Source organism: Rousettus aegyptiacus, unplaced genomic scaffold, assembly GCF_014176215.1.
Source record: "Rousettus aegyptiacus isolate mRouAeg1 unplaced genomic scaffold, mRouAeg1.p scaffold_m13_p_12, whole genome shotgun sequence".
Lineage (NCBI taxonomy): Eukaryota > Metazoa > Chordata > Mammalia > Chiroptera > Pteropodidae > Rousettus > Rousettus aegyptiacus.
In genome coordinates, this window is record NW_023416287.1 from 47,024,173 (window position 1) to 47,541,104 (window position 516,932).

General features: G+C 37.2%; 2 protein-coding genes and 1 pseudogene across 12 annotated transcripts; 2 read left to right on the forward strand and 1 right to left on the reverse strand.

Annotated features, from left to right (window-relative positions):
• Positions 1 to 26,395: 26,395 nt before the first annotated feature.
• PIEZO2 (piezo type mechanosensitive ion channel component 2) lies at positions 26,396 to 401,826 on the forward strand. 10 transcript variants are annotated; one of them, XM_036229852.1, is made up of 56 exons: positions 26,396 to 27,311; positions 98,346 to 98,441; positions 157,402 to 157,527; positions 215,889 to 215,931; positions 250,605 to 250,767; positions 262,402 to 262,612; positions 263,855 to 264,068; positions 288,012 to 288,174; positions 290,786 to 290,902; positions 294,255 to 294,293; positions 295,247 to 295,385; positions 298,368 to 298,516; positions 300,332 to 300,562; positions 304,229 to 304,352; positions 305,011 to 305,300; positions 306,477 to 306,625; positions 308,728 to 308,901; positions 310,946 to 310,987; positions 317,995 to 318,027; positions 318,385 to 318,587; positions 320,823 to 320,983; positions 324,033 to 324,209; positions 324,502 to 324,627; positions 325,930 to 326,130; positions 326,720 to 326,924; positions 327,042 to 327,143; positions 328,296 to 328,461; positions 330,450 to 330,693; positions 333,132 to 333,228; positions 334,386 to 334,545; positions 336,015 to 336,104; positions 338,074 to 338,195; positions 339,257 to 339,328; positions 343,588 to 343,694; positions 344,961 to 345,059; positions 348,604 to 348,718; positions 352,377 to 352,436; positions 356,299 to 356,465; positions 358,184 to 358,350; positions 364,614 to 364,781; positions 367,351 to 367,839; positions 368,162 to 368,420; positions 371,313 to 371,495; positions 372,656 to 372,908; positions 373,991 to 374,123; positions 375,330 to 375,477; positions 375,575 to 375,789; positions 380,387 to 380,545; positions 382,333 to 382,480; positions 386,761 to 386,949; positions 387,299 to 387,391; positions 388,698 to 388,870; positions 390,260 to 390,385; positions 391,599 to 391,678; positions 394,198 to 394,381; positions 395,461 to 401,826. In XM_036229852.1, the coding sequence occupies exons 1-56, from the start codon at positions 27,248 to 27,250 to the stop codon at positions 395,711 to 395,713; spliced, it is 8,661 nt and encodes a 2,886-aa protein (XP_036085745.1). In that variant the 5' UTR covers positions 26,396 to 27,247; the 3' UTR covers positions 395,714 to 401,826. The 10 variants fall into 10 exon arrangements, with proteins under 10 accessions (XP_036085745.1, XP_015975334.2, XP_036085738.1 ...); XM_016119848.2 differs by lacking the exon at positions 364,614 to 364,781 and having other exon boundaries at positions 26,397 to 27,311; XM_036229845.1 differs by lacking the exon at positions 344,961 to 345,059 and having other exon boundaries at positions 26,397 to 27,311.
• Positions 401,827 to 409,364: 7,538 nt separating this feature from the next.
• Positions 409,365 to 409,483, forward strand: LOC118610296 (annotated as a pseudogene).
• A 46,978-nt stretch (positions 409,484 to 456,461) lies between these two features.
• Positions 456,462 to 479,663, reverse strand: NAPG (NSF attachment protein gamma). Of its 2 annotated transcripts, none has more exons than XM_016119902.2 (12): positions 479,506 to 479,663; positions 476,012 to 476,079; positions 474,020 to 474,104; positions 473,267 to 473,284; positions 472,587 to 472,617; positions 468,916 to 469,025; positions 468,727 to 468,793; positions 468,351 to 468,421; positions 462,398 to 462,476; positions 460,466 to 460,545; positions 459,786 to 459,915; positions 456,462 to 458,803 (listed from the first exon to the last, which is right to left on the reverse strand). In XM_016119902.2, exons 1-12 carry the CDS (start codon positions 479,559 to 479,561, stop codon positions 458,660 to 458,662), a joined length of 939 nt encoding a protein of 312 aa, XP_015975388.1. In that variant the 5' UTR covers positions 479,562 to 479,663; the 3' UTR covers positions 456,462 to 458,659. The 2 variants fall into 2 exon arrangements, with proteins under 2 accessions (XP_015975388.1, XP_015975387.2); XM_016119901.2 differs by lacking the exon at positions 479,506 to 479,663 and adding an exon at positions 479,176 to 479,372.
• Positions 479,664 to 516,932: the final 37,269 nt, after the last annotated feature.

Below are 516,932 nucleotides of genomic sequence, written 5' to 3' on the forward strand. Positions count from 1 at the left end.
TTCCATAACAAGTGTTTTTTATTTGAAAAGACTGAGTCATTCAGCATATTGGTATCTTATTTATTTATTTTTTGCTTCTTTGACAATGTAGAAAATTTTACACACTCAACACATTATTTAAGCTTTATCCAAATTGTGCTCTGAGTCAATATTTCCTCTACACTAAATCATGAATTATGTTGAAAATAACAAATACCAATTTTATGCTTTTAGTTTTATTATTTTCTTTATGTTGCATCAGTTCATTCTGGCCTATCACAGATTTATTTGGAAATTGTGGGACTTTTCCTGCTGAAATTTATTACTTTTTTTAGCTATTGAGGCTGGTCTTTTTATACTGCAGCAGTTTTGACCAAAATTAATCAAATGCATTATATCTTATTGATTAATTAGTTTTCTGGTCATATGGCACTTCTAGAAGTATGTCCTCGTGAAAACAAAGATACGATTTGCTTATATACTGTCAAAAGAACTTCTAGTTTGGTAAGTTTAAAATAGAAATGTATTCTTTCTACTCTCCATTCAGAATGTTTCTGGGAAATTTCAGCTTAGCTATTGAATAAGTAGGGCTGCTAAAGTGTTTCAGCTTTGGGTAGTTATTAGTGAAAACCACATCAAAAGTATCCTCTCTGTTATTTTTCTTGTTTTTTCTTTTTTCTTTTTTTTCTTTCTTTTTGTCATTTTAGAAACCAAATCTCTGCAATAGAATCTTCAGGAGTTATTAATTCATTCTTAGTTTTTAAATATCTGCCATGTGATTCATTTTGCAGTTGGCATTAAAGACTCTATAGGATTCTATATCTCTTTAAAATCAAGAGCTCTTTTTAGCTGGCTATGTTGTTGCTTAACCTTTAAAGATGGAAAGTATCAGGAAGGTTATTATTAGTATTATTGCTCTTAACCAGAAGGTTAAAATGAATCTAATATTCATCACTTGTTGTCTATGAATAATTGGTTTATCAGCATTATTTTTCTGTAACTAAATATGGCAAGGAACTAAATTGATCATTTGAGTTGAAAATGAGGAGACTAGTCCAAAGTGTTTTCATAAGTCTACTTATTTCTGGTTTTACATTATCGGAGCATTAAGCAGTCTACCATACATTGCATAATGTACTTTTTAATATTCTTACTCTTGCAAAAATCTTATAGACATTCTTATATGATTTTGAAACATATACAATTTTATAAAGAATAATCAGAAGAAATGGAACATGAATATGCTGCTATATTTTAGTACACTTATTCAAGAAAAATTAAGATAATTGATTACATTGGAGTAGATAACTTCTAGGGTCCCCTCTAAACTTTAACATTCAATGATTTCTACAGTGTACAATGAGAAATAATTTCATTGCTTTAATATATTTTTCTATCACCCTTACATAGTCTCACTATATTTGTCCTTTTATATATTGTCAAGACTCAGAGATCTTAGAAACGTAAGTAAAGTACATATATCTGATATTCTAGGTAACCTGACTCAGTTCTTTTCCATGTTGTACATTTGATCTGTAGCATGACATGTGCTATGAACTAAAACTTATAAACCATCTCCATTTCTATCAGAAATAGCTTTATCAGAAATTAATAGAGAGCAAAACTCATGTCCAGGTGTGAGAAGTCACATGCCACAATATTGGCTTGAAAGTTGGTTGAACAGAAAAATGGACTGAATAATTTCCAATAATGCTCAGTGAGGTTAAAGGACACAGGGAAAGGAGTGGTAGTGATGATCATGATGCACAACGGTGAAATCAAGATAGAAAAATTCTGCTCATTAAACAAACTTTCTGAAATGATGTTGGAAATAGGTTTTAGTGTTTTCTAAAAATGTTTATTGAGCTAGAGGCGTTAACTCATTAGTGAGTGGGTCACAACCAAAAACTTTTTAAATAAAATAGGAAAGATTAGCAAATAGATACATAGTCAGGATAAATATTGTTCGGCAAAATTTTGTTTCTAGTTTCTTATGTATGTGTGTAGTCTGGAAGTAAAATGTACTTCTTAGAGTGAGTTGTGGTTTAATGGGCTTGAAGGTGATTACTTTGGAGACTGCTTCCTAACCATTTCAGAATTTACCCATTTTCTTTTAAAAAAGTACACATGCCTGGGCTTCACTGATGTTTGTAAAAGATTGTTTGTTTGTTTGTTCATTTTGAAATAAGTCCCCTAGGTGATATCACCTTTTGAGTATAAATTGAAGAGACTTCACTCTTGTAAGATTGCTTAGGAATGGGGTGATAGTTGGGGAATGAGGGTAAGGAAGTGAAAGTGCATCCTACACCAGAAGTCTGCAGGACTCCATCTCTGCAGAGTCCTGACTGATCTGATCTCTGATCTTCCCTAGCAGGGTCAGAGGAGTATTAACCCATCTGATGCTCCGATTGGTTGTATCCAGGTGTCATCTGAAGTGGACGGCACTTTCGGAAACATTTTTGTCTGAATGTAGTTAGTGTAACAAGTTAGATCAAAGCTCAACCTTTTCTAAGAAGAAGATGACTATATCAATATATAAAAAAAAAAATCGAGATTTGGCAAACAGTAAACTGGAAGTTCTTCCCAGAACTGCAGTGTTTCTCACTGTGATCACTTTCAAAGAAAGCTGTCTCTGAGATAGGGTCAGGGAGGGACTACCTGCAAATCAATGCAGTCTGATACAGAGTAGATATTCCCGGAGTTGAAAAGTGTCTTGATATTTGGGATCTGAAATATTGTTTTTGAATCTCCAGCCCTCCCACTGTCACCCAATGTTATTCAGAGAATTGCTTTTGGAGGGTTCCTGAAATATATACTAGAAATTATTTGTGAAGCACTTCAAGCCTTTGTAGATTCTTTTATTCTTCATGTTAATATGATGACAGGCCCTGAAGGTGATTTTTCTAATGCCAGAAGAAAATATGTAGCAATCAACAAATCCCTCCTGAGTCTCCATTGTCATCGATGACACCTGCTGAATCATTCTTTTTTTTTTTTTTTCATTTGTTTCATTAATACAAATTTATCAGTGCGAGTAAGGGTCTGTGGTGAGGGCCAACAAAGAATGAGACAGATAGGGTCCCTGACATCTTAGAGTTGAAAGTCTAATGGGAAAAAACATTAGATAATAATTATAATTAATTAATTAATTACTTTGTGCAGTGAGAGAAAAACATTTACTTTTCATTTATGAATCAATCTGTCAACTAAATAATTATTTGGCTCCTGTCAGGAGGAGAATGAATTAGAAGAGAATAAGGGGGAAGATGCCTCTTCTTCTTACACTTCTCCAGACACTGTCTAAGCTCTAAGCCCTTAACCCCATGAAGTCCCCACTAAGATGGCCACTTATTCTCTCAGGCTGGAGCCTGCCCTGCCCTTGATGAAAGAAGTCATCCATAGGGAGAGCTCATGGTCTCAGAAACTATGCTATTAACTGAGGAGGTGTGGGATTCATGTTTTTCTCTATTGTCTTAAGTTGGAACCTGAAGCCATCTGCTTCACAAGTATTGTTTTAAATGGCGGTTAGATTTTTGAAGAGCTATAATTTAGTCGTATAATGGATTAAATTATCCTAAATGAATTGGCTCATTTATTAATATAATTGTAACTCACCTCTTCCTATTTTGGATTTAAAGCACGAATAACCTAAATATAACTAAACTATAGGAAAACACACCATTTTGCTCATTTGCATTCTTAGATGTGTGAGACAGATTCTTCTCAGAAGCAAGTTACTACTGATAAAATTTATTACATGTACATGAAATGAATGGGTATATTGTTGTGATAACACTTTAAGAATAATTATAGACCTGTGCCATCTCATTTCTCTTTTATGTTGTGAGTGTATATAAATGGAGTAATAACTCTGTTAAATTACTCCTGTATTTTGATATGGATTCTCAATGAAATTGACAAAGACCATGTTCCTTGAAAATGAATTTGTTTTCCTAAAATCGAGTAAGTCTGGATGAAAAATGAGCCACAAATGATTTTTAAAACACTTGATTTCCTTTATTTTCTGAGTCAAATTTAAAGTAAACTTAAAGAATGAGAGCTTAAGGTTCTACTGCCATTACTGTGCTGGGCTCAACAAAGAAAGCCTGTGCATGTGTTAGAGAGCTCTGAGGGCCTCCCCACCAGCCTGCCATCCAGCATTTGGTAACAAGGACTTATGTACATTGCTGAACCGTGCCCCAAACAAACCTGAAAACTGCTGAGAATTTGACAGGTCCATAAATCATCATGCCCACTCCATTTTGCAGCATGTTGAGTCACTAGCCTAGGTTTAAGCATTGGGTTTTCTTGCCTGTTTTATAGAGCTAAGTAGAAATTCCTTCTTGTATTTAACTGTGACTTTCTTGTTCACAGAAGGTGCCATTTCATGCTTTGTGACTTCTAGTGGTACACTCTCTCGTGGCTATTTGTTCTTTTAAGTTCCAGGTGTTGTGACATGAAGATTTTATTCTATAGGTAACACAGATCTTGCCCCCCTGTAACTGTTAGCTGAAAGAAGTAAAGTCTTCAAATGAAAAAAGAAATGCAGAATGGCCCATTCTTACAAAAGAGAAGCACCATTTTTTTTTTCGTAATTTGCAAAGCTTTACCTATTATCTGTTAGGCCCTGCCAGCATGAGGCCCCACAATTGGTCGTGTAGACCATTTCCAGGCCAACATATTCGACATCCTTCATTCCATGCTCAAGCTGCAGGAACTATCTAGATGCCAGCACTGGTTCAGAGTAGTGTGTGCCTTCTTCTGCCCATACCCAGCAGAGCAGGCAATGCTGGAGATTTTCCCATCCCCAGTTCAATTCCAAAACCACATTTCAGACTGGAGCTGATACCTAATGGTGGTAACATCCATGCTGCCACTGATCCCACAGTGTTTCCTATGGACCGGAGTGGGTTTTCTTGCATGCCCCTCTCTGACCTGAGTATGCCCACTTACTGGGGCAGCAAGTTAGTTCTGAATGAGTACTAAGCCCTAGAGGCCCAGAAAAGGCTGCATTGAACCAAGTTTGTATTTTCTTCCCTCTGCTGAGGGCCATTTTAGCCAAAGCATGTCTCTTTCTCACATTCCAAAATCATAGATAAGCATTCTGCCAAGTCTTTTAAATTTTAAACATAATCACCAAGACATGGTCAGTCACCTCCCTTACTTTGGCTGACAAAGGTCACTGGTCACAGTGCCATAGTCCTTGCTGAATCTTGATCCACATGTTGTGTGCTCTATGCCAGGGAGAAGTCACCGTGGCACTTACTTGTGTTCTCTAATGACTTCTCTTGGTTAATTCAAGCCTGGGAAACTGTGATATAATGACAGAGACAAGACAAGTAGAGGTTCAGGAAGAAAGAATTACTAGATTTTCTGTAGCAATGAATGAGATGGGCTGACACAATGCCTCTTGGTCCCCTTGGGCCTTTGACCAATACCTCAATGAGAAGAGTCATAGGGTAAAAACACAATACATAAGGTAATTTAAAAAATTTATCTGACCACATGTTACTTTATTTACTCATCAAGCTTTTTGAGTCCTCTACTACCAACCTCTTCACTTCTTCACTCAACCCTCTAAAATGCGGTCATCTTTAGTTCTTCTCTGCACTTTAACTCCCTGCCCCTCCTGCAATATTCCTCCATTTTCTGATTTTTCTTCCCAGTTTTAGCTGGAATCTTTTTCATATTCTGCCTCCAAGAGAGTAAATTCACTTTGTATTGCTGCTAGGAAAATTTTTCTGACCCACAAACAAGACACAGTGACACCTCTCTGTGACCCCTGTTTGGCTCCTCTGTCAGCAGAGAAGATTCTGGCTCTCTCATGTGACTCTTAAGTGCTTCTTTGAATGCTGGCCTTTCCTATAGGCGGCTGGTCTCCAGCAACAGAAACACTTTGTTTCCTCAAGCATGTTCTTTTATGTCCTTGTTGATAATGAACTTCTGCCAGATTCCCTACTCTCTGTCCTCCACAACTCAGCTTAAACTTTTTTTATCTTTCTCCTCCTCCCTCCACATTCCTATCAACAATGAACTCCACTGCAGCCTCACAGAATATGAGTGAAGATTAATTATAGAATGCATCATAGCACTTTACTATTGGGTCACCTGTGCCTTCTCTCTGGTAAACGTGAACTCCTTGAGGATAAGGGACATCTGTAGTAACAGAGAGACTAATGTTCAAATCCTGATTCTGTTGTTGGGTATGCATGGCCTTGGCCATAATATCTGACCTCTTCCCTCTGAATGACCTCCGTAATCCAGGGTTAATGGCACCTACCTTGCAGAGCTATTGTGAGGACTAAATGTAATACATTTCTGAACACACTGACTATAACACAGAAAGAGCTCAAAAATGATATTTTCATGTTTATATTCCAACAGAGTGCCTGACCATTCCTCCATTGAACATTCATTTATTCTACCACTATTCACTGAGTGCTTGCTATGTACTAAACACCCTACTGTACTCTGAGAATACAATGTTGAATATGACACAGCCCTTAACAAAAGGAGTTTAGGATTGAGGAGTAGGGGACAGAAAATAAAGAGAGTTCCAATTGTGTTTGAGAAGTTACATAATGCAGCTCATGGGTGCGGGCAGGTGTAATTAATTGCCAGTAATGAGAGGGGAAGTAGAAGACTATCTGGCCCACAGTAGGTGTTCAGTAAATGTTTCCTAAACACAATACGTATTACTGATGCTTTTAATTAAAAGAGCACAGGATGAAGGAGGGAGATTTGTTTGCGGTTTTGTGGTATTGTTAATTTGGTGCCTTTTTAGATCTTTCTTGGGGGCAGTCCAGTTTTTCTATTTTTCAAGCTGTAATGCCTGTTTGATGCTTCCAGGGGGAATTTCCTGACCTGGACATTGAAGAGGTTATTTCAGGACTGATGTTCCAAGGAAAATGCATTATCACCTGATGGTTCTCTAGAGCTTTATTCAGCTTTGCACTGACTTCTGATGGGTTTTGCAGAAGATGTGGGACTAGGGATGGTCTGAGTCATGTGGAATCGCTTCAGTTGGCAATCCTGAGAGACTTGAGGAGAGAGGAGGTGGAGAGGTTCTACCAAAGCATCATGGAATTTACCAAGTGGCATAGCCTGAGAAATACAAACACTCCAAGAGACACTTAATATTAACTATCCGGGATTAAGGGGTACTTGCCAGCATATGTCTAGGACCTAGGTTACAAATCATAAGTTGCTATTACAGGTGTAAGATATTACGAAAAGCAAGTCTGTATGTATTCCAGCAGTTATACTTAAAGTTTTCTAAAGCTCTACACAGTCGGAACTTATGAATTGTTTGGATTCTTATATCTTATATCTCTCTCTTGTTGCTAACATATGTAAAGTGCAGTGTTAGCTTTGCATTTGATATTCTATACAATTTTAAGGGCACACACAGTAACAGTGGTGATTATGGGGTTTCTTTTACTTTGCAGAGAACTTTACTCCTTTTCGTAAACTAGTCAATCAACTTATATAAGACTTTTCTTGTACAATATTATTTGAAGATAGGGTTAGTGTACCATAGATTGATTTTTATATTTTGAATAGACCGAGTGTTGTGACATAGCATACAGGGAACCCTGAGGGAATTTTTGAAATGTATTTTGGTTTCAAAGATTTCTTCACACCTTTCTTCCTAGGCTGGTCACTCCCTGTGACTTCTGAGTAAATCTAGGGATTTCAGGGGCAAAGGGAAGGCCAAAGAAGGAGTAGGCCCGAGATTCTGGTACTAATGATGTAATATATGGCACACATGGCTGCTACTGGGCTCAATGATGTTGCCTGTTAATTTAATACAAAGTGGTAGTGGACAGTGAATGAAGGAGAAAGGGAAGGAGAAAGTAGACGTGGAAATAGAGAAGCTAAAGATACATGAATGGAGCAAGGACTGCTCTCTAAGTGAAAAGTAACATGGTCCACGTGCCCAGGAATACAGTGGCAAGTGAGCTTTTACTTGCTGATTTCTGTCTCCTGAGATTTATTTGTTTTTGAGCTCCCAGAAATATTTCCTTCTGTGATCTTTTATCATGGAACAATCTCAGGCACTTTTGTCTGCCACATCCTTGTTTTTGAAGGTACTCCAAAGAGGTTGAATTTGAACGTGATAATGAGAGCTGTGAAAAGAGAAAGATAAGGGAGGAAGAAAATAGGAAGAGGAAAAAAAAGTGTGATGGGGAATTACGTGAACATTTTATAACAAGGGAACTTTGAAGCTAGGAAGAGCTACTTTTTATATTCACTGAATTTGCAAATTCATGTTAATTTAATACAATAGTTTTATTGTTATGGTATTGTTTTTCTTTTTCTTTGGGAAAAATGGGAGGAAAAATGGTTCACTACTTTTTTTCTTGGCTGCCGAACAGCATAATACAATTACAAGACTGTAAAAATATGATGTTACATACCATAGCTCTGTAATTACCAAACCAAAATATTAGGTGCATGCCAAACTATGCAGTCACAAAATTGCCACACAGTTCTCATAAACTTCAGAAAACCTCTTAAAATAATTTTGTTCTTTTTTAACTTTTTAAAGTTTTGAAAGTCAGAAGAAGCTTTACTTTAGCTCTGAATGAGACATAAGAAAAATTTTAAAGTCATTTAAAAAATACGTGTATATGAAAAAACATAAACTAAAAATGAAGACATTTTGCTTTCACAACTTTCTAAAGTCTACATGTTTATGGGACATATTTTTCTCAGAAAATTTAATCCTATAGTTTGTCATTTGCACCCAACTAATCGAAAGAAAATATCCTAAAGTGAACAAAGCTTTATTGAGTATCTATCTCTATGTGTTTGATGAAAAACATCGTTTTTTATATTGTTCTAGAATTATTTAATGCTTAAAGGAGACACGTTTTCATCAACTTTTCAAAATTTTTATACACACAGAAAAAGTTTAAAGGATAATACAATAAATGTTTATCTATCCTTCACATGGATTGAGTAATTTTTAATTTTTACCATATTTGTCCTCCTTCTCTTCATATCTATATCTAGGTCTAGATAAAAAAAAGTATGTTATAAATATTATATTTATATTATATCTATATGTAGATAAATATAGATGAATCTACACATATAATATAGATAGATATATAGATATATAGATATTATTGTTGCTATTACTCATTTGAAAGTAAATTGCAGACATGATGAAATCTCACTCCTAATTATTATATCTAATAAAAGCTGTAATTTAAAAATAATATCTGATATCCAGTTTATATGCAGATATTCCCCAAAGCCCCCAAATGTCTTTTATAGCTTTTTTTCATGGATCAGCATCCCATCAAGATTTATAGGTTGCATTTGGTTATTATTCTTTTCCTTTTGTCTTGTAAAATGTCCCACCCTTGGTTTGGGATGTTCTAGATTTGTCTGACTGGCTACTCATGGTATCATGTAATTTATCTATGTTATTCCTTAAATTTCATTGAAACTGGAAGTCTAGAGGTTTCATTATATTCAGTTTAAACACTTCAAAGGTGATGTTGGGTCCTTCATATGCACCACATTGAGAGGCACACGATGTCAGGTTATTTCACTTAGTGAAATTAAATTTAATGACTTGCTTGAAGTGATTGATGACTGCCAGATCTTTACCTTCTTCTTTAGCAATTGGCAAATAATCTTCCAGGTGATATTTTTCAAATGTCATACTCTCTAATAACTTCCTTTCCTCCGTTTACCCAGTGGTTTGATGATTTCTGGACAAATATGTGCACATGTATGTGTGTGTTTGTGAATGTGCATGTGTAGAATGGTGATCTTCAAATTCAATCACTTTTTGCATATTTATTATTATTTATAAATTATTACAGATAAAGGAAAATGTTCTCTCTACTCTCACATTTTTAATTTCTTTGAATATTAGTATGGACTCATTTATTCAATTTGTTAAAACTATTATAGTGACTGTTTTACTAATGTTCAGAATTCCCAAAGTGACCAGGGCAGGTTCCTTTAAACTGTCTCCTGAGTATTTTTGACATGTCCTTACATTCTCCAAACCTTTGCTTTCCCACACAAGATAGCACAGCTCACTTTGTAGTTTGCTTCCTCAGACCTGGAGTCAGCTATTTTTTCTTCTAGTGGGGAATGCTTCTTAGAAAGTGTTTTCTTCATATACCTGTTGGCCATTTGTATGTCTTCTTTGGACAAAATGTCTACTGAGGTCCTTTGCTCATTTTAAAATAGGGTGATTTCTTTTCTTGCTATTGAGTTTTTCAAGTTCCTTATATATATATTGAAATTAACCCTTCTCAGATATATGGTTTGCAAATGTTTTCTCTCATTATGTAGGTCTTATCATGCTACTGACAGTTTCTTTTGCAGTGCAGAAACTTTTTAGTTTGATCCAATCCCATGAGCCAGCTCTTAATCTGTGAGCTTATCTAAAACAGAGACTGAGAGCCAATTGAATGTATTATTGTCAGCCCTTTGGAATTTTATTGAGTAGGAACATAATAAAATGGAACTCTTTCAGACATAATTGTTTTAATTTGATCATTTGATTCCATGAAACATTTATTAAGCAACGTCATGAGTAGGGCATAAATTAAAAATTAAAGGAAACACCACCCTGTTTTCAATGATGTTTTGGTCTAGTATAGGTAATCAAATAATCATACTTCAACAAACATTATCCATTGAACACAGAGAAAACAGAGAATTAAAAGCAGGATTAGCAAACATTTTCTATAAAGGGCCAGAGAAATGTTAGGTTTTGCAGCCATAGAGTCTCTGTTAAAACTCCTCAATTTGCTATTTTAGAAAAATAAAAGCAACAATAGATACCATGTCTACAAATGAACGTGCCGGTGTCCCAGTAAAACTTTATTTATAAAAATAGGCAGTGAACTAGACTAAACCCATGGGCTGTGTTTTTCCGATTTGTAGAGACATGGCTTTTTCTTCTTTTGTTAATAAAGGAGAGAAATTTTTGAAGGACCATATAAGAGAATGTGGAATGGGGCATTCTATACAATATGCATGTATATGAAACAGGAAGAAGAGACAGAGGGGGGTTAGAGGGAAACATCAAGGAGGTCAGAAGTTGGAGAGAGGAGATGGAAATAAGTTTTTACCAAAGATCTTTTATTGATTTGTATGATGGTAATACTCTCTGCTCCAAGTTGCCCAAGGCTCACCCAGTTCATTCCTGTTTCCTCAGATCAAGCTAAACTAATTAGCCTCTCGTGTTCCAGGTCTCCCTCCAGAGAGAATCATGGAATGAATTCTGAGACAGACAGACAGACAGAGAGAGAGAGAGAGAGAGAGAGAGAGAGAGAGAGAGAGAAAGAGAGAAAGAAGAGAGAAATAAAGATGAGAGAGAACTATCTCTACATATAATCTTTGCTTGTTCCCTGTTCACAGGACCTTGGGATTCTTTTTTTTTAAATTAATTAATTAGTTAGTTAATTTTTTATGGTGACATTGGTTAATGAAATCCAACAAGTTTCAGCTGTACACTTTAATAGTAAGGCATATATATATATATATATTTACACTGTGTTCACCTCCCATAGTTAGATTCCTTTCTGTCACCACATATTTGACCCTGTTTACCCTGTCTACTTCCACCTCCCCCCTCCCACTTTCTGGTGACCACTAGTCTATTGTAGGACCTTGAGATTCTTCTCAGTGAACACTGGAAATTTGCTCTACAGACAAAGTATTAGCAGGATTACTCCTCTGTTATTTGATCTCAGAAACTTACATTTATCAGAGCAGTTGCAAATAAATGGCCCCTCATTAAAAGAACTTTTTAAAATTTCACCAGCATCTTTAAAGTCCAAAGATACTGCCTCTCAAATCACAAATCTAAACCCTGTTCATACTTAAGTATTGGAAAGCCTTTCATGAAGTAGAAACAGTCTATCTAAGCAAATGGTTTTCATTATTGTAGTGTGGGAAAATGTTCACATTTTCTTTTTTCCTGTGACAGATGTCGGCCTCGTTTGAGCCTAGTCTGAGTCCCTAGATTATAAATGTCTTTGTGTGCAGGAATATTTTTTATTTGTGTCTCCATAAATGTAATTTCTTCTTTTTGGATAATAATAATCTCCCTTAATCTTTTATTTTTCCTTTGTATCTATGCTTATGAGGTCTTATCATAAGGTAAGTGTTTTATGGTGACCAACACTGACTGTCCTCATCCATGGAGTGCTCAGCCATGTAGGAGCTTGTCCCTCACTTGCTTTAATAATTACCAGACTGTGTGGTACTGGGAATGGTGCCACATGCACCTGCTGAGCCAGGGCTCTGTGGATTTCCTGCCTCTCCTTCTCAGATCCTTGCAATGAGACCAGCATGGGTGCACCTAGGAAAATCAAGAGTCCATGTTCTCATCTCTCACCAGGAAGGTAATGGATAATTGAAAAACAAGTAAAAACAATCTTCAGGAAAAATACTCAATTAGTGGGTCTGAAAACATTCATTTTTATGACTCAGTTGCTTCATGCAAATATAGCTATTAGTACTACACAGTTTCAAAGAGTTCTATACATTTTACCTCTTGATTCAGGCTACAAACAAAAGCAGCTTCATATACCAAGCACTTATCTAAGCACATTACCTGAAGCAATCCATCTAAATATCAGCAAAACACAAAAACATAGGTGCTATCAATATCCTCATTTTATTAATGAGGAAATTGAAGCTTAAAGAGATTGAAGCCCCCATATCTAATTAGTGGTAGTCCAGAATTCAAACTCAAGCGGTTTAACTCCAAGGCTTATGCTTTTAATCACTTTACCACACTGTCTCCTCAAATATTTAGTGAGTATGTCTTCTATGCCAGGCACTCTGCTGGGAATTGGATAGGAATGATAAATAAAAACACATGTTTGCAACCCTCATGGGGTTTTCAGTATAGTGTGACAGACAGATGGGAATAAGTGTGTGCATGCATGTGCACAGAAACACACACACACACAATTTTAAATAGTGATATGAGCTACAAAGAAAAAAAAACATGCCACTAGTAGATAGAATAATGAAAGGATGGACAGAAGGAATGGAAGCTATAGACTGGGCAGTTAGGAAAGTAATATGAAGTTGAGATTGGAAAACGAGAAGAAGACCTTCATGAGAAGACAGTGATGATGAGCTTTTTGGGAAGAAATACCAGATATATGAAATATTTTAAAAAATAGAAAAGAATTTGGTGTTTTCATGTGGAGTTAAATCAAAACCATTTGCCTAGCTACATGTTTAAGGCATTCAGCCAATATCAATGCCCACTTCTAATCCTTTTTAATATAGAAAGTATATTAGAAATCATACTTGTTGTCATTGGCTTGGATTCATGACTACTCTGTAAGTGGGAGTTGTCAAACCACATTTGGGCCACCATGTGGGAAAGGATTGGCTGCAACACATTCAACCAGAATGGCCCAACTCGAAGCATCTGTCTGAATCTTGCAGAGGAGCAAAGCAGACCTAATTGGCTACTGTCCACTTGGGCAAGGTAAGACATTGACATGAGGATTATCAGGAAATGCACTAAATAAAGGAGGAGAAAACCCTGGCTTTGCGACCCAACACTTTTTTTGTGTGTGGGGCCTAGAATACATGCCAGGTGGGGTGACTTCTTAAAGGTCCTGCACTGGACTGGACATGGGGAGAGAGGCTTCATGGTTCACCACTGTGAGTCCAGAGCCAGGAACAGTGCCTAAAATAGAGCAAATGCTCAAACAATTATTGTGTAAGTTGATGGATGGAATTTAGAGTAGTGGAGAGAATGGGAGAAATTTTTTATCCACTATACTTTGAGAAGAGAAGGAATGTCATAGCTTTTACTGAACACCTGTTTCACATGATTGATTGACTTATTATTTTATTATTTTGTTTTATTAGTTTATTGGTAGCCTGTATGTGGGTTTATTAGAAGAAATGGAAATATATTTTGGTGAGAAAAGAATGATTCCTTCAAAATGTGTGTTCTAGGAGAGACTACCAGTGGTCTCAGTTGCCTGGTCACTTAGCAGAGCAAAAACCGCCTCAGGAGATGATCTCTGTTCATGGTCTTTATTCCCTACCAGGCACTCTCTGAGTGTTGGTTGCTAGTGGTCACAATTGCCCATTTGCAGAGAGTGGCCCCTGCTTGAATGGGGACCACTTCTCCAGGGAGGGTGTGATTCTACCACATGAACTGGATGGCTCATGGCCAGTAATTAACTAACTGATAAAAACAGCAGCCTCTTTTTTTAAAGTGGAACCATGTCTGAGACATAATTTGCACTTCCAAGTGTTCCTTGGGACCAGGCTGACACTAGTGTCTATCAGAGCCCCCATCCTTCTGTAGCATTTTTCCCTTGCCCACCTTTTTCCCTCTCTCTTCTTCTCCTAAGAGACCCACTCAATCAAGCACTTGCACCAGATCCCCCTCAGGCTCTGCTCCTAGGAAACCTGACCTACAGCAGCCAGGGTTCATCATTCTTGACAAGGCTTTGTTCTTTACCTTGCCTGTCCCCCCAGCTGGAGGTTCAGACTCTGCGTCTGGGGACCTTATGTTTACCTCCTCTTCCTTGTGCCAAAACCAATTGTCAAGGGTAACATTCCCTCTAGGAACTGCCTTGCTAATGGGACCAGATATTGGCAGTATATCGATCAAGTCTTCTTTTCTATTGTACAGTGTTTATTTGGTCACTGGGAAATATTGCTTCCAGCTCTTCATACTTTTCTATTCTTTTTGATTGGCATTTTCTTTCTTTAGATCTGTTAGTATCTTCAATCAAGGTAGTTAGGTCATGTTGGCTTGTGCCTTATTTTGTGAATTTAAAGTGACTTTGCATATTTCTGACCTCATCAGTTTTGTGTTGATCTTATAGTTAGCTCTCGAAGGACAGGCATCCTCCAATCATTGCCACGTGTTAGGGGAAAAAAGCTCACATTTATGTTTACTAAATTTATTAATAGGTTTGAATTTCACTAGTTTCTCATTTCACTTCTGGGAGCAAAACTCCATAAACACTTTTATTTATTAAGAAATCAAGGAAGATTTTTGTTACAATAACTTACCTTCTGAAAGATATGTATTATTTCAATGACAAGAATCTGCAAATCAATCTGATATATGACTTGCATAATAGTACATCTATGCACAGAAAAGTGCATCTACTTGCATGAAAAGAATATTTCAATCTCTGGCTCTTTGTAAAGTGGTAAGCTAGGAACTTCTGTCTGGCTTCATTCCTACCTAACTCCCAGGAATGATTTGCAAATTAATGAGATAATGTCTGAGAAGCACTCTGAGCTTTTAAGAGAAAGGAACCAGATAAATGCAAGGTATCATCATTATAGTCACTATATTCTGCTTAACTTTTACACTTCTGGGAAAATGATTAAGCTGCTTCTTCCTTTCCAGCAGTCGTTTACCCAAGTGGCCCAATCTTTGCTTTCTACGCATATTGTGAGTTTACTGTTCTCCCTGGCCACACTGAAACTTCATTATTTTAACAGAAACAAAAATCCACAGTTGTATTTGTAGTCTGTCTTAGATTATACAGCTTCTAAGTGCACAAGCTGGGATTTGAATGTAGATCTGTTTAAGTTCCCTCCACCTACCCCCTACACTCTTATTTTTCTACTGTAGAGAGTTAGACATAGCTTCCCTAACCTCCCTGGTTTCATAGTGAGGAGAAACTGCAAGAAAGTTAATGAGGTTGAATAACATTGTATAGCAATCCCAGCTATGGCAGATATGTTCATCTTGTGATAAGGGCTTGGAGACATAGTGTTTTCATCTCACAGTGTGGGTTCAGTCATTCTCAACCAATTCTTTGGTCCCCTTGAAGCCTTGTGTTCAATCACCACCATATTTACAGTGACATGTAGGTGTATATTGTGGTGGATCTCAAGGGTTAATCCCAGTCGGGCCTTGGGTGCTGAGGCTAAGGCCCCTACCGAATGCAGTCAGTGCCTGTGTGTGGCACATGTCATACCTGCTGTCCTGAAACCACTGTGGGAGGTGGAAAGGACGCTGGTCCCATCTGCCTGCTGCCCATCTGGCTACGGATCCTACTGTCCCATGCTAGCTCTGAGACCTGGAGCAAGTTATAAATCTCCGTGCTGTTCAGGGGCCACATGAGTTGGGAAGGAGGCAAAAAGTACAGTTCAAAGGCACAACCTCTTAACCTAAGCTATCTTCTCACAATGTACCTGGACACACTAAATAGTGAATATTGGACACCCCTGTTTTCTTCTTTCAGCCTAGAAAGCAGACTCAGGACTAGAGGCGGAGCTGCCACCTTACACACATGAAATTCACAAATCTGTGCTAACAATGACAGGACGAACTGACCAGAGAAGTCTGAGTTGCTGGAGATGTCATGGCATGGCTGCACTAGCCCAGGACCATGCATCTCAGGACTCCTGGAACATGGGAAAAATTAATTCTGGTTGGTTAAGCCATTATTGTAGGGTTTCCATAGGAGTAATTATTATTTAATCAGATCTAAGATGAAGTGGACACAAAAATTCAACACTATCAAGAAATGTTTGAAATATGTCTCATTAATGATGATCCTTACCCTAAATTTGTAGTGTGCCTTGCTTTATTAGGTAAAGATAGTGAATATATACATAAATATATCATATTACTAAATATAGATATTATATATAATATTATACATATAACTATTACCAGGTATAGATAAGACATACAATACCTATATATAATTTATAACTTAAAAGTATATAATTATTCATAGTTGGGACATATGCACAAAACCTTTTTCTGATAGGTGTGTATGATCCAAAAGGATAGAGCTCTTTTTTTGTAAAGCTCTATGGTATACAAAGCTTTCTAGTATATAGTACATTTGATCTTCATAATAACTCTGAGAAATAAGGATTATTAATAACACTGCTCAGTTTTTGTACCATAGTTCTGTAAATTTCTGTGGCATATTCCATGTTTCTTGATAAGGATTTTATGAAGGCAACTGCACACGCATGCAGACTTTCTGATTTTCTGTCTCACAGCCTGTCCACTCAGTTGTGCTACTTTTTCATTCTAAATCAAAACTTCTTCCTTAAATCACTAATGCTGATATGTCTTAGAAATTGTCATAAGCAACAAATTGCTCACTCCACAGGGAGAATAAATGCCCTAAAACCTACTCTCCTCAAATCTAAAGTTCTTTCAAGTTTTCAAGGCTAATAAGATCTGATCTTCCAGTGTGTAAAACAAAAAGAATAAAGACTCTTGGGGAAAAATATGCTTGGTACACATTATTTGTTGGAGAAATCTTCCCAAAGATGACAACTTAGAAAATAAAACATAAAAATATTATGGTAATGATATTAAATATTGGCTTATATTTCATAGTTTGCAGATTACTAAGTATGTTCAAATGTGTTTTCTTGTTTTATTTTTATATCAGCCCTGGTGTTAAGTTGGGCTTGTGTGTGTGAAATCATAAATTAGTGTCACCATATAATTACTGAGAAAATTAAATGATGTATAAATTTAATAAAAGTAAAAAATTGTGATTGCCCAAGAAACACTATGAAATGTTGCTGCAAACCAACACAAAAGGGGAAATATTATAATCCGTTATTGAACAAATCAAACTGTATTAATTTGTTTTATTGTTTAGCAAGCTTCATTTTATATAGTGTAATCATAGCTTAGATAAAATTTTGGGTTTTTTAAACTTAACATATCAAAAATGTCTCATTACTGATTTTTTCATAATCAAAATATTGAATATTATTCTATGAATAAGCTATAAATGAAATCTATTAATCGGTTTCTTTGTTAGTAGATAACCAGTTTGCTTCAGTTTTTCCACTATTATCAAACGATGTTTTGATGAACATTTTATAACAAAAAATTTCTTCCCTATTTTGAATTAGTCCTTTGGATAAGTTTATAGACTTTATGTGGAATATATTTTTCCACATTCCTTTATAAAAGGAGTCTTCATATTTAAATTGGATTCGACAAGAAACAAATGTTCTGTTTGACCATCATTTTGCCAATATTAATTGTCATATTTTAATGTTAATAGTTTATTTCACAGGTGAAAAATTATACTTCATTTTTAATTTTTCTAATCTTAGTTTTTAGTAAGGTTGAGTATCTTCCTGCATGTTAATATTTTCTCCTAGGTAATTTCATGATTAAACTAATATGGCTAGCAACTGCAACTCACTATCATATATGTTGTGAATATACTTCTCAGTCTGTTTTCTTTTAGTTTACTTTTCCATGATGCAAATTTTATTATTGCTTATTTTTGTTATAGAATTGTTAAAGTCTAATAATATTGAGAAACTATATGAGTAAGTTTGTGCAAGTTTAGCTTATTGAAGGTATACGAGGTGAGGGAAAATAGGGAGACTGAGGTGTGCTTCGGGTAACAGTACCAGGAGATAATTTCCTGGGTCCCAGGCCTGCTGTCAGGGAAACCTTGAAACATAGATTTTTAAAAAATCTTGGCAGGTTATTTAGAGAAGAACCAGTAACTACATAGATTCCAAGTAGGTGGACTATAATAGATTATAACCATAGAAGTAGCTGGATTCCTTTTTGGAATGGAGACAGATGTCTAGGTGAACCAACATCAAGACCCATACATGGACACACAGCTGGAGAGGAGATGAGTGAGAGGCCAAGGAAATGACGTCCGCTCATCTGAGACTGGCTACATGGGTGTGCCCCTAACAAGTCCACCCACTACCACCCCTGCCCTCAGATGGGCTCTGTGCTTGGATTAATGCTCTGCTCTTCCTGTCTTATAATATTTAATAATTTTATCTTTGAACTTGTGTTCTGCAAGTGGAGTCCACAAAACAGTGGAGCATGACATGAGCAGGGGAGATACATGCAATATTCATGCCCGCCGTTCTTTGCTGCCCCATTCATGTTTGAGCTTCCTGATGCCCATGAACAGAATCCCAGTGGATCCACTATGCGAGGGTTACCTATGACTGCGGAAAGCGGAGGGGGATGAAAGAGTCCCCAGAGATCCGCTTTCTATTTGAACACGAATCTGCTTTAAAGTAAGAGAGAAGGCGATGCCATTGTAAGAACCACTGATGACCAAGCAACACTATCTATTATATCTTTTCTTACTCATGTTATAGTAACTCTTCACTTAACATCATTGATAGGTTCTGTGACTTTAAGCAAAATGATGTATAATGAAACCACTAGTACCATAGGCTAATTCATATAAACAAGAGTTAGTTTCCTATTGCATCTTATCAATGTTATAACAAAGTGCTATAAGATGAACCAACATTGAATGAAGCCACTTTATTTGAGGACCTGCTGTACTTTCCTGTGTTAGCCAGTCATTTATACTGAAAATGATGACACAGAGGGAGAGAGGAAAAAAAGACAACCCACAGTTCCTTTTCCTTTTAGTCCTATCTTACTCATCAGTAAGCTGAAAGTAGAAAGTGTTGGTAGCATGTGAATGTACCAAAAGTGAAATAAAAATAGCTGTGTGTCCGTGAATGGGTCTTGATGTTGGTTCACCTGCACATCTGTCTCCATTCCAAGAAGGAATCCAACTACTCATATGGTTGAATTGGTTTTGTGCAGGATGTCAACAGTTTTGTTAAGAGCAAGATACGATTGTATGTATGAGCTATGAAATATGATTCCAATGACTCTGCATATGAATTAATTGCTCTTATAGTTTCATTTAAAACTGGCATTGCAGAATAGAAAGATTTATGGTTAAATTCATGCTAATGATTTAAATAATATTATTTTTTTTCCCCACATGGAACACCATTAAATGGCAAATAAAAAATGCTATGGCAATTTGAGAGAAACACCATGAAAAAAGAGAAATGTTTTATATTTTAGTATTCTTAACAGCTGTTTTTTCCTGCCTTTTGAACCAGAAGTCCACATTTTCATCTTGCATTGGGACTTGCAGATTGTGTAGCTGGCCCTGGCCTCATACAAGATGAGAAAAATTTCAAGAAGTTGTAACATCACAAACCTATATTCTGGAAAAGACATTTTATACCATTTGTAGTTTGTTCATCTTTAATTTTGTAACACACTTTGTTTTTAAAATGCCAATTTTTCTCAGCTGTCTGACCAGAATACCAGAAAAGACATATCCTCCTTTAGTAAAGGAAGGAAAGTGAACCCAGGGGCCAATTAGGTGGCAGTGAGAATAAAGTCCCCTCTCACTGAGGGATTCTGACCTGAGGTTTTGCTTCAAACTTGGGGGAAAGGAGATGGGTGTCTTACGTTTATTTTAGTAAGAGGGGCCATTTCCTTACATCCTAAAAGAAATAAGCAAAACACTTGTTTGAAGGCCCTAAAAGATTCTTAGAAAAACCCATGATATTTATCTCATTGTTGGGCAAGCCCGAAAAAGTTTCACAATGGAGAAAACTTATTGGACTTGTTCGGAGTTAGGAAGTTCAGCAACAGTGTCTGCTTTGCTTGTTTGGCGAGTGTGGTGAAGTGTTGATTGGAACCATCAATGCTTTTCATCTACTGAAAAGTAAATGGACAACATAAATACCTTTTGGGCCTAAATAATAGCATCTCATTAGATACAGTATTGCCATAGGCCCAGAGAATACATATAAATATGTGCTCTCTGTATAAAGATTTTTTTAAAAAAGTAGGTTAAACACACATAAATCTCAAGTAAGGGAAAAAATGCATAAAATCCAGAAACTTATTTAGCATCATTTCAGCAAGAGGTTGCCAGAGTTGCAACCCAGTGAGCTACGTCTCTTGACTTCCCATCTGTGATCTCTGATTGAATCTCAAGTCTGCAATGAACAGCAGCAGAGAAAAGATAGGCCAGTGTGGGCTGGTGAACTTCCCAAGTTTCAGTTTGTCAACTGTCCTTATTCCTGTAATATGCCTACCTGTATCAATTGTTCTCCTTGTGTTTAATAAGTATTTCTTACTTACAATGAATTTTTAAAAAGATAGAAAGGATATGAATTGGAAATCACATGATCTGGAAAATTGTGTGAGCTGGGGAGGACCCAGTTGGTAGAATATGGAAACTGATTGTGAACTGCTCTTAATTCCTTTACCCGATCATCCTCTCTGCCTCCAGGAGGCTGGTTGTTCTTCCTGCCTCATAATGATATCCCTTCTCTCCTTAGATAACTCTTCTCTTTATTCAACAGGTAGTTATATAGTGTCTGCTATGGACCATATCCTGTTTTAGGTTCTGGGAATATGGCAATAAATAGACTAAAGTCCATGCCCTCACAGAGCTTACACTCTGCAGAATACAGTCACCCTTTCAGACACAATAAACACCACCTTTTTGACGAATCTGTTCTCCTCGAACTCCCTGGAAATCAAACTCATCATTTATACCCAACCCCCAAGCTGAGGACCAGTACCAGTCCTTGGCCTGTTAGGAACTGGGCTGCACAGCAGGAGGTGAACGGTGGGAGGGCAAACGAAGCTTCATCTGTATTTTCAGCCACTCCCCAGCGCTGGCATCACCACCTCAGCTCCACCTCAGATCATCAGGCATTAGATTCTCATAGGAGCACAGGTCCCTGGTGCCAAAAAGAGTGGGAACTGCTGGCTATGTTATCCCATAATGCCTTCTTTATAGTCCTTTGCACATGTGTATTATTTTACTTGATAATTTATAATTATTTGATTAATGTTTGTCTCTCCTTACTAGAATGCCACTTCACAAAAGCAGTGGTTGTGTTGGTTCTGCACACTGCTGCATTTCTGAGCCTTTCAGCAGATCCTTGGCTACAATAGTTCGTTGATTTTGCTTGCTTTGACTTTACATACTTGTATTTTTTTCAATATACTTTTAGCCAAAAGGTGGCACTGCAGGAGAGTAAGTGAATGAAGCTTTAACCTAGCTGACTCAACAGTCTGAATGGAACCTGCAAGTCCTAGTTATAGGTTAATGTTAATGACTGGAAATAGCCAGTTCCAAAACTTGTACATACTTAACATACACCTGAAATCTCTTAAGACCAATGAAAATCACTTAGGTTTACTAAGCAAATTAACATTTCTATGACCATTGAAGAGTTACAATAAATAAAAGTAGAATCTCAATCATTGTGGTGAAATACGTATTTATTAACTAATACATATCTACTAGAATATATACAAGAAGGCTTTTCATAGTTCAGTGATTACAGGTAAAGAAATAAATTGTAATTTTTTTTTCACTTACTAACTCGCTTCAAATTTTTAATTTTCATTGCTAAATTGTTCTCTGAATTCCAATTGCTTCTTACACTTTAATAAACCTTTCTGGATGAAATAATGTTCAAAACAGCATCCTCTTCAAAGGCTTCAGGAGCAAATACACAGAAAGCAGTTAGGCAATCCCCGAGATAAAAATCTGCTCATGGTGTTTGCTGTGAATAATGAATGGTGGTTTCCATATTTTAGTGTCAGCCATCTGGGTGCCTGTGTGCCCAAGGCAAGTCACCAACTTCAACAGAGCACCTTCCCCACGAATTCATAATCTCTTCCTTTATGTATTAATTTTACAAAAAGAAAATAAAAATTTACATGCCCCTTTATTTTCACATGCGATCTTTGTTACCTAGTTACGAATATTTGTGTTTGTAGGGGGCGGGTGGCAGGGTGGTGGGGGGAGAGAGAGAAGCACATACATAAAATACAATTCATTTGGAAGTATTTTTGCTGTATAGCCTGCTTTTTAACTTGCTTTGTTTTATAGATGAAGTTTTGTCTATGCCCTGAAAGCCTAAAGTCTGGAAAAAATAAGACACAAACACATGCCAGTTAGCTGATTTTTCAAGGGTCTTGAACAACAGATACAAAATTAATAGTCTGCTTTATATTCTGGATCCATATTACAGCTCACAAATTGTAGTTCAGGATATGGTATAAACTTTATATTACCCAGTAGGAAGATTATACGTAAGGGCCAGGTGTCAGAGACAGCGAAGTGGGGAATACAGGAAAGGTTTGGTATATTTTCTCTGTAGATGACTGTGGAAAAGGTTACATTGGGGATAAACTCTTCAGCAGAAATGTCATAAGATGATGTCTCCTATAAATTATTAGAAGTTGTCTAGTTTTTGGAATTTGGAGAATTTGAAAACACTCCTGCTGTAAACATTAAATTAACAGCTTTTTAAAAAATTAAATTGCAACCACAGAATATATTAGCAAAAAGAAGAAAGGCTTTCATCCTGCTTCCAAGTTTTTTCAAGCACCAGAGCCAGAAACTATGTGGCTCCTAACTAAAATAACCTCTAAACAAATATTGTGACTTATAAATGAAAACATAGAAATGTATATATCTAAAAATATTACATTAGTATATGTGTAAGGAGAACACATGTTACCAGTGCTAGAAGACATCCTCGACTTGGCAAGAGGAACCACAGTCTCTATAGGCTTGATGGCGCCGATGGATTTTGGCAGATTTCAATGGGAGAAGAAAATGCCAAGTTGACAACTTTTATATTCCTTTGGGAGACAGTTTTGTAAAGTTAACATTTAGGCAACCTTGAATTCTTCCAAAAGGAGCTAACAAAGTATTTTGGAGGATTGTAATTGACATAGACTGAACAAGATTATTAACTCTGTGTATGCATATTGAGCATGTTAGAGAAAATTAGCATTTATAACAAAGATGGTATTTCAAAATGATTTTTGTCAATCAGTGTAGCATTCAATCAAGTTCAGAAAAGATAAAAGCTAAACAAGTGAGACGAAATGCATGCAAGGCACAGAATGACATTAGTTACAGCAAAAACTCAAACACTTAGGAAAATATGTATCATTTGACTGTGCCACAGTTTTTACACATATTTCTAAGAGTCAGTGCTCCTTTCTGAGTATAAGTGCTGTTGCTGTGCCACAGTGTAAGTTTCAGAAGTATAGAACCAGTCCTTGTTTTCCAGTGATAACAATAATAGAGTGACTATTTGTTGAATGATTATTATGCACCAGGCATTTCTCTAAGCATTCTATATAAATGAATTCTATCTGTATAACACTCCATATTAGATAGGTTTGATTACTTTCCTCAACTTATAGATGAGAAATCTGAGGCACTGGAGTGTCAATAACAATCAAGAGAAGCCATCCATAGTCCATGTAGATGCAGGGAGGCACAGGGTGACTGGTACTTAATACATTACCTGTGCTAACCTTGTGGTTATATACTTTAGGTACTTGTCAAATATCAAAATAATATCTTTAAGAGTATTGTATGTAATTGATTTTCTCCTTGCAGCATTTCCTACCTCATACCAGGTTTCAGGCAAGTTCATGTTCAAATTGAGGATGAATGTCGCTAGGCAATCAGGGCTCCTGAACGATGAGATCAATATCCTAGTGGGATGGAGAGTCCTTGAAAACAAGCCTGTTATACACACTAGGTGCTGCTTCTCCGATTAGGAAAATTTTAGGGTAAAACAGTGCTTGTAAAGATAATGCCATGGACTATTTATATGTAAGCTTGAGTCAACCTCAGTATGAAAACACAATTCCAGAGAGATGGATTCTTTTTTTTTTTTTTTTTGGAAGATGCTAGTTTTGAAAAACAATGGCATGTTACCTGAGCTGTGATACCTGAATGAGGACATATCACAAATACCTTTCTCTGTTTTAGTGTAAAGTTCCTCAGGTGACTGGAATGCAGATATATGTGTAGTATAGACAACTGAAATCTGATTCTTTCAGTATGTTGGTAAGATTAAGAAGTAAGATCGCGGTGTTAAAAAATAAAACTAAACAGCTAAGGTAGCACACAATGTGGCAGAGAAAGCAAGAGGTATATGTGGTAAGATCATCTATCTGCTGAGATTTTTGTGTCTCCCACTTAGGCATCCAAGAATGTTATTCTGCAGAATTCTATAGAGTTGTTAACATGGGAAGCCTACCCAAAACATGAAATAGTTAGAGAAAAATGAGAATTCATGTGGTCATACAATATTATTTCAAATTCAGGAGGGCTTTGGAGTTTCTTAATTAGGCACCAAAAACAAGTTGTATGAGAGAGAGAGAAAAAGAGAGAGAACACACCACTTACGTGCATTGAAATGCTGGACAAGATTCATGAGGAAATGAGTGCAGATTTATGTTGGGCTTCCACAAAACACAAAACCTTTCTTCATAGTAGTCAATAATTTGCTGATAATTTAAGTTCCTATCATCTCCCCTTGCTTAAATGTTGGGCTTATGACTACATTTGGGGTTTAGTTATCTAAGCTTTCTGAGGGCTCCAGAGCACATAGATGGTTTAAGTTTTGAGGAGTTGTCACATGATTTTGGTGCCTCTAGTCTTCAAAAAACAAACAAAATATGATGGTTTAGTTCGTCATTCTCAGAGAATTTGTGAAGGCATGAGTTTGAAACATGAGCTTACTATATCTCAAAAAAGGTAGGTTAACTCAGAGAACCAAGGTTTGTATACTGTTCATCTGCAGACTTTTCCACCATCTCCAAGACAAGACCAGAATGCTACTGCAGAATGGAAGTCAAATTCTTCCTTCTCTGTTCTCTTGAGGGAAATGCTAGTTATGAATGGTCCTCTCTACAGATCTGAAGATCATTCACCTCCTGGTCCTGCGGATCCCAGTCAAGCTCCAGCACACCTCCCCACTCTTGGATAATCATGAAATGAGGCACCCAGACACACTGACCTCTCCCAGCAAGAATCAGTTTCTTTAGATCTCACATAGAGAATAAGGGCTGGGGAGTGGAAGGCGGGAAGGTTCTTAGGAGAAATAGGAACTGTATGCCGGGAGCCATGACAAGCAACGAAGCAACCTGAGGCAAAAGCAAGATTTCCCCAAATGCACAACGTGTATGCACATCTGAACACTGATACCCGTCTTGGAGAAACCTGGGATTTTCCAGAGCCCATTCAGAATTGAAACTTCTCACATGGTTAAAGATAGACAGGTCTACTGATTTGCATTAATTCCGGTTCTGTTCTTCTTAATTCAAGTGGGTAAGTGTGTTCTTAGCACGAGTGGCAGTCCCATAAAGTTGTTCAAGCCCTTAACTACTCGTGCTGCGCCTGTGTACTTTTCTTTGAGCATTAAACGGTTCCCTAGGTTTGGGTAAGCTCGGAGGCACGCCCCGTGGACTGGATGCTAGAATGTGAGCCTTTTGTCTGTAGAATGACAGCCGAGCTGCGGGTCTGCGGGAGCGAGCAGCGGTGGAGCACGCGGTGCAGGGCCGAGCGAACGCGTAAAGTCCACGCGGCTGAAGAGGCCGGGCCTCTCCCTGCGCGCCCACTTCGTGGCTGGAGACTCGCCCTCCGCGCGGGTGCAGTGCGCCCGCTTGGCTAGCGGCGTAGGGGCGGGCTCCCTGCGCGCCGGCCCCCGAGACGCCTTTCCATTGGCTCGGGGGCATGCTCGTCCCCGAGTGAGGCCTCGAAAGTTTCATTGAAGGTGGAGAAGTGTACGCCCGCCCGGGAGCCAGGGCTGCGCCTCCGGGGCGAGGCTGTACCTCGGCGGGCGGGGAGCGCACTGGGATCCGGACGGCGTTGGGTTTTTATTTTTGTACTTTTTTAACTGCGGCCGTGGAGGAGGAGCTGGGGCCTGCCCCATTCGCTGTGCGTTTTCGTCTCGTTCTCCTCACGCTCGCACAGCTTCTTCTGGTGACAGAGGGACTGGCGGCGCCACACGCTGACTGATAACACACGCCGAGCTCTGTGCTGTCGGGGATGGTTCTGCGCGCTTGGCCGCTCCCGCCCGGGTCTTTCCGGTCCGAAGCTGGGGGGCGCAGAGGCTGAGCCGCACCGCAGCTCAGGACCAGCGGGCAGCTCCGGGAGCCCTGGCTGCGTGGGCAGAGGGCGGAGGACCCGCCGCCGAGGCACGTTGGCTTTGGAAGGGGTTCAGTAAAGAAAACTCCCCTGACGCCCTTGAGCAACGCCCCGGAGTCAGGCGAAAGGGTAGCACGCCCTTCTCGCCCTCTTTCCTTGCCCCAGCACCTGGAACCCCCCACAGTGTCCCCGCGTATGGCCCTGGTCCCGACCACCCGCTGAAGAAGCTGCCGCCGCCAAATTGAGGAGTCTACACTTTATGGGCCGGCTGTGGGGGTTCGGGCGCCTGACGAGGGGGCTACCGAGAGCCGGCTGAGGGGCGGTCTGGAACCCAGTGAGCGCGCCCTCAGGGCGGACAGCGCGGCGGACCTCGTGGAGATGCCCAGGCGGCTGGGAGCTGCCGGCCGCAGGAGGCCCTAGACGGGCATGGGCCTGGCGCCCCAGTTCTAGGGACCCTCGAGCCTCGCCCCTCTGCTCGGAGTTGCTGGGCCTTAGCGATGGCCTCGGAAGTGGTGTGCGGGCTCATCTTCAGGCTGCTGCTTCCCATCTGCCTGACAGTAGGTGAGTACGGGCCGCTCTCCGAGGTTACGTGTGAGGGTGAAGGGGGCGCCCAGGGAAGGGGACGGGCTTCCGAGCAATCTCAAGTTAAAGGTTCTAGTGCTCTTGGACTCGGTTCTGAGGTCCGCGCCGTCAGACTCGCGCAGTCCGGAGTGCCACGGCACGGTCCTCTCGCTGCCCGCGCTGGAGTGCACACTTGGGGTCTCTCTCAACTGTCCAGCTGCAGAGTTTGGGAGACCAGATCGGCGTGTGCTGGAGAATGTTTGTGTTGAATTTAATCTCACCTGGAATTTCCTTCGTGGAGTGCTGACTTGTACACAAAGGATGCCGATCCGGCTGGAAGGCGGTTGTAGACTCCCGTCCCAGGTGCGGTGCAGGGTCGTGCCAGAGTCCCCTCCTCCCCTTGTCCCCAGAGCCACAGCACATGGTGCATATAGGAGCGACACTTGCCATCTCTCCCCTTGTATCCCAGAACTGTGACAGAAGAAGAAAAAGACCCCGGCTGTTCTAAAACAAAAAGGAGGGAGAAGAACAGGGAAACAGTGCCCTGAGTTGCTTACTTTTTTTGGTTTTTACTTCCACAAAAGCCCCTACAAAAACAAAACAAAAAAGTGCTGGCCGATGGCGCTATAGACAGCCGAGACCCAGTCCAGCCTCCAGGCGTCCATCCTTCCAGGTATTTAAAGGGTTAGAACGCCTAACTGCGACTCCCTGGAACTGGCGAGGGTTCAGGGAGGGCCAGAGGAGAGCTTCGTTGCCTCTCAGTCAAGGATCTCACTCTACGGGGCTGGCATGTTGTTAAAAGCAACTGAATGTCAGGTCTAGAGACGCTGGCGCTGTGCCTGGAGTGAGAGCTTTTGTATTTCTCCTCTAAGAGACTGTGCCTTTTAGATTGGATCTCACTCCTAAGACTGACAGCACCTTACTTTCCCCTCTCCCGAACAGAGCTAGAGAACAGATCTTTTATCAAGTACCAATTGCATTTACAAAGAGCGTGGCCTTGGCAGGAAAGGCCACCTTTATGCATTTACCAGAGGTCGAGGACTCAACATCACACCTGTGCCGTTTTATTTGTGCAAGTAATCACGCCAAAGGGCGGTTCTAGCGTGTTTCGTAGAGGTCGATTCCAGCTACCGGGAGGATTTTGTAGTCTCTATTAACACAATGAGTGAGCGAAGTGATTCGAGGACGTCAGCGCAGGAAACCTCGGCGGAAACCCCGAGAAGGTTCTCGGAGTGGAAACAGTCTGTGGCGTCACAGGGTGCTCGGGCAGCAGGAGGGGCCAGCGCGCTCATGCTGTTCTTGGCCTCCAGTGTGCCGTTTGAGTTCTGAGAGACGACCATTTTGCAGGGGTCTTTGCCCTTAATAATTGCGCATGTATGAGGAGCGCAGCTTTCAGGAAGCTGATGTGGACCACTCCACCAGCTGGTTTAAGTTTGGAGAAAAGGCTTTAGGAAAGCGATTGGGGAAAACAGCGCAGGGCTACTTCTGGTGCATTGCACACAGGTCATGTCACGGTCTGGGGACCGTCTGTGTATCTAAAGCGCTTGGCACCGTGCCTGGCACATGTACTATATGCCAAATGGAAGCTAGTGCCCGAGTTAACAATGGGCTTTCAGTATGAGGCCGATCTGTGATTGTCAGTGCAGATGGGGGAGGAAGCCTGCGGTGTGGCTCTAGGGTCTGAAGGCACTAGCTTCCTCTTTCGGCAGCCCCTCCATCCCCGCCCCCACCCCACCTCATCTTCCCCATAGTCCTCACCTCACTTTTTTCCTTCCTTCCCTTCTCCGTGGAAGGGCAGCTCGCACTGACTGTCGGAAGAGCTAGTGGTTACCTGCTGCCAGCTCGGCCCACTCTGTGACTTGCACAACTAGCTGAGTGAAATGACAGCAGGGATTACCTGTAGATTGCCAGCGACCTCACTCTGTAGCTTCGCCCCTTGCAGGACCCAGCTTGCTTGCCTCAGGGCTCCGTGGCCACTGGGGTTGGGGGAGTGTCATTACAACTAATGGTTGGTGGTCTACACAGTAAAGCCCTTAAGTAGGACCGTGGAGCTCTGCCCTCCAGAGGGGCCTAGGCGCGTCTTACTCCCTACTCAGGCACCCAGAAGCGCGAGGCTCAAGCAGGCAGCATCAGCGAGCCTGAAGGGAGACTCCCAGAGGCTCCAAGCAGATCAGGGACCATTGTTCTGAGAATGAGGAGCCCCCTTGGTCCAGTTCCTTCTTCCCCCGCCCCCTGGCTTCTTCCTTGTACTCTGTGGGCCTCGCACTGTGTTCATGCCGGTAGGCTGGGGCCCTAGGGTAGGCTTGCTCAAGGGCCCGGGATGTGTATGTGCACTCTGCGATTTGGACCTTCCTGGATCTGCTTCCAGGGGCTCAAAGATGACAGCGCCTGCCTGCCTTCCGTCCTGCGGCCTGGATCCCGGGACAGCAAGATCCCTGGACTCCCTGGCCCCGACGATCCTAGGCCACTTTTCATTTCCAGCTCATTCCTCTGTATTCTCAGGCGTCTTCAGGGCTCAGGGAAGCTAACTTGGTTGTGTGTGTGTGTCTATGAGAAAGAGAGAGCGAGAGAGCGCCTTGTGGCATTTTCTGCTGTCTCCAGCTACTGGGAGGCTGAGGGCCCCTGCTGATTCCAGAGGCTGTTGCTTCCCTCTTACCCTTGTAGAAAGCTAACCTCGGGGAAGGTGAAAGGCATGGACCTTGGACTTCATCCCCCAGACCAGAGGACTGACCCCCTCACTCACCCCCTCACTTGTCTGATGCAAATTAGGAAGGACATTCCACTTCCAAGGGTTAATGATGCCTTCTGAGGTTGTACTAGAAGGAACAAAGGGGCGCTGGGTAGGTGTGGCCTGGCTTGAGCGCTCATTTCTACAGGAAGTGGATAGTTTCAAGGTTATTGGAGGGTTTTCAGGTCTGCATACTCCCAAGGTGCTACTAAATCAAATATTGTTTTCCCTAATATCCTGGCCATGGAGAGTGCAATGGTTTGTTTGCCATTAGAATCGATTTTTGCATTTTAGCCATCTATTTTTATATCGGAGCAAGGCTGTCTGCAAAGCCAAGACTTTGCAGAAGCTTCTGTATTTCTCTTTAAACCCATTTCTCTAACATTGATGTTGAACATTTTCTGCACAGAGATGCTCTAGCATTTTCACCCAATGATGGATGTTAAAAATTAACTGCTATATTTAATCCAATGTTTAAGATTTCTTTTTCCCTGTAAAATAAATTTACAGAGATGTGTTAAGTGACATCAGGTCTCCATTATGCAGGTGTTATGTAGCTCTGAGTGTTAAATGCCTAACAACACCATAATGTAATATAACATGTTATTTTCTATTCAAAATGAACATCCAGTGACAGATTTTCCTACATCAATAGAAACCGAAAATTTTAAAGATCTCCTAAATTATTTATTACTACATGGGTAGTCAATCCGATTTTTTTTCTTCAAATAATACATAAAAAAAAGACAAAATTTCCCCTAATATTATGCACTCTTTAATAATTATAGTGATACCTGATCAGTCTTGGCCACTTTTGAAATATTTTTACATTTTCTTCAGCATGATTCTACTGTTCTACCTATCTTTATATGATTCCAGTCTATTCCCAATTTGGAAATGGATTGGTATATTTTTAATCACATGCTCCTGATCCATGCATTCCATCTTGCCTAGTGTTGCTTGGGGTTCCACTGATGTCTTGCTTAGAAGCGCTGACTTAATCATTTTCAGGGAAGGGTGAGGGGGTGGGGGCCCGGCTTGGACAGAATAGATTGGTTTAAGAGTGTCAGAGCTATTGTGGCATCAATAGCTTATGCTTTTCCTAAATAAAGTGACCAGAGCTTAGACAAGAACATAGCACAACAGGGAACTATGTAGTACACAGAAAGAATAAACCAACTAACCAGTGCTTTCAGGAAAAATCACACCCGGCTAATAATGCAAATCCAGGGAGAATCTCACATTTTCTTTAGAGGTAGATTAAAATCTGAGCAAAAATATGGAGTTACTTTTGAAATATATATGGGTGTGGTTATGTAAACATAATTTTCTTTCTATTGAATAACATGTTTTTCCCTATGTGACATCTGTCATTTTGAAATCACACTTATACACACCCCAAGAATTACAAATGAAGCCTGATCAGAGTTTAGAGCCTCCCTCTGCCTTTGCTGTGGCTCTCTGGGGTAGGAGCTTTCAGCTACTGAAGGATGTATTCACAGCATTTAAAGTCACTTTTCTGTCACACCTTCTTGGCCTTATATAATAGGTAGATCATATTTATCACTTTCAGAAGAGAATGAAAGTAATAGTGAAAAGAATTAGAAATTTTTAGTTTAATTCTAAAATAAAATATTTCATAGAGATAGGCATGATCATTTTGTCAACTGGGCAGTGGAAGCTGGAGCTATGTGTCCACATTGTAGTTTGTCATGGGTTTGTCACTTTACAGGCAACATGGGCTTACTCATAGAGATAAGCAGGAGGCTTTGAATTTTACTTTTGGTGGAGGAAAGTGTTATGAGAGCAATTTAAGAGACCTCCAGTCCCATTCAGGCCCTGCCCTCTACCTAAGTTGTTTTTGGTTGTTTCTTTTTTATCTCTGTAAAATGGAGATATTAATATCTTCTTTTATGGATGGTTATGAAATAGTGTGTACTACACACCATCTATAATGCCTGACACTCTGCAGGAGCTCAAAAAGGCAGGTATTATTATTACATTTATGAAGATGAGTAGAAGAGTAAGGATAAGGATGCTTGATGAATGTGTTAATAGAAATTAACAGGCTAACAGGCAGTAGCATGAGTCATAAGAGGATTGATATGGGTATGTGGGATTTATATGAAAGCAATTTCGTATCTTCTTAGAACCAAGATATGCTATGAAAATTGATGTGTGAGTAGTAGGAGGATTTTTAATTATATGGATTTTTCTTTTTTCTTACCAGTTTTAGTCAATGTTCTATATATCTACAGTTGCATTCTAGTTAAACAATATGTTCTCCTAGAACTATACTGTCAGTGTTTACTTTTGTCTTTCTGACACATACCATAATTTTCAGTCTTCATTTAATATGATTTTATTGCTTATCTATTTTTACATGACACTTTTCTTTTAGATCCTATACTGCTAATGGTTACATAGTAACAAAAATATATGTATTTTCCATAAATGTTCAGGGGAACTTAGAATAGTGTAAGTGCCCCTGGATATTTAAGAGCACTTGATTAAGAACAATGTGGTGATACAGTCTATGTAATGTAAAACATTAAATTTTGTAAGATTTGTAGACTTAAACAGTTGTTTTATGGACATGGAATCAAGTAAGCAAAATAAAGCAAATATCCCACTGGATCGAGGCTGAATACAAAGATATATTAGAAAACATTTTAAAAATATTTGGCTATGAAAGAGCTGAAGCTTATCAAATTCACCAGACCCTCCAGTTGGCCTTTCAGAGCCAGTAGAACATGGCAGGATCAAGAAGAATGAGGAGAATTGAAGCCACATACTGAATGTCTGTGGGGAGAGTACATGAGACATATAGCATTTTAAAAATTTTATAATTTTTATAATTTTTGAACTGTCCAGTAATTTATCCAATAGGCATAGAGTAGTTAGCTAAATGATTTTTAGAACTTAAGAGTGATGACATCCAACTTTGCATTTTTTTCTATTTATTTAGTTAAAAAAATACTATGTATAATATTAAAAAAAATTTTCCAGGCTCCTGTAGCATATACAATTTTCATTTGCCTTGTTTTATCATATAGGATGGTGATGTTTTTTTGATTGATAACCTATTTTTGAATTCTCCTTTTCTGATGTACTGGTAGGCACAATTCTGCATTAAACCATGATACTATAGATGTCATATTTAAACATGTTTGTATATGAATTTCAAATTATAAGTACATTTAATAAAAAATTGGATTTGTTGTACCTGTGTGGTTAGTTCTGGCTTTCTGTTACAAGTTCACTAGTCATCTGGGATTAAAGATTTTGCTTAGACTTTAACCGTTCTCTTAGGGGGTTATTTATTCTGTTACCCCAGCTAAGACGATTCTCCCCTCAGTATTTTTTCTAACTCTGAACTCTCCATCCCCTTCCCCCTTTAGATTTGACTGTGTCAAAGTCACACATCTTATCTTCCCCCTGCAGCCTTCTCTGGTATGCTCAGTGCAAGCTTTCCCTCTGCTCTTTACCTGTGCATTTACAGTGATACTGTTGGTGCCACTGCCCCTTAGATACAGGTTCTGTCCAAATCAAGTACCTCATTTATAGATAATCCTCTAGGTTTGTTTTCTTGGGTTCATCTTCTGTGTTTCCTGCAGTGTTGGCAAACCTCAAGTCTACATCTTGGCCTCTTTACATCCTCCCCATGTGCTAGAGCCAGATATGCCTTCCACTGCTTAAAGCCCTCATTTAAAAGTACTTGGAGAATTTTCTCAGTGTCAGTTACATTCCAGGCTTATTTCAGTCAAATCAGGAACTGTTGCCATTCCCACCTTCAATACCATGCTTGGCTGTCAGCCCAGCAAGTTTGTATTCCTGTCGTGGTGCAAGTAAATTCTTTTCTCCAGTTTATAGTTGGCCCTTGCAGCCACTTATAAGCAAAGACAATTCTGTTCTTTCTCTTTTCAACATGAATTTCTTAATTTCTAATTTCTCTTTTCCATATAAATTTCTCAGGGTAATGTGGCTTAGATAAAATAAACTTTACATCTCTCACACAATAGTCGCGCTGTAGATGAACCAAAGTTGGTATGCTAACTGCTCTCTGAGGTTGCCCAGGGAGGCGATCATTGCTCTGATATCTTTCTGGTGATATCATTCATTGCAGTGGTTCAAGATAGCCTGTTCCCATTTCCACATCATGCTGAAGGATAGAGGGAGCAAACACAAAAGGGGGAGCAAACACATACCCCCTAATGACACAACTTGGAAGTTGCATGAATCACTTCTGCTCATAAGACATTAGCCTGAATTTAATGATATTCACCTGCCTAACTGCAGGGAAGCTGGGGAATATCTTTATTTTGGCTAGTGATGTGCTCAGCTAAAAACAGGGTAAGAAATAAAGTAATAAAGTGTTGCAGTGATAAAAAGAGAATAGATATTAGCACACCAGTATCAATTCATGCCTCCTGTAGATGAAGGTAATTTAATGTGCCTTGCAGACACTGCTGTTTTTTCTATTCTACCCTGCCTGCACCTTTTACTTCTACAAGTATCAGCAGGTTCCTAAATGTGACATACAAAGTTTGACCCATGAGGAGATGTGCTGCACTCCAAAAGAACTGAATGAATTTACCAATTTATATAGACAGAAATCTGGGGAATAAGTGTAGGAATGGGTGTTGAGAGTATGAGATAATGATAAAGAACATGTAGTTAGATCAGGCCAAATTTATTGATTTAGGACCACTAAGCAGAGTTTCCAGATCACTGTTATAACTTGAAGGGTTATAGAAAGGGCTCTAACAGTTTGGTTGGTTTACTGAAGCATGAACCAAAAAGTGACCTATGCTAAATGAAGTTGAAATGCCAGACCTGCCTTGGTACACCATAGGGGAAGGGATCATCCTTGGGAAGATCTAGAGAATGCACCTTTCACCACTACTGTGAGAAATAACTGTATGGGGAGATGGGGTGTCTCAGCATCCTTGAAGTGCTCTGTGCTTGCTCCTCTCCGTAGGTCAGAAATTAAAGTGGGAATTGCTGCCACTAAAGTGGAATCCCTTAAGTGCAATGGTGGTATTTGAATTCCCTGGGGCAGGGGTCACCAAGTGGCCCACTTAATTGCCAAAGGCAAGGTGGGTATGGTTTCCATGATGAAAAGTGAATCAAAGCAGTAATTAGAATAGTATGACTTCAAAAGACCTATGGCATTTAACTTGTTAATTATGCTGGTCCTATAATTGAAATAGATGGGCAGTCTACTAAATTCTGACTTGATCTGTATAAGTAGAAGAGTTCTAGGTCAAGTGAACAGAAATCTGATTTGAATCACCAACACAAAGAGTCATTGCCCCTCAATCAATTCCTGTATTTGAGCAAGTTTACAGATACAGTAATTTTGAAAGGACAGAGTTGTCTTTGCTTAGAACTGATGGCAAGGGCAGATCTATCAACTCAAGAAAAGAATCTACCTGCTACCAGGATAAGAATACAAACTTGCTGGGCTGATAGACAAACACCATATTAAAGGCAGGAATGGCAAGAATGGTTTTCCTGATTTGATTGAGGTAAGGCTGGAATGTAATTGGTACTGAGAAAAAAAAACCCAGCACTCTTAATTGCTGAAGAACAGACTAGGTTCCCACAATTTCCTAGCCATATGTTATTATAAGTTAGTTCAAATAGCTTATTTTTTTCCTATTACCTACTTGGGGCAGAGTGGACATTTTAACTGAATGGGAAGAGAGAATAGTTGAATGATGGATGTAGGTATGGTCTAGATACCAGGGATATTTTTAGGGGGTCATAATATCGTTGAGTATTTAAGAGCTTACCAAGAAGAGTTCCAGATCAAAAGTAACACATCATTTTTAAGGCTAGCTCTGTATACAGGAAACAGGACAGAAAAATTCTTTCTCTTCCTCCTTCCTTTATTTGTATTATTTGGTTTCTGATATCCAAGGAGAAATATACTATTTTGATTAAGAGCCCCAACTGTAAAGCCTAAATGTTTAGATACAGATCTTAGCTTGTCATACTGGCCATATGACCTTGATCAAGTTGTTTCACTTTCTGTTCTTTAGTTATTTCATCTGTAAAATCTGGTAATAATAATAGTACCTAGCTCAGAGGATTGTTGCAAGGCTTAAATGACAGTACTTGTAAAGTGCTTGATACAGTGCCTGACCCATGGTACATACTCAATAAACCTTAGATCTAGTTGTTAGTTCTAGAATCAGAAATAAGGCATTATTTGTTAAAAGCTAGTTTGAGGATCTGCCCATCAGGAACAATGTATTGTCCATGGGACGATAATTTGGAGTTCCAGTCAACTTCCAAACAAGTTTTGGAACATGACCTGTTGTAAATTGAGGACTGTCTGGTACCCTGATCTCCCTCAATCACATATGTTGGAAGGTCTCTGTGCCATTGTTTACTGGTCCCTTTGAAACAATGTGAATCTTCTTTTCTTTAATTCTCCTCCCCAGGCAGAATGAATTGTTTTGTCCATGTTCATCTGGCACTTGGTTCATATTATCACAGGGTTTTGTATTTATATGATTGCTCTCTTCCTTTCCATGTATCTGCAAATTCAGGGACTCTGTGTAATCCTTGATATCCTGGGCACTTAACTGCCTAGCATATAGCAAGTGCAATTCTCCCTCCTTATCCTGAAGTTCCTCATCTAACCTGGGTTGGATTTAACCAATCCGGAATTGAAAATATTTGACAAAAAAAAAAATCACATTGTTGCTGGCATGTACAAAATAGTCCTACAATGGCTGCATCTATATTGAACATGTACAGAATTTTTTTCTTGTCATTATTTACTAAACAATAGAGCATAGTAACTATTTACATCGCTTTTAAATAGTATTAGGTATTATAAGTAATCTAGAGATGATTTAAAATGTATGGGAGGATTGCGTGTAGGTTATATGCAAATACTACACCATTTTATATAAGGGACTTGAGCATCCTCAGATTTTGGTATCTCAGGGATGGGTGTAGACAGGGACCTGGAACCCTCAGATAGTAAGGGACAACTGTATTTAGATAGCTATCTATCTATCTATCTATCTATCTATCTACACACACACACACACACATATATAATAGATACATATTTGAATAATTTTTTTCTGACAGTAAAATTGTGTCCAATCATTATTTTAGCTGTTCAGTAAGTGCTATGGTGAACACTGAAGAAGTATTTGTCAGTTGATTCATTAAGAAATTCATAGACTTTTTTTTCTTGAATATCTTAGCAGTTTGAAGATAGAGTTAGGTCTAGCATCTTACAACTACTGTTTTTTACATTTTCGAATGCAAAATTTGTACCAGTCTAATATACATGTTCTGTGACTTTCATAAATGTGGATTTTATCCATATGCCTATACATTTTACTTGCTTCGCAGTGAATAGGGAAGAAAAAACCCATTTGACAATGGTAAAGCTTGATCGAAGCATCATTCTTGAAGTGCATATTATTATTTTTCTTAAATATGCACTTCCTCTCTCCTGGAACCACACAAATCGATCTGTTTTCTGTTGTGGTCAAATCTGCCAGGTCAGCAGTTTTGGCCATAGGTGCAGAAAAGGAGGAAGAATGTAGAACCTTAACAAGCTGATAATTTTAAACCAGAGCTCCATGAAATTGATTTATGGGTTTGTGCAGAATTGACTAGTCCCTGCTCCTGCCATACCTTCCCTCGTTCTGCGTTCCTCAAACTGTGCCTGCCTGCTAGCAGCAGCCTGCTTGACATTGCAACAGGAATATGTGCTCCTGCTGGAGAATCTAGGCAGTGAGTATTAGGGCCCTAGTCTGAAGGTCTAATGAAAAAGTCTCAGTCCTGTTAATAATGAGCTACGTGACTTTCCCAAGTCACAGAAACTCTATTTCTCAAATTACATCAACTAGAAAATGAGATGTTCAAGGCTAACGATTATTTTCATGATTCTCACAGTAATATTTTTCGCATATATATTTTTTCAATATTAGAAGGTACGACTAAAGCACTACTTTTTAGCCAACACACCAGAATTTTTATATCTAATTTGTTCTAGCCTCTTAATAACCATCATACTTACATTATTTCGCACTTGACCTCAAAGAAATGTTAGAAACTGCTAAGGAAAATAATATTGTATCATGTTAGATATTTGACTGCGGATTTTCCAGAACAGTTGGTATGAAAAGACAATCTAGCTTAGGTTTTGCAATCACAAGATTTCAATGATTCTTCCTTACTTACTCCCAACACAGACTCATACACACATCATCAGTGATGGTAATAACAAGAAGAACAAAATGCATGTTCAAATTTTGTTTAGAATTTGCTGTGTGTAACTTTGCAGAAATAAAAGAATTTTATCAATTGTAGTTTATGATTAGTCATGCTTGTAAAGAAAACCAAACTACATTGAGTTATTAACTGAAGCCAAATGAAATCGTAGGGACATAGCACTGTATAAACAAGATTTGAGGCAAAAAAAGATATTTTGAGTCAAATACTGAGCTTTATCATAATATGTAGCATTTCAACTTCATTGTAGACCTTATGAGATCTTAGCTGGACAATTCTATCATAATGTAAAGGAAATGAGAAGTGTACAAAAACTACAGGCGTGTGTACAATAGACGGATAGGAGAATCACACTTGCAGGTGTTGCTATCACCTGGCTTCAGTGCACCATACGTGCTAGCTATGGGCCTGTGAGCTTCCTGCACTTCAAAGCCTCCCTCTCCTCCTCTCTTCCTTCTCCTCTCCTTCCCTAGTCATTTACCTCACTCTCTTCCTTCTCCTTCTCCTCTTTATCCTCCAATTTTTTAAAACTAAGGGATTGGACCTTGCCCACTCCAGGCAAATCCTGACTCTTCTTGGCCCTAGGGCCTGAAGTCAGAGCAGCTAGTAAGCAATGAAGCAACCTTTGCTGAAGCCAGGGCCCCTACCCCAGTGTCAGACAGTTGCTGGAACACACAGTCTCTGGTGGATCATCCTCAGCTAGGAGACAGGATTAAGGGTCAGATTAAAAGGCTCTGGGAAGAGAAATACTCATAAAATGGAGTTTGCTCCTGGTGAGCCAGTTTCCAGAAACCTCCAGCTCCCTAGAATTTTTCATTAACAACCACAAACCTCTTTAGCAATAATTTTCAAAGCATCATCATTTTTGCTGTTGCACTGCCTTAGAGTCACTTTACATTTTTGACCCGCAGTGGCATTTCCTAACAACCCCTACCTCACTTACTGGGCTTGGTTTGTAATTACTTTGGGCTATTTTCAAATATTAAAACTACCCTCAACATCCAATAATTTCCCACCATCGAGGCTATTTAAAAGGAATGAATGTGGCATTGGCCCCAAAGGAATTTCTTAAATTGGATAGCAAAATATTTTGAACAATTATTTTTAAATTAAGGGTGTTATTTTCCCAAAGTTACTACTTAGAAGGAAACAAATCTTAGATATTATTTTAACCTTATGACACTGATTGGTTATCTATTCAATATATCCATACTTGGATTTGCATATTGAATCCAGTCTCAGAAAACATACTTAAAGTGTAGTGCTGGTCTTCCAAAGAAGGGGCAGTCAAATTGTGTTTAGAATATCGTTGCACAGTATAAATATCATAAATTTGAATATGCAAGTAACACATTTTCTTAAACATATTTGAAGTGTGGTTTTCATAGCCCATTGGTGACTTTGTTTCTTTCAAACACTTTTTTTTTATTCTCCGATTCTGACCAATTTTTCTTGCCCTCTCCCATTATACATTTTCCAGAATTCACTAGAATAATATAGTAATCCAAGAGTATTTCATAATGTGCCAAGCATTTCCTATCTTAAAATAGCACTGCCTTTTGTTTATTCCTATGTCAAAGAAAACTCATGTCTGTTTTCTTTTTTGATGTTGTTGTTGATTCATATCCCTTTATCACTTTTGGCATATTGCTTTCTAGGTTTCTTTTTTTGTATGGAGTTGACAATTTTAAACATCTTATTTTTAAGTTCTATAAATATTACCATTTAGACCTTTTCATCTGTGTACTCCTGGCTCAATTACTGGCACTTTATCTTATCTCAATTGTCAATAAAAACATAAGAAATATCCTTTTTAAAAAACCTTTTCTTTCTCCTTAAAAATTAAGCAACACAGTGGACACAAATAAAAAAGAGATTTGCAGGTAATCCACTGTGTCTGTACTCAGTGCTGACCCCCAGGGATTGGTTTTTCTTGCTCTAGTTCTATTAGATTGCTCTTTATCTTCCACCTCATGCTGTGTCTCAGCTCTAAGGTCTCAGTTTAGAGTTGTCTCAGCTCTAAGGTCTGGTTTCCATGCTAACAATAAGCTATATGATGTTCTTTAAAGGTTTGTCATTTATTCACTCATTCTCGTGTGTCTATTTCTAGCAAAAATCAATCGCAGTTGCTTTGTTAGAACACCCATCATTTAGCACCACAGTTCTTATGTCTTCTTGATATTGTTCCTTGAATAAGTTCAGAGTGAACACTGGTTTTGTTTTCAACATTTTTCTCTAGAGAGTGTCATATGAATCCATCTGATATGTGGCTACATAAATATAAGGAATATTCATCTCTCATCAAGCACAGGTTTAAAGTTTATAGACTTTCCAAATGACAGGGTTTCCACCTACAGCCCATCCCAGGCAAAAATGTACCACGCCTAAACATATTTTAGCACTTTTCCACTCCCCCTTTTTGCCATTCAATAATAATTGCTTCCCCATCTTCTTCTCTTTCCTTTCCCTTCCTCCATTGACTTCTAGGACTTTTCCAATGGGTTGAGAGGTGAGGGCTAATCAGACCCAAAAGGTTGAGTTTTAAACTTTTGCTTAACTCTTCGTTAGTGATAAGATGAAGAAAAATTGAAGTTGTGTAGCTTCTCCGAGTCTCAGTTTCCCAACCTGAAAAATGGAAGAAATAACATAGATCTCAAAGTAATAGTAAGGAGTAAAAGAAATGGTTTAAATCATGCACCTAACACAGTGCTGGCAAATTAAGGCCTAACTAAATGTTCTGCTGCTTCTCTTCCTTTCTCCCTCCAGGTGTCAGGGCCTCTCTCACTCCACCTGTCTCCTGAACACTGTACCCTAAATATCACAGATCACCTGGCAACTGTGGTTCAGAGACTTGTGGACTGCTAAAGTCACAAGGGAATGTGTCATTGGCTCCATGTGCTTCCCTACAAGGGGAACTATTTTTAACTAGGAAGTATGCTGTTTCGAGAAAGAGGGAGCTTCTGGGGATGAAAATACAGTGACTGATGAGGATAAAATAAGACCAATTGTATTTCTATCTGTGATGTTGAAATAAGTTTTCTGAGGAGCTAATGGTGTTTCAAATTCAGTTAAAATTCTTTAAAGTAATCACTTTGTAAAATATACAAAGGGTAGGAACTAAGGTGGATCTGTCTTAGTGGTAGGCATGGATGAAGGTTGTTGGACAGTGAGGTATCTCAGATATGCTATGTTAAGGCAGTGATGATACAACATGTAGTAAATAAATATATTTTTGTATCTTAATAAATATCAGAGCTGTATATCTAATACTTGAGTCATATTTCTTGGTTGATTTTTTTTTTTCTTATTGTAATTTCAGGTGTTGAATTTAATAGCCATAAAACATCTTATATTTTAAGTTTTGGAATTCTAATTATAATTCTCTACGAAATTGTAATTCTTGTGATATTTGAACATAGTCTTAGTTTGAGATATACGTGATAACAATCAAGCAATTTCATAAAATACCAGATAGAGTTGAATTATTTCCTTTGCCTTAGAACTTGATTCAAATTGAATATGTTAGGTGTCAAATTAAAACCAAAGTGTATTTTTTTAAGGATTCCTTTTAGGATGACTTATTTAGTTGGATTGATTTAATAATTATATAACAGAAAATTTAAACATTTTTAAAGAATTGTTTAAGAATGAGTTACTTTATTATAGTTGTTAGATGGTCCAAATATTGAGAATTCTAAAATGGTTTAAAAGACTATCATATATTGTGCAATTAAAGAGAAGAAAAAAATTTGAAGACACAATAACAAATTAAAAAAAAAAACCAAAGAAATAAGAAACTCCTAACTAATTAAGTTACACGATCATGAGTTACATAAAGTTCTGATATGATAGCCCTGAAGTTTAAAGCTGCATTTGCAATTTCACTTGATATCTTATACAACCTTATTGTGAATTCCATGGTGGAACCTGCAGGAACATTACAAAGTAAGATCCTGTTAATTTCCAGGATGGTAAGGGGTCATAAGTTTCATCACAGATCTCCTGTGATGTATTAAAATCAATGGAAAAGACTCACTGAGTGCAGAGTTTGTTCTGAATTTGTTTATTAACGTTTGTATATGTGATAGTTATCTCCAGATGTTAAGCTGATTTCTCTATGTGGGAAAGTAATGAGCAATTAAATGAAGTAGCACTTTGGTTATTTGATCAGTGTGGAAAATGATAGTTTGTTCATAGAGAACTGATGCCTTAATTATAGTAACTGATTGACAACAATCAAGAAATTCGAACACCTTGCAGAAATCAACACATTTTCACATAGTCATGGTCATTAATCTGGGTGGTTCCAGAGTGGGTCAGATCAAGGCAGACCACAGTTCTGTTTAAATATAAAGTGATTCAGTGGTGCTTTTCAAATTTTACTTCACCATTTTTCAAATTTTTCCTCTTCACTGTCGATTTTATACTATGCTATGGAAAGTCATTACATAGAGTTAAATAGTCACCATTTTCATGGAACCCGAGCATCTGGTATGGAACCAGCCTGCCTTGGTCTGATCCCAGCTCTGCAACATGGAATCTATGTGACATAGGGCAAGCTGTTGCACTCTGCAGCTCATTTTTCCCATATGTAAAATGGGGATAATTATAAGACCTATCTCATAGGATTGTTTAGAGGATTAAACTTAGAAGTACTTGGCATATTTTAAACCCAAATGTGTAAAATATCTAGAGTTTATTATTTGCCTTTTCTGTGGAAAACTTGAAATACCTGAAATATGAAAAATTATTTGAAATGATTGATTTATTTAATCCTTTAATAAAATTTAATAAGTGTCTGCTTTGTGCATATGACTATTTTAGTTGCTGTGAGGAATGCAAAAGAAATAAATGGGCTAAAGGAGAAACCACCTGGTCCTCATTCTCAGGCATTTTGCATACATCACTTCTTATTCTTAAAAATCTCCCAAGTAGGTGTTAAATCTTATTTTATAGATGAAACAATGTGTTTTATATAGTAACAGAGCTTCATGTTTAAGTGAAACAAAGATTCCAAAGATTCTAACTCTGTTTTTCTCTGCACCCAACTGTTTCTAACAGGCACAGGTCAGGGGTTAATTACATTGGACATTTGCTACAGCAAAGTGTCTCGATGAGTTTTGTAGACCAACTGGATTCTAGACATTGTCCTGTCGAATGCTAACTTTGTGATCCAGGCACGTCTGGTCATGGGCTCACAGCTAGGAGAATATGGAGTTCGACTGTCTATCCCGACTCCAGTGGTTCGTGACTCAGTTGTCTCAGGAAGAGTGGAAAATGCCACCCCAGCCATTTCAGGGGTGACCTTGTGGTTCAGAGAGAATGTTACCCATTTAAATCACCTACTGTTTTTTCTTCCTCAAGGGGATCTTTGAATTTTATGATGTGATTCCTGTCAGGAAATATTTTCATCTTACATAGACTTTCAGTATCTTAATACAGCATTTTATGACAGTGAGATACTAAGAAAGATTGATTAGATATTTTTGAGAAATAGCTGGGCTAAACAAATGTAGACATTCTTTTTCTTTATGGTAAGACTGTTCAGAGCTTAGCATCTAATACAAATGATGAATTTCTAAGCATTTGTTATAACATGTGGTGTTTCCCAAACCTGAGTGACCACAGAACCTCTACTTGTTTCTCTTGGCACTGGTGTCCTGAGGAGCACACACTGGAAAATTCTGTAGGAACTTTGGACTAACTGGTAGGCCAATGAAAGTTTACTTTGGGATAAGAGGGCCTTTCTGAAGACCCTAAGTCTGGGTTTGTGGTCACTGCTATACATACTAGAGGACAGAATAAATGTGCTTGTCTTTTTCTTATGTATGCTTGATGACTTATGTTGTGTCATCATTTGTTTTAAAATCAAAGTGGTCAAAAAGCGAGAAACCATTTTATAAACTAGATATTCCAACTGTTGTAGAGTACCTGCAAATAACTTGTCTACAAACATTTCCAGGCCTAGTTGCACCATAGTGAAAAAGCAACAGGGGGTTAAAATAAGCCTGACCACATCCTACAGCATCCCTTCATCAGCTCTGGACTGATCACTTCAGTGGCTTCCTGAGGATTTTCCTGCCTTCTATGCCTTTGTACAATCCCTTCTTCACAAGCTGGCCACATTGATTTTTAATAGTTAAGTCAGATGTCATCCCTCTGCTTTAAAACCTCTAGCATTTTCTTGTGAACTTAAAAAACGAGCACTAAATCCCTAACGTGGCCTATCGTGATTCCTGTACCCTCTAATCACATTTGAATTATTTTTTACTCGAATACAACTATTTTTGCCTTAAGGCCTTTGTCCTTGCTGTTTGCTTTGATGAGTAGTCTTTCCTGAGATCTCAGCCTAAATATTATCCCTAGGGATGTCTTCCCACACCACCTTATATCCCCACCCCTCACTTACCCCTCATTCACCCCTCATCCCATATCCCACTGTAATTATCTTGACTGTATTTATTATGGTCTGATTCTGTTTATGTGAGTGAGTTTGTTTATCATTATCTGCCTCCCAACCCTTTCAGCACTCCCCATATGCTCTGACTTCGCCATCTTGAATAGGGCCTTGCCTACAGTAAGCACACAACCATTCAATACATTACATTAATGTTTACATAACAACAATGCAAGTGGTGCCATCATTTCATTCATTCTTCTATTTATTTGTGTTTCGGTTTCTTCATTTGTGAAATGAGGATGATAATAGTACCTACCTCATAGAGTGACTGGGGAATTAAAAAAAATAATGTATTTGAAGTGCTGTTCATGTGATGTCTAGCATATAGTAAGCATTTAATAAAGATAATTATTATGATGTTGATCTTTCATTGATTCATTCAGAAATGATTGGTCAACCAGTACGGTTTGAGTCTATGAATAAAAAAATATATAAGGCATGGTTCCTACTCTTAAGATTTTCCTTAAAACTTTAGGTAGCCCAGATTTGCCATAGTACACAGAATTGCTAATGTCATCCGTGTGATTATGTTATGCACCCCTGAGTATTTTGAATGATGGTAAGAAGTGACCAAGAAACTGAACCAAGAGTAGGCAAAAGAGTTCCTAGTGTGTGAGCAATGGCTCTTTAATAGACCTAGGGGACACAAAGATGAAAAAGTCACAGTCCTTGCCAGCTGGGAGCTCACAGTCTAGTGCAGTAAGCTGAGTCCTAGAATAAGCTAAAGGCCAAGCAGAACAGAGGATGAAGTGGAAGTAATGCCTGGCTAATAACAGACTACCCCTCATCCCCAAGACCCACTTTCAGAAAATGATATAATAAACAAAACTGTGACTGAAACAAACTTTGTGTTGACACTTCTGCAATTACTTTAAAGCAGGGGATAAAGACCTTAAATCAAAGAAACAAATGTGGGGTTTTTTTTGCATGGGTTACTTGGTATAGGCCTTTTGTCGGCAGGAACAGAGAGGAGGAGGTGGGTCTTCCAGCTGCTCTTGATTGTAAGGGCTTGGCTACCCAGCTCTTCTACTTGTACAGAATGAAAGCCAACATATTTGGGGAAATAACTAGAGTTCCACATACTTTGGTTTGAGGTGAGAGTAGCACTCCATGAATAGAAGTCCATGCATTAGTAGATGTGAATTACTCTATATTTCTCTTGGCTTATCTTATCTCGATATGCCTAGCCAAGTTTATGAAAAGCCAATACTGGCAAAAACAACTAAACACTTCAGAAAAATTGGCACTGCTCAAAAAGAGGATCCCAAGTTCCTGTCAGCCAGGGCTAGAAGATTGTCCTGTCTTAGGCTAGCTATTCTTTCTTTGGCATGGAGCTAGAGCTGCTTAATCTGGCTTTTAAGTTTCTTTCTTTCCTTGTGGTTACAACCGGACTTCATAAAAGCAGAAGTCTCTTCCCTGAAGGGCAATCCTGTATTTAGAATGGAATGTTTTCATCTCGGTTTCCTCAGACATGCTGAGGAAACAATGCAACAACTTAATGAAGTGTGCTGGCTTTTTAGCACTAAACATGACTTTTGTCAGCTAAACAGAGACTTAGTTGTATATGTGATAGGAATGACTTATTTCCTTCCTCAAGTATCTTGAAATAATAACAAAAGTTAGATTTTAAAATTGTTGAAATGCCACATTCATCATCATAAGTGCTGTAACCATGCTGATGACTTAATAACAAAATCTTATCTATCAGACACATTACAGTCTACAAAACATGTTCATATACTTTTTGCATTATAAGCTTAAGAAAGACAGACTGTGATTTTTCTTGTTCATTCCCATATTCTTCCCATCCCCAACTCTGGATGCTTGGCAGATAGAGGACTCACTACATAGATGTGTGTATGCATGTGAATGTATGCATATGTATATAGATATAGGTGTTCGTTCTCTCATTTAATACTTGCAAGTGCTCTGTGAAAAGAGCTATTGTTATCTTGAGTTTATAAACAACAACAACAACAACAACAAAATGGATGGAGGAAATAGGTTCTACATAAGAAAATGGAAACTCAGAGAAACTAACTTTTTTGAGTCTTCCAATATCAAGAAGGTGGTAGACCTGGACCTGGGCCTCAGATATTCTTTTTTGAAGTTTTAGTCTGGTATACGTTCAGCTACAAAAATGATTCTCAATAAGTACTGACTCTCGTAAATGCTCCTAACCTGAATCTTTCCATCTGTTTTCTCCATTTCTGCCAGAGTGGCCTTTTTAAGTCTACATACAGTCCAATACTTAAAATGTAGCCTTCGCTTTTAGAACAGGGTGCATCGTTTATTCTGAGGGGCAGGTAAAGGGGCCAGGGTTCCCTGTTGGATTTTTCATTACTCTACCGACAGGAAGGAGGGTGCTCTCTTTTCTCTGAGAATCTCATCCCAGGGCTTGAATCCTCCTGGAGTTAGGCTTCTGCCATCGTGCTGATGCTTGTTCTGGCCACTGTCTAGAGGGGCAGATGGAGTAAGGGTACAGTGCTTCCTCTTAAATTACTGTCTGCATTCAGAACCCTTGGCTTTACCTGCTAAGGTTTTAGGTGTTCAACATTCTGTACATTTCTTCAGGGGCCATTTGTGCACTCATCTGTGTTCTATAGGCATTTTCAACCAGCATTTTTCAATTTTTTTTTCTGTCACTCAGTGTTGTTATATTTCTATGGCCTGACACAATAAATGATTAATTGAGTATCACAGCAAATACTGGGAGGTACTAGGGATTAAATTCTTTAATTCATTGTCTTCATATATGTCGGACCCTTAAATAGTAGCCATTGTGACCCTAGAGGAATAGAAAGTCACCAAATGATCTGATCTCAAGTGGTTCAATCTACTAGACAAATGTTTACTAACTTTACATATTCCGCTGTCGTTAGCCTGAAATGTCCCTTATTAGACTGTCACTCTTCATTTATTTGATAAATAGATATTGAAAATACCTGTCTGCCAGGCACAGTACTACCTATATTTATTATCAATGCTCTGATTAGTTTACCTTTATTAGTAAATGAGACTGTGCAGATCTCTGCATTGATTAGAGACTAACTTCTATTTGTTCTTGAAAATGAAAGAATTCATTCCTAAGTATTCTGTGGTCAGCCTTTTCACTAATACAGAGTGGTCTCTACTAATTAACCTAATTTGGTGCCGTTTTACTTGTTTAGAATATTGATCAGTTTTAATTCTCAGGGAATTAAATGATGAAAACGTGTATTATTTTCCCTAAAACTCCATTATCTAAGGATTTTATAAAAATTAAAGTATCAGCTTATTATAATTCTAACCATTCTTGCTGCCTTTAAATCAATGAAATTTTACCTAAGTATCTGATAGACAAATCTTATTGAATTTATGGATAAGATCTCTGAGGCTTTCCCTCCTCACTAATGTATCTAATGAATTTTACTTCATTTTTATTAATATTAAAAGCTATTTGTCAGTAATTATTTTGAAAAACTTATTTCAGAACTTTGGTTTGTTTCCTATGAAATAGTGCCACTAATTCTCATGACATTAGATCTAAAATAAGGGGACAATCGTATAAATTGGAAGCTGTGTGTAAATGTCCTTAAGCTAAAATTTAGAGGAAGCGAATTATACTTTTAGCTTTTTTAGATAAAATTTGTAAAATAAAATTTTTAGTGATTGTAGTCATTGCCATTTGCTTCTGCTGTAGGAGGTTACCAAACCATTCTTGGCTAATTGTTTAAATCAAAACTTTTAGATGGTAAATCTTGATAATGTCTATCTGGTACTGGGAAAGTTGAAAAGTCTTAACATGAGATTGAAAGAAGTCTTCTCTTTTGATGCATAAGTTTATAATGAACTTTATATATTCAATTCACATTGTAATTAAAACTGGTAATTAAACAGAACAAGGAGAACTATCTACAGATCAATGAGAGGTTGATTACTCCTGTACTTTGGTCATGGGAATATGTACAAATTTTTCCTCTCATTGCTGGATGTAATACTGTAATAGAGATCATTTCACTGCTTAACCACATTTGATATCACAGAAGACTTAGACCTTTCCGATCGTAATATCTTTTGGAATTCAAAGGAAAGGCCTGTCAAGAGATATTTGAGAACGTTGGCGGAGGTGGAAGAGGGGGAAGGGAGCACAGGCAATTATTGAGCAAATGGAATTGCTCAGATATGTGAGAATGAAGTAATTTTCTATCAACTTATTGATTAATGGAAAAAATTGAGTTGACATAATGAATTTTATATCTTAAATATAATTTTATATTTTTTCATAAATGTGATTTATTCAAAATAAAAGATTTAATTCGCATATATTTATCATTTAGAAATTATACAAGTAAATTCTGAACAGAAAAGATACATTCTTTCTCTGACTACAGGTTTCAAAACTATAGATACAATAGAAATAGTAACACAGTCTTATAGAGATAAGTATTTGATTTATATTTACATGAATATTCTTAGAGCTCTGTAGTCTTGATTATAAAGATATGTCATTAGAGTTAGATTTGATTTAGATAACTAAAATGTCCATAAATTGCTGATATTTCTTAGAAGATTTCTTAAAAAATTTTTTTTAAGGTTTTTGGATCACAGGCTGCTTAGCAGTCTTAAATCAATGGTGGGTGGAATCAACTGTTTATTTTCTTATTTGGTAGCCCTCTCCATTCTTTCTTATCCCTTGAGCACCTAATGTTGTAGATGCTCAGTGAAATGTATTACATTGCTTTTTTTTTTTTTTTTCTGCCACTTTTCTGAGAGGGAACCAGGAAGTGAGTGCTCATTTGTGTATGTGTCCTGTTTAAAAGCTGAAGTGCCTAACTTCCCTCAGGATGTGAGGAATGCACCAAAAAAAGTTAAGTTATCAATGTAAAGCAACAAAACAAGTCTTTTTGAGGAGAACCTATTTTGTGGTGAATATTTTTTAGTAAAAAGATGTCACCAAACATGTACTTGGGTCATGGTGGTATGATCTTGTTGGTGCTTTGTCACAGATGTGAAGTTTAAAAGAAGGCTGAGTGATTTATTAACCAAGTGGGGTTTTGTGTAATTCTGGGTGGGTGGTACTATTCCCGGTGGTCATTTTGCAGTCATAGTGCCAATCAGCACTGCAGACATAGCTGTAGTTAAAATGACTGTCGGGAACAGTACCAGTCTGATTTCTCTGATTATCTGATAACAATTCCGAATTAGCATATGGAGCAAAACCGACCTCTGAACTTAAATTTTGATTACCAAAACCACTGCAATTTTATGAAGTGTCAACTAGTAGTAGGCCATAGTTCATTTTCCAATGCATTCACAGTCATACAATTGTTTATTTACTGTAGATACTCTGAGACTAATAGTCTAGTATATTTTAAGCCACAAGAAAGAAAGTTGTTTTGAAGCAGTCACCTCTTACATTTCTTCCCCTGGTGTGACTTGGCACTGGCCATGACCAGAGGCAGTGTTTAGATGTGTTTGTAATAGGGAACTAGATTCAACTGCATACAAATGTTCCAAAGGCTGCACTGTGTTTGAGAACCAAGTTTCGTGATCTCCCTCCTCTACAAACCTGCTACCTCCATATTTCATTGTTAATATAAATCATAGAGACCAAATTAGATTTTAGCAGAGAAAGTCACAAACATAGTTCTTTTAAAATACAATTAGGCAAAGACAATTCTCAGTTGATGATTTTTTAATTGAGCCACAATAACTTGGTTTATTTGTAATCAAATGCTAATGATTGCTCTATAGCTTTCCCCCCATCCACCCAAAGAATTATTCTTTTTATATTTTTATTATTGTTATAAATCAATGAGAATATAGATTCAATTGCTCTAGCTTTCTCCTCACTCCTAATTCATATACCTTTAGAGGTTCTACAAGGCAAACTGCAGTTATGTGTCTATATGACAGGACACAAGTTTCCATAGGGATAGACTGTATATGCTTTAATTTTTCTCAAGGCAGAGACTTAAAAATTCTCCTGTAGATTAGAATTTGTATTTCTTGCCCTGGGTCTTATTTTGCCTGTAATTACTTCTAAGATATTTACACATTCTTCTAACAGAGTTGAGTGGTTAAGTCTCTTTTAGGTATAACTATGAAACAATATACCCAAGTAGAATTTGTATCAGTGATTTCTCCTTAAATAAACTATTTTACAGTAGCATGCGAACATGTGAGGTATTTTTCATACTTCTGATTCCATTTCTTGATGGTGGTTTTTTCTTTTTACATTATTTCTATTATGCAACATTCCAGCATTGTTTGGCATTTGAATGAATTCCAAAGGTTAGGTGCAATCAATCATGCCTTACTATTTTGTCTAATATTCTAATGCTGTTTTGAATAGTTCGTTCTCATCTTAGGCCCATTGGAAATGAATGATGCTAACACATCTTAGAGTTCTCATGCCAGACTTCTCAATCAACCGTGCAAGAAATAAAAAGGAAATAGGTGTGGAAGAAAACAAGCTTTGGACAACACCTATGACCCTGGCCCTCATGGACACAGCATTAGAAAGGCAGATCGCCTGGTAGATAAGATCATACACTGTGAAACAAGAGCACTTGGGTTCACATCTGGCTGTCAATAGTGGGCAATTTACATAGCTCTGCCTCAGGTGTGCCCATCTGTAGTGATAACAGTATGCTGAAAAGTAATTTATAAAAATAGAATGAGCTGAGGATGAACTTAACAGAGGAAAAAATAAATGTCACTTTTGTGGAACATGTCTAGAAGTTTACAGGGATTGAAAGAAACATAAAAATTGCTACACGTGTGCTGACAACATAAACTATTAGCCATCCAACAAGTAAACAGAAAACTTAGTACTCTGAATCTAAGGAAGAGAAGCTAAAAGATTTTGCTCTTAGAAATGTCTTTGAATACAGTCTCTGTATCCATTGGCATTGGAGCTGCTGCATTTGAACACAAATATCCTTGTGGAATTCAGTCTGTTGGAAGCAGAGTGCACTGACTTCATGCCCCTTTGTTGGACCTGGTGATGCTCTTCGTGAAGACTGACACCTAAAGAAGAACCCCATTGATTCCACAGCCTCTTCTCAGCCAACCTTCTTTTAAAGGTTAGTTGGGTCTTTCAAGTAGATGCCACATTCCGATCCCATACAAATATCCAAAGGCAAATTTCTGTCTCAACTAGAAATATTTAAATTCTTAGATGTTAGAAATTTTGACTTACCAATGTAGGTGATGAGTTAAGTGTAGGGAAAACATTCTACACAAACTTGTTTTATTACATTGAATGTATGTAAATCAGTACAGGATCTGTATCTCCTTATTCATGGAGAAAAGTTGCACTTAGTGCCATTATTTGTGCCTTTCTTTCAGGAATGCCGTGACTAGTTTGTAAATGCTTTGGGGAATTGTAAACTTGAAGGTTTCCAAAGACTAAAATGTGTGCTCACCAAACAGTCAGACAAATTCTTTGAGTTGGCTATTTACCAATCAAATTGTGAACTCTGTATACTGGAATAATTTTTTTATGGTATCCTAAGATGGTAATAAAATCATAACTCAGAACTCCAGCCATGTTGAATCTTTAAGTCAGCTTAGCTTATCAGCATCTGTTTCTGCTTGAATTCTAAAGATTTTCAAGTTTGAAGGCCTCCCTGGGATTTAACCAGCCCTTTTAACTTTAGGTATCATATTTTGCTTCACACATAAACTAATCTTAACTCAGTACTATGGGATAGGAAATGAAGTTTGCAAATTTTAATCACTCACACTCAAGGAACAAATCAATCAGTCATTATAGAAGGGCGTTTTTCACACCTTCTAGAAGCTACCTTCTCAAGCTTCTTATGTACTTCTTCTATCAGGTCTCAGAGGCTTAGAGAAACCCCTTATCATGGGAGCTCCGCACCCTCGGAAGTTTCCAAAATCCAATACCAAGTAGGATATGTAGGGGCAGATATTGAAGGCAGTGGCATACCCTAAACACTGGTCAATTTTTACTTTCATAATTCTTTTAAAATATGATAACTTTTAGAAAATAGCAATTTTACAGCTACTGTCTTTTTATAGGATACTTTTTCAAGCTTATTATTACGTTTATTATTCAGCTTCAAACACTGGAACATAACTTTCCCTTTCAACTACTTACGTTTCCTCCTAAAATAGCTCTGAGTTCATCCCGAACCAATGACGCAAGAAAATATCTATTGATATTTAAATGTTTTTTTCAAAATATACATGTATATTTGAATTTTGTCATTTTGAGGATTAAAGTTCTTTTTTTTTAGCCTGCGATGATATTCTTCTCCCTTATACTATCCGCTAGGACACAAATTTATTTACTTAAATATATTACTTAAATGTTTTGAATGCTTATAATTTGGTGCAAGCATTTTGTCTGGTGTTAGGGTTGCTAGATAAAATACAAGATATGAATTTCAGAACAACAATGATTTTTTTTTTTTTTTTAGTATAGTATGTTCCTTGAAGTATTTTGGAAAATTACATACGGTATTCTCCATATTCACATATTTTGTGCATAAATGTGACATTATATGTACGTAAATTTTGCATGTTTCTTTTGTTAGTCTTACATCAAAATATTTCTGTTTTGTTACCTATTCTTCATAGTTATTATTTCAATAGCCGTATACTATTAACATAAGTTAAATAACGTGCTTATTTAACTGTTCCCTATTTTGGACATTTAGAATATTTCAACTCTTTTCATTTAGAGCAGTAATCTAAAACCTATGTTTATTGACCTCAAAGGGATTTAGAAAGTGCAGGATGGATAGGGATAAACATAAACAAGGTGTTTCATTGATTTGTTACATTTTTAAAACTTATTTTGTAGATTCTTTTTAAGCTTAAGAACCATTTATAAAAGTTAATTGTCAGTTACCAGGGGGTGTAATAAGTGAACATACTTTGTAAAAAATCTCTAATATTTAAAATATGAGTTTCGTGTTTCCACGAGTGCTCATTAAACTGTCCATAACTAAACTTTGAGTCCTAAGTAGCCAGGTCTAAATGTTCCCAAAACTTCAAAGCTCTTAAATATTATGTAGCAAACAATTGATTAATCTGTAAAACTTATCTTTGGGGAGAGATGGAATAATAAAGGGAAAAGAAAATATGTTAGTAGTTATGAAATTTTATGTTTGCCTTTATCTATAATTAGATTTAGGTGATATCATAACTCCTGACCTATTTAGTTAGAAGTCAAACTAATTGTTGCTGTTGTTTATTACATAGCCAAATTGATAAAAGTTTGACAAATTTAGAAATCTATGAGCTTAGGAATTCTATATAGAGCTTTGTCTATGAGCTTCTTTGAGTGCTGCCTTGGTGGTTTTGAAGCCCACCAGCCTAACTTACTTTGATGTTAATTTGCAATAATCTATGATTTTGCCTATGTTCAGTAGGAAACAGTATAGCCTAGCTGTCAGTATAGCTGGCTGCCAGCTGCCTTTTTTTTTTTTTATTTTTTTTATCTAAGTGGGGAAGGAAAATATAGCTCAGCTTTGATTGACATTGGAGGGAAAAAAGAAACTCTTAAGTAGAATGGCTATTTGCCTGTTGTACCAATTGGAAATACCATGATGAAACCAAACAGGAGTTTATTTTGTATACATACACACATACATACATATGTAATGTATGTATATATGCATATACATAAAATATACACATGTGCATTTGTAGATATTCAGAATTTTGCTAAAGTATATACTGCAGAATTTTTATATGAATCACTGCTTCATATATTAAAATAAAATCTCTTGGAGTTTCTTGATATACATGGACAGCGGGTCTCAACTTTCAAACCAGCAGCATCAACATCATATCACATTTGTTAGAAATGAAAATTCTGGGTTCCCACTCTGGACCTTCTGACTCAGGAACTTTGAAAGTGGGGCTCAGGTACCTGTATTTTGCCAAATGCTCTAGATGAGTTGAGAACTATTGCACGAAGATAAGCATGGCCGCCTTTTTCTTATCTCAATTAAGAACTTTTAGGATGAGAAAAATTCTTTTAAAAAATCAAGATATAATTGACATGTAACATAGTAGTTTCAAGTTTGTAACATAATGATTTGATATTTATGTATATTGCGAAATGATCACAATAAGCCTAGTTAACATACATCACTGCACATAATTAACACATTTTTTTCCCTTGTCATGAGAACTATTAAGATCTACTTTTTTAGCAACTTTCAACTATACATTATAGTATTATTAGCTACATCACCATGCTGCACATTACATGCTCAGGACTTACATATTTTATAACCTGAAGTTTGTAGCTTGTTATGTCCTTGACCTATTTCACCCACCCTTGACTCCCCTCTCTAGCTACTACCAACCTTCTTGGTATCTATGAGTTGTTTTTTTGTTTAGTTTACATTCCACATAAAAGTGAGATCATACAGTATTTGCAAAAATATACTTAAAGTCATTGTTATATGTTAGCATTGAACAATTTAGTCAGTGTAAGGGCATTCTAAAACTGTTACTCAATTTCAAGACTAGATGAGGAAGGAATTTAGGGGAGGAATTCGCATATCTGAGAGCGTGTAATTTAGGCAGTGCATTTTTCTTTTTCTCATAGACTCTTGGACTGTAATTGGCACAAAGAGGTCATGGAAGATGCTTTAATGTCTATTCAAATATGTATTTTTCAAAATAGTACATAAAATTTTGTTTCCTTTTAAATGGACTTTAGTTTTTAGAGCAGTTTTGGGTTCACAGCAAAACTAAGCAGAAAGTACAGAGAGTTCTTGTATACCCCTCCCCAACACATGCACAGACTCTCCATTATCAATGTCTTGCAGTAAAGGGGTACATTAGTTGCAACTAATGAATCTACATTGACACATCATTATCATCTAAACTCCATAGTTTACATCAGGTCAAATTTTAAGAAATTGTAAATAATATATTAATATTTAAAATAAATCTTTCTTTATTGCTACTATATAACATAGTTTTCGAGATAAATTATATGTATTTTCTCCCAAGGGAAAACATTTCATTAAGTTTTCATAAAATTATTTAGAAAATAAGTCTATCGAGACCATGTAAAAGTTTGATAAACTTATCCTCCGGAAATATTATTTTAAAATATTTTTATACCAGTTACAAAATTTTGGGTCTAAAATATAACTTGGATTTCATTTTGGTAGGCAAAAAATTCTAAGAGTTGAAGTTGTCATGAGTCATAATTTGGATTCATTTGTCCAACTTTATAAGCAGAAGTAGGAGTTGTCTCTTAGTCAGATTCAAGAAAATTTCTCTTAATTTGAAATAGTATTCTGATACATTTTTATGCCCTATATTTGAAAGGATTAAGTTTTTTAAAGTATGTTTTGGCCATATATTAAACATTTTTCTGTGCTTTCATGAAAATTAATTTTAATAGTGAGCTTTAGAATAGTCATTTTATTCCTAATTTAACTTAGTTTTTAACTTAGTTTTTACATATTAATATGTTATTTAATCATTTTATTTTCTTCTCATGGAATTTATGAATAATAATTAAATGCTTTAATGGGAAACTGAACCTTTATTCCAGACACGAAGCCATAACTTGATAGCATTTCATATTGTATGGCTGGGTAACTGCAGATTTACTAAAATGCTTTTTTTCTTTCCAGAGTGGTGTTATAGAAGATTTTCTCAATTCTAGACTTCAACAATACAAAATATTTCTACATTGACATGCTCTTTTTTCCAACAATCTTTCCTTTGCATTAATTATACTAAAATAATTAATAAACATTTAGTCACTTGCAGTGTTTTTGTTTTTGTTTTTGTTTTTTTTTGGTTTCCAGCCATTCTTGTTTATAATGTTGAAAATGTTCTCCTATATAGGCTCCCTCGAATCTTTTCAGGAAAAAATCAAGGTGTATATAAATGAACCATAAAAAAGTAGTAGATAAGATAGAAGAGCTCCATAACTGAAGAATGTTAAGCATAAGAAGGCAGCAAATTGTGCTATCAGTGTGCAGCAGGAGTTAGAAGAAGTCTCTTAGGCTTTCATAATCAGAGAAGCAGCTTCTGCTTCCTTGGGCAAATGAGCAGCTTTAGGAGTAGAAAGGAAAGCAGGCATCGGAGAACTTTTATCCTGGAGTTGAATTCATGGTTTCCTTTCAGAAAGAACCACTAGGATTTTTTTCTACCTGGGGCTCATGCCATTTCCTTTGCATGAAATCAAACCTACAATCCTATCTGATGAATCAAATCACAATTTCTTCCTGAGTCAAAGACAACTGAACACAGGCTGGTGATTTAGAAATGGCAAGTGCCTGGTGCAGAGCTTTGTCTAGTAGAAATACTCCACACAGGATGGTGACCAACCAACCCCAAAGATCCTCTCTTGGGACCTCTGAATAGGAGCTGAATAGAATGGGACAGATGGCATTTGGAGGGGTGTTAAACTGTTTTTCTGGGTGTCTCATGAAGGCTGCTGGGAATTGAGTGACTGTTACTAAGAAGATGGTTTTTTGCATGATCTACATTCTGTGTGTCAACCAATGGTTGTTGGCACCAATTCAATTTAAGTAGAAATCCCAAACTGGGGAACAGTGAAGAAGGAAACTTTATCCAGTGTAAATAGCTTACTCAAGATACAGCTTGGCTGTGGAGCATCAGCTCAATAGTGTTACAACTCAATTAAGCAGTGCGGCTGTGGAACAGCATAGATGAGCGGTGGCCCTTGGGCCCAGACCCCCTCTCCAGCAAAATTGCTCTGCTCCATTCCTGTCTGCCCTTCCCTCATCTGGCGAGAATTGGTGTTTTAGCTCCAGCTGGGGAAATGCAGTTTTCGGTCTTTGGTGGAAAGGAAAACTAATTTTTGAGCCAGAAAGGAGCTGACTTATATAGAGAGATGTTCCCAACCCTGGTCCCTGATTGGTCCATCCTCATGCATATGAAGACTCCAAATCCTCACAGTTTGATTTAGTCCAAAAAGCACTGCCCTGACTGGTTGGAGTGGAGCCCAGCTGACTGGTCAGTGAAGATGCCTGGAGATACAACTGCATGGCTCTGATTGGAGGGGAGAAGTCTCAATCCTATTAGTTGTAATAGGATTCCAGGAACTCCTTTTTAAGAATTAGCTCAGATGGCTGGAACACAGTGCAGGCAGTCAGTTCAGTGCTGTAGGCAGGCAGTTCAGTGCAGGCTTCTCCCTAAAGTGTGGCTTGTGTGAGAGGTCCCTGTTCAGAAATGGCTGCTAGTCTCTCTGTCTTTAAATTTGAGTCCAGTTAGCCACCAGGAACCCTTTTTGGTTTTCTCAGAGTCAAGATCTGGTAGCTTTTGAAAAATCCCATATTACTGAACATAGTTGCATATGCCTCTTCCTTATCAAGAGCTCTAGTGTAATAAAACTAGTATTACAGACAGATAAGCTTGAAACATAGTTTGAGAGGAGGTTTTGGAGGAGCTTGAGTGCCAGGCTAATGAACTTGTAATTTGTGCAGAGAGAAAATGGTGTACCAGTGACAGAGTCTCCCTCAACCCCAACATTTTAAGGTGTTTGTTAGGCTGTGTGATGTAACCAGACTAGCTTATGACTTATAAAAAGAGGTGTATACTTTTTGAAGATTATCAACCTACAGTGATATTTGATTACTTAGTGCCTCCATCCCATTAATACAGTGAACTTCATTGTGCATCAACAAAGTTGTCATAGACTTGGCTTTACTGCAGCTATAGAAACCATGTGAATATTTCATAATAGTCAAGGTATTGGTGTGATAAATATTTTAAAAAAGGACAGTGCTAAAAAGTTATGCCTGAAAAGGTTATGTGGTCAAGAACACACCAACAAAGTCTGGACACAAACTGGGGCATTCTCTGCCTCTGGCTCTGTCCACTGCTGGTCTTTCCTCATTATCACACTCTGGGAGCAGTTTGGTGAGGTAGTGGCTGGGAGGACCTGTATTATTATAGGATAACCTATTTACTAATATTTGAGTAGTTCCTTCTGTGAAATAAAAAAACAAATTCAGATTTAGGTAAGGAGAGATTTTGTTTGAAAAGATTACCGCTATGTGGAGGATGCTCTGGCATCAGACGTCAAGGAGAAAGGGCTTTTTATCACAGGAAGGAGAAAGCATGTAAACTGGGTTGTGGGGAATGGAATGAGCAAGTAAGTGGGTATTTTGTCCTGATTGGTCAACAGGGGCAAGCAGTTCAGCTAATAATTTATGAAACAAAGAATGGGAACATGTAGGCTCTGTGGCTGGCCCTGGCATAGGTAGAAAAAGGGGGCTTTCCTGAGTTTCAGAATTTAAGTCATAGGGGTATAGGTGCTTCTTTGCAGTGAGCCATTTTCTGAAACACAAAAGGGTAGGGAGATTTCTTTCTTTTTTCCTCTTTTTGGATATTAAATTTATTTTTAATAACATTACTTTTGACAACTATTTGCACATGTATTTAAAGGTACTTTTAACTCCATTAACAATTGGGTACTGAAACCAGCATGGCCAGGAAGTGAGCAAAACTATTTGCAAATTCCACTATTATATTACACTGTATTGGGAAAAATAATTAAGTATTAACTTTTTTATTGTACACTCGTACATTGGTTTAGATTGAATAGCTCAAATTTAACAAATATGGAGATACTTCACATATACAAACATTATACTGTATAGCTCATCTTTTTTAAAAGGATCACATTTTAAAGTAAAATCATACTTACTTCCTTAATCCCAAAGTGCTACTTGCCTGGCTCCACAGTGCCTTCCCACAAGGGGGATCTTAACTGTTCTGTTCTCCACGAGCACAAGGCTGTAGTGAATTCAACATTGTCACTTTATTTATACCAAAGGTATATTTCTGGCATTACATGAATCAGCCAGTTCAAATCAACAGTTCTTGAGTGCCTACACTGTGCTGAGCACATGGTTAGAGGCAAGAATGAATAAATAAACCAAATCATACAATATTCAGACCTTTGTCTCCAGGTCTGAATCTAGAGATCAGACTGGCTCTAAGAAAACACCGAGGAGGTACTGATAGATGCAGTAGACCCAGAGACTGTATTTAAGTGTACCCAAGGGTCAAAATATTTGGATCCTGGGCAGCCTTGCTTGTTTCTTCTTTTCTTCAGACCCCTTTCTTCCTATATATGTACTACTCGAAGAAGAAGAAACAGGGTCCATATTTCTGGTTGAATCCTGGGGCATTATGCATTTTCACAGTAGATACTAGAACAGATGTGCCCTTAGCATAATTTTAAGAAAGTTATTTAGGTTTCATTTTCTGTACCTAATTTGGAAAATACTGACTTATGAATAAATGCATAACTCTTTTCACAACCCTAGCAAGACCATGGCTGACTAATAGGAAACATTTATGTTGTTTCAGTAGCCAGAGTAGAGCCAACCTGTGATAACTTTGTCAATTACAGTGGACTCATTAATCAGTGTGTAAGTTGGAGACTTGAATGTCAGTAACATAAATAAATGATAGCGTTGGTGTGCGTATTTTGGTTATGACACAAATTCTGAGGTCGTGATCCTCTTTGAGTTCCTCATGGTGATTGAAATATTGAGTTATTGCTCTCAGGAAAGGCTGCCTTTCCTGAGGTGATTTGGTCAGGAACTTGCTAAACAACCAAACAGTCTTTTCAAAAACTGTTTTAATTAATTTTAAACTCAGATGATCTTCCCGATGCCAAAAAAAAAAAAAAAAAAACAAAACCAAAAAACCTTGTTTATTCAGAGTTTAAAAAGTTACCTTTATCTTTACAATATCCAAATACTATATCTGATCCTATAGATACTAGATATTAGAAGATAAATTATACATCTGTACATAAATATGAATGTGTGGTTATTTTGTGTTCATAGGAATTATCGTAATCCTAGATATCCTAGCTTTAAAAGTTAAATTCATTTTCATCTATTTTAATCTTATCAGTTGTGAAGAGCTTTTTGTTCATATAAATGTTACCAGGAGTCCAAAGCATTCAGCCTAGGCTTCTTCAATCCAGTAAACAGCTTTTGCTTTTCAGTGGGAACCACAGGGAAACTCACAGGTACCAATGAAGTGCCAGGCTAAGATAAAAATTTCTTTGAAATCTTGTATTTTATCTTAAGATGATTCTCTTTTTATTCTACTTTATAACTTATTCATAGCTTTTTGATATAAAAATAATAATTTAAATTACTTTTCTTAAAGAATAATAGTTAAGATTCTTTAGGGATATTGGCCGGGTTTATGCTATGGCTTTGAGTGCACACTGGTACCTGGTTCAAGGAGCTGTGTTATACTTCAAATTAAATAGGGATCTATGTCATCTGAAAACAGGAGAGAGGAAGTGGGCTGGCAGGAGAAGAACTGGATAAGGACAGTCAAGTTCAAGTGCCTGCAGGGTACCAGGCAGGTGAAAGTAGTGTAGAACAGGGGTCCCCAACCCCCAGGCCGTGGACTGGTACCAGTGTGTGGCCTGTTAGGAACCAAGCTGCACAGCAGGAGGTGAGTGGCTGTGGAGCAAAGCTTTATCTGTATTTGCAGCCGCTCCCCAGAGCTGGCATCGCTGCCTCAGCTCCACCTCAGATCATCAGGCATTAGATGCTCATAGGATCACCGGTCCCTGTTGCCAAAAAGGTTGGGGACTGCTGGGGTAGAAAGTGGCCTCAGTGTCACATATTTGGGGGATGCTGGCCACTGGAGGATGCGTACTTCTCCAAAAGGGTAAGCTGCTGGAGAAAATTGCTGCCATGTGGCATGTGAGCCTAGTCCTGCCAGATGGTATAGTTGTTTTTTTTTTTTTTTTAAAAAAGAATAGACAATGTAGGTTATTATAAGAAATCTTATGTCAGATTGGGATTTGATCAGGAGAACAGAAGCCATTTTATCTGTTTAAGTAAAGGAATTTTAGTTTACACCACTCGAGAAAGATGTGAGCAAAAGAAGTTCTTACAGTTCTCCGTATGTGGTACCAAGGTGCATTCAGGCAACCCTGGCTTATCTCTGACCCCTCTGAGAACCTCTAGCTGTCACTCAGTTGGCAGCCCCAATGCTCCATGAGCCTGAAAAAGCCAGTGTCCACTGTGTGCAGCCCTGAAGTGAGAAATTCTCAGGGGCCGGAGGGAGACTGCTGAGACCTTCATGTTTGCCCTGTGACCTGTCTGCCTTGTGTATATGTTTGCAACTGCTCTGGAAGCACCTCAGCTTCTCTTCCCTTCCCTATCCAATTAATGCCTCTCATGGCAGAGTTTAACACACAAGCGCATGCGGTAGAAGATTCTGGGCAGAGTTGCCCTGGCCTTCCCTTGGTGTGGAGAGACAGCATTAGATGGGAGCGGCAGTGATATCGAATGGACCACAGACAATCCAGCCCACTCCTGGATTTTGTGTTTTGGCAAATAATTCAAATTTAAAATGTTGTTGGCCAACACAGTGTATTCCAAAGAAAACACATGTGTGGGCCAGTGGTGCCTGTGGTCAGCTGGACAGGAGGAATGGCAGGCAGCGCAGGACCCAGGACAGGGTAAAAAGGCATCAGGAGGCAAGGCTGGTTTAGAAGAGATAGCAAGGCATCAAGTCATCCTGACTGAATTAAGAATTTGGCCAGGGCTGGCTTCTTGAATCCATTTTGCTCTGCTCTCCCTAACTCCCACTGTCTCTGAGAAATAGTGGCATGACTAACATTTTCCCATCTCTGTGATTTCTATTCATTTGAAGAAAAGCCCAGCTGCTAGAATGTGGTGGAGGGTCAGGTCTTAGCACAGAATGGTAATCTTCCTATTTTCTTGCTAAATAAAAGGAAATTTTTGTAGAAGAGACATAACTGAGATTTAGATCTTAGGAGATTTTATGTTTATTGGAAAAGTGGAATGGAAGGCTGACGTTCTGGAGCTGGAGTCTTGGGCAAATGAAGCCTCGCAGCTCTTCTAACCACGTTGCCTTCCATCCATAGTGTTGACTGATTGGGAAGGAGCCTAGTCTCAGGACTTAGGTTGTAAAAATGGTAACTTTGTCTCAATTCTAGCCATTGACATTTCTTTCCAACTTCTAACTTAAATATAAAAAAAAAATGCTTTGTTCGACTTTAGATGCCTATAAAGTCAAAACCAGCTAGAAATTTAGTGACAGAAATGCAGGGGAGGGAGGGTCTGCAAACTAAGACTTCTGCATCTCATTGTATCATGATTGACAAAAGCACACAGCTTTTTATTTCTTGGTATTAAATTTGTTGTTTCCGGCTACATATTGAAAGAGGGCTCGCCCCTCTCCCCCCTGCCTACACACTTGCCAAATAAATCACCATAGGAGTAGGGACACTAAAATACATGCTGTGTACAGTGATTTTCATTTCACAGAGATGCACTAATGCCATTTGCTTCAGCAATACCCCTGGCAGAGAAGTTTTTGACCCTCCTTAAAGAACCACGTGGACCCCAGGTGCTAATGAAACCTCCAGCTGCTGGGGTGTGAGGTGGCTGGCTTGGCAGAGTGTTGGAAATGTAGTTTGTGAGCTATGCGGCTAGTTTATTCGGTGTCCTTGCTGTTCCCCGGGCATGATGTCACCTTTTCCCAGGTCCCTAAAGGCAGGGTGCCTCTGGCGGTGCAGACAGGGTGGGCCAGCAGGTCATCCTACCTTGGTGGGTCTGTGCTGTGTCCAAGGACAGGGTACCTTAGTCTGTTAAAAATTTCTTGGAAAGAGTTCCCATGCAGGACAAAATTCACATGACTCTGTGACACTTCAGCTGGTGATAGTCATCTTTTTACTGATGTACTTGATGGTTGTATGGTATAGCGGAAAGAGCACTGGTCTTCGACTTGCTCGTTCTGTACTCCTTGTCACTTAGCAGCTGTTATGTGGCCATTAAGCCTTGGTGCCTAAACCTGCATCGAAAATGGGGCAAACAAGACCTTCCTTATGGGTCGTTGTGAAAATAGAATTAGATAACTTATGTGAAAATATGTTTTAAATGAAAATTAAATCTCAATTATTACTGTTGCACTTTTAATACCTTTTCCTGCTCAGCACTTTGATTGTACGGTAATAATTTTCCCTTCTGAAGTTCTGCAGGTCTAGCTGTTTTTTAGAATCAAGATTTTGTGATTTTTATTTGAGGCTACACATCTAAATGTGTGTGGTAAATATGTAGCATTCTGTTCTATATTTTTCTGTAAACACTGATATGCTGGAATTGGAGTTTCAATGAGAACGTTACATAAGTTATTTCAGTGGCATAGAATTGGTCCCAAGTTTTCTATTAAGTTATTTTATAATAATGTAATAAATACTAGTGAATGTGACTTCTGTGGCTTTTGTGTTTTTGTGGAACCCAGTTGTTTGATTTTCTTTCAGATCTACTCATGGATTAAATCAGAGCAACTTAATATAAAGGACATAAGTTTAGTAATGTATATTGTATACTGGAAGCCACTGTCGAACTGCAAATATGTATTCTGGATTTATATCATTTAGCAGAAACTTTGAGAGAGAATTTGTTTTCCTTCGCTTCTGGCTTTAGTGTTAACTTTCATAATTAAATGATAGTTCTAGCCCTTCTCATCCAAACAAGAAGTTACCTTATGATTGATTTATTGAAATATAAGGTGAAATCAAAGGAATTTTTAGTGAATCCCCCACAATTTAGGCAGGGCCAAGGTTTAAACTCACTAATATGAAACTTGGGTCTCTGTGATTTTGAGTATTCTACAATGCCATTGTTCAGAAAAATGTCTATGAAAAGAATCTGGTAACTCCCAATAAACCACATAATATTATACATAACATTTTATAGATTTCTTTTGAAAAAACTAACTCAACTGAGTTTTTGACTGCTTTACTTTGGAGAAGCAGAAAAATATTTTCTTACCTGCTAGGTTCTCATGTATTATTTTACTCAAATATTTAAATATTATCTGTTTATTTTTAGTTTAATTTTTCCCTCAGAATTCCTGAAGGCCAATAATCTAATAACATCTCCTGGCATATTTTATCATCTTTGAGAACAAAGTAAGCTTATGATACTATTTTGTGGTCTAATGATATAACCAATACCTTCACTCTGTGTGTTCTAAACACTTCCCATTGTATTGATGTGGTCCTCTTCTCCTCTCTTAGAAATGTGATTTATCTTTAACATAATTCAGATAGATAGCATTTTTATCCATCCCCACCACCACCCAAGAAAGGCGTACAAAGTTAAAACTATTGAGTTCAGAGGGCAAAGCCACTGGGAGGTCAACCAAAAATGGTTTTTGCCAAACTGAAAGTTTGCCTAGTTCCTAGAACTCTCCCCTGGGGTCCATCTTCTCATGGCTGAGGCCACTTCCTGAGCAGCATTGCATTGGCTTCTTCCAGTCCCTGGGACCTGCAGCCTGTCATGGAACAGTATTTAGGAGTGACTTACCGTGGAAGCCATTTCTAAGGCATTCCTTCTCTCTGATGTTTTAAGGAAAGTTGCATTGGTGTCTTCTCAAAATTTATTGTGAAAGCAGTCCCTGTACTCACCCTTAGTATACTTCACCTATAAAAGGGAGAACGCTTGATTATGGCCCTGTGGTTGAATGGTCATGTGGAGATGGCCTTTTGAGAAAAAATGACTGCCATGCGAGTTTTGGCCTAAAGCAGCATTCTCCAGATATGTTTAGGCACAATGACCAGAAGACATTAAAAAATTTATTCATGAATAACTTTTTCTCCCAGGTGCCAAAAAATGAAACTAGAACTTTAAAAATAAACACAAGGCTTTGGTGCTTTTGAGAAGCCCTCGGCCCAACCTAATCAGTCAGATAACTCCATAGCAGAGGAGACTAGATGTTCGGGAATGTGTGCGGTCCATTAGGTTGCTGGTGCTTCTAGTGGAATCTTGCCTGGATGGAAGATTGATCTAAATGCATTGCTGGTTGTTGTCCAGCATAAATTTGCTTATATTTTATAACATAATTTTTATGCAGTTGCAGAACTTTACAGTCAAACTTCAAGAAGCACTGGCATTCAGTAAATTACTCCCTAGTTCAGGCTGTTTCAGGACTTGCGATGCTGTAATACTGTTTTGCGGCTTCTTTTAGACTTCTGTGGGATTGTCTGGGTCAGACTCAAGCACTGTGGGGATGAGTATATCCATTTTGTCAAACCTCACACCTAAAGCTCCTGAGGCCATAAAAAAAGCCAAAAAGACTGAGATAAAACTGTGCTGGAGACACTTGGGAAGTGGTGGTTCTAAGTGTGGAAGCATGTTATGATGATGAAGATGTTAAGTGCTGGCGTGAGTTTCTGAGTCAAGCTATGAATTATAGATCTGTAGAGCAGTTTACAAATGGGGCATATTCTTATCAACTTAAAATAGCTTAGTTTCTGTCTAGTCCACAGGCTAGAAGAAGAAGTCTGATTTTCAAGTTCTCTTCTATTCAGCTGTCAAATGGGGGATATGAATCTATTTTGGTTTGTAGTGTTTTGACTCAGAACTACAGTTTTGGTTGCAAGTTTCAGAAACAAAACAAAGTCTTAATTAAAAAAGTAGGCAATTTATTGGTACTTCCTCAATCATGGCAAGGCCTGGGGTCCAACTTCACTTCTTTTTCTCCATTCCTTGGTCTTACTTTCTTCTGTATTGTCATTTTTAGTCAAGCTATTTCTTGCCAAATGGTGATTCCACACTAATAGACTTAGAACTAGTGATCCCTATGAGGAGAAAAAAGAATCCCTTTTTTCCTACTAGCTCTAACAAAACTCCCAGAGGCAATGCTTAATGGTCTTGCTGAGATCCCAGTACAAATCATTGTGTTTGGGTGGGAGTGGAAGGGGGTGGGGAAGGACCTCATTGACCAAACAAGGTAGGTCATAGCTAGTACTAGAGGGTATGGTTAACCAGTTTTTAACTATAGAAATTGTATTGAAGGAGCGTGCTCCCCAAAAGGATGAGGTACAGTTGTGCAACAGTGACATACCACCCCAAGAGCTCAGTGGATGCAAAAACAAAGGGTAGTTTCTTGCTGGCTCTACATGTTCACTGCAGTTAAGCTGCAGACCTGCCCTGAAGCCTCTTCTTTGTGGGCCAGGGTGATGGGCCACTCATAAATGGATCTTGCCAGCCTCATGGCAGAGGGTGAGAAAAGGTAGCCTACTCCATAGTAGCTTTTAAAGCTTCTGCTCAAAAGTGGCACTCCTCTTATATGGCTGGTCAAGCAAGTCATGAGGCCAAGCCTGGTGTCAGTGCAATCGGTCATGTGATTCTCCTACAGTGGGCCCCTATGGGGCTGCAGCTCAGATTGGAAAGACAGTCAAAAATGGCATCCAAATGTGCTCAAGTGTCTGAGAGATGCTCCTCCACACGCCCTGGGGTATTGGGCTAAACGGTGCAGATGCACAGCAGACTCTTCAGCCACTGTCAGTTCTGGGGTTCACCTTTGAAGAGCATTTAGACCAAGTGGAGTGTGGAAATCACAAAGAGTGAGAGTACATGGGACCTTGTCAGGAAAGGAGCAATTTAGGACGAGGGATAGCTAGCTGTGGGAAAAATGGTGCACATTGCCTCTAGACATATGAAGGGGTCCCATAACCAAGATGGAGTAGACTTGCCTTCTGAGACCTGGGTCAGGTGATGGGAAAGAGGGCCGCAGACATGTAGGTTCAGTAAAAAAAAAAGAACTTTTACCATTTAAAGCTATTCCAAGAAGCAGCAGTATATTGGAAAATCCTCTTCCTAGAGGAGTCTGGTGGGTAGAAGGGATTCAAGAATAGAGCAGGCATTTAAGCTGGATGTCTTTTAGGGACCTTCATACTGTGAAAAGATTTTTCTCTGATCCATGGTGATTATTAAACTTCATGAGCACTTGTTCAGAACTTGAAAGGCTGAGAACAGAATTTTTATAGTTCATGCCAAGTACTGTGAAGTTTATTTCCTGTGACTAGCAACTTATACTCACCAATGAGCTCTCTTGCCTTTATGCAGTACTGTTCTTTCTGGAACTACTCTGACTGGGTCCTGAGAGCCTCCTGATGCAGAAGGAAAGCTGAGAGAATGGAGGGATTGGTATTTTCCGTGTACTGGCTAACTAGATTCAGAGCAGTTATACGATTCCTTCTAAGTAAAAAACCCAGCATGAATGTTTGGTTTACTCAGATTTTTCTTCTTAATACCAGAAATATTGTCAGTTGCCACTCTCAGAAAATAGCTGTTTGAGGAAAGAGGGTTCTCTAAATAGGTGTTGTGGGAGCCAAGAAGCACTGGCAATGACCTTGGAGATTTATGCATTATAAATTAGGACGCAGAGACTCATGGAGGCGAAGAGGCCTACTGATCCACCAGCTGGTTAATTCCAGAGTCAAACTGAACCTTCAGCCAACTGACACAGCTATTGCTGTTTTAACCCCCATCATCTGTCAGTGACCTAGAGATGTTATATCTGGGTCTAGTGAATGACCACATCAAAGGTGACCTCTTTTCATTACTTTCTTCCGTGGATCCTAATTACATTTATATTTCAGTGAGAAGGTTCTAGAGGTCTATAGTGGTGAGATAATTATATGTATAATTTGAACACAATCTCCCCTTATTGTTTAGAGTAAGAAGAACAAAGCGTTCTATTTTGTCACAAAAAAGTCCACAAGGATCTTCTTGATTCCAAGTCGCAGCTGTCTAACTCAGACTACTTTAGACAAAGAGAAGAAAGTTCTGGAATATTATGTGATTGCAGGAGGATGGGGAATACTGTTGGCATCAGGAAAATTAGAACCAGGACTTCCAGTATTCCCGGTTTACCCTTTTACTTTGCATCTTCTCTATTCTCTTACCTCAGACCAGTGCCCTTCATTTGCTAATCTAGAAACTTGACTGATCCAGAACTAGCTTACTGCATTTTCCATTGGCCGCAGGACAGAGATTGAACCTGTTTTCCCAGTGATAATTTAAAAAACCCCAGTGGAGGACTCATTGGTCTTCTGTGGGTCAGGGGTCTGCCCTTGAACCAGTCATCCTGGGCCAGGGCCAAGGCGTACTAAGATTGGGGCAATCACTAGGAAGAAACATTGAGGTGGGATCTGAGGGGATTTTCCCCCAAACAAAAGGTTCTAATTTCAGAAGAAGAGAAAGGACATGTGGAAGCAAACTATAGATTTCTACTGTATGATGGACTTTATGGAATTGTTCAACTCTGATTTTGGATCAAAAGGCTATAGAGATTCTATAAGCTTCATATTTAATAATTGATGTTTTAATTAATTAAATGTACAACCCATAATATTTATTAACTTTAGAAGGCTTTTTAAGTATGTTTCATGCTGTTAAAAAGACTATCATTTTAACTATCGAAGAGATTTTTATTTGTCAATAGTGATGAAAACATGACTTGCACAACCATTTACTCAGAATCCATCCAACAGGCCAAACCATGCACTTCTACTGTTGTCATTTAGAATTTAAAGTAAAAAAAAAAAAAACCCTTCATTTTATAAAGAACATCGTTCCATGTGAGCTAGGCCTAAACCCAATGGAGACTGAATACTGTAAAATGGAAAGCTTAACTCTTTTATGACTATCCCTTTGTAACAATTGACGCCTTCATTCTTTTACTGAGAATTTTCACTATGATAATGATCAGGATAGGTCATAGGGCAGCCATGATTCCTCCATCACAATTATGCCACGGGGCTAGAAAAAATACTGAGCAGAAATAAAGAAAGCAAAGGGTGGATTTCAAAGAATTTAAAAAGGATGAGGCTTTTGTTGAAAAAAGACAAATGCTCGCCATATTTTTATTCACTTTCAAAACATGTTCATTTATGGTTTTACATTTGACAGCTTATAATTAGGATGATAAGTATGAGGGTTTGTGTGTCCTAGCTAATTAGCACTGAAATCCCAGGGGACTTCTGCCATACAAGTATCTATCTACACAGATGTTTCCTCAGGATTATATCTACATAGCATTTTTTTTATAGTAACCTGAGAAAATTAAGCATCCCAACTTACCTTAAATATTTCAGAAAATTCCTTGTATGGATATAAACATTAAATATCATCATCATCATCATTATTTTATTTATTTGTTTGTTTGCCAAATTGACAGGTAAGAAATGAAAGTTTGTGAAGAAAATATATTTTTTAATTAAAAAAAATTTCAACTCTATAATGTATTTTAAAAATTATTCGTTACTATTTTTGGCAGCTTTTTTTCTCCCTTATTGGCACATAAAAATTATATGCTTTATAACTGATGATCTCTTGTATAAAATGGAATAAGAAAAAGGTGACTTGTTGAAAACACACTTTTACACTTTTTTACAACTTTAACAGAACCACTTCCATTTCTATTACTAGGGCCTCTAGTAAGAGCCCGGGGACTACAAGGAGTGGATAGGGAGGTTCGTGCAGCTGCTCCCAGAGCCTCTGAGTTGTCTCAATCACATCTCTAGTCTCTAGAGGGGTTTAGAGTCAGTAGGAATGTTTTCAAGGATTAGGAAAGGTCTGCAGAGGGCTTGGGTTGGCTCAGTTGGGAGGAAATCAAGTTGGGTTTGAGCAGGATGAAGCTAACCTAGTATGGGGCTCCACTCTGCCTTGAGAAGGCTTATGAAGAGTCTGAACCAAACCCAGACCCATAGGACTCCTCCTAGACCCCTAGGGATGCCGTGATCATAAAATATTCTCCAAAATTGTATCTCCAGCTGGAAGGCCATTCCATCCTGAGTGAACTTTTGAGTTCACAATGACCACCTGAGGTTAAGTTGGTCCTCTCTCACCTTTATATGACTTCAGAGCTCACAAGGTTCTTATTGGAGCATTATAAAAGTGAAAATGTGGTGAACATAACCCTGGAAAGAATCAAAAGGGGCATATGATATATAAGGAAACATCTTTTAACATGATTTAAGTTGAAATTCTCAATGGACAGGTCAGGTTTTTAAAATACTGTTGTCCTCGGCAATCAGGATGGAAACTGGCTAAGTTCCAGTCAGCTAGATCATCTAAATCATCATTTTAGTTTTAATGACATTTGATTCTATTACATGAATATTTTGTGATAATTAATTCCACTGCTTTTTTAAAAGCATTCAAATGAAAGGAAAAATCCAAAGGAGCAAGTGTTTGAAACATCAGTTGTTTTAGCAAGATAATCAAATGATTGTGGATTTAGGGCAATGTGTGTATTCAATTAAAAACCTCATTTTTTAAAAAATAATTATGGAAACTCTCTTCCAAGTCTAAACTTTTAAATCTTCCCTGAAGAGCAGCTTACTGTACTGGTCAGGGAGGAAAAAATTATCAATGTATTGGTGCTACAACTTTCCATTTTATCCACATTTATTGGACGCTTTCTATTGATTCAGTTTAAAATACCATTAATTTTCTTACTATAAAAATAAAAAGTTTTTTATGATGAAAGATTTCATAAACAAAGTATATAGACAAATGATATACCAGAAGAAAACATTTGTAATGTATATAACTAACAAAGATTTGCTCTCTATAATATGTAAGAGGGTATGACAATTTAGCAGGAATAGAAGATAGTTTACAAAAAAAATGGAAAATGATATTTGTCATTTTGATATTTATCAAAAGAAGTACAAATTACCAATAAGGCATAGGAAAGTAAAATCAAACTTAATAATAAAAATATAAATTAAAATGATAACAAGATCCTTCCTATGCCTCACCTTTGAAAAAACAAATGGCAAAATAAATGGACTGGTTTGATATGACTCAGGGTACATTTAACAAGGCACTATTTTTGGAGGAAAGATAATTGATATTATCTATCGGAATCTTAAATATAGCCATTTTATCTTCCAATAGTATATTAATCTACAGACAGAATACTGGCACAAATGATCAGAGATATGTGTATAAGATTGTTGAATGCAGGACTGAAACCCAAAGTTCAGTTACAGGGGAGTGATTACATAAATCATGGTAACTATGGAAACTGAGAAGTCTTTTAAAACAGGAATGCAATATATATGTATGTACCAACATGATAAGGTGATTGTTTACTTAAAAAAGAAAGTTATAGAATGTCATTAATAATATGTTCTTGCTTTTGTGAAAAAGAAGCTGGTTTGGAAGAATATACACTAAAGTTGATAATCAGTACTTGTGAGGAATGGAATTCAAGGTGAGGGTTGAGGAATTTTTTTTTTCATGAACTTTTTAATGTTGGAATGTTTTATAAAGAGCATTTATTACTTTGTAAGAAAAAAATTAGAAAATTGGAAAATAAAGAAACATAGGACAAGAAAAAGATTACTCATAATTTTACCACCTACAAGTAATCATTAAAATTTTAGAATAATATTTTCATGTATATAATTCCACATATGTGTATACATGTTTCTTGTTTTCAAATGTTCCCATGTATCAACATTTTTAGAAAACATGTTTGATGATGGTTTCATGATAACCTATCTTGGGATAACATCATAATAATACTGAGATTACCATTTTGATACATAAATCTATGCCTGCATCTCTGATTATTTCCTTAAAGTAAATTTTTAGAAGTTTACTGTATTAAATTATATGGGCATTTGTTTAATTAATAATTCATTTTTAGAATGTAATTCGTGTATTTTAATTTAAAAATCATAGAACAGAAGATTATTAGGCAAAAAACGAAAAGCTCACATTTTTCCGTTGTTGCCAACATGTAGCATTTTAAATAAGGGCAAAACACAGAAGTCCACATATGTCTTCAGAAAACAGCCAAGTGTGTAGACTATTTCTGACCTAGGGGTATTCTCTACCATGAAACAGTATTTCCAAACAAAATTAATTATTTAATAACAAAATAATCCTTCTAATGGGTAAATGAAAGTGTTCATCCTATAAGCATGGAGATAACCTATTTATGTTAAAATGAACTGAAGTGGATTTGGCATGAAACTGATAAGCAGAGAGGAGAGGTCAGGTGAAGATGACTTACTTGTTGGTGGGTAGGCTGTTTTCCTGTTAAATATCTTCTGCTCTCCTGGAACTGTAAATCAGTTCTGACCAAGCCCTGTGTTTTCTCATCAGAGGGCTCCCAGCTCAGTGCTGGCTCTGTACTAAATTCTGGACTCGATCCCTCTGTGTCTGGGGTTGGCACACCTTTTCTTTAAAGACTGGGCAGTAAATATTTCAGGCCTCACTCACCACACAGGCTCTGTTGCAACCACTCTATTCTGCTGTCACAGCAAAACGCTGCCTCAGACAATGTTGCAAAGAATGAGTGTGGCAATATTGATATAAAAGTTTATTTATGGACATTAAAATTTGATTTTCATATACAATTTTTACATTTCATGAAATATTCTTCTTTTGAGTTTTTTTCCTCCAATGGTTTAAAAATGTAAAAACCATTCTTAGCTTGGGGTCTGGATTTCGAGACACCTGTTCAGGAACTATTTCCAAGAAATGGATGAAATTGCCTCACATACAAAAGAAATATCCTGCGCTGGAGACAGACTTAACCTGTTAGCTATTTTCGTCTAACAGTGTCCTAGCACAAACACCTGGTCGCCTTTACATGTTTAAATCTTTCCTAGACGAAGCCATCAGCATTCCTCTCATGGTATATGGGGGCGGGGGTTGGAGGGTGGGCACAAGCAAGTTTCCAGTTTTGTTGGCAGTGGGCAACAGGAAACACAGGAGAGGGATGCTTCTCTGTCAGTTTATTTCCTCAGTTACGTGGGTGACACACGGTCTCTGCTTCTTTCCTGTTGTCTTATCTTTCCAAGTTTTCAAATGTACTTCCTTCGAAGAACAAGAGGTGGCCAGGGGAAGGGCGAAGGGCAGAAAAAAAAGCATACATTTGAGATATTACATTTTAAAGATAGTTCACTTCTTATTTCCTTTGGAAATCTTTACTTAGAAGAACTGGAAGTAGCCGCATAGATGGCTTAGCAAAGCTTTTTCCTTTTATCAGTGAGGAAATCAAAATACAGAAACGGGGAGGCATGAGTCTCAGGCTGCCCATCCTTGTGGTGGCAGAGCAGGTCTGGACCTCAGAATTCAATTCTGTGTTCCTCTCTGAGCCTCCTCCCCTTTGGACAGGGTTCAGCATTCAAAACCAAGCAAATATCACAGAAGCCAATGAAATGGTATTTGGAAGCAGGACTGAAACCTAGTGCCTGGAGCCTATGCTGTCTGTTCGGTGGACAGGCTTGGTTGGACAAAGGGCACCATGGTCCCTCTCCTGCGGCCGCTTCACCCTGGCCATACACCGTGCCTGGCAGTGCCTCAGACACTGACCCACTTCCCAGAAGATCCATCACTGTCCAGGTACCTTGAGAATCAAAACAAGGAACCCAGGTTAGCTTGCTGGTTTAGAGAATGTGAACTGTTTTAGAACAAGTCCCCTTTTTTCTGGTTCTTCATCCAGAGTTGGGGGCAGTACTACATCAAAGCTCCATTGTCCCCATGGTCTTCCATTCAGTATGAAAACAAGAAAGGCTTTTCACTGTTGAATTTGGAAGGATTGACGTTTCTTCCTCACAGCATCTGAGTTTAATTTATAGTCTTCTCCTTCGACTAACTACAAATAAACTAAAGGCCTTACTGAACAGCTGGGCCTGAGTATTATTCTTGGAAGTCAAGGGGACCAGTAAATGGAAAAGGAGACCAATTCATCTCTATCTCTCCCTAATCTGCTGCAAGGGGTTTCAGGCTATTTAGACCAAATCTTCCAAATTGGTTGACGTCCTGATTGAAGATCCAGGAATTATATGAGGGGGAGTTCATGTCAAGGTTATTAACCACAAAACAGGATATGTCCATTTCTTTCCCACTTCTGTTTGATTCTCACTTGGTATGGATAAAATAATTTTCACTAGTATTATATGAGTTATATTTTCCATATTGTTCAGAAATATCTCTGACCACGTATTGAAGTAATTTTAAAATGGAAGAAGAACAGAGGTTTGGGGTGGAGTAAATAGGGTGCAGAGGTGTATTGACCTGGCTTCTAATTTAGTTCTGACCCGGGGCAGGTCACTTTACTTCACTGAGTATCAATTTCCTCACTTTAAAAATGAAAGCTTCCTGTTCCAGCATACCATGATTCCAAATCATAGAGTTAGGACATTTTTCTTCGTTAAGTAGCTTGTGTCTCCTATCATTGCGAAGGAGAATTTTTTTTTTTTTTTTCTCATTGGACTCAGGAGAAAAGAGAAAGAGGCCAGTGTATGGACTTTATGTCCCAGGGCTGATTACAGTTATACTTTTATTTGTGATCTACAGAGGGAAAAGGCATGGATACTCTTTCATGAGTCTTCACAGTTAGCAGCCATTGTAGCTTACTCCATGAAGCAGACTTTAGAGTCTCTCTCCCATTTAGAAGAACACAGCCAGTGTCTCCTTGGCATGAACAGAAGTCCCTCCATGGTGGGGCGGGCATGGGCAGTGTATGGGGACCAGAGCAGGCCCGCTGCCACTCCCAAGTGTTAGGCCACACAGTTGCGGTGGCATACACTAACTTGGGCCTGGGGCCCCCTTCCAGTGGATGATTTTCAGATCCCTGGGATGAGCTGATGGAGCTCTGAGACAGCGTTCAGTCAAGCCATCCTGTGTTGCTTCACGTGACATTTTATTAAGTGCTTCTAAATTTGTAGACTAATGTTTACAAAGAAGAGACTTTTTATGAGAACTGGAAGATGATCCCAGGCAATGTGTAAAGATATTTTATAATTTATGTAGAATAATGATGTCTTCATCCAGGTCCTGTTTTTCTTTCCTGTTTAGAATCTGTGTAGAAAAACTGAGAATGAATATCTTCACTTTATTAAAAGAAGCAAAGGAACAACTGGAGTTAAGTAGCAAGGATTGGGTACTGGTGAGTGGTGGGTGATGGTGTTTATTTACAGAAGGTGAATAGCAGGGCGACTGAGCATCTGTGGAAGTTAATTGATTTTGGAGAGTAGCTGGAGTGTTGCAGTTACCTCCAGGAACTTGCAACTGTCTGAGTCTCCTGTAATTTAGCACTAGGTCTTTAAGAGAATGAAGTTTTTTTTTACTCATGGAGATGTAAAATAATAGAAAAGTTATCAATTTGGAGTCAAAGGCTTGAGTTTGAATCCGACTAATGCAACTCTCTATGTGACTTTACAAAAGTCACTTCACCACAGATTCCTCAATTGTAAAATTTTAATGATAAATGACTACCCCTATGGTTTGGGAGGGCTAACTATTATATGCATGTGAAAGGTTGATCACAAAGTAACTTTTCAAATTATTAGAGTGGAAAAGTTGTATTCTTTTAGCTATCCAACCCACTAGACTTCCATTGCTGTACATTTAACATTCCATCACTTAATACACAGTTACTAAGTATGTGCAATGTACTAGGCTCTGTGCCATGTGCACAGTGTATGGGGGTGAACAAAATCATACATTATTTACCTTCATGGTACTTAGAGTCAGAGAGAAGCCTTTTATTTAGCCCTTTAATGCTAAGGATTTAAAAATTTTAAGTTATCTTCAAGGTAGTTTAAGATATTGAGTGAATAGATTTGATACCAAAGATAAATCCATTTTTAGGCATCTACCCAGCATCTGTAAAGGGAGGATTTTGTAAAAGAGAATATCTGGTGCCCCAAACCTAAACTGATAATAATCTTCTTTGCATCATAAGAACAAATCTGTTTTCTTCTTGGTGAATTTATACGAAGTCTTTAGATTAAACCATATTGTTATTGTTTTGTTCATTAAATTGTATTCATGAAAATGAAGTGATTTTAAGACTGTTTTGAGAGCCTCGTGTTGGATCAACAGTGTTTGGGAACCAGCCTGAGTGTGCGTGTATGCGCGCATATGCACACACGTGTGTGTGTGTGTGTGTGTGTGTGTGTGTGTGTGTGTGTGTGTGTTGAGGCGAGAGGTGGGCTACTGCCCCCAAATGGAGGCCCTGCTTCATTCAGGCTACACAGCATTTCTGGAAATGGCAAGTCAGCTTATAGTCCAGAGAAAAAGGATACTGTTTTCCTCTAGGTTACTTAACAATCTACTCATTATTTTTATGTATCACTGGTAGTAAAGATACAGAAGTTAGAACGTTTCCAGAAATCATTCTTTGGTTTGAAAATCTTCCGGAAACCAAATAGCCCTGACCTCAATCAATATTATAAGCTCTTGGGCTCGTTAGGTCTTAGGGCAAGGGAGAATGGTGTTGTTTTAAAGAATACCTTAGACATATATTAAAACGTTTTTCTGAGAACAAGTTTTGCCAGGGAAAGGAAAGAGAAAATGTGAGATTTGCTACTTGATCAAAGGATAGGTATGTTGGTATTATGAGTTTGGAAAAGGTGTGGGGAAGAGCTCCATGCACCATAATTTTCTGAGTTCCAACCCTAGTTACGCAGGCTCAATTATTAAAAAGCAAGGATGGAACCTCACCTGTGAATCTCTTTCCTGGTTTTATATAACCCTTTGTATTCAAATTTTTGAATTTTGTACAAGATCCAAAGTTGAATCCAGTTAAGTTTGTTCTTGGTTGTGAAAAAAACGTGTCTAGGTTTTTTTTCATAGTAATTAATAAAAACCTGTAATACTAATCATTTCTTTTCCTGGTTACAAAAATAGTTCATGTTAATTCTAGAAAATATAAAAACAGACTAAAATCTGTAAATACAGAACAACAATCAATTGTAATTGTAATACTGAGTGATGACTACTGTTATTTTCATGTCAGCTTTTATCAAATGAATATTTAGATGTTACTTCCTGTGATATGTTAATAAAATTATATGCACACATATTTTATAATTTGCTGTTAATTATTTTTTAATCTCTTGGTAGATATACATCATCAACATGATTTGAAGTGGATGAATGATATTGTATAATATAGATTTTTATTAATGTTTTTAACCATTTCTCTATTGTTATTTTTAGTTCTTTGCTTTGGTAAATAGTGCTTGAAAAGAAGTGTTTTCTATCTTAGCCCAGAATATGATGAAGTATTTTTGTCTTGGAATAAGTTTTCAATGTAAACATCCTTATTAATGCCAGAGCTCAAAACCTGTCATTTTGTAATTTTTCTCCACTATACATTTAAATTTATTAGACAATATTTCTTATTTAATTTCAGACAGAGACCAGAGAGATGACATTATATGTATGTTACCATAATGATCCCTGAAGCCCTATATTTGTTGCTTTCTTAACAAATTTATCTTCCTTAGCAAATATATGGTCCTGTCTTTTAAAGAAGACTGTACCATGCACAGACTTTTAAAGGAAGTCGGGTATGTGATTGTAAACCTGAGTGGAAAGATAAAATGGTTCTGCATCTATTTTTGCCTCGTATTTTTACTTTAAGCTTATTGGGCAGTTTGCCTGGAAGTAATTGACTTCTCTTGCCCTCTCCTTCTCCCCCCAACACACCCACCACTTTAGGTCCAAAATAGGTTTCCTTAGCTTTTGTTCAGTCCAGTCCGTGGATACCGTGGATACCATAAGACTCCCGAATTTGTCGCATCCCATGTTGTCTCACATTCACTTCCATTTTCAGGCTTAAAAACAAATATAAAAACTTATTTTTCACTTCGTTTTTTTGTTTGTTTTTTGTTTTTGTTTTTGTTTTACACAGCAGCTTGTATTTCTCCCTCCCTCTCTCTCTCTACTTTCTTTCTTTCCATTTAATCTAGTAGACCACATTTGGCAGCCAGCCTATCAAATGTCAAAGGGGACTTCTGCAGTCTGTTCCAGGAAAAGGGCACCATTTCAGATGTTCTATAATGGAGAATCGATAGAAAAATCTTGGCAAGCTGAGCTGAAGGATGGACACAAACCAACAGAATCTCGGCTTCAGCACCATTACTTTTCTGCTTTGTCTTCCCATCCTTCTCTGCTCAGAAGGGTTCTGCCTGGCTAGTCAGTACCTCAAGGAGCATTTTAGAATTTTAAATTAAACCTTTGTGCACTCCTTTCCTCATAATGAGAAAAGGAATTGGAATATATTGACATCTTTTGTCATAATGTTGTGATCCCTTTTGCAGAGATCAAAGCTCATGAGGTCAATAGATTTTCATCACAGGACTTGAAATGGTCTGGGTTTTATCAGAGCCTATGCAGTGAAGGGTTGCAGTGAAGGGCTAAGACAAGAAATGCTCCTTGGAGAGAGCTGGTAGACATTTGTGCTTGAAGCATGACTCACCTCCTCAGGCCCTGTAGACCTAAAAAGGAAAGCCCCCTTTTCCTCCTATGAGGACCTTGGTAAAGCATTCGTTGATCAAATAAAATGTTTGAGGAAATGTGGCCTCCACCTGTCTACGTTCTTGTGCTATCAGCTCAATAAACCATGTGCCAATTAGAAAGTTGTGATAGGGGTTTTAGAGACTTGGCAGGATGCCTAGCACAGAGTTAATGCTCTAAAACACTAGTTGGTGGTTATGATTCTTCAGAAGAGGAATAGCTCCCCTGGCCCCTATCTTTTAACCTGAATTTCAGTTGCACAAGCTTGTCTCTTAAAACAAATTTTAAGAGTTTGGGCAATCAAATTACTCTACATACATCCTTTTCTCATTATTCTCAGAGTTCTGGGATGGGAAGGCACCTTAGGAGGTTATAAAGGCTGTGGGTAATTCAGTACAGAAGCACTAGTCATCACTGCTTTGAATTCCCATCTCTTGGTGAAGTGAATGAATTCTTGAACTTGATTGTCTTTTCTGTTGGAAATATTCAGTTATACATTGTGTCCTGTTTTAGTTTAATTCAACAATAAGTTTTAAGTCTTACTAGATAGGCCCTCTATGTATCTTATTAAGCATTCTATTGTCAAGATGAATTAAGATGAATTAAGCTCTGAGAGCTTATAGGGGGTGGTTATCAACCATTCTGCCCATCTAAATTACCTGGAAAAATATAATTGTTGAGGTGCTAGTCTTGGGGACTTGGACCCAGTGAGTGTAGATGGGGCTGTCCAGAAGATTCTGACTTGAGGCCAATTGTAAGGACCACTGACCAGTGAAGAGGATATACACATATGCACATGTTGTTAACACTAGGCAAACCAACATTTGCTATAATTGATTTATAACCAGTTTACCAGAAGAGCAGTTTCCATGATAACTAAATAAAACTAGATGTTATTTGGATAGTTACCGGGCTAATCCCCTTGGGTAGCCCATTTCTCTGCACTTCCCGGTGTCAGTGGGGATTGGTCACTGTGTTGGATATATTCCATTTGCTTCTCTAGACCACTGGCCACCCTGTGTGCGCTTGGAGACTGTCCTGCAATGACTGAGTTTAGGTGCTTTTCTGCTCTTAGGCTTCTGGATGGGTTTGATGAATGGGAGGTCCTGGCAGGAGATCAGAGGGGAGGAGGAGAGAGGACGGTGCTGGGGGCTGTGCACTGTTGATAGCCCTTGGTTCTCCATTTTGCTTTGTACCTTTTTATAACCCAGATGATGCCACTGAATATAGCCCCTTCATTACACTTCTGTTTAGTTACCTGATTTGAGTGTGCCACTTGTACTCTGCTAGGACCATGGTTGACATGGTCTTCTTCATTTGTAGCTAAGAAATGGTATATATGATAAAGAAAGCGATTGCCAAATTGATTATGATAGGGCTCAAAGAATAATAATAGTAAAACATTAAAAACTATCAATGTAATTTATAGTTTTCAATACCTTAAAAGCTCTCATATGAACATTCCTTATTTCTATGCTATAAAGTATTGATTAATTTAAAAATCTAATGAATAGAAAGCCACAGAGAATTTTCTGGATTTCTCATTTAGGGAAATGGGTTGTAGCACTTCATTTCATCTAGGTTTCCTCAATCAAGCAATTATTAGAAGAATATCAAAATAGGAGTTCTTCATTTTGATTGACTTGGAATTCTGCCCTTGTGTTTATTTCAGGACCTACTGAGTTAAGTTCCTTGGGGGTACAGGAACTAGTAGTAGTAGGACACAGTTACTGACTTTAGGTACTTAAATTTGGATGGGGGGGTGGGGAAGGGGAAGACTTGTAACCAAATAGTTCAAGTGCTGTGAGTACACAGAGGTTCATGCAAGGCCCGTGGGAATATAGCCAAGGAAGTGCCTCACGAGCATCAGGAGTTCAAGGGGTGGTTTCCTGAAGGAGGTACTTGAGTTGGCCATGAAGGAAACTCAGGAATCAGTATGTTTTAATACAAAGGTGAAGAGAGATCTGGAAAAGAAGCAATAGCAGTGGGAGCTACCCACAGGTGGTTGCGCCTGAGATGATGAGCGCGCTCAGCAGGTGGTAAGGTGGAAGGGCAGGAGGAACCAGAGTGTACAGTCTCTGGGCCATGTGTGAGACCCTCTTACTGCCACACATGGCTTCAGACACTGGAGGAGCTCCCCTTGGAGAAAGATGTAAATGTCATGTGGGTAGACGGAAGCACAAATGAAAACCAGATGTGGGGGTTATGCGTGCTCTTGGTGAAAAGTTGTGGAAAGAATGAGAAAGAGAAGGTGAGTAGTGTGATGAGGGGATGTGAAGAGGCACATAAACAAAGTGGGGAATTAATATTTTGGTGTTCATAGAAAACACCAGAGCAGAAAGCTGGTCTCTTCTCACTGTATATCCAGGTTATAAACTTCTTGAGCACCAGCACTGTGTTTTGATGCATTTTAAAGGAAAATATTAGTATCTAGAGTCAGATAAATATATTTAGACTACCATGAAGAAAGACTAAATGTATCCCTTGGGAGAGAGGGGTCCTTGTATTCATAGGATTCTTCCTACCGAGAAGGTAGGTTGGCTCTGTGCTAATGTAATCCAAACTCTAACAGTGCTCAGGGCTGAAAATGACATGGAAGGCAGATTTGGCCAGTTTCCTGATATGTCACAGACAGATCTGGCCATGCATGTATCCAAAACATACAAGACTTACTTCATTCCCTGAAAAAAATCTTGGAGTTGGAGGTACAGTTTTGAATTAGAAATCCTGTTCCTTTTAATGGTGACATTTTCAGCTCCTTTAAGTCTTCCCATTAAAAAAAGCTTGAATTATTTATTTGCCTCATTTTCTTTATTGTGAGAAACTTTGGCTAGAGGAGCAGAGATCCATTATCACCACATAATAGTGTTTTTCATTTCTATTACTTTCTCAGAAGAGTTATGGGCAAATTTGTAAATTTGTTCTTATTGTATAAGTATTTTATAACCAAATTTTTCTCCTATTTATATTTTCCACTTACTTATCAGTCTCGTTAACCCGTTAAGAATTCCTTGCTAACTTTTCATATCACTAGAGTAAATAAGATGATGTTTTTAAATATCAGCCTCACATTAATTTAATTTTATGGCAACTAATAATTTTAATATTTTCCACTGTTGACATATTATTACTCTTCAACAATCTGGGTATATCACAATAAATGTAATTTTCTTGTATGTCATGTCAATCTAATTCAGTACAGCATATGTTTAGCACTTACTCACTTTATACCAGGACATTGTACTAGATACTGGAAACGCAAAGGGAAAAATTTGCAGTTTCTGTTCTTGGTAGTTCACAAAGCTTCATATCACAATGTATACCATTAGGGTTTTCCCTATGGGAAGTATGCCTTCCCTACCCACCCCTCTCCTCTCTTCCTTCCTTCTTAAAGCAGTATTTTTTGTATGCCAGTATGCATTGCAATTCAAGTAAGCTTTAAAAAAAAATTCCTATATTTTTAGTGTTATTGGCTGTTCCATATTTAGCCTCCTAATAATGTATAGGAAATTGCAACCTCAATAGAGAAGGGAGAACGGGATTCAGGAAGGAGGAAAGGTAGGAGATTCATTTTATAATTTATCAAGATGGGAGTACTGGCTTATAGTTTATGGCAATAAACAGTTTAAAAAGCAAAACCTGTGTGTCCTAAGAATCCTCCTCAGCATGTGAGAGGCTAAAGTGAAGAAGCTTACTTGACGAATGGGTTTGATGCTGAATTTTTGCCAAATATATTTGAAGGAAAAGGAAGAGAAGGGACATCTCAGGAAATTAGACAGCACATCAAAAGGAAAGGAAGAATGAAAAATTTTGGAATATTTTGAGAAAGTAGGTGATCGTTTGCAGTTTGCGGTGTGATGAGGCCTGAGACTGGTGACCTATAGGTTATCTAGATTTTAAGGGACCTGGAATGTTGTGGATAAGAGTCAGTGGAAGAAAGTGAAAGGAATTTGAAATTCAAAGATTAATTCAGTTTTGATTCTTGTCCTATTATTTTCCAGCTACCAACATAACTTAAGGCAAAATATTTATCCTTTCAGATTCTCATGTTCATCTTTAAAATAAAAATGACAACGCCTTGTGGGGCTTTGCAAAGATGAACAGAGATATTCATGTGTTAATTAATTCTATCATCCACTTACTCGCTTAGTAACTGCTATGTTGCAGCCTCATTCCAGGAGAATGAGATAAAGGTGACAAACCAGAGTTGGACAATGTAAAGTCTCTAACATAAGGACAACCAATAGATGCATGCTTCAATATGTATATGACTAATAATTGTTATTATTGTTATTCTCCCATAATTAGTTGAAAGCAAAGGAAAGATGTGACCACAATTGTATTTTAGAAAGATGATTCTGGGAACAAGGCTTCATTCCATTGCATCTCAAACCTGATTTCTTGAAAATCAAAATTGAGACGCTAAAATTTGCTGCTGTTGTGATGTCTAGTGGAACTTCCACCATCTCCAGTTATTACAATGGAATCTTTGTCAGAGAAAATAGCCAAGAAAAGTAGGGAAAAATTTCCTAAGGGTAAGAAATTAAATCACTTGGGGACTCAAACCCAAGTCAACTATGCATTTAGGCTGGAAAGATGAGAAAAGAGGAAGCTCTGGTTAGGTCTCCATCATGATGGGCAGTCAGTGTGAAGGAAGAAAGCTTCAAAATTCAAAGTTGGAGTTCTGGCTCTACATCCTAATCCCTGTGTGATTGTGTGCCCTCTGCAAAGGGAGTGATGACGGCTTGTATTTCATAGGACTGTGGAGAGTATCAAATGAGATAAAGGCTTAGTAATCTGAACAGTGTTAGCAAGTTATTTTCCCCAGCACTTGACATATGCTTTATAAAATCTGATTGATTCGAAAAGGATTATAAGGAGAAAAATAAATTCTGTCTGACAGGCCTTTCCTACCTCTCCTTTCTCCTTATCGAATTGATTGACTTTTCAACTAAAACAGACTACAAAGACTGGTTGTTTTGATACCAAACACATATACAATGGCTATCACACAGAGCTTTCCTGTCCCCTGAGCCCCAGTTGCATAGCCTTTGAGAGCCCAGTGTTCTCTAGAGATAATTTCCGCAAATTCCCCAACTCTTCCTGCCTTGGGGCTTCCTACATCTGTGTCCTATTTCCATTCTGCCTCATATCAAATTGGATGCCAAGTATAGCTCCTTCGGACACTTATCCCAAGCCTTCTGTGAGGTCTGTGTATCCCAGGAAGAGGTCACACCATGTCCTACAGGACTTGTACACCTGAGTGACTCCACCTCCATGCTCAGTTTCTCTCTTTATTTCTGAAGCCCAGACAGTAATATCCCCTCTAGAGCATTTGAGACCTTACCTGGATGCCTCAAGAGCGCTCATTCTACCCCAAAAATTTATCACAGAAAACATCCAAACAGATATAGTTCTCTAAGAGAAATTCTGTTTCTAGCTACTAAATTAAATAAAAATATTTTCATCTTGTGATAAAACATAATAAGTCAACTTTTAGAGTAGCTAGTTATGAAATAAAGTTCAAATATAGAGGTCATTTTCCTTATAGTGTTAATCTGAAAAGTGAATATATTCACCCTTGTCTAAGTGGGAAGACCGTCCTTATACCAGCTGCTGGTTAAGAAAGATAAGGAAAGAAAGAGTGATATGGAATGGACCCTCAGATTGTAAATTGTGTAGGTTGGCAGATGAAGCAGGTTGCTGGGCTAACACTAAGTGGGTTCTACAGAATAAAGGAGGTAATTTCTGTGACAGACACCGTCACAACTCTGATTCACAGGAAGCTTCACATCAATTTGGTCCAGTGTATTTTGACATTTTTACAACCTACATCCTAGCGTATGTGTTTAACACAAATACTCGTATCAAATGCAGCTCTATTTCCTTTGAAATGTTGCCCATTATTGAAGTCTGGAAGAAGCCTTGGTGAGAGTAGTTTTGGGGGCCCCAGGATGTATTTCTAAAGAAAACAGTGAAGGAGACTGGAACTTGTGTTCTTTTAATTTCCAGGTTATATTTATAGGTAATCTGCTACAAAAATTACTAGGTTCCAGATGATAGTTGAGAAAACAACTTTAGTTCTTTTTCTGAGAAAAAAATAAGAATTATTTGCCCATCAGGGTTCATTTGTACCAAAGAAGTACTAATCAACTTAAAAATATAAAACTACCTCAAAATGGTGTACATTCAAAAAGAAGATAATTTTTGTGATGGATATTTCACCTTGCTTGATCTTCTAATTATGTTGTTAATATGAAGTTTTAACTGGATTTACTGTGATAGTTCTTACTGATGAATTTGTAAGATGTTACCTGATCGTTGGTCATTGTGTGATTTACCCAAATCAGTTAAGTTTGGTTTTGAGAGTTTCCTCCCTATTTTTAGCTGAAGGAGAAAAGGAAGAGAAATAACACCTGAGGCCCTGAAGGGTGTGTTCACTTTAAAGTGACAAAGAAGTGCCCCCAGGATGGCTCAGGGAGGTCTGTGAGGTCCTTAGAACTCATACCGTGTGTTATTTAAGCACGTGGAATTCATCTAGCCACTAGTAACATAAAAAGTTACACCCTGCTAATTCCTTCTTAGTGAAGGAAATTTGAGGCTTGGGATATCAATGGCTTTGCTTTATGCAGCCCTACTGGGATTAACATTTTGATTTCTTCTAGCTGCTGCCAACATGGTATGAGGCTCAGTGTTTGCTAAAGTTGGTCATTGGAAAGCATATTTTTCTACTTTGTGTAATATATAAGGTTAATAAAGTCTTTCCACCCCCTGAAAGCTGACCAAAGACTCATCGAGCCTCTTGTAGTGAAATAGAATTTGCATTGACTCCATTTGTAAGAAAAATATATTTAAAGTTTAATTTCATACACTTTTTTCTTCCAACAGAAGCTCCCTGGAGCTTAACTTTTTTGTGACAGAAAAGGTTCGTGATTCAAAAGGCTCTCCTGTTCCTTGCCTATTCCTGGATGCTGGAGTGGAAATTATTACCCCAATTTTATTTTTCCAACAGACACTTGCGTGTCATTTCTTTTTATTATTGTTGTTGTAGCCATGTCATTATGTTAACCAGGTTGTGTATTGCAGAATAATCTATTTAGTAAAGCTATTGAACATTTATATCACTAGTCAGACATGATAGCTTTTCTCTGACCCTTCTGTTTTTAAGGGCGATCAAAGTTCATCCCTTTATTCTTTTTGTTCAGTCATTGTGTACTTATGATATGTAAGGTACTATGCTAGTTTTCTAAAGACACAATGATGGCAAAATCCAGCTCCTAAGGGGCTTATGGTCTAATCAAGGATGTAACATGTTTACACCTCGACAGACTGCAAGACCATATGTAGTCAAGTCATAAGAGCGATAAAACCTAGATATTATGGGTATTCAGAAATGGAAGAGATTACTTGTTCTTAGATCTAATTTTATTTTAAGATACAAAATATTATGTATACGCAGTATGAGAAACTTTAACATTATAAGATAAAAGCCACCGTTCTTCCTCCTTTACTATGTCCTCCAGGAAGTGACTACTGTTACCAGTCTGGTGTACTCTTACAGATGTTTTCCGTGTGTGTGAGGGGACTGGCAGAGTGGACTATTTAAGAGTACAGGTTCTGGTGTCAGCCTGACTGGGATTAAATCCCAGTTTTACCTTGACCTTGGAGAAGTTACATATTCTTTCTGAGCCTTAGTTTCCTGAAAATGGGAGATATGATTAATATCTATCTCATAGACCTGTCATATTCTATAGTTTTATAACCCTAGTTTTTACTTATTATATTGTGAATACTTTCAGTGTTCATTCATACATGCAACAATCATTCTTTGTGACTACTGCACAGTTCCATGGTATGGCAGTCCTTGTTGAATTATTCCCTTATTGCTAGACATATATATATATTTTTTATTCAGAAAAGATTGATTTTTATTAGGGTGATAATGGCATTCTCTGAAAGGAGATAAACATTTGAGCTAGGCTGGAACATGCTTAGGAATTTGGAATACGGTGTCATTCAGAGGGCATTACAAGTTGCAATAAATATTCATTGAATGTTTACTATGTGTAGAAATAGAAACAAGATACAATAGTGAACAGGAAAGAGTCCTTGTTCTAAAAGTGCCTAGGGCCTGGTGACATGCATGTTTGGGGAATGGCTAATAGGGGAGGTTGGCTAGAAGGGAGGTACATTTAAGAAAGTGCACTTTTGCTTGAGCTTTTTTAGAGGATAGGCCAAGAGTGGTAGGGTTCTGCAACCTCCCTATTCCTCATTGTAAATTTGCCAAGTGACCTAGCAAAGACATTTGTGGGGGTGAGCTAGCCTCTACAGAATGTTGATATGAACCATCTATCTTAGCCTCATATTGGCTACATTTTGGAGATAGACTAGGATAACAAAACAGTCTCACTTTTGGGGACTTTGGGGAAATTTTTGACACATTAAAGATCATTTAGTAAATACAGTGCATATCAACAAGTCAAGAAAAGTGAAATATCATCTATACCTGGAAATTGAGGAGATCTGAGACTTCTTTATCTACTGACCAAAAATCAAATGCTCTGTCAGGTCATGAAAACACCTGTAGTAAGCTTAAACACATTACTGGAATAGTTACTCTAATTCTCCCAATAGAGCACCCCACAAACAATTTTTATTAATTTTATAAGGCAAAAGGATGTGGTGTATATTGAAAATAAAGGTAGTTAGAGAAGGGAAGGCTGCACAGCCCAGGGATTGGGATGAGGTTGGGTGGGCAAGCCTAAATGCCTCTGTCATTTGTTCACTGCAAGGATTCTTTTGTATTCCACTCCATTGTCATTAACACAGACTTGAGTGTGATTAACATTCAAAGTGATGAATAAAAGACTAAATACAAGGTCAAAGACTCCAAGTAGTTAGAGACAACACAGAGAGATGGCAGAAGAGGCTAATTTCGAGGCACCAGTCCAATTCATTGCTATTTTGGATATTGTTCGAGGGGCAAGGATTTCACACTGTGGTCAGAGGCTATTCCTCATTAGTGTGGCATCATAAGTATAAACCCCAGACGTAGTCAAAGGCTAAATTCATGCCACAGAAGGTGTGTCTCCTTCTTTAGCAACAGAAATGTTTAAAGGCAATAGTGCCGCTCCATATATGTCAAGGAAGAGGGTACTCTCAGGAAGAAGAAGGCAGGATGTCAGAGGAAATATATCAAGACAAAATCAGCCATTTTAAATCAATTTTTAGCTATATTAATTGTTAAACAAGATACAATGTTGGGCAGCATATGTGCTGAAGATGGAAGAAATATGACTTCATTATAGTTAGCTGAATTGATTTCTTTTCATGCTAATGTACACATCAGTGAAGGGAGGATGCTGCCAAGAATAATATAGAATATTCTAAAGGCTACAGTAAAAGCCTATTAAAAAATCTCGTTTTTCCAAGTTCTTGAAAGAAGGAAACTGTGGCAGGCAGTAAATTAATCCTGTTATTAAAAAGCCAGTGCCGCTTGTATAAAGCCTATGCATACACATACATCCACACTTATAGCCCAGCCCTGGTCATCCCCCCTTTACTCATAGCTGTCTCAAACTGCTTAGGGATGAGCATGTGGTAGGCACTTGAATGTCATGAAATAAAATGACATTGCAACTGATTTCTCTTATTTCTGAAAGTGAAACCGATATTTATTCTCCATGTATAACACAGCCCAATAAATCTGTCCCAACTTATTTCAGGTCAAATTGTATAAACTTGTTAATATTTAACTATTTTTGGCATACTAAACCATCAAGTTCTATGGTTTAACCTAATAGTTTAGAGATACCAATATCAACATAGAAGCTTAACTTTCTAAATTTGAAATCTCTATGTGTCTGTGAAAGTAAACTTGTGAAACAGATTGTGGCATTAACAAATCTAAGTAAGCAGAAGTCCAGTAAGGAACTTTGCTTTATTATCAGGGTCCTGAACATTGCTCTTGTTTTTTTTTTTTCAGAGAATTAATGATGAAAAAATCAAACTGCAGTGAATTTGTAGTATAGTAGAATTTATACACACACAGACACATACACACACAAACACACACACACTCATATTAGGAAGATAAGTTAAGCTTTGGGAAAATTACAGAAAATTAATATTAATCAAAAAGAGTAAATGAAAAATAAAAAACTGGAATTAAAAACAGTATAAAATTAAATGTGATAGCCATCTCTCTTACTTTAAAAATAATGTTTTTACTGAGGAAAATAAGTTTTAAATTCTTAAAGATTAATAGAGATTTACACATTAAGGCTAATTGCAATAATTAATAAACTAAAAGATGACCTACATTTTGCTAATAATAGACTACTACAGAAGTATAGTGATCCATAGTTTTGTAAATTGTTAAATTACATAAAAGTGAATTAAGACTAAGTTAAAAAGTACTTTCCTTACATGAGAATAAATGTATAGAAGGATAATCAGTGATTCTAAATGAGTAAACACCATGACACAAACCAAAGCAAGCTAGTGAAGACTTAACTTTCAGTATCCTAGTTTACAAATACTAGCTCTCCTCTTCAGTAGATAAAAAAGCTAGTAAGATGGGTGGGCAAATAAATAGTTTTAATGTTTGATTTTTTCTCAGCATTTACTCACCCACTCTAATTTCATTACAATGGTAAGAGAGCAAGTTTTATTTTGGGTAAGCTTAGGAACTGTGGGTTTAAATGCAGGGTTCTTCATACTCATAATGAAATAGATCTGATTTCTAATATAATTTTTCGGGGAGCTTAAGAAATTATCTGTTAGTATAAAAGCTTTATTTCCTCATTTGCAATCATGAGAGAAAATCTGTGTCATTATTCCCTCAGATCAGAGGACAGTTAATTAACATCAGTATGATCAAGCTGGAGCATAAGGATCTGCATTTTAAATACAACTTTCTGATTTGCATTTCCCTGATAATTAGTGATGTTGAGCATCTTTTTATATGTCTGTTGGCCATCTGTCCTCTTTGTAGAAATGTCTTTTCATGTCCTCTGCTCATTTTTCTATCAGATTGTTTATTTGTTTTTTTTTGTTATTGAGTTGTATTTCTTATATGTTTTGGATATCAATCCCTTTTGGGGTATATCATTTGTGAATATATTCTCCCATTCATTAGGTCGTCTTTTTGTTTTGTTAAAAGTTACCTTTATTGCGCAGAAAGAAGCTTTTTAGTTTGATGAAGTCCCATTTACTTATTTTTGCTTTTGTTTTTATGAGATACCACCTTTTTTACCAGTCAGAATGGCTGTTATTAAAAAGTCAACAAATGACGTGTGTTGGCAAGAACGTAGAGAAAAGGGAGCACACTTATGCACTGTTGGTGAGACTGCAAACTGGTGTAGCCCCTATGGAAAACAGTGTGGAAATTCCTCAAGAAACTAAAATTAGATACAATTTTAGAATTTTATATATAAAATAGATATATTACTGAGTGATTTCTCTTCTGGGTATTTTTCTAAAGAAAACGAGAACAGTAATTCGGAAAGATGTATGGACCTGTATGTTCATGTCAAGATATGGAAGCAACCTAGGAGTTCATTGATAAATGGATGGTTAAAGAAGGTGTTATATATATGCAATGGAATATTACACAGCAATAAAAAAGAATGAAATCTTTCCATTTGTGACAACATGAGTGGATCTAGAGAATATTATGCTAAGTGAAATAAGAGAGAAAAAGACAAATACTGTATACTTTCATTTATGTGTGGAATCTAAATGATAAAACAAATAAAAAACAGATGTATAGAAACAGAGACCAAAGGGATGATTACCAGCAGGTGAGTGGAGGATGGATGAAAAGGGGAAGGGGACTATAGTCCATAATATTGTGATTAATTTGCACCAGAACAGGTGATCATTAGAATTAATGGGGCGATCTCATTGTAAGGTATAAAAATGTTAAGTCACTATACTGTACACCTGAAACAAATATAACCAATATAATACTATCTACAAACTATACTTAAATTAAAAAAAATAATTAAAAAATATAACTTTCTGTGGGTATACTTGTAAAATGGTGAATAACAAATTAAAATATGGTTTTAAAGGAGCACTGTATTTTTCTTTAAAATTTATTTTATGCAAAATACAATTAATCAGGATGAGTTTAGAAAACTCAGTTAAGCTTTTGCATTGCTAGTAATATTCAATTTGATATATATTAAATTAATTAAAAATAGGAAACAGAATTCTATCTTATTATAATAATTAGAAAGGTGACAAATTTTTAAAGCCACTTGGCTAAAAATATCAAACTAAGATTTTAGCGGCAATCTGGTTCTATTTGTATTTTACAGATAGTAACTCAGGTTGTTTGGAAAAAGTAGAAAACTCAGCCCAAAGGTTTTTATTCTCCTGTTTTTTCCTTAGATTGGCTTAAAATTTTTAATCAACTGAGCAGTTGTTACAATTTTCTGTTAAGACAATTTTATTCTAAGTCCTTATAATCTATTACCCTGTAAAAGTCTTATTTTTTTTGAAGCTTTACTCTAAAATTACATTCTTTAACCAACTTCTTTAATGAAATTAATGTGTAATATAATATTTGTATTTCTTGAAGTATGAGAAATACATGACTGATGGATAACTGTTGTAGCAACAAACTTCTCAGAATAAAGTCAGTTTTCATACACTTCTGCATAAAAATGTAATGTTAAAATGTAGGGGACTATACATGTGAAAACATGTTATTTTCTCATTTGAACAGTATTTCTATCACCTTTTGTGTCACAGATATATGGACATTCTTATGATATGCATGAAGAATATAATGTAGGTGCTACATGATCAGAATAAATGGGTAAGCATATGTCTGGTGCTTCTGAACAGCAGGGGAGAGACTTTCTGGTATCTTTCTTGAAGAAATTATTTTTGTAAGTTCCTTGAGGGAGCACTGGGGACAAGACTTCTGGTGGATGTGGAGGGCAGAGATAAAGGAAAAGGGAAAAGAATGCTCTTGTCTTGAATGTTGGCTGGTCTAAAGCATCACTACTTGAGACATTTATAAATTTCACCAAATGTAAAACACAGGCATATATAATGGGGGAAAGAATGCTATACAAATAGACAATGAATCAGGTGACATAATAGCTTTTTTCCTGCCTCTTATTTCTTTAATCATTTTGCTTCCTTAGAAAAAAATCTACAATTGTTTAATTTTCTTCCTTTTTTACTGTATAATACTTTGCAGCTGTTTGTATTGTTGGTGTTTTGTTTTGTTTTTTTAAATAAAATAATCAGAATTTTGAGAGGACATTTTTAAAAAAAGCAATCGATTGTTTCAGACTACAGAAGGAAAAATATTAAAAGTAGAAAACAAAAATTTCTAGAATCACTGAACTGACAGAACTATTTTGTTACTTGATTTTGGAATTGCTTATTCTAAGTAATATGTATCTGCTGCTCTGGCGACTATTAAAATAAACAAAACTCCCTGAGGCAATAAAGATCATTTTGAATGTACTTAGTTGAAATGGAGGTTCTAAACATTTAAGACACTGTCTCCCAAGTCATTAATAATGAGATGTTGTTTGGCCTCGCTAAAGTGTATGAAGGAAGTGGGAGGTCACATCTTGCTAAAAATTTAGCTCTGAGAGCACTTACCTTTAATAACATAATCTAAAATTATTACCTTCAACTATTATGGAAGAGTAAAGTGTGCATAAACCTCTCTATGACATATTGTAGTAATAGGAAAGTTATACATGTATTGTAACACAAGTATTTTTCATAAATGTTATGTGGCCATCCTAACAATTTTATATTTGCAGAGATTATTTTTCCCCTTCTATATTGATAAACTTTAAGTTATCAAAGTCAAATCTACCCTTTTTCTATTTGGAGAGTTTGTCCAAAACTGCATGCCAACTTTCACCTTTAGAAAATGAAATTCATTAATAAGCTAAGCCCAGTTGTTTACAATTCAACTGGCAGCATTGATATTTATAAAGCACTTCAGCGATGACTGCTTATCTCACAGTTTGTAATTGTGTGCTCTCTAGGCCTGATAAGATCTTTTATTTGGGAAATTACTGTTAACTGTTGTCATCCTTTGGGGTAATTTTCGTATGATTTTGGATGGTTAAACCAGGTAGAAATAGTGGAAACTATAGTGCATATGAAGGTAAGGAAAATAATCTTATTCCTTTAAATGCTTTGATCTGCATTTTTAAAATTGTACTGTCAACAGTAAAATTCTTGAGGCAAAGGACAGAGGTCCCTGTGACTTGACTATTCATAAGAGGTGTGGGGTATAGGGGAACGCTGTGCAGCCAGACATGATAGCTCATTATGAGGAGTAATGAGTGTGCAGGAAGTGTCTCCAGAACCTAAATAAAGGCAAGGTCACACTTGATAAAGGAGCTATTTGCCTTTTTAACAAAGTTATGTCTATTGGGGTGACATTGGTAAATAAAATCATATAGGTTTCAAATGTACAATTTGATAATATGTGGTATGTATGTTACATGGTGTGTTCACCACCCAAAGTTAAATTTCCTCCCATCACCATATATTTGACCCCCTTTACCCTTATCTACCTCCCCACCCCTTTCCCTCTGATAACCACTAAGCTGTTGTTTTTGTCCAGGAGTCTGTTCATTTGTCATGTTCGTTTGTTGCTTTCAGCCTTTTAAGCCTTTTCTCACTCGAATGTGCCTTATTGACAAGTTCTAAGGCATCTTTTGTCCTAGGTGGGGTAATTCACAATCCCCACAAGCTTGGGTAATTCTTGGGCAGCAATTTCACACATATAAAAAGTAAAGCCGAGAATTCAGCAATTTGGCCACTTTCATCAAATGAGATAACTTCAGACAAAAATAATTGAAGTTAGATTTTTAGAGGTGGCTTAATTTTATTTTCAATTTGGGTCTTAGTCATCTATTGCTGCATACAAATTAACTAAACATTTTGCAACTTAAAACAGCAAAAACTGTTTCAAAGTTCCTGGCAGTCAGGATAGCTCAGGCTTCCAGGGCAGTCTTCAGAGGACCTATTCCCAACCTAACTCTTGTGGCTATTGGCTGGCAAATGCTGGATGCTGAGTAGAGACCTGTTTCTTGCCATGTGAGTCTCTCTACCAAACTACTCACAGCTAGGCAGCTGGCTTCCCTCATCATGAGCAAGGGGAGAGGCAGAGGGGATACCCAGAACAAAGCAACAAGGTGGTATCTCAATGCTTTTACTATTTTTGCTCACTGGAACTGTTGCCAGTTCCAACCCACATTCAGGAGCAAGGGAGTTCTCACGTGCATTTCAACAAGAAATCAACAATTACTGGGGGCTATTTAGAGGCTACCTGCCGCCATGGGTTGTTCTTGGCCTCTTCCTAAGTTCTGGACTTTGTTGTAATAATGGTAGCTAAAGGTTGTGATGTGAGAAACAAGGAGTAGGCTCTTTTCTCCCTCCTCCAAAGTTAATCGGGAATTTCCTCAGTATACAGATTTCCACCAAGCATCATATAATACATTACAGAAAAAGGTTAAAAAACGGAAACAGCAAGATACATACAGAGCGTGTGTCATCCTGTGGAAGGAAGGTGTTAGCTCACCGAGCCCTTGACAGTTAACTGGGGAGATGGTAGATAGGTAAGCCGTGGGGAGGCCTCAAAATTTCTGGTGATAGCACAGACTCAAGAACTAGATTTTGGGGCTCAAACCTAAGCTGCCTACTTAGCTGTGCTTTTTCCTCATGCCTGCTTTTTCATGTGTAGAAAGAGAATACAGTAAGATCTGTAAAGGGAGGATGATAACAGTATGAGTTAATATGTGTGAAGTGCATAAATTAGGGCTTGATACATAGGAAGCACATAGCACATTGCTGTAAACCATTACCAATATAAATTAATAGCAGATAAGTGCACTGTGAATGCTATTTCAAGTGATGTAATCATAAAAGTGAGTTAGATTTCTCTCTTTACCCAGAAATACACAGAATTAGGTAATTTTGCCACACAATACACATTCACTTTTAAAAAACACCCTAAGGCTAAAAACAAACATTCCAGTTGATCAAATTTTTATTTGGGCAATGTCAATCCTGATGTTTTTATGAGCTAAGAACACTGTACACCTTGATATCCTGATTTCCTGTTTAGATGTCCTCATGTCTTTTTCATTCCATTTCACTCATTCATTCACTCTTCATTCCTTTCATGAGCATGAGCACCGTCTGGGCACTGGCATGGTTACAGACATATGTACAGATACATGTGGCCCTAAATGAGAAGTGCTCTGGGAGAGGCTCCACAGAGAGACATGTACTTCCATTTGGGGGAGGTTGTAGATGTGGACAACTTCCCATAAAAGGAAACATGTGAACTGTGTGGGAATATGCCTGATGGAGGAAGAACAGGAAAATGTTCTAGTTGGAGGAGGGAATGGAGCCTGCAAAGTCTGGAGGCAGGAAGCAGCAAAGCAGATGGAAGACGCTGGCTGTTTATTTGGGCAGCAGCACAGACAGCAGGACGTGCATTGGTAGAAATGAAGCAGCAAGCACAGGCAGGAGTCAGGCCTGCGACCTTGAATCAAGGGTAAGAACCATTACTTAACTGACATCTCAGAGTGAAAACCACCAGCCTCTGATCCCTTTGCAAGGCCCACATGATCTGCCCCCATCCAGGACTCTGCTACGTACTGGGTGTGCAGGCTGTCTTGGGCAGGTCAGACAGGACAGGAGACTTCTGCTCTAGATCCTTGGCTTGAGCCACTGGGTTCCATCTAGCACTCTCTTCCATGAGGTGGCTTGGTCAGTTTGCTCACCTATCTTACCTTTGGCTCAAAGTGCACTTTCTCAGTGAGATCTATCTTCAGTGCCCTTAATGAAGGCCATAGCTGGCCTTCCCCTCTCTGGTAACTTTGGTCGCCCTTTCTTGCTGACTTCTTGTTTACATAGCACATACCTTTCAAAATACCCAGAATTAACATTTTTATTGTGTTTGTTGTTCATTATACATCTGCCCACCAGACTGGGAGCTCCCAGAAGCAGGAAGAGATCTTCGTTGGTCCCAGTGTGTAGTGCATACGTACTCAATAAATATTTATTGACTGAATAATAACTAAATGTCTTTGGATTGTTTTTTAAGAAACTTCAACTCTAGATGAGAAATAAGAAGCAGAGAAAAAAAAAGCTAGGAAGACAATTCAAATATATGTTCTTGTTCTTTTATAGTGTCTCGTGTATGTATTTTCCTATCAGTCCAATCAATAATTTGAAAGTTTTTTCCTGATTTGGATCTTTCACAAAGGAATGTCAATAATGTATAAAAAGCTACAAATATGTGTATAATAAAATTCAGATGAAAAGGCTGTTTTAGTTGATTTCTTCCTCCCCTACCACACCTTCCCTCACTTTCCTTTCTTTTGCTTCGTTCACTGCCAGCTTCTAGAACACGCCACCAGAAGCAGGGGCCCTGGACTTCTGTATACCAAGTTCCTGTCATTCAAATTCTGTCTTGGGATTAGCACTTCTTGATCTGGTCTTCCGGTCTGGGTACCCCATCTCTTAATCCCAATGTGCATCCCACACTGGGCTGTCCCATGGTACAGGACCCTCTGTACTCTGTGACCAGAAGCACCTGGGGCCTTGACCCCCTTCACTCCTCTTCTGGTTTCCCGCTTCCTGGTTATAACAGTGCTTCTCTTGCACTTCCATATGTCAACTCCATCCTTCCTGTTGGGTGAAGCTTTCTTCAGAGGCCTTTAAAGATATCCTTTTGGATGAAAAAAATGACAAATTTGTCTCTATGTTGTGGTGAATATCTTTTGCGAAAACTTCTGTGAAAATAGACTCTATTTTTTTTTAATCTCTCTGAAATGTTCTGCTGCTTTTTCCTTTCGTAGCTGCCAGTTTTCCTTCCCCTGCACCGCCCCCCCCCCCGCCCCGTCCCCCTTACCCCATGCATAGGCAGTCACCATGGCAACTTCCTCCATCTTTTGCGCTTCTCTTATTGCTCTTGCCTTTGGAAAATTCGTCCCTTCTTGTCATTTTAAGGAACCAACCTCTGTTCAGATCTCCTCTCCATTTCTCTCCAGTCACTAAGCAAGTATGCTGTCCACACTGTTATTATTTCCATCACATCTATGTCCCATGGTTTGATTTCATGAATATGTCTAAAGGTAAACTTTCCACCTTCTTCTTTAATGTCTTATTTTTTTCCATGGCCATAATCCTTATCATTACCTGGGTTGTAAGCTTTGAAGTCACTTTTGTATAATTTCTCCTCACACCTCTTTTTTTTATTTTACAAAATGCTTTTTTATTCCATCTGCTGCTTTTTCTCCCCAGTTACCATCATTACCACGTTGCCTCGAGTGCTTATTTATATACCGCAATTACCACAACATGTTTTGCTTCCCACCAATCCTGCTCATGTACAATCTCCAGATTAATCTTTCTGAAATGTTTTCTCACTGATCCAAATTGTCAGTGATGAGTTATCTTCTAACATATCAACTGCATATTGCCCTGCCCTTAATTTTCTCCCTTACTAAATTTCGTTCCAACATCTTTTCATCCTGTCACATCCATTAAACTGATATCCTCATCCCACAAATTCGTAGTCATTCTCATCTTTAATTTTTCTTTATTCATCCAATAAATTTATTTTTTCATGCTATAATGTGTTCATTTTCTTTCTACATGGAATGCTGCACACTTTCTTCTCCCTATGTAGTAATGAAGATGCTTATGACAATTGCTCATGTTTTTGAGGGCTTTTTGTGTATAAGACACTGAGCCAAGTGTTTTAAATATATTACATTTATTCCTCATAATAAGACTATGAGTTAGAGACAATTATTATACCTATTTAACAGATGAGAAAATGAGAACTTGGAGAGGTAAGGAGTTCTATGCTACCTTTATGATGGACAAGTAATGTGGAGGAATGGACACAGGCTCGGAAGCCTGGCAGACCTGAATTCAGTTCTTTCTTAGACCCTAGCTGGGAGAATTTGGGTGAGTGAGTGAGTCTTTCTGAGCGTGAGTATCCTTACATATAAAATGAAGATTAAATGAGATAATTTGTATAAAGCTCTGCCATAGAGCAATTAACAAATATTTTTCTTTTCTCTTTTTTCAGTCTCATTTCTTCCATTGACAACATTACCCGACATCTCCAACCCTCACTAACCCTGGTGCCCTCTATATTTCTGTAGTAGTTTTAATTTGCCCACTTAACATATGACTTACTTATGACTTGCCTTCATTCAAATATATTGGTATTGCCTTCTCGGTTAGATTTTGAGAGCAGGCCATTTAATTCTCCATTTCTCATCATGTTAACATAGCGATGAACACAGAATAAATGCTCAGTTTTTACTTCCTAATCGACGTATCTCCCTAGCTTGATCCAGTGATCTCTGATGCCGTGACCACACTGCCACGTGTGCTCTGTCAGCCTGTCTCATTAACACGTTCTCTTCTCTTCCCACCCACAGCATGTGCATTCCGGTACAATGGGCTCTCCTTCGTCTACCTCATCTACCTCTTGCTCATCCCTCTGTTCTCAGAGCCAACAAGAACGACGATGCAAGGTAAGAGACAGTTACCATTCTGTGCTACAGTCTGAATGCATTTGCTGAGCCACCTGGGTTTGTTTTTATTGTATGGGACAGATGCTGTCTGGGCAGCATGCTGGTCCAGTGGGGATCGGATGTCAAACATGTAAATAGCTGCATCAAGCAGAGTGGGGTGGAATGTGTCACTCACATAGCTTATCTCCCCATACAAGTTCCATATTAGCTCTTTATTAATAGGCCTGCAATATGTCTGGAATGTTTTGGCTAATTAAGACAATTTCAGTGTATTGTCAATGAAATAAGGCAGATGGCGTGACAAGATTGACATATGATTTGCCTGTTGGGTTGCTGGGGAGAATGTGGTGGCAAGTGGAAAAGGGGCAGAGAGGTGTCTTCTTACCTTTCTAAGCCATGTGGCAGGAGGACTAGGTAGGAAACTGGAGCCCAGTCATGACTCGTTCATACATAAGTTGAGATTTATTGCATATGCCTCTATCAAGTACCGAGAGTAATTTGAATTTCAGGGATAATGTCTCAAAATGTTACTGTAAAACTTCAATATCTTTCACATTGCTCTATAGGAACAGAAGGCATGGAAAAGAATAGTGACTAAATTTTCTGAGGCTCTGACTAGGAACCATGGTCTGGTTTGTAAATTTATATATTTGAAGTTCTTCTACAAGTATGAAAATTAAACCACAATGAATCAGTTTAACAAACTGTTTTTCAAAACAATGCCATTATAAGAAATAAGTGCTGAGCCAAATGCCTTAGGTAAGTGTGATGGCTGTAAGTTTACATGAAAGAAAAAGGGCACTGTTTGACTCAGTCTATGATGTGGTGAGGGAAAGGCCATTGGTCAGTGCTGCCAACTCATAGTGATGACCCTTCAAGAAAAGAAATGAGCACTTGTTGTACCCACAGCAGCAAATAACAACTCTATCTTTTTCCATTCTCCCCCTTAATATCACATTTATGGTACATATTGTTATCATTCATCCTAAGAGTTATGACTGTACATGGTATGTTGATTTTCTTGCCTCGAGAAGAATCTAAATAATAGCTCTTCTAAGACGCTTAAGTTCTTAATACATAAAGTTAAGAAGGGCTAGAGAAATGTGAGTTTACACAAATCCGCATTCAAACCAAAAATACATTGTTTATGGGACCCCACCATCCTAACCTCTTTTCTAGAGTTCAACATAAACAAAGACATTTAAACAAAATAGCTCCTGGCCTTAGAACCATACAGGGAACTCGTAGTTCATGGAGTAGAGTTTGTGTTTCATACACATGTAGAATAAAGTGCTTTAAAAATGAGTACCTAGGTATATTTAATTAAATTACCTATTGCTTTTCTATCAAGTATTCCCTTACTGTTTTATCTGGAAATCAGGTAAGTGGGATTTCCCTTTTCATAGTTATGTGACAATGCTGCTTTGCCTTCTTCCCAAACTAACCAGCCCTGCTCTCGGTCAGGCTGTCTCAGTCTCTGTAGGGGTGGGATGTGCAAGTGTGTCAGAAGTGCACGACAATGGTCCCATCTTGTTTGCCCATGGGCATCAGGGACTGACACTGTCAGGATTGTCATAGGTAAAATATTAACTGAGTGCAATAACCAGCTTTTCTCTGTGTGAAGAAACATCCTGAATTAAAACGTTACAAGGTCAGTGCACAAGCAAAAAGGTCAGTGCACAAGCAAAGCACAATGAGTACAAAAATATCTACTGGTGCTTCTCCTAGTAGGAGAGGCGGGAAGAACTGCACTCGAAAAGGAAAGCCACAGTTGTCTTTCCAGTTACTATCTGGAAGTAGCATTTTGATTATTTTCCTCTTTCTTACGTTTTAGTGCCAAGAAGCATGACTAGTATTTAAAATAGCCTAATTTATTTGTTTGTCTGTTTATGGAAGTGCGGAGGGACTCTAAGACAGGAGGTCCCACCTATTTTTTTATTTTTTTATTTTCTGAACACATAGGATGCACAAGCTAGGTATTTCTAAGTCTGTGTTTTGAAATATCCCATTGGTGATGCAGGATCGGGCCATGCATGGCAGCCTCTGAGGAGCAGGTGCACACCATGACAGGCCGGGAGGGGTGACTGCGGTGCAGCTTCTCTGGGAAACACAGGCTCAAACACACTTGGACTTTCAAATTCGTGTTCACGCACATTTCTCACTAATCTGTAAGAAAGCACATTGGCAAACTGAAACACCTGTCAGTAACCTCTGCACCACCTGCTCATAGAAGGCTCTACCTGAAACAGTGAGCAAATTCGAATCACGTCCTGAGCTGCTCAGGCCTCCGTGTGTGTCACCAAGACGATGAAAGAATGCAGACTGCCCCTGAACTGGAAGTATGGGGCACACGTATGAGGGTTACCGTGTGGCAATATACCCTCCATTTGGTCTGTTGGATTTTTTTCTTGCATGGTTATTTTTCCTGAAAATATATCCACAGAGGTGCCCAGTATGTGGAGAATTTCAGTGTCATAACTTAGAGGGTGGATCTTTCGTGCAGTTCTTGGGATGGCTTAAATGTGAAATCCCAGCCTCTCCGCTGTGGTTGTTTAGGGCAAGGATGTCCACTTACTGTGATATCAGTGGCATCAGCAGGACATGGAACATCTGAATGTGCCTGAGGCTTTCCCCATGCCTATGATTAGATAAAAATTTGCTGTAAGACTGGAAACAACTGCTAAGGGAAGAAGATCAGGAGCAGTTAGTTATATGTTGAAATGTTATCAAGTTTAAAAAAAGAAATTTGACAAAAACAATTACTTGGGGATTCAATATACTTACTTATGGGTGTCATCTAAATCGCAGAAATTGAGAGTAGGAGGAACTTTTAGAAATCAGGAACCACTCTAGATATTTTGAAAGAAAGAAATATAATAGAGGGAGTCAGTCACTAGGGGCGATGGAAGAGCTAAGAAGTCAAAAGAAATATTGAGGTGATCAAGATACCAGCAAAGCAGGAAGCCTGGGGAAGACCGAGAGGTATTATGAGCAGAATTCGGAAAAGTCAGGGTCATCCAGGAGTTGCTAGAACCACAGGAGAAAGTTGAGGAATGGATCCGTGCACACAGGCATTGACTGGCATTCAACTATTAGTGATATAACCATATGAGATGGTTCAATGTTAATTTTCAATACATTGTCCATTACTTTCAAACATCAGGAGGCAGGTGGTGGAGGTGATCATCTTTCCCTTCAGTCTTCACTGGACAAAAGATTCCTAGTTACTCAGGATGTGATTTTTGACTGTTCTCATTAGACAATCTTCATCTAGAAGTGCTTTCCTCTGCCACAATTTCTTCTAGAATACTATGTGCCATGGGTACTGAGGTATAAATTGAGAATTTTCTTTCACAACTAAGGAACTCATTTCACAGCCTTCAGAAGGCGTTGTCTATGACAAGTCATGGTGGAATTTCTGCCCAGGTATTGGTAGTGACTACGGGTAGCTCTCTCTCTCTCTCTCTCTCTCTCTCTCTCTCTCTCTCTCTCTCTCTCACACACACACACACACACACACACTCATGGCATGGAGAACAGGCACACCTTCAATCTCTCACCAGTCGGTATGCAATTACTTCCCTCAGCAGGGCCCTCATCTTTGTGTTTTTCATGCAGAGTCATATATTAGTATAGCATGTGAAAACAGGTACTAATGTAGGTCTTTCATAAAAGGGAAGTGGCTTAAAGCATACTTTTGAAAAGCAGGGTTACTGTAACACTGTAGGAAGAGAAAGGAATCTTTTTTGCTGTTCACGTAAGAGCACTTTCTGTTCGGATTGAGACTACATTCTATTAAATTTATTAGCTAATCTATAATTAACTTCAAGTGGCCCTAATATTCCAAACTGATGAAATACTAACTCTTTAGCCATATACATAAGAGAGTTCCTATACCTGATGATGTTTTGAATATGGTACATTGGTCAATATGGTGAAAGAGCTTGTATTATATTTGAATAGAGTATAAGTAATAAAATATATAAGATATGAAAGAAGTCAGCCATAAGTTCTCAATATATATTGGCTAATTATAATATTATCATTATTTTGAAATAAATTATTACTTTGAACATCAGAGTAAACAAGATTTAGAAATCTCATGTGTATATCCATAGATAGTCTTTACCTTAGGACTTTTCCTGGTGCTCTTTAAATATCAGCTAATTACTGTGTAATTTCCAAGGTTTCTTGTTAAATAATATTTAGGTTAATAATGTATTAATAGAGAGCAAATAGCACTGCCTACCAAGTACAGATTATTATTTACATGCATCAATTCATTTAATTCTCACAACCCTTGAGGGAGCTGTTATTGTTATTGAAAACTATTATGAAAAATCCTCATATTACAAATGAAAATTGAGTTCCAGGTGGGTGAAGAACAAGCCCTAGGACATACAAGTGGTGTGTGGGTGGCTGCATTCTTAGTTGCTATTGTGTCCTGATTCACACCCTGGACAGAACAAAGTCCCTCTGGGGACAAGCAAGGGGAGAGGGAAACCTAGTCGCTTAATAAATACTTGTTGGCTGACAGATTACCAGGGCTCGGATACAAAGATCTGGAGAGACAATGTGAGTGAATTTAAAGAAGATATTTTAATATATATTGGTGCAGATTGACGATGTGTATATTCTGCAGAAAATACATCATGTTAAGTGCGACTAGTTCTTTCTTTCAACAAATATTAATTGAAAGACTACCTTTTGCAAAACTATATTTGGATTTGTGGAGGATGAAAAGGAGGCAAAAACATGGTTCTTCACTGCAGTAGCTTCCCAGATGCATTGTTTCTTATGTATCTCATTGAATAGCAGCTCTTTCAGGGAAGCCATATACTTATTTCAGCAATACCGCCATTTCTCTGAACTGATCTCAAGTTACTCCTTTGCAGTTCGCCTTAAGAATTTGCCTTGAATAGGCCCAATGGTGGCAAACCACTGTCCTTTTAAGGTGGGTGTGATTTGTATAGCATTTCGAGTCAAGCTTGATGGGGAAAAAACTGGCAATGCAATTAGTCATGTCAATTTTATTTTTGAAAAAGACAAAACCCAGAGTATTTTGTATAAAATGAAGTGCCTGAAGGTCACCCCTCCTTAGAAATGAGGCGGTTTAAAGTTTGTTCGTATGAAAATCCTGCAGTTGATACACATGATATAACAAGTACAAATGGAACATCTTTCCATGATATGGCTGTATAGATATTCATGACCGAGGATTTTGTTATGAAATGGAATGCAGGGACAAGAAGGCAGCATCCTGAAAAAAGTGTCAATGAACTAGACTTATCCTGGAATCTCAACTATAACAGTCAGTGCCTGTTTAATCTAGACCAGAGATTCAGTTGTAATATCTGGAGAAGTGCTTAAACTGAAGATTTTAGTCAACTTTTATATCTCATATCCTACGTGCCAGGTACTGTTCTAAGCACTCTCTATACTAACTCATTTAATTAGAGGATAAAAGAATTTTTTATTGAAAAAGCAGAACCTCCATTCTGGAAAAAAACAGTTATTGTGGAGTTAAATGGATTATAAGTCCACTTTACAAACTAGGTATACTGCATAGTGAAGTACATTAGTGAGACTTAGTCACGTATTGTCCGGTCTAGATTCCTGTTTTCCTGTTGTCATTTCCCCTCATCAAGCCTCTCCATGTACCCATGGAGCTCTTGCTCCACAAAGCTGTCACAGAGTGCCTTGTTTCATGTGCCCAATCATATAGTCTTAGCTTTCGATTCTGTCAGTGCTCAGAGTCCAGAGTCTTTTCCAGTGGCTTCAACAGAAACTATTGCATCCTTCAATATATTCTTAATAAATACAGTGCGAATATTATCAGTGAAAAGCTCACAGTCAGAGATGGGAGAGATGCGTGTGAAATTTGTTGGTCTCTGAAAATTGCTTCTGCCTGTTTGCTTGGTTCTGTCAGCAAGGTCTTTGTTACTATGTTCTCTCACAGACTCGTGTGAATAAGAGGGTCTTATCCATTCTTTTTCAAGGAGAATCTTTTTCTTATTGGGGGCTGATTGAAAAGGAATTCTCCAAATTACAAGACTACATTTCCTGGGCAACATTAATCATTGATCTACAATAGGAATATCTTAGAAGCATCACCACTCAATCAGTTCACATGTGAAACGTTTATGTTATGTACACACACACGTGCACACACACACAGATGCTAGGAGATACAGAGGTTGTGTAATTACTTTTAAACAAAGTTGTCTTCTTGTCCAAGGACCCATCCTTATTCTGAGAGCCTTAGTTCGAAAAGTTCTTTAAGAGTAGACAAAACCGTAATAAATGAGAACAAAATTTTCAGTGTCATAGAAAAAGGGAAGGACTTTGAGTGCCCGTGCAGATCTTTTGTTCAGTCTTGTATGTTCAGTTCCAATGGCTAGCTCCTCCAGGAATATGTGAAACATAGACAGTAGCCCAGATATTTGCTGAGCCAGTCAGACTGCCAAAGAGATAACAACAGAACTGCACACCGCCAACCCTCTTAGGCTCTGCTCTCAAAATACTTTTCAATATACGGTTTTGTAGAGATTTTCTCCCCATTGTTATGAGAGGAGTGGGTCTGAAATATCTTTTTGCTTTTGTTTCTCCTAATAAATTTTGCATTGTTATTTTGAGCAAAGTAGCAGTTCCCATGATGTTTGCTTGCATTTACATTCAGAAGTTACTAAAAATAGTTTTTTTTTTTTTTTTTTTTTGGTTATTTGGGATTTTTTTTCAACAATTTGGAGAGGAGATAAAATAAGAAAGAGGTAGTAAAGGAGAGGCTTACTTGTACTTTGGTGACAATTGTTAGCAAGTGATATTTTTAGCAGACCAAGTTAACTTTTGTAAACTATTGGCAAAGTTATTCTAAGATGATAAGAAAAAAAAGAGGTATTTTAATCTCTTCAGCTCTAAACAGGGTCCTAGTTTAAGAGGAAATTGTACTAACCATTAGTAATGTGTGTGTGCGTGTGTGTGTGAGAGAGAGAGAGAAAGAGAGAGAGAGAAAGAGAGAGAGAGTATGTGTGTTTGTGTGTGTGTGTGAAAGAGAGAGAGAGAGAGAGAGAGAGAGAGAGAGAGAGAGAGAGAGAGAGAGAGTGTGTGTGTGTGTGTGTGTGTGTGTGTGTAAAATAATCACCAAAAAAAAAAACTTACCCTGAGATTCTGACCCAGGATACACTAAAGGCACACTGAGAAAAGAAAAATGATGTTCAATTTGCCTACATGAAGAGGCAAAGAGGTCTGTAACTTGTAAAGACATGTTTAGACATCAGAGAGGAAATAGTAGCAGATATTTAAAACTGCTTACATCTGGTTTTTGTTAAAACACTGTTAGTCTTTATACCATTTGGCTTATTATTACTGCATTTTATTATGTCATAATACAGCAAAAAAGTAGGAAAATATTTAATTGAGTAAATTATTAGGTGTTTTATATTATTAATATCGTCTCACCACTAAAAAGAATGCTAACAAAAATAATTAGATGCTTATTTCTTACAATTTTGGATAAATTAATTATAGGTCTTCTGGTTATTTTAAATGCCTTTCTTGGGATGGTACAGATATTAGATTCCATTGTTTTAAATTTGGCTTTCTATTCAGTTAGAGGGCATTTCAGGCAATACCTGTAATTCTCAGTCCAATAAACCTTGGGTCTAATTATTATCTGACTAAAGAGAGGATTTCACAAGTCCTAAACTTTTGGGCTTTATTTGTCTAGAATCAACCAAATCTACAATATGACCTCACCTGTGATTTAAATATTGCATTGTCATTACCATGAGGTAGTTCACTTGAATCAATATCAGTTTATTGATCCGCTCTTCAAATTGCTATTCTTTTGTTTATTCATTTGACAAACATTGGTGCCTACCCTGTCAAGCCTTGCACTAGGCAATTGGACATACAAACATTAAATAAGACAGGCTATCTGTCCTCAGGATATAAATCTAGTTCTGCCATTTATTAACTGTTCCATCTTGGGCAAATTCTTTAAATTCTCTGAGTCTTGATTTCCTCATATGTCAAGCTCTTGGCACTGGTCCTAGACAGAACATTAAGAAATCTGCCTGTGGGAGTCACATTCACCGACACCTACTTGTGTGTTATGAGGTGAACAGATGGATAAAGAGCTCTTGAGGAAGAAATCATAGCTCTTCTCTTACTTTTTAAATTTGTTTTCCCTTTTAATTGATTTGTTTATGTATGTATTTTTTAAATTTTATTTTATTAGTTTCCATTATAGAGTACATTGGTTAGACATTTATATAGTTTATAAAATGATCCCCCTAATTGCTCTTTCTCTCCTCTGGCTCTCCACCTAGCCATTACATGAATACTAACTGTATTCCCTATGCCATGCTCCCCATCTCCATGACCATTTATCAACTACTAATTTGTACTTCTGTAACCCTTTACCCCATTCTCCTAGCCCTCCAACCCCCCTCCCCTCTGGCTGTCCTCAGATTTCCTCTAAATTTTGAGTCTGTTTTTGATTAGTTTTTTTTTGTCATTGTTCCTTAGATTCTACATATAAGTGAAACAATATGAGATTTATCTTTCTCTGTCTGACTGATTTCACTCAGCATAATTACCTCTAGGTCCATCCATGTTGTTCCAAATGGTAGGATTTTGAGTCAATTTATTTCAGCATTGAAGCTGGCTTCTTTCAAAGACTGGACAAGACAAATTTTTTGACTGATTCATTTGTTAGAGAGTTTGGGCTTTACTTCATGTATAACTGTTTCTTTTAAACAAACTCACGTGTATTTGCAGATTCATACAAAATAACCCTTTTAAATGAAAACTTAATTTAACTTTCAAACAGTGCTAATTTTTAATTTTAAGAAGAGTAAGAAGGTAACACGTATAGTGCTTGTTATATGCCAGACAACTCTCCCAAGCTTTCTAGATAGTAACTCATGTAATCCTTACAACACTACTATGAGATAGGTACTAGTATTATTTATATTTTATAGATAGGAAACTGAGAAACACACAGAGGTTAATGAATAATTCCCGAAACAAACAATTTTTTAAATTGATTCAGTGAGTGAAAGCTTCTAATATAAATAATTCAGTTATCTACATAAGCATTTCTATCATTTGTGTTTTATTACAGAATTATTATAGAGTGAAAATAAGTGTAGAGATGCATGTTTTTCATTTGCCTTATTGCAAAATAAGTAGACAATCAATGTACTTTAAACCACTTTTTAGTATAAATCTTCAGCATTAAATAGAAATGAATACACTAAGGATATTGATATGAAATATGCCTTCATTTTGTTGTTGTTGTTCAGGGAATAAGCATAATTGAGCACCAGAAGTAGGCACTAGAGCCACAGGTAACTGTGACACTGGTCTTTCTAATCTTACAGCACACCACTTAGTCCCCCCTCCCTCCCTCCTAATTTCCTCTCTCTTTTCTCTTTCTATCTTCACTTGCTCCATTTTTTAAAAATTAATTTTGCCTAAAAATAATGTATGCATTTCAACTTGCCAATATTGTGTACTCTTGAGGAATATTTGGGGAAAGACACTAACAGCCTCTTCAGGCAGCCTGGAGCCAGAGTCATCAAGCTGTGAGAAGTGGCACATGATTATGGTGATCTGGCCTCTGTAGGTGGCCTAGGATGGGCTGACCTAGAGCCCCTGTCTAGAGCCTCATGCCTGGCAGGAGGAAAGCCTACAGTTTGTGAGCATGTGTATGTTGAGGACTGAATGTGTATATTCTGAAGTGGTTTCAAGTCATCAAGGTAGTGTCTTTCTTCTCTTGCAAACTGGCTGGCTGGCCATGACCGGTATGATAGGATCCCTTTGCAGTTGGGTGGAAAGGAATATCACCCTCAAATATCAACCTCTTCACCATATCATGTTCCTTTGGATTTAATGGCATCTGAAAAATGAAAATTACTCTTTTACAATGCAAGGAAGTACTGTAGCAGTCAGTGGGGAGTGCCTTAACTCTCTTGATGGTGGATATGAATAGCTCTGCCCAGGTTCTGCCCCAGCTACACATTCCCAAACACACATTTCTTCAGGACCAAGGCATTGTTTCTCTCTGTTGCCTGTCATGTTGATGGCTGAGGGCTCATAGCAATGACCATCCATCTCTGAGAACTGTCCTAAACTGAAAAAATCTGATCCAAGTTTTGCCGCCTTTTGGTGGCAGGAATGGCCCCTATTTTGATAAATGGTCATTTGGGAGTGGGACAAGGTCTTGCCCCCTTGCCTTGTTCTGGGACAACTCTGATGTTCCATCTCAGCACCAAAGCTTCTTGTGGGGTGTTCTGAGGCTTCTGTTATAGCTTCATTGCGCCCCACCTTCTCCCAATATCTAAGCCTGCTTCCTTTCCTCCCACCACCATTCCTGAATGCAATCCCCAGATGGCCTGAGCTCGTCATCTAATGGTCCCCAACATGATTTTGTCTGCCCTCTGAGAGCAAGGATTGCAATTATTAGAGACACCAGAGAGTACGGTGGGACCCCAACATAGGGCTGGTGTGGGGACATGTGCTGGGAAATGGGGCAGCTAGGGTGCTCCTATGGGGCATGTTCTGTATTGGGGTCCTGGCCAAGAGGGCATGTGAAAGCAGAATTATGGTTCCTGTTTTGCTGACCAAAATACTAATACTCCAATATGGAATTACATGCTTCTAGAGGAAGGAGTCTCTTGGGCGGCCTAGCAATGGTCCTGCAGAAAAAAATAGGAGAGAGAGCACACCAAGGACACATTTCAGAGCAATACACAATTTTCCCAAAGATGAGCCCTATTACTCAAAACAATTCCGTAAATGTCCCCTTCTAACTTCCTCAGTGTTCTTGGGAAATTCCATGAATTTATTACTCTGCAGAATGTTGTGCAGTGGTCTGTCCGAAAGATTTCTGTCTTGGCTTCCCGGGAGTGGCCTTGCCATGCAGAACTAAATGGTTGAAATGATCCCTCACTGCTTTACCAGATATTGAGAGTTAGAGAGCAGCCAAGTTGTTAAGAGCACAAGAGACCGAGCAAGCAGAGGAAGTGGCTAATGGGGTCTTTGACAAGCTGGGTAATGAGCAGTAAAGCTGCAGGATGAGGGGCTGCTGGATCATGTATGCCTTACCACCTTGCACTCCTTCTTTGTTCTACAATTACTTCGAGTGGACTGTGCAATAGGTGGGGATTAATCACCTATTTACTGCCAGGCTCATTCAAGGTTATTAGAAAGGCATGATCATTGACTCTGGTCATGTTGGTGACTTTTTTAATAAAAAAAATGAGTGTTTAGCAAACATTTGTCCATCTAAGTGAGCTGAAAATTGTGACAAGGTGTTGACTAGGCTGCATCTGTCTTTGGATAGCAATAACTGGTTCTATCGTTCAACCATATGTTGCTCATCAAATATTCAGCAGCTAGAGCTTTTACAAAGGCAGCAGGGAATAAGGAGACTCCGCTTCTGAGAGCTGTGCTTGGCTTGGCCTTAGTGTTTAGAAATGGGGTACCAGCTAGTTGGAAGGAGGGAGGGGATTGGGGAATGGTTACCTGGGAAATTTAAAAATATTTGTGGTCCGGAGTTTTGCTGATTTTTAAATGTCATGTGTAAGTGCCTACCAGAATCTGAATGAACAAGTCCCCTGCATTTATTCAGGGGGTAACCTGTGATAGGAAGATAGAATTACACTGAGTGATGGGACTGGATGAAGTGCAGATTGATTGACTGATTGATTCATTCATTCATCTGACAAGTACTTATGAGCCATTTACTCTTTGTAAAAAATATGTTACAAACTGGTAATACAACAGTAAACAAAACTAAACATGGCCCTATAATCCAGAAATGTACTATGTAGTTGGTGATGCTAAAGCATAACTTTAATTTTTTAGAATACATTCTGAAGTCTAAATACGGTTGATCCTCATTATTCCAAAATTCTGTATTTGTGAATTCGCCTACCTGCTAAAATTTATTTGTAGCCCCAAAATAATGTTTGCAGTGCTTTCATGACCATTCACAGACATGACCAAAGGGGAGAAGTTGGAGTTGTCCAGAACACACGTTCCCAGTTGGTGAAGAAGAAGGGATGCTCTGCCTTCATGCTCAACTCTCCAGCTCTAAAGAAGTGTCCTTTTTGCAGTCTGCTTAGTGCCACATTTCCCACATTTTTTTCTTTTCACTGGTGATTGTGCTGTTTAAAATAGTTAACCAACGTAGTGCTGAGGTGCTGCCTAGTGTTTCTAAACACAAGAAGGCTGTGATGTGCCTTATGGAGAATATATGTTTATCAGAGTAGTTTTGTTCAGGCATGAGTCATAATGCTGTTGGCTATGAGTTCAATGTCAGTGAATCAACAATATATATTGAACGAGGTGTCTTTAAAGAGACATACACCTCAAACAAGGTTATGTATTGATTGATTGATGAGAATACTGTAACCAGAGGTTCTCAGGAATCTAACTATATTTCCCCTAGGAGCAAATGGTTCAGTATTCTCTAATTCGGTGTTCACGGCAGTATTATAGAACATAACTATCTCGAATAACAAGAATAAACAGTACACATTTTGCACTAGAATGTGAGTATTAGAGTTATAGTGGCACAGACCTTGAAGGAGGAGAGTGTAATTATCGTATTGTTTGAAAGAGATTTGACATTTAGTATTACATTAGTTTCAGGTGTACAGTATAGAGTTAGACACTCATATGACTTATGAAGTGATTCCCCCCAATAGGTCTAGTGCCCATCTGATACCATACATAGTTATTACAATATTATTGACTACATTCTCTACGCTGTACTTCACATCTCTGTGGCTATTTTATAACTACCGATTTGTACTTAATGCCTTCACTTTTTCATCCAGTCCCCTCACCCCCCTCTCATGGGGCAGTTTGTTCTCTGTATCTAAGAATTTGTTTCTGTTTTGTTTGTTTGCTTATTTTGTTTTTCAGATTCCACATATAAGTAAAATCATATGGCATTTGTCTTTCTCTGTCTGACTTACTCCACTCAGCACAATACCCTCTAGGTCTATCCATGTTGTGGTACATCGTGAAATTTTATTCCTTTTATGGCTGAGTGATTTCTTAAATATTGCAGTTAGAATTTTCTTTAAGGTGAGTTTTGTTATGACAGGTTGAAAAATAGTGTGGCAGAGGAGAGCCTCTCTAAAGTTATTACAACTTCCTCTTTAGTGAAGTGTTCTTTGTATTTGATTTGCAATTAATGGTGTCTTTTCTGAATTTTTTGTTTTTTTTTTTAAGGCTTGGAATTTTAAACTTGAGGCAGAGGTCTAGTTCTGGGAGTGCCACACTATGTTAGATGTGTGGACGGGGATGGTGAAAGAAGCTTACATTTTTACATTTTCAGTGCTAAAATTATTCATTAGTTTAATGAGAATATTTGTTTTTACATTTCACAAAGACTTTCTACTTCTGTTATTTCTTATAATACAACAATATCCTAGCAGGAATAGGTTCAGGTTAATTTATCAGATGTTTGTCAAATTATCTATCTATCTATCTATCTATCTATCTATCTATCTATCTTCTATCTATCTAAATTTTTATACCCCAATTATGAATCTAATGTATTCTAATTATGAAATGTGTGAAAAGAAATATTATCAGGGATATTGAATAATGTCAGTACTAACATATTGAAGAAAGAGTGTTCATTTACAATAGTATTATTTTTAAAAAAATCAGTAAGCGCTCTGTTTTTTTAGGAAGTATATATGGTTAGGAAGAAAACTGATACTCTGTTTCCCATGAATTTCATAAATTTTTCTTATTCTCAGTCCTTGTTTAACCTATAGATTTGTTCTTCTCTCTCAACCTCTCTCTCTCCTACACAGAGACAAAATTTCCAAAAATAACATATATATATATAACATATATATATAAATAACATATATATATGCAAAATTATGATTACTAGATAAAATGCAGTATGGCTAGTTAAATTTGAATTTTAAATAAACAAAAAATACTTTTTTAGTGTAATTTTGTCCCAAATTGCATGGAGCAGATTTATACTGAAAAATTAAATTATTCATTTTTAATTTGAAATTCCAATTTAACTGGGTGTCCTGAATTTTTATTTGCTAAATCTGGCAATCATAAAAATAATTATACATATATGGTGTGTGTGTGTGTGTGTGTGTGTGTGTGTGTGTGCGCGCATGTAGAGGGAGGAGATGGAGAGATTCCCTACTTTTTCAAATCACCATTTGTTTTGCTCAGTTTGGGCTTTATAAGATATGGATTTCTAAACTCTGATTTTCAATGTAATACAAAATGTCGATCTATTCTATCAACTGCTCATTGATCAGATACAGTATGTTAACAACAAAACACATTGGAAATTTGATGAGACCGAGATTATAGCTAGTTGATTAAACTTGTGTCTAGAATATACCTTCTTTATGTCAACGATTTTTTGATAAAATTTGTTTGAGGTTAGAGTCAGCTTATGGATAAAACTAAAAGTTATCAGCAGAAGAATGCTCTGAAGAAGTATTTTCTGTATCTCATTTAACTACAAATTTGATTCAACCTAAAAGGTTGGTTAGGGTCCCTGGGTTATTTTGTTAGTTTGAGATATCTACTGACATTTTACAGTGTACTTAAACTGCTGTGGATTTTATTTCTGGCATTTCTTTTCCTGCCTCCCACAGGTATATGATGACATCTGAGTGAACCCTTTGTCAAACACACCCATCCTGCTGATGGTGACAATTGACTTTCTGACAAATAGCTTCCTCTTATGCTTGCAGAAGGTCCGCATCTGCTGGGTCAGGTCATTCCTGCCCCTGCTTCCAGAATCCATCTCAGGCAGCTTTCCTTCCAGGGCATCGTTTTTCTGTGGAAAACACTGAGTAGTCATTGGCGGTGTTTATTCACTCTCTGGCGGGTCTTGGAATGCTTTCATTGGTGAAGCAGCACAACTTCCTCTTCCCACACTGGCTCTCTGACACTTGGTCACACAAGGGTCAGCAGGGGCTGTGTGTACAAAGTGCACACGGTCAGTCTCCTGGCCAGGAGGCCTGAGTGTGTGGGATGCCAAGTCTGTGTGACTGAGCAGTGAACACAGGAATCCTCCTGATACTGGAGGGGACAACAGCTGGGGCTGACACCCAGGGTTCATCCTCTGGGAAGTTGTTTCTGTAGTGCACATTTCTTAGCAACTCACTTTGGCAGGAGCACATTTTCTATGATTGACCTGAACGAAAACACACAATATAACTTGGGGAAATGGTTACAGGGTGTGCCATATTGCCTTCTCCCAAAACACTATCAAAGGATAGTTTCTTTTCTGGAGAGAACATTTGGCCTTTAATGAGAAGTGTGAAATAGATGTAATGGATAGAAGAGGCTAGCCAACTAGGAGCTCAGATAAATGGCCATGTAGACAAAGACAGCTGAAATATGGTTGTAATGGGTGAAAGGACGCCTTCCTCTGCTCATTTCCAGGTATAATTTTTAATGTAGCTGGATTTCACACTAAATAGCAATAAAGATTTTGAGGGAACAGACATTAACAAGTATATTTGTTCCTTACAGGGTTTTTTACTCAATTTTCCAAATTAGATAGCATTTATATTTTTTGTAAGCTGTATTAAATCAGCAACAATTTATAATGTTTTCTCACATTAAGAAGACCCATACAATTGACATAGTAGAAAAAATGGTGAATAAATTTAACAAAAACACAAGAATACCACAGATGTGGAGAGATACTATGGTAAAATAAACAATGACTAACATCATGATATCCTCCAGTTTCAACTATTTAGTTTAAAAACCCACTGACCTTTAGAAACAATGAGAATGGCTGTCTGGGACACAGGACAGATTCTGTAGTGCAGATTTTGCTTTGAAATTATGTCTTTCTCCATTCACGAACTCAGGACCAAGCTACCCAGCTCCTCCAACCCGCATAGACCTTTCACAACTCCTCAGCTTGGTATTTAATTGTTTTTTCTTTTCACTCTTGGATCCCTGTGATAAGTTTGAAAACTTGTGAGTCATGTCATACCATTTACTTAGCGTCTGGGGAGCAGGTTTTCTCAACTCCTAAGTGTGCATATTTTTGCATGCACATCACTATTTGGGGTTTCCCTGGCCAGTTACTCCAGAGAGTTTGGGGCAGTTATTAGAGCAGTTGAAGGCAAACTGTTCAACGATTCTAGTTTTAGACTTTTTTTTTTTTTCAGTTTTGCAACCTGCCACAGATTTTCAAAATACCAATAGCAGACTCTTCCTACTTGCTCTGAGATCTTTACAAGGCATCCTAACATCCTGGGTTGTTTATCGTGTTCTATCCAGAGTGAGGATTTTGTTTCCACCAGGGGGAGCCACTTTGTCCAAAAGGGTTCATCAACTGTGGTATATTTCAAGGCCTTTCAGATAGTTCCCACTAACCCCATTAATCGACCTCATTCGTACTTTTTCACCCCCTAGGAAAATAAGATAATTTCAAATAACCCTTTATTATGAGTATTATTTAAGAATGCAAGAACTGACTTAATGATGAAACCAAAATATAACCCCCTGTCACTGAGGTTAATCGCGGAGTAGGGACCAAAGGGTAGGAGAAAAGTTTCAGGAAGAGAAGTGCACTACTCTAAGTATAAAGTTAGAAAGTAACACTTATAGGTAGGTACATAAATAGTATTAGATTATGTATTTTCTACATGAATGAACATTTCATAACATTCTAAGCAAAATACTTTTGTGTTGTCATTCAACAATAAAGCAAAACCTCCACTTATGTGATGAATTAATTATACCACAGACCTGTGATATCACTTTATCAATAGTGAGGATGACAGTTATGATCTTGCTATGTTCTCATCAATATACCTGTTACCACTAAAATCTTTATTGGAAATTTTCTAAATTAGGTTGTAGGATACAAAGAAATATAAATAACCAATGTCCCTGTACTCAAGGAGTTTACAGTTCTAAGATTATACTTGGAAATAATGTTAAATGAATAAATTAAAATGTCTATAATAGGAATAATAGCACAAATCACTAAATCAGTAAAGATAATCATTGTATACTATTCTGTATAGTGAAAGGCATCTACTGAAAATTCCAGTTTTAATTTGACACAATTAATATTTAGCTCCTCTTTTGGATAGTGTTTGGCCAAAAACTCTATATGTCTTTTGAGTCTTATCCTGCAAAATGAAAGCAGGTCCATGCATCTGTGAAGAGATGTATGTGCAACTTTCTGGTTTATAGTTTATCTAAAGCCTGTTCCAACTTCTACAGTTCTTGGTAAAAGTGGGGCTCTGTTTGTGTGTCTGTAGTGGGCAGGGGGAATTGGGGAGGTTAATGTAGTTGTGCTTTTGCTTCACAATAAAGTATTAGGAGGAGAAATCATTGGGAGATCTTAACAAGTGTTTTTGCTAATTTTTAATCCTGAGGGTGATGATGAAAAGGGAAAGAAAGGTATGTGTGTGTGTAAGTATGTTTGTGGGCGGGAGTGTGTACATGCCTATTTAAAATAGAGCCAACTTAAGAAGTGGATTATTTAGTAGGTCAAATAAATGAGAAGAAAAGGAAGAATGAAAAAGGAGAATTCAGAACATTTGCCTGAATATTTGAAAGGAGAGAAGTACTGCTCTATAACATAAAGCCAGAAGGTGGAGAATAACAAAAACTTTCCCCAAAACAGACTAGTTTTAGAAGAAATCTGTTAAAATGATGTCTCTACCATATTCTGGAACTTGGCACGGCTTTTTTTTCCCTTTCTGCCTATAGAATGTTCCGTTTAAGAAAAGTAAAATCAGTGCTTGGGTGTTACCTTCTGCAGAGTGTGCTACTGTCACCTAATCACTGGTTGAATATAGTGTTGCATGTGGGCTTTATGCATGCAGACCATGCTAATGAATTTTCTATTTATTACTCTAAGCTATATAAATATATTCACTTTCTTCTCTTCCCTTTGCTTCCTTTCCCTACCCTTCCCTCCTACTTTCTTTTCATTTTCAGCATGAAATCTTACAGAGTGAGTTTTAAGACTAATTTTGTAAATTAGACATGCTATAAACAATGTCCCTTGATCAGTTATTTTAAGGACACATTTAATACCTACATACCTACTTCCAGTCAAGGCTACAGTGGTTTTAAAGTCATAGTTCTTATTCTTTTCTCTGCCTTGAATATTATCTTGAATAAATGGAAAAATAAAAAAAAATTGGAGAAAATAAGGATAGCCCTTTATAATTTTAAAGTTTCATATGTTATCTAATTTGTTCCTCACAACTATACTTATGGGTTACATGAAGCCAATTTTATTTCTTTTCTTTGTGTGTGTGTGTTTTACTAATAAAGAGATTGAGATAAATTATGTAAAAAAGTTACATAATTTATTTAAAGTCACAAAGCAAGTGGTAGAATCAATATAGGATCCCACATTTTTTAATTTTAACTCAGTACTCTTTCCTAACTACCATGCTCCTTCGTAATTACTGTGTGATGCCCATATCTCGTAGGTGCATCCAGTCTTTATATAGGAAGTTTACATAGGACCGCTCTAGCCCAGGTCTCCATGACTGTTAAAAAAAATGAAGGGTGAGGAGAAGAAATTGGATTGGACTTGAAACTTTTGGAATGGATGGAGATTCTTAAATATACACCTTGACTTACACTTGGCATGGGAATGACTACCTTTTAATTTCCTGTCATTGAGTAAGTTTGGGTTGAAAATTAGGGAGAGAAAATACAACTTAGAAATAATATTGCTCAACTAAGTAGTTTGAAGCCTTGTGGCTTTTCCTTGCAAGTAATTTACATTAACCAAATATAATATGATGGATTCTATGTGAGTAGGTGGTATGACTTTTATGGCTACGTTATTTTATAGTGATTCCGGTGACTGGGGTCTGGAGAATAAAAGTTCTACAGACTCCAGTATTGCTGAAGTACTCCTAAGATGTGCTCAGCTTCTTTTACAGTATTCGAGCCAATGAAAAACTTCATTTCAAATAGGATATAAAATGGCTTACAAAAATATAGCATAACATATAGTATAATACATAACATAAGAAAAAAGATAAATTCAGGGATACAATTAATACCCAAGTCCTACAGACATTAGCAGAGGTGAGTTCATAGGAAACTCTAAGCATTTTAGCAGCCAAGTCAAAGAAGGTAGTAGCTATGTAAAGAATTCAGAGTCCCTAAGATGAAAACATTAGGTTTCTCAGGAGTGCATAAACATTCTTAATGTTAAGGCTTGGAGTTGGTTCTGTTTATTCATCCTCAAGAAGGGAACACTGTGAGATGCTGTGAACCTCAGACTTACCATCTTTTCAGTAAATAAAATACAATGGCTATTTACTTGTTTATCTTATGCACAAGATAAAAATTTAGAATCTCCAAGAGAAAAAAGGACTGCATTTGCTTTAGGCTGAGGTTCTCAGTGTTGCAACCACATAAAAATCACCTGGCGCACTTGTACGTGGCTCCGGATTAGATCCAGCTGTGTAGATGAGGGCCTAGCCTTGCTGGTTCTAACAGCTGCCAAATGTTCCGGCGCTCTGCCGGGCCTGTGCCTCTGCTGTCAGGTCATCCTTGAGACGGGGACTTCTTGCTCACAGGCGCAGGTAGGAAATGGCAAAGATTTTGAGTTTCTGCCCTCTGACAGGTATCTAGAGTACAGATATTATTGCTGCTCATTAGAAGAGAATCCTATGGGTGTTTAGTTGGGGTGTCATGTTTTTTAGGAGTTAGCTTATTATTGCTATGTGCCACGCCTGTTTAATACACCCTCCCACAGGTAATTTGTTTTGTGAGCTGTTGAATTCCTCATCATTATCTTACTTTCTGCGCCTCTATGGACATTTTTCTCTTGTAAAAGTGACTTCCTATTCATGTTGTAGCTCTTTGATATTTTTTTCTACTTCCTGATAATTAGCCTTCAGCCTCCCGTCTCGGTGGTAGCTGCTGAGTATGCTCTACATATTTACTTCTAGCAGGAGTCATAGAAACCATCAGCTTCATCCCATCTACACACTCTGTAATCAATGATTGGTTATCTCAAACAAATCGGCTTGTCCTGCACTTGAGAATGGGAGTTGCTTCTGCTTTTGCTCTGTGGGGTAAAAGTGTTGAGTTACCTCCTGACTCATTTCTGGTGTTGGTGAAAAAGGAATCTGCCTGGTGGACAGGAAGTTGCAATTTGGTGAACACAATTTCTAAATAATTATGAGTGCCAGATAATTGATACTAGAAGATTTTTTAAGCCCACAAAAGTCTATGTGTTTGTTTTAGCTCCGCTAATAGTAGTGGTAAGAGGATCAAGGGGTCTCAGTAGAAATGACCCAATAGGATGGCACATTTAATTGAATAGACTTGCTCTTCCCACTCCTTTTTTAATAGGGAAAATAACATTGCTTTTGTTTGAGTCAGAAGAGAGTAAGTAAAACTTTTGACAAATATTTCAGCAGAGGAGCGATAAGGCCTTATCCAGAACTAAAGGACAAATGTCAGCTCAAAATTCCCTTAGAAAGTGGCTGCACAGCTCAGGGTGAGAGGAAGCCGCTGGGGAAGCTCAAAGTTATAGGACTTTTAAAAAGCTTCAAAATTAAAAAAAAAATGTGAGTATTTTTTCTCTTCGGTTTCAACTCAGCATAATGTTAGGTTGTTTAAGTTGTTTTTCAAGTGTTGAGTTATAACCCAACCTAGTAAACTGCAAACAATATTTTTGGTGGGATGTTGGGAAAAACATCACATTGTTATCTTTGCACATTCTGAGCAGTCAGTGATTATGCACCCCATTATGTTGAGCATCCCAAACCTGGTCACTTGTGTGCAAATTTAAATCAAATTTTGACTTCCTCTGAGAGCAATGCTTGTTTTCTTGGTATGACTGGTTCACATGACAGAAGGTGTTTCATTTCTGGCATGCATTATATGTGTCTGACTCTTGTTATATTGTTTATGTTTTGAACCTTTTTCAGTGACATGCAATTATTTTAACATTAGGTGTCAGAGACAGTTTCTAGGAGTCAAACATTTGTCATGGTATGTGCTCTTCCAGCATCTTATAGGCAGTGCTGTCAAAAACCATGGCCAAACAGGCCCTTCTCTAAGTCAACATTCATGCCGAGTTTCACATAATCACACTCTAAACACAAACATGACATACACAATGCTTGTACAAACTCAATGCCATGTTTGTATCAGGTTGGCAGGGAAGAGCAGAGGAGTTGGCTCTAAAATTGCTAGTCGTCTTATGTCTGGACGCAGGAATTAGGTGAACTTAGAATGGAATCCTGCCTCCTCCACTGATTAGCCCAGGGACTTTTGGTAAGTCACTTTGTACCTCTAAACCTTAATTTCCTCATTTATAAAATGAAGGCAAAAATAGTACTCAGTTCAAGGTTGTAGAAAACATTCAATGACGATGTGTTGGGCTCAGAATGATATTCAGAGGATGTTGTTATTATTTTCTGCCTTGTTCGTATCTGTCCAGTTGGAAGAAGAATGGTGGATGTTACGGGTCACTGCACTCTTGGAAGAGAGGGAGGTGAAGTCAACCTTTCTCATTCTTTCACTTTCTTGACTGTGAGTTGAGCACTATCATGGGCTGGAAGTGTCTCAGACATTATTCTTCTCACTCTCTTCTGAATCGCCAGAATAATTAGTCTCAGGCCTATTCTGTACTTAGGGTGAGCTCTTTAAAGAGTCAGGGTCCAAAAGAGTTCTTAATACAGTTGACCCTTGAACAAAACAGGGATTTGAACTGGGTGGGTCCACTTATATGTGGATTTTTTTTCAGTAAATACACAGTTGGCCCTTTGTATCCCCAGATTTTGCATCTGTGGGTTCAACCAAATGTGAATTGAACACAGTATTTTTCTGTCTGCAGCTGGGAATCTGCAGATGCAGAGGGCCAACTTAAGTTATACCTGGATTTTTGACTGTGGGTGGAGGGGTACCATCACCCTAGAGCCCATGTTGTTCATGGGTCAATGGTATATCTTGCTTCAAAGCATTTAAGCTGAGTAATTAGGAATAATATTCTTTCTCTAGATAACTCTGGTCTTATGTGCATGTACACATACATGTGCAACAGTACAGAGATATTCCTGCTTCTGTGTAAAATAATGTTTTAAAATTACTGAAAGACTTGCCAGATTATACTACTTTTTTGAATGGACATAAACTCATCTTTATTTTTCAGAGCTATTTCAGTGGCATTTGTTGTTTTACCCTGGTGCTCTTAATCCCAGGGTAGCTGGAATTCCCACCCCTTGTCCAAATGCCAGCCAGCATGGCTAACGTATTTCTGCTTGCTCTAAGGCAATCCAAGAATAGCTCCCTATACTAAGAGAGCATGAGCTGACATTCAGCAAGTCTTTATTCCCAGGTGAGGTAAGGATATAATGGGCAGACATTATTACCTTCTGTCTGCAGACACGGAAATGAATGGTCAGTAGCAGTGTAAATGTCATTTATTCCTTTGCAGAAATCTCAGTGGCCTAGTTAAGAGACCCCTGAGCTTCATTTGTTTCCAATGTAGTCCTCTGGTTTTTAGACCATGCTGGAGACCTGAAAATCGATGTTACAATAGAAAGCTCTCTGCTGCTGCATTCATTTGAGTTTTGAATTCCTGCCATTCACGAAAGGTTTTACTTCATAGGTTTGTTGTTCAAATCAAATAAGATAGTTAATATCAAGTATGTCTGGCACATGATAGGTCCTCAAAATGTTAGTACTTCTTATCATTATCATCATTAGAATCAGCTGTAAATATCTGTATACGTGTTAGAGAGGGAGGGAGTTTTGTATTATGTCTTGGATGTATGATGGTAAAAATAAAGGGTTAGGCTAATATTCAGCTGACATGCATCTGTACAGCCAAATGGATTAGAGAATGCTAAAATACACCCATCAGGGTAATATAATAAATAGTCACTTCCCTGAGCTTGCCACCCCTCCCCCAATGCCCCATTCCTCCCAAAGACCATGAGATCCCTTCATGATACAGCAACTAGAGGGTTATATGTGGCTCATCTGAAGACCTCCAGAATCTTGCCCCAGTGACACATTGCTAGTTCTGAGTAGTTGGTGTCTGGATTAGGCTGATAATGAAATATCTTGAATATTATTCCTGTAAAAATTATAAAAATAGTAAAATTTTAATATCACCTTTTGAAGATTATTAAAACATCAAAGCAGTATAAGTTCCAGAGTTATAAAATTCAGCTATTTTTAAAGAAATTTCTAGGCCAATTAAAGAGAGTTCTAGTAGTATTCACCAACTGTTTTCTGATGTAAAATTTAATAATTAAGAGTGGAATATAATTTTAAAAGTCATGATATATGAAATGTGTTTTCTTGGAGACAAATTATAAGCGTATTCAAGATCCTGATGGGCTAATTTTAAAAAATTACAAAAATGAGATTTCATTACAGTGAAGTGGTCTAGAGAGATTGCTTCTCAAATCCGGCTAAAAATACAAATGCAGTTTGCAGAGGGACTCCATATAAATGCAAGTTAATAAAAAATGAGATTATTTAGTGAACTATTTTTTTATTTAGATGCTTGCTTTTATGGACATAATTTACCATCCCAATCAATGAGAAATCTTGAGTGTGCCCAGCCCTGGACTGGGTCTTGCCAGGAATCTGCAGTGGACAGCACTCTCCCTGCCAGGATAGCTTGGGTCCCCACATGGACCTTGAGAAAACTGGGCTTTCTGGCTCTTTGCTGGGCAAAGGCCTAGTTGACATTGTGTTTGGTTTCCAGAAACCAGAAGAGTAGAAAAACTTAACAGAGATGTCAGGTGAATAGATGCTAGAGCTTTCTAACTGATTATTGGCTTCTCCCAATAACCATTAGAAGGTTGTTTGGCCTTGGGCAAGTCACTTATTGGGGACTTTGTTTTCTCATCACTAAAACGAGGGCATTGGACTGAAGGGGTACTTAGGAATCCTTCCAGGTAACATATGAAATGTGATCCCAAACTAAAGAAAGCTTTATAGAACACAGTAAAAAACAACACTGTATTTTCTTGATTCCTGGATCCTTTTTTCCTCATTTTGGAATTTTAAAAATTATAAAACATCTAATAACTGAGGAGTAAATTGCCTTGTAGTTCTCATGTCCATTGAACCTATGTACTTCGCCATGGGTAGTCAGTAGCTCTTCAGGAACTTCACAACTAGGTAGAATTTATTTAAATTAACAACACTAAAAAAGAATTGATTTCTTGGCTGAAAGTTGAGTTGTAATCTGATATTTAAGATTCTTCAGAAATATAGTACTAGAAGCATTGAAATCAAAAGATGTGTATGCTGAACATTGTCTTCTTATATTACTTAAAGGGAATAAAAATCACAAAATGTTTTAGAAGAGATAAAATATTTTCAAGCTAGTCAAGTTTCTTTAGATCAATTCATAGAGCTTGCAGCCTCATGAGGGAGACAGATGATAAGCAAGGAAAGTGGCAATGATATAATTACAAATTGGGTTAAGTGCTATGAAGAAAATGAGAAGGTGCTATGACAGGACACAGATAATGGAAGGATCCACCTTCATTAGTTAGTCAGATTAGGTCTATCTAAAGAAGGAAGAAAAGTCAGCTACATAAAGAATGAGGCAGAGGTGGGGAGATGGAAGGGATCCTCAGCCAGAGAGCATTGTAAATGCCTGTTGGCCTGTTGAGGAACTGAGGGAGGGTACAAAGCAGATGGAAGGAATGTGAGATGGTGAGGGTTGAGATCTGAGAGATAATGTAGATAATAGCAAATTGCTTAATTTTTTTTCTAAGTACAGTGGAGAACTAATAATGGGTTTTAAGCAGGAAAATGGTGTGGTCTCATTTGCTGTTTAAAAGATTGTAAGTATATGTGGTGAGGGATGTTAACTAAACTTATTCTAATCATTTTGCCATATATATATATATATATATATATATATATATATATATATGCCAAATCATTATGTTATGCATTGAAAATGAATACAATGCTACATGTCAATTATAACTCAATAAAGAAAAAACAAACACTGTCTGAGGCCAGAGTGGGAAGAGAGATGAGTTAGGGGGTTGCCAAAATGAGGTAGGGGCAGGGGCTAGCATAATGGTAACAGGAATAAAAAACACACATTCAAAATATATTTTGGGGAGGAGGAAACATGGCAGAGTGAGAGATGTCCCCAGATCTCTCCCCTTGAAACAGCAATAAGCTGAACATCTAAAACTCAGCAAAAAAAACACTCAAAGTGCACACTAGCACGTCTGAGAATTACCACAGGTCAGAACCCCAGGTGTCGGGTGGTGGACTTGGAGAAATAAAGAAGCTGCCTCTTGCAGCTTCTGGAACTCCCTAGAGGAGAGAAGGAGGGGTGAAGGTGTGGCGACTTCCCTAACTAGCCTGACTAGAAGTGCCTGAATGTCTAGCAGCTGGTAGCAGGGCCCAGTCATAAGGGTGGAAAGCAGAGAAATGGGACAGGGTCACAGAGAAACAACAGTTGAGTTTTACCAGCCCCGGCTGCAAAACCGAGGGAGAGCCGCAGCCCTTGACTCCCAACCCAGAGGGCCCCTCCTCCCATACCCTCTGAGACTGATCACCGCAGAGCCCAAGGAGAATCTGAGCAAACACTATCAAAACTGTTGCTAACACTGACAGAGACTGAAACTGAGAGTAGTGTGATTAAATATCTACTAGAAAATAAAAAAGACATTTAGACTTTATGTAAACAGGGATCCAAGAGGCTTAGGCACCACCTACTGGAAACCAAAAGAAAAGCACCTTCTTTGTAGCAGGCTAAAGCGAGACCTTTATACAATAAATCTTCTTTCTGGAAAAACAACAGAATACACTTCCATTAATGCCCAGGCAGAGAATTAGTCCATTAAACACCATGAACAACCTAGGTGACAAGTCATCTCAGAAAGAAAGAGAAAAATCTCCAGAAAAAAAAGCTTACAGACATGGAAATATGCAACTTAAATGACAGAGAATTCAGGATGGTGCTTCCGAAAAAAACTCAATGAGATCCAAAACAACTCAAATCGGTAATTTCAGGAATTGAAAAAACAGCTAGATGAGCAGAGCAAGGAGATTGAAACCCTCGAAAGGAACCAAATAGAACTTCTGGAGATGAAGAACACATTGCAAGAGTTGAAAAATGGGCTAGTAAGGTTGGCAAATAGAGTTGACCAAATGGAGGAAAGGATCAGTGATATTGAAGACAGAAATCTAGAAATAAATCAGAAGGAAGAAGAGAAAAACCGAAGAATGAAAAATAACGAAAGAGAAATTCAAAAACTAGCTGATACCACCGGGAGAGGAAACATAAGAATAATGGACATTACTGAAGGTGAGGAAAAGGAGCAGGGACTAGAAAGCATTTTCAGACAAATAATGGATGAGAATTTTCCAAATCTAAGGAATGAACTGGAGCTTGGAATTCAAGAAGTCAGCAATTCAAGATAACAATGACTGAAAATGGGAAGATTCAAAGATCCAAATTCGCAAAGGGGAAAGGAGATAAGGCACACACAGAAGAAAATGGACGACTGTGTGTGTATACACACACACACACACACACACACACCCATATGTACACACAGATATATATATATATATATATATATATATATATATATATCTGTGTGTATTTATGTGTGATTACAATTACGAATATGAAAAGGGTAATATATACATACATATGTATATATATACACATATACACATATAAAAAGGTAATATTATATATGTGTACATATATGTGTACATATATATATACTACCCTTTTCATAATTGTAATTGTAACCACACGTCAAAGATTCAGAACTATATAACATAAAATAAGAAGAATCAGAGAGAAAACCTACAAAAGCCAACCAAAACGACTTTATATTTCAATAATCACCCTAAATGTAAATAGACTGAACTCACCAATAAAAAGGCACAGATTTCAGAATGGATCAAAAAAAAAAAAAAACTCCAACCATATGCTGCCTCCAGGAGACACATCTCAGCTCCAAAGACAAATATAGACTCAAAGTAAAAGGGTAGAAAATGGTATTTTAAGCAAACGGCATTGAGAGAAAAGTGGGAGTAGTGGTACTAATATCGGACGAAATAAACTTCAAGATAAAAAAAGACACAGAAAGATACTGAGGGACACTTCATAATGATAAAGAATCATGCACCAAGAAGACATAACACTTATTAGTATCTATGCTCCCAATCAGGAAGCCCAGAAATATGTAAAGCAATTACTAACAGAACTAAAGGGAGAAACAGACTAAAACACTGTCATAGTAGGGGACCTAAATACCCCACTGTCAGATAGGAACACATCATCCAAACAGAAAATCAATAAGGAAATAACATCCTTAAATGACACATTAGACCAACTGGATGTAATTGACATATATAGAGCCTTCCAAAACAGCTACTTATATGTTCTTCTCTAGTGCACATGGAACACTCTCAAGAATCAACCACATACTAGGACACAGAAATAGACTCAGCAAATATAAGAGGGTTGAAATCACGCCAAACATATTCTCTGATCATAATGCTTTGAAACTAGAGATCAAGTGCAAAAAGAAATCAGGAAGAACCACAAATACATGGAGATTAAACAACATACTACTGAAGAATAACTGGGTCAGGGAAGAAATAAAAAGAGATCAAGAGATACATAGAAATGAATGATGATAGTACAACATATCAAAACTTTTGGGACACAGCAACAGTAGTCACAAAAAGAAGTTCATACCATTATAGGCCTATCTCTAAAAAAGAAAAAAAAAGAATGAGCACAAATAAACAACCTAATGCTTCATCTTAAAAAACTAGAAAGGAAGAAAAAATGAGGCCTAAAGTCAGCAGAAGGAAAGAAATCGTCAAAACTAGAACAGAAAAAAAATTTGAAAACAAAACAAAAAAATAGAAAAAATAATACAACAAGGAGCTAGTTCTTCGAGAAGATTAATAAAATTGACAAACCCCTGGCTAGACTCACTAGAAAAAAGAGAAAGGACACAAATAAACAAAATCAGGGATGAAAGAGGAGAAATTACAGCTGACATGACATAAATACAAAGAGTCCTGCAAGAAAATTATGAATAACCTAGAAGAAATGGACCAGTACTTAGAAAAATATAGTCTTCCTAGACTGAATCAAGAAGATCTAGAAAATCTAAATAGACTGATAAGCAGTATGGAAATTGAAACAATCATCAAAAACCTACCAAAAAGTTGAAGTCCAGGACCAGATGGCTTCACCAGGGAATTCTACCAAACGTTCAAAGAAGATTTAATACCTATTCTCCTCAAACTCTTCTAAAAAATTGAAGAGGAGGCAATACTTCCCAGCTGATTCTATGAGGCCAATTATTACTCTGATACCAAAACCTGGTAAAGATAACACAAAAAAGGAAAACTACAGAACAATATCTCTCAAGAACACAGATGCAAAAATCCTAAATAAGATACTAGTGAACCAAATGCAGCAACATATTAAAAAGATTATATACCATGATCAAGTGGGCTTCATCCCAGGGGCACAGAGATGGTTCAACATATACAAATAAATTAATGTGATACACCACATAAACAAATTGAAAAATAAGAATCATATGATCATATTTATAGATACAGAAAAAGCCTTTGACAAGATACAGCATCCATTTATGATCAAAACACTTCACAAAATCGGTATAGAAGGAAAGTTCCTTAAAATAATGAAAGCCTTATGTGACAAACCCTCAGCCAACATTTTACCAAATGATGAAAAATGAAAAACCTTCCCTCTAAGATTAGGGACAAGGCAAGGCTGTCCACTATCGCCACTGTTATTTAATATAACATTGGAGGTCCTAGTGAGTATAATCAGGCAAGAGAAAGATGTAAAAGCCATCCAAATAGGAAAGGAAGAAGTCAAACTGTCAATATTTGTGGACGACATGAATCTCTATATGGAAAACTCCAAAGATTCCACAAGAACACTACTAGAAACAATGAGTAAATACAGTAAAGTCTCTTGATACCAAATCGACATTCAAAAATCCATAGCATTTCTATAGTCTAATAGTAAAGCATCAGAAAAAGAGGCGGAAAAAATAATTCCTTCTGCAATTGCAACAAGAGGAATAAAATCCCTAGGAATAAATTTAACGAAACATGTGAAGGACCTATATAATGAAAACTACAAGACCCTATTAAAGGAAATTAAAGAAGATACAAAGAAATAGAAAGATATTCTGTGTTCTTAGATTGGAAGAATCAACATAGTTAAAATGACCATATTACCTAAAGCATTATGCAATCCCCATCAAAATCTCATCGGCATTTTTTAAAGAAATAGAACGAAAAATCATCAGATTTGTATGGAAGCACAAAAGTCCCTGAACTTCCAAAGCCATACTGAGAAAAAGAACGAGGCTGGGAGCATCACTGTGCCCAACTTTAAATTGCACTACAAAGTGACAGTAATCAAAAATTGCATGGTATTAGCAACAAAACAGACACATGGACCAGTGGAACAGAATAGAGAGTCCATAAGTGAACCCATATTTACATGGACAAATAATTTTTTTTTAAAAGGCCAAAAACATTGAGTGGAGAAAGGAAAGCCTCTTCAATAAATGGTACTGGGAAAATCGGAAGGCCACCTGCAAAAGAATGAAGCCAGACTTTTGTTTACCACCATACACCAAAATTAACTCAAAATGGATTAAGGACCTGAATATAAGACCAAAATCAATAAAATGCATAGAAGAAAACATAAGAACTGAAGTCAAAAACCTTGGACTTAAAGAGGATTTTATGAATTTGACCTCAAAGTCAAGGGAAATAAAAGCAAAAATAAATGAATGGGACTACATCAAACTAAGAAGCTTCTGCTCCGCAAAAGAAATCATCAACAAGGTAAAGAGACAACCATCTGAATAGAAAAGTAGATTTGCAAGCAATGCCTCCAATAAGGGCCTCATATCCAAAATATACAAAGAACTCATACGACTCAATAACAACAACAAAAAAACAAACGATCCAATCAAAAAAATGGGCAGAGGGCCTGAACAGACACTTCTCCCTAGAAAACATACAAATGGCCAACGAATATATGAAAAGATGCTCAACATTGCTAGCTATTAGGAAATGCAAATCAAAACCACAGTGAGAGACCATTTTATATCTGTTAGAAAGGCTAAAATCAACAGAAGAAGTAATAACAAATGGAGAGGGTATGGAGAAAAAGAAACCCTCATACACTGCTGGTGGGACTGCAAAATGGTATAGCCATTATGGAAAACAGTATGGAAGTTCCTCAAAAAACTAAGAATCGATCTACCGTATGATTCACCAATCCCTCTACTGTGTATTTACCCCAAAGACTTGAAAACCCATATCCAAAAAGATATTTGCACACTTATGTTCATAACAAGATTATTCACAGTGGCCAGGACATGGAAGCAACCAAAGTGTCCTACAATAGATGATTGGCTAAAGAAGCTGTGGTACATATATACAAAGAAATATTACTCAGCCATAAGCAGAGATGAAATACTGCCATTTGCAACAACCTAGATGGACATCAAGATAATCATGCTAAGTGAAATAAGCCAGACTGAAAAAGTTGTAAATCACATGATATCGCTTATATGTGAGATATAAGCCTAAAAGCAACAAATGAACAGGACAAACAAGAGACTCAGGAACTTGGACTAGTGGTTACCAGAGGATAGGGGGTGGGGGAAGAGGGAAGAGGTAGACAGGGTAAAGAGGGTCAAATATAGGGGTACTAGGGGAGGGCGAAGTGAGTAAAGAGGATCAAATATGTGGTAGCTGAAGGAAATTGGACTTTGGGTGGTAATCACACAATAGAATATATAGATGTCAAATTATAATGTACATATGAAAATTATATAATTCTATTAACCAATGTTACCTCAATAAGCTTAAAATATATGTATATATTTTGGAGGAAAATCAATAAAATTTGTAGATGGACTTTATATGGAATGTGGTAAGGAGTGGGGGTGGGGAGAATTAAAAAATGTCCTTGGTTTCAAGTTTTAGCAACTGGCTGGGTGGTGGTACACATACACTGCAATGGAGGAAGGGCAACGTTGATAAGGAAAAACGAGAGTTTCCTTTAGGATGTAATGTGTTTTAGTTGGCAAGGAATCTGCCAAAAGGTGCTGTCATATGAGCCAAATTCAGACATCTTTTCAAATTGAATACAAAGAAGGCTTAGATTAAATTTTAACTGTGATTGTGAAAATTTAATGTAATATCCTAGTAATCTTATGGGACTGTAAGTTAGTAAAATATTACAGTTAACGTTATGTCTCTCAAGTTATTATTCAAGTAATTGATGATACAATTTGCAATTGATAGTGCAAAGTAAAATGTCCTGTGTCAGAACAGCTAACACCTTTTTAACTCTACTTCCTGTAACATTGAACATGGTCTTTGGCAGAGGGACGCTGATGACTATTTGGTGAAGAAGTAAACCAGCAGGTATTCTGATAGAGCACCAAGCATAAGAAAGACCAAAACTGATGATCTTCTCAACTCCAGGTTGATTAATCTATTAGTTCCTTCTCTCTCCAGAATATGGATCCATCTGAGGAAACGGTTATCCCTAAAACTGCAGAGCTTTAGTGTCTGCAGCTCTACTCATCACAGGAAACATAGAGATAAACCTCAAAGGCAGTGCTAATAACAGTGCCATTGCATGTGCATGATGCTCCTTCTCTCCATAAGATGCCCAAGTGCAGCAAAGCCTAACTTCTGTTTTGGCATTTGGTTCTGAAAGCAGAATACCGACTAGAGTTTCTGGAACTTACATCTTGTGGTGTCACTACACATAAATATAAACATGAGCACTGGATCTATAGATATAAGTAACTACTGCTTGTCCTTCTCTGACAGCACTTGCTTAACTATATGGAGGCTTGCCAGTCATCCTGAACTAATTACGAATATCATCTTCGCAGACAGTTTTTGAAGAATTTATCAAAAAAAAAGACCTTACTTTAGTAAAATTCTTTCAGCCTATTAAACAATTATTTTTAAGTCTGTTCTTCTGTTAAGAAACAAACAGAACAAAAAACTCTCAAATGGAAAAACCACTTACCAAGTCATAAACTGAAATTTCAGTATTGAACCGAAACTCTAAATGATATATCAAGATCACTATTAGTCCTGGAATTACAGTGAATGGCTATTTTAAGTTAATGTTAATGATTTTCACATTTATTTGTACAGCCTAATTGTGAAAGAATACCCCAAATGCAACCTAAACCATATCGAACTCCTATTTGTCCATCAAACAATTACCTAAGACAGATGTTTAAATTAAATTTTCTCCAGTAAAAAATTTTTAAAAAAGATGCTAACAATGGTTTCTGAAGAAAACTATGCAAATAAAATATGAAGTTGAAGATTATTCCAGAAGACTTTTAGGCATGGCTCTCATATGAAGCCTAGATTATCTTGAAAATTAAATTTTAAATGATATATTCTGTTTCACTGTTAACTTGATTCCCCCCACTTTTTTTAACCTCTTGTGCCTTATTGCCAGACCTCCCAATGGTGGCCATTTGCTCTGGCCTGGTGGTCCCTGCAGTAACTGACTGGTTGATTGATTGGTACAGTCCTTCTTTTATTTATACATATTATATTCAGCAGAAGCAAGTCAGATCTAGACAGGAGCTCAGATGTCAGCATTCTCTTCTTTCATCTCAAATGCTGTTCACTTTCATTTCTCCAGGTTTTACCCACACTCTGAGGTCTGTTCAAATTCTGTTCCCACCCCCTGTGAATTCTGGCATCTCCTTTAGTATGTCCAAATCTCCATTATAAAGTACAATTGAACTTACATCTCTTCTTACACAGTTGACTGCTCTGTGATATTCTATACCTATTGGTCTTGTGTCACCAAATAGTTGATAAAATACTCTCCGGCAGAGTTGAGTTCAATTACTGCCATGAATACTTATGGTTGGTTATTTTCAGGGCAGTGGTCTTTCATTTTTCTCTGCTGTTCTTGTGTATGATTCAGTTCCACACACATTTAGAAATGCCTCCTTTCCACTCATCCTATCTGGGGAGCTGAAAATACAGAGCTGAATGTGGTTATTCTAAACCACTTACGGGTTAGTTGGGGAGACAGATAATTTATAATATATAACACATAAGTAAAGCAATAGAATTTGGAAGGGGATGTTGGAGACACAGAAGTTGGGCATTTGGGCCTTTGGGGATTCAAGGGAATAACGAGCAGGTTTGGCCAAGAGAGGTGGTGGAAGGGTGTTCTGAGTAGAGGGAACAGTCTTGCAATGCTGAGCAGTAGTTTCATATGTAGAGTTTAGCCCACACAGACTACAGGTAACAGCTCTGAGAGTAAAATGCATATTTTAGCTCATTTTTCTTTTGCTAGTAGATGCAAGACAGGGAATTCTAGAAGATGGAGATGTGGGTGAGAGCAGGTCATAGATTGTGATGAGGAGCTTGGAGCTATGCAGGCATTAGAAAGCCACAGAAGGGTTCCAAGAAAGGAAGTAGAATAGCTAACTTTTTGTTTGTGGGTAAGATCAGACAGGGCTAGAAGTAAGGAGGTGAGTGGAAACATTCTATTTTGATCCTGGAACACTTTGACTATATATGTTTAATTATATGATTTGCTCTAAATGCAACCATAGTTTCAAAATATTAATGAAAATAAGAATAAAGTGTGCAAAAATTAGAAGACAGTTACCCAGAACAACTACAGACTAACCACTTCCTCACTTCTTTGCTAGCCTTGAATATTAGTAATGGCTCCTGGCATAACTCAAAAGAAAGTTCATGAAGAGTGACCCCTGAGCTCCCAGCTGAACAGTGGGTAGGCCCTTGTAAGCTTAGAAGTCAGTGTTTTCTCATGGCCTCACTACCAACCAATTGACAAGAGCTGGGAGGGGGAGGTCATTGCTTCCTACTTGTGACCGTGCTGAACAGTTCTAAAAAGGGGGCTCCAGAAGGGAATGGTGGCTCCCGAGGTTTGATGCTGCTCTTCCTCTGAGCAGAGCCCAACTCATTCTTCCACCCTATGGACTCAAGTGAGAGTTGTGCATGAGTCATTGGGGCCATAGAGGTCTCCCCCAGCCACATCACAGTGGGAGGATAAATTATGTGGGCCATTCCCATTTCCTGAACAGTTGTCACCATAGAATCTCAGCTCTTTGATAGATAGGGCCTCATGCTGTATCTGTGTCCTCAAAGCCAGACATTTAAGAAATGTCAGAGGCAGAAACAGTCTTTTGATTCCAGAATGGCACAAAGCACATATGTGCTGGGACTGAGAGAGAAGTGGAGTTCCCCTAGTTCTACCAAGATAAGGTCACCTGGATAATGGGATAAGATTGCCAGCATTCCCTACTCCTTGGAAGCCCACTGCCTCATTCCAAGCTGCTCTGTACTTGGAAGATTACTTGGAGTTAGAGACCTGAGTTCTAGTCCAGGCTCCACCAGGAACTTGGTACACATCCCTGGGCAATCCACTTAGACCCTAAATATTTCCTGTGAAAGAACAAATAAAGCTATCTGCCTTGTTTACCTCACAGAAAACTTCTGAGAATCAAAAATAATAAGAAACATATTAATCACTTACTATTTCAAAGACACTGTTTCAAGAGTGTTATTTTAATTATAACCCAAAAATGAAGTAGATATTCGATTGTCATCTCCATTTTACTGACGAGGAAACTGGGCAGAGTGTGAATTCTCACCATCATTAAGTAAAGGAGCTGAGATGTGAACATAGGCAGTTTGGCACAGAGCCCACATTCCTAACCACTGCAGTAAGCCCCTCCAGAGAGATGACACACGCAGAAATGCTTTGATGTAAAATAGGGTCCATCTTATGCAGTGGCTGTGTTCTATATTCATTTTGTAAGCAAAAATCACATATTATAAATATTACTTTTTTAAAAAAACTTAAATAAATGTTAAATCTTCCATTTCTTTCCTTCCTTCCTCTCTTTTTTATTTTCTTTTATAGCCACATAAAGGCATTTACATTTATGTAATTGAACAGAACTTACATTATAAAAGTTCAGAATTCTATTCACATGCAAGATTAGAGTATTATGCAGATGTTATGAACTGAATTGTAACCCCTAAAATTCATACATTGAAACCCTAACCCCACTGTAACTGTATTTAGGGACAGAGCATTTAAGGAGGTAATTAAGATTGCATGAGGTCATAATGGTAGGGCTCTAATCCAATAGAACTGGTGCCTTTATATGAAGAGGAAGAGATACCAGGGTTGTGTGGAAAGACCATGTGAGGACACAGTGAGGAGGTAGCTGTGTGCAAGCCAATGAAAGGGGCCTCAAGAGAAAGCAGCCTTGCCAATACCTTGATCCTGAACTTCTGTTGTTTTAGCCACCCAGTCTGTGGTACTTCGTTATGGCAGCTTGTACTGACTAGGATGGTAGAACTATGCCTCACGTGTTACCTTGATCTTTACTGACTTGGCTCCGAGTGTGATTTTTTTACAATTTCCTTGCAGATGTTGCTACTGTCATACCCTCCCCAAAGCCGGGGCCTGCACAGCAAGGGTGCTCTGCCACTGTGTGTGGCTGTGTGTGGGAGGAGGGGTCCCAGAAATGCTGAACTGGAAGCACCGGCAACATCTATTCAACTGTAAACACCTTTCCCCATCCCACTCTTTTATGCACCCAGTCTATTTGTTGAAGGGAGCACTGATAGAGAGAGGGAATAAGGCAATTCAAACCTGGCAGCTTCAGGAGATGGCAAACATAGGGTGAATGTGTGGGGTTTGTCATGAACTGCCCTCCTGCAATTCCACTTCACATTTGGAAGTCCTGCTGGCATGACTGAAGAAGAATAAGGAAAAGGGCAAAGCCAAAGGATGCCATCAAGAAAAGGCAGCATCTGGCAATCCCATTAAGACTGAGAAAAATGGAGCTGTTTCAGGGTCAGGCAGTTCCCTGACTTATGTCTGTAATTCTTGGTGTCTAGAACCATGCCTAGCATATTGTAGGTATTTAGATGTACATGTTGAAATAGAATGAACTAATAAAGGCGTGAATGAAAAGGATGCTCATTTCTTGATTCCATCAGTATGGTTTCAGCATGATCTGTGTGCTGGATCACGAGATCTGTAGGAAAGGGAGACTCCTCGTCCCCCAGTTGAGGCCTTTCATGAAAGTGACCACATCTCATCACTGTGGAAGAGGAAAGCCATCAAAAGGTGGAGCATTAGGATTGGCCCAGAAATTCACATTCCTAACACCACCACGGGCCGAGCATGCACATTGAGTCCTGTGAGGCAGGGAGGGAGAGAGAAGGAGAAACGTTGTCAGAAACACCCAGACTGCATGGACGACAAGCTGTACGATGCTTTTGTTGAAGGGAAAAGAAAATGTTTTCTCCAGAGTAGAGGAGACTAAGAAGTGAGAACTTCATACCTCCATTTGGCTCCATAAAAAAGTTGGAGAGTTAGCCATCTCCTTGACACTTGTGACCAGCACCTTTGAATGGGGTTGTGACATTTGAATTGGTTGAGATGGTGTGGTTTAGGGACAGGTGAAGTTGACTAGAGTTTCTTTCATTAGGAACAGGAAGATAATTATAGACTACTCAGTGGAGTTTGAGTTTATCCACCAGACAAGCTGTTTCTCATGGTGAAGCCACACGTGTCGGTGCTTCTCTGCTAAGCAAGTGCGTCCACTTCCATTAATAAAGTTTTAATCTCTATCTGTTTCCTTACCTTTCCATCTCCTATACTTCTTTGATTTTTTTAGGATTTACATATGTTTGTTTCTTTTGTTTTTCAGTTTGAAAGATAACAAGAGATAACTTGAAGTGTAAGATAGAAAAAGACAGTAGCAGGATATTACAGGATATTAACTATTATAAACCAATACATTTCAAGTTTTTTAAAAGCTGCTTGCAAGGCCTTAGGCTTCAAAAGGATTGTTATTTATGAGACTAGTTAATAGCTTAAAAAGAAAGGGCTTACTTTGTGAAATACCAAATATCATTTTGCCTATCCCTTTTATTTAATGGTTAGAATACTGCTAGAGACCTGTGATTTCAATATTTTCAAAACACTACTTTGCAATTATTGGGCCATTTGGACACCAGTTGCCTGCCACAATCTTGTCCACAACCCCAAGATCTGTGAGAATTTATTTTTTCTAGAAAAGTACAGTAATTCATCAGTGTTAGGCATAGACAGGAAAATAACTGATCTGCAAATGTGCAAGTCAGAAATAACTAATTTTGCATTTTGACTTGAACTAATGATGGGAAATAATTGTACCTCAAATGTCCATTCAGTTTAAGCCAAGCAGAAATGTTAGGGTTGGAAATAGTTTGGTGAAGTCTGTTGAATCATCAGGAATGGAGTCTTAGAGCTGATTGTGATTCTGAGATGTTAATGGAGCCCATCAGACAGAGAAGGACTGAAGTCAAGTATTAAAAGCCATGGAATTGCATAAAATATAATTAAAAGTCACATCTAATCTTTTAAAAAATGATCTCTTCTGTGTCATCTTTTCTTGCCGAGGGAAGAATTTTTTGTTTCTTTTAAACCAGCCTTCAAATCCCAAACTTTGCAAACTAGGAAATGGAAGTTTCTAATTTGTTTCATAGAATGCATTTTTAAAAAAGAGAGTAGGATATTGGGTTAGATTAAAAATAGATAAAATCAGCCCCGAAGGGAGTTCGCGTATCCATTACATACGTACGACTTGTGCACATGTCAGGCACAGTACTAAGTCCTGGAGATACGGTGCGGAGATGCCTCCTGTATTCATGGTCATACTCTCTAGTAAGAGCTAATAAGCAAGGAAGTAATCAAGTAAGTAATCCATTACAGATTGTAATTAATGCTATGAGGAAAATAAATGGGATGGTGAGATAGAAAGTATATCAGTCACATTTTGCTGCATAGCAAATAATCACAATATCTCAGTGACATACAAAAACCAGCATTTCCTGCTCACTCATCTGACTAGGGGCAGAGAATTATGGACCATCTTCCCCCCATGAGGCATGGCAAGGGTACTGATATGAAACACTGCAACAAGGGAGCCACAAATGGGACTATTCAAGGCCATGAGAGAAACTCAAGAAAAACAGTCATGCTGAGAATCAAGGGATGAGTTTATCACACAAGAAGTACAAAGTCTCAGGTAGTAAAAAGGCTTACCTGTTCCACTGATGTGAAAGGAAGCACAGTGGATGGTGGGGGACAATATGAGGTCAAGTTGGAAAGGATGGCTTTGGGGATCTCGTAGGCCTTGGTAAGAAATTTTAATTTCATTCTCAGTGCTATCGGAAGCCTTAAAGAATTTTAGGTAGGAGATTATTGGAAAAGATTTGTGTCTTTAAAAGATCTCCATGGAAAGCACTTGATAAGGGAGCAAAAAGGGTCACAGGGAGAGTTCTTAGAAGGCTATTGCCTTCTCTGAACAGGACAGAAGTGACAGAGTTTGGGCTCATTCTCAGGGGAGATGTCAGTGGAAGTAGGAGAAGGGATGGATTAATGTTTATTTCAGAGATAAATCAGCATTTTTGCTGATGAATTGGATGTGGACTATGATGGAGGCAGAAAAATCAAAGATTTCTCCTGAGTTTTTATAATGGTCAACTGGACAGATTGTGGTGACATTTATTGAAATGAAATAAATAGGTGAGCACATTTTTGAGACAGAGTTGAGATTCACTTTAGACATGTTTAAGATACCTGTTATGGTTTGAATTGTGTCCAGCTAAAAGATATATTGTAGTCCTGATACCCAATACCTCAACATGAGAGCTAATTTGGAAATTGGGTCATTGTGTATGTAATTAGTTAAGATAAGGTCATACTGGACTAGGGTGGACCCAAATTCTATATGACTGGTGTCCTTATAAGAAGAGAGACGTGGAGACACAGATACACAAACACACACACTGGGAGGCAGAGATTGCAGTGCTGTGGCTCTCAGACAAGGAACACTAAGGATTGAAAGCCCCCAGCAGAAAGTAGAGAAGCCAAGGAACAAGGAACAAGTCCACCTTAGAAACTTCAGAGACTGCGTGGCCCTGCTGACAACTTAGTTATGGACTTCTAGTTTCAGAACTGTGAAATACTACATTCCTACATTCCTATTATTTTAAGCCATCCAGTTTGTAGTATTTGTTATGGAAGCCATGAGAAGCCAATATAATTCCTAAGCAGGTGATTGATATAAGTCTGTCTAAATTTAGAGAAAGAAGTTTGAATCTGAGGATGGAAAGTATCCATTAGTATAAAGACTCTAAGGAGAATGGTCCCAGAAGAATGAAGAGCCTTCCTATTTGTACCATGATACTATGTCATTTACACTTAAGAATCATTCCGCAAGGCACTACTAGAAACACTGAGAAAATAAATAGGTATGAATTTTTATAGCATGTTTTCCATCCCTGGAATGATTAAAATAGATATCACATGATTATATTATATTATATATCCAGAGAACATAAATAAAAAGCATTCATACTTTAATAATGATTGTGTTTACTTGTAATGAAATGTGAATGGTGAGGGTTTTTGCATTTGTTTAAGTGTTATAAATACCATTCATTTTCAGACTTGTAAGGGACAGTCAAGGTTATCTCTTGAAAAACTCTCTTCTTAATGCTTTTTTCCTCCATTACCATGAACAAATTATTCAGTTCCTACTTGAACACTTCCAATAAGTTAAGAAACTCATTGACTCCCAGGGCAGCCTATCCATTTGACGTTTAGAAATTTTGGCCTTAAGAGAGTAAAAACACACCTCTTGGTAACTTCAGCAACTCCTACTTGTTATATGCTTTGAAAAATTTCGAAGTTAAGTTTCATGCTTTGTCACCTGGAAAGCTGTTCAGATGTGTAAATGTCATTGGTCACTTTCTGGTGAGAATTTTTTCTGGGCTTGGTGTGCTTGATTCTTTTATCTGAGATTGTTTCTAGCTCCCAACAGCTCTGTGGTCTCCCTTGGCCCACCCTCAGCTTGCCAGCATCTCTCCCAACTCTGTGTTTAAACATCAACAGGTCAGAGTGTCCACATTAAAAGTCAATAATGACAGAGAAGGGAATGATGAAAGCCTTGGAGTATGAAAAGATAAACGTCTCCCAACTACAACCTCAAGAAGAAAAAGTGAAATAAATATATAGTCTGTTTGCATGTGGACAGAAACTGGAAGGGAATATGCCTCCAATTAAAATAATTTTATCCCTTGATATTATGTTTATAATTAAAATTGATCTCTTCAATACCATGTGTCTGTTCTTACACACTTATGCTTTTGCCTTTTCTAGGGGCTTAATTCATAAGCATGGCTTTTGCATCCCTTCACCTTACTTGTTTTCATATATACCTTATTGCCTGTTTTTGAGGAACTAACTACATTTCTCTGGCTTTCTTCTCTGTTTAGCACTTCGGCCTCCCCAAGTTCTCCCAGAGGTTCCCCAACATTCACTTTCTCTTGGTCCTTGAATTGTCAAGGTTTTTTTCTGATTTGTTTTTTTTAATGCCTTTATTCAAATTCATGCATCTGGATCTCATCCTTTATGCTCACTGCTGCTTTCATTTGTCCTTTATTCTGTCTGTGTCTATTGCTTTGCTCTTTCTGTACCTTCACTGTTCCTCTCTATCTTGTTATTGTAATCATATCAACTGCCATTTTTTCTGGCCCCTTTTGGCCCCTCTACCTCTGTTTGTTGCCTGTGGGACTTCAGCTCCCTAAAGAGTTATCAAAGGCTCATTTTCTTCCTCCTGCCCACCATCCTCCTTATATTTTCTATACTGAAGTACTCACATAGATTAATAAAAAGTGTTTATTGGTTTTGGTAGACAGGAATATTGAGGAAAGGGGAAAAATAACTGGAGGCAAGGATAGAAAGCAAGGGCAAGGCAAGAGGGAAGAGGAAGAGTGTCACCAGAACTGCCCCGATGCATAGCTACTTCTCATTGATGAGGAGTCAGTTTTCAGTTACTGACATGGTGATTGAAACAAAGAGGCATCACAAGATAGTTCAAAAGATTTCCATTTTCAAAATAACATTTAAAATGTTGAAAATAATTAAAATACCTGTGATAAGTTCTGATTTAAATTGTCCATCTTAAAGTGTTTGTTGGCTGTGTATGTGTATCTGGGTTTTAATTTTCCATAATAAATTCGAGTCTGCCATAGAGAGCCATAAAAATAAACAAAAATTAAGTGTGTATTCCAGGGCTACAAGAGTTTGTTTTGTTCTGTAGCTTAGTGTACATAGGAATTACGTACTCTTCCCCTCAGGGTCAAAGAACCAAGTGAATACACCGGGCAACTGGAAAATCTTTATTGCCGGAGAATATTCTTTGGTAATTTCTTAATGAAATCAGGGAGGTTTGCTGATGCCCAGCCTCTAAAATATGGCAAGGGGGTCCAGGTTTCTGTCATGTGGATTTACAGCAGCACTGGGATAGGTGATGTTGCTCCAGACTGTTAATTCCAGCGGACATTGTGAGTTTTATTAGGGACTGAATAAATATCATGACCCAATAAGCCAGCATTTAGCTTTTTGTTTCTCTGGGTTTCTTAGCCCACCTATGATGTTCTTACAGTTGCATTAGCTGTCATATCATCTTTACAGAACTTGGAGAATTTAGGAGCTTTGTGTGTTAGAGTGACCTCCGTTTTAGGAGGAATAACACATTTGGGGATTGAAACAGCTGTTTATAGCCTCTTGTACATGTTTCATCTGTGCTAGGTTTTCCATATCACCACTTTGAAAGGATCATTTCATTTCTAACTAGGGCCCACTTCAGACCACCCACATAGACTATAATGTTCCTAATGAATTAACATGTTACATCCCATTGTTCACCATTAGGTGGTCAGCTCTGGAAAATGGTAGGGGCAGCAGCTAGTCTATTTGCCCTATTCATAACTTCATAGATATACAGATTTTTCTGGCATGTGGATGATCTTAAATTAGTGATTAAAGTATGATAGAATGGTTAGGTCAAAATCAAATGTTAATGAATCCTTATTATCTCTTTATTGCTACTTTAACAAATTACCATAAATTAAGTTTCTAAACACACACACACACACACACACACACACACACACACACACACAAATATATTATATTATGACTATGGAGGTCAGAAGTATGAAATGGGATAAAATAAAGGGTTGTAGTCTTTACTGGAGACTTGAGAGAATATCCATTTTCTTGTCATTTCCAGCTTCTAGAGACTTCTGGGGCATTCTTTGGCTTATGGCCCCTTCCATCTTCAGCGCCAGCAATGGCTGGATGAGCTCATGATGCATCTGCCTCTATCTTTTTATTGTAAGGACTCCACTATTGGTCCCACCTGGATAAGCCAAGATCATCTCCCATCTCAGGATTCTTAATCACATCAGCAAAGTTTTTTTTTTTTTTTTTGCCATGTGATGTGAGGAAACATTCTCAGATTGAGGGGATTAGGGAATGGACATCTTTGGGTGCCATTATTTGGCCAAATACCTTTTTTCTTTACAAATGGATAATGAAGAAATAAAATATTTAATCAGAAAAAAAGAACTGCTTTCATTTGCATAGTATCATATAAAGAGGAATATAAAAAATCAAATTACCACTTGAGCTGGTGTCTTAGAGTGTACAATGAAAATCAGAAATTTATGTTTAAATTGCCCACATGGATATTTACATCTATTTAATCATTAAATAGAAATTAAGCTTAATTAAAAATTTTAGAATCTACACTAGTGTAACAGGCTTTTTGCAGTGTCTGTGGAGATAAGATATGAGGTGAACAAGGACTGAACTGCTATAAGTGTCCTCTGCTGGGAATATAGGAGATTCCTATATCATGAGTTTATGGATGTGTTGTAGTCGAGAAAAAATAGGTTCATTAACCATTATGTGTAGATGCTTTAGCGGACATTTAGATGTCAAAATGGAGCACTTAAAGAAGTTAAAGAGGATGCCGAAAATAATTTTCTAAAGTTATAAGAAACAATCATTCAGGTTTATATACCATTAAGAATTTTAACTCGAAGAATAGAGCACAACCTGGTCACTTCTCCCCTAAAACTTCTCCCCCTACTTTACAAAGAGATAAGAACAATAGAATCCACTGCTAAAATGCCTGTTTCTGGTTATGTACATGTTTATATTTAAGGGTTTTTTTTTTTTTGCAACTCTAGATATATCAAGGATTGAGAATTTGTTTTTCCTTGGGAAGGTAAGTCCCAAGGGCAGCTAACTGCTTTTTTTTTTTTTTTTTTTTTTTTTTTTTTTTTTTTTTTGTGGCTGTTTCTCCTAAGGCAATGGAGTGGACTGTCAAGGCTGTGAGTCTTTCTTATGAAGGTCTAGCAATCTAGTGATAGAAAATAAATGTGATAGAAAGGAAATATGAATGCCACTGTGTAGTCTTATATTCCGTTTAAAATAGAATTCCAATTTGGTTACCTGAGTATTAAAGTAAAACTATCTATAAACATTGTCCTAATATATGCAATAATAAGATCTTCATTAGCTATGGGAAGGAAACAGTTAAATGTATCTAAGTTTAAATATATTACAAAAGGAAAGGGGTTGTTAGCATGCATTCATGCTTCAATTTATATAAGAGGAAAAAAAGTCAAACTCCAGTATAGTAGATTCCAATTGTCAGGAGAGATTAGTTTGATATTGATATTTATAACCTTAACCTCATTACTTTGTTCAATTGGTAGTATTGAATTAAGATCCTAAGTATATTTATAGGAAACAAATACCAAATGTAAACAAATCCTTGTCAAGTAGATTAATGAATAAAGAAACACAAAGTTTAATTTGGAAATTAAAATGTCAAAGAGAAAGAAAAATGTGTCTTAAAAATTACTAAGTCCTGCAATTTTGCAGTCTATTAGCTCTTTATATGTTATGATAGGAGGCTCCTTACATGTTATGACTAAAGGACTGGAGGTGACAACTTGTAATTAGGGGGCATGCCTTTCCTGTTTTTGTCTATTGTAAATGCACAATAAATTGATGTCGAATGAACAGATAAATTCAATGTACTTAAAAACTATTCTAACATTTCAGCTATTTGTTGATTCAGTAGGAAGATGTTTATAACATACTTATTCTTTAAAAAAATATTGACTGGGCTTCTTCTTGGGACCAAGTTTTAGTTTGGACTAAGTATTAAATGCGTAGAACATAGACATGAGCCCCATCCTCATGGCAGTTACCATGAAGGCAAAATAATGGCCAATACATTTAGATTCCTATATTATTTACTACAAGATAACCAGATGATTATTCTAATGATCATTTATAATCCCCCTCGTTTTCGTAGAGCCCCCCCGCCCATTCCAAGTTGCTGAGTATTTTTTCAGAGAAAATGGAGCTAGAGATAAATGTGAGTTAGTGAATAAAGATGCTGTGAATCAGTGACTCAGTTCATGTGCACTTTGAGTGAAGATGCATCTGCTTGCTGCATTTCTAGTCCCAGATGTATTATGGAGATATGTGAAGAGTGTGGAGTCAGAGTCTGGCTTCCAGAGGATTGTGTGATTAGGTATCTGTCATTCTTGAATTTTGTAGAGCATGTTATCCTTCTCAGAGCATTCAATGGGTATGAAATCACAAGATCATGCAAGGACCGTGGGGAGCACACAGGCAGTATTTTGAATGGCTGTATTTAACAACTTTGGAAACCAAAGTTAGAGTAACAATTTCTTTGAAGAACTTTATTTCCCTTTAGTTTATGTGTTACCCAAACACAGTTGCTATCTATAGCATTAATTAGCACAATGTTGGCACCTAGTAGGTATTTGGTACATATTTATTGAATTAAAGCTACGGGGCATTTTGAAATGTGTTTTTGATTAGGGGTCTATCAATTACAAAAGTCTTGAAAGTTTAGAAGTTCCTTCATAATACTTTATTTTCATGCAATGACCACATGTCTTCATTTGTTAGGACTGCCTAACAAAGTACTAAAGAGTATGTGGCTTAAACAGCAGAAATTTATTTCTCACCGTTCTGGAGCCTGGAAGTCTGAGATCAAGGTGTGGCCACAGTTGTCTTCATGGGCCCTTCCCCTTGGCTTATAGATGGCCGTCTTCCTGTGTCTTCACATGGCCTTCCTTCTCTGTGTGTCTGTGTCCTAATCTCCTCTTCTTATAAAGGCACCAGTCATAGTGGATTAGGGCCCACCTATGTGATCCCATTTTAACTTTTGGGAAGCATTATAAACCCTACTTCCAAATACAGTCACAATCTGAGGTACTGGGTTTAAGGACCTCAGCAGAATTTGAAGGGGAAACAATGCAGCCCATAACACATTTATTTTTATAGTGCCTCACTTCTATTATTAGTTTGTCTGAATAAAAAAGAAGTTTCAAATATTTAAAAATTAATACCTATACATTGCCTTGGCCAGTTTACTTATTAAGCCAGGCCTAAACTTCCCTCATCCAGAACATTCTGCTGTGAAATTACCTGGGGAATTTTGATGACATGCCCTATTGCAGAGCAATTTAAGGTCCCCAAGTAGCTTTCACACACAGCAGCTTCTGTGAATCTCTGCACGCTTTAGAGACTCCCCAGTTAGCCAAACGTTATTTCATAAGAACCTTTGGTATAAACTGTCCAGTTAAATAACAACTATACCTCAAGAACACCATACCACAATTTCTACTTTGAGGCAATCTTGATTTTATATAACAAGAGAGTAAGTCACATAGATTCTGAAGGACTTGAACAAAATCACATAAGTAGTTACATATCAAATTTAATCACCAACACACTTGAAGGGATAATATAAGGTAATAAAAACAATTATATAAAAATATTTCTATGTTCATTTCCCTATTGAATTAATCAGCTGAGAGATTTATTATTATTGATAGTGTGAGGGCTCTAAAATATTGATAATCTTTAAGCTTGTGAAAAGCAGCACACACTTCTTTAGAAAACCTTGCCATCCCCTCTACCCTCAAATCAACTAGCTGGCTTCTCACCCCTTTTGAAACATGACTGTATGTTGTTTACTTTAGTCACCATAACAACCATCATAATACTAGCATCTAGTGTGCAGCTGGCAAATGTTAGAATGGATGAGAGAATGATTAAGAGGTAGCCAATGGATGGAACTTTGGACCATAAAGGTGATTTTGAATACAGATGTTGAGAGCTAGAGATCGATCAGTTACCAATGGTCAAAAGCTTGGTTATGAAGCCAGTGAACCCAATAAAGAGTGGGGCCCAGGAGATTGCCAAAGACAGATGGTCATAGGTAAGCAGCAGAGGGACTAGGAAAGTCATCATTGGACCATAGAATGTTCAGGTGGCCAGGAAGTGAGGCAGCCAGAAGAGTTAACTAGCCACTAATTGCATGAACTAATTAAGACAAGGGCTTATGGTATTTGCTTTAATGGCTCTTGTTTGGTTAGAGCCTGGTGCTGTGGTGTGGTTGGCCTGTTTCCAGTGCAGAGACAGCACAAAGTCACTGCTGTGGCTGGAATGCCTATTGCAGACTCAGAAGGCAAAGGGACTCTGGGCATTTTCCAGATGATCTGGCAAAAAGATTCCTTTCTAAGGGACATTTCTAAATTCAGAGAGCTTGATGCCCACGAAGTGACTGATGAGGAAACTGTTGGTAAAAGGAGTCCCAGGTTTATGTATTCCTCACGTGTTGACTGTCAAATACACATTGCACCTGCCAAGTGAGGGGGAAGGTATGCCTTCTAAAGGCCTTTTGGAGTCAGAGGGACTCTGCCGGATTTAAGCTGGTGGGGATGAGGGGTTGATTTTTATATTTTATATTTATTTTTATATTTACATTATATTTTTAATGGTACATATTTACCATTTCTGTACTCTTTATTCCTTCTTGTGTTGCCAGTTAGTGTGATTTTCTTTTTCTTAAGAACTTTTCACAGTACTTATAGTTTGTTGATTGCAAGTCCAAGCATGTTTGGCCTTCATTTTTTGACAGCTAACTTCACTAGATATAGACTTTTTGATTGAAAAACTTTTACCTGTCTGCTTCAGCATGATGAATATGTCATTCTAATATCTTCTGGCTTACATAGTTTTTAACGATGTCAGTTATAAATCTTGTCACTGTTCATCTCTATTTAATGTGTTATTTTTCTTTGTCTCCTTTAAATTTCTCTTTATCTTAGACTTTCAAAAGTTTGACTATGATGTATCCCAGAGCAATTTCTCTTTGAGCTTATTATGCTTGGGGTTCATTGAGATTATTAAATCTCTAGAATGGGTGAGAATTGACTGTACAGGACATGAAGGATGTTTTTGGTGATGTAAATGTTCTAGGTCTTGTCATGGTGACATCACAGATACATACATTTGCCAAAACCCATTGGATTTCTCACTAAACATTTATGCATTTCACTTTATTCAGACTAGTCAAGTGATTTAAATATTTTATGTTAAATAAGTATGACCAATGAAAGTAGATATATGCATTTTCCTTAAATGAGTATGATGACTAAATCTTGGGATTTTTCTATTTACTATTTACTATTTTGTTTCCGAGGATACTTTTTAAATCTCTGCACTTATTTTTATTTTCTTTTAAGTGATATAAACTCTAGTTAAAATAAAACATAGATAACGTTATAAAAAAGAAAGGTACTGGACAGAGGGGATGGGGAGTTGGGGGGCTTGGAGAATGAGGTGAAGAGTTAAAGAAGTACAAGTTAGTAGTTGACAGATAGTCACAGGGATGGGGGCACGGTATAGGGAATGCAGTTAGCATTAATGTAATGGCTAGGTGGAAAACCAGAGGAGAGAAGGAGCAATTAGGGAGATCATTTTATAAACTAAAGATCATTTTTAGATTTTAGACTATTTGAGAAAGGTCTCCATACTAATAATATACTCGAGTCAAATAACAGAAAAAACTGTTATCTTAAAGGGTGTGTGTGTGTGAGTGAGTGAGTGAGAGAGAGAGAGAGAGAAAGAGAGAGAGAGAGAGAGAGAAAGAGAGAGAGAGAGAGAGAGACAGAGAAAGGGATTAAGAAAGAAAGGAAAAGAGTGAATCAGCTGAGATGAAGGGAAGGAGGGATTTATGAACTTGGCTGCTCTATTTCATAGCAGATATAGGTGTATAAATGCAAGGCCAATAGGCTAATACCAGGTAAATTTGTCATCTCAATTCTTTTAACTCTGAGGAGACAAATTCTGCCTATTTCCTTCCCTACCATACACTATTGTCCTGCTTCCTTCAATCTTTTACCTGAAGATAAAGATTTCACATCGTGTCCCCTACATGGCTATGTTAATAGGTACAAATTAATATGTGACTTATTTGGTTCACTGTTACATTTCATTCATTTGTTCATTCACTTAACCAGTACTTATTGTGTGCTAACTCTCTGCTAAGCACTTTCTGTGTATCAGGAGTACAGTGATAACTAAGAAAAACAAAAGGACCCTTCCCCTGTGAAACTTACATTTGAGAGAGACAAGTGATAAAAAAGAAATAAAATAAAATAATTACAAATAATGAAGTATACAGAACAGGATAATACTATAAGGAGCACCTGGGAGATTGTGTCTATTTTAGCTGGAATGACCAGGGAAGGTCTAAACATCTGTTCTAAGTGAGACCTGAGCAAAAGGAATGAGATAGGGGCACATACAGTCGAAAAAGAAATTTTATTATTTTCTTGCCAGTTTCAAAGATATACAAAAAAATACCTTTGGAGCAATGATGAAAAATTAATGAAAAGGCTGTTTTTTAAAATGTGCTAAGCTCTTTCTGGAGAGAAAAGTTGAGGATAATAGATGCCTTTCATTGGAGACCCCCTTTGCAGATGAGTCATTCCCATGCTGCTTGTGAGCACAAACAACAGAGAGAGAGGACGGTGCTGGCTGAAGCTGCCCCATCTGGCACTCACAGCCTGAGAAGGAAGCTCAGGGTTAGAGAGAGTAAACATAGCAGGTCACAAGGCAGTTAGTCATAATAACCTGGTACGTGTTCCCTATGGGAGAAAACAAGAAGATTACAGCATACAAAAACCCTCCTGATGAACCAGCCAGGACAAAAAGACTATCCTGGCCAACTAGGCTGAGCATCTCACACCAGTGAAAAGCAGATGTATAAAAAACTTGATGAAGGTGGTGGCCAGCTGAAAGCATTGCTGTCAGGCACTAATCCACACCTGCCCTTGATGACCACCAGTCTCAGGTGTGTGGTGACTTCTCCAGCACTCCTGAGGTTCTACATCTCCATCGGTGTAAAGCTGAAGGTGTAATAACTCCTTTATGCAGCTATTCATACCTGACACTCAATAAATAGAGAACTAGACTTCTTGAAAATAGATGTGAAAGAAAAAAAAAAAGACAAAGGCAAAGTATTATGAGAATGAAGTGTAGCAGGGTAAACATTTTTCAGAGTCAAATTCATTGTTTTCCTAAAGGAATTGAAGGATAATTGTGCAGGAGACATATAAAGCTATCTGCTAGAAGAACGATCCATGGGGAATAAGCCTGCCTTGGAGGGGAATGAACCCAATAACCTAATTATTTTCTCCCATTCATTACCATTTGCAGATCCCTTGGTGCAGAATTAAGCAAATTGGCCTAATAAAATAAGAAATAAGAGGACTTCTTGTTGGCTTGATATAAAACTTTCCTGCCAACATATATTGAGATCGGTACACAAGGACCACCTTTTCTCATTTATGTGATTTTTATTTATTATTATATACTTTCAGTAACCATTTAATGGATCTCTTATGTGTGAAGCGCTGTGCTAGGTAATTGGGAGTGTCTAGAGAGGTGTCATATTTGACTCTTACCTTCAAGAAGCTTTTAGTCTGGTCTATGTTAGTAAATGCACAAATCAGCTATCTGGAGCAATATGATGGAATGGATTGTCCTCTGACAAAACTGCATTGTGTTGAATGCAGTGAGAGTTTGGCGAAACACAAATTTTAGAAGGATGCTTTTTCCTTTCTTGAACAATGAATGATTAATATAACTGAAGTTCTCAGAAATGAGACCCATTAACCTAAACATTTCTTTAAAAAATGTCTCCCTTCTGATTCTGAAAGCTTGATTAGGAGAGCAGATTTTTTTTGCATATTATATTATTATTATTATTATTATTATTATTATTATTATTTTGTATTTTTTCCGTTCCATATTTTCTCTAACTCAACTCTCTAGAACAATGAGGCTGAAAGTAAATGTATGGACATCAAACCATACTTTTCATATTTTAAATCATCTAAAAATGACTAAGGTTTTATTCCAAACAGCTACTCCCCATTCCAGATGAGTTGCTAAGTGGTCTCTTTGAGGATAAACACGGAGGTGGGCAACTCAGTCTGGGAAATTTGTGAAATTTCTGAACCAGAGGTTGAGTGGAGCAGGGTCTCCAGTCAGGACATTTCAGCGCCCTTTCTGGTACACATCTAAGTTAGTTCTTCTCTCTTTTTGTTTCCCTCTGAAGTTTACAGGATTTCTACCTAAGGGGAACCAGAGAGCAATATAACTGACCCATGCTCAGGGGTGTCACTACTGACAACTCCTCCCCATGGGCCATATGCAGGGCCTTGGGGACTCACAGGGGTGTGGAGCAAGACCGTTCTGTAGGACAATGTCTGCAGTCAGCAGGTGTCTGCAGTGGGCAGGCCCACACTCATACTCTAATCTTCTCAGGCTCTGAACATGGAAACCATCAGTTGTTTAGGGTCAAAATTGCAGAAATCATAACATGATTTTTGTTTGTTTGTTTGTTTGTTTGTTTGTTTTTTAAAGAAGCAAAACGAAACAGTGACTAACTCTCTTTCCTTAGTCCTATAGGATATTTACTGAATTGGCAAAAAGCCCCAATTCAGGGGTTTCACTTTTACATGAAAACTTTCCTCAGTGATCTAGTAAATATCATACACATTCTTAAACCTCACTGCATCATTCAGCCTCCAAGTGTTGTTCCACCCTCCAGAAGGAAGGTCTGCAAGGACAAGGACAAGGCTGGTCACTGAAGTGGCTCTGCAGAGGGCTGAGCAATTTTCCCCTGTGTTTGAATCTGTTTTCTTAAGCCAGACCTTGATGCCATGCAAAGGCATTACCCATTCAAGAGGAAGCCTCAGTGCTAACTGCACTTGGAAATGCCTTCCTCTCTTCAAGTGGAACTGGTTAATCCATTGATCCTACTAAAGAAAATTTTTCATATATTCACTGGGTGTTTGTATTGGGATGTTTTCTGCTAAACCTACCCATGGAGAGCCATGAGAGTGTACAAGGAAAGCCATTTAATTTGGAGTCCTTAAATGGAATGATCTAGTTTGACCTCCTTTTTATAGTTTGACTTTTCAGACTTTAGCAGGAACTTTTAACGGGTCTTATACAAGATTCCATATGTATTAATGTATATACCTGAATATTTTTCCCTCTAATAAAACATCACAACCAGACAACTACCTCATAATACTAAGAATTAGGCATATATTTGCTACTCAAGTTTTGATTTTGGGCCTGATTTCCTTTTAGAAATGATGAGATTAGAGAAAGTGAAAGTGTTTGAGGGGCAGGGGGTGGGAATCTTCTCCAGGGACCTGAGCCATGTGAATGCAAAAAGTGAGTACCAGTGTTTAGGACTTGGTGTGAAGGAGTCACCACTCAGCTTTGTTTATTCTCCATGTTGGGGGGTGACCCCCAGCTATCATGGAATCAGTGGAATTCCAGGAAATTTCTTGAATATCAAAGCACAGTTCCCCCCCCGCCCCCAGCCGCCCCATACTATGAACATTTTGCTTTCAAGTGTATTTTCTTCATCTAGGGCAGGGGTCAATAAACTGCAGCCTGCAGGCAAAATCTGCCTCTACCCTCCACTTTTTTTGTATGGCTCATGAGCTAATTTTTAAGTGGCCAGAAAAAAAAGAATTATTTCATGACATATGAAAATTACATGAAATTCAAATTTCTACATCCATAAATAAGGTTTTACTGGAATGTAGCCATTACATGTAGTAGTTGTGAAACGATTGTTTGTTGCATGAATAAATTAACAAATAAAAATAGAAGACCATACATCAACTACTGCTTTCATTGTTCGTGCTGCTTTCCTGGAAATCCTAATGATGTATATCAAATTCTCTGTCTACCGTCTATGTCTCCCAATTGCTGCTCCCAACTTATTTGTTAGTTTGTGCTGAGTTTTGGGTGAACTCCTCAGTACTGTCATCCAATTCACTATCTTTGTCTCTATCCAATCTAGGGTTTGGCCTATGTATTGATCTGGTTTTATATTTTTAATTTCTAAGACAGATAGTTGCTTTGTTCAGTGCCATCTGCTTTATTTCATTTCTATTTTTTAAAAAATAATTTCTTATTCACTTTTCAAGATTTAAGGATTTCATGCAACTTAGTTTGAAGTCATTTTTACTATGTTTCATAATTTTCATTTTACCTATGGTAAATGCATGTCCCAATCATCTGTTCTGGCTTTGTTTCCTTATGTGTTTTTGAATTATAGTTTGTTTGCTCATATAGAAGCAGAAATTTTTCTTTGTCTCAGTCTCTTCCTCTCTCTTGCTCTCCCTTTAGCATTCTCTTTCTCTACACCCTTGTGTTTTTCTCTCTTTCTAATGCTTTTGCAGTTGTTCTTACCTGGACCCATGGGATCCCAGTGGAGAATTAAGTCATGTCCTACTGGTTGAGAGACTTGTCGTTTGATGATGTGGGGGATTTGGGCTTGCTCCATATGTCATATCTATGTTCTCCCTCCTCTCTAAGCACACAGCTCATTGTAAGCCACAGATCAAAAAGTGATCAGGAGCAAATTCTTTTCCAGCATCCTTGTGAAATCTGTGAAGCTTGGATTTGTAACAAAACCCTTGTTTTAATCAGTGTTCCTAATGATGGCCTCTTTATTTACACTGAGCATGTAATTCAGTTTTTACCAGAAAACCAAATTTGATTCCCACTGCCTGCTTCAAGACCAGCCTGCAAATAGTTTGCATTTCTCTTCCATTTCTGACCTTTAGAGATATTTATATTAGGCTGGTGCCTGGTATGTATTTCTAGTGATCTGCTTCATATTTTATCTATTATTTTTATGTGTTTAGAGCAAAAGAGGTACCACAAAACAAGAACTACACCAGCTCCTGGAATTCCTGGGCCCTGGTGTTTTTTGGAGATGAGAGGCTCTGCAGCTTCATGCCCTCAGGCCCGCTTCTTGCCCCACAGATATTTAGCCATGAGGTACCTGCTAAGCTTGAGATCCTAGGCTAGAGGGTGCTCTTGCCTTCAGGAAGCTTATCTGAGTACAATAAATGTCTAGAACAAGATGACCTAGTGGCTCTGTGGGGTGCCATTCGATCTTCCTCAATGACCATGGCACTTATTTCCCCCGTTTCTTGGAGTCTTGACTCATGTCTACTCATAGAAAAAATTATCTTTAAGTCTAGGAAGCTGCCTTGCCCAAGTATCACCCATCTCTGGGGACAGCTTACATCTAATTTCTGGCTAATGATGGGGTTGTGTATAGCTGTCTAGAATTGAGTCAAGGCTTAGCCTCCTTGCCTCAATTCTACACAGCTCTAAAGGGCCATTCTGGCTCCAAAGCTCCCCAAGGACCAACTGAGGGCTCCCCTACAAGTACAGATTCTCTCCTGACGCAGGTGTGCCTCCATCACACCCTTAATCACTCACTGCTGTGGCAGAGAGCTCTCTCAATTACTTCCTGCACACCAATCTCAATCTCATAGTTTGTTCCCTGGTAACCCAACCTAGGACTAATATTATAAAATATATATTCCGAAGTGCCAGATACAGACAGTATGTAATATATGAGTTATAAAAAGGTCCTTTTGGGTCAAAGTGGTAAGGAAAGATGTAGAAGAAGTGGGATCGTGAATGGTAAGTTTTGAAGGAGAGGAGGAGTGGACACTTGTGAGGCTGGCAGCTTCACGTCCTCTTCTCCTGGCCCTTAGCTGTCATTTCCCTATATAGCCAGAGCAAAGTTTTTCTTGCTGTCACTATTTTTGTCTCTGATTATAGTGTTACTTCATTGTGGGGAATCATTTAGAAGAGATTACAACACTTTAAAATTTATTAAATAAGCCAGAGTAATAAATGATAGATCCAAATGGGAAGGGAAAGAAGGGAAACAAACTTTTTCGGCTCCAACAATATGCCAAAAAATTGGACATAGAAAATTAAGTTTTTACAAGGGAAGATTAGGAGGTGGGGGTGCAGTTAGGGAAGTCCAAGTTTCACTTGGAGACACTCAGTGGGAGCTTTAAGTCCAATTTGTAAAGGTGGGAAGAAATTTAGGGGAAATGATCTAGTCATTCATTCTTCCATTGGCTTTCATGTTCCCAGAAGCCTCTCTGTGATTCACTCTTTTAACCAAAAGAGGGTTTTGAGGAGTGCTGGAATGATGACCTCAATGAGTGTGTACCTTTTCTTCATTTGTGTTAGTTTGATAGCACTGAAATGACCATTCTTGTAAATCAAAATGGTTAGTATTAGCAACTTCACATAATCAACCTAAAAGCTTGACTGCTTAGCTTATTTTGAAGTCCTAGCAGACTCTATTCAGTTCTATTTAACCTCATTATAAATTAAAAAGAAAACTCTCATTTTTATATATCAAATTGCTTTTCATTTGTTCTGTCCGGAACATAACATTGTGGGCAACACTTCAAATATACTTGTTCTCCAAGGTATTTTTTTTAATCCTAAATGCCAAATATATTATCTATATGGTACTTCTAGGTTTTTATAATTAAGTTGTAAATAAGTAATAAAGAGATCTTGGGGGTAAGCTGAAGAAAACTTCGCAATATATATAAAACTCTTCAAAATCTCACTGAATTTGAATTTGATTCATTAACTTATCTTTAAGCCAGTATCAATGAAACCTTTTGCTGTTATATTTTTACCAAAAAGGTAATTACCACAAGGCTCAGAGTGCTCCCTCAAGAATTGCTGGGATTTTAGACAGGGTTATTTCTTAAGTGGAAAATTTCCAAATTAGCTTACAAATATTAATACAATCATGAGAACCAGAATCTGCCACATTTATATGTCACATTTAAAATCACTTGAAAGCTAGAAAATTGGAAACATTGGCTAAAGCAGTAACCTCTGATTTACTTTTGAAAGTATAATAAATGAGGAGTTTGATTTATACCTATGTTTAAAACCCAGTTCTTGAATGCAGTCTATGATGCAACAATCGTTTTTTTAAGCTCTATTTGAATAAATATATTATAAAAAAAAAAGTGAAAAATAAAACCCAAGTAAAATTTATTGAAAAAACTACTTCTTTCTTTGTTATTTATTCCTTCTATGAATATCGAATTTCTTCTGCTTTGGCATTCTGATAATCATTGGAAAATAGTATGTAGACAGTTCAGTACCATGTCATTCTGGCCATAAATTGCCTATTTTGTGAATTCGCTATCTGGATTACTTTTGCAAATCATCTTAAATTAGCACTTATATATTTTATCCTTTTTAATATATAACCCATTTTCTTACATTTCTAATTATGAGTGATTGTTTTATTAGGTGATATATCTTCAGATAACTCATATTTCTTGTATAAATAAAAGTGAGTACTCAAAATACATAGGCAACAAAGTATCCTCAATGATGTCTGCATACATATTTCCCAAACTCAAAAAAACCTAGATTATTTCTAGAAATGTCATGAATTAATTGAAACATAGCTGTAATTAGGAGTGTGTGTGTGTGTGTGTGTGTGTGTGAAAACAAGAATTTTCCATTCATTTCTCTTCTGTTGCTCTTCTTCAGGATTAAAGTTCCAAATTTTCCTTTGGTACCATTTCCCTTCAGCCTAGAGAACATACTTCAGCATTTCTTTTAGAGAAGATCTCCTGCTTTCAAATACTTAGTTTTCATTCAACTGAGAATGTCATTTTTGCCTTCATTCCTGAAGGACATGTTCACAGGTTATAGAATTCTGGACTTATTGTTATTTTCTTTCATAACTTGAAAGATGATTTTCCACTGTATTCTGGTCTTCATTGTTTGTGATGAAAATATGTGGGCATACATATTTTTTCTTGCTGTTTTCAGGATTTTTTCTTTACCTTTAGATTCCTTTGGTTATTATGTGTTTGCCAAACTTATTGAATGTGCGAATAATAACTTCACCAAATTTGGTGAATTTTTAGCTATTAAACTTTTTTTTTTTTTTTGCACCAGTCTCTCTCTTTTTTGATAACTCTGGTGACAATTCATAGATCTTTTAATCCTCAAGTCTCTGAGGAATTTTTCCCCCAATCTTTTGTTCTTTGTTATTCATACATAATTTATATTTGTTTCTTCAAATTTACTGACTCATTCATTTATTATCTCTGTTCTACTATTGAGCCTATCAAATGAATTTTAAATTTCAGATGTATTTTTTTCAATTCTAAAATTTCATATTTATTCATTTATTGTAATTTCTCCACTGACAACTTTTACCTTATCATTCATTTCAAGACTGTTTACCTTTACCTTAGGGAAGGTGGTTATAATGGATGTTTTCAAATCATTTTCTAATAATTCCAACATTTAGGTAATTTTAAGATTAACTATATTGTCTTTTATCTTGAAAATTAGTCATATTTTCCTCATCTTTGTATGTCAAGTAATTTGGGATCGTATCTTTTTTCTTGTTGATATGCAGGCATTCTTTATTCTAAACATTAATTTCTTGTATATTTTGAATATCCCAACTAATCACCTGTCTGTGATTTTTATAGTGTCATTTGTTGAATCTTAAGTTGTATTGAAATCAAATTTGTCATTCATTTTGCTGTATAGTTTATGTTTTGGGGTCTTGTTGTAGAAGGTAATTCTTACAGCAAAGGCACAAAGTTATTATCCCATATTTCATTTGCTAAATAGTTTATTCTTTCCTCTTGACTTCTGGAGTCAACTTTGCCATTTATCAAGTTTATATGAGTAGATTGTTCTTTTCTGAGCTCTGTATGGTATTCCATTTGAGATTTTTTCCCTCTGCGTAAGGAATCTTAGTTACTATTTGTTTGTTTTGTTTTAACTTATGGGTTTATAGCAAACCTCATCCACTTTTGGTCTTATGTCTCAGAATTTCAAAAGCGACCTAGCAATTTATAGAGTTCTATTCTACCAAATATATATTTTAAATAAATTTGTTGAATTCCTAAAAAAAATCTTTTCATATGTATTTTAAAATATGTTTATTGAAGGCCTGAAGTTTCTACTGGCATTATATTTAAAATTATGTTGAATTTTTAGACTAGATTTGGAGGGGAAAAAATTATTTTATTGTATTAAGTCATCTCATTCGGAAATGTGGCAAATCTATTTATTCAGGTCTTCTTATTTGTTTTACTATTTTTACAATTTTGTCCGTAGAGGTCTTATGCATTCCTTGTTAAGGTTAATTCTTAGATATTTTTATTTGTTATTTTATTTTTATTAGACTAATAAATTAGGAATTTGGCTTGCACTATTGATTATGTAAGCTGGCTAAAGAAGTTCAAAATCTATAAGGTAGACTGCTATCAGGAAGGAAGGATCATCACTGGGCAAGCTGAAATGCATGGACACAGGTCGAAGCCATTGTCCACAGGTGACAGAATTTCTTTCCAAACCCTCTCCCCTCTTTCCTCAGCTTTTTCAGGCCTTCCAACTGATTTAATCAGGCCTGCCCAGCTTTTCAAGAATAATATCTTTACTTAAAGTTTATTGATTATGGATTTCTACCATATCTGTAAACTTAGAGCAACATTTAGATTAGTGTTTTGTTAAATGACTAGGGATATAGACTAGCCAACTGACACATTGACAAATTGAAGTTGTATCTTGTTTTTTACTAGATTACTATTCATGTAGAGGAGCTATATTGATTTCTGTAAGATAATATTGTGTCTGAATCATTTTCTTGTATTCGTTCTAATTTAGTCTGTGGATTCAGTTGACATTTTATATTGATGATAATATTATCTGCAAATAATTCTATTTGATCATATTGTCTGCAAATAATTCCAGTTATTACAACTTTTCATTTTCTTTTTTTCTTATTTTATGGCATGGGCCAGTACACCCACTGGTATGTTAAGTGGCAATGATATCAAGTACCCTTGATCATTTCATTCTCTGTCATTAAAATGCTATGTCTAAAATTTTACCATACATGGCTGTTTGCTTTAGTTATGGTATAAATTCTTTATCATACTAAGGCTATTTCCTTCTATTTTCAGTTTTCTGAGTGTTATTTTCTTTTAGAGTGAATAAATTTTGAACTTTATAAAGTACTTCTTCTGTATCAATTGGGATAATCACGATTCAGCCTGCTAATGTGTGACTTACACTTTTAGATTTGTTAATATTAAGTCAGTCTTGTTTTTCTGCAACAAATCACAGCTTATTATGATGTATTATTTTTTTCCTATGGTATTTCAGTTGGTTAGCAAATATCTTTTAAAATATTTTTTGTCTATGTTTATATGTAAAATGCATTTTTAATTTCCTTTCTTTTCCTTTTCTAGACTTACTTAATTTTGAAATTAACGTTACTTAACCTTATAAAATATTTTAGGAAACATTTTTTTATTTTATTTTCTGGAACCACTTTTATTAGATAGGGATTATCTGTTCTTACAAAGTTGGCAGAATGCCCTTATAAAATTTTCTGGGCCAGGAGATATTTGTGGTTTCATTTCATGGTAACGTGATAAATAGGAGAGCATTTTTCTTTTACATTGATTTTTTAATCAATGTTAATTGTATAATTTTACAAAGAGAATAAGATGGCTTTTAGCTTTGGATGAACAATTAAAAAAAAATTGTTACACTTCATATACTTTTGAGTCAGTCTGTGTCACAGATTGTATAGAAACGTGTTCTGTGTGGAACTGTGCAAAGGTCAGAATGAAGTTCTCTCACAATCTCTGTGCTTTTATCCCCTAGGACATACGGGACGGTTACTAAAGTCTCTGTGCTTCACCAGTCTTTCCTTCCTGTTGCTGCACATCATTTTTCATATCACATTGGCTAGTCTTGAAGCTCAACAGCGTATTGCACCTGGTTACAACTGTAAGTGTTAATTTTTTTCATATTATGCATGTGCACAATAAAGCTATGTGTCATAATGTTAATAGAAATCTATACAATTATTAATTACATTAAAAATTCATGGCAATTTTTGGTCATTTGACAATTCAGTATATAACACATATAAAGAAACTTTGCTATGGACAGTTGGGTAATGAGAGCAACTTAATTAATGAATATTCAATGTATATTAGATATTAGGCCCCTATCTGTATGTAGAACATTATCATTGAGAATAAAAACAAAAACAAAAAACAAAAAACACCTAAATTTACATACAGCTCCTGGAGCTTATACTCCAGCTAAAGAGACAAGACATGTACCATTTCTAACATGACAAATAAGAATATAAAAGTTGAATATCATTGTATAACCATGACCTAAATCATATCCTAAAGCATAATGTAAGGTTTCATATGTCTTTGTGGGAAATGACACATATAGTTTCTTTTTCAAACAGAAAGTTATTTTTTTCTATTCAAAGAAAAATAATATGTCTTATATACATTATATGTTGAAGTTATAATCATAAAAATTCAATACATATATGTTTTATCTAGGTAGTTTCTTTCATCTTTCCAAAATTAATGTGCCATCAGATAAATTCTGCTTCAGCTTTTGTAGTATGTGTGATTGTCATTTGAAAAAACAGAAGCATTTCAAGTATATGGAATACAATTCACATGTTTTAATTAAATCTTCAGAAACCCTGTAATATAAAATAGTCTATAATAACAGTTCAAAATTGTCTGTTTTTCTCTGAAAAACCCATTTGTGCATTTGAATTTTCCTGATCTTTCAAAAGTGTAAGCACAAGTAATTTGAAGTAAACCTACACTTCCCTGTAAAATAAAAAGGGGGTCAAAATTTTTTATGGATCAAAGAGTATTAACATAAATATAGTGAGAGATTCTTTAGTATAATCATATTCCTAAATTATTCACTCTTCCTTACTGGGTAATTTAGAGAGCTAAACTTTACAGAACTAATGTTAGTATTCATTTTGGTCATTTTATTAAGGTCAGAGTTCCTTGGATAGTAATGGCTATTGAAATAATTTTTGATTTAAGATTTATTGTTTTTTAAATTGAGTTATAATTCATATACCATAAATTATCTCATTTAAGGAATTTAATTCAGCAATTTTTAGGTCATACAATTATCACCACTATCTAATTCCAGAATGCTTCATCATTCCAAAAAGAGACCCTATGCCCATGAGCACGTGCATCATTCCCCATTCCCTCTCTACCTATCCAACGCAATCACTAATTTATTTCCTGCCTCTATTAGATTTACCTATTCTGGATATTCATCTAAATAGAATTATACACTATGTGACCTTTTTTGTCTGGCTTCTTTCACTTAGCATAATGTTTCAAGGTTCATCCATGTTAGTACTTCATTCCTTTTCAAGGCTGAATCATGTTTCATTTTTAAGATGTGGCTTTGAAGTCACTTTATTATTAAAAACTTGACAAACTACAGCTTTTAAATAATGGAACTTATGTTGAATGATGAAGAGTGTTTATTACATTTGGCCAGGTTAAAATTTTTTGGACTTAGTAAAAGTGATTTCAGAATTATTTTGTAGTGCTTCTCAGTCAAAAATCCTTTGGCTATTTCTTAATAAGGTATTCCCAGGACCAACCCCAAGGAAAGGTTTTTGAACCATAAGTGATGTCCGAATGAAAGGCTATTTCATGAATAATGAGTTCTTCATCACTGAGAGTATTTAATCACAGATGTATTATAATTCATCAGATTTTTAAAAATTGACTTTATCAATATATATCTTTCCCATTTGTAAAAATAATTTTTGATGCTGAGTGATATTGTAGAAAGGACTATACTGGAGAGTATCTAGATAGGAAGTGAAATGCATCCCAAACAGTCTAGTTATTTCCATTTTTTATTCAAAATGATGATTTTCCACAATTCTACAAAGGCCAAAAAATATGTAATATGGAATATTGGAATATTAAAACAATATTCCATTTCACATTTGTAAATGTATTTACTCTATGTATAGTCTCCACTGTAAGGTATAAATGGAGACAGACAGACAGAAAGATATACAAACTTCACATAACCACCCCCCCTGCCCCCCCCCATGTAAGTTTGTTCTGCTTTGTATCTTCCTTCCTTGGCAAGGATCCAAATTACCTAGATACTTTGGATGGGTCTTACATTATGATAATGAAGAGGTCTGTATTTCTCAATAGTAAAGAAGAGGCCATCTTAGGCTTGACATTCCTTTTGCTAAGCACTCCTTGCAACCTAATTTTGGGGAGGTAGATCTGCCTCTCTCGAGGGCTTCTAGATACCAAGATTATTCCACATCTCTCTCAGAGATATTTTGATTCATGCATAATTGTTTTCTACTGTTACTCCTCACTGTAGTTTAACTTGAACATGTCCGAATATAATGTATTGCCCTTTTCTTTTTTGACATCCCTGTATAAAAGCTCTTCTTTTCCACAAAGGGCCAATCTAATAAAATCACAGTAGTAAACTTTAATCTACCAAGTTAAATTTTAATTTGAAGTTTATTTTTACAAAAGTTAACATTACAATGTGAAATTCTGGTATTTTTGAGGAAGTAACTGACAGAGAAGGGATGTGCTAATGATTGAGTTAAAAAAGGAATTTGAGTTCTTTACTTCCAGCCATAAGGCACCTTGAAAGTGAGTTTACAGAAGTTATAAACTTCTGAAAAGTGAGTGATGCATGCAACAACATTGGCTCATTGGGTGTTACAGATTTTTTTGGTTTAATTTCATGTGCAGCATTTAGAAGTAATACATTCTTGAAAAGGGATAAAAGAGAAGTGCAAACAAACTTCAGAGCTTTGAAAACTAGTTTGGTCCAAGATTGACACAGACCAGGTTTTCAGCCTAGAGCATTTTTTAATGATCAAGTTATATAAAATCTGAAAATACTGTTAGAGTGGGTAATGGAAACAGTGACTTTTAATTTAGAGTTGACTTCATCTCACTAATGTTATTGTTTCTCAAGCATTTGGAGTCTCGATTACACATTAGAGTTGTAAACAGAAACTCAGCTATTTTGATATCTCATATTGGAAGTTCAGCCTCTTTTGACATCTCTTGATATAAAGTAGCAAATTTTCAAATAAAAAGACAAAAAGTGTTTTGGCCAGCAATGCCGTGAATTTTGAATGCTTTCTCTATGTTTTAAACATTGGTAAATTAAAATGAAGTAACCCAGACAGGTCAGGTTTCTCAATCACATTTAAGTGGTATTCAAATTCAAGATCACCAAGTGCTCATTTATATGTGTTTCATTTTGTTCTCCTCGCTACTCTTCTCCCCATTTAAAACTCACACACCCTCACCCTTATTAAGGCAAAAAAAAAAAAAAAAATCCTAGTATCCCTCAGGAATCTAAGACACATGTTTGGGGGACAACAGTAGCATTTATAAATATCGAGTTATTGAAAGTTCTTGTTCCCCCAGAGCCCTGTGAATATTAACTGGCAGTAGTAAAGATTTTTTCAAACCAGCCTATTTAGTTTTTGACTAGCTGGCAGGTTTGTTAAAGGTGCCATTGTGCAGAACTGAAACTTAGCACACCTCCCCCTCTTTCACTCTCTCTCTCTTTTTTTAATTTCCAAAACGGTGCTCTTATAGGTAAGTGAGGAAATCGATGGGGCTGGGGGAACCTCTGTAAATTTTCCTTAAACATGTGTTGTGCCGCTTACTAAAATATTTTCATTCCATCAAAACTACACTATTTAAATAAATGTAGACCCGGTTTCAATTATGTCATTACAGATTCCATAGAAGTAGTTTGTTTGACTCATTGGTGGATGTGTGGCAATGTGAGTGAAATTTCAAGGCCAGTCTGGATTTTTGTGCTGTGCCAAAGCATTGATTGAAAGAAACTTCTGAGTACAAAACTATAAAGGAAAAATTTGTAGTGATAATAGCTACTATTTGTAGAGCACCTACTAACTGCAGGGCCCTGGGGATCATTATATTCCTTTTGTAATTAATGACTACTTTTTTCTAGTTACAAATTGGCTTCAATATTCTTTAAGTGGGGAACTCCATATACATGATCCCTTTACATTTTTTAAACAAGACTTTAGAGTAGTTAGGGCCGTGCAGATGGACAGCTGTGCACTGCCCACAGGCCTGAGGAAGTGAGTGGGAGCTGCGAGCTGGCCTAGACATTGATCACCAGGCTGGACAGCCTCTTCCGGGCTAGATCCAGCTGGAGACAGGGGAATCATTTTATTCCTACAAAGAGGCTAAGACCTGCCCCTGCAGTGCTGTGCCTTTTTAAAATCTTTCTTTGCCACGGAGTCACCTTTCTTTTGTATAGATGCAGTGCCTAGTCTGCATGTTACATTGAGGAAGGGATGAAAGTGGTGCTAGATGAGGGTAGCATTGAGGACAGTGATGAGGAAACAGGCTTTGAGAGAGCAAATGAGCTGCCCAAAACTCCCACATATCTGAGCTGGGGTCTGAGCATTGACTTTCCACTCTTTTCTCCTCTGTGTGGAACTTATTTAGGATTGTTAACTCCATTATACTTCCTAGGATTTCATATTAGTATAGTTCCATAGGACTTAAGGAGGATTTTCTGGTATTCAGTCCATGATTTTCTCTTGTTTGGATATTTGTCTTTATGATAAATTGAATATTTCTTTTATTTATTTGCAGCATTCATAGTTAGATTAAGTTTTCCCCTGAGGGTCACAACTGTCATATCTGCTGCTTTCTTCCCCTTATGAGGAGGAGCATCTAGAATTCCAACTTTTCTCATTCTAAGAGCACAGGGAACTCAGCCTGGAAGCCTCTTGACCAAGAGGGTGTTATGGGTGTGAATAGTACTTAATCCTGAAGCTCTCTTATCCTCAAAACATATGAAGCTCTCAATGCTAAGTCCCAATATAAGCCACATCAGCCTGTGACAAGACTGAGGGTGATTCAGCACCCCGACTCAGTAATTGTGAGTTAGACGCTTGGAGCGAGTCACCCTGGTAGATGCTCTGCTCTCAATTGGCAGTGGTTTATCTCTTAGCACACATAAACAGAAATTCATCTCATGCTTTGCTCATAATTAATTGCGTTAATTGGAAATGGACCTCGAAATTTGCAGTCATCTGGTGGGTCCATCCTTATAAAAATAATTACATAGACTAAGGGCATTCATTTTTATTTTTCATATTTGACACAGTACTGTGGAAGAAAGAGTTAATATTTATGAAATGAGAGATAAAATATATAAACGGAAACTAGCCCCATGCTTGTTTAAGAGTCGTTTTTTGAAATCACTTTCTACTGCCTGCTTTTTTATGAAAGCTGGCTTTGAGGCTCTGCGAGGTGGCATCTGGGAGACTCTTGATTCTTCTCATTTCTGTTCTTCTCCTCTCCTTTGCTTGCTTCCTGAAAGCAGACACTGCCCCTCAATACAACAATTTAAAAACAAACAAACCAAAACCCCCCACAACATCCTGGACCAATTTGTAATTCTTCTAGCCATCTGTTCAAGGATGAGGACACCAGTCTAATTTTTCTTTAACTACAATAGCCTAAAAGCATCTGGATCATATATATACCTTCGGATAAAAAAAGACAGGGGGATTGAGGAAACATGGCAGAATGAGAGATGTCCTCAGATCTCTCCCCCTGAAACAACAATAAGCTGAACATCTAAAACTCAACAACAAAAAAAAACACTCAAACTGCACACTAGCACATCTGAGAGTGGAATCTGCGCATAAGAGCTACCAGAGGTCAGAACCCTGGGTATCAGGCGGTGTCAGGCGGTGGACTAGGAAAAATAAAGAAGCTGCTCCTTGTAGGAGGAAGGGGAGAGGTGAAGGTGTGGTGACTTCCCTGATCAGCCTGATTGGAAGTGCCCAAATGTCTAGCGGCTGGCAGCAGGGCCCTGTCATCAGGGCGGAAAGCAGAGAAGTGCGACAGGATCACAGAGAAACAGCAGTTGATTTTTACCAGCCCTGGCTGCAAAACTGAGGCAGAGGCGCAGCCCTCGACTCCTAACCCAGAGGGCCCCTCCTCCCATGCCCTCTGAGACTGATCACCACAGAACCCAAGGAGAATCTGAGCAAACGCTATCAAAACTGTTGCTAACACTGACAAGGACTGAAACTGAGAGTAGCAAGTGTGATTAAATATCTACCAGAAAATAAAAAAGACATTTAGGCTTTATATAAACAGGGATCCAAGAGGCTTAGGTGCCACCTACTGGAAACCAAAAGAAAAGCACCTTCTTTGTAGCATGCTAAAGAGAGGCCTTTATATAATAAATCTTCTTTCTGAAAAAACAACAGAATACACTTCCATTAATGCCCAGGCAGAGAATTAGTCCATTAAACACCATGAACAACCAAGGTGACAAGTCATCTCAGAAAGAAAGAGAAAAATCTCCAGAAAAAACGCTTACAGATATGGAAATATGCAACTTAAATGACAGAGAATTCAGGATGGTACTTCTGAAAAAACAATGAGATCCAAAACAACTTAAATCAACAATTTCAGGAATTGAAAAAACAACTAGATGAACAAAGCAAGGAGATCGAAACCCTCAAAAGGAGCCAAATAGAACTTCTGGAGATGAAGAACACACTGCAAGAGTTGAAAAATGGAATAGCAAACTTAGGAAATTGAGTCAACCAAATGGAGGAAAGGATCAGTGGTATCAAAGAGAGAAATCTAGAAATAAATCAGAAGGAATAAGAGAGAAATCCGACTTCTAATTCTTTTAAAGCAGATACGTCCCCATCTTCTTTTGGAATTTCGATTCTACCTATGCATAGAGCCACTTCCTTTATCATAGGTCCCATTCCTAAATGAAGTAAAATGTTTATAGTTCCTGATACAGATCAAGCACTCCAGTGCGTCTTTCACTCTCGCTCTGCCTCACCATAGCTCACATCAGCTTCTTGTTTGTTTGTTGTTGTTGTTTTCTATAACATATTTTTGTCTGTAAGTTTTGCTCTAAATCAGTAGTGATAATAGCTTCAGCACATCATTTCCCAGTATGGGCCAGGTATAGTGTATTTATACTGTCTCAATGCCACATCATAGTTGCGGACAAAATGAGCAGCCACAGAAGAGTTAAGTTATGATTAGATAAAAAGGTGAGAATCGTGACAGTAGCTTGCAACATCACCAAGAAGGGTGCTGGCTCCCTGTGGCTGGTGTGTGCAGGGCAATGGGCAAATCTAGGAGGGAAAGAAGAGGTGGAGAGAATGTGGGAAGATGATCTCACCAGCATGATTCCTCTCTGCTCCATGGCTTTCGTCTTTGCTTCCCACTCCTAAATTCTACAATCTTCCTATTTTCTGCCCATATTTTGCTCTTGTTATTCCTCTGGGAGAATGTTCTTACCTACACCACCCATCTCTTTCTCCTTCACTGGACCCGTCCTTGAGTGCTGACCACCACCGCCAGGAAGTTTGAGTGGATTAGTCCAGTGACTTTTGGCTCCCCAAATACTCTAAACACTGGTCATCAAACTTTTCATGCTGAGTTATAATCATTGATTTTATATATTTCTCATTAGAATATAGTCAGATCAAGGGTAGGGACTATCATGTTTTATTTAGTTTCGTAACCTGAGAACCTACCACAGTGGCCCATGTGTAGTATACTGCCCAATAATTGTTTGAAGAATGAGCAAATAAATTAATAGCAGCAAAAAAAAAAAAAAAAAAAATTAACAAAGGTGAAATTGAATGACTCTTGTTTTGTGACCAATTTTCAGTGGACTCCTCACCATCTAGCTCCATGGCTGAGCCATCAGTGAGAACAACTACAGTGTTCTAATGTCTTCTGTCTGCCCTTCAGGTACCTGCTGAAAATTTTACTCTGATAATTGTTACCATTTCCCTTTTCAGTTCATATGGAAATATGAGAATGACACTTTCACTCAAGGGTTTTTATTTCTCTTTAAAAATTATATATCAAATAAAGAAACTTGGTATTGATTTCCTTTGCTAAAGGAAACTCGGATTCCCATTTGAATTTGGGGAAATTAGGAGTGAAAAGATAAAAGACAAAGCTGGAAGTAGCACAGAAGGAAGAGGAGAAAGGGCATTGTGAGAGGAGGATGTGCTTTGTCTAGTTGTCCTTATTAGTAATTATGGAAGGGAAGAAAATCCTACAAATGAAAAATAGTCATGCTGTTCTTCTCCAGCTTATCTGCTCCCCACCTCATGCACAATAATCCTTGCTGTAAGATAAATGAGAATGCAGGAAATTTAAAATGATTTGGGATCGATTGTGTTTGCTTAAATAACAATTTCCCTAACCTCAGTTTCATGATGCAGCATTTCTAGTGTAAATTATTTACCATAAAAGCACTAAGGCGAGTCTTTGTGGTATGGGAGTAAACTTAACCTCAAAATTGTAGACAGACAACATAAAGCTATAACTGTATGATTTCAAAGAAATGGTAAAATGGAAGGATATTTCAAGGGTATAATGGAGGCAGCAAAATTGGACCATTTATAATTATGACATTCAAGAAAATATTAACAATTGAATGGCACAAGTTTAGTATTCTTCGCATTTAAAAAAATGATATGTAATTTTAGGGCTTAGGTATGTGGATTCATAAATGAAAACTGTTTCTTATAAACAGAAGTTTGGATTTAGAAAATTCCTTTTGATTTCATGTATTCAAAATATATTCAGGATGTAGAAGATTGGCAAAGAATTTACTAATCTAATTTCTCTTATATTCATTTTTAGAGACATTTAAACATTTCTAGAGATTCCCATTATAATATATATAGAATATTAATATTGAAGATATTACGATTAAATGTTATAATACATTTATAGACCTATGTTTTGCATATTGCTTTATTATTTATTTTTTGGAAAATTATTTATTTTGCAAACATGTGTGTCACATTGATAATTAAGCTTTCAAATAATTTTCTTTCATTACCTTGCATTAGTAATTAGTACATAATCTACAGTTTTTAAATGGGTGATCAGCCTCGAAGAGCCCAAAACCACTGTTATGAAGCAATGCAGTGGATTAAGATTTGATGGATGATTTTCAAAAATTTTCACATAGTGGTTTCATTATTTCTACTGCCAAAGTATGATAATAAGTATGAAAGTACCCATGATGTATATACAAACCACATTAATCTAACTAGCATAGAGCATGCACCAATTTCCTCCTTTTTAGTTTTGTAGAATCAGTAGGTTGATATTTGCATTGCAATCTCATGTTTATTTTTATAGGTACTTATCAAAAATATTATTCTGCATTTATTTCTTTAATTGAGAAATTCGAAGGAATAGTATATTTAAATTATATTTAAATTTAAATTATATTTATATTTTAAAATATTCTGCATTTATTTTGAAAGAATGTTATATCTAAATTATAATGATGATTACAATATCTTGCATCATTCATTTTGAAAATGTTTTTCCATAGATAGTACAACTACTAAGAAAAATATTTTTAAATAATTTAGATTATTTAGAATCCCACAATTCTGTCACATATTTGTTCATTTGATAACTATTTATTAAATGCCTGCTGTGTAAATTCACTCTGTAGGTACTTAGCATGCAGCAGCTAACAAACATCACATGCCCTGATCTTGTAGACTTTACAGTCTGCTGTAGAAGGTGGTAGCAGACAAATAGGTGAAAAACAGTAATAGCGTTTGATATAACTCTATTGTTGAGAATGGACAAAGAATGGTGGAAATATACAAAATAGGTACCAATTTCAGTCTGGTATGGAAGACTCCCTGGAGGAAGTGATAGAAAAGCAGAAACCCAAAGGAATAGTATATGTAATCTTTCCAAAGGGAGTGAGAAGACCATTCTCCACTGACAGCAAAGGAAGTGTAAAGACTCAGAAGCAAGAGATATCAGAGCACAGTTGAGAAACTGGTAGAAGAAAGACAGTATGGCTGGAGCTTGGAATGTGAGGTTGGGCATGACCAAAGTGGACACAAAATGTTAAGTAGTAGCCAAAGCACAAAGGGCCGTAGAAACCATGGGTTCTAACTTTGGTCGAATAATAGCATCACCTATAAGGTTGCTTTGTAAAGTACCCGTGCCTGGGCTTCACCCCAAATCAATTGAAACTGAATTTCTGGGATGGGGCCTAGTCACTAGTATTTTTTTAAAAGCTATCCTGATGATTTACTCTGTAGTCACTATTGAAGGCTTATAATGCAAACTATATTAAAAACGATGAGTTTTTCTTATGGGCAGTGAGGATGCTTTGGCAATTCTTAAGCAAGGGAGAGAGAAATGTTAAGATTTATACTTTAGAAAAATGCACACTGGCCATATATGTGAAGAATTGATTAAAAATGGACAAGGCTAGAAGCCGGAAAATGTTTTATATGCTGCAACAGTAATCCATGAGAAGACAGTGGTGGTGATGATGGAGGAGAGAAGTGAAGATGGTGGAGGGCTGCCAAGAAGGAAGAATCAATGATTCGATAAATAAATGACTTAGGAGTAGAGTATTAGGAAATGAGGTAGTGATCCCTAGGTTTCTGGCTTGCTGAGCTGGAGAAGGACAGTATATTTTATTGAAACAAGAGATAATGAATTTCACTGGGAAGGACAAGGATTGAACTCAAGAGGTCAATGACAGACCTGGTTGGATATTTTCATTTTTGCGTATTACATTTCACATGCCATATACATTTTTGGTTTACATTCAGCAATTATTAGCTCATCCATGTATATATCCATTCAGCAAACATTTATTTATAACTTGCAATGCACGAGACTCTGTTTTAGATTTGGAATACTTTAATGAACAAATCAAGGATCCCTACCCTTGTGGACCTTATACATTCTCATACTGTGTCCCTATTACTGGCATCGAGCCTGGGTCACCTAGATAAAAAAAAAAACAGAACTCTTTATTGCTATGTGTTTTTGTTTCCACATTTCTATACAGTCTTTATAGATATTTCATTTCTGGCATAATCTTCTCTCATGTTGATATATAAGAATGTTTCCTATTTAGGAGGATTTGGTGATTTTTGCTGTTTAATGTTGTTGTGAGCATTTATACATGGAAATCTGTTATTTATTTAGGATAAATTTCTAGGAGTTGATTTACTAGGTAAAAAAAATTTGAACATTATTTTCCCTTTTTCTGTACTGTACCATCATCAGTGTGCTTATACCTAGTGGAACACCACCTGTAAAAAGAAATAGGGGATGAATGGATAGATGCATAGATGTATGTATGTATGGATGGATAGATGGATGGATGGATGGATGGGTAGGTGGGAAGAAAGAGAGAGAGAAAAATAAACAGAGAGAAAGAGAGGTTTTAAAAATGTATCATCGGAGTCAAAACCTTGGGGCCTCATGAGGCGTCAGAAAAATCTTCATTCATAGCATCATTCTTATATACAAATGGCCAATAAATACATAACAATAGTCAACATCATTAGAGTCATACAAATCAAAACCTCAATGAGATACCACCTCGCATCCACTAGAATAGCTATAATTAAAAAGATAGACAATAACAAGTGTTGGAGAGGGTATGGAGAAATTGGAATCCTCACACACTGCTGGTGGGAATGTAAAATGGTACAGCCTTTGGGAACACAGTTTTGTGGTTCTTCAAAATATTAAACATAGAACTACCATATAATCCAGCAATTCTACTCCTAGGTATATATGCTCAAAAGAATTAAAATCAAGTGTTCAAGCATACTTACAGATGTTCATAGGAGAATTATTCACAATAGCCTAAAGGTGGAAACAACCCAAATATCCATTAAAGGATGAATGGATAAATAAAATGTGATACACACATATATTTTATATATATATATAAGATTATATATATATTAGATTATATATATATTAGATTATATATGTATTAGATTATATATATATATATATAATTCAGCCCTAAAAGAGAATGAAGTTGATTTAAGCCAGAACTTGTGTTAACCATGAAAACATGCTATGTAAAGAACTAGAAACAAAGGTTCAAATATTGTGTTATTTTATTTATATGAAGATTCCAGAATAAGCAATTGGGGGTGTGGGGTATGTGTGTGTGTGACTATTTAATGAATATGGGATATTCTTCTTGGGTGATAAAATGTTTTGGAACTAGACAGAGATAGTGGTTGTATAACATTGTGAATATGCTAAATGCCACTGAATTGTTCATTTTCAGATAGTTAATTATATGGTACATGAATTTCATCCCAACAAAAGAAAAAAAGAATAAAAAGTATACTATATTCGCTGAAATCTCATCGGCATTTAAATAAAGCACTTTTAAATTTTAATAGATTTTAAGCACCCCAATGCTTTTTCTAAAAATAATTGTTGGCAAAAGCAAACAATTATTTTTCATTATGTTTAGTATTTATTTTTTGGAAAACTTGCTCATATAATTGGTCATCATATACTTTGTAAATATATTTCACAAGATTGATTTTTAAAATTGATTTTTGTCATTTTTATTATATTGAATTTTTTCATTGTTATTATTATAGTCCATCATTTCTCTTTTTTCTTATGGCTTCAATGCTGTAAATTTATAAAGTGGATATGTATTGTATTCAATTTTTTGTTGTTGTCTTAATTCATCTGGAGTTTATTTTTCATAGAGGCATTAAAAAGTGGATTTTCCTCCCAAAATGACTACTAAGTTTTCCCATCACCATTGATTAAATAATCCTTCCTTGACACGAATATGTGAGCTTACTCGTACACAAAGCACTCTTCTCTGAGCTATGGCAGAAAGTCGGTTTCTTAGATACCTTATAGAGTTTATTTCTTGAATCTATTTCTCCTTTTTTCTCCTCTTGCTTTCCATTCCCCCTTCGTTTCTTTTTATCGTGAAACTTGAGGTTTCGTTTGGAGAAGATTCTAGATAAGTCTGAAAAAACAGACTACAAATAGAAAATAGAGCTCTCAGAGGACTTCAAAATGCAGATGATAATAGCCTGAATTGGCATCTATTGATATGCTCAGTCACCTTCACTTCAGAGTAAGACATAACTATGTGCATGTCTCAGTACAAAACCATAAAATGGAGAAATAGCTTCTGGTAAAGATAATATTATACCATGTATTTTTGGACTCAGCTCACCTTTAATTTCTAGATGTTTTTACCTGTCATTCTTTCATGAATTATGTTAGAAGAAATCAGTACTGCTATTTGGGGGAAACAGAAGATAAATGTAGAAAAGAAATTAAATTTTTTTCCTACTGCTATATAGTTTAACATGGAAAACCACTTTGACTTTTTCTAGACATCATGCATCTGGTCAAGATCGTGACTTTAAATTTGATATGTATTTAGAGAAATTCTTCAATTAGACTCTAGGCAGAGATACAAGAATGTTGCTTTTAGCTGTAGAGAAATGCTACTATCTTAAGATATCTCACAGTAAACTGATTCTTTCTATGGATATTTATTTTTAATTTTAATTGGAGAAATGCTTCTGACATTTATAGCCCCAGAGCCAATTCTAATATTTTAGAGTTCTTAAAAGATACAGGTGTATGCATTTCATGATAGGACGAAGCTTTACTGATTGTTACAACAAGTAGCTATCACTGTATAGCTTAGTGAGCAAAGTAATCTCTTACATTACTAACATGTATTCATAGAATATGATCGCTAGAAAGGGCACTTCCATTTAAAGAGCTTCAGTGACTGACATATAGTGAGGATGGAATTACAAGTCCAAAATCGAGATACTATATCTCCGGGTAACTACTGAAAGTGTGTCTATGGAAAAAAGAAAGGTAGCAGAAGGAGGGGAAATGTAGCACAGCTAGATGAAGCAGGAATCTGGTTCTAGAACAACATAAAAAAATGGTCATCTGAACTGATGGCGAGATTGCAGAGAAGCCATCAGAACTGCGTAAATTTGACAAAAATTAACCATGAATCCTAAACAGAGGAGCAAGGAATGAATCCTGTGTGCAGCTCCTAGACTCCCAGTCTTGACATTTCTCTACTCACTAGAGCACTGTGAGAAAATTGAGAATGCATGGAAAGAAGATACTCTGGGGATCAGGAGTGGAAAGTCCCAAGAAAAAGTTGAGTGAGCAGAGAGGAGATGCCTGATAGATATGCAGAAAGACAATTATTGCATCTTTTACTTATTATAAATAGCTTGGGATAGCATTCTTTCACAATTCTTTTGAGACTCTTTCATTTAACAGAGCATCTGGAAAGAATTCTAATTCAGTTGCAATTTTGGGGACCAGAATAACCCCATGATATAAGAAGTTTATGATCTTACTAATTGTATTATTATAGTCTTTTGTCTTAGGTTCTTGGACACACACACACACACACACACACACACACAAGTGTGGATGTTGTGAGAATCAAGGTGATTTCCAGATGGCTTTTTGCATAGTCTAAAGGGTTCAGCAGTTCACCTTTTATATACATCCTCTAGGGAAAGCCAACCCTCCCAATGCCAATGTTTGGTTATGAGATGTTTTTATTAATGGATCTCTGGGGCGAGTCCTTGTGTCTATTACTTTGTTATTTGTTTAAGTTTTATTTCCTCTCAGACATAGCAGCCCTCTAGCCATATTGACATTTACATTTAAGATTGGATACCTGTGGCCTTATTTCATTCATGAAAAAAATTCTCTCTACTGAACTCAAAATTCTAGCATGGAGTTAGATCCATAGCAGCATAACTAGAAAGTACAAAACTACCTATATTCATTGTTAACTCAAAGTCTACCTGGAAGCAGAATTCTAAATGGGAATTTCCTAGGAATTATATTATGTAGATACTCACTCACTTTGAGATGTCTATATTGACAGAATAATGGGCTCTTCTACAAAATGGAATCTTATAGGTTATCCAGTCCAGCCTTTTCAGTTCAGGGACAAGCAGAGACACAGTAGTTATGTGACTTCCCCAAAGTTGCTGTGAGAGTTGATTGCAAAGATTGTACTAGGACACCTAGTCCAATGCTCACCTAGTAATGTTTTTTGAAAAAATTGAGAATATAATTTTAAAATTCGGGTTAGGGGACTTTTTCTAGTTTTAGTCATCAACTTAGGAAAACCAGACAAACACACATCCATAAAAACCAACAAGTAAAAATAGATACAATAACATTAGAAATTTATTTCTTTGTGGCCACAGCTGTATAATTTCTACTACTGTATTTCTTCTTGAAGACACCTATGATATTAGATATACTGTGTCTATAAATGAATTTTTTATGTCTGGAAATGCTACTTTTCATGTTCATAATTACTTTTTAGAGTTTGAATGAAGATAAACAATAATAACTTTTAGACTAGAGAATTCCTACATCTGTTGTAGAGTCTAGCCGAAAGATTTCTTGAAAGAAATCTTAGAAACTGGGCATATAAGAAGTTTTGCTTCTTGCTATTATACAGCTAAATTTTTAGAGTTATATTTTAAATATTTTAAATGAGATCTAGAGCATTTGGTTGAACAAAACCAATGTTAATATTTAAAGTACATACCATATTGGTTTTACATTTTTAAGACTTTTTAATTTCAATAAAAAGATGAAAAGCAGAAACTATATTCTATAAGATCAAGCTCAGAGCCTTATGATCTCAAATATTCCAAAACTAATAAAAACTTGATTTACTTCAATTTGATATTTTTTGGACTTTTACAAATATGTAAAATATAAACACATTTGTGACATAAATTATCTCTTTATTTCTTTATTATTTCTAAGTACCTAGGATATAATAAGACTTACTGATTTAAAATTGTTTGTGATAAGATCAAAGAATGTCATTTATTTGACTTCGTTAGAAGTATGTCTAATGAATATTTTACTTAAAAGAAATGTAGATGTCTGTTATGCTAGATTTATAATTTAAATGAGGCTCTTGTCTAAGTCTAAAACTCCTCCTCTCTGCTATTGGATAAGTCACTCTTCCTCACCTGACTTTGTGATTTCATTCAATAAAAGGGTGATAGTGGGAGCATATGAACTGATTGGATGTCTTGCAGAAGAAGTGGCTGTGCATAGGTGGTAGTGAGAAGTTGACAAAGTGAGATGCAGAAACTTCATAATAAATTTAAATAATTTATTCTTTATATCTATGTGAATGGTTCACATCTCATGTCAACCGTACCTGCAATGGGTATGTACATGTGATCTTCTGACATACTGATAATGAACTTGGGCATGTGACATTTCCCTCAATCCAAACAACTAAGTAATCCAGAACTTAAATTATTATTTAAGAATCTGGTTTTAGATAATTTTAGAGACAGGCTGTGAAGTTTTTGATTAAATCTCTATAAAATTACTTACCCTTTTTATTAATTCAGGTGCAGGTGCACATACTATTTTACTATGAAGATTTCAAAAATGAAACAAAGTACATGTCCCATTTAAAACAGCTATTTGATTCAATACCTCATACTGTAAAACTTGAATCAATAAGCTAGTAAAATGCAACAATAGGTATCTCACTAATAAGATTGAATGATTAATATATCCTTTATTGACAAAAATATTCGTTGTGCTCTCTCTTTGATTTTTATAGGTAGACATAATTATCAATAGTAACTGACATTTATTTTACTTTTAGAATTATCATTTATTCTTGGATTTGAGTTATAGCAGTAAACATTCTCCATAATTATATAATTTCAAAATTTATTATGTTTTAGTAACTATACCAGTTAACTTTTACTCAATAATACACAGTTGTCATAGAGTTGGTATTTTTATTTATGTTTTAAAGTCAGAGTGGTCAATTTATTGCCTATAATATATATACTTTTTTATAGCCTTAACACCTACTTTAAGTAATAGGCCACCTGAAGTACATGAATGTACTTTTGGAAAAAGTAGACTTTTTGTTTCTATTAGAGTGAAACCAAGGTGCATTATTATAAAGACATTGGAATCGGTTGAGAATCATTGAACTGAATTTTGATAAGACTCCTCAGATGAAAACTCATCTCCAGGTAGCTGAGTTACTAAAGGTCTCATACTTGAATTCCATGAAATAATGACTGATACTTAATTTAAACCAACAGAGAGAGGATACACTCCTCCCCCATCCTCAAGAATATCAGAGTCATAGAAAGCACATCTCAAGTCTATTCATTCATCCAACAAATATTTGTTAGTCATAAATATTTATTAATCCACTATGTATTAGGCACTGGTTTAGATGCTGGGGATATAGTAGCTTAAAAAAACAAAACAAAAGCAAAAACTTGAATCTTTGCTCTTGAGGAGCTGATATTCTGAAATGTGGAGGACATGTAAATTACTAAGCTTTATAAAATTCAAATGGTAATAACTGCTAAAAAAATTAATCTAGGAAGGTAGAAATGAAATATTGAAGTAAGCCATTCTTGAAATTTTAGATGGGCAGGCCATGGAATAACAAAAAGTGGAAACATGAAAAAATATAGCAGTGATCCTCTGTATAGCAGTATCCATATATAGTGCTTCTATTTTAGGGTTAGTTTGCTTCCAAAGTGCATATTCTATATAGTTTATGGAGCTGAAGTGTTAAGTATATCGAAGGAAAACACTGAAATACAAGCACTGTTATTCTCGTGATTATATTTACATCCTTCTCACCTGAGGTTCCCCAGATAACAGGAGACCACGAGGGGAAAAGTCAGATAGAATTAAGTAACTTTCACTGGGCATCTCAGGCACAGGCCTGAAGGCATGCCAGCAGGGATTTCAGTGCTCCCCTCACACTCCTGCCTCCTGGCTCCTACCAGACCCCAAACTGACTCTTCTTCCTCCTCCAGTCATTTTATCCCCGGGAATTAAGACTGATCTTGGTCTGAGTGTAATATGGACTTAATTTCTAGAAATCCTTTTCTGTTTAAACCTGCACATTTCAAATCCATCATGACGTATAATGTAAGGAAATGTGTTCTAGAGCTTTTAAAGTAGAGCAAGCGCTTACATCCCTTTCAGCTTTCCTTCGCCTCCTCTACTTCTCTTTCAGATTTCTTCTCTCTCTTTTTCTCTTTCTTCCTGTTCCTTCTTCCTTGTCCCTTCTCTCTTCTCTTTATTTTTTTCCTCTTCTATTGAATAGCCACAATGTTTGAAATAAATATCTAAATTACTAGGAGAATTTTAATGAATCTAGCAAATATACTTTATCTCATGGTGTTTGAACTTTTCAGGAGATAAAGGGCAATGTTAGTGATAAGGAATCATAAAGAGAGAACAATGAAAGAAAAAGACAATCGCACCTAAGGGGCTCTGTTCACATTTATGTCAGACACTTATGTGTTACTTCCAATCTTCTTAGCTTACCTGTCACTTGTGTCAGCCATAGCCATCACCATGGCAACCAGTTCTGAGGGAGCTGCAACCTACTCCCTATGGACACAGTCACTCACACTGGGTCACCACTTTTCTGCCTGAAGGTTCTTCTGTTGATGTAGAGGCATGAGATGATGGGCTGTCACTGGGAGATGAGGTATGTTACACACAAAGAATGGGGAAATTGATACCTCATGGGATATGAACTTTTTCAGTGGAAGTTGGGAGCTGGAGGATAGATTTGTCTCCCTTTTCCCCAAGATGGACTGTCCTGAGAAGCATTTACTTATATGACCTCTTGGAAGGCAGTCCTGTGAGATGGAGCGATTAGTGGCACTAGGAGGTGACCTGTGTCTAGTGCATCCTTCAGACATTTCCCCGTTTCCTTGCTTTCCTTCCTCTTCACTCTTGTTCCTCAAGATTCCATCCCAGAATGAAGTCAATCAAGATCTACTTTCTGGGGAATCTAGGCTGAGACTACCATGCTATAGCTTGCTCTTCCTGTTCCTGAGCTGTTGGAGATGGCCTCTTTCCTGTATGTCCCCATGTTCAGGCACTTACAGCCAAATATTTTTCTCAACAACCAAGCTTATATATTTATTTATGAATATAAAATATCTCCAGAAATTCTAAAGACAGCTTTAATGTTTGGTTACTTTAGTAAACTAAACAAAAGTGTGTTTCTGACAGCCTACCTGCAGAGAGGATAAGACAAAGGGTGAAGCATAACCTTTGGACGGTTTCATATTTCCTTATTTGGTCTGCCAAGTAATCTACAGAGGAGGGGCCCTATTAGATTTTTCATTGCTCTCCTGACTCACCAGCCTGTTTTAGTATATGTCAGCTTTAGAGAAAATCTAGAATCATGAATACTTTATAGATTTTGAAGATGTAGAAAACAACAAAAAATTATTTTCATTTCTTGAAAATGAATATATAGCAGGATGAAAACAGACATTTCTTCTTTATTATTATTGTTATTATTATTAATTATTGTTGTCGATATTATTGGCTTAATGATTAAGTCTTTAGAAGGAATTCTCTCTGTAGATAACTAGTCTTATATTATTCCTCCCATTCCCCACCTCAGACACTAGGTACTTATGTAACAAAGTATTGATCAGGAAATGTGAGCAATTGGCTCAGTCTCAGTGTCCCGAGCATCTAACATATGGCTTCTGAACTGCCAGATGGGCTTCCTTCCAAGATGTAAGAAGCAGTCCTACTTGATTGCACGTTGTTCCCGTTCTCTCACGGGACTTCCAGTTGGCTCCAGGATCTGCATGATGTCATGCCTTACTGGTCGCTGTTATCCAAGCTCTGAATACACTCTAGGTGTGTGTGGATGGGTCAGTAGCCCTGCCAAATCTCTATTTTTTCTATTGCTGATTGGAAGTCAAAACAACACCTATCTTCGAGTAGCAGTTGAAGAACCTGATGAAAACTCATTGAAGTTGCCACATCATTGTTTTCCTACTGTTCATTTTTGTTTTCTGATAAAGCAACATCACTACAGTGAATTAAAAAAAAGAGAGATACATCTGTGTAGAAAATTCTAGAAAATCAAGGATGCAGGATACAAGGTCAACATACAAAAATCAATTGTATTTCTAGGTACTGCAATCAACAATTATAAATATAACTTTCAAAAGACAGTAGTATTTACAATAGCACCAAAAATCAGGAAAATTTTTTATGTGGATCTAACAAAATATGTGCAAAATGCATATGGTGCTGAAATAAATCAAGCAAAATTTAAACAAATGAAGAGACATGTTTTTTCATAGATTGGAAAACTGACTGTTATTATTTCTCTTCCAAATGATCTATAAATTAAACACAATTCTAGCTAGAATCCCAGCAGGGCATTTTTATAAAAATCAAACAGCCGATTCTAATATTTAATACTAAATATTTATACTCTATGATTTCAAGACTTACTTATATTGTATGAAGTCAAAAATTTCATGTGCCGACTTGACATCTTTGGGCCTCATAGTGCCCCAACAGGCTCCTCTGCTCTCACCAGATATGTGTCCACCGGTGGGAAGGGCTCCCCCTCCCACATGGCTAGTTCTGCTAGGTGGACCAACTGCTCTGCACCCTTCTTCACCCTAACAGGTTTTGTTTGTTCATTCCTTGCTAGCCCACAAAATTATTCAAAAAGCCAATCATATCCTCCTGTGGGCTACCCTATCCTCTTATATTTCGAAGACTACCTTCCCCAGCTCTGCTCATTTATTCTCTTCCAAGTGCAACCCTATATGGGCCTGCATGGCATATGGCATCCTCCTCCCCAGGGTTGTGAGTATATACATGTGACTAAGAAAATGTCTGATCTGTATGTTGTGTGTATAGCCACTTTATAGTATTTAGGGTAGCAGATCCCTCTCTCACCAACGGGGTGAATAGGATGTGATCAGAAAACTATGTGACTACTATAATCAAGCCAGTTTGCTATTGATGGAAAGCCAAACATATACATTAATAGGACTGAATAGAGTCCAGAAATAGATCCATATGTACATGATCAATTGATTTTCAACAGAGGTGCAAAAGCAATTTTATGAAGAAAGAAAAGACTTTTCAACAAATAGTGATGGACCAATTGGGTATCTATATTTAAAAAATAGAAGTAGGAGGCGGAGGAAGAAGAGGAGGAGGAAAATGAGAAGGAGGAGGAGGAGGAGGAGGAGGAGGAGGAGGAGGAGGAGGAGGAGGAGGAGGAGGAGGAGGACTTAAATCTTTACCTTGTATCACATACAAGAAATAATTCAAAATAAACCATAGACCTAAATGTAAAAGTTAAAACCATAAAACTCTGACAAAAAATTTAAAGCCATAAAACTCTTACAGAAATATAGGATCTTTTTGGTCTTGGGTTAGACAAAAAGGAAAGATTTCTTAAATATGACACTGAAAGCATGGTTCATAAAAGAAAAAAAATGATAAATTGAACTTTATCAAAATTAAAAACTTCTCCTCAAAATTCACTAAGACAATAAAAAAGCAAGCCATAAATTGGAAGGCAATATTTGTAAATCACATATCTGATAAAGGATTTGTGTCTAAAATATGTGAAGAATTATCAAACTCAACACACTAAGTAAACATACATCTCAGTAAAAGAAAAAATGAGCAAAAACCATTGTTAAAGAAGTTATGCAGATGGCAAATAAACACATGAGAATATAATTAATATCATTAGTCATTAGGTAAATGTAAATTAAAAGCATGAGATTATCACTATAAACCTCCTAGAATGGCAAAGAAGAAGGAGAAAGGAGGAGGAGGAGAGGAGGAGAAAAGTAGGAGAAAATTCCAAGTTCTAATGAAGATAAGAAGTGGAACAATTAGAATTCAAATACATTGCTGGTGAGAATGAAAAATCCTATAGCCACTTTGAAAATATGTTTGGGAGTATGTTATACAGTTAACCATATGTTTCCTATTCAATTTAGCATCCCTGCTGTTGGGTGTTTACTCAGGTGAAATGAAAATTTATATATATACAACAATCTCTAGCAAATGCTTATAGCACTTTTATTTGTAATTGCACCAAACTGGAAAAAAAACAAATGTCTTTGTGCTAGTGAATGGATGAACAAACCATTCCTAGGTGGAATACTAGTCAGCAATTAAAAGTAACATGCTACTGATACACACAATAATATCAGTGTTTCTCAAATGTATTATGCTAAGTGAAAGAAGCCAGTCTCAGAATAGTGCATACTGTATGATTACATATATTTTGGAAAAAAATCAAACTCTAAGGACAGAAACTAGATCACGGGTGGCCACCAGTGGCCGGGGAATCAAGGCAGTGGTTGGCTGCAAAGGTCCCAGGAGAATTTAGGGGCTGATGGAAATGCTCTGTATCTTGACGGAAGCAGTGGTTTCACAACCCTATGCATTTGTCAGACCTTGAAAAATTATGCACAAAAAAAACAGTGAATTCTAATTTATGTAAATTATTCCTTGATAAGAAAATTGTTTTGGAAAAAAGTCAGTGACCATAGTTAAAACAAATTGGAATTGTCCTCATTTCTTGTTTTGGGGCTTTAACAAAGAGTGGAGGAATCAGAGCAATAGAGGTTGGTTTTACCTACAGGTCCTCAAAATCATGATTACTTGTTTCAAGGGCTACTGTGAATACTAAGTTGGATAACAGTTTTGAAACAGTTTCACATTTTATATTTCCTTTATTCACTTATTCAGCAAATATTTATTGAATATATGGGCATACTCTGTCCCAGTAAGTGTGTCAGCCTCAAGGAATCACAGATGAGTAAACTATAGTGACCTGCATTAAGGAGTTTCATGTCTAAGAGGCAGGCATATAAGCAGATCCCTGCAATAATACACGATGAAGCTGCCATAGACATAGAGATAATTATGAGGTAAAATGGCCCCCAAAAGAATGATTAAAATCTCCAGCTGTGGGGCCTGGAAAGTTATCTGGGTACTTGGAAGGTCTTGGACATCTTTTACAGGTGTTTAGAATTTATTTAGCCCATTGGTGGCAGGAACCACTGAGGGTTTTAAATAGTGAGCAGAAAGATCATTCTTGCCATAGCATAAATTTTGTGTGGGCATGTGTATGTATATTATGACAGATTGAGGCAATGGCAGTGCAAGAACCAGTCAGGGGACTGTTGGGTGAAAAATGATGAGAACCTGAACTAAAGATATTAAAGAAGAATTTTATAAGAAATGCTTCGGGAAATGTAACTTATTGTTGAATTAAATGTGGAGGAAAGAGAAAGAGACTGACTCAGTGGATAAAGATACCATTGAAGCAGTCTAAGGACCACATGAGGAAGCTCAGATTTGACACACAGAAGGCAAAGAGAGAAAGGAAGAAGGGAAGATGTGTTTCAGTTTAGTGTTTTGAATCCTGAGATCAATGCTTCTGTGGGGCTATAAGTGGAAATGTCCAATAACTCATTGTGTAAATGGATCCATGGTTCAGAAAAGTCATCTTCTTGGAGACACAGATGTGGATGTTATCAAGGTACTGGTAATAGATAAAGCTGCATTTACAATAACTTAAGTTTTCTGCTATCTAGTTGAAAAAAGATAGCTGAAGACATAAGCAATGTTCATTTGCAATTGTCAATTGCGATGACAAAATATGAGTTAATTTTCACAGTATGTATTTTGCTTACTCCTTTTTTGTCATTCTATTATTCAAGCATATGCGTTGTGTCTGCCTCATCCATTAGGTTGTGAATACCTTTAGAGATGCTTACCATTTTTTTTTACCTTCAATTTAAGGTGTCTGGCACAGAGTAGACAAGTTTTATAAGCGATAAAATGGTATACTATCTATTAACCCTTTTCCAGTGTCTTTATATAGAACACACTAATTTACAACAGAAAAGAAAGTCAGTTTACCTGTGCTAACCCCCTGGCTGGAGCTAAACTACAACTTACTGTTATTTTTAATATTAACCCTCATTAAAATATGTGAAATGAAGCCAACTATTTTAGAACTCAACAATATAAATCGAGGTCAGTCCCTGTTTTTCAATAAAAAAGTATTTGTTTCCCTTTGTTTTCATAAGATTTAATAAAAACCATATTCCTTCTTCAATTCTATTTATCCAATATGTTTTTCACAACTTTGAAAATTCACTATTGTCTTTTGAGGATACTGTTGGAAAGTATTTGGGTCCAGAGGAATCTGCATCCTTCTGTTTCTTGGTTCCTTTATCAATGCCATTCATTTTGGAAGACCTAAGCTGAGGGACAGAAGAGGCAGCACTTGACCATATCAATCCCTCAGTCACCTGAATGATTTTTCCTCCCTGTTTTGAAGTTATGTGCAATGCCTTCTTTAAATCCCTGGAGAGAAACCCCTCTTCGCTTTGTGTAAGCTAGCCTTGTTAGCAGTGTAAATGCAATAATTTTCCTGCCAATTGTGGCTGGTGTCACAGCCATATTCATTGCTTTTCTGGAATCTTTTATTCACATGGAATATAAAAGTTGTGTGCAGATTGCTATGTGGCCCCGAGCTAGAATGGCTTGTGCTCTCTCTGAAGCTCTGGTACTCTGTGGAAAGGAGGGTGGGAATTAGGGTTCTTGGAGCTCTTCTCTCACCTCTGGGCTGGAGAACATAGCCCTTAGATGATCTCTTGGAAGAGTGTTTTAGAAGTGGGATGTCTTTAGCCTCATAAAGTTCTTGTCTAACCTTTTTTTAAACATTATTTGAATATATTCAGGTTGCTGTTGACATAATTTGTTTGATTTTTCTTGTTCTTGTAGGGTTTGTTGCATTACTTATGTGAAGGACAAATGTGTACAGACTCGTCACTCATATCCTGCATTAGTATTGATTTAGGCTGCTACAAAGTGGTAGGAAATGAAAAAAGAAGTTTCCTATTTCTTAGCCATGATGCAATTAAAAAATTCAAAATGTATTTTTGCTTCCAAGGAAATTTTATCTTAAAATAGATATAACTACTATTTCTACCAACCAATAAATGATTACCTCTGTATTAGTACACAGAGTTCTATTATTTAGCCTTCTTTTAAGGACTTTTGGCCTTGCCTCAAGATGGACACATTCCATCGATTTTCTGGAGTGAATAGTATGGACTTCTATAAAATTAACATGGTTACAAGAGGCTGGCTTTTATAAACAGGATATAACACCCTCACAAATGTCCTAGTGAGAGTGAATGTGTGCATCTACTCACATCTATACAAAACAAAACATTTAATTTATTTACACTGTATTTCTGTAACACATGCATGCACACATGTGAACACCCATTCATGTTATAAAATAAAATCTAAGTCAAATTCTCTATAAATTAAAGTTGGCAGAGAGATCTTTGTGAATTGCTATTAGGAAATGATAGTGACAGTTTGGAAAAAGAATTGACTAGTCTTTTATAGCTGCTTTCAGATATTTTCCTTCTTTTGGAATGGAAATTTTCATACAATCTCTCTCCCCTCCCTACACATATATGCTATGTATTTCTGGTCTGTACCCCACTGATTTCTATCATTCCTCACCCTCACAAGTGAATATACTCCCAACACCCATTCCAATCAAGAAACAAAAAAAGTATCAATTTTAAAATGTCATCAGTGCAATAGTTTGAGAGCCAGGTCAGATTTTATTAGGAATATTTAACATTTGTTTGTATTCAAAGATTGCATTAATCTAAAACATACATCATAAGATTTCTTGAAAACACATCTGTTAAAGAAAAGTCTTTTAACAAGATTAATTGTATTTCATAAAGAATCTATGATAAATAAAGATGTATTGGTCAAGGTATAAAAATGTTTCAATTGTATATGCATAAGTATTGTTACAGTAATTCTTAGTGCGAGATTCAATAAACACTTCTATGTATATTTCACTTTTTTACTATATATTGGAATTATGTTTAAGACATAAAGTTTAACAATACAACTAAAATATTACCTGTATCTTAGAAGTCTTATGCATACCTCTCCACTGTCTTGAGAATATATACATTTAATGTGATAATTGGTATATTTAAGCTTATATCTGTCATTAACTTTTTTTTCCTATTTGTACTGTCTGTCCCTCATCTTTTTATCTTTTTTTTTTTTTTACCTTATTTTGGACTGAGTATGTTTTTAAATTAAATTGCATCTCATCTCTTGACCTAGTAGCCAAAAACTGTTTTGTTTTTTAATATTTTTTCCAGTTTTGTTGAGATATAATTGACATATAACATTGTAATAGTTTTAGGTGTACAATATAGTGATTTGATATATGGATATATTGTGAAATGATTATTACAATAAGTTTAGTAAGTAATCACCTCACATAGTTAAATTTTTTGTGTGTGATAAGAACTTTTAAGATCTCTCTTAGCTACTTTGAAATATACAATGAAATATTTTGTTACTATAGTCCCCATGCTGTACTTTACATGTATATAGCTTTCTTTGTGTTTGTAGTATTCACTTTTAACTTGTCACAGTCTATGTTCATGGAATATTATACCACTTCACTTATTATGAATCTTGCTATAGTATACCAGAATTTATCCCTTCCTAAGCACTTATATATGTTATAAAGCACACAATACTTTGCTATTATTTTTATTTACACGATTGGCCGTCTTTCAAAGAGATTTATATAATACATAAAATATCTTCTATATTTACGCATGTATTTACCATTTCCAGTGCTCTTCATTCTTTTTATACACCCACATTTTCATTTGATATCATTTCCTTCTACCTGAAGGACTTTCTTTCATATTTCTTGTGGGGGTCTGCTGGTGAATTTCAGCATTTGTGTGTCTGAAGAAGTCTATTTCACCTTCATTTTTGATTGGTGTTTACATGTTAAATCTTTGTCCATCTTTTTATTTTCATCCTCCCTATCTGATATTTGAAGTGAGATACCAAAGACAGCATATTGTTGCATCGTGTTTTTCTTTTCTTTATTTATTCACTCTGTCAATTTTTTTTAATTGGTATATTTGGACTATTTATATTTAAGGTAATTATTGATATGCTAGGGCTTAAGACAACCATCTTATTATTTGTCTTTTGTTTGTTTCCTATGGTTTCCTTCCTTCCTTCCTTCTTTTTCTTTTCTTTTCTTTTTTTCTCTTTACCTTCCTGTGGATAACACGAGCATCCTGATTTATAGTGCTTTGAATATATCACCTAGTATAGTTTTCTTAATGGTTGCCCTAGGTATTACAATATACATATGTTACCTATCACAGCCTACTGGCATTGAGGTTTTAACACTTAAAATGAAGTGTAAAAAGATTAGTTCCAAATAGGCCCCTTTACTTTTCCCCTTAAAAAAATACAGTTGCCTTAATTATTTTCTTTCCATATATTGATCGCCATATCAAATGATGTTATTATTTTTGCTTCTGTCATCAAATATGATGTACAAAACTCTTTAGAAGGATAGTCTATTATATTTAGCCCTATTTTTCACCATTCCACGTTGTTTTCTCTCTAAAGTTCTAAGCTTTTTTCTATTTTCATTTGGTTTCTACTTAAAGAATGAACCGTAGTCATTCTTAAAAGATAGATTTGCTAAAAATAGATTCTCTTAGTTTCCTTCACCTTAGAATGTCTTTATTTCTCCTTTATTCCTGGAAAAAAATTTGCTGAACAAAGAATTCATGATTGACAGTTCTTTTCTTTCAATACTTGAAAAATCTGTGCTGCTTCTTCTGGTTGGCCTCCAGGGTTTCAGCTGAGATATCTATTTTAATTTGAATTTGTTGTCCCCCGTAAAGCATTGCATTACTTTTCCTTGGCTTCTCACAGAGTTTTTTCTTTGTCTTTAGTTTTCAGGAGCTTAATTATGGTATGGTTTGGTATGTATTTCTTTGGGTGCATGAACATTTATTTCATGGTGTTCTGTATTATTATCCAGTATTACAAGGGTAAGACAGATACTTGTGGAGTGCAAGCCTTCTTTTCACTTATTATTATTATTATTATTATTAATTTTTTGGCTCTTGAGGATTCCTTACTTTCTTTTCAGGTCAGTGATGCATATAGATGTCTTTTAAGATGTTGAACTCAACATTTAAAATTTTTTTTTTAGTTGGGAGAATTGTTAGGGTATCTAATTGGCCTTACTGCCAACAGTGGACATCCTTTCCTTATGTTTAAATTTTAAAAGACAACTGATAATTCAAATCAATGTGTGGTTGTTGTGTTGTGAATGGACTCAAGTTGATTTGGTTATGTACAACTACTAAGTTATTTTTAGTAAGAAGGAATAGTCCTTGATATTTAGAAAAAAATCTAGAGCTATATGTCTTTTCTCTGTAACCTTGCTATTGGGTTATGAGTATTCAGACTGAATCTTTTCATATCAAAGACTGAATTCTTTTAGAGATGTAAACATTTATAGTCAGCAGGCACAAAAGCAGTGATATATCCTGTCCTATATTCTTCACAAAGTCCCACTTCCTAATCATAGAAGGAACTTTCAACACATCTTGCATGAAATGTTCACTAGAGGAAAACACTATGATATTCACTGGTAAGATTTTGTTATACTTGTATTAGGCACTGGCACAACATAATCCTGTGAAATTAATAGCTAGACTCAGCATTATTGCAGAATCAGGTCTCTCAACTAAAAGCGCACCACCCCATGGGGATGAAGGGGGAAAGAGCTTAATAGGTCATATTACCTGATTATGCCAGGGCTTTGCCATGGCACAAACGGGTAATATGACCTAGCGAGCTCACCAATCTACATAGCTTGAATACTAACAATTTCAGTGGGTGAACATTCACTGCAACATTTATATTAATTAATTTAATTAATAAATACCTGTGTAAATCAGAGATAAAGATGGTCAAAGCACTAGTGGCCGTTTCTCTGGAGTGCAGCATTTTGTAGGAAATGATGGCTAACCACCCCTGGAGTTGGTGTCTCTGAAGAAGGCAACTGGCTATCCTGGGGTATAGATGAAAATCAGCTAACTCATATGTATCTCACATGGCCTATGTAGAAGCAGTTTTAACATAAACTGCAGAGCCTTTACTGAGGACATGCTTTCTGTTACAGTTATCAGGCTTGTGGTATATGATGTATGTTCTTTTTGTATTCTCATTGTCAGTCTCAGCTCTTCTACCAGCATAAATGTGTATACATTCATGAGCTGAAAAGTGACTTGGAATTAAATTTTCAATATAACCTATAATATAATCACTAAAACTCTTGCTTTTTGGAGTCTCCTCTTGAAACTCTATTAAGATTTTATACCCACTTTTGAAATGTAAATAATCATTACCTAGTTATCTTTTTGTGTGTGTTGGCATTTTCCTTTTGGAAAATCATCTTCATTTATAAAGTAAATTTATTTATAAAATACATTAAGTATTCTCTTTTTCCTGGTCATGAAGACTCTTTCAACATATTTATTATTGTCTCTTAGAATAACATATTTTATTCATGCCATGTGAAGCCTAAATAAATAATTTTTAGTATTTTTCTGGAGTCATTCAATGCTAATTAAACTGAAAGCTAAAAATGTTTAAGTCTTCACTTACTTCCTAAGGAGGCTTCTTAAGGAGACTGATTTATGGGCCTTTCCTTCCTCCGTCTGGCCCTGGATTTTGGCAACAAGTTAGAGCTTAAAATAGGTGTTTGCTTGTGGTCAGACCTTGCTGCTATTAATACTTATTAGATGCCTAATATATTAACTTTTATTCAGTGTTATACGTTTCTGTAGCACTGAGGTCTTTGCACAGCATTCTTCAAACTGTTATTTCAATTTAATGCTAAGAACCACATGAAGTATGTATTATTAACCCCATCTTACAGATGAGAAAGCTGAGGCCAATAGCCATGGTCACATAGTCTGTGGGTAAATTAAGATTTAACCGCAGGTCTTTGATTTCATATTTGCTCCCTCTGTTAGCCCTCGATGCTTTCCCATTTTGGTGTATTACAAAGTAGAATTAAATCTAAAATTAAACTTTACATGTCACTTTAGATGGCTAAGTTATTTGCATATCGAAAGCAAAGCCTTTCTTACATGTGTAAGACTTTGTTTGAAATTTACTTCCACAATTTCTTATTGAAAGTCATTTCTCTCATCTCTGCTCTGCTCTCTGAAACCCCCTATTTGTGTCTCAGCCACTTTAATTAAAGGAGTTTTTAAAAAGAAACACTCTAATGCGACTTATTTTACCATTTTACAAGAAAGCCACAGTTAAAGCAAAGCCTTAGAGAATATGGAGCATAACTGAGGAAAATGTCAGGGAAGAAGATGAGGAATAAGATATCTAGAACATTACATGCTCAGAAGAGACCAGAAGTGGCCCTGGAGGGTTAGGTACTTGGAAGGATGCTCCCAAAATCTGGAAGATGGAACACTAGAAAAATGAGAGGAATGAAGAAAAAAAATCCAATTTTGTGAAAACTTAGTTTTGACTCTATTGTAGGGCTGTTTAAAAATTGCTTTCATGTATCCCCTGGAACATAAAGACAATATTATAATGAGTTAGCTTTGTATATAGGGGAGATAACATGTAGATGTTTAGGCAAATCTGCCAGAATTTCCAGTAATCTGTATTATCCAACCAAAGGATGGATAAGCATTAACCCTCTTCTCCCTATATGAAACTTATCACTAGCATTATAGGCTCAGAGCATGTGAAGATGTTGCTGTGTGCCAATGCTGGTCCAAAGAGTGTATCTCCAGAAAGTCTAGGATGCCTCCATTAAGATGTCAAGCTCAAAATCAGAAAAGAAGTAGTTAAGCCTTTTCATGTTTGTTAAGAAAGAACACTGAAACCTATAAAAAACTAAAATAATAAGAGGTTGTTTTTCATTTATTCCTATTGTAGCTCTTTGAAATTTACCTACACAATGGCATTATTGGTGCCATTCAACTATTTCAAGGAGACATGTTTAGTTTTGTGTGCTCTCCTGGTCATAACATGTAATTTTCTAGAAATTGTTTACTCTTCATGCTAAATATTCATTCCTCTTTATGACAGTAAGCTGGATTATCTGTTTTACAAATTGTCATTATGAAGAAACCAGAGTAGAGTAAATTGAAAATTCTAAACAAGTTTAAAATGGCCTAAGTCTCTAGGGACGTAAAAGAGAAGGCCTGGGAGGACTCACAAGTAGGGAGCTAGTGGCAGATGCTTCTTAGCACTGTCATACAAAGCTGAAGAGGAGACCTTGTTCATTACAGGGTTTGTGTGCCAGGCAGCTGTACCACTGACAGGAGTGAGTGCTGCTGACTTGTTCAAAGCAGAACTCAGCAGAACCTAGCTTGCAATGTTTTTCTTATCTCTAGCAAAGATACATGCCATTGGGTTAAGTTTTTGCTTGCCTGGCCTGTAGTGATGACATCTGACTATATCCTTCCTGTATTTAGGGACTGAAATTCGAGCCCTAGATATTTTAGTCTTGGCAAAACTTTTACCATTTAGCTGCCATGTCTTGAACCCCTCTGGTCAGGAAAGTTAACCAACTAGTACATCAATAGAAATGAAGAGATGGTGGTGGGCAAGATTTTTGTATCAATGACACTGTACTGAGTGCTTGCTATAGCCCAGTTGCTTGTAAAGCCTCTCTTCTGTGATGCCAAAACTTTCTCTCTCTCTCTCTCTCTCTCTCTCTCTCTCTCTCTCTCTCTCTCTCTCTCTCTCTCTCTCTCTCTCTCTCCCCCCCTGCCCCCCCACCCCCGTCTCTGTCTCTGTCTCTGTCTCTAGGAGTGTGTTAAAAAGCTATCTCAGTGAGTACAGACTCCAGGATATTCTAAAGAATGGTCTACCTTTATAAATCTAAGAAAGGTTTATAAGCTGTAAAATTTGCATTATTTTTTTTTTAAAAAGGATTTATTGAGACATTGCAATTTCAGAAATCTGATCATAAGTCTCTTCTGACAGAAAGTAAGTCAAGGCCTCAAGGACAGGAATTTATGCTTCAAGAAAGAAAGCATCATTCTTTGCTCTAGAACACTGCTAGGAAGGCAGATGCCAGTTGATTGACTAAAAGTCACCTCCACAGAAGCCCCTCTGTTGTTCTGAAAAGTAATTGGAATTTTGGTTCCTACACCAAGACTGCCCATAAAATCCCCAAAATATCATCTAGGGATAAGGTATAGAAGAGAAAGTGTTTAAGGGGACCATTTAAAATAAATCACTTACCATTAGGAAACACTGCAAAATCTTTCCTCAAAAGGGATAGAAAAATAGAGAGTTCTAAGAGTTGGAGTCTCCTTCCAAGTAAGTGTGGGTTGAAAAAGCTTTACATTCAGCAGATGACTTTCAGTGGGGGATTGCTGCTGTCAGGGCCATGAACAGTGGTGACAGTTGTGTTGAAGAGAGACGTCTGGGTAAACAATGGGGTGTGCTTTAGCAGCAGTAGAATTCAGAGTCCTGGCTCTTGAATAAGTTACCCCAATTTTTTTTTTGAACAAAGTTTGCCTTAATCGAAGCCGAGTTTTGTTCATAGTTCTAACTCACCTGATTTCTTTATGTGCACTAAATCTGCTTTTCATAAAATTTTAAGTTGTGAAGACTTGGAAGAGTGCTGTGTATCAACCTCTTTACCTTTACAATGAATTTTATCTATGTCACCATTAATAGTTCTTTCTCAAATAGTGGAGAATTGTTACCCTATTAGAGAGAGTCCATTTAACCTCTGTTGTCATTTTCATCCATGATTTCTAATTCTGTTCTGTGAGTAGTGATAAGCAGTCTAACCTCTCTTCTGAATAACAACATTAGACTATTTAAAAGCAGTTATCAAGTCCTCCTTCTTCTTATACTACTACGGGCTAAACAATTCAGACTTCTTCCAGACAATTGAATATTTATAAACATGAATGGCATCACGGGGAAATTTTTTTGAGCATATACTGTCCCCAAGAAGAAAATCAAGAATTCTACCATGATATTCTCCTCAGTTATAAAAAATGGCATACGTTACTTTTTCATGGTAACAGCTATGCATAGCTTATGGAATTAGGTAAAGAGCAAAACATAAACTGTTTAACAAGGAGAGCAGTATGAAGCATAGTGCTTAGCACACAGGCATTAGAGTTCATCATCCTGTGTTAGCCCCTCCACTTAATGGCCATGTGACCCAGGGTAAGATAGTTAACCTCTCTGTGGCCTCAGTTCCCACATGTATAAAGTGGATATAATAATAGTCCCTATCTCACAGAGTAGAAATGAGAATTAAATAAAATTTTTTAATATTCGTAAAGTCACCTCCACAGAACCCTCTCCATTGCTTTGAAACACATACATGGTAAGTGCTATATAATTACTAATTCAATGAAAATTAAGAAAGAAGGAAAAGAAAAGAAATTAAAGGAAAGGAAAGAGGTCATTTAAGAAGAAGTAATTCTTATTTCTTTAGAAATTGATAGGGAACAATTAAATAATGGGTTCATAAGGCAGACACTGGATGAAATTGTCCTATTGGACCAGGTCTCCGGAGGAGGAAGGAGTTGTACTTTAAATTAAGTCATTTGTTCGAGAACTTAGATTTAGATGCTTTTTGCTATACTCAATGGACCTAACACATACTTTTAAAAAATTTATCAGCGAAGGCATTGTATGTTTGCCAAAAGTAATATATTGTCTGTAAATATATATAATATATTTTATATAGTATTGACAATTCCTTATTCTCATTTCAAATTCTTTTTATAAGACTCAAATTACCCACTGAAATCAATCATGTTCCTGAGCATATCAACAAATCTCTTTTGTAATTTAAAGTGGGAATTAAAATGGATTTTCTGCCTGATTTGGAGTAGGAGTGGGATACCTTCCTGCTGCAATACACTCATCATGAGAGCCTCGTGGCTGAATCTCTCCCCCTGATGTGGAGGCATCATAATGCCCCCTGTCCCTCGCTCAGGTAATGGGAAATTACAGTAGTTAATCCTGCTGGGGGACTTAGAACATGACAACTTTTCAATGAGCACTCAATAATTTTCCTCATAAAAATACTTTACTGGAACCTTGATGGTGGCATATAACAGCTAATGAAGTCATGAATGACCTTAATAGGCTGACATTTTTTTAGACTTTGAAAAATAGTTACATCATGCCATCAGTTCACCTTAATTAGAACTCAGGAAAGGGTCCTTTCCAGGACATGGCTGCTTGATAAACAGTGGTCATGTGGGAGTTCTCAAGTTCCTCCAAGGGGTGTGTTAGATGGATACAGAGAAGTACAATTCCATCTTCTCAGATAAATGACCAATGTCATATCTGATGTAGTTTGTACCCATGATAGTAAGTACCTGTGTAAGATACACACTAAGTAACTAAATGTTGAAAAGCAAATAACAAGGGGAGAAAGAAATTACAGAGTAAATGAAAAAAGTTTAATATTCTTAATATGTGACTTAGAAATGTATAAGCAGATTATTACTCTAATAGAAAAAAGGAAAAAACAAAAATAGGAAATTAAATAGAACTTAAATGGTCAATGTAATGTTAAAAATGAAAAATTTAGTATCATTAGGATTAAAGGTATGTAAATTGAAGAAAAAACAGATAACAAATTTTCACCTAAAAATTGGCAAAGATATAGAAAGTGAATCTCCCTCTCCACTCTCTGACCTTGTAGCCAGTAGGCTCATCCTCACCCTTCCAATCTCTGTTCAGCAAGTTCTTAAATGTGTTGTTAGACAACCTTGCCTCCATTTCTTCTCCCTGTTTCCTCTACCTGGATGGTCTTCCCCCCACTGTTAGCTCTGCTAATAGGCCTGTTCCCCTCCCAATTTAAAATATTCTTTTTCTTTCTTTTACTTCTTAAAACTTGCTGTAGTTTATAATCATATAATTGCCTTCATTGCTTCTCTATGGGTGGTATTTTCATTGATATATACACAGGGCCTAATATAATGCTTAGCATGTAACAGCTGCTCCATTTTTGTTTTACAAATGGGCAAATAAATCGATGAGGTGGACTTAAGATTCTTAAAAAATATATTATGCATAATGGTATGTTGAGTCACATGAAATTGTTTTTATAAGCAAAAATGATCAACTGTCACCAATTTCACAAGGTTTAACTTATAAATTAATGTGATTTTTCAGATGACATTTTTAACTTTAAGTATTAAAAAACATAGACATGTCTAAACTCTGGCTACTTCTTTATCTAAGGATATATGTATATCTAATGACATGCAAAGGGGCAGCCACACTCACAGCCTTATTCATAGTTTAGTAATAAAAATATTACATGGAAACAGATTAAATGTGCAATCCAGAAAACTAGTTAATTCAAGTGTGCATCTCTAAAATCCATCATCACCCAGTAGCACTCAGGATCCTCAGTTCTTTTCGCCTACACAGTAAAGAATTACCAATCAGTGAGATTCACAAAAAGTATGATTTATTAAAGTACCTTTCAAAGGAGAAACAGGTAACACCAAAGAGAACTGTAGCCATGCAGAAGTAAAAGGTAGGATTTATTAAAGTACACACCTCAAGAGGGAAGTGGGTTATGCCAAAAACGGCTATAGCTACATGGAAACAAAAGGCATCATTAAAGTAAGCTCCAAGGAAGGGGCACATTACAGCAAAGAGGGCAGTAACCCTGCAGAAGTAGGGAGGTCTGTTTATATTAGGGCCGTGGTGGGAGATTAAAAGAGTGGTGCTAGATGATTGGTGTGTGAAGTTATTTTAATTGACATTTGGCTGTTATGTAACCCTTTGCCTACTTACTACTCATGTGGTTATCCAGAATTCAGTCTGTTACAATAAGATTCATGAACTTCCAGATATAGGCATAATATTATAATGATGGTAAAATGAGGCTAGTTAACAGAGAGATAAGTGTTGGACTGATTATACACGTGCTTGTGTCCAGATTAAAGTGGCTACTAATTTATGACTCTTCACTCCTTTGAACCTCAGGATGTAGGGTTAATTCATAACCATAAAATGGGAGTTCTAGATAGGCCTTAATGGAGGTCCTTTGTACCCCCATCACTCATATCTACCTAACTACCTAACACATATATGCACTGGAATGCTTTGTGTCCATTAAAAATTGTGTTGTTTAAGAATATGTGTTGACAAGATACATTTTACCACATGAAGTTTAAGGGGAGAAGTCTATTACATAGCAGTGACAGCAGTGTATATGATCTCTCTCTCTCTCGCTCTCACTCATGCGCGCACACATACACACACACACACACACACACACACACACACAGAACAAAAAGAAGTCTAGAATTATATATACCAACATTTTAACAGTGGTTTATTTCTGCATGGTTACTCATGATTTAAATGAATATACATTACTTAAGTAATAAGGAAAACTTCTTTGAAAATATTAAATTCTAGAGCCTATTAAAATTATAGATATATGTTTAGGTTTATGGCGGATAAATAGGGAAGGGAGAGAGTAGAATTTAATATAGTTACATAACAGGGTTCCTAATGTTATAATTGAAGTCTAGGGTAGTAAATGTGAAGTTCTACAATTTAAAATAAGTTATTATTTATATTTAAAACTAAAAGAACTGAGAACAATCCAGCAAAATATCCTATGGGGCTTTTAGGTAAACAATAAGGAAGTACCTATAGGGATACCTAATATCTCTTTCTCTAAACTTCAGGCACATTCCCCTTTATAACATAATTATAAAAATCTTATCCTTAATAGTGCCCTATATATCTGTTTTTGAAAAACTGTTTTAGAGTTATACTTTTATTATCTTCAGAGTATAGAGAGAACCTTAAAAAGGTTCAGATGTAGGTGCCATCCATGACAACAAAATGGGGGCTCAATACATATAAGTGCCCTCTCTCACCCCAAGCTAAGGAACCCCTGGAACTTTTGTAAACACGGTCTCCTCAGGTTAAGCATCTACATTCTAACTTTCCATCATTTATGAAATTGTGTCAGACTCCATTAAACACTACAGAAGAATTTTAAAAAAATAATAGGCAAGAATAGCAGCCTCTGTTCTCAGGGTTGGCAGTGAATTGGGCTTAAGAGAGTGGTAGGGACATTCTCTTCTCACAACCTTGCCAATGATGTTCTTCTTAATAGCCCCTCAAAGGTGAGAAGCAAGTGTGGAGTTCCAGTTTCCTACCTGTGCCTTACATGAAATGTCCCCAAAATGTGAGACCTCTGAAATGCAACATTATTGTTTACAGTAAGCAGTTAATATGAGCTTTTCTTCTTTTGTACAAACATTACAATCTTTACTTGAAGATATAAGAACAGGTATAGGCATGTGATTAAAATAATTCAGAATTTCTTTGTGATTCTGCACCGTTCTGAGTCACTTTGGTGAAGTCAGCATAATGTGTGATATCCCTATTTACATGGCACCAGGTTGTCTTATTGTTATCTGTGAGCATGTGCAGTTCTTATCACACCTTTTTCTAGCTTCTTTTATTGAACTCTGTATTTCAATAGGGCAGTGAGTCGAGATGCTCCAGCTCATCATATAAACAAGAATATTTTCTGTGGCTCTAATTTACATTGCAGCTGTGGTTAATGCCGTGAGTGTTTACATAAAGATTGATGCACAGATACCTTTTCAGCAGCAGCTGGGAGACTGCAGTCAGCCAAAATCTCAGCGAAGTACTGTAAATCTTTTTTGAGTCAGCACTAAGACAAACAAAAAATTTTTTTCTTCATATTAATGCATCCGAATTAAACCATTAAACAAGAATGAAGGTGTTGTTAAAGTTTCACAAAAATAAGAAAGGTAGATATTTAGCTTTGAGACATTGTCGGACTTGCATTACTCTGCACCTTTCATCCCAAATGCTTCATAAACTATTTCCAAATATTCATCTGCTTTGAATTGTAACCTGGGAAGAGACGTTTTGGCCAGTAATGTAGAGGACAAATGAATGTTCTAAAGAAGGCAGCCACAAATCTCTTTAGGTCACTAGTAAATAAGGGAAACTTTTAGCTATTGTAATGCTGGATCTAGAAAAATCTCCTGGTTTTAGTACGTACCTGGGGACTAGAATGTGGTGGCATTAAGGCCAGGGGCTTGACTTGTAAAATCATTTGCTCCATGTTTATTACATTTACAATACCCCTTTTTCATATTTTTTATTTAATGTATAGACTTTATGTATCAGGCACTGCTTAAGAACTGGAGATTTAAAAAATAAAATAAAACTCTGGTTTCTTCCCCTCAAAAAGAAAGTGAGGAGCACTAGATTAAGCAGAAAAAATCACAATATAGCAAATGAAGTGTGTGTACTTATTACATAATTCCACAGGGACTTTAATTGGCAATCAAATGCAATGACTATCCATGTGGCCCTTGGCTCTGCTGGGAGCGCTGTGCCTCTGCTTCTCTTTCCTTAAGACTGCTGTCTGTTGGATATGCTTTATGAAAAGCTTTCTTAAGTTACACTGTATTCCTGATTCGGAACACACAGATCATCCTTTCCTGTGAAGAATTTTGTTTTAACTTTGTGGTCCTCCTTTCCCTTTGTGTAAAATGGAAACATGGGTATTTGTTTTAAAGTAAAAGGCTTGGGAGGATTTTGTCCTCTCTCTTAATGGCCTGTGTGTGTGCCTGCACTTACTGCTTCTATGTGAAATCACATTGAAAGGAACCATGTGTCACCATGCAAGGGCATGGTATTGTTATTAAGGAAGTATATACTTACAAAATTTTGAATCCTCCCTAGACTAAATGCATTAACCCATGTCTAAATTCTTTGGGCTTTGGTCTCCTGTTCTCATCATAAACTTTTTTATCCCACTAAAATTGCAGTTTTTGTATCTCCAATTTGACCTAAATTAAAAATATACAATAAAGGAAGCCTGTTGTTATTATCAGCTCCCAGAAAAACTAATGTCTGTTGCAGTGTTAGTCTGGCTCGATTTGAGCTGAAATACTGGAAAAACCACAAAGAGAGGAAAATTTTGTAGTTCGTCCAAGAAGGCTTTACCCTTCGTTTAAGATACTGTTAAGTACCTCAAATTTTAAAATTATATATACATGTCCATACATTTTATACACACACACACAGGCACGCACACACACTTTTTTAAAGTCTGATATTTGCTGCATTCTTTAAATGTGTATTGATTACTTTTCATGTCGTACAAATTTAAAACTCAGTGATTCTGCTCTGTGCCAAGAGATTAGTCAGACATTCTTATATGCGAATGTAATGTTCACAATATTTATCAGTAAAAAGCATAATTCTGAAGGAAAGGCTTGGCTATCCCAGAATTGTGTTACATCAGCCTCTCTTCATGGCCCCGGGAGTGGGGGACAAGGAGCCCTCCCCAGTCTGTGGCCTGGAAACTCCTCTATGTATCTCCCTATCTAACTAATTTCAAGTTTCTATTTGGAAACTGGAGTCCCTCATGAATGCTTTTTTGGACTAAGAACTCAAGTTTCAAGAGGGGTCTTCATCAAAAAAGGTCAAGAAAAGAAAAGAAAACTGTGACATCTGAGAGAGTTGAAAGACAAATCAGATAACGATACTTGGGAAAGCGTACACTGGTCTCTGGAGATTGCTGAGGATGTAAAGGAAAGACATTCAGGAAGTGTGCAGCTTGCCTCCTTCTACTGTGTGTGTGACCAGACAGCAAACACATGGCTACTAAGTGAAAAATAACACTGAGTAAAATGTTTTATTTTTGCTTTTGCGAAGCAGATTGAATGAGGGCTGTTTGGCATGGAATGTACATTTAGCCGTCAGACTTCATAGTTACTTATACATTTTCAATAAAACCTCAGGAAAAATAAGGACTAGTTCAATAGAGTATTTAGTTTGTATTTTCTAGCCAACTAATAATTAGTTTTGTAGATTCCTGCTATTGCAAATCTTTGTATGACACCATCTTCTTGTTTCAACAAGAACATCTCAGCATCTTGGTGGCGAGTAACATATGTAGGCTGCTCCTGGAGTATTAGCTGAATGTGCAAAAAATAGCTTGGACTCAATCTTTTTTATTAAATTTTGCTTTCAGTTTGTTTTATTTTTGATTATTCTTCCCAATCCCACCCCCCACTCCCCACCCCCGCCCCACAAGCAGAGTAACAGCATCAAATGGAAGTCTGATTATTGAGGCTTTTACTTAGTCAGGTTCATTGTAACTTGCTTTCTCTCTACTTGATTTCTGGGCCCAGATTTTTAAAGCCTTCTATTTTAGTCTGTTTGATCTGCCTGATTAAGTCAAGCCTTTCCAGTTACTAAGACAATCACTGGAAATATGTCTCGCCTAGTGGTGCACTGGAAAATTTGTAACAACCATGTATTCAAGGGAAACCACATGGTTTGTGTTATTTCTGATTTCCATGGGGTAAATACCCTGATCATGGGTGATTCCAAGCTATAGACATAGTGTTGTTGACTGAGGAGTTGGTAGGTAAGAGTTCCAGAGCAGGAGCCAGCTGCCTCCAGCAACCCGTTTCCCAGGCTATGGTTAGCCAGATATGACCCCGAGGGCCAAACGCTGGTGTTCTCCATCCTTACTCAGGCTGACATTAGAAGATACTCGTTTTCTGTTCCTTTCCCATTACAGGTCTCTACCATGGAGTGTGAACTGAACCAAAGTGGGAAGTCTTGGGAGACATTTTTAATATCCGAAATGAAAATAATTATTTCTTTAAGTAGTGGCAGCCAGTTGAAGAGGGTGTGCTAATTAGAACAAGTGAATGACATTATAAGGGTCAAACCTCAGATTTTTTTTGAATAAGGCTAAAAAAAAAAAAAACTTAAAAATATAAAATTTTCACTTCTTGTGGAACTCCTTTATTTTAACTTTTATCTCCCTAATGTATTCTCTTCATTTTCTTCATAATATGTATATGAGTGTATATGTGTATGTGTATACCCTGATTATTTTTATTACTTCTCCAGTAAACTATATAAAACTACATTTCCACTGCCTAGCATATATAAAGGCTTAATAAATATTTATTGAATAAATATCTTACTTTACCTGTTTTCATGGATGTTAATAAATTGAGTTCTTTTATTTCCAGAATATTAACTCAAAGATAATATCCAACATTTCAGAGCAAAGATAATTAAAATGATCACAGAATTAATTATTTAGACATATCTGGTGTGCTTAGAAATAATGTAAGCTTAAAATCAAAATTTTAAAATGTGCGGCCCCTGGTCAAGATGGCAGACTAGAAAGACCTAGGCTCACATTCCCACAGATACACCCAAGCTACAACTACATATAGAGCAACTGCTTCTGAGAATGACCTAAAGACTATCAGAACAGGTTCTCTTCAACTGAGGATATAAAGAAAAAGCCACATCAAGACATGTAGGAGGGACAGAGACATGGCTGGTCAGGACCCACATGCTCAGTGTAGCATCCACAAGGGTAAAGAATATCATAGCGCCCCACTGAGGAGCAAGGGGTCTGAGACCTATGTCAAGCTTCCCAGTGCAGGAGACCTACATCAGGAAGAGGAGCCCTTATAACATTTGGCTTCTGTCCAGGAGCACTCTGCTGTTAAAGGGCTTATACTCAAACTCACTCATTCTGAGTCCCAGTGTGGAAGCAGCAGTTTGAAAAGTGTCTGGGCCATATGTGAAACAGATATACTGATTAATTTGGGGACATATGTTGGAGGGGCAGAGATCTGATGGAACTTTCTTTGGAAATGGAGGCCCTGGCAAATGCCAGCTCTGACACTCCACATTAACTTGCTAATAGTTTGTTCCACCCTTGCATTCTCCTGAGGATATACCCAGCCTAACATACCTATTTCAATCAGCAGACACTGAATTCACTCCAAGGCAGTGTTTCATCCCCCAGGACTTGATGGGTGGCCTTGGATGGCCCCTGAATCCCTCCAAATTGGTGTCCCACTCTGGAGGGGCCAGCATACCACCAGCATACCCACACCAGCATATCCACAACAGTGGAGTCTGGGCCTCATAGACAACCACACCAGAGGTCTACACTGCACACAAGCACACCATTAGCAGTAATGGCCAGGTCTCACAGGCAGCTGGGATGAGGGCCAGCCCCATGCAACAGTGCACTCACAGCAGTCATGGCACAACCACCACAGGAGGGCACAGGCAGCTAACACAGGGCTCAGCACTGGACCATCTGGTTTTGGTTTTCGCGGGGATTGCACCACTGGCCCCACTGGACATCTTCTATATAAGGCTACTCTTTCAATACCTGGAGGCATAACTGATCTAGCCAGTACATAGAAACAGACACAGAGATGTAGCAAAATGAAGAAGTAAAGAAGGATATTCCAAATGATAAAACAAGAAAATATCTAGAAAAAGAGCTAAATGATATGGAGATAAGTTCAAGGTAATTATCATAAAGATGCTCACTGAATTCAGGAGAATTATGGTGTGAACATAAAGAGAACTTCAGCATAGAATTAGAAATATAAAAAAGAATCAATCAGAATAAAAGAATACAATAACTGAAATGAAAAATACTCTAAAGGGAATCACTAACAGATTAGATAACACAGAAGAATGAATCAGCAATATGGAAGAAAGGGTAATGGAAATGACCTAATTGGAACAACAAAAAGAAAAAAATATTTAAAAAAATGAGAATATAAGGGATCCCTGGGACAATAAGAAACATACTAATATTAATATTAAAGAGAATGGGACAGAAGGCCTATTCCAAGAAATAATAGCTGAAAATTTCCCTAACCTGGTGAAGGAAACAAATATCCAAGGCCAGGAATCACAGAAAAATCCCAAACAAGATGAACAAAAAGAGAACCATACAAAGATACATTATGGTTAAATTATCAAAAGTTAGCTACAAAGGGAGAATCTTAAAATCAGCAACAAACAAACAAAAACTAGTTATGCACAAGGGAACCCTCATAAGACTATAAGCTGATTTTTCAGCAGAAGCATTGCAGGCCAGAAGGATGTGGCACAGTATATTCAAAGTGATGAAAGACAAAACTATGACCAAGAATATTCTACCAACCAAGGTTATCATTAAGACTAAAGGAGAGATTGTTTTCCAGATGAACAAGCTAAATGAGCTCGCCACCTCTAAACTGGCATTACAAGAAGTGTTAAAGGGAATTCTATAGGTGGAAAAGAAGATGCCAAAACTATATATATATATATATAAAGAAAAAAATCTTACTTGGTAAGGTAAACAGAGTGAAGGCAGGAGATTAAGCACTTAAAGCTAGTATGATGGCTAAAGACAAAAGTAGTAAAATCGTGTATATCAACAATAATTAGTTAAGGGATACACACAGATATATAAAAAATGATGTCAAAAACATAAAATGTGGGGTGGGAATAAAAATATAATCCTTTGTAATGCATTCAAACTGAAGTGACCATCAAATTTAAGCACACTGTTATATACATAGAGTGTTATATATGAATCTCATGGTAACTATAGACTGAAAACCTATAATAGATACACAAGAAATAAAGAGAAATAAATCCAAATATAACACTAAAGAAACTCATCCAAACATAGGGGGAGAGTGCAAGAGAATAAGAAAGGAACAGAGAAGAACTGCAAGAACAATTAACAAAATGGCAATAAATACATACTTACCTATCAAAGAGTATTAAGAGAATTTTAAGTGTTAAAGAACTAAAAACTCCCTAAACGGAAGACAGAGGGTGGATGAAAGGATTAAAAAGAGACAGACTCAGATCTAAAGATCCACACAGACTGAAAGTAAAATGATGGAAAAAGATAATTATGCAAGTGGAAATGAAAATAATTCTGGAGTTGCAATACTTTAATTTTAAAACAAAGACTGTAACATGAGATAAAGAGGGCTTTGAATAATGATAAAGGGAGCACTCCATTAAGAGGATATAACACTTGTAAAAATCTGTGTGACCAACCAAAATACATAAAGCAAATACTAACTAACATAAGGAGAGAGACTGACCATATCACAGTAATATTAGGGGACTTTAGCACCCCATTTTCATTAATGGGTCAATCATCCTGACTGAAAATCGACAAACATTAGCCTTAAATGACTCATCAGATCACATGAACCTATTAGATATATACAGAATATTCAATCCCAAAACAGGAGAATATACATTATTTTCAACTGCATATGAAATATTCTCTAGATTACATGTTTGGCCACAAAACAAGTCTCAGTAACTTTAAGAAGATTGAAATCATATCAAGCATTTTTTCTGATCACAATATTATGAAACTAGCAATCAGCTTCAATAAGAACACTGAAAAAACACAAACATATGGAGGCTAAATAACATGCTACTAAACAATCAATAGGTCAGTGAAGAAATCAAGAAGGAAAGAAAAAAATCACATCAAAACAAATGAAAATGGAAAGTGTTTCAAAATCTATGGGATATAACAAAGCAGTTCTAAGAGGGAAATTAATAACAATATAGGACTATTTCAAGAAATAAGAAAAATCTCAAATAAACAATCTAACTTTTCACCTAAAGGAGAGAAGAAAAAAAAAAACAAGCAAAGTCAAAAGTTACTAGGTAGAAGAAAATAATAAAGATTAGAGCAGAAGTAAATGAAATAGAATGGAAAAAATACTAGAAAAGATCAATGAAACTAAGAGCTAGTACTTTGAAAAGATAAACAAATTAATAAGCTTTTAACTAGACTCATCAACAAAGAAACAGGGCCCAAAGAAGTAAAATCAGAAATAAAAGAAAAGTGACAACTAACACCATAGAAATACAAAGTATTATAAGAGAATACTACAAACAGTTATACACCAACAATCTTCCTAGAAACATACAATCTTCCAAGACTGAATCAGGAGGAAACAGAAAAGCTGAAGAAAATAACTATTAGTAATAAAATTGAATCAATAATAAAAAAACTTCCAACAAAAAGTTCAGGACCAGATGGCTTGATTTTACTGAACATTTAAACAGGCTAATTTTACTGAACATTTAAAGAAGAATCAATACCTGCTTTCAAACTATAATAAAAAATTTGAAAAAGAAAGAACACTTTCAAACTCATTGTATGGTGCCAGTATTACCCTGATACAAAAACCAGAGACATTACAACAAAGGAAAATTACAAGCCACTATTGCTGATAGATGCAAAAATTCTCAACAAAATATTAGCAAACCAAATTCTACAAAACATTTAAAGGATCATACATCACAATCAAGTGGGATTTATTCCAAGGATGGGAGAATGGTTCATTTGCAAATCAATCGATGTGATATACATCACAGCAACAAAACAAAGGATAAAAATCACATGATCATCTCAATATATACAGAAAAAACATTTGACAAACTTCGACATCATTTATAATAAAAATTCTCAACAAAAGTGGGTATAGAGGGAACATACTTCAATATACTAAAGGCCATATATGACAAACCCACAATAACGTTATACTCAATGGTAATAAGCTGGAAACTTTTCCTCTAATAACAGGAACAAAACAGGAATATTCACTCTCACCACTTTTATTCAACACATTAGAAATTCTAGCACAGCAGTGAGATAAGGAAAAGAAATAAAAGGCATTCAAAGGAGAAAGGAAGAAGTGAAACCCATCATTCGTAGATGACATGAAACTAGATTTATAAAATCCTAAAGAGTTCACCAAAAAACTCTTAGAACTATTAAATGAATTCAGTAATGTTGATGAATACAAAATTTATATACAAAATTGGTTACATTTCGATAGACTGATAACAAACTATCAGAAAGAGAAATTAAGAAAACCATTTCATTTATAACTGCAAGAATAAAATACCTAGGAATAAATTTAACCAAAAAGGTGAAAGACCTATGCTCTGAAATCTATAAGACATCAATGAAAGAATTTGAAGACAACACAAATAAATGAAAATGTATACCATGCTTGTGATTGGAATAATTAATATTGTTAAAATACCATACTACCCAAAGTAATCTACAGATTCAATGCAATCCCTGTCAAAATATTATTGACATTTTCACAGAACTAGAACAAATAATATTACAATTTATATAGAACCACAAAATACCCTGAATAGTCAAAGAAATCTTGAAAAAGAAGAATGAAAATTTGGAAGCATCACACTCCCTGATTTCAAATTATACTACAAATCTGTGTTAATCAAAACAGTGTAGTACTGACACAAATAAATGACACATAGATAAATGAAACAGAGAGCTCAGATATAAACCCATTCATTTATGGTCTATTAATCTATAACAAAGGAGGCAAGATATACAATGGGGAAAAGACAATTCTCTTCAATAACTGATATTGGGAAAACTGTACAGCTATGTGCAAAAAAAAAAAAAAGAAAGAAAGAAACCAGACCACTTTCTTGTACCATAAACAAAAATACACTCAAAATGGATTAAATACTTATTTCTAAGACCAGAAACCATAAAATTCTTAGAAGAAAACATAGGCAGTAAACTTTTCGACATATGTCTAAGAAATATTTTTTTGGGTATGTCTCCTCAGACAAGTACACCAAAAGTGAAAATAAACAAATTGGATTACATTAAACTGAAAGTTTTTGCACAGTGAAAGAAACCATTAACAAAATGACAACACATTGTATGAGATCTATCATTTGTAAATGATAGATCTAATAGAAGTTAGTATCCAAAGTAGATAAAGAACTGATACAATTCAACATCAAATAAACAACAATAACAAATAAACAATTCAATTTAAAAAATGAGCAGAGGACCTAAATAGATAATTTTCCAAAGAAGAGATACAGGTGACAAACAGCCACATGAACAAATGCTCAACATTACTAATTATCAGAGAAATGTAAATCAAAACCACAATGTGGTATTCACACTTGTCAGATTGGCTTTTATCAAAATGGCAAGAAATGACAAGTATTTGAGAGGATGTGGAGAAAAGGGAACGCTCGTGCACTGTTGATGGGATTGCAAATTGGTACAGCCACTATGGAAAACAGTATAGAGGTTCCTCAAAAAACTAAAACTAGACCTATCACATGACTCAGCAATTGCACTTCTGGGTAACTATTCAAAGGGGGAAAAAAAACCCACTATTTCAAAAATCTATATGCACCCCTATGTTCATTGTGGCATTATTCACAATAGGTAAGATTTGGAAGCAACAAGTGTCCGTCAGTGGATGAGTGGACAAAGAAGATCTGGTATATTTATACAATGAAATATAACACAGTCATTAAAAAAAATAAAATCTTGCCATTTGCAACAACATGGATGGACCTAGAGGGTATTATGCTAAACAAAATAAGTCAGACAGAGAATGAGAAATAATGTATGATTTCATTCATATGTGGAATCTAAAAATACAAAACAACCAAAAAAACAAAACAAGACAGAAAAAGACTTATAGATACAAACTGATGGTTGCCAGAGGAAAGGGGGTAAGGGTAAGGGAGAAATAGGTGAAGGGGGTTAGGCTGTATAAACTTCCACTTGTATAATAAATAGTTCATGGGGCTGTAATGTGCAGCATAGGTAATACAGTGAATAGAATTGTAATAATTATGTATGGCAACAGATGGTTACTAGATTTATCACAGAGATCACTTTGTAATGTATATAAATGCTGAATAACTATGTTGTACACCCGAAACTCATATAATATTGTATACAAACTGTTCTTTAAAAAAAATATATGCACCAAATGTCAAAAAGTTTTAAATGTTTGACAGTAAGATGAGATTTTTCTATATACATTTAATATTTTGTTATAGTATTTATATTTATCACTTGTATTAAAATAAAAACAACAAATCATCTTGCCCTCCATGTAATTATGTTTTAGCTTTTAGTCTGAACTTTATATTTGATCCATGTTCAGAAAATACAAGATTTTAGCTGCTATTGCAAGTTTAAACTAAATATGCTTCATGAGTTTTTCTTTTTCATAAAATTTCCAGCTATCGAAATGTCCAGCAGTATTTTTTTAATTTAAGTTTTACAAGTGAACATCACTATTTGGCACATACTTCTGGCAATGGGGAGTTTTCAGTCAGTGTAAAGAAAGCCACAAACCATATGAAGGAACTCTAATGCCGTATAAGGTTCCCAAAGGAACATAAAAGTGAACATTTTCATCCTACAAAACTAAGCATCCTTCACTGAATATTTGCCCATGTTCTATAAATACTGGCAAATAAGAAAAGCAAAGTAATTCACTTTTCTTCTTTCTCTCAAAAGAATATGTGCATTATTTTGTTGGAGAAAATACAGTTGACTGTTGAACAACACGGATTTGAACTGCATAAGTCTATTTATATGCGGATTTTTTTTTCTATAGATACCTATAGATTTTTCAGTCCATGGTTAGAAGTCTGTGGATGTGGAGGGCTGAGTGTATGCATTCTAAGCCATTTTACATATAGGATTTGAACATTTGCAGTGAGTCTTGCAACCAATTTCACTTGAATACCCAGGGACAACTTAAATTTTGGGGAAGTCAAATGTTAAATGTGGATTTTCAACTCCACAGGGGTCAACACCCCTAACTCCTGAGTTGTTCAAGAGTCAGTTGTACAGTTGGTTTTTAAGACAGCTTGCTGATCAACTTTGCATTTCGTCATTTCACCACTGCTTTTCTGTCACAGAGTATACCTGGGACTGGCAGCCTAGGAGCTGTACTCTTTTGGCTTCTGCAGAAATGACAGGATCCTTTACATACAATTCATTTTCTCATGTGTATTTTTAAGGGACAACCTCATAAACAGCCATCTGAATACTTTTATAAGTTTAGTGAGCTTTTTATGAAGGCCTTAAGTTTAAATGAATGAAATTGTTTATGTGTTTAACTTAAATATACATTCTATACCTTTCCCATAAGATAATTTTAGGAGAGTTTTGGCAAACACATACGAAAAGAAAAGTATGCCATACAACATGGATTAATTGAAACAAACCACCAAACATAACAATGTCCCAAATTAAAAAAGGGAAATGATGCTAAAGCCTATTTCTTGACATTTTTATGCATGCCTTTGTTGAGTGTGTGTGTGTGTGTGTGTGTGTGTGCGCGCGCGCGCACGCACGTATGTGCATGTGTTTTAGGACACAAGGCATGGAGAGGGGAAATTGGGCTGTGACTATTCTACACATTTCCCAGGCTCCTGAGTATTGCCTGCATTGCAGCTTTGTTCATTTAAAACATTGTGAGCCTTGTGTTAATAGCAGCTACCAGTTATCTACTGTGTACTTTGTGCCAGACACTGTGCAGATACTTTGAATACATGTCCTCATTGTATGAAGGCACTATCAATCCTAATTTTAGAGATGCCTTAACTTTGCAGATCTAAAGTAAGGGTCCCAGTGTCATAGCTGACCATGTCAAGTAGTAGAGTAGGGATTCAAGGCCAAAGTTATTTTGCTGCAAGAGCTTAGTTACTGCTTTCTGCCTTGCTGAAATTTCAGGTACTTTATTTTTGGTTTTGATAGAAAAACTAACACCTTGAAGTAGAGGGAAATTAGCATCATTGATGCCATCTACTCAGATATATGAAATAGCAAGCTAGTTTAAGAAAGGATAAAAGCTGTGTAACAGTGACCCTGAAATGTAGAATTTTATATAAAATGTATGTTTTATATTTGTAAATTTTATATTTTATACTTATACAATAAAATGTAAAATTTTTATTTGAAAAACAAATACGCATGAATTAATATTGACCTACGAAGCTATTGTAACACATAAGGATCAACACAGCAGGTCCTCTGATACCTTGATTAGGGAGATTCTCTAACTTGGTCTCCTGCTAAAACTTAGGTTTTTCTTCTGAAGTACTGTTCATAAGTTTTCAGAACATTGTGTTCCACCTCTATTCCTAAAGCTAAACATCACCAGAGGTTGTTCACAGACTATGATTAACAGTTAGCACTTTTTAGTGATTTTCTTATTAAGTGATCTTATAGATCTTTATCTCATTAAATTTTTAACTCAAACCCTAACGTGAAGTTCATATAAGAATGAGTAGGGTGTAATCTAATGCAAGCATCTTAGAATTTCAAGTAAACTAAAGACTAATGAATTATAGAAGTATAGTATTTTTAAAGTCTGAAGTCAAGTTTAATCAGTTTTCTGGGCATATTACTAAATACTTCTGAGACTGTGCAGGAAACTTTCATTTACTTGGCTTTGAAACAATTCAAATTACAGTTACTGGAAATGTCTTCTATACTCAACGTTTGAGAGCAAGAGACAGAAAATAAATTAACAAATGGATATCAGAGGTTTGTTTTTTAAAGTAAATTTCAGACTGAATCAGAGGCAGCCCAGCATTCCACACTTATATATTAAAGATTTAGTCTTCATCATGAGGAATATGGCAGTATCATTAAGTATCTTCTACATTGTCTAAAACAGAAGGCTTTATTTGTACACTTCTGGTGTTCTTCATAATATAATTTTTTCAAAAGAGTAATCTACATATAGATTGCGTAGTAACTAAATTTATCCAAATAGGCAACCAATCAGGATACTTTTTCATGTACCCATTGCTTACATTCATCGTGTTCCTGCCCTCTTTCGGGAGTGCTACACCTATACTCCCTGCCTATCCCCTGCTGCAAATATGGCCCCATGCATTCTCCCTTGCCTGTTTCCTTTGGTCTCAGGATCCTCCGACTGCTCAGTGTTCTCCTCTCTTAGCAACTAGGGAATTGTGCAATAGCCTTCCTCTCTGTGTCTTCAAATTCTGTTCACCTCCAGCTTCCTCCTCTTTAGTTTATTAAAACTACCATAATCTTAACCTAAAGGATCCACATTATCCTTTGGCCTGGACTTTTCTTCCAGTTCTCGCTCTCAACTCCCACTTCTCATCTGTCCCCATCTCAATATGTTCTGGCTTGTAAAAAGATACGTCTTCCCCCACTATCCCCACTTCCTAACTTTCAAGCTCTAACTATTCCTATAACTTTTCACTGATGAGGACTCTGTGTCCCAAAATACATTGGGGTATGGAGGTTGATTCCCTTCTCTTCTTCCATCACTCTACACACACACACACACACACACACACACACACACACACACACACACACGTATAGAGACACAAATAAACAGATAAACAAATATACACATATATATAGGCAAATATAAATAGACACACACCAACATGCATATACAAAAACAAATACACAACACAAATATACACATGCTTAGGCAAACGTAAATACACACACACACAAACTTTTATTGTCAATTGTTTCTGAGGTTTGGACTGGATATGGAAAGGTATCGAAGGCAAGGCTGTCAAAGGAAGGTAGGGTGGTAACGGTGATAATAATGGGAATGAAAGTCCAGCTTCTTCAGAAAGAGGTATCTCTGCAGAAAAGGCACAAATGGCCACTTTCTGTTTTGTATGGACCATGTGTTTCTGAACTAGAGGGAATACAGTGGGAAAAAAAGTGAAATGTACTTTTATTTGCTTTAAGGCTGGCTGGTTTGGTTTCCATGGGAGACATATACATAGAACAATACAAGTTGAATTTTACAGTTCAGTTCAATTGATTTACTTCTGAAAGTTCCTCTGAGATTCTTGAAAAGATTCTGTCTGTATGTGTTTTTCTCTTCCAGTGTGTCCATAGCTATTTGAGTGTGAAGTCAGTAGAAAAAAGAAATACAGACTGCCTATCAGACCCAATCTTAAACCAGAAATTTTATAGTCAATAGTTATCTTTAAAAACCCATTATTTGATAAGGAAATTAATGTTTAGGATTCACATTTTATTTTAGAGTAATTTTAAAGTAATTTTTAAAAATAAAACCTTTTAAGATGTTGTAGCATCCTCCATTGTAGAAAAGAGTTTTCCATATTGTGTATAGGCTTTTCCTATTCTCTACAAAGAGTAAATAGTGGTCATTTTTTTCAGACTGACCCTAGTCAGCAAAGATGATATTATAAAACAAGAATTATGCTCATTCAAGCTTCTTGGAGTTGAGATATTTGGATATTAAAGAATGTATGAGGATCAAAAAAAAATGTCATATTTGTTCCCACCTATTGGTGCAGCAAACATGCAATTCATAAAATGAAAAGCTAAAATGTTAGAAGTGTTCAACATATTGTATGTATAATAGCAAAAGTGTAGCTATGATTTAGATATTAATTAATGACTTTCATTTTGTTAAATTGTGGAACACTGTACAGGCATTAAAATGATTACATTCTTATATTTGTTGACATGGAAAGAGTTACATTATACAGTTAAAAAATACAGTGATTAACGTAGGTATCAAAATAGGATGACCTCTATTTTACAGGTGCAAGTATGGTTACGAGAGCCTTAGCATGTTTTTCTTCTGAGAGGTTATGCAAAAATAAAAAATTACAGATATTTTAATGCTTTGTAATAACCCATATTATTTTACAAATAAGGAAAAATAAAGTGATCATCACCCTTAGATGATGGAAAGTTAAGGCATATGAAAAGAAATGACTAAGGATAAGTGGAATGAAAACCAATGTATGTAACTTAAGGAGTATCATCTCTATCATCTAGATACTAGTGATCAGAGCAAGAAGTAATGGACATTACAAAGCAACAGTATTAAGTAGAGGTGAAGGTGACATTTTGAAAAATATATAGGTCATTTAATTTGAAAACTATTAATTAAAGGATGGTAAAGAATTTTCTTCCTTACCTCTATCTTTTACAGTTACTTTTAACCCATTAATAACAAAACTCATGTGGGAATTAGGACTCAGAAAAACTTGCAGACCTCACCATTTAACCCAAAATGCTGAAATTGTTCATTAGCTAGAGAAATTGCATCACTTGGGTACATATCATCTATTAGAGCAGCCATTTCTGTAGTTTAAAAGATTTCAACTATAACTGAACCTAAGAGCATCTTAATATTTCCAAATAAAACTGGTCAATTTTTCTTTTAGAATTTCACATTATGCTCAATGTTCAATACATGGTACAATTGTGACTTTTTGATTATATATGAAAATCTTTTCCTTTCAAGAGTTAAAAGTAATTTAAATGAAGCTTCCACTAGAAAGCTTATAACTGGTATAATTCCTGATACTTGAGTATTTCATCAATTTCTATGCCAAGTTGCATGTTCAACTGCTTGGCAGCCCCTACAATATATGAAAACACTTTCCTTTTTATAGGAATATACTGGCAAAAATCTACCACTTCCATGAATTATTAGTCCTTTTCTGCTAATTATTTTGGGGAAAAAAAAGCAGAGGTGCAGATCCAAGTTCAAGTGGTTCTCAACGTCTGGACATACTAGGTGTAAAACTGTTCATAATTAGAAGAAAATGTATGCCTCATTTGACCACCAATCACCACTGCACGCCTACAAAAATATCAAGTTACTTTCTTTTTATGTATTAGAAATCGAGCAACAATAAATTGAGAACAACTGATGAAAGTAATCAATGAGGAAACATGATAATAAAGTGAGCAACCAATTTACAACATAAAAATAGACAATTTTGTGTTTTCAATAACATTTATGAAAATATAAAATTACAAACTGAAAGGGACTTCCAAAAACCCCTTAATGTTACATTAAAGAAAGAGAAAGACCCAAGAGGGACTTGTTGAAGGAAATACAGATGACCAGAGGCAGAGCTGTTAGAACTCAGATGTCTGGTTTCAAGTAACAGGCAAAGTTCTGTGATTTTAAACCACTACTACAGAAAAGTTAGAGGAAATAAAAAAATGACCAGCCCTTTTTCATCATCTGCAGTTACATATTGGTGCATGGCCTTCTGTCTACTTCTATTTGTACATATTGAACTCCTGCTGGACATACTGAGTGTGAAACAAAACTAACACAGGAAGACTCATAGGTCCTAGGTGAAAAGTGTTGTGTGACAAGGGGTTTGATGACGGATAATGTCTACTATAGGCACTCCCATGCTTCTAAAACTAATAATTAGACACACAAAACTTTGTGGAATTTAAAAAATATTTTTGAATTCCATTTTATAGCAAGATTAAGGCAAGATTAAGAAACAAATTATAGGAAGGAGAATAAGAAAAGGAAAATGAAGAAGGAGGGAAATACAAGAATGCAACATCCAATATATGACAAAGCAATGAGTAAAGAAGTTAGGAACATTAGTTCTGAAGTCTTAAATCTCTGTATCCTTCAGTTTTCTCACCTGAAAAGGGGAATGATAATAGTACTGACTTCATGAAGTATTTGGGAGAATTAAATTAGGATATATATACATGTTAAAATAATATGAAGTATAAACTGTTCATATTACTATATTAATTTTGGGGAGAATATTCACTCTCTTGATTTAAAATGTGGTTAAAATATCTATACTTTATTTAAATTGTTTGTATTCCCAACTAAAATTTGGATGCTCAAGGCATTGTTAAAACCTCATTTTTAGACAGTCGGTCATACAAAAGGTCTGTATCAGTGACTCAAGAAAAACAACAAAAGCCTTTCTTTATGTATGTATTTCAATTGACAGCACCTCAGAAGAAAAACCTAATTTTTATTGTTCATATTCAGTGTTCTTTGAGATACAAATGTCAAGCTTAAAATTAGATGTAATACTAGAATGAATTTAGACTTAATACTAGAGTAAACAGTGCAGATTGTTTTCCCTCTCATATAACTGGAGTGGCAGGAAAGGAGAAAACATCAAGAGCTCTGGGACAGACAAGGATGCCATAGGAGACCCCTCTCCTCTCTCTCTGCTCACGGATCCCTATCCTTCCTCTTATACAGGCTTTCTCCATGTGTCAGGAACATGGCCACACTGTGAACATTGTTAGGCCTGCCCTCACATGATCCTGGTTCTTTGATAGGTAACCAGAGAGGTTTCTACCTGTTAGGTAAAAACAGCCAAGAAAGGTTCCGTTATGGCTTGACCTAGCCCAACATGTGCCCATCCTAATCACCTGTGGCCAGGGAGGTAGGGTGCTTTGAGGACTTCCCAGACCTCCCTGACCCTGTCACCAAGGAAGGAGAGGTAATATGACTGGGAGTACCCCCAGAAGCAACTCATGGGCATGAAGAAAGTAGTTCTCAAAGAAAGGAATTTTCCATAAAGAAGAGAACATGGAATCAACAGAAGCCAATAGGTAGATGGGGTACATGTGCGAGGGAGAGTGGGAGAGGGAGAGTGAGAACAAAGAACTGGAGATTTGTTCATTTTGTAAAGGAGTGAACGTGGATGACCTGAGGAAGGGCTCCCTACACTTCAGTGTGGTGGTTTCCCTTGGAATCACAAGAGTGTCAGTGCCAAAGGGCATGACAGGGTAGTTTGTCACCGCAGATGCACAGGGATTATATACTTTGCTCTTCAGACTGATGACATTTAGTCCAGGGTTGGTTTCCAGCCTCTGGTCTTTGTGACCCTCCACAAAGATTTCTATTCTGTTGGAATATCCAGGCTATAAAGGGCAATTTTAAAAATGAAGAATCATAATCATTATTTCTAATTATTTCATCTCAGTGTAAAGGAAAAGTCTCTCTTATGCATTGTATCCATCTCTCTATGCTATATATTTTCCTTTTTGTTGTTCCTGTTGTTTGCTTTTTCATGAAGGATGCAACATATATTAGACTTCTCCATACTATAAATCTCATTTAAAAAGTGTTGAATCAAAGAAGTCTGCTAGCTCCTTTTGTTTTTTCTACTTTTTTCCCCACGTTGGACTGCTCTGGCAAAGGAGAATAATATTACCTTACCATGTAAAACATGGTTAATAGCTTTAAAATAATTCCTAGCAGCTGAATAATGGGCTGCCAAAAATATTATTGGTGCCAAAGGATCTGGATATGTCTGTTCCATTTATTGTGTGTTTCTCCTTTCATCATAGCTAAGTGCTCACAAAAGACACGAAAACCCAAACCTCTAGGGCATGTGGTGTTTGAGGGCAGAAATCATATTTTAGTATATTCGTTCCTATACCTAACATATTGCGATGATTAGTGAAGTATCAACAGCAAACAATGATGGACCCCTCTGGTACTTAAGATGCTCAAATTATTAATTAATTTGATTTCTAGTGACTAGAAGGAAGCAATCCTTTCATCATCTATGTTGTGCTCAATAGAGTGGCTTAATAATGTTTATTCTAAGGAGTTTCTGGAAGTCTTGCACCAAACACTTTTAACATGTTCTGCCTGTTTTAGTAAGTTTATTTTTCTTAGAAATAAGAATATGGAATCTATTTCTTAATTAAAGCTCCATGTTCTAAAAGCCTGATACTACAGTGTGGCAGATTCATTTATTTTTGTATTACCTCGGTAATAAATTCAGTTTGTTAAAAAGAGATTTTCTTAAAAATTTGTAGAAAAATGAATTTAGGAATATACTGAAAAGTTTGGGGAAAATGCACATGTAAAAAAATTTAAAAGGTGCTTTGTTTCTCGTTGGAAGCAAAGGAAGTCAAGAAAAGTAGCATCTAAATCTACTCCCCACCCATCTCCACCCCCACCCCACCTTTTCCTGGACCCTTCCCACTTGGTCTGTGCTTAGACTGTCTGGTTCTCACTTGGCAGGAGACTCTTAATCTCTCCTGCTTCTTAGTTTGGGCCAGGGAGTTGCCAGCTGTCCTGGAATACAATGCTGTTTCGGATTCCAGTTATGTATTTTTTGCCAATGTCTTAATTGCTAGAATCTTAGAAGCACGATAATTGTCTTTAAAGAATTCCTGAGATAGAGATTTTTAATTCTTTTGCATATGACTCACAGGACAGATGACATTCATATAGGCCAGGGGCCATGAGAAATTCCTGGGCTGGTTAACTAAAATTCCATATTTTTCACTCCTGTTCGGCAAAGCATATTGGAATTCAGCTGAATAAGTATGACTTTATACAAGGAGATAAGCCCGAATCTGTTTTAAATTTGTATGCATATATAATTCGTATCTGAAATTTAGTCTTATTATTTACAAAAAATATTTTACATGCTTTATTGTAGCCAAGGAATATGAACTCTAACCCCATGGTGAAATGCCATGTTTGTGCTCTTTTGGGACTGGTTTAGTCCTCACAGAGGAAACTACTCCTGTATAATTTTCCACCTTTCTGGAAAGCCTGTCAGATGTTTAGGAGACACTGAGTAGCCACCTGAAGATAAGCATGTGAGATAGAGTTCTCAAGAAAGAAATATAAGCACCATCCTAGTTTATTGTGACTTTAGGGAAAAAAAACAGGGTAGCTTTTTAGCTGTCTCTGGAGACCACTGCTGAATCTACCATTTCCTGTTTGCAGAACTAAATTATACAGAAAGGCAGTGATTATCTGCTGTTATTATCAAACAACTAGTACAAAACACAACTTATAAATTTAGAGATATGTGGATGTTTACTTGAAATAGTTCTAAAATCAAAATATCTTTGCCACTGACTGAATGTCATGAAAATGCAAAACTATGGCTTAAGCACAAACACAACTTTCGTAAATACAGAATTTTTGTTAAAATAGTCTTTGATAAAAATTTGCACTTTTCTTTCTATCAATTCTGAGAAAATTATTATTCCTATAATGTAGGAAAGAATTGTTTTTGGAAAAAATGTAGAAAACCTTTTTTATATCTAGCTGAATTTTGTGGAGTTGGATATATTACTCATCATGTTGCTTGAAACAGCATTTTTGTGTTCAGGAGACTTCTGATTAAAATATTTAGCTTAAAAAATAAAATGTTTATTCCATGCTTCAACCTTAATGAGATAAAAGCATTGTGTATAATGAGTTGGAAATTCAGAGTGTTGTTGGGAAGGAAAAAAATTTAGCTCTACTTTTCTAGGTCCCTCTGGCTAGTCTAATGATTAAATTAACATAAGACAAATTAACAGGAGAAAAACAAATTTAATTTTATACATATGGGCATCCCAAAGATACGAAGATCACAGATAATTATGCAGTTGAGATTTATGTATTATCCTGGGCTAAGTAGAAGAGGGTGTGGGTTTGGGACTTTAGAGGGAAAGAAAACAATTTGTGTGGTAATGAGAAGAGCCCCTGTTTGGTAAAGAAGTATTTGCCATGCCGTGCAGAGAAGTCTTTCTGATGTAAAGAAGTTGTCTTTGGTAATAGCTGTCTTCCTGGTACAAGCACCAGTATTTAAATTCCTTTAGACAGTTAAGGAGAAGTAAAAAGGAAAACATCCAGAGTCGCCTGTTTCTTAAAAATAATCAGCCTAAAATGATCCTCATGATAAAGAGACATATTTTGGGATAGCCAATATTGCTCTCTTACAGTGTCATCTAGCTTTACATATGCTACACACAAGTAAGGGTTGAATTTTAGAGAGTACAACTTATGATAGGCAGTTTCATTATTTTTGACAGGAGAATTTTGTTCATATCACTCTGAAACAGACATGTTTAGAGAATGAATTTAGTTGTCTACTGCTTTACCACAAGAAAGTAGTATAGAGATTTGTCCCATTTCAGGAGTATGTGTTTAACTCCCCATGTGGTATGCTCTCTAAAAGGCCATTTGGGGACTGGAGGTGAGGAGTGATGCATTTGAGGAAAAACAAAGTCTTCCACTTAAATATAAAACTGAATACCTAGCAGGGTGTGCAAACCAGGACAAAGCTATCTGGATACCTGATGTGCACTAATTATATTCCTTCCTTCTGCTACAGGTTCAACATGGGAAAAGACATTTCGGCAGATTGGCTTTGAAAGGTAAGTGGATTTAGCATGTTTCGACTTCTAGCTACTAATGTACTATTTTATGCTAAGTAATTTATTGATTGAAAATTAGTGGTATTGCAACCACTGCTTTGGTAAGTGTGTGCCCCCGGTTAAGTCATTATTTTGCCCCTTGAGACTCAGTTTCTTTATAAAATAGAGCTTTACTTTATAAAATCCTTGCCTGCATACAGAGTGGACATAAAGATTAAAAAGAACAATTCATTTGAAATGCTTCTTAAGCTGCGAAACCTGCGAAACTTAAAAGGTAAGTTGTATATTTAGAGATTTACAGGAATTAGAGTGTACTTTTTTCCTAGCTGATTAACCTAATATGAAATATTCAGTTTTACAGTTTTAATACAGAAAAATGTATATTAATACCTTTTCAATTATTAAAATTATTAGATCTTATTAGCTCTAAGGGAAAGACTGAGATCATGTCACTCTTAAGCATTTCTATACCAGCATGTCCTCAAAAGAAAAAAAAATGACTCATTATGACATCAGAAAGTGTAGAAGTAGGGTCAATAAAGTTACTAGACCACCTGTCCTTGGAACTGAATGACAGCATATCAGACAGATCCCTCCCAGTGGTATTTAGCATCTTATAGTGAACTTGCAATGTTGATATAACTATTGAAAGAAAGCAATTTTAATTTTTTTACTCCAAGCGTAGGTTTTGACTAGTTCTTTTCATCATATTGAAAGTATTTTCATGTGTCTTGATCTGACAAAATGCTTAGAGCCTATAAATAAATAATAAAATACTTTAAAGTGCATTATTTCTCCAATAGTAAGAGAGACTAGATCATCACCAGACCAACTGTGATAGTATTTTTGTACCATTTTTAAGTTGATTCAAATATTTATTTATTTCTCTACATATACTTCCACTCAATCAACACTGTCATTTTTGGGTCTCACAGTAAGTTCTCATAGTTAGTTTTTAAGTTATTGGGGGAATGTTGGCTTGGACGAACAGATCCCAGAGGCCAACTTAAAACAAAGAATAGAAAATCGTATGCAGCTTTATTTCATATGACATCTTTTCCCAAAACATTTTTCTCTTTCTTTTTCTTTCATATTATGAGAAACATCAAACATACACAAAAGGAGAGAGAAAAGCAAGTTAAACATTATATATCTGTTTCCCAGCTTCAGTAAGATTTTGTCATACTAGTTTTTCTTCATTTTTTTGGCTAAAATATTTTTTAAAAAAATTTCAGACATTATGTCATTTTATCACTATATAAGTCAGTATACATCTCTGAAAAAAATGTGTGTTTTCTTTCAAAATCATAATGTCACTATTATAACCAAATACAAACAATATGTCCTTAGCATCCTTTATTACCCAATCAATTATTTAAATTTTCCAATAATCTAAAAAATGTCATTTTACAGATATTGATTAGAATCAGCATGCTACTAAAGCTCACACATTCTATTCTCATCTCTCAAGCCTCTTTAGTTAGATGGTTTCCCCCAGGTCTCTCCCAGCTTCTTTTGTTTTTCTTCATGTCATTGACTTCTGAAGAAACCAGGTCAGTTGTCTTGTAGAATGTCTCACATTCTGGATTTGTCCATTTGTGATATTGTTATACTTGTTAGTCTACCCTCCTATTTCATGTAAACTCAGCTTGTTCCCTTTTGTTATTGGGAACAACTTCATGTTGACTTCTTGTCCTTTCAGTGCAGGCCTTATGGTCTTTTACAGTTTCCATGTTTCTAGTACAACTAGATGAACCGAGCTCATCCAGTTTTATAGACCTGGAGTCAGCCATTCTTCAAGGAGCCCTTCCTTCTTTGTGGAGAATGATATTTGGAAACTACAATCTAAATACTAGGAATTCTCATCAATTCTGGAATGATATTTCTGGGCTTTTTCAAAAGATGAAGCTAGGAAGGACTTTTTTTAAGAAAAATAAATCTTGAAGTCATGCAATATTTCCAATGAAGTATAATCTTACAGAATTTTAAACTTTTCTATAAAATGTATATCTCTTTTTCATGAAAAATCTTAGTTCTTAACAAAACTTGTTTTATTTTAATGTATGCATAATATTAATACTAATATTATCACTAACAATAAGACAACTGAATGAAGTTTTAAAAATTTGTACTCTCCTAAGTTTATATTTTATTAAGGATGGACAATCAAAAAGACTGAAAACTAAAGTTGCTTGAATTTTGTTTCTATGTGGTCATGTTATAAATTTTATATATAATTTATTAACTTGTTTCAGAATCTTTTTTAATTTCAATAGATTTTTTAAATTTAATTTGAGTTTTAAATATATAACGTATGTCTACAAGTACAAATTATCTGACAAAGTTTTTTCAGATAAGTATCACGTCTGTCTCTTTCTCTTGTGCCCTGTTCCTTATTTGTTGGATAGTTACTGTGTTTATTAACTTTTGATTTAATCTTCCAATGTTTATTTTTGCATATAAAGCCAATAGTTATATATATCTTCATCCTTGACCTGTGCTTGCATGAAGGGATAGATACATTATATACATTCTTCTGCACTTCAATTTTTTTACTGAGAATATATCCTGGAGATTATTCCATATTAGTGGATATAGGTAGTCTTTATTTCATTAATCTGAAAATGGCATTCCTTTGTGTAGATGAGCTAACACAAAGAATGAGATTGATCAAATTAGGGATCTTATACAGTATCAAGCTTTGCTAATAATTTCAAGGATCCTGGTTATCAAGGGATACTTAGTACTGCAGGGAGAAAATCAGGATATCTTATTTGGATCCCCAAGCCCTTGTTTGTCACCCAGATCCATGCTTTCTGGCCCAGTGTAATAAATTAGGTTTTTAATGAGGTTTGCAGTTCCCTCATATAGCAAGGAAAATTTAATTTGGCAACATCCCCCATTTTAGACCTAAGAAATTTGAATAGCTTATATGATATTCTCCAGAGATTCATGCCTAATAAATCTATGGATTGAAGATTTATTTATATAACATTCTAAACCAGGAATTTCTTGATTGAAGCATTCCATCGATGAGAACCCTCTCCTGAGCTAAAAACTGCACTAATCTGTTTGCCTAGTGATATAGTTAATATGTTTACAAGGAGCCTAAACCAGCTCAATTAACTCCTTCCCCTATCCCCAGTGTCTCTTTGGTATTAAGGAGGAAAATGGATCACAGGCCATTTGCTTTAACTCCGTGCCCTATGAATAGATATTTTCTCTTTTTCTCTTAACAATGACAACAAAACTGTTGTAATGGATAACCTTGTGCACATTTGTATTTTTGCCAGGTATCTTAGGGAGAGATTCCCAGGTCCAATCAAGCAATAAATTCATAGAGAATTTTGTTAAATATTGCCAAGTTTTCTCCTTAGAGTTTCAACAATTTTCATTCCCACCAGCAATGCATGAATATAACTGTTTTCCCAAACCCCTGTCAACAAAGTGTACTGTCAAACTTGAGATTCTCTGATAGGTGAGAAATGATATCTCAGTGTCCTTTTAATTTGCATTTATCCTGGGTCGTTTTTTCATAGAGGAAAGAATATGTTGAGATTCTTTGCTGTCCCCTAAGTGAAGCACTTTGGGCAAGAGGTTTTTCTAAAATAGTTAAGGATTCATTGATCAAAAGGATGTGACAATGAAACATTTCTTCTCAGTTTATGTGACCTTAATCTAGTGCTTCCTTGAATTGATGATTTAATGAAAACAGATACCCTGCGCTAAGCACTGTTAAATCATTTCTAGGCAATACAACCATGACAGAGACCAGGGATTGGCAAACTTTCACTGTAATGGACAGATAGTAAACATTTCAGGCCTCATAGACCATACAATTTCTGTTGCAACCTCACTTTGCTGTTGTAGCAGAAAGTAACCATAGATAATAGGTATGGCTGTGTTCCAATAAAATTGTATTTGCAGGAATTGGCTGTTGGCCAACATTGACTGCTACTGTAGACCATGGTTGCTATCTCTCAGGCAAAGAAACTCAAAGAAAATCAAGTAGTCTACCCATAAACTCAGAGCCACTCATATTGATCTGTATTCAAGTACATGTTTGCCTGGTTTCAAACACTAAGAGTTTTACAAAAATGCACACCAAGTTCTTGACTTATAGGTCTCTTCTGTTTTGTGTTGTTTTATTTTTCCTGTTTCTGTAGCTCTGAGGGCATAGTGTCAAATCACAAGCCTTATTGGCTGTTCTCATTTTGTGAATATTTTAGATAAAATTGATATGATACCAAATAGATTTACAAATAAAAATATTATTAAGGAATATATTAAGCGACACACTTTATTTTTTAACTGTTGTCTCAGTTTAGTGATCAACCTGATTTTTAGATATTATCTTAAAATGTCATCCTGTGTTTTCCCATGTCATTCCATATTTTCTCATTTAAGGGCAGAGAGTATTCTCTGAATTACATTAAGTATATTAATGTATTAAGTACATTAAGTATATACAACAGATATTGATCTTTGGGATTGTTGTGTATTTATTATTGCAAAGACTGTTAAGCAGTGCTGTTAAATATGGCTTTGCTTTTTTTCTTCTCAAGTTTAACCATTTCTTTCTCTCAAAGGGAATTTCGGTTATACATTAAATGAATCTATCTGGTTCTTTAGAGCAGTTGTAAGAGATATTGATCCTTTCATCACTATGTCCTTTGAAGTTTGCCTATCAATCTCTTTGTTAGCAGGTTATTTTAAAATGGTCACATCTAAAAGAAAAGAAGTGACTGATTCAGTGAAAGCTTCAAAGCTTTCTGGGAGATTAAGAAGGCAAAGATGTCCTCTGTTGTACATTTTGTAATTGAACGGAAGACCTATGGATCTGCGCTGCCCTCCCTCCTTACAGTAACATTTGCCATGATATAATGTTCACCATTCACTTTCTGGAAACTTTGTGATTATATGCATTGTCTCAGAATAAATGCACATTGTCACAGCTCATATGGCTGAATTCATGGTCATATGTTCACCTTGCAAACAATCACGTTGCCCCTCTAGGGAATTTCAGTTAATTAACAGAGGAAGGATATAGGTTGGTTTATCTTTGATGCCACCTCTAATACTTCCTTCCCAATCCTGGTGCTACCATACTGACATCGACATAACAAAAGAAGACTCAGTTGTGTTTTGTTCTTTGCTCTTGTTTTTATTATAAAGAAAAATATCTGTGCCTAACATATTTGGATTTCAATCAGAAAGTTTAACTTTCTGTGTAGATTTTCTAAGCTTATGATTACACATACTTGGAAATCTTAGTTCACTAATCTAGGTTAAGGTGATGCAGATGGGCATGGCTTTGTCAATTCGTTGATATTCTGCATGTTCTAAACAAGTGTATCAGCTAGGAAAAGGCCCAAATTTTCAGTGTAAAATCTGATGAGGAGGACAGACAGAGGTACAGAGCAGCCTCTATATGGTATGTCACCGTTTGGCCTCAATCTGTGACACCTCTGTCTCAACGTGATGTTTCTGTGTTCACTTAAGCGTGGATAGAGAGATTGGAGAATTACGTACTGTATCTTAAGTGTTTCCACCTGGAAGTGGCATTTGTCACTGTAGCTCACAGTTTATGGCCCAGAGGGAGTCACCTTGTTAATTTATGAGGAAGAAGTATCACTCTTCCATGTATGCAGAAAGGAGACAAGAAGTAGAAATATCAGAAAACTCTAGTAATATCTATCACAGTGTGGTTTTAGCAATGACTGAACATGGTTTTCTTTTTCCAAAGCTACACTTTTGTCTGAGACAAAATAATTCAGCAAGTGAGTAGGCTCATGTGTAGTAACCTGCCAACAGAAATAAAAGTTCCTGCTTTCTGGGGAAATCTTTATTGCTGCCTATTTAAAAATAACAAATCTTTTACTGACCTCTCATCCATTTTTAGTTAAAAAGCAATGAAGTTATTCTTAATAAATCTATACAATCAGAACAGTACCTCAGATTACATCATTATTAACAACATTGTACATGATTTTGTTTGATGTTCTACTTGGATTGTGGAATAAAATATCTTGCTTTTTCAAAGGATATTTTAAAGTATAAATTGCCCCCAAAACAGCCTGCTCTGATGAAACACAAATATTTCTAGAATTTTTCCCCCTGTGTAGACATAATTCAAAAGGCATGGCTATGTCTTTTGGGGGTTGAGCAACCTTCCACAGCCTATCCATTGTCAAGCTCGTCTCCCTGCATCTATTCTGTGGGGAGCTGCAACCCACCTTTCAAGTTTTAGACATTATTGCTTTTGTGAAACCTTATTTTCAGGACTCCCACAATTCTTGTAACACTTCTTGCATTTTTTTTTTTTGTAGTACTGGACATATTGTATTGAAACTCTTGTTCTCCTTTGGGATGGGAAAGATCATGCTGCCTCAATACCCTGGTACCCCAGGTGCTGCCTGGTGCGTGCTGCTAGCTAATCAGACATTTGGTGGGTACTTGACTGACTCCTTGATGGGGAAGCGTACATGGATTTGGTTAGAGAGCACTTGTGAAGGAGTGGGCTTCTGAAAAAAGAAAGAGACTAGGGCCCCAATGTCCTTTTAGCATTACATTGTAGCAATTGGCAGGAGGATAGGGAAGCCTGCAGCTGGAATTGGCTCACCCCCGACAGTACAGGGAGGAAGAAGTGGCTTTATTCTGTGTGTCAGTGTGAACAATTACTTAATATGTTGACATTCATATTGACAATAGAATACTTCTGAGTCTCTCTTCTCAAAACTACTGAGTCTAATGTTCTGAGTGCAGCGCTGGCTGCTCCCCATGATAGGAATCTCTGTAATAAGATCAAGAGCTCCATGAGGACAGGGCCTGTATCTGCCTTGTTCACTGAGGCACCTTGCACCTAACCCACTTAGGCAACCAGATTGAAATAATTGGATAAAGGAAGACATGAATGAGGACCTGATTCTGTGGAAACGGAATCAAGTTAGGGCTTAGCAAATGTTTCCATGTTGTGTTTCATTGGCTTTCCCTGATTCCTGCCTATAAGTCCCTTCAGGACACTGCAGTTGTTCATGCCTAAGCCCCATCTCCTCCCAGAGCATTCCCCAAGCCCTACTGACCACCACCCCTCAGGGTTCCTCCTCTGTCTTCCCATGACCTCCCATCTTCCTTTACAGTAAGCTACCAAATGTGATCATCATCCTGGATGTACTTGTCAGTGTCTTATATTAGACCTAAACATCTGATGGCAGGGCATATATTTTGCCATCTTACAACCTCTAGTATTAGCCCAGGAATTGGCAAGTAATAGACATTTAATAAATGTTTGATAAATAAATAAATGGCCTTTTAAATAAACATTAGTGAATCATTTCTCTGTTGGCCTAGCCCCCTATTTTGATGAAATATGCCCTTATTGATAAATTTTAGTTTCTAGTGGCCTTTTCCTTTGGAGAATAAATAAATTCCTTCAAAAATTTAAGGCTAATTTTTAAATTATTTTATACCTCCAGTTTTATGTATAACTAGCTAGTTGTGGAATTGAAATTTATGCTGTTTCTTTATGTAATGTTGTAAAAAAATGTTGAGAAATAATGAGAAGCAATGATGATTTTATGATATGCTTTTCTATATGAAAACTTATATCCAAGAAATGAGATGGTTAAGTGAAATCAATTGTGATAGAAATAAAGGTATTAATTTCTATAGTACTGCTATGTTTTCCTAAAGTTTTTTAAAGTAAAGCTTATAAGTCTTGGGATAAAATGGATCATTTGAATACCTATTCATTTAGATCAAGACAAGTATTTCTTTATATTGCCTCTCTGAGAAGCATACAGAAGGAAAAAGCATTTAAATTTAAATCATACCATTGCTATAATCTTGTGGTTTATGGAGTTAAATAAAAGAAATCTTAGTTGGGATTTGTTAATGTGTTGTCAGACTTGTAGCTTATAAGACCACAGTATTTTTGCACACAGAGGTGTACAACACAGATTTTTCAAATGATTTACTCTATTGTGTTGGCCTTTGGAAAGCTGAGCTTCTAAATACTTTAATTCTTTCAGACTGTATATAAATATTCCTGGAAATGTTAGCAAGCTTTTTTGAAATTATGATATACAATCTTGTCAAAGTAATTTATATTCAGGAAATGACTAGAGGAAAAGGATGTTTCTATATTTTAGTATTTAAAATTAAGCCCAACTCCTTTTTTTTTTTCTTTTCATTTATTTGAATATTTTCAAAATTCACCCTATACCCACTCCTGGGCTAGATTTGGATTTTCAAATGAACATGACAGGGGAAAGGAACTTAGATTTATGAAAAACCTATCATATGCTGGCCTCTCTGTTAAGTACTTTGCTGATCTGATTAATTTAATTCTCATAACATTTTAGAATCTGATTCTGTTGACTTATGCTAAGCTAACTAACAACCTCACACCTCAGAGACTTGTAAGATCAAAGGTTTGTTTGTTGCTCATGTTAAATGGAATCTGAAGAAGCTATGGATTAACTGAGGCTCTTCTCTGGGTGCTTTCTTGATTCTGGGACCTAGGCTGAAATAGAACCTCCACCTGGTATAAGTCGTTCTTGTGGCTGGGGAAAATTGCTATGCCCAAGGCAAGTAATGTCTTTTAATGCATTTGCTCAGATGGAACATAAGCTACTTCTGCTTACTTTCAGTTGCCTAAGCAGGTTATGTGGACAACTTCAAGGTCTATGGAGTTGAGAAGCATGATTCTCAAATGGGTGCACTGTAAATCACACAAGAATGGCCAGGCATGTGTACTATTGTTACAGAAAAGGAAAGTGTCTAGATGGAAGAAGTGGCATAGCCTACCACAGTATGCCATTCCATTTTACAAAGGAGCAAACTAAAATCAGAGTGGTAAAGTATTTTACTAAATGTCACATAGCTAGTGAGTATCAAAGGCAAGATGTGAATTCAGGTTTCTGTGACTCTACGTTTCATTTATAACAGTTCACCATGCCGACATTGACGATGCTTCAATGTCAATAAGCATTTGTTTAACACACATGATTATAATTATGCTGGAGGCTGGGGATAAGGGGATGAGGAGATGTGGTCTTGGTCTTATGGAAGATACCAATATGTAAACATAAAATATAACACAGTAAATCACATGCTACTATTTAGTGAAATTACTTGAAAATGTTATTTGTTCCACCAACCCGTACCACTACAATAATATACTCAATACACAATAGAGAGAGAAAGGATGAGGTCAATGTGCCTGTGTATGTGGGGGGAGGTGAGATGAAGTCTGGCTGCCTAGCTGGGGGAAGGAGTGAGTTGTCTGGAAAAGTTTGACTTCAGGAGCTGCCTAGGCAGGGTTTTAAAGAATAATTACATTGGAGTCTATCCATCAGATGAGGGCACAAATGAAACAGAAATGATACTGACAACAGGATGTACCTTATAGGCAATGCCAAGAAGTTTTGATCTCATCCGACAGTACTGGGAAGCCACTGAAGGATATACAACTTGGGGAAGATAATGTTAGATGTGACTCTATAAATGTCAACGGGCAGCAATAGAGACCAGAGGATGGCTTAGATGAGCAAGGAAATCAGCTAGAAAGCATTGTTATAGTTCAGGAGAGTCATTACAAATGTCTGAATCAAGGTAGTGACAATTAAATATGATAGAAAGCATGTATCTCAGATGTGTTTTAGGAAGTAAAATTTTAAGTTACAACTCAGTGAATGATTGGATTATGGATGTGTAGGATGAGCAGAAAGGTTGAAAGAGAGCAGCGCTATAGTGTAGAATCTACAGATTGGGTATGGCCCATTCCACACTCTGGTCATAGTGACAGGTGTCTAAAATAACTCTATCATCCTTTAAATTCCCCCTTCTGTGTGTGCATGCATGTGCATGTGTGCACATGTGTATAGTAAATATAGTATAGAAGATAACTCACATTTCCTGCTTCACACCCTGCTGCAGCTCACACATGATCCAGAACCCTTGCTTATCATGGTGTGAGGCTAAATAGCCCTGATGCTCAAAGAAGTGACCCTCCTGGGGGAAATATTTGCAGCAATTCTATTGTTATACCCCTCTTATAAAGTAAGACACATACTTAGGCTTCTTTTGCCTTGATACAATGAAGCAGCTTAGAAATACACTAGAGAATTAGATGGAATTGATTCTTCTGGTATTATATCATTATTCTTTGGCATTTATTGAACTTACATTAAAGTAAAAAAAATCGGTTCTCTTAAACATGTAGTGTGCATATATAAAATATTCTTTGGCACTAATGGACTTTGTTTTATTATTTTTTTAATGAATCTTTTCTTCCTCTGCCTTTCTTCTTTTCTTTTAAAAATTAGAACCAACCACAATTCAAAATAATAATATTGTTTTCCATAAGCACATATCCAGGGAACTCATATTATTGCTAGTGGCTGACTAGAGCACTCAGTTAAAATGATTTCAGGCAAAAAGGAATGCTGTGGTCAGGTAGGAGAGATGTCTGCTCTGAGTGTGGAGGTGGGCGTAGAAGCACGTCTACCCCCATTTTCCACTCCCAGTGAGACTTTGAACCCTGCTTGGGTTATCATCCTCACACTCCCAGTCTGAGGTATGTCAACATTTGGGATCAAAATGTATACACTAAAGATTTTCAAGGACATGGTGGCTAGCAGTATCCTTACACACCATTAGGAAAAAAGGCTATGTTATTATTAAGGCAAATTGAACGGTTTTATCTGTATTCCAAATAAAGTAAACTTATAAGATAACCAGAATTCTGACTTGGATTTTATTTAAGCCCATTATCATGAGATAGTCACATTTTATTATAAAATAGTAGGTAAAAGTCTCATTTATTCTTGCTACAAGCAGTTATTAAGTGCTGTCTCAGTCTGTTCAGGCTGCTGTAACAAAATACCACAAACTAGGTGGCTTAAACAACAAATATTTATTTCTGACAGTTCTAGAGGCTGTGAAGTCCAAGATCAAGGCAGTGGCAGATTCAGTGTCTAGTGAGGAATTGCTTCTTGGTTCATAGATGGCCATCTTTTCACTGTGTCCTCAAATGGCAGGCGAGCTCTCTGGGGTCTCTTTTATAAGGTCACTAATCCCATCATGAGGCTTCCACCCTCACAACCTATTCACCTTCCAAAGTCTCACCCTTTAATACTATTACATTAGGGGTAAGATAGCAACACGATTTTGAGGAGATAAAAATATCAGTCTATCACAAATATAGAGGACAATCTGGTGATGGCCAGAAGGGAGGGGTTTTGGGAGGCTGAGAGAAAGGGGTGAAGGGTTAAAGAAGTACAGATTAGTAGTTGATAGATGGTCATGGGGACGGGGAGGGTGGCATAGGGAATGCAGTTAGCATTAATGTAATGGCTAGGTGCAGAGTCAGAGGAGAGAAAGAGTAATCAAGGGGCTCATTTATAAACTATATAAATGTCTAACCATGTACTGTATACTTGAAACTAATAATAAAATAAAATTCTTAAAAAAGAACATGCAATATAATAGTACCAATTGAATTTTAGTAATAAACTCTGAGTTGTCATAAAAAATACATACATAAATACATACACATATATAAAAAACAATAATGCACATCTTATAAGAGCACAATATATATACACTGAAGGTGCATGTTAAACATATTCAAATAACTATTCTACTAGGTGGAGGTTGGAAAATGGGAACTGAAGGGAATTAAATAAAACAAGAGAGGAGTCAGGGAGGAGAGAATTTTTTTTAAAAAAAATCAGTCTATAACAAGTGCTTATAACTTCCACGCAATCAGAAAAAAATTAGATCTTATATCTGAGGCTTTTATGCCTATGTGATATTATATAAACTTTATATGTTATATAAATTTCTCATACAATTGATTAAATGTATTGTTTTCTTTGATCTGCCAAAATATCTTTTTTATACCTGAAACACAGATTAAAAACTAGAGATTAATATATGTAGATGGTGTACATTTCTTAAACTGTTGAGAGCTTTATCCAGGATTTTGGCTTGTAACATGAAAGTAATTAGTTTAACCTTTTTTTTTTTTTTTATTCAAGCCTAGTTGACACCCTTTAATAAACACTTAGTAACAGGTCTATTTTTCTTCAAAAACAAAAGATATAATCTTTCATTAAACATCTCTTTCTTTCAAAACATGGCTGGAAAAAAAGATATTCTGATTTGTAATCTCCATCTTTGCTAAGTCGTGTCATTATGACTAATAGAAACAGTGTTCGAGTTAATCAATGATAAAAATCAGGTCCTACAGAGAATGGTGCATTTTTTTAACTTAAAACCTGAATCTCCAGGTGGCTATTTTGGTACCTTGCTCTATACAAAATTAGAGGTAAAGCAAGAATGTTTTAAATTTCATTAGTGATATGACCAAATGAACTGTATAATATATCACTTAATGATTTCAAGTCCTGGTGTAGACAGCATGGTGAATAATAAACAGGAAACTCATGCTGCTTGATATGGAGGTAACATTTGGATGTTGAGTCTATAAAATGATATGTTTTGGAGAATTGTGCTAATGGCCAAATATAAGTATAGAGTTCAGATTTCTTAGTCATTCTGCATCTCATCTACAAATCTGAAATTAGCTCTCTCATTGCTCTATTTCTTTTTCATAACTAGGGACCAAAACATTGCTCGGTTAAAGTGACAGTTTCTATTAGGCATATTTCACAGGTACTGTTTGAGTTTTCCTTCGGGATCTTTGGAAATGCATCATCCTAGATGAACAAAGTGAAAATAATTCTTTTTGGCTCTTTTTTTCCTGATATATCTCTTCCCACAAACACAGACACATAAATCTGTCTAAATTTACACAGAATATTTGAAGTAACAATCACAGTATTACACCATTTTCTATAGCATAGTAGTTTCACTCACATAGATAACATGTACATGAAGATGCAGAGAGGTTAAGTAACTTCTTTATACATGAGCATGTGGCAGTGAGGTCTTTCTGATTTAAGGCCCATGTTCCTTCTCTTTGCTAACCTCTGCAGACATCTTGAAAGTCTTCTTATATACCAGGTGCAGTCCTGTTGCCAGAGTGGTGATTCTGCAAAAACATTGGCTGCGTTCTCTGCCTTCTTGCCTTTCTTGGTCTCAGTTTCCTAAACCTTTTGTTGTTAGGGAGACCTAGGGAAGCTCTATCAGGCAGGACTCACAAACTTCATATGCCTGCGTAAACCTTTTCTTCTGGCCCTCCTCTTGACTCATTCCTGTACTGCACTGATTTACACATATAAGAGAAACTTTTCTCTCTCTGAAAGGCTCTAATGTCTACTCCCTCCTTGTAACACACTTCCTACGATTATTACTTAAGGATAGCTCTACCTTACTCTTCCTTGGGAATGTGAAATGACTTTCTGCCTTATATTACTGTCCTATTCCAATTTTTCAATAATTCCTTCCTGCTAGACAGGAAAACTAAATTATATTTACTAAAACACAATTATAATGAAATCATTTGTCTACTGAATTAATTTCTAAGTTCTCAACCTAATATTAAAAATTATTCCAAATTCATTCCCCACCCATATTTCCAGTCAAATTTTCTCTTACTAATTTCTTCTGCACATATTTTCAGTTTGTTGATAATTCTAGTCTGAATTCACCCCCACTGTTTCTAGCCTCTATTTCTATCTAGAATATTCATTATGTCATGCCTTATAGTTAAATTCTTGCCATTTATAGGCATCTCTGTTGTATTACTTCACCCTCTTCTGATGCCTCTCTGTCCCGATTTTACATATGTGTATGTGTATATGGTTTCTCTTAGGTAAACTTTTACCCTTCAGATAGTATTCATGCCAGAATGGAGTACTTACTATATTCATGACTAAGGATTTAGCATGATGCCTTATCTAAAACAGACACAAAATAACATTTGTTGCACTGATTTTCATGAACAGTTTGTAAGCTAGAACTTTATTTAAAATGTTTCACCTGCATAAGTAAGAAAGACTTGCAGAATTTGCATAAACCTACCTTAATATCATTCTGTAGCAAGGAAAGCTTTAAAAACAGAATATTTTGTGAAGACTGAGATTACTCTCTTCCTATGGAAGAGGGAGAGTACTTTAGACATACCTTAAACCATTTTATTACATAAAAGAATTGTTGCTCTCAGTTCAGAAGGCTACACAAAGTAATTACAATTTTTTGGTAACACTGATTGTATTTTTCTTTGACAATAAGAGTACCATTTCAAAAGTCATCCATTTAAACACAATGAAACGTGTTTAAAGTCATTGGCAATGGAGAAAATACATGAATACTATTCTGGTAGCAAGCACGTATCAACAATCATGGCTATTAGAGTAAGCAGCGATATTGAGCAGTTTTAGTTTTTCACACGAGGATCTTAGGACTTGGGAATCAATATTGTATCATTCTATTGCTGCAGGGATTTAAGGGTGGCTTGTCGTATTCTGAGAGGTTGATAAGATTTTTTTTTTCTGCAGAAATAGTGCAGAAGGCCACACTAGAAAACCAAATAACTCTCTGGAATCTAGTCCTCCATAACTCTTTGTGGCACAGTAGATGGTGAGCAGAAACAAAATATGAATGGTCTCTTTAAGCATGAGGTGGAGGCATTAATACAGCAGAGCAGTTAACTAGCATCATGTATTTCTGCCCTCATCTCTTGAGCAATAAAACACCTGAGAGGGTGTCATTCACAAAGGAAATGGAAAATGCTGATCAATTAATGAGTCAATAGCACAGGGAAGTATGCACATTAAATGAGGGAAGTTAGAGAAGCCTCAGAGATCGCTTCAAATGGCTTGCACCGGATGCTGTTCATTGACCCGCTTGCCATAAACAGAGAGGAAATTATTTTCACTTGGTCATCATGAGAAATGTTTGGGTTTGAAGTCTTCTCTGCACTCTGCTCTGACTGGTGAAATATATGTACTTAAAATCCACAAAGATAATTGAATTCCATGCTGGAACGAATGTAATTTCAGGGTATTTGTTAGTGTTTTGTCTCAGAACAATAATGGATGTAGACTGCCTTCTGGGGAAGATGAGAAAGCCCTTAGCGATCTGGAGCTGAATTCTCAGGCTTTGCTCTCAGTGTTGGGTGGTCACCAGTACTTTCCAGAAAACAGGTGTTTAACTTCTTCAAAAAAATGGTGGTAAGCTATGAATGTTCTGTCTGACTCATTTATTACTAGGATACATAGGCTGGATGGTTAATGTTTCTCTACAGCACCACCTCTCCTTACCCTCAGGAATGCTGGTATGTTTTACAAATCATTCACACATTATCATGAATTACTTTTAGGGAAGAACTCTCCCCCACAAATAAATAAATAAATAAACCAAATAAACTCATCTGCTGCTGAGAGGCATCTGGTGAGATAAACCAATGGGTCAAAGGGAGCATACTCATTCCAGTGGGTTTGTTTCTTACTCTAACCGTCTGAGTTAGGCATCCCACAATTTCCAGTCCCATTCAGACCCTGGCTCTGCACATGTATTCGACCAACAGCACCATCTGTCCCTGGTATCCTGTCCTATTGGAAGCTCTGGAGTGGAAGCTGAGCAGCCTCAGAGGGTCACTGGCTTTCTCTACAAATAAGCCAGGAGTAGCCCTGAACAGGTGGCTTGTAAGTATCGAAGGACACAAGTCCTCTCTGGGCAAATAACATCTTACTGAGGTGTCACGGGGAGGAGAAAACAGGTAGAAGCATGGGCCAAACTTTTTTCTCTATTAGAGAATTTCCTCTTGGTGAAAGGGGACTATGGAATTTACAGACATATGACATTAAAATACCTGTGTACCAGGAGGCAATTCTAAGGCCAGCACAGTGCCTAGCACTTAGTAGGCATTCAAAAAATATTTAATTGAAGAGCTTGTTAAACTGTGTGGCAAGGGGGTGGTTCCATAGTGTAGTGGTTAGCACGTCTGCTTTACATGCAGGAGGTCCTGGCTTCACTCCCCAGGTGGAGCCACGGACCATACCCTGAGTGAGGCAAGCCCCGGGTGCACCAGGCCCTAGGTGCACGCTGCAAGCATATGGGAAGAGATGCCCGCCTTCAGAGATCCAGTCTTTAAGGGGAAATGGCAGCATCCGTAGGTCAGGGGTGGAAGAGTTAGGAGGGGGGAATTAAAGAGGGGGGAAAAAGAAAAAATATTGTGTGGCAAAATGAGAACTTCATTACAGCTGTTATTGAATATTCAGTTCCATTCAATTTATCAAGTATAAAAACAAATGATTTCTAGTACCATTCAATAACGAGGTACTTAGTAAATAAATACCTCATACCCAGCATTGAAGTAGGCATAAAGAGGGTGAGAAAGAAGCATAAGAAATGGTCTCATCCTGAATTGCTCAGCCGTTCTCAAGCAGGTACCTCAAAGCTCATTTTCAATATGGACAGTATTTGTGTTAGTTACCAAGGAACCCAAGAGACTGTAGGTATGGACACGAAGGGAGAGACCTAATATGGAAAGCTGGTTTTATCTTGGTGAATAGAAAGGGTTTAGTATTTGCACAGAAGGAGGGGAGAGTTTGTGACAGACAGTGACAGGAGCAAGGACTGAGGTGGGCATGACTGCCAAGAACATCACTGAGAAATCTGGCTCGGCTAGAGCAGAAAAGGCTTGTATCCTGAAACTAGAAAAGAAAGACACACTGTTGAAATTTCTAGGCATGCAAATCTCAGCTCACTTTAAGGATATTTACTTTATTTGTTTATTTATATTTAATAAAACGAATCTTTGTTTAGAAGAAAGTCCTTTAATACCCTTGTCATTATCTCATAAATCAGTAATTTTTTTAATAGGTCTTGAACTATTAAAACATAATTTCCCAGAATTTCCAGCAAAGGGATTCACAAAAGAAACTATTTCTCTGCATCTAGCATTATTATTTTTATCCTCGTCATAAATTTTTCTACTAGGGAAATTCCCTGGGAGAAGAAGCCCAGGAGGCAGCTTCTGTGGAAATATTGTAATGAAATGCTCGAGGACCTTTGGGACCATCTTTCTTTCTGAATGTTTAAATGTCACAGAACTATATCTATCATTTAGTACATTTTTGGTGTTACTTTCAACAGTTACATATTTACAGATGCAACTTAACACATGATACTTGTGTTATTTCTTCATTTACACTGCTTGAGATTTTGGTTCTCCTCTCTAGCCTTCTCCATCAGTCTAGACTGCCTTTGTCATTTCTTACTGCATTACTCCAGGGCTTCCTCAATCTCTCTCTGTCTCTCTCTCTGTCTCTGTCTCTGTCTCTGTCTCTGTCTCTCTGTCTCTCTGTCTCTCTGTCTCTCTGTCTCTCTCTCTTTCTCTCAATCAACCTCTCTTTCATCAACTTTATTGAGGTCTAATTTACATTCAGTGAAACTCTCCCCATTTTAGGTGTGTAATTTTATGAGTTTGACAAACATATGTAGTCATATAACCACCACCACATTCCAGATATATATAGTCACCATTCCAAAAAGTCTCTGCCCTTTTGTAGTCAATCCCTTCTTTACTCCCCTAGCCTCCAGCAACCACTGATCTTATTTTTGTCTCTATGATATTCTCTCTTCCAAGTTGTCATGTGAATGAACTTATAGAGTATGTAGCCTTTTGTATCTAGCTCCTTTCACTTAGCATGATGCTTTTTTAGGTTCATCCATAGAGTAGAAAGCATCCCTACTTATTCCCTTTTTTAATTAATTATAATATTTTTATTTTTCAGTGATAATTGACATACAATACTGTATTAGTTTCAGTATTGTAGTGATTAGATACTTAATATAACTCACAAAGTGATCACCCCAATAAATCTAGTGCTCCTCTGACACTGTACATAGTTATTACAATATTATTGGCTATATTCCTTATGTTACACTTTCTTTCTCCATGACTATTTTGTAACTACTAATTTGCACTTCTTAATCCTTTTCCCTTTTTTCACCAAACCCCCAACTCCCCTCCAATCTGGTAACCCTCAAAATGTTCTCTGTACCTATGAGTTTGTTTCTGCTTTTTTTGTTTGTTTATTTTGTTCTTAGATTCCACATATACATGCAATCATATGACATTTGTCATACTCTATCTGAATTACTCCACTCAGCATATTACCCTCTAGGTCCATCATGAAATATTTTTTTCTATCTTATCACTTTTAGTCTGTGTGTGTCTTTTAATCTGAAGTGAGTCTCTTGTAGGCAGTGTATGTAAGGATCTTGTTTTCTTAACCATTAAGCCATCCTATGTTTTGATGGAAACATTTAATTCTTTTTTATTTGAAGTACTTGTTGATAGATATGTAGTTATTGCCACTCTTTATTTAGACTTTTGATACATATTTTTTTCTTCTTTTTAAAGAAGTCCCTCCAAAATTTCCTGTAATACTGGCTTGGTAATGATGAATACCTTTAGCTTTTTCTTGTCTGGGAAACTCTTTATCTGTCCTTCAATTCTAAATGATAATTTTGCTGGGTAAAATAATTGTGGTTGTAGATCTTGGGTTTTCATCACTTTAAATATTTTGTGCCAAAACCTTCTGGCCTGTAAAGTTTCTGCTGAGAAATAGTCTGACAGTCTTATGGGCATTCCTTTGTATATAACTAATTCCTTTTCTCTTGATATTTTTATGATTCTCTCTTTGAATTTAACTTTTGGCATTTTAATTATGATGTGTCTTGGTGTAGGCCTGTTTGGGATTCTCTGATTTTCCTGGAGTTGTATGTCTATTTCCTTTACCAGGTTAGGGAGCTTTTTGTCATTTTTTCTTCAAGCAAGTTTTCAATTCCTTGCTCTCTCTCTTCTTCTGATAATCCTATGGTGCAAATATTGTTATACTTGATATTGTCCCAGAGGCTTCTTAAACTATCTTAATGTTTTTGGATTCTTTTTTCTTGTTGCTATTCTAATTGGGTGTCCATTGCTACCCTATCCTCTATGTCGCTGATTCGATCCTCTATTTCATCCACTCTGTTGATTCCCTCTAATGTACTCTTCATCTCAGATATTGTATTCTTCATTTCTGACTGGCTCCCTATAATTATATTTTTCTTCTCCACTTTTACGTTTTTTATTTCTTTGTTAAGGTTGTCACTGCGTTCATCTACTCTTCCTCTAAGTTCCATGAGCATCCTTATAACCAGTGTTTTGAACACTGCATCTGGTATATTGCTTGTCTCCTTTTGGCGAATTCTTTTCCTGGAGCTTTGTTCTGCTCTTTCATGTGGGACATGCTTCTTTGCCCATTTTGGCTGCCTCTCTGTGTCTGTTCCTATGTATTAGGTAGGGCTCCTAAGTTTCCTGGTCTTAGTGGAGTGGCTTTAAGTAGTAGGTGTACTGTGGGGATCCTTGGCACAGACCTGGGAGAGGTCCAGCTGCAGGCCAAGTTCAGCTGCAGCCTATGCGCCTCCAGAGTCACCTGGTAAGAGTCATCAAGCCATCCATATATGGCTGCCACCCATGCTGGGCTTATAGGTGCCTTGAGATGCCAAGTCAGAAACGGAGGCTGGCTGCCACTGGTGTGGGGCTTGGGGTGCAGGGCACACTGAGGCCAGATGCTGCTGCTTTGGGTTTTGTGAGCCTTTGAGAGATTTTATGAAAATTTGCAGCAGGGGCCAAGACAACCCATTTGTATGGAATGAATTCCCTGAGGTAGTTTGGATGGGCCCATAGGTTGCAAGAGGTGGAGTCTCAGTGAATCCCCTGGACAGAGTGACCAGTGTTATCCAGATCGATGGCACCTGTGTCTGCAGGCTGGGAGTGGGGAGGGAACAATGGCTTCTGGCTGCACCTATGTCTGGGAGCAAGCCACCCCTCCAACCCTTACCCTGAAGCACAACAACTCCGCACCTCCCTGTATGTCCCTGGCGCCCCTGAAACAGCTGCCCCAGCGCTGGAGCTCAGAGCAAGCGAGTTTGTCTGAGTAAGGCCAGGTGTCGGCCCTTTAAGAAGAAGGTCTCCGCTTCCTGCAGCTCTCTGCCTCACTCAGCTGCAATGTCCTCTGTTTTTCATGGCCAGAGGTTGTAGGGACTTGTGTGCCCAGCACTGGAAACCTGAGCTAGGGAGCCCAGTATGTGGCCAGGACCCCTCACTCCTCAGGTGGGGAAGGTGGCTCTGCAGCTAAGATAGCCCTCCCCATTCTTGATTGCCTCACACGGTTGTGGGACCAGGCTGTTTCACATCTCTGTCCCTCCTACTGTTTAGAGGTGACCTGTTATTCGAGGTGACCTAGTTGTAGGGCTTCTGTTCAGCCAGACCTCAGGTGAATCTGCATACTGGTTGCTCTGTAGTTTTGTTATAATTTTGTGTGGTTGCTAGAGGGGGCGCACACAGCCTCTACCTTCTACACTATCTTGAATCCTCCCCTACTTATTCTCTTTTATTGCTAAAGGTATTTCATTGTATAAATGGCCACAGTTATCCATTGACCAGTTGGTAGGTATTTGAGTTGTTTCCAGTGTTTAGTGATTATCAATAAAGCTGCTGTAAACATTTGTGTATGGGTCTTTGTGTGGATGCATATTTTTGTTTTGTTTTTTTTTACTCCAGGAGTCTCTTATTGAGTGTTCTGCCTTCAGTCTGCCTGCCAGTTAATAATCCTGCATTACTCAAAATGCTTACTGAGCAAACTTTTGAAAACTAAATCACATTTTAACTGCCTGCAAAGTATATTTAGAATATTTGGCAATTCTGTTTGCAGTGTAGACCATCACACTGCAATTCGTAAATTTACAAATTTATCTTTTCATCTTTTGGATATGCCTGACCTGAACTCACCTGGTAGCTGAAGGGAGACCGTCGCAGTTAACATGAATTGTCTGAGGTGTGTGTATGTGAATGGGACCACTTCCCTAGTGCCTGCTGCTAAATTACATCATATACTAAGAGGCACCTTTCTGAAATATAGAAAAGTATGAATTTTGAAATATATTTGGTTCTAAGAGATTTAGAGAAAGGATTTGTTTTCTCTTTATCTCTACTCAACACAACTACACTACCTGTTTGATAGAATTGAGTTGTGTTAGAGACTGATTTTCAATCATTTTTTACTATGACTATACAAGTATACTTTATGTCATGATCCAATACAACACAAATGTACACATTTTAAAAGAACAATAGCTACTTTTACTTCATGCAATGCATTACTATATTTTTGTTCAATTTTATCCTATGTTTCATGAAAAAGAAAATGCTGGTGGATGATCACTAAATTTATTTTGTAATGAACTAATTAGTCATGACCTGAAGTTAGGAAAACATTGAGCTGCAGGGTAATGCTCAGCATGATATATAAGTAAGCAAGGAAGCAGATTACAAATTTATCACTATTTTAGCCGCTTACTGTGAGTCATTCCCTGCAACGATGACAAATGTTATCTTTCATGACTGTCATATCACATTGACAAATGAGAGCTGTTGTGCCTCAGAAATGTATATGTGGATTAGATTCATAGTCCTCACACTTCAGACCAAGCAAATGGAGACCCCAAGACCATGTGTCTTCCAATAACATAGAGTAAATCACCAACCTCCAGAGTGTGAGCCATAGTTCAGACAGAGTAGATTTTACTGGCTTCTCATTTTGCAATAATTCACAAGAACTTTGCAAGCCAATTAGAGAATTATAATTGGAGCATGTTATTCAGGGTTTTATAGGGGAGCAGAGTTACTCTGTTAAAGCATTTAACTGAGTAATAATAATAAATAATAATAATAATAATAATAATAAATAATTGCTTTACTCTGTAAAGCATTTATTTCAGATGTGGAATCCACAGAACAAAATAAATGGAAAAACAAAACAGAAATAGACTCATAGATATAGAGAATAAACCGATGGTTGCCAGGTGGTCAGAGGTTGGGGGCTGGGTGAAAAAGGCAAAGGGATTAATGGGTACAAATTGGTAGTTACAAAATAATCATGGGATGTAATGTATAGCATAAGGAATATGGTCAATAATATTGTAATAACTATAAGTGGTTTCAGATGGATACTAGACTAATAGGGGGATCACTTTGTAAATTATATAAATTATGTCTAACCACTATGCTGTACACCTGAAACTAATATAAAATATTAATGTCAACTGTAATTAAAAAATAAAAATTAAGAAATATTAAAATAAGAATTTATTTCAGGAACTAGACTGTACACAAGTGAGGGCAGTGATAGCGACGTGATGGACTGGCAGTGAATCAGTCCGTCCAGGAACTCAGGTTCATCCAGGAGCTGAAGTGGGACTCTGATGGCAGGGCTGGTGGAAAGGCCCTGGGGAAGCTCTGCCTCAGTCTGTGCAGCTACCACTCCTCTGAATCTGTAGCCGAACATCAGGTGCTGGGCCTCATGGCTGTGGTCCAGGGACCAGCTCTCAGGAAGGAGAGCCGAGCATAGCATGGAAAAGAACTAGAACAAGTAGAAAATGCCCAGCATCTCTTCCTTACTCTATAACTACATCCAACTATGAAAATACCTTCAGAAACAATGGTCCTGCTGTACTTGTGCCTTCCAAGTCAAGCACAGATGTCTCTTTGGGCATTTGTAATTCAGAACCCTTGCAACCACTTTAATCAAGTTGATATAACACAACTGCTGATTATTATTCTATATACCCTTAAACGTTGTCTTCAAAAACTTTTTGTAAATGCTAATGGTTCATCTCTTGAATCTGCAAAGATATTATAGTCAAATTTTATAGTTTAGAGGGGTGAAGCATTTGGTCCAAAGCCTGAAGATAATTCATTGCCAAAACAAAAGAGATTTCTGAGTCTAATCTCATCAAACTACTAGGACTTCTTTGGTTCAGTTTAATTTGGCTGCTATTCTCCTTAACCATTTGCTCAGTGGTACTTTATTCAATAGACAGGTCACAGACTGAGGGAGGGAAGAATGAGAGTACTTGGGAGGCATGCAAAGTTGAATTTGGAACCTCGAACATTGCAGGTGACAGAAGAACCTGTGCACATATGGGCTTCTGGGAGTGTATTCTCATTTCTCCTCCCTGTCACCTCTTTTTAAATCTTCCTATTATCAAGAATTAGTGAGGTTCTTTCCCATCTTTCCTTGACCCTCCATTTTTCTTTCCTTCCCTTTCCCTTCAAGCATTTATATCTGCTGTCCACAAAGTGCTCAAGCTAGGAGTTGAAATGCCACCTTTGAGTGCTGGCTGCAGCAGTGTGTTAGGGAAGGACCACATGGAGCCGTTGGTGGGAGTGTCCCAGTGTGAGAAAGTGACCATGTATTGAGGATTTCAGAAGTGGTGGGTGTCTGAGGCATTAAAAAAAAATTGATTAGACATATAACTAAGAGTATATAAAGGATATGGATGCCAAGTTTCTTACTATCTGAGCAAAGATTTATTAACATGGAAATCAGAGATTAAAAATTATCCAGAGATGTTAAATTGAGATTGAAAGTATCAGAATGAACTCACGGGTTTTAAAAATATATATATAATTATAAATGTACCTTTTGTGTGTGTTAAAATTAATACAGACATCTCTTTCCTACCTCTGTCAAGTGAGAGGGCCCAGAAACAAGGATATCCCAGAAGCAATGAGATTTCTTAGTGCCCAGTTCTAAATACCATGCTCCACTTAAACACACACACACACACACACACACACACACACACACACAACCAAAATAATACGAGGCTCTTTGGAGAAATGGTCCCAAAGAGGGGAAGGATTGGAAGCAGAGGAAATAGGTGACAGGCCTGAAAACCTTACTGTATCAGAAATTAGGAAAATGCTTAATGAATGATAAGGAAATGTCACAGGGGCCAACTTCAAGAGGCCGGCTCTCCCAACTCAGGGGAAAGCTGAGCATCAAAATAAGTCGTAATAGTTTCAAAATGCAACCCATCTAGTAAAATAGAATTTATGGTATTAATTAGCTAAGTAAGTAATTAATCAGAGATTAGGAAAAGTGCTTACTTACAGAAAAACACCAATTAAACATGATGGAAAATAGCTAATCACTGTTGGCAGCTGGTATTTGTAATGGTAATCGACCCAGGCAGGATTTACTGATGATGATGATGACTACTAAGATTGGTGGTGGAGGTTTGACAAGGAATTGTAATTTGACAAGAAATTTTTTGTCATTTTGTAATAGCTACCCCCCAAAATACGAGTATAATACAAAGAGGGAATTGGTGATGCAGTGGAGAAAACTGGCACACACCAGCGGGACCAAGTGATAAAGGTGGGGCATGTTTGAATCATGTGCCCCCAACTAGTACACTAAGAAGAACACAGCACAATTTCTGTGGTACTTTTTGCTAAGCATGAGGCAGGTCGAGGGTCATCCTATGTAATGAAAACTGTCCTCATTCATACAATCTAGGGTATGAAAGACTAAAATGATGAGTTGTCCTAGATGGAAGGAGAAGGAGGAGACATGACAACCAAATGCACCTGAGCAAGGTCCTGGCCCAAAAGGAAGATGAGGCATCATCGGCACGTTTGGTGAAACAAGAATGGTGTCTGTGCATCCGATGACAATGTTATGTCAACATTGGTTTCCTGATTGGAAAAAATGCATGGTGGTAATGCAGGAGAGGGTTCTTATTTGGGGGAAGTATAGACTGGTGTGGAAGGAGGTGGTGAAACAAAATAAAAATACTTTGTCTTGACTCATCGTACATAAATGCACAAAACACCATCAGCACACACCTTTTATACCTAGACCAAGCTTGTACTTGCTTGATTTTACACATTCGGTGTGTGTGTGTGTGTATGTGTATGATCATTTTATCAGATTCCCAGACTACTTGTTCTATTTATACATTCTCTCTTACTTAGGGTTTTCTTCAGACCTGGATTTATTCTCCACTGGATCCCTTGGACTTGACTCTTTTTTTCACCCTATCTCTAAACCCACATACTTGAATAGGAACAAACACTGTTTTTTTTTTTCCCATCCCATCCCACCATCCTGTCCACTCCTAAGTCCAGTTTTTGCCACTCACCCAAATTTGCCTAGTGGGCCATGGAGCACAGTAAACATCTCAGTTTATCCTCATACCTTCATAAGGGACATAACTTTTTCTTCTTTTTATAATTTAGGAAACTGAGAAGTCAAATAACTTTCCATAGGTTCACATGAAAGCAAGCAGCCTATAAATATTGACCTTCAGATACCTTGACACTGACATTTGAATGTCCAGATAACATTCAAGGTCTTCCGCTTCTGGCCCCTTTCAAACCTACTTCCTATCATTTATTCTCTTATATATCACAACAAAGTTAATTTGCTTATGATTCCCTCAGCACGTCATGCTGTTTGTGATATCCTTCAAAACCCATCACAGACTTTGCCAACTGAGGGAACTGCCCCTATCACTTCCTTGACAAATAGCTCCCTGTTTTTGCTGAGCCTCCCATACATACATAACTTTGCCTTCGCCTGTCTGCAGTAATTTATTTGCCTCCTAGCAGCCTCTCCTATCATACAAGGACCTCATTATAAATAGGCATAGTGTCTTTCTCAGCACAGCCTGCCTAGGACCTGGCAATGTGCCTGAGACCTGATAGATACTCATACATATTTATTGAATTAAAGTAGCAGGACTGGGGTTCAATTTGAGGTCTTCAAGTACAAAGTTCATGCTGTTTTCTTTATTCCGTGCTATCTTCCAGTGGTGACACACAAAGCCTCTTGCTTTTTTCAGATTCAGTGTTTATGAAGAAGATAAACATGCTACTCTGTTGCAGCCATCCATTGCATATCTTATTTTCTTTTTAACAAAATTAGTTTAGTTCATTTTTCCAAGCTATTAAATATAGTCATTCAAGCAGGAGGGAACATCAGATGTGACCTGTTGTGTTTATTCCCAGTGTGGTTGGAGGATAGAGATTTCTGGTGGTTTTTTCATGTTGTCCTCGTAACCCTACCTCCAGCAGAACCTGGTAGTTCACCAGCTGGGTAGTATGACCAATGTTTCCTCTTTAACTTTGGAAGGCAGAGCACTTTGGAACGTGCTCCAGGTGCTGCAGCTCTGTTTTTATGTATGTTATGATGGAGTTTTCTTTTTTCTTATGAATAAATGATTTGGAGACTCCAAACAATGGTCTATAGAAATTAGTGTTGTGAGGAAGTCTGGAACGTTCTTTGCAAACTCGGAGAAAATGTATAAGAAAAAGACAAGTGCAAGAGGCAAGGTGTGTGCAGTTCCCAGCATAAAGTAGAGGGAAATTGAGAGGGTCCTTGATTATCACTATTTCTGAAAACAATAAGCAAATATTTCTGAGGGGCTTGTACTGGGGCCTTTCCTTGATGATAGCCTCATTGTGGTTACAAAATAAATAAAGATGAAGCACATGAGATATCTCAGATGCCTGGAGAATTTTATAAGAGGTAAGGCCAACAGATGGAACACTCAAACATTGAACACCAGGTAAAGGAATTTGGATTTGATGTTATCAGTTTTAGGGTATTTTTAAGAATCTTTCCAGAAATAGTCACATAGCAAAAGGAGTGAGTTTTATTTTTACTGTTTTGGGGTTTTGTTTATTTTATTCTTTGTTTTAGAATTTTGATAGAAGCACTAGGATGCTGGTAAATGTTGAACAACCATCTCTGGGGAAAAAGTACCCAGTTTGCATTATCGGTTGACTTCCATGATGTAAATACACCCACTGTGGTCAATTTCAAGCTAGTTATATACTGTCACTGAACATAGAGCTGGAACCAACCAGTTCCAACACACTCTTGAACAGCCTTGTGCACAAGGACAAATACATGATAGTCCCCTTAATCCTTTTCTTCCCTTTCTGTTCTCCACCTCTGTGAATACCTTCCATCAAAGGAAGGACCTTCGAACCCTCTTAAACAACTGTTAGCCTCATAAATAACAAAGCGAAAAGCCAGCAGTACATTGATATAAGAATGAAGTGTGTGTGCTCCAGATGGAAACTAATAACTTCTCACAATGAGATAAGTGGATTAAAATATTCAAGCAGAGTTTGAACTTTAAAGTACAAAAATTCAGTCACTAATGTAAAAAAAGTATCCTGAAAGTCCAGCACCAAATCACGTTTAGGTAAGTAGAAATTCACATTTAATTGCCATTTTAGTGGTAGAAATTCATAGAAATGAGCTAATTGATTGGATTCTCTAATGCACCAACTATGGATTTCCTTGATTTGAATATTGAAAGTGATTCTCAATAAAGTTACATTCCTTTCCAGAATTTCTAATCTAAACTTTTCTCCATTCGCATCTAATATTAGTCCTGATATATGTGACTTACTATATGATGTCAGATGTTAAATAAAAAATAGTTCCATGCATATTGTTAAGACATATATGAAAAACAATTGAAATCAGAGTCATCACTTTTGTTGTTTTTTCTGTTAGGTATACATTCACTTTATTTGTCTGATCTTAAAGTGATTTATTAAATCTGAGTGACTGATGGACCTGAATCAGACAGAGTCATGCTTAAGCTTAAAAGAAAAACAAAAGCAGATTGACTCTCATGACTCTATGCATGAATTTTTGAGGCCACCAGAGAACTAGGTACAACTATTTTAATAGTTTTTATTCATTTAAATAATGCTCACTTGATATTTTAATAATTTTATTGGAATTCAATTGATGTTGACCTTCCTACCAATTCTGAACTGAAAAAACTTGCTCCCCCCAAAGAGTGGTGTAAATGGAAGTGTCCTTTTTGAACTTCTGAAGATAGCTGTGATGGTGTTCATACCTGGATGTTCATCGTCTGCAATCCTGAAGCTGCAACATTTTTCTTCTTCCGGGTCCCATCTCAATTGCACTACCTCCTTATTGTGGACTTACCTAGTCATAATGAAACTTTAAAGTTGGGAAAGCCCTGAGAAGTCATTTTGTCAGTGAGAAACTGAAACTTAGAAAAATAGAGTGGCTTTCTCATGAGTATACACACTGGTCTCACTTATTCTCTGGACTTTGGAAGGTAGACGGTAATTGAATTTGATTAATGACTCAATCAAACCAAATATAATCATGACTATTAAGGCACCACTTGGTTATTATCTTCCCCAGGCAAGGAAATTGGCTCAATGTTTTTCACATATGTTCAACCCAAGGAATTCTACAGTATGACTGTTTTGAATTTTAAAAAATATGAAATATGAAAAGTATACTTTTATACTTCTCAACCAGCTTTCAAACAGCTTATGAACTTGAACATTATGAATGTAGCTGATTGTACCCCTCGCCCCTGCCCAGAAACAGGTGTTTGTCATCTTTACATAGTTCTTTGTGCACAAATCCCTAAGTGTTCTACATTCTGCATGCTTGCTACACTTTTTTTGCTAAACATTATGTTTATGATATACATCCATATATGTAGATGCAGATCTAGGTCATACATACATGTACACTAATATATTGATTTATAGTATTTATTTTATGACTATATCCCAATTTAATCTACTCATTCTTCTCCTGATGGATATGTAGGTTATTCCCAATTTCCAGCTTCATCAACTTCATTTGAAGAGGTATAATCACTCTGAACAAATAAGATCGATGTGACTATAACAAGATTAAGAAGAAAACGTTTGCCTATTTAAGAGAACATGATCCTTTAAGATGTTCAGTATATGCTTTTTTATATTAAAAATGCAATCGTCATATACCTGGGAAGCAGCACTATCTAGGATAACATTTTATGGAAAAATGTATACAAAGATCTCACTAATTTATTAAAACAAGGTTTCTATGTAAAACCTGGTTAGCTTGATTCCAAATGCAAAATTTACTCAAAATAAAACTTTTTAAAAAATAAATTTATTTACTTAAATTAGTTTCAAGTATACAGTACATTGGTTAGATCTATAATGTTCATAAAATGATCCCCCCAATTGCTCCCTCCCTCCCCTGGTCCTCCACTTAGCCATCATATTAATGCTAACTGCATTCCCTGTGCTGTGCTCCCCATCCTCGTGCCCAACTATCAACTACTAATTTGTACTTTTTAAATCCTTCACCCCATTCTCCCATCCCCCTAACCTCCCTCCCCTCTGTCTGTCACCAAATTGTCCACTATATTGGGTGCAGTGGTGCATGCCTGTGGTGTCAGCTACTCGGGAGGCTGAGGCAGGAGGATCACTTGAGCCCAGGAGTTCTGGGCTACAGTGCACTATGCCTATCAGGTGTCCACACTAAGTTTGGCATCAACATGGTGACCTCTCAGGAGCAGGGACGACCAGGTTGCCTAAGGAGGGGTGAACCAGCCCAGACTGGAAACAGAGCAGGTTAATACTCCCATGCTGATCAAAATACAACTTACTTTATAGTCAAGTGCCCTGTAATGTATATTTATAATTAGTTTAGAGAGCCTTACACATATATTACTCTATGCTATCCACTGTCTCTGGATAATCTAATTTACTCTATTGAGTTAGCTAACATATGTAAGAAGAAAACTCATATATCCTTTCAGCCATGACTCCTTTCCTAGTCACAGGTTCCATGTGGCTACCAGCACAAACTATTGCCTCTGCATATATCCAAAATATGCAGATATGAATGTCCTAACTACTCCTCACAGTTACATGAAAATACCACCTCCACACCTCACCATAAACCCATCTCCATCTCTCCTATGGTCTCCGTTTCTTGATGATCATCCTCCTCTTTTGCTCCAAATCCTTCAGTAGTTCTGGTTATGTGACTTTTTTCCCAAAAGCCCAAGCCTAGTAGGGCCTGACTGTAACTCTTTTTCTGACTTTCTCTCCCTCATGTACCTTCATAACCAACACTCAGTGCCCAGGCACAATGCCTGGCACATTGTAGATGCTTCATAAATATTTTTTTGAATGAATGAATAAAAAATTTGTGAAATCAAACCTGTTAATGTTCATTAGATATATTTCATATTTCTTGCTCTTAAAATACTTTCTCCAATGTATGTATTTAATAAAACTGCGTATATTTTGAATAATTTATGACAATTAAATTTTTGTGTTCAAATAAATGAGACTTTACTCACAAACTCCCCTGACCTTCATGTCACTCCCCAGACAACAGTTATTTGTTCTTTCCTTTGTGTTTGTATTTTATCTTTCCTAAACTAAATTACAGGGCTCTTTGTGGCAGATATCTTATCTAATTCTTTAAGAGTACTTTGCATCAACTATGGTCATAAGAAATAAAGAGTAAATTTAAAAAATATATTTGGAGATAGCATTTTTTCATAACCTTTCCTCAGAGTGCATACTGCAGTGTGTATATACACACAAACATAGTGTACATAAATACGTACGTATATAGTCCTCATGGATACAGATAGGAAATAGACACAAGGCTCTGTCAGGCAGATTGGTAAACAAGTGAGTAACATAAAATGTTAAATATTTTATGATCAAGTCTGTGTAAGGTATGGCAGACATCTAAAGGAGGAAGTAGTCAATACTATCACAGGAAGGGCGGTGGAAGAGCTTCTCAGTGTGGATGCGGGAGGTGAGTCTTGAAAGATAAGAAGATAAAGGTGTTATGAAAGAAGGGCATTGTTGGTCAAGGGGAAAGATTGTGTACTAGCACAGAGAGTAAAAATTTGCATATTTTGGATATATGCATTCAGGATGGCTGGGATTTGAAGTGCAAAGGAATCATAGCAAGGTATAAGGCAAACAGGTCCTGGAACACAGGGCCTCATATGCCATGCTCAGGATTATGGACCTTTCCTGTAGGCTGTGTGGTTAACATGCTTAACCTTATACCTCTAACATTAAACTTTGGTAACAATGGGGAGACTTGATTGACACAGGAGACAACCTGAGACAAAATAATAAGGATGCTTTTGCAGTAATCCAGAAGCCAGATCTGAGCTGGGGATGGTAAAGAGAAGGGTAAGTAAGACAAATATTATAGAGACAGAGTCACCAGTTTTTCAGTGAGAGAATGAAAGGGTCCAGATTCTGTCTTGGTTGCTACATTAATGACAGCACCATTTTTTGAGGTTAGGAATATAGGAGGAAGAGACGATTTTGGAATGAAGATAGCATTTACCTTTGAAAAGCTATGGGCTACTGAAGTGGAAACATCTAGTTGAAAATGGATATCTGCTACTGTGTCTCAGGGAACACCCTTGGACTAGATATGTAGATTGTAAGTCATGTAGATGATAATTGGAGCCTTGAGAATGGAGCTATCATTCAAGTTTACCATGTAGAGTTAGTGAAAAAGTAAGGGAAGGACAGAAACTTACAGACTCATCAACATTTAAGGAGGTAGAGAGGAAGAGTATGGTGGGCATAAACAAACCCAGCATTTCCAGGAAATGTGAGTTTTACAAGATATTCAGAGGCAGGTAGAGAACTAGACAAGGAAGGTGAGAAAACCAAGGAGAATATATTTAAGAACTAAAGGGGTAGATCTTGTTTGTCAAGTGCAGTACAGAGGTGGAGTGTGATAGTTGGAATAGGTCATTTGAGCCTTTCAGTTGAGATTGCTTGTGACCCCTGACAGGGCATTTCCTGAGCATTGAGAGAGAGGAAGTCTGGTGCAGTAAGTACTAGATGTGCAAAGTAACGGGAGGTGCAGTAAGTGTTGGCTGAGCTCAGAAAACAGCTCTGAACAGAAAATGCTCTGCCCCTAATGTGCAGTTGATCCAGCCATTTAACCTTTGTCCTTGTTGGTTTACACAAAGATGAGAAAATAGACTAGACTATTTCTAGTTTTATTTCACTTCCATAATTGTAATGACTTACTGAATGAATGGGTAGATATTTGGTTGATTGGGTGAAGGATAGAATGAGATGTCACTAACTTCTAAAATTATTAGAGACCTATTGAGGGTTGTTACATGTTAGTGTAGTTTCCAAATTATCCATTTATTCCAATCAGGAGTCTAGACCAATGAGCAGGCTCTCACCTAGCATTTCTTAAAACCTGTGCCATGAACACTAGTTCTACAGAATGCAATAGGCATTAGATAAAATTTTGAAGAAATGGTTGTGGTCAAATAAATTTGGGAAACAAAGCCTTAAATAAACTCAGATCTATTATTTTACTACAGAACTTCTTGTCCTTTACTGAAGTAATATGCATTGTGATTTTTCTAACACTCATTGGACCAAAGACTGTTTTTGTTTTGTTTTGTTTTGTTTTGTTTTGTCTTGTCTTGTTTTGTTTTAATTCACAGCATTTCTGAGGACTTGCATTCTGATTAATGTACTTTAGTACATTAGGAAACTTTATTCATAAGATGGTTCCCAAATGACATGTCAACTATACTCTGACCTTTCATTGTACACACTCTTTACTATATTCTTCAAAAGTCTCATTGTTTCTGCAGTAGCACTGCTTTGTTAACTCAGCAAGCCAAGAGTGGTAGTTAATGGGTTAGCACCTCTGTGGCTGAATGATTCCATTCTAAATTGGGATCTCAGCCCAATCCTGGATCCAGTAGCTGAATTCTGTCACAGCCAGCAGAGTGATTGCTTTTGCAAACTGCATTAATTTGCTCCCTTAATATATGTATGCTATGAAATGTCTCTTGGGACCAAGAAGCACAAAGTTAAGATTGTTACCTCAAAGGGACTGTTTGCAAATTGAGAACTTAATGCAGTCCACAGGTGGGGAAGGCATAGGCTCTGCTCTGGCTTCCTAAGTCTTTGTCGTGGTGCAAGAAGCAGCTGAGGTCACAGCTGGAACTCTTGTTACCTTTTCTTTAAAAACCCTTTTCTCCTCAACTCGCTTAGTTGGTACTTTCCATAAAATGCCATGGTCAATCTGTTTTGCATGAAAGAGCTATGATAATCTATTCCTCAAAATCCATCTGAGTGGAACCAGCCAACTCTCCTGACTTTAGCCCCACGTAGGAAACACCCACCAAAGCCTGGCTTTGGTTTTCTGGGCTCTCTCTTTGATCTCCCTTCCATTTCATTCTAATGATATTGATTCTCATTTGTGCTTTTTGATCACATTAGGCATACATTAAAAGTGTACAACTGACCTCTACATTTTTCTATGATAAAATCAACCATCGGATTTCCGTATTTTAAATTTAGTTTGGATGAAGTTTTCTTGATTGAACTCTCATACTCTTGCGCCAAAGGAAAGGAATGTGCCATTAAAAAAAAAAAAAAACTCTGACAGAACTATGTTAATTTTATTTATAGAAGGTCTCTTATTGCTGTCATGTTTGTCTCTTCAAAAATATATAGAGCCATTTGTAAAAATGAAGCTGATGCAGCACATGCCCTCTCCCAGACATTTTTTTTTAAGCAAATAAGACTGATCTGAGGATTTTTCCCTAGAAGATCCTACATTAGATACTTTTTAGTTAATTAAGATTTACTCTTATGTATATTATAGTAGCAAATAAATGGAAACATGTACAATAGTAGTGCATTAGTTAAATAAATACTGCTACCCTCACCATAAGCCTGGTGACATTTAAAAGTCATCAATTAATTGAGGAAACGATCATAATATATTGAATGAACAAATTAGCTTCTAGACCATAGTGAAATGAACTTAGTTTTGCTCAATTACACATCTATGTATAGAAGTTTGGAAGTGAAAGCCATGTGGATACATATGTGAAAATACAGTGGTTGAACATAAAATTTGGACTTAAAGAGAACTTAAGTATAATTCTATTCTCTGTTTCTATGACATTAGTGAAGTTAGTGTGCCTTTCGAAGCTTTAGTTTTGTCCTATCTAAATAATGTCTATATGGTGGTTAGTTGGATAAAATAATATGTGCCAAGCTCTTAGCATAACACAATTACTCAGTATTGGTAGATATTACTACTAATTTTTTAATTTACCAAAATGTTAACAATAATTATATCTAAATGAGAGGGTCTTGCTACTTATTATATTTTTATGATTTTACCAAAATATGTAATATATACAATGCAAATGAATGATATAGTATGTATAGAATTACATAAAGTATATATGAAAAACCATATATCTTCACATGGTATATATTCCTATCTTTTGCTTCCTTTCTCTAAACAAGTCTTCTCTCTGATAAACACTGATTCACTTTTATTTTACTCAAATGAGACAAAAATGCAAATAGTATGATCTCTTTGGCACAGAGGAAGAACATATGACTCTGAGAAGTCTTCCAATGGAATGAGCTACTCGGTGTCGTAGTGACACACCCAGATCTTCTAAGTTCATTCTTAGTTTTCTAAGACTAAAAGCAGAAACATACTAGATCTACCTTTCTTGGAACAGTAGAACAGTTTGTTTTTTATGGAAAACAAAATCAACTAAGTATTACTAATAATGAAGAGGTTCCTGGATTCAGAGATTACTTTAACATATTCTCTATTTTGTCCTTCTGGCTTTGATTTATATCCAAGGAAAAATATCTCCTAGCTGCAAGTATATATCTAGTTTTTAAGTGCTTCAGCTAGATTGCAAACACCCATATATGTACTAGACATGTGGTTTATTGAATAACAATATAGTTTTTAGCATGTTTTAAGAGTGAGAATTGATTTAAATTTCTTTATAATGTTTCTGAAACTTCAGTAAAACCTGGAACCTTCTAAATCTCAGTTGAATACTTAAGACTGAGGTCAATGAAAAGTTTTCGCATACCTTCTAGGCAGAAACTGAGTATCATTTACTTTAAATCATTAAGAAAATTCAAACATACTTTAAGATAGTTTAACCACAGAAAAATAAAACAACTAACTGCCCCCCCCCCTTTTCTCTCTCTATAGCTTAAAGGGAGCTGATGCTGGCAATGGGATCAGAGTGTTTGTGCCTGACATCGGGATGTTCATTGCTAGTCTGACCATCTGGCTTGTCTGTAGAAACATTGTTCAGAAACCAGTGACAGAAGAAGCAGCACAATATAACCTGGAGTTTGAAAATGAAGAATTGGTAAATCTGACTGCATGTATCTTCCTTTCATTTCTGAGGGCCTTGACCCTTAATAGGTGTAGAAGTGTAGTAGTAATAGATAAGTATGTATAATGCTCTATGCTTTACTGTGCTTGGCTTAAATTCATGTAGTCCTGATGGGCAGGCATCCTCATCCACACCGGGGCCATGAGGAGACAAGTTCAGGGAACATGAGTGCTGCCCTTCATGAGGAATTCATACTGTATGGCCAGGACTGGTCTCAAACTATCATCTAATGTTATCTCAGATGGTTAACTTTTACATTTATAGTATTATGGTCTGTTATTCTAACCATCTTAGTTATTGCAAAATATTTAGAGAAGTAGTAACACCTGATGGTTTCAGGAAAAAAAAAAATCACCTTAAAGAGAAGCTTTCTGGTCTGTATACCTTGCCCTTCAGAGTGAAGTTGTGTTAATTCAACTTGCTTTGATCAAGTTATTTTAAAGTGCTCCAGAGAAAAAAATATATACATTTGGAAAAGTCTAAAACTTGAAAAAAGGTAAAAGTACTGAGTAAAATGTTTATTGATTTTTAGCTGTGTTTTTTATGGGGAGGGGTTTCAGGAGTAGCTGTTGGAGCATGTCAGATTTCACCCCTTGGTGAATGGGAGCTTATCAGACAACTTGTCACACTGCCCTGCAACCTACTTCAGAACATTGTTCTAATAACTATACTTTGTTATGTGAGCTTACGTGACATCGATTTAAAAAGTAATTGATTTAGTAATTGAAAGATGAAATTTACTGAGAAAAACATTACTAAAAAGATAATTTAGACATTTGACACAAGACACAGCTACCAAATGTTTTCATTCATAAGCTTTGATAAGAAACTAAACTTGTAAAACTGAAGTTTTAAAACTTGCATTAAGAATGGTAACCACGAAGACATCAAAGGAAGAAAATTCTCAATTATGACAAATGACTTACATGCTTTACAAATAAGCAGCAGATTGACTTGTATACTTATTAAAAATAAAACAATAAAGAAAGAGGATCTATTTCAATAAGCCTATGCAAACTAGAAAGATATTATTGCCTTAAATCCTATGGGTAAAAACTATGCAATCACATTGTATATCAATAGTCTGCTAAATTTTTAAGATAGATGTTAAAAAGGTACTTGTAAAAAAATAATTTTAGCAAGGTAGCGATTAACCACATCTTGTATTCAAGTCTACAAACTATACACTTGTCAATAGCATAAAAACAGATAAAACTATGAAAGTGTTTTTTCTTCTTGTTTACGATTTTAAGTGGAAAATTAAAAATTTTTAATACCTGTATTTACATTTGAATTTTCCTTTATAGTATTTACAGCTTTGAAAATCATCTGGCTTAAATAATCATTCCTCAGAATTCTCAGTTCAGTGAAAGTAAACCTATTAACTCAAGCTCTCCAGACCTAATATCTTTTATCATTATTTATAAAGGCAAGCTTGTTTTTCTATTATCCTCATGTTATATGTGAAAGGTAGAGAATCTTTATTGGAAATTGAGTGGACTTGGAAGCTACCTGATGGTGGCTGTGTGATATTGAGAAAATTGTTTATCCTCTTTCATCTTTTACAAAACAGAGATAATAACTAGGTTGCGTAGATGTGAGTACTGAATGAAATGTCAAATGAAAACACCAAGCACAGTGCCTGCTCATTTGGGTTGTTTAATAAAGTGCTACTTGCTCCTCATTTTGCTCTTCTTCAGTTTGAGAGGCAGTAGAGCAGTTTTTAAATTTTCAAATTCAGGGTTCTCTTAGGGTGACAGAAAATTAAGTTGGATGGTATGTTTGAAGCCATCCCACTCAGAAAAATAGTCCTTTCTGTGCCATTCATAACAGACGACCATGAATGAATTCCAAAACCTCTTATGAAAAAAGAAGTTCTGTCTCCCAGGGCAAATGCTCTTTTGCTCTAAAACTAGGAAAACCTACACTGACCAACAGAAGGATGGATGTTAGGTTATAGTTAAGGTCACAGATCTGGTGAAGAAAGGACACAAAGCTATTGCACAGACTAATTCTAAAATCATCTTTCCTTCCTGACTTCACTCAATTCTCAAAGATAGACTTATGGTACCTCTCTCCCACTTGAAATTTGTTTAAGTATCTGTGCCCCATCTATTATTAATCACATTATTTAATGATAAAAATAAGAGGGATGAATACTCTAAATATTATTTGCTGGGGGCTTTGAAATTCTAAATATCATTACTATGAGGTTGATTCCCCTCTCAGTTATACATTCTCTTCTTAGATATTACTTTGTATTATCTTAGCATATGCCAGCCTACCAGGTAGCCCACGCAGAGCTGGTATGAATCTTCTGAGGTGAATCCACAAGAATATATTTCTTACATGTTAACAATCTGGTTTGAGTCTGAAAAGAATAGAAGTGCAGGCCAAAATAAGCAGGGGAATTTATTTTATTTTGAAGGCTCCAACATATTTCCTGCTGCTTATAAATCTTGATGTTTGCACTCTACATTGTTTGGTTTTGCAGGATCTTCTCAAAGAATAGTGTTTACTGGCATTATTTCTTCTTTCATTTATCTCAATGGAGAAAGGGCAAGATTAATCCACTGGTGCCTGGGAGAATTCCTTTTTAAATACAGCATTGTTTTAAAGTAGCAAATAATTCCTGGATAAGTCTTGAATCTCCCGTAATCTTCTTGCACTGGATGGTGAGGCTCAAGCTTGCTGTTTTAAAAAGACATCGCATATCCAAGTATACTCCCAAGACCCATGAGTGAGGTGGAGACTAGCAGCAGGTTGAAGGCTGCCTTGCTCTGCATTTTATAGAGAGCAGACCTCAGGAAGGGAACCAACTCAAGTGCCATAAAAGGTTCTTTTTCAACTGACACATCTATGGTCTTGTTGGTTTGTTCATTTTAATTCACAAGCAGATCTATAAATCATAACTGGGAGAAATATTCCTATTCTTAAATCTCTAAAAAATGAGTAGGACTATGAAAATTAATTTGTGTTTAAATGCCATGTAATTTCACTAACCTGATATTATCTTGTATATTTCTGTACTTCTCTTTCTAGCTATTTAATGAGATTTCAGGCCTTGTTTTTGAAACAAATGGTATTTTAATGTATTGTTAAGCCAAATTTATGATAAATCAAATATTTATTTAAATAGAAATTTTAGTCATGACTTGGTCTGCTTAAAGTGGTATCTTCTAAACAGTCTGACAAATCAATTGTGAAGGATAGAAGAATATTCCAGTATAAGTCATCCACCAGCTGTTAAAAATTCAGGGATGCAACATTTAGGTCCTATTGATATTATTTGGAAATTTGTTCCGGGCCTAAAAAATTGCACCATCTTTTCTAATATATAAAGTCCATTAGGCTATTGTGGCATCTTCATTCTGGCACATACCAATTGGACTGCTTCAAGTTTCAGTTTTGAGGTTCAAGTTACTATTTTTTAAAAAGAAACGAAGAGTGGAAGAAATCGACCTTTTTACTGTCACCTCCTAACTACGCATTCATCATTTTCTCAGTTCTCACCTAAGATTTAGTCTAACGTCACCTGCTTTAAATTTTCTAGATCATGTTTTTTTCAAGCATACAGACATAATCATTTAAAATCATTCAGAATGATAAGAAGCTGAACAGCTCTGCCTAGTTGCCCTGCAAGCCTTGTACTCTGTTACTTTTTCTGTGTCTCAAGGTCACTCTCAGAAACTGGGTAAGAACTTAACTGCTGTATGTTTCTCAAAATGTAGCACACTTGGTCTACCTCCTCTGGGTTAAACCCGTGCACAATTTGGGTGCAACTTTTAATTCTGGTGATTTTAGATGCCATAAACTTAAATAAAGGAAGATTTTAATTGGAGAAAACTATTGCTGCTTCAAGAAAGTTTCAGGAAAGCTTCAGTATTACAGTATGAGCATCACTGAGTGTTTATCACAGAGACTAGTGATCTTTGGGTCCATAACTAACTTTATCCCCCCAGCACCCCGGTGTCTTCCAGCTACATCTCCCTGGATGCAAGATGAGAGTTGGATTCCCACTTATCATTCATTTGCTCTGAGAACACACACCTGGGGAGCATACCCATGTGACAGTCAGTCAGAGGCATTATTGTCACATAAAAAGGCATTATTGACAGTATGTTATTTGAGTGAACTTTGCCTAGATTGGACTTGAATATGTGACTGATAGTAAATATAACTTAAAGAAGTAGAAATTAAGAAGGCAGCTCAAAGATCTTTACACTATTAAAATAAAACATAAATTAAATGTCTTCATTTTGTCTCAGACATTTTTAAAACTAATTTAACAACATTTAACAGGGTGTACCTATTCTCTACTCTTTTAAAGGAATCAAAGTTCCAAAATAGCTTATACCTTTAACAGTATGTCTATATCAAAGTTTTTAGAAATTCCCAGAATATTTTGTTCTGTCCTTGGAATATTTGACAAGTGATTTTGTGCATTTGAATTGCAAATAAGAAAAAAAACACCAACATGGGAAACTTGTTTATGGAAAGTACAGAGCCCCATGTCTCTTCTGTGGGGTTAGAATCATCAGATAAGTACTGAAATGAGAGGAACTAATGTGCTCCACCCTCTGCCACCTGCTCCAAGTCCAGAGAGTATGCATCCCCCACTGAAGCTCAAGTCACTCCTTTGAGGGTGGCTGTGCCTTCTATCTTTAAACTGTAAATACCCCGGAGATGGAATTGTTGGGAACTTAATGTTAGTTAGCTCCTACCCCTACTTCCTCCTGGCCTTCCTGGTAACTCCTCCTCCAAGTTAACAGAAGTATGGCCACCCAGTTGCTGGAGACAGAAACTCTCGTATAATGCTTGGTTCCTTGGGCCCCTTGTCCATACCATCAACAAGTTTTATGGGTGCTATGTTCAAATTTTGTCTGAAATTGGTTTACTTTTCTCCATCTCCACAGCCATAGCCCTTATCCTGGCAAACAAATAACCTTCTAATGGGTCTCCCAACTTCTAATGTCTGTTTTTCCAGGTCCTGCTGATACCACATGTGTCATCTGAATTATTCTTATAAAATTATTTTTAAAATTATGACACATCCCTACATAAAATACTTCATCCGATTCCTATTAAACAAGAATAAAATTCAGGTTCCTAACTCTGACAGCTATGGTTCTGCATGGTCTGCTCACTTACAGCCTTTGCATCTGCACCTTCACTCCTTCCCACTCTGTCTGTGGTGTGGCCATTGTGGCCACATTGCCCTCCTCTCTGTGCCCAGAACAGACAAGCTCTTCTCCTTCTGCCATGCAGTTCACTCCTTGCTCATTGCATGACTGGTTCCTCTTTCATCCTCAGGCCGCCTCCTTTCCCAAAGGCCTTTGCTGTCCATCCTCCCAAAGGAAGCCTCCCAGACTATTCCTTCTCACTGTACCTACACTGTTATATTTGTAACACTTATCACAGTCTGTAATTATTCTACATAGTGCTTTGTTTAGTTGCTGACTATTTGTTTCCCTCAACAGATTATAAGCTCATGATGGAAAGGAGCACATCTGTCTTGTTCTCCATTGCAGCAGATCTAAAATTGCAAAGTGTGTAATCTATGATTACACATAGTAATACTCATATATTTATTGAGTTAATTGGTTGAGCACCAACTGATTAATGTGGGGGCTTGCACAAAACAATTCAAAATGTAGAAGTAAAGCAACAAAGCACAAAGGGTCAGCCTTGGGCCAGGATTGCCTACAGAGTTGCTTCTCCCCAGACTCTCAGAGGATTTAGCAAGGTCAGGGCTCACTCATAATGTCTTGATTTATCTCTCCCTGCTATTACTGCAGAGGAGGAGGTGAATTCATCTATGGGCATGCTTATTTATTCAATATCTACTATGTAGCAGGATTGTTAAAACTTTTTCAAACAAGGAGTATTTTTCTTTTTCCTTTTTTGTTTTTTGCTTGCTTTCCTTTCTAGACCTTTGTTCTTTTTCTTTTCTTTTATTTATTTATTTATTTCCGTCACATTGTTTTCGGAAATAACTGAAATAGGGCATTCTAAACCCCTGTAGTCAGATGCAATTCCTTTTTCCTCTCAATGGTCTTGGGATCTTAGAAACAGTTATATATACCTGGTTTATTTCCTCTGAGTGACTACAGCACCTCTGGGGTCCCATGGCAGATCCACATTTATATCCTACCTTGGACCTGGCACAGTGCTTGGAGCAGAGCTCAGTCTTCAAGAGAAGTCCTGACTGGTGGAAGGAACAGGAGCAGAAGGATGGGGAGGGAATGCTGTGGGTTCCAGAGCAGCTACAGCACTGCTCAGCCTTTCTACATTTTAATAACAAAGATATATGCATTTTCACATCTTAGTCAATCGTAGGTAACCATATGGTCCTGAATCTTTTGGGAAACTTTTGAGCCACAGGAAGAGTTTGTGTGCTCTCAAAATGCTGCTTTTGTCATCACTCCCTGAATTCTTTATTTCTAGAGGGAAGGTCAGAGTGCGTCAATTGGAAGAGCTGAACTTAGCTGGTTTTTACAAGAGGAAAGAATCAGTAATAATTTCTGTAACCAAAGACGAAATTGAATAGACGATTTAGGGGTGTGTGTGTGTGTGTGTGTGTGTGTGTGTGTGTATGCTGATTTTGTTTTATGGTGTTCCATTAAGTGATTAAAAAAAATAAATCTTAAAGGAAAAAGCTTTAAAAAATAAATGATCAATCCAGTTTGTCTAATCTCCATTGTTTTTCATTTCCCTTTCAAATGACATTCAGATGATTTTTAAAGACTGTTGCAATCTCTAACTTGGTGATTTGACCTGGGAAATTTTTAAAGATTTTGATGCAGGGCCCATCCCAAATCTAATATATCAGAATCTCTGGGAGACAGAAGAATGTGTGTGGTGGTACTAAGACTATTTTTTTAAAGCTTCACAGACTCTGCAGTCCTGGCTAAACTATCTAGTCACTGTCTGCAAATTCAAGTTGTCTTTACCAGCCTTTATTAAACTTTCATTACTCTGTGGTTGAGAGCATACTCACTTTTCCAAATGAAACAGGGTACTCTTTAAAATGCTCTTAAAATTTTAGAAAAATAATCTTCCCAAAACAAATGTAGCAACAGAATAAAATATTTACTTTATCTGTACAATGTTATTACATTAGGCTTACATAACATACATGGCACCATCGAAACGAGTCTCTCTTCCTCTCCCTAACTGCTTGCTCCCATGGGGTGGCACTTATCTTCTGCAGTGAGTCACCACACTTTCTTTTCCTTGCCTTGGGCTCTTCTGTTGAGATGAATCTATGCTGTTGAGATAAATGGTTAACTTTTAATAATAAACAATGAATAAACAATTCATGAAAAACGCACTTTAGAAAAATGCTCCCTTTGCCTCCTAGATCTTTTGATTGACTATTTGTGACTTTAATACACGCCCTTTGAAATGTTTTTAGTAGCTTGATTTTAACCACAAAGAGGAAAATGGACTCAGCTACATAAAAAGCTCTGGTCTAACATCAGAAGGTTGACTGACACCTAAAGGAGGCTCCACACATAAATCACTACAATATATTTTTGAATTAAGGGAGTCCGCATAGGATATGAGTAAATCAAAATATTTCAGATTTTGCCTTGTTGGCTGAATGTAGAATCAATGGCTCAGTGGTGGCTGATGCCAGCCAGGCATGGGTACTAGGCTGGTTGCTTCACAGTCCCCTGCAGCAGCTCTTTACTCATGCAGATCCCGGATTCACTCCTAGAATTTCTGATATAGGAAATTTTGGATGGAGCTTGATAATCTCCTAAAGATTCCTAGGCAATCCTTGGTATTTATTCCAACCCAGGTTGAATCTTTTAGTGCTTGGAGGTAAAGAAATGCGGATGTTTGTGTTCTACCAAAAGTAATTTATTGTATCATTGCTGTCCAAATTTGAGTGGAAATGATTACTAATGCTATGACTGATGGGTTGGGGCTGTCAGGAGAGGCAGATGTGGGATGAGATGCAGATGCTCCATGTTTAGGCCCTAAGCCAGTTCAGAGACTAGTCTGACCTGCACACAGCTGAGCCTGTACTGCCTAAAGCTTCCTCCTGTGAAATAAGAGATGCTGCCATGAGAGATGTGGGTGTATTCGGAAGTCAGGAACTTTCAAAGAAGGCAAGTTAAAAGACCTAAACTTCCAATAAGTTTTAAATTTTTGACGTGGACAATAATAATCTGTAATATTTTATGTGGCTTTCTAAACAGTGAAGGATTCTCTTTAATTTCTTAGATAGCTAAAGGACCAACCATCTGTATTTACAGCTACTCCTTTTTAGTTTCAAGGCCAGAATCAAATTGTGTTCCAATGCAGGGACAGATTACAACTCTGACCAGTAAGGCAGCTTCTTAATAAATGTGCTAGGGTGAGTGGGCACGCTTCTAGAGCATCAGTGGATGAATCATTTAGAGGAGAAAGCCTGTCTGTTAATAAGCCGGCCTGATGTGACTAATGGTAGTTCTGGCCCCAGCCTGGACAGTAGGGGCTCACAGAGTCAAACCCATCTCACCGTTGGCCCTTTTTCAGCTTGACAGGTTTAGAAAGGATTTCCAAGTGAGGGCCTTAGGGATTTTGGTACAAAAATGCTGAAAAACCTCAAGTTCTGTGGTATGTTTATAAAAATCACAGGAGTCTCAGTCCCGTCTATGAGAAGTCAGGGAAATGCATTTGTTTAACCTCACAAAAGTTCTTGACCAGAGATTTCTACTTGATTTAATCTACATCCTTAGCAATTCTATAATTGAATAACAAGTCATTGTGAAACTTCCAAGCATGTTTCTGACTAACCCGGGTGGCTCTAGCTGTGTTCTTTCTGTCTGTCTCTTTTATCAAGTATGAGGGTTTTGGTCAAATTTTCCTCTTCAATATTATTCAAGGAGGATTTTTTATGGCTTGCTCACCTGTCATAAGGGGATATTGAGTAGAAGATGCCCCATGAGCAGATTTTTTTGTGGATGGTGGTATGGGTGCCATAGCAACAGTGTCACTAGATTGATCTCCCCCTGCTAATACTGCTGGGGGGAGATGGAACAGGCAGAAGGAAGAGCTGATGTGTGTGTCGGGCCCTTAGTATCTGAGAAGGAAATAGCATGTTCCAAGGCAAAGAGAACCTGTGGATTTGGTTCCCCATGTGGTTTCCTGCATATGATGCTTCTAGGCAGAGATGAGGATTAGGTTGGAGAGATAGGTTGGTCCCAGGGTGTGGCAGCACCTGAGGGATGGCAACTTCTGTATATTCTCCAGGTAATCACATCAGACTCCTGACTTTAAAAATAATCTACATGCCAGTGAACCTCAAATGCGGCCCTTCAGTTCCTACCTCTCTATAGCACTTCGGCTTTCCATACTAGCTGCTCTCCAACCAGAATGCCTGAAAGGCCTCTCAGAATTGAATTTCTCCAACCCACTGCCCTCATGATTGTCCCCATCTCATCAACAGGGACAAAAATGTAGGAACTGTCTTTGATTCTCTTCTATCTCTCCTCCCTCCACATCAATTTACAAGTTAGTCCTGTTGACTCGACCTCCAAGACATACTGCAAAGGTGGGAACCTCTCTTTAGCTCCACTACTCACTTTTCCTTGACCACAGCAGTGACCTCCTAACTGCAGTGTCTCTTAGAATTACCTTGTGAAACTAATCATTGTACCCCTCACTAAGTGGAGAGGTTGGCAAATTCTTGTTATAGTGGGTTCCAGAGAAATTAAGTGTGGGAGAAGTGGCGCCACGCACTTAGCCAAATTTAGAGTTTTGCTTTTCAAGGCAAATGTGGGTTGGAAGGGGTATGTTTTTCCAGGTGAGATGGCAAAGCATATTTGTTCATGAAGTGATGCTAGGGAGAGGGGAGGATAACTGAGACTGTCCTTTTCCCTGGTACCTCACCATGTGGAGCTCATACATAGCCAGGTGAGGGGTGGGGGTCTCAAGTGCCTGTTCTGTAGGTGGCCTTTAGATAGTTAGGCTGTTATACCAGCCAGAGGTGGAAGAAGTAGGTCTGGGGACATATGCCTTCTTCCTGAATCCACCATGGAACTTCAACTAGCTCTTCTCTGTGCCGGGAATGTCCTTGCCTAGGATGTTCACATGGCTGGTGACTTTGTGACATTCAGATCTTAGCTTAAATGTCAACTCTTCAGAGAGGCACTCTCTGACCTCAGAATATCAAATATCTACCCTGTCACTCACAATCACATAACCCCATTTTAATTCTCTGAATAGCATTTATCACTACGAGATAGCTTGTTCATTTTTTACTTGTTTACATGGTTATTGCTATATCTCTTTCTAGAGATACTAGCACACATTAGGCCTTGAACACATAGAAAAATCTTAATGAATAAGTGTGACACACTCCTTTTTCTTCAGGAAAAAATACAGATGTGATGGGCATATAACCTTGATGCCCAGGATTAAGTGTGTATGTGTGTGTGGTGTGTGTGGGCGTAAGGGGATAAGGGTGCATCCTGTAGCCTTGGTTTTATCAATAGCCAACTTAAGTCACCAGTGGTCCTAGACAAACAGAAGATCTGAGTCCTCAAGGTCATTCAGCACTTACCTGAACTTTGTAGCAGTCTTCCTATGTTTGCCTTCCTCCAGTGAACTTGTGCATTGTTAGAGGTTCAGATACCATCAGTGAATGTTATATAAATATCTGAACAAGGTGTATCAAAAAAAAAAAAAAAACCAACCTTTAAAATGGGAAAATGGAGAGGCCAGGCTCTACTCTTTAAGCCTTAAAAAGGCAAATGCAAACAAAGTTTCATGCATCTGAAATAGCCTTGTCTTAAGGTGATAGTTTATATTTATAGTTCCTCTAAAAAAAAATCCCAACTCTTCTAGGAAAAGATTCTAATTAGCCTCCAAAAATAAATCCTATGTAATCTTTAAAAACAAAACAAACAAAAACACCCTAGTATACCCAGTTTAAAATAATACATGAAAGAATGTGTATGTTCTGTACATGTGTTTCTTCCATAAATCTCTAATAATTATACTGAGATGCTGAACTATCCAGGAATAAACCAGTATATTATTCTCTAAAAGGATAAGATAGGAAAGATAAGCATATTTAGCCAACTAGCCAAGTAGCCCATCCTCTCATGGTCAGGAAATACTAAAATAGTGAACAAAGATAAACTTCAGGAAGAAGGATTTCCTAAGCACTGATTTGCTTACTCTCTCAGTTAAAGCCGTGGATACATAATCAGAACTCCCATTATTTTGCTGACAAACTCTGCAAATTTGAGGAACTAAACCCAGATTTATGAAAGCTAAGGTTATTAATAGGTGTTTCAGACAGTTTCTTGTTCTGTCTATAAAAAAAAAAATGAGCTCATGTAGGTACGATGGCATGCTATTAGGGACCCTATAATTAGTGATGTTTTCTGTTTTCCTCTTTCAGAAAGATCAGAGTTCTTTGGGCTTATACAGGGACTATCAGAGACCTGGGGAGACTTAAGTGGTTGCATTTTTTTCCTGATTTGTGAAATCACCTCATTTCCTGACCCACAAGTTACAAACCATAAGATCTGCTGGGTGGATGGGCAGAGTTGTGGACTGCTTCATTTTCTTCTTTTATTATTATCATTATTATTATTTACTTAGGCTGGAGGAGAAAAAATAGATCCAGAAGAGGCACTGATCTATGAAGAGGATTTAGATGAAGGAGGTGGTGTTGAAGGCGAAATGGAAGAAAGCACAAAATTGAAAATATTCCGCAGGCTTGCCTTTGTGGCTTCCAAGCTTAAGGAGTTTATTGGCAATATGATAACCACAGCTGGAAAAGTTGTTGTGACAATTTTACTTGGTTCATCAGGTGAGTTTCCAATACCGGGTGAAACACAAGTGAAACTTATAATGAAAGAAATGGTCAAAGGAAACAATTATATTCCATGACACCAAAATAATAACTGTAGCTTTTGTAAAAGTGGCCACACATACAAACCATACACACAAAAATAATTTTCCCAGTGCAATTCTAGTTTTTATGTTTTTAGATGGTTCTTGTTAACTTCTTCCATATCTGTTAATTGACAGCATTTTCTATGAGTAGATCAGAAAAACTATTCTCCTACCTTAGAGGCTATGAATGGTGACCTGCTACAATGAACAACTTAACTGTACCTATCTAGAGCTGCACATGTATGTTCTGAAAGCCTGTTTACACAGATTCATTAGTAAATCTCCCAGATTCACTATTTTTATTCCTAAGTTAGATTGTAATCTTCCAGCACAGACACTCACTTCCTTTAAATTTTGGCTACAGACTGCTTATTCCATAATACTGTTATCTCAGTATTTTCTCTCCTTCCATTTCTCTGTTCACCACTGCCCCAGAGCTACTATGAAGTTTATTGCATATTGCTTAGTTGAAATTTCACAAGATGCAATGACTTACCTGTTTTTAATAGGAAAATTAAAAAGTGGAAAAGAGAATATACTTTCTCAAGAAATATAACCCCATATTTTAATGAGTCATTTCAAAATGCTCCCCAAAATAGTTTTTATATGCCTATAAATGAATTATTTAATTTTACATTTCCTATTTTGGTGTTGGTGCAAATCAAATTTCATTACATAGGACAAAGTTTCAGTGAGACCTTAACTGCCTCAGAATGCAATAGTATTATGACTCTTAGTTAACCAAAAAAAAAGTCATTATTTTAAAAATAGTATTAGGGAAAGTTGGAATGGACATATAAGTAGTCCTGAAAAATTTTAAGGAGACATAGAAAATGGAAACATGCAAGTAAATATGCCAATTCTACTGCTATGAAATGTAGATGTTTACTCGGCTTACACACCAAAGGTAAAATTCCTTCATCATCTGGTATTTTCCCATTTTTATAAATATCACTTTATGTGTGACTTTTATTCACAATGAAATGGCATTAATTTTAATTTTATAAATTAAATACGATAAATATTTTTAAAACCTTATCAATACCTAAAAGCACACAAACAAAATTTACTTCATCTCTAATACTTGCAATTACTGAGCGGTAAATGATTTTTTAGTTCTATGCAATTTTTCATGATTGCGTTTCTTCTTCCTTAGGTATGATGCTGCCATCTTTGACCTCATCTGTCTACTTCTTTGTATTTTTGGGTCTGTGCACCTGGTGGTCCTGGTGCCGGACATTTGATCCATTGCTGTTCAGCTGTCTTTGTGTTCTGCTGGCTATTTTCACTGCGGGACACTTGATTGGACTTTATTTATACCAGTTCCAGTTCTTTCAAGAAGCAGTTCCACCCAATGACTACTATGCAAGGTAAGAGAACTCTTTTAGATATTTTGAGAGGAAGTGACCCCCTTTATGATCTTGTTTGAATTTGCAGGGGTTCTTCTTGATACCAATAGATGTGTTAAGCAGGGGTTCTTCTTGATGCCAAAAGATGTGTTGGTGGGGGTGGGAGAAGCAGTCTAGCCCTTTAAATTTATTGAGTAGCACAATCTAAAAGGAAGTAGAAGGTTTCTTCAGATGGAGATGCTGCTGTTTGTAACAAGTAGAACAGACACGTGGTGTGAACTGCTGAAAGAGTTCTAAGAAGAACATTTTATATTAAAGTATAATAATGACCTATTGAAGCAACCAGCTCAAAGGAGCTCTCATGGGCCAAATAAAGGACAGATTGAGCATCAAAAATAATAACAGTAAATAACCGGTTGGTTCTAAAAATTAGAAAAATAAAAATACATGAATCCATGATGAGAGAGAGAAATCTAATTTGCTTCAAATGGAGATGATTATTACACTAACTCTTTACTGTGAAATGGGAATTAAAGATAAAGAATGTAGCATTTACTTTGACTTTTCAGAAGGAACTCTAGTTTATTTTTTTAATGAGAGAAAACTCTTTACAGAATAACACCAGCTAATGAAAGGGAAAGGAATAATAGAATTAGAAAATTGCCATTTATCAATTCTTAATGAAGTACTTGTTTCTAGCTGCAAACTAAAATCATTACTTAAAAAGATTGCTGAAGTCAAGATGTTTGCAATAATGACAAAGTATAACTTCACTGATTATTTGCTAATTGCAAAAGAAAAATCAAACCTTTGCAATTGTTGTCAACACCTTAACCAACTGATCGAAACTGACATTACCAAAAGTGGGATAGCTCAATCAACATTTCACACTTCCAGATATGATGCATATGAGGTGTACATCATCATATTGTTAAGCTTTCAGACCTAATTTCCAATTTACAGGAAATATAAAGAATAGAAAAGTAACTTAAGTGACTCCACAAGAAAATGGCCAGAAAAATACAGAATGTGGATTCTACAAGGCAAATGATCTGGTCTTCTCTAAAATCAGCGCAAATGTGGCTCTAGATTATACTCTGATTTGGGGACAAATCTCTAATCCTGTCATTTGTAGAAACATGGCTGGACCTTGAAGGCATTATGCTAAGTGAAATAAGTCAGAGAAACCAAACATTGTATGGTATCACATATATGGATAGAACCTAAACAAAAAATTCAGATTCATAGAAACAGAGAGTAGAATGGCGATTGCCAGGGTATTGGGGTAGGAGAAATAGGGAGAGGTTGATAAAAGGTATAGAATTATAAGATGAATAAGTTCTTAGGGTCTAATGTACAGCAGGCTCATTATAGTTAATAATACTTGAGATTTGCTAAAAGGATAGATCTTAAACATTCTCACACACGGAGCTTTGTGAGGTGGTGATTGATTGAAGTAATTATTTCACAATGTATACTTACATCAAACCATCAAGTTGTATACTTTAAATAAATTATAATTTCGTGTGTCAATTGTACTTCAATAGAGAAGCCTCTGTAATGGTGCAGATTTATGTAATACTTATTTTAGGCAGGAATGAATAAATGCTAAATTTTAGTATAGACATTACTTTTAGGCTAAATGAATTTTTTGATTTCTTTTAGACTAATGTTTGGTTAATTAATAGAATACATATAGAAGTAAATATTTTGTACTGATGAAAGGGCTGGCTTTTAGGGGATGATTTAATTAGACATGCAAATATCTTCTCCAAGGCAGTAATGCCCCTCATCCTCACCCCCAGTTTGAGGATCTTTTCTGCCATCTAGAGACTGATGATAGGAAATACAAAGAATATTTAGAACCACCTTGACAACCCGTTTTCTGTAGAGAATCAGTTGGTAAAATAGTTTAAGACTTTTCAAGCCTATGGTCTGTGTTGCAATTCTTCCAAGAAGCCATCACAGTGCAAAAACAGCCATAGGCAAGATTTAAAAGAATTAATGTGGCCATTTTTCAGTAGAACTTTGCTTGAGGCAAACAAAATTTTGATTTCTTATTATTTTGACATTTCATTATATATATATATTTTCCCAACAGCTTAAAAATATAAAAACCATTACGGGCTGAAGCTATACCCAAAGATGTAGTGAACCTGGCTTGCCAATTTAGGGTGTAGATAATTTCAATCCTATAGTGTAATATCTTATGTTTATATTTATTTTTCACTTAAATAGTCACAAATTTAAAATTACAGTGTAAGTTGTTATAAACATTTTGTAGATAATCCCTTTAAACAATGCAAAAAGTCTATTACTATAATCTCATAGAGTAAATCATTAGAAGTTAGCTTGCTTATCAGGGTATAAATAGTTTGGGCTACACGATGCAATATACAAGTATATATAAACAGCCTTGTTATAGATTGTACCCATTAACTTGGTGCTAATAGGATATTGCATTTCAGTCCCAGAAAGCTTGGAAATTTATATATTTAAAACCATAGCTTTTTCATAAGGCATAACTTCAATACATTGTTATTAACTCCAAATTCTGAGTTGGAAGAAAAAATTCAAACTAGCAAAAAAAAAAATCATCTTTCATGGGCATTTGTCACAAATTTTGTAATCATAGATACTGTGTTTGAAAGAAGGATTATTCTTGCTAACTGTGAAATGCAGTAGTATACTATAATTATGGAAAAAAATTAGTGACCACTTTTATGAATTTGACCCAGCAAAACAAAACTTCAAAACAAATCCACATACGTAAATGTAGGACCAATACTATACTATTTGACATAGTTTGTTTAATAGAATAGACCCTTATTTCAACTATTCTGGCAGGTATCCCTAAGAAAAATGGTGAATTAAACAACATTTGGCTTAGCTAAGTTAAAGTGTAGTTCTTTCCAATGGTTTTATATTTTCATAGGGAATTTCCGTAGACAGCAAACACCTTAAATTAAAGGTGGTGGCTAATATTCAGATTCCTCCAATTATACACGTGCATATCCTCACTTGTTTTCCTACCTGAAAGGTAGCCATGTTTATGAAGTAAGTCTTAGACAACTTGTGTCCTGTGGGTTTTCTGCATTAAATGTGCAGAGGGCTCAGAGTAGGAGACAAAGACAAGTGAACCTGATTTGTTCTGAATTATCATGAATGTGAGACACCTTGAAAAACTTTAAAATAAGTTTGAATGCTATAAATTACTTTTTAGTGACACAAATTGAAAGCCAATTTTAATAGTTTGGCAGCACACTACTACAGCACTGACTGTTTCTTTATGAAAATGGTACCAAAAGTAATTCTGAGGTAAACTGATCTAAAAAAACCCCCCAAAAGTTGGTTCTTTGTTTTTCAATCTTGAGTTACATAGATTGAAAGTTCTGACATAGGCCAGGTGAAGGGTATGGCAGGAGACTGAAATACCTATTGTTTTCTTTTTATTTTTTTCTTCTTCTTCTTCTTCTTTTTTTTTTTTTTTTTAGGCGAGGCAACCCTTGGTTGACCTCACAGATTGCAAGCACCTTGTCAGTTTACAATCCCTTATTTTTTTATTTTTTATGCCTTCAGCACCTGGTTTTCCTAGGTGGTCTCCCATCCAAGTACTAACCAGGCTCAACCTTGCTTAGCTTCCGAGATCAGATGGTTTGGGGCTTGTTCAGGGTAGCACGGCCATAGACTGCCTATTGCTTTCTTAATCATGATGTTGATACTTGGAACTCATAAATCTATTTCTCAACCCTATTAATGAACATTTTGTGTACATTAAGCTTTGAGATGAGTATGTGACTGAATAATTCTTTAAAATGCCTCTTCTAATCTTTGACTGACTTACATTCAAACTCCTAAAACTCTTTAGAATACTCACAGGAGTCACTGCCAGGATTAGACTTGTTTGCCCAGACTCAATTTGTTGTTTTGCTGCTTTTCTCACCTTAAATAATGAAGCTGGAAAATGCAAGGGTAGGAAGGAATGAGAGAACTTCTCAGGCCATTCTCTAGGAAAGTGAGATTCTCTATTAAATAAATGTTATCCTTTTTATGTCTATTTCAATAAATCCTAATGATAAGAAAATGCATTATGTTTAGTGAAGGAAAAGCTCATATTTATTTATATATATATATTTCTAATATATATATATTTGTTAAGCAAACCTAAGTTGAAATCATATGTATATAAAATGGAGATAATTATAATAATAATATCTTCACCATAGATTTGTCCCAGAAGTCCACAAATGCTATAATTCGAGCCCATGTGAGAAACATCTGTAGCCATAGCGACATGAAGCAGCTGATTGGTGTGGACCTAATGATGATGGCCTGAGTTAGTCATTTTAGAAACATAGCATTGGATCCAGGCAAAGAGCAGTGTTAGAGGATTCACCTAGGAATCAAAGGCAGGAACCACATCTAATTTACCTTTGTGTTCCCTCAGTATCTGAAGCAGTGTCTATCATGCCCCAGGCTGCAGTGAATACTTCCTAGGTGAATTTTCCTAAATTTGCAACAAATGATTGGTATTAATGAATATATTGCAAACTGCTGGAATGGTACATTTAGGTTCTTTCAACTTTAAAAATTAATAGGAAATTAACGATGGTAGATTTTCTTGCGGTAGAAAAATGGACTGTTCCTTCAAGCTAAGATAACAGCTTATGAAAAATTAAATCTGAAGTGATCTTTTGAAAAGAGGTATTTTGGACAAAACAATTATTTAACTATCACACATTTTATTGGAAAGTGTGACTATCTTGTTTATTAGAGTTAAAATTCTCATCCATGGTCTGGATTTTAAATGATTGCAGCAACACCTCATTAATTTTCAGTTTGGTTGTAAATAAGCTGATCTGGCTGACTCGTAAAGTATTTTGAGAATAAATCTAGTGAACACTATTGCCTCAGAACTGCTTGGCTTATTGCAGTTCAGAATGTTGCTTATGCAGTAACTTGCTATTGTATCTCCTTTTTAATTCTAAGCAACTCAGACACAAGAATGAGAGATCAGCTCTGAAAATGAGAAACAAAAATGCTTTGATTTTTCTCTTTCGGAGTTTCTGTAAAAACGCTTTTTGCTTAGAAAATTTGTCATTTTCATAAACTTGTTACTCATTAGTGTAAATATTGTAATTGTTTTTCTTAATAGCTTTCCTGAGGTATAATTGATATGGAATAAAGTGCATATATTTAAAATGCACAATTTGACAAGTTGTGACATAAATATACCCATGAAATTATCATCACAGTCAAGATAATGAATAAATCCATCAAACCCAGAAGTTCCCTCAAACCCTTTGTTACTCATTCTCTCCTGCCCTTCATCATCTTCTCATCCCATCCCCAGATAACCACTGATGTGCAATCTGTAACTAGATTAGTTTACATTTTCTACAATTTTATATAAATGTTCTCATATAGTATTGTCTTCTTCTCCTCCCTCCATATCTTTTTAAATTTTAGGCATTCTAATAAGTGCGTACTGGCAATTCATTGTGGTTTTGTTTTATTTTGCATTTCCCTAATGACTAATGAAGCTGAGAATCTTTTCATTAGCTGATTTTACATTTGTATATCTTTTTGATGAAGTTTCTGTGAAAATATTTTACCCAACTTTTTTTTTTTAAAAGCATCAGCACTATTTGTTTTCTTGGTGTTAAGTTTTGAAAGTTGTTTAGAAAATCCGGATTCAAGTCATTTATCAGATATGTGTTTTTGAAAATAATTTTCCAGTCTGTGAATTATCATTCTATTAATAGTGTCATTGCAAGAGCAGAGTTTTAAATTTTGACAGAGTCCAATTTATAGTTATTCTCTTATGAATCATGCTTTCCATATGGTAGTTAAGAAACATTTGCTTAATCCAAATTCACGAAGATTTCTTCTGTATTTTCTTCTAGAAATGTTATAGGTTTTTGTTTGTTTGTTTGTTTGTTTTCCTAAGATAACAAATAGTTCCAGAATCATTTATTAAAATGACTATACTTTATTCACTGAATTACCTTTGCACCTTTGTTTAAAATAAAGTGTCCACATTCACAGTAGTTTTCTTTTATTGGGTTGATTTTGGTTTTTATAGAGAGTAATGCTAGCCTCATAGAATGACTTGAGAAGTATTTCCTGTTTTGATCAGGAAAAGCTGATTTAGTTTTCTTATTATTTCTTCTTAAAGTATTTACCAGAAATCACCAAGGAAACCATATAGCCTTGAAGTTTTTTTTATGGGAAGGTTTTTAACCACAAATTCAATGTCTTTACTAGATGTCTTTAGTACTCAGGTTACTTCTCCTTAAATAAGTTTTGGTAGTTTGTGTCTTTCAAGGAATTTACCTTTGCATGCAAGATGTCAACTTTATTGGTATAAGTTGTTAGTAATATTTACTTATTTCCTTTCGAATCTATAATAATGTTACTTAATTATTCCAGAGATTAGTAATTTGTGCCTTCTTTCTTCTTTTTTTTCTGTTCTGTCCAGCTGGAATTTATCAATTTGTCATCGATTCAGAGAACTAATCTTTGTTTTTCTCTATTGATTTTTTAATATCCTATTCATTAATTTTACACAAATGTTTTTAATTTCCTTTCTTCTACTTTCTTTGTGTTTAATAGCCTTAATTATATTAAACTTTGGATTTAATTTACTCTTTTTAAAAAATTTCTCTTTCTTGCTGTTCTAAAGGTAGAAATTGAAGTCAATGATTTGGGATTTTTTTCTAATATTGATGTGTAGAAATACTTTAATTAAAAAATCCAAATTTGCACTTAAATACGATATTGGTAGCATTCTATAAATCTTGATATGGTATGTTTTAATCAGCTCAAAATGTTTTTTAGTTTACATTTCCATTTCATCTTTCATTTATTGGCTATATATGTACTTGGTTTCCAAATATTTGAGGATTTTTCAGAAATATTTCTCTTTTGATTTTAATTTAATTTTAATTTAATTGTCAGAGAATATAGTTTGTTTTGTAGTCCAGAATATTGTCTCTTGGCAAATGTTCCACATAAACTTGAAAGAATTTTTTTGATTTGTTTTTTAAATGATGTAGAAAATTTAAAGAGTGAAGCTATAAACCAAAATGACAATACTGCTAAGTTTTGTAATTGCTCATGTATTTACCTTTACTGGAGATCTTTATTTTTTAATATGGTTTCAAGTTACTATCTAGCATTCTTTTATTTTACCCTGCAGGACCCCCTATAGCATTTCTTGCAGGGCAGGTAGTAATGAACTTCTTCATTTTTTGTTTATCTGGGAGTATCTTAATTTCTCTCTCATTTTCGAAGGGAAGTTTTTCCAGAACTCCTGGTTGACAGTTTTCTTTTAGCACTTTGTATATATCAACCTACTGCCTCTGGACTCCAAGCTTTCTGATGAGAAATTAGCTGATAATCTTACTTAGGATTGCATGTATGTGATGAGTCACTTTTCTCTTGCTGATTTTAAGATTCTTTCTTTGATCTAGACAGTTTGATTATAATTTTTCTCAGCATGCATCATTTTGAAAAAACATGTTTTTCATCATATTTATTTATAGCCTTTATGCTTCAAATTTACTCTCTGCTCTTTTCTCTTTCTCTTCTTCTTCTGGGACTCCCACGATGCATTTGTTGGTTCACCTGATGGTGTCCCACAGGTCCCTGAGGCTCTGTTCACTTCATTCTTTTTGTTGTTTCTCAGACTTGATCATTTCAATTGTCATATCTGTAAGTTCGCTGATTCTTTCTTCTGCCTACTCTAATCTACCTTTGAACTGCTCAGTGCATTTTTTATTTCAATTATTGTATTTTTTAACACCAGAATTTTTTGAGGGGGGGGGAGGGAGTCTTTTTCTATAATTTCTATCTCTTTATTGATATTCTCAGTTTCTTACTTTTGTCCATGGCTTTGTTTAGCTTCGTGAGCATTTTTAAGGTAGATTTTGAAGTCTTTGTCTAGCAAGTCCAATGTCTGCATGGCTTCCAGTATGGTTTCTGTCATTTTATTTTGTGCCTTTGAATAGGTCATATTTTCTTGTTTCTTCATATGCCTTGTGATATTTTGTTCAAGACTGGAGATTTAATTCTTATAATGTTAACTCTGGAAATAAGACCCATGGCATGCTTATTTTGTTTTGTTTTGTTTTGTTTTGTTTTGTTTTGTTTTAACTGTTGTAGAGTGTCTTGGCTGAGTATCAGCCTGAAGGGAAAACTTAGGTTCTTTCCTGGTCTTTTCTGACTCTGTCTCTTTCCTTAGGCATGTATAGTACTTTTATAAATTTCTCTATATACACAGTTGTTCTCGAATGTAAAAAAAAAAAAAAAAAAAAAAAAAAAGCCCCAGATAAGATGTGGCTCCTTTAAATCCACTGGAAGTTATTTCAGTCAGTAGAGGTTGAGACAATAGTGGCCAGTTTCTGTACTTGCTCTTCATGACCATAAGCAGCAATCTGCAATTCAAATACTATCTCTGATACATGGGGGAGAAGGTCCTTATTGCACACACTGGCTCTAGCAAGCCACATAAGGAATGCAGTTTGCCATGCATACTGCTACCTGACACTGGCCTGGAGCAAGGAGGATGGATAGCTGCTCACCCTCTGAAGGCTGAATTTGACCAATATTAACTCTAATTTTTGAGCCCAACTTTCCTCTGGAAGCTTCAAGCCTTCAAGTAAACTCCAGAGTCTCAAATAGTTAACACAGATGCCTTACTTTCTACTCCAGCATCTTCCCTGATATCCACTCTCTGCCTTTTAATTGTACATACTTAGACTGTTAACAAATAATATGACTACTAATAATTTTAAGTTGAGATCTAGCATGTCTCCATTTTTTTTATTTTCCAAATTATTTTCTCCTTTTTTTCTATGTAAATTAAATTTTTCTATCTCTCTTGCTGAATTATAACAAACTATTTTGTTAAATTTATGGTTGCTTTAGGGCATCGTTAATTCAAATTTAAGTGATACAATACCATTCATGTAGTATAGGAACTGTTCGACGGTAAACTATAATTTTTCCTTTCCTAACATTTGTGCTATTGTCATACACTTTATTTTACTTTTATATATGTTATAAATCCTATCCTATACCATTGTTATATTTGTTTAAAATGAGTCAATCATATTTTTGAAAATTTTTAATAAAAAGCAAATTTACTCATTTCTCATGTTCTTTATTACTTTATATATGTCCACATTTTCATCTCTTATTTTTCTTCTGCATAAAAGAATTTTACATATTTTATATCACGAGTATGTCGGTAATATTTTTGCTGGGTATAGATTTCTAGGGTGACAACTGTTATTTCACTACTTTAAAGATGTTGCCCACTTTCTTCTCACTTGCATTGTCTCTGACAAGAAATCTGCAATTCTGTTATTGTTCCTTAGTATGTAACTCTTTTTTCTTCTGCTTACTTTTAAGATTTTCACACTATCAGTAGACTTGAGTGTGGTATAATTTTCTTTATTTTTCTTATTGTTGAGGTTTATTGTTTCTTGGAACTGTTCGTATATATTTTTTAATCAAATTTGGGATATTTTGGCCATATTTATTCAAATATACATCCTTTTTTGAGTATCCAATAACATATATGTTAGGCCAATTGAAATTGTCCCTCAACTCACTGGTGTTCTGTTACCTTTTTGTTATTTTTTTCTCTTTTTGCTATATTTTGTATACTTTCTACTCCTATGTCTTTAAATTTACTAATGTTTTTCCTGTAACATCTAAACCGTTGTTAACATCATCCACTGTATTTTTCTTCTCATACATTACTGTTTTTATCAATAGAAGTTAGTTAGGGTATTTTTATGTCTTTCATGTCTTTACTTACTTTTCGTATACATAAAATATAACTGTCAAACTTTGATTACTGATTTAACATCTCTACCAAAATTGAGTTGGTTTCAATATTTATTTTTCTCTTTCAATTGCTTGCATTTTTGTATATCTGGTAACGTTTACTCAGTTGCCAGACATTGTTATTTTTTCATTGTTGAGTGCTGAATATTTTGTATTCTGTGTGCTCTACCCAATGCTCTATGATCATAAGGGTTTTTACTCTGGCTAGTGGGACACACATTCTTCCCTGCACTGTATGAACACCAAGTTCTAATCCCTTCTGGTAGTTCTTTCACCAGTCTAGTTTCCTCACATACATGTGATTCTTTTGCCAGTCTAGAGTAGCTTCCTCACATACATGCACTAGACTATTCTCTGCAGAGTGTTTAATGATGACTGTCTTTTGGTCTCTGGCCTTCTCTGTGTATATAATTCCTTACTCTTATGTACTCTGTCCTCTAAAATTTAGCTACCACAGCATCCCTAAACTCTCCTCAACTATAAGCTACATGTCTTCAACTCAGAGAACTTCACAGACTTTTCTTGGGTTTCCTCTCTCAGCTTTGGGGGAGGAAATTTCAAAACTGGAAACTCTCAGTGCATTAAGCTTGAGCAGTTTTAGAGATTATCTTCTTTTCTCACATTCTTCAGAGATTACTATTCTTCATTACCTGATGTGCAGTATCTACAAAATCATAGTTTCATATATTTTCGATTGGTCTAGTCAGAAGGTTAATCCATTCCCCATTATTCACCTTGACAAGAAACAAATTTCTGTGTAATTATTGGTGCTGATGACAGAAGTTCAGAATGTTGTTTATGTCTCCTTATACAATCATCCCAGACCTTTATGTTGACAAACATACAAAGGAGCCTTTTCTCTATCAACTCACATTTAGGCTCTCCTCATACCCCATATTTAACTAGTATATCTGTGACATCACTGATGCGAAGGAGTTGTGTAATAATCTGAACATCTCCATGAAAATTCATTGGGCAGATAAATGCATGTTTTATCACGTTCTAGAGGATCCAGTTTCTAGTCCCCCAATGTAGTTGTCAGGAAGAAACTGGCAACTATAACAGTTATAAGCCTAGTCCAGATGTCAAATTTAATCTGTTTATGTAGAATATCTTTTCAAGTGACTTAATGGATTCAATTCCAGTGTTTTCCCTTTTGTGAGAAATGGACCTTTTATTGTCAAAAGCAAGTATTTAGGTGCTTGTTTACAAACTATATATTTTTTACTTTTTGAGCTAGGTTTTTACTACTTCTTATTGAAAGGACTGGTTTTACTTAAAAGTGTGGAAGAAATCATACCTGAAGTTAATATTGATGAAAAATGATTATTGTCACCTTCTTGAGGACTACTACTCTGAATGATAAAGAAACAGCTCTAACATCCATTGCCATAATTTGTTGGATTTAGAACTGGTTAATGTGACCACAAAGTCAGTATTTTACTCCTCAAAATCTTTTAATTACATCTGACACTGACATGCATGACATGAAAAAGCAAATCACATTTTTATTTTATTTTTATATTATAAAACATAAAAATATTCCAGGGAAAATCAATCATTTACTTATTAGACATTTATTTATGGAAGAGGATTTTGTCATGAAGATAACTTTGTCCTTCTTTAAAATTACTTTGAGTTGTATTTTCATGATACATGTTATACGTTAAAATATGTTTATGAATTCTTAAAAAAAAATTCCCAAGAATAATCCATTCAACTTATATTTTTTGTTGGATCATATTACAAGAATATTTAGTGGAAAGTTATGGTCATTTCCTACAATGTAAACCTTAAAAAATTAGGACTTTAGCCCAGAAAACATAGTAACATTTTACCTGGACTTGAAGTGAGAAGATCTGAATTTTAGTTAGACTTCTGCTGATTATTTCCTATTCTAGATATTTTTCTTTCTTCCTTGAGTAGATTTAGTTTTGCTTCAACTTATCTTACAGATTTATTACTTTTTTTCTGTGAGAGTATGACTCCATGAATGGATTATCTAGTCTTTCCCCTTAAATTTCTCTGACCTTTCTGGCACTAAATGAATCTCCTTGGTCACTAAGGTTTAGAGCTCTCTTTAGTGTCCTTCCTATGAATTAAAATGCAAGAACAGACAAGCAACTATTCTCTTAGGGAGTGATATCCTCTCCTGTGGGGTCAGTGAGAAGCTCTTGTGCACTTCAGAGTTAACTTCCACTGTCTTGCTGCCCAGAAGTGGTGGGGCGAGCCATCATCTCTCATCACCCACCATTCAGGAAAAGCAGTTCTGTGGTAGGAAAACCTTGATAGCCATCTTCCTATGGGGTGAACAAGTCAGAGCCAATTTTTTTAAAGCATTTCACCATATTTGAGTGATATTCCCTTTAGAGTGCAGTGCTCTTTGATAAAAGGAATAGTATCTTATTTACCTAGGCATTCCTAGCACTAAATATAGTGCCCAACACAGAGTCAGAACTCAGTAAATAAAGGGCTGAATTAATACATGGGTCCTGTAATGCAGCTTCCCAATGACTACTGCTCTTTTATTAGGGTGCTCTGATACTCTTAGGATTTTCTTATATCACCACTTATTGCATCTGAGAAATAGGGTGGCATGATTTGAAACCAGCAGACCTCAATTCATAAGCCTCATCACGTACTACCTTTTCAGTCATTTGTGCCTAAAATTTTCATGTATAATGGAAACAATAGCAAACACCCAGCGGAGCTAGTATAAGACATATAACATAGTAACTGATTTGTCAGAGGAACCATTTAGTTGGTATTGGTCTCCATCTCTCCCACTTTGTAACTTTATCCGTTATTAACTATTTGGACTTTAAAATGAAGTATTTAAATCCATGTTTACATTATAGTTACTTAGGGAAACATATTTGTGTATAGAAGAAATGCCTGCATTAATAATTTTTATTTTGTGCTTTCCAATATAGAAGATTGTATGGCGTATGTGTCGAGCTTGGTTTTGTTGTCATAAGAAGCAGTACAGGAGGAAGCCTGGACAAGTAACTGGCCCTAGAAGTCATAGTCCTGACTCATTTTTCACATTTCTCTCAGAGGTGAAAATGTATGCAGGCAAAGGAAATAGGCCATATATTTAAAACGCTCATAGAATATAAATGTTCTCTTATGAATCCTAAATGTGACATCAGAAGAGGTTAGAGTGTCTTCCATAGTTAAATGGAAAGGAACATCCAAATGGCTGCAGCTTGTCCATCAACAATCACAGTTGTGAAGATAGCATACCCTCTACATATCTTCTACCTGGTGCAAAATTGTCCTTTGGAAAGAACACTTTTATATAAGGCAGTATTCTGCACTTGTAGTGTAAAGCCAATTACAGAAAATTGGCAAGTAGTTAAGGCATATATGTGCCAAAAAAGACTTCAAAGCCATGATGTAGAGCCCAAGGGACTGAATGCAAAGTTTTTCTAAGCTTATAAAAACAATGTAGTGTAAAACCTGTCAGATTTCAATTTTCCCACACACAAAAAATGTGTCTAAGGGTTTGGCATGGAAATGTGTTTAAAGCATAAGTAAGAAACTAATGAAAAAGGATGGTTAAACATTGACTGTGTTTTTCATATGATGCAATGCAAGGGGAAAAACGGAATTGGAAGCCAAAGTAGCAAAAACTCATGTGTAAAAAGCAGTATTATGCTCATATGGATGGGATACCATAAGAAAAAAGAGAATCTTGCTGGAAAGATCCCTTGAAGATACATCCAGCAAAGATAACCATTTAAATTCAGGAAACTTTGCTTTCTGTGAACATCTGATTTCCCTTGCCTTTTTGACAGTGTATCCTTGCTTTTGATTATGCATAACTAATTTTCTGTGTGTGTGCATACACACACACACATGCACACACTCACACACACACACACACACACACACACACACAAGCAGTTAGATTTGAGGACTTCACTAGTATTGACTGCCCCATATTATTTTGGATTTGGAAGAGATTCTGACACTGTCTACTGGTGGTCCTCTATCTTCCTTGCTGGCCCCACCATTCTCCCTCAGTACCCACTGCATCACCCCATCCCAGGAGTTCAGAGGCACTGGAGCATTTTGCAGGTAAATGTATCAGAAAGATGGGGGTGGAGGATGAGAGCAGGCAAGGTCGTGTAGTTTGAAAAGGTGACCCCAAGAGATTCTGTGTTGCCCCCTTAGAAGGAACTTCTTTTTCTCCTTGAGGATTACTGAATTCATAGGCTTTCCTCCATTCTAAACTTGGAAAATCATAAAAACAAAGTTAGCGAAGACTGTTACAATCAAATCCACCAGAAACATTAATTCCTTTCTTATTAGTATCCTAAACAAGAGTACACATCACCCTTGCCTCAGTATTTCTTTGTTTAATACAAGAAACTAACACGGATTATGAGTGTGTAAGAGTACACATATGCACAACAGAAGAATGTATGTTTTGTAGAAACCAATCTATAATTGTGCATATCCTCAGTGGTCCTTTTCTTTCTTTGATCACATTACCAAGATGAAAAATAGTTTTTTCTTGATGAATAACCTAATATTAATAACACAATCGGAAATTTTATACACACTTCCTACCACCTCACCCAAACTCTCCCAATCTGTGCCAAATACCACCACCCTTAAAGAGACTCATTTTATCTTGAGAAGGTTGTGATTCTATTCCATCTTAAAAGAACATTTATATATTCTCATTTGCCAGCAATATCAGTATGGCATTATAAAAAGAGCCATGACCTTGCCTAAACCAAGTTCATGCCGTACTTAATAGTAGGAATCATGGTAGTAGCTGCCAGAATTTCTTGAGCAGCTGTTATGTGCCACATTCTGTGGTGTTGCTTTATATGCATCATATCATATAGCTCATTATCTCAGTCTAGTCATTACCAAAGTAGTGGAATTACCCATGGATTGACAGCAGTTTTTGAATTTTTCTTTCTGTATCTAGCTCATTTTTTCAATGTAGTAAGTGACCTTGAGCAAGTCATATTGGGCCAGAGAAAAGGGGGTGAGGGCAGTGGGTGGAAATATGAATGGAGGTATAGAGATCAATAATTGCTAAGATATTTTTCAGCTCAAAAATATTCGTGATTCAAAATATATCTCCAAGCCCTAAAATAAGTGACTCATTAGGCTTCAAATTGGTTGCCGACATGGCAGCAGCTTTATTACTCATGATTAACATTTAGCATTATAAATTCTAGTAACAATCAGTCAAAGGGGAAAAAGTTAGTATAACTTAGAACTTTAAAATTTTCTATATAATGAGGGGAGTGATTCCAGAGAGTAATTAAGTCTGGATGAGAGTCATTTTATTCCATTTTGTGGGAATTTATTAATGTAATCCAGTAACTGGGAATGTCTGACAAAGTATTTATGAAACTGTAAGTTTTCTTTTATAGTCAAATGGGAAGAAAATTGAAGCAAAAGTGATATTAGCTTACTATGACTCATTTATATCAGTGGCATTCATCATGGTATCAGAGTAAGCAAATGTTTTTTCATAAAGGAAATTAATATAAAAGCTTTGATTGGACCTTGGTAATGGAGCATTTGTTAAGACACTGCTCATCAGAAATGGGATTTAATGAGGATTACTAGGAATATAAATGATCGATGTAGGAACTTGGTTAGGAGTTTTACTATGTAGTTTTGTCACAGGCATATTGCCAATATAACATTATGTACATTTTTAAATGAAATGATGTAAAGAAAGCTGGAAAAATATAGAACAGGTATCTGGAAAGTTTCTCTGTCTTTATAGAAAGATCTGTTTTATATTGGACAATAAACACTCTTCAGTGGCTTCTTGCTCAATATTCTAAATTTGGAACATCTATTTCGCATCCTGTGTCTTCCATCTCCTTAGTAAAGAGACCAAGGTCATTTGTGAAGCCTTCATTCTAGGAGAGTCAATGATAATGTGCTTGTAAAATTGAAAAAAAAAATAGAGGAAGGTATGAAAAGAGGCAACTGGGTACTTCTTGCACAAGTAAGAAGGAAAAGTCTTTCTCATGCAACTGTTCCAGGCACTCTGCCTTTTATCAGCAGCTTGGCTTCATGAGATGGAAGGACTTTGGAATTGAAACAGGTCTGCTTCCCATTTGACCTGGTTCACTCACTGTGAGACTGTCAGTATTTAAGTTCTTGGAGTTTTAGGTTCTTCATCCTGTAATTGGTTGAATACCTGCCTCATGGAATCAATGAGGTGCTAAAACAGGCTGTGGGTGCAAAGTACAGGGCATCTGATAGGACTCAGTCACTGTTTGTTGCATTCTCTCAAGAAACTCCCATGACCCTGTGAAAAGGTGTGAAAGGCACCTACTTTATATAGTGGGGCTGTGTTAATCATTATAATAGTTAGGGTCCACAGAACACGTACTAGCATCAGGTTCTAATTAATTTATTGAATATTCCCAGCAACTTTATAAGGTAGGTTCTAGTATACCCATTTTAAAGAAAGCTAAGGTGTAGATAAATTAAGTGATTTACATCAAGTCATATTATAGGAGGGGCAAAGCCAGAGTTTGAATTCAAATCTAACTCTGAAGTCCATACTCTGAATCACACCCTCGTACCACTTTCCTATTGTGCAGAAAGGTAATGAGCTCTGTGAAAAAGCAACAAAAACAAGGATTAGAGAGGGATATTAGGCAGGGCCGAGGATATGTTTACAAGAGGATCTTTGGTTTAGGGAAAGAGTAACTTAATGAGTTCTCCAAATAAAAGACTTACAGATACGTTTTTGAAAATAGTTTTGAGGTTCCAGATGGAGGCGAGAAAGCATATTTAGCCTGAGCTGAGGAGAAAAGAGTAGGGGTCTCTCCAGAGTTCTGAGAATCCTGATGAACCTGGTCTGAATCTGAGGGTAGAAATGGACTGAAACAGTAAGACTGACTCTTGAAGCCTCTGTGAGGTGATGTCTTTACGACTTGCTTCATTTATGTGCAATTCGTAATATAGAGTTGCTCATTCTTGTAGTAAACATAGTGACGGATAAGTTATTCTCAACTCTGATTGTCCATAAGAATGCACAGGGGAGCTTTATAAATAAATGTCCAGCCACCTTTGGTCCTACCCAAAGAGATTTCAGATGGTCCCAGGTAGGGCCAGGTAATAGTGCTTTAAAGGATCCTCAGGTGACTCCAACCAGAGGGAAAAGAGGCTACAGTTGCCACAGTGGGTTCAAAAGACCAAAGATGAAGAAGCACAGGAAAAAGGGATCCCAGAGGCTCAGGACCCTATTTCATTCTTGTACTACTCCTTACGCATCCAAGGGTGTTTATTTCCCTGGATAGTGTTCACCAAGCTCTCAGCCATTTACCAAGTGCCAGTTTTATGATTATTGCCACATCTTCACACCACTGTACCACTAGAGTGTTGTGACATCCCAGATAAGCAGAGTCACAGTTTCCCATTCTGGGTTGAAATTTCTCCTGCAGACAAGTCTGTCAACAGCTGTCAGCAAGTCAGTTCTAAAGAAAATGCCTCCCTCATCCCTCCAACTCTCCAGGGTTATTAAGTTGGCTCATTAGAGCAGACAGTGTGCTGAAGTCACACACACACACACACACACACACACACACACACACACACACACCCCTGAGCTTCTTTTAGACGAAGGAACACAGAGTACCTGGATCTAGGATCTGTGATCTGGAACCTGGCATTTCAGCAGCTTCTCCAGGAGATCAAAGCATCCCACTTTGTGTGATGCAGAAAAAGCATACATTTTAAATCTTGTTCTTAAGTTCAGGGATCACTGAGGTGATGTCCTATAAACATGCAAGTCTGAAATTAATATCTATCAAATAAGATAAGGTATATAAAGTAACTTAGGCTGAAAATCATAAATGACCATAAAAATGCAAGAGAGCGTTCAACTCTTGAGGTAAGTTAGGGGTGAAAAACAGAGAAGAGACCAATGTGGACACTAAGTGCTGTGGAACATCTTTGTGGAAATTGCAAGCAGCTTGAATCAGGAGTAAGGATTGTTAAGTGAGAGAGGAAGGTGTAAGCAACAGTGAGAAGATGGCTCTGAACTAAAATTTTGGGGCAGTGACAGTGCTTCAGACCAGAACATGGGTTCATTTGGGGAAGCAAAGAGGAGATGGTTGGACTGAACCATGGAAAGTGAGATCAAAAATGAATGCTCATTGTCGATTCTGAAAAACAAATTCACCTGTGCACTCTGGCCTCTGTCATTTATTTCAGCATCCATTGAACTCATGAAAGCGCCAAGGAGCATCCACCAGAACACAGGGAACACAGCTCCTTGGCAGTCATAGGGATGAGACAGAACTTTCAGCCTTAGATATTAAGGGAAGGGAATATGTTGTAAAGCTTTGATACTTTTATGGATGCTCAGACTGCTGATGATAGAATTCCTCTGAACACATGACCCAGTATTGTCACCTGCATGGTCATAAAACTGGTATGCATTTGCTAGTAAGAAGAATTACAGTTTACCACATGACATCTAGGATCCTCTTTGAGCATCAACATCTCACAGTCTGAAGTAATTCCATGATCCACCTAGAACTTTCTCTATGAGTATTTTACATTCAGTTCACAGTATTTTTGACATCATTTAGGAAACGGTGGAAAGAAAACTTGATTCATTTAATTGAAGAGAGTAGTCACAATGCACCAAAATCACCAATTATTGTGTTAAAATAAGAATTTCTATAGGACAGTAGCTTAATTTCTCATTTTGATGAATGTATTGTCCAATACCAAATTTAGTTAGAGGGTATCCAAATTCTAAAAACTTCAAACTGTAAATCTTGGTAAAATTTTCCATTATTAGCAAACTTTTATGAAGGTGGGAAAATTTCTATTAAGTAATACTTTGACATCTTGTCTCAAACCATTGAAGTTTGAAGTTCAGTGATGATGTATGACTGCAAGATTGGTTTTACTTTAATTAAAAGTTATCATGCTATTTAGAGTTTTCTCAAGTTTATTCATTGCAAAGCTTGCCTTGGGGTACATATTTTATGACCTTTTTGTGCCTTTTGCTTATAAATCTCTTTACAAAATAACCTGCCCATGAAATTTCATTGTTTTTTTGTTGTTGTTTTATTTTTTGCATAGGATTTTTTTTACCATGTTATTTTTTCTATTATTAAATTTTTAAAAAAGTTTAAAATACTCAAATGTAACTTAAATGCTTTATTCAATTCAATGTATAAAGAAGCCCCTCAAAATTTTAGCTCTCTAAGTGGAAATAGGTTTAGAGTTTTGACAGGGCAGATAGAAGAGAGGGGTATATCACTGTAGTCTTGTTCAAGGTTGCAGTTGTCTATATCTATAATTTTGCAAAACTTGCAGTTGAAATTGTTGGAAGATGATGTCAGTTTTTGATGTTCTCATCTCAAAATGATTGATGCAATCACATTTTGGCAATTCTCTGAGTATTTCTTTTGAAAATATCCTTGTAAGCTTTGTATGGGAGAGGGTAACACAAAGGAAAATAAATAAATAAATAAATAAATAAATAAATAAATAAATAAATAAATAAATAAAAGAAGAAAAGGAAAGGAGGCAAATGTTGGTTTAAGTAAGGAAAATGGGTCAGTTTTAATTTTTTTAAACATCAAAACAAAGGCAAAATGCATAAAAAGAAGTGCTCAGTCTTTCTGTATGTAGTGTAAAAGCTTTTAATGAAAAATATTCGTATCAATTATAGAAGAAAAATATTTGAAATATATAAGACATGAACAAAGAAGGGAAACAAATGTAGCAGAAAATAAAATATATTTTAATATTCTTTAAAATTATAGTGGTAGTGTATGCTCACTGGATAAAGTCTATATCCTCTCTTTCCTATTTATAAGTCAGTTCTTTTCTAACCGAGATAACTGAGGCAAATAATAAGTATTCTTCCAAAGATTTTCCGTATATATTTATACACACATAAAATATATGCATAAGGCAGAGTAAGGTTGGGAGAATGAATCTTAAGTGCATATTTCTAAGTGAAAAAGGCAGACGGAAAAGGCTACATACTATATGATTCCACTTATATAACATTTGAAGTAGCCAAAACTATAGAGATGGTAAATATATCATTGGTTTCCAGACTTTTTGTTGGAAGGGTGGTAGAAGGTTGAATAGATGAAGCATGGGGAAAATTTTAAGGTGATGAAATTATTCCTTGTGATACTGTAGTGGTGGGTACATGGCACTATACATTTGTTAAAATCAATTGAACTTTATAGCATAAAGAGTGAACCTTAAGGTATGCAATTTAAAAATAATCATTTAGGAGGTTGGAAGATGATCACATCATGGAATGCAGATATGACAAAAGAATCTAACTATATTACACATGTATGATACAACCTCACTGAAGGAGCTAGGGAGAAAAGTACTGACTTAAGTAACTTTGGAAATGAGCAGAGGTTGTAAGACTGAAGACAGAGAATTGTACATAAGCACTATGCTCTAACTGATAAAGTTATTTCCCTCGGAGGTACATGTTAACAATTCTGAGATCATTATGTACTGGGATTAAATAAATAACTAAATGGACAGCAGATGGGGGAGGTAGTTTTCTCACTGTTTGAGCGGAAGGTTACAGCTAAGCAAGGGATGAAGGGTAGAATCATTTGATAACAAATTAAAGTTGGAGACAAAAGCATGAACTCACATGTACCTGACTATAGTACAGATGGTTATGTATAGAAATACGTACAGATATGTGCATATTCACGGGTAAGTTTGCACACATATATTTATAGTTCCTTACTCTGTCAGCTGAGAGGCCATAGAAGTAGTGATACCATAGTGTCCGAATCTTGGTGTCTAATACCATTCTCCAATAAAAGGAACCAGTACTCCTTGGAGAAATGGCTAACTTTAAGCTTTGGTCAGAGAATATACAAAAGGAGCTTTGGACATCTTTTAGTGCCAGAAAATAATAAAAAATGTTGGGACTTGTCAGAGGAACACAAGAGCAAACCAAAAGAGGTCCAGTAGTCAAAGCTGGCACTATTTGAGCAACAAGGTATAAAATTCATATCCATGAGTCCATATCCATATAGATATAATTAAATGATTTAATAAATAAATAGGGAGAAGAGACAATTCTTCTATACGGAAGATTTCCAAATAAGTTATGTTGATTTTGACCCCTTGAGGATGTGGGGCCTAACTTCCCACCCCTTGAGCATAGGCTATGCATAGTAACTTTCTTCCAAAGTGTAAAGTATGGAAAGGAGGAGAAGAGTAATTTTACAGATAGACCTAAAAAAAACTACTTCAGCCAGGTGATCAAAGTTAACATCATTAGTAATGTCATGTTGATAGCACGTACCCTTGATACAATCTGATGAGAATGGCACTTCATCTCTGTGGTTTTCCTCCAAAAATTTCATAACTCCTGTTAATTAAGAGTAAACAAACACATTAAAATTAAGGGATATGCTACAGAAGACCTGATCAGTACTCAAAACTATCAAAGTCATCAAACACAAGAAATATCTGAGAAGTTATCTGAGTCTAGAGGATCTTAAGAAGACATGATGGCTAATTGTGATGCTATACTCTGGATGAGATTCCAACACAGAAAAAGGACATTAAGTAATGTATTGACATTGGTTCATTAATGGTTACAAATGTACTATACTAATGCAAGAAGTTAACAATAGAGGAAACTGGGTATGGGGAATTCTGTGTACAAGCTTTGCAACTTTTCTGTAAATCTAAAATTATTCTAAAATTTAAATATATTTAAAAATATAGGTTGGAATGTTTTCTATGACAAGTATATGAATATAAATTTGTATTATATTTGTGGCTGCTTAGTAGTCCATAGTACACATGAATATTCTATAACTTATTTAGAGATTCCCCATGGTGGTCATTTAGAATTTTAGCAACTTTGTGCTATTGCTGTCCGTGCTGAATAAACATCCTTAAATATATGTGTATAAAGCTGGGGTAACAATACTTATATCAAACAAAATACACTTTAAAACAAAAGGTATAATAAGAGACAAAGAAGGACATTTCATAATGATGGAGGGATTAATCCAACAAAAGGACATAACCCTTGTAATCATTTATGCATCTAACATAGGATTATATAAATATATAAAACAAATATTGATGGATGTAAAGGGGGAGAGAGACATTAACACAGACATAGTAGGGGACGTTAATAATACATTGACACCAGTGGACAGATCTTCAAGACAGAAAATCAGGAAGGAGACAGCAGTCTTAAATGACACATTGGATCAGATGAATTTAATTGATATTTTTAGAACCTTTCACCCAAAGCGGTAAAATAAGCATTCTTTTCAAGTGCACATGGGACATTTTTCAAGATAGACCACATGTTAGGCCACAAAACAAGTTTCAGTAAATTTTAAGAAGATTGAAATTATAGTCTCCAACTCTAATTTGTTATCAAGTGTCTTCTTCAACCACAATGATATGAAACTAGAAATTAATTACAAGGAAAAAAACCCCTAAAACACACACAAACACGTGGAGGCTAAATAACATGTTACTAAATAATGAATGGATTGACAATGAGATCAAGGAAGAAATCAAAAGCTACCTTGAGACAAATGAAAATGAAAAAAACAAAGTGTTCCAAAATCTATGGGACACAGAAAAAGCAGTACTAAGGGAGAAATTTATAGCAATACAGGCCCACCTCAAGAAACAAGAAAAATCTCAAAAATGTAAAGTCTTTTAGGACAGTTCACAAACCACTGCAGAAATTACTACTAACTTTCTAATGGGGCAAAACAGGTTTTTTAAACCTAAGGATTTACAAGGATATTTCTAATGTATATGTCAAGTATGGGGTGAGACGAGTGAGGACTTGGTAGCTTAAACATACTGCTTACATTAATCCAGAGACTATCCAGCTCATCTAATTCTAAATCTAAAAGCATCTGTATACTTTACACGAAATTTTACATTTTAATCTAGGACTATAAAACAATTTTCAAAATGTTCTATCATTCTAAGTGGTACATAATTCTTTTGTTATCAGGAATTTTTTTCTTTCTAACACTAATTATAAAAAATCTACCTGGATATAGAAGAAAAGACCTATATAATAAGAGCAAGTTCTAGTATAATTTTTTGATAAAATTAAAGTTTAATTTTTATTTAGCTTACTTTAAAATTTGTGTTTAAAAGCTTTAAGCTTCATTAATACTGTACTTGTCTTATGATAGAAAACAGTAATAGCCCTGAGAGATTTTACAGGTGAGGGACATATAGTCTTGCAAGGTCTTACAACTAAATTAAGAATGTTAATACAAAAATTAAAGGAATTTCACCTGTAGAAGATGCAAAAGGTAGATAGATATGAGACTCACTTAACATGTAAAAGTTTTAATCATTTAGTAGAGTCTTTTCTTATAAAAAATTCACATAAAATGAATTTCTAAATAAATCAAATCTTACATAATCTCCCATTATATAATTAGATACATTCTGATTATACAGTAGAAATCAACATAAAAATTCAGACTCTAAGAAGCCTCATAAAATTATAATTCAAAGTAAATAATCAATTATAAAGTTTTAAAAAAATCAAGTGCTCATAAATAAAAATCAACAGAAGTATAGCTAACAAACTCTGGTATACAATATCTAGTTTTTATGACTGAATCATAGAACTGTGTCCAATTTCAAAATTTTCCCGATAGTATCAAAACTAACTGAATAGCTATTGCTCCATCCTACCAAAGACAAAATATGTGCTCGTTTAGCTAGATTTAGTATCATGTAGCTACTTACCTGACATTTTAATAAAATATGGTTTTAATAGGGCTGATTGACAATTAAAACATATTTTTAATAAGTGTGCAAGGATTTAGTATTAGCTAGATTTTTGAACCAATGTAAAGATTATCTAGCTAATGTCATCAATTTTATACATTAATACACATATATATGATTTAAGGATATATATTATATTTTATATATACATATATTATTTACAGAAGAGTCATGAAATGAATAGAATGATTTAACCTAGGAATAGCTCATAAATGTATTATAAAGAAGATTTTTTTTCTGTGTTAGGGATACAGATCTTTATTACATCTTTTTAATGTTTTTGTTTTTAAACAGGTTGTTTGGTATAAAATCAGTAATTCAAACAGATTGTTCCAGCACATGGAAGATCATAGCAAACCCAGACCTCTCATGGTACCACCACGCCAACCCCATCCTCCTGCTGGTGATGTACTACACCCTGGCAACTCTGATCCGCATCTGGCTACAAGAGCCCCTTGTAAGGATAAAAAGGTTTTTATGAACTTGTCTGCAAAGTAACCTGGAAGCTCCAGGTGAAATTGTTTATTCCTATTAACTGCTAACTAAGCAACACTATATCCCAAAATAACTGTAGTGTTCTGCTTATAGTGTTTTACTTCTACAAAGAGTACTGAGTAAATACAAATACTATGAGAACAAAGACTAGCTTCTCTTTGGTAATATCAACATGTGCTGCTAAAAATGGTAGGTGGTGAGGAGAATGAAAGACTCATTTTTGTTGAGCACTTACTAAGGTCCAGGCCATATGCTAGGCTGTTTACATTTATTATCTCATTCAATCCACTACCTAAGTCTGAAGAAAAGGCTTAGAGATGTAAAGTGGTCTGAAATCTTAGAGATGAGGAAAATGAGATTAGAGATGTCAAGGGGTCTGAAATCACACACGTACTAAACTGTAGAAATCAGGTTCAAACTAATGTTTGATAACAAAGCTAGGGTCTCAGTGACTACATACCCTGTTATCGCGGTGGTTGGAGTTTTTGAAATCTTCTCAGACCTCTAACCTCTGAAGGCATGACAGGACCTAAATGATTATAAGAAGTTCAGTCGTTAGGCAGCATATTGTTACCTGAGTGTAAACAGGGTTGTCACACCTTTCATTCACTACTTGCCAGGGGAGTTCACAGGTCAGCAGCAGGTTCCGTTGAGCACAGCTGGACGGAAGTCTGCTATCAGTCACAACTCCTCTTGAACCACTTCTAGCTTGGGGCCTTGACGCAATTGCTTACTTTCCTCTTTCCTGTCTTCACACCCACAATCTAATCCACTCAGTTAGTCAACATATATTTATTGAAAACCAACTGTCTTAGACACTAACCTGGGATCTTGAAATAGAACATCGACTTATAAGCAAGGCTCCTACTTGGAGGAACTATGCATTCTACAAGAGAAAAAGAGTCCAAAAGAAGTAAACAGGCTCTGGGTCAGATAGTACAATGAAACTCAGTGAGATGCATTTGTGTGTCCACCCGCAGCCAAAGTGCCACCTGCAGAAATGGGGCTCTGTCCTGTCCTGTGTGAAACCGCTTCGCCTTTGAGCAGACAGGCCTGGGGGATGAGGGCTGCAGACGCCATCTTTATTCTCAGGGTTCTCACATATCACCTTTTTTGGGGGCTCACTGATGGCAGTTGCATAGTAACAGAATGTTTCATGGGTCATAAGGACTCCAAATCAGCAGCTACATGCTCCTCCAATTCTCTTCTGAAATTCGAGTGTAAAATTCTTTCAAGCGTTTTTTGTGTTTGCTTCCTCCACAAAAACACCTACGGCTATGGGAACTATTTTTGAACAATGTTTTGCAAATGATGGAAATTACTTTAAGGCATTCAAGTTTATAAGAGGTCTTGGTGCCCTCAGCTTTCTCTGTGATACCTCAGGTACTCTCACAGAATGGCAGGAGTTTGTGTACCATCGCTGTCATGCCATCATAAAGGTGAAGGCTGCTATAGCTCCTTAGGCCTATGAAATATTTGGCTTCCTTAGCTGTGGGTTGTCTGGGGATGAAGGAAGGCAGACAGCTAGGAAGATAATTTAAGTACAGCCCGCACAGTTAACAGTGGTATTACAAATTGCAGTGTCTGGAGGCATGTGGAGAGCAGAATATAATGAGTACTAGTGTTGACATTTCAGGTGGCTTGTATTTTAAATGGTTAGGATGCAGGACTTTCTCATTGAGGCAATGATGGAAGGCAGGTGGCTGATGATATCATGGTTCCAGATGACCTGGTACATTTCATGAAAAATGCCAGCCTACAATGTGAGTTCTGAGGTAAAGTCTACAGTACATGTTTGAAAAAGAAAGAGTAGCAGGTGTCTGGAGTGAAATGTTATAATATATGGGTTCCCACCTGGCAAGTGTGAGTTCCCACTTGGGCATCTGAGTGTTCCCATGGGTGCTATATGCTGGCACAATGGAATCCAGAAATTGGCCAATAAGACTATGTCCCCTCCCTCTGCTGCAGTATCAGTGGTGTGTTAACACCCTTTTTATTGGGCCATCTTTTTTGGAAAACCAAACTAAATCACCCAACTGCATTCTGTTTCTTATACCCTCTCTTAAACATCTCTCCCAGACCAACTGTCTAATTTCGGTCAGTGTCTCATTAGGCAAGGCCACATTTCTGTGCTTTAAATATGCTTTTGCTTAATATTGTGTGTAATCTCTAGATGATTCTGCCTTTAATAAATTTATTCTTCATTAAAGATTGCCTGTGGCTGGGTTACATAGTTAATGGTGCTCTTTTTTGAAAGTTCTTTCTGTGAGAACCATTTATACATAGCTGCTTTCTAGTGCAGTTTAGAATACATATTGAGAGGGTGTGGATATTTAACCTTAGAGCATATTCCTGTAATTTATGGGGCTTAGTAGCAGTCATGAGCTTAGCATTTAAAGGAGAGCATTTTTGTCATTTTTAAAGTGTCTTGATAAAGTCTCATATATTTTATACATTAACTTTAAAAATAATCATATTGAGGCAAAGATGAAAAGCTTCATTGGTCACTCAGGCTTATGAGCGAACTGCTCTGGGAAGCTGAGCTGGTCCTGAAGGCTATTCTGTGTCTCTAGGTGCAGGATGAGGCCAAGGAGGAGGACCGAGCCCTTGCTTGCGGCCCGGTCCGATTAATGGCTAAGAGGAGGCGGAGCCTGTGGTACGCGTCCCATTACCCAACCGATGAGAGAAAAGTAAGGCACGAAGAAAGGAATTTTCATTTCCTGCTTTATTTCACTGTTTTCATATTATATTGCTGAATATGAGTCATATCATATTATGTGGAAACCCAGTTTGCTTATGGTTTATAAAAATGGTTTGATGGTGATGTCTCAGTACCAAAGAATACTGTTCAAGAGGAGCACTGAGCCTGCCAAAGGAAATAGCGTGGCTTTAGCATACTCTACAGGACACCATTTTGTATTTAAGGGCTATATGTATTACATATTCCAGTGCTTGCTAATGATGATTTTTAATCCTAAAGGGAAAGAATGTTCTTAGTTTTTTTTAAATAATTTTGTATTTAAAACAAAAAAATAAATAATTAAGCCATCTGCTATCATTGAGCGGTGAAAGTCTCAGTGTTGAAATACATTGCAGAAAATAACTTCACTCCATAGGGCAGATAGCCATAGTTATAACTCAAGAAACCACTTAGAGAAGATCAAAACAATCTATATGAATACAATTAAGTGTCTTTTACTACTCTGAGGCAACAATATGGATTGACAAGGAAAAGTGAGTCGCAATTGGGTAATTCATATAGCATTTTGATCATTTATTGACCATTTTGAACTCCACTCAATGCAATACTGATGTCTTAAAATGGCCCGTTTGCAACACTGTAAAGACAAATACAGTTTTGTTTCTTGGATAGGGTCAACATTTTCCTTCCTAGCATGTTAAAGAACTGAAGAATAGATTGTCTGATTTATTTGTTGGTAAGTGAGTTTCTCTGACACGTGGTTTTATTCTAAGCCAGTGGTTTTATTGTCCTGTACGAAGAAAGAGTGGAACAATTAATGAACTGTGTTAGAGAGCTAACAGCAATGTGGAGCAAATGCTGTACTCTAAGATTTCTGAGAATTTCCAAGGGCCCTTTTCTCTCTCACATCACATCATGTTTCAAGTGATCCTGCACGTGTTATAAATGATGACATCTACAGAGCATAGCACAGCAGTTTTCAAAGTGAGGTCTAGGGATTCCTGAGGCCCTTGACAGCAATCCACAAGCTCAAAATGAGTTTTTTAATAATAGGTAAAATATTTGCCTTTTCACTATGCTAACATTTGCTCTGATGGTACAAAAGCACAAACTCAAAGCAGTGGCACAAATCCCCACAGCTGTGGTCAACTCTTCATGGAAACACACTTGCTGAAAACAAAGCAGAAAGGCCAATTCCACTTAAGAATATCCTTGATAAACCAGAAATACTTATTAATTTTCTTAACTCTCAACTGTAGAGCACACATCTCTTTAACATTCTGTGTGACAAAATGAGAAATCAACACAAAGTGCCACATACTAAAGTATGACAACACTGTCGATGAAAAGCACTTGATGGATTGTCGGAAGTATGAGCTGAACTAGCCATTTTCCACCAAACACCAGACATACTTGAAAGAACAGATAATAAGTAGATTGTGATTACTCAGATGTGGATATTTGTCAATTTCCAAAAAAAGTAAATGAAGCGAGCCTATCCACTGACAATGTTTGTTGCCGTGATAAAATCTAAACTTCTGAGTGAAAATTAGAATATTGGAAAACTTGTATATACTACTGAGAGCTTAAAAACTTCTTGAGTACTTTTCTGGTGAGATTAGTGGTGATATCAACAAATGTGCTTTTTAAATATTGTGTAGCGAAATGTGTCAATATTTGGTGCAGTTTTATACTTCACCGAAGCAAATCACCAACATGTGATATCATGATGTGTGGGTAAAAGATCCATTCAAGGTACAGAATACAGGCACACCTTGGTTGCACTTCGCTCTATTGCTCATCACAGATGTTGTGTTTTTTTATGAATTGAAGGTAAGACCCTCCACCAGTGAAAAGATCACTTGTTTTATGCCAATACTCACTTTATTGCTGTAGTCTGAAACCAAACCCACAGTTTCTCCAAGATATGCCTGTGTATCAGTGGATTTTAATGTAAGAGACTGTGACAACTTCATTGCTTTGGTTTCAGATGCCACAGTGCAACTAACCTTCTGAGTTTGGTGTAGTATCGAAGAAACTATCCACAATTATCTGGATAGACTTGAAATACTCCTTCCTTTTCCAACCACATAGCTCAATAAAGCCAAATTTTCTTCACATACTTCAATCAAAACAACATATCACAGCAGATTGAACATAAAAACAGATATTAGAATCCAGCTGCCTTCCTTGAAGCCAGATATTTTAAAAAATATACAAAAGCATAAAACAATGCTATTCTTCACTATTTGGATTTTTTTTGGGGGGGGGAGTAAAATTATGTTAACGTAACAGCTTTTTAATTTTTGATGAACTAATAGCTGATTTTTAAAAAAATACTTCAATTTTAATTTCTAGTAAGGTAGATGTTCATAGGACCCACATAAATAAATACACTTTGAGACCCTCAGTGATTTTTAAGAATGTAAATGAGTTCTAACGAAAAATGCTGGCCAACCATTGGCATAGCAAATAGTTATTATTTAGAGGGAACCCAACCCACCTGACACTAATACAGATAAAAAGTATAGGCATATAATAGTTATTTTGTTATAGACAGCATGAAAATCTTAAGTAACCACGAACCACACAACAAATCAATTTTTCTTCTAGTGAGTGAAAATTAGAATAATTTTTCTCATTAATTTCATCGGAAAAGTACTCAAGAAGTTTTTAAGCTCTCAGTAGTATATACAAGTTTTCCAATATTCTAATTTTCTTAGGTCTTTAAAACTAAACTCTTTCAGAACACATTCTGCAGAGATCTCAAAGGGTTCTAGGAGTATAAAATCAAGCTGCTTAATCTATTAGAACAAAACACTTGAAAAACAATCACCTTTTGTAGTCATATGGTTTATGACTGCTTATTCGCTATTATAATTAAAAGGTCATTTAAAAGAAATCAATTTGAGATCTTCAATTTACATTTGAAAGGACTGTTTCCTACAATTAATCTGCCTAAAACCACACCTATGGTCCAGATGCTTATGGGTTCTCTTTCCTACCTTTTTTAAATAATCATTTGTTCCTCCTCCCCACCATCAACATTTTTTAAAGCATACTTTTTTTACTCATCCAGAATCTTTCTACACTGCATTGTAAAACATGAGATGTAAAAACCTCAAAAAAAAAAAAAGTTAACATCAGAAGCTGGAAAATAATTATAATAAACAGCAACAGTCTGTTTATTTTATTATATTTTGCATGGCAGTTTTAACATACTAGCATTGAGTTAGTTTAAGAGAATAGAAATGTGCGTACTAAAACTTTATAGATATATATAAACATTACAGTGCTTTCCGCTTACATATTAACATGCTGTCCTGCATTATTTTTTGCAGCTTTTATCTATGACTCAAGATGACTACAAACCATCTGATGTTAGTATATCCTTAGAATTACTATTTATGCATGTGTAAGTGATGTAAAAGTGACATAAATCAGATTAGCTCCTTTGAGTATACTTTAATTATCTATAAATTTTCTATAAGTCTTGGAATAATTGTTTTGCATAGATTATATCTGGTTTATTACTGTTAAAACACCAACTCATATGAACTCATTTTGTATTTAAACTTTTAAAAAGCCATGCTGGAGGATTTTTAAAAAGCATTTTGCTTTGCAGATATGCCTATTACATACTTTAAATAGGAAGTCTTGTGTGTCCACAGACACACAAACATATGTGTATATGTATGCGTATGCTTATATGTATACCTAAAAAATTGTAAAGCCAAAGAGACAAGGTGGGGAAAAGAAGAAAGCGCTTATTGTATGATGTGCTGCAGTAAGGGAATTGTTAGCTGGCTGCATCAGGCAGAGCCCCCTAGAAGGGGTGCCATCTAAACTGAGACCTGCTGCATTAGTCCTATGTGGAGTCCAGCAGGCTGTGGGGCAGGACAAGGAGGGGCCAGGGCAGCAATGCTCCCAACCAGGACTCAGGGAAGGTTTGGAGCTCCTTACAGCTGGTGGGATGGCTGGGAGGAGGACAGCAAAGGCTCAAGAGGAGGTCAGACCAGATCATTAGGCCTCAGCCAGCCCTTTGCGGAGTTTACACTTTATACTGAGAACAGGGTACATTGTATGGTGTTGAGCAGAGGTGAGACAAGATTAGATTTACATTTTACTGCAATGACTCCGTGGAGAATCGGTTTGAAGAGGATATATAGAAAGGATTTATCTCACTAAAGGAAACATTGACTAAATTGTTCAGCTTTCAATCAATTCTTCACTGTTGAGTTAAACTTTGGTGTAAGGTAAGGAGGTGGTATGCCTATACTGAAAACAGTAACTGCTGTCACAGATCTGCCTGTCTCCCTCACTCCCCCGGCAGGGCCTGCTGGTTACCGTGAATGGCAATCCTGTGGATTACCACACCATCCACCCCAGTCTTCCCATAGAGAATGGCCCTGCCAAAGCTGAGCTGTACTCTACCCCGCAGTACAGGTGGGAGCCCTCAGAGGACTCAACAGGTAAGGAGCCAGCTCTGCAGGGCATGTCACACTCAGAATTTTGGTTTCTTTTAGGCATAAACTCAGCTTGGTGTCTGTCTATCTGTCTTTTGTTTATTGTTTATTGGATCTGGTTTGTTTTTCCCTTTTTCTTTTGTTTTCCTAAAAGAGGTATTGTCTCCCATAGTCACTACAATTAAGCTCATTTCCTTAAGTTCTGCCTATATTCTGCCCCAACATAGTGCTATGTGTGTTCTATCCTTGTCTACAAACTAAGAGGCATAATCAGGGCAAATGTGGAAAGATAAAAGGTAAAAAATTATTTTAAACATGTCAAATTATTTATAGTGTTTAATTATAATTTGATAATGTGATTATGGTCAATAGTTTTGCAGGTGAATGGATGAATGTTTCAAAAACTACTTTTTATATGTTAAAAAAAGTGAGAGTCAAACTTATACACAGCCTTTTTTCCCCCCTTTTTTCTGAGTTTATTATATTGAAGGAAGACAGACTGTTACTAGAGCTGACAAATTGGTAGCCTGGGGTAGAGATTTTATCCTCAGACTTGGTTTTTTTGGCCTATACAGTATTTTCTTTAAAAAAAATTAAACAGTAACCAACATTTTAAAAGCTGCAGCTCTGACCTAGAAATGGAAATTTCTGGAACCCTTTTAAGAATATGAATATCTGGCAGCTCTAGTCCCTCGTTTCTGCAAGGCAGAAGTTGACTCAACTGCTGGTGTCACTATCCCTTCATAGACTATGTTAATTACCAATTCGTAAAGACTGAATTAGCTAAGTTTGCTATTGAGGAAAAAAAAAAAAACAGAATACATGCAGGTAACAGCAAAGGGGCTACAAAACTATAGTGGATTTTCTCTATATTTATACTGAATTAAAGTTATAGTGGTTAGATATTATCCTACACTTAATAAATGGTCAGCAACTGTCCAATCTGTATTATTGGTACATTGAGCTTACTCTCATGTTCTTTTTTTTCTTTTTAACATTCTTTATCAGGCTTATTCTAAAGCACTATTCTTAATTGTTTTTTTTTTTATCAGTATAGTCCAGTAATTGCCTCTGACAATGCATTTACTTAGCAGTACAAAAGGTTAGTCACATTATCCAATATGTCTAAGAGAGGTCAGATCAAGTACACTTCCCCTGCCCTACCCCAATCCTCCCTTCACATACCCCAGCCCCAAAAGTCACCCACGATCTCTACAGAACACCACACTCTACTGGTTAGTTGCTTCCTACTGCTTCCTGCATGCATATGTTTTAGTTTGCATCTCGGGCTTAAACCAAGATTTTTACTTATTGAATGTCTCTGAAGATCACACTCTTTCCAAAGTGTGATCTTCAGAGCTTTGGCATCAGAATCACAAAGGGCGGGCCCAAGAACCAGCACCTGTGACTTCTAAAGTTTGAGATGTTCAGCTCACAGCCAAATATCCTTCTGTTTACACATTACTTAGCATAAAGAGAAATGAACAGAATTTTGACTGCTGACAAGGCAAATGCACACATACTGAAATCATAAATTACATGTTCAAAAGTAAAACAAAAACTGGAAAGTTGTTTTTTTTTTTTATTTGAATCTATGGATGCAAAAAATGTTACTACCAGAGAAGTAGCATGACAGTAATTGTAAAATCCACCAGATTTAGTTTTCTCTTCAATGTCTCTGATCCGTGAACTTCCCCAGGTAAACCGCAGATGCATCCCACTCCAGCGCTGAAAGGATGGGAGGCAGTGGGCTCCTGCAGGAGGAAATGCCTCAGCCTCCTCACAAGCTCACTTCTGAGCCTACATGGTGACTGCATTTTTAAGTGATTTATGCTTCTTCTCATGGTGTTAAGCAACTCCCTAAATGGGATGTAACCCATTTTTATGTAGCCTATTTAATATAAGAAAGACAGAAAGGACATTTTACTTAGTGTGCCGCTCGTTACTTCACCTGACAAAATAGCTTTCCTGACAACTGTAGGGGAATCTCAAGGAGAAATCCTTCACACCTGTGCCAGTGCTTTCCTATTGCTGGTCTCCTCTTCAGTGCTGTCCTCCACACTTTCTCTCTCTCTTGCTTTTGCCTTATCTTTCCATCCTTAGCATGACTTTTCTGCCTCAGCATGACCTAAAAGGAAACTGGGCCACCCAGTTCACTCTGGCCAAGTGGTTGGTTGGTTGGTTGGTTGGTTGGTTTTCTGTACTGCTTCTGTATTATACTCTTTGTATTAGTTATCTATTACTGAGTAAAAACCTTAATGGTTTAAGACAACATTTAGTGTCACACTTAGTTTCTGCAGGTCAGGAATGAGGTGTGACTAGGCTGGTAGTCTCAGGCTCAGGGTTTCTCATGAGGCTGCAGTCCAGGGGCTGGCTGAGACTGATGTCTTATCTGACAGTTTGCCTGGGGACAATCTGCTTCCATGCTCATTCACATGGCTATTGGCCAGCCTTAAGCTTTTGCTTCCTGCTGGCCAGAGACATCAGTTCCTTGCCACCTGGGAACTTCCATGGGGCATTTACAACATGGCAGCTGGCTTCTCTCAGAACATGTAAGAGAATGAGAGAAAGTACTCAAGGTGAAAGCCAGTCTTTTTAAATTCAATTTTGGAAGTAGAGTTCTATCCCTTCTCATATGCTCTTTGTTAGAAGCCCATCAAAGGTCCCACCCACATTCAAAGAGTCAAGGTGACACAGAGGCATGAATAGCAGGAGGTGGGGATCATTGGGAACCATCTCAGAAGCTTCACTTCATCCTCTCTCAAATAAAAATTTTCTTTGCGTGATTTGCGAGTGTCAGGCCTTATACTTACCAAGCAGAACTTAATGATTCTGTTTGAATTCTAAAGCCTATGCTAATTAGAAATAATTTCTGAAGTCTTAAATAAAAGAATATGCTAAAACCATACATGAGCTGCACCACTTGGGACATTTATACAAAATTCACATATTTGCATGAATAATTATATAAAATATGTGTTCATCTAGAAAAGAAAGAGGAAGAAGAGGATGAGAAAGAAGAATATGAAGAGGAAAGGAGCCATGAGGAAAAAAGAAGTGTGAAAGTCCACGCCATGGTCTCTGTGTTCCAGTTTATTATGAAACAAAGTTACATCTGTGCCCTGATTGCGATGATGGTAGGTGTGAAAGGCAATGGCGAGTGTGCTGAAGGAATGGGACACACAGTCCTACTGGCGGGAAGCTACATCCTCCATCTCATGGCCAGCACAACTATCTTAATCTTCCCAATGTCTTGGCAGAGAATATTTGGTTATATTAATTTTTCATGGGATTTTTATATTGTAGATTTTAAAATCATGTCTTCTACTCAGCCTCCTTTTAAATATTAATATAGTTTTACCAAATTAGCCTATCAAGTCAGACTGTCCCCTATTTTGCCAATATAAATGGACATATCAGATAGTTTTTCTGATAGTGAAGGTGTTCAAGATTATCATAGGTTACTTTTATTTCAGATAGTGAGAGTTATATAGTCACATCTTAACTTAGATTTGAGTGAGACTTTAGTGCATCTTAGCTGCAATAATGTTTTACCAATATGAGCACCAAGCAACCAGAGTTCCCAAGAGCTTTTCTAATTGTGAGCACTCGGTTTACACATGTTTCAAACTACTCACCTCTGGGCACATCTTCCATCTCTAGCATCACAGCTACAAAAACAGTCCTTTGGCTTATGTGTAGAAAAGAAAAGAAAGTCTAATTTCTACCCTTCCTAAAAACCAACTTTCATGGGAAATCTGATTTATTTTTGAGAAACTCAATACTTGTTTAATATAAAACTCTTCCAAATTATGTGGTCAGTGGTGAGGTCCCATGGACATCTTTGATGATAAAAAGTGAATATATTCTATAACTTTAGGAAAAAAATACCTAAGCATAATTTCTCCAGTGTCTCCCAAAAGAACCTGTGTGTAACTCAACTTCAGCTTCTGGTAAGGACCACTGAAATATCTGAGGGAGAGTTGGGAAATAGCTCCTCAGATTTAAAGATGGCTCTTTTGACAATTGCAAACTCTGTCTTCTAAATAATATTAATTCTGTGCTCTTCAGGTATTTTTTGATATTTTTATATGTCAACCTCTAATTTATCCTACAGCAAAATTCTGATTTTAAAACATCAAACACGATAAATCCAATTTACAATTCTAATTCAGAACTCAAAAGGGTATATACTTTTTCACCCATCTCTTTCTAAAAATAAGCCAGTTAAGTTTGGTCTCTTTTTGTGAAGAAATAGAGTTTTAATTTTTTTTGAATACACAGCCCGTTACTTAGTAGAAAAAAAAAATCTATTGTATAAACAACATAAGAGAGCAGATTCTTCATTAAAGACATGTCTTTATCTGGTGCTATTTCTGTTGTTTTAGTGGAGCCACAATATTAGTGTTTTAAAAGTGCCTGCCTTCCATGGAAGCTTCCCACTGCAGCAGACTTTTAATCATAGACAAGAAAAAGAATTCCCAAGAAGCCAAGTATGTTAGAACAATATACATATTTATTCAAAAATACAAAGTACAGATATACTTAACTCTCAGGAAATCAAGATCTTGAACATACGTGAACACAAGAAGCAACGTAATGCAGAGTATATTTCTCAGCTACCACAGCCGAAAGGCACAGGCAACTTAAGCACTAAAGACGAAAGACATTTAAAAAATACTCATAATTTGTTTTTCTCCCTATTCTACTCTCACCTTCTCAGACAAGAATAGTGTGTGGGAAGTGGGGGGGGTGAGGGGAATCTGCCGGAATTATGATATATGTAAAGCTTATTTTCTTGGGTCACAGGTTGGCATCTCTCTCCATGATTTTATCACAACCCTCTCCTCTCTCGTTTAAATATTATTGATTTTTTTTAGATAACTTTTAACTTACAAGCAGGGGCTCTATGTTGTATTGACCATTGTTTTTTCTTTCTCTTCCTCCTTGAGGCTTGGAGCATCACCTATCACAGCTGGTTGACTTTTGTGCTGTTGATTTGGTCATGCACTCTTTGGATGATACGCAACAGGAGAAAATATGCCATGATTAGCTCTCCTTTCATGGTCGTCTATGCAAATCTATTGCTGATATTACAGTATATATGGAGTTTTGAACTTCCAGAAATTAAAAAGGTCCCAGGATTTTTAGAAAAGAAAGAGCCAGGAGAACTTGCCTCAAAAGTAAGTGAATAGGAAAACAAGAAAACAAGCCATTGAAACAAAACCACAATAATTAGTAATCATATTTAAGCAAAAATGTACAAAAATGGATTCCAAATATTCACTGCTTTGCAAAAATAAATACATGTGAAACTATAAGAAATAATTTATATTGCTTAGAGGTCTCTATAAGTTAAACATAAACAAAAACTTCACCATGCTTTCAGGTTTTATTTAATAATGAAAATATTTTCCACTTAAAGAAAAAATATAGTCTAAGTTATTTTTAATATACAGTATAGTAGAAGTTAGATGGGAAAATAGGAAAATAAAATGTGAAATATATCAAAGGGTTAAAGGACTTTTTTAGTTATCAGTTGGAGAACAGGCTGAACACATTGCTGTTACAGATAATCACTGATTATTAATGAAAATATTTTCTTCAATTATGCCCTATGAAAGATTTTTAGCAACAAAAATTAACATCATACTCGTTTTTATTTTTTTGACTTCTATTGATTATGTATGTCATTATCTATAGCTAGAAAGTTCGTAATCTTTTACTGCCTTTTTATTTTCATGGTTCATTTTAATAGTTTTTACTTCAGAAGATTATAAGTGCTCCAACTGTCTGTTTTCTATCTATTTTGTGAGCAGAGTGGCAGACTCAAAACACCTGTTTCCTTTGTGTAGCTGACTTTGTGTTGAGACAGTAAAAGCAATCACGTGTAATTACTGAACGAGCCTTGAAAATCTTGCTCCTTTAGGAAGAGAATTAATCTCTAAAAGAGTCATTCATTTATGTTAGATGACATCCACCTGTGGGTTACCAGATACTCCATAATAAAGGCAATCAGGCATAAGTAGGGTGGTGAGTAGACTACACTGAGGATTTGTTCGAAACAGATTTTATTCTTGCAAAAGCTATTGGGGTAAAGGAAAAAAATCCTAACAGGTGAATGCTAATGACAGGAATTCTATTGTAATCACCTGTGTTTACGAACCATGGCAACTTCATTCATTCACTTATTCATTCATCCGTATGAAACTCCGATGCCTACCCTATCCCTACCTTCTCCCCAAACCTGATTCCATGCCTACAGCCCCGCTGGTAAATCACCATTATCTGACATTCCTTTCTTTTATTCTGTTCCTCCTCATGTTGCCATTTAAGCACACATACGCAAACATGCACACACAAAGTAATAAGTTAGTCTATTTTTATAAGAGAAATTCAAAACCTTATCTTTTGACTGTATAACTCCATTACAACTTGGTTCAAAATATTTGTAAGACATCTAAAAATGCATACCAGCTAACTAGTTGAATTACCTCCTGTCTAATCTAAAATTAACTGTTCTTGCAGGGGAAAGGATATTTTGGGGGAAATAAATATATGACTTGTAATAAAAATGTTTTTCTGGTGAAACTAAAGTCTGCACTTATATTTTAATTTTAATGTACTCAGGAACTCACCCCCCCAAAAAAAAAGGAAAAAGTACATTAAACACACACTGTTAGAAGAGTACCAGATGGGTCACCATGATAGAAAATAAGAGACAGTCCTCAAAGGTCTGAACACCTCTGGTGGAGCCAGACTCAGCTACTTTGTGGCATTCTTTAGCTCCTAGAGCACCTCATTCCTCAATCCATCAAACCACATCAACTGCCACCTTCAAAAACTGGCTTTTAATTCACCTTTTCTAGTAAACATGTCCCATCTGCTTCCAATTATTCCTAGGCTCACTACATGCACATTAGAGAAACAGATTGCTCTCCCAACTTGCAGCTATAGTTCAATTTGTTGTGACTTCCAGAGGTTTAATGCCAGGTTTTCAGAAATGTAGGCATGCTGGTTCTTAATTTCACTACATCCTAAGCATGTTTACCAGGACTTATTGGTACTGATTTATGTCGAAGTTAAATGATAAGTGGATATTTATAGATAGTTAAGTAGAAAGTTATTTACAGTGAAAATGACTCATTCACTTCCCTATTAATTTTTTCATTTCTTTGGCAAATATTTTTTATTTTATTTATTTTTTTAGTTCTAAAATGTTTCAATTTTTTATTTAATTTATTAATTTTTTATTAAAATTATATTAATTTCAAATGTACAATTCAATAATACATTATCTGTATATTGCTTTGTGTGTTCATCATCCAAAGTCAAATCTTCCATTACCGTGTATTTGATCCCCTTTACCTTTATCTACTTCCCTCCTCCCCACTTTCCCTCTGGTAACCACTAAACTATTGGCTATATCTATGAGTGTTTGTCTTGTTTGTTTCTTTTGGTTTTATATCCCACATATGAGTGTGGGCAAATATTTATTAAATCCTACTATGAACCACAGTGACATACCACTTTACACCCACTAGGATGACTAGAATCAACAAAAAACAGACAATAACAATTGTTAATGAGGAAGTAGAGAAATTGAAACCCTCTTACACTGCTGGTAGAAATGTTAAATAGTGTAGCCGGTTTGGAAAACAGTCTGGCAGTTCCTCAAAATGTTAAACATAGAGTTACTATAAGACCCAGCAGTTCTACTGTGCACACTAAATCTGTACATGAAGCCTCATAGCAATGTTATTCATAATGGCCACAACAAATAGTAACAACTAAAATCTCCATCAACTGATAAATGGATAAATTAAATGTTATATATCCATATAATTGAATATTATTTGGTAATAAAAAATAATGAAATATCAGCACACACTATATAACATGGATAAACCTTGAAAATATTATGAAGAAGAAAAGCCACTTAGAAAAGAACACATATTGTGTAATTCTATCTGTAGAAAATGTCCAGATCGGGTAATCTATAGATGACAAAATGTAAACTAATGGTTGGCTAGGGCTGAGATGGAGAGAAAAAGGAGTGACTGCTATGGAGCTTCTTTTTGGGGTGATAAAAATATTCTAAAATTGATGGCAATAACAGTTGCACAACTCTGCGAACATACTAAAAGTCACTGAATTGTACACTTTATTTAAATGGGTGATCTGTATGGCATGTGAATTATATCTCAATAAAACTAGCACACACGAAAAAAACTATCATGTATGTGCTCTCCATTCCCTGAAGAATAGCCCTCCCTAAAATCATAATTTCCCCCCAGCCCTCAAGAAAATGTTAAAATACAAATATTAATACACAAGGCACTTAGAACAATTCTTCCTTCAGCTTTCAGAGGCGATTGGGAATATTAAAGATATTTCCTAGGATGAAATCTTTTGTTTTTATCTGCCAAATTCTTCAAAATTAGGAACACTGCAGAGTCAATCAGTGTTCTAGAAGAAGCATGTCTTCCTGTTACAATTGTGCTGTTGCCACAGTCAGGACAGGAAATCAAGGACTGGCACCTGGAGGGAGACCAATTGCCAAAGCTGATTTTTAGCCCAGATGATAGTAATTTGGACTGTTCCGTGCATCTTCCCCAGGGCCTTGCACAGTGCTGAATGTACTCCTGGAACTCAACAAATATGTAGTGTACTCAGGAAAGGGGATTTAAAAGCCAGTGACTTCCGTTGTAACCAAGTGGATGCTTGACTGTCTCAAACAGAAAGGTTTATTTATTGTGCTCTGTGTGGAGAAAATGTTGTATTTGTTGAAATGTATTTTTACTTCAATTGCTGGCTTAATTCTTGTTTTGCTAATTCTCTACTTTCAGATACTTTTCACCATTACTTTTTGGCTATTGCTGAGGCAGCATCTTACAGAGCAAAAAGCTCTTCGAGAAAAGGAAGCTCTTTTATCTGAGGTCAAAATTGAAACTCAGGAAATTGAAGAAAAAGGTAAATAAATACATACACCGTGTGATAGAAGATTTTTGTGCTCTGCAAAATTACAGAGAAAGAGCCCCCAAAGTAAATCAGAAAAGCCACTATACTTCAGATTAGATGGAAGCCGAACATTAACTTGGAGTGATAAATACAGTATTTAGAATGTAAGATTTAGAGTACATGTGAGTGTTCACAAAGAGCGTTTGAAAATGTTGTGTCACTTGATCCTCACAAAAGTGATTCCCACTTAAGGAAAGAAGAAACCGAGACTCAGAGAAGTTAAATAATTTCTTTAAGGTAATATTGTAAGAGCCATAAAAAATTAGAATTTAAAATAATAGTTTTGATTGGTACTATTGTTGCCTATTTATTTTTCTAGATCCTGCAGTACTTAAAGCTATCATGGATATTGGAAATAAAATAGGGTTTATAAAAAGATTGGCATAAAATACTATCAACTTTATTTCTTTTAAACTATATCTCAGGAAAGTTGTAAAAATTGACTTTGATAAGTTATAAATGCTGGTTTACTAGAACAGTCAAAAATCATTTAAATCATATAATAACACATAAAATACATGCTTCTATGTTCCGCATATGACACCTGGTATTAGTATGGTTCTGATCAAGGAACCAGCTGAGTGTAACAGCACAATCTTCTATTTCGAAGATGACGAACAAGATATACAAGTGGAAGCAGAGGCCGAAGAGAAGGAGAAAGAAGAGGAACCAAAGGAAGAGAAGCAAGAGAGTAAGAAGGAAGAGGAGGAGGAGGAAGGGGAAGAAGATGATGACCAGGACATCATGAAAGTGCTGGGCAATTTGGTGGTGGCCATGTTCATTAAGTACTGGATCTACGTCTGTGGGGGAATGTTCTTCTTTGTCAGCTTTGAGGGTAAAATTGTGATGTACAAAATCATCTACATGGTGCTGTTTCTGTTCTGTGTGGCCTTGTATCAGGTAGGTAAACAATTATCCTCTATTTTTTAATCCTCACACCTGTCCCAGGAATATATGCAAGCTTTCTTTGACAAGACTTGTTGAGTTACTATAATCCCATGAACATATCATATAGCGATATACAATTCAAATATTACATATTAAGAATTTTAAAATGGGGAGTGACTCTCTTCAGCTTGTTCATTATTTTAAAATTTTCGGTTCTAGAAATGTCAAAAAAAGTTCATGAGTTGTTCTAAATTCTTTATTTAAAAAAAAAATTAGCCTGTATAGTTAGATTAAATTTTGAATAGTAATTTAAAAATAGTGGCTGGATAATACTGGATGACACCCAGTTCACTTGTGTTTCAGACTTTGGAATCAGAGAACTGTGTGTGTGTGTGTGTGTGTGTGTGTGTGTGTGTGTGTGTGTGTGTGTAATGCATCTACTGTTTTAGATTTCATTCATTAGAATTTATAAAAGATTATATCATAGTTAACTAGCCTCCCCACAAATTTAATTTTAACTGATGACAGACGTTTTAACTCAATGATAGAAACAAGTGCAATAGTAAAATAATTTTACAGGCAACTAACAAAACACACAAAACAACTATAATAAGAGTATATTACAGATGGGGATTAAACTATCTCAACTGAAGTCAGTAAAGTTTTAAAATACTTTTAAAAATTCAGGGTGGATGTTCGCTAATGAATATCCACAGGCTTATGATAAAAAGAGATGTCTTCTCTCTGTGGAGGTTTCACATTTTTAATCATATAGTACCACTTTGAATTTTAAAACTGAGACTGTTTTCTCCCAGCATAAGCACAATGATGGTGGCATCTACCGTATCATTAAAGACTCCTATAGACCAGCAATCATGCTGAGAACCTTATAAATGTTATTTCATCCTCTTAACAACTTTCATAGTAGGTCCTATGGAGGAGGAAACAGAAGCTCAGTGTGGTCCAGTGACTTGCCCAAAGACACAGTTAACTTTTGGTAGCATTAGGATTCCAATCCAGATCCATGTAACTCTGAGGAACAGAACCTCTAAAACTAAAAATGAAATAGATTTATTTTCAAGTATTAGTTAAGTGTCATCACTTGTCTTGGTTGAATAAACCAGACATTTTTATGAGTTTTCTTAAAACCATTTTTTTTTCTTCTTTGTTTTTCAATGTCTGATTCAGGTGCACTACGAATGGTGGAGAAGAATTCTAAAATATTTTTGGATGTCTGTGGTTATTTACACTATGCTGGTGCTTATCTTTATATACACATATCAGTTTGAAAACTTCCCAGGGCTGTGGCAAAATATGACTGGATTGAAAAAAGAAAAGTAAGCAATTTTGGTATATAATGGGGTGTGAAAGTGTCAAACAGAATGAAGACTTGATTGCATATTGTTTGAAACATTTTCATGAAAGATTTTAGTAAAACATGTTATCAATGGCTATAAGTTCCTTGAGAACAGGATTAGCGTCTTAGTCATTTTGTGTTCTCAGTCTTGTCCTGATCTTGGCACATAATAGGGATTCCATGAGTACTGACTGAAAAGCGAGTTGATCTAGAAGTGAATTTTTATCCCCATTTTATTGAAATAGCATTTCTAATGTCAGTTTCATGTGAAACACACATGTTTAGTGCTTAACCAGTCATGCTTTCTGCTTTCCAAATTGAGCTCAGTTCTTCAGTTCATCAGTGGGTTCATGAACTCAATATAAAGCAATAGCCTCTTATTTACGTAGCTTGTGCTAAGATTTTAAACAGTAGTTGATGCCATAGAAAAATAAGTACTTATAGACCAGAAATGATGAAAATATTTTTTCTGTGCATGTAATAGATAGTACCTTATTCTTTCTAATTTGCTTCTCTAAATTTCTGAAAATAGTTTGGAAATTCAACCAGAATTGGGTATAGAACTAAATATAGTTTGGTGGCTAAGAGAACAGCTTAAAGGGAAAGAATCACCAAGCAGCTAAACTAACACATATTTAACATTTATTTAGGAAATATTTATTGAGTGTTAACAACTTTTTAAATATTTATATGTACCAGATATTGTTCTGTGATTGGGAACACAATAGGAAGCAAGACAGACAAAATCTCAACCTTTTGGAGTTTACGTTCTAGTAAAGGAGACAAATCAAAACAACAACAACAACAAAAATATTATGTAAAAATAAATTATAAGTTGTGACAAGTCAGAAGGAAACAGAACAAACTGAGGTAGTGAACAATGAGGGACACTGAGCAAATGGAGTGGTCAGGGCAGACTTCACTTAGGAGATATCATTTAAACCCCACCTGAAAAATAAGGAAGAGCTCGCTGTAAGAAAAAATGTGTAAGTTGGGAACTGAGATGGTAAGAATATCCCAGGCAAAGTGATCTGCGAATGCAAAGGCCCTGAGGCAGGACGGTTCAGCACGTATGAAGACCCGAAGGAAGGCTCTCTCCTGCCAAGTGTGGGGGAAGAGCAGAAGGAGAAGAGATGGGAGAGTTCAGCCAGGCCCCTGGGACATGCATAGTTTATTGGCAGTAGTGGTCGGTGTTTCATTCTTGGTGAAATTTTCAAAGGTCTTTAAAGCACCCTTGACTGGCTGAGAAAAAGTGATGTGTTAGGAGGTAAGGGTTGAAACAATAGACCTGTTAGCAATAGCAGTGGTCCTGTGAGAAATGCTGGTGGTTTCACCTGGAACAGGAGGCTGTAGAGACAGATAACAGAGGTGCACAGATTCAAGAGATATTCAGGCAGTGAAGGAAATGTGGATGAATGAGATGTGAAGGCAAAAAAGAACAAAGGAAGACTTCCTGATTTTGGAATTTGGCACAGGGTAGATGGTTGTATCAGGGGAGAGGAGATGGAGCACAGTCTGGCTGAGGAAAATAGGGCAATCAAGAATACTGTTTCGAAAAACTAAATATGAAATAACTATGAAACGACCAATTTCAAGTAGACATATGAGTATGAGAGTTCACAGGAAAAGCCTGAGTTGTAAATGCACATTGGAGTCATTGGTATAAAGATTATATGTTAATCCCCAGGCTGAGATGAGATTACCTAGGGGAAAAATAAGCTAGAGAACTCAACCCTGAGCCCTGGAGGTATTTCAGCATCTGGAGATCCAATAGAAAAGGAGATAGCTACAGAAGAGGAAAGCCAGAGCAGTGTGTTGGCATGAAGGTTATGATTTGTTCAAGAAGGACTAGAGGCAAAATTAGACAGATAGACAAGCAGGCATCCTGAGGTTGTTATTTGACCACTGCAAAAGCAGGTAAGTTGTATTGGTGGAAACAAAAGCCAAACTGGAATGTATGGAAGAGAGGGATGCAATAGTGTACCTGGGGAGGGTGAAAGACTGATGTAATTTGTGGTGAAAAAAAGCTGTTTTCATTGCCCAAGAAAGATTCTTGCCAACTCATTTTGTTTTGTTTTACAGGCTAGAAGATCTTGGCTTAAAACAGTTCACCGTGGCCGAACTATTCACTCGTATATTCATCCCAACCTCCTTCCTGCTGGTGTGCATTTTACACCTTCACTATTTCCATGATCGGTTCCTGGAACTAACAGACCTAAATTCCATTCCCAGCAAAGAAGACAGCACCATCTACAGGTGAGCGTGTGCAAGAGGATCATGCCTCTGCTGTCAGGAAGGCAGCCTTAATTCCCCACCTTCCCTTGGCTGCTTACTGGAAGCCAATAATCTAACTTAGAGTTTCAACCTTGAACTTTCCATGAGTATCAAACTATGAGCAAAAAAAAAAAAAAAAAAAAAAAACCATGATTTTTAAAAGTGTAGAATATTTAGCAATCAAGAAAAATCTTTTAGTCAGCAAGTAGATTTGAATATTTGTGAAGGGAATATAATTATTACTAATTGTTAACAATACCTTTAATTCTTTTTCTTCTAAATGGACATCTTTATTTTCTTCTCATCGTTATTCTTATTATCATGTGTCTGAGACTTCTTTCACATAATCAAATAGAGTTATGAGTCACAATTTTTCCAGAAAAATAGAGATTTTCAGAACCATAGTTTTGTAGGAGACTATACAGCTCATCAAGATTTTATTAGCCTAAGGAATCACAATATTTGAAATGGAGGGAATGTGAAAACTGATTTTATCCCCACAGAGTTCTCTTTAAATATATACAACATTATTTAATTACATAAGTTCTGAAGAAGAGCTACAGTCTCATGTCAGGATGTATTACCCCTATTTCCTCAGATGCTACATTCACAGTCCTTACCCTCCACATCATAACAAGAGAAGAAAGATCTAAATGATCTGTAGCAGTCTGAGGTCACTGCTTGCCTTCCTTACAGTCATGGTTTATCCCTAAGTACTCCCTTAACAGTTAATTTTCCAATAAACTTTAAAAGATGAGGAGAGAGTATACGATTTAAGTACATGGGCTTTCATTTTTAGTTCTGTGGGAAAAAAAGAGTCATCTGGAACCTTAAGGAATTTGAAGGACTCACTCCAGTTTGGTATTTTGAGATTTCATGCAAAAGTTTAATATAAAAGTCCCAAAATTTTAAATTCGATCATATTATATATATGCATCTTTATAGCAAACTTTCCCCATTGTAGTGTTTATCTTACTAATAGTGTTCACCTCACAGTATTTTTTGTCTTTGGAGTCCTAATTATAGACTACATTAAAGTCAAAATGAAGAAAAAGAAGGATTTACAGAGTTGGGATTAACTGTCATGCTTTGCTTTCTCTCTCCCACCTCCTTCGTAGATGCTTTAGGGAAAAAAGAGACCACTAAGTAGGAATAATCAATTTATTGTATTCTGTAAGTTGATGTGAGCACTATTGTTCTCATAAATATCCAACTGTTCTTTTTCTGTTTTGTCCATTGTTTGCAAATGCTGTCTGCATTCTACACATATGTATGTGGGAAAAGGTCACTTGTGTCTGGAGAAGAATTTTTTGTGTTTAAGTTTATAGAATTAGTAAAGTTAGCTTTATGTAAAAGTTTTATGATATACATAAGAAGAAACTATTATTTCTAAGTTGGCATTCTCAGGTATATCATTGCACTTTATATTGATAAAATACATATTATAACATAATTATAATTCTGATGTAATATATACTTAATAAGACTGTACTAAATATCCATTACTTATTTAAATATTCATCACTATAATTTGTCCATAATTTGTTTTAGAAAGTATTGTGATGCATATAGAGATAAAATGACTTTTTAAATTTTGCTTTTAGAAACCATAGAGAACAATATGTTGAATATGGTTATTTAGTAGTATTTTATTTTTTTAATTCTGGGAAAGGAGCAAGAATTAATCCTTTAGATTATATTTTATATGATAAATGCAATCTTAAAATTTAAACATCACAAATTTTTAATATAGCGTGTGAGACGAAAAGGAATGAGAAGTGTAGAGACTTGTAATCGTTAAGCATTTTTCCTAAATGTCTAATTTCATGTTGCTACTGAATTTTTCTGCCTAGACTGTTCTTCAGTGCATGAAACGTGTGTTGATGATGACACACCTGATGATGTAAAGTTTGCAAGACACAGTCTATTTCATTCGTCTCTGCCTAACAATCTTCTCTTTCTCTCTCCAACCTGTCTCCCCATTGCCTTCGCATGCAACCTCGTGCTTTCATCTCTCACCTTGTAGCCATGCCAAAGTCAATGGGCGTGTATATCTAATAATAAATAGGTGGGTACTTCAGTGTTTTCTCTCTTGTTTTTAAAAACAGTCTCTTGGTGTGTTAAACATTTTACTGTTTTGAAAATGAAAAATTACATCAGATGGTGGATGATGGTCTTCAGGTATGCTCATAGATGCATTTTGCAAACCGACCTGTTTAGTGTTTATACTGAATGGTACCACCAAGTGGATTTGGAGGTTGCCAGTGGTCTTCAGCTGGTGCTCAGCCTTTGGTCTTGGTTCAAACATACCCAATTAATTTCATTCTTTGGTAGAAATAGTTCAAGACTTGTCTGAGAGCTAATTTCCCTCTTGAACGCAGAATCGAGAGCTCAGCTCAAGACCCACCTCCTGCCCATAAGTGCCAACTTCCCTGCTAAAAGAAACTACCCTTCCTCTGAATTCCCATAGCTCTTTCTCATTGCTGCCTCCTGATTCTCGCCTCCTAGCCCTCTATCTGCCTGCTTGTCTTATCTCCCTGACCAGAGGTGTCAGCTCCTCAGGCCTGGAGACCCTGCATATATCACTAAGGTGTCCACATATCATCTACATCAGGGCCTTACCCATTAGTTTTTCTAAATAGGTATTTCCTAAATGAAAATAATCACAACAATATATGGTGAAAAGAAAATTAAAACATCAATTTCTTCAAATATATCTCTACTTAAAATATCAACATAATGAAGAATGATATTTTACATCACCAGATTTCACAGTACATTTGTGTACCATGAAAGGCACAAAGATGAGCATGGCCCTATATCTTAGATGCATGTCACCTAGCTGGGGAGATAAAACATGCAAATGACCTTACATAACAAAGAGTAAGCTTTGATAATGTGTATAGATTTGTCTTCAAGTGCCCCAAGAGTACAGAGAGAAGATCCTTTGGAATTTGATTTACTAAAACTATTCTCTCTTTATTAACTAAATAGATTAAAATATCTACTCCCATGTCATTAGTAATAAAGCCAGTAATTGAGGTAATAGAAATATGTAGTTTGCAATAAGTGCAATTAACAAAAATACTCTGAAAAAATCGTTGGTTTTCTATTCCATTCACTTTTCTCTTAGGTGAAATCTTAAGGCTGACAACCAAATAGCAAACCCTAGGAGGCAGAACTTCTAAAAGGAAGTGTGAAAAATTAGTGCATCATTGTGCAGATTGCTGAAGGAGAAATGAGTTGTGGCTGGTTTTTGGGGGGAGCTAGGTCGTTGATAGCCTGAGAGAATCTCAGGTTTTTAGCTGATAAATACAGAAGTAAAATATAGACTCTAGCTAAAAATCTCAAGCAACTATTTTAATCTTATCCCTCCAAACATACGAAACCATTCTCTCTTTCTCTCTGTGCTTCTCATAAAGTTTTTACCATTTGCTTTATGAGGAGATGGCTAGGACACCAAAGATAGCAGGGAGTTGGTTTGATGGGTTCTGTCGGCAGACCCCGATTCGAGTTTTGGTCCTGATTGTCCCAGATTTATCGCTTGAGAGAAAACCTACGCCTGTTAGCCCAAGTCATAAGACCAGTGAATTCACTTAAGAGTTCTAGAATAATCAAGATTCAAAGTCACTCAAAATAATTAAAAACTTGAAACATTCCAACATTGCACTATCCTCTTTCTAGTGGAATCTCTCATTTCTGTCTGAATATTAACATGTTAAGAAAGGCCAGAGCTGTGCCCCAGAGAAAACAGTACCAAACAAGCCCAGTTCTCATCTGAGAACTTGTGCTTCTGAAAGGCAGCATGGAAGTGCATTCCAGTTTTGATTAGAATGATAGGGTGAATGCATTTATTAAGTAAAAAAGCTTTCCTTTTCCCATAATTTATTTTTTTTTATGCTCACTGTTGTTTTACCAGAAAAATAATGTGCTTATAAATGTGAGCTCTGCATGAAAGAGGGCTTGCTACATTCAACTTCTAGATTGATTAAAATTTAGACCTTGCCTTATAAGGTGTGAGATAGGACAATGCGTTGGGGAGTCAGTGACTGGTAAAATTTTAACAATATGAAAAATTGTGGGGAAGATCCATTGAATTGATAAGCAGTATGCATTAGAATATTTTAGCACTAGTAATGGTTATTTCCCCCTTATATACAGAAACAGAAGCCATTGCACCCAATCCTGCCTGGTAGATATTTTTGGAGGAATTACTACAATACACTTTTACATTTTCTTTAATGGAAACTAGCTTTGTAAGTGGCTTTTCAAAGTCAATTCCTAGTAGTAAGATGTGATATTAAATTTACAAATCAGTTGCTCATCTGTGAATAAAGCCTTTTAAAGTGTTTATAAGTTCTAGAAAATAATCTTAAACACTATAAATATTCTACTTTAATTATTACTTGTAATTACTACAAATTTGCAAAACATCTTTTCTTTCTAGTAGTCTAATGAATGGGGTGATGCCAATCTACATTACTACATATTCCAAATTAGAATAGTTATAAATAAACGGAATCTAGATGAAGGAGATTTTACAAAGGTAGGTTTTACATTTTCTTTAACAAAAACTAGCTTTGTAAGTGGCTTTTCAAAGTCAATTTCTAATATTAAACCTCTTCAAATCTTTATGTAACATAATTTGTTTTTTCTATTTCAAATAAGAATGCCTCTCCAGTGCATAGAATTTATTCAAACATTCAGTGAATACATAGTATATACCACCAAGCACAATGCTACATTTTACAAGGGAGGTGAGTAGAGTAAGACTAAGTTTCTGCCTTCAAGGGGAGAGTCTTCAGAATCACAATTAAAATAAAATGATGTAGATATAAATAGAAAAAATGCAAACAGTGAGGGCTGTACAAAGCTGTGGAAACATAAAGGAGAGAGTGGGTGAATAAACAGATAAATATCATCTGTCATGTTAGAATGTCAAAGGAGAACTAGTGAGAGGATTTTATTTTATTTAGAAATAGAAGATTAAAGGTCAGGGCCTGGGTCATAATAAAAGCAAGACAATGAAATTATAAGCATGGTTTAAAAAAATACAGAGAAGAAAATGAACTCCTTGTGGAGAAACCCATGAAAAATAGTGAGATTTAAGGAAATGAGAGAGGGGGTCTCTTTAATAATCCATTTCATTACCATGTCTATTTGGAGGCCTAAAGTAAAAATCCTTCTTATGATAATTAGATAATTCACACATGGTGATTAGTAAAAAATTACCACTAATGTAAGTTCCTTGGCTGAAGTTTCAGGGAATGATTTTACTAGCATGTTATTTTTAATTTAGCTTTTGAAAAAGTCAAGATCCCTTTTTAAAATTTGCTACAGGGAAAAGCCTAAATCAAGGTATAATGCTTTGGAGAACTGACACAGAACTGAGCAGTCTGGCGGCTGGCTCTGCCTGTGAGCTCTGCATTGCACAGGTAGACTCCACCTCTGCAGCAGCCACCCCTCTTATGGAACACAGTGGTGGGAGGTGGTAGACTGACAGCAAGCAGAGTGCTCAGCATGTTGAGAAAATTGGAGACAGATTCCCGAGGAAGAAATGTTGGCTCTTTTCTTAAGAATGGCAATTTTAATACACAAGCTCTGTTAAAGAATGTCCTAAACACAGAATTACAGTCCAAGTTCAGCACCTTCCCCAGTGTCTGGGGTTGTGCAGTCTCCTGTAAAGGCATGTTTCTAATTTTACCTCTCTATGAGCATGAATTGATACAAATTATCAAAACAGTATATGAAAATCTATCCTTAGCAGATGGTTTCTTACTTTGAAAATATTCCCCTGTACTAAATACTACATTAATCACTTAACAGAAATCACTTTAATTTTCACAACATCCTGTGAAATTGGCACTGTTACACCATTTTACAGATCAACAAACAGAGACTTAAAAGACAGGGTAGGAAGTGTGTTAAGTCACCTAACTAGTAACTTTTCTACTTGAGGCTTGAATCTAAGTCTTTCTGATTCCAAAGAGCATGGCTTTATAACAATGTTCTGTATTGCCTCAAAAAAAAAATATTATGATAAAAATGAAAGATATATCTGAAAAGAAATTACTGTTCATGATATCACACTACCTGATATCAAACTATACTATAAGGCTACAGTAATCAAAATAGCATGGTATTGGCATAAAAACAGATACATTGATCAATGGAACAGAATAGAGAGCCCAGAAATAAATTCACATCTATACACTCATTTAATATATGACAAAGGAGGCAAGAATATGGAGTAAAGACAGTCTCTTCAATAAATGGTGCTGGGAAAATTGGACAGATACATGCAAAAAAAAAAAAAAAAGAAGAAGAATAAGAAGAAAGAAAGAAAGAAAGAAAGAAAGAAAGAAAGAAAGAAAGAAAGAAAGAAAGAAAGAAAGAGAAAGAAAGAAAGAAAGAAAGAAAGAAAGAAAGAGAAAGAAAGAAAGAAAGAAAGAAAGAAAGAAAGAAAGAAAGAAAGAAAGAAAGAAAGAAAGAAAGAAAGAAAGAAAGAAAGAAAGAAGGGAAAAGAAAAGAAAAATACTGGACCACTTTCTTAAACGATATACAAGAATAGACTTAAAATGAAACCCTACCATTTGCAATGACATGGATGGACCTAGAGGTAATTATGCTGAGTGAAATAAGTCATACAGAGAAAGATAAATACCATATGATTTCACTTGTATGCAGAATCTAAGGAACAAAAAGAACAAACTAATCAAAAACAGACTCACAAATATAGAGGACAATCTGGTGACAGTTAGAGGAGAGGGAAGTTGGGGAGCTGGGAGAAAGGGGTGAAGGGTTAAAAAAGCACAAATCAGTAATTGATAGATGGTCATGGGGATGGGGAGCACAGCATAGGGAATACAGCTAGCATGAATATAGTAGCTAGGTGGAGAGCCAGAGGAGAGAAAGAGCAATAGGGGGATTATTTTATAAACTATATAAATGTCTAACCAATGTACTGTATATTTGAAACTAATAAAATAATTTTTTTAAATGAAAGGAAGATGAAAGGATTCACATAGGTGTCTTTTTAAAATTGTAAACTCCAATCATGCAATGAAAATATTTTTATATATACACATTTTATGTGCACATATTTTCTTAGTGAAATTTCTCTGATAGTCAAACTCCTAGGCTAGTAAGTGACAGCCTGGTACATGTTTCCCCTTTTTTCTCTTTTTATCATTTATTTGAAGCTCATGAAGCTGCTCCAGAGGGCACCCGAGTGTCACATGTCCTGTTTCCTCATGAGAATTATGTCAGAGGAAAATGAGCAGCATTAGACACAGAAATTTGCTTCTCTTTCTCTGCAGCATTATCTAGGCCCAGATCTCTTATAGACTATTACTAAAAGTTTCCAGAAGTAGATCTTTGGACATATTTCCAAAAGGCTTACTCTAGTGATTTTTTTTTTTTTTTGATTCCTTCATTGAGTAATCTACCCTCAATGTACTCTGTATAAAAGGGCACCTTGGGGCCTTGTTGCTTGAGGGTTATGTAGCTACAGTGGGAGGTTCAGAAAAGGGCACATTTCTGTGTTTTGCTCCATAAGTAGCACTAAGTATTGGAAAGTTGTTTTGTTGGTATCCAGTCATGGCATTGTCAATGTAGACATTAGAAATGCACTCTGAGATGGTCATACTTCAACAATAAAAGCTACCAAATGCCTGTCATAATGAAAAAGTATCTTCTCACTTATAAAATGCAATCCCCTGGCAATGCTGAACACAATATGTAAATATTGACAATTGTGTAACAGCTGACTGCTTTTACATTTGATACCATTTAATCCATAGAGTCCTGACAAAGCAAACATGTATGCTGGGATGCAATGTGCAGGCTTGTGTGTAACATACGGTATTGCAGTGTCAAAAGTGGGGAACTTTCCCAAAGATGGGAGGAGGATCAGTTGACTAGCTTTGGAAAATAAGTATGTCAGCATAATTCTACCAATGCGGAAACATCTCAGAATGTTATTTCTTTATTCAGTTAATAATTTGTTTCTGGCATTCCATAATTACCTGCTTGAAACCTGTTAATGAGAATTGCTTTTGAATGATAACCTCTCTAAATTCTAGGAACAATATAGATGCATTACAGTAGTTATGCGACATCGTAGGTGTGTTTTAAATATAAAACCAATAAGTAATATAAGTAAGCTTAGATTTCTATCTACCCAAACTTCTTCATTTTATAAAAAATAAATTAAGTTCCAGATAGATTAAATAATTTACTCGGAGCTCATAATAATGCAGATAGAATGACACTATTAATTGTCTATCCTATTACAATGAAGCTGATATTTACAGATTAATTATGACAAATGGAGAAGACTACCAGGATTCCCAGTAGACCTTTCCCTAATATCTATTTTAGTACCCATAAATGTTCCCGCAAACATTTATTTGAATATGAATAAGAAAAATTTTTTAAAAATTCAAGAGAAAGATCGTACTTGCTATCGTCCACTGTGAATAAGCGGTGATGTTCTGGTCGCTGTCCGAGCCCAGTGGATCTGGAGCTGCACACCCTCATTCTCACCCTGGTGCTCACATGCCATCTTCTCATGACGGCTAATGCAGCAGGTTACATCTATGCCTGTGAACGGGAACGTGCTGCAGACATCCTCCTCCTGAAAGCATTTAGCGTCTACCACATGTGCTTCAAATAACAGCAGAATAGGTTGTCTATGCAAAAGTTGACAGAAAGCACACATTGGTTAAGAATTTTTTTAAACCTATTTAAAATGTGAATGATATGATTCTCATGGGATGTTTTGCTGTGTTCTAAAAAAAGCATGACATAATTTGCCTCAGTAGTATATGTGTTCTCTCCCTTACAACCTGCAATCCCATTCACTCTCAAATCAGTTGCCAAGCATAGGAGTCCTAGCAAAAGCACGCTACTGAAGCCTTTCTGGAATGCATTTGCATTAGGACTTACTGCAACCGGCATACAGGAATGCGATAGTGGATGATATGTAGCATGATGTGTGATCTCTGACATTCCTTATAATTCTTCTGTTCTCATCTCCTTTTTTTTCCTTTCTATTTCAATTACTTTGAGCAGCATCAAGAAAAAATTACCAATCCACCAAAATGAGTAAGTCCCTCTGTGAAGCCATGAAATGCTTGCTCTACATGATGCCATTTCATGCTTCTACATCCTAAACTCTGACCATTTTCTCCTCTGGGAAAAAATGTCAAGTTTAGGTGTTGATAGCTCTCATTACTGACTAATCACTAGAACCTGGATTAGAAGAGCTAACAAAACCTGAGTTTACAGTTTGTTTTTAGAAAGAGATTTAAAAAAAAAACTGACAAGACACTAACAACCCTACATTGCAAGGCCTGTGCACATGCACTAATGTTCATTTTTGTTCATCATCCTTTACTTGCCCCTCACCCAAGTCTCTCCTGGCTCTCTTCCCCTTCTGACTCAGCTGCTCTCTGCCAACAGACTGGCCCACCCTGAAGGAAGCCTTCCGGACCTCACCATGATGTCTCTGACTGCCAGCCTGGAGAAGCCAGAGGTGAAGCAATCGGCTGCGTTCAGTGAGGAGAAACCAGAGGAGTGCTTTGAAAAAGCTGAGAAGGGTGAGCTTGGCAAAGACAGCGAGGAGGATGAGGAGGATGAAGATGAAGAGGAGGAAGAGACGTCAGGTAATCCACCCACTACTGGTTGCTGCTCAGAAAATGGCAGCTGATGGCCTGAATGACTGAGACACTGACTTGTTCCAAACATATATAATTATATATTTGACCCATTAAGTGAAATAAAAATTGGTGTGTGTGTGTGTGTGTGGATGGGGGGGGGTGTTGGCTGCTATAGTTATAACATTCCTGTTCTAATTGATCCAATAATTTCTTTGTAATTCTGACTTAGAAGAAAGAGAGCAGATGGCTGGTTATCAGCTCCTGATCCACAGCGATGATCCTGGCAAGAGACTAGAGGGGTGTAGCCCATAGCCTTTACACAGACAGAAGCCTCAGACAAAGGCATCACTTAAGAGAAGAAAAAATTCTGCTATGTAGAATTTCTGAAAGTTCTAGACATGGCTGTTTCAAATGTATCCTCAGAGAAATTGTTTTGCGGTTTTTCCAGAAAACTGATCTTTAAGAATATACTTCTAATTCTGTCCTAATATTTTAGGACATGGGAACCAGAGGAGAAATAAGCAACTGATTATCATTTCAAGCCAATTACTAGAGATGTCGTTATTGTTATTTTAGGTTTTATTTTTTAGGCTCTTTCCCATTTTTATTCATAGACTTGAAATGTTTTACTACTAGAGCATACTGAGAATGGGATGATCTCAGCCGTCAGGATATGCTCTCTGACAGAGTGTACACAAGGTGGAGAGCTTAGTTTGTTCAGTAATTCCCAGACAGTAGGTTACTGCACTTGTCTTTGCTGTGCTATGTGCCTTACAAAAGTAGACATTAAAAAAGTACAAGGTAAAAAGATCACTCCCAAAAGCACGCTCCCCAAAAACCTGGTCCCCTTCATCCATTCATTTCAGAAGATCCCAGGAGAGGCCCAGAAATGTTCTCTCCATATCTGATCAATGTGTGTTCCTCAGTATGAAGGGAGAACCAAGCTCCATGGCACTAAGGAGTCAGGATGAAGATATGATTATGCTGCTTTAACATAGGTTTGAGCTTTATTAATAAGGTCTCACCAAAAGTTGGGCTGTACCTTGTTTTCCCACTCCTTCAGATACCTGTCAACTCCTTCTCTGAATTGTGCCCAATTATGACCTAAATCTTTGTATTGACTATCATCTGAGTCACTCTGTAAATAAGCACTTTTAACGATAACTAAAATATTACTTAAACTTTCAGATGCAAGTACAGTAAGTGCTTCAACCTCCTTAGGGATGCAAAGAAGTTACTTAAAGAGACATTTAGTTTTTATCATCTGCCTGAGCTTGTGAGCTTTTGTCTATAAATATGGTGATGTGTCGATTCCACAAAACAGTCCTGCCGTGATGGTCATGCAGATAAAACAGGACAATCCTCCAGATAGAGACATGGACCAGTCTGCAAATACTGCTCCCTAGCACAGGTAGAAAGAAGAAAATGACTAATTCGATTAAAAATTATGATTAGAATGAGTCTGACCATATTTTGGGAACCAAAACTGGGTCACTCTAATCCAGCGGTCCCCAATCTTTTTGGCACCAGGTACCAGTGCTCCTATGAGAATCTAATGCCAGATGATCTGAGGTAGAGCTGAGGCGGTCATGCTAGCTAGCGCTGGGGAGCGGCTGCAAATACAGATGAAGCTATGCTGGCTCGCCAGCCACTCATCTCCTGCTGTGCGGCCCATTTTCTAACAGTCTGCGGCCTGGGGGTTTGGGACCCTTGCGCTTATCCTCAGCTCAGAGTCCCTTTACAGTTGTGGGAGGAGCAAGTCTTCCTGCCTCTGGAAGCATGCTGCTTGGCTCACTCTTCTGGGAGACTGGTGAGCTTTATCCACTCCCTAGTTAAGCTCCTGGAAGGAAACTGACTCTTACGGAAGCACTGTTTTGGCAAGAAAATATCATTTAGATGGAGCTCGTGTTACTTAATATTCCCAGGAAATTGGGGAATTAAAGCTTAGCTTTAAGAGCAAAGAAGGTCAAAATTCTTTTTTACATTGAGTCAGTTAAAAGGTGGATAAAAGTAACCTTGTCTCTTGGAGTCTCAGATAATGATGTCTAAGTCATCATCACAACATGGGATTCTTAGAGACCACCATGCACCAAATTTTGGTAGTTTTAGAATTCATTCACTACTTACTATTATTTTGCATCTTCTCATTCCTATCTGAAAGTTACAAGAAATGCTTTAAGTAATAATGAGGGGGAAAAGCAACCATCTTTTTATGCTCTTGGGTGAATTACTGTTTTACAGATTTAAGGAACAAATGGCATCTGGTGATTGACCGCCTCACTGTGCTCTTCTTAAAATTCCTGGAGTATTTTCACAAGCTACAAGTGTTCATGTGGTGGATTTTGGAATTGCACATAATCAAAATTGTTTCATCGTACATTATTTGGGTTTCTGTGAAAGAGGCAAGTAAACATTTGTTGTATTGTCAGATCAAACAGAACCACAGTAGGTCATTATTTTTCTTTTACAACTGTCCATAATTTTTTTGAAATGTAATTCCCATTACATTAGAACATCAAGGCACTAAGACAGGCATATACACTTTGTCTTACAGAAAAACAAAGGACAATTGTCCTGAGAAGAGAGAAAGGTAACAGTGGAGAAAGAGGCTCCTGGCTTAGTTCCTAATAGGCTTGGTCACATCACAAGGATTACTTAGTTTCATCTAATCTTTAGTTGAAGTGTATGAGAGCAGGATAGTTTTTGGCACTAAAAGTAAGAATTTATCTCCCTAAGTTCTGTTTGAGAAAAACAATAACATTCTAGTTTGTGTTGCCAAAGAGTAAACTCAAGTTCTGAAATTTAATAAAATCTTTAGTAGAACTCACCTTGTTTATTAGTGGATTTTTTGAGACAAGACACAGTCTTTCGACATTGCAGTTGCATTTCTGTTTTCTCATCTATGAAGAGGAGAGTCATCATTCAGCCAAAAATTATCTGATATCTAATGTGGAGAAATTAGCTTTTTAAAAATTTATTCAATCAATAATTTTCACATACTTCCAATTTCCATGAACTATTTTTGAGTTGGTGACACTCCAAAAATGATCATTTTTGATCTCTATAAATTATTTTTTAAAAGTTACATAATAACATAACATTATAACTAAAATATTATAAACTTAATGTTTCAAAAATAGATAATTGAGGGACAGACTTTAATCTGAGCTTTCAGTCTAAGCTAGAACTTCTCCCCATTTTATAAAAACCATCTGAAATAGATAAGTGATCATTTCCAGGTGGGAACAAGAACAGAAACCACTCTCCTTGTGAGATTTGTGGGAGAAAATGATATACACTCCACTGTTAAGTAACCAAGTCTATACATTAATTAGAACTACAATCTAGCCTAATATGTGTATTAATTGAGGACAAAGAGTTTCACATTTTAACTGTATAGGTGATTGACTAATTCAGACAGAATTCGAAGGTCAGACTATTAAAGAACAATGAGAAAGAAAAAGAGAAGACATTTGGCTAAAAATAAGCAAAGACCATTTGTGAATTAACCAGATCTGATATACGGAGACTTCTGATGGCATGAGAAGCTGCTGCAGAGCTCTAGAGGCATGTAGGACAACTTAATGATGGGAGTGGGCATTAAATGAGAGAGAAATCAGTGCAAACAGGGCACAGAAAATCCACTGTCTGAAATCTACCCTAGAGAGTTCGGAAAGAAGGTAAAATGATACCACTTTCTTATAAATCTTAACTAAAAGACAGGCATATATTTTTTTAATCATTTTAAATTGAGTTTAAAGAATGTCTTGTTAACAGGCTATCAAGTAAATAAAAGATCATGATCTATTCACCATTAACCCGTTAGAAAAACATCCTTTGATGGAATATGACCAATTCCTTCTCTATTATTCATGCATTCTGTGGACTTTCAGAATTTTTATTTCTAATTCATCTCTCTCACTTATTACTTTAAAACACATCAGAGACTCTTGAATCAGAGAAATTCTGCTCCTACTGCATCTAGCATCACCAGAATCCCATTGATGTAAAATAGTTTAATCCCTGCGTGTACCACTGAGTTTCACATGATGTCATCCTACCCTCATGAGGTGTTTCTGTACCTGAAGGGTGAGTTGCTGTGTGATCATTGGGTGCCATTGCCACTGAGAACTCTCCCCTCGCTCCACTGACTTTGGTCTGTAGGCTCCAGTCAGCATGTTCATAGCTGATCCTTATTAATGTCACTGAAGCACTGAGAAATCAAAATATGTGGGGGTGTAATCATAAAACAACTACTTTATTTTGGACCTCCACTGTTTCTTTAAAATATATTCTGCAGGAATATTTTTCTTCATGCCCCTGAATGCAAAAACGCTTTCTGATTATTCATCGGCAATGCAAAGTCCTATGGTTATCTTAAAGAGAAGCAAAACCTCACTTTAGTAATTAAAATTTTCCAGCCACTGAAAAGAATCAAATTCTGATCTCTTACCCAGGGAGAAGTGTCTCTTCTTCCTAACCTCTTCTTTCTCACACATACTTCCCGTCATTGCCTTCTCCTTAATGAACTAACTTCTGTTATAAATCTCCTGGGCTGGACCATAAACTCTTGGGAGGATCAGTGGGAATTTATTCTGATTCAACTTGTGCTGTCATAGGATGGCCTCGTACTCTGGAGTGGATCAATTAAACCCACCTTTTCTCTCATAGAGGCGCCTCTGCGGGGCATCTAATAGCAGCTCCTCCAGGGCATACGTACCACCTAGGCCCTGGTTCCCGGCATCCTCTCTCCCTGGACCCTTTCTGTTGGAGACCTATCTCCTTTGCAGGCAATCCCCTTGGGCAGTACTCAGAACAGATCCTGCCTCTTTCTTCCTCCCACATCAGGCCCAAGGGCAACACGCACAGTCTCTGCTCTGCTCAGGCCCATGGATCCTACTTAAACACTGTGTCTGCCATGATCAAAGGGTCCATCAAAATGTGGCTCCCAGCAGCATCTCCAACCTCACTACTACTGCAGTTCACTACTGTCAACTCCAGAACTTCCAGTTGTTTGTGGTCACCTGTTCTTCCCATGTTCCTTCATACCCTCCTGCCTTTGCTCATACATCCTTTACCTCGAATGCACGTCTCATTTTTCTTGGTCTGGCTAACTTTATGCATCCTTCAAGGCTCAGCTCAGCATCCTCTCTTCCAGGAAATGCTTCCTGAAGCTCCGGATTGGGCCAAGGATCCCTTTTGGGCATTCTCACAGAAGCCTATTCTCATTTATAGTTAATTATTGCTACATTATATTGATAACATCTGGTTATATATCTGTCTGCTATACAAAACATTTATCTTAGTATCTAGGACAATTCCTTTCACATTCTTGAAACTCAATCAACCTCTGCTGAACTGAGCTGAACCAAATAAATCAAATTGCCATGTTTTGTGAATGTTATGCCATGTTATGTATTTTTGTCCCCATTTCTGATTTTATGTTTTCAGGTGTCTGTGTTCAACTATGTATTTTTGATTTCTTGGGCTTTTGCTCTGCCATACGCCAAGCTACGCCGTCTGGCTTCAAGTGTCTGCACTGTCTGGACATGTGTGATCATCGTCTGCAAAATGTTGTACCAGCTGCAAACCATTAAGCCTGAGACTTTTTCTGTTAACTGTTCCTTGGTGAGCCTCAAAGACGGGGTAATCTTGACTGGCCATTAGGGAAGTGAGATGGATATTGGGGAACCTATATCCCCAGGCACATTCTGTCCGACATTTAAGTCACCTCAGCAGGTTGGGTATATTTTGGCCCAGTGTGCTGGACCCGAGTCTCTTCTCCTGATGAGATTTCCCTTTTGAAACGGGTCTTCCCTTCCCCTTCTCTTCATGTTCTTTTGCTCAAAACTGAAGGAGAATGTTATGAACACTCCTAATTGATACAACCATTTTTCACTCCCTTTTGTCTTCTTTTCAGCCAAATGAAAATCAAACGGATATACCCCTCCACCAATTGAACAAGTCTCTACTCTACAGTGCTCCTGTTGACCCCACAGAGTGGGTTGGCCTAAGGAAGTCTTCCCCTTTGCTCGTCTACCTGAGGGTAAAGGCTTTGCTGTGCTAAGTTGGTGCCTCTGTGCTGTTACTGTCTGGAATCCTTTCCCTTGAGAACCCTCCTATCACATTTAACAGTAACCTCATCTTACGTGGCATTTAGGATCACCTTTGAAACAAATGACTAAATATTAAATTCAGTATAGCATTGTACTGAAAAGAAATTGATCAAGTAGTTTGTGATTAATTGAATAAAGTATGACAAATATATTCATTGGAACATTATAAAAGCCAAAAATTTGAGGGAAATTGGTAATGTCAGACTTTAAAAGATGTCCAAAATGTATTAAGTTTTATAGAAAGCAAATTTCAAAATGCCATACATAGTATAGTCTTTTTTAGACATAAAGAAAAAATATTAAAATGCCCATCAGTGATTATTTCTGAGCAGTAGGTATAGCATTACAAAATTTTTTGTGGTCTAAATTCTGTTTCTACAATTTTTAACAAAGGGCATATATTACATTTAGAGATAATCAAATAAAGAGCGTATTTTTGCATCAGTTATGAGAAGCATAATGAAAGCAATATACTTCAGATCTTTCACATTTTGCTTTAATGAATAATCTGAGTAATCTTAAAAATATGCTGACAAGGCACTTAAAAATAAAACATTTATATTCAACACCTGGAATTTTTAAATGTACTAAGCATCCCATTTTTGTGTGTGTAGCTTTCTAGTTTCTTTTCTCATATGGCAGATATCTGGTGTGTGATATACCAGTGATATCTACCGTAAAGAGCTTTTAGAAGATATTTGAAAAGGGTGATTACGATAGTATCTGGCACATATAGTTCCATCAATGCTATTTTATTGTTACTATTATCATCATCATCGTCATCATTATTATCATCATCATCAACATCATCTTGATTAGCTTGCTTCTCAATTTACTGCTTTCTCTAGCCAGATTTCAGAAATGTTCAGAAATTTCCCCTCTAATGATTATCTCACTCCTTCAGCCTGGCCTGTTTCCCAGGACTTCCTTGTAGAACACTTCTAGTTGCCAGTAAGGTTGAACTGCCCCTCAAGGTAATGCCACTGTTTTCTAGATCTGGTAATCATGGAAATTAGCTTGATTTGCATAAGGGAAATAACTTCACCCGTGTTACCATAAAACAGGGAAAATGAACATTGAATTCAAGACTATATTTTATATAGGTGGGATTTTATAAGGCATTGTTCTTATATATATCAAGAATGGACTCAAATGATTTTTTATGAGGATTGCTTAAAATTACCAAGCCATAAAGCATTTGGCTTCACACAGCTGTGTTTTCTTGCTTGTAGAATAATCTCCTGATGCTGGCCATTCTAGCCTTTGAGGTTACAGTTTACCGCCATCAGGAATACTATCGGGGTCGAAACAATCTCACACCCCCTGTGTCTAAAACCATCTTTCATGACATTACAAGACTCCATCTGGATGACGGACTTATTAATTGTGCCAAATATTTCATAAATTACTTCTTCTACAAGTTTGGTCTGGAGGTGAGTTTCCTTGCTGATGAGTTTTCTTTCTCTATTCTGTGAAAATCCCAATAGCTGCTTTGGCCAGATCACCACTGGAGCTTTGTCGCATGTCTCCAGGCCACGATTACTAATCCTCAGGGACTGCAGAAGGAGATTCTGCTGAAGAGTTAACCTGGTCTGGTTGAAAGTTCTCAAGATCAAATGCTTTCTTATTAAAAGTAAAATATTATTTCTGTGCACTCTGAAAATATTATGTTTTGTGCATTCATCTTAGCCAAAATGAATTGTTTTGACCTGAAATGATTGTAGTAGTGCCTGCTCCTTAGTAGAATGAATTTGGAACAGTGATTTTCATGAAGAGATCATAGCTATAGTTCTCTTCATATTTTGAAGTGATTCTTATTAATAGCGATATAGTCAGTTTTCCCCTTGGAAATAATGTGTATAGTATTTGTATCTTCACACTAAAAGATACCCAAAAGGCAAGACCTGATAAACATGTGCAGGAAGACCTACCCTCAGGAATGCAGGTCTCTGCTACCTGCACAGAGCTGACACCACTCCCCTTCCCAGTAAACCCAATTTTTGCCTCTTCATCCTTACACAGACGTGTTTCCTAATGTCAGTTAATGTAATCGGTCAGCGAATGGATTTCTATGCCATGATTCATGCCTGCTGGCTGATCGCCGTCTTGTATCGACGCAGAAGAAAAGCCATTGCGGAGATCTGGCCCAAGTACTGCTGCTTTCTGGCCTGCACCATCACATTCCAGTACTTCATCTGCATCGGCATCCCCCCTGCCCCCTGCAGAGGTGAGTGTACAGTCCCGCAGCCAGCCGTTCTTACTGTGTGCCCTACATTGTGCACGATGAGCCAAGGACAGCAAAGGAGCACGTTGACTTTGTTCCTCACCATCTCCTTCTCTGCAGATTATCCGTGGAGATTCAAGGGTGCCAACTTTAACGACAACATCATAAAATGGCTGTACTTTCCAGATTTCATTGTGCGGCCCAACCCAGTGTTCCTTGTCTGTAAGTATTGCAGCCTTCAGTCACAGAGCACTGGTACTTGGTTTTATTTCTGCTAACCCATCTTCATGTGTTCTGCATCAGCACTTTCGCTTCTGCCGCTGAACTTTATAATCATGTAAAGGCTTGTCTCAGTGCATTAATATCACAGGTCGTTAATGGCTTCTACTTGCCCTATTACATTTGCAAAATTAATAAACATTGAAATACTATGTTCGTTTTCATAATTTCACCTCCCAACACGTACACCCACCCACAACCCCAATACACATTCCCACCTACCCACCTTCTAGAGATAAATTGGAGAGGGAGGCCTTACATTTTGTGAAGCAGTGGTTTCTGGCTGCCATCACAGGCAGACCAAATCTAAAGATAAGACTGTGGTTGCTAGCAAGATGCTACCCCAAGTGCTGATGCTCTTGAGCTGGGCTGCAGCCCCAAGCACTTCCAAGGACAGGCTGATGATCCAGAAGTTGAAGGTTATTGTCTCCCATGTAAGACAATTTGGCGTGCAGGAAGTACTGGGTGCTATGGAAAACCAGAAAACGGTATGCTGCCTACATACATTCACATTTAATTTAAAGAACAATAAAGCAACTTTGGCAGGGGATTGCCAGCCTGACTAGTGTGAGGGCCTGTTCTGGGACATTGGCCACGAGGACATCTTCTTCAGACTTTCCTCCACTCTCACAAATTGGCCCATAATTGTCAGCCACTCTCACCAAGCCTCATTGCAGTGTGTGCTCTGGGAAGAGTCTTTGATTAGAAATGCAAATGGAGAAGGAGAGGATAAAGAAAAACAGAAATGTCTGCTTCTACCACAAGTAAAAAGATAAAGATGGGAAAAGTGCTCAAAGGGCCTCCTCAAATATCTGGTAATGATGAATGCAAATGAAGAGTGTCAGGAAGACTAGTAATTAGCACCCAATACTTTCACACACCTACATGCAGGCAAGATCCAGAGACTCTCCTGGAATGTCTGTGATCCCTCTTGCAACCACCATGGTGGGAAAGGTGGAACTTGGTCCCAGCATTGGAATCCAGGAAGAATTGTACCCTGAACTCTGAGAACACGACTCACTTAGGAGTTCAGGAGCAGCTCATGCTGTATGGGGACTGTTTCCTACTCAGGTTTAATTATCTCTGTTTTGCCAGATGACTTCATGCTGCTTCTGTGTGCCTCCTTACAACGACAGATTTTTGAGGATGAAAACAAGGCTGCAGTGCGAATCATGGCAGGGGACAATGTTGAGATTTGTATGAACCTTGATGCAGCTTCCTTTAGCCAACATAACCCTGTACCAGATTTCATTCACTGCAGGTAAGGACAGCTGCACAGGTTTCAAAGCCACTTTGGCGCATGCTTTTCACTTGAATTATATACCTCTACTTCCAATTCTGTCTCTGCCATTCTTGTTATACTGACAGATGATTGTACACATGAAGCTAATAAATGTGAGATAGGGTAGTTCCTTGTCTAGAGGATGAGCCTCTGAATTATAGTTCTGCTTCTGCTTTGTCAGCATTAAACACACTTTTTGTTGCCCTGGGTTTTTTCCTCTTATTCATACACAAAGTGAAAAAGTGCTGATAAATACTGCTTCCTGGCTCTTTAGCAGAGATCTTTCCTCCTCATCACAGGTTTATTCCTCATCCTCCATCCCTCCTCATCATCCCCTGTCTTTTCTCATCAATTTCTGTCCATCATCTTCATCCCCGGAACCTCTTCCTCACAACTCTGTCTCTCCTTCTCACCCTCCACCCCCATATTCACTGGGCGCCAAAGACTAGAGGTCACCACAGCAGCCCTATGCTGGCACTCTCCTTGAGCACTGTCTCCTCTGTGGCTGTGCATGGGCTCCCTTTGTACGTTTTTGCCCTCCTCAATCTGACGACAGCTGATCTTGGCAGCCTAATCATCCACTCCATAGAGTTTGTTTAAAGCAAACTAAATTTCTCACCGTGTATTCCTTCTGCGTTCACTGTGTTGCAGACTCCTCATAGGTTTTGCCACTTGGTGCCCACCCAGTGAAGACCACTCCAGTCTGCCTTCCCAACAGGTTCCTTCATCCTATAAACCCTTTAAGACTCAACTCAACCAGCAGTGTAGGAGTCCAACAAATTGATGTGATGTTTTATGCCACCTTTACACACACACATCAGAAGCCCTCTGTGTATTCCGATATTAGGTCTCCTGTTAGTCACTAACTCTATATACAGTGATCCTGGGATACTGAGAAATATTGACATTTTATCCATTCTCCTTTGGGTATGAAGTCAAGGAAGGGTATAACTTTTTTGAGTATTGTACTCAAAAAAGGTTAAATTCAAAAGTTCATTAATCTGACAGTGTACCTTTAAGGCATAACTCATTCTCTAATAATGCTGAGGAGGTCAAATGCAGTGCACATTTCATCAAGAGATTACTTTTTGACCTCTACAAAATAACAACTCATTAATCAAAGAAGTGACCCAGGATTGGCTCTTCTATACTTCTCTCTAAACCTGGGAAGAGAACCAACCAAAGCAAAATCTCTAAAACAGAGAAGCTCTAATTACACAAACTCAGATGGGATGTGGCCTGTAGGGGTAACTTCTGTCAGGTGTCCATGACTGTGCTGTGGAAACTCCCGGCAACTACTATGTGTTGCAAGATGACTGAGACCTGAATGTTGCCTCACCTTCCAACAAGAAGGCCAGGGAGGGAGGAATGCTTCCCTAAAAAGGAATCTTGACTCTATCCAGGGATGGGCAAAGACAGAGAGAGTGTTGGACAGAGCATACAAACCCCACCAAGGCTAGGTCTGCTTTGTTAGAATTAATTCCGCAAGGAGAGATTTGTATCTCTAGTAAAACCTTTTTATGTAACATGGAATAGCCTAAATCTATTCATTTCTTGTTCATCAAAAGAAACCCACTTTTAAAACTGTTCTCTCACTCCAAGAGAATTTCCTTTGCCATATAATTATTTTTGCCTCTTAAAGAGAGGACTTTTGAGTACTCAAGTAATAGACGGAAAATGTTGCTGTTTGTGGGAAATTTGACCCAAATCAAATAACAATAAACATGCACACAGTGTTTTCACAACTTCCTATTCATCCATTACGAATTAGGTAAGGATTTCCTGTAAAAGAGGCAGGGTCAGATGAAAGATGAGTACAGAGCTCACAATCTAATTTGAAAAGTGTTTTCATGTAGAGTCAAATGGATAGTATGATTTTTTTTTTCCCTTGTTAAAGTAGAAACTCCTGACTTAATTTTTTGTTTGTTAGTGTTGTCATCCTTTGATGGTTTGGTTTTGTTTTCCAGATCGTACTTAGACATGTCCAAAGTGATCATCTTCAGCTACCTCTTCTGGTTTGTCCTCACAATCATCTTCATCACCGGGACAACCAGAATCAGCATCTTTTGCATGGGTTACTTGGTGGCCTGCTTCTATTTCCTGCTCTTTGGGGGTGATTTGCTATTGAAACCCATCAAAAGTATCTTGCGCTATTGGGACTGGCTGATTGCATACAACGTTTTTGTGATTACGATGAAAAACATACTGTCAGTAAGTGGCTCCCACTGTGTAACATGTTTGTGGTTTCAATGTAAGGGTAAATAGTCTATTTAGTGGTTATTAAAAGCCCATTGCCCATCACACTGCTCTCTCAAAAGCCCCAAAGAAGATGCTGCAAATTTAGAATTCAAATGACCATTTATTACTCTTTGTTTTGCCATGTTAAGCAGAATCCATTTTGCTCATTTGTACCATCTCAAAGTCATATGGCAAGAGGATATGTATTCATAGGAATAAATTCTAGAACATATTGTATTAATTCAAATCTCATCTCTTCTGAGGAATGATTTAATATCACTCCTATTGTACAAAAAAATGGCCCATTTTTGGGTTAAACCAGTCATTGAATCTCTTTAAAAGTCATATCATGTTGGCTAAAAGCAACTCTCTTATCTAGAAAGAGTTGTGGAGGTAGCAAGTAAAATGAGCATAGCTCTCTATCACACTGCATAGGGTGGGGCATGAGACAGGAAAGGCTACTGAAAACATGAATGTTTTATGTATCTGTGAGATGTAGTTGGACACCAAGGAAATTACAGCTTCATGATTGCCTCTGAGCACAGGCATCCTGAGCAGGGCCCAGTTAAGATAACAGAGGGTTGCAGCAAACCCCAACTTTTTCCTCTACAAAGTTTGGCTACTCTGCTCTTAAATTTCCATGTTTTGGAGTACAGTTTTTCTCCTAACCTGATAGATCTTTCAAACTGCCTGTAATCTGAGAGTCACATAAAATCTTTTGCACCACAGGATACCAGTTAAGTTATTTATATTACAGAATATTGAATAACAACCTTTCATGAGCTGAAGGAGTTAATACATCTCTAATTGACCCTGACTTAAAGTTAATTGTTGTGCCTGCTACTCCCAGGCCATACCTGATAGTGCATTAGAAGAACAGTGATATAATAACTTCCTGCTTTTCCCCTTCCTAGCTACTTAAAGATGAGCTCACCAGGCAGTCATTTCAGCTGTAAAAGAATGTGATTTTTTTTTTGGGGGGGGGGACATCCACTGCTGTGTGTAGGTCTTAGAAAGTTGAGTTTATGTAACTATGAATATGTATTTGATAATTCATTTTCTCTACAGTCCATTGAAAAGTTGATAGGAAAAATGATTTTTTTTAATCAATTTTACCCACTAGTATTTATTTACACTTGGGGGTAGTATTGAGAATTACAGGAGACTATGAGATAGGACAACAGAATGCCATTTCATTCTACAGTCTGATGGTGAAGGATCCATTGTCAGAAGCTGATCTCTATAACCATTCTTAGAAAATGTATGGCTACAAAGTCATTCATTCTGTAAACCAATATTCACTGTTATTTGCTAGGCACTGTTTCATATCTTGAAGAGCTAGAGATAAATAGAACTCAGGCTTTACCCTCAAGGAATTCACATTCTAAAAGCAAAAATCAACCTGCCTATAATTTAAATATGATCAATGAGTTGATACTGATTATCACAACATTTCAGGAAAAAAAAAACTAAAAAGGAGTACCTACTTTCTTGCCTAAGTAATCTGGGAATGAGCTTTTAAAGGTGATGCCATTTGAAGCCATTAGAAACTTGGAAAATAGATTGAAAGGTATCCAGGGAGACAAAGTTGGGAGGATATTCCCAACTTAGGGAACCTGAACAAAAGCTGTGTAGGAATGAAATATGAATTCAGAAAGCATGTTCCAATGGATAATAGTGCTGAGTACCTGCTGATTTCGGAGCAAATCCTGATTATATTCTCCTACCTCACTTGCTCTCAGGAAATATACATAATTCAGCCACTTTTACGTGTTGGCTTGCAATGATTAATATTTGTTTAAACTTTTTCCCCTTCAAGATTTGAACTTAACTATGATAAGAAATCATTGGTATGAGACAAGCACATCCAAATCGACAAAAAAGATTCCTTTACTTAGAGAATTGGCAAAAATAAATAAATAAATAAATAAATAAATAAATAAATAAATGCTTCATAACACATTCTAAAAACTTTATACTATGCAGCTTATTTGTGATGATGTCATGGCAAATAGCATAGGTTTAATATGTCTGACTTGTGAAGAAATAACTGTACCAAAATCAAAGTCCTGGGGTTCAGTGCCCATCCATTTGCTAAAATAGAGCTCTACTTGTTCCTACCGTGGTTCAAGATTTCCTTTTTGAAAAGAGAGGTGTTTCCAAGTACAGAAAACCTCACACTAAAGACTCTTCTTTTACTCATTGGATTTAATTTCCCCAGGAAATGATGGCACTACTGAAACATAAATTGCACTACTCCACGGTGACTGTAATTTTAAATACTGTCGGCACCTTCTGCAATCATTGGTGCTGCGACTTTGTGAATTCTTGCACATATTGGGATTACAAAACAAAAAGCTATTTTTCTGGGCACATAGTTTCAGAATGTGCCATTCTCATTTGTTTTTCAGATAGGAGCATGTGGTTACATTGAAAAATTGGTTGAAAATAGTTGCTGGTTAATCCAAGCTTTCAGCCTGGCCTGCACAGTCAAAGGCTATAAAATGCGTAAGTATGAAAAGCAAATTCGGGAATGGATGAACAAAGAAGGCAGGACAGTTATACTGTTCTAATTTAAAAATTGGGCCAAAGCATGTAAAGAAAAGAGATAAAAGTAGAGTTCAATTTAATCTCTACACAAAGGCTGTAGGAGTATATGGCACTGTGAATCTATTGTCCATAATATGAAGCATCCTACTGCAGGCATTTTGGATTGTCTTCTACAAACTTCCCCAATCCTGGCAGTTCTGGGGCCCGAGGGTGTGTGTGTGTGTTGGTGGGGGAGGGGGGATTGGGTGTGGCCTGTAGTAATTCTTTGAACCTTTTCGAGTTACAGTTAGAAAGGGTTATGGAAGCCCACTCAAACCTGTGGTCGTCGTAGTTAAAATCTTGGGTCATCAATGTAATTCTGACTTCCAGGCCTTTCTCTCCTCAGGAAGCTCAGAAAACCTCAAACTCGGGAAACCAAATGGGAGGAGGCACAGAGTTTTTGGAATTAGACTCCCACCATGATGGAGGCAGAAGTCCCATTTCCATCCCTCTGCCTCTTGTACCAGAACCTAGGGCAACACCACACATGTTCCTCCATGGTACTCAGAATCAGGGCAGCTTGAACATGACACTCCCCCATCGTGGCTATACTTTGCAGAGGATGAATGTCACTGGGAATTTGTTTTGGCTTAGGATCAGATGTGCTGTCGAGACCCCTTCTTCTAACAGACCCTTCTGCATTATCTCTTCTCTGCTGCCTAACTCTAGGTATAGCCCATTCCCAGAAAGGATGTTTTCTTTTCTACAAGAGCATGGCCTCTGACACTGGGACATGCAGACATTATTTCTTTATAGCCCTTGTTGGGGTGTGTGGGGGGTGGGGAAGGGTCTCTTTCTCCCTGAAAGAGAGGAATACTGAGGATCCTTCTCTGGCAAAGAATCCTTCCTGTGCCTTATGTTGCCAAGAGTTCACTTTGTGGTTAGCTTTATGAATCAATGTTCATATTGAATTTGAAGTGTGTTTCCTTGCTTGTAACTTGTAAGTGAATTGATGGATCAGACTGTTGCTCTAATTAGCCTATGTGAATAACCAAACCTGATCATACCACAGGTTTTATGAAATGACAATGGAAATGGATGTTAATTTTTAACTTTTTTTCTACTTTCTGCCCCAGCTAATAATGATTCCACATGTAAACTACCCAGTGGTGAAGCAGGAATTATTTGGGACAGCATATGTTTTGCCTTCCTCCTGCTGCAGAGAAGAGTTTTCATGAGTTACTATTTCCTGCATGTTGTGGCGGATATTAAAGCTTCACAAATCCTAGCATCAAGGTAGGGCAGGCTTCTTTTTCTTAGATCCCACCCTCTTCCAGTCTCTGATCTTGTAGGTTTAGAGGGGAAAACTGGGAAGTGGTCTAGGTGTTAAAGGGAATACCATTGTAGGGAGATGTCAAGGTCAGGTGTGTGATCCCCTAGACTGATGTCCCTGTCTCAGAGACACTGGCCAATTGAACAGTGAAATCAGTGACCTTGACAGGTCGAGATCAGAGCCAAACACCATAGAACTGAGGTTGAAGGTAAAGGCTTGGAGATAGTGACTGCAACATATTTGACTGTGCAGGGGCAGTAATGTAAGGATATGCACAGGAAAATGTGATGTGTACAAGGGTTTTTTTCTAAGATTAGTAAGGTTTGAGTATGTTTGTGTGCTCGTAAGCAGGTTTCAATGGCAGTGGAAAGGTTGAAAATGTGGGCATAGAGGAATAAAGAGAAGGACGGATGGAGTCTCTCAGGCTGCAGATGGGGAAGGGACCCGAGCACAGGCAGGCCTTAGGCAGGAGAATGTCACCTCTTTCTCTGTCACTGCAGGACAGGGTGTCCACAGGAGAGGTAGCAGGAAGCTGAGTAAATAATTGCTTCCTGACTTATGTTCTCTCCGGAAAGTAGAAAGCTATGTCATTTACTAGGAGTGAAAAGCCCTTGACAGAATTTTAGATTTGAGAAATGTGTAAGAAGTTTAAAATAGCCACCAGCAATAAGTCGAAGAAGTTCTGGGGAGTGTGGCACAGCAGATAGTCTGCCAGTGATGGCTTTTCTGTACTACCGATGACAGCCTATCCAAGAACAGGCCAGCACACCACTGGGATCCTATAGACTTGGGATTTGCCAAGTGAATGTGACTGATGACAATGGGACAGAGTTGAGGATATTAAAAGAGGTTGCTAAGATCTATGGGGACGCTTAAGTTGGCTTGAAATGTGAGAAAGAACAGAAGGCAGTGGAAAGATAGAATCAAAGAGGCAGGAGATAAAATCCCATTGATGGGGCTTACGCTCCAACTTTACATATTCCCTTAAGGAATCCTCAGCTCACTCCATATCCTTTTCTGCTTATTGAGTTGAGAACTAATCTGAACTCAGTTCTTGCAAATGTTTTCTAGTGGGACAATTGTAATAAGGTCAGGTGAGTAACTCTTTGCTAAGGTAAAATATCCTTTGGGACAGGTTTGAAGAAGTGCATGGCTTCCAATGTCTTAGAAAACACAAACCATTTTATTTCTTTATTTTTTACTGAACTTCCAGGGTTGTGAGCAGCCACTCTCTTCCAGGAAATGCTGCACCATATTCCTCCACTGGGAAGGGGCTTCTAGACAGGGCCTCATTACTCCCATTCCCAGCTTGGAAACTCCAGTCAACAGCATAAAAAGATAATGTTTCCTAACCCTTAGCAATCATTTCGGGGAAAGGTGAGTAACAATGATACAAATACTGATTTGTCCTATGTTTCCAATTTTCCTTTAGAGGGGCTGAACTTTTCCAAGCCACAATTGTAAAGGCTGTCAAAGCAAGAATTGAGGAAGAGAAAAAGTCAATGGATCAGCTGAAGAGGCAGTAAGGATGCTTTATTTAGTTCCTTCTCCTTTCCTTTTATTTTTGGTTTGTAGATCACATTTAGCTGCCCTCAGCTCTCAAGACGAGTCAACCCCATGCACAATATATTTGTGTTAACTTTCAAAACTGCCCAGGTATTTATTGTTCTGTCAGGCAATGACTTATACCTGCTAGACCAAAAATGCAAGTCATTCAAAGGAAAAGTGGCTATAATATGGTAGAAGTGGAGATGGTTCAGGTAAAACCAGTATCAAGTCTTAATTCAGCTGCTTTCTTTGGAACCATGAGCAAGTTGTTCACATTCTCTGAGTTTCATTTCCTGTTTTAAATCAGGGCTCACAGTTCTATCTGGGTTTTTGTAAAGATTAAATGAGTTAATAAATGCGATACCGTCTTTCCCAGCGCCAGGCACTTGGAGTAAATGACCGTTACATCTGTGGTTTGAGGGAATAAATGCATAATCCTAGCTCTAAAAATATCTCTAGAGATAATATAATCTAATCTCTTTGGGAAGAAACTGATGACCCCCGATATTAGATGACTTAAGATCTACAACTAGAGGCAGCGCTAGAAATACAACATATATTTCCCTACATTCAGTTCAAGACCTCTTCTACCACGACATTCTGGAGAAGTCAAGTAATGGACTGACTTCATCTAGGAGATTTGAAAATTCTGAATTCTGGTTTTGGTTTGTTTTGTTTTCAGCCTATAGTAAAAGAAAATTTCTTAGAGTGGAATTTCTAGCAATGAATGGAACTTCTGAGGATTGGTAGCACTCCATGTGTTCAGGGGCCAGGTTTATGAGCTGATGGCCTAGAATTCAGAACCTAACAGCTTTCTCCAAGGAAATGAAGATGCTATCACTCAGCAGGAAAATTTCCCTAGTTTGCTAAGACTGCTTCATTTCTTTCTGACTTCATTTTTCCCCATGAAAAAATATTTGCTAGAATAAATTACACTACCCCATGTCATGGTTATTTTCACAAACACACACACACACACACACACACACACACACACAAATGAATACAGTATGACATAGCTGTTGCTGTTATTGTTTCTAGCTACTTAAATCAAGTCTAGAGAAATAACAAATTTGGACCCACATTTAGAATGTGTTCTTGTAAGTGAGAACTGTTACTATGATTCCCTTCACTGAATTTTTTCATTTGCTTAAGTGACAGAAGATCAGATTAAAAAAGAATAAAGGTAATGATCATCGCAAAAGACAAACTGAAAATGTTGTTTAAACTGCACAAAGCAGAAATGGTGCTTAAATCAGTTTAAAAACTTGAGCAACATATCTAGAATTTTAGAAACTATGTTAAGAAATGAAACATTTCAGGAGGGCAGATCTGGGAAACTGAGTTCAGCATTGCAGATTTCTTGATTTCTTGAATAAGCAGATAAAATAAAAGGCACTAAATCAATAATTAAATGTGCAATGATACATTTTTTCAGAACCATTAAGATATTAGATTTGAAATAGAGAAGAGGCATAATGTCTAATAGAATACTTATGAACATTTGAGGGGTGACTCGCTATTTACAAAACAGTTCTACGCTCATATATCTTTTCGTTTGATGTTCACAACTATGTGACATATTATTTTTTAAAAAGTGAAACCTGGGAGAATAAAGGACTTACATTTCATAATATTCTGTGTCCATAATGGCTTTGGTACAAGGTGTAAATAGACATAAAGTATTTCACATCAAACTTTAGCATAATTATTATTTATCATGTTATTAAGACTAGCATCTGTATAGTACAAATTAACATGGGTATATTTTTCTAAAAAAACATGGAGATACTTGTTTCTAATGAGAAATCATTCACAAGTCCCAACTATTAACCACTTTGTTGATGATTTTAGCTATATACATAAAAGTACAAACCCAAAGTATGATCATGTGATAACTGTGGATGTATTCTTGGTATTGCTGCTGCTCTTGCATCTTACAGAATGGATCGCATTAAGGCTAGACAACAGAAATACAAAAAGGGTAAGGAGAGGATGCTGAGCTTGACCCAGGAATCAGGGGAAGGCCAAGACATCCAAAAACTCTCTGAAGAGGATGATGAAAGTATGTTGAGACATTTCCCTTTTATTTAAGTACCCCAACATTGAATAATAGCATGACATTGGGTAGGGCTGTAAAATAACATTAGTTTTTATTATGCCAATGTTATCAGTGTATTTTTTTCTCACCAAGTTTTACCTTCCCATTGTAAATGGGATATATTTCTTTGTCTCATAAAGTATATATTTAATGAATCCATGACTTTACAAGTATCTTTTCTTCAGCAAGACAATTTTAATCAATACACAATATAGCTTCTGTTTCATAGACATGTGTTTCTAAAGAAAATGGGCATGAATTTGCTTGGTTTGTTTTTTTAGGGAAGATATTTTAGATACACAGTCTACTGTAATCTTTGATTTTTAATAAATTTTGTATGAAAATTAAGTATGTATGCATATTTTGTGTGGTATCTGAATAATGGTAGTTAAAATATAATATCATTATTATCTGTTCCAATGAAACTTAAGATGAAGCATATACTTATTGTATCTAATTATAGATATGTAATATCCAATTAAGTTTAAAAAGTCTTCTTATAGATGTTTGCATGCTTTTATTTTTGAAAGATATGAAGAAATTGTGCGTATTTTCTAGCACATAGTATTTATTAATCACCATAACTTTATTTTTTCACCCATTCATTAAAATAATCACAAGAAATATTTCTGGTTTGAGATACATATCCCTTTTTACAAATTATTTGCCACTAAATTGTTCTATAAATTTTGGGTGATGCTTCTTTTCTGTGAATTCAATAGAAAATTCAATGTGAGATGCATTTTTGACAGATAATCCCTTCTTTTTTATATTTCTTTCTGTGCCCTCAATTACTAAAAAGAAAATGAAAATGTGGCATAATTTTAATAGAACACTTAATATTTACCTTGTGAAATCGACTGCTAATACATGTAAACTTTTTGCATTCAGTATAATTCCTTTTTCTAACCTCTGATTACTTTTGCAACTTATCTAGATTTTGACAATTGAGTTGTTAAAGCGTGGTTTTCAAAATTTGTTTTCTCATTTTATAAGAATTAATATTTGGACATATTTTATTTTAGGAGAAGCAGACAAACAGAAAGCCAAGGGCAAAAAAAAGCAGTGGTGGCGGCCTTGGGTTGATCATGCTTCCAGTAGGTTTTCTCGATCCTCTTACAATTTCATCGATTCTAACCCTTATATCCTTGACCAGAATTCAGATGTTCCCATGACCTGTGTGTTCCATGCATGGTTTGATCCTTGTGACTTGATAGGGGGTCAAGTTCATAGGAAAATGATGATGTAAGTGGGTCTCTGAACTCTGTAGACAAAATCTTCCAGAAAAATTAGCTGATTACCATACTGGCTGAAAAAAGCCAAATGTGCGGCTTACATACTCCTGAGCACTATTTATGAGCTCAGAAAGGGAAGAATAATTGACTACTATGTTATCCACTTCTGAGATCTAGAGCTCTGCTGATGTGTATTTGTTTTATGGCTGAAAATCTTTATTAAAATAAGTTTCAGCTCCTCCTGAGACTCTGATTTAGGACAATCATTATGTTCAAAGTGTCTGTGGCCCTCTTTGTAAGGCACTAGACATGGATGCCAGCGAGCCACCCCTCCTCTCATTCCCAGAGCTTTCATTTTATTTGCATGTAAAGATTTTTGCCAGTTTATTAAATATAAAAATGAGGATAACTTAAAGTGTATTTACTTTCTCATTCTGCCTCCTCCCTAGTTTTGAAACTAGCCTTTTGAAAGTCTCTGAACCTGCACTTCAAATCCAGTGTCCAGCATGTGGCCTCAGAGCCACCTGCAGCTCAGCCATGGCTAATTAAGAGTGAAGTCAGAAAACAGTTTTTGAAAAGCAGAACTTGATAGCCACATAGAATTAGTGCTTTTCCCTCCTGATCATAAAAAATAATAAGGAATTATGGAACTCACTGGCTATATCTGTTCTGCTTAGCAGAGGCAATATCACCCACTATTAGCCAATGGTATTATAATAGAATGATTCATTTAAATCTAGCCCTTCTTAAATGTCATAGAATATTGAATAATTATTAATTATTTCAAAAGTTACTTGTTATGTCTTTAGTCTTTTTTATCTTATAATGTGTTTCGGTAATTCTATCTAATGTAATCAGACACGGAATATCACCAAGGCTCATAATGTCACATAATGATGAGAGGGGCTCTATCAATGGGATATTCAGAAGTGCTAGAAAATCAAATTGATCAGAATCCCTTCCCATATGTAATTCTCAGTGTCACCTAGATCTGATATTGCCCTCTCTTGCTCTAGAAATAATTTTCTGAAATCAGTAAACCAATTTAATGAAGCAATATTCCAGATATACTCAGTATACATAGATGTAATCAAATTTAATTCCAAATATTGAATTTAGCATTATAGCAGGAAAAAAATCCATGAATTATAACGAGTTTTATTTCATTTGCTGCCCAAGGCAAAGACAAAGATTCAAATTGAAATTTGTGTGACACTTTAATTTACTGTCCTTTGGCATGTTAGTCATGCACACAATCTAATAACGCATTGCACTATATGCCTATCAAGTCACAAGTAAACTATGCCTATCTTCTTTTTTTAAGGGGCCCTTTGCTAGTTTAGAGAGACCTATCCATTTCAAAATTGTGTCATATTGAATATTTTGTCCTTTCAGCTGGGGTAAATTCCCATTGCAATCATTGTGGTTGTATTTCTTTTCTCATCTAAACATTACATTTTGGAAGGAATTGGATATGGTCTTTGATAAGCATCTTACAAGTTGGGAATAATTTAAAGAATTTTCTATGAAGTTACTGACATTAGATTTTCTGATTCATTTCACCCTCATTATACCAAGTTCTTGAAGACTGGTATTAAACGTTTAGTGCCTTGTTACAATACCTTATGGTGCAATAATGCAGGAATGTGTGTAATTCATAGTTTGGAATCATTCTGAGCATGGTGTTAAATTTTTCTATAAAACGTATTTCCTTTTACAAGCGTGTGAGGAGAGAAAAGGAATGAATGTGTGGTTCATTTTTTAGACTATGACAAGTTCCAAAATTTATCTTTAGATCTGGAAGCACTTTATTAAAAGCTCTTATTTCTTTAACAGTCACTGGGCTTTAAAATAGATTTTTCTTAGAGGTGACAAGTAAAAAGTAAGTGTAGTTGGAACACTCTTGTGTAAATCCATTGACAATGTAATAACACTGCTAAGTTGTTCATAATATTTATAAACATTCAAGACCTTAATGAAGTCTGCAGGTGACAGATCTCCCACTTCCATACCTATGTACACACATGCGATTGCATTATTGCTGTTCAATGATACCTTCCATTCCAGTGCAGCATGTCTTCATGTCAATTCAATATAGCCTAAGTCAATGCCAAGCCTCACTTTATTGTGAAATATCTGAAGTAAAGGGCTAAGTTTTGGGGGATGGGATTTTAAAAGTTATTTTCACGCTCAGTTGTTCAGCAGTAACATCAACATTCATGATATGTATATGGACGCAGGCTGGAGGCAGGATCTCTATCTGAACTATCAAATGTATACGTCAGAGCTTCTCTACTCCTTATTAGCAGATAGCACTAAAGATAATATTCCCTGTTGTTTTCTTAATTTTAGTTTAATAACATTCTATAAAGGAATAGAAAATTGTTAACATTTTTCTTCTTTTTTTAATGTGTTAATTTCTACTTCTCACATACAAATTGGTAATGTTTCTAAATGATAAAATCAATGTTATGACTGCTTCAAATGAAAACTGGGCTAACATATGGATAAAAGTTATAGAAGGTATGATTGAATACAATTTAAGCTACTGTTGATTTGAGAGCCTATAATGAGGGTAAAATGCTCAATCTTACAATATTCTGTTTTTATCAAATGACTATGTGGCGTACAGTCCATGTAACTTTCCTGCAAATCTCTCAGCTTACATGAAGGCATTACTTTAATGGTCTTCTCACTGTCAAACGTAATGCTGTAACTTTGGTTTGTTCTTGCTTACTCTTACCTTATGTTATATTGCATTTATTTCCTCTGTCCTGGCCCAGTACTCTGGGCCTGGTTCTTTCTTCAAAATAAAAATGACAAATCACAGTGCTTCTGTTCAAGGATATAAGGCCCAATTCATTCACTCTGCGTCTTGATGGATAGAGGCCTCAGATACGTCTGAAATCATGGGCAAAATTATTTACTTTTTGACCATGTTTAGTGATATTCAAGCAACTAATTTTTTAAGCAAGCCAAGGTTTTCCATTGCCTTACAATGTATAAATCCAAAAACTAAATGAATACAACATCCAAAAGACACCTTTAGCATTTGAAAACTTGAATATAACTTGAAAGTATTAATATGCTTTCCTGCAATGATGGTACCATTCTTGTAGCATCAAAAATGTATATGCTGGGCCTCTTTTCTTTGATAAACTTAAAATAATAATCAAACTGGTGAAGATTAGATTCTCAAATCTCTTTAAATCTCTAGACATCAGCTTTCTCTGCTCCCTACTCTTAGCACAGAAATATGTGTTCTTGCAGGGAAAGTTTTAGGCAAGGCAAGGCTGATCCATACTGTTTTTTGCTTTGTGTCTTATGGTCAGTTACAGGTCTCAAATTTGAGTATGCGAATGGGGAGCTCCTGGATGACCAGAAGCCTAATAGCACTAAACTGTACGGACCATGTCCATCGTGCGTCAGTCTGTCCCATGTTATGTGTAGAAACAGCCAGAGTGGCAGTGGTGGCATTGTAGTTGTATTCTTTTTTAAATGTTACCTGCCCATTTCCTCCTCATGACAATGTGTTATTTTTTTCTTAAACTCTTTCAAATGTCTCACCATATTTGTTATGTCCCTCATGTCACTTGTGGAGAAGCCAGGTCTGCACAGTATAAAATGAAGGTTGGTGACACTGATTCTTGGTCCTGAATCTTCTTGATTAGCTTTTCTACAGTAGTTTGGACCCATTTAGACAACACCAGACCCTCCACTTCACTTTGGCCTTGTCTAAAAGAATAAAATTGCTAAATTTTGAAACAATAATAGTTTTCACTTATTTTAGCCAATCTTGTAACAAAACAGGTTGCTACAGAGTTGATCTGATGGCATCTATGTAAAATTTACAGTGAAGAAGGAAGAAAATACCAGTAGCCAATTCCCTCACATGGCATAGACAAGGCCTCACGCTCTGCAGATCCTTTCAGTCATGTCAACACCATGTAGCATGGCCCAGAACGAACTCTTCATCTCTTGTTTTTTCCTCCCTACCAACATCTCTTGCTGTGGTCCTTTTACAGACAATTTGTGTGTATCTTTGTGGGACATTTCATTAATAAGCCTCTGATTATCATATATCTCTTTCAAGAAATAAGTAAATATTTTGTTTTGCTTAGTGGTCAGGAGTGGAGATTATTATTTGTTTGAAACGGATAGTGAAGAGGAGGAAGAGGAAGAATTAAAAAAGGAAGATGAAGAACCTCCAAGAAGGTCAGCTTTCCAGGTAATTATGGGATTAGGAAAATCATGTCCTTTGCTAGTTGAAGAATTTTTTCTTTTTGACAGACCATGATTGCAGGATTAGACTTCTGCCGTGTTTATATATGTTATAGCTCCCAGAAGCTTCTGATTTATATCTGAAATTGTTTATGCCTCATTAAATTAATACTGCTTGCTCACAGCATTGCCATAATCACATGCAAGAACACAGTACCAGTCACTTGCATCAGAATGTTCTGATGCTATAAACAAAAAAGTTTCCTTGGGTGAACTTTATTTTTCTGTTGCAAGTAGGAGGTGAAGAAGGCTTATCTGGCATTGAATTGAATTGCTTAAGTGGACTTATATTTCAATTTGTGAAATAATTAATTATGAAAATGAAATACTTGCTTTGTTTTGTCATTTAAATGTTACTTTATTTTGAAAATCAGCCGTTTGTATTGCTATAGATTTGAGAATTTATTGAAATAATGGAAATATATAGCACAGTTCTTATTTTTTCAGCTTAACTGCCTTTCTTTTTCAGAAACTACTGTACCATTCTTAGTTATACAGCTCACTGACCTAAGTATAGTGTACTCAGTGAAGGTATAATCAATGCTACCTAACATGATGATTTGTCTAAGTAGAGTTACATATCGGTCGATAGCTTTATCCATCTTTATATGCAGATAGATATAGATATTTTTAATGAAGAAGCCACATATTAGGAGTTATTTCCCATTTGTTCTACTACAAGGCACCTAGAATTCTATCCATCAAGCCACATGAAGTGTCTATGAAGAGGTCATTGTCAGTTTGCTGGCTAGATCTTCTCCAGCTGGAAGATTACATTCACGTCTGTCTTCTCAATGACACTGAAGACCTAAATTATTCTCAGAGATACTTTGCTCTGATGCTTTCTCACTGGCACCATTACTAACTGTTTTGAGATGACTGTGTCTGTGTGTATGTGTGCAGCTGGTTTGCCAAATAGTAATGACTCCATTTGTTTATTTTATTCTAATGACTTTTATTCTAATCATCACTCATGCAACAAAGGAGAGACCATGATCATCTTCACCATTTGTATGGATTATTTGCAATGATTGACTATTTTCTTTATTTGTAACTTATAAGCAGAGCACATTTTACTCTAGCTTCAGTGACTGGCATGTTTGAACCTAACTGATGTAACTGTAGAGACAAACTCATACTGACATCATATATTAAATTATTAGTTTTCTGTTTTCTTTCCTACTAATTATTCTTGCTTTGTCCTTCTTTGTAGAGAGCTATTGGGAAGTTTGCATCAGCCATTTTAGCCTTGCCAAAGTCTGTCATTAAACTTCCCAAAACTATTCTTCAGTATTTAATCAGAGCTGCAAAGGTATTTGATGTTTCAGTGATGTGCAGTGTGTGACCCTTTGCTGTGTAGATCTTTAGACAAGCAGATCTCTGTTGCTACATCTGCATTTTTCCTGTTCTATGGATCATAAAATGAAGGAATTATGAGAATTTAAAATATTGGGAGGCAAACTTTTCCAAGAAGGTAAACCAAATTTTTTATTTGATTCTTGTTTTTCAGTTGACACCAGAACCTATTGAAAAATAGAAAGAGAAAATGCAGATACACATCTATTTTTTGTCCTTTTTGTAGTTTTGTCTGAGTCATGTGTCACTTTAAAAGGGTCATATCTGGTTGCATGCATCAGTTATGATGTCTAAAAAGTATGATAATTTTTCTCAGAAAGCTGGTAAAACTATGAATAAGTTAATAAAATACTCATTTTGCTCCAACTCCTTTCTGGTTTCCTGTTAAGTTTTCATCTTCCCAAACTGGACGTCACCTTCCATTTCTCTTTCTGAAGTTAGTACATCTCCTCACTCGGCTGTGCTGCCACGTACAGTCTGTGTGGCTCCTCCTTCCCACACCATCAGTGATAATGCTGAATAAACTGTTTAAAATGAACTGTTAGTTAATCTAATACACGACAAAATTGTCCAGTTACCTATGCTATAGTCATTACATTATTGAAAATCATAGATAATGAATTACTATTCTTATACTTTAAAGAAAGCTGTTTCTTCTGACTTAATCTGAAGCAAGCACTTAAAAAACACTTACGTCTTTATGCTGCCTGGTGTTAAGGAAATGGTTTGGATAGTGACAAGACCAGTGCTTCTGACACTTTATTTGGGGATCTTATTTAATTGCAAGTTCTTTAAATTCAGCAGGTCTGGTGGGACCTGAAATTCTGTATTTCTCTCAAGTTCCTGGGTGAAATGCAAGCATCTGGTCCACCTTGAGTAGTCCAGAACAGTTGGACTGGGGCGAAACTGACCCATATCAAATGTTCCTGGAACTGTAAAATGTTTGTATTTCCAACCATCAACATTAAGATAATTTACCTAGCCATTTTTAAATGCTAGGATTCTAATTTTTAGTTTGATATTCACTGCTATTACTCCCCTGGGATTCTTTTTCTTTTCCCTTTTATGACTACTAAATGAGGCTCTCCATCCATATAAAAGAATTTATAAGAAAGACTACAATGTAATTATCCCATATCTTACTTAAAAAAAAAAATCTTGTAGACAGCATAAAGAAAGTCCTGGATCACACCTGAATTAAAGGACAGTTTATGAAATTTAGTCAATTTCAATTGGAGCTCCATGTCAATAAAGTTCTCCCCTATTTTAAATATTAAATGCTTCTTTACATAATAAGTTTTCAGTAAAATGAATCCCATTTTTTCTTAATATGTGTGATAGAATTTAAGGTAAAATTATGTAAGGGAAAATTTAAAATTAAGTTGAGAATACACAGTAGTCACAGTGCGGTTTGGAGCATCAGAAGGTCATTTAATATGTTTCCATGTATTTTCTACTTATGGTTAGCGATGCTTGTGTCTGATTCCCTAGAGAGACCCATCAAATGGCTTATAGTTACAGCTACGAAGTAAGAATTGAGAAACTTCATTTCTTGACTCAGTAAGAAAAGGGATGTTTCCTCCTCCACCTTCATTATCAACTTTTCCCTGAAACAATTGGACCGAAGCCAAACTGACCCTCTATCAAATGTTCCTGGAACTATAAAATGTTTGTATTTCCAAACATCAACATTAAGATAATTTACCTACAAATAAGGACTTGTCATATGATTCTCTCTCCCTCCCTCATTTCCTCTTATTTGCATTATTTAAATTCTCACCTCAGTGAGAAAACTGATAGACTTAATCATTTAGATGTCATATGTAGAACCAGGAGTTCCTTTTTAATATAGTCAAATTTTAATGGCTCTCACTCTTTCTACATGACTTCTTCAATTCAATCCTAAGCATCCTCTTCTCTCCTTCTCACCCTCCCTCGCAATGTTTTCATATTCTTCAGAGCAAAAGACTTCCTCCAGCTTGTGCACCTATTACATTTACAAATCCTGAATTACATTTTTACTTTGGGGGTGGGGATGCAGGGGATTCTTGCATTATCTAAAAGCAATTGTCTAATAATTCTTTTTAAAGAAAAATTTGAAAGAAATATCAACATATTTTGCTCTTAAGCCTGAAAATTTATTTACGTTTAGCAGAATAGATTTTTTCAATATCTTGTGGGAGCAAGTTTGCTTATTAATGTACTAAACTTCAAAGATATTCTTGATAGGATTCCCAATGAATGTGTTCATAAAAATCTACCATAAATTCCTTTCTGTGGTCCTTCTCCTTTAAATTCCAGTTTATCTCACTTTTCAAAATGTTTTTGGCACAAAATAAGATAATTTTTTTTATCTCCTGGGTTTATTATTTAGAAATAATACAGTTGTTATATTTGTGTTAACTGCCCTTAAGATTGAAATTTCTACCAGAGTTAAGAAATGTTCTTTCTTAGTAACCTATGATCTTTACATTTCCTTATATGGAAGACTTAAATCCTTTTTTTATTTTTACTAACATTACAATGTCCATGGTTTTCTTACACTGTGTTTTTCAAAGATTTCATAAATCTGAACATTATATAGAACAAAATGAAAATGCCTGGGTCTATAAGCTCCCCTACAAAACATTCCTCTAACTTTATTATGATAATAGAAAACCCAGCTTCGCTGAGACCCAGGTGTATCTGTGGTGCATGAGGAGCATGCCTGCTTGGCTTCGTACTTCTGGATGGCTAGCTTTGTATACCAGGGTTTTCTTTTTGTTCCTTCTGCATGACTTGGGAGACTATTGGTGAGTGGGCTGTTCAAAATTGCTCTATTGTGGTTATCAGTTATAATATATTAATACAACTATTTTCAGCTCTTGAATGAAAAAGACAAAGTCAACCAAAAGCACCAGTTTTCCTTTCATATCATCTGGAATAACTCCTTAACCTTAATATCACATTATTTTTCTCTCCAAATACTAATCAGTTTGCAAAGCCCTTTCTCAAGTTGCTGGCAATAGCTGGTATTCCCAAGGGAAAGTATGGAATATGCAAAAGTATTTTCCCAACATAAATGAGTGAAAAATGTTGTTTTGTTTTTGATTCAAAGTTTATTTGTGATGGGAGAAAATTACTCTAATGATACCTAATGAGGCTTCCAGTTTATTTTCATGGTGTATAATGCAAAAGATAAGTAACAAAGTATTACAAATGGTCATGGTACATGGGGACTTAGGTGAAACGGTGGTTTGTATATACTCAAAGTATTTCTTGATTGTCTGTTGATACCAAATGAAATATATTTCTGATTTATCTCTTCTCATATTTATGTCACGAATAATGACAATAGCACAGGTCAACTCATCATATGAAGGGATATGGGAGAGGGATATTTAGCTTGTGTTGCAAGAGAAAATATATGTTTCCAAAAGTCGGATATCTTGGTGTTTATCCCTTTCCTTTTAATTCAAATTATTAAAAAGTCAGAAAATAATTGAACCTTCTCCCTTCAGTTTGTTTATCAAGCCTGGATTACTGACCCTAAAACAGCACTCCGACAGAGGCGCAAAGAGAAAAAGAGATCTGCAAGAGAAGAACAGAAAAGAAGGAGAAAAGGATCTGGGGAGGGTGAGTGTCATGTGGGTGCACAGGTTCTGGCCAGCACTCCCCATTTCTGTGGCCCTTCAATGTAAAAGAGGAACTGGAAATAAATTCTAAAGATTTTAGAATTCTAAATTCTAAAGATTGTAATGATTTTTACTTGTCCTTAATTGCTCATGTTTGACACTTGGAATAAACCAAAACATAAATTTAAGTTAAGATACATTTTATAAAAGAAGGAGACAGGCGAAATAATCCCCAGTAGAAAGAAAACATTAACTTTTTAGGCAGATTTTAAGACATCGAAAAGAAATACAAGACAAAGCTTATTAGGAAGTGAAAAGCCGTTCTTAGAAAAAAACGAATAAGAAAGATGAACTTTTGACAATTTAACCAAGAAAAAAAGGGAAATCACACTTAAACAGTACTCAGAAGCCAAAAATGGAACATACCTGCCAATGCCGTATTCAACATTATACTGTAACATTTTAAAGCGTAAAATAGAAACATGTTTCCAAGGGAGAAAACTTCCAAACTACAACAAAACATACCAAAAGCAAAGTCACAGTGCAGTGGGGCACTCAGTAAAAATATTTTGATTATGTATATCAGACTAAAGATGAGTGTCCTGGTTATAATAAGAATTCCTAATCAGTAAAGAAAAATTCAGCCCAATGGATGAATGGATATGAAAACAATTCACAGATCAGAAAATGGAAATGGCCTTTTAAAAGGAGCTCAGCTTCCCTAGTAATTGAGAAACACAAACTATTTTGACATTTTGTTTTTTTCTCTATAGGATTGGTAAAATCAGAAACATTTGCATATTACTGTTTGGAGCTGGTGGGAAGCTAAGTGTTTGCAGACGCTGTGTGGTCTTGTAAAGTTGGACAAGCAGTGTGTCAATACTTACGAAAACTTTAAATGTACACATTCCACTAGAGATCAGTCCCATTTCTGGGTGGCTTGACCGGAAACAAGATTTGCACATGTGCACAAGGACACATGTCTAAAAATATTTATCAAAGCTTATTTGTTAATAACAAAATTTCGTAAACATCCTAAATGTTCACATAAAGAAAACTCAAATAAATTATGTTACCACTATATTATGGGACTCTTTAGTAGTTTAAAATGGGAGATGGATTACTTTGAACTAACTTGTAGAACAATTCCTGAAATATTGTTCAATGAAAAAAGTTATGTTGCAAAATGTCATGCACATTATGAAACAAAGGAAATATCAAGATAATATTTTGCATTTTTAATGGGTGCATATAATAGCATATAAATTCAAGAGAAAAATGAGAATGAAAACTTAGCAAATTAATAACACTGGTTTCTTCTTGGGAAGGAGTGGAGAGACTGAGATAAGTGGTAGACTTATCTGTTACATTTTTGTTCTCTACAAAGAAAATGTATATATAAATTCATTGTGAAATTAAAAATATATTTAAAAATAAAGGGAAAAGAAAAACTAGTTTCTAATGAAGCTCTAACTGTAAAATTTCTCCTTTTTTAACCATTGTGCCCCCTGCTACCTCCTGGTGACTTTCATTTTATTTTACTTTATTGGTTTAGAAAAACAAAATTAAGACAGAGCTGATCTAACAAGTTAAGTAGTAAAGAAGTAAATGCATATTGGCCTTGAAAACTTATCCACTAAGCTACCAAATCCTCATAATATGTTGTATTCACTTTCACTCTTTTCTCATGGACATAAGTACGTGTGTGCAGGCAGTTTCCTTTGTTTTTCAAAAATGAGTTCATGCAATACAAACTGCTGTTATATATTTACTAGCAACATATGATGAACATTTCTCCAATTACATATTTATAAAACCATATCATCCTTTTTAATAGCTGCAAAATGTTCTATAATGTGGATATGCTAATTTATTCAACTATTCCATCTCTAATGGACATAATGTTTGCTTACACATTTTTCTACAATGAACAATCCTATCATAGATATCTGCACACAAAATTTGTATATAATCATACATGTGTGTGTGCTTGGGTGTATGTATTTAAATGCATAGTAAAGGGTCAGGAAGAACATTCACTTTCCACAGAATACATTATCAAAAGTGGAATTACTGAGTGAGAGGGTGTGTCTTTTTAAAATTTAATTGTTTTTTTCCCAGTTTTACTAATTTACACTCCAATGTGTAAGGTATGGGAGTGTCCATTTCCCTGTAGCCTTATCGCCCATTATTACTCTTCGTATTGTTTGTCTTTCTCAGAGATGAGAAATGGCTTTTATTTTCATTTGAATTTTTCTAACTAATAAGACTGAATATTTTTTATTTTCTTGGTAATTTCTACCTCCAAATCTGAGAGTTAAACATTTTTATCATTTTCTAATATTATTCTATTCGGTTGTTTGTTTTTATTAGTTTAGAGGATATTTACATGTTAGGGATATTATCCATTTTTAACATGTTAAAATGATTTTTTCCAATTCAATGTTTATTTTTTGATTTAGTTAATGGTAAACGTTATCTAAACAATTTTTTTCTGATGTCAAGTACATCTAAATTTCTTTTTGCAAGTTCTAGCTTTCCATTTTGCTTAAGAAAGCCTCTCAAAAATATTATGCTAATGTTTTCCAATATTTCCTCCGAATTTTACTTACATTTTGAAATTTTTATTATTCTATGAAATAGCGATCTAGTTTTTTACTCTTAGATGAACAGACAATTATGCTATCCTTATTTGTTAAATGATTCTTCTTTTTTCTATTGAATTTAAGTGAAAAATAAAGCAGGTCTGCCTAACTGGAAAGATGAGATGTAAAACAGAATAATAGAAAATAAGTTTGGGAGGATTAACTGGAGGCAGATCATTAATGGTCTTTGATAAGGTTACCAGATAAAATACAAGAAACACAGTTAAATTGATAATTTTTTGATAAACAACAAATAATATTTTTAGCTTAGGAGTAATTTAGATATATTGCATGGGACTTACTTATGCAAAATGAAAAATTATGAATATTTGTTATTCTATATTAAAATGTAATTAGTTGTCCTATATTTTCCCTTGCTGGACCTGACAATCAGTTTTAAATAAGAGGCTAGGAAATAAAGTAGAAACCCTATGATGTCATTTTAGGGGATGACATGCTAGAATTTGTAACATTATCCCAAGGTACTCAGAATTAAAATTTCATAGTATGTATCAGGAGTAAGAAAACTTTTTCCATAAAGAGCCAGATAGTAAATATTTTAAGCTTTGCAAGCCATAAGTCTCTGTTGCAACTCAACTGCCCTTGTATGATAAAAGTAGCCACAGACGATAGATAAATAAATGGGTGTGGCTGTGTTCCATTAATATTTGAATCTTATGTATTTTTCATGAGCACAAAATATTATTTTGTAAACTTTTTTCCAACTATTAAAAATATAAAAACCATTCTAAACTCACAGGTTGCTTAACAACAGAAAACAGGAAAGATTGGCCAGAGGATTGTAGTTTACCCACCCCAGCTATCCATGATTTTTGTTCTGGAGTGGAAAAAAATTCGAAAGCCATAAATTCTTACAACTTTTCCCCAGGAACTCTTTAAATAGGCAGAATATCCTAGATTTAATTAAAATTTTCTTTTAATCCAGAAGAGTAGTGTTGGCATTTAGTATACCCTAAAAGAGTCTAACTCATATTTATTAAACACACTTGACAGGTCCTGTGGAGTGGGAAGACCGAGAGGATGAACCAGTCAAAAAGAAATCAGATGGACCAGGTAAATATGACAAATATGAGCTTGGGGGGAATTTGAAAATGTTGTTTGCCCAAATGGTATGTGGTTGGAGGCTGCCTAAAAATAATTAATCAAATCCTGTTTCTGGACTATGACTAAATAAGCAGTCATTAGAAATCTCATCTCTAGTGAAACTGCAAAGTGACTCCTAAAAGTAGAACTGCCCCTTACACTGTTGGGTTAAATATTGGATTAGAGTCGGTTTATAAATTCTTTTATCCAAGTACCTATGAAAGGAGGTTTGAGGAAGCAAATTATAAATGCCCCGTTGGAAGACATCAGAATACAGGCACAAAAAATATTGGCAATTAATTTTAAAGAACTGGGGAAATGAGAGGTGCTCTGGAAGCTTGGTCCAATCTTCTTATTAATGAGAGGAAAACCGAATCCCAATGAATTTGCCCAGGAATTCACAGCTACAGTCAGGGACAGATTCCAAGTATTCTAACTCCCAGCCTAGTCATGGTGCCATTTGGGCTCCACATCATATGTGATTCAGAGGAAGATTTCTCCATGAAGGGAAAAAAAAAAGCAAAACAAAATCCTCCAAATGAAATTAACTCAAATACCTCCATACTCCCATAAAAATGCTGTTTCTGTTGCACAAAGTTCGAATTCCTGTTTATCAGCAGGTGAGATTTTCGCTCTTTTACTCTAGACACAAATATTTCCAAGGATGCCATTTGCTGGCACAGAATGAGACTTCCCAAAGGCAGTCTAACACCTTCTGCAGCACAATCCTGACACCTGGCCTCCATTTCCAGATAACTTAACTCACATGTGTATGGAGCCAGATACTCTGTTACTGCTGCAAAGCTTTGTGCAATAATAGTACCTAACCCTTTAGAATGCATGTCTTCTTTGCCATGCAGTTTTTCAAGACCTTTCGACATATTCGCCTGTTTAACCCCTTCAAAAGCCCCACCCATTTAACAGATAAGAAACTGATGCAGAAAAAATTAGCTAACTTTTCAAAGTCTATATGACCACTAAGGGGGAGAGTTGAGATTTGAATCTGAGGAGTCTGAACCCAGAGTTTGTGCTTTAAACAGCTATGTCTTACTGTGTCTATGATTAAAAAACAAGTAAAAATAAAAATCCTAATTTCACATGTTAGTTTGTGATCACCCAATAAAGTGCATTCCAACATAGCAATTTTAGTTTTGCAATCAAAACCATCATAAGCAAAACTGTGAAATAATTATGTTTACCTTCACCACCTCTAAGGAAATAATTGTGAATATGAGAAAAAAAAATGTTAAAAATGTAAGATGCTGCTAATGTTTACTAATAGTTGTAAGAAGTTCAGCCTCTTGGGGTCAACTTGTCTTTGATATCTCTATAAAACAGCTAGAGGTTCTCTATCCGAACTACTGCGGGAAGTGCATGCCTTGCTCAAAATCAAAACAAAGACAGGAGTGGGGGCTAGAAAGAGAAACACAGGTGTTCCCAGCCCTCTCAGGCTCAGAATTGCTCTCCCATGGAATCTGTAGTACCTCACTTCATTCAGCTTCACAGAGTAGCTGCTCCCTTCCTGAGCTTCTTGGCTCAATGAAGAATACTGTCTCATTTCTCTGCTCTCTAAAGTACACCTCGTTTAAAGCTATTAGATGTGACACATTTTTACCAAGGTTTTGGGGGACTTTGGGAAACAGTGACAGCATAGGCAGGAAACTACATCAAAGGAAAGACAATGCCCAGTGTTCTTGCCTCAGCAGGTCTCTCTCCAACTGGAAACTCTGGGGCCTGGCTTCACAGCCAGGGGGCTCAGGGCCCCATCCCTCCAGGCCATTCTCAATCATTCTCCCACCTCCTTTTCCAGATTTCAAGTTTTCTTTCCCAGGTACCAGCTGGCCATTCCAAGATTCTCGCTACTCCAGCAGATAGAAATGTATAACTCTTCTTTGTCTCTCTTGTCTGGCAGCCATCTTATATACAGCTAAGCTTCTTCTGATGGTTTTCCTTTTGAAAAGAGCAAACCTTCACCTGAGAAACAGTCTGCCTTCCTACTAGGCCACACAATTCACAAATAACTTTTTGTTTTAAACCATTAGAAAGTTAAATTCTGATTCACATTATGGTATGAGAATTAAAGTAGAGAGAGGATTGGTGGAGAGCAGGGGTGAGTCACCCAGTGGTCATATCTGATTACACTGGATTAGAGGTCAGGAAACTATAAAACTCCTGGACCCAATCCCACCTTCCACCTGTTTTTATATGGATTGTTCGCTAAGGATGATTTTTCTATTTTTGAGTGGTTGAAAAATATTTTTTTAAAAAAGAGTATTTCATGACATATGAAAATCATGAAATTCAAATTTCAATGTTCATAAATAAAGTTTTATTAGAAACTCAGACATACCCATTTATAGACAATTCATTCATTGTCAATGGCTAATTGCACACTGTAAGTAGTTTCAATAGAGACAGTATGGCCTGCAAAGCTGAAAATATTTACTATCAGGCTTTGTCCAGAAAAAAGTTTTTTGATTCCTGCACATGATCATAAAGGCTTATCCCTTTTCTATATGCTATATTAATGATTTTAAACTGCAATTTCAAGCTATAATCAGTAATCTAAATTCATTGATATTTTACTCGGACACTTGAATCTGGTTTTCTTTTTTCTTTTTTCTTTTTTCTTTCTTTTTCTTTTTTCTTTTTTTTTTTTTTTTTTTTTTTGTCTGCATGGGGAAAGGGAGAGAGATGCAAGCTGTTTTCTTGTTGGTGTTTTGGTTTTTTTTTTTTAATAAACAGTAAAGAAATTCTTAATTCATTATCACATTCACTAAGTATTCACTTTATTGCAGTCAATGTTTGACATAGTCAAAATAATTTTTTAAATGCCAAATGAAAATAAAATTACACATTGACCAAAATTCGGTGGGATGTCTTGAATCGTTCCTTAAATACCAGTTAAGAAACCATTGGCTTACACGAATAAAGAAGCAAGACAAGCAGTTAATGACATCTTCCCTCTTTTGTTTTGATTCTGACCTAAAATAAGTTCCGTCACAGATATGGAATCTCCTCAAACCTGATCAATGATCCGGGAGCTCATGCTGAACTCTGTGAGGGCATTGCGGAGACCTGTGCTGCATGGAGACAGTGTTATAGACGAGGTAGTGGTCTGAGCTGAGTTATCATGCTGGGCAGCTTTCCCTTTCCTGGGCTCCCAGAGTCACAGCCACAGATACGGAAGAGAACTCAAGGACATCAGGAATTTCATGCCTTCTGTTGGTTTGGAGAGGATTGATCCTATGTGCAGTAGATAACACGGGCTAGTATAATTACAAATAATAAAGATGGGTCCATGGTGTGGATATGTACGTCACAGAATAGCTTTAAGGTCATTTAACTGAAGTGCAACTACAGTAGGAAACATCAAATTCTTACTGAATCAACAGAATTGTTCCCAACAACAATTATTAATAAGAAGAAACTTACAGAAAAAGCATTAAAGAACCCAGTTACCTGTATAGGTACAGACTGCTTCTATCTCTGTGTCGATAACAAAAATATCTTTGAATGCAATTTTTACTTTTAATCAAACTTATTATCTGTGTATGTATCTATTCTGACAGATGTCTTGACCAAAAGTTAACAATTCTATCCTAGTTTGATTTTGATGCTGACACTGCATGTGTAGAAAGACCCAGTGGTAGCTTCCTATACTGCAGTCTTCCTGCACGCCCCCATCAGGCTGAGTGGCAAGTGCCCCACTACATTAGGTATGGAGGACAAACCAGGCCTGCCCATGATGAAACATCACTGTGCAGCACGCAGCAGAATGAGTGATAGCATTTTGTTCTTTTGAAATGTTGTTTCTTTTTCTTCTTCCTAGATAATATCATCAAGAGGATATTTAATATTTTGAAATTTACCTGGGTTCTTTTTCTGGCAACAGTAGATAGTTTCACAACTTGGCTTAACTCCATTTCAAGGGAGCATATTGATATATCTACAGTTCTGAGAATTGAAAGATGCATGCTGACAAGAGAAATTAAAAAGGTAATACTCTTGGTATAATTCTTTTTGCCTCTTCACAAATTATAAATATTGTAAAAGTTAATATTCAAAACTTTATACAAAAAAAAACCCTTTCCTTCCAGTCTTTACATAATGCCTTCATTTTTCTGTATACTTAAATCCGTTCCATGCTCAGAATTAAAATAATCAGACACCAGGTGCACACACACTCATACACACACACAGTCCTAGGATAGTAGCCAATTTATTCATCCTATCCCCTCCGCTCATCAGAGTTTGCAGGTGCACAGACTCTGCCATGTCTCATAAAGGATTATGTTGTTTAGTGTGGGAAGTTTGATCTGAAATTTCTATAGGAAAAGTTAGGATAGATGCAGAGCAACAAAATATAGTCATATAAGGTTCATAGATTATATTTAAAAATAATAGTTCATTTCTGGAAAAGTTACTATTATCTATATACTTATCATACATACAAGAAGGGATTTCTTTAAAATATTTTATTGAAAAATAATTGACATATAACATTATATGAGTATACAACATAATGACTTGATATATATTATACACGTGCATATATATAATGAAGTGATCGCCACAATGTTAAGTCCACTTAACATCCATCACCATACATAGTTACAATTTTTTTTTGTTATGTAAATTTTTAAGGTCTGCTCTCTTAGCAACTTTCAAATACAGTAGTCTCCCCTTATCCATGGTTTCAATTACCCTCAGTCAGTCATGATCCAAAAATATTAAATAAAAAATTCCACAAATTAACAGTTCATAAGTTTTAAACTGCCCACCATTCTATGTAGTGTGATGAAATCTCATGCCATTCCTCTCCATCCCGCCCAGGACATGAATCATCCCTTTGTCCAGCATCTATATACTGTATATGCTCCCTGCTCATTTACATAACAGGCTTGGTCATCAGATTGACTGTCATGGTATCACAGAGCTTGTGTCAAAGTAACCCTTATTTTACTTAATAATGTCCCCAAAGCGCAAGAGTAGTGATGCTGGCAATTCAAATATGCCAAATGGAAGGCATAAAGTCCTTCCTTTAAGTTAAAAGGTAGAAATTCTTGATTTAATAAAGAAAGAAAAAAACCAATGCTGAAGCTGCTAAGATCTATGGTAGGAAGGAATCTTCTATTGGTGAAATTGTAAAGAAGGTAAAAGATATCTGTGCTGCTTTGCTGAGAGAGAGAGAGACCGCTTTCACGTAATTTTTATTACAATATATTGTTATATAATTGTTCTATTTTATTATTAGTTATTGTCATTAATCTCTTACTGTGCCTAATTTATAAAGGTATGTATATATAGGAAACAAAAAATAGTATCTGTAGAGTTCAGTAGTATCTGCAGTTACAGGCATCCACTAGATGACTTGGAAGTTATCCCTTGTGGATAAGGAAAGACTCTGGTATACAGTACAGTATTATTAACTATAGACACCATGCTGTATATTACATCCCCAGACTTCTTTACATTATAACTGAAAGTTTGTACCCTTTGACCATCTTCATCTGTAAACAAGAAAGGATTTCTTATTTAGCATTACCCGGCAATACTGGGCACTATTAATTCAGTGAGCTGACATCAGTCTCAACTTAACTAGCTTTGTTTTAATCCATTCTGGGTGTGCAGAAAGCTGGGAGCTGTCGGTATTGAAAAATGCCAGGCGGCTGCACAGGCAAGTAAGAACTGTGGCGATGTCTTCTTCACTACAGGGCAATGTTCCAACTCGGGAAAGCATCCACATGTACTATCAGAACCACATCATGAACCTTTCCAGAGAGTCTGGACTGGACACCATTGACGACCATCCTGGTGCTGCTTCAGGCGCACAGTCGGCCCACAGGATGGACAGCTTAGATTCACATGACAGTATCTCCAGGTATTTCATGTTCTAAACAATGGGTTTGCTTTTTACAAAGGTAAAAGAGGTGGACTTCATCAGTATGAGAAATGAATGCATGAGGTGAAAGTTAATCTAAACTTACATGGATCCCCACTCTATTCAGGCTATCTCCATATGTTCAACAAAGCAAAAGAAATATTGTTCTCTTTTAGTCTGAGCCAGATAAAATCAGGCACAGAATAGAGATTTCCAAGCTAGAGGCAAGTAAGAAGGAATCCTCCCAATGGCAAAATTACTGTTTGTGTCAAGGCTGCATCTTTTCCTTTTAAAAATGCTGCTCCTGGAAGGATCTTCTATACTAGAACATGCCATCTGTTGCTATCTTTGGTCTTTTCCTTTCAGAATTGTTACTTTAGGATTCAAAATAAAAGTTCAAGAAGTGATTCCACCAGCTTCCATCTTCCCTGAGTTGTATGATCGACTATTCTTTCTACACAGGGACCCTGCACTGGTTACTCATCACAGGCCAGCACCAAGCACTGTGTATGGATTACCTCACTTTATCCTTATGAGATACTACGAGGTGCATACTATTGTCACCTTTTTACAGAAGACAAAGTTCAGTTACAGAGAGATTAAGTAACTTGCCCAAAGTCACACAGCTCAGAAGTATATAAAAGCAGACCCAGGACCTAAAACCATCTAGTTCAGCTCAGAGCCCAACTTCTCAGCCACCATGGTATGCTGCCTTTGTTTGCCTCTTCTGTCCTCCAGACAGAATTGACCTAGTCTTTTGTACTTCCTATCCCAGAAAAGCTTGTGAATTCTTCTTATCACGGTATTCTAGATAGCTGCTGTCAATTTCACAGATCTTGCTTTCCCATTAAAGAGGAAGTCCTGCCTTAGGAGGAAAATGATATGCATAGGGTGATTAGCTAGACTGAATGAATTACGCCTTGTCTCCATCTTCATAGGAAAAGAGTTGTATCACCGAGAACATTAATGTATTTGTTGTTTTCATTAAACTTGTTAAAAAGCACCTATTCCATGCGATGTCTCAGGCTTGATTCTGGGATAGACACATAAAGACCACCCACAGAATTATCTGTTGCATCCTAGGCTAGGATTCCTGCTGTGTAGTGACATTAGAGATGGGCTGCATTGCCATGGCTGCTTTAAAGCCCCTGGATTACCCCCAGTCACATTCCATATGCTGAGCAAGGCACCAAGGCCTGGTGGACTATTTATCCTTCACAAATACTGGATATGTTAAAAGATGAAACAAGAGAAGGAACTGGGACTATTTTATTGATACCAAGATACCAAACCCAAAATATATAACTAGAAGTTGAAATTGCAACCTGAATGGGGAAAGGTGGGTAAACAAGAATTTACCTTGAAGTGCTGTTTTTAACTGTTGCTGAATTGCTGTATTTGAGCTTCTCCAAGTGGCCTGTTCTTTTGCTACCCAATAATTATCTATTTGGCACATACCTATATTTGCTGGTATGGAAGGATATTTGATATATACATATATGTATTTTAAAAATCTCATTTTAAAATGGTATGCATACTAAAACTTCATTTTTAGTTTTTAAAAATATATGTATTCATGCATCTAGTGATTTAAATTTGATTTTTGTGCAGATAATATTCTGCATGGATATAACTCCTCTAGTCTCCCCAAAATAGGTATCGATTCTTTTGAAGTCCTTTGAAGAATAATGACATCATATTTTTTCCTTTAATTTGGAAATAATTTTTAGTTATTTTAAGTTCCAAAGTAATAGGTATATTTCAGCTATTATATATTTTTGTGAACATAAGAAACACTTAGGACAGAAACTCTTAACATTTTCAAGGTCAAAACATGTATTTGCTAATTGCGATGCTGGTTAAGATGCTTTGAATTCCTAGAATAAAATCATTGATTTTTAGAACCATGCGCATGGTAATAAAATTTAATTTCTCATTCTGTTTCTACCCAAAAATATGTACATTTCTCAATAATTAATTTCTGAAATCGTTGGTAGTATCGAAGTTACAAAGTGGAAATGTAGTATTACGTTCTTGGACGGCAGTGCTGACAGTGCCCCCTTGTGTATCTTTCTGAAAGCGTCCTGCAATCAACATTTTAGAAAGGGGAGCCTCAGTCTCCTTTGACTGACCCCACTGAAACAAAAAGTCATTGTTGTTTATATTTTATTTTTATTTTTTGCAAACCATAAAAACTCTTCTATTTGGAGGCTACCAACCTTCTTAAATGTGTTCTTCTTGCACCAATTTTCTCCATATCTTTAAATCAATTATTTAAATTGACTTATTTCCTCTTTAATTCATTTTCCTACTCAAACTGAAAGTCTATTTTTACCCCCCTTCCACTCACACTCCTAATATTCCAAGTTACTTCATGGTAGCTATTTCTTTATAATGAAGGGAGACCGTGCGGGCATGTGTGCAGGAGTGGACTGGTGCGTTGGCAGAGAAATCTGGGGAGGCAAGATTTATCTGAATGTAGTGAATATTCAAATGCTGACTAATGCTGCTTCCTAGTTATGAGGGTTAATAAAGGTGAACTGGGGAATCTAAAAGTTTTCAAACCACCCACTTTATAACCTATTCATGACTAAACAACCATTTTTCAAAAAATGGGAGAATAGTTGGAGAAGAAAAATGCTGAGATACTCTAGATGTATTTCCAAAATATATTCCATTTGAAAAGTTTTATTTATTTATTTATTTTTGCTTACCATATGCAATGCCCCACTTCAGTAAGCTTTGGATAGCACTGCTCTGCATATATTGAATATGGGCAGGATCTAAGGCAAACTATGTTTTCCTTCTTCTGAATTCAAAAATAAAAGGCTTAAGACAGCTCCAGTTAACTGAAAGTCATGTTCACATTCAGCTAGGAGTATTTCTGCCACAGAGTGAAGAATACAGTTAAAAACATGCATAGTATATAATTCGGTTATTGCATATTTGCATATGTTCTTCAAAAAAATATGCTGCTCCATAATGTGATTTATAATATTTTAATGATATTTTTACCTCCTTTCTTGCCTTTTTTCACAATTCAGAGATTTTTATTGTTGTTACCTGGATCCATAAGCTTGGCAAGTAAAAAGGAAAATGGATAGAATAACCTTTCTTTAATTTGCAATGACACTAACAGTGGTTTGTAACATTTTTTGCATGAACCTCTTTTGCAATTTCATGAAGCTATGTACTCTTTCCCAAGGGGAAAAGTGCACAGAAGTACAGTTTTTTTTCTACAAAATTTCAAGCCTCCTGAATATCATACATGAATCTGGCTTGAGAATAGCTGCTCCAGAATCAAATTGTGAATCATACAAATCAAAGGGAACTAAGAGCATATTAGAAAGTATATTGAAAATAAATTGTCCATAAAATAAACATACATGACTCCTGTATTAGTAACTTTTAGCTGCACAATTGATAATGTCTGATTAAGAAATTACTAAAATTATAAGTCATAAATTAGAGAAAAATAGAACCGTTTAAAATAAAATCAAGTAACTGCTCTTAAATCTGACCCAAGATTACGAATATAAGACTGTACGCATGACCAAAAGTTGTGAGGTAGAAGATGTTTAAATCCATTGATGGCCTTTTAACAGGCTTTCAAAATATCACCCAAATTTAAAATCAGTCAACCAATAAATAAGTTTACTAGTAGAAAACCAGTACTTTCAAATTTATTATTATTTTTTTAAATTTTAAACCTAAGGAAAGGGGAGATATAACAGGGTCCATTATGTCATTGCATCTATGTCATTAGTGAATAAGTTTATACATATGCCCTTTTTTTAATGGCTCGGCTACTTTCCTAGTTTCTTTGCTTTAGCAAACTCAAATCTCCAATCATTTGTCTACACTAGAGTCTATAGGCAGCCATGCTGATTGCTGCCTAGAAGGAGTTTTGAATACAGAAGCTCACTCTCAACACCCGTGTCATTGGGCGTGGTCTAGTGTCATTCCAAGTGGAGACTTGCATGTTCAGTGTGGTCCCACTCCCTTTGCGGAAGACCCAGCCGGGGCGGGGCTGTCCCACGTGCCACAGCTCCTGCCCTGGCATCCATGTCACCATCCTTTTCCTTTGGACTTACAGGAGATGGGGTTGAGGTGGGAACTTATCAAATGAATTTGTATTTCCTTTGACTTATTGGAATAGTCATTATTTCCTTCAAATCCAGATGTTAAAAAGCACCTATTTTTTTAATGATTATTTTATAAAATTAGAAATTATCTACCTTCTCCCCAAATAAATTAATTTAAATTCTTGATGTTCTAAGGAACATTCCTATATATAAAGGGACTGATTACCATTGAGAAGTGTCACCTAGATGTTGCTATGTGACCCTGCAAGGTGACAGCAACCATCTATTTAGGCTTGTGCTTTGAGCCTGTTTTTATAAAGCTCCTCCCCTTCTCTTTCACTTTTACAACGGTCCTGGGTTGGGTGACAAATTGGTCACATACCTAATGACCCAATTAGGTGGTGTCTGAAGGTGGTGCTGATGGGCCAATAAAACTCAACATGAGAATTAACCAGGTATAGAATTTTAGGATTAGAACAAAGTTCCAATGCAGAAAATCTGAGCAGTGCTACAGGAAAGGGTGCAGTGTCTTTCTACCTGCAAACTCCTAAAAGGCCATGGAGTTGCACCTCTAAAAATATAAAATTAAATACAGAAACTCAAAGGTCCAGTTTTGTCATCTCATAAATGATGAAATCGGGACCCTAAGGAAGGGAATTGACTTATCTAATAGCCAACAGCCAGTTAATGTCCTCACAGAGACATTAATCCTCCCTGTGTTTATTCAATATGTTTCTAGTTTATCTTATTGTCATCTCCTCATTTTGTCCAGGGCATAGTGACATCTAAAAGAATTAGAGCCTTCTTTAAAAAAATAAGCCTCTGTGTCCTTATTAGAGACCATTTGATTGTTTACATGCTCATCCCTCTCATTGTTCTATCCATCTTAGCCATGTAGCAGTGACATGCACAGCAAGATGGCCCCACTGGAGCACTTGTGGGATTGTGCAAAATCGCCTGGAGCCTGAAAAGCCCTTTAACTAGTTCTGTGTGTGACTCAAATTCTCTGCTCCCCAACCCCTAGAGGTTGCTACATCCTGAGTGGTTCCCTTTCTGCCTCACCATCACTGGCTGAGGACACCCAGCTGTGCAGATTAGGAGCACAGTAGGCCTCCTAGCGCTGTCACTTGTTGATAATGTTCAGCTTAACAGTGTTAGCTGGGGAATCAGCGACCCTATCTCACAAAGGCCTGTTCCCCTGGGTCAGCCAAGTCATAACTGTTCAGGTTGGAAGATTCGTGCTCCAGTAGCCCCCTGATAGGCTCTTTACGGTTAAGCTATATGTCTGAACTGAAATCGTGCCTATGCCATAACTCAATTTGCTTCTTCTCCTTCACTAGCATCACCCATTAGCATCTCAGTCCTGAATCTTTATCATTTCCTCCCTGATTGTTGCTCCATTGGGGAACAGGAGCTGAGGATTTTAGCCAATGGTTCTCACCCTAATGACATCTACAAGACCTAAAACATGATCCAGACAAAATGGAAAGTTAACAGACAAAACAATGCCACCATTGCTAGATTTTCTTTGTTGTTTTCTTTGAATCTTTTTATTTCACTTTTTTGATGTTGGTTTATATTCAATTGCATATCAAACCAGCATCTCTTCTATGTGCAAGGCATCTAGTTTGGCTTCACTAAAAGTAGAAATTGGGGTGAAAAATTGTTTGTTGTGGTCATTCCTGACCTTCCCTCTCTCATTTCAGAGACTGTGTTTAAAAAATATATTGAAATCTTTTATATAAATTTTACATGAGTAGATATTTCTGCTTAAGCAATTTGGTTACAAAATGCTCTCAATGACTCAGAGAGCTCTAAATAAAGCATAGTTTCCTTAATAAAATAACTCAGTTGCAAAGTTATAATGATATGAATTCTTCTCTGTGAGAGAAGAGCTGGGACTTATAATTATTCTATTTCTGTGTCCCACCCAGAGAATGACATTTCATAATTTATCACTAGCCAATATATTTTGTTAAATCCAGTACTGTTGTGTTTTATTGTCCTGCCAAACAGGTTCTTTCCTGTCCTTGAGCCCCGCTATGGTGGTCATCGTCAGTGATGTTGATGTTGTGTGTGGTTTGCTGCATGGCAGTGTGTTAGTCAATTGATCCATGTGTAAACTGATGTACCACTGGTGTTTTAACACTGTGTCTCTGTAACTGTTTGCGCTGCTAGCTGCTACACTGAAGCAACCATGCTGTTCTCAAGGCAGTCTACCCTTGATGATTTAGATGGACCAGAAACTGTACCTAAAACAAGTGAGCGTGCTCGACCTAGGCTCCGTAAAATGCTCAGCTTGGATATGTCCTCCTCATCAGCTGACAGTGGCAGTTTAGCATCAAGGTGCTTAACTTGTGCATGCTTTGTTCCATAATTTTATCATCTTCCCCCCCTTTGTGTCATTGCAAACATAAGTTCTTGTGATATATGTTTTCTTTTTATTTTTATTTTAAGAATTTGCATGAATAACCAAAGCAAAACCACCACCCTTCCTAGGACATAACTGGTCATTCAAAGGACAGCATTCTGTTAAACTAACCACTCTTTAGTTTTTGTCCATTAGGAGCTTCTTAAAAACCCTTATTATAAACACTGTCCTCCATTCTGTAAGTATTTTACACTTTTCACTATCAAAGAAATAGGTATGTTTCTTCCTTGATTGAAAGTTCATGTAGGCAGTCCTCACAGAAGGAAATGTGTCAGGAAGGTAGAAAAATTATTCTCATGATTTTATCAAAAGATACATGCAGTAGGGAAAAAATCAGAAAACCTGCCATGGTGATTTTTAGGTGACACAGAATAAATCTGCCCACATTTTATATGCATAACTGACATAAAAGTCAGAATATATATTACTACTTTTTAAAGGAATATTGTTATGCAATAGAATATATCATGTTTATAGTCCATAACTTGTTTTGTTTGGAAAATATTACTTTGGGCTTAAGTTTTCTTATTAAATCCTACCATAAAATAATAATCATCTAGAAATAAAATTATCTGCATAAAATCCAAAAGCTTTTTTGAGTTGCTTTTGAATGGTCAGCAGGGGCACAGAAGAATCCGCTACATTTTGCTTATCCTGAAACCATAATAACCTAATCCAAAACTAATTTCAATTTTGGCAAACCAGAGGGTTGTTAACTTCTTTTTGCTGGCAGCTATATATCCTAATACAGTGCTGCAATATGCTGGAGCCTGGCAATGATGGGAATGCCTTGGCTGTTTGAGATGTCCTCTGGCAGACACATGCTATGCCATTCCACTTTGTTGATTCCTGAAGGTACCAAGATTTGTTGAATCTCCTTGGGGCCAGACCAGATCCAATATCATAGAGAAAGTGCCTACCATTGGATATAGAGTAACTAGAATTTGGAACTGGTATGGTGTGGCTCCAGTGGTCTGAAAATTCCCTGGGGTGATCAATTTCATGGCCTTCCTAGGAGACTATGTCTACCTGAGGTAAGTCTTAACAAAAAGCTGTTTTGGCTCGGCATTCCAAGAGCCTTCTATGAGATGTGCACATATAGGACCAAAGCCCTGGAATATTAAATACCTGAGCAGGAACCAAGAACACATACAAATCTAATTATTCAGTCCAGGGTTCAGCCAAGGCTCATCCACTCATTCATTTATTCATTGACATGTCTATACTGGTGTTGATAACAAGAAAAATGGGTACAATCTGTGCATTTGAGAATCTCAGTGTTTATCGATCCTAGCTGTGTACATATGCCATTCAGATAACAATGCATATTTCCGAGTCTGACAAATTATAATTCTATATCCACCTCTCTAGATAATTGTTGTCCCTCTCCCTTTTGGGGGCTGGATGTGGCCGAGGTCGACAATATTAAAAGGCACGCCATAAATTTCATGTGTGGCTGCTCTATTTTCATTTTTAACTTAGAAGATAAAACACTAAATGAAGAAGAGAGATGCAACAGAAAAGAACAGAGTGCCAAAAAGAGAAAGTCAAGATTAGGGTACAGAACTTATGGCAAGTGCATGCTAGAAGGGGAGCTAGCAGAAGAAAATCAGTTGAATTAGTTGGGAGAAGAGAGAGCAAGAGTGAACCCTGAGGGTGAAGCAAGCAGCCCCAAGGAGACATCACACGAGGGAGGAGAAATGGTGGGTATTTTCATGTGTAGACAAAGAGCCCAGTGGGAGATGGTTGGGAGCTGGAGAGATGGTAAAAATTCAGTCAAATATAATACATACCAATAAGAAAAAAGCAAAGGATGGAAAAACAGAGAAAAGAAACTTATATTAAAGAAGTGTGCCATTATTTATGAAGCATGCAGTTTAGCCAATATTTTATCATTCCTGTTCTCTTCTGGATGTAAATGGGTTTCTTGCACAGGATTAAGAGTAGAGTTTATCTTGGTCAGCACCAACAGACGCAAACTGGCAAGTCTTCTCATTTCCATATGATCCTGCTTAAAAAGAAATGTGTGTGTATGTGTGTATGTATACATAGTTATATATATATATGTATGTATATATTTGATACATACACATATATTTGGTATATAATGAAAGGTATGCTATACTATTTTGATTTGGAGGTAAACATTGGACCCCATGATTGTGAATCCTAATGATTTTAAAACTTATGTGCATAGGTGGGTTTAGCAAGTTGTGAGCCTTGTGACTCATTCTGGTTTTCATGCAGGTGCTGCACTGTCAGCTTTTGCCTTCGAGAGACTGCTGTTTGCAGTCTCTGTAGACCAGACATGAATATCCTGCAGGAACAAAGAGGATGGAGGGCAAGGAGGGAAAACGGGGTGTTTAATTTTCTTACATATCTTGATGTTATTTGGGAATTCTGAGAAGGTGTCTTGAGAATCGGGGAATTCCGAGGAACTGGAGGCTAAAACAAGGTTTTGTGCCGGTTCCTTTCTCCTGACAGCGAGCCCACACAGTGCACCATGCTGTACTCACGCCAGGGGACCACGGAAACCATAGAGGAGGTGGAGGCCGAGCAGGAAGAGGTAGAGGCCAAGCAGGACCTAGAGGCCGGGCAGGACGAGGAGGTGGGGGCCGGGGACATGGACGATGAGCACGGTGAGGTTGCGGTGGATGTGGGGCCCGAGGGGCCTGAGGAGGAGGAAGAGGAGGAGGAAGAGGAGGCTGAGGAGACAGAGGAGTCTGAGGAGGCCGGCCTCACTCCGGACAGGGAGCTGCCACAGTCCTCCACTGAGGAGGGGGACATAGAGGTCCCGCCATCTTACAGCAAGGCGGTCAGCTTTGAGCGCCTGTCCTTCAGCTCGCGGGATGACTCTGCAGGCCCAAGCCGCATGGCGGTCAGCCCGGACGACAGCCGCTCCGACCGCCTGGAGTCTAGCATCTTACCGCCTCTGACGCACGAGCTGACGGCCAGCGAACTGCTGCTGAACAAGTAAGCGCACTGTGGTTGTACACAGAGAAACTCTTCTATTAAAAACGCCCACCTAGATGCTTACAGCAAACAGACACAATTTTCATTACTTCTCATACTGCAAGTACGAAACAAACTGTAGTTCTATTGCTGAAAGGTAGAACTAGCACAAGCTGTCAATAGACACTGCTCACATTTCTTTATTTAATGTAATATTAGGTTGTTTTCACAAGGAATCTGGAGACATAGGAGGGGGGAAGAACAGAAAGAATCATGCAAAATGGAAATCAATAATTTTGGAGAAATTAAGACAAGTTTATTGTCACATTGTTTATGCTAACAGGATGTTCCATGATGATGAACTTGAAGAGTCGGAAAAATTCTATGTTGGCCAGCCTCGGTTCTTGCTGTTATTCTATGCCATGTACAACACGCTGGTGGCCCGCTCAGAAATGGTGTGCTATTTTGTAATCATCCTCAACCACATGGTCTCTGCATCCGTGATCACCCTCGTGCTCCCCATTCTTATCTTCCTTTGGGCCATGCTGTCTGTCCCCAGGCCCAGCAGACGGTTCTGGATGATGGCCATTGTCTACACAGAGGTAGGCCTTAAGTGGAACCTTTGGGCAAGTTGCTTGGGCATTCACTCTAGATGGGCCTGCCCTGACTCCCAGATAGTTTTACAAAAACAATCAGTTAGATGGCTATTCTGAGACAAATGACTATAACTAACAATTATCTAGTGCTGGTAATTTTATTTCTTTTCACATTTCACACCTCATGCAAGAGAGCTGCTAATATCATCCCTATTTAACAGATAAGGATCCAGCTGTAGTGAGACTAAATAACTGGCCCAAAGTTACCCAGCTGGTGAGTGTTGGGGCAGACTTCTGAAGCCTGGTTGTCTGTCCTATGATATTAATCACTGAGATGATAACAGTGCTATGCTGAACCAAGCATAGTGCCTGGAGCCGGTGAATGTTCCGTGACTGGATACTGAAATAAACAATACAGTAAGCACTTTGAATATAGTTTGATGCAACATGTATATTTTCCATTTTTAAACCTAAAAGCCAATTTCCCTACATCAACACACAAAGTTATATAATAACCCTCTTAAAAATCTGAATGACTAAAAGGGTGAATTGCTAGCCATTTTCCATCACTTGTGAGGGTACAAGAGACACTCTGCCCAATTGTATAGACCTACTTTTCTAGACTATTAAATATATAGAAGATCGTAAATTCCTATGACAACCATAAAATCAAAAATAAAGGGGAGCTCTATAGACTTTGTGCCTTGAGGTATCATAGTTCTTTGTGTTTAGGTTTGTGAAGAAGACTAATTTTCTTACCTGGCTCATAAGAAAAGGTTTTCACTAACAATGATACTGTAATTACTTCTTAAAAGATAGTACTCATGATAGACGTACTGTTAGAGTCTGGAAATTTGTAAGTAATTCAACAGTAAAATGAAAACAAAGTTTATGTTAAATCATCACAAAAGTATTCAGTTTAAAGTATTGATATCCTATGTCTTATTTCTATAATAAAAATAGAAGATTTAAAGCCAAATATATATCTATTACTTTAATTAGCCTGTCCATCACAATCTTGCCAAAATAATTGTTCTTAAATATTACTTCTATTGCATCACTTCCTGATCCGGGACATAAATGACACTCTATTTGGGGAATGAGTACTTTCCCTAACACCTCCGTGGGAGGGTGTTTCTCACCTAGAAGTAAAGTAAGAGCAGGCACTGAGACTGTGGAAAAGAGAACAGGAGCTATTCACACACCACTGTTACCTTAAAAATGAAATCTTCCAGGGTAAGTTAAATTTGGGTTCTCCATTTTTTTTTCGGGCACACTGAGGAGTGAAGAAGGAGGAAATTAAGTTGATGTTAGTTAACTCCATAACGTGAACTATGTGCCAAAATCCGAGAACTACACTTGGCGTGAGAATACAATAACTTTGAAAGAAAAAAACAAAAAGCTGTTTCTGTTTTTCAGTGGCTCCCAAACTAATGTGGCACGCAGATATGATGTAAACAAAAAATTGGCCTATAATGGATTCAAACCTGCTTTAGAGACTGTATATGAGTGGAGTCAAGAGAGATTAGAAATCGCAACAACTTCTCGGTAGAAGAGAACTTAGAACTGAGTCTTGAGAGATGAGTGCAAAGTAACCAAAGAAAGAAAAGCAAAGGGAATAACCTATGCAAAGAAACAAAGGCATGAGACAACCTGGCAATTACTAAAAATGACAGGTGGCTTATGATGGGTGGAAGGCAGGCTGTGAGTGGAAAGTGCAGTAAAAGGAGCTTAGGAACGCTCCTTCTTGGGAATACTCAGGATTTATCCCATTGGCATTGAAGGATTTGAACAGGAGCATGACTCAATCAGGTTTGCATTTTTACAAGTTTTTAAATAAAAAGTGGATGCACAAAGACCAGCTAGGAAACTATTTTAACTGTCTGGGTGTAGTGGCAATGAGGTTGAAGATAAGTGGCTAAATAAGGGTTTAGTAATTGCCTAAAACTATTTGGGGTATGAGGGAGAAGGGGTGGGACAAGGATAACCTCCAGGTTTCTGCTTTGGCATTTGGTATGTGGGGATGCTGCCCACTAAGATAAGAAACACAGGACTGTCCTTTGCAGAAGTTTGACTAAGAAGACATGAGAGAGAGGAAAAGAGCTAAAGGGAGACTCTAGGTCAAGAGAGGACCTATAAAGTATTTTTTATTGATGAATTGCAATAAACTATTGATGCTATAGACATTGGAGGTGTGCTTAAATGAAACTCATCAATTTTCTCATTTGGCTTTCTTCTACTTCTCTACAACATTTATACCCTGAACTAGTTACCAGCACAACTAGCCAGTTTGTTTAATTTACTTTTATTTCTTCTTGAGCAATAAAGTAGTGAGAAGGAAGAAATTGGAGCAAAGTGAAAATCGTGTACATCAAAACTGTTAACTGTGTGATATGCTATAGAAAGTCCTCAGCATATGAGAGAAGAGAGCAAGAGAATAAAAAAGAAACAGAGAATAATTATAAAAAATATCAGAAAAAAAACATGTTCATAGAGATTATAAATTACAGCAATACATAAAATATAAAGAGATAAACATTATTCTATTTGTTGGTCTTTATTACCATATTTAAATAGCTGCATAATAATATAAATATCAATTAAATCAGAATACATTAGCCAACTCTTCAAAAATGGAGGAAATCTCTTAAGCAGTGTCATGAGTAACCCGACTGGCCCTGATAGATCTATGCTCAGAGGCACTTTTAAGAGTAAGATTTAGCTCCTGTTCTAAAGTCAATGGTCTGTAAGAATGATAATGTTATTATTCCACATAATTGTGTGTACACCTATCATCAAAACTATGAAATGAATTTTTCTTAATTTTTTATATCACTGTTTCTCCTATATAACTATACTTAAAAGGAGTAATTTTTTTTTTCTGTCATTCATGTGTAGGTGACAATCGTGGTCAAGTATTTCTTCCAATTTGGGTTTTTTCCCTGGAATAAGCAAGTGGAATTGCACAAGGATAAACCTTACCACCCAGCTAATATCATAGGTGTGGAAAAGAAAGAAGGTTATGTTCTTTATGATCTCATTCAGCTCCTGGCTCTTTTCTTCCATCGATCAATTCTGAAGGTACTGCACATTAACAGTTAACCAGCACATATTGATAATTGCAGTCCCTGTAATATACCTGAAGAAGGTGAACATTAGGATTGGTAGTGAGACCCGAGACCAGATCTACATGTATGCTCTGTTTTTAAAAACAGTTATATTCATTTCTCCAACACTCCATACTCAATAATGGCACTTGTAATAAATCTGAGAGAAAATTATCTCATTTTCCTACCCTGGTTTGAAAAGATAGTAATTAATCCATGGAAATTGCTTGAATGGTGTCCAATATCTAAATGCGTGATATGCTAAATTCCACTCCTAGTTCAAGCCAGCAAGAGAGCTACAGTTTGGAGTGGATCATATTTCCTCTCATCTACATCCCAATCTCTGCCTAGCTTCTTCTAGTAGCATTGCTTTTATTGGGTAGTTTCTTGTCATGAAACCATAGCTTAGTGAGAGACGGTGCATTAAATGGTCTGGTAAAGCCGGTGCTGTGCTTCCTGAGAACTTACTGTTGAGAAAGACATTGATCACGCTGCTCTGGAAAGATCTGCCTACAGAGGACCTTCTCAGGTTCAATAACTCTTGTCATCCTCCTGAGCAACAGTGTGAGATTTTTCTTCTTGCATCCTGTGAACTATTAGCTAAGCTTGTAAATATGTACAATACGCCATTTGGTGACAAAAATTAGAAATTATTGCATAGCATATATTTTATGCCAGACATCACCTGTCTCTACCTCACTTAATTAGCCAAACTCTGATCATCTACACTCATGCATATCCATTTTACAGAAACCATCATAAAATTAGAGATAATAATCTTTCTTAGAATTTTTCCCCTTCCTTGGTTTTCTAATCATTTTTTAAATTTCAGCTTTATTTGGGAGTAATCAACAAATAAATTGTAAAATATTTAAAGTGTACATTAGGCAAATGTATACATCGTGAAAGGATTCCTCCTTCTAGTTAATTAACATATCCATTACTTCACATATACATTTTTCTTTTTATGAGAACATTTAAGTTCCACTCTCTTAGTAAATTTTAGTTATTCAATACAGCGTTATCAACTACAGTCACTCTGCTTTTTCTAATCTGGGGGACAGTTCATTGGATGAGACACTGTAGGGCAGAATACCAGCTCCCTTACCCTTATCCTTTCCCATGCCTTCTCAGTGCCACGGCTTATGGGATGAAGATGACATCACCGACAGTGGTACTAACAAGGAAGAATCAGATGATGAGTTGTCCTTAAGTCATGGTAGAAGGGCCTCCTCTGATTCTCTGAAATCCATCAACCTGGCCGCTTCCACAGAGTCAATACATGTGTCCTTCCCTGAGCAGCCAACAGCCGTCCGGAGGAAACGCTCTGGCAGCAGCTCCCAGATATCCTGCAGAACCAGCTTTTCTTCAAATAGGTCCCAAAGAGGTATCCATCACATGGTATCCTTGGGCTGGAATAACACCCTGAGGTGTCTTGTTTTTATGGTGCCAGTGGGTCTGGGGCAGAGGAAGCACTTTGAAATCAAACAGACCCAAGTTCAAATTCTGATTCAGCTATGTGTGTGACCTGGGACAGTCAGATCATTATGAAAAGTGACCAGCACATACCTAGGACCTAGTAAGTGCTGGGCACATGATAGTTTTTAAAATCCTCTCTAGAGATTCTGCTGGGTGTGTCCAGTGTGCTGTAAATCACAATTTATTTCAAAATATATATTTCAAAAAATATGTTTAGGTTTTATTGATGGGAACTTTTTAGCCATACCATCTACTAATTTTCTCAACTAATTACTAAACAGTACAATCAGAAGGTAGATAGATACACCTTTGGTGCTTGTATTTATAGCACTCTTGTTTGAAGCTTACCAAACACTTGTACAGTCATGAGCTGCATAATGACTTTTCAGTCAATGAAGGACTGCATGTACGATGGTAGCATACCATATGATCTAGGTATGTAGTAGTCTATTCCATCTAGGTTTGTATAAGTATACTCTGTGATGTTCTCATAACCATAAAATTGCCTACTGATGCATTTCTTAGAACATATTCCCATTGTTAATTGGTGCATGACCGTATTTATCTTCAGAATATACTTTTCAGGAGATACTGGCAAGTCATCTTACATTAATTTTATAGTTAAAGGAATTAGGACATGAGAAAAGCAGTGAGTCATGGACCCAATCTGGAACACCTGCAACTTAGGACCCCAGTTAGCACTGTAAAAGCTGTTCTTCCCATATGTTTCTTCCTGGCACAAAGATCACATAACAATCGGGAGAGAGTCAGCATTGGGTATAAAAAAAACTCACAGATGTGTTTTACTATAGAAGCAGAGTTGAGATGGCAAATTTCACATTATCAGTCACCGTTCTCACAGGCACCTGTGTGTTCTTACCTAGAAACAATTTCAAGCCATCCCTCTGCCATGTGGGCCCCAGGAACTCCTGTGATATGTGTCAACAAACCCATACCTCACAGTACGTCTTGGTTTCTTTTTATTTCTAGGCAGCACAAGCACTCGAAACAGCAGTCAAAAAGGAAGCAGTGTTTTGAGCATCAAGAGAAAAAGCAAAAGAGAACTTTATATGGAGAAGCTTCAAGAACATTTAATCAAAGCAAAAGCGTTTACCATAAAGAAGTGGGTGCATGAGAACACTTGGGTTGTGGGCTTTATTTTAGGGCTGTGAAACTTTGGCAAATAATTGATAACAATTATTTCACATAAACCATAAGTAAAGAGCAGAGAAGCGATTTCTCATATCACAGATATTACCTTCTAAAGGCAGAATTAAAGGACCCATTATTGTATTGTTTTTAAAAATAACTTTTCAATAAGTATGATTCATTTTTAGATCTATAAACACAACTTTCTATTCAAATAGGATAAATAAGTAATTTCTGGAGCTCACAGTAGATAATTCCAGGCATTATCATGGTAAAGTCCAATCGGACAGAGAGGAATTTGATGTCAAAACTGTCAGGGCCTTAGAAATATACTTTCATCTTAGGGGAAAGTGAGACACATGGTGGGGAAATGGTTTGTTCATTGTTATATCCCAGTTTCCAACAAAATGCACAGGTCCCTCCTAAGTGTCAAGGATGCAGACAAGCAGCAGATGAGGTATGAGAATGGAGGACATGCAGCAGAGCTGTCCCTGAACGTGGGCTGAGACCAAGAGAGCCGTCCACACCTGAACAAGGCCTTGAATTGAAGGCGGAACCCAGAGCACAATAAAGATAGGGCAGAAGCTGAACAGACAAGCCAGAGCCAGGACAACATGGTAATAAAGGATATAGCAAGATGAACTCAAAAGCCCAAGGCACTACCTGAGAACCAAGAGAGGTCCGGGACCCAAAAAGGAGAGGGACAGGACTACTTGATAACGACCCGGTCTAAGCGCACCGAGTCTAAGCGCCCTCATGTGTTCCCGTTTATCTCTCACCCCAGCCCTGGGCCTCAGGTCTTATTATTACCTACACTCTATAGAAGAGGAAACAAAAACATGGAGAATTAAGTAGCGGCTCAAAGTCTCACAAGAGGAAATTAGGTAACAAAGTAGGCACCTAAATTCTGGGGCTTTATACCACTCTTTTGCATTTCAGGCAAGAGAAAAGTTTTGTGGTTCCATCGGCAAAAAGGGCTGCAGTGCCTAGCTTGGCAATGAACTCTTATACCCTCTGTTAGAGCAGGAGCTGCCCCCAGCAGGACTGTCCTGAGGCTGAGAGAGAGCAGTGTGTCCTGGTTGTAAAGAGGAACATATAGGAACAGAACAATTGCAGTATCTGGTCATTTCTCTCATCCTTCCCCTTCTGAAGCAAATGGATGGGGGTTTCTGTCTTGCAGGACTCTGCAAATATATGTTCCCATCAGACAGTTCTTCTACAACCTCATCCACCCAGACTACAGCGCTGTGACTGATGTGTATGTGCTTATGTTCTTGGCTGACACTGTTGACTTCATCATCATCGTCTTTGGCTTTTGGGCTTTTGGGGTAGGTTGGGAGTGAAGGCCACTGTACATCTATTGACTAATAATGATGCTGTCCTGTGAAATGCCACTCAGGCCTGAACCTGTTGTTTTCTTCCCAGAAACACTCAGCAGCAGCAGACATCACATCTTCACTGTCTGAGGACCAGGTCCCCGGACCTTTTCTGGTAATGGTCCTCATTCAGTTTGGAACTATGGTGGTGGACCGAGCACTGTACCTCAGGAAGACTGTACTGGGAAAGGTCATTTTCCAGGTTATTCTTGTGTTTGGAATTCACTTCTGGATGTTCTTCATCTTGCCTGGTGTGACTGAGAGGTAAGGTCTCTGGAACCTGGAGCTACGTGGGGCCACATTAATGCAACGTATTCATAAGGTTATCACTCCCTATGCATCAGCACAGCAGAATCACTAGGTGCAGTCAGCAGCATAGCAGAGTGGCCCCTCGGGTGGGATATGTTAGAGTTTTTAATCAATGTGGATCCAAAGTGTGAATCGATTCCTCAAAAATGTTTTTATTGCATGTTTATTTGCATTTATAGAAATAGGGTATTCAGAAGAGAGGTGACGACCTTAAGGATCAGAGCAAACTTAGGGTTCTTATTTTGTGATTGTCTCTACACCTTAGTAGATACAACGATAAATTGGAACATAGTCTTGGGATGAAAGGACATGGGACTGTGCCATTTGAGAAGTGGACGCGAAAAAATGGAGAATGTTTAACTCGTAGAATAAAGTCTAGAGGGTTGGTGTGTGTGTCGGGGGCAGAAGATAACAGTGTCTGCCACATAGGGTAGTTGTGAGGGTTAAATGTAATGGTGTTTAGAAAGCTCCTGGCACAGTCTCAGCACACAGGGAAGGAGGTGGGCAGACCCACAATGCCATGACACTGCTGCTGTTGTTGCAACTATTACTGCTGCTTAGATGGGATGGAGATGGGGGATTTAAAAGGACCAGCCTAAAGTTTGATAAGAAAAGGCCTGGTAAGATCCTAGGAGGTAGCTGGCTGCCATCTTTCCTTCTATCGCCTTGAACCCTAATCGTCCTCTGTATTGACCTTCAGTTCCCAAAAGGCACCATGTCCTCCCCAACCTCAAAGCCCTTCTGGCCCTCCCCTTTTCCCCCACCTCCAACTCGCAATGCCTCATCCTCCTTACTCTTTAGACCCCACACCTCCACCCATAACAGTACTTGGGGCCAACTTGGTACTTAATGCATGAACAAATAAATGTGTCAATCAGTAACAGAAAAACAAGGGCTATAGCTATGAACAGGAACTATCATCTCTGTTAGGTTATATAAGTAAAGTGTCCACAGAAGGGGGCTATAGAAGTGTCCATTTAATGTAATAGCAATGATATTTTTAATAAGAATATTAAAAAAGTCTTTGCATGTAACATTAATTTGATCTTTTTCTCATACCTCAGAGTCATTCATAACCACGCCTTATGAATAACATGTCTTTGGGGCTGGCTAATAGCATTTTTTGGAAGTGCGAATGGAACGTAATGAAAACGGATTTTGCCTATGTGGCTTATAAACCAACTGAAGTATAGTTCCTAAGAGAAAATCCAAATCTGTTCTAACAAAACTGGAACTAATTGTCCATTCTCACTTGAATGTTTATGCTTTTAACTTTGGATTTTAGTGTAGGAATTATTGCTTTGTAATAATAAATGGTGACAATGCAAGACATTTTAAAAGGAAAAATTATTATTTCTTTTTAGTCTAAAGTAGAACTAACTAAATAAAGAATTGTTACCTAGAATTCTCCCAATAGCCCAGTAAGTCTTCTGTTCCACACTGTATGTTGAAGAGTAAACATATCTCAGATGATAAAAAATAATTCAGATTAAGGCAAGCTGTTTGTAAAAATATTCGAATTTTCTCATGAAAATGTTGTGTCATCTTTGTTAGTCTTTAAAATAGAATAAATATAATTTTCTCTATAAATATTTTATTATAGCTATTTCTCAATTCAGATAAATAAACCCAATTCAACACCCATGGTAGATGGATGATGAATGTTGATAATTTCTCTGACATTCAAAAGCATCAAATAGGCAATCTCTACCAGGCCTTGTAGAAACTCTTGCTTCCAGAAATTTAGCAATGGCAAAGTCCTGAAGAGACACTTTAGCAGGATCAAATCACCAAATAGTTTCCTTGCTCCTGCCTGTATTACTTTGCTATTGCTGCCAGAACAAATCACCACACCCTTAGAGCTAAAAACAACGAAATTTATCATCTTACAGTTCTGGAGGTCAGGAGTTCGACACAGGTCTCACTGGACTAAAATCAAGGTGTCAGCAAGGCTGCCTTTCTTTCTAAAGACTAGAGGAGAAGCCACTTCCCTGCCTTTTCCAGTTTCTAGAAGTGCCTACATTCCTTGGCTCATGGCCCTTTTCCCCATCTTCAAAACAAGCAACAACGGGTCCTTTTCTCATTACATCTCTCCAAGCTCCCTATTGTTAAGTCTCCCTCTGACCACAGCTGAAAAAGATTCTCACCCTTTAAGGACTCACTGATAATCTAGGATGTGCTTCCCATCTCAAGGTCCTTAACCTTAATTACATCTGCAAAGTCCACCTTGCCACGTAAGGTAACATATTCATAGGTTTTGAGGATTAGGACATGCACATCTTTGTGTGTGTGTGTGGGGGGGGGTGTCATTATTCTGTCTACCACACTGTCCTACCAGCATTTTGAAGAGATTAACAACATAGCAACACCTTCCAAACCAAATATAGCTGAAATGTTTGTTTTGCCTGAATGAAAGCTTTTCCTGTGGTGACTTATAGTCATGTATATTCAAATCAATTTTACATTTATCCGCTATGTCCAAAGCAGTAAACCGAGTGAAAAGGAACATGACACCAATATGAATAAAGCATGGAGCCATCCCCAAGTGGGAAGGCCCATACAATGGGCTGCCAGGGCTCAAGGCTCTGTGATAATCACAAAACTATGGCCACAGAGATCATATCTCTGCTAGATGTCACCTTTGAGCTTCATCCGATAGCCATTCCTAGCAAAACAAACTATTCTATCTTTATTTTTGGATATTTAATTCATGATATATTAGGATTGGTGAGCCTTCTGTCTTCATTGCCAGCATGTCAGTGATAACATAATTCCTTGACATTTCAAATCACACTACCATTACTTAACATCCAAAATTCATTTTTCTCCTTCAGATATTGTTACTGAAAATTTAATTAATTATTGTGCAAAGAAAAACATTTATTATTGTCATATTTTCTAAATCCTTTTCAAAACAAGAAAAGAATAAAGGAAAAATAGATTAGAAGTCTTTTAAGCTACACAGATGAATGTTATGGCTACTAGTCATAGTATTGAACATCGGGAAGCTCTAGTATCTTGAAGAATTAATCTGACAAATGTCTTTTTCTATTGATATGCACATTAGTTCACAAACATTCAGGGGTTGCCTGCAATCTACAAAGCACTCTGCGGTGGGTGCTGAGGGAGATATAAAGGTGAGTAAGGCATGACTTCAGCCTCCAGCAATAAAGCATGTAGAGACCACCAAATAAATCTTCCAGTGTAAGACAACGTTAATGTTTCCAGTTAGGCTTAACTCGATTACCTCAGGAACTACAGATTTAGCTATAACTTATTACAAGTTGACACACTTATAGGTTGTAAGAGGGAAAAAAAATTAATGGATAAAACATGGGCTGGTCCTTTCATAAGGCATAGAAGGCAATGCAGTTTTATGACATTGACTATAACTTTGATAGATATAGAAGAATTCTTCCTCATGCAGTTTTCATATTAATTACCTGTAAAATCTAAGGGTATATCTCTAGAGAACTAAAAGAACATTCTCTCTTAATATTCTACCACTGTAAATGGTTCCTAAAAAGAGCGAGGAAATGAATAGCTGAATGAGCTCTCTGTAAAGTATTTGATATTTTTATTGATAACTTGTCAAGTGCTAGTTTATGGTCAAATATAGTTAAATTAATACATTAGGTCCTGAAATACCAAAGCTGAGTTTCTCTTTAGGGGAGACATTTGTAAGCAATATTGTTGAGTTCTTTAGTTGTTGAGATCTACGTAGAGGCTCCTAGGGCCCCTAGACACATAGGCCCATGCATTCCTGGCTTGTTCTTAGATCTTGTCAACTAAAGAATAGCTATTTTCAGTTAAAAATAATATGCTTTCTTCTAATAATAAAATTAAAAGTTAAGACAAATCCAAAATATAATATGAAGAATACTACAATGCTCATGCTTTAAGAAATTCAAGTACTACCCTTAAATTAACCACAGGGAAGATTATACCTGGGTATTGCAAAGTCAAAAGTTTTATTTTTTATTTTCTTTTTAAAATGTGTACTGGCCATGTTTAAGACTTTTGAAAAATGCTGTACTTATTCAAAGTAAAAAAAAAAAAAGGTCCTATTGCTCATCATTCTTTGAAAATATGTTCCAGATTTTTTCTAGTGTGAAATTTAGTTCCACTGTTTTTGCTCAAACTTATTCCAGCATTCATGAACCTCACAGTACTGTGGTTGTACACTTTGTTTTTTCTTTGTTGAGCTTCAATTTAAACCAGGGTAGCAGCAGCATTCACATTGTGAGAAAATGTTGCTAGTAAATTTACTTAATAGTAATTTATTTTAATTATGACCTAAACAGCTGACTAATGCACTGATACTGTAGAGGTATCATTTATAAGATTTTTTTTTTTACTTATTAGATTTTATTACCCTAATTTTTACCTTTGACATGATCAACTATGTATAGAGAATTTCTTATAATTGACTTAAATATCAGAGGGGCAATCAGGGTTTTTATTTGTTTGTTTGTTTTTAATTCTAAGCTGATATCCCTTTGCACTTAAAGAGTATTCCTTTCCCTTACTTTTCTGAACTTTTATATTTTAGGAAATTCAGCCAAAACCTGGTTGCTCAGCTTTGGTACTTTGTAAAATGTGTTTACTTTGGGTTGTCTGCTTACCAAATCCGCTGTGGCTACCCAACACGAGTCCTGGGGAACTTCCTCACAAAGAGCTATAATTACGTCAACCTCTTCTTGTTTCAAGGGTAAGGATACTCTACATTGTCACAGTCAGTGACACAGGGGAGTCTGGCAATTGAAAGGCATTTTGTTTCCTACAAAGGGGAAGGAATAAGAAGAGAATGAATGCTGATGTACAGCAATGTAAGATCGTTACAGAACTCTTAAAATGTTAAAAGAACAGATATGCCTCTTGGAATACCTTTCTATGTGTAATTGCCACACACCTAGCCAGGATGTTGTTTTAGGATCATTCATGTGGGTTAATTGTCTTTTTCTGTATCCTACATAATTACTGTGATAATATTTTGGGATAAAAAATTGGGATACATGATCCTTAAGTATTAATATATTTCAGGGCACGATGGACGAGAATATTTAGAGCTTGGACTTTTCCAAAATGCCTTTGGAATTTTGCATGTACAATAAGTCTATCCATTAAAAAGAGCCATTTATCCCCCCTAACATTAACCTAAATGCCACATAACTTGCTTATTCTTGGTGGTAAGTTAGCTGCTCAAAGGAAGTGTATAGCTCTTACATGTGAGAATTTCATTGGTAGCATCTCCTCTGTATTTCTTCAGAAATCAGACCATGGCATAAAGAGTCAGTCTGCTTCTGGCATACCTGGCTTCTGGTTAGCACCAGACCTAGGGACTGGCGACTTAGTCACAAAAGAGATGTTGAACATACTCAGATGATGTGAACCTCCCTATGTGGAGCAGTGTTTCACTTAGTGCAGTCTGGTAGTGGGTAGGTGGGTGGAGAGATGACTTATATTTATTCAAGGCTTATATTTATTCAATTTATTGCATTAATGCTCTCTTGACAAAGCTGAGTAGCCTAGGGAGAATTCCAAGTGGTAACCCAAGCTGTTGTGAGGGTTCTGGGATGAACTCAGGCCCTCCAGCCTGAAGAAGCTCTGTGTTAGTAAAGAAACAAGGAACAGTCCCCAGACTCAAGAGGAACCCAAGTCAGCCCATTCCCAACTGAAATACAAGAGACTAAGTCAGAATCCCATTAGTCTTCATCATATAGTAAGTCCACCAGCTGTGGGCCCTACTGTGTGCCCTCAATAACAAGTCCTGTTCCCTCTGATGTCTCTCATTTGCCCTCATCTTTCACTTACCAGGTGTATTGCCTTCCCTACTTGCCACACACCTAGCAAAGCCCTCATTCAACAGCAAAGCCCCACAAGTCAATAATCCTATGGCCAACAGATGCTTGTAACATGAACAAATAAATGTTTCAAGAAGTTAAATTGTGGTTATTTGCAGATTATATGATCTTATATAGAAAACCTAATGACACACCCAAATTTTTGAAACTAATCAACTAATTCAGTAAAGTTGTAGGATATGAAAATAACATGAAGAAATCAGTTGTGTTTCTAACAGCAAAACATCTGAAAAAGAAATAAAACTCTCCCATATACAATAGCATCAAAAACAATAAAACACTTAGAAATAAATTTAACCAAAGAAGTGAAAGATCTATACAATGAAAACTATAAGATATTATAAAAGAAAAAGAATTAAAGAAGATACCTTCAAACTTATTTTAAAAGAGAATTTTAGTTTGTTAAGACCATCAGCCAAAAAAAAGGGGGGGGGATGGAAAATACCAATCATTTATCAGACTTATAATGAAAAGCAGTGTATCCCAAGTTGGATTTTACCATAAGAGTCACTGTGAGAATTTTTCCTAAGTCGTAAGGGCTAAAACAATAAGGAAGTACATGAGCCCCCAGGGTTGGCCAAGTATTGGGGGCCATCTCACAACTATCTCTCTAACAAGACATGGTTTCTGCCAGGTTCCGCCTCGTTCCTTTTTTGACTGAGTTGAGAGCTGTGATGGACTGGGTGTGGACAGACACAACTTTGAGCCTCTCCAGTTGGATCTGTGTGGAGGACATCTATGCTCACATATTCATCCTAAAGTGTTGGCGGGAGTCAGAAAAAGTAAGCCAATAAAAATGCCTTATCCTTATTTGTTTCTCTGACACACAGGCTGATTGTAAGATTAATGTGAACTTCTGCAAGTTTTGTGGCCAAATAAACAAAGACGAGGGCAAAAACTACTAGGATCTATAAATGTCCCATTGATTTCCACCCCACTAGAGTTGCGAATTTTGGAATCACTGCTGCCTTAGTCAGCAATAGTATCCAGATGTGTTCTTCTTTTGGCAACTGCATATTGCAGCTATTTTTAAAAGAAAAAAATGATATATTGCTGTGTGACCCAATAATTCTTAAATGGCTCATTCAGGAGTAGAAAGAATATGATACGATGGAGAAAAGTGGACTCAGGCTCACCCCCTGATGCACTCCTTGATGAAGGACAATGTAACTGCTTTGTGTAAATATTTAAAGTGCAAATATTATTCTTCTAGATTGAACTTTTAAACTTTTTAAAAGTTTAACATGTGAAACAGAAGCTTGTTGCATAATAGCATTAGAAATACCTAAGCAACATTAGTTGAGGTGGTGTGAAATGTCTTGTTCTCATCTCGATAATATCGTCTTTGGAAAAGTCCCCTGTAGTCCACATAATTTCTAATGTGTTTTGCAGTTTTCCTGGGGACTTCAGCTTTATAGTTATGGGGCCCATTGTACTGTGGCCTCTGTGTTTGTGGGGCTTATGGAAGTGAAGGAAATGGGATTGGCAGTGTATTTAAGATCATATTAGCTTGTCCTGATTTTTAAGGAGTAAAAGAATTGATATAGTGACAGACTATGAGAGCCAATCTCACAGAAATATTGACAGTAGAAATTCGAGTGGCAAAGGATATAAAAATCATAACATATGAGGAAAAGTAGAAAGAAGCAAAAGTTGTTCAGTCTGAAGTAGAAAAAATAGGAGAGACAAAAAAAGAGCTGTTTTTAACTTTTTGAAATATTGAAAATAGATAAAAAGTTCAAATTCATTTGTGAGACTCAAAAAAACAGTATTAAGACAAGTAGGCAAAAGCTCCAGTAAGTTTCAGTGGAATATATAGAACTTTCTAACAATCAAAGCTACCCCATCACATATTGACTGCCTCAGTAGATGGTTGCTGAGAAGTACCCACATACACACAAAGTCACACAGAGGAGAATTTACATCGTGAAACTTCTGTATGAGAAAGTGCTAAGTCTGATTCCAGCTCCTAGAGCCATTCATTAAACAGGTTTTATAGCAATTGTCTGTTACTGCTAAAAAACTTCCTCAAAACTTAGTGGTTCAAAAGTAACAACCATTTTATCTGCTCACATATTATGGATACTATGGGTCCATAGTTTGAGCTGCTTGCTACTGGACACTCTGGCCTGGGATCATTCCTGTCACTGCCATTTTGAAGGGACCAAGTATAGGCAATGGAAAGGCAAGAGAGAGAGAGTCAGCTCAAAAGAGAGACAAGTGAAGAGGATCACTTCAGAATGAAGAGGATTTGAACTTCTTTCAGATGGTAAGGAAAGGACCAGTAGAAAAAAGAAAGCAAAAATTCTGAGCATCAGAGCCAACGGAGGAAGGTCCAGATGAGAGCCTGGAAAGCACAGACTCGGAGGCATGGATCAACAAGTCGATAGCGGCAAAGAGGAACAACTATCCTACAGAAAGCTGGAGAAAGAGAGACGGTCAGTGAACAAACTCATGCCCGACAGCCTGTCTTCTCCATGAAATAGATGAGTTCATCTATCAAGAGCAGGAGAGATGACATTCCAAGACCAGAACCTGCCCAAAGGGCCCCAGAAACTGTGAGATCGCTTTCTCTGGATGAACAGGAGAAGAGTTCTTAAAAGGGAGAGTTCTGAATCAGACCTCACATGACTGTCCCTCACAAATATAGGACCACCTTTCATGTGAGCAGCTATGGCTGTTCCATTTGTGAGTTCATGTATGCTTTTTACTGCCTTTAAGCGAAACAGGTGACCACCTTTTTAACACTGTAGTGAAGCAGTCACACCCACTGCTATCTACTTTATAAAGGACAGGGTTGTTCTGCCCTAGAACACTAGGCATTCTTGCCCAACAAAAGACTTGCAATTATCCTTTTTATTTTATCTTTAAGAAACAAAAAGCCTCATTTTAATGTATCTCCCCTAGTTAAATATATACTTCTATCTTATACTAAATCTATGGCTATTTAAATTACATATGGTAAAACATCCTGTGAAATTTAGATATCTGGGAGTAAGTGTTAGGGCATCTAAACAAATCTGGCACTAGTGTCCACTCTATCTTTTAAGAGACTGACATTACCAGTGATGATCATTTGTCTGGTATGAAGAAAAAGAGTAAGCTTCTTTTAAAAGTAACTTTCCTTGGAAATTACTCCATATTAAATATAATATGTTCCTGGGGCTTTCTGAATGTACTCCGCGAAGAAAGAATAATTTCCTAACAGGCAAAATGTGGGCATAAGCACACACATTGCAGACCGCTTATTCCTAGTCATTTTTACAATAATTTCCATGCAGCTACTTCCCAAAACAGTTTAGGAAGCTGTTGGGAAATGTAGCATGACAGGAACTGCAAACTTGAAATAATGGTTAAGAGTTGAATTAACTAGGAAAGGAGTGATGGAGCAGCATAGGACAGGAAGGTGACTTCACTTTGACATTGAAGGGAAAAGTAGTCTCCTAATTAGACAGAAGTCAAAAGTCTTGTCCCTGTTCTGCCCTGGGAAATGCATGGAGGGGTGAGCAGGAGAAAGAGGAGAATGGGAGGGGGACCTGCAGAAACACTGGCCTTCAGGAGAGGAACCAACATGGTCCCACCTCAGTCAGAAGATACTCAAACTGTTCTTGGCAAGAGTAGATAAATCTCCTTTAGCTCACAAAACTCTGCATTATGTAATACCAGCGGGCTGTTAGAGTGGGTTGAGTGGCCCATTGTCTAAACTTGCCACATTGAGAAAATAAATCTGTGTGTGTAAGTATGTATTTCAAATTTTTAAATATTCTAGTTTTTCTTTCAAAATAGAAAAATTTTAAGCAACAATATCAAATTCCAGTGCAAAGATATCAAAATACAGTCTTTAATCTGAACCTCTCACGACTTTACAGCAGAGTCATTTAGAAGCAGTATCTTCTGTGCCCTGAGTGGACGGCGCTCTCCATACTGGCTCTGATCTGCCCTCCAGTTTTACCCATGTGCTTGTTTCCAAGACCATCTGCAGTTACCACTGAGGGTTAAAGTTTGTAGGGCTCTTGTAGCTGTATTTTTCAAGCCTCAGGGAAATCTACTGACTCCAAACCTCTCTCTTAGCTTGTAACCTAGAACTCAGTGCCTCCAGGTAGAATGTGGATTATTTTTCCTTACCTTCACCTACTGAAATGAGCACATCCTCCTGAGGGAGTGTGAGCCCCAGGATTACTCTTAGTGCCAGGCTGGGGAGTAAGGATGACCTCCATCTTATGTGTGTAGCCTAACTTCAAAGGTCATCCTGGAAGGAGAATAGGTCACTGAAAAGCAACATTAAAGCAAAGAATATGTGTATAGAGCTTGAGCAGTTTTAACATCAGACAGCAAAGCTGGCTCCTTCTACCTCTCCTATAGCCTCTAAGACGGTGCTTAGTAGGTCCTTCATAAAGCAAATGGAAGTGATTCTAGCCGCTACCAAGTGCACTGCTCTTGTACAGGAGTACATCCCTATGTGACACACACACACCTACCACCACCCCTAACCCCACCTCACTCAGCACATCACCCAAGCAAGGGCCCCTGTGGAGTCATGGCAATAGAGAGGGCTGGTCTGATCCTACAGATCTTATTGTACAACTTGAACAACATGTTTTGAAAGCACATGGGATAAATGAAGTTGAAAATGTTTTTCCATCCCCTAAAGGGGTGAGGAGTCAGTTGAAAGGCACAGCTTTTGAATATTCAGGAATTTTAAGTAAAATGTTTTTCTCCCACATGATTCTATAAAACCAGAGGCTTTATTTAGCAGAATTTTTGATCCATTGGTCCTTAGGTTAATCACCAGCGAACCCTACAGAACAGTGCCAAGGAAGAAGTCACAGGTCCTTTTAGTCCCTTTGGTACCATGATGGGGACCTGTAGGGAGCTTATTATAGCTTCACATCACTGCGAAATTTCATCCCAGGTTAGGACAAGGTTGCTCTCCCCACTTCATAGTAAGCAGAGCAGTATCAGGACTCTATCGAGTAACAACCCCATGGGAAGAGCACTTGTCCTCCCCATCTGTTTCTCAGGGTGTAGTGGCCTGAGCCTTGTGTAAACTCTTCTGTTGCAGAGATACCCTCAGCCTCGGGGGCAGAAGAAAAAGAAAGTAGTGAAGTATGGCATGGGAGGCATGATCATCGTTCTGCTCATCTGTATAGTCTGGTTTCCTCTTCTCTTCATGTCTTTGATCAAATCTGTTGCTGGGGTGATTAACCAGCCCCTGGATGTCTCAGTCACAATTACCCTGGGAGGTTACCAGGTAATAACTGTGCACTTTCCCCAGGTCTCACCTACCTGTCAGTACCTCACCTAACCCTTTCTTGATAACCACCTACAAGAGGTGTAGTTAGGTTTTGCCAATTCATATTTCCTATCTAAATTTTGACTGTTCAGCAAATACATAGTATTTTAAATAAGGTGCAGAAAACAATGAAAGAATAGTTTTGCTCTGGTTTTGAGCCTAGAAATAATCGGTTCAAAATGAGATCTCTGAGGCCAGTAGCCGCAGGGTATCCAGTGGGTGACATACTATGTAAATATTTTCCCTCTAACCCAGGATATGGAGAAGAACTCCAGACATTGACAACACTGTGCATCTTGTTTTCCAGCCTATTTTCACAATGAGTGCCCAGCAAAGCCAGTTGAAAGTCATGGACCAGCAAAAGTATAATAAATTTGTAAGAACTTTCTCTAGGGACACTGTAAGTAAATGTATATAACAGATCTCTATGAAGACCTTTCATCTAGATGAGCTGACTGGTTGTCATATTACTCACTACTTTGCTATGGCCTGTGTGTGGGTGGGAAGAGCTATTCAGAGATCATCAGTTGTACACAGCAGATTCCTGGCTATTGGCCACTTTGATAATCTAAGATATTATGTCTGTATTATTGGATGCAAATGTTAAAAAACATAGTTTTAATTCAGAACATTTTAATGTAAGCTCAACAAATATTGATCCTTATAAATTTTAAAACTTTTTAAAAATGTGGTAAATAGTGATCCCTTTGACTGGCGGGTCTAATCTAGGAATCTATCCTAAAGGAGTAATTCGAAATATGGAAAAAGCACTATGTCAGTACCTACTTCTGATAGCACTCTCTGTATTAGTGAAAACTGAAAGCAACTTGAGATATCAACAAGTAGGGACTGGTTGAATAGGTCACAGCAGATGTATGAAGTGAATTTGATTAGCACTGGCTTCCCTAGAGCAGCTGTAGTAGACGGGGGCTTCCACTTTATATTTTATTTACATGCTATGTTGTCTAACTATTTTTAAAGCAACTTGTAATAAAAAAAAATCATTACAAAGGCTATGCATGGTATAAAAATTGCTCAAGATAAAACATAAATGAAAAAGGATATAGACTTCTTAATGATAAAAAATTAGGTACACATCTTCTACTGCATAAAACAGTGATAATGTTCCGGTGGCAGACATGTGCCTGGTGTTATTCTTTTCTCTAGACTCCAACTTTTAATAATAAGGTAACACGATTTTTCATTATTAAAATTTGATTTACAAATAATATTTATTTAAAGAAAGTGATTAGGGAAACAGAAGCTTTTCTTTTCTGTAAAATTGTCAGCCTATCACACTGTCAAAACTAACCTTGAGAGCTGAGCAACTGTGAGAACAGAGCCAGGATGTCCTGTGTGGATTAAATTTGACTCTCTCATGAGAGGGACAATTCCCAATAGTTGGTGAATTTTCCTCTTAATGGGAAGGAAAAAAGACATTAAATCATATAATTTTTCTTTACTGTTAAGTTGGAATGATTCCACAGCTGTATTGGCGTGGCAGCATCACCCCTGGGAGCTGCCTATGTCTGTGAGCAGAGGAACAAAGTCAGTGTGAAGGAATACAAAGACAATCTCATATAGAAATTTTTCTTTAATAGGAAGAAATGCTCTCTACACAGTCAGTTAAAAGGAAGAGTAATAATTTTCTTTATACATCACCATGTATATGATCTATTTATGCCTGTGTATGTGTGTGCATACAGGGTGCTATGCAATTTCTGGAAAATTATGAAAAAGAAGACGTAACAGTAGCAGAACTGGAAGGAAACTCAAATTCTTTATGGACCATCAGCCCTCCCAGTAAGCAGAAAATGATAAGCGAACTCACGGACCCCAATAGTAGCTTCTCTGTTGTTTTTTCATGGAGTATTCAGAGGTAGTTACTGTATTTCCTTCCATGCATAATTTTCCCTTTCCCCAGTCTAACCTTGGTGTGGGTTGGGGGAGGGGCATAGAAGGGCAGAAAAATTAGGTAAACATGGGTCTTAGTTCACATCGCATCTTGGAGACCTGCATTCAGTGTATGACGAACATTTTTGTTTATTAAATAATGGTTGGCCTGGAAACCATTGAGAAAACTGAGGACTTCTTACTTTTCCTTTTTTCAACTAACTTCAGTTTTAAAGAGAGGCTGGCAATGAGTTCTGTAAATAAGAGCGAGAAGTAGAGAGAAAAGAAAGAGAGTGATGACTCATAGAATGAAACAGAGTCTGGGTGTAGTCTAGATTTCCCTAAAAGGTTAGAGTTTGTTTTTAATAAAGAAAGTGCTGCCTCTAAAACCCCAGCTTCTCACTTGCATATCGGCAACATTGGTGGGGGAGGGGCCCTAGCAGATCTTTTCTCCAAGCCTTAGGTGCGGATAGCAGCTTGGCAGACCAAGGAGGGAAGAGCTGAGGCAGATTTCACAGAACCTGAGTCAATGGACAGCAAGCAGCTGCTACTTCACTTGTTTAGACAGAGCCTGTCTCGGGAAATGTACATACATTCGAAAGCCTGACGTGTTAGTGAAGTAGTTCCAGGGTCTCAACACAGTCCATCAGATGATTAGCTTAGATTCTTTCATCACAGTCTTGTGACTCGGGACTCTATACAAGCTTATTTGTCAGTCAAGTTTTAGGTTTACTTGGGTCCACAGTTCCTGCTTCTTGGGTGGAATTAAGAAAGAATCCTGACAGGTTATAAAGAAAACCTTGTAGAGTCTAAACTGAATTCACAAGGAAATAGTAAAGAAATAGTTTGAAGAAAATAGTTCAAAATTTAAAGAACTCCTTTAATCTTATTTTCTCCTTTTAAATGTCCCCAATTCCTCACATGGAATTCTGTACTGCCAAAAATGTACTTCTTAGCCTTTCTTTGAAGAACTACCAAAAAAATAACAATAATATTAAAAATCAACTTCTGATTGAACATTCTTTTTAAATGTGGATTCTATTAGTTACCATGAAGACCAACTTTATTGGATTAATATAAAGAATGTTTTTGGAAATTTGTATCAGAACATCAAGACAGTTTCTCTTTTGGTCAGCAGACTCTGCTTCCTCACCCGCCATCTGTTTTAAAGGGGTTTGTGACCTCTGCTTGTGGGTTTTACTAACTTGGTTATCTAAAAAGCTGAACAGAAAGGTGAGGTGTACAGAAAGGGTTGGAGTTGGCAATTGTGAACCCAGTGAAACCTTGTTAATAAAATTAAGTCAAATGAGTTTTTAATTTCTCTTCCAGACTTCTGAATAATCATTGACATCAAGTTATTTTTTTTTCTTCACAGAAACATGAGTCTTGGTGCAAAAGCAGAAATAGCAACAGATAAGCTTTCTTTTCCTCTTGAAAATACTACACGAGAGAATATAGCTAAAATGATAGCTGGCAACACAGAAAGCTCAAAAACACCAGTGTAAGTTGATTTTTTGTTAATATAGCTTTAATAGATGTGTGTATCTAGTAAGGAATTTCTATCTACAAATTCATTGTGTATAAAAAATACAAATTTCTTTATTCTTTGATAATTCAAGTGAATTTCTATTCGGAGGTCTCATTGTGCTAGATTAAAAAGACTCTATTCTTTTCCCCATCACTCTCTGTCTACCTAGCCATGGAGTCGCTCTCACCTCTGAATAGTAAACCTTGCTGTTATCTCACCACAATTGCCAGAAGCCAGGGAAAGACCCTACAAGACCCCTTTTCTACTACTACTCCTTCCCCAGGGGCACTGAATGCCTGAAGGGGGCGAGGAGGAAGACAAGGGGTAACCAGAAATTTGAAGAAAAAATTGTATCTTAATGTATTATCCTCCCATATAAGTACTCCATTTCAAACATCCAAACTGTGATGTTTAGGTTATAATATGAAAACTAGCAAGAGACAAAAGTGCCATTGGTCTAAAACTGCTAAACGAAGTATTTCAAATGTCCACCAGCCATCACCCAGTTCTGTCTTCCTGTCTACCCTGGACTCATTTTTATGCATTGAATATAAGAACCGCCATGATGCAGACCTCAAACATATTCCTGACTTAGATATCCTTTGTTAGTCACTAAAGTTGAAAGGCTTTTGAAGATCGTCAAATCCTCTCCCATCACTTCCCAGATGCAAAAACCGGTCTAGAACAATGCAATGACCTGCTCAGGTCACCCAGCTCATCTCAGCAGAGGTAGAATAAAGTCCAGCTCACCCGTCATCAACTCAGACCTCACTCTTATCACTAGATCAATTCATGCATTCTACTTGATTAGAGATACTTTTTAAATCCTAAAAATTAAAATTAGAAGAGCACTCAATGTCACTGCTATGAATGACAGTCTCCTAGCAAGAAAGACAGCCACTTGCTTCAGAAACAGTCACAAGCATGGGAAAATCTCTGTGGCAGTCCTGAAGCCATTACCTGGATTGTGTATAGTGTTTACATGAGCATTTTCATAGAACCTGGTGAGTTTTTTCAGCTTCAGAGAGTTTTGATTATAAAGAAAATCCACAAATTATGATGACTAGACATTATATGAAGACTCTCATCATTATCTGTTTGCTAGAACATCAAAATAGCAAAATAAAAATGTTTTATGTGGGTAAAGCAATTAAAACTTAATTACTTTTTTTTTCTTAATGTACAGGACTATAGAAAGGATCTACCCATATTACGTGAAAGCACCTAGTGACTCTAACTCCAAACCTATAAAGCAACTTTTATCTGGTAAGAATGAGAAGAAATCATTTCAGAACTTTTTAAAATCCTTCTTTGATTCAGCTTCTACAGTTTGCATTTTCAGCCTCCATCAAGCTACTTTTCAGTTTTCTTTCCCTATGTAACATGACTTGCAAGAAGCACAAGTCTCCTGGCTGCGTTCACTGGCCACAGGAATCACTCACTCACCCAGGAGCCATGTTCTTCATTTTATTTTTTTATTGATATAGAACCCGATTGACTTAAATTCATATTTAGTGACTTATGTTACTGATTAGTCATTCTTTTTACTTATTTCTATTATCAGCCATATCTGTGGCAGAATACTACCTCATACAGTGTAAAATATAAAGACTCCACAACAAGAACAATGAAAAGATAGCAGGAAATGTACTAGATTCAGCCCATGAGTGACTAAGTATCAAGCAGTGCTCTAGGGACTGTTTTCCCAATACAACCGTGATGGGAGTGAATTGCTGTTTTTGATTTTTTTTAAATAATCGAGCATCATTTGACTTAATTGATTACCTGGGCCAGAGTAGCTGTGTACATCCGCTCAAGGTAGAAATACAATGCAGTATTCAATTCATGTTTATTCATTTGCCATCATCACTGTCACCAGGCTCTGCACAGCTCATGTTTAACTGGCGAGTAGAGATGTAAGTAGTCAGTTAGAACACTCCTGGAGAGAACCGTAAATAGAGGCAGGATAGAGGGCCCAAAAGGTGAGCACTGGGCAGACCCACACCTGCTCCTTTTCTTCTTAAAGAAGTATGTCTTACAAAGTAATCGCAAGATACATTGAGAACTTTGGTATTTCCCTTTCAATCCAGAGTACTTCTAGAAATGTTCAGTCTGCGAGTACAGATTATTCAACAGTTAGTTTTTCCCCTGACAGAGGTCTGTCCCTCAGCAGGCTGTTCCCTGCCATCACCTTCCAGAATGGTCCCAGCTGGCCAGCGACCATTCCTTCAGCTTCCTGCTGCTCCTTGGCAAAACATCTTATATTTTCATAGTTCCTTATCTTGTTCTCTTCAGATTCAAAGAAAGATGTGTCCTCTCTCTTTTCCAAGGTCAGTCTTTCCCTATGCCCCAGACACCAGCCCCTCCCTGCCTTCATTCCCGCAGCATCGTTTATTCATTTCTTCTTTTACGGGTCCTTTCCAGCCCCCCACATTGTCTTGTTTGCCTGAGAGTAATTTGAGGTCCAGCCTATGAAGTCCTGTTACCCAGACCACATGAACTTGGTGCTTTCAGATCCTGCCCACAATAACCTAACACCTTATCTGATGAGCTTTACTGAGTTATCTTTAATCTTAATCACAAGGTATATTTACCATAGGTTGATGGTTATCACCAATTGATGGGTGAGGAAACTGAGGCTCATGTGTGAAATACTCAGCTGTGTTTGTACAGGCAGGATGTGGCAGAACTAGATTCAAACCCAGGCTTATCTGGGTCCATCTGGCCCCAGGGCCAGATTTCCCCTCTCAGAACTCTCTAGACTTCAGAACCAACATTATTCCTGCTCCTGAGTATTCTGGTGGTTCACATTCTTCCTGGATAAGAACTTTATCATTACCAGTCTCCTACCATTCCTCACTTCTCTTCATCTATCCATCCATGCATTCATCCATCCATCTAACAAACAGATATTTGTTGCCAGACATTGTCCTAGAATCCCATGACCTAGGAATTTAGCTTGAAGTAAAGCAGATGCAGTCCCTCCCCTCACAGTGTTTGCGGTCTACCACCATAATTCTCAGTGCAGGCTCTATTCTTACTGGCAGGGGTGGCCTCTTCTTAAAAAGACCTATTCATCAGGACTCTAAGCTTTTTGTTTGCCCTTTTACTATTCTTTTACATTCACCCTATGTAATCATTGACCATTCATTATGGATTTTCAGAACTTTCAGAGCTTCATGCCATCAATCCTTCCTTCATCTCCACCTGCTGATATTCTCACTCAGCAAAACTCAACTCAGAAGTCCTCTCCTCTGGAAAGCCCTCACGGATCATACCAGACGTGGTCTCTTCAAGCTCACATACTTTGTCATGCAGATCCTATGGTGGTTGCCATATGCCCATCAAACGTGCTTGTGTACCTGACCTTTTCCCATTGAAATAAGGAAACATGCTATATGCAATTTTGTAACTCCTAAACATTTAATGGAATGACTTCCTTTTAGCAGACACTCAGTAAATTCGATCAAGAGTCAGTGTCTTAGGTTTTTAAATACCTAATTTGTTGTTTGGAATTATTAGCAAAGATGCTCAGGTGATGGATCTCCCACTCTCTCTCTTTGATTTGGCTGCCATACACATGTAGCAACAGTGAAAAAGAGAAACCCCATACACACCTCGGACCCATTCTTCCTTTTCTACTTGCATTGTTAACAAGTCTACATGGGCATCCTGGAATCATATGCTATAAATAGTAACCAGGTTTTGCCATCCAGAGACTGCTGATTTGCATTAAATCCTAAAGTTCTCATGCTAACTTGATTTCATTTTTTTTCCTCTTCCAGAAAATAATTTTATGAATATCACCATCATTTTGTCCAGAGACAATACAACTCAATCTAACAGTGAATGGTGGGTTCTCAACCTGACTGGAAATAGATTATACAATCAACATGTCCAGGCCTTGGAGCTGGTGGTCTTCAATGACAAAGTTAGCCCTCCAAGTCTGGGCTTCCTGGCTGGCTATGGGTAAGGATTCATTAATGGATTAACAGTTTCAAATGTCTACTTCTGTATCATATCAAGTTGAAGATGAGAAGCCTCTCATCTTTAAATTCTCAACTTTTATAGATGAAATATTAAATTTCACTGATCCTTGGTCTGTCATCTTAAAAAATGAGGAACCAGAGTCTCAAAGAATTCAAAATGCCTTGTGTGAGTCACACCAGTAATGACAGGACTAGAAGCTATATTTCCAGCTTTTTAACTATATGGCATAGTTGGATGCAATTCATAGGCATAAGTTTATCTCTTTAATGCTTAGATTTCCTTATGAACTTAGAAGACATGGAATCAATTAGAAATCACAGTTTTTAACAAGCCCAATGTTACTCTTTAACCGCATTCTGATCCTTAAATCCTAGGACATGCACATCCCTACATGCACAAGTAGAAATCTTAGAATCTTTCTTAGAATGAGCCTTTTAAGAAAACATTGTCTATCTGAGTTGTATGATAAAAATGAATCTCGAGAAAGTGTTGTTAAAGTGAAAAGTGCTAGGTACAGAAAAAGTGCATATAGTACAATTGGATTTCTAACAAATATATTATGTGGTTTATGCATATAATTTGTGCAGTAAAACCATCTGAAGTTCATATGGGAAACTGTTAACATTGGTAATTTCCAAAATGTGAGATTTCAAAGGACTTTTATTTCTCAAGTTTTACAGTTCTATTATCCATTTTTTTTTTAGAAAAAAAACATGAATTACTTTTCTTTATTAAATATATTGAGGTGACTGGTCAATAAAATTATGTAGGTTTCAAGTGTACAATTCAGTAATACATCCTACGTATATTGCATTCTGTTAACTACCCAAAGTTAAATTTCCTTCCATCGCCATATATTTGACCCCCTTTACCTTACATCACTTTTTTAAAAAGAAAAAAAAAAGTGAATGTTTTCACTGGAGGGAAAGCAATGTAATCTTTGATAAGTTTATCATATCTTCTATGTATGTTGAAGGAAAGTGTTATTTTTTTTCTTTTATACATGTTTTAAACCATATTTAACTGCTAAATACAATTTCTACTTAATTTTTTTTCAGTATCATGGGATTATATGCTTCAGTTGTCCTTGTGATTGGAAAGTTTGTTCGTGAATTCTTCAGTGGGATTTCTCACTCCATCATGTTTGAAGAGCTTCCAAATGTGGATCGAATTTTGAAGTTGTGCACAGATATTTTTTTAGTTCGAGAGACAGGGGAACTGGAACTAGAGGAAGATCTCTATGCCAAATTAATATTTCTGTACCGTTCACCAGAAACTATGATCAAATGGACTAGAGAAAAAACAAATTGATACCTTAGGACACAGACTGCAAATCAAGTTAACATTTGAATCGTTTTTTAAAAAGCACAATATTCTCATAAGAGCTAAACCATTTCTAGTTTGATGGAAATGATTTCTCTTCTGACAGGTGGCCTGAAGGGAGTTGACATATTTTTTGCAGTCAAAGTTTCCTTGCAAGTTAAGCACTGTTGAATTTGTAATTCCATTTCTCTGAAATCAGGGCTACTTGGCTTATATTTTAGTCAACAATGTCTTGTATTCTGATGGACTATTTGAAGGAATCATTTATGTGTCTCCTCCCTCAGAGAACAGAAGAGAAGAAAAAGAAAGCAGGAAAGACGCCATGTTTTCCTGTGAGGGGACTGCGCCCTTCCTGAAGAGATACTATAATGCAATAAACAGCACTCTGTCGCCAATGGGGAAGCTGCTGTGAGGAGACCAAATGGGCCTCAGCACACCCCAAATATGCAACAGCAATAGGAGGCTAAATACTCCTAAACATATTCTAGGAGGGAAAGAGAGGGAGCTGATGACCGATGAAGATGCCAGTGGATGGATAAGCCTCATTCTAAGCAAAAAGATAACATTAGTGTCACTCTTACTGCCTTATCTTAACTGAAAACTAATAAAAAATTTTTTCCATTAAACATCAGTGACTTCTCAGGAAAAAAAAAAAAGCAGCAAAACAAATATGTGGACACCGGCTTTGTGGAGACCTAATTAGTGACTCCGATGGTGGTGGCTGTTCAGCTGCAGCGAGTAACTGTTCCTGGTGAAACACAGGCATGAGGAAGAAAGATAAAAAATGCCGCCCAGCGAATGTGGAATGCTTTGACTTTGTAACTCTTTACTTACTAACTGAGGTCATGAGCACTCTTCTGCCTTCCCCGTCCCTCAACACGCTTTTTCCCATTTCGATGATTTAAGGCAATTTTTTTTCCAGTATGTGACATTTTCCTTCCTGTTTTTCAGGTATATCAAAGAGTTTACATATTCCAATTCACATTTTTACATCTGAGACGGGTTTTTTTAAGTTCATAATTATGAAAGAAATATGTATATTGAGCTTGGGGAAATTAAAAAAAAAAAGGCCTTTTCTTAAATTATTATTATTGATAATACAACCTCTTCATTAAATAACAATGTAGCATGGAAATTTATGACTGAAACGTAGTTTTCATTCCATATTAAAATACAGTTTCTGAGAAGAATCATTGAATGGACTAGAATATGTCAAAAAAAATGGTCCTATATAGTTTGGGTTCATAACTGACTTGAAATAAAACACATCTTGCAAAGTCATTTTAAGAATACTCTTCATTCTGCCTTTTTTGCATGGGAGATGAAAAGTGATTGTTTTCAATATTGCATACACACAATTTTTAAAAATCAGCTGAGATCAGAATCCTTGTCAGTTTTATTGTTTTTTTGTTTCTCATGTAGGTGCTCTATGTGAATAATATAAGCAAAAAACAACTGGTGACCAATTATTTCCAAAGAGGAGAGTATTGCACCGAATATGGAGCTTTAAAAAAATAGCAGAGTTTAAATGACGTTCAGTGTTTTCTAGAGAATTGGTGCATATTTGTTCAACTGTGGAAGCCAGCGTACTTTCAGCTCCCTGAAATAAACCGCTTCAATCACTGTAACAGTAAACTCAGGCCATTTAGGGAACCCTTTGGCCCACGTTCTGATTTCCCGACAACAGGAAGAATCATTGTGCATACTTCTTTTTTCTTTTAAAAATGTCAGCAGGAAATTTCCAGAGAGCGTGTTATAACACATTTAGGAAAGAGGAGAGTAAATGCTCTCGAGGAAAAAGTGTGAAGGTCAAAGTATACCAGAATGGCAATATTTCTCAAGGAAACTATATCCAGGTTTCAATGAAAAAGCCTCCCAGTGTGTAAGGAAGAAAGTGTAGAAAGAAATATATAAGATTAACATACAGAAAATGTAGACAAGCACACCTTCCTGGGAGGCATGAGTCGCAGTGGAGCTGGAAAGGATGAAGCAGCCTGGCTTCTAGTCCTGGCTCAGCCACCATTGGGCTGGAAATCCAGGCCAGCTGGTCACTGTCCTCTCCAAATTTCTTATCTGACAACATGAAGGGATTGTCAGGCTGTCACCAGCCACATTCTAAGCTTCAAATAATACCTGCCCTGGCCCAGGAGATGACCCTTATGAAAGCAGATTGTCTCCTTGGACTGAGTTCTCTGGAGACAGCCTCTGAGATGGACATTGCGAGAAAGGCCCCGGAAGTTACACTGATCAGCAAGGAAGGCAGCGTTAGGCAGAGGGACAAGATTGCCTGGTCATGCAGCTGCAATTGAGCTTCACCCAAGCCTTTGAAGACCTCAGGAACTGGGGTAGTTCTTCCTTGTCCTTAGCAAAGGCATCGGCCACCCCCTGAGTGGGGCTTCAGCTCTGAGGAGGCATTCCCTGCTGCTGGAGCTTTCTGAGGGCACAACATAAGCATGAGCTTGTGGGCATGCAGAGGGAATGTGGGAGACTGCAGCGTCCATCATCCTCTGCACTTGGGCCACTAGACCCACTTATAATAAGAGTGTAAGGTCATATTTCCATCGCAGAATAGGAGTAAGATGAAAGAGCTCCAGCCCTTGTTGCTGCAGTTGGTTCAAAGGCCGTATATGACACTCATCATCCATCCACTTCACCCCCCATTCTGGATCCCCGTCTTCCTCGCCAAATACCCCGCTCATCAGGCAAAGCCAGACCCTCGACCCTAGGATTCTGGTGTCCTGAGTATCAGCCCTCCCCAATTTACAGCTGTTTCACTGATCTCTGTCTGTATCATTCAATCTGGCCTGGACCACCACCCAGTGCCCAGAGATCCCTGAGCACCAACAATTCCTACCATCCACACTGAGTGACAATAGTCCTCCTTTTTTGCATGGTCTGGAGCAGCTACGCCTGTCCATAAGGTGAACCCTTCCCCTGCCAGAACTGTGTTATTGTCCTTCGATTTCAGTCATCCATTCTGAAATAGTTTATGCTTTTTACTAGTTTTCAAATTCTGGTTTCTAATATTCCTTACTGTCTTCTATTACTTTCTTAATTTATTTCAGTTTATTTTGAAATTTTGATTGCTATTTTCACCCATTTGTGAACATATCTTTCTGGTAAACTTTCATCACCTCCAAGGGCCTGATTCTACTCCTTATTTCTTTTTACTGATAAGAATTTGGTATTGGATTAAAGCAGAGGTCTTTTCTGTGGCTCTTTTGTGTGTGATGTTAGTTTTCCTCACTTTTGTTGGAGTCGGGGGACAGCTCCTCTAGTTCCAGGCCTCTGGAGCCCCTTCCTCCAGTTCTGGTGTCACAAATATGCCCTTCCTTTCTGAACCCCTGCTTTGTTCTCCCCACTTCCTTTATATGGGCTCCTCTTCCCAATAACAACTGTTCTGCTGCATCTCTACTCCCAGAAGCATCTCCTTCATGTAGGCTGGTCCTGGGAGAGAGCATCAGTCAGTTAATTTCTAGCATCCAGCCGCTTCAGCCCATGCCCTGACACCCTGTGCACAGTCCCCTCCCTGAGTGTCCAAGGGTCGATGTTGTCACTGTGGCTCCCAATCCCAGCTCTGTTAGACTACCGACTACTTCTCCCTTCTTCCTCCTGCATGGATGGACATGTCTTATTGCTGCCACAGACACTGTAGGGTTTGTTTTGCCCTTACTAGCCCAGTTCTCCCCCTAGGGTTTTTTTGGAGGTGGAGAGGGAATGTGGAGTGATTGAGGATGCACTCAGCACAAGGTTGCTACTGCCTTCACCTTCCCTAATTCCTCTAAACATAGTCTTTCAACACAGTAGTCATCAGGAAAGGATACTGTTATTTTCACAATTAGATACATTAAACTTAAATGACACTGACTGCTTACATTGACGCATTATTTGGCACGAAAGTGCTTTGGTGCAGTTGGTGTACACAAATGATTGCTTCTCAGAGACTGCATTGTTTGGAATGACAGCTATTTTTTACTAAAATGTTTTAATTAATGCATCACTTTAAGCTGTAAGTATCTCTAGTCATGTACCCATGTATTTTATTGCTCAAATTTGACTATTTTTCATCTATTTTACTAGTATTTTCAAAAAGTGGTTGGCAATTTTCCCTACTGTGTATTTGTCTTGTAGTTTATAAATTTCTGCTTCTGCCTTTATTATTTCTTCCTTTACTCCTTTGTGTTATTCTTTATTCTTTTGCTAATTTCTTGGGTTGGGTACAGAGCTCATCATTATTCTTTTCTAATGTAAACATTTGAGGCTGTATACAGGGTGTCCCAAATCAGAAGTATAAATGCTCTACACTTATAGAAATCATCATATAAAAGTTTAACTTATTTAAGTATTGTACACTTTTTCAGATTTGTGAATTTTGAATATTACATTTGTTCTTTTTAATTCTGCATGTGTTGGGACGGTTTCTCCCAGGCAGGAAGCCTCTCACTCACTCACATCTCCATCAGACCCGTAGCCATGGGGTCAGAGCGGAATGTCCCATGAATTCTTGTTTTCTGAATCTGCAAGTGCAGTCCTTTCAGTTCCTGATGCTCAGTTTTTGTAATTGGAGAATTGACTGGGATCGCTAGTGGTTATTTTGAATGTAATAAGAAAGATATCAGTATCTTATAATGTTTACTTAGTAACCTTTACAGTGTTGCCTTTTCTGTTTATTTGCACTGCTAAAATTGTTAAAGTTTAGTTCTGCAGTAAGACTTTGGGACCCCCTATGCTTTCTTTTATGGAAGACTAAGCGCTATACTAGAAATTGTCACAGGTAGGGTTTCATAGCATTCCAGAAGAAAGGCACATAGTTATGGTGGAAGTGGGAGCAGATACAGTGAGGAAAGGAGAGGGAAGGTCCTGGTGGGAAGTTGTGAAAAGACACAGAGGAACTTCTGATATTGTCCCAGGATTCTGGAACCAGCTGCTAACTTAGTTTGTTTAAAGTGTCCAGGGAAAACCAAATAAAACAGCTCTTGGCCTTTCCCACCCAGACCTTCTCTCCATCCAAGGGAGCCCAAAAAAGATTACTGGAGATGTGTGTGGGAGTTTCCAGAACAATAAATGGAGAAGGAGAAGAAGAAATACTCAATTACTACTGGGCTCTTCTTATGTGCAAAATCCTGTGCTAAATACATAAGGAATTGGAGACATAAAAAATCTTAGATACCACCCATGGCATACATGGAACCAGGCTTGATTCCTTTCCCCCAGGAATCCCAGCTTGTCCTGCTGAAACTCCCACCTACTAGCATACCCCCTCCACTGAACACTCCTTGTCTTCAGCTCTGTCCTACCTTACCAAGTCCTGGTCAGTCAGTCCTCTACGACACTGCTGATGTGAGCACCCCCACATGTCAGATCTTGCTAGGACCCTAGATTCCCAAATGCTTTTTGGTATATTTGTGTCAGGGTAGATAATACTGAGCAATTTTTCATCAATCCCTTCTCTGTGCTTCCCACAATATTTCTTTCCCAGGCTATCAAGTTTCTGTCAGGGAAATGTATGCTGAGACACACCTTTTTCCACAGGAAGGCCACTGAATTTCTCAAGTAATGAGAGAAGGCAGGTGATTGAGGTGATTTTCCCTCTGTACCTCACCAGGCTTTCTCTCAAGCCACTTGGCTCTGAGGCCACGGGCAAGGTGGCTGCAAAACCTTGGGTATCCTAATAAGCATAGAGTGTGACAGAACATCCTGGGTAAAAAGCACCACCCATGGGTATTTGAACAACTCTTCAAGGCATTTAAGCATCTCTTGGGCTTCTGTTTAACCCTAAGAATCTAATTTTTGTGCTTGATAGACTGGTCTTTCCTCATTCCTTGATAATTTTATAAATTAGCTCAGATGAATAGAATGGGCAATATAGAAAAATATTACTGTTAGGATCAATGACTTAATAAACTGCATTTTGATGTTATGATTTTTTTAAATCATAATCAAAATGAGACTGGAGGGACATCTATATGATGTTGACAGTTGGCTAAATCTTACATTGCTCTCCCCAAATCACCCTGTTTTACTGATACTAAGAGTCAGTATACAAGCTTCAAAGACAGAACTGTCAAAGGAAGACAGCTTCCACTCTGCTTCTGTCCCAGGGGAAGGGAGCGTTCTGCCTTACCTGGATAATCCAAATCCAGGATCCCTCCTGGTTGGCTCACTTGCTCCCACAAACAGAAGTATTTTTCTAAACCACTTCAATCCTCGGCCACCCCTAGGATAATCTCCTTAGATCAGCCAAAAGGCAAGGAGCAAAAGAGATTAATCACTTTCCAGAATTAAGGTTGTCTCTCTGTTCCAGTGATGGACTTTCCAAGAGAACATTTTCATTTGGAAGTGAGGCTGAGATTCCCTCTGACGTGTGGTTTTCTGGTCCTCCTTCCTTTGCCGTATCTCCTAAACAACCACCATGTGTTGACATTTTAGTGGAAACAGGCCCCTTGTTGAAGGCTTCACACAGATAATCTCTTTTAGTGCTCATAGCAAAACTAAGGGTAGAGATTGGTTTTCTCATTTTACGGATGAAGAAACTGAGCATGAAGAGTTTCAATATTTTACTCCTTCCCACCATACTTGGAACTGCCATACTGTATAACCAAATCCCCCAAATCAAACTTTTATTTACAGAAAAAAAAATCATTATGAAGACAGATGAGGGAAATATCTGAAAAGCTGAAAGAAAATCATTTTCAAGTCATTTTTTGCATGTAAAATAAAGTTCTGGTCTTAACGTCATGATAAATCATGAAATGTTCTTAAACTATTCTTGTATGCCATATCTACTTTCCCATTTGTATTTGCATGTGGACTTAATGTTTTCAACAAAAGAGTTAGTGGATCAAGATGAGAATATTGATTTACTTAAGAAATGTGGGTATCTGAACAATGAAGTGTCATAACTTCTATAGGTGTCTACTATTGAATAAAAGTCACTGGGTGAAATAAATAAGTATTGCTTATTCAAATCAAAGCCCTTCTATCCAGGTATGGAAGAAAATAAGACTGTGGCATGTCTGAAGATCCTACCATCAGATGACCTCCTCTAAGAGACAGTGAACTGACTGGAGAATAGATAAGTCCGCCTGTCATGACATACTTAGCCATGGTAGCAACAATCATTGCTTTAGATAACAGACTTCCTGGACATGTTCCTTTTTGGCCCACCAAACCTCCACCATTTCTATTGCACTATTATAGCTGGACTTTTCTCCTAATCACTTCTGCAAAACGTCTTAAATCTCTTTCAGTTACCGTCTAGTAACAGACTACTAGTCTTCAGTCTGGTAACTAGAAACTCAAGAGATCCTATAGGTAGTGTGCTCTGGAGTTAATCTTGTCAAAGGGTAAAACCACCAGAATTTGTATGTCAAAATTGTTAGTATCTTTTTTAAATGATTAGGCTTTTAGTTCCTTTGTAATTTTTCCAAAATCAGAACATTTGAGATTCATAATGGATATGGTAATTATTGGCTCTGGAGAACCCTGGCCTCATGGAGATAACATTCTAATGAGGAGAAAAAATCCACACAAGCAAGTAACACATGCTGAGGATTTAGGGAAGCCCAATAAATAGCCCTATTTTGCCTTCTTGGGCTATGAAACCTACTCTGAAGCAAGAGAAATGAGAGGAGCAGTTGACAGACTAAAATGTAACCTGTGCTCATCACAAAAATTAACTCAAAAAAGATCACAGACCTAAATGTAAAGCACAAAATTGTAAAATTCCTAGAGGATAATATTGGAGGAAAAACTAGATGATCTTTTCAGTGGCAGGGATTTTTTAGATATATCACTAAAGGCACAATCCATGAAAATAGTAATTAGTAAGTCAGACTTCACTCAAATTATAAACTGCTTTTTGAAAGACAATGTGAAGAAAATGAGAAGACAAACCACAGACTGGGAGACATGAAAAGAACTATTAAAACTCAACAATAAGAAAATAACCTGATTTAAAATGGGCCTTAACACTAAATTTGGCCTGCAGCTGAACCCCTCTCAGGATTGTGCCACTGGACACCTACTACATAAATCCACATTAATAAGTCTGGGAGTCTTAAGAGCTGTGCTTAGTACATAAAAACAGACACATAAAGACAGCCAAAATGGTAAAACAAAGAAGCAGAAACAATATGAGAGAACAGAACAGAGATCCAGAAGTAAGGGAGTCAGGTAATCTAACAGATGCAGAGTTCAAAACACTGGTTACAAAGATACTCAATGAACTTAGGGAAAGTATAGATGAATTCAATGAGAACTTAAATAAACGAATAAAAAACATAAATATATAAATGGAAATTATAAAAGGGATCCAGTCAGAAATGAAGAACATGAAAGTATATTAAATGGAATAAACAGAATGAATAAAAAGAGGATTGAATAACCTATACAGAGAAAGGGAAACCCAAGGACACTCAATCTGAATGGCAAAAAAAAACAAAGAAGGCAAGACTATAAAAATATTAAGGAACATATGGGACACTATTAAATGTAATAATATCTATGTCATAAGGGTACCAAAAAAAAAAAAAAAAAACCAACAACAAGAAGATTTTGAAGAGCTATTTGAAGAAATAATGATGGAAAACTTCCCAACCTGGAAAAGAAAATAGACATAAAACCCCAGGAAGCTCAGAGAGTTCCAAAAACCAGGAACCCAAAGAGGCCCACACCAAGACACATCATAATTAAAACACCAAAGTTTAAATAGAAAGAGAGAATCTTAAAAGCAGCAAGAGGAAAGCAGTTAGTTACCTACAAGGGAGCACCCATAAGACTGGCAGCTGATTTCTCAAAAAAAAAAAAACTATACAGGCTTGGCACAAAATATTCAATGTGATGAAAACCTAAGCTCTACAACCAAGAATACTTTATCCAGCAAAGCTATTATTTAGACTCAAAGAACAGATAAAGAGCTTCCCAGACCAAAATAAGCTAAAGGAATTTATCGACACCAAGCCAGTATTACAAGAAATGTTGGAGGGACTTCTTTAAGGAGAAAAAAAACATGTATTAAATACAAGTACCTCAAATGGAAAAGAATTAAGTGTTCCAACCAAAAGATAGAGTGGCTGAAAGGATAAGAGAACAAGACCCCTACATATGCTGCCTACAAGAGACTCACTTCATATTAAAAGGCACACATATACTAAAAGTAAAGGGATAGAAAAAGATATTGTCTTGATGGACCTAGAGGGTATTGTGATGAATGGAATGAGTCAGATAGAGAAAGACAAATATCATATGATTCCACATACATGTAGAATCTAAAAAACAAAATCAACAATAACAACATAAGTAGAAATAAACTCATAAATACAAAGAATATTTTGAGGGATACTAGATGGAAGAGGGGTTGAGGGGACAAAAAAGGGCAAAGAGATTAAGAGGTACAAATGGATAGTTGCAGAATAAATATGAAGATGTAGAGTGTAGAATGGGGAAGACGGTTAATAATGTTGTAACAAATATGTAAGGGGGAAGAAGGGTACTAGATTTAGTGGAGTAATCACTTTGCAAGTTATGTGGATTTCTGATCTCTATGCTATACAACTAAAACTGGTATATTATTGTATGCCAACTATAATTGAAAAAAACTCATTGAACTGTACAATGTAAATATAAGCAACTATCTATTATATTTCAATAAAGATGGGAAAAATAACATAAAATAGGCCTTAACAGACATCTTGAAGACCTTAAGAGACACCTCATTACAAAAGATATACAGGTAGCAATTAAGCGCGTGAAAAAATGCTCCCAGCCTCATCATGCATCATTAGGAAATTGCAAATCAAAACAGCAATGAGATACCACTATACACCTACTAAAAAGATCAAAACCCAGAACACTGACACCACCAAATGCTGGTGAGGATGTTAAGCATTGCTTGTGGAAATGCAAAATGGTACATATAGCATGTTTGCAAGATACTCAGCAACTTCTTACAATTCTAAACGCACTCTTAGCAAATTATCCAGTAATTGTACTCTTTAGTATTTACCAAAGGAGTTGAAAACGTATGTCCACACAAAAACCTGTACACAGATATTTGCAGCAGCTTTATTCATAATTGCCCAAATTTGGAAGCAACCAAGATATGAATGGATAAATAAACAAACTGGTACATCCAGACAATGGAATATTATTCAACACTAAAAGGAAATGAGCTATCAAGCCACAAAAAGACACGGAGGAAACTTAAATGCATATTACTAAGTGAAAGTAGCCAATCTGAAAAGCCTACATATTGTATGTAACTATGGGACATCCTGGAGAAGATTAAAAGGTCAGTGATTGCCTGGCATCGATGAGGAAGGTAGAACAGGGAGAGAGGAATGGGCAGAACACAGAGGATTTTTAAGGCAGTGTACTCTGCATGATACTATAATGGTGGATACATTATATTATACATTTGTTGAAACCTAAAGAACGTTCAAAACCAAGAGTTAACCATAGTATAAACCAAGTATAAGCCATGAGCTTGGGTGATTGCGATGTGTCAATGTAAGCTCAATTGTAACAAATGCACCACTCTGGTGGGAGATGCCAATAATGGGGGAGGCCGTGCATGTGTGGGTGTTGAGGGTATGTGGGTAATCTCTATCTTCCCCTCGATTTTACTGTGAACCTAAAACTGATCTAAAAAATAAAGCTTTAATAAAAAATGTCATCTGTAATATTGCTTAAAGCTCAGCTGGGGCAATGAATATAAAAGTGGAAAGAGACCAAGAATGTTATGGTATTGACAATCCTCCCCTGGAAAAACACATACGGATTGGGGGGAAGGAGGAAGTTCTCCTAGGTTCTCTTCTTTAAATCCCTCAAGCTTGGTCATTAGTCTCAGGCTGGGCAAGGGTGTGGTCATCCCACCAGAAGGAGGAAGCCAACTTAGTAACCTTCTCACTCCTCCTGTGCCCCCATTAATGAGACCATCCTTCAACACCAACCACACCATTCCTTGGGATGTTCTCTAAGTTGTCAGTCTAGATTTAGTCCCCAGAAGGTTCTGAAATAGTTCAGAACACTTTATTAAGTAATTTCTATATCACTCTATACCTGAGACCAAAATTTCAGCCCCTATTCATTTTCCCATCACAGCTATGTCAGGCACTTTGTCTAACACCACCTATGTGAGGTTCTGCAGGGAAATAAAATGACGATATTAAAATACCTCAAAAATAGAAATGTTCCCAATTTAAATATAAACCTCCTCTTATAATTTTAGTGAGAAATGCAAGTTAAAGTATTAAATCATTTGTGACAACATGGATGGATCTCGAGATAATCATGCTAAGCGAAATAAGCCAGACAGAAAAAGTTGAAAACCACATGATATCACTTGCATGTGGGATGTAAATCTAAAACAAGAAATGAACATGACAAACAAACAGAGACTCATGGACATGGACACTAGACTCGTGGTTACCAGAGGGTAGGGAGAGAAGGGGAAGGTAAATAGACAGAAAGAAATCTAACAATGTATGGTGAACAGTCAATGTGATATATATATGACTTATTGTTGAATTGTATACTTGAAACATTGGATTTCGTTAACTGATGTCATCATAATAAATAATAAAATAAAATAAATAGAATTAAATAAAATATATATAAACATAAAAAATATATTAAATCAATTTAATGGCCAAGAACCAAAGAACATTACTTATATTCTCTTACTTCCATGAGTTAAAAAGTCAAAGAGATTAAAGGCTGCTCCCAGTTTCTGCTTCTGGTCAGTCCCAGGCAGAGACGTTCTCTGCATCTTGGAAAAATTGAGGTCACTTCAGCAAAGCAGCTTATGTTGTCTTCACAGGATTTTTGGTCCTTCAGATATTAACTCAATTCAACACCAAGTTTCTGATTCAGCATCATTTTTAAAGAATCCAAAAATCAGTAGGACCCACAAAACTTACCAATAGTGATCAAAATTTCAAAAGTATGGCAAGTCTCTGGCTTCCTGAGTATCCAAGGCAAAAACCATTGTTCTCAGAAGCATAAAAGTGTTGCCAAAACCCAGAGCAGAAGCTCACTGAAGTTTGAGTGAAGATTGGTAGAGAAAATCACAATGATCTGAGACTGGCCAGTTAGTCCATGCCAGGTAAGCAGAATCCATGACCGTGACCTTAAATCACTGGAGAGCTATATCCCAGTGGGTGGTTAAGTTTGGCTTGCCGTGTTGGTCACATTGGGTAGAAACCTACACTGGCATCCTGTCCCCTCTCTCAGAGGGACATGGCTGGCAGGGAGGGAGTCAGGGCTGCCTTCTTACAGAGCGTAGAGATTTACAATGATGGTAGCTCCAGCCACAAGATCTGATTGAAGATGCTCTTTTTTCCCCTCCCAGATTTTAGAAACTTCTTAATTCCCATTCTCCTTTTGTGCACCATATTATCAAAGGCTAGAATACTAACTATTAGGTATGCTTTCTGTTTAGTCACAAAGTGGCATTATTAGGCCTGAGCTACAGTAACTGCTTCCACTGTTCCTTTTCATAGAATTTTCCAGAGCCCTGAAACTGGCATTCTACTGAAGGGTTCTTCCTTGTGTGCAATTAATCATCCAGACAATAGGGTGACTCTTGTGTATGTGGCCCAGTTCAATAAATACAAGGTTAGCTTATCCACAGCCTCTTTTCCTGCACAAATGCAGATTGGAATTTTGGGGCAGCTGAGGTAGTACCACCACTATATGCCTGTATGTCATCAGCACTCAGTGCTATCCACAGAAGGGAGTTCTAAAGCGGAAGATCAATTATTTGAGCTTGTCCTCGTAAGTAACCCAACAAGATAAGCCATCACCTAATAAGGCCAGAACTGCTCCCACAATTTCCATCACCCAAGATACAGACCACTCTTTTAAAAGTACTTAAGATCAGCACCAAAAGCTTCCCTAAGAATCCCTCTTTCTTCTGATGGCTCTGTCTCTCTTACCAAGCTCACTTTGTGGATGATGAATGTCACCATCAGAGACAAATGTCATCCATGCCCACATCTTTAGTGCCCCACCAGGCAGGCACCTCAAGATCTCTGACTGGCTTCTTTCATGACTTCAGTCCAGCTTTTCCCAACTGCTCAGAAGGATTCTAGATAATATTCCATTGGCCCTTCGAATTCAATATGCTCCAAACCAGAATTACAATTTTCACCTCCCATGCCCTCTTTGTCTTTTCTGCCTTCTGTTTGTTGATAATACTAACTCTCTCAGGTGAGGACCTTGAAGAGTTTGAGACTCCCTCAGCTACCTGTCTGGTCAAGTGCCCTAAACCTCTGCCCCTTCCATCCTGTGGCCCTGCCCCAGCTTTAGTGCAGGCCATTCTTACTGCTCATGCAGCAGACCCTATGTGGGCTTTTAGCTCTTTGCTCTCCATTCCAGGAGTTTCCGTACCTGCCCAATCATCAGAAATGACAGAAGAACTTTGAAAATTATCTATTCCTGGACCTCACAAGACTTACCTATTGGACCATGTAGATCAAGAGCCCTCGAAAAATCTCTTTTTATCAATGTCCCCACTGATTCTGAAATACTGGTCATAGACCTGTGTTTGGGGACAATATGTCTAATCCATTGGATCCTAGAACTGGCTAATCATCAGAATCATCTCCAGCTCTTATTAAAAAATACAGACTTCTGAGTCTATGGTCATGCCACCCTGAACAAACCTGATCCCGTCTGATCTCGGAAGCTAAGAAGGGTTAGGCCTGGTTAATACTTGGATGGGAGACCGCCTAGGAAGATCAGGTGCTATAAGCATAAAAAATAAAAAATAATGGATTGTAAGCTGACAAGGGCCTTGGAATCTGTGAGGTCAACCAAGGGTTGCCTTGCCAAAAAACAAACAAACAAACAAAAACTTCTGGATTTCACTTCAAGACTCTCACTTAGGGGGCCAGGATTCAAGGGTTTTTATGTATTTAAGCCCCTCTCAGTGATTCTGACATGAACCAGGTTTAAGGACACTCCCGTCCCATACTGTCTCTAGAGGGTCCTTGTAAGATATCTCTACACCAAAGGTATCATGATACCAGATGGAAGGTTTTCAATGAACGTTGGTTCTGCCTTTCTTCCAGCTAAGCTGAATATCTATCCTCCCTGATTTCAAATAATGAGTTTTGTCCTCGTCACCTCCTTAAAAGGGAGGTAAAGCAACTGAGAAACTAAAGCTCCAGCAATGGAAATATCTGTCCATTTACCTTGCATTTACTTCCCAAACATTTGTACTTTCTCAGGTGTTGATCAAATTCTTAGTGAGAAAACTAGATCAAGTTTTTTGAGAAAAGTGAAAAATTTCTGTAGCCTTATAAAAATGATGGCTGACAAGGGAGGTCTCTAGGCTCAGAACCAAGTAGCCAATAATTGGAAAGGTCTGGTAAGGCTCATTAATAAATGATGATAAATGAGGCATACCCGTGGCCCCAAACCTGGCCTCTTAGCAAACTAAAGAAGGCAGTGAGTCACCCACTTGTTATGAGCTCAGTAACACTAAGAAGACTCTCATACTTCATGTGAAATCATTCCCCTCCCACTGGATAATACCAGTAATGATTTGGAGAAGAAAAAAATGACTTTGCTATTCTTAGCTAGAGAGAATACCTGACTGTAAGCACCACCAGGAATGGTAACACACTGCTTCGAAGTTTTGCTAAAGGCTGGATCATTTCCAGGATTTTATTTTGATATATGGAGGGCAGATGAGCAAGAAATATGAAAGAGTAAGAATTGAGGAAACTGGGGTCACTCAGGGAAGGGTTTCACCTGGATATGATGCCTGAAGAACCTAGACCAATGCAAAATGCCTCTACTCTTGGGGCTTACCCTGACTTGTCTATAGAATGATATTCAACTGAATACACAGAAGTTAGAGACCATGATGGCTTTATACTAAGCCTAACACAAAGCCAAATCATAAATACATATACTTACAAGTGTGGAAATGTAGACACTTAAAATTTTACTAAATGAAATTAGTTTTCGCCTACTAGCTCTTTTTCATAATGCATTCACGTTTTGATACTTTGGGTATAATGTCAACTATGGCAAGTTTCTTTTAGGGAAAATTTTACATGCATGAACTTTCCATCTCCATGTAGGAAAGCTTCATGCAAAACAGAAGTGGATTGAGCTGTGGAAAGTTCTGGGGTAACCTCCCTTGACAATCTGTGCCTTTGGCTCCTTGACAGCTTAGCTGGGCTATTCCATGCAGCATTCTCTCTCCTCCCCAGCCCAGAGGGGCTGCCCAGAGCCTGACCTCTGAGGCTGCCAGCACATATGTAGAGCACTCCATGGGCCAGACCATCCTAAAACACTAACGATGCATTAGGGAACTGCACACCAGCAGTATTAAATTATGAATTATGCTGTCTTGTGGCACCCAGACTGATGCAAGGCACTGAAATATTAATGAACCTTGCAGATGGCTGCATCTCACACTGTTCAGCACTGCTCTGAGCCCACAGCAGTTAATAGCAAGCAGCTTTTGTTCTACGTTGCACTTGGAATAAGAAACCCAGAAAATATTTTAAAAAGAAAAACATGGGGAAAACCATAAAGTATAATAAAGCCAGAAAATAGAGAAAAAACTTCTGGTGTCAGTTGATATACTGAAAATAAAATCTTTCTGTAAAATGGGCAGAGTGAGGACACTCGCAGACAGTAGACACTTCTGGAGCTTAACCATGCCATCAGGTGGCCTCTCCAAGCAGGGGTTTGGCCAGAGAGAACTCACTGAAGTCAGGCAGGCTCCACAGGAACACCAGAGGGGAAGAGTCATCAGGCTCAGGATAGCCATATTGTATCCTTTATGAGAATGACCTAGGAAATGAATGACAGTAAAAGGAATAAATACTTCAGGGAAGGAACGAGAGGGAGAAAGCTTACGGTCTAGGAAAATCTCTCCACTAAACAGCTCATATTCTTTTCTTCCTCATCATTCTGGTGTTGCTAAGCTCCACTATGTTTTAGATGCTAACAGGGTTCAGATAAATGAAAAGCCAGGTAGTTGTCTTCCACTTTAGTAGAGTGGCAGACACAGAGCTTAAATAGCTAATTTCTAGTACAAGTATTTGCACCACGGAGATCCATCAAAAAAGCTTTTGAGGAGACTGGGTCTTTCGTGGTTCTTTTGGTGTCAAATATGGACTATTTTTTAAATGTTCCCATTCCTAAACGCAGCATCGGCCAAGGAAATAGCCCTGAGGTTCTGGTCTGGGATCCATGTACTCAAGAGTAAATCAGAAATAACAATACCACGATGACCCTACAATGAGTCCATAAAATTCAAATGAAACCATGTCTGTCTGCTACAAATAACTGTTAGTGTCAAGTTCTATCAATTAGTAAAGATGCCCAGGTCTACGAAAATTATCTACCTTCTTGATCAATATTTTTTATCATTTTCAGTATAGATAGGAATAGAGCAAAAGAACACAGTAAAAATTGTCCCTAACCATATAGCCTTCAAAATATACAAACACTATTATAAAGAGAAATTGACAAAATCAATTACAGCCATAGTGAAATATAATATAGCTCTTGTAGAATCTCATAGATTGAGCTGAATAAAAATAAGATTTGAACAAATCAGCTCAGAAGTTTGATGTGTCCATTATTTATAGAACCTAGCCCTCTACAGAGAGAGAATACATAAACTCTTCCAGGCTACAAAAAAACACAAAAGTTGACCAGGTAGAAAAAGAAGTAACAGCAAATTGCTAGCACTTGTTATCATGCTGTGCTGTTTAATCAACATAACTCTCCCCAATTTTAGACACATAGTAGGATTACATTTCCTACCCCCTACCTCCTTGTAGATGGGTATGACTATGTGATGAGTTCTGGCCAGTGAGTTATGAGCAGAAGTGAAATGTGGCATTTCTGGGCTAGAGAATTCAATTGAGGATGGGGAAATCCTTCAGAGTTTTTTCTCTTTCTCTCTCCCTTAACTTCTGACATAGCAAATGGCAACATTTGAAATTGTCGCTATTTTATTGACCTGGGTGTTTAAGAAACTACAATGAGCAGGTCCTACCTGCCAAACTTTGATGATCATATAGCATAGGCAAAATATAAATTTTGTTGTTTTAAGTCACATAGGTTTGGGGATTATTTGTTGTGGAAGCATAAACTAGCCTATCTTGACTAACACATTCTTAAACCAACTTTAAATTAATTACAAATGATTCACCAAATATAATTCTTAAATTATGGTAGAAAAAAAAATCCTGAGTAATTCATGAGTTTAAAAAATGCAATGCAAAGGTTTTAAACTCCAAGTACTAACCAGGCCTGACCCTGCTTATTTTCTGAAGAAAATAAAATCATATGTAAAGCTCTACCAAGGCTGATTAAAAAAAAAAGTAAAAAAATGCAAAAAAAAAAATAGGTTACCATAAGAAAATATTATAAGCAAGTATTTACTAATATACTTAAAAATAGATCAAATAAAAAATTTTCTTAAAATGTATATATAAATGAAAAATTAACTCAAGAAGAAATAGAAAAATAGAATAAAGCAATAACCATTGACTTGATTGTCAAAATCATCCTCCACACTGAAAAATAAATATATCAATCTTATTACTTTACAAGTGAGTTTTGTCAAATCTTCAGAGAATTTTACGCAAAATATTTTCAAGGCAAAAAAGGTAAACTCTGTAAATAATGTCATAAGGCTAATATAGTCTTGATTTTTTTTAAAACTCTAAAGACAGTTCAAGGAAAGAAAATCATGAAATATTATTTATGACAAACATGAAAAAATAAGAGAACTAATTATAGTATTACATAGGTTTTAAAATATATATATAGTATATTATGATTAAGTATATTGTGGCTAAATTATGATATATACCAATAAACTCATTACAATATATGCAGAAAACAGCATTTAATAAAATTCAATACTAATTCATCATTTATATAAACTGTTAGGTTCACCGAAAGGGGAATGTGCAAGGCTGAAGGGGTTAAGCAAGATTTATAATAGCAGAGTGACAGCCTAGCTGAGCCGAAGATGGCATCAGCCCCGAATGCAAGGAGGCCTGAAATTTATATGGGGCTCGAGAGGAGTTTTTTTTGTGGGAATATTTGGGGCGAGTAAATTGGCGGGGAAAAGAGGAGAGTCCAGTGAAGCAGGAGGTGGGCATGTAGCATCACTAACCTGGATGCAAGGTCCGGTTCCGACACAAAGGTAAGGGAGAAATCGGATTCCTACGCTACAGGGGTAGGGATAGGGCCTTCCTGGACCTAACATTCCAGCCTTTTGGTTTTATGGAAGAGGGTTGGTGACTCTGTCTTCTGTAGCTGCTTCCTGCTGAATAGGGGCAGGAGGATCTGTTGGAAGTGGGTTGGGTAGTGGATAGTCAACTGGCATTGGCGTTGACTGGTAGGTTATGCTGGCCAGAGGGCTCGATAGAGTGGTATGGAGTGAAGCAGCATGACTTCTGCTGTAGACTGGTTGATAAACGCATGAAAACGGTTTTGGAGGAGGGAAGAAATCTGGCACAATGTGCAAGGCCCAAAGGCCGAAATGAGAAAAATGAAGGTTAGAGGCCCAGTGAAGGGTAAGAGCCAAGTAACCCAGTTGGTGTTTAGCCAGGTGTCCCAAGGATTTGCTTGGCACTCTCTTATCTTGTTGTCCTTGTCCTTTAGCTTTTTAGCTGCATCTCTTACTAGTCCTGATTGGTTAACGTAAAAACAACATTCTTCTTCTAGAAAGAGGTAGAGATCTCCTTTTTCAGCTGTCAGTAAATCTAGCCCTTGTCTGTTTTGTAAGGTGACGGCTGTTAGGGAGTCAATCTGATCCTGTAATTGAACTATACTTTTTGCAATCTCATCTGGCTTTCTTGGAGATCATTGGACAATGCTTCAAAATAGGATAGAGCAGTGGCAAGTCCCCCTATGCTTGTGCCTAGTCGAGTAGTGACTCTTCAGCATAACCAACAATGGGATGACCTGAATAGCCCTTTTATATTTTATACAGTGTGTGATGGAATTGATAAGGACTGGTTATTGGGGGCTATATCTATATTTGAAGAGAGATAGACTAGAGTACAAGTTCCAGTCCAGTTAATGGGAAGGCAGAGATAACTACTAGTTCCACATAGAAAGAAGACCCCATTGTCAGGTATACAAGTGGAAACATGTATGGAGAGCAAATGAGTAAGAGAATAGATTGTTCCAGTGAGTCCTTTCTGAGGCTCAAAACTCGAGGTCATAAGAGTTGTAGCTATAGTAGCTCCAATCAAGGGGGATAGATGTGAAGGGGGATTAGTAGGTCTACAATGAAAGTGTTGAGGAACTGTAGAGACAGTCATAATCCAAGGAAAGAAGGCGGGGATAGGGGCATGGAACAGTTGTAAGAGGTTGCAAAGACTGTAGAGTAACCTGTAAAGCGGGCAGGTTGTAGAAAGAGGCCATTAGACCCTGGAGGGACCTGGTAGTCTATACATTGAGTCCAATATCCATTGAGTACTTGTACTGTGACTGATTGCATAGACTAGAAGGTAGGTGTCTTACAGATATGTTGCCACCAGTTCTTGTGAAACAAAGGGGAGCCTTGGAAATCAAAGGGGCATGAAGGATGGGTCCTATTACTAGTATGGAGGGATGTGCTACCTTTGCAAGGGATTGGGTATAGGTGTGGAAGAGAGTAGAAGCTTGATTAGCCTGTGCTGTGGAGTAACTTTCAAGGAGAGTATCTGTCCTTTCAAGAAAAATGAGGCCCTTTTCTTCTCAATATGTAAGGATCATTTGTACGTGGTCCCATTTGGCGAGGGGAATGAGGAGGGCAGAGTATGCTGAGGAGAGGAAAAGGCAGAGCCAGCAGTCTTTGGTTAATGTAGGGTTGGATTTACTGAAGAGAGAATGGGTGAGATTGAGAGAACGTTCAAGATAAGTGGACCCTGATATCGGGTCCACTTGGAAAGCTCTGTAGGAAAGCAGAAGAGGAAGTAGGTGATTAGTGAGAGATATACTAGAAACAAGTGACTGAAAGGTGTTCCAAGTAAGAGACAATTTAAGAAGGGTGTGGCTAAAGGTTTAGAGATGAGACCATCAACTCCCACAACGAAGACTTAAAAGGGGCAGGTAGTACCTGTAAATTCAGGTAAGACAGAGTAAGTGGCCCCTATAGCGATAAGAAAGGAAATTGGCTTACCTGCTACCCTGGGCTCCGAACGAGTGATAGGCGTGGGGGTCACGGGGCCGGACAGCCACAGTCTTCAGTGGCGAGACCTAGAAGGCTGGCAAGCTGAGGTTCAGTTGTTCCAACTTTTCTGAGAAAAGAGTTGTGACCTTCCCTTGAGGGGGTAGGTCACAGTCGACTTTCCAGTGACCTTTCTTGCCACAGAGTGGACAAGGGCCTGGAAGAGGACGACGATTAGGGCAGCATTTGTGCCAGTGACCCTTCTTGCCACACTTAAAGCAGAGGCTAGGAGAGGCCTTGAGGGTTCTGCCCTTAGGGGTTTGCTTATTTCTGTGGGAGCCCTGGATAGCTGCTGCCAGCATCTGACATTTAGCCTGTTCCCTTTTAAGCTGTTCATTTTTTTTTTTGCTCATCTCTATTATTGGAAACTTTAAAGGCAGCATTTAAGAGGTCCCTTCGTGGGGTTTGAGGGCCATCCTCCAGCCTTTGTAATTTGCGTCCGATATCAGGGTCCAAATGAGAAATGAAATGAGTATATAGGAAAAGGAAGCCTCCACTGACGGTCTAGTTTAGTGTATTTTTGGAGAGCCTTTGTTAGGCAAGACAGAAAAAAAGGTGGGATTTTCATCTGGACCTTGGCTGACCTCTTTGAGTTCTTCATAGTTAACTGCTTTGTGTGCCGCTTTTCGAAGCCCTGCTGTGAGGCAATTACCATATGATTTCTTTGTTGGGTGGCCTGGGGAATCTATCTGATAGTTCCAGTTGGGATCCTGTCTGGGGACTGCTACTGTCCCAACCAGCTGTTGATTATCTTACAGATGGAGGTTATCAGCCTGACCCTGAGTGGCCAGCCAGACTCTCTCCTTTTTGGGGGCAGGGGAATAGAGAAAAGGATTATGTAGACATCCTGCCAGGTAAAATCATAGGATCAAATTAGGTATTCAAATTTCTTGACATAAGTGGTGGGGTCAGTGGAGAAGGACCCTAACTTTTTCTCAGTTTGAGAGAAATCAGCCAGAGGGAAAGGGACACGAATGCAGATGATACCCTCAGTTCCTGCAACTTCCCTTAAAGGGAAAATAGTAGCAGGCTCCTGGGGATGAGCCCAAGAGCATGTATGAGAGGGAAGAAGAAGCGTTCTGAGATCTGAGTTGGACTCATCAGCAGCTGAGGGGTTAAAGAAGGAAGGAGTGAGGGAGGGGCTCATGAGGAGGTTAAGAGAGGAGCAAGTGAGGGAGTTGAGAGCTGAAGGGTTGAGGGGAGAAGTGTGGGTGTCACTTGGGGGGTCAGTTGAAAGAGGAGCATACAGGGCTGGGGGCCTACAGGGTGGGGGTCCATGGTCTGTGGGATCAGAAGAAGCAGTGTCAGTTTCAGAGTTAAGGAAAGTAGAGTTTGGAGAAAAGAAATAAAATCTGATAAGTAGAACAGGATTTACAGAGAGAGGGTCTGGATCAGAGAGTAAAGAAGGCCTGGACATGGAGAACTTCAGACTGCTTTCCATTGTGGTGACAGAAGTTGTTAAGGTCTCTTAATGCATTATAATCAAAAGTGCCGTTCTCAGGCCACTGAGATCCATTATCTAATTTATATTGTGGCCAAACAGTGTTACAATAGAAAATGAGATGCTTAGGTCTGATATCACCCTGGAGGCTGAGGTTGTTTAGGTTCCTTAAAAGGCAGCCAACCAGGGTGGTTTTGGAGGGCGTAGAGGGTGTGTTTGTCCCCCATGATGAAGAAGATGAGAATGACAGGGAAAGTGAGGAGGGCGAGTGGCAAACTACAAGAGAGGGAGCGGCTCTTTGGGTGGGCGTCCCGAGTAAGAGTCTGTCCGCTAAAGCAGAGGGGTCCTTTCTGAGCCAGGGGTCCCCAGTTTAGAAGAACTCAGTGCCAAGAGGCTGAGGTGTCTTCTGACCTAGCGCCAGGATTTGTCAGAGAATGAGAGACCGAAGACCCGAGAAGAGGTGGGTAACCACTCACCTGGAAACTAAGTGACCTATGTAGACTAACAGGTCAACAATAAAAAGGTGAAGCTCTCGGTCCCGCGTCCTCCCTGGCTAGGTTCGGGGAGGATTTGGGAGGTTAGGGACAAACTCATCAGAGCCTGAAGAACAGGAATGGTCCGGAGTTCAGCCCTCTGCTCTCCAGGATGCAAACCAACAATATTGGGGCTCAGCGCAGTGGTCACTGAACCTGCACCAGATCCTTCCATATTTCCACACCAGATTTTAGGTTCGCAGAAAGAGGAATACATAAAGCCGAAAGAGTTAAGCAATATTTATTGTAGCGGAGTGACAGCCTGGTTGAGCCAAAGATGGTGCCAACCCAGAAAGCGAGGGGACCTGAAACTTATATGGAGCTTGAGGCAGGCTTTTTTAGTGGGAATATTTGGGGTGAGTAAATTGGCGGGGAAGGGAGGAGAGCCCAGCCAAGCGAGAGGCGAGCATGTAGTGTCGCTAACCCAGATGCAAGGTCCGTTCCCATGCAAAGGTAAGGGAGAAGTCTGGTTCCCACACTATGGCAGGATAGGGATAAGGCCCTCATGGACCAAACATAAACTAGTAAATTAGTTCACATAAACTTGGTAAACTAGGATAAACTAGGATTTCCTTAAGAGGATAAAGGTTATCTAACAAATATAATAGAAAGACTTTATACAATTCTAAGGTCAAGAACAAGACAAAACACCCATGATTCTAACAAATGTTATACTGATACCTTAGAGTATGCAATTAGACAATAAAAGAAATGAGAAATGAAAAATGTTAAGAGATTTTTAAAAACTTTTCTTATGGGTATGATTGTCTATTTAGAAAATCCTAGAGAATCTACGTAGAACCAATAAAACTAATAAGAGAACTCAGGAAGGCTATTGCATAACAGATTTACATACAAAAGTCAGTAGTGTTCCTACCACTTAGAAATAACCAATCATAAAATGTAACAGATAAAAAAGAATAACACTCAAATTATGCAGAACAGGTGGGAAAATCTTTAAGATACCTAACATAACATAACCTAAGATATCTAAGAAATGGTATATAAAGCTGCTAGGAATAAAATACAAAATATACTTGACAGATATGAAAGAAAACTAACAGAGAAGTACACCACATTTGTAGATGCACAGATTCAAGAATCATAAAGATGTCAATTCTTACAAAATCAATAATAGTTTTTAAAATACCATACATCAACAACAGACATAAGAATGTAGAATGTTATAATGAGTGAATTTATAGATAAGTAGAAATTATCCAATTCAAAGAAAAGGAAGGAAAAAATGGAGAAATATGGGGGGAAAAAAATCTGTGGTTAGCAGTTAACTTTCAAATCAGAAACAAAAAAGGCCAAAAAAAAAAAAATTGGAATGATGTATTTAAAGTGATGAAGGAAAAAAAGCAGGCAAGATAAATAACTGCTGGAACTTTCCCTGTGCAGGTGGAAGGAGAAAAAATAATTGATTAGAGATGTGAATATTTGGCGGAGAAAAGAGGGAAAGGATTTCATTTTCAGTATTTCCATGGTTGTAAGTCCAGAGAGCATAACTTCCAAAATAAAATTTTAGTAGTAACTTGACTTCCCTGCAGTCATCACAGAGAGCTGTGTGAGAGATCCATTGTAACTTTGTTGACAGATATAAATTTGACATTTGCAGAGAACACATCACATATAAGGTTGGATCACCTTGGTTCCTGAAAAATGCATTTCTCGCAGTTTGAAAGGCATATAGACCATGAGAAAAAGGAACATTTTGTGGGCCAGACACCCCCATGAGGATGAGTCAGGGATCTAGGCAAGAACTGAGGAAATGTCAAGGTGACTCGTTGAGGATTTTTGCACATCCCACGCCTGCAGCTGGCTCCAGTGGCTCCCCTCCAACTGTAAAGTCAAATATATTTCTCAGTGGTTAAGTTTCTATTGATAAAGCAGATGCATCTCTCCAGGATTCCCTAGCCTCTCCAGTGTACTGTACTGTGTCAGTTCCTCCCACCTACCCCAAGCCCCTTGATGAATCACACAGCCTGATTTAAGGGGAAACATCTCCATAAATGTCCACTGCCACCACTGCAGGTAATGAGTCTCTCCCTGGGCTGTGCTGTGTCGCCACCAACACGGATCTTGGCTGAGACTGCACCAGAACTACAGCCCCTCAGGGTTTTCTCTGCAGCAGCTCTGCAGTGGGGGTGTTGATGGTTGGGGCAGGCAGCAGCATGGGGAGAGCCTTAAACATGGAACCCACCTCAATTCTTGCAATGGCCTTTTGAAGGTGTCCACTTGGCTAGGCAGTAAGCCCCAATTATTCATTCAACTAAAATGTCACTATAAAGGTACTTTGTAGGTGTGACTAAAGTCCATAATAAATTAATATAACGTGAGGGTAATTAAGGTCTTCCAGCTGATTGCATCAGGTCTGTCTAGATTATCTGTCACAGAACCGATGCAATCAGATGGAAGACCTTAAAAGAAGAGCCAAGCTTCCCCGAAGAAGAGGAAACTCCACATGTGGACAGCTACAGGGCCCAGACTTCAGTTGTCCTTTTGGCATCTGCCCCGAGGAGGTCACACATGGCTAGCCAGCCCACAATTGTGTACTCCGATTCCTTACAATAAATCCTTTTATATTGTCTCCCAAGATTCCTCTTCTCCTGTTGAACCCTGCCTGACACACCAGTACTTCCTCACTTCTCTCCTTAGTTCCATGTATAGAAGTCTTTACTGAATGGCTGGGGAAAATTTAGTTATGAAAGGAGAAATGAGAATCTTTATGCTTACATAGTCCAAGGGGAACTTAACCTTTGTCTGGTGTGCCCAGACTTCCCCCTTCTCTTCAATAGTACATTTTTTTTCTTTTCAAATAGCCACTATTTGTACCTATACCCACTTTTGAAAAATTTACACACACACACACACACACACACACACACACACACATTCCTAAAGATAAACATTAATTCTCTGAGACAGTATAGGCTAAACTCAGAAAAAGAGAAATATTATCCCAATTGCCTCATGATTCACAGGATCATCTCGACCCATAGTGGAATATGTATTAATATGCATTTTTAATGTTAGTTTCTTTCTTCCATGCATACCCCTTTCAGATTATGTGTTCTTTCATCTATAAAGAATAAAATTAGCCACATACCTCCTATGGATTATTTCCCTAGCTGCCACAGATGAGGCTAACATTTTAATCACCATGACAGAAGCCCAACTGAGTGCACACATGGGCCAGGCTTTCTCAGAACTGCTTTGGCTGGAAGTCTGAGAAGAGGGAGATTCCTTCTCTATTTGACACATGCTGTACTGGAGACTTTGTTCACAGTCCTGACACATAATCTTAATTTCTTTACCTCACATTTAAAAAAAATGTGGTCACCTTGACAGCAATTAACAGTCTCTTTTCTCTTGCTATTCTAGTCTGAACTCTTTGCTCCAATACAAAGTCCTGCCCAGGCAGTTCTAATGTTTCACAAGAGTGGCTTCATGCATTTGGGAATCAGTCCTTTATGCATCTTTTTGACATCCACCAGTGCCCTCTTTTCTGTGAAGGAAGTCTATGAGGCACCAGAGTGGTCCTGCACCCCTTGGAGTCCTTGATGCCCACAAGGCTTGTGGTTTCTGGGGTTATGTACATGGAGGCCCCTTTGGTTCAGCAGTCTTCCTTATCACCTGTAAACCACTGAAGTGATACCTTGAAACTCAGTGTCAACAAAAACAAAAGACACAGAACAGACTTTTTGTTTTTGTTTTGTTCGTAGGTTTGTTTATGTTCATCCTCTCCCTAGGACTCAAGTATAAACCCAGGAAAGGCAAGGACCCAAACGAACCTACGAGAGCTACTCTTTTCTACTAGAGCTGCTCTCTACATAGCTCTATGAGGAAAGCCCTTCAGCAGGTAACAACTATAAACCACTAGATGAAATACAGTAGTAGGAGGAAGGAAGGAAGGAAGGAAGGAAGGAAGGAAGGAAGGAAGGAAGGAAGGAAGGAAGGTAGGAAGGAAGGAAGGAAGACCCTCGTCCCAAAAGCACTAGCAGGGGAACAAAGATAGGTTGGGACTTGGAAGAATGGGAAGGCAAAGGGTAAGCTCCAGCTTTAATCACTTTTAGCCTGCGGTCAGAGCACACACCAAACCTCTGTCTTTCTGACTTGAAGAAACTGATGAAGGGGATCCTGAGAAGGAGAGAGCCAGAGAAGGTGAATCTGGAATTCTCTGGCCACTCCAAACTAAGCATGGGCAGAGAGGCAGCCAGCAGCCCAGTTAAAGAGGAAAGAACTAGACTAAGATTGGAATTACTGTTCAAGAGACAGAGTTTGAAGTCTGAGACCAACTAAGTTAATTTTGATAAAACAAAACATCATACCTATTAGAGAAATAAACCAGAATCTAAAGTCTCCACAACAGAACATTCACAATGGTTAGAACACAAACTAAAATTATCTGACGTATAAAGAAACTAGAAAGTGTGACATGCTTTCAAAAGAAAAAGCAGACAACCTGATATGACCCAGATGTTAAAATTAGCACACAAGGACTTTAAAGCAGCTACAATAACTTTGAACAATAAACAACTACTCTTAGTGAATAAAAATATAAGAATTCTCAGCAGAGGAATAGAAAATATTTAAAAATCCAAGTGGTAATTCTGAAACTCAAAAATATTATACTTAAATTAAAAAAATGAAAATATTTATCAGCTTAATAAAAATAACAGAGAAAACATTCAGTGAACTTGAAGAAAGGCTAGTAGAAACTATCTAATCTGCAGAGAGAAAATGAATATGGAAAGATATTGACAACTTAGATAAAATGAACAATTTTCTTAAAAAATAAAACAGCAAAACTGGCACAAGATTAAATAAAAATTTTAAATAGCCATATGTATATTTAAAGATTGAATTTATTATCAACATTTTCCACAAGTGAAAAAAGGGCATTTACAGAAAACCTATAGTACTAAATTATAAACAAAAAAATGTTTTCTACCAAAGCCAGGCATGAGGTAATGATGCCTATTCTCTGCACTTCAATTCAATACCATACCAGAGGTCACAATAATGCAAGTCATAAAAATTAGAAAGGAAGAAGAAAACTGTCCCTAATAGCCCAAATGATCATTAGTAGATTATATGAATAAAATGTGGTATAATCATATGATGGATACTACTCAGTAATAAAAAGTGAAGAACTATTAATATACAGAGCAACATAGTTGAATCTCAAAAACATAACGCTTGTGTGTGGGGGGGGGCCTTATATGAAAGAGTACATACTGTTTGCTTCTATTTATATGAAATTATGAACAGGCAAAACTAACCTATGGTAGCCTCTGGATGTATAAGAAAGAGAATTCAAAAAAAAGGGCCCAGAGGAATTTTATTGGGTGTGGCCATAACCCTATCTTGATAGGGTTTGTCAATTTAGATTTTATAGTCAAAAAACAAAAACAAAAACAAAACTCTAAAAAAATAAATATTGAACTTTAGTTATTAATGTCTGCAATCTACTTTGAAACACACTTCCAAAAAATAATATGGACTGATAGTTGGAGAAACCGATGGATAGATATGTGACAAAGCATGTATAGTAAATTGTGATAATAAAATCTAGATAGTATATAAATGGTGATTATGGTGTAAAATTCTTCTAACTTTGCTATCTGTTTGAAATTTTTCATAATTAAATATTGAAAAATATGAGAATTCGCCCTCCCTTCTGATAGCCTAAGCATTACTATTGAGACACGCTTTGCTTCCTTTTCTCCATCTTCTCCAATATTCATTCTTTCAAGCTAAATTTAGTATCTACTGTATGTCAGACACTGTGGTAGGTGTTGTGGATGTATGAGCGAGCAAAACAGCCCAGACCCATGCCCTTATGAAGTTTAAATTCTAGAGGGGCTGACAAACAATCTCAAAAAGTTGGAAATAATCTCAATGTAAAATAATAAGGTAATTTCAAAAGATAAGTTATGGTATAGCCAAATAAAGAAATATTCTACAGGTCTTAAATTTCATTTCTTTTTAAATGTTTTTACTGACATGGTAAAATGTTCACACATATAAAATTATAAGGTTGGTTCCAAAGTTAAATTTTTGCAGATTCTTGTTTACATTAGGGAAAAATGTATTACAACTATACAAATTATATGTATTTCTAACCAACCATAGATATCATGCACCTTAAGTATTCTGTGATTAAACCACAACTGACAAGGTCAAGTTTTCCTCTCCTTAAAAAACTTTTTACAAATGTTTACAAGGCACTTGGTGCAAGAAAGTTGAAATACCTTATTCAAAAAACAACCAAAGAATGATTTAAGTGAGAGTTCATAGATAAGGACCAAACTGGGCAAATTACAACATGAAATACAAATGCTAAGGACCTGGGTCTCCAATAAGAGACACAAGCAAAAGTTAGAAAATGTCCATACTACCCAAAAACAATCTACAGATTTAGTGTGATCCCTATCAAAATTCCAATGACATTTCCACAGAACTAGAACAAATAATTCTATAATTTGTGTGGAATCACAGAAGACCCTGAATGGCCAAAGTAATCATGAGAATGAACAAAACCAGAGGTATCATGCTCCCTGATTTCAAACTATAGTAATCAAAGCTATACTACAAAGCTATAGTAATCAAAGCAGTATGGTATTGGTATAAAAACATATAAAAATCAATGTAACACAACCCAGAAATTAACCCACACATATATAGTTTATTAATTTATGAAAAAAGGAGCAAGAATATACAATGGTGAAAGGACAATCTCTTCAATAAATGATGCTGGGAAACTAGACAGATACATGTAAAAGAATAAAACTTGACTACTATCTTACACCATAAATAAAAATTAACTTAAATGAATTAAAGACTTGAATGTAAGACTTGAAACCATAAGCTCCAAAGACTAGATGAACATAACTACAGATATAAAGAAGAAGCTACTCGGAGATTGGTAGGAGGAGTTGAGACCCAAAACAGGTTGGCCTTGCATCCACATGCAGCAGTCAAGAATCAGAAGGACTATCTTGGCTACAGAGACCCCTCCCCTGAACTTCAAGGAGGCACAGTCCCAAACCAAGCTCCCCAGCTTGAAGAACTAGTGCCAGGAAGAGTAGCCCCCACATCCTGCTGTGAAAATCAGCCAGGATTCTGTCCATCTGGGTGAGAAGGAAAGCAGCTAGAAACCCAGTTATCTTCTTAAAGGGCCTATGCACAGACTCTCTCACTCCTAGGCACTCATCCTGGGCTTTGGCAGAGGGGCAGGGGCTGGGGAGGTACCAAAGACATACAGGGAGAGACTGAGTTGTGTGACTTCAGGGTATGAGATGGAAGAAAAGCCACCATTGTTCCTATGTTGAGCCCTCCTCCCACATGTGCAAATCTAAATTTTCACTGGCCTGGTGAGCTCCACTAACTGTATTGTGTTGACTTCCTGGGACTCTGCCCAGCCCATCTTGTGAAAAATGCCAGAGGCTTTTTCACAGTTGGCAGGCAGCCATTGTTGGCCTGCACTGCAGTTTTCCTTGGACAACTCTCAGGGGTCTGCAGGCCCCAAGGAAGAAGGTAGCTGGCCTCCTTGGGCTCTGAGTCTTTTTCAAAGTGGCTCCAGGCTCAGCACTGGCCCCCAATCTGAATCTGCATTAACGCATTGAACACCACTCATCCCACACTGGTGAGTCCCTGCCCTACCCAACATCTATACTACCCATATCGCCTGAGGCTCTTCTAGCAGCTGAACTGTAAGAACGGCTGGCAGGTGGTGAATACCTGGCAGGCCTAGGGGTTCCCTGAGTTTTTTGCTGAGCTATCCCAAGCCTGGTACTGGTCACAGCCAACCTCAATTCACAGCATGATGGCCTGTCTGACACAATTTCAGGTCCAGCATAAGCAGCAACCAACCACAGATTGCTTTGTAGATTCTACCACGTAGTTCTGGACAAGTCATAGGCAGTAGTTAACATTGTCCTGCACACATGCCCCTTCCGAAAGGCACCAGAACTAACATACGTGGTGGCCAGCTTCAAAGCATAATAGAACACAGTCCGGTGAGCTTCACAAGGGCACCCCAAAGGGTCATCTCAGCAGGCACCAGAGCCCGCTAGTGCAAATCTCACCCTGTGATGTCAGCCTACACACAGCAGGTCATACACTGTGGTTGCAATTAGTCCTCAGAGCCAGTAAGCCAGAAGGTCAATCCAAACCACTGATGTGCCAACAGCAATCAAGGCTAAATTATAACAGTAGGGCACACACAACCCACGCAAGGGACACTTCTGGAGCACCTGGCTCAGGTAACAAGGGAAACTGAATCACTGAACACCACAGGACACCTATCATATAAGGCCACCCTGCCAAGACTAGTAGATGTAGCAGATCTACCTAATACATAGAAACACAGAGGAGCAGCCAAAATAAAGAAACAAACAAACCGACAAACAAACAAAATGTCTCAAATGAAAGAATAGGGAAAAAAGCCAGAAAAATAACTAAATAAAATGGAGGCAAGCAATCTACCAGATATAATGATTATAAAGATGTTTAAGGAACTTGTTGAGAACTTGAACAAAGAGATAACAAGCATAATGAGGACATAGAAACCACACACACACACACACACACACACACACACACACACACACAGTCAGAAATGAAAAATGCAATGACAGAAATGAAGAATATACTAGAAGAAATCAACAGCAGATTAGAAAAAGCAGAGGATCGCATCAATGATTTAGAAGACAAGGTAGCAGAAAACATCCAATCTGAATGGAAAAAAGAAAAAAAAATGTAATGAGGAAAGTTTAAGGGACCTCTGGAACAACATCAATCACAATATTCTCATCATAAGGGTACTAGAAGGAGAAGAGAGATAGAAAGGATTGAGAACTTATTTGAAGAAATATTGACTGAAAACTTCCCTAATCTGGCAAAGGAAATAGACATACAACTACAAGAAGTGCAGAGGCCAAAACAAGATGAACCTAAAGAGGCCCACATCAAGACACATCATGATTAAAATGCCAAAGGTTAAAGACAAAGAGAGAATCTTAAAAGCAGCAAGAGAAAGCCAGTTAGTTACCTTTAAGGAAGCCCCCATAAGACTGTCAGCTGATTTCTCAACAGAAACTTTGCAGGCCAGAAAGGATTGGCAGAAAATAGTCAAAATGATGGAAAGCAAGCAACTACAACCAAGACTATTCTCCCAAGCAAGGCTGTCATTTAAAATTGAAGGAGATATAAAGAGTTTCCCAGACAAGAAAAAGCTAAAGGAACTCATCATTGCCAAATAATATTACAAGAAATATTAAAGGAACTTCTTTAAGAAGAAGAAAGGAAAAACAAACAAAATTTTATGAACATACATATATGCGTGTGTATATATACATATACATACATACATATATATATAATAGAAGGTCAATGACCATGTACCTATCGATAATCACTTTAAATGTAAATGAATTAATTGCTCCAGTCAAAAGATATAGAGTAGCAGAATGAATAAGAAAACAAAAGTCATACATTTGCTGTTTATAAGAGACTCACTTCAGATCAAAAGACACATACAGACTGAAAGTAAAAAGATAATTCATGCAAATGAAAATGAAAAAAAAAGAGCTAAGGTAGCAATACTTTAAAACAAAGGCTATAATAAGAGACAAAGAATGACATTGCATGATAGAAGGATCACTCTAACAAGAAAATATAACCTTTGTAAACATTCGTGCACCCAACATAGAAGCACCTAAATATATAAAGCAAATATAAACTGACATAAAAGGAGAGATTGACCATTATACAGTCATATAGTAGGGGACATTAGCACTCCATTGACACCAAGGGATAGAACTTCCAGCAACAAACAAAGAAACAAACAAACAAATAAACAAACAAAAACACCACAAAAAGTGACCTTAAATAACACATTAGGTCAGATGAATGTAACCGATGTTTTTAGAGCATTTCATCCCAAAGCAGTAGAATATACATTCTTTTCAAGTGCACATGGAACATTTTCCAAGATAGACCACATATTAGGCCACAAAACAAGTCATAGTAAATTTTAAAAAATTAAAATCATATCTAGTGTCTTCTCCAATCATGAAGGTATGAAACTAGAAATCAATGATAAGAAAAAACAAACAAACATGAACACATACAGACTAAATAACATGCTACTAAATGATGAATGGGCTAACAATGAGATGACAGAAGAAATCAAAAGATACTGTGAGACAAATGAAAATGAAAACACAATGACCCAAAATCTATGGGGCACAGCAAAAGTGGGTCTAAGAGAAAAATTCATAGCAATCAAGCCTACCTCAAGAAACAAGAAAAATCTTAAACAATCTAATTTTGCATCTAAAGGAACTAGAAATAGAAAGCAAACAAAGCCCAAAAGGTGTAGAAGGAAAGAAATCATAATAATCAGAATGGAAATAAACAAAATAAACTGGTTCTTTGAGAAGACAAACGAAATTCATAAACCTTTAACCAGGCTTATCAAGAAAAAAAGAGAGAGGACTCAAGTAAAATTGGAAATGAAAGAGAAGTGACAAATGAAACCATAGAAATGCAAAGGATTATAAGAATATTATATGGACAATTATATAATGACAAATTTAACAATCTGGAAGAAATGGATACATTCTTAGAAACATACAATATTCCAAGACTAAATCAAGAAGAAACGGATTACTACTAACTGATTACTACTAACAAAATTGAATCAGTAATAATAATTTTAAAACTCTCCACAAATGAAAGTCCTATACCGGATAGCTTCACAGGTAAATTTTACCAAACATTCAAAGAATTAACACCTATTCTTCTCAAACTATTCCAAAAAATTCAAGAATATGAAAGGCCCCCAACCTCATTTTGTAAGGCCACCATTACCCTGATTCCAAAGGCAAAGACTTTACAAAAAAAGAAAATTATAGGCCGATATCCCCAATAAAAATAGGCGCAAAAATTCTCAACAAAATATTAGCAAAATGAATTCAGCAATACATTAAAAAGATCATACAACATGATCAAGTGGAATTTATTCCTGTGTTATGATTGGTTCAATATCTGCAAATTCATTGACATAATACACCATCATCGCATTAAAAAAAAATGAAGAATAAAAATCATATGATCATATTAATTGATGCAGAAAAAAATGTTTGACAAAATTCAGCATCCATTTATGCTAAAAACTCCCAGCAAAGTGGGAATAGAGGGATCATAACTCAACATAATAAAAGCCATATATGACCAACCCACAGCTAATATCATACTCAACACTAAAAAGTTAAAAGTGTTTTCCTGACAGTCAGTAATAAGACAATGATGTCCACTTTCACCACTCCTATCCAACCTAGTATTAGAAATCCTAGCCACAGCAATTGTACAAGTAAAAAAATAAAAATAAAAGGCATCCAAATTGGAAAGGAAAAAGTAAAATCTGTCATTATTTACAGATGACATGATACTACATATAGAAAACTCCAAACATTCCACCAAAAACTATTTGAACAATAAATTAATTCAGTAAAGTAGCAGGATACAAAATTAATATCCAGAAAAAATGGTTGCATTTTTATACACCAATAACAAATTATCAGAAAAAGAAATTACAAAAACAATTTCATTTACAATTGCATGAAATAAAATAAAATAAAATAAAATACCTAGGGATAAATTCAACCAAAGTGATAAAAGACTTGTACTTGGAAAATTATTAGACATTGAAGAAAGAAAATGAAGAAGATACAAATAAATGGAAGCATATATTGTGCTCATGGACAATAAGAAGAAACATCATTAAAATGTTTATACTACCCAAAGCAATTTATAGATTGAATGCAATCTCTATCAAAATACCAGTGATATTTTTTACAGAACTAGAACGAACAATCCTAAAATTTATATGGAGCCACAAAAGACCCTGAATAGCCACGGCGATCTTGAAAAAGAACTGCATTGGAGTTATCACATCACCCGATATTAAACTATACTACAAAGCTATAGTAATCCAAACATCATGGTACTGGCATAAAAAACACACACACATAGATAAATGGAAGAGACCCGAGAGCTCAGAAATAAACCCATGTTTGTACGGTCAATTAATCTATGACAAAGGAGGAAAGAATAGACAATATGGTAAAGACAGTCTATTAAATAAGTGATGTTGAGAAAACTGGAGAGATACATGTAAAAAAATAAAACTAGACCACCGTCTTACACCATATACAAAAAAAAACTCAAATGAATTAAAGACTCAAATGAATTAAAAACCGTAATATTTCCAAAAAACAAACAAACAAACAAAAAAACATAGGCAGTAAACTCTTGACATTGCTCTTAGTAATATTTTTTCAGATATGTCATTTCAGGGAAGGGAAACAAGAAAAAATAAACAAATGGGACTACATCAAACTAAAAAGTTTTTGCACAGCAAAAAAAAACCCATCAACAAAAAGGAAAGATGACCTACTGAATGGGAGAAGATATCCGCCAATGATACATCTGGTAAGAGGTTAATATCCAAAATTTATAAAGAACTCATGCAACTCAACACCCCAAAAACTAACAATTCAATTAAAACATGGGCAGAGGACCTGAATAGACATTTGTCCAAAGAGGACATACAGGTGGCCAATAGATATACGAAAGCTGCTCAATATCACCAATATTCAGGGAAATACAAATTAATACCACAATGAGATATCGCCTCACATCTGTCAGAATGACTATCATCAATAAATCAACAAACAAGTGTTGGCTAGGATGTGGAGAAAAAAAACCCTTGTGCACTGTTGGTGGGATTGTGAAATGGTGCAGCCACTATGGAAAACAGTATAGAGGTTTCTCAAAACATTAAAAATAAAACTACCCTATGACTCAGGAATTCCTCTTCTGGGTATTTATTCGAAGAAATCCAAAACACTAATTCGAAAAGATACATGCATTTTTATGTTCAAGGCAGCATCATTTACAATAGCCAAGATATGAAAGCAAGAAAGTGTTCATCATGAGTCAATTAAATAAAGAAAATTGGTTCCTATATACAATGGAATATTACTCAGCCATAAAAAAAAATGAATTGTACTATTTGTGATGACATGGGTGGACCTGGAAGGTATTATGTTAAGTGAAATAATACAAAGACAAATGCCATATAATTTCACTTACATGTGAAATCTAAAGAATAAAATAAAATAGAACCAGACTCATATATTCAGGGAATGGTGGCCAGATGGGAAGGGTTTGGGAGGCATGGCAAAAAAGGTGAAGGGATCAAGAAGTACAGATTGATAGTTACAAAATAGTTACAGGGATGTAAAGTAAAGCATGAGGAGTATAGTCAATAATATTGTAATAACTATATATAATAGCAAGTGGGTAATAAACTAATTGGGGAGATCAGTTGATAAATTATATGTCTAACCACAATTCTGTACACCTGAAATTAATATAAAATAAAATTGAATGTCAACTCTAATTGAAAATCAAAAAGAGGAGAGGAATGAAGGGGAATAAGAGGTTCAACCTTTCAGATATAAAACAAAAAAGTCATGAGGTTGTGATATACAGCATAGGGAATACAGTCAAAAATATTGTGATAGCATTCCACAGTGTCAGATGGTTACTGGACTTATCACGATCACTTCTTTAGGTATAAAATTATTGTATAACTATTATGCACACCTGAAAAGAATACAATATTGTATGTTAGCTATATTTTAATTAAAATATTTAAAATAAAAAATATTATTTGGGGAAGATTGTCATCTTAACAATATAGAGTTATTTAACAAATAAACAACATATATGTATGTATGTCTGTATGTCTGTATGTATGTATGTATTTATTTATGTCTTCTTGAAATTTCCAGCAAGATTTTGAGGTTTTCAGTTTAGAATCTTGAAAGTATTTTATCACATTTATTTTTATATATTTGATATTTCAAGCCTATGATATTTTAATTTTTAACTTCAGGGTTTTTTAAATTATGTGGAATTTCAGTTTAGTATATTGTTTTTATATTTGGCCAGCTTTTCTAACTTCACTTATGGTTAATGTTTGCATATTTTAATACGCAAGTTTATCACTTCCAAATAGAGTAATTTTTAATTTTTTCCTTCCAATTGTTATACTCTCATCTCCTCTTTCCTTTTGTTTCACACTGCTTTGGGTATCTCGTGCTATTTCAAACAGAACTGAGACATTCTTTACTTTTCCTGACATCAATGGGCAAACGTGCAACATTTTTTATTAAAATGATGCTAACTGCCGTATTTTTAAAATATATGCCTTTTTCAAAGGAAAGCAGTATCTTTCTACTTCTAATTCACACAAAGACTTTGTGGGTTCTCTCTCCTTGGAGAGTAACCTGCAATATGTTGACACCCATCCCGCCGCCTTGTCCTCTCCTTGTCACTTTCATACGACCTTCCCGTGCATGAGTCTTGGGGTTCAACCCACTTCTATGGTTGAAACATTAATCATTTTTTTTTTAAGCCAAACTCAGAATTTGCCTTCAAAATATTTTTTAGAGACGAAAGAAAAATCCATTAACTGGCTTTGGTATTAGTCCAAACTGCATTTGCCAGACAGCAACTTGAATTATTTTGCCTTGAGTTAAAAAAAAAAAAAAAAAAAAAATTGGTTTTTTCACAAATTAACCAAATTATCCATGATAAAGTGAAAGGGAAGTTTACAACTCGGTCATGGGGTCATTTTCCTGAAATATTCAGTTTAGTCCCAAAGTGATGGCCAGAGAAAGAGAAAGAACTTCCACAAGAGGGTTCACTGATTTTCAACATTTCTCCATAGTCAACTACATTAGTTTTTGGTGTTTCATGTAGCTGATGACATGGGTGACAGGGGAACATTCCAGTCACAGAGAAAAGTCAAGGGAATCTTTTCATCATTTGCTTCTCTAGTGAGGAGACTCAGCCTAAAACGGAAGCCATAAAAGTGGCGGGCCACACAGAGCCATTTGTGGTGCTATGGCGCAGAAATGCCACCTCCAGGTCCTACTTGTGGCCATCCCTGCCTTACACTCTCTACATCTGCTTCCCCCAACCCAAGCCCACACCAGGCTTGCTGACCTTCTTTGCCCCAGGGGCTGCAGACCAATCTTGAAATGATACTGAAAGCATTTGCCCACCTCCTAGACTGCCCCCAGGTGAGGTCTTGTATTAAGACCCTGTGGAAGGAGGGGGAACAGGAAGTTTCCTGCCTTCTTAACAGGGCACTAGTACTTCACAGTTGAATGTTCATAAGCCTTATTTAGCCTCAGTTTCCTCATCAATCAAAATAGAAATAATATTTCTTTTTTTAAAGATTATGTTAAATGAGACGATGTTTTTTAGGTGATGATGACTTTTCCTTTACCTTCTCCCTCTCTTTTGCATATTCCTAAAGTAAAAAGAGACTTAAAAGTACCCTGAAGAGTAGCTGGAGACTACAGAGAATGATATGTGGAAATGTGCTTACAACAATTAGATGTTCACTGGAACTTTTCCTCTCTCTTAGACTGACCCAGGAATCAAGGACCCAGAGCCAGTCACTGAGCTCCCACATGGCAGTCTGGCATCCCTGGGAATGCTGCCTTGCCATGCTGAGCACACCTGCTGACCACATTCCCAATTTCCTGCACCTTCCTACTGGTGGGAATCCCATGTGCCAGCCCCTAAGCCTTGAGTGTGTCTTGGCTCCTGAAATTGGATGTTCACCTTGGGTCCTACTCCACAATCCTGTTCCAGGAAGAGGCTTAGCTCTATTTTCCCCTAGGTTTGTTTGGTAAACCATGTGCTTGCCAGTTCCTACCCATAGAGATATCCTGCTCCCAGGCAGGACCCTCCCAGGGATGGCAGCAGGTCTTAGTTTATGAATGTAGTACCATGCTCTGCCCATCCATAAAGGAAAAAAGAAATAGCTCAACTTTGAGTTGAGAGACAGAGCCAGTATGGAACTGCTATATGCAGGTGCCCTAGCCACACCTCCAAAATAACTTCGGGAAAATGAGCCTGAAGATATTTGCTGTATGCACCACTTGTGATGTGGGGTCTTCTCGTGGCTGGTTCTGCATTCTCATCCTGGCCATTTTTCTTGGAGAAAATGTTTCTGTCAAGTTGAGCACTGCCATCGGCTCCCTTGGTTTGAGGCCCTTCAATGGGCAATGAAACCAGAGAAACAACAGAAGAACACAAGCAGGGCACACCATGGATTCCTCTGTGGACTCTAAATGCGGGTAGTTTCACTTCACTGGGACCTGGGGATGCAATGCGGATTCAGAACAGTGTGCTTGGAGGTGGGGCAGAGAGCAGAGCCCAGGGCTCTGACTAGGTCCTGCAAGATTCATTCCAGCAGGGTTCTTCTTTGCTTGCATGGGTGAGACAGTCCAGAAAATCTACAACGATCTTGGGAGGCTGAAGGAATAATGATCATTCATTTCTAGCCCCAATTCATTTCCAGGATGAAAACTATAAGGAGTGGCCTGTCTGTCTGTTCTATCCCTATAAGAGGGCGAGGTAGGAGGTGATCCCAACCTCAGCTTTCTTCACACCCCACCACCTCCTCCTGTGGCAGCAACATGCACTTTTATATGCCAACCTTTCCATTTCCCCATTAAAAGTGAAATCTAACTCCACCACCCCCACCCCGCCCCCCCAACCCACATCTGGGCTGGACTTGGTAATTTGCTTAACCAATAGTGTAAGAAGGAAATGACATTTTGGGACTTCTGAGTTTAAGTTATGACTAGCTTTACAGCTCCCACCTGAGTCCCTTGGAATGTTTTTCCTTGGGATACTTCCTCTTGGACCACAGCTGCCATAATGTAGAAAGCCTAGCCACATGGAGAGGCTGTGTGGAGGTGCTCCAGCTGACAACTGCAAGTGAGCCCCAAGCCAACAGCCAGCTCAACTACCAAGGAAGGAGGATGCCCTCTTTGATATTCAGCCAATTAAGCCTTTATCTGACTCTCACCTTGGCTTCCTTATAGCTGCAACCTCAGAGACCCAAGGTAAGATCACCTCGTTGAATTAAGTCAATCCACAGAACCAGGAGAGATAACAATAGAGGGTTGGATCAAGCCTCTAAGTTTTGCAGTGCCTTGTTATGCAGCAATAAATACATACATTCACCACCAACTCTGTGGCCTCATTGAGACTGGCCTGTTTGGGAGCATATCCTGACCCACAATATGGCTCTACCATACCCCGATCTACAGATAAGGGAGTCTAACTTCTCTTTTAATTCTATTCTACATGGGAAGTTTCTCAGCTAGCTTTCTACTGGCCCTGCAACCAGAAGCTCCGAGTAGGTGCCCAACCAGAATAAATGCAAGTTCCCCCAGGGTCAGCTAGGGTGACTAAAAAGCCTTCTGCAGAGTTCACAAGCATTTGCTCTCTCCTGTAAGCTTCTGTTTGGATTCCCTTTCTCTGGAAAAAGCCCCACCTGAAGAAGGAGAGGGTAACACTAGGCTCAGGGTTGCCAGCAGGTCAGCAAATCCATTTCAATCACACTGCTCCCTCTTACTGACATTTGCACATCTGGTACTTTGTAGAATTTTCTCACCAGAGTTCAAGGGCGATGAGTCAAAACTCTGAGACAGCTCTGGAAATATTGACAGCTTAGTACTACCGAGCCAATGGAATAAATCACCCACAGGCTTCAAGGATGCAGCTGGCAGCAGAACTCAGAGAGCAGAAAGTGGGTTTTTGTACACCTCAGTGCACGTAAGATACACTGACTTCTCTACTGCACACACAGATGCCATGTTCAGGGGCAAACAATAGGTCTTGAAAGATGCTACTGCCCTCCCCCACATAAGTCTTGAGGAATACCTAAACATGAGTAATCAGAAAGGATCACTCATAGAGTCTATGCCTAATTATTTTTAAGTAGAAAATAACATAAGTGAAAGGCAGAGTGCAAATATGTATCATAAGAGATACTGAATAAGAAAAAGGCTGAATTTAGACAAATAATTCTCCAGTCTTAAAGAGATTACACACACACACACACACACACACACACACACACGCACACACAAATGCTATGACATGGAAAGAAAAAGATATTAGGATTCAAAGCAACCTTCCCAAGGCAAAAGTAGGAGACAAAAATAATTTTTAAAAAAATGAAATGGCATTGGCAGTAACAAATATACAAACCATCGACTGGTTTAAAACATGATCAGAGAAACAAAATAGAAAGGACCAAAATGGCAAAAAAGCAGTTATCAAGATTACCATGATGTTATGCGTAGACCTGAAAGAAAATCCAATATGCTCCCATGCCTTGCTTTCCCACAGAAGAAAGCAAAGCAAAAGGAACAGAAAAGACTTGAAATTATAAAAGAGCTGATGATAAAACACAGTTGGGACAATGTATGCTTATGGCACTGCTCCCTTACTAAATGGTACTAAAAGGAGAGTAAAAGAATAAACAGGGTTAAAACCCCAAACCGAGGAGAACACTGAAGAGACCATGTTGAGTGAGAAAGTTTGCAGTTTGGAAAGAACGTAGAAGAGAAGCATCTTAGGCTGAAACTTAAGTGCCTGTGGAAAATGACAGCAACAAGAAGAAAGCCAATCCACCCCACAGATCCCCAGAAAGTCTTGAGAACTAGATGCTCCAGGATCAGAGGAGTGAGGCAAGAAGTGGAAAACAGGGGAATGGATCCAAATTCTGGCTAAGCAGCAGTCGACCCCCATGTTGCCGGCCTGCTGTGCTCCACCAGGTGAAACTCTCTTCCACTCAGAGGGGCTCAGGATTCAAGGAGGTAGGTGTGAAAAGGCTATACCTTGGAGGACCAAGTGAAAGTCCATAAGCTGCTGCAAGACTCTAGCCCCTTCTTACACTCTCTTACAGAACTCTGGGCTATCTTCCTTGGAAAGACTGGTAGACTCAAAGAAAAGTTCCTGAACAGCCAGGTATCCCCTGAAGAAACTTCTGGATACCTGTCTGAAACACCCTACAGCACAGCCCCTTCATCAATAAGTCCTGCCCATAAAGAGCTCTTCTCATTCACTTTTACTGCCTTCCTCTCTAATTCAGAGTCACTAGACAGTAGGAGAATGCCTTCAACGTGAAAGACACACCAAAACATGTGCAAAAATGGAACTAAGTTAAAGGCAGAACTTGGAAAGGACAATAATTAACATCTTCCAAAGGATAACATGATATTGCATTCAAGAAGTAAGAACAATTTATGTTAGGAAAGAAAGAAGGAACACTTAAAAAACAAGGTAAGAAGAAAGGGCTCATTGGAAATTAAAAATATGAGAGCTTAAATAAAAAATGCATGAAAGGTTGGAAAGACAAAATTGAGAAAGTCCTTAATTATGTAAAACAATAAGATGAAAGTAGCAGAGAAAATAAATTAGAGGATTAAATCAGGAAGTGCTACACTTCCTTTTTCCTTTAGGAAGACTAAAGGAGAAAAAAGAGTGGAAATTATTTTTGAAAATATTGCAGAAATAAAGTTTGATTTTTCTCAGTATAATCAATGTAAAAAACCATTCCGAGGCACATCACTGTGAAATTTAATAGCAGAAGAAGAAAGAGAATATCTTAAATAACATGAGAGAGAGAGAAAGAGAGCAGAGAGACAGAGACAGAGACAGAGACAGAGAGACAGAGAGACAGAGAGAGAGAGAGAGAGAGAGAGAGAGAGAGAGAGAGAGAAAGGACTTCTCAATAGCCACATGAGATGCCTTCAAATTTCTGAGGGAAGATGATTTCTAACCTAGAAACTCTAGTTCCAGCCAATCACAAATTTTAGAATAAAAACAGTTCAGACATGCAATGGCTCAAAACAGTATACCTCCCCATGTTTTTCAGGAAATACTGGAAGATGTGCTCCACTAAAATGAGGAAATAAACTAAGGAAAAGAAGATTGGGAATCAGGAAGCAAGGATCCAGTGAGGCGGGGCACAGAGTCCTCTGTGAGGAGGGGAGTCCTTCACACAGCTGTTCACAGTCCTGGACACCAGGGAGCTGTGGAGAAATAATATTTAGGTGGATTAAAACTCCTTTGGAATTTTGGGAAGGATCAATTATCATTATAAAGAAATATAAGCTAATAAAAAAGTGAGATGATGACAAATTATTATTATGGCAATTATTAATTTTGAGAAAGACAGAAAGTTGCACAAGAAAGAATATATAATTGTAACATTCTGTTTCTTAGCATTTATTCATGTAGCGAGGATTTAAGGAGTAACAATTTCAAGGAAGGCACTGTCCTAGGCTGTGGAGATGAAAGAGGAACAAAACAGATTAATTCCCTGTATTGCATTCTTGAGGGAAGGAAAGACAAAAGAAGGTTATGAAAAAAAATATCAGGGTAAGGAAGATGGGGAAAGCCTTAGGGTGTTCAGGGAAAACTTCTATGTTTGTTACAGCAACGACTGATAAGCAATAAACATTACTTACACATGTAAAATAATGAAAACAAAAAGCAGTAATTAATCACAATTTTGTTAGCTGAAGGGAGGTAGAAAGAGTAAGAGGAAAAATCTCAACTTTCACCAAAGGAAGTTATTCAAAAACTTTTAAAATCTAAGAATCGCGAAAGAGCTTGTTATTTAGAAATATGGAAGTACGCATAAAAAAAAAATAAAATTTGAATTTTTTTTTTCTGGAAAATAGGATTGGGCCTTGGGGAAGTGTGAGGCAGAGTATATTTTACTCTTAAATTATGTGCACATATGACTGATGAAAATAATAAACTCATTTAGTAGAATTAAATATTCCTACAATGCCATGCTCGAGTCTATAACTTAAAAGTACACAACTTGTGCCATATGTGTGTTCATACAAATATATACATTTACATATTTATCAACATCAAACTTAGTCCAGAATAGTTACTGAACTCCAAGGCACAGAAAGGGTCCTATGTTAACCCATGCAGAAAATCCACATGATGTACAAGGGGAAAGATTGGGTTGAGCTCAGATTTCTCCAATGCAATAGTCAAGGCCAGAAGTCAGTGAAGCAATATTTGCAAGGTTATGAGTGGGGAATATGTCACCCAGGATTTTCCTACTTAGCTAACGTGTGCATAAAGTAAAAAGAAAAAGGCAAGTGTTGTCAAGTAGCAACAATTTAAGAAATTCATGAGTCTTTCTTGGAAAAAGAAAAACTGGATGAAATCTAGACAATCAAGGTATAAATTGAAATATTTAAAAAAAAGAAAAAAGAAAAAACTGGTTAAAAACTGGTGGTGAGCCCTAAATCCATTTAATATAAAACTAAGACTAAAAAACTGAGGCAATTGTGGTTGAAGAACAGAATGTAAATGTTATAAACTTTGAAAATGAAAAATTAATAACAAAAAATTAAGGCATATTATAAAAAACAATTCAAGAACCCAAGGTTGTGCTAATTTCTCCATATCTCAAAGCAGGGAATCAACAGAAATGTCTCAAGTTGAAATAGTTTGGTGTAAAGGCATAAACAATTCAATCTACTTTAAAATGGGAGAAATCTTAGAGGAATGACTCTCTCTTGTGAAGAGACATTTATCTGAATATCAACAACTCCTTTTGTTCTTCTCTTTCATTAAATTCCATTAAGAGTGAGTGTTACAACTTTATTTTAAAATAATTTCAGTAGGAGGTGGGAGTGGGGAAATAAGACGAAGGTGGTCAAAAGATACAAACTTCTAGTTATAAAATAAATAAGAACTGGGGCATAATATACAGCATGATGACAATAGTTCACACTGCTGTATGGCATATTTGAAAACTGTTAAGAGAGTAAATCCTAAGAGTTCTCATGACAAGGGGAAAAATATATTTTTTTCTTTTTTTTTTATGTCTATATGACATATGTTAACTACACTTATTGTGGTACTCTTTTCAAAATATATGTAAGTCAAATCTTTGTGCTGTACACATTAAACTTACACAGCACTGTATGTCAATTAGATCTCAATAAAACTGGGGAAAAAATGGTGTCTTAAAGGTATTCAAAATTTTTTAAATTATAGGATTTTTCTCAAAAATAAACAAATAAGAAAAAATACCAAATAGGATCTCATCCTGTAAAATAATATGTATACTGACTGATCCACTACCAGCACACATACAGAGGACTGGAGCGATAGCCACAAAGAAATGTTTATTTCTGAATGATGAGATTTAAAATACTCTTTTCAGTTTTTTTTTCTTTGTACTTTTTGGGTTGTTTGCTGTGCTTTGTTTTTTAAACAAACAATATTTGTTTAATTTTCATAAAACAAAAAAAAAAAGAAAGATTTACTAACTAGTAGTTATTTTCTGTATGACACTGTCTGTGCTCAAGCACTGTGGTAAATGCAGAGGTAAGCTAACTCTTCATGAACTCTTACTGTGTAATCTAACCAAAAAGACAAAACTAGTGGCGATGATGGTGATGGAATTATGATATAGTTATAAATAGATGACATATAATATAGATACATGATGGACAGAAAGACAGCCAGATAGATATAGAAATAGATGATGGCATACCAACACAAAACTGGAACACCTTGCATTTGCATCCGAGTTTACCATAATTTATTCAGTAAGGAAACTAAAAGCAGAAAGGTTTCCTGGACATTCCAGTATTGTCTACCTCAGTCAGGGAAAGGTGAAATATCTCTCCACAAATGCTGTTATTTATTATTAAGATATTTCTCTAATTCCTCATTCATAATAACATGTTCTATTTGAATGAAACATTATGCTAATATTCGAATTAGATATGCTAGATTGTTTTGATAAAATATTTTTTAGAGATTATAATTTCTACAAATTAAAGGGAGAGTGGCCACTGTTCCTTTCGGCTTACTATATGCATAAAGAAAGCCTAGATTTTCAGACCAAGAGACCGTTACATCCAATCTCCACCATTCACTTGTGACAAGAAGACAAAGCCAGGGAGAGGGGGCTGCATGCAGGTAAGGAAGAGACTGCCCTTGTAAAGTTCTAGCTGCTCTTTCTCAGCCTCTCTGATGTGCTGTGCTCAGGAAGCCACCAGAAACTAGGAAAAAAGCATGGAAGGCTAGAACCAGAGAAAGCATGATTCCACTGTATCTTGATCACAAACTTCTGGCCTCCAGAGCTTCTGTTGCAGAAAAGTTGCAAAAATCAGATCCGTGAGAAACCAAGCAGCACTTGGAGAGCTGGAGAACTCAGGTTTATTACACCAGCATCCCAGAGGAGCTAGTGCCCTGGAGATCTGGGTCCAGAGCTCAGTTGCAACTTTGCTTATATAGAACTTATTTGGCATGGGCTGATTGGTTAATTTGTCCTCGGATGGTTACAAAGTGGGGCAATTACTAGGGGGTACAGGCAGTTACATTTGTTGCTTAGATAGAACAAGCAAAAGGGAAGACGAGTCTTTAGTTAATTTCAAGTACAGCCTATGCAGCAAGCATTTCTACAGAAACAGAACAAAGAGTTGATTAACCTTTTGAGTGAAAATTTCTCGTCATTTTGAGAAAGTACACTTCCATTGTTTCAAGCCATCTAGTTGTGGTCTTTTATTACACCAGGCCTAGGAAACTAGAAAACACTCTCCTTATCTAGACCCCATAAGTATCCGGGCCACTCGCTTCTTACAAGGGGGTTGAGTTGGTGCAAAGAGGTCAGAATGAAAAGAGATAGTATTACCTAAATCATAATTAAAATGTTTTACATTTTACATTTCACCAAACTTATATGAACACATTGTTGTGGATCTTCCCCCAGCCTTAGAAGGCCCATAACACAAGCTGCTTCGTGAAACGAGGTTGGACCCTGTACCTGGGAACAAAGCGCTGGTTTCTGAAAAATGTTTGTGTGGCGTTCAGATCACAGATGAGGCTGCAGGGCTGCCAGGGCTCACACGGCAATTCTTAAAATGTGATCCACAAACACGGACTCTCCAAGTGAGTGAACAAATGAAAAGTAAGTTTGAATGGAAAACGTAGTCCCTATCCTTACATAGCTGAGAGTCCAGAAGAGTCTGACTGCACCACACAGCAGAACAAGAAAAATGCCATAAAGCGCACATGTGCAAATGGTCTAGGGAGGAAGGGGCAGGTATGGAAGTAGGTGCTGGACATTTTATGAAAGAGGTGGCAGAAGACCAACACCTTAAAAAATGGGAAAATTTTAACCAAAAGTGTCAAGGCCCCACTTCCCGGCTGACCCAGAGTGTTTCTAATACCTGAGTTGGCCGAGTCATCACTCAGAAGTTCTGTTACTCTTCAGAAGGAGCCTGGAACTGCTTTTGGGCTAACAAATTTTACAGCAGGCTTCATGTAGCCATCGACATTGAGAAGTTTGGCGTCGTGCCTAATGCCAACCTTAATTTCCCTTAGCAGGGTTTACAGGTGCAAGAAGTGTGTATGAAGCCTAAGAAATGGAATTTTTATACCTGTGAAAGTGGAGGGAAAATAAATTAAAGCCAACCTAAAGGAAAAAGAGTATTAGGTAATTTTTTTCATAAATCCTGAGTGTTCAACATTTAGGGATCTTGAAGTACACCTGGTTCCAGCCTCTTTCTTCACAGAAGAGGAAAATGAAACCCAAGGGTCCAGTGCCCTACCTGTAGTCACAGTTGGAGGTGCAATTATTCTGCTCCAAATGCCCTTTGCCATTGCTTTCCCAACAGACTGGGCTAATCCTGCAACACTAAATAATTCCTCTCACTGCTATACATTAACCAAAGAAGAAACAATACATTTTGAACTCAATTTATCCTTATATGAAGTACCTTTAAAGGTGATATTAGAAGTCAGATCTTTACAGTCAAACAATGTGACAGTTAAAAAAAAAAAAGTAGAAAATCAATTATTTTAAACTGGTATATTTGAACTATCCTCATTTAAAACAATTTTTTCATCACATATTTAAATGTTGTTTGTTTCACTGATTGAGCTGAAATCTAAATATTTTCATCAAATCGTGTATTCATTTGACTATACTAATTGCCTTTACTTCAATTTTTGACATCAGGAATGCTCCATTTCACAGTTGGACCAGGCAGGACAGAGGAGTGCTTGGGTGGGGATGAGGATAATATCTAAAATCACACAAACAGTATACCAAAACAAGTAATTAAGATAGAGAAAATTAGAAAAAGATTGTCTCCATAACACTGGGTCTTTAAATGTATTTTTTTTTGTCTGAGGAGGTCGGTGCTCTGGCATATATTTGCCTTTTTCTTAAGTGACACATGGGAAGAAAGTGATTGATGGAGAGGAAATACAGGGACGGTTTCAGGAGACGGAGGTAATCCTTTATCTGGGTTTTAGTGGCTCACTTTTCCTGCCCACTTTTGAGCACCTAAAAGCACTATTTCTAAAAACAAAACAAAACAAAACAAAACAAAAACTAATTAAACTGAAAGACAAATATCATATAATTTTACTTATAGGTTGAATCTAAGGAACAAAATAAATAAACAAAATGAAATAGACTCATAGATACAGGGAACAAACTGGTGCCTGCCAAATGGGAGGGGGGATTAGGGAGCTGGGTGAAAAAAGTGAAGGATTAAGAACTACAAATTGGTAGTTATAAAATAGTCACAGAGATGTGAAGTACAGCATAGGAAATAAAGTCAATAATATTGTAATAGCTATATGTAGTGCCAGGTGGGTACTAGAGTAATAGAGGGGAATCATTTCATAAATTATATAAATGTCTAACCACTATGCTGTACACTCAAAACTAACACAAAATAATGTTGAATGTCAACTCTACTTGAAAAATAAAAGTAAAAATAACAATTTCTTAATGATTGAAGATTTACCATTTGAATATTTTAGGAAGAGGATCCAGAAAACTCTTCATTACTTTTCATTACTTTTCCATCTCTATACTTCCTTTTCCTTTATTCTCCTATGACTCTTTGAAGACCCCACTAAAATCCCACGCACATTAGAAAGAGTTTATGGTCTAATAAGACTAATTTTTTTAAAAGAAATTTTACGTTAAGGAATGATAAAAGATTAAAAAGAAAGCTTATCATACTAGCATCTTGGTCTATAATACTGTTCCCTGCGAAAAGGAATTAAAATTCCTTGAAGAAATTGCTAAGTTCATGGCTGAGGAAGAGTAAATTCAAGATGTGTTATACTATTTTATTATTCTACAAAGTTAGAAATTGCTCCCAAAAAAGTGACTGGTCATAGTTTAAGGACACAGGGACAACTCCAAGGGGCCCTAGGGACTAGCCACATCTAAGACAATCTGAGTACCAAAATAATTAAGTACAGTAATAAATCACTGAAAAATAAAAATTCATAAATCCATTTTAAAAATAGACAAATAAATGGAGAAAGGGGAGAGCTCTTGCTTACAGCAATCCCAAGTGCCTACCGGTAAATATGGAGGAAGTTTTGAAGTTAGAAAATTAGTATTTTGCAAGTATCATGCTAAAGATTGGATCAGTCAAGAATCATTGATCGAGAGGGAAATTTTGATGAAGAGCAAGGTATTTTGCATGGTGCTAACATGTCTCCCCTTAGATTGTTCATAGTCATAAGGGAAAAAGTAACACCAATATAATAGTAACTATATTATAGCTATATATTTCATATATATAGTTGTACATAATTTAGTTTCTATATAATAGTAACCATATAGTAGTAAATATATAATTATAAAATCAGATAAACATTGAGTGATCCAAACTAAAACAACAACAACAACGACAACAAAAAACATCTGAAAGATGAGAATTGCAGTTTCTTCTTGGGATAATCAATTTTAAAGCATTAAGTCAGAAGAATTCAGAGATTCTTCCAGGTTCACTGTATCCATCTATTTGATGAGATCTACCTTTTCATGAAGAGGTGGGGAGGTAAATAGAAATTGGAAAAAAAAAAAAAAAGAGCCATATATTAAAGGGCAAACATGCTGAGAGATTTAAAAATAATTAAGAAGAGATTTTAAAAAATGTGTTGCTTCTAAAATATGAAGTAGCTACATTAATTCAAGATGGAGCAAAGGCCAGGAAAATCTTATATAAGGCAGGAAATCCATTTTTAACACTGCATAATTCTTCGGTTAATTGTGAGGTCTCAAACAAACACTGGAGTGGGATATTTTCCAGATTATAAACCCCATTGATACTAATTCTGACTTCTTTGCATCTGTTACTGTCAGAAGGCTGATGCCAATTACCTTCTTTGCCTGGGGCTGTCTGGGTTTTAGAACTGACCTTTCCATGTCCCAGGAACCTCTCAGACCTGGACAAGTCAACATGGTTGGTCACTCTGACTATTGAGATTACTTCAGCATTTTTTGTTGTTGTTCCTTACCTTTATTTTCTTTAAGTTGATTGTTGAACTATTTCCCAATTATATATGATTAAATGTGTAAATCCAATGAAAAGCAATGAAAACAGTCTTAAATTATTACTACTGCTGAATCAAAGTACAATTTACTTCTTAATGGAAATTATGAGGATAATAAAACTCTGCCACAGATTTTATCAAATCTTTACCTAGGTCAATGAAGAAGGAGGAGAGACTTTCCCAGATAAGATGGAGGATGTAGAGTCCAGTGGACCCTGGACCTTGGCATGGCCTGTCCTGACCCATGGAGTTGGCGACTTTGATACAAAGGTAAAACAATTGTGAGTTTAGGGGCAGAGCAAATGCCTGATGAGAGCCTCCAGGATCCTGTCAAAAAATGGCCCCAGAGCAGGGAAGCAGGTATTCTGAAGGTCAGGGCTACATAGAGTGATCTGTGAGTCTGACTCCAGCGATGGTAGTGAGAGCCTGGATGGCTCTCTGGATGCCACAGGGCAGAGGGCAAGTAGCTGAATTCAAGCCAAGGAGTTCAAGACGAACCACAGACACACTCTAGGACCAGTGGGAATGAGTTATATTTGGAGCAAAATATATTAGACTAAAGAAAATATATTATTAAAATTAATTTTGGCTGTTTCTTTTTACTTTGAAATATAACTACCAAGATATTTAAAATTACATATGTGACTCACATTACATATTTTTATCAGACAGTTCTCGTCTAGATGGTTCTCTTCATCAGACTGGATGAAGCATCACAGTTAGAAATTAATGTATGTTCTATAAACTATTGAAACTGTCAGTGCTGCACCCTGGAAATGAGGTCTGTGAAATTCAAATTCACAGCACATGAATTATTCTACTTGCTTGGCAAAACCTGTCCTCACCCAAGTCTAGGAGGACTTGATTTCTGAAAGCATTTGGCACAAAGTGAGGCTTAAACTATATTAAAAGGTTGAATTTTTTCCAAGTGCAAGGAGAGGCTCTCAAAAGATTTTAAGGAAGGACATAACATTTCACTTATATTTCCAGAAATCTGTGTTTGCTGCTGAGAAGCCCAAAGGCCATTACATTTGTACAGGTAAAAGATGGTAGTTGCCCCATTGGTATAAAGATAAGTGTTTAACATTAGCTCTTTAGAGAAAAGAAAAGAGAGAGAGAGATTGAGAGAGAGAGAGAGAGAGAAACCCTGACTGAGACTTTGTCAATGTCTGTGGTGGAAATACTCCCACTGTGGCTGATTTCCACAGGTGAAGTTACTAATGACAAAGCTGGGAAGAGGTATTAATCCTCATCTCTCAGGATTGAGAGCTAGCCATCGCCAAAACACCACAGCCTGGACTAGGACGGCAGCAGCGAAAAGGGAAGGGAATGTATGGGTGGCATTTGAAGACAGAGTCGATAGGACTTGCTAATGGCCCAGACATAGGAAAAGGCACAGTCGAGGATAAATCCTTGATCTATGACTTGGGCAGCACAGCTATTTGCTAAAGGGGGCAGAAGGAGAATGGTGTAGAGGTGGGGCTCCAGATTTCTCCTATAGACATGCTAAGTCTGAAACATGGAAATGAGAGGGATCAGGTAATCAATTGGGCACAAAAGACTAGAACTCAGGAGACAGGTCAGGCCTAGAGACTTAAATTCAGGAATCATAAGGAAAATAAGGTCTTTTAATCCACATAAAAAGATGTGCTCACAAAGAGAGAAAATAAAGAGAATGGAAGACCGTATCCCCCACAGAGAGAAGAGGCGAAAGGGCGAGGAAGCCTGGGAGCACCTGAAGGAAGCTAGTGTCCTGCTCTCGGCAGACACTGTTGGGACAGTGGACACTGCCTCCCATCCCTGACCGTTTCCGCATCTGCTCTCAGCAGTCATCATCCAGCTCCCTGAGTAAAGCACAGCTCCTTCCTCCTGGATGTGGAAACTCTCTGCGGCCCAGGGCCAGCGCACATTGGAGGCCAATCAGTGCAGGCAGCTGCTTGGCCTGAGAGGGCGACGTTCCTGCCCAGGAAACACCAAGCTGGGTCCAGCAGAAAAAAGTAAGATTCCTGGGCGGAGGACTAGCCTGCCAAGTCAGCACAGTGCTAGACTTCAGATTTCCATTCTGGCCACCCTCATTTGGGGCAGACACCAGCACCAACTGTTTCTTCATCTTCTTTTCCTTTGAGGGACCAGATGGTTTGCTTTGGAAATCAGGAATTTAAAATGTGAAATGAAAAAGAACAGTTTTAGTCTCTCCATAAACCTGCTGGATCCTGCTGTTCTGTACCTGCCAAACCACCACCAAGCTCCACCTCACCAACTGATTTGAAAATGTCCAGGTTGGAGTCACGTTCCATGCCCTTCCCAAAACTGCCTCCTCACCTCATACTTCAACTCACCAAAACGTCCCAAGCATCGTGCTAAGTTGTTTACACATACTACCTCCTTCAGTCCTCCCAACGACTCTTAGATGTGGGGACTCATATGAGCCTCACTTACAGATGAGGAAATGGAGGGCCAGAGAACCGGAGTCACTTGTCTACTGAAGTGGCTCCAATCTCACCAATAATCACTGTGCATACTGACTGCCGAGTGTGTGAGTCTCATTCTCTTGCAGTGTGGACTGTGTCATATCTTCTTCCATTTTTGTATATCTTTGCAACAGCCATTCAAAGTAAAATGCATTGCCTATGAGAAGGTTGAGGCTCAGAAGGGTTTAGTAACTTAACACAGCTATAAGTGACACATTTGTAATTTAAATCCTCTCTTTAATTCTGAAGCCTCTACATTTAATCACAGCAATAGATTTACCCTGTAAATCTAGATTGCAAAACTAGAACACATGAGTAGAAGAAACGAGCAAATGGCATCTCTATTTAAGAGACTGATAAAGAGGGAGGTGCCAAGGACTTAGAAGCACAAGATCTGAGTTTGAATTTCTACCCCACCAACTCACCCAGCTGGGGCAAATTGCTTAACTTTTTGGACTCCTTTTCCCTAATTGCAAAATGTCCTTCCTACCCCTAAGGATAGTTAGATTGTAAAGTGTCTTATTACTATTGTGCTCTCACCAGTGAAATTCCAAAATGGTTTCTCACTCTGGTAAAACCTGTTTTTGTAGGTTTCTCCCAGTCAGGCTCCAACTCAGTGTTCTCATGCAGAAGAAGAAGATTGAGCTCAGAAATATATCACAGAGTTGCCTTCATGGGCAGGGGCTAAGCTGGACAACCTGCAGATAGACTTGTGCATAACAGCTTATCTTCCAGGGACCTGGCTTGTAGGATGTGGATAGGGTTCTACGAGAGAAGGTCATTAGGGTCAAATGCATCAGGAAAATGATGAGTTACACAATTCACAACTATTTTCTTGTCCAGAACTTCTCAGAATCTTTAATATGCTTTAGAGCATTGTGTGACTCCATAAATAGTATACAGATTTTTCTTAAACATCATGAGTTGCTTTTGGAAAATTGTTTTTTTCAAGGAGCATCTCATAAGAATAATGGCTTATGACACACCCTGGGAAATGCTGCAAGCTGGGAAGGTTTAAACAATTAGTAGCTGAGATGGGAAAGTGTCTGGGTGGACCTTCAATTCCTCAGCAGGCTCATATCTTACAGCATGCTGCTAGCTTCTTCTAGTTCGTTTCTGGCACAAGGACATATTTACCTTATTTAAAGTGTGCCCCTCTTTACACTAGTAGTTCATGTATCGTTATCGTTGTTACTTGCTGCAGCAACTTAGGAAGCCCACCCGCACAGGCAGTGTTTGGCAGTAGATATTCCGAAACTTACCCCTCAGTGTCTCACTGAGAAATGTCCATCCTCCCAGCCCCCAAGCCTCACCGCCTGAGGTGTTCTATGTACCTGAGTCCCTGTACTGCCTATTGGGGAAGAAGGTATTTCTGTCAGAAACCTTTGAATGTCTCTGGATTGCTAAACGAGGAAACCTTGCTCTAATTGAATAATCCAGTCTAAAAAGGGAAAGAAAAAGAGCCAAGGACTTTGCATTACTGACTTTGTGAACTCTCAGGAGAAAAAATAAATCCAGTGAGGTCAAAGAAAATGCCCAGGAATCTTAATCTACCAGAGGCTTCTTGGGGGCCGCAGACAATATGTGCCCTGCAGCAGGCAGACTCAAAGGGTGAGACAGAAGGAGCCAAGCATAGGCCAGGGAATAAGACTTGGCTCCAGAGCTGCAGAAACGGACTCTGAATCGGTCTACTTGTTCCTGTAGCTGCGCAGGTGTGAGGGTGGTCTGGTGGCCTCAGCTGTCACCTCACAGATTACCAGGGCTAGTCAGTGGATGCTCTGACTGCACTGGATCCTTTAACACAGGCCTCTGAGGCAGGGGAATAAACCTCTCAGCTGTGCTGCAGAATGGCCCAGACCAGCACCGTCCAGCAGCACTTTCTTCAACGACGGAAGCACTCCCTGTGCGCCCTGCGCAGTATGGTAGTTACTAGACACATGGGGCTATCGGACACTTGAGATGTGACTAGTGTGACCAAAAAAGAGAATTGACTTTTTCCATTTTACTGAAATTTTAGTGGCTGCATGTGACTATTTTACAGGATAGCACTGTCTCCAGCCACATTGCCTTTGTGATGTTACGTAAGTGTTTAGAAGATAGGACAAAGGCGTACTATATTCTCCAAGCTATTCCCAGCAAGGGACAATCCCCCAACCCTGCGTGGGGCACCCGCATACATATGAGGACACGGTTGGTTTGTCACAATTCCTGAGGGACACTACTAACATTTACTGGGTAAGAGCCAGGGAAGCTAAACGACCTGCAATGAACAGAGCAGTTCCCTATGAAGACTCACCCTGACCAAATGCTAACACTCCACCCTGACCCAAGCAGCCCAGGACAGAGCCTTAGCAAAAGCTGGGCTAGTTCTTGTCCACTACACAAGTTTATGTGGCTTGGGGCTAGGATAGTAACAACAGGTAACTAACTACAAGCGTTTGCATACAGAATATGTGTGTTTTTACGCAAGCATTGTGCATGATTCAGTGAGACAGCGCAGTTGCAAGTATTCATCTGATTGGTCAGTTTAAATCCTATTCTCGGATCCTGTAGTTTGTTCGCAGTCTGTATCAACAGTAACTGGAGTTTGTCTCTGTAAATTAACTCCTGTTAGAGGTCAACGGCCTGGGTTCCCTCTGACCAGCTGTTCCCAGCACAAGCTCTACGCTTGCTTTACGGCGCCACCTGGTGTCTGCAAAATTTCGAACACTGGAGCCCTGAAGCTGACTCCTTGATAAACTTAATTATGGGGGGAAAAAAAAGCTGGGGACTGGGGGAGATGGAATAAACCACAGATAAAGGCCTTTCTGTTCCAAAAATGTTTTCTGGTGCAGAAAAGCATGAAGTGAGTCTTCGGAGCTCTGTTACAAGGCGAGGTCTGAGGAAGGTCTCCAAAGGGTCTGCACGAGTTAACCCCATGGCCAGTGCCTCCCGGGAGGCACTCCTCGTGTCTGGCTCACGGAAAGCCCAAGGCAAAGCTGGGACACAGTCTGACTTGGGTCTGCCAGCTTCCTTTGGCCTTGCTCTGTGGCCTTCATCACCTGCTTTTCCATCCACACTTTGAGTTCCTAATCTCTCTCTCACAGTGGCTCCTTCCAGATGGACTTGGAATGTGCTGTCTTGCTTTCCCTCGCCTCATTGCTAAAGTGGGATGGCTTACTTGTGTGGGTTAGTAGACAGTGTTTGAGCTCAGACCTAGGTCTGGGGCAGGGCGGGCTGGGGGGACATCGCCAAAGGACCAAATGTGCCCTATATTTAAGCAAAGGAAAAACAAAACATAAACAAGGAAACCTTGGACATGCGCAAGCTAGAATCAAAGCTGCCGAGAGAGGTGCTCAAGAATCTGTTGATGAACACAAGAATTTCATTTTCAGCAGCCTTTCTTCTGCATGTCTATTAGGTCTAGGACTTTCCTACTATAGACTGATAGAAGTCTAGTTTTCCTTAAACCTCTTTCTTCTCCCTATGTTTGCATTTCCCCTCACTCCCGAGTGTCTCTTAGTTAAAAACTCAAGGAAGCTGAATTATGAGAAGGGATCAATGTTAGCATGAGAAATGCTATTTATTTACTCTGCAGCAAAGAACCTGGAAGGGCTTGACCCACTCCTGCTTATGACTGTGAGGATGTCTGGACTGTAAGGATCCATCTTCACTCTCCTGTGATAAACTCGGAATGAAGATCTCCAAGGCCCATAGGAACTCCTCCAGAATGGAAGAATATTGAAGCTAGAGTATAAAAGGTATTCCCAAGTGTACATGCAAATGTGAAAACTGCATACCAAGAAGGGAAATTTACATCTGACCTGAAGCCCCAGCTTCCCAGCTGCTTTGGCTTTCGGCAAGGGACGAAGACAGTTGCACCACACACTCAGAGGAGCCCGCACCTGGGGTCATCTTGAATTGCTCAATAATTTCATCTTTGGATTTGTTTTGTAAGCAGACCGTTGGGACAGTGGAGGGTGTGCCAAGGACTTGGAGCCCCAGCTCCTGTGGGCCCTACTCCCCTCCCCCCAGATTGTTGGCAGTCTAGCCTGCACCCTGCTCTGCCCTCCAACCTGCTTCTGCCCTCCACACCAGTGACCTGGATGTGGGGAGAGTTAAGTGTGGGACACACAACACTGTGCCAAGTTGCACAGTAGGGGCCAAGCCCCCATGAGGATCTGCTCTCAAAGAACCCACATAGAATAGCAAATGCAAAAACACTGTGACCTGCAGAGACAAAGAGGAACAAGCCTTTTGTCTGATTTTTAACAAAAGGGCTTGCACTTTCATTTCGCACCGGGCCCAAAAAATCATGTAGCCAGTCCTGTCTGGAGAACACCTCCAAACTCCAGACTCAGAGCTAGCAAAAGCTGGATATGAGTCATGAGGACCAGGATGGGATTTCAGGTAGCTGTGGGGAAACTGTCAGGAGTCCTGAAGTTCAAAGTCATTTGGGGAATGGCATATATGCACACCCTGGGCCAGGATGCTCTGCAGCTCAGAGATGATACATGACTTCCCCAGGTCCCCAGGTCTGTCTGACTCCTACTAGTTCACTCTGTCCCTAGCCTCACTTGAATTTGCAATGACCATCAGGACAATCTGTGCCCATAAATTGTATCTTCTGCAGCTGTCCAAAAGCACCCAGTTGATGCAAAGAGATTAGGAAATGGGGAGCAAGATGGTCTGCTAGACAGTGAGCACAGAATACAGCTTGCCGTTCTTTGCAGCCACATGATGTCTCAATCCATGTTTACTGGATGAGTAAGGACTAACAGTGTAAGGACCCTCCAGGTTCTCCATAGCAGTCAGGTCTTGAGTAATCAACACTTCCATGCCATTCATTTCTTCTTCTTGCCTTCTCCACTCTTCTGATAACACAAATACATGAACTGTTTTTGCCAAGAAAATCGATTAGGATCGTAGCATTAAATTATTTACCTCAGTGTTCAGCTCTGAAAAAAAAATCTGAATATCCCTCTTAAACATACCTGCAAGATGACAGGATCATCTGGCTTCCAGTGGAGTGTCCCTCTGTTTAAACACACATCTAGGCTATGGGTGTGGACCTTGACATAGTGGCTTGTGTGAAGGTGGGAGTGACACAAAGATATGAAGAGGAAATATTTGGAAATTGAGGAAGCTGCTGAAGATGTCAGAAAACCCAAGTCGGCCACAAAATCACCCCCAAATCCAAGAATGTATCAAAACATGTGTTGCTAATTCTACGATGTTCTAAACGTCATAGTTTGAGTTCAGTTAGTACACTTTAGCCCTGAAGTTAAAAACATTTATCTGCATGGTTCTGTGAGTGTATCACTCTATCCAGTGATATTTGTAAAAGTATCCTTAATTTAAAAAAATGAAAACAAAAAAAATTCAATCAAATCTCAAGTAACATTTGCTAAAACTATTTATGAGGAGTTACTGGCAGCAAGACTGAATTTAATCACACTAAAAAGGTGACACATGACTTTCATTTTGAACAGAAATCTCCTGAAAGGTGAATTCTACAAGCTCTCTGTAATAAAATGATTGTAGCATTGACTATCCTCACCTTTAAGGTTCTTGGTGCAAATAATACAAGCTGTAGAATGTCCATGTCTTGAACTGGGAAGCCCAAATTCTAGAAAGGGCTTAAGAAGGGCTTTAAGAGGAAAGGCAAGTTTTCTGTGTACAATTCTATTATTGAAAAGGGAAGCTTAAGTCAACTTTGTTTCCGATTTTTTCTCCCAATTACCATCACTCCAATGTATCATCCCTGTAAAATCACAGCCAAATCACACCTTAGCTTCAAGCAATACGACAATTTTACTGTTTTGCCCTCACCAGGCCCTGGGAAGCAGGTAGCTGAATGCATTTCCATGTACTCATATATTTCTCAGAGCATATCTTTGATCTTAAATGTGTCTTGGCCTAATACCTAGCACAGTATGTTCAATCCCTCTAAATCAGGCATGAAGGGCAGGGGAAACAAAGAATCTCATAAGTTAGAGAACATTTTCATGACCTTAGTAATGTCACATCAATTTGGTTTGAAAAGTGTTGCATAAATATTAGTTAAGAGAAAATAAGTATGACAATAAGCATAGAGACAGGCCCAGTTCAATTAAAAAATAAAAATTATCATTTGTCAAGTGCTTTTGTTCTTGTACTTATTAATATTTACTCAGTACCTATTATGTACCATGCACTGTTCTATAAAATCCACTGGTGAGGAAGAGAATCAAGGCCCTCCTCTCATGGAGTTCACATTTCACTCACATTTACAGAAGTCTGAGCCAGTTGTTGTTTTAAACAAATGATTGTTCCCATTCCTACTTTAAAAGTAAATAAAAAGCTCAAACTCTAAGCTGACCTGCTGAAGGTTTTTTTCCTTTTCAAACAAGAAATAGAAAACCAAGAAACTAGTTTAAGCAACATCTCCCATTAGGTATCTTAACAGAGAAAAAATTCAGAATTAATTCCTCTGGGTTTGCTAACTCACCTGAAAATGGGGATAACACAGAACATTTGTCAGAGCTAAATGGAACTGCTGAACTTACTGTTTTCTATTAAAACCCCATGATAAAATTTAGGAAATATTAACAAAAATATAACATAAGTGACCGTAAAAGCTTTAGGCCCTAAATAAACTAGGTATACCCTAAGGTGGCCAATTTTCCTCCCCTAGGCCTGTGGAGACTGCAGGTTCCTGCCCCTTTGTGATTAGCTGAGTGGAAGTCAAGTGTGTCATTTCTAGAATGGACTACTTACTGCTGGCGGGCACTCTCTGGCCCCTTTCCTTTGTCCTGCCATAAGAGTAGAAGACATGGAACAGGGCCCTCAGCTGACTTATGATGCACATGGAGCATGAAGAAAAATAAACCTGCTGTTTTAAACTACTGAGATTCTGAAGTTGGTTGCTACTACAACATAACCTGGCCCTACCTAATACTTTTAGAAAGTCATGCCTCTCCTATCACTAGACTGTATTTACTGTAGCTGTTTCATTAAGTTTATCAAAATAATGCCTATTGAATTATGAATTTATATGTATCAATATAAGGACTACTGAATCAAGGCCTAAAATCCATAAGATATGAAAAGATGTAGAAACCAAATGGGCAATAAATGCTTGAAATCAGGTAAAGAAATAAATGATCTTCAAACTAGTTATAGGAGCAGAATTCTATCTATCCAAATATCCAAATTAGACTACAAAATGTTTAAAGTGGTTATTCAGAAAAGCGAAAAAACAAAAAACAAACAAAAAAACCCCCCTCTGAACTGCATAGGATCAAGTTTTAAAAATGTCCAGAGAGGTACGTGGTCCACAGCATCGTGAAGCTGAACCCTAAGCTAAAAGGCACAGGCTTGCTGCCTCCATTGACACAGTACAAGAACCAAAGAAAAGCCCAAGTTTGCTCCTCTGTGGTATGTGGAAATCATCCTGTATTTAGCAGCCAAGGCTAAAATCTTAGTCTCTAAAATCTAGCTGTGTTGTGGTCCCAGCAGCATTTTGGCCTATCCAAGATGGCAAATTAGTTCTCCTTAATCGGGTTAAATAAGTATTTCATGTTGACAAAGTAAGTGAACCCCATGGTGACAGTACTGTTAGGTTAGGAATACGTTTTATATTTATTGTGATAATCTGTACGTTTATATTTAAGGTTCTTGAAACTTTTATTTTAATGTTCTGAAATATTAACTTGACTTTCATTTTAATTATTTGTGATTAATTTGAGAATTTCAGTTCACAAACAGTACTAGAAAATTTGAAAACTTGATTTACTAGATGTATAAATTGGATTTATTAGCTTTACAAATTAGTTAAGTGCTTGCAAAAATTTTGAAAATTAAGTTTTCAGACTGCTCTAATTAGGTCCCTTGAAAGCTCCGGGAGATATAAAATCAGATATAAAAAACTGGAAATGCAGTTTAAAACATTTAAGTCTTAAACTCTAAAGGGATTTAATTAATCTAGTTTGTAGGCGGGGCTAATTACATTCCTCCTGTGCACAAGGTCTCTTGGCCACTTAAAACACAACACTCACATAGAAGAGGCTTGTTCTTTTTCGAAATCAGTATTTGTCTCAGTCCTTTTTTTCTTTCGAGGCATTTTAAATGTTCTTAAATTTAACATCAAATTAAAGTCAATATTGGGCCTTTTACTGGTACTAGCCTAATGTACCAATAAGAAGGTAGAAGATGGATTTTGTTTATCCTTCCTAGCTGGCTCTCTGAATGCTACAAAATACCAGTGACCAAAAATCACACTCAATACTCCAAGGTGTCGTGAAAAGAAATGCAAAATCACATTATATCCAAGATCTGCTCCTTCTTCAGCATTACTTCTACCTCTTACTCCAACTTCTATTAAGTCCAGGTATCAAATCATATTGATTCCCACTCTTACGAAGGACATGAACAATATTTTAAAGTAAACACTCAAAAAATGATTAATTTTAAGTAAATCCACTGGTAATTAAGGTGCTACCTATGTATAAATGCAGAATAATGCCATTCCACATTAGTTTTCTTAGCCTCCTAATCATGTATTTTTACCTCACTTAACTCAATGCAAGAATCTTCTCTTGGAAGATGTACTAAAGCCTTCCATCTCACCAAGTAGCAGACAGGGCGGTATTATAGTCGAAACTGCTCACCCAAAGGCACTTAACTCTCAAAGAGCAGGATATACAACTTAAGAGAATGAACAAAATACTGTTCTCGGATAATATAGCTTGAATCATAAAAATAATGGAGAATGTGTCCTTGAAAAAAGAAATAATCAAAGCAAAATAATAATAAAAATAATACTTGTTTCAGATTTTATTTTCATAATTATCTTCCCATAGAAGCAATAATCTTCATTTCTATAACAACACATTTAATATCCTATTCATCAAGGAGCTGGAAAAAATAGGAATAAAGCACAGATTCCATACACAAATACCATACTCTGCATATGTACAATTCAATATATTAAATATATTTTGTAGGCTGACTACACTTACAATATAATGTAACATTGAATACTAATTTCTCAGCATGTTCATGCAGACTTCCACTTTGGTAAAAGTGGTAACATGAGTTCTGGAAAATATTTTTCCCTGTTGTAAACACCGACTCTTCCACTCTGACTATACTCTGAGGATAAAGACCTAAGTCTAAATGCATAAAGGTGGCGCCAACGCTCTTTACTGGACACCACACAGACGAACCCTGACATCGGAGAGATGGCCACACGTCCTGCATGTTAGTTCTTAAAACATGGGCTGGGAGGGTGGAGAGAGGCTTCACTTCCATAAAGCCTTTTATGTCAAGACTCACTACTGCTACAGAATGCACTGATTCATTCCTTGTTTTCAATACATAAAAGTAAAAAAAAAAGTCTCCAAGGCAGTAATGGACAATACATGGTCTATAAAGAAATGGTGTAAAATACCTTTAAAATCTGTCAAATCTGTTTAAACGGATTGTTAATTAACTCAAATGAACATTACTGTAAGACTCCTGAAGTTCCTCACTAGATTTAAAGGATACAGCAGCAATAACAGGATCTTTGAAATATTAATGTCATTGAAGATAACTGCCTAAATACAGTTTTACTCAGATTGTTCAAAGTTAATCTCCATACAATTGACAATTAACTGCTACCTCCTGAACTATGCAAGTAACTTTAGGAATCAAAATGTCAAATTTATTAGTTCAGAATGAGCCCTTCAATAAAGATTTCCATCATAACATCCACCTAACCCCAAACACGCCTGCCATATGAGGATCTTATTCTAAGCTTTCCCAAGTAACCAACTGCAACTAAGACCACTTGTGATAACCTACCTTAGTGTTTCCAAGAAGCCTAGCAAAACTAAGCACAGTGTACCTGCATCAGGTAGGACTCTATGAAGAGACAGAGACAGGATAGGAATGAACAAGAAACCACTCTGGGTAGTGTCTGCCTTCAGAGTATATACTGCTGGTGTTTGGAGCCTCTTTCTAATTAATAGACTGGGAGATGGCTCCAAGCCATACAGGATGAAGGAGGAATGCTTTAAAATATGCTTTTTAGAAAATATCTATAAAGGATCAAAATATTGGTAGCATGGTAATTACTTTAAAATAATTCTTCCATTTCAGCTAAATTTTTGTGGTATACAGCATCTCTCATGTCAAATTACTGCCCTGTTATAAGTCTAAATGAATCAAAATATTTTGGAGGGAAAAAAATGTATATATAGACAGGAACACTGCCTCTGTTAGAATGCCAAAAAAGGTCCACATTAGTTCCCACTTAAGAACCAAATGGGTTTAGAGACAGTTACTCAGTGTTTTTGTCAGGTAGAATACCCATATTTCAAAGAGAAATGGAAGACATTTATAGAATAACTTTCATATGCTACCTTCAGAACTTTCAAATTTACGTATAAGATGTTAAATGCATCTTGTATTGGGCTAAATAATATTTTAAGGCTCAAAATAGCTTCCTGTCCCAATCTCACATCTGAAAAGATTTAATAATTTAAATGTACCTAATATCATGGGGAATAAATATACTTTTTAAAACGATTGTTTAAAATACTATTTTGTTTAACAAGCAAACTTCAATTTTAGCAACAATTATTAAATAAAATGCAAGAAACAATCTCTCGCAATAAATTACAAGAGCCCAAGAGAAAAAAATAGCTATGCCTACTGTCCCTTTTATTTAGAACATAATGAGTCTAGAATTTGGCTTGCAAACTTTAAAATCGACTGTATTTAAATGTGACCACTTTTTTCTGTTAATTCCTGTTGCTGTCTTAGAAAAACTCTTATGGAAAGAAAAAAAAAAACTTCACAGGTAGTGGATACAATGGGTGATTCGGGGCAATGGTAACTAAAAAATCAGTCTTTATTAGTATTCAAAACCATGACTGCACTGAAGTCTGAGTAAGTTCCTTAGATAAGATCCAAATCCATGAATGGCGTGTCCAGATTCCTGTCTTTCGGCAAAGTCTAGCACAGCCCTCCTGCATATTCATCTTCGTCTTCCTCAGCAGCAGTCGCAGTGGTGCCTTCGGGCTTAGCCTGTGGTGTTGCTGCCGCTTTCTTCTTGATTCCCCCACCTGGAACCACCAAACTCAGGCCCAGCTTAGCATACTGTCAATGACAAAGCATGTTCTCAAAAGCTGGACAGCTAACAGCTCTGTAGGGGATGTCTCAACAACAGAATAAATGGTAGCTCCCAGCTCTCTACTTCATAAAAACCAACACTACCACTTAAGAAGGGAAAACGATCATGACAAAAGTCAACACTGCTCTGCTGTCAGATGGCTCATAACTGTGACATGACAAGTACACAACTAGCAAAAATGTCAATTATACACCACGCTTAGGAATTTGAGGTAATTAGGACATATTAAGTAATATTTGTAGTTCCTATGAAATAAAGATCTATTGAATAAATAAAGAGTGTAAACTAGGGACAATTCTTTAAGAAAATATATAAATTTATAAAAGCCTATTAAGAATTTACCCAGGAAAAAAATGGTTCTTCTATATGCACTGTGATAAAAAAAAAAAAAAAAAATCGAAGGTTTGCAAGACCTTCAAAATCTAAAGTTGCAAGACCAAATCAAATGAACAGGTGCTCACAAATTTACTTCGAAATGGAGCTCTGAAAGAAGAGAAACCCACTATCACAGCTCACTTTCTGTGTATGGAATTGTGTGAGGCTGTTTTGCAAACATGGTCTAGTCTATTCTTTATGACAAGCTGGCAAGACAGGGACCATTTCTTCAGATGAGTTAACTGAGGCTTACAGAAGGTTAATTAATAACATGCATCACATAGCTAGCTGTCACAGAAGTGGGATTCCAACAAGTACACTGAATTACAGAGGCTACTGTATGATGGGTCTCTTTCAGTGAGCCTAAAAGAAACTTAAACTAAGCAACCCATAGATGTCAACAGATGGAAACTTAAAAATGGAGATGAATTAAAAAGTACACACATGATTAACATAGGAAGATGAATAATAATTGGCTCTAAACCCAATGGTTGACATTCAAACATCCTAAATCTCACTAGAAGTCTCTTCCATTCAAGAGGAAAGAATAAAGCTAACCAAAAGGTCACTTACATCATTGTCCATGTACTTGAAAAGTGGTGAGTTGCAAACCTCTGACACTTGATCTTGGTCTTGCTGGTCATATCCTTCTAGAAGCTGTTCCAGTGCAGCACAATCTTCACTCCCATTGAACCCTGGAATGCTAAAGCAAGAACAAGTCACACATCCCCACCTGCTCCCTCTCAACTAGGCATCCTACCAGGTGTTTGGCAACATCTAGAGATATTTTCAATTGTTACAAGTGGGCGGAGGTCAGGGATGTGGCTAGACAGCGTACAATGCACAGGACAGGCCCAAAGAAAAAGAACTATGCAGCCCAAAATGTCAACAGTGCCCAGATTGAGACTGCTCATTTTAAATATCTCTAATAGGAAAAGCCGCGATTCTGATCTTCTTGTAACATACACTCTGCAAATTTTACTTTTGCTTGTTCTTTTTTTCTTAGAAGGCAAATATAACAAAATCATGCAAATCACCCATGCTCATAGAAGTCCCCAGGAGAAAAACACACAAAAGAACACAGCTTGTAAAAATCCTGCTGTAAAATCTGAAATGGTAGTTAAGTGCTTTTATCACTGTGAAATTTATTTTTTTTTTTTAAGTTCATGACCAGGAATATTTGTCTAAGCAGTTATCTCAGATTAATAGAAATGTTAACATTGCAAGTCAAGACAGTGGTGTAGACATCTTACCTGTAGCTTTCCCTGACACATCTTTCCGCAGCCACATAGTCATTTCTGTGGAGATGAACTAAGACTTGAGCAATTGTTTTCTAAAACAAAACAGGTGATTGTGGTCAAAATTTATATCAATTTAAGTCAATTTCCTGACATCTGGAATTTAACTTTCTGAGTATTGGTTTTAAATAAAGAGATTTATAAATTCTGCAGTAACTTCCACAGGACATCTGAGGGAAAATATCCTGATATGCCACAACCTCAAACTCTAATGTACACACAAACCACCCAGGGGTCTTCTTAAAATGAAGACTTTGATTCAGTGGGCCCGCAGCAAGCCTGAGATTCTGCTATTTCCAGCAAGCTCCCAGGTGGTCCTGATACCACCAGTCTGAGAACCACACCTGGAGTAACAAAGCCTTAGAACACCACCACACATTTTAAAGAAAATTTCTTTTAAATATCTATACAGGTCAAATCTTGAAAAGAGAATAAAAAAGAGGAGAACATAACTCTACAATTATACTTTGGAATTCTTAAAGAGATACTAGGAAAAGTGGAATGAATGAAAACCAAATAACGGAAGCAATGATACCATTTATAAGGCAACAAAAGCATTAATAAAATCAAAGATATGACTAATAAGTTCTTATGGGTAAAACGGCTCTTCACAAAGTATTTTTCAATCTTTCTATTCTATTTTTCTGATACTTTATTGATCTTCACGTTCACTGACCCTGTCATCTCCATTATCACATTAAGCTTACGGCAGTATGTTATTTTAGACACTGCTTTTTCAGTTTTAACGTTCTCATTTAGTTCATTTTTGTAATTTATATTATTTTGAAAAAAATCAGTCCTTTTGTCTATTCATTCACCTGTGTTTATCTTTGCCTCTTATAACAGTTATGATGACTACTTCAAAGTCCTGATCTGATCATTCTATCAGTTGGGTCATAACTAGGTTGGCATCTTTTCTCCTGAAAAAGATATTTTTTCCTGGTTCTTTCCATGTGCAGTAATTTGGGACTGTATCCTAGACACTAAATCTTATGCTGCATAGACCCTCCTATAAATCTCAGGAGAGATGGACTTCCAGTAGGCAATCACCCCAGTCAGGCTCAGACTGCATATTCCATCTGCTCTGCTGCTTGGGCTCTACCCCACACATGAGCCTTTCAAAGATGCTATGAGCCCTAGACAGTGGTTTAATCTTAGTGTAGTTCTCAAAGCCTATGCTCTACTGCTCTGGGTCTGACCCACACATGTACAGCTGCAAAGTAAAACCAAGACTTGTGTGGGCATGTATGCATACACTCACTCACTCAGGATTCCCTATTCCAGCTCCCCTTTCTGGGGTTTTCTCCTTGCTGTCTTATCTTCCCAGTTCCTCTGGCCAAAGAGGTTGGTGTTCTATCTGCCTGTGCCACCACCACAGCTGTAGCTCTATGACTAGAGCAATATGACCAGACGCACAATCATTTCTATGGAGCAAATCCAAGGGAGAAAAAATGGGGCCTCTTTTCTCAGTTCCTCTGGTTAGAAGGGATAGATGGGTCTTTAAAAGTTTTAGCTGCTGGAAGCTCTGCTGCCCAGCTCCATAATTGGGGCTCAAGTCAATGCCATAAGAGAGATAGGGAAAAACCCCTGAAACCCACTCCTGTACTGGTTGCTTCTCCAAGCGCTCACTCCCCTCCACAGTCCTCCTACTCTATTCACTTTTCAGAGTCCGAGGGTAATTGCTCTATATATTCTGTCCAGAAGTTTTACTGTGATCAGCAGGAGAGACAGGCTACAGTGGGCTTACTCCGTCTTGGCCAAAAATAGAAACCTATAAAGCATTATTTTAAAAAATAAATATCCATGGAATCTGGTCATAAGTACATAGTTACACCAATATGAAAAATTACCTAAGTAAAGCCAAAAATAAGCACTTTCAAAACATACCTTATAACAAGTTGGATAATTTTCAATTTCCTTATAAATATTTTTTTCTTTCTGAATAGAGAGAGCCGCCTCATCAAACCTAAAGACAAAACAAAGAAATGTAAAACAAGGCAAGTCTAAATAATCAATAGCAGAGATGATTCCTGTAATGCATTTGGTATTACAGATTATAGAGAAATAAAGAAGATATCAGGCAGTTTAGCAACTGCTTCTAACCCACTTTTCCATGAGCTATGCTCACATGGCTTGTCTTAGTAAATGCTCAACACATCCTTTTAGGAGTCAAGCAGACAAAGCAAAAGAACTATGGACAGGTTACTTCAAACAGAGAGTTTTAAGTCTGGTAAGGATCATTCATTAGTTGGTATCTATCAAATTCAACAAACTGCTTTATAAACATTCATGAAATGCATTAGAAAGGCAACCCTGAATTTAATCATCCCAGATCTCTCTCCTTCCATCCAGACGTCACAAGAGCATTACCTCCCACTGATGAATTAATTCTACCACTCTGGCCACACCATCGCATACTCCACTGCTCCCCAGGTGAGCCGTAACAGCACTGGTGATGAAAAGGGCGGCAGCGGAGGGCAGACAGGCAGAGGGCTACACAAAGTCCTTCCTGTCACCTTTGATCCTCAACATCCATCTTCTTCCACCTACTTTCACACATTTCCCTTTTCTTCCACCCCACTCAGATGTCAGAATAAAGTGGAAAAGATCACCAAAAATCTTCCTCTGACCCTCTAAGGCCCTACTCCTTTATCTCCCAGCTTCAATCCCATCAAACTCTAATCAGAGCCTCACCTCCCTATAAAGCTTACTATACTCAATTCCAGGACTCTTTTACTAGCATCTTTTGACTGGATGAATTTTGGAGCCTTCACCCATTTCTCTCATCCTAACAGCCAAAAACGGGAAGCAGTCTGCACTATTACAGAGAGATGTTGCTGTGACCCAAATTAAAAATATAAAAAAGATGCAGTTATTTTTTGTGTTATCTTTTTAAAATATTTGCATCTAAGTGGTGTGGTTTAACTCGCATCATGAATTAAATTGAATCTTTGTGGGCTGCACTCTGTCAACTTACTGTCTCATAAAATAAGACTCACTAGAGAAATGCATTCTGAATTTCCAAAGATCAACTTACTAAATTGTAGGAACACAGTCAATTTATAAATTTGGCATGGTAGCAGAATTCTTAGTTCTCCAAGATTCTCGCTCCTCATGTACACTCCCTATTTAACCCTCCTTTTGAATATGATGGGATATCACTCCCAAGAGAAGGATACTAAACAACTGACTTTGAGTGAATCATTCACTCAGAGACTGTCTGCATAGGACTGACCTAATCAGTGAGCCCTTGAAAGGTTAGAGACTGGGTGTCAAGAGAGCTGTGTTCTTGCCAGACTCAAAGCAGCAGCAAGCTACTGTGCTGTAAACCATCCAGAGGGCATATGCCAAGGAACTGCAGGCATCTCTAAAGCTGAGAGTGGCCCCTGGCTGAGAGCCAACAAAGAAACAGGAACTTGTCCTATAGCTGCAAGGAAAGGAATTCTGCCAATAACCAGTGAGCCTGAAATGAGGTTGCAGCCTTACTTGACACTAATTTCAGCCTGGTGAGACCCTGAGCAGGGGACCTGGCTACATAGTGCCAGACTTCTGACCTACCAAACTGTGAGACGATAAGTGAGTGTGGTTTTAAGCTACTAGGATTGCAGTTATTTGTTGTGCAGAAATAGAAAATTAATATGAGAGGATTAAATGTATCACTTGTAATTGTGACCATGAGTTTATCACAGATTCTGTTTTTTAAAAAAATAAATTACATCACAATATTCTATGAACACAATATCCCAATTAATCCTTCAAGTACAGATCTCAGTATTTTAAGCTTTTCATATATTTAGCTATAAAGACTATATTCTATACATGTGATTTAGTTCCTTGGCATAAAAACAGCATTTCCACGTGCTAATACTGACCTAGCATAAACAGCCATCCAAGATAAACACAATGCACTTGCATGAGTTTGGCTAAAAAAAACTGACCAACTTTGCTAAAAGTCCATAAAAGTGACATATAAAGCCACTTATTTTCCAATGTATCCAGAAAATTACTTATTACTTATAATGAAACACAGAGGTAATTCTTAATACTCTTAAAAAATAAATAAAATGTATCTGGTTTTGCTGAAAAGAGAATTTTCATTTTCCTATAATTTAAAATTAAACAAAATGTAAGCCCCATAAAAGTTATGTGCATATGATAGGAATTTGTCATAGGACCCAAATCAACCCCAGCTTTCAACAGACACTCCCTCACAATGACTCAAAATTCTCCTTCCAGCCCCAAGTTCCTCAACTGCAGAATATATTTTTAACTACCTATGAAACTTTTCGGCCAATTCACTGTATTGCTAACAGAGCTTTTCATCACCCCCAATAAACTTAGGCATCACACTGGACAGGACACAGTTATGCAAGACAAACCTAGTGATTATCTTTAACGAGTTCCTTCCCGCCCCTCACACATACATCCATTCCTTCCCCCGTTTAGAATCATGTGACTGTCTCAGACAACGGGTGGGAAGTACTTTTTTTTACTAAGAGACTCTTAGAAGTGGGAGTGACTGGAGTAGGGCGGTTAACTAAAATGGAAATTTAATTATCCTCCTCTCTGAGAATCATTGCAAAGTTCTGGGAAACTCCTCTCCAGATCAGGGTCACTGAGAGCCACCCGCACAGGTATTTCTTCTTTCCTCTGCAAGGCACAGGAACAGAAAGCCTCACCAGTAAGTCTGATCGACTTGTTGAAAAGGCCTTTCCCAGAAGAGAACAAAAGCAATGGTCTAGGACTGATTTCAGGCCTCCTAGATGCATCCTAAATGAAATCTGACTCACTTCTGCATTACAACTGACCAGAAGTGAAGGAAAAGCAGAGTAATCAACATATTAAATAAATTATTTAGTTCTTCAACACCAAGACATTTAATTATTGTTAAGTTAGAATTAAATCTGACAGTCTTAAGTTAATATAAGAAATATAAGCATATTAACTAAATATAACAAGCATAAAATTTTAAATTTCATGCCATTCTATTAAATATTATTAAATTATCATCTCTTTTAGTTCTTTTAGGCAACTGATAGCATAAAATTAGATTGTAATCGAAGTACATATTCAAGATAGTCAAACAGCGCATAAATTATCTCAATTGCCTTTCCATTAGTACAGATTCTCCATGTGTTTCTTACCCTACACTACCTAAATGACTGAAAGAACTACTGTGGCAGTTGACTTTTAATTCTCTCATACTACATGACCCAAATATCAAATTCCTTAATATTCCTGAGTAAACTGGAATCAATTTTTCATCGTTAGACAACTTAAAAACTATTATCATAAAATTAATTTTTGTTCAAACACTGCACAAAACTATCATTTTAAAATGTATTTTTACTAAGAGGAAAAAAAGCAATAAAACAAATTCATAAAGTAAATAAAGGACTAACTGTTGCCCTAGATTCATAAATGTCCACCTTTCAAGCATAGCCACATAACATCCTCACTCCTGCTGCTCAATCAATTCACACTTTTCCCCTCCACTGGCACTGTAAAGATAACCTGATACCTGCTTAGAATGATGGTTCTCATACATGTCACAACCAATCTGTAACTTTTTCGGAATGATGGTGGCTACCACGCCTCGTGGAGCTCTCCAAAAGAATATGTATACACGTCCAGAAAATGTTCCTCAGCTGACCACTCACTCAAGGGAGATCATGGCCCCTTTGTCCCCTTTTCTACTCCCCCTAAAACACAGTTTTAGATAATCTACAGTTGGGGAAACAAAAGAGAAAAGGACATGGAAAGAAGAAATACCTCAGGGAAGCTGAAGCAGAGCACACTGCCACACAGAGCCATCCTGTTTTACCCCTGCTTCCAACTTCATTTCTTAGGCCTTCAGTGGGGCCCTATGGAAAGGGGCCTAGAGCTCTATGAAGGGACTGAAAGCCTTGGGGGAGGACTACGGGGGTAGGAATAAGTGAGAAAAGGAGGTAATAGGATTCCAGATGTGCCTGTCTGCCCTGTTTCTATATTTCGGGGGCCCTGCTCACAAGGGTCAGAATCCAGGTACCATCTTTCAGGTCAGCTAGCTATTCTGCAAGAGCCTGGGACCACCACCATGAACAGCTTTGTTTCTATAGAAAACCCTTTCAGAGACTAAACTCAGCTTATTAGAACACCATTTATTAGTTGGAAAGTGCCAGAGATTTCAATCATTTTAATTTCTAGGAAGCCAAGATTATTAAAATAAATAAAAATGATTTGCCTCAAGGCTGATTTATAAATTCTACATCATATTTTAATACAAAATCCTAATTTAAAAACAAAATAAAAATGTTATTGCGTTTAGACCAACAAAAAAACTAATCAATGAAAAAGGTCCTATAAATAGGTAACAACAAGTGCTGAAGATGTTGTAGGGGAAAAGGAACCCTCATACACTGCTGGTGGGAATGTAAATTGGTACAGCCACTACGGAAAACAGTATGGAGGTTCCTCAAAAAAATTAAGACTAGAATTAACATATGACCCAGCAATCTCTCTTTTGGGTATTTACTCAAAATATTTGAAAGCATTTATCCATAAAGATGATTGCACCATGACGTTCATAGCAGCATTATTCAGTGGCCAAGACATGGAAACCACTGACGTATCCTTTGACAGGACTGGATAAAGATGATATGGTACATAAATATAAGGGAATATTACTCAGCCATAAGAGATGAAATACTGCCACTTGTGATAACATGGATGGAACTCAAGATAATCATGCTAAGCGAAATAAGTCACAGAAAAAGTTGAGAATGATATGATTTCACTCATATGAGACATAAAACTGAAAACAACAAAAGGACAAGACAAATAAACAGAGACACATGGACAACAGCTTGTGGTTAGCAGAGGGAAGGGGGGCAGAGAGAGAGGGAAATGAAGGTAAAGGGGGTCAAATATGCTAACAGAAGGAAATTTAACTTTGGTAAACACACAATATATATATGACATACTGTTGAATTGTGCACTTGAAATCTATATAATTTTGTTAACCAATGTCGTCTAATTTTTAAAAAGGTCCTATAAAGTCATATATTTAAATGAGAACGTTTAATAGTTATTAATTTTATATTAATTTATCTGGTACTATTCAAAATATGTTTGAATTATATTTTAGAAACTGAGTCTCCACGAAGAAAAAGTTTAACTCAGTCCCAGGAAGGGATCAATAGATTCTTCAGTCATTTGTTTTTCATTCCTTGACAAAAAATATGAAAGAGGTAGTGGCAAATTTCAAATGATCTATCTTCAGACTTATCATCTCCTATCTTAAATCTCATTACAGAGAATTTTATTTATGACAGAAACTGTTTACTAAAATTGAGATAAATTAAAAAATAAAAGGAAAATCCAATAGGGATTCCAGGTTTCTAGGGTCCAGTTGTTTGTGCCTTAGGTCATATGTTTAAAGGATAACAAAGCAAATACCTTAGTGATACTATTTAGCTGTCAAAAAGCTGTTCATTTTCATGGGTGAGCATTTAAGACACCACGTTATCTATACCTACATAAACATTCCTCCTCAAGCAAGAAACATTATAATCTAACTAAATAACAGATGAAGAAAACTGCTTTCTCGTTCTGCTGAGCCAGTTCTTAACCAATAAAAGTACACGCATGATATATTTTGGAATTACACTTTAGAAAAACAGCAGCTTTTTTAATATTTAACTCAATGTGCCATCTTGTAGACATCACTTTTTCTGCTGTGTGGCCTGGGTCTACGACTTACACCAAAAAAGGTTAACAAGCCAGTCCCAAAGTACTGAATAGTTCCAAACATGAACTAAAGGTACACATGGACATATAAGAGCAGTTTCAGTAAACTTACCTGCGTCCTCGTACCAGCAGTCTGGAGGCTTTTCCTAGCAATTCGACTGCCTGTCGTAAACGTTCCTCATTCTGAGAGAACCAAGGAAAAGATAATGTTGGCTGCTTTAATGCAGGGCTTTTTTCTTCCAATAATTATCTGATAAAAAAGTAATGGCACTTGACTTGAGGATTGGGATGGGGCGGGGGAGGGGAGGAGGGGAAACGGGGGAAAACACCACCAAAGCTGCTAGTCCGTGTCATTATTATCTAACAGAAAAAATGGAGTTCAGTTGTAAGTACAGAAAAGTTTTAAGACATAGCTGCATTTCTGTTTTCCTATATATTACGAAGCTAAATATTCTAAGTATACTTAAAAAAATAAAAATCAAACTTACTTCAAACACATTAGCTGTCTGTTGATATAACTGTACAGCTTTTTCTGGATCTACATTTTCTATAAGCCTAAATTAGACAAGAAAATTTAACTTACATGAGAAAGACAAAACTTGTTTTTCAAAGGACTTTATTAAAACACAAAGACAATGACTTCTATGCAGAGACTGACTGGGTTCCAACATACTCACTTTCCGGCTCGCTCCAATGCCATGGCTGCAGTGTCAGGGGTGCCGTTCTCTAGATACATCATGCTGGCTTTCTCAATCAGCTGAACAGCTTCTGGCAGTTTTTGCATCTCCTTTAGGTGAAGGATATAGCATAGATCAGTAAGAGCATCACCTTAAGAAAGAGTTAACAATCCAAAATTCAACTACATTATCCCTGATTCATAAAAGTAAATGATTCAAGATGTATACAATAAACATATTTAAAATAAAATGCCTTCACATGGTTATTCTACCCATCAAATTTCATTTAGCCAAACCAAAAGTTTATCAGTTAATTTCTAAACAGTTCATCATCATTTCACAGTGTTTCAGGGAAACTGTACAGAGGAAACCAAAACACTTGCCCTTTACGGTTTTCTAAGCAGTCACAATTCTCTGAACATTTACTGAGTCTGTACTATATACAAGACATAAGCCAAAGGCTGCAAACTGGTAGCCCAAGGGCTGCATCTCATTTCCAAGTGCACCTTACTTGAACCAGTCAATATTTTTAAGTCAGATACTTTCACAAAAATTGTTTTATAATTTCCAATTTAGAAAAAAAAACATCAAAAGCTATGGCATCAGTAGGTCTGCATTCCCACATGGCAATAATACGCTAGGACTATGCAGTGGCTGTCCTGTGGGAGGCGTATCACTTCCTGAAGTAGCCACATTTCCCCCCACTGGCTTCTTTCATTTCAGTCACTCTCCTACACCCTGAGTTCATCTGAGTTTGCAATCTGCTTCCATGCTAAGTGTCATCAACAGAATAACTCTATATCTTACCGTTAAATCATAAGTCTCAACATCCTGTGGATCTCACATCTAATATCTCTATTTCAAACTTTAAAAAAAAACTTTAAAAATTCATTTAAAAGCTAGATATAAAGTATACAGGCATTATTTACTTAGGGTTGATATGTTGTATCTTAAAGTAGGCTCCAGGCCGACATCTTGTGGATTGTTTTCAAGTCTGCCTATTCAGTCCCTCACTGAGCTGACAAATGTTTTAGGATGCAAAACTTGCTTGTCTCATTCTTACTAACTTCAAAATAAATTTTTAAAATTATTTAGCTATGGAACTAAATAACAATATAACAGATACTACACAAAATATGTTGCTATTAAACGCAATTGGAGTGGTATCAGGTAATATGTCCTCAAAACTCAGTAAAAAAAAAATATCTTTTATGTTATAGAAACCAAAGGTCAAGGAAAGAATCAAGTGTCCACAGTATATGTTGAAAGATATTTGGTAGGAAGGAGAGGTAAGTCTCTAACAAAATCTATTTCACCCACTTTAATCCTGACAGGCACTTTGGCTTTTACAGCGTATTTCTTCTCTCGGTTCACTTACCCTTTAATTAAATAAATATCTACTGAGCATCTACAATATGCAAAACATTGACGGGAATAAAAAGAAATATAACACAGGGTACTATCCTTCATGAGTCTTACCCTTGTTAGATAAGACATATAGAGCAAGAACCACATGAACTCGATATGAAATAAGAACCATCTAGATCACGTGTTTAAAAATCAGTAAATACATCCTCCTGCTTTTGTATCGAAGCAAGCATGACTATGAACAGCAGAGGCTCAACCATAACACAGACTCCTCTTTATTAAAACTGATGGGCTGCCTACTCTTCAAAGTTACACGATTTTATTCTCTTCACCATGTTCTTCTAATATGGCAAAATCACGAAGAAGAAAATTAAAATATGCCTATTTTCAGTGGCTTGTGTACCTTAGTCACCTTATCACTTCTGTGGAGCAAACAGGATATGAAATCATAACAGCTGTAAAATGACAGAAACAGAAGTTGATTCAACAAGTCCCTGTGTCTTCCCCTGTGCCTCCATCTACAAACTGTCACTTCCAAAGCCTTGTTAGAGGATGAATGTGAAGGTTTGTATGACAAAAAATGGAATTTTTAGCCCACAGAAGTAACTGTGGGCCATGTAGCTCAAGACTTCTACTAATGACGCCAAGGGCTGTCCAAAAGCATTTAATTTAAATACAAGAGAGTGACAGAAAATATTTTCTTTTGTCTTTTCCCCTACCCATTCAGTTTATTTTTCCTTCATTCAAAGCAGTGCCTTTCAAATCCTCAACTTACACAGATATTAGAGCAACAGAAATGATTTTTCATAACTTTTGATGAAAACTAAAGCTGTAGCATGGCTGTTAGAGTATAAACTGAGGTTGTGAGGATTACATATCATTAGTGCTCTAGCTTTTCTGTACTAAGATATTATATGCTAATAGTGGGCAGAAAGTACACAGGGACTACAGGAAGTACCTTAGTGCTTCCTTGTCTCAGGGGGAACTGAGACAGGAGGCCAGGGCAGACACCTAGCTCCTTCAGCTATAGGAAAAATTCTAGCTGTTAAGGACTGAGGCCAATAACCTGACTTGTATCACCAAGTCAATCGGATTCCTGTGTTTCAGCCAGTAAAGCTTTATTACAATGGCTATATAACGGTGTATCATAAACACTTTCCTATTATTAAAAATGTAGACAATTACTATTTTCTTAAACAATGTAGCAATAAACATCCTTATGCATAAATCTATGCTATCTACTTTTAGATTTTATGAACTCTTAAATTATTAAAATCTTTTAGATATTATGAACTTAGAATTTATGAACTCTTAAAATCCTTGATATATATTATGAAAGCATTTTTTAAATGACATTAGAAAATCTATGAAAAAGTTAAATATAAACAGTAAGATACGAAACTCTGTAAAGAACAATATCGGTTTTTTATATATATATGTGCAAATGTATATGTGTAGAAAAATAACTAGAAAAAAAAAAACTAAGCATGTTAACAGCTATTACTAATACTCTTTCAATGTTTCAGTGTTTCTAAATATTCTATACTGAACACATATTTCCTTAAAAAAAATCAGTAACTTAAAATTATAAAAGTTATAGAAATTAAAAACAAAATAAGTTCTTAAAACAAAGCTTTACTATAATCAAAATAACTTTTTACCATATTAGAGAACATAAAAATGGAAAGGAAAATGTCCTATTTCAATTGCCACTGGCATATTTTGAGAGTTTGTGTCATAAAGTAACACATTCCGTCTCACCACAACAGGATATTAATTCTCAACCTGTTTTTAAGACAGTAATATGGAAAGCGGCACAGGCATATCAGCCAAAATATTCCATTCAAGAAGAATCAGTTATACAGCAACGGGTTAAGTCTACAGTTCTCTCTGATGTCAACTGATATTTATAAAACAATCAAAAATCTCTCTATAGTCCATGGGTAGTAAAAAAATATATACTTGTAAATTTTTAATATATTAAGATGTCCTAAAGTTCTCGAAAGTAGAGAAACCTCCCGCATAGCTCTCTGTTTAGCGATATACTCTCTCCTGGTTACAAAGCTTAGAATCTTGGGGTTCCCAGTTCCCTCCAATACAGTCCCTCTAAAATTTCACTTTTAAAACTCCCTATCTTATGGCACACACAATGTACCCTATAAGCCCAACTAGCATTGCTTTGAACAAGAAATCTTAACATCTCTCCCCTTATAGCAAAGAGACTTTTTAACCTCAACAAATTTACTTCAACACCTTGTAGTTAATTCATTTTACCTAAAGAACAGTTGTGACACATTACTGACCTTCAACATCATGCCAGCTTGCTCATAAGCTCTGCAAAGAAAATATAATTTCTTGGATGAGATCTTAAATAGGGGAAGGAGAAATTTTCTATTACAGGTAAGGGAATTAATTTCACTTTCAATTGGCTCAGGCACTATATATTACTTTAGGTTTGTACTAGTACACAACATAATTTTTTTTTAAATTTTCATAGGCAATAATAATGCCTTAGAAACATGGCATCTAAGCTGAAGGGATTTCATTTTGCAGATGCGAAATTAAGTATGACTCAAAAAGGTTGAATGACTTATTTGACAAACCTAAATCTAAGTTTTGAAACAAATACTCTCCATAAATGCAAGATAAAGTGTCCTACTTTTCTCTGTAGGCACTAGTAACTATGAAGAAAGAGGGGAAAAAAAGAAATTCTAACTTGTTTTTTCTTAAGTTACTGAACATAATGATCCTAAAACTATAAGAGTGAATTTAATTTAAACATAGCATATTTTAGGAAAGGGCTTGGTTTTTAAGGTTCAGATGACTACTGAAACAAATGGAAATAACCTGTATTTAAATCAATACGAAAGAATTCACTATTTATAAATTTATAATTTAGGAAAAAATTACTGACCTGTGGGAAAACGGCAACATTTAAAACAATAATTTGCAAATACGAAAATGTGGGAGAATATTTACTTACTTGGCAGCATGAAAAAGACTGAATGGATGTAACAATGCCAAAATTAAGGAAAAAAAAAGCAAATCAATCATTTCTAAAGATTTACTATTTAAAAGACAAAGGTTACTATATCACTGCCCCAGCTGTGATCCAAAAAAGCAAATCCTACAAACAGGACTACTAGTGTAATCCTGAGAGACATCACTTAAAACTAATTCGGAGGAACAACTCATAGATTTTAAACTATTATGCTTTATAATAGTTATGCATTCATTTGAAGAATTTCACTAAAATGCAAGGTTATGATAACCATAATTAGCAAGTGAGACAAAATAAACATTTTCAAGTACAAGCTTTAAAATACTTTAGGAAAATGTATTGTTTTAAACCACTTATAAATCTTATTTCAAATACCTGAAGATTATATTTAAAAAATATTTATATAGCAGTTTGCACAACGCCTGTGCTACCTCTTCATTCATCAGCACCTGTCTACAGATTTCCCTCATTTATCCCAAGTAAAATCATCACCAAGCACATTCAGAAACAACAGAAATAAACCCTCCAACATAGCTCTGCAAAGCAGTATGGGCCTTATGATCAGAAGTCTCTATAAATGCTCCTTCAGAGTTTACATATACAGAATTTTTATAATTGTTTTCTACTTTAATACCATTGTACTCCACATGTAGCAAATGTATAACAAGAAAAAATAATTCATGTCTTTCAAAATCATTGAATTGTCAAGTCCTTTTTAAAGGCTGAAAAAGATACGCCCTGTTATTCTCATGGGCAACAGCTTCTCTCAGGCAGGCATCTTTTGCTTGCTCAAACTGTTTGGCATTTTTGAAAGCAACAGCTGAAATAGAACAACAAAGAGAAACTTTCTATTTCCATCACTCATTTAAAAAAAATCCCTCAAATGAATCATTACCAAAATATTTATCATGTGTAAAGTATTAAAAAATATTTTAATCAAATAATCTTAGTAAGCTTAAAAAAAAAACTATAAAATCCATTTTTTTTCCTAAAGCAATTTTCTTACCACTTTTTTGATTATCAATAACTTAGTTATTTCCAAAAGGTTTTTTCTTTTTTCTTTTTTTAAATTGTAGGCTATTGGCTACAAATCAGTGCTACTTCCACTAAAAACCAGGGAGTCATTCTAACACCAGCATCTAAGCTTTGAGAAACCAAGGTTACATCAGCCAAACCAATACTCCCAAAAAGACAGGTACTGCCACAAAAGACAGTGACTTACTTCATCAGTTTTTATATTTAATCAAATATAAAGTACTTTATAGTTTATTCCATCTTTTAAATTAGTTAGAAATAAAGACCAAACATTAAATATTTTTTTTAGAATAAGTCCCCTCTTTGGCATGACCTTTAAATGAACATCTAAAAACTTAAAAATGAATTTTTTAAAATAAAGCTCTTGCACTGTTTAGGTTTCCATGAAAAAAAAATCTCAGCATCCAAAAAGCTAAAACACATTACTGTGCCATCATCAGAGCAAAAACAATTAGAATTGGACCTGAAATATGATATTACAGATTTTGGCAAACTTACCAAAGGCTGCTTACAAATAAGTAAAAAGGATACTGCTTTAAGGAAAATTTATGTTAAAAACATTCTTAAAATTCTCTTTAATGAAACAGTGAAAATAAACCATCTACTGAAACTATTTCCCTCTCTGGATTTCCTCATTTATTCTACTGATTAAATGTATTCTGTATAACTCATTAAAAGAAAATAAATGAAGGATGCTTTAATGGGAAAATCTTACCTGAAATATTTATTTTTGAAAGGAGCTCATGGTCTTAAATGCATATACAACAAAAGTATTCTCATACAAAGTGTCTAAAAAATCCATATAGTTTGAACTTTTCATAATTTTCCTTTTAAATATGATATACATCATTTTCTTTTTAAATATGATCTATAACTATCAGGGAGAATTTACTCCAGATTTTAACAAGTGCTAAAGATTCATTTGCTGTCACTTTCATTATCTAGAAAGTAAAACCTTTATTGTACTGATTAGTTTCAATTTACCCAATGTCTTTTTTCTTTGGTGATATACGAAAACTAAAGTTTTCCCAAAGCACAATATCTACATGATTTCTATGCTAGGGTAACAAGTGTGGTCAGGGCTTATTACAGCAACACAACTGTAAAATGTATTCAAGGTACTTTCAATTGTATTATGCTTTATATCCAAAATAATAGTGGATATGCTGAAAGCAAATCCATAATTAAAAATACTAACTTTTTAGTAAAGTCCCTGTTTGTTGCATATTTCAGATAGTTTTTATCTTATATACCAATTTATTCATATATTTATGTAGCTTAACAGTACATGAAAGTTTATCAGTGTATCTTGAAGTATGGCTCATGAAAAACCATGCGTCAAACACATCTTTAGTCAACAATAGGAACTATAATAGAGGATTAGGGCAAAACTCCTGGAAATAGTATGCAACTGACTAAAATTCAAGAATATATAAACAATGCTAAAATCCTGCAGCTGAGTACTGCCAAGTCTATCCATCTCTGCTGTCATGAGAATGAGGCAGAGGTAGCCGAATCTCTGACTCAGCCCTCAACACATCTGAAAATAACAAGTGGAATAACAAGGGCTTGGGCACATTGTTGTTGTTGTTTAACTATTAGAATCTTATAGGAAGCATTAAGAGTAAGCATTATACTGAGAGGAAGTAGGCCTACTTTACGATTACACATTGGAATTACAGTTACACGTACCTGCTTTTCCATATTCAGAAGCGGCACTGTCATAATCTGGCTTCCACTTTAAAAAACCAGTTTTCAGGCTAAAGTGAAAGGAAGACACATTTCACAGACTTTATTAGCCACATTTATAAGTCAGAACTCTACTTGTAATGACTTTATGGGTCATTATAAAAAGGTACCAAGTCCCCACCTTGCTCACCTCCATCCAACCATAACAATTAAATACAGCCTCACCATTTTTCCTCCCACTGCCATAGACATGGCTTTTTTTCTTTTGACCTGTATAACATGGAAGTACAGTAGAGATTCTCAGTGCATGGTACCCAGACTAGCATTACCTGGAAATATGCTAGAAATGTAAATTGCTGAGCACAGCCCCGGAAATACTGAAACAGAGACTCTGGCATGGCAGCAAAAATCCAGGGTGTAACAAGCCTTGGGGCGCATTAAAGCCCGAAGCCCACTGAAGCATTGTGCCAAGTAAGTAGACTGAAGCTCAGGAGAGGCTAGAAATAATAACTGAGGAGTCATCAGCATATGCCACACCAAGAGCCCAATTAAGATCCCCTAGGAAGACCTCAGAGAAAGGGCAGAAAGACTTAAGAATACAAATATTCAGAGGAACAACAGAGGGGCTCACCAAAAAAGGGTGGGAACTAGCCACCAGTGAACAGGAGAGTTATCAGAAAGACAAGGATGTTATGAAAACAAAGAGAAGCTGCTTTCCAGGATCACTACTGGCATTTTGGATACTAACCAAAGGACAATCAATTTGGAGTATTTACCTTACTTGCCCTTTCTGCAATAATTTATTTTTCTTTTTATTTTAAAATAATTTCATATTTCCAGTTTAAACTAACTCTATCAAGTTTGGGTGTACATAAGAATCGCTAAATAAACACCATTTTAAATTCTAACTTTCAATTTGATTAGTGAAAGCCTGCTTACCTATTACATAGTTAGCTTCAAAAGCATCAAGGGAGAACCTTATACAATTCAATTTGGTAAGCAATTTTTCAAGCTTATAAAGAATATTATTGCTCAGAGTAATCTTTCAATTGCATTCTATCCACTCTAATCCAAGATACTAAGAAAGTACGCAAAAAAGAAAAATTTAATCCTCTACTCCTCCCTCAAAGCACTCATTATATTCAATATACTAACATGTTTTAAATCCCATCAAAAACAAGATCTAATCATTCAAATGTCTAATGGGTTACACAGGAAAAGAGCTAGAAACTTAAAAATACAGCATATCATCCCCAGTCAATTAAGCACCTCTAATTAGGAAAAGAGAAGACACCCTGGTTAATTTAGTTTAATGGCTACACCTGTTACAGCTTCTATTTTTGTCAAGAGTCAATTAGAAAATTCTGTTGAGGCCAACACTTTGATCAATTTCCATAGGCCCAAAACCCACAAAACCTGTTTGAGGGGATTAATTATAATGACAAAACTATTCAACAATATTGAACCATATTATGATTAGAAGATGAGAAATACCAAATCTCTCTTAAACTCTGGGCCCATTTTTCCTGCCACCTACTGAGCAACTCTGTCTATAGGCATTTCAAACATAACACATTCAAGCCTTAATCCAACACCTCCCTGTCCCATCCCTACCCACCCATCATGTTTTTGGTCTCGTTTTGGCTAAAGGTCTCTCCTCTACTCCACCTAGATAGAGGTCAAGCCTTTCTTTCCACTTCCAGTCAAGTCATTAAAGCTGTCAATTCTGTTTGAGGAATGTCACAATCTTGCCCCTGTACTGTTGCTTTAATTTGGGCCCTCGTCATGACAGCCTGTAGACCTGTAATGCAGAGGTCACCCACCCTTCAGGTTCTGCTGCCCTCTTTCATGCCTCCCACCCTGAGAGTAGCAACTTTTCCTTACATTTTATCTCCACTGAAGCCACTGCATACTTCTACTCTAACATTCAATACTTTCTTTTTACTCATCTATTTACTAGCCCTCCTGTGACTCCCAAGCTCTTGAGGAAGAGACTTCTTACCTCAGTAACCCCATCAGCCGGTATAATGTGACCACTTCGTAAATGTTTGCTTACTGAATATGCCAAAGTTCTCACTCTCCTCTCCATTCCCTTGTCCTTTCTCCACCATATTTCTCTTGCCAAAAAATAAATCTAACCAGGTCCTGCTGGTTATTCAATCTTTAGAAAAGCTAAAGTTCAAGGGCATTAGAGGGGCAGGGCAGCCCCTTCACAGTCTGGCCCCCACTCTTCTCTGCTCTAGCTCAGGCCTGGGCACTACAACTACTCTACAGTCACTATTCTCCCAGCATATTTTTAAGTCTGTGCTCATTACTATTTTGTATATAGGCTCTCTCACAGGATTTTCCCTCAACTAAAAGTTTATTTTTCAGACCATGCTCAAAAATCACCTCTGTGAATATTCCTAAATTCCCCCAGGCAGAAATAAACTTCTCTGTTACCAAAGTACAGTTAACACAACTTTGGTAAAATCCTTATTACACATACTGTTCTAATAATATTTTTGTATCTGCTCTCAATAGATCATTGTGGGCCCCTGCACCAAAAAAGAGCCCCAGTAACTTTCCACACTGCCTGGAAGTATGTAATGTAGTAAAACAGAAAGAACCTGAATTTTTCCACTGGTTGAAAACTGGCTCTGCCACCTTTTCACTGTGCAACCTTGGGTAAGTTATTATGAGGCTTCTCCAAGCCTCATTTTCTTTTCTGTAAAATGAGAATCTCTATTTGGTAAGTTGTGGGGATGTCAGATTGGGTATGTGAAGCATCTAGCACAGAGTACAACGTGGACTTCGTTATCTCTAACCGCCAGATAAAAATTTGTTGGAGCAATGCAACCAAAATGGATGGGAGCGTCAAAAATTGATCAGGCAGAATCAATTCAATTCCGCAAATATTTGTTGGGTAGCTACTACGTACCGTGCCGGAAGCTGGAAGCTGGCCGAACAAACATAAAAGTACTAAGGGAGCGCAGTTCTTTCCCCCAGGAACAGTATAAAGGGACATGACAAGGAGTCACCGAGGAAAACTCAGGGTAAATCTGTAGCCCAATCCTACTAACACTAGGTAGTCTTTTAGAGCAGTGGTTCTCAACAGGGCGATTTTAGTCCCCCTGGGACAGTTCTGGTTGTCATAAGTAGGGAGGGAGGGGAAGGGTGCTACTGACATCTTGTAGGTAGAGGCCAGGGATGCTGCTAGACATGTTACAAGGTAAAAGGTGGCCTCCGTCATAGGGAATCCTTCAGACCAATCCTCCAGGGTCGTGAAATCCTGCTCAGAGCGGAAACTGCAGCAGAGGCTTCCCCAGCAGAGGAGCGCGGACTTCCGGCGCGCGGACCAACCACGCATCCGGAGGTGCGGTGAGCGCAGCCAGCGCCACCCCCACTCGGTTCACCCCCCCGCGCTCTCCCTCCAACCTGGGGCGCCAAGCCCCGGCCAGAGCGAGGCATGGCCCCAAGCGCCCGTACAGACGCCCACGCTGCAGTCTCTCACTCACTATTTCTCAGCTTTGGCGAGGTGCTCCAGCCCTTCATTTATCTTCTGAGCCGCCATCTCCACGGCCCACTCTCTGACGTGGAGGACGACAGCTGCCTAAGTAGGCGCGGGAACGCCCAGCAGGAAGCTGGGACAGCGTCACAGTCCAGCGGCTACAGGGGCCAGCAGGGCTCAAACCTAATAGGGCAAAGTAAGGCCCGAAGATAGTAGGGCGCGACGCAGGCCGAGGCCGCGCAGGCGCAGAGAGCCAGGGCTTGTCAGACCCATGGGCTTCTCGCGCAGGCGCGACGGGGGGACTGAAGGTGGTTCGTTATTTATTCATTCAGCATATATTTATTGAACACCTAATATGTTTCAGGCACTACTCTAAGCACCGAGAAACAGCAGGGAGTACAAGAGACAAAAATATATGTATACTCGCGTGGAGCTTTGCCTTCACTTTCATATGGAAACCCGTTGGCGCTATAATTTATTACATTTGTTCCATAGCTAGAATTCATTTTTTTTTTCATTTTGCCTTTGAGCGCCAACTATATGTTAGTAAGCAAAACAAACTGTTAGTCCTGATTACTGTCAATAATCACTTGACCAATACAAACTGTGGCGAGTGCTCTCAATGAAAAGTTCAGTTAGCATCACTTGCGATCGTCCAGCAGAAATAATAGCCAGTAATACAGTTGGCTCAATTAATAAGTGATGGTGATTTCAATATCTATATAGATGACTCCTGCAATGTCTATGCAGCCTTTTAGCTTCTAACCCACCCACCATTCCCAGGACCATAACCTTGAACTTACTAATTACTTACAACTGTGTGCTCCACAGTATCCATTTCAAGCAGCCCAGGATTACCTCCCGTCATTCCAGCTCTCCTTTCCTAGTGCCAATAATTCTCACCTTCAATAGAACTCACCTTTTTTCTATTCATCTGCTCCTATTCACACTCCCTCTTTACCCAGTATAAATTAAGTGTTTCATCATTTTACCTACTGTTTTGCATAGACCCTCAACCTCCTTGCCTCTCCCTCCTTCCTTTCTTCTTGTCTGGAAAACCCAATTCTCTGTTTACTCTGGAACTGCTCTTGAGTAAGCGAATGTGGCTGGAGAAAAACAAACCAGCCTTGCATTAATGACAGTAAACATCAAGGAGACCTTTGGTGCTGCCAGGCAACTGTACTACTTTTCCCTGGTAAAATCACTCACCTACTCATTTGGATGGCTGTTCACCCCCTCCTTCTTCTCAAAACTCCAACACAGTCTCCCTGTCTGTCTGCCTACCTGCCTGCCAACTCCTATATCTTGTTTAATAAAAATAGCCATTATAAGAGATCTTCCATTTGCCTCACCACCCCCTCAAACAATTACCTGCATCTGTTCCCAGATATTCTGCCTTTTATCTGGTGTTGGTGAGTGAACTGGCCTTAGCCCTTTCCCCCAATTATCTTTGGTTCTTTATTTACTCTCATGAGTATAGGTACTACCTAGGCACGAGGCCCCCCATCATCCTGTAATTTAGCCTGAACTTCCTTATATGTAGAATACAGCATTCCAAAAGGGTGAAAGTGGAAACTACAAGCTCATAAGACCTAGGTTCCCAGGACCATCTTGACATCACTTTTTCCGCATTTTATTGGTCAAAGCAAGTCACAGGCAAGTCCAGATTTAAGAATTGTAGAAATAGAGAAATTATAAAATACCATAGCTCTGGGTCAACTGGTTAAATGCAAGAGAACTGTTGCTGGTACCTTTATCAGGAAACAGGAAAGCCCTACTTTTTGAAGGGAAATTAGACTTAACAACCTCTCAGTGCCATCAACCTCTATAATCATTGAAAGTGCCCAGATGTTATTCTAAGGGATCTCCACCAAAAGTCTATAGCCTATTCCTCATTCTCACTTGTTCATACATTCATTTATTATTTCCTGAGCAACCACTCTACACAAGGCACTGTGTCTACCCACCCAGGACATAATTGTGAACAAGGGAATGTAGGAGAGGAAAAAAATCTCTTCCTCTACCCATCTTGGGTTCTCTGGCTGGGACCCTGTAAATTAGACTGGCAAAGACAGAGCCACAAGTGAAAAGCATACATGTTTATTTAATAGAAGTTTTATGTGACAACAGAGCCTTCATAAGGAAATGAAGACCCACAAAAGTGGTTAAACCTGAGTGTTTTTATGCTAGATTTGATGAAGGGTAGAAAGTCATGAAAAAACATGATGGGATAAAAACTATGAGCAAGACCATTCGGATTCTCCTCAACATTCCTCTTACATGAGTGTTGATGGGGTTCAGGACATGCTACCCCAAAATATGGCACCTTAGCATATTGACTATATTAAGCTAAAGGAGTTTGAAAAACAGCAGAAGCAAAGTCACTCCGAACTTCCCCGACCCTTCACCCCTGAAACAGGTTGTAAGATCCTCATGTGACAGGTGCCCTCTCTATACCCAAAGGAAAGGAGGCTTCTTATCTCCAAAGACAAAGGGACACTGAGAAGAATCTAAACAAACAGGCCTTGCTAAGTTTCCCTCAGTTCACTACACTGACCTCATACTTCCTTGTCCTATCATAGTCCTCCACCACCGTCTACTCTTCATCAAACCCAGCAGAAATGTACTCAGGCCTCACTGTTTCTTCAGGTCTTCATTTCCTTATGAGGATCCTGTGTCACCTAAAACTTATATTCAATAAACTTGTATGCTTTCATCCTATTAATCTGTCTTCGTCAATTTAATTTTTAGACACAGCCAGTGACCCTAACAGGGCTGAGGAAAACTTTCTTCTCCCCTACAAGATCTTATTACCTGCTTCAGGGAAAAATAGAGAAGTCAGAGAGACCTTCCTGCACCTTCCATTTCTCAAATTCCTCAACTTAAAATGTTCTGTATGCCAAGGTGTCATGTTTTCAGGTAGTCTGTTCTGAACCCCATCAGGGTATGGTGCCTGCCCTCATGAAATCTGTGATCTAGGAAGAGATACAAATATTAAACCTAATTATAATCATCAACACAGAAAATATGAAAAGAGAAAGTCATGATAGCCCTGTGACATTTGAGGGTTCTATAATCCCAAAGGCCTTTTAGTAGGAAACTGTGTAAATACTAACTCACCTTCACAGTAAAGATGGGGGAAAATGGAACAGTAAAATGTTGACACAAATATCCCCACTTCCTTCCTTTCCCTTTCTCTTTCCCTTTCTCTTTCCCTTCCTATAGTAAGATTCAGGTAGAGACTTAGTGAGGGGGATTTATACTGGGAAGCCAGCTTGGATGAGCTGAAAATGGACAACTTGTATCAAATAAGGAAAGACTAACAAGTTTTTCAAACTAGACCTGATGGCATAACTCAAGCATCGGTGACCTGTAAAAATGTCTTGATATCACAGCAGCAGCTACTAGGACCTAAGCCAATGTTGTCTTTATGCCTTCAATCCATCTCCTGCTTCCTCCCCACCTTGCAGGCCATCTCTCACTTCCTCTCCTGGGCCCCTTCAGATACTTAGTGTCCCTGCCCCCCACCCCCCGCCCTGCTGTCTGTGGCTCAAGAGAACCCATCTGAACTCATACTTTTTTATTCAAAAATGCCTTTCCTTTATCCTGCCTCACTAAAAACGTACATTCTCAGGTGCTCTACTTAGTTTGGATGTGACTAAAATGATCCCCATCAAAGTTTAAGTGAGGTTTAAAATAGAGCTTACTATCCCAAATCTGTCTCTAATGGTAAGCTGCAGTCTGGGAGAGTTCTTTGTGCCTGGGTCCCCAGGTTCCTTGCATACACAAATCTGCCCCCTGTCCTAGTTTAGTCTGCTGCCAAGAAGCAAGATTCTTGGACCACCTCCCTCAGTTCAGTGAAATGAAGGGTCTTTGTCATTGCTTCAGGAGAGGGTTTGGTTGATAAATTCTGTTTCAACACACAAATCACAAAATGGGAAAGCACAAAGCTCCAATATCATTAAGTTTTGTATGTTTGTTTAATTAATAGTACCTTGGTAGTGTTGCTTTCTTTTGTTTGCTTTTCGCAAATATACTATTACTTTTATAGATTAGATATACTTCTGAGACTTGGCTCAAGAGTTTTAAGACCATGAGTCATAAAATTATTTCTCTGGGAAAATATATTCTGAGTCACAAAACAAAACAAAACAAATAAAAAACAAACCTTAAAAGTTAACTATTAGAACAAATCCTACTATAATTATAGAGGTTCTTCTCCTTGGAATAGGATTTTAGAAAATTATCTTCAGCTTTTGTTGGGATAAAATTGATAGATCTCATTCTTATCTGTATTTTTTTGGTGAGTAGTAATGAATCGACTGATAAAAAATTACCCTCAGATCTCTCTGAGATCAATATGGGGAATTAATTCTCCAGTTTCACATGACTAGTGTGTGTTTGACAGCTCCACTCAGAAGTCTCGAAGCTCAGACATAACCTGTCTGAATCTGATCTCCTGATGCTCCCCAAACCGGCTCTTCCTTCATCTTGCCCGCATTGGTTGATGGCAACTTCAACCATGTTGCCCAAATGCACAGAGGTACCCTGGACTCCTGTCCTTTTCTCACACATCACATGCGATCTGTTGAGACATTTGCTTGACTCTAGCTCCAAAAGGTGTCCAGACGCAGTCACTTCTCTCTCTCCATGGCCACCAGCATGGTCTGAGTCACCATCCTTTGTAACTGTAGCCTTTGCGCTCATGTCCCTGCCTTGTCCATACCGGTTATTCTCAACACAACTAGAGGACCCTTTTCAAACACCAGATCACATCCCTCCTGGCTGCACACCCTTCAATGTCTCTCACTTTTTCAGAGTAAAAGCCAAAGTTCTGACAACAGCCTGCAAGACCTACCAGAACCTGAGCACTTCCCACAGGCCTGCCACTGTCTTTGGCCTTTCCTCATCCACGCTGGCCACAATGGCCACATAGGCACTGCCATTTCCTGAACACACAGGGACACCCCACCTCAGGGCCCTTGTCCTGGTGTTTCCTCACCTGGAGCACTTTCCCCAGAGAGCTCTGAGCAGATTCCTCACCTTCTTCAGGTCTGCTCAGCCTTCACTGCTCTGACTGTGACACTGTGACCTGCTCTCTCCCCTCCCTCCGCACCTCCAACCCCCCAGTTTTGCCCTACTTTCTCCCATACTACTGTTTATCTTCTAAGCTGATACCATTTACTTGTTTTACTAAGTTTTTACTTATTGTTCATCTCTCCCAATGGAATTTAAGCCCCGAGAGGCCAGGTGCCTTTGGATGTTTTGTTTGCTGGTGTTTAGAACGTCTCACACTTAACTAATGAATTGTTCCCCTGTACCTACCTCCAGGCTTGTCTGACAGTTTGCCATGTCTGCCCCCAACTAACCTGCTTTATTACGGGGCAACAGAAAGACGAGTTAGAATGTTCAGAGCCTGTTTCCTCAGGAGACTTAGTGGGACCCTTCTAGCTTGTCATCCGCTTCTGTTTGCTGGGCTTTCTCCACAGTTCCCTGCATCTCTCCTAATTAACTTACCACAGAATTATCATCTTTAAGTTTTTCATATTTTCAAGAGAATTTCAAACACAGAGCAAGAAAGCGAGTGTGTGGAAATGGAGAAAGACCAGCAGGGCCATACCACACAGGCCAGTCTTCTTCCCTCAGCACAGACCAGCACAACCTAAACCAAGGCAGTTCCCAAGGTAGCTGTAGTCCCACAGCAGTCTCTGCTTCAGTAGGGTGGAGGTGGGTGATGGTGGCGCCAGGGGTAGACCCCACCCAGTTCAGCTTGCCTGACCTTCTAGGCCCCTGGTGGAGGCCAGCACTAAGACTTTGGTCCTGGGACCCCTGACAATTATGACACAGACAGCTATTGTCAAAAACTCTGCCAAGTGTGTTATGTGTACCACCTTAGATGTGATGTAGGACAGGACAGATTCGCCCAAATGGGGGGAACTCAAGCCCTGCACTGAGAGAGAAAAGGGTTCTTTGTTGAATGAGAGAAAGAATTCAAATGGCTGCCATAGTTAGCCAAAAGGAAAGTTTATTAGAGAAGGGAAAGAGCAAAAGCAAGAGAAAGCCAAGACAAAAAAAAAAAAAAAAAGCCTTCAGTTTCAGGAATCCAGTTTATATATCATTCTTAGTCTCTGTGAATTAGAGACTAGTCTTAAAGACTTTGCCCATTTTCCTTTGATGGTATGGGCATTCAGTGAGAAAGATAAGAGTATGCAGCGTGCAAGGCCTGCTGGCAGTTCCCAGCCCTTGTCTCATAGGTTCTCCATGGTTTTAGCCACAGGGAATGAATGATTTTATTTTGTGTAGGACGCCATTAAATACTTTATTTTTCCTGTTTTTCCTTCACAGGTGTGGGAAAATGGTCTGTTAGCAATCTCCACAGAAATCTTCCTTTGTTCTGTGGGTTTCCTCATGGTCTGGCTATAGGGCTGATCAGCATTTTGCCTTCCCTGAATATAGCTTGATTTAACATTTTAATTCTCTTGCCTCCTACCTACTTTAGATGCACTATTATCCCATTTCACATACAAGGATACTGAAGCTCAGAGAAGCTAAGTAACTTCCCTAAGTTGTCACAACCTGTAAAGGAAAATAGGACTTGAACTCAGAACCATTTGACTTCAAAACCTATCCTAAAGCTACTATAATGAACAGAAAAATGGCCTCTGTTTTGTAGTAGTTTAATGACAACTCACACAACATCCCTGCTTAGCTGCATGGACCAATGATAGATTTTTGAATGTTTTTAAAGGGGGAAAAAATCATAGGGAGCTTTACTGTGCACAGAGCGCTATTATCATTTTGAAATTTCTAGTAATTGAAAAATTAGACTTGGGAGTTTATTATGTATAACTGAAATAAGCTACCAAATGGTTGAGAAAGAAACATCGCTAACAGATATAATAAGCACATTATATTGAGAATGCATTAGTCACTGCTGCAACCTTCTGGAGTTCGTCTTTGCTCGTGCTCTTGTAGTTCTTTATTTCCAACACATGGTGGCATCACTTGTGCATGCTTTTACAGCCATAAGGCATCCAAATAGAAGTGATTGCTACTTTGGATCACGGTGAGATTCTGGAAACATTTTACCTTCATAACTGAATTTTCCACAGAAAACTGATACCTATCACTATTTTGTACACAAAGATAAGCAGAGTACAGTTCAGAGTGAAGCTAGAAAGATCTGCAACATTAATATGTTTAATAACAGGTCTCTTACATCTATTTAACCAACACAATTGTTTTAGACGAGTATTACTTCTTTTTGCAGTTTTATATTCCATTTATTTATTTATTTATTTATTTATTTATTTATTACCTGTTTACTTATTTTTATTTTTTTAAAAAATTAAATTTATTGGGGCAACATTAGTTAATAAAATTGTGTAGGTTTCAACTGTGAAATTCTGTAGTACATCATCTGTATATTGATTTATGTGTTCACCACCCAAAGTCAAATCTCCTTCCATCGTCCTATATTTGACCCCCTTTACTCTTTTCTACATCCCCCTCTCCCCTCTTTCCCTCTGGTAACCACTAAACTGCTGTCTGTCTATGAGTCTCTGTCTTGTTCATTTCTTACTTTCAGTTTTATAGCCTACATATGAGTGAAATTATATGGTTCTCAACTTTTTCTGTCCAATTTATCTGGCTTAGCACGATAATCTGAAGATCCAACCATGTCATCACAAATGGCAGTATTTCATCTTATAGCTGAGGATGAATACTGCTTTTAATACTACTTTTAAGAGTACGACTAGAACTCACTCAGCTAGTTATCTTTGAATAGAAGTTAAACCCAATGTACTGCATTGGCTTAGTGGTGTCCTACTGTATATTTTATTAGACAACTTGCAGATAACCTAGTTCTATCCTATGAATGCTCTCTTTTTAAAACTATATCTCACAGAAATACCTATGAAGAGGACTTTATTCTTACATTGTAACCACTTAATTTTCTTGCCAGGAGAACATATTCATGTGGCTACATTTTATACAAATATAAACTATGCACATTTGAAATAATGCAACATGAAATATTAATAATGCCCAACTTTATCAATGAAATTCTAAAAATAATAGTGTCTTCCACATTAAACATTCCTCAGAAATTTTACAACTCCTTTATCAGGAATAAAGACTTGTGAACTGGCTTATATTAGGCATTCATTCAACAAATATTTATGGAGTGGCTTCTCCATAGCAGGAAATATTCTAGGCTTTGGGGACACAGCCATAAACACAACAGACAGAAATCCTGACTGGTGCTCACAGAGCTTACATGCGAGGGCAGAGAAGGGTGCAGGTAGAGGAAAGAGAGACAAGTAGGAAATGTGAGTGCAGATGGAGTACTAGATGGCATTCATGCTCTAGGGGAAAATAAAGCAGGGGGACGAACTGGAACAGTGCACATGTGAGGGTGGGGGCAGTTACCTACCTCACTGGGCAGGCGACAACTAAATGAAGGCCTGCAGAAAGGATGGCCTGCCTGGGCCATGGGCTATATGGACAAAGGGTGTTGCTGATAAGGCGCAGAAAATGTTGGTGAGGCAGAGTGTCTCTGGCCTATTTCAGAGAGTGCAAAGGGGTCAGTGAGGTCACAGTGGAGTGAAGGAGACCACCTTAGCAAGTGAGCCAACACGCACTATCCTTCGTCAAGATCTGTCTAGAATCAGCCAAAGTTTGGACTATGTCCGAAAATCTTCAGGAACATATCTCTTCCTTAAATACAATTTCCTTCATCTTGTGTGATTAGAAATTAATACATGTTATAAGGAAGCTAAGGAATTTCTCACAGTCTATGATATAGAGCTTACTTAAACCTAGAAGTGTCAAGCCTGCAAAGCGTGCTAGGATTGCAAAAGCAGCCACAGGTGCCTTTTTGTCAAGATTCTTGTGTAGCTAAAGATATAAAATAACAACACAATGACAGGACACATGCTAGAAAAGAGATATAAAAGATCCAGAAAGAAACTGTGATCACAGTAATCCAGAAGGGCCTTTGAAATCCCAAATGGAACACTGCAGCCAGCCCCGAGCCCCCTCTGTCCTGCCGTTCCCTTTTTCCCCACTGAGAGGAGCTCTTGGCCTGTAGCTATGCAGGAGGAGGGCGTGGTTTCAGAACTGCCATCGGGATAAGGATTTAGTACTGCTAGCACACTTTTGAGGAGAGACTTTCCGGATCTGGAAAAAGGAAGAGAAAAAAAACCTCTCCTCCATAGCCCCCATCAAAATCAGAGATGAAAGAAGAAGACAGTTTTAGCCTGGCAAATAAGAAAATAAACAAATACTTGAAATGGATAAGTTTTTCTTTTTTAAATGTGTTTTTGCAAAGGGTTTTTCTTCCCTGAAAAACAAAATACTAAAATAGCAAGTTATGGTTTCATTTATAACTCCTTCTCAAGAGGAAATCTAATAATAACAACAAGTTCCCATTGGATTCCAGAGTATTTCATAATGTTAATATATTTGTATCCACTGGGGAAAGAAACCTACCCTGAGCCAGGTATTTCTCATTTAAATTGATGATTTAATTCATTTGCATTTTTCCTCTTCTTTTACCTTGAACAACCTCTCAAACTGAAGAGAAGCTTTCGATTCTACAGCTGTATATTGATTGGACTGAACCTTTTCAGCTGCTGATACAAAATATGAAAAGATGATGGCAAAATGATTTGCTATGCTTTATTATAAATCCTGTCAGAAAAATAGTTTGTCTCTCACCAAGTTTCATCCTATTTATACCAAATGTTTATATGTTGAGAGAGCAGGGCTATATACTGGAAAGGGAAAAGGCCTATAGTTACTCATACTTTCCAACCTCAGCTGTGTTTCTTATAGGACTTAAATTATTTGGCCTCAGTTTTCTCTTCTATGAAATAGAGGTAATAATAATGTAGCGAATTAAAAAACACAGTTAATTCTCTGACAATCATCCTGTTGAAAGGTAGAGTGTGTGTCCCCTCTCTTGAACTCCTAAGGGTGGGAGCGGGGAGGTTTCTGTGACTACTTTAGCCAACAGAACACAAAGGAAGTGATGTCGTTCCAGGGCCCAGGCCTCAGAGGGAGGCAGTGCCCCCATCCTGTCACCCAGAGGCTGCCATGATGTGAGGAAGCCTAAGCTTACCGGGAGAGGATCTGTGTGTGGAGGGAGCGGTGCCCAGACAGCCCCAGATCTGCCAGCTCCTGCCATTAAAGTCATCCCAGCTGAGGGCTCGGACATCAGGAAGCAGGGGCGAGCTCTTCTGACGATGCCCTATCTACATTCCTGTCCACACTATCATGAGACACAATAGTACTAAGTTGTTTAAAGCCTTTTAAGTCTGGGGATTGTGAAGCAGCAGTACGTAAGGGCACTAAGTGCCTGTCCTGTGGAGCTACTGTCAGTGTTACAACGGATCCGCCGAAGCACCGAGCCTGGAGCTGACACCTAGTGCGAGTCCAGCACATAGTGGCCATTATCATTGCTGCCTTTGTGCTTTCTTTCCACAGGGCAGTTTTTTTTTAGAAATGTGGGTAGAGAATCCACTCTGAACTCACAGAAGGCACTGAAATCCCTTGCACCTGACGTGCGTGGGAGTCTACGGGCTTTGGGATTGCAAATCCTCCGTAGCCTGAGCAAGTCAGGTGCAAGGAGAGCCACTAAGCCTAGCCATTGCTGGCACTTCCATTAAACACGTACTTTCTCGATGAGCAAGACGTGCTGGCCCTGCATTCCAGGAATATCATAAGCATGTACAACACAGCTCCACGCTTGTCTTTTTCTCTCCTGTAAATCTCCTCAATTACTCAAACTCAGTAGGCAACTAAACACAATTGAGTCTAAAGAAGATATCTTCTATAAATGCAACTGTTAATGCCCAGGCTCCATGGAGGAGTTGAGAGCTCGCCAGCCAGGCTGAAAGTCCAACACTCATGGTCCCCAAAGTCTCCAAGGGACCTTATCTTTTGGTCACAGATATTTAGGAAACACTTCCAACGATGACACTAGACCTCCTGGGACCATCGAAGCACTGGTAATATTAGGGAATATTCTGAATTTAGCAAATTTATAGAACTCCGAATCCCAGAAAACTCTGTGAGCTGATTTTTAAATTTACCCCATGTAAGCTCATTACTCTGTATCCCTACTGCCACTGATACCTTCTCTTGCCTGGAGCACTGGTCAATCTGCTCCTATTGAGAGGTCATCTGGCCGCCACTATGACCTCTTTGGAATCCGTCATCCCCTCTACAGTACAGCCTTCTTAAAGCATAAATGTCGCTGTGCGATCACAGCATTCCATTTCAACAGCTTCAGGATTCCATGTGGACAGAAGAAAATGTAGCGGCTCCCAAGGACTCAGGTATCCAGTTCTCCCGGCCAGGGACCTGCTTCTGCCCCACCTATGGCCCTGAAGGGTAGTGATAGGTGCTTTGCACCTCTCCAGAGAGTAAGAGACTAGGGAAGAGTGGATGACGAAGGCAAGGGTGGCATGGCCAAAGGCAGTGGAAGCAGATGAACCTGACTTGGAGGCGAAGTCAAGGTCTTTGGCTTAAGGACTTCACGTTTCTTATAATCCTCCTCTGGGTCCTAACCTGGGAATCCCTGGACCAGTTAAAGTTACTAGGATTGGGACAAATAACTTTGGATGCTGTGGTTCTTTGGAGCCACTTGGGGGAGAGGAGAGAAATAGCTAAAAGCAAAGAACAAAAAAGTAAAAACTGGGAGGGGAAAGACTTCAGCCAACACTCACATGTCCCCAACAAAGCTGGGGCCTGGCACTTTAATTCTGTGCAGAGGCTTACAGATGCCTGTTCCCCAAGGAGTGTAGCTGCACACTGGAGCTCCCACGTGGCCGCTGGGGCCACCTCCATCCCACATGGAAAGAAGCATCTGTTTCCCTGCTCTGCTCCACACCATCTTCCTGTTTCCTACATTCCTGTCGCTCCAGCTCATGTTTTCAGTTCCTCCTTCAGAACCCTAGCATACAGCTCCAGGATGCCCACAGGCACACAGGCCCCGGCTCGCCCCATTCTCCCCACTGGCCTCATTACCTTTGGAGGGACACTCCTCATGCGGCTTCTCTTTGCCCTTGGTTGGCTTTCTGCCACCCACCGAGTATTGTTCTGGGGACATAAAGATAAGTGAGCTAGAAATTTCCATCTAATAGGCTACACATATAACACTGAGAGCTCCACAGACAGAAGGGATGGCTATGAGGATGCCGTGTGTTTGTGGACAGCTCTAGGAAGAGTTTCTACATTAGCAACGATTTATTCTTTCTCCATTTACAGAGATTGTTCTGATCCTGCAGACAGAAAGGCCCTTGTCCTATGGCTAGCGTGAAGAGACAGCAGCAACCCCGCTGAGTAAACATGTCCTCAAGGTGCTCACAGCCTTAGAAGCTGTAGCATTCGCCACTGAAGAACATTAATTTTACGGTTTTGACATGTAAATCTAAGACTGGACCTAGAAGTTAGGTAAGCATTGACTGACCAGCAGGCGATTTATACTTAAAATATAGAGTTAGGTCTTTGATATTCAAAATAAGCTCTCAAGTAAATTCTCTTACTGAAATATGATCTCCTCTATCTTATTAAACATATAAATTCGAAAAAATGGAAAAGCTTAGAAACATCAACTTTTCCTGTATCAACTTATCAAGACTCTTTGGTTGTCATTAGAAGCCCTGCTGTAAGCATGGCTTCCCACTGTGGACTGGCTCTGTGTCAAGTTTGGCCAGGTTGGTGCTTTCAGTTCCCAGAGACCAGCGTTGGCTGTCCTGCTCTTCAAGAAATGAAAAGAAAAGACACAGAGTTTCTCACTTGTTGCTGGGACTATCTGCTTAATTTTCCCAGACAAGATCCTTTTTTTCTGCCTTCAGAGTAAAGAATTTGCTTTATGTTTCTCAGGCAAGCATTGGCTGTCTTTGCACAGAGAAGCACTTACAATTAACTTTGCTCTTAACAATAGTTTCAGGTAGAGAATTAGAGTAACATAACCAAACATTTTGAGTTGAATCAAAAGATAGTTTTTGAAGCTAGAGTTCTACTGACTTTATTGCCAGTGCCATGATGAAATATGTTTATTTCATTTCAAATTTTGTAATATTCTGTAACTTTGAATTCTGTCTAGGCAATTTCTAATGAAGGCTATGGTTGGCAGGGAAAATGAGACATCCATATTTACATATCCATCCAGAACATGTTTGCAAAGTACTGAGTTCCACGATGTGGACACAGCTTGGGTAAGTAGGCATGGTTTCTTTCCACGAGGGGTTCACTCTATAGCAAAAATGACAGGTGTTAAATAACATTTTTTAAAATTACAAATATAAAAAGTGCTGCCAAGGAAATAAAACCTGTCTAGGAGTGGGATGCAGGGTGGGTTAGGGAGGAATGAGTGTGAGTGTAATCACAAACAACTCAGGAAAAAGTTAGAGATGAGAGTCGAAGGAAGAAGATGTGTGCATTAGTAAGTAAGCCGCTGAGACTGGGACTCTAGTGCCCATGAGCTCCACCTATACTTTAGGTATGAATGTCGACCTATGAGCAACCAGGCACTTACCAACTAAATAGATAATGCTATATCGGCATGTTACAGATTACATCTCAAATCCTGTAAAATTGGCAGAAAAGATTGAGAAATAATAATATAAAAATTGGATGAAAGAAACACCAGGTAACTCTGGCATTTTTCACATTTGAAAGTTGTTTTTTAGAATGATTGGTTTTTAAATTATTGGTGATTCATATGTGGTTATTATAAAAACACAAAGTTGGACTGAGCAAACACTTTAATTGGGAGAAGGGAATAGAAGAAGAGAGATAACTTGAAATAGAAAAAGAGCCAGATTTGGGTTGACTCTTGATTTATAAGCCATTCCAGAAAAGGGATGGTCACTTCTTAACTTCTTAACACTGCAGTAAAAAAAAAAAAAAAAAAAGCTTGCTTTTTGTGATGAAATCCACCCCAGCTCATGCTGATATAAAAGGTGAAGAGGATGTGTAAGACTCTCTTTTTAGGGGCATTCACCTTTTCTTCCTATTTGGGAGCAGGCTGTGACCCAGCCAAGAGGGAACCTTCTATTAAAGTCTAGGACAATAATTTGTAAGATAAAGAAAAAGCTTTGTGACATAAAACATACACACACACAGACACATATACACATACAAACACACACATACATATCAAACATGCACATGCATGTGCACATACAAACACCTCTCTTAGAGAGAGCAGGGAGTTCTTAGAGAAGAAGTTAGCTTGGATGAAAGACTTTAAAAAACCCTCTGTAAGAAAGTGAAGAAAGAAAGAGAACTTAGGAGAGAAAGCATGCATCTAAAGGACTCAGTTCTGGAAGGCCCATCGTTTACAGGGTAGTACAAGGGAATAATTTGTGACCTAGTAAAATAAAAATTCTATCCTTAGTATTTCTGATATTATACCATGGCTCTGAGGTCCAGCTGACTCTTCATAAACAAAAAAAATAGAATCAATGTCTGATATGATTGATCAGGGTAGAGTCTCTAAGTGGGGAAATTCTGGGAAAAAATGATTCTCCAATGCCAACCATTTTATGAGAGAGCTGGGATGAAGGGGGATAACACTGAGGCAGATTAACTTCGGTGGAGAGAGGAAGAGACCCATGAGGCTGGCCACATCAACACCTGCCAGCAGTAGGGACAGTCAGATGAACTCCCTGACTGTTGCCCCATTCCCATTTCTCCCTCCACAATAGTTTGATCAAGAACATCCTCAAATACATAAAAAAGCAAAGGGCTTTCTACATGAAGGTTACATAGTAAATGGTTTTGCTGTAAAGAAGTAGAGCAATTTAGGGGCTTAAACTCAGATAAGCTTAACAAAAACCATTATGTCAAATATTTGGTAGAACATATTCTGCATGCAATCTGCATGTTTGAGCATTTATTGACATCTGATAATAGCATGCCATTATTATGAGGACACTCCAGGAACAGATAATTAAGATCCTTTGATGGGAATGCAATCTTGTATTTATGGCTTATGTAACTGGGAGACAATCTGCCTTTCATTAGCACGTAATAACATCTCACTTTTATGGGACATTCCATGAGTTGGCTTCCTTAATTAGATTTAACTGAAGGATGAAAAGTCAACTTTTGATACACAAAGACCTGGAAAGAAGAGCACTGCATTTAATATGGCAATCGAACATGGAAGCCACATACTTCAAATATACACACAAATAAGAAAATTATGTTTCCTGAAGATCCCTGAATCAGTGAAGGCTAATTTCAGATGGACCCAGGAATTTAAATTAAAGCGAAAACTTTCATACTAGGAATAAATGTGGGGCAGACCTGGAATATGCACACAGACATTATTACCTCTTCTAAAAAAATACACAAATGGCATCCAGCTCCGTCAGTAGCATGCAAACATTATATAGCTTACATATTTCTGAATGAGAATGTAGTAGATTGAAAAATGAATAGGTGGATTCTTTTTCATTGAATAAGTCTCTCTAATGAGAATCTCCCTCTGCTGTCAGAAGTTGTTCTTTTTCCTGAGCAATTTATTCAAGTGAAATTTTAAGTCACGTTACCATTTTGGCTTCTACAAAGCCTGACATTAAATATGGCCACCCTCTAGTAAGTATCCAAGATTTGCTAGCACATCCTGAGAATACCCAGGCCATGTCTGGATTGTTCTTGTTTTTGTAGCCCTACATTCTGTATGCCCAGATGCACTCGAGTATTTTTATATTCTGCTTGATCTTGTTAAATTGTAGGTATTTCCATAGCTGTCTTGAATAATTTTTGGAATAATTTGGGATATAAATAAGTAAATAAAGAACACTGATTGCAAATTAAACTTAACTCAAACAATTTGACCATACTAAACTAATGCAGGAAGATCTAAATTAATGCAGTAAGATCAAAGCCAAGAATACAGTTCAAGCATTCAAAAGAGCAAACAATAAAGCGCTAAGATAAGCAAAACTATAAGTTTATAACTACTACTCTGCTTCAAATATATCCCCTTGCTATCAGATCAAGGTAATGTTCCCTATTTTATCTTCCTCTGAAAAGACATAAAACTTAAAACTTTTTGGTCTTTTATGGAAATGAAACCCAGTTGTCCTGTCTCCAGTGATTCCTAAACATGCCCTAATGACTTGCCCTGCAGACTGACCTTGTTCTTCCACTGCAATTAAGTAACTTCTGGGATTTCTGATAAACACCGAATCTGTCAAAGGTAAAATATTTTAATAAGTATCTTCATGCAGAATCTTTTATTTTATGTATTATATATGATGCATGCCTTAGATGCTAGACATGAGAGAGATAAAGTGGATGTTACATAGGAATAGCTTCCAGATAGATGTAATAAATATATACAGAAATTATTTGTTTATAAAAACTCTGAATCTTCTCAGGTTCTTACAGCAATTTATTTGAGGCCTTATATTTCCATATTATGCAACATAAAAGAAATAATTTCAGCATCTAAATCTTTAAGGACACCAATGCAAAAAATAAATGTAAGTCTTATTTTTAAAACTGTAACTTGTTGATTACACGAGAATGATTTAGAATAAGGGAAGTTGTGGTACTAATACAGAACTGGGGCCATGGGTGAAAGAAGGCTGATTTTATCCCAATATTAGAAAAAAATTTTTTTTAATTACAAGTGTTCAGAAATAGAATGATGTGCCTGGAAGATTTCAGCCATGTCTCCAGAAACGTTCCAGCTGACACTGGATGTAATTATGATGTACAGCTTTGAGGGGCTATCACTTCATTGGGTTTGTAGTAGGACTGTAAATGTAAAGGTTCTTTGAACGTAAAATCCTCTATTTGTTGCAACATATTTGTTATTCCTAAATTGTGGGAGTGCATAGCCTAATAATCAGTTTACTTAATATTAGCCATGAAAAAATAAGTGAATAACTGTGAAAATATTTGAGCTTTAGAATAATTAAAGTCACACCATCTAGGATGAGCTAACCTGCAAGTACCACTGTGTCATAGTATGACTCATAATAAAAAGGAGATTGAATAACTATTTTTAAATTTGTTTGTTAATAGATGTGTGCATGTGTGGCAGAATTTTGTATGAGAGCTACTTTCATCTTATCATAGTGCTTGGTAATAAGATGGCAGAATCACAGGTTGTGGGGCAGGGTTGTGAAGTCACAGGTCACCTAAATATGCCAAAAATAACCTGAAATTATAAAAAGCCAAGTTCTCCTTCCAAATATTATTTTTGAGTCTTTTCTAAAAGGTAGGAAAGTATTAGACTCCAGCTTGTTATTCATAAATAATACTATTTTACAGAACCAGATCCTAAAAATTTATTAGAAGAAAGAAAGACTTGAGTTTTAAAGATATTGTCAATAAATGAATAGATTTTATCTTGAAGCAATCAAGGGTATAATATAATATGGAATAATCCTACTTCAGTGTTCATCAAAAAAGTATGTAAAGAAAATTTGATTTAGAGGTTTAGCAAGGTCTTGGACTTTCAGCACAGAGACCTTTTTCTGGGATCAATATAAATTATACTATTAAATACAAAACATAAATAACAGTTCTAGAAAAATTTAGGTTAAAATATTGTTACAAGACTAAAAATGGTACTGTAAGGAACTCTAAAACTACCTCCATCCACCACTAAAGTGATACTTACACAAGCAAAACCTGTCAGAAGTAACTTGTTTTGATTTATGAAATCTAATTTAAAAATTTATAACAACCAGGGGAATGCTTAAGGAAGAAAGAAGCTGCTGAAATTTAGTAACATGTAATTGTGATGTGTTGACTTACCTGCCCCTGATCACCACTCCTCAGCAGGCAGGGACCTGGCCCGGGAAGAGCAGCCCAGACTTTGTTCTCAGAGAACTGACTTGTGGACACTGATTTGTCTGGTGCCTCTCCTTGGGCCCGGCTCAGGGGGATAACCTTTGTTTTCTCACCCTGCAGCTTTCTCAGGGTTGCATTGGCTTCCTGGGAAACATTTGTCAAATGCATCTAAAGTCAAATATACTAATGTCAGCAATCAATGGGCAAGCAGCAGACAGACAAAAAAGCCAGGGAAAGAATAGGTGGAAAAGAAGAGCCATTAAGGAACAGGGCCTTTAAAAAGCTCCCATGTGTACCAGTGAATTTAGAAGCTCAGGGCTAGATACATATTCAGAAAAGACCCGAGAAGATCCTAAGCTTTCAACTCTGACCAACCTTAATGCTCCAGATAAGCAGGAAGTAAAGGGGAAGACCGAATTATTAACGGCCTGGCTAAATGCAAAAAGTGTCCCAACAAAAGCCAATCTGTAAACCCAGGAAAGTACTTTTATTTTCTTTCTCTCCAGACATTTAAGGAAATATCTGTCTAATGACAAATCTAACAGAACTGAGACATGAGTGACAAAGAATACAGTTTTTACAAAAATAATTTCCAGAAGTCACTAAGCAAGCAACTCAACCTACAACTTACAGTAACAACAAACCCAGGGCAAGGAAGCAAATCTGATTTCGAGAATTATTACATTAAAAATATCCAATTTGCAGCAAATATATGAAGCGTGTAAAAAACAAAACAACAAAGTCCATTGATAAGAAAAAATGAAATTAATGAAACTGACCCCAATAACACATTAAATGTACTAGACAAAGACTTTGAATCAACTGTCTTAAATATATTCAAACTATCTTCGATATGCTCAACTCACTAAAGAAAACCATGGGCAAATGACTAAAAAAATAACAGAAAAATTATGTCCCATGAAATTAAGCCTATAAATAAAAGTAGAAATTATTTTAAAAGACCAATATTCTAGAACTTAAAAATATGATAATAAAAATGAAAATATCTCTAGAGAAGTACAAAAATATATTAGAAGAGGCAGAGCAAAAACCCCCATGAACTTACAGATATATCAGTTGAAATGATCCCATAAATGAACACAGCTAAAGAGACATGTGGAACGCCATAAAATATACCAATAAATGCATAACATGAGTCTTAGAAAAAAAGAAACACCGAAACAATATTAGAAAAAACAATGGTCCAAAATTCCCACAATAAAAAAAATATACATAAATCTCTAGATCCACTACATTTGCTCGATGAATTCCAAGTAGAACAAATTCAGAAACCAACACTGACATAATCAGACAAAGACAAGTAACGTCAAGGCGGCTTAGCCCTACCTGGGAAAGGCTGTGGGAGGCCTCCTGCCCGAGGTGCAAGGGAAGATTTCTAACAATCCGAAGACTCCAGGAGGGGACGTCAAACCTTTTCCTTGGGAGAGGAAGCTAGAAGGCTCCCTGCCTGAAGTGGAGGAGGCAGATATCCATAAGGGGTGCAAGCCCGTACCATATTTTTGGAGGCATGTATCCACTACAACCAAAGACAAAATATAAGGTTGTGAAGACTCCAGCCACTTCAGGGGAAAGGATTCAAGAAGATAGGGATTCCCAAGGCGCTAGAGACAACTTGGACTTAATTCAGAAACTACCTAAGGTGAAGGTAAACAGGCCCAAGAAGCTGCTGCGGTCCAAAGCCGACTGGGCCCGGCTGCAGGAGGTCCTAACCGACGCAGCACTGGTGTGGCCAAAGCACCGGTCATCCTGGGTCCGGCATTGCTGCTGTTTACTTCTGCCCTTGAATGGATGCTTCCTTCCAACCCAAGGCAAGAGCATTGTCTTCACCTCAGCAAGAGGAGGAAGGCGGATTGACCAGAAGTAGAATGGACTCAAAGATGCATGTCTTCTCTGGTTCCAAGAGTACCTGTCTCCCCAAAAGGATGACCTTGCATCATTGCATCCGAGTTGTTCGAAACAACCTCAATTCTCTTTTTCAAGTGGGAGGAGTCCCGTGTTCTCTTCTGGAACCCTTTCTGGAGACATGTACACTGGATCAGTTACATCCCAAAGAGAAATGCAATAGTGTACTAGTGGAAGCAACAGATTAATTATGGAAAATGCACTGTCACCATCACTTTCAGAAAGAAAGGCCACAAGGGCCTGAGTCTTGGCATGAGATGTAACTGCGGCTCTAGAATGCCTGAGAATGGCGGCTACAACTAGTGACACTGAAGATCCGATCTGCACAGTGGGCCAAAGGCCAATTGTCCAAAACGATCCTTTTCAACTCTTTCAAAAGAGAAGGACCAGCCACCAGGAGAAAGTTGAGGAAAAGCCAGCCCCATGCCCCACAGGGAGCAGCTGTGCTCTCTGTGGTGGTGGGGGCGGCGACAGCGTTGACCCCATACCTCAGAAGCGGCCTGTGACGGCTCAAGCGCCAGCAGCACTCACTTGGCAAGGGTGCTCAGCAGCAGGAAGCCTGTGAAGCAGATTGCCCCCATTATGGCCAAGACCATTAAAGACTTGAAGAATAGATTCTCCTGACGATAAATCTGGGGCCTAGCCTTGGAGGTGGAATGAGGGGTGGGGTATGAAGGGTATGGGGGTTGGGAGTGGGAGGGAGGGCAGGGGGAGAAATACAAGAACAGTCGGGTTAGGGAACAGTACTTCCACAGGTGACCAGAATCTTGGGCTTCGGAGGAACTTTTGGACCCTGACTCCTGTAGTTGTCCACCGTTGCACCTGTGAACGTCAGTGTCACAGCCACTGCTTCTCTGCCCGGAGAGTATGTGTGCCTGTGCCTCTGTGTGTGTGTATGCATTTAGGAATGGATCTGGAAGGATACATGCAGGCGAAGGGTCACCCTTAGTGTATCTGAATTGTGTGACATGGTATTTTTATTTTATGTACTCTGTGTGTTATTTATCATTAATTTCAACTTGATTGATACTGCTATATAACCAATCATGCCATATTGGGCTAAACAATGTATATACTCCTGAGATCGATCACAATCTTAGCTGTCAAGGAATTCTTAGATCTAATAAATCCCAAGATTAGCGATATCTTTACAACCCAGAATGAGGGGGAAAATATAGAGACCTCAATAAATAATGTTAAGATAACTGACTCCTGTAAAGTCCAGCACCCACGTGTCACAGGCTCTGCCTCCCTGCCTGGAGAGTGAGTGTGCCTGTGTGTGTGGATACACACATAGAACGGGGGATGGAGGGATGCATGGGTATGCACTAAGGCTCGCCCTTGGTTAATACCTTAGCATATCTAGGGGAGGGGGGTGAGCATCTCTGTTGGTCACCAGTCACTTCTATAAACTGATGGATTGGTGACTGTGCCAGTCATCTTGAAACAAATCTCTTTCTCTCTCTAGGCTTCAACTCATCACCCCTTTCAGAGGTGTGTGTGCGCTGTTCACAGGTGACCTAAACTCCTTAGGCTAAAATGACAGCTTGCCCTCTTCCCATCACATGACCGCATGTAGGTTACTTGGATGCCCCAGGCCTCAGATTGCTCATCCGGAAAAATGAGGATAAAGTAGGGGACCCTGTTTCCCAGGTCCCACCCGCTCAGGGAAGTGGGTAGGCCCTCAAAAGGCCAGGGACCTTTAAGTTCCTGTGGAGAGACTAGCCTGTGCCACGGGGTCAGGGAGGCAGGACACCAAGTTGTGCAGAGGCTACGGGGTGCATCTGGCCCAACCCCGACCCTTAGCAGCCGGGTTAGAATTCAAGAGACTCTCCATCCCCGCTGTCTCAGTAGTCTTTCCTATGGAGACCAAGGTCAGTGGGACACACAGTCTGTCACCTGCCCGAAAGCCAGCACATCGGAAGCCTGGCCGGGGATCCAAAGGCCCCATACAAAAAGCTGGCTCCTACAGAAGAAAACCCTGAGCCTGACAGAAGGGACTCAAGGGAGAGAGATTCTTCCAAGCACCCTAGGGGCTCTCTTCACAGGGAGGAGGAGATGCATGGAGACCACTGAGCACTCTACAGAGCCTATGGCTGTGGATTACCAGGCCCTGAGTACAGACGGAGAGAGCACAGAGAGCCCTCAGAGATGAGGAGGGCTAAGAGATGAGGAGGACCACCCCTAAACTTCACCAGCTGGCTCTTCAGAGCGGGAACCTGCTGGTGACAGCCAGTCCCGCCATCATCAATGGAGGGTCCTCATCAGATGTCCACAGAGACCACCACAGGTACCTGGCTGAGGCCCAGGAAGCACATTGGATACCTGCAGAAGGCCTCTCTAATGCCTGTTGGGACAGACGGGAACTCTGCCAAGAATGATACCTGGGCAAACCCCACCAGAGAGGGGCCTTGAGTCCAAGCCAGGGGCACCCATCTCCCCACAAGGACAAGTGCCCTGTGGGTGCCAGGGGACCTGAGTAGTCCCCTGCTTTGATCAGCCAAAGACCACACCAGGCCTTCTTCAGATATGAAAGCTTAAAACTGACCTTCTGTCTGTGTTCCCACACATGTAGGGGGCTCCTATGTTGGAGGTTTTTCTAAGCTAACTGTCCTCCCTGTGCAATATTTGTCAAATACGTATAAAGGCAAAAATATACTAGAATCAGACATTAAAGGTCAAACATCTGACAGACCATTAAGCCTGGGGAGGTAAAAACCGAAGGGTACCCTGAGGGGAGCAATCACTAGGGAATCTAGGAGGCTGAAGTCATGTCCAAGTGTTGATATATGTTGAGCTAAGACCAAGCAGACCCTGAGCATTCACCTCTAACAGACCTTTGGCTCCCCATATGCTGGACGTGAATGTTAAGACATAATTGTCAACAGCCTGGCTAAGCGTGTCTTTGATACAAGCAAATCTTTGAACTCAGCGAAGATTTTTTTCCCCCAGATCTTTAAGGAAATCTTTGTCTAATGACAAAGCTAACAGAACTGAAACATCAGTGACCATGTGTGACAACGAATATTCTCTTTACAATAATAATTTAGAAAAATCACTAAACAAGTTACTTTAACCCACAACATGTAGCAACAACTCTGGGCAGGTGGGCAAATCTGATTTACAATGTTATCACATTATAGCATTCAAATATCCAATCTTCAATACAAATTTACATGTAAAAGAACGAGGAAATAGAGTCCATTTATAAGAAAAACTGTCAAAAAGAGACAAAGAAAGAATCTTGAAAGCAGCAAGAGAGAAGCGAATCTTCACATTCAAGAGATCCTCAATAAGATTAACAACTTATTTCTCATGAGAAACTGTGAAGACCAGAAAGCAGTTTGATGGTATAATTAAATTCTGAAAGAAAAATAACTGAGTTTTTCCTGATAGGTGGTCTGAGCCAGACTCCTTACAGATGAATCTGGGATAAGGGGCATCTGTCACCCAGGAAAGCCAGTTTTTCTCATCCCAGGACATCCCTGACAGCTCCCATTGAACTCCCAAGATCCCATGAGATTGGACTTCCTCTGGGAAATGTGGTCATCTGGAGCTTGCTTCTGCCATTCTCTGAGCCATCCATGGGACTCAGCACATCTCATCCCATTTTATCCCTGCCTCTCCATCAGACCCATGCTTTCTCCCGCTCAAACACCCAGAGTCACATAGCACACCCTGTGGACTCCAATCACACCCTGTTGTCTTCTTGGGAAACCCAATACTCCATCTACCTGGAGCAAAAAGAAAATTTGATAAAGAATCAATCAATTAAGAAGATTTTATGATCATAAATATATACTCACTTAACAACAGGCCTTCATAATATCTGATGCAAACACTGATGGAATGGAAGAGAGAAATAGTTCTATAATCATAGTTTGAGATTTCGATACCTCACTTTCATTAATGGATAAGGAAACAGAAGACTTGAACAACACTATAAATCAACTTGACCTAACAAACGCTTGTAGACAACACACTACCTAACAATAGCAGAATACACATTCTTAAGTACACATGGGACATTCTCTAGGATGGTCATATGATAGGCCACAAATAACCACCAATAAATTTAAAAATATTGAAATCATAAGGGAATGACATCAATAATAGAAAAAAAACTAAAAAATGTACAAATATGTGAAAATTGAACAACACGCTCTTAAAAATCAATGGATCAAAGAAGAAATTGCAAAGGAAAATAGGAAAATACTTTGATACAAATGAAAACAAAAACACAACATGCTAAAATTTACGGGATGCAGTGAAAGCAGTGTGCATGAGATCATTTACAACTGTGAATGGGTATATTAAAAAAGAAGGAGCTTTCAAATTGGTAACTGTTCACCTTTACGAACTAGAAAAGCAAAGCAAACCAAAACCAAAGCTAGCAGAAGAAAATGATAAAGATTAGTATAGAGATAAATGAAATAAAAAAGCAAATATATAGAGTGAAAATTCTTTGAAAAGACCAGAAAAATTGGAAAGCAAAGAAAAAAAGATTTAAATTATTGAAACCAAAAATGAAAGTACCAACCTTATAGAAATAAAAAAGATTGTAAGACAATACTACGAGAACTTGTACATCACAAATTAGATAAGCTAGATGAAATAAACAAATTCATAGAAACAACAAACTACCAAAGCTGACTGAAGAAGAAATAGAGAATCTCATGACCTCTAATAAATAAAGATATTGAATCAGTAATCGAAACCTGTCAACAAAAAAAAGCCTGGTGAATTCTACCAAACATTAAAAAAATTAAAACCCAAACTTCTCAAACTCTTCAAAACATAGAAGAGAAAGGAACACCTCCTAATTCATTCGATGCGGCCAGCATTACCCTGATACCAAAGCCAGAAAAAGACATTACAGGAAAAGAAAACAACAATCCAATATCGCTGATGAATATAGATGGAGAAATCCTCAACAAAACACTAGAAAACTGAACCCAGCAGCATATTAAACATATTATACACCATTAACAAGTGGAATTTATACCAGAAATGCAAAGGTGGTTCAACTTAAGAAAATCAATTTAATACACTACATTAAAGAGCAAAGAAGGAAAAGCACACAGACATGATCATCTCAAATAATGAAGAAAAAGCATTTGATAAAATGTAACACACTTTCATGATAGAAACATTTAGCAAACTATAAATAGAAGAGAACTTCCTCAAAATGATACAGGGCGTTTATGGGGGAAAAAAATACACAACTGACATTATACTCCATCGTGAAAAACTGAAAACTTCCCTCCAAATGTCAGGAACAAAACAGGAATCCCAACTTTTGCCACTTATATTCAAAGTTTTAGTGGATATTCTATCCAGAACAATTAAGAAAAAATAATAAAATAAAATAAAATAAAATTGTAAAGAAAGAAAGAAAACTATCTTTATTCACAGGTGATATGATCTTACATATAGAAAACTCTTTAAAATTCTCATAAAAACTATAAGAGCTAATAAATGAATTCAGCAAGTTGCAGGACACAAAGTCAACACACACAAAAAAGTTGTATTTTTATACACTAGCAATGAACAATCTGAAAGGAAATTAAGAAAACAATTGAATTTACAATAGCATTAAAATAATAAAATAGTTTAGAATAAACTTAACTGAGATAGTAAAAGACTTGTACACTAAAAAACAGAAAATACTGTTAAAAGAAATTAAAGCAGACCTAAATGAATGAAAAGATGCTCTTTGTATCTTTTAGAAGACTTAATATTGTCAGAATGGTAGTACTCTCCAAAGCAATTTATAGATTCACTGCAATCCATATTAAAATTTCAATAGTTTTTTTTGCAGAAATAGAAAAGCCAGTCCTAAAGTTCACATGAAATTGCAGGATACCCTAAATAGTCAAAACAATATTGAAAAAGAAGAGCAAAGTTGCAATACTTTCATTTCCCAATCGCAAAATTTACAAGAAAGATATGTAATCAAAATAATATGGTATTAGCATAAGCTTGTACCATAAAGAAAAGTATATGTGAACTTATATGTAGATAGATAGATAATGGAATAGAATTGAGACTTTATAAATGAACCTATACATCTATTGTCACTTGATTTCAACAAGTTCATCAAGACCATTCAACGGGAGGAATAATAATCCCTTTAACAAACCATGCCGGGACAACTGGCTATCCACATGTAAAAGAATAAAGTTGGATCTTTATCTCACACCGGATATAAAAATTAAGTCAAAAAGATTTGAAGACGTAAATGTAGGAGCTAAAACTATAAAACTCTGTGAAATAACAGGGGTAAATCTTCATGAGCTTGGGTTTGGCAATGGTTTCTTATCAAAAGTATATGCAATACAAAAATACAGATAAGTTGGACTTCATCAAAATGAAAAGATTTTGTGCATCAAATGACATAATCAAGAGAGGAAAAGAAAACCCACAGAATCAGAGAAAATATTTGAAAATTATATACGGCTTATCTCTTTGTATTATGTTTTGCTCTATTGTGCTTCCCAGATACTGCATTTTCATCAACATTGAGGCAAGACCCTCCACCTGCAAAATAATTATGACTCAGTACTGGCTCAGTTGGTAGTTATCATTTTTAGCAAAAATTATTTTTAAATTAAGGTGTGTACATTGCATTTTAGACATAATGCTATCATACACTTAATAGACTGTAGTATAGTATAAACATAACTTTTATATGCACTGAGAAACCAAAAAATTCACGACTTGTTTTATATTGTCTTCCCAACACATTCAACTTAGGTTTCATGGAGACAATTCTTTTTTAAAAAATTCAGTAATTATTTTGTTATTAATTTTTCTCTTTTCTTTCTTTTTAGAAGTCAGCTTTGAAATTATTCAAATAATTTCATCAGAAAGAACAGCCAACATAAATAAGTTGGGAATTAAAACAACTTACTGTTAATGAGCATACAACGCAGCTGCCGGCAACAGAAATGTTGGGTGTACTATAGGGAGTAAACTAAAGTTACACTTCTCAAACTTTAATGTGTATAATAATCACTGAGACAGAGGAGAGAAGAGAGAGAGAGAGAGAGAGAGAGAGAGAGAGAGAGATCTTATTGTAAAGCAGATTCTGATTCTGCAGAAGCCTAGGATTGTGCATGTTTAACAAACTCACAGGTGATGCAATTCTGATAGTCTGTGGCCCACACTCTGAGGAACAAGGTGCTCAAGCCAGTGATGGGCAACAGTGAGTACATTTTCCTGAAGAAATGGGAGAGTCCATGAATCTAGGACACTGGATAAATGCAGGTCTATTATGAAAGCTTCTATCCTACTGGGTTATGATTCTCATTATAGAAGTGAGGAAGCTGAGCACAGAGAAGCTGAAGGACTTACCCAGAGGGGAATGGCAAGCAGGAATTCAAAGGCAGGTGTGTTTGGGTCCAAAGCCCATACTCTTTCCACTGCATGTCTAAGAAAGCTAAAGCACAGAGCACCCACGCAAAGGCTATATGAAATGATGGTAGCTCTGCCTGACCTGCTCAGAGGAAACAGCATAATGAAAAAGCATTTTCCAGGACAAGATCTGTGTTTTTCTGGATTTCTTATGAATCATTAGAAAGGTTAGCTAAAGGTAAGAGACATCAGATTCTCTTTCTTAAACTTATGCATTGTCGCAAGAACTTTGGGCTTCCAGAGTTCCAATTTTTTATTATTTTTATCACCACCATTTTCGCCAGCATCCTAGTGCTCTTAAATTGAATTGAAACAGAAAAAATGAATTTATCGATTCTCTGTTGTATGGAAAAAATGATTAGAAACAAGGCACAAGTGCAGTGATGTTAATGCCTACATCATTCCCTGGGAGAATGGTTGCTCCAGAAATAGAAAGTATTGTTTTTTGTTTTGTTTTGTTTTGTTTTGTTTTAAATCAGGCTGCTCATTTGAATTCACATTCATTGCTTTATCATGCTGAAAACTGCACATGACTTTTTTGGATCTTTGTCTCAATAATCACTTTGATGTTTTATTTATTGATGCAAAAAAGGACTTGCCTTTCAAGTTTGTTATCTCTCATTTCAATGGAATTTTTCAAAGTATGTAGAAACTAGCTCCATAGTACTGTCTCAGTTTGAAATTGGCACAAGATTCTGAAGTATTATTGGTGCCCTCGGGTGTTTCCTGCCATTTAGTTTCCAGCTAATAAGGAAATGCAGAGGTTGGCTAGAGTTTGCTGTGAATACTGTAGATAGACATTTGTGCTGGAACACACTCAAAGAAGATTATTTAGAGAATGCATTTTATCGTACCCAGGATTTTGTTTTCTTGACTATTGAAATTATTTATATTTGGAAATCAGAGCAATTTCTCATCTTTGACCAACTCTTTTGTGAAGTCTCAATTTCCATGTTTATGCACTCTATCTGTGACATCATTCAGTTGTTTCCATGGCAATAAAAAAGTAATATTCAAGGAAGAGACAGTAAAAAAAGTGATATTCTTTTGATAAAGATCTATTTAAGTCCTTTGCCCATTTTTAAATTGAGGTTTGTTTGTTTTGGGGTTCTTTGTTTCTATTGAGTTTTAAGAGTTCCTTATATATACTTTGAATTTTAACCTCTTATCATACATGGTTTATAATATGTCTTCCCATTCCATAGGTTGCTTTTTCACTCTATTAAGTATTTTCTTTGCTATGGAGAAGATTTTTTTTGTTTTGGTTTACTACAATCCTACTTGTTTAGTTTTGCTTCATTGCCTGTGCTTTTGGACTCGTATCCAGAAATCATTGCCAAGACTAATGTCATGAAGACTTTCCCCTATGTATTCTTACGAGATTTACAGTTTCCGATCTTCATATACAAGTCTTTAATCCATTTTGATTTGATTCTTGCGTATCGTGTAAGAGCCAAATTTCATCCTTTTTTATCTGGATATCCACTTTTCCCAACACTTTGTCAAAGAGACTATTCTTGTGCATTTTGGCAACCTTGTCAGTCAACAGTTGACCATATAAATGTGGATTTATTTCTGAACTCTCTATTCTGTTCCAATGACCTGTGTGTCTATCTTTTTGCCAGGCCGTTATAACATACTGGCGCATAGCACACTATTTTAATTATTATGGCTTTGCAATATATTTTGAAATCAGAAAGTATAATGCCTGCAGCTTTGCTTTTCTTTCTCAAGATAGTTTTATTTAGTTGGGGTTCTTTGTGGTTCCATATAAATTTTAGATTTTCTTTTTCCTTTTGCAAAAAATATCATTGAAGTTTTGATAGGAAGAACATTGAATCTGTACATCTCTTTAGGTAATATGGACATTTTAACAATATTCTTCTAATACATAAACATAGAATTTCTTTTCATTTATCTTTGTCTTCTTTAATTTCTTTCATCAGTGTTGTATAGTTTTCAGTGCACAAGTTTTTCATTTCCTTAGTTAAGTTTATTTCTAGTATGAAAAGGTAACCTATGAAATTGAATAAAATATTTGAAAACCATATATCTGACAAAAGATTAATATTCAAAACATATAAGAAACTTCTACCACCCCAAAACAAAATAAAAATAAATAATCTGCTTTAAAATGGGATAAGATAAAAAGAATTATACATATTTACTAAGTGGGATTCAATATTCAAAAATTGCAATTACCGTAAACTGTCATATCAATAGGTTAAAAAAGGAAAATCACATGATCATATTAATAGACATAGAAAAAACATCTATCAAAATCCAACATCCATTCATGATAAAAAACTCTCAGTAAACTATAAATAGAGGACTTGATAAAGTCCTCATTCTGATAAAGACTACAAAAATCCTACAGCTAACATTATACTTAATGGTGAGAAATTTGAAACTTTCCCACTAAAATCAAGTACAAGGCAAGGATATCCCCTTTACCATTCCTTTCAACATCATACTAGAAGTTCTAGCTAATGCAATAGGCAAGAAAAGAAATAAAAGTATATAGATTGGGAAGGAAGATATAAAACACTATTTTTCACAGATTACATGATCATCTATGTAGAAAATCTGAAAGAATCAACAACAAAAACCCTGAAATAAGCAATCATGGCAAGATTGCAGGATACAAGTTTCATATACAAAAGTGAATCACTTTCCTATATACCAATGAACAAGTGAAATTTGAAATTAAAAGCACAATGCCATTTACATCAGCACCCTAAAAATGAAATATCTAGCTATAAATCTAAAATTTTTAAAAAGCACAAGATTTATATAAGGAAAGCTACAAAATAAACTAAATTTAAAAATGACTAAATGGAAGGACTTTCTATATTCATAGATAGGAAAACTCAATATTGTCAATATGTCAGTCCTTCCCAAATTTATCTATAAATTCAATGTAATCTCAATAAAAATCCCAGCAAGATATTTTGTAGAACTCAAGAAACTGATTTTAAAATTCATATGGAGAGCCATAAGACCCAGACAACACTATAGCCAACACGATATTGACAAAGAACAAAGTTGGAGGTCTGACACTACCCAACTTTGAGACTTAAAGCTACGGTAATCAAGACAGTGAAGTAGAGGAGAAATAATAGACAGATAAATGGAGAAGAATCAAGATCAGAGAAACAGACCCGCATATATATGCTTAACTGATCTTTGACAGAGGAACAAGGGCAGTACAATGGGACAAAAATGGTGCTAGAAAAACTGGTTATCCACATGCAAAAAAAAAAAAGCCACAAATAAATCTAAACACTGACCTTTCACCCTTCACAAAAATTAACTCAAAATGGATCATAGACTTAAATATAAATCTATAAAATCTATAAAACTCCTAGAAGATAACATATGAAAAGAAAAACAGATAAACAAGTACGACGATGACTTTTTAGATAAAAATCAAAGGCATGATCTATGGAAAGAAATAATTGATGAGCTGGACTTCACTAAAATTAAAAACTTCTCTGTGAAAGGCAATGTCAAGAAAATGAGAAGATAAAATACATACTGGGAGAAAATGTTTGCAAAAGACATACCTATAAAGGACTGCCATCTAAAATATACAAAGAACTCTTAAATTCAGCAATAAGAAAATAGACAACCCAATTAAAAACAGGCCAAAGAAGATATGCAGATAGAAGATGAGCATATGAAAAAATGCTACACATCACATGTCATGCGGGTAATGCAAATTAAAACAACAATGAGATACCACTATATACCTATTAGAATGGCCAATATTTGGAATACTGACCACAGCAAATGCTGGCGGGGATGTGGAACAGCAGAAACACTCGTTGCTGGTGAAATGCAAAATGGTACAGACACTTTGCAAGATAGTTTGTCAGTTTCTTATGAAACTAAACATACTCTTACCATATGATCTAGTAATCCTAGTTTTTTGATATTTACCCACAAGAGGTAAAAATTTATATCTATGCAAAACTTGCACATAAATGTGTATAACTATTTTATTCATAGCTGCCCCAAATTTGGAAGCAACCAAGACATATTTCAGTAGGTGAATATGGATAAATAACGGTAGGGTATCCAGACAATGGAATATTATTCAGCACTAAAAAGAAATGATCTATTGAGCCATGAATAAAATAAAAGAAACTTGAATGCATATTGCTAAGTGAAAGACATCAATCTGAAAATGCTATGTACTATATGATTCCAACTATGTGACATTCTGGAAAAGGCAGAACTATGGAGACAGTAAAAAGATTAGTGGCTGCCGTGTGTTGGCAGCAGGGGCAGTGGGGGGGGGGGGTGATAAATAAGCAAAGCAAAAGTATTTATAGGGAAATGAAAATACCCTATATGATATCATAATTATGAATACATGTCCAAACTCATAGAACATACAACACAAAGAGTAAGCCATAATGTAAATATGGACTTTGTGTAATTATGATGTCTCAGTATAGGTTCATCATTTGTATCAAATGTACCACTCTAGTGGTGGATGTTGATAACAGATGAGACCATTCATGGGGTGGGGCAGAAGTCATATGGTAAATTTCTATACCTTTCCCTCAATTTTTCTGTGAACCTTAAATTGTTCTAAAAAAGTAGTCTTAATTTTTTAATGGGCAAAAGACTAAATAGATATTTATCCAAGAAAGATATACGAATAGCCAAAAGTATACTAAAATCATCAGGGAAATGCAAATCAAGACCACAATAAGATATTACCTTATAACTACCTACTATAATGGCTGTTATAAAAAAGAAATGATAGTGTTGGAGAGAATGTGGATAATTTAGAACCCTTACACACTTGCTGAGAATGTAAAATGGTGCAACCATTATGGAAAACAATATGGTGGTTCCTCAAAAAATTAAAAATAGAACTACCATCTGATTTAACACTCTTACTTCTGGGTATTTATCCAAAAGAATTGAAATCAGTATACTCCCACATACATTTCAGCATTATTCACAATAGCCAAGATGTAGAAACAACCTAAATGTCCATCAATAGATGAATGAAAAAACAAAATGTAATATATAGCTACAATTGTAAACTATTCATTCTTTAAAAAAAGGAAATCCTACAAAAGGCAACAATGTGGATGAACCAGAAGGACATATGTTAAGTAAAATAAGGTAGTCACAGAAAGACAAATACTGTATGATGTTATTTATATGTGGTATCTAAAATAGACAAATTCATAGAAGCAAGGAGTAAAATGGTGATTGTCAGGGGCTCCATTGTGTGAAATGGGGGTGTTGTTATTCAATGGATATAAAGTTTTAGTTATACAAGATGAATAAGTTCTGGAGGTCTGCTATACAACACCATGCCTATAGTTAACAATACTATATTGTACCGGTAAAATTTTGTTAAAAGTGTAGACCTAATGTTAAATGTTCTTACCATAATAACAAAATGTATCATATTTGTTTAACACATGGCCTGTCTTGGCATTGAACTTTTCATACTGAAAGTAAGAGTATTAATTAGTTCAAAGTCATAGTGACTACATAAGTCATCTATGGGAAGATTTATAGAGAATGGAGACAAATAGATAAGCCAGGACCAAGATGAAAGTAGACTACTAGAATGATAATTCACTGAAATATACTGGTGGCTAGAAAGAACCCAGACACCAGTGCAAATACTTCTACCCAGAGGATCCCTCGCACTGCACACACATGCTTCTTCTGAAGAGTTACACTGAGTGCACTAAATCTCTCTTCAGCCTGACCTGAGGCACTTTAAATTAACTGTCACTTGAACTTGAAATATTGAGTGTATGCTAATGTGTACAGGAACACAATTTGAGGGCACTATCACCCTCAAAATGGCCTGGAGATCTTAGACCACAAAAGATCTGGAAGGTATCCCTCTTGGGCTGGCTGAGGAATGGAGGGTCACTCAAGCCTGAGGATGTTTCAAGTTGAAATTGTCCCTCATTGTTCTGCATGAATGACTTCTGAAGCCTTCTTAAGGGAAAGAGATTCCCTTGGCTTTCCTAAGCCTGAGCAAGGGGGTGAGGATTGAGGGGTCCCCCTGAGAAACTTAAGAGCAAACACTGGAGCATCATTAGTTTTTACTTTAGGAATGAGACATATACTTGGTAAGTTTCACTCTTTCCCCACATGTTCTGGAAGGGTCACTGATATAGGTGTTTGTTTGTGGAGAATTAGAATGAGCACTCTGCAAACTGTAACGATTTTTTTCAGGAAGAACTCAAAACCATAACATATTATACAAGACTGTTGTGAAAATTAAACAATACGATGTACATAAAGAACCAAGCATGATGCCACATATGTAGTGTGCATTCAAGAAATGGCTGCTGGTATTGAGAAAGTCAGGCTGAAATTCTGAAGCAAAAAAAGGAAAACAGCTCAATTAAAGCTCTTTGCTTCCCTAATTTTTAACCTCAGGGAGCTTCACTCTTATCATCTAGAAAATGAGATTAATAATGCTTCTTGACTTTCTCTAGAGTTGGTTGAAATTTCCAAGGAATTTAATGCTCTACTCATTAGCCTTATTTTAATAAACCTTGAACCACTGGCCAGATTTCTTGGGCAATGTAATCTGGAACATGCAGTGAGAAAGAATTTGTTTGTACATTGACAAAATATACATATAATTGAAAAACAATAAGATCTTCACATTGATAAAATGCTGAAAAAGCATTGAAAATGGATAAAAATTTACACTGGAATTAGATATCGATTGCTTTTCTTTCTACGTAAATGGCAGAGAACACTATAAAGAATACTAGTGCTTTTTAATAGATCATAAGAACTTGTATTGCTGTACTCTCCATTTGATATTAGGAAGAGAATTCATTTCAATAAAACTTAATACTTGCAAAGGACTTTTAAGACCAACTTAACATGTTACTACATGTTTATTTCCAGGTATTGCAAGGCAGCAAGAGTGGAGGAGAGCTATTTTCTTGTTATACTTCTCTTTCATGGAATTGATACCTCCCCGAGTGTACCCTGCCAAGCTGCTTGCTGCTAATATAGTACAATATACTCTCTATTGTTTTGAGACCCATTGGAGGCTGTAGGCTCTTTTCCGGAAACATTTCTTTTAGTGCTCTACTTAGGAGCTATGAGTTAAGGATGCTATGAGGCTAATTAACTATTTTCTTTCACATAAGCAATACTAGAACATAGATATGATATAGCTTCACTTCTTAAGTAAATTAGAGGACAAAACCACAACGTGCAACATATGTCTCAATTTTTCAATCTATATAAACTGATTCCAGGACAGGTATATTACCCTGGGCCCAACCTGTGAGAACCTGGATTATTTTATTTAGGGGACAGGAAGATGTTCTGTAAATGCATTCTCTTAGTATATAGTGGCCCTCAGTTGTTTACAATAACCTCAATTTTCTGAAGGTCATAGACTCTCAACTGTCTTACATACTTCGCCTCAGCAGTTACAGAAATACTGAACCTCAAATGCCTAAAGTTCTTGGAAAATACAATTTCTAACCTTTTAAGAATATTCTTTTAATATCAATTGAGAGAAAGCAACTTTCATAAAAAGTAAAAAGGCTGCAGCAGTCCCTTAGATGTTGACAGAAGTGCCAATTTATCCTCCAGCTCAGGAGGATGATGATTGAGGTAGTGTGGTGGTCAACAGAGTATTGGAGGCCCAAGGCTGCAACGTGAAGTTCTCTGAGCTCACGAAATTGCCCAAAACTCTCACACCTCTGAATTCTAATGTAATGGCTTCATTAAATGAAGGGGGAATGGAAATGGTGGTGTTCCAGAGGTGTAGGGACCAGGGAAGTGGTCGTACAACAGATTTCAAAAACTAAGAGACCAAAATGAATCCATGGAAACCACAGCCTTGTTCTTAGAATGAGAGGCCACCAGTCAGATCCTGAGACATGCTTTCTGGTAGGATACTGCATTTGAGTAAATATGCATGTTTGTCCAGTCTCATACACTTAATAGCATACAACTTGGTGTCAGGTCTTCCCTAGAGGGATGTGAACATATTGTCAATTTTATCACATCTTAGCCAATGGAAAAGGTGGAGACTTTAACTTCTCTAATATTTTTTCTCATGATGATGATACTTATGTCTATTGAAACATCAGGGAAATCAGGTTGTAATAAATGTGAGAGAAGCCTTAATTACACATCCAGAGAGTGGTTACCCTGCGATCCAGAAATACTCTCAGATCATCACAGGGATTTGAATAACCCAGTTAGTATTTTAGGACATGTGATTCTCTTACTGATAAGAAAAAAAATGCTTATATATTTTCTTATGAATCTAAAAATCGGGAGGAAATATTTATTCAAGCTACCTTTATTTTTATTTTTTTCTTAATGCTGATAAATCCTTATGTTTGGACCCATAAAAGTTTGGATGTCTCAAAACAGCCAGAAAAGTCTATGCAGGTTAGAGAAGTTCTCTGCATCACAGTAGACCCACTCTCTCTTTGCCTCCACCCACCACCCCTTCTCCCATACCTCCCCTCCCCCCCCCGCCATTAGGATATTCAGCATTCTGCTATGAGGACAGTGTCCTGAAATGCCTAATTAGATGCTATCTGTAGGTTTCTATATTCCATTACCAGGTAACTAGTATGTCTAGTATAATGGGAGTTGGGTAAACCATTTTAAAACAAAACATTGCGATGTTTCTGGCCCACTATGGACATCATCTTTGTATTCAAGATAAAAGAGATGGTGGAAGAGAGAATGACTAATATATTATTGTTCAAGCTTTCCTTTCAACCAGGAAACACAAGTCTCACATTCCAGTGGCTTCTAAAAGGTGTGTGTGAGGCCCCATGGACCATGTCCAGGCCTGCTACCCTCTCTAACAGGGATCCTTCGTGCAGAACGTCAAGATTTACCTCAGTGGGTGGCCATGGCACTGCAGTACTGTGATGGACTGCTTGGGATGAACATCACCCAGAAGTCACATGCTGCCTGTCGTGAGTGTTATTACTCTATAGCACACGACCCAGGTTGTCATATCTGAACAAACAACCCATTCTGTACTGGGTAGATGTGGGACTCCAGGAAGCTCCTTTCCGAGTCCAGGGTCAACTTGGACTTTACAGAGTTTGAAGCCCAGAACACATCTAAATTTTATCGTTGACCAAGGAACAACTTTCTGATCCTGACCGTTTTCAACCTGCTACCCAGGAAGAGAAGTCTAGTTCCAGCAGGCCAGTGAAGTCGAGAAGAGCCCTCCTTTACTTACTACGTTTCCCAAACCTTGTATTTACAAGTAGAACTACCTGCTACTAACTTAGGGGTAGATTTGTCGGCACCTGAGTGCTTATTATGGAGTATTTTAAGCTTGTATGGAATATTCTAGACTCAGTCATACCTTCCTCAGAGATAGCATCTTGGCCTTAAGTTCAACCTCCTGACTTCTCAAACCTGAATGACTCTTAAAAATAGACTATGTTTCTTCAAGGTGATAGGAAATCACCTGGAATACAAATTTTCATGGGATACATGGGGGGCTTACTTTTAGAGATGCTTATTGTTAAAATAAGATGTGATATAAATGACTGATAAAGCAACCAATAGACATAAATCTGTGTTACTAATATGTGAATAAAATATATTGGTCATTTTCTGTAATTATTTATAGTACCTTAAAAAGAGATATGACCATGTATATTTCATGTCATCCCTAAGATATATTTATAGTGTATATATAATATACATCATGTATTATACATATCTATATATGTAGGTTTATGTACATGTGCGTACACATTAATATGCAGTGCACATTTTAGAAGTGTGAATAGCTAAGTCTAGGTGAGTGGCTATACATCTACTACTTTCAGAGTAAATCACTGAGGTATTCTTTAGCAGTGTACATAGGTTTTCACATAACTTTATTATATCCTTTAAAGATAGCATTAGTATTAATTAAATAGGTCCACAGGTAAAATGTGTCTTGTGGGAGTATTTTTGACATCATTGTTTATTAAACTTGGCAGACATTAAATTAGTATTTTTATTTGAATAAACCTCCTCAGTATGCACCACAACTTAAAATATAATCTAAAGATAAAGCACTTTGATACTGCATGCCATCCTTATAACTTAACACCACATCGAATGTTATAGCATTTCATAAATTTATTTCTTAAATACAAGTATAACTCTTGACCTCCAGCATGGTTTCCACATTCACTTTTAGCCACATCCAGGACTGTAGTTGCTCACCAGTTCACTCTATCAGTCTACTGGCAATGACACTTG

Excerpts from the sequence above, each read along its gene's own strand:
- NAPG (XM_016119901.2), bottom strand. The coding sequence starts at position 479,357 with ATGCGTGGTTGGTCCGCGCGCCGGAAGTCCGCGCTCCTCTGCTGGGGA. Across the intron at positions 476,080-479,175 it reads CTGGCCTCTACCTACAAGAT|CCTGAAAACTGGTTTTTTAA; the intron begins GTCAGTAGCACC and ends CTTTCACTTTAG. Across the intron at positions 474,105-476,011 it reads TTCTGAATATGGAAAAGCAG|CTGTTGCTTTCAAAAATGCC; the intron begins GTACGTGTAACT and ends GTTCTATTTCAG.
- PIEZO2 (XM_036229852.1), top strand. The coding sequence starts at position 27,248 with ATGGCCTCGGAAGTGGTGTGCGGGCTCATCTTCAGGCTGCTGCTTCCC. Across the intron at positions 294,294-295,246 it reads ATGACTACAAACCATCTGAT|GGCCTGCTGGTTACCGTGAA; the intron begins GTTAGTATATCC and ends CTCCCCCGGCAG. Across the intron at positions 326,925-327,041 it reads CCCCCCTGCCCCCTGCAGAG|ATTATCCGTGGAGATTCAAG; the intron begins GTGAGTGTACAG and ends CCTTCTCTGCAG.